The sequence below is a fragment of the Pelobates fuscus genome, chromosome 5 (genome assembly GCF_036172605.1).
Source record: "Pelobates fuscus isolate aPelFus1 chromosome 5, aPelFus1.pri, whole genome shotgun sequence".
NCBI lineage: Eukaryota > Metazoa > Chordata > Amphibia > Anura > Pelobatidae > Pelobates > Pelobates fuscus.
In genome coordinates this window covers 167,681,361-168,258,076 of record NC_086321.1, presented here as the reverse complement: position 1 = coordinate 168,258,076, position 576,716 = coordinate 167,681,361, and the positions used below count along the sequence as shown (strand labels likewise).

Genomic DNA, 576,716 nt, shown 5'->3' with positions numbered 1-576,716 from the left:
CCGGAATAGCAAAATGCAATATATGCAGTTTTAATATGGTTAACAATATGGTTAAGTTTATGTGCAGGGCCGGCCTTAGGGGTGTGCGAGCTGTGCGGCCGCACAGGGCGCCATGGAGCAGGGGGCGCCCTGACAGCCGACACAGCCCGCACATGGCCGGTGTCAGGGTCTATTTAAAAAAAAAAAATCGCGGCAAAGGGGGCGGGGCTTACCGAGCTGCGGGGGCGGAGCTTATCGCGAGGCAGAGGCGGGGCTAATACCTCCCGAAGCCCCTGCTGCACAGGAAGAGGGAAGGAGTCCCTGCTTCCCCATCAGCCAGCTGCATCCACTGGATAGAGGTAAGTGTGACTGATTGCCTGTTAGCCCTCTTTTCCAGCCCTCTATGTGTCCCACTATTCCCCCCTCCCAGCCCTTCATATGCTCCTATACCCCCCCTCCAGCCCTTCATGTGTCCCTATAGCCCCCCCCCAGCCCTCCATGTGTCCCTGTACCCCCTCCCAGCCCTTCATATGTCCTTATAGCCCCATGTGTCCCTATAGCCCCCTCCCCAGCCCCCATGTGTCCCATTATAGCCCCCATGTGTCCCTATAGCCCCCCCCCCCACATGTCCCATGTGGCTGTGTGACTGTGTGTGTGTGACTGTCTGTCTGCCTGACTGCCTGTGTGTGACTGTCTGTCTGTGTGTGACTGCCTGTGTGTGTGTGTGACTGTGTGTGACTGCCTGTGTGTGACTGTGTGTGACTGCCTGTGTGTGTGTGACTGCCTGTCTAACTGTCTGTCCGTGTGTGACTGCCTGCGTGTGTTACTGCCTGCGTGTGTGACTGCATGTGTGTGTGTGTGTGTGTGTGACTGCCTGTGTGTGTGTATAACTGTCTGTCTGTGTGTGTGACTGTCTGTGTGTGACTCTAATTGTGTGTGTCGCTGTAACTGTGCCATTGTGTGTGCCTGTGCCTGTATGTGTGACTGCCTTTAACTGAGTGTGTGTGTGTGTGTGTGTACATGCCTGTAACCAAGTTTAAATTTCACCCACCCCTTCCTGTCAAGGCCGCACTTTGACTGACAGACGCTCACTCACTGACAGACGCACACTCACTGACAGACGCACACTCACTGACAGACACACACTCTCATATACACTGACAAACAATGACATACACACACACACACACTATTACTTGGACACACACACTGACAGATGCACACTCTCACTGACAGACGCATGCACTCACTGAAAGACGCACGCCCCCACTGACCGACACATACACACTCACTCACTGACACATACACCATCACTGACTGACACACACATTCACTCACAGACACACACATAAACACTTACACACACACACACACACACACACATTCACTTACAGACACACACACATTCACTTAGACATACACACTCACAGACACACACACACAGACATTTCCATTAACACTCACAAACTAATATTTTTTTAATTTTATTTTAAATCCACCCAGCCTCCATGGGAGAGCTGGAGTGTATTTCTTGCCTGCAGTCCAGTGTGGCTGCTGGGCGGGCAGGCAGGGGGCGCACAGACTGAGTAGGCGGCTCTTAGTGATGCCGGGAGCCGGACTGACGTAATATTCCGGCTCCCGGCTTCATTAAGCGGCGCAGAGGGAGCTGAGCAGGAAGAGCTCAGGTGAGTATGCTCCTTCGCTGCCCGCTGCCAGCCTCGGGGGGGTGGGCTCAAACATGGCCAGCCGGCCAGCTCTTGAGCCCCCCAGGACGTGAGGCAAGCAAGGGATCTGCCTGGGGGTTTGGGGGCGGCTTTTTTTGCCACCCCCTGCAAAGTGCCACCTAAGGCAGATGCCTTGTTTGCCTCACAATATACACGTCCCTGGTGCCTGTGTGTGTTACTGTATTCAGGCAACTTGGTGGCTGGTGGGGGGGCGCCATGAAGACTTTTCGCACAGGGCGCCTATTTGCCTAAGGCCGGCCCTGTTTATGTGCACAGTGGGACCTGCATGTCTATTCTTGCTGAGGTGAAGGACCTGCAAATCCTATACTGTCTATTTTATATTTTGAAAAATAAGTATACTTAAGTATACTTTTAATAAAAAGAAATTTACAAAAAAATAACATAAACCCGAAATGAATTATAAAAAAAGAGCACAAAAGCCAGTGGCATTTAATGTGTTCATCCTCCTGCATCAACCAAGCAGGGTATAGTTGGGACTGTCATTCATTTTAGAAGACAGCACTGGTAACTATGTACAGAATGCAACATGTGTCACTGCTAAGGCAATCACATGTGCATGTTCATCATTCACCCTGTCCGTGGCGCATAGTAACAAGGCCCAAATGACCTAGCAATTACCATAGCAAGTGACAGATGTTCTTCAGCCCATTAAGAGACAGTTCACCAATGACAGCATATTAAAAGAAAATGCTATGCTAAGCCACATTGTAAGTTCAATGCATTTTGTAACCTAGTACAAAAGACATGTTGTTAGAGATGTGTGTTGCTGCTAATAGTGATACATGAGAATAGCAGGACAGGTACAAAAACACATACCGAGAAAATAATACAAGATAACGTTAAATGACAAAATACTGAAAAATATGTCAACACTAATAATGGTAAAATGTTAAAACATGCGTCTTATAACAGTTAAGGTGCTTTAAAAAAATAATTCTGTCCTGTAGTCTGCTTCTCGCTTCTCGCCAAGCACAAAAACAAGATGAAAGACAAACAGAGAGGGACAAAATAAGATTGCAGTTGCTTATAGAAGACATGTTTATCGTAACCCAGGATATTAACAGCATTAATAAACTGTTGGCAATGCTTTAATAGGCAATTAGTGTTTAGAACAGGGGTAGGCAACCTCCGGCACTAGTGCCATGCACGGCACTCAAGGTGTCTTTGCACGGCACTCAAGGCTGCTAGAGCCAAACAGGCTCTGTCCTATCAGGAGTCCCAGTGAAACTTCAGATATCTGCTAATACGAAAAGGTGGTGAAGGACAATCCTCTATTTATGCAGTGCAGCATATAGTGAGTGATCTCAGATCACTTCCTCCCAGCATTTGTGAATGGGAATCAACACTGAAGTAGAGCAGCCTGCAGCTGCTGTTGCAAATCCTGTCCTTGACCTGTACCTGGCCAGCCTGGTCTCCACTGGAACCCAGGGAAGCCACCCAGACTGCTAGATATACACAGAAATGCACAATAACCCTCCCCTCATACAAATAATACGAACAGCCCACAAACAAACATACACACAATCCGCACAAACGTAACCCGCTAACAATCCACATACATGCACACAACCCCGCATGCAGCCAGGGACGTATTAGCCACGAGGCAAAAAAAGCCGCCCTCAAACGCCCAGGGCAAATGCCTTGTTAGCCTCACGGCTAACAGATATGCTGGGCGGTCGGGCGGCGCTGGCGGGCAGCTGGCGAGGGAGCACTTCCTCTGAGCTGTCTGCTCAGCTCCCTCGTGCGCCGCAGAGTGAGGCTGGGAGCCGGAATATGACATCATATTCCGGCTCCGCCTCCCAGCCTCACTCTGCGGCGCGCAAGGGAGCTGAGCAGACAGCTCAGAGGAAGTGCTCCCTCGCCAGCCAGCTGCCCAGCAGCCCGACCGGCAGCCCCACTAGACCCCCCCCCCCAGCATTCCCAAAGGTAAGGAGGCTGGGGGGTAAATAAAAAAAATGAGTTAATGTGAGTGTGTGTGAGTGTGTCTGTTAGAGTGTGTGTGTGTGTGTCTGTTAGTGTGAGTGTGTGTGAGTGTGTTAGTGTGTGTCTGTTAGTGAGTGTGAGTGTGTCTGTTAGTGTGTGTGTGTGTGTGTGTCTGTTAGTGTGTGTGTGTGTCTGTTAGTGTGTGTGTGTGTCTGTTAGTGTGTGTGAGTGTGTCTGTTAGTGAGTGTCTGTTAGTGAGTGTGAGTGTGTCTGTTAGTGAGTGTGAGTGTCTGTTAGTGAGTGTAAGTGTGTCTGTTAGTGTGTGTCTGTTAGTGTGTGTGTCTGTTAGTGTGTGTGTCTGTTAGTGTGTGTGTCTGTTAGTGTGTGTGTCTGTTTGTGTGTGTGTCTGTTTGTGTGTGTGTCTGTTTGTGTGTGTGTCCGTTAGTGTGTCAGTGTGTGTGTGTCAGTGTGTGTGTGTCAGTGTGTGTGTGTGTGTGTGTGTGTGTCTGTTAGCGTATGTGTTTGTGTGTGTGTGTATTTAGAAGGCGGGGGGAAGGGTTGGGTGAGGGGGGCGCCTGCGTTTTGTCCTGCCTAGGGCAGCCCAAAACCAGGATACACCACTGCATGCAGCCTCTCACATGCAATACCCTAAACAGCCCCCACACATACACACACCATCAAACACACTATGTGACATTTCCACCCACACACAATTCCACAAGCAGCCCCCATACACAGCCCACATTCATATGTATCATACACGATACCACAAACTACTACAAATACAACGATACAAGGCAATTACAGTATAAATAACACAAGCAGAATACGGCAGCATACACACCTCAATTTAAAAAAATAGGACCGGCACGCTACGGGACATCATAATCCTATATCGGCACAGTGCTGCTAAAAGGTTGCCTACCCCTGGTTTAGAACATTATGAACACCTAGACAGTCAAGGTGAACTCAGGTCAGATCTATGAGTCCTTATCAATGTAACCTTTTAAATCTACTTAAAGAGTTACTCACTCTCTTCTCCCCCCCCCTTGTCACTCTCCTCTCCCCCGTTGTCACTCTCTTCTCCCCTCCCTCCCCCCTGTCACTCTCACCCCCATCAATTTCTCCCCCCTCCCTGTCAATTTCTTTCTCCCCCATCAATTTCTCCCCCCATCAATTTCTTCCTCCCCCGATCAATTCCCCCCCTTATCAATTCCTCCCCCCCTGTCAATTTCTTTCCCCCCCCTCCCCTACCTCTGTTGTAGCGTGGCCGAGCTCTGTATGGTCTGCGGGTACAGGGAGCTTTTGTTTCCTGTACCCGGCCGGACTAAAATAAGTGCACTTCCTGTTAGTCCGGTCGGGTACAGGAGACAGATGCTCTCTGTACCCGCGGACCATACAGGGCTCGGCCACGCTACAGTGAGGGAGTGACAGGAGGGAGCGCTGAGCGCTTCCCTCTTGTCAGCCCCTCTCCTCATGCTGCGCCCAGGCGGTGCTCCCTCATGAACGCACCAGCCCGGGCAAAGCTGCAGCCGCCTGAGGCTCTCTACAGAGCGCTCGGGCGGCTGCAGCATGAGGGGGGCCGGCGCTCCTGGCGGCGCCCCTTCCCAAGGAGAGCCCTAGGCAGCTGCCTAGTCCACCTAACAGGTAGCGCCGGCCCTGGAGTTACTCCAATTATCACAAGTTCTACAGTCTGCTGTAGATGTTATAATGCCATTAGTACCCTGGTTCTTTTTCCTTGCAATGGGGCAAACATTGTAGGCAGGTTTCTGATGTTTATCCTGCTGTTCATCGATTGCCTGAGAGTGTCAGGTCACCACTTTCAGACAATCCGTGAGCATCTGTTCATCACAATTTGCACAGAATTGACTTTTGTTCCATGCTGGCTGATGACGCCCCACGACATGGCCAGAGTTATGCCACCGGCAGCAGAGGGTTATTCTTAATATGTTGAGCATTTCATTCTTGGAGTCTAAAGACACAGACTCCAGGCACCATGACCACTTCAAGTAACCTTTTTCATTTATTCTCAGTGGAAGATAGGAATGTACAGTAGTTAAAGCAGTATTTAAAATTATGATGGATTGACAGTTGTGATGTAGATTGTGTATATGAACCGTTTAGAGGATAAATTACAAGACAAACTAAAGTTTCAGCATCATTATATATATATATATATATATATATATATCACCAAAAAAGACAATAAACTTAAGGTCTGGTTATTGTTTCCACCCTTCAAACTACCAGTTTGAGTGCAGCGCTATATCAGTGTGTGAGGTAAACTTTTTCTCAAATAAGTGCATAAAACACTTACCCCTCTTTACAAGCTTGTTTAGGGGGTATACATAAAAAACAAAAGAGAGATGCAGATAACGGTGAAATACTGTGTATTATTACAGAAAATACTTTTTGTGGGTTGTAAGTGGAAATAAACTCACATTTCTTAGAGCCTTTTCCAGATTTAAGGCTTTAAACTTCCAAGTTTCTGTGTCTTTAACCCCTTAAGGACCAAACTTCTGGAATAAAAGGGAATCATAACATGTCACACACGTCATGTGTCCTTAAGGGGTTAAGGTAGACAGCACAACCTCTTTTCTGCAGATTTGGGTATTTGTTTCTCTCCACGGTACATGCAATAGACAGATATGGATGGAAAGAAAGACTCTAGGTGTAGTACATTTGATAACGGGTTGAGGCAATTTCATATACAGAAAAAGATCAGTGCTCACCTTATCTAGAGCCTTTTAAAAACCGTCTCTAAGTATGCTGGCTTAGTGTCAAGTTCTGGGGTGACACTCCCCATACCGGAATCAAAGTGCAGGGTACAGATGAAGATTGGTGGTAGGTTTAGTAAGGATAATTTAAAATCACTATATTAAAATTACATTTACATAAAAAATAATAAAAAAATACATTATAAGTATTACTGGTAGTAAATATAGTAGTCCTCTTGTTGCCAAGACGCGTTTTGCCCTGTAAATTGGCTTACTCAGTTGGCTTACTCTCCGTTCTGCTTGTTCCGTTTTTTCTATTCTTGAAACTCCCGCCTAATTGCCAATTTTCCAATCCGGGTCCTCGTGTAATTTCTCTGACGTTCAGGTAGCGTAACGTCACTTCCGGTTTTCTTCCCGAAACTCCAAATCCCACAAATGCTTTTTGCTTTCAGAGTATTTGTATTTCCGGTTTGTTCCATGTTCAAAATGAATTAACACGGTTAGGGTCCATTTACTGGCAGTCCATCTGGATATCTATACATAGTTTACTCAAGACATAGGGATGCAGAGAAAGAACAAATGTGTATAAGCACCAAACGTATAAATTAATATATAAAGAAAATATGCCTAAAGTGTGGTTGATTTGTGCTGAACATATTGCTCAAATATATGTATATTATTAAATTGCTAGTAAAAAATATACGTAAAAATAAAAATATAATTACATTCTTAAAACTATTCTTTTTAGTGGAATTTCAACTTAACTTTCATAAAGGGCAAAGTGTGTATTGTGTTTTATCCATGAGGTATACGTTTTACAGAGAATCCTATTAATGTTTTTATTCTAAATAAAACAAAAAATCTTTGTTAATAGCTTATAATGTTATATACTAAATAAAACTGGACAATGTATTCAATATTTTTGACAAAACTCACTCCTTCAGAAGTAGCAATGAAAGCTTCTATTATATAAATATTCTAAAATAAAAAATGAATTAAAAAAATGGTTATAAGAAATTACATAACTCAAAATCTGCATTCAATCTGAATGGGGCAAGGGTGTTCAAGTTAAAAATCAATTTTGCTTCAATTTTACCCAATTTCCTGATCTCATCCTCTCCTCACCAGGTTATTTCAACTTTTTTAATTGCAAAAAAGTCTAAAAATTGGGGATCACTTCTATGTACCAATTTAAAATGTTCAGAGACACTGTGTTTGTCATATCCTTTTTTCATATTGCATATGTGTTCGTTTATCCTGACTTGCAAGGGACGTTTTGTTCTTTCAACATAAAAAAGGTTGCATGGACACTTTAGTATATAAATGACTTTTTTAGAAAAACATGTAATCAATACACAGTATTGCACCATTATCTACATCTCTCTTTTGTTTTTTATGTTTACCACCTAAACAAGCTTGTAAAGAGGGGTCAGTGTTTTATGCACTTATTTGAAGAAAAGTTTACCTCACACACTGTTATAGCGCTGCACTCAGACTGGTAGTTTGGAAGGTGAAAACACCAACCAGACCTCAAGTTTATTGTCTTTTTTGGTGATTACTATTTGTGGTGGGGTGTTAGGAGTACCCACGGAGTGAATTCAGCAGCTAAACAAAACACAATTAAACATAAAACTATAGAAGCGCAATCATTTTTCACACCTATTTGTGTTGTATATCTTCTTTATATTATATATATATCTACTATGACTAACTATTAATAAGGCATTATTATACATTCCAGGATGTATGCTTGCACCTCACATGACTGTTAAGCTCCCTTTTTGACTACACCTAAGCTAGAACTTCGACCTGTAAAGTGCAGGCCAAACTTAAACATGTTTTCTGACCATTGCCTGGCAGGGATGTTCCTGTCCTGAAGCCCATGGATCAGCGCAGTCAGGGGAATGGGCCTTGACAGAGCCAAGGAGTAGGCAGGTGGAGCTATAGATTCGGGGGTGGGGTTTTAGGGTGGAGCATGCAAAAGGGTGTGGAAAAGTGCGAGTATATTAAGCGGCCATTTTAGCAAACAGCCATTTTAATTCAGAATCCGCACTTACCTGTTAATTGTTTTTGGCAGGTTGTGGGGTTTCTTTTCTTCTGTCTTTCAGATGGCTTCGCTTGAAGAGATCTTGGACGGTGTGAGAGCAGCAGTGAGAGACAGGGGGATGGCTTGGCTACAGCAGCAACTGGCGGCTCCTGGGACCAGCGGTAACCCCCCAGCGGCTGTGGAAAGGCGATCGGTGCGGAGGGCGAGACCGCCCCAGCGGCTGAGCCCGGGCGTGATGCCCGCAGCGCGTCGGAGACGGAGTCCTTCCAGAGAGGCGAGCGGATCATCAGTTAAGGAGGCTGGCCAGTCGGAGCCAACGAAAACGCCGCCGGCCCCGTCTGTGCGACGTGGTGCCGGTAAGGCAAGGGCGGAGAGTAGGCCTGGCACGGTGTCGCGGCCTACCACGAGGAGCGCTGCTCGCAGGACGGCGGGCGGCAAGGCGGCGAAAGTAGCGACGGCCTCCGAGGAGACCGGGACCGCAGAGGATATCGGAGGTGTGGATAGAGCCCAGACACATCCCGGTGAGTCTGCCGCTGGTTTAAATACCGGGCGGCAAGGAAAGGCGCTGGGGATTGGGAAGGACGGGCTGACACCACCTCAGAGGACAGCAAGGGATCCCAGCGGAGGGAGACCTGATCAGGCGGGCGAGACAAGGCCCAGGCAAGGCAGCGGAGGGACAGCAGGACAGGTCACCCAGCTAGGGCCGCAGGACCGACTCAGGGCGACAACGGAAGGGGCTTCTGTTTGTCAGGGCCAGCGCAGCGCTTCCCCAGTGGACGGAGGAGCGGACTGTGAGGGAATGTCCCAGGGGTACGACACACACTCTGACAGCGGGGCTAGGAGTGTACGGGAGGGCCATAAATGTTGCTCCCGGGGACGGCATGATTACAGAGACAACCCTAGGCCTATGGAATACCAGAGACGGCGCAGGACTAGCGCCAGGCAAGTCCGGGCAGGGTGTGTCAGGGAAAGGAGCCCGTCTACTGACGGGTGCAGTAGGCAAGGATCAGTCTACAGGGCCAGGAGGAGAGGGGAACGGCGCTGCGAGTCTGGGTCCTCCGACGGGAGCGCTCAAGGACGGCCGGACAGTTCGTACGGCCCAGAGGGCCTGGCTACTAGGCGAGAGAGGCGCAGGGGTGACGATAGGGAACGTATGGAGGAAGGGCGGGTAGAGGGGCACTCGAACAGACTACCCAGGTGTTCTTCTCCCTACAGGTCGCGGAGCGGTACACCTGCGGTCCCGCGGAGGGATCTGGCGGAAAGGAGTCGGCGTCAAAGGGACACCCCGGAGCCGCACGCGGCGGAGGGAAGGAAAACGACCCCGCGGCCTTCCGCGGCCGGAGGATCTGGCGGTGAGTTGCCTGTCATATCACATTCTGATTCCATGTTAACTTGCCTAAAATCATTATTAGACTCATGGGGCGGTGGGGAGGGGGCTTCACCGCAATTTTCGAAGGTATGGGTTCCGGAAGTAGGTTCCGGGACGCCGGGGCAGGCGAAGGGGGCGGTGAGTGGTGTCTCCGGACGGAGCACGCCCGAACCAGGCGACAAGACAGGCTTAAGTTCGGTGGGAGGAGGGGAGGTTTCTGACGCGGCGCGGCAGAATGTACATGTCTCTTTCGCGGGCCCCTTGGGATGTCACCTGAAGTCTGAGGTGAAGGACAGGATTTGGAAGGGTGAGTTCGTAGAGGTTTTTTCTCTCCTTCCTCTGGAGGAGTTCCTCGATCTAAAGGATGAGGATAAAAAGGATGCGAAGAAGGAGGAGGAAGAGAAGAAGCGTAGGTATCGGAAGATACCAAAGACGTTTGCGAACTGGTTGCGGGCTTTTTGCATACTGGCCAGCGTCATCGGGGAAAAGTTTCCCGATCGCTGTTCACAACTTTTTTGCTATTTGGACGGGATAGGGGACGCTTACCGGACGTATGGTGGGATTGCTTGGTGGAAATACGATGAGCAGTTCCGCCAACGTTTAGCAGCGAACCCGAACATGAGATGGGATCAGATGGATCTCCCCCTGTGGATGCGGCTCATGATGGCGCAGAAGGCTGCGCCCTTTCACGGGGCGGCCGGTGCAGCACCTGGAGGAGCGGCGCCGGCCGGACAAAAGAAGGGTTTCTGCTGGCTTTTCAACGAGGGCCAATGTAAATGGGGCTCGTCGTGCAGATTCAAACACGAGTGTTCCGGTTGCGGCGGTACACATGGAGTCAATAGGTGCTTCAAGAGAGGCAAATCGACTAGCGGGGGAGGTCCCAGTGGCGCCACGGCTCCTGCCGCTGCCACTGGGGGCAACTCCGGTGAGGGTAGGCGAGATGCTGCCATGGCTAAAGCGCTACGCTAATCGGGCTGACGCGGAATTTCTGAGGGAAGGATTCACGGAGGGGTTTAAGATACCGTTTAAAGGGACAGGGTCAGGGACTTTATGTTTGAATTTACGTTCCGTTCGGGATCACCCAGGGGTGGTGCGGGACAAATTGATGGCGGAGGTACGGCTTGGCAGGATGGCGGGACCCTATGCGGTCCCACCTTTGCCGAATTTGAGGGTGTCTCCGTTGGGGGTGGTCCCCAAGAAGGAACCAGGCAAATTTCGGTTGATACACCATTTGTCTTACCCAAAAGGGGCGTCCGTTAACGACGACATTGACGCGGCCCTGTGCTCTGTGTCATACGCGTCATTCGATCATGCGGTGGAGTTGGTACGGAGAGCGGGGCCGGGAGCGTTGATGGCGAAGGTGGACGTGGAGGCGGCTTTCAGGTTGCTTCCTATTCACCCGACATGTCACCACTTACTGGGTTGTTTCTTTGAGGGGGGTTTTTTCGTGGATCTGTGTTTGCCCATGGGCTGCTCTATTTCTTGCTCGTACTTTGAAAAGTTCAGCTCTTTCTTTGAATGGGTGGTGCGTCTGGAGTCGGCTGGGGGTGCAGTAGTGCACTATCTGGACGACTTTTTGTGTGTAGGTCCGGCAGGGTCCGATCGTTGTGGGCAAATACTAGGGGTGTTGCAATGGGTGGCACGGGTCTTTGGGATCCCGTTGGCGGCGGAGAAGACGGTAGGCCCGACGGTATGCTTGAGCTTCCTAGGGCTGGAAATAGATTCGGTGAAGGGTGAATGTAGGTTGCCTTTGGACAAACTGACAGCGCTCCGCCAGCGGGTGGGGGTAGTCAGGGGTTCGAAGAAGGTGACCTTGAGGCAGTTGCAGTCCCTGCTGGGGAGCTTGAACTTTGCTTGTAAAGTGATCCCTATGGGGAGGGTTTTTTGCAGGCAGATGGCTCGAGCAACCTGCGGGGCGCGATTGCCAGGTCATTATATCAGAGTCTCCGCGGCAATGAAGGCGGATCTGGATGTTTGGTTGTGTTTCTTACAGGAGTTCAATGGTCGGGTATATTTTAGGGAAGAGGCGACGTCTTCAGAAGCGATAGGCTTATATACGGACGCTTCCGGGAGCGTAGGTTTCGGGGCCTACTTGGCTGGGAGATGGTGCGCGGAAGAGTGGCCAGAGGCGTGGAAGGAAAACGCCTTGATCAGGAACCTGGCCTTCCTTGAACTCTTTCCCGTGGTAGTGGCGGTATCTTTATGGGGCGAAGAGCTCGCGAACAAGAAGGTGATCTTTCATTCTGATAACATGGCGGTGGTGCAGGCAATTAATAATATCTCGGCTTCTTCGCTGCCTGTGGTACGGTTGTTGAGGCGTTTGGTGCTGCTGTGCATGTCTTGGAATATTGTGTTTAGGGCGAAACACGTCCCGGGATTGTTGAATGTTATCGCTGACGCCTTATCTCGTTCGCAGTGGGAACGTTTTCGGGCAGCGGCGCCGGGTGCTCAGGAGACAGGTCAGTCATGCCCGGCGGAGATGTGGCGGCTCGGGACGTCTTGCTTGGGGGCTTTATAAGAAGTTCCCTGGCGCCCGGAACGTGGACTGCGTACACCAAGGTATGGTATGAATGGGAGGAGATGATGGGGCAGTCTGGAGGGGCGAATTCGCCGGCAGGTAGGTTGGACACGCTTTTGTGGTTGTTGTGTCGGTTATTCGCGGGAGGGGCTTCTCCCGCGAAGGTGGACCGTTACATGTCAGCACTGGCATTTTGGTTTAAATTCACGGGTAAGGAGGATATTACAAAAACTTTTTTGGTGAAGCAGGTGTTGAAAGGCTTTCGTAAAGGACGTAGGTCTGTAGACTCGAGACGGCCTGTGTCGTTTAACATTCTACAAGGCCTGGTTGACAGGCTGCATGACGTTTGCACATCTGCGTTTGAAGCGCTCTTGTTTACCGTAGCTTTTGTTTGGGCGTTTTTTGGGGCGTTCCGCATCGGCGAACTGGTCAGTTCTAATAAGTCCGGGGTGACTGGGATCAGGTTCGAGGATGTGTGGCTGGGACAGGACAAGGTCGAGATACGCCTGAGGCACTCCAAGACGGACGTCTTTGGGCGAGGTAAGACGATAAGTTTGTTTGCGTTGCCAGGGTCGGCAGTCTGCCCAGTAGCGTGTGGGCACAAATACTTGGGCGTGCGCCCTCAAAGCTCTGGGTGCTTCCTCGTTCACGAGGATGGTCTTGCGCTGTCGCGCTTCCAATTTGTCAGGGTATTCCGCATGGGGCTGCAACAACTGGGTTTGCATCCCATGCAATTTGGGACTCATTCATTTCGCATAGGGGCTGCAACGGAAGCAGCACGGCTCGGACTCGGGGATGACCGGATTAAACAGATAGGTCGGTGGGAGTCCGCGCGCTTTAGGACTTATGTGCGAACAGATAAGTTGGTTTAAAAAGGGTGTCTGGTTGGGTTTGAGTTGTGGTGTCGATGCTCTGCTAGTTTATAACTTGTGTTTCTTTACAGGTCGGGTTGTATGGTTGGTGGGTCACTCCTACGTTTATTGGGCGCAGAAGAGGGCCGCAGTTCGGAGGAATGGAGCACAACTGGGCTTTCTTCAGGACACTGTACAGTTACAATGGTTTGGTTTTCGTGGTTTCAGCTGGCAGAGCATTAGTGGAGTGATTTTTGGTAAATTGTTGGAAGGCAATTCTCCGGACGTAATACTGATACATGGTGGGGGTAACGATTTGGGGCTTATCCCTCAGAGGGAGCTAATTAGGAGAATGAAACGGGATTTGGATCGCATCCGGGAGCGGGTGCCGGGGGTGGTTATAGTGTGGTCTGAGATGGTGCCTAGATTTAATTGGAGACACGCCAGGGACACAGCGGCGGTGTCGAGATGCCGGGGGAAGGTTAATAAGGCCATGTCAGTTTTCGTTAGGAGGTCAGGCGGGGTCCCGGTAAGGCATTGGGAGCTAGAGGGTATGTTACCGGGGTATTATCGTAAGGATGGGGTGCACCTTTCGGAGGTAGGTTGTGACTTGCTAAACCTCGGTTTTCAGGAAGGGATCTCCCGGGCCCTATTTCTGTGTGGTGGGGGGCGCTCGAGACATTAAGGGATCAAGTCTCGGGCTGTGGCGGGATAGGGCTAGGGTAATTGGGATGGAAGTGGATTAGCAAGTGGCTAGGCTAAGCTTAAGTTGAATTAGGCCAGAGTTGGAAGTGGTCTGTTGGTTCGAGCTCATCGGTGGCTCCGAACCTGGTGGTGTAGGGGTGTCTCGGTACACCCCTACAGTTAATAAAGTTACAATTATGGGGCCTCTTTGGTAGGCCGTGTGTTATATATTTATGTGTTATTTATATTGTTATATATTGTTTATGGTATGGGGTCATTGTCTGGGTTAATGCTGTACGGATGGGGGTGGGGGTAAATTAATTTATTTGGCAATGACCCCAATTTGTTATCTTGTTTATGGAAAAATTTAAATAAAGCTGTGGACTTTTATTTTCCAACAGAAAATTGGTGTCTGTGTTTATTGGTGGGTTATGGGGAAGAAAATGCCACAAGCCGAATAACGACTGTGCGCATGTCATGAAGCCCATGGATCAGCGCAGTCAGGGGAATGGGCCTTGACAGAGCCAAGGAGTAGGCAGGTGGAGCTATAGATTCGGGGGTGGGGTTTTAGGGTGGAGCATGCAAAAGGGTGTGGAAAAGTGCGAGTATATTAAGCGGCCATTTTAGCAAACGGCCATTTTAATTCAGAATCCGCACTTACCTGTTAATTGTCCCTCCCACCCTCCCTAGGTTTTTAGCAGGTCCCGTTTTGTCACAGCGGCGGGATAGGGCTAGGGTAATTGGGATGGAAGTGGATTAGCAAGTGGCTAGGCTAAGCTTAAGTTGAATTAGGCCAGAGTTGGAAGTGGTCTGTTGGTTCGAGCTCATCGGTGGCTCCGAACCTGGTGGTGTAGGGGTGTCTCGGTACACCCCTACAGTTAATAAAGTTACAATTATGGGGCCTCTTTGGTAGGCCGTGTGTTATATATTTATGTGTTATTTATATTGTTATATATTGTTTATGGTATGGGGTCATTGTCTGGGTTAATGCTGTACGGATGGGGGTGGGGGTAAATTAATTTATTTGGCAATGACCCCAATTTGTTATCTTGTTTATGGAAAAATTTAAATAAAGCTGTGGACTTTTATTTTCCAACAGAAAATTGGTGTCTGTGTTTATTGGTGGGTTATGGGGAAGAAAATGCCACAAGCCGAATAACGACTGTGCGCATGTCATGATTGACATGATTGCTGCTGTCTCAGATGGCGCACATCACTATGCAAATGAGCCTGCGATGAGTTGTCCAAAACAGATATGAGTGAGGATGAGATACCAGCCAACCCCTACTTTGAATCCTACTGAGAACAGGTTTCTGAGGATTCTGATTTGTTAAAAAAAACCTCTTCCTAAACCTTCTGGGGAACCAAAGTCTGGTTCAATGACTCAGGCAGTTGCAACAGGTGGCGATCTCCGTGATCCACTAGGTATTTCCCAAGATCCAGATGACTTACACCATATTTAGCTTTCCATGTCTGTAAACCATTAAGGGGAGTTGCAGTAAATTACAATGGTGATGCCCTCTTCCAATTGTTTCAGATGAGGTGTGCAAGATTCCTGAGCAATGATCACAATTTTGACTAAAACGGTTTGGAAATTGAGAAAAGGGTGGCAGATTTAATTAAAGAATTGTCAGGATAAACTCTTGGACGCTCTGGGTCTGGTGACAAAATTTTATGAACTGACTGAAGCTTCCCAAATGGGCTTGCTGCAATTTGACTTTGGTATGGCAAAGGCTGGCTGAATGCCTAGCATGCATGTTGGGTAACGCCAACACTACTCTAACTAGAGAATGCCACAAGGCAAACTAAATTTGTGAATATGGCTGATAATGAGCTGGGGCATATGCTAAAGGCTTATTATTTAGTGAATCTTTTGTAAAAGATTTAGGCTCCTTTGTCAAGACTTTTACAGGGGCTAAAATAAGGCACATAGTTCCATGGCTGTGGTGGCTCATATTGACTGACCCAAGGCTCCTTTAATACACAATCTCCCCCTCAGGACTACAATCCCATATCTTCTCATCTTGGGTATAACCCTGGGCTTCACGAGGAGCACGTGGTGCAGTTCCCAGAAAGAGACCTTATAGTGAGTACACTAATTCCACTTTCTTCCCATCAAAGTGTGGGGTGCAGACTTGCTCAATTATCCCATATTTGGGCTATGTTTACTTCAGATGTTTGGTATCTGCAAACTGTTCATGGGTACAGTTTCTACTCCAATATAGGTATCCCACCCTGAGGTCCTGCTGACATTTCCCAAGATCGGAATTGATTTCCCCAAAAATTGTTGAACTACTATCAAAGAATGCTATCCAAGAAATCCTGTGGGAGACTCCAGAATTTGTGAGCAATATTTTCCTGGTCCATAAAAAGAACAGCAACATTTGTCCCATTATTAATCTAAAACCGTTGAATGCATTTGTTCAATACCATCACTTCAAGATGGAAGGTATTCATAGTTTAAGAGAACTACCATAAGATTGGATGGTCAAATTGGATCTAAAATATGCTTATCTGATGGTTTTAATTGTGGAAAACCATCTCAATCTCCTATAATTCCTTTGGCACAGAAAAAAGTGAAGATTTACTTGCCTGCCATTCGGCTTGTTATTGACTTCTTGGTGCTTCACCAAGTTCATGAAACTAATGGTGTCATTTCTCTAAAATTCTCACTACTCCAAAGAATCCTTGGTGGGGATTATACCACTCAAGCTTTATCCATCTCCAACAGTTGTCAGCTGACATTGATTCACAACTGCTGTCCATCTCTTCCTTCTCCTGTCCTTCACTGGCCATCTCCATATATAACTCTACTCTTACATCTGCCTTGAACACTGCAGCGCCACTCCAAACCAGCACCTCGAGGAGGACCCGCCCCCAACCATGGCATACTAAATCAACGCGCTACCTGCAAAGATGCTCCCGTTGTGCTGAACGCTCCTGGAGGAAGTCTCGTACCCAATCCGACTTTCACCATTATAGATTCATATTGTGTTCATACAGTGCAGCCCTTGCCCTTGCCAAACAGTCCTATTTTTCCTCTCTCATTAGTTCATGTTCCCGCAACCCCAGGCGTCTCTTTGACACCTTTAATTCTCTTCTTCGCCCTGCTGTGGCCACCCTCACATCCAGCATGTTGCCAAATCCTGTAGATTCCATCTTAAAAACATAGCCCGCATCCGCCCCTTTCTTGCACCAGATACTACCAAGGAGCTTGTCCATGCTCTAGTAATTTCCCGCATGGATTACTGTAACCCTCTCCTGATTGGTCTTCCCAAAAGCCGTACTGCACCCCTACAGTCCGTAATGAATGCTGCTGCTAGACTGATTTTCCTCTCTAGTCGTTTCTCTCACACCTCACCCCTCTGCCAGTCCTTACATTGGCTTCCTGTATGCTATAGGAGTCAATTCAAAGTACTAACTCACACCTATAAAGCACTGAACAACTCTAGCCCCTCTTATATCTCCTCACAGATCCATAGGTATGTCCCTTCTCGGTCTCTCCGCTCTGCCCGTGACCACCTCCTGTCCGTTGTCCGCACTCGTACGGCCAACTCGCGCTTGCAGGACTTCTCGCGGGCGGCTCCCTTCCTATGGAATAGCCTGCCTACCGCCATCAGACTCTCCCCTAGTCTTGCATCTTTTAAGAAGTGCCTTAAAACCCATCTCTTTAGGAAAGCTTATGGCCTCCAAGACTAACCAATACCTCACATACCTGTCTCTTGCCCTCTCCTAAAGGGCAGCCCACCTTATTTGATTGCAAATTCCTGTCCTAATGTGTTTTACACCCCACCTCCTATAGAATGTAAGCTCGGTCGAGCAGGGTCCTGTTCAACCTATTGTTTCCTGTAAGTTTATTTGTAATTGTCCTATTTATAGTTAAATCCCCTCTCATAATATTGTAAAGCGCTACGGAATCTGTTGGCACTATATAAATTAATAAGAATAATAATAATAATAATATCCATTGAGCAGTCTGCCTGCTCAATAAAATGTGAGTAACCACTTGGTATTTTATTATTTCACCTCTGGGCTTTTATACAATAAGCACTATTAATGTTTCTTTTATATTTCATATGGTCCTTATACCAACAAGATATCCATCTACTACAAAACTTCACGTATCCCATAAGTGGGGATTGTACCACTGTATGCCATCCACACTAGAGCTAGTCTTATAGCTCTGGAAAACGTGAGTAGGACCATATAGACCTATAAAAAATAGTACTTAGCACCTGTTGCGATACACTGCACCATTATTTGCTGTCTTTTTATTTTTTCATACGGATTGTGATTGACTTCTTTTAAAATGTTTTATTTGTAATTTTTTGCTGTATTTATCAGGCATAGACTCTTTTGGACTTACTCTTTGGACTCTTGATTATTATTCATTATCCATATTTCAAACTCTTTTTGTTTTTGTGTTTTTATCTTGTATGTATTTTCTCTTAAATAGTGTCTTGTATATGTGCTTGTTTAGTTTATAAATCAGATTTTTTTTTCACCTTTGGCACCGCCTCCCCCTTCACCTTTTTTAGTTTTGTCTACTCTATAGGGCCTGTGAGGGAGCCCTATTGTTCACGTGTGCTGCCTTATATTTATCGCTGTAAGATCTAGCATATTAGCGCTGATCCTTTGTACATACTTCAACAAACTGAGCCTAAAGAGTTTCTGGTTGTTGATGTGCAAGAGACTTTACCATTACCAAGGAGCAAGTTACAATTGATTAAGAAAGGAATCAGGTATTTCTCTAATGCAATCTTCTTTCTTTTAAACAACTCAACCTTATGATCTGCCTTCTCGTTTCCTATATACAAGCAATTTCCTCTACTTTATTGGGTGCTTCAACATCTCAAGGTGTCATCTCAATTCTCCTCAAACTGGACAACGTGTCAGCAGTCTGTTTTATAAGTCACCTGGGTGGATTGACATCAAAGGTTTTGGTGGTTCTGGCTTGAGACTTTTGTTAGTATTGCCTTCATCACAACATCTCCATTGTGGCAGAACACATTCCAGGCTTATCCAACTTGACAGCAAATTGCAACCCCGGAATCCGGGGACTGGCGTCTACACCATCCCCCTGTTACTGAAACATTTCCACCTGTGGGTGCTCAGGAACATCAATATTTTTGCTTCCCATTTGAATAATCATCTTCCCTGTTTCTTCATTTCAAAACTGTATCCTACTCCAACTTTGCCTGAGTGGGGCACTGTAGTTCTGATTGCTCCCCTCTGGAGATCTCAACCCTGATTTCTGCAGCTTCTGAAAATGGAAATAGATTACTGGTAGATATTACCTGGTAGATATTACCAGACATAGATTTTCTAATTCTCAATCCAGATGGGAGATCGCATGATTTAATTGATATGTGGCTCCTTCATCTCTCTTGGCTTGGCTGATTTCCGGGGACCATGGACAATAAATGGTGTTCTGCAATCAATTCTCCATCTCTTCAGTGATGCTTGGGCTCCAGGAACAAGACATATGATTCAGCACCTCTGGATTTAATTATTTATTTCCTCACAAGCAGAAAAAGCTTACCAGACTATCAAGCTATATAGATTTGCTATTTTGGCAGTCATCATATTGCAGATCAGGCTGTTGCTCTGTGCCTTTAATAAAATGTCCATATTTTACTATTAACATAACGTAACATTGAGGTGAGTATTATTCCCTCCTGTCCTTCCCTCATTTTATGAGCTTTTAGATATTCATTCTACTTCATTACAAGTAAACCTAGCAATTTATCTTTGCTGTTTGCTATTGATTCCTTTACATGCTTTGTCTCATAGATTACAATTCCGTATTCTTAAGATGTATTTATTTACATACCACTGGATTTTAAGTATTATCGTATTTCTTTCTTATTTATAGTTTGGATCATCTTCATTGGTTTTGAAGATTTTTGGAATGATCGAGTATGTGTTCGGACCCTGTGGGTAGATTTTATGTTCCAATGGTTTTTACTGGTCTTTGTTTAGTGCAAGAAAGAGGAGGTGCTAAGAGTTGTTTAATATGTCTGACAGAGTATGTCAAGCCTTTTATGGACCATTTTTATTTCTGATTGGTTATCTTTGTTTTACTGTGTATGATTTATTTCATGTTTTTGTTTGCTGCTGAGGGAAAGAAAGGTAAGAGAAAAACACAATAGTCGCCTCAATGTCATTAATAAAAAGTATGACTTTACATCAAGTTAATAGTAAAATCTGAGTACTTTAATCCATTTTTCCTTTTATCCAGCAAGAGTTTTTTTAGACAAATTGTTTATTGCCAAAGACCAATTCCAATTATCACATAGGATGATTGAATCTTCTAACATAAACGGAGAAAATCCATATTACAACTGCTTTCAATTTATACACAACCCGGTACAAGGCTGTTTTTTACTTTTATCTTGGCTATCTCTTTCCAAAGAGATCTTTAAAAAGAACACCTCACAAACAAAAACACAATAGTATATATACCCAAATAAAATAAGCATATAATTTGTTTTGCAGGCTTCTTTGGAGGTATATGAAATCCTGGCTTAAAATAGCTGCAGATCTTGTATCTGGGGCTACATCAAGCACCCAGCATAGTCGTTCTGTGACTGTCCAATCACAGACTTCCCAATGCAGCTCAATGACAAGTCTTTGCAAGGCAGTTGTTCTGGGTAATTGCTGCCTCTTGAGTTTAGCTCCACTGAGCACTATCAGGAAATACCAGGACTGGCTGTATGATTGACAGCCAGGGGGATGTAAACATTTTCATGCATAAAAGTGTTAATTTTTATTAAAAAAAAATAATTAAAAAGAGGATATACATTCTTCTTAATAAAGCACTTCAGCAAGCTGACGTGTATTTGTGCTTTGTATATTTGGAGTGTTAATTTTAGGTTCTTTTACTGGAGCACAGTACTAGGTACCAGGTATTCTTGCTTGCGTGTGACAAGAATTTCAGTGCTGTCAGGTTTCTCATACGAAGTGGTTTCCTGTGTGTATTAAGAATGTTTCCCCAACCACAGCACATGTATCCAACTCCAGGCCTGTGGTTGAAAATGACACGTAGCTGAAAGATGCCAAAAGAGACCACTTTGCTACAGATTAAATTAGAACTGACAGTAGTCACCACATCATTGACACTGTCATATGAAAGAGTGTAGAAATTATCATTAATCAAAAAGAATGTGGTATACAACCAATGCTGTATTTTCACTTTGGTATGCTTGTTAAAAGTAAAACTTACTATTACTAACAGTACATGAGAACAATAGGCATGTATACCCGGTTCTGAAGGATATCCAGCAAGGCCAAAATGAAACAGTAGAAGCATCTAATAATGTGTAGAATCAAAGTTAGACACTATGATAGATGTCTATATTAGACTTTTTTTTTTTTTTAACAAGCTTTAACAAGCTCGCCCTGAGAAAGTCTATTAAAGACAAACCGGTCAGACACAGAGCTTATTGATTGTGGGTGGGACAAAACCAGGGACAATACAGCTCCTTCTGCCAGGAACCTTGAGCAGAGAGGAACTCTGTGACATTACCCTTGCCTTTTAATGCGGTCTTGGGGACCTACTGATGTGCATTTTTAGCCACTTTTGTTGGTTATATATTTGTGAGAGTTTTTAATACCCTATATAAACACTCATTGTATATGGTCTTACACTATGTCTGTTTTTCTGTGTTCTTTATCGAGTGATTAAAGTTTTAAGATCTATGAATATTTCCTGCTGATAATATTATTCAAACAATATTTCACAGAAGATTAATTATCAGTGTAAACTATGTGTATTGTCTGACTACTATGCCCACAGAGGGTAACTTATTATATACTCCACACCCTTTTTGTATTTAATAACGTGTAGAGCAATGCAAGGAGCTTGTGGCATAATGTCTGTGCAGCCTGTGGTGGTGCGTAGGCAGTACTTCTAACAGAAAGATGGAATGGGTTAACTCTGGCAACCCATAGTGATAGCTCTACGTTTGAGGAGTCCTAAGAAGCAGTAAAAAGGTGCATACAGAGGACAAATAGAAAAGTGGGATCGAGAAGGGATGTACTTGTGAATTTAGAAAAAAAAATATAGAGAGGGATAGAGCTATCGAGGGCTTTCTCTTTGTCGTGTTTCCTTTTTGTATATTTATTCCTTTGTACTATACTGATGTACAATAATGAGGGGAAATAATACTTAAATACTGTTAACTGCCACCTTTGTGTTTTCTTTCATTATATTGCATTGTTAATGGGCTTAACTGGTAGACCTGTTTTGCTGCTGAATGAAAACAATATTCCACTGTGCTTTAAAGCTTGTAGTTTTTTTCCCTGTAATGGCATATCATTGTGTAACGGGTGGTCAATTAGAGTAATCATAACACTTAAGCAGAAACAAATGCTTTGGCACCATTTAATGGGTTTTAATAATCCAAAGTCATAAAAAATGCAATCATTTATTCACATGTTGACAATATATTTACGCTAACGGACACATTCTTGAATTATCAAGAATTTAAATGATCTAGTGTTTTCACATAATCGTTTACATAAGTTATGTGCAAAGATAGAGTCAATGATTAGTGTAAGTGTCTTCATAGACCAACACATTTCCTTGGCACATTAAACATGTATGTTGGTTTGTTGGGATGAATAAAAAATACCTTATTAAAAAAAACCTCGGTACATTTTTCAGCAGTCCTTGAAATGTAACTTCCCCTAGTACACAGAGAACTAGGTATTTTTACCTGGTTCTTTCTTTTTCTCCAAAAATATCAAAAGGATATTATCCCACTGGTTGTTGACCTAATTCCTGAAAAGAAAAAAAAAACGGAAAAAAAAATAAAATAATATATATATATATATATTTATAAAATGAAAAAAAAATTCCCTGTATTCTAAACCCACAGATCACAACATGTTACTCCACGCCCAAATGCTCTTATAACCTCTTTACTAAAAGCACAATTTCTTTGCGTGATCAGGAACAATTCAAATAGTGATGTAATGGAACGACAACTAAAAGAAATCCACCAGAAGTTTCTAAATCGTGGTTATAAAGATTATGTCCTGGAGAGAGCATTAAACGATGCCAAGATGGTACATGCACCCCAGAAGACTGAAGCTTCACAGAAACTGGTATTTCCGTTAACGTTCCATCAACAATCACCTTTAGTAGCCAAAAGTGATTAGGGATAACTGGCGAATGGTTTCTACAGATGACACGCTCCCTAAAGTGTTTAAAGAAAATCCACTTATCTGTTATAAACGCAATAAGAACTTGAAAGATATGTTGGTAAAGACTGACCCAGTAAAAAGCTACACTAAAGCATTAAAGACAACCAATCGTGGATGCGTACGCTGTTTGGGTTGCGTCACCTGTGGTCATATGGCACAGGCCAAATACTTCAACCATCCACATACTAACAAAAGATATGAAATTACGTGCAAAACGCCATTTGTTATATATAAAATGACATGTCCATGTGGATTGAATTACGTGGGGAAAACTGACACCCCACTATGTGAGAGGATAAGAGGACACCGCTCTAGTACCCGGTTGGCGTACAGAGATTGAGTCTCAGACAAACCAGTGGCTAAACATTGTTTTGGCACAACAGCATCCACTTTCCTCTTTGAAATTTACGGCTATCTATCATATACCACAAGATAGAAGAGGTGGTGATAGAGGACGACACTTGCTCAATAGAGTAGCCTATTGCATTTTTGAACTTGATACAGTAGCTCCCAGAGGACTTAATGAGAGTTTACTCTTTCATTAATTTTTCTAATATATACCCAGCTTGAGAAATAGTACACAGATATATTGGTATTGCCTAGATGTATTGTTTTTATTTTTTTATTTTTAAATTCTTTATTTTTGACGTGCATATACATAATACAATCTGGCGAGAGGTGCCCCAGAAGCAGTCCTCTGGCTTTTCCCACGTGGAACATGTGGGGCACATGCATAACAAGCACAATTTTTTGTTTTTATCAGGCTTAAACAATTGTATTTAGACATATTTGGTTACATCGATTACTGTGAGAAACTTTATGTTTGGTTTTTTGTTTAACAAAGGCGATACCACAGTAGTTAGAATTAAACAAGAATAGCAGAGCCTATTGATTATGTTATTAAGTAAGCATATGATCCGTTATGAAAAATAGGCGATTTCTTAGATTTCAGTAGCAGAGTGTGTGAGGGTAGCGTCTCTTTAACATGTTTGCAGTAATGATTACACTCAAGCTAAGAATAAAACAAGAGTAAGCGTGGTTCAGTTTATGAGCTTGCCATTTTACTCCGCTGTGCTGAAGCCCTCCCAGGGCGGCTTGAGGTCCTGCTGCGAACCGGCTGTTTCTGTGCTGTCCGGCTTTTTCTGTGCTGGCGGTAGAGCGGTGTTCGTTCTCCTGCGAGTGGAGTGAGGCTCCTTGTATGGGAGGACGGTTCCCCTGTGTGTCTGGGATGGAGGCGTTCGCCTGTGCGTCTGCGGCGTGTTCCTGTGCGGTGCGGGAGTTGGTTTGCTGTGCCTCCATCTCACTCTCACGTTTTGGGCCTGCCCTGGAGCTAGAGTTAGAGTCCAACATTGTGTCTCCGATGGTGAGTATTGTGCGATGGCGCCTTGCTGGGGGATCACCCTGGACCGTGGTAGGTAACTGGCTAGTTTGTACCTGTAGGCACGCTTTGTGAGTGTTGGTGTTGCAGGCCTCCTCCTTGCCTTCCGCACGCATGGCGTCCGCCATCTTTGGTGGGATGTTTAGGCCGTTGATCGCGGTAGTGACGCTGCAGGGTTTTGGTAGGCCTGTAGGTGTTGTGGCCACTGGGTGGGGACCGGGATGACCCCCCCGGTCCAGAGGGGGGGGGGGGGTAAGCCAGACGCCAGTCGGAGACCCGGGAGAGCGGCCGTCCCTACCCAGCTCAAGCTCCGGAGCGCTTCAGGCCTCATCAGGTTACTTCGGAATGCCAGGCACGGTCTTGAGCGGTATCTCCGTGACCCCCAGCTGCTGGAGGTTAATGTGGGCTCCAGTATGGGTCTGCAGTTGCAGTTGGCACCTAGTTGGCACCGATGTTTCGGCCCAGAAGCAGGAGCTCAGACGGATCACGTCTGATCCTGTCGGCGGCAGGCCCCGCCCCCCTTGCCTAGATGTATTGTAATTACACACACGGCGACTGAGAATTTTTAATTCATGTTGTTTCAATGTAATATGAATGCACTAAATATGATTTTATTTTTATCATTATTATTGCAATATGCACTTTAATATATTATACTATTTTTTGTATATATTAATATTATAATAATTTCCACTCGTGGATTATATTTGAATATTACCTTTCTACCCAGATCTTAAAATTAGTCACTAAGTTTTTTACACATATGCATTGTCACGTAGCCGTTTTTGAGTGACAATACTAGACACTTAATCTAATTTTTGTATATGGCACCTTCATCATTGTTGATGGGTATTCACCATCAGATACATTTTTTCCTTATTTAATATATTTTAATTTCACAATATTTCAGTGTTTTAACATATGTGACACTAGCACTTTAATTAAGATCCAGCACACACTATTTAGATTTTTGAGGCAACTTTATAACATAGTGCAATATAATTTACACATGTCACTTTAATTCACTAGGTGCACTTTATTTACATTTATTTACATTCATAATACAGTATTGATTATTTAAGTTTGTGTCATAGAATCTACAATCTAGACTTCTATATTCTGTGCACTTTGTTTATATTTTTATGCCATATGTTTTTATCAATGTGTTCTCTCTCCTAACGACTGTAACATTCCGATCGCTTCTCTTGATCGGAGTGTTAGGATCTCGCCCGCACGGCGTCTATACGTTGACATGGCAACCCGGCAAAGCTTGTTCCGGTTGGCATAGAGATGCGTGTCACATATTGACGCAGAGCAAATTGAATAGGTAGCCTCTGCACATGCGCACTGTTTCCAGCAGGACGCCGGTCGGGCGGAATCATCAGCTGTGGTGAGTTTACTTTACATTTATGTATTTTATGTATAGTATATAAGACAGCTTTGTCCATACTTGCCTTATGTATGTAATTTTTGATCCTGAAGAAAGCCCAGAGTGGGGCTGAAACGTCGATCTTTTTTCCTTTTTAATGTATACCCAATAAACTACATTTGATTTTATATGAAGACCGGAGAGTGCAGTCATCTCTATGTGGATTTGTTATATATATATATATATATATATACACACACCTCTCTCTCTGCCTTCCTCTTTGAATTCTATGGTTTTACATATCAGGACATAACAATCATCTGTTCCTTAGCACAATCTCAGATGAACAACACATGACATTTTACACTGTGTCATCATTTATTTAACAAAAGTAAAGCCGAAATGGAGAAACCATGTGTGAAAAACTAAGTACACCCTTACTGCTTCCATAGGAATTATGAGGCTAAATAGCCGACAGGTGCTGCTTATCAAATGCCCTTGATTTATTGATAATCTGCAAGTGTGGTCACCTCTATAAAAGCCAAAGTTTTAGCAGTCTGCTGGTCTGGAGCATTTAGGTGTGTGTTAACACCATGTCAAGGAGGAAATATATCAGCAATGATCTTGGAGAAACAACTGTTGCTGCCCAAAAGGCCAGCCTTAATGAGTTGCTCCTAGGGGGGCCAATGCTGCTGCCCCGTGGGTCCCCTGCCCACAGCCAGGACTAAACAGCCCACCGGGATACTAAGAAATCTCCTGGTGGGCTGCAGCAGGTGAGGTAATCAGGGGCCCCCGGCCCTTTAAGAGTGCTTCAGACCGGGCCTCTGTCTTCCTGCCTGCTGGAAGGAAGTGTGGTGAGGTAACTTCCTCCCAAGTAACAGAGTGCCGCTGGGGAGGAGGCACACAATAAGAAGAAGGAAGAATTGTAGGGACTGAGGTAGCCAAGTTCACCAGACTCCCATCAATCTTAGCCATCCAGCTCCCAATGGACCCCAGGAAAGCCACACTTCTGTAAAGGTAAGGAGACAGGAGGGTGGCTAAACTATGTAAATTGATATAACTGTGTGTGTGTATCTGACGTGTATGCAGGGATGTATCTACCACGAGGCAAACAAGGCATTTGCCTTGGGCGTCAATTTCCAGGGGGCGGCAAAAAACACCACCCCCAAATGCCCAGGCAAATACATTGTTTGCCTCGTTTTATGGGAGCCCATCATATTCTGGCTCCCGGCATCACTCTGCTGTGCTCAAGGGAGCTGAGCAGAGAGAGCTCAGGGGGAAGTGCTCCCTCGCTGAAAACTTAGAGCGCCTGCCCGCCTGCATGTCCAGCCGCCTTCCTGCCCAGCAGCCCCACTGGACCCCAGGTTAAAAATCCACCCAGCTATCCCAAAAGTAGGAAGACTGGGTGGATTTAAATTTTAAAAAAATAATAATAAATGTGAGTGTTGGGGGGAAATGTGAATGTGAGGAACTGAGTGAGTGTCAGTGAATGTGAGTGAGTGAGTGAGTGTGTGTGTCAGTGAATGTGAGTGAGTGTCAGTGAATGTGAGTGAGTGTGTGTGTCAGTGAATGTGAGTGAGTGTGTGTGTTTCAGTGAATGTGTGTCTGTCTGTCAGTGAGTGTCTGTGAGTGTGTCCAGTGAATGTGTGTCAGATTGTGTCAAATCAGTGAGTGTATGTCAGTGTATCTGAGAGTGTGTGCTGGTCCGTAAGTGTGTGTCTGTCAGTCAAAATGTGTGTAAGTTAACAGGAAGAGGTGTGGCCTGGGCGGGAAGGGGTGGGTACATTTAAATTAGGGGGTGCCCGAGATCTGTCATGCCTAGTGCAGCACCATTTGTGTGTGTGTGTGTGTGTATCTGAATGGCTGTGTGTGTGTATCTGACTGTGTTTGTGTCAGTGTGTACCTTACTGTGTTTGTGTCAGTGGTTGTGTGTGTGTGTGTATCTGACTGTGTGTGTGTGTGTGTGTGTGTGTATCTGGCTGTGTTTGTGTCAGTGTGTGGATCTGACTGTGTTTGTGTCAGTGTTTTGTATCTGAGTGTGTGTGTGTGTGCAAGTTTGTATGTGTACCTGCGTGTCTTTGTATATGTACCTGTGTGTGTATATGAGTGTCAATGTGTGTATCTATGCGTCTGGCAATGTATACATCCCATCTAACTCTGTACAGAAATACACCCCTGCATTCCAACATTAACACTGCACACAAATACACCACTGTGTGTGTATCTGTGTTCCTGTGTGTATCTAAGTGTTTGTCTAAATGTGCATCTGTGTGACAATGCATACATCCCAGCATTCCTATGCCAACACTGCACACAAATACACCTCTGCATGTGTACCTGTGTGTCTTGTATATCTTAGTGTGTATACATATCTGTGTCAGTGTGTGTATCTCTGTGCGTGGATGTGCCAGTGTTTTTATCTCTGTGTGTGTAACATGTGTTTGTTTGTGTCAGTGTGTGCATGTATCAGTGTGCTAGTGTGTATGTATATCTGTGAATGTATGTCATACATCACAGCAAATAAACCCTTGCAAACATTACATACAAACACACCCCTTCACTCAAACACCAATACTACACCCTACATGCACACACATACTGTATACAACAACATGCTCACATTCAAATGCACAAACACTGCTCACAAATACAGCCCTGCAAGAATGGCCAAATAGTAGATCCCTAGCTGGTATAGCATCATGGGAATTGTAGAACAGATGAGTATCTATCTTTTCTCTGCTCTTGTGCAGAAAAAGTCTGAACAAGAATAGATTGTTTGGAAAGGTTGCCAGGAGAAAGCCTATCCCAGCTAAAAAAAAAACTCGGCAGTATGGCTTAGGTTTGCAAAGTTGCATCTGAACAAACCATAAGGATTCTGGAACAATGTCCTTTGGACAGACGAGATCAACGTGGAGATGTATGGCCATGATGCACAGCGCCATTGTTACAATTCGCTATTTGTAACTGGCCCTTTAAATGGAAAATTGCCCTGCTTCCCTGGATTGTGGAGAAGCCTATTTGCCAGCCTCCTGCCTCATGACTATGGCCCCTGGAAGATTGTGCACCTGAAAACTTATTAACTTTTATTGGGTGTGTATGGCCCTTTAAGAACTGTCTGGGGACATATTGTGACTTTGCTGAACAATACCCCTTTAAGACTATGTCCCCAGACCTGTAAAATAACTTGTTCCTGGCTTTCTCCCACTTGGTTCAGTAAATGGGGCTTACTGAACCAAGTACCACACAGGCGGACCACCCAGAAGTTAAAGTGTGCAGGCAATTTACCTCCCAGGCTGTGAGGTTACTGCAGGTTAATTGCACGTGGCGGCGGCTATCTTTGTTCAGTCGAATGCGGTCAGCGGTGTATGCTAAAGATTCTGTGGAACTGAAATCGGCTACACATTTTACCGAACACCGCTGACCCTTACCTTCTCCTACACTTCGTTTTTCAGCTCCAGAGACTAAGTCCCGTTCCCGTTCGTTTTTTCGCATGAAATTGACCGACCGCACAGCCCAAATCTATGGAACTGTTTTGGGCAGGAAATTGTGCTTGCGGTCGGTCATAAAGGGACCTCCAGCTAACTTTTGATCCGCTGGAGGGTTTGGCTGATTTTTGGAAGTGTTTATGTTTGATGTATGCTGAGTCTGAATATGTAATTTTTATGGAGATTGAATGTATAGTTTTAAAGTTACAGTGTATGTGTGAAAACTGTATTTTTACTGTATGCTATAATTATGTTATGTGTTTATCTGAGGGGAGGAGATGTGGGGGTGGTACCATGTATGTGATTGGTTAATTTCATCCTCCCCCTGGGAGTGTCCTGTATGTACCTTTTTGTAATAAAAAGCAGGCTGGGTGTTCCAGTCCTCAGTTCTTCTTGACCCTTCAAAACGTAGCCTTGTCTCGTTATTGGAGGGAACTGCTGTATCACACTGGGGATTGCTATGCTCTGCATATTCCCCTGAGCTTAATCACTTAGCTCTTTTAAGAGCTTGTTCCTGTTACGCTCTCCTGGAGGAGAGGTCTTCCCCACACGGTCCTGGAGGACAGAAGCCGATCCAGGGTGGAAGGAAGACGGCGCGGCTCCAGTTAAGCTACGGCGGTTGTGGAGCCTGCGGTGGTTGTGGTGTCGTCTGCAGTGCTTGGAGTCCTCTGAGAGCGCTAGGAGCATCCATCAACGGAGGGTACTCGGTCGGAGTACACGGAGCTCCGTTACAGCCACGTTTGGTGAAAACCAAATACAGCATATCAGCACAAACACCTTATCCCAACTGTCAAGCCTGATGGTGAAGGGTTGATAATTTGTGCTTGTTTCACAGCCACGGGACCTGGGAACTTTGCAGTCATTGAGCCAACCATGAACTCCTCTGTATGCCAAAGTATTCTAGAGCTAAAGCTTAACCAAAATTGGGCACTTCAACAGGGGAATGATCCCAAGCACACCAGCAAATCTACAATAGAATTGCTGAAAAAGAAAAGAATCAAGATGTTGCAATGGCCCAGTCGAAGACCGTACCTTAACCTGATCGAAATGCTGTGACGGGCCCATAGAGTGCTGTGCATAAAGAACTGGCAACAAACCTCAATGAACTGAAGTAACGTTGTAAAGAAGAGTGGGACGAAATTCCTCCTCAACTATGTGAGAGACTGATGAAGTCATAAAGAAAACAATTACTTAAAGTTATTGCTGCTAAAGGTGGTTCTACAAGCTTTTTGAATCACAAGGTGTACTTAGCTTTTCACACGTGGTTTCTCCATTTTGGATTTTTTGTTGTTACATAAATCATGCAACTGTGTAATATGTAATGTGTTGTTGTTCATCTGAGATTGAATTTAACTAAATTTAAAAGGACACTATAGTCACCAGAACAACTACAGCTTATTGAATTTGTTCTGGTGAGTAGAATTCAGTCTTCTTGCTGTAAATACTGTCTTTTCAGAGAAAATGCAGTGTTTACATTACAGCCTAGTGATAACTTCACTGGCCACTCCTCAGATGGCTGTTAGAGATCCTTCCTGGGTTATGGCTGCCTAAAATGTATCCAAACATTCAGTATCTCCTCCCTCTGCATGCAGATACTGAGCTTTCCTCATAGAGATTCATTGATTCAATTCATCTCTATGAGGAGATGCTGATTGGCCAGGGCTGTGTTTAAATCATGCTGGCTCTGCCCCTGATCTGCCTCTTTGTCAGTCTCAGCCAATCCTATGGGGAAGCATTGTGATTGGATCAGGCTACCACTTCTGATGATGTCAGCAGACTGCTTGTTTTTTTAAGGCAAACAGCATGCAGATCTACAGCTTCAGGCTTGAATACTGTAAGATTTTGCTGTATTTATGGAGGCATAAGGAACCCAGGGGGGCTAGATGGTGGTGTTAACACTATAGGGTCAGGAATACTTTGTGTTCCTGACCCTATAGTGATTGTTTAAGACCTGATAAGGAACATATGATTGTTATTATTGCATCGCAATCCCACATTAATAAACTCAACACGTTGTATAACTCGTTATACCGATTTGTGCTACAATGTAATTACAGGACCCACCATTGTGACATGCTAAAAGAACCAAACTGGCTGTCGCTGGAATCCAGACGCACCCTTCATTTTTCCAGCCTTGTGTTTAAGAGCTTTTCTGGGAAACTCCTACCCTACCTGAACACAATGCTTTCCCCCGCTGTTCCCACTTCCTATAACCTCCAATCCAGTACCAACACTTTACTTAGTCAACCTCAATACAAAAAGAAAGCAGCCAGATCCTCCTTCTCCTACAGAGCACCGCAATAGTGGAATGACCTCCCGCACAATTTAAAATCTTCCCTAAGCCTAAAGTCCTTTAAGAGATCCCTCTCTACACACCTCAAAACAGAATAATGCACCTGTCATGGTTGATTATATATTTCCTACCTGTTCTATGTTGAATTTTGTATTTATTGTGTATTTTTTGTATTTTATTGTACCCTAATTGTAACAATGCAATGATTTGTTGACCCAGGACATACTTGAAAACGAGAGAAATCTCAATATATCTTTCCTGGTAAAATATTTTATAAATAAATTATTTTCACCTGATATGTAAAACCATAGAATTCAAAGATGGTGTACTTTCTTTTTCTCATTACGGTATACATATATATACACAAGGGCTTTTAATCACCCCACAGCCAGAACACATAATTAAGTGCACTCTTCAGAGATTGTATAGGAATAAGAGGTACTTTTTTTAGGACGTTGCAAATGCACATCGCCATTTTTTAAATCCTTCATCTGGATATTGTCTTGAGAAATGTTCAGAAGAGGACCTTAAACATTAACATTTATGTGCCCTCTGTTTTGTCATGCAACTGATATATATATATATAGTAAAACCTAAACTATACTTTCAATAAGATTTTTTTTCAGTACAAAGATTATAATCAGGTCAGCATTAACAATTTTACAAAATAATGTGTTCACATACAGTGCATGCTGTTTATTTGAACATTATGGTGTTAAAGGGGTGAGAAAATTACACTCTGCTGGTAATCAAAGGGTTGTTATAGTGTGTCATTTAGTATCTCAAATTAGTGCTTCAGTTTTGCCTTATGAAAAGCATGCATAAAGCCATCAACACATTTTATTTAACCATAATGCGCAGACACAAAATCGTAAGCGAGTACTTTTTTTGTTCTCTCTCCAAATGTGTCTATTTTTATGAACGTATGACTTAGGTTTTACAAGTTTCAATAATTTGATGAATATATATTGATTTTAATGCGCACATTTATAAATTGTACTGAGTCATCTTGTTACAGTTTGGTGCTTTCTAAAAGGATATACACCTCAGTAGCTTGAATATAACAGAGGAATTATCACTTATTTGTTAGTTGAAGTTCCTCCGATCCACACCCCAGTAAGGGGTTTACTTGAATAAAGTTTACTGTGAAAGAAACAGTATGATGAGCGCCACTATATTCCCAGGAGGCAACACTGATTATTACAGTATTATATACAAATGTCTTGTTTGATAATGGGTTTTATTTGTTCATTCACATATATTGCAAACCAGCTTTCTTGCACATTTGTGATGATGTTGCAAGACTGAAAAGACCACAGTGAAGCGAAAGATGAAGATGAAGGTTTTTCTTATCCATGAGAAATCATGCTTAGTCTATAAATGGCTTTAGAATATGGATGATATTGATAATGTTAATGGAATGCTCCTGGAACTGCCACATTAAGGATTCTGGCAAGCATGGGCAAGCCCCTGAATGCTTCTGGAACCCTGTGGGTTTGGAAAAACTGATTTAAAAAGATATGACCAAGAACCAAGTAATAGACACTATAACACTGTCAAGGTACATGTGCTTGTTGCTAAGGCTGTAACACAGCCTGGAGACGTCCTCCAAGTGAAGGGGGAACATCCTCATGGACCCTCTTGTCACCTCAGCAGTCCCGACGCCAGCTGCTGTAGCCCGCCCCCTGTAGCCGCTGTAGCCCACAAATTTTGTAAAATTTGATTGTTTTGGGGACATGGGTATAACATTTCAGAACCACACTATAAAAAAGTTTCCTAGGAAATAGATCACTGCTCTGTTGTGGTTCAAGTTTTGTTCCCAATAGTGCATTCATATTCTGGTGTATTTTTCTGGTTCTGACCTTGGCTTTGTTTGACTATTCTACCTTCTATACTCCTTTGACTCGGCTATTATTTTATCGCTATTTATGAGTTCTGGCTTCCCTGACTATGACTTGTCCCTGACTATTTTCTGTCCTTGTGTATGTTAGACTGGCCACTCTAAGGTCCTGTATACGTTTATCCTTGCTATTATACCCTGCATGTTAGGTCTCTCTGTATTCCTGACAAACACATCAGTATTTTCATCCACAAGTGTCACCCTTGTAATTAATTTTTGTAAAGGCTATGTGGTGCCTTTGTCTTGCTTAAAATGTGACCTGAGCAAAAATAAAATAATAAAAAAACAAAAACTAGCAATTGCTATCAAAAAGACTAAGGTGAGGAGGCGTGTCTGGCAGCGGTCCAAGATGGCCGCACAAACCCGGAGCTCCTCGTGGACGGCGCCAAAATCAGCAAACAGCCGGTCAAGCTGCTGGAAACAGCACGATTGGTCGCACAAAAAGAACCCTGGACCACCCCGATGTCACAGGTGGGGGTCCGGAAACCGGGACCCCTGAGTGCCTGATGAGATGTGGGAGTCTTCAGCGTGGAAGTGGATTACCAGTGCCTGGTGCAGGGTAACCACACACTCTCTGGTGTTGAGCACCAGCGTTTGCGCGGCCACATACCAGAACCCTGCATGGATATCGTTGAATCCAAGACTGTAGAGCTCCAGGAAGAAGTAGAAATGGCCCGCACGATAGCAACCAACTGCAAAGCAGACATGGCCCACCTCGCCACGTGGGTCAACGACCTGGATAACAGGAGCCGCCGGCTGAACCTGCGGATTCGCGGGGTCCGCGAACACGGCCCGGGGGAGAGGCTAATAGACCTGCTCCAGGAAGTTTTCACCCAGTAAACATAGCACGTCCCCACATCCCCACCTACCCCACCCAACCCACCTACCCTACTTAACTTCACCCTCCTCCCAGACATGGACACCACCACGCCACAGCAGCAGACACAAATAAACATACACGCCAAAGCTCTACAGCTTCTCCATTCCTACCAATTAACGGACTGCTGGAGGGCACTCAACCGAACGACTCGGGACTACACCTTCTACTCCACACCCCACGACTCGTATTCGAGACTCAACTACTTCCTGATGTCGCACTCCTCCCTGACCCCACTGAAGGGATCAGACATACTCCCTATGACATGGTCGGACCACAACCCACTCTGCCTGTGACTGCGAACACCGTTATTCAGACCAAGGCAACGGTCATGAAGGCAGAACGAATCCATTCTCACAGACCAGCTGCGGGTCCCGGACACGAGACAGGTGATCAAGCACTACTTCCTGGCCAATAAGACACCTGACACGCACGCCCTGAACTGCTGGGAGGCATACAAGACGGTAATCCGAAGCCACTTCACAACCCAATGCTTTGTTAAAAAAACTGGAGGCCACCCGTGAGATGTCCACCCTAGGCAAGGCCATCGCCGACCTAGAACGGAAGCACAAACTCTGACTGGATAAACAAGTCCACAGAGACCTTCTCCTGATGAGGGGCCAACTCTCGACATTACTGAACCAAACCATCCAGCGCACGTACCAAAGGTTCCGTCACGTAATCCATGAACACTGCAATAAATGCGTCTCTTGACATCCCTACTTCGACAAACAAGGAACCAACTGTACATCCCCAAGATTAAGGATGCTGCGTAACGCCTGAACCACCTCCTGGATGAGATATTACAGGTCTTCCACCACTACTACCAATCACTACACAACATAGCAATGAACCAACCCAGGGACCCAACGACCAAATGGGAGGAAATCCAGAGACACCTGATATGCATCACTTGGAGGAAGCAGAACTAGCCACCCTGGAGACACCGATCACACCGGCAAACTACTACACATAGTAAGAACGTCCCAGACGGGCAAATTGCCGGGACCGGACGGTCTCCCCCTGCAGTACTACAAGATGTTCAGTGAGGAACTGCTACCGAAACTACAGGCGGCCCTAAACGCCCTCCTGGAGGAGGCCAGGCCAGATCATCCCCGTAGTTCACGGCAGTCAACATCACACTGCTCCCTAAAGACGGCAGAGACCCCACCCAATTGTACATGTTAAAATTCTGTTTCCAATATATACATTTGTCTAAGTAACACCCACATTGTTGCCCTCTGTCCAGCTAACCATTGATTATGCCACACATTTTTTTAACCTCTTTTTCCAATGTATTGGTTTTTATTGAGTTTTAAAAAAAAAATATCTATTTTTTTTTAAATCTTGTTTTACCTCAAATATATATTTATTTATACCTCATTTCATGAATATGGGATTTTTTTTATCTCCATTCATCTTACCTTGGTGCATACCATGGAAAAATAATTTCTACTACAATTCACATAGATTAGCGTGGCTATACATTGTACCCATTATTGAAATATAAAATACCCTTTGAAGAATCTATGGAGATATAAACACCAAATGATACTATAGCACTGAAAATGTAAATGTAATGTTATTTTCAAAGAAAGCACAAATATGCATTTAAACACCACATATTACACCAACCACCATGATCACTTCTCTGATTTAAAGTGATCACAATGCTTATATATGATGTGTTTCGCTATGCAATGTTGCACTTACAGAGTTGAACCCCTTTGCTGCAGGAGGTGTAACCACTTGCAGCAGCATCATCGTGGCATTATTAGCCAGCTCAGAGCTGTTAGGCATCTGTGTTAAGCACGAACAGCATACTGGCGGCAGATAGCAAATGGCGTTATGACATCCTTGTCTATTCTCCCATCCCTGACATCGATCCTCCTTCAAGGGGAGTGACATCAGTGGAGGAGGAGCGGGTCTTGAAACAGAGGTTATTCTTATCTATTTTTTTTTTCTTTCATTTTTTGGGGAGTGGGGGAGACAAGGTTTTAAAAGGGTTACTTTGGCCAAAAATGGTGGTTTCTTTGGTTGGTGTGACTCTTTAAGACTACATCTAGTCTAAAAAAGAATGATTCAAGACATTGAGCTACATGATTCCAAAGACAAAATGTATCTAATATTAACTGAATTCCAGGACCCCTGCAATCCCCAATATTCATTATATAATGACATCATATATCTATATGTTTAGCCAGATGATAAGCTGATAGGAATTTCCTTCCCTCCTCATCCAGTACTACTAAAGCTTGTAAATGCAAGAAGATGGCTGCTATGCGGTTGCCACCCCACCCCAGTGTCATCTGGGTCCAGTACACTCACTAGGCCTGTTCAAATTGAATATGAAAGTCTAGCATGTGTTCACAATAAAACAGACATGATTTAAAAACGTTTGCTTTGCAGGCTAGATAATTTAATGTAAATAACTCTGTGCACAATACATTTTGTTTAGAGAAAGTTTATAATAGAACCAGCCACTTCAATAGCATGTATGGCTCGTCTGAAATCTCCAAGGTAATTCTAAAACCATTCCGAATGATCTGGTAAATGTATCTTAATGAGGTAATAGTCCTTAGTGAAGTACCCTGGGAGGAAAAGTGCCCATTAGAACTGTATCCCTCATTTGTTCGGTCCATGGAGAAAATGGCTGAGTGCATCAATATAAACAAGCAGAGCAAAATGTGCACCCAGTACACGCGCTATAAGTGCAGGCAAAAGTGCGTTAAAATGACATTCATAATCCAGACGCAGATAAGCAGTTTTATACATTAGTATGCTCAGTAGTTAATCTGTAACTTAATAAAACAGTATATTAATGCTGAATGGAGCTCAAACTCGTGCATATTATAGAACTGGACAACAACCAGAAAGTTGGTAAAGCACAATACTTATTTATTGGGTCATAAGATTGCCCTCATGTCTGAGATTGCAATTTTAATATAAATTCCTGATATAAAATGGTTGCTTTGTACAGACATATCTTACCTTGTTTATTCATTAATTGCCTGTTTCCATTTAGGCTCAATAACAGAAAGCATGATGACAACTCATATATTTTCATGTTGATGGAATAAGATTTTTAGTGTTTTTAAAAAATCAGCTGAAAGAGATGATCGCATAAAAAACAGTATATTGTTTCTAGAAGGATTTCAAAAAGAAATAGGTCAAATTGGAGATTATGCTGATGTAGACTACATTTCAACTCATGCTTTGCCAGCATTACAGCTGTAAGACTATGTAGTTCACAACATCTAAGGTGACGAAGTTGCCTACTCCTGGTATAGAACTACATAGACAAGAATACTCTAAGGCAAGCCGAAATCAAATAACCAGGAATAAATACAAGGAAATGACACACTCTCAGATTCACCTCAAAGGAAACCACTACACGGCAAACCTAGCACAGAGAGGAGGGCAAATAGCCCTAGAAAACCATTGACTCGTCTGTGTTATTCCTGTGATGCCAAATGGAGCATAAGAGGGTCGTCACAGAAATGACATGAGTAGGCTTGCGCTGGAAATAATCCTGGGGCATCTGGAGTCATGAAAGTACCTAAAAGAGCATAGAGCATCCAAAATGGCATTGATCCAAAAATTACATCAGAGTGATGCACTGATGTCACCGTGACACATACACCTGAATGGATCATAGTAGTCAAGTCTTCTATGCAAGCTTCCTGTCATATCTAGTCTACCCATGCCATACTCTGAACATATATAGACCATCAGCAACATTCCATATGCTAAAGTGCAAATATTGTATTCCTGATGAAGACTCACATTATCTCTAGGCCTACTTCTGCATAGTGAATCCAAGTGTAAGAAAACGAAACATGAACCTAATGGGTTAAAGGGACATGCATTACTTTACAATTATATTTTAAACCAGCAAGCAAACACTTTTCAAAAAATGTACAAACCATAATAAAGCAATAAATACTTTGAAAAGTACGTAATAAACTTACTATAAACTTCAGATTGCATTGTCCGACACGCTTTTACAGCGAGGAGAGTTTCTTCAGCCTTACCTCCCAATCTCAATTTCAGACCAGATCACTAATGACAGACACAGTGCATAATTGTGCAGCAGAAGAGAGAAACCCAATACCAGTGCCTGCTCTGCATGATCACACTGATCAGGATGTTACAAGGTGAGAAGATCTTCCAGCTGCACATGAGTAAATCTTTCAGGCATGCCCAATGCACTTTTTCAGCATTCCTAGGGATAGAGCATTGATGGGTTAAATCAGAGTGCCCCCTGTAGTGGGTGTGGGAGGCATAAGAAAGAAAAAGCAGGCAAACATGAAAGAAATCATAGTAACCAGCATGTTTTAGCCTGAAGATTGATGCAATCGTCTCACTCAAAGCTAAGGCTTTTGAATGAAACAAATAAAACAGTTGTCTTAAAGTGATGCATGTCCCTTTAATAATATACCAAATTAGTATGTATATTATAGGATTCATAACAGAGTTTTATTAACCCCTTAAGGACCGAGGACGGTTCAGGACCGTCATCGGCATTTTTGCATTGCCGACCGAGGACGGTCCTGAACCGTCCTAACGGTCCAATGTACTTACCCGATCGCCGTCGTTCCCCCGGCGGCGATCGGCGGTGCTCCCGGTGTGGGGAGACTGCCTGCAGCCCAGACAGTCTCCCCATGGCGGTTTAGGACCCCTGTGGCCATGTGATCGCCCAACAGGGCGACCACATGGTCACAATAGGTGTCCTAGTCTCTGCCTGCAGGGGGACTGTCTGTGCTGACAGGCAGTCTCCCTGCTTAGTGTAAAATCATAAAAAAAATAAAGTTTAAAGTTAATAAATAAAAATAATAATTATATATGTGTATATATATATATATATGATATATAGACGTATATTATATATATATAATATACGTCTAAATATCATATATATAATGTCATACTAAGTGTATTTTTATATTAATATGTACATATATTAATATAAAAATACACTTATAATTAAATTACACACGTGTATATATATAATATATATAATAACTATATATATTGTATACAATCAAAGAAAAAAGTGGCAAACCGCGCCCAAACAGTACAAGTGATAATAATAAAGATGTATACATACAAAGTGTTCTATAATAGTAGATGTATGGAACCTTCAATAGAAAATACAAAACAATAATAGTGCAATATATCAGGCAAATAGGAGTAGTAAAAGCTTATAAAAGACTAACTCACACTTTGCAGAGCTACTCAGAGCTCTGCCGTATAGCGCCTAGACGGTACAATCCCCGTCTCAGGATATCAAGTGGTGATGCAGTGCACGGTCCAATCCTCCACAGTGGTATATGGAAAAGATAGAGATACGATCCAATAGTATAGTGTGTTTTGAAAACAATATTGGTAAGAAAAGGAAAAATATCCTACTTACAGATTTCAGAGCAAATATCTTGCTCTAGTGTGTACAGCATACGGTGGTATAATCCCCACCAACGGATATACATCAGGATATATCAGGATTCAGGAAAATCAGGAACAGCAAATAAAATAGTAAAAACTATAACTTTATTTGGATATAAAATATATAATAAAACAAATTGTTATTACTTAACGCGTTTCGCCCAGTCTAGGGCTTCTTCAGAAGTATTAAGTCTGAGTTTGAGTAAAATCCGCTTATAAAGGTGTTCCTGATTGATAGAATTAAGTCCTGGTGTGTTTTCGTTTCTTACTTCCGGGTCGCGCACGTCGCCCGGAAGTGACGTCATCATATCCTTCCGTGGCATGCTGGGACATGTAGTCTCCCTCTGTTTGTGTTGAACGCAACACGGAAGTGACGTAGCTCCTAGTGTCTTATGGGGCATATAGTTCATAATGTCCGTTTTCACATGGGTATAATTACGTCACCCGGAAGTGACATATCGCCGTGCACAGTACTATGGGATTAGTAGTTCGGCAATTTGCCGAAATAGAATATAATTTATACGGAGAGAAAAGAATAAACATAGTAAATAGATATTATAATAATATTACAAGTACCTATGGCATACATTTGAAAAGACAAAGATAATGAGGATATATATGACTATTAAAACATGTGCATGTATATAAATACATAAAGGGTAGATATTATTATAAAAGGGACAAAAGGGGCACATATCAAAAAGGTGGCCAACATATGTTTTTTATATATATATATATAAAAAAATGCATACAAATATAAATATAAAGCAATGGACATAGTTATAAAATACCATGCATAAAGTGAACCATGCAAAAGAGTTCTTAGAGTGGTACTTAAGAGGTGGTGTGTCACTATTTAAAATATAAAAAAAGGAGGGTAAAAAATAAATAAAAATAAATATAAATATAAGAATAAAAAAAATAGAAAATAGAAAATGCAGAGGTGATAAAAATGCTATAAGAAGTTAAAAAGGTCAAACTCTGCATTTAGACCTTTTGGGTGGAGCGTGTCTAAAAAATAGACCCACTCCATTTCTTTTTTGACCAATTTATTAATTATATCACCACCTCTCCAGTGTTTTGATAATTTTGAAATACCCATAAATTTTAGGTGACGTGGATCATTGCCATGTAACTCAAAGTGTGAAGATACCATGGCAATGATCCACGTCACCTAAAATTTATGGGTATTTCAAAATTATCAAAACACTGGAGAGGTGGTGATATAATTAATAAATTGGGCAAAAAAGAAATGGAGTGGGTCTATTTTTTAGACACGCTCCACCCAAAAGGTCTAAATGCAGAGTTTGACCTTTTTAACTTCTTATAGCATTTTTATCACCTCTGCATTTTCTATTTTATATTTTTTTTATTCTTATATTTATATTTATTTTTATTTATTTTTTACCCTCCTTTTTTTATATTTTAAATAGTGACACACCACCTCTTAAGTACCACTCTAAGAACTCTTATGCATGGTTCACTTTATGCATGGTATTTTATAACTATGTCCATTGCTTTATATTTATATTTGTATGCATTTTTTTATATATATATAAAAAACATATGTTGGCCACCTTTTTGATATGTGCCCCTTTTGTCCCTTTTATAATAATATCTACCCTTTATGTATTTATATACATGCACATGTTTTAATAGTCATATATATCCTCATTATCTTTGTCTTTTCAAATGTATGCCATAGGTACTTGTAATATTATTATAATATCTATTTACTATGTTTATTCTTTTCTCTCCGTATAAATTATATTCTATTTCGGCAAATTGGCGAACTACTAATCCCATAGTACTGTGCACGGCGATATGTCACTTCCGGGTGACGTAATTATACCCATGTGAAAACGGACATTATGAACTATATGCCCCATAAGACACTAGGAGCTACGTCACTTCCGTGTTGCGTTCAACACAAACAGAGGGAGACTACATGTCCCAGCATGCCACGGAAGGATATGATGACGTCACTTCCGGGCGACGTGCGCGACCCGGAAGTAGGAAACGAAAACACACCAGGACTTAATTCTATCAATCAGGAACACCTTTATAAGCGGATTTTACTCAAACTCGGACTTAATACTTCTGAAGAAGCCCTAGACTGGGCGAAACGCGTTAAGTAATAACAATTTGTTTTATTATATATTTTATATCCAAATAAAGTTATAGTTTTTACTATTTTATTTGCTGTTCCTGATTTTCCTGAATCCTGATATATCCTGATGTATATCCGTTGGTGGGGATTATACCACCGTATGCTGTACACACTAGAGCAAGATATTTGCTCTGAAATCTGTAAGTAGGATATTTTTCCTTTTCTTACCAATATTGTTTTCAAAACACACTATACTATTGGATCGTATCTCTATCTTTTCCATATACTACTGTGGAGGATTGGACCGTGCACTGCATCACCACTTGATATCCTGAGACGGGGATTGTACCGTCTAGGCGCTATACGGCAGAGCTCTGAGTAGCTCTGCAAAGTGTGAGTTAGTCTTTTATAAGCTTTTACTACTCCTATTTGCCTGATATACTGCACTATTATTGTTTTGTATTTTCTATTGAAGGTTCCATACATCTACTATTATAGAACACTTTGTATGTATACATCTTTATTATTATCACTTGTACTGTTTGGGCGCGGTTTGCCACTTTTTTCTTTGATTGTTTCACTATTTTGAGTAGGCGCTGGGAATTCCTACTCGGTTCACTGCTGCCCACCTCTAGTTTATTTAGTGAGCGCCTATTCCCTTTGTTTTTTCTATATATATTGTATATATATTATTATAAACTACAAATAATAAGTAATTTAAATTAAACTAAAAAAATTAAAAATAATAATAAAAATTTAAAAAAAAAATTATATATCTATACGAAATTTTATTCTAACTGTATTTTGATATTAATATATATATATTTATATCAAAATACACTTAGAATGAAATTGTATATATATCTATGTATATATAAATAAATAAAAAGAATACGAACTATTCATATGTCCATATACAAAATGACATAAATAATTATATAAATATACACGTAGACTTCAAATATATAAATATGCATATATATTTAAATTCTACGTGCGTATTTATGTAATATTTTTACATAATTAAGTTATTTTATTGATTGCAATTTAAGGGACCTGCCTGCCAACCCAGGCCGAAAGTCCCGAGAATTTAATTTGCTATCACTGTATTTTACCCTGTAACGTTCTACGACACCCTAAAACCTGTACATGGGGGGTACTGTTTTACTCGGGAGACTTCGCTGAACACAAATATTAGTGATTCAAAACAGTAAAACATATCACAGCGATGATATTGTCAGTGAAATTGACTTTTTTTTTGCATTTTTCACACACAAACAGCACTTTTACTGATGATATAATTGTTGTGATACATTTTCCAGTTTTGAAACACTAATATTTGTGTTCAGCAAAGTCTCCTGAGTATAACAGTACCCCCCATGTACAGGTTTTATAGCGTTTTTGAAAGTTACAGGGTCAAATATATGGGTCATATTTTTATATTGAAAATGGCCAGGTTGGTTACGTTGCCTTTGAGAGCATATGGTAGCCCAGGAATGAGAATTACCCCCATGATGGCATACCATTTGCGAAAGAAGACAACCCAAGGTATTGCAAATGGGGTATGTCCAGTCTTTTTTAGTAACCACTTAGTCACAAACACTGGCCAAAATTAGCGTTCAATTTAGTTTTTTACTTTTTTCACACACAAACAAATATGAACGCTAACTTTGGCCAGTGTTTGCGACTAAGTGGCTACTAAAAAAGTCTGGACATACCCCATATTGAATACCCTGGGTTGTCTACTTTAAAAAAAAATATGTACATGTGGGGTGTTATTTAGCGATTTATGACAGATAATAGTGTTACAATGTCACTATTGATACATTTTAAAAATATAGGTTTTGAAACCGCAATATCCTACTTGTACCTATAGCCCTATAACATGCAAAAAAATAGCAAAAAGCATGTAAACACTGGGTATTTTTAAACTCAGGACAAAATGTGGAATCTATTTAGCAGTTTTTTTCATTCGCTTTTGTAGATGAGTAAAAGATTTTTTACATAAAAGTCAAAAAACATGTATTTTTTTTCAATTTTTCATCATATTTTTTCATTTTTTAAAAATTAAATTACATGAGATTATATAAATAATGGTATGTAAAGAAAGCCCCTTTTGTCCTGAAAAAAACAATATATCATTTGTATGGGAACAGTAAATGAGAGAGCGGAAAATTACAGCTAAACACAACCACCACAAAAGTGTCAAAAAGATGCCTGGTCGCAAATGTACAACATCGCAAAAAAAAGTCAGGTCCTTAAGGGGTTAAATAATATTTTTAAACTATAAATTACAATTCCACGTTTGCTTGTATGATACTAACAATACTAACAGCCTTAGATCTAGCATCTAGAATTGTCTTTGACAATTTCAGAGTTTTGTCCACCCATCCTGGGCTACTTTCCTGGTGTCCTGCATCTGGAGACACCAGGGAAATGTATGCTGTTATAGACCCAGGGTTGCAGGGTAGGGCTTCCTCTTGCATAGGTGTGAATTTTACAAGGGGCATTCATTGGTTGAGGCTGTTTGAATTATATGGACACAATGGGGCTGAGAGTTGGGTTCAGTGAGATTTACGGGCAGTGGTGTATTTTCCATTTCCTTATCTAAAATTACCCCACTCCTTCCTGTCAACGCCACACCTCATCCTGTTTAAGACCAACACGCACTTTGATTGACAGACACACGCTCTCACTGATGCATGCACTGACAGATACTCTCAGATACACATACAGTGACAGACACACAGTGATTTAACACACACATCCTCACTGATTTGACAGACTGACAGATGCACACAACCACTGAGACACGCACTGACACACACACACACACACACACACATTCACTGACATACACACTCACTGACACACACAAATACACTAACAGACACACATACTCACTCACAGACACACACACACGCTCACAGATACACATACATTCACTGACAGACACACATTCGCTGACAGACACATACAGTCACTGATACACACTGACATACACACACATATTCACTGACAGACACATACTGACAGACACACACATTTACTGACAGACACAAATACTGATACTGACACATTCACACACATTTTCTCACACACTTACAAATTATATATTTATTTTTTAATTTAAATCCACCCAGCCTCCCTAACTTGTGAAGAGCTGGAATGGATTCTTTCCCTGGGGTTCAGTGGGGATGATGGTCCTAGGGTCCAGTGGAGCTGCTGGGCTTGATGGGGCTGCTTCTGGCCTGGACAGTCAATGGAAATGAAGAGGGAGCTATAGTCTTCTTGCTCAACTCACTTGCGTGCCGCTTAGTGATGTAGGGAACTGGAGTGACGCCATATTCTGGCTCCAGCCTCACTGCAGGGTGCATGAGGGTGCACTGAGATCAGCGCTCCCTCATCATGTGCCTGCAAAATGTGTTGCAGCACACCTCAGGTGGGGCCTTAAGGTGGCCAGTTGGAAACAAGACTAGCAAGGCATCTGCAGGGGCATATGGGGGCAATGTTTTTTGCCACCCCCTGGAAAGTGCAGCCCAAGGAAAATGCATATCAAAAGGCGTGCTTGCAATATACAAATGTAGTGGGGGCATTAAAGGGATCCTATAGTGCCAGGAAAACAAAGCCGTTTTCCTTGCACTATATGGTTAATAGGTCCCCCCCACCCTCGCTCCCCCCTACCGCAGCACAGAAGGGGTTAAAACCCCTTTAGCCACTTACCTGAATCTAGCACCAGTGTCCCTTCGCACTGGGTCAGACTGTGCCCACACTCCTTCTCCTGCCGAAGTCAGCCGGAAGAACTAATGCGCATGCGCGGCAATGGCTGCGCACACATTAGACCTCCCCATAGGAAAGCATTTTCCATGGGGAAAATCTGACGCTGGAGGTCCTCATGCAGAGCGTGAGGGTGTCAAGCGTCAGATAACGGACCAAAAGTCAGTTTGGATTCCGGAAGCCCCCCCCCCCAGTGGCTGTCTGGTAGACAGCCACTGAGGGCAGACTTAGAGCTGCAATGTAAACATTGCAGTTCTCTGGAACTGCAATATTTTACATTGCAGCACTCGGTGTAAAAGGGACACATCACCCAGACTACTTCAATGAGCTGAAGTGGAATGGGTGCCTACAGTGTCCCTTTAAGTCCAATACTCAGAGCACTTTAAAAATATTTTACACATGAGTTCCCCTGGATGGGGCTGGCCAAACAGGCTGTCAATCAACCTGACGTGCATCCACACCAGGCTTACATGCCTCATCTTTAGGCAATAGAATATGTAATGTATTAGTTTCATATACAATTGTTAAATTCTAAATATTTTAGTATTCGATAATTTGCAGTAATATATAATTTTATACATAAATATGTGGCTCTAGTTATATCAGCAATTGGCCAGGATTGTTTGACTAATTCACTGAGGTTGAATCAATTAATAATTTGTTGCTTGACAGGTAGAGATGAAAATCAGCAAAATTGTGTATTACATGTGGACATTGAATAGGTCTGAATGGCATAGTTTTCCGTTCAGATATCATACACCTCTTTAGAATAAGGATAGTCTTCTGATTAAATATTCAATCTATTTTGGGCATATTCCATCTAACATTGGTGGCTCAAAAGAAGTGGCTCAAAAGAATTCTTGTCATACACCACCTGTGATGTTACTGATATCAGGACTCACATATTAGTGAGCCATAATTTGTTTAGTTTGCATCAAAAAGGATTTAAGTTGTGCCTTGGGCAAATGTGCAGGTAAGGGATGCCTCCCAGGACATATAATCTGATTAAGAACAGATAAGTAGTACTTCAAGGTATGTGAAAGGCAAAGTATAAACTCTCAAAGAATATACACTTTATCTGTAGATAATGTATCTGGGATAGACATTTTCTAAATGCCCAAAGCAAACAAGGAGTCTGGTAATTAATTTAAAAATAAATGCATTTTATGTATAACTCCTTTCACTAATTAGATTATATCAGTGGAAACCATCATAAAAGGTTGTTTTCCCATAGCAATAGTTCATCGGATAATGTTAATTGTGCAAACTTGAAGAACTGGATTGGAATTAGTACCTGCAAACAGATTGCAGACTCACAATATATCAAGAGATAAAAAGAAAAGTATAGGTAACACTCCTGAAAACTGACGGGGGAAGCTTTATTCAAGGGTAAGCTACCCCACTAAAAAAAAAGTTTAAGCTCAAATGAGCATTAATCCTGCATAAAGGATACAAGGGTTCAATGTGTATAAATAGGTTCCACCCACATTAATTAATTAATCACTGGTTAATTACATATAAATGAGACTATATATACAAATATAAAAAATATATCAAGTCTCAATATATCAAGTGTGTTTCAGGGAAAGTTTAACAAACATCCAACTCTGCCATATATATATTTGTTCTTACGCATTCCCAGCTTGCACCATTACAGTCTATAACGAATGTGGTGGAGAGGCTTGTCTTTCTCCCATAATCCCCCCTCTGTCAGTCTTTACACTGGCTTCCTGTAAGATATAGTGCTCAATTTAAAATTCTGCTACTTGCTTACAAATCTCTAGTTATTCTTGCTCCTAGTAATTCTAACTAATACACAAATATATCCCGTCCAGTCCCTACGCTCTGATAAAGACCTGCGTCTATCCTCTGTTTGTACTTGCGCCTCTGACGCCTGCCTTCAAGACTTCTCTAGGGCTGCGCTGTTCATATGGATCTCCCTTCCCAGCTCCGTTAGACTCTCACCGAGTCTACATTCCTTCAGAAATTCATTGAAAGCTCAGGTCTTTAGGAAAGGATATCAATTAAGCTGTTAATAGCTTTTACTCCCTGCACCTTGTTAACCCTCCCTGCTTCCTCTCCTGCAACTTTGTTATCTAAAAATCTAACCCTTCATTGTAAACTATTCTAGAACTCTAATTTTTTCCTGTACATGAAATACATCCTTCCCTTATTTCTTGTGTCACTATACCCCACTCCATCTAGAATGTAAGCTTAAATGAGCATGGCCCTCAATGCCATCTATTCTTGTGCTCCCAATTTGTCTTGTTTCAAACGCTTCTCTGTTAGTCCACATATTGCAAGTGCTGCAAAATGTGTTGGTGCTCTATAAATAATAATACAATTTAGGAGCATTGAGAGAAGGTAGAGCACACTTTTTAGGCTCCCTAATGCCATGATAACAGGGGTTTACACTGATATTAAACATAAGGTGGGTGGCTGACACTATTTACACCACTCGGGTTATTGTCATTTCCTCAATAACTTTTTAACACTAGGGGTTATTGTAATTCACATGACAATCCTTCAATTTTATTTAAAACCAAAAAAAAAGTTTGTTTACCAGGAAATATATAATTTCAGAGTATGAAATGTGGTGTAGATAAGGTTTTATGCCAAGCTATTTCTATGCTACAAAACAAAAATACATTTTTATTTATTATACCAGTCATTATGTTTACACTGATCAATCACAACATTAAAACCACCTGCCTAATACGGTGTAGGTACCCTTCGTGCTGCCAAAACAGCTCCAATGCTTTGAGGCATGGACTCCACAAGACCTCTGAATATATCCTGTAGTAGCTGGCATCAAGACATTAGCAGCAGATCCTTCAAGTCCTCTAAGTTGTGAAGTGGGTCATCCATGGCTTGGATTTGTTGTTCCAGCACATCCTACAGATGCTCAATCGGATTCAAATCTGGGGAATTTGGAGGCCAAGGCAATACCTTGATCTCTTTGCCATGTTCCTCAAACCATTCCTGAACAATTTTTGTAGTGTGACAGGGTGCATTATCCTGCCGAAAAAGGCCACTGCATCAGAAAACACCATTGACATGTAGAGGTGCATGTGGTCAGCAACAATCTCTAGGTAAGTGTTACGTGTCAAATGCCAGGATCCAAGATTTCCCAGCAGAACATGCCCAGAGCATAATGCTGCTTGCCTTCTTTCCATTGTACATCCTGCTGCCATCTCTTCACCAAGTAAACAAAGCACACCTGATCTAGAAAATGTGATTAAACAGACCAGGCGACCTCCTTCCATTGCTTCATGGTCCTTTTTTGACACTCACATTCCCATTGAAGGTGCTTTCGGTGGTGGTCACCCCTGTCTATCATGGGCACTCTGACCGGTCTGCAGATATTCAACCCCATAAACAGTAAATTGTGATGCGCTGTGTGTTGTGACATCTAAAAAAAAACTCAATTTGTTTAACCCCTTAAGGACACATGACATGTGTGACATGTCATGATTCCCTTTTATTCCAGAAGTTTGGTCCTTAAGGGGTTAAATATGCAAAGGGATTTGGAATAGTGCACAGGTATCTCTTTTCTTTGGTATTTATTGTATGTATTGGGATTGATGTGTACCATGGTCATTGCTTCCACCCAGGAGAAGTGGGAGTCTGAGTGCAGGACTTGTTTTTGTGTATTGGTATTTACTTTTGTATCACACAACTATATTACAATGCTGTCGCCCAGCCCATGTGTTCCCTATTAAGGGTTAATAAGTATGTAGGGGTTTATAAAAATACCCCGTTATATCTCATTTGAGATATTTTATTCTGCCTGAAGCTGAAGGAAGCAAGGTGAATTACTATTGTAGGACCTACCTAAGAGATATGCCTTGATGTGGCAGGTGGGCTTACAACTAATGGCCATTGGAGTGAAACAAAAAACAACATTTGTTTAAATATGCGTAGTGAGCAGGTAAGTATTTTCTTTGGTTTTCATAGCTTTGAAAATATATATCATATAAATGGCAGATTAAATTTCATAGTTCTGATGTACCTTTGTTAAATATATATGTTTAATCCCATTGTACATTTGTTAGAATCTCTCATAACTCCTAATGGACATTGATCTAAAAAAGGTACTGTTACACACAAACTGCCCACGAGGACATATATTTGATATTTAAAATTTAAGATATAATGACAAGCATTAGTCAGTCCAACGCTTATGTCATCACATATCAAGCAAATATATAAATATATCAATATATAAAAGAACTTCTTCCATTCAAAATTGGTTATAAAATATTAAAATCATATTATAAATGATCAGAATTTTCTTTGTGATTTGTTTCCTATTGTACAAACATGATTTTATGGATATTTTCAGTAAACAATTTATTTAACATTTGTGTAAGATTAAATTCGAGATTCACAAATGCAGGTCACATTTGTTGATAGCAACACTAGGACCCCGCTGCTAACATTATCAGTTTTCTATTGCGGAGGCTTGCATGTAACCTCAATTAGAGAAGTGAAACTTAATAACAATGCAAAGAGGAACCTAAAAACATTAAAGGAAGAATGTTTCTTGAACGAGAAATTGCTCTGGCATTTTGATATAAGATAAACAAGATTGCAGCTAAAGTAGGACCCTTTTTTTGCAATACCTAATAGAAGAGACCACCATATTTGTGATAAATCTTAATGATTATTTATTTTTGCCTGAGAAGCAAATCTAAAATTAAATTTTCCAAATTTCCGGGTACTTGTCATATATCTGCTTTAGACATTTTTATTTCCTGTTCTGTAAATTGAACTTTAATCACACACAGGAGGCTCCTGCTAGGTCTAGCAAGCCATTAACAGATCAGAAGATAAGACATTCTAAAATAAACAGAATGCAATAAAGGAAGTTTAAACATTAGATCTCTCTTTACAGGAAGTGTGTAGTAAGTCTGTGTATGTCACTTGCAGGAAGGTGTGACTAGGGCTTTATAAACAAAGTGACTTAACACCTATTTTGATTACAATGCTGTAAGGCTCTGGGTGCTGTCCTTGGTTATTGCCAGACCATTTCACAGTGGTTTGACAAAAGGTGCCTAGGATAGGGTAAATATAAGTATACCTGATCCTGCAGTAGGATAGTTGAAGCTGACTATGGGTATGCTAGGAAGAGCAAACTCAAACTGTCTTTTATTTTCCACATGTAAATATTAATATATTATATATATAGTATATTTAGATATATTCTAAGTTTATTTTGTTATATGAACATACATTACACTTGCAAAAATGTATATATTAATACACACACACACACATATACACACTGATCAACCACAAAATTAAAACTACTGACAGGTGAATTGAAAAAAAAAAAAAAAAAAGGATTATGTTGTTTCAATGGAACTTGTCAAGGGGTAGGATATATTAGTCTGCAAGTGAGCAGGCAGTTCTTGAATTCCATGTGTTGAAAGCAGGAACAAAGGGCAAGTGAAAATATCTGAGTGACTTTAACAAGAGCCAAATAGTGATGGCTAGATGATTGGGTCAGAGCATCCATTTTGAATCCAGGCATTCATGTGGATGTACCTTTGACACATACCGCCTACATAGAGATTGTTCCAGAGCGTGTACACTGCTTCATGGCAATGGTGTTCTCTGATGGCAGTTGCTTCAGCAGGATAATGCACCCTGTCAGACTGCTTAAATTGATTAGGAATGGTTTGAGGAACATGGCAAAGAGTTCAAGGTGTTGTCATGGCCTCCAAATTTCCCAGATCTCAATCCAATGGAGCATCTGTGGGATGTGCTGGAACAACAAATCCAATCCATGGAGGCCCAATTTCGCATATTGCAGGACTTAAAGGATTTGCTGCTCATGTTTTTGTACACCATACCATACGACCCCGTTCATAGGTCTTGTGGAGTCCATGCCTCAATGCATTAGAGCTGCTTTGGCAATACGAGGGTGACCTACATGATATTAGGCATGTGGTTTTAATGTTGTGGCTGATCAGTGTAAATACATAAACACACACATAGTTGTGTCTGTATCACTGATGGCGAGAGTTAATAGCCTTATAGTGCTGCTTGATACTGTTTTGGGTGTTTTCATTTATTTTTTTCAGTGAACTCCATACCTGATAAGTGCCTTATGTACGATAAAACAAGATTAGAACTCCTTTGTAATGGAAGCGTTTCTTTTGTTGTAAATCATAATTTGGCAGCATGAGGTCATGACATTTTAATTTATGGATTTCTATAATACTAAATAATGACAGCACATTTCAAAATGAATTACTGAAAAACAAAATTATGCTTCCTTTACAAATAACCAGATGACGATAATATTATTTTAGGGAACCACATGCATCTGCTATGAGTATCATATTAAGAGAAACACATGCATCTGCTATATCTTTATTGTTATGTCAGCAAGTCTCTGAATCTTATCACAACAAATAATTTAAATGTGGCTATGGGAATATGACTACAGCACTGGCCTTGTATCTGTTCATCGTGTGGGCCAATAAAATAGGAAACAGGCCGATATTATTAAATATCAATTTGTAAGAGAACATCTCAGAGGACAAATCATGATACTCACTATTGATATATAAGATTTTAGGCCCCAGAAAACCATAAATCCAAGATTAACAAAATTTGCAAGTCTCAAGCAGGCTTATATAAACACCATAAAATCATAATCTAAATTAAATTGTTATGGTGCCAGGAGGCCCCCAGTTGCACTCTTAAAGTTAATGAACACTGTAGGGTCAGGAAAACATATGTATTACTAACCCTATAGTTTTTAAAAACACTTTTTAGCTGGCCACCCCTCCACCCCCCTTAAATAATGTTACAACTTCCTTTTTCCAGCGTTGCATGGGTCTGCCGTGAATAAAGTGTCCCTTTAATGGGTCGAGTGCTGCCAGGCATAAGCCAATCAGTAGCTTAGCATTCATTAAAAAGGAACTTACCTTTTTTTATCAATGAAGAGCTACTGAAAAGCAACATTTAGTATACGTAAAGTCATAGATTTCTAATATAACAACTTCAGGATGGTTGAGTAAGGTAGAAGCATGGATGCTGACAAGACAGGAGGAGAATCATCTGAGAATTTCCACAGCAGGGTATGTATCCCAAGAATTTCCACAGCAGGATATGTATCCCTCTCCAGAAGGGGAGTATCAATGGGTAGTCCCACCATCAGGGACGGACTGACAGCCTTCTGGGCCCCCGGGCAAAATCGTATCATGGGCCCTACAAAGAACAAATATTAAGTATTAAAAGGGACCTATAATCACCAGAAAAACTACAGCTTAATGTAGTTGTTCTGGTGTCCACAGCCAATCCTTGCTGGCTTTTCAGAGAAAAGGCATTGTTTACATTACTACCTAGGAACACCTCTAGTGGTAGGCACTGATGTTCAACGTCCCTACACACTGCATGGAGACTTAAACGCTTCCCACAGAGTTGCATTGATCCAATGCATCTCTATGAGGAGATGCTGATTAGTGCAGCAGGCCTTTTGCCGCGCATGTGCAATTGCCTCCCAATGCTTTTCTATGAGAAAGCATTGGATTGGCTGAGATTTTCACATCTGACAAAACCGGCGCAGCACAGGAATAAAGTTGAGTTAAAACACTTTTTACTCCTCTGACAGGGGGCTGGCCTTTTAAACTATGCTTTCAAAAATAAAGTGTAAGAAATACACATTTGTATTCCTTTAAGTAAATGTTCCTTTAAGTAAATGTTAAATATATCTTTCAAAAAAACCCGGTCAGGTTTATTCTCTCAAGCAAGAATTGCTGGGGAAAGTGAATTTTAAATTATAGGCCTAAATAGTTGTATTAGAAAAATTCTCCAGGCCAATTTTGTTGTTCACTTTGATTATTTAGGCATTCAATTTGAAATTCAGTTTGAATTTCAGAAAATTCTTGCTTTAATAAATAACCCTGTGTCCTTTTACAATTTAATATTATTATTCTATGTGTCAAAGCAGGAGTACATGTGTGTGTGTGTGTGTGTAAATCCTACAGCATAATTTGTGTAGTACCAGAGATTATGAAATGCCGACGTTTACTTGCATGTAGTAAATGTGTAAATGCACTGTTCTATGAGTGAGTAGAGCAGATGTTTGTAAAAGCAGGAGTGTGTTTGAATGGAATGTTAAATGTGAATGCAGGGGTGTATTTTGTGGAGTACATGTGTGTGTGTAATGCTAATGTGTGTAAATCCTACAGCATAATTTGTGTAGTACCAGAGATTATGAAATGCCGATGTTTACTTGCATGTAGTAAATGTGTAAATGCATTGTTCTATGAGTAAGTATAGCAGATGTTTGTAAAAGCAGGAGTGTGTTTGTATGGAACGTTGAATGTGAATGCAAGGGTGTATTTTGTGGAGGACTTGTGTGCGAACACAGGGGAATGTTGGTGTATGAATGCCAGTGTGTATTAGTGTGGAAAGTCTGCATATGAATGCCAGTATAGATTTGTATGGATTGTCAGTGCGTGAATGCAGTATGCTTGAACAGTGTGTATGTGAATGCTGTACTGTATTTGTATGTGTGCAGAGTGCAAGAGTGTGAATGAGGGTATGTATCAGACATCTGTCTGTGTATGTGTGAATGAGGGGTGCATCTAAAACCTGGGTCAGAGTGTGTGAATGAGAGGTGTATTTGTGTGTATGTGAATCATATTAAGTCAGTGTCAGCATGTGTAATGAGGCATATTTATATGCTGCAAGCATTTTTGTTGTTGTTTTTTGACTCTCCACCTTCTTATAAGTTTCTATCTCTCTCAATCTTCACCAATCTGTATGTGTGTCTTCCCATTAACGTCTTCTTGTGACTCTCTAACAACACTTTTCACCCATTTCTGTCCCCCTCTGCACCTCTTACTTCTCCTTTCCAAATTACCCACATTTGTCTTTCATCTCACTTAAAGGGACACTATAGTCACCCAGACCACTACAGCTCATTGAAGTGGTCTGGGTGCACTGTCCCAGGTCCCTTAACCTTGCAATGGTAATTATTGCAGTTTTTAATAAACTGTAATAATTACCTTTGAGGGTTAACTCCACCTCTAGTGGCTGTCTACAAGACATCCACTTGAGTGACTTCCGGGTGATTAGGCGAATTTTGATCACCTAACTCAGGGGTTCTCAACCCGTGGTACGCATACGCTCACATTAGTACTTCCCCTAAAGGAATTACTATCCTGTTTTGCCACAAGGCCAGACAGAATTTTGGATACTTTTTTTCTCACATTCGCTACAGCTGGGTGCCCAAAAGGTAGATGCTTTCCTATGAGATTTTACATGACGCTGGATGTCATTTATGAGGTTTTACATGACGCTGGGTGTCATGTATGGGGTTTTACATGATGCTGGGTGTCCTCATGCATAGCGTGAGGACGTCCAGCATCAGTTAGGTCAGTGGTTCCCAAACTTTTTTCATTTGAGTACTCTCGGCAGCCCATCCCTGCCTGCACCGCCGCCATTGTCTTTTTTCTTTATTTGCATACCCCCAGGGGCACTAGATTGTAGCCCTGGGTACGCAAATAAAAAAAAATAGGTAATAGCGGCGGTGCAGGCAGGGAGACCCTGGGTCAGAGTAGAAGCAGAGGGAGTCTGGGGCAGAAAGCAGAGGAGTCTGAGGCAGAGAAAAACATGAATTTGAACTAACAGCAACTATATTAATAACAAACATTTCACTAATTTGAGGGGTACAATTTATGGAAATGGGCTACCAAGGGGAACTCAAGTGAAAAAGGTTGTGAACCACTGATCTAACTGATGCTGGACGTCCTCACGTTATGCATGAGGACGTTCAGTGTCAAGCATTATGCATGCTTTCCTATGGGGGGGGGGGAGTACTAATGTAAACACGGCCATTGCTGTGCATGCGCCTTAGGTCTTGAAGGAGCGGAGGTGGAGCCTGTACCACCACAGAGGGGCAACGGCACTGGAATCAGTTTTTAACCCCTTCTGCACTACAGGAGGGAGGAATGCGGGGAGGGCAATACAGGGAGCTATAGTGCCAGGAAAACAACTTTGCTTTCCTGGCACTATAGTTTCCCTTTAATTTTTTTTAAACAATTTGATAATTATTATTTTTATTTTTTTTATTTCATCTTTCTTAAATTTTGGACACATTTACATATTCCTAGCATAGGGAACTCGCTTAAACAGCAAAATAAGTAATATATAGGGAGTTGTACAAAATAAATGATGGGCGTGTCCGGCAGCCGGAGAAGATGGCCGCTTAGACCCTGAGCTCCTCGTGGCGCCCGCAATCACTGACCGCACATCGGCGAAACCGGCTCTCATACCCGCCGCAGATGGGCCGCACAAAACGACAGGCAGACCCTGCCAGCACCCCGAGACCCTCCGGACACGGGGGAGACCACACAATCCGGGCATACCTCCAAGCTGCGGCCCGGGCGCAGTCGCCGCAACGGGAGATGGAAGCTGCAAGCCAGTCCAACGAATCACTCCCATCCACACCAGCCAGATTCTCCCCAACACCCTCTGAACCCCAGCAGAGGCAGCAGGACGGTGAGTGGAGAGACATCCTACCTAACCTACTTACCAAGTCAGACTTTGACGCCCTCTCAGACCGACTAGGCCGCGTGGTCCGCGAGGAAGTGGCCCAACTACGCTTAGACATGGCAAACATGGAGGCCCGAATGGCGGTGACGGAAACTGAGACCAGGGCACTGAGGACAGACGTGGAGCAGACAAACACGGCCGTAGTGAGCCAGGAGGCAGATATAGCCTACCTTACTACATGGGTAGACGACCTAGACAACCGCGGCCGCAGAATGAATCTGCGGGTACGCGGAGTAAGGGAGGGAGGCCCCTCGGAGAACATACCAGACCTCCTCAGGCAAATTTTCACCCAAGTCTTGGGCGGCCAACAAATACCCAGAATAGGCCTGGTCCGAGCGCATAGGGCCCTGAGACCGATACCAGCTCCAGAAGAACAACCCAGAGATATAATATGCTGCCTAGACAATCACCACCTCAAAGAAGACATACTACGCACAGCCCGCCGCATGGGCACTATCCGCATGGCAGGCCAAGCCATTTCCATTTACCAAGATTTGTCCAGATATACCCTACAAGCCAGAAGAGCCCTACGCCCAGTAACATCAGCCCTCCAACAGGCAGGCATCCAGTACCGCTGGGGCTATCCGTTCTCACTTTCTGCAAGACACGGACAAGACCAATTGTTCGTAAGGAAGCCAGGAGACGTCCCGGGATTCCTACGCAGCCTGGGCCTCCCGCCACAGCAGGTACCAGACTGGTTGGCGAGATCGTTCCTCCAACAACCACCGGGACCACAACTACCACGCAGACCCAACGCTGGCCCGCAAAGACCCCAGCAACAGCAACAACGCGATGGGCACCAGGGCCCAGTGAGGAGGGAGCAGTAACCAAGCACCAAGCAGCGCAGCCGGGGCACGGGATGGGGGACTTAAGCACAACCGCACAGAGCATCGTAACCGTGAGTAACGACAGTGGGGATTAACCCACTCATACCACACATGCCTACAAAAATTGGGGTGGGGGAAAGTGGGCTACGGGGTACAGGGGACACCAGCCATATCAGCCGCACACCACGGGGGATACCACGCAAGGATAACCACAGGGACACGCATAAACTGCCAACCGAGACGCAGGGGGGGCAGCCAGGACACTTTGGGGAGGGGGACTGGTGGGACCACCACGGTGGGCAACGTGGGGAGCAAACTGACGCATGAACGGACACGATAACTGCCACCGGAGGTGCAATTTGGACAGGTTTCCAAACAGACTCATACTTCAACACTTAACCGGAAAGGGGTGGGGGGATGGGGTGAAATATACGGGACGACACCAGGGGAGGAGGGGGGAGGGGGCATCACACCCGCATCACCGGGAAGAGAGTGAGACAAGTTAGGGGAAAGGAACGGAGGAAACGCAATTAAGGCAGGCAGATGGGATACACTCAAGACAGACAGGCGAGGGAGGGAAGGGGAGAGGTGGGAGGGGAGGGAAGGGGAGAGGTGGGAAGGGGGGGAAGAGAGGAGGGTGGGGGAGGGCCGGCGCAGGGAGTAAACACCAATATATGTTAAGATGGGGGGTGGGAAATAGGGGGAAGGAAGGGGGAGAGACGACCCAACCCAAAAAAAAAAACACAGGAGATTGATATGCAAGCCCTCAGCCCCCCAGAGGAAGGCACACGAGTCGGGCACAGCGGTTGGGATCCCATGTCGAGGCGAGAGGGGGTCAGGTTAGCCACCCAGCCCGACCAATCGGGGGCACAAGATATACACAAACGGGAGAAGGGAGGCAAAAAAAACTGAATATGTACAATATGTAACTATTAAATGTTATGGCTATATGATATACTGCACAAAATTTATAATCCCTGACAGGACAGTGATCAGTCGGAGCAGCTGCCTCGCACAGACGTACGATAGAGCAGAGCACGACACACGTCTAGGGAGACAAACACGACGATACGCACAGCTCAGAGGCCCAGACTTAACACACCCACAGCTATAACAGAGGAAAAGCCAATACTAGGCGGCACGACAGGAGGGCACCAGACCACCCACACGCCAAATGGCAGCCAGCGCCGAGACAAGGTCCAGAATCTACATAGGCCCCCCCCCACACCGCAAGGCGCCCCACCCCATAGGCCCTACAGGACACGCACAAACATTAAATGCCAAATAGCGACATTCCCCCACTCCACGATGATGATTAGCCCAGCCCTCACTGAACTTCAGCTAAACAGTGCGATAGACCCACCCCACATGGCACAACAGGCCCACGGCAACACGACTTCAACTCAGAACAGAAGTAGGAACGCGGCAGGGAAAACACATATAATGCCTAGCACATCACGCACACATGGACAAAAGCCCAACACACAATGAGAGACCAAACAGAAGCCACAGCCACAAAGCCACTTAGGAGACGAAGGACCACAGACTACCAATAGTACTACTTACTATTTCCGCCACGCGGAGGGAAAGTCCACCACGGACGAGATACCCGACACCCCCACAGGTATAGGACACAGTAGCCCCCGACACAAAGGGGACGCACAACTCCCAGGAACAACCCGAACCCACCTATCGGTTGGGCAGACAGGTCGATCCACCGGGACGATTGTCCATTCACCAAGAGTGCACAGTTACTATACAACACGCACAGACCCGAGCGACGCAAGCCCCTGACAAGGCCTGACACGAGACAGTACAAGGTTATACAAGCTCACGACCCACGACCTTACCCACAGCCCTTCTTGTACCTACCCGACTATCCACCCCCTGCGGCTGCCCAGACGATGCCGGCTCCGGGCCCCAGCGGGTTCACCCGGGAAGACCTGAGCATAGAAAAACGCACAAGACTCCTGAGGGACCTGAAACACTACAGGGCATCGGTGGCGTTTATCCAAGAAACGCACTTCCAAGAAGGCAGGGCACCAGCCCTGAAGGACCGCAACTTCCGAACAGGGTACTTCAGTAACAACCCGGATAAACGCACACAAGGCGTGTGCATTCTTTTTTCAAGCAGGATTCCATACACAGAACTAGCAACCCTCAGGTGCAAACAAGGCAGGTATATTTTCACTAAAGGCACAATTGCAGATCAACTCTACACATTCGCCAACGTATACGCTCCGAACACGAAACAACACCACTTCCTTCGGGACGCCCTAAGCACCTTGATGAAATTCGCGGAAGGCACCCTGATCGTCGGGGGGGATCTGAACCTGGCACTACACCCGGACCAGGACTCCACGACCCCGCACGAAGCGACACCACACAACAGACACGCCAACACTCTCCGCCTCCTACACCTCCACCAATTAGCGGATTGCTGGCGAGCGCTACACCCAACAACCAGAGACTACACCTTCTACTCACAAACACACTCGACGTACACGAGATTGGACTACTTCCTGATGTCCCACTACAACCTAAACCTACTTCAAAACGCGGAGATTCTGCCGATGACATGGTCGGATCACAACCCGATACGAATACGGCTGAAATCGCCGTTATACAGACCCAGGCAGATGTCATGGAGACTAAACGAATCCATCCTTTCAGACGTGGTGGAGACGGACAAGATAGGCAACACCATAAGGGACTACTTCCACAACAACGAGACGGGGGACGTGACGCCGCTGACGTGCTGGGAAGCGCATAAAACGGTGGTAAGGGGCCAGATCATTGCCATATGCGCAACCCGCAAGAAGGCGGCAGTGCAGGAGACGCTTGAACTCGGCAAGGACATAGCGACCCTAGAGGCCAGACACAAACGCACCCTAGACGCACAAACGTACAGAGACCTAACGGCCAAACGAACACAACTCACAACACACCTCAACCGAGCTATCCAACGCTCATACCAACACTATAGACACATGATACACGAACATGGAGATAAATGCGGGAGATTGCTGGCGAGCCTACTGAAACAACGTAAAACACAACTATACATCCCCAAAATAAAAGACGCACAGCAACGGCTTAAACACCTCCCAGATCAGATTGCGACGGAATTCCACACCTACTACCAGGGTCTATACCACCTCCGGCGAGACGAACCGGGAGACCTGCAACCACACAAACTCCGGGCCATACGTAGCTACCTGGACTCGGCTCATATGCGAGAAATACAGGAGGCCGACCGAGAAGCACTCGAAGCCCCCATCACGCCGGAAGAACTGGCACTCGCAATTAAGAAGGCAAAAACAGGCAGGGCACCGGGACCCGACGGACTCCCCCTTCAATACTACAAAGTATTTGCCCAAGACATCGTCCCGAAACTACTGCAAGCCCTGAACTCCATTCAGGAAGGAGCCACGCCGACGGCCCAGTTCACCTCGGCGAACATCACCTTACTCCCAAAGGAGGGTAAAGACCCGACACTGTGCCCAAGCTATCGCCCGATATCGGTGCTAAACACAGACATCAAACTCCTCGCCAGCGTCCTGGCGTTGAGACTGGCGCCCTTACTACCAGCCGTGATCCACCCGGACCAAACGGGATTCATCCCGGGCAGGGAGGTGAGGGACAATACAATACGGGCACTAAACATCATAGCACACGTCAGAACCCAACGGCACGGAACCCTCCTCCTGTCTACAGACGCTGAGAAGGCGTTCGACAGGGTGGACTGGGATATGCTAATGGAAACCCTCCATGCCATAGGCATAGGGCCGAAATACGGTGTTTGGGTGAGGGCACTGTACACCTGCCCAACGGCACGACTCAGGATCAACGGCGCACTGACGGACCCGTTTCGGATCCACAATGGGACCAGACAAGGCTGTCCACTCTCACCGCTACTATTCGCACTGACGCTGGAGCCATTCCTAAATAGGATCAGATGCAACGCAGACATCCAGGGGCTCAAGATAGGGAACACACACCACAAAACACTAGCGTACGCTGATGACATGCTATTTGTGGTCACGAACCCACAGACCTCTCTACCAGCGATACAGAAAGAATTTGAGGACTACGGAAGGGTGTCAAACTTAAAAATTAATTACTCTAAGTCGGAGATACTGAACTTAACCATCAAACACGCGGAAAGACTGACCCTTCAGAGACAACACCCGTACCGCTGGTGTGACCACCGTATGCGATATCTAGGGGTCTGGCTCACCCCAAACCCGGCGGACCTATACACGCAAAACTACCTTCCCATATTGAAAAAAGCGACGGAGGAACTGCATAAATGGAACGCCCTATACATCTCGTGGCTGGGAAGGATAAACGCGGTCAAGATGACACTACTGCCCAAGCTGCTGTTTGTGTTCCAAGCAGTACCGATACATGCCCCGCAAACATTCTTCAAGGCACTGAGGGCAGAGGTCCGCTCGTTCGTCTGGAAAGGCAAGTCCCCACGCATAGCACACACCCAGTTAATCCTACCTAAGCTTCGAGGGGGCCTGGCGCTCCCCGATTTTGAGAAATACTATCACGCAACACACCTGACAAGAGTCGCCAGCTGGACAATAGCCAGCGGCACAAAGCCATGGACCCAACTGGAATCGGACACCATTAACTGTGACCTCCGAACACTACCCTGGATACCCACGGCGGCATACAGACGCAAACGCATCGCCAACCCCTTCGTGGCAGCGACCATGAGGATCTGGCACAGACAGGGCCACAAACAACACCTGACGACCGACCCGGGCCCGCTGCTGCCACTAAGGGGCAACCCGGACTACCCAGCGGGAGACCTAGGCCCCACACCGAGCCCAGCAGGACGCCCGACAATCCCTCGTATGGTGGACGTCCTCGAACACCCATTCAATATTCGGCAGTTAACAGACCTCTTCCCGGACAGACCACTGACGTTCTCACACACACTGGCCAGAGCACAACTCTCCCAATACGCCAGGTCGATCCCGCAAAGGCCATCCCTGACGAGAGACCTGACACAATTCGAACGCCTCTGCACGCAAGACGCGGAAACACCCAGAGCCATCTCACAGATATACACTATACTGATCACCAGTAGATACATACTGGCACCGCCCTGCATAAGAAAATGGGAAGAAGACCTGGACGAGGCCATGTCAGAAGCTGACTGGGACAAATGCCTCACCCTGATACAAAAAACGCCTAGCTCAGCACGCCTACAGGAAAACTCCTACAAGATCCTTACCAGGTGGTATCTGACACCAACGGCATTACACATCAGGAACCCAGACATACCAGACACCTGCTGGAGATGCGGGGAGGAGGCAGGCACATTCCTACATGTCTGGTGGTCATGCACACGGATACAGCCATTCTGGGACACGGTCAGAGGCATCATACACGAAGTAACAGACGAGATGCTCCAGAGGTCCCCGGCGGCCTTTCTCCTCCATCACACTGACATGGCCACACAGCTATATGGCAGATCCATAATACCGCGGTTGCTGAACGCAGCCAAAGCGACCATCCCAATCTATTGGAAGCAGGCAAGCATACCACCGATATCAAGATGGGTGGAGGAGGTGGATAACACCAGGAAATACGAAGATATAAAGGCAAACACCCCGAAACTCAGAGACAGATACACCAAACGCTGGTTCCACTGGCTGAGAATAACCACATCAAACGACTTCCAACGACACCTGGCCCCGCAATAGCCGGACGGGTCGAGAGGCGGGAGAGAGCGACCGGGAGACCAGACGGGGAACGGAGGGACGTGGCGAAGGGGGGCAGCAGCAGGGGATGGAGACACGCATAACCCCCCCCCCACCTGAACCACACTACCTACCCCCCTCATACGGACACCAGACCTGACCCACTAACGCACCACACAAGACGGACACAGAAGCAAACCTAGACGGACAGATCTAAAACTGGACACCCCCGCTCAACACGACGGACGGGAGACACCGTACGAACGACACAACACTACATAATGCCAAAAATACCCACACCCGATATGAGTACACGACCAACCGTGACAAGGAGGGGGACACTAATGTAAGCCACCCAGGGAAGGGGGGGGGGGGAAAAAAAAAAAAAGCGCACAGGGTACAGAAACCCAACACTTCACAACGAAACCCACACACATACATACAACTAAGCCCCGATGAACCTCACAAAGAGTGATACCAGGACACGGGAACGGGCACTACTCACCGAACATCAATAGGCACAAGACCTCGGCTTAGCCGAATAGGGAACAGCACACGGGAACCGAATCAGCCACATAGTCACACCACAATAGAATACCACCCAGGACTGTAGCAGCCACACTTGGCGGCGGAGATACCAATCCGCCTACAACACGCAACGACAGTCAGATACCCAAACAAGCTATCACAAAGCGGAACCTAGAGCCCCGCAGCGCCCAGAACACACAAACTACCGAGACACCCATAGCCGTAGTTAGGGCAACATAGCAAGACACACGCACAAACTACACCTATTACCAGACCAAACGAGATTAGGGTACAGCCAACCACGACCACAACACGACAAGAGACACAAGGCAATGGATGCTTGGCAGCACGGGCACCATACCAAAACACGAACTGGTGCAACACAAGACACGGTAAAAAGTTAGAGATAAGCCCCTCAGGAGGCACTGGGCAGACACACTGTACCAAAAGACACCAGAGCAGACTAGACAATGGTACGTCACGAGCACTAACAGGGTCAAGTGAGAACAACTGACCAAGTATAAGCAAACGGTATTACACCAACATGAACCAGATGGCCTCTGCATAGGCGACGTAATGCATACTGACATAAGCACCGTACATATGCGCCCTAGCGTGGGCGACCTATGCATACTCATACAAGCAGGAGCCACACACACATATGCTACGGCAACAATAAGTATACAAAAAAACTATAGCACAGCTGTAATACTAATCTGAGTACATAGGCCAGTTGACAATATGAACCAATCCTTTATGTCATGTTATACAGGCTAAGACTAATTCGCTTCTGCGTAAGCAACAAACTGTTTATACCTTTACTTACCAATGTTTCGGCCCCTGCGTGGGCAAATATTTGCTTTAATATGACTCGGTTCGCTAAATGCGTTTATATTATGACAACAATAAAGATATTCAAAACAAAATAAATGATGTAAGCAGGCAAGCAATATGGTAATGGCACCTTAGTTAAACTAAAAACAATTTTTAAAAAATCCCATGAGTTCTCAATTGAAGATAAAAACACACACATCAATAAATATTAGACAAAAATATGAAGAAATTAAAACAAATAAAAAGTTAACCAACCAAAATATGTTAAAACAATAAATAAACAAAAAACAAATCATTGAGGTATCTCACCACATCTATCCCTCATCTCTACCAAACCCCTTTGTGCCTCAGCCCTGTGTAACCACTTCACCCATAGCCTGCTTACCTGTACCAGCCTGAGTATTTTTCCTGCTTCCAGCTTGGGAGGATCTGCCGTTCTCACCCTCCATCCATGCTGTGAGTGCTCCGTGTGAGAGGGGAGCAGTGGATGTGATGTCACTTCCTGCCCCCTCCCATCCTCACACGGAGCTCTAAGCACCAGCTACAGGGAGAGAGAGAGGGGAGACCTGGCAGTGAGAGCAGGTAAGCTGCCAGGTCTCATGCTGAATGGGGGGATGGGAGTGCAGGGTGACAGGTCGCTGGGGCCCCCTGTATTACCATGGGCCCCTGCAACCTTCCTTCTGACTGTGGAGATCTCTGATCTCCACAGCAGAAGCTTGGCTTTGCTGCCGGGCCCCCTGACTGCCTCGGGCCCTCGGTCCATGACCGATCTGCCCGACCTGTCAGTCCGCCCCTGCCCACCATATGTGTAAAAGAGATCTATTTGTATCCTGATATCTCAAAAAACTGTTGTCTACCCTTGGGTCTATGTTGTGCAATAACTATGGTGTTCTATACCAGTGGACCAACAATTTGTAGGCGGATTGCTGTGTCCTATAGATGGCTCACAGTGCTACATGAGCTCACAGAGCTTTTCCCTTTGGGTTGGAGTGAGTGCACTTTTCAGCTGACATTCCCATGAATCTCAGGGGTGCTGTTCTCATTTGGGATTGTAGCGTGCTAAGAAATCTAATCCCATTGCCTAAGGAATCAGGGTTTAAACAATTATTAAGACGGGGACACTGTGAGATGTCTCTACGAAATGTCAGTAGTTGTTGGAATCTGAATTGGATCATGAAAGACGGATTGTCTTGACCAGTCAGTCCTGACAGGGTCTGGGTCTTACTATATTCAAGTATATGTCTAATATGTGGTTTAGGTGTCTGAAAGAATGTGGTACTGAAGGATGAGTTGTAAAACCAGGGGGTACAGGGAAGATGGAAAGGAGGACAACTCCCATTTGGCAGTTACTGTATGCCATTCTTTCAAAGTGGCCTGAATAAGGTGATATTGTTTTGCCAGTTGCATACTCTCTCTTTGGTCCATCTAAGCCATAACTATAAGTTGTTTGCCTACCATATCAGTTTCTATCTCCTTCCATAGCTTGTAGACCCCTGTCTTCGGCCACACTACAATTCTCAGGAGATGTGTCACTATATAATACAATCTGAAGTCCCTCAAAGTCCAAACATGTGGATGGCCTGTGACTGTGCTGGGGGATATATTCCGGATTGTTGATTTGGAATAATTAGGTTGGTCTCTATTTTCCATAGGATATCAAGGAGGGTGGGGGTGACATATAAAAAAAAGCAAGTCATTGGCATAGGTAGTGAGTTTGTTTTCTGTCTTTGTGTTCATACTCCCTTATTGTCCTTATTCCCTCTGATTGAGTTCAGGATGGATTTGAGGGCAAGGACGACGAGCAACTGTCGAGTACCATTAAGGATTGGCAAAGGATTAGTGAAATTCCAGGTGACACACACCCCCAGATGGTGGTGAGGAGTAATTGGCCTTAATCCATTCCAATAGTCAGAGACCCAGTCCAAGATAGTCTAAGGTTAATTCAGAGGGATAGGGGTGGAGTCTTACAGAAAGGATTTTTTTTGCGAAAAGTGTGACGGCACAGTTCAATAGTGATTTAGGGCAGTAGTTTGCAAGTTGTTCCACGTCCAATGTTGGCGGATATGCAAGGGGGAGAGCGTACAAGGCTGTGCACAGCTCTCCTTCTCCCCATTTCCCCCCTTTGTGTAAGCTAAGGAGGGGGTGGGATAAAATAATTTATGCATACATGTTTAAGTGTGTATATTTGTGTCTGTTAGTGTTTGTCTATGTTTTTTGTCTGTGTATATATTAGTGTGTGTCTATGAATGCGTGTTAGTGTGTGCTTATGAATGTGAGTGTACCTAAATATGTTTGTGTACTAGTGTTTTTCCAAATATGTGTGTGGGTGTTTATGGAAATGTGCTAGTTGTGTCTATAGTCTGCTAATGTGTGTCTCTAGGCATGCTAAGGCATGCCTAAGTATTTGAGCTAGTGTGTGTCTGTGTGCTAGGGTGTGTCTACTTATGTGTGCTAATGTGCATTTGTTTGCTTAAAGAAACATGTATTCCTGACCCAATAGTGTCAAAAACACCATTTAAGTGACTTGCCTTCTCCCCACCTCCCTTAAAGGGAAATTAAATTCAATTTATTTTCAGTGTCGCGCAGGTCCGTTGGTGCTGGCCCTGCCCCTGATCTGTTTCCTTGCTGACAACATCAGCATTTATGATTTTAAGCCAATCCAGTGTTTTCCCACAGGGAAAACATTGTATGGGAAAGCATTGGATTGGCTGAAATCAGCAAGGCGGCAAAACAGGGGCAGAGCCAAACACCGGTTTGGTTAATCAGCACCTCCTCATAGAGATGCATTGAATCACTGCATCTCTATGAGAAAAATTACAGCACTGCCCCAGGAAGTACTTCCAGCGGCCATCTGAGGAGTGGCCACTGGAGGTGTGCCTAGGGGGCAATGTAAACACTGCATTTTCTCTGAAAGGCATTGTTTACATGTAAATGCCTGCAGTGAGTGATTATTCTCACCAGAACAACTACATTAAGCTGTAGTTGTTCTGGTGATTATAGTGTTCCTTTAAGTGTGTGTGTGTGTGTATGCATGCTCGTGTGTATGTATAATTAGGTTGGTATGAGTGGCAGGTTATGCATGGATAATTGTGTATCTATCTAATGTAAAGCTTTATAAATGGCAAGTATATTTGGGTAGTTCCATAGATTGTCCACGAGCATGCACACTATAAGGATTGTGCTGCAGAGCACATGTACGAGAACATGTATGTGTATTAGAGTAAACTTCTTTATGTTCATGGGGATGAGAAATACATAAATACATCATTTATTAGCAAAACTAATGACTGTATGTCATTCCTCCTTAAATGTCATGTACTTTCTTAAAACTCAGCAAAACCATGTTTTTATTAATACAAACACAGAAGTGAAATTAGGGTTAGTGTTTCTTTAAGTATTCCAAAGGTTAAAACAGTAATGGCGTTTTTAGAACTGTCTAGACTTCATCTTCCATTTCTTCTTATGACTAATTGAAAGCCTATGCAGCGCTCTGACAAAGCCAGAGCTTATATCTGATGTTCGAAAGGCTCTAATTGTTATTCTATGTAGCATATTTGTCTACAGCTCATCTATCAATATGTGTATTTTTCTTACATATTCAGATGCACGCTGAAAAATATACCAGGGCTCCTACAAAATTAATGTTATTCCATTCAATAAGGTTGCCAGACTTTCATAACAGCAAACCTTTCAACTCTGAACATGCTGCAATTATTACAATTACAGTGTGCTTTACATATATATTTAGAAACATCTTCCACTCTTCTTTTCAACAGCTTGGAACATCTATATTGCAGGAGTGAGAGACATAATTAACACTAGATGTAATAAAACCTTCATGATGGAAAAATGTTTCACATAGAACTACCAATCGTTTTCTATGAGGACAGAACACATTTGATGCTTTTTTTATTCCAGGGAGCCAAACATTGAACAGGGGTATATACATATATTTCATTAAAAGGAAACAAAAATATCCAATTATCTCATACATGATCTTGTGTATTTATGTTGGTTTGCTCAATGCAACAGTTTGCAAATAGAACAGTGTGTACACTTCCATGCTCTCCTATCATGCTATGCCCTACACTATTTTCTTTCAGTAGCTAGGAATTTCCTTCTCTTGGTTCTGACCATTGATTGTCTTTGGATGATACTTTTCTGTTTGCAACCTGCTTGAACCCTGATATCTTGATCTTTATTTGTCTCCTGGCTTTCATTGATTACTGTAATTTGTGTCATGAATTGTGCCACACCTGACAAAAAAAAAAAAAAAAAAAAAAAAACCATTTAGCATTAAAGTGAAAATTGTGAATTCAAAATGAATTTTAAATTTAAGGCTAAGGTAGCTGGACTGGGAAAAATTTGCCCAAGTCAGCTAGATTTCCAGTTTAGCTATGTTGGCCTTAAATGTGAAATTTTACTTTACATTGTCTCTGAGCTCCTGGTAATGTCACGATACTGAATAACATAATAAGGTATCAATAGGTGGCTCTGCAAAGTCAGGAGAGTTGGTGATTAACAGTGGCCCAAATTTGCATCCTATTTCTCATGCGACATTTGTGCTCGAACCTGCTGAGGCCCATGTCATTGTGAAGTACACAACTCCATCATGCACATTGAGAAGAATCTGGTCCACCAAGTATGGAAAAGCAAAACCTGTATGGCAACCTTTGTTCTTCTGTAACAGGTGTTCATGCTTGGGACAAGGAAATTTGACAGTAAACAAAATTGTCTCATTTAATTAGCAAGAAGCTAGAGATCTGCCAAATTAAACAACTAACAAAGGTGACATAAATTACTGATAGAAATTGTTTAATTAAGTCTGCTGACATCAAGTTTTAATTTGATATTACAGAGTTAGGATGTAATAGACCTTCAAATAAGCATATCCATATGTCATTAGATTCACATTGGAAATTTGCTTGTATGACATCCCAAGTTGGGAGCGTATGCATTAGGTTCCAGAAAAGCATAATTTGTTTGTCAAACTGCTTAGAAACGGGGAGACTGCAACCAGTATCATTTGGTGTTTAACTTGTGAGTCTTTTCATCTGCCCCAGTCTTTTCAATGTTCTAGGCATGTGATGCAAATCATTGTAAAATGTGGCTCTGTTCTTTATTACACTATTTCGAAATAGCAGTTTGTACAATAGGTGATATTATGAGCTCAATTTGTTTTGACATTTCCATATTGCAGACAAGTTACAATTTAATTTTAACAGGTAATTAACTTTGCCCAGAAAACACTGGAGCCCATTCATGTCTTATATTGGAGGCACTCTCTGAATTGCTATAACTTTCCTCGTTCCACATTAAAGGAACACTACCTGAGCTAAGCCTATTAGTGCAGAGCTTAGTTCATTAGCTGAGAGTGATCAGCTGACCCTCTAGCCAATGATCTAGCCTCCTATGCTCTACACTCCTATGCTCGTGCACCTGGCTATCTGACAGTTGTAGTAGAGGCAGGGAGAATTGACTGGGAGAACCCAGGTAAGAAGTTAAACCGTTATGAAATGACATGACTACATTCAATGACGAGCATGCTGTAATATTTATGGTGCTTGGTTTGTTCCATAAATATTATCTAGCATTAGTAGATTTAAAAGGTATGACACATAATTCAGGTTAGTTCAAATTGATTTTAAGAGGTTTAGCTCAACATCAATAGAAAAATGGAATCATTTTTTGAACATGGTCCTTTATAGCAGAAACCATATTTTTACCTTATCTGATCACAAGGATAACATCTGCTATTGTTTTGATTCCTGGCAGTCCCTATAGAGCTTGATTTAATTTCTTCTGTGAACACCTCGGGACCTGGACTAACTGCAATGGATATTTATATTATTCAAGTAGCCAAATTTCTCATAAAATCTATTTTTTATATGCTGAACATATTTTGCCTTTGAAAAACATGGTAAAATATCAATAATTGTAGAGTAAAAAATGGGTCGCAAGAGAATACTGAGAACGGGCAGCAACTGAAATAGCCTGCCCTTCGGTCGGTCACCGCTCAGTTCTCAAGCTGTTTTTTGCTCATCTTGTGCCATTACAGAGAGAACTTCTCTGAAACATATCAGACTGGTCCCACCCATACGGGCAGTCCAGATCCGAAATGCCAGCAAGTTCCCTCTGCACGAGAGATACAGCAACCCCAGACGATCGTTTCAGCCTTATAAGGCATCATCAGTGAGGCATAGCTGATATCTCCCTAGGCACCATGAGCAAGGGGTCCACGTCTGGATTATCCCTTAAACTTGTGGAGAGTAAAAAATGGGTCGCAAGAGAATACTGAGAACGGGCAGCAACTGAAATAGCCTGCCCTTCGGTCGGTCACCGCTCAGTTCTCAAGCTGTTTTTTGCTCATCTTGTGCCATTACAGAGAGAACTTCTCTGAAACATATCAGACTGGTCCCACCCATACGGGCAGTCCAGATCCGAAATGCCAGCAAGTTCCCTCTGCACGAGAGATACAGCAACCGCAGACGATCGTTTCAGCCTTATAAGGCATCATCAGTGAGGCATAGCTGATATCTCCCTAGGCACCGAGAGAAGTTCTCTCTGTAATGGCACAAGATGAGCAAAAAACAGCTTGAGAACTGAGCGGGGACCGACCGAAGGGCAGGCTATTTCAGCTGCTGCCCGTTCTCAGTATTCTCTTGCGACCCACTTTTTACTATCAATAATTGTAGGTAGAAGATAATGTGTTTCCTTGTTAAAGTTCTAGACAAATTCTTAGCTAGTTATACAAAATACAAACGTTTTCCTTCACTCCACTTTCAGTGAAATCTGGAACTAAATGTAGTATGACTCCTGAATACTTATCTTTTATCCACCCAAGGGACTCAGCAATGTTTGTCAATCCTTAAAGGTCGAAAAGTTGTTGTCCCCTCCATGAATGGGATAAAATTATCACTTTGAAAGATTGGTGTTTTGGAGTAACATTTTGTGACTTTCAATCTGTATTAGATGACAATTATCAGATAGATCATCATTCAAATTCCAGCAACTCTTTTACTGCTAGTAACAGAGTCATATTCAGAAATGTATATTGTTTTAAAAATAGGTCTAACTAGAGATTTTTTGTGTGACTCATAACTGTTAATCTCACATTGTTAAGCGCAATTGGTATTACAAGATTAACGGTTAAAAATGTGGTGCTTTTGCAGTACTTTCAATTACATCACAAGATGAAGATAATGGTGAGTCAGTCTGAATTGATGGCATCATGTGCAACCTGGGATCTAATGAGAGCGCACCCACTGGAAGCCATCTTAGATGTGTACTTGTCAGTAACTAGGTCCAAAGCCAATAAATATTTTATGTGAGATTGAAATTTACCTACATGTTTAGATGACTCTTGTCATAGAGATTGCAGTAGCCAAGACATGGAGGCAAAACAAGATTATCTGATCACTCGTATCTAAAAGACTTTTGACTCTTTTTGGATCCTGGCCATAATTAATTGACGGATTTTAAATTGGGAGAACAATAAATCCACACCACTTTCTAACCCTTCCCCAGAGCAAGATTAAAATGTTTCTCCTTGTATGTTACAGCTACCCCGTCTTGTCCCTTCGACTACTTATTAAAAAAGTGTACAAAGTCATCCAACACTCATGGAAGGTGAGTAGTTTAGTAGTTAATAGCCAGAGCCTTTTCAAAAAGTCACCTTTGGGATTATACTTTTCTATCTGTGTCAGAGAACATGCATTCATGGAATTTTGGCAGTGTATGGAATTAGAACATTTGACAAAAAAGGGACCTTGTAATTTTCCAGTCTATTTCAAATTTATAAAATATTATAATAGATAAAGCATTCTTCCTTCCGGCATTTTACATCTTTTTTTTTTTTTTTTTGTATGATTTGTATTTCAGATTCTATTCAAATGTTCTATTGTTAATTAAACTTTATACAATAGTCCTTGGTTTGAGAAGCATTTTAAACATGCTATTATATTTACGATTGTTTTGCATATTACTGCATAGCACTGTGTACTTTTCCCTTTCATAATTCATGTTTGATTAAAACAGAATTCTGTATAAAATAAACACGCAAAAACAAAACCACACTAGTACACATTCTTGTGCGTGACAAAAATATAGATCTCCTGCTTTCATCCAAACTATTGTGGATTAAGTAGCATCTTGATGCACATTTAAGCCCCCAATGGTCCCAAAGTACCACAATCACTTTGGGTCCTCACCTAATTTTAATTGATCAAATAGATCTATTTTGTATTCTTTAATAATCTCGTTGGAGTAGAATGTGTTATGTTGCTGTTTTTCAGGTTAATTCTTCAGCAGGTATCACTTGTACAGACATACAATAAAGGTATATGTACATCAGCAACATTTTCACAGGGAAAATATACCGGCACAGACACCATGAAACCATATTGTTATAAGATTAGACAACAATAAAGTAAAATAGTGGTAGAAGTTTTGGTGTAAACAATACCAGGCAACTAAGAAACAGTAAATATATTCTATCACTCCAAGACTTGTTATTCCCAGATAGTGAAAGTCCAAATGAGTAGTGAAAAGTAGAGTCAAATACTGTGATAGTTACTAGATAGAATACCAAACAATATATAAAGTAAATGAAGACTTATGGAACTGCTTAGGAGCAGATAGCATGAACATGTCTTCAATGTCCATTTTGGGCTCACTCCACTTATTGTGTCTATTTGCTAAGTAGTGTTTTTTTTTCAGTTGCTACATTTGTTATGCATCATACAATAAAATACATGAAGATTGTGAGCCGGGTCAGTTTAGTTTAAAAGCCTGTCAACACTGCCACATTTTTCATATTATGTGCTATGGTCCATATTAGTCAATGATGATGTATGGAAAGGAAAATGTCTTTAGATTAGTTTGTTAGCAGTATTATTCATCTTTACATTTGTGTGTATGGGCTTGCTGTTTTGACATATATATGTTTGCATGTTGTATTTTGTGTTTCCATGTCTTCGGTATTTGATTCTTTTTACTTTTTGTTTTTGCATTTTTTTATTACTTAATGTCTTTATCTGTGGTGTATGTTATAACATTTAGGTGATTTCTCTCCTCTCCACTTGTGGGGTGGTGTCTTGTGATATGGGATCTCAGTATCTTCTATTGTTTTAGCAATACATATTTTTGCCAGGAGTTGGGACTTTTTTTCATTTACCACACTATAAGAGGGTAGGAAATGTATTGATCTTGGTCACTGCTGTTGTCCCTCAGCCTTTTGGAACTTCAATTTGTTTTTATCATTTCCATTTGTAGCCCTTATCCCTCTATCTCTTTGATAGTGGTGTAAAAAGCTGAGGAAGCATTTGGTACTGTACTTGAAAGATATCTGCATTTGTATGGTATATTTTTTTCCAATAAATTTACAGCAAAGAGTACTATGTTACTGTAACCAATCTGAACATTGTCATCCCTCTATGGTATGAATTGATGGTAAAGGCACCACTAGGTAAAAAGGTTATGAGACAATCTACTTACTGTCAAGGCCCCCGGCTCACCGTGAGGTGCTCAGCCGCGAGTCAGGAACCGCTCCGCCAGATCCTCCTGGCCGCCTGCCCTTCATTAATATAGCCCCGCCCCCAGGCTTGCGCGACCGTGCATGTGACGTCACGACATCGACGCACACTTATGTTCTGGGGTCAGAGGTCACCCTCTGATCAATCACAGCCAAAGGAGGGATATTTAAATCCCTGAAGTCCCCTGGTTCATTGCCCTGTTGTGGTTTCTGTTCCTGGTTCCTGAGAGTGTGTTTTCTTGTCCTGGTTTTTATATTCCCAGTATTTTGACCTTGGCTATACCTGACTATTCTGATATCTGGTTTCCCTGACTTGGCTTGTTAAATTATATTGTGTATTTCTGGCTTCCTTGACCTCGGCTAGCCCTTGACACGTATTCGTCCGGCCATTCTAAGGACCAGTTTACGTTCTATCCTTTTCTGTTCTGTCTATAGTTACATAGTTCTGCGTGCTGGACCACACTAGCAGTCGTGACATTTACCTTAACAATTTAACCTTTGACAAACAGGGGAAGTGGCATATCAGTTTAGTTTATAGTACTATCTTCATTCTGCTTTATTCTGGTCACTAAATACTCTTTTCTGACCCCTCTGCTATTTATGAGTCCCTTATGTCCTCTCAGTCCCTGAAACAGTCCCTCTCCAGTTTTAGGCTTTTCTTTATCATTGTTTCCCTTTGCAGCTCTTACTCACCTCTTGGCCACTTTTGTGTTTACATCCCGTTTTATCCTATTGCTTTTTCCTTTTTATGCCTCCCCTGTTAGATTTGTGGCTTTGTTTTCCAGTACATCTCTTCTTTGCACATCGGTCCATCTTGCAGGTCTCCCATTATGTGCCTTTTCTTTGTCATTCTTGTCCCTGTTATGGACAGCTGTCATTGTGGCTTTTACTTGCCTCGATCGTGGGTTAGTTTTTTTTATTTGTGTCTTCTTCAAAGGAACACTGCAAACATCATAACCACTACAGCCTACCAGACAAAGGCAGGACATAGTTACAGAAAATGTATTCATTTACAAAAATCACAGTAGTTACATTTTCAAAACAAAAAAACATAAACAAACTACACCAAAATCAAGAAACAAAATGGGTGAAATTATCAGAAAATTCTAGTACTCACCAGACTTGTGCAAACGTTTTTACTCCACACCTGCATGAATCAATCGCCCTACCTTTGGAATATTTTTTACTGAATATGATTCCACAGGTAAACCGGCCTAGACAATCTATTCATCTAGGTGGGGATTAAAGAGGCATTTGATTTGGACGAACCATCTGAAACATCTGCACAAGTCTAGTAGTCAATGTTGTAGCAAAGTAAGGAAAAGGGAATGAAAATCCAATGCAACTTTAAGTTGGCTCTGCAAATGGATTTCATAGATATAGAAACCTTTAGTTCATCTGAGTTTGCTAAGCCTTCCCTCCTGAGAATGGGTATGGGCATGTCACGGTGACTGATCGGCACCTCAGTGTGACCGCACCTGATTGGTGCGGTCACACTATCACAGTGCCCGATCAGCACCACAGTGTGGTCGCGCCTGATTGGCACGGTCGCACTAAAGGAGGGAGAGGTTACTCACTGTCAGAGCCTCTCCCTCCATGCAGCTTGTGGATTACTGAGGTAATGGAGGTGTTTAACAAAGTACATGTCGATACACTTCCACCGCATAGATCTTGTCCGATAGATGATTGTCCGATAAATCTATTACCAGGTACTATACCCCAGAAAGGGAGAGTTTATATCCAGTCTCCTCTGGAAAGTAAAAGTATTCTGGAGGAATATACACAGGATGTGTTAACTAAGGGTCATATATGCAGATCCTCTTACCCAGCAGGAGCAGGGTTTTCCTTTATTTCTAAAAAAGAGGGTGATCTGCGGTCTTGTATTGATTACAGGGCACTTAAAATCACCATAGGGAACACTTACCCTATACCACTTATTTGAGTACTTTTTGACAGGTTAAAAGGGGCTAAGATAGTTACTAAACTAGATTTAAGGAGTGTTTACAATCTAGTTAGAATCAAGGAAGGACATGAATGGAAAACAGCGTTTAATACTGTAACATGTTCAACCTCACCTTGCGGTATTTGCAGTAGTTACCTTCCTGATAAATGCGGAAGTGCCGTTCAGCGGTCATGCGGCAATATATCTGACTCCTGCGACATCTTGGTGGACGCCAGCCGCTGCGGATCCTCATCAATAGGTAGCCCCATCGACGTGCGTGTGACGTCATGTAAAGGACACACACGCACGCTCTGGGGCCAAAGGCTGGGTATGGCTAATCGGATCTGAAGAAGGCTTATTTAAACTTCTATTTTCCTTTTACTCATTGCCCTGTCGTGGTTTCTTTTAGTGGTTGTCCGAGAGTGTGTTCCTGAGCGTTTACCTCTGGTTATTGACTTTGGCTTCGTTTTGACTTCCCTGTATTCTGGTATCCCTGACATTTGGTTTTCCCTTATCGTTGTGTCCCATTCTGGCTTTCCCTTATCGTTTTGTCCCTGACCGCAACAAGTATTCTGACTATTCTTTGGTACATTAAGTCCGGCCATTCTAAGGCCCGGTAAGACATTACCTTCCAGTCCTAGGTGTGACGCAATTCTACGTGCTGGATCAATTAGTAATCCTGACAAATACCCATAATGGGCATTACGGATACCTAGTCATGCCTTTTGGGTTATGTAATGCCCCCGCTGTTTTCCAGAATCTCATCAATGATGTATTGAGAGATTTTATTTATTCCTTTATGTTGGTATATCTAGATGATATACTGATATACTCACCATGACATTCACCATGCACAAGTGAAACTAGTTCTACAGACCTTACTCAAGAATGGTCTGTATTGTAAACTAGAAAAATTTCTATTTGATCAGAAAATGGTACAATTTCTTGGCTATAGTATATCTGCCTCAGGAATTAAGATGGATCCCAAGAAACTAGAGACAGTGTTGCAATGGCCTCTACCTCATAGTTTAAAGGCTATCCAAAGGTTCATCGGGTTTTTCAACTATTATCGTAGATTTATTAAAAACTTTTCTACGATAATAGCTCCAATGACCAATTTGACACATAAGACAGTTAAAGGTACATTATGGCCAAGAGAAGTCATTAATGCTTTTAAACAACTCAAGGCTTCCTTTGCTTCAGCCCCTATACTTGCTCATCCTAATCCCAGTAGATATTTCATATTGGAAGTAGATGCCTCTGAAACAGGGGTTGGTGCAATACTCTCCTAGAGAGAAAGTCAAATCCCTGCAACCATGTGGCTTCTTTTCTAAAAAGCTATCCCCAGCAGAAAGAAACTATGACATAGGTAACAGAGAGCTATTGGCTATCATATTGGCACTTAAAGAGCGGAGACATATATGGATGTGCATGGGCAAAAAATTTAGTTCGGTTTGACACTTCCAAAATTCTGGATTTCGGCAATTCCGAAATTCAGGACTTCGGCAATTCCGAAATTCGGGACTTCGGGAATTTGGCAATTCGGGACTTCAGCACTTTGGGAATTCAAGACTTCGGCAATTCCATAACCCTAACCCTAACCCGACCCCATAACCCTAACCCTACCTCTACCCTTACCCTAACCCTTCTCCTAACCCTACCCGTACCCCTTAACAGTGGTGTACACACAATCAATGGGGCCCCGGTGCAAAACTGATCCATGGGGCACCCCTCCTTCCCTCCTTCGAACTCCCTCCCCCCTACAGATACACACACACACACACACATACATTTGATAAGGGAATCTTTTAGACAAACCAATAAGTTTGAATGACTATCTGTTCCTGACCAAATTAGAGATGTTTAAATTGCGTATACGCAGAAGTAAATTCACACTGACACACAGAGTTCAGGTTAAAAGAACTTCGAGAAAATTTATTGGCATCTGTTAAAAAGCGTGCTCGCAGACCCTTTTAAAGGCAAAATTACATCATTGAAAGAAATCAAGATATAGGCAAATAAACATTGTCAATTGGCTCAAGTGCAAAGTGGTTAGTCAAATGCCTCCTTGTTGGGTGTTACATCTTTATGTCATAGCTGACGTCATGACAAGCTCCTACAGGTTTCGGCTCCATTTTGCTGGGCACGAGGGAGCTTACTCGATGGGAGGGGGGCTTTGGCAGCTGTCCATAATGAGTAGCTGGTACGTTAGTCGTTCAAGGTTAGTATCCTCAAGGCCTTTTTAGCAATTATACATTCTATTAAGACTATCTGCTACAGTGTTTCATTTAATCAAGATTCTAGCATTTCCTGCTGACATGCTATTTCTACGAACAAAGCAATCTTGTAAGGTTTAAACTATGAGGCCTGAGAACTAAATATGAGAATATAGTATTAAAGGGGCCCAGTAATGGTTATAGTTTATAAGGGGCCTAATAATTCTACAACAGCCCCCCCTATAGAGTGTTAATTACTAAAAAGGATAAACTTTATTTGTTAATATCAGAAGATTTGTTAGCCCAAAGACACATAAAACGCCCATGTCCGCTAATTTGGTGTTAGTGCAAAGTGCAAGTCTATCCCTAATCTGACCCTAGTAGGCTGCAGCTCATCCGTCAGTACGGCTCTCGAACACTTCACTCCCATGGGTATCCCACGGTGGCTTGTCCACCACTTCTCCACACGGTAGGCTAACCCATACAGACGGAAGCTGTCCCTTAGCTGTCCCTCCCTAGAATTTCTGCACTTCGTCGTCATAGGGAAGAGTCTGTAGCGGAATGCAGGGCGATGTGAGATCTTGATCACCAATTTCCAGATGGGTAAAGGTTGGTGTCGTTTGGTCTACAGTCTTCTGTAGGAATTTTCTGAGGCATGGGAGGACACAACAAACGAGAAGAGCAAGAATAAAAAGAAAAATTAGTAGAGCCATACCAATATGAACTAAAGCTTTTTGCCAACCAGTCATCCAACCAAACCATTTTTCCCAGGGATCTGTCACCCCAGAATTCCTGTTCAACTCTTCTGAGAGTTTATTTAATTTTTCTATGGCCAAAGTGACCTTACCATTAGGGCCTGTGTTTTCTGGAATATAAGTGCAACAAGTCATGGTGTCGGGTAGTATTTTACATACACCCCCCTTCTTGGCTAAAATCATGTCTAAGGCCAGTCTGTTCTGGAAGGTCATTTGGGATGTGGCTTGTAATTGTTCGGCTAAACCCTGGAGGGCATCCCTGGTACAGTTAACAAAGCGCTGTTGGTTGTAATAGATATAATTTATCCAGTTAAGGTTCTTATTGGCAGTGACTATAGTGAACAGTGATTCAAATCCCACTGCAACTTCATCTCTAGCTTTAAATTCATTAGGTACCCCCCTAGGTACCCCAATGGCATCTATGTAAATGTGTGGGTCGAAGCTGCCTTTTACTGTGGTTTCACGTTTGACTCTGGTTGATGTTTGAGGAGATTCATGAATGTCAGGATCAGTGGCGTACACATGACCTATGGGGCCCCGGTGCAAAAATTGATCCGTGGGCCCCCCCCCCCCGCACACTTACTCTGCGCAGGCCGGGGCCGCAACACATGGCGGCGGGCACCTGGTCGCAGGGGTTGCAGGGCTGCGACCGCGGTATGTACACCAGTGCATGCAGATGCACACACACTTAAAGGACCACTACAGACACCCAGATCACATCAGCTCAATGAAGTGGTCTGGGTGTCGGGTCCCTCTAGTTTTAACCCTGCAGCTGAAAGCATAGCAGTTTCAGAGAAACTGCTATGTTTCACTGAGGGTTAATCCAGCCTCTAGTGGCTGTCTCACTGACAGCCGCTAGAGGAGCTTCCGCGATTTTAAGACACTGAACGTCCATAGGAAAGCATTGAGTAATGCTTTCCTATGGGCGGTTTGAATGCGCGCACGGCTCTTGCCGTGCATGCGCATTCGGAGCTGAGCGGCGGAGGGATCCCCAGCGCCAAGGGAGTCCGGCGCTGGAGAAAGGTAAGTGCTGAAGACACACACACACTCTCACAAACAGATGCATACACACTAGCTAACAGACACACACATTTACTGACAGAGACACACTCAGCGACAGACATACATACACACTCACTTACAAAACATACTCTCACTGACAAACACACACTCACTAACAGACATCAGACTCACTAACACAAACACACTCAGTAACAGACACACACAGTAACACACTCAGTAACAGACACACACAGTAACACACTCACTGACACTCACTAGCAGACACACTCACTGACACTCACACTAACAAACACACTAACACTCACAGTAACACTAATACACACACACACACACACTCACAGTAACACTAACACACACACACTAACACTCACAGTAACACTAACACACACACTAACACTCACAGTAACACTAATACACACACACACTAACACTCACAGTAACACTAACACACACACACACAAACACTCACAGTAACACTAACACACACACACACAAACACTAATACACACACACACACACTAACACTAATACACACACACACACTAACAATAATACACACACACACACACACACACACACTAACACTAATACACACACACTAACGCATTTTTTTTTTAAATTTAATCCCCCCAGCCTCCTTACCTTTTGGAGTGCTGAGGGGATTCCCTGGGGTCCAGTGGTGCTACTGGGCTCCTTGGAGGCCGGTCACCCGGCGGGCAGTCAGGCGGGCGGGCAGTCAGGCTGGCCGGTGCGCGAGGGAGCACTCTCCCCTGAGTGCTTCCTCTTCAGCTCCCTCACGCGCCGCGTACTGATACCGGCGCCGGAAGATGACGTCATCTTCCAGCTCCGGTATCAGTGCGGTGCGCGAGGGAGCTGAAGAGGAAGCACTCAGGGGAGAGTGCTCCCTCGCGCACCGGCCAGCCTGACTGCCCGCCGGGTGTAAGCAGGGCCAGCCTCGGGGGGCCCGGAGGTGGCTGGCTCCTGGGGCCCCCAGGAGAAGAGGCTGGCCCAGAGCGTACATACCGGGTCGCAGGGGCGGCCGGGCCCCCTGGCGGGCCGGGCCCGGTCGCAGCCGCGACCCCTGCGACCCTGGTATGTACGCCACTGGTCAGGATGATTATCAGAGATAATATGAATGGGCATGATGACTTTAACTAGGGTACACTCTCCCCACCACTCAGACTCCAGTCTAGACCTTAACTGTAAATCCCCACATAACCAGTAAATGTCTCCTAGTGACTTGGTATGGTGTTGTAACAGGCGTGTAGGAAGAGTTCTGTAAGTGGCACAATAACCTTTGGAGAAGTTACCCATGAATTTACCAACCCCATCATACATGGTGTAACAAGTGTAATTACCTTTATAGATTGTGATTCCATCTGGGGGTTTGACACTTCCTACTAGGAGAGGGTACTCTGCTGTCCATGCTTCGCAGAGGGATCTATTAAAATCATAGCGGTAGGCAAAAAGACTCAAGAAACACTCTTCTATTTCTAAAGGGAGGATTAGGGGAACGGTGCCAAGATGAGGTCGGGCACCACCACATACATAACATGCGGTTCTATTATGCTTGTTGGCATTATATCTCATCCACTCTAACCACAAAATAATGTCATTAAATCCAGTTTCAGTGGCCATGGTGTCTTCAAAGGTAGGGTTAGCAATGGCCATCATGTCCTTAAAGGACTGGATATGTGGTTTCAGCGGATTTGGGACCATATGTACAGCTCCTTGCCACTCTGGAGAGTGACACATATCCTCGAGGTAGAAATGTCCTAGTTTATTATAGGAACCCCTTCTCCAGTACATTCCCATTACATATTGACCAGCATCCTCTGGGCCAGGATGTTCAATATTTAACATTAATTTCATAGGTGTACTTCCTCCAGGCTTTCTTAAAGTCATTCTTTGGAGGAGGGATCTGCCATGATCATCTACTTTTGATAAAGCACTTTTTGGTTTGTAACCCCAGGCAGGCCCGGCATTCCATCCCGCCACCCCCCAATGGTTACAATTGTGCCCCCACTGTTTATCAACTACACAAATGTAGGGGTCTTTTGCTTGTGGTATATCTTTATAAATGGCTTGAAACTGTGATTTAGGGAATGGGCAATCTACAATGTCACAGTAATCAAAAGTAAAGGTGGCTACACGGGTACATGATGAGTTATACCAGAAGGTGTACCCACTAGCATCTTTGGTAATGGCCACCTGCTGGGCTTTAAGGAGGCCAATCAAGGGGATTAGGTACCAGAAGTACATGGTTGTGTGGAATTGGCTTCCTCTGGAGCGGGTGTCTTTTTGCAATGGGAGGCGTGGATCCAATGTGGCCTACCAGCCAGCTTGACAGAGGTAGCGGTGATCAGGAGAACTTGGAATGGTCCCTCAAATCTTGGTTCCAGATTGTGTTTTCGCACAAATTTCTTGACTAGGACCCAATCACCAGGGAGCAGACTGTGGTTGCCTGTGTCAGAATCAGGATCTGGAATTGAAGAGAAAACTTGGGCATGGATTTTGTTTAAGGCACTTGCAAGTTCAGTCACATAATCTACTAAAACATCAGTCTGAAGCTGCAGTTGTTGGGGAAAATAGCAACCTAGCCTGGGTGCAGTACCAAATAGAATCTCATACGGGGACAATGAGGGCTTTCCCCTGGGTGTATGTCTGACAATGAACAGGACTATTGACAAGCTTTCTGGACAGGGCATTTTTGTCTCTTGTGACATTTTTAGCATTCTAGTTTTCAAGGTACCATTCATACGCTCCACCTTACCACTACTCTGTGGGTGGTAAGGGGTGTGAAAAGCAAGGGTCACTCCCAGAGCAGTCCAAATTTCTTTGGTAACTGATGCTGTGAAGGCCGGACCTTGGTCACTTTCAATGACTTCCGGCAATCCAAATCTACACACAATTTCTGTAAGTAGACGTCGTGCTGTTGTTTTGGCAGTCATGTTAATCACTGGGTAGGCTTCTGGCCAACCTGAGAACATGTCCACTATCACTAGTGCATATTCATAATTGCCGCTCTTTGGCATCTGGATATGATCTATCTGGATTCTTTGGAATGGATACATGGGCTTAGCCAGGTGCTTCACGGGGACTTTAGCTGTTTTCCCAGGATTACATTTAGCACAGATGACACACGCTTTGCAGTAGTTATTGATTAGCGTGGTAATTCCAGGAGCTTCATAGTACTTCTGTACGAGGGCATTCATCAGATCTTTTGATAAGTGTGCAGGGCCATGTGCCCATTGAACAACTGCTGGGTACAAACTCTTAGGGAGACAGAATCTGAGGTTGTTGTAATACACTCCATCTTTTACAACAGCCTCTTTCTGTTTCCATTTTTGTTTTTCCTCAGGGGCTACGGTAGCCTGTTGTTCTCGTAAGATCTTTAGGTCGGTTGGAAGAGTCTGCAGAGTGAATATTGGAGTTTCTTCATTTCTTGGAATTTCTTCATTTCTTGGGATTTCTTCGTTTCCGGACACTCTTCTTTCCACTTCCTGTGGTCCTCTTGCAGCTTGCTTTGCAGCTTGATCAGCTAGATGGTTGCCCTTTGCTTCATCCGAGTCCAACTTCCCATGTGCTTTTATCTTCAAAACAGCCACTTCTTCTGAAAGTAGGAGGGCATCCATCAGCTCCTTGATTGCAAAACTGTGCTTGACTGGTGTACCGGCAGTGGTAAGAAATCCTCTTGTTTTCCAAATCAGTCCGAAGTCATGAGCCACGCCCAGTGCATATCTTGAGTCTGTATAGATATTGGCGCGCTTTCCTTCAGAAATCTTGCATGCTGAAGTTAGGGCTTGTAATTCAGCTTCTTGTGCAGACTTTGTTGATGGTAGTGATGATGATTCAATAATTTCATCTGTTGTGGTGACGGCATATCCTGTATGATATTTTCCTTCTCATCAGCATATCTGGAGCCGTCCACAAACAGGTTGATGTCAGGATCTGTTAGTGGATCCTCATGCACGGTTGGTAGATGTGTGGTTTCCACTTTCATCTGTTGAAAGCAGTCATGGGGGGTTTCTGGATCATAGTCATGCTGTATGACCAGGTCTTCAAATTCTTCTTCCAGAAAGTAACGTGGCCATGCTCTTACAGGTTCACGTTCAGTTGATGCATACTTGGCAACACCTATTTCTTGAAGTTGTGAATCATCCATGGTGGCCCATAGTTTTGCGATGGGCCCAAGATCACCCCATGACTTAGTCTTTGACTTGGTTACAGGGACATGTGGAATGGCTGTGTCCCAATGATGGTACAGATGTTTAAGTTCATGTGGCAGCTGGACTAAGGTCCAACTGTTACCTTCAGTATCATAGTAGAAGTCCTGTAAGGTGAGTGTTATCTCAACCAAGTGAAAAAGTTCATCCTCATAGCGAGGTTCAGGGTTGATGGTTGGTTTGTACCACATGGTGCAAAAAGCATATTCAGGCCCGTCACAGGGAGGCAATTTGGGGAGCAGTTTTGCCAGAGTGTGTGTAAGGAGTAGGACATATCCTTCATCCATGATGAATCCATAATAGGTACCCCCCTCAGGGAGTGGCAGAAGAGTGGACGGGTTTAAAACCTGGCATCTTTGGAGGGTGACGTTGTCAGGTAATAGGAGGCGACACTGGAGTCGAAGGTGTCTGGCAGCTGTGACATGTTTGATTTGGACCTGGTTAATTATTGCAGAAATGTCATGAGGTGCCAAAACAGTAAGAGGGTGGTCCCCAGTACATTCAATAAGTTCTTGAGCTGCAAAGACAGCACGGAGGCAGGAGGGGGTGCCTCTGGCTACGATATCCAGTTGACAGGAGAAGAATCCAATGGGCCTCTGACGTCCGCCAGGGCCATGTGGTTGAGTGAGGACGCCTGTAGCATAGCCTTGTCTTTCAGACACAAACAATTTGAAAGGTTTGTCATAATTTGGTAGGCCAAGAGCAGGGGCAGAGGCAATTGCTCGCTGAAGAGTATAGAAGTTGTCAAGTGCCTCTGGTGACAGGCAGAAGGGGTCTGATTTGAGAGCGTCATACAAGGGTTGCATGAGTAGAGAGGCCTCAGGGATCCAGGCTCTGCAGTATGAGATGAGGCCTAGGAAAGCATGTAGGGACTTTGTGCTCTTTGGAGGTGGAATGGCCAACACTGCTCTGACACGATCACGTGTGAGGTGTCTGGTGCCATGTGACAGGCAGTGGAAGTTTGATGAGAGACGCCTTACATCCTTGATCTGCAAGATAACAGAGGAGATCCAGAGAGCACTTTTCTGCTGTGGGGACATCATCTCCACAAAGGAGCAGGTCATCCACATATTGGAGTAGGACAACCTCTGGATGGTCAGACTGCCAGGGGTCAAGAATGATACTCATTGCTTTTGCAAACTGGCTCGGGGAATTCTGTGCCCCTTGGGGCATAACAGTCCATGTATATTGTTGTTTTTCATGTGTGAAGGCAAACAGGTATTGACAGCTTGGTTCCAGCGGAACACTGAAGAATGCATTGGCCAGGTCACTCACTGTGAAGTACCTGGCTGAGGGTGGAACGCCAGAGAGGAGTGTGTGCGGATTTGGCACAATTGGGGTGTCCAGGACTGTTGCCTCATTTACTGCTCTGAGCAGGGCCGGATTAAGAGCCCAGTGGGCCTGGTGCTGACAATTATGATGGGCCTATTTACAGAATCTTATCGACCAAAAACACTAAAACGGTCATACCTCACAAGCGTCATGTATCTGATGGAGATGGTGTTGGAGGGAAACTCATAGGATGCAGCTATAAAAAACACATACTATATGCTAATTTCTCTCTAATTTATGCTTTCATCTTTCAAGTAAATCCATACCCCCTAACAGCAGTGTCCAGTGAAGCAGGAAGTCAATGGGCGGGGTAAAAGGGTGGGCCACTGGTGCGAATCACGTCACCAGATCTGTCAAAAGGGGAGAACATGCCCAAAAAGGGGGCATGTCTGTCCAAAGAATTTGAAGGACAGCCTGGCATGAATGCATGTCAGGCTGCCCGCCAATCCTGCAGGCTGGCCAACTAAGGGCATACTATGCAGGCAGCATTCTGAGCTTGACATAAATGCGTCTAATGATGCGCTCACTCCATGCTTTCTAAGGACTGTCCCCTAGCACTCGCTGGTCCACTTGTCTCCTATCTTCTTACTAGCAGGCAGATGTTCCTGGTATACAGTCTGAGACAGAGAAAAGGTGTATGTAGTGAGTGTAGAAGAAAGGAGGGGACATACCACAGTGTTAGAGAGACAAACAGCATTACCTAAACTAATTTTATTGTCAGCCAGTCCACACAGGTTTTGTTCACATACATCCCTCTTAAGCTTCCAAACTTAAAGGGACACTATAGTCACCAGAACAACTACAGCTTATTGTATTTGTTCTGGTAAGTAGAATCATTCCATTCAGGCCTTTTGCAGTAAACACGGTCTTTTCAGAGAAAATAACTCCACTGGCCACTCCTTGGATGGCTGCTAGAGGTGCTTCCTGGGGCAGTACTGCATAGTGTGCAGCACTGCCATTCAGTGTCTCCACCCTCTGCATGCAGACACTGAACTTTCCTCATAGAGATGCATTGATTCAATTTATCTTTATGAGGAGATGCTGATTGGCCAGGGCTATGTTGGACTTGTGCTGGCTCTGCCCCTGATCTGCCTAGTTGACAGTCTCAGCCAATCCTATGGGCAAGTATTGTAATTTGCTCAGACCACGACTTCTGATGATGTCAGCAGACAGTCAGTTCAGAGGCAGAGCCAGCAGCTGCAGACTTGAATACAAGTTATATGTTACTATACTATAGGGAGGCAAGAAGGGGCCAGGGTGGTGGTTTTAACATAATAGGGTCAGAAATACATGATTGTGTTCCTGACCCTGTAGTGCTCCTTTAAGCAAGAGTATGTGAAGAGTAGTTAGGGTTGCCACCTTTCTTGGGAAAAAATACCAGCCTTAATCATTTGTATAATAACAAGGAGTGACATCAGAGAAAATTCTGTAAAATCACCAACAAACTACTCACAGTTTGATTCTGCTGTATAGATGGATTGCTTCCAATGTCTCCCTGTCTCCCAGTGTCTCAGTCTCGCAAGTCACCCAGTGTCTCAGTGTCCCTATGTATCGCAGTGTCAGTGTCCCCATGTCGCCCAGTCCCCTAGTCTCTCAGTGTCCCCATTTCTCCCAGTGTCCCAATGTCTCAGTGTGTCCCCATGTCACTAGGACACTGGGGACACAGTGAGATCCGGGGACACTGAGAGACATGGGGACACTCAGAGACCCGGGAAAACACATACATGGGGACACTGGGAGACATGGGGACACTGAGACATTTAGGGAAACTGGGAGAAATGGGGACACTGAGACACTAGGGACACAGACACTGAGACATGGGGACACTAAGACACTAGGGACACAGAGACTGGGAGACTAGGGGACACTGGCTGGGAGACAGACACTTGGGAACACTGGGAGACATGGGGACAGTTGTGGACATAGACATGGGGACACTGGGACACATAAGGACACTAGGCACACTGAGACACTAGGAACACAGACACTGGGAGACATGGGGACACTGCAACATTTGGAGACACTAAGACACTAGGGACACAGAGACATGGGAACACAGACACTGGGAGACTGGGGGACACTGGCTGGGAGACAGACACTTGGGGACACTGAGAGACATGGGGACACTGAAACATTTGGGGACACTAAGACGCTAGGGACACAGAGACATGGGAACACAGACACTGGGAGACTAGGGGACACTGGCTGGAAGACAGACACTTGGGGACACTGAGAGACATGGGGACACTGAAACATTTGGGGACACTAAGACACTAGGGACACAGAGACATGGGAACACAGACACTGGGAGACTAGGGGACACTGGGAGACTAGGGGACACTGGGAGACACTGGGAGACATGGGGACAGTTGTGGACATAGACATGGGGACACTGGGACATATAGGGACACATGGGGACACTAGGCACACTGAGAGACATTGGACACAGACACTGGGAGACCTGGGGACACTGAAACACTAGGGACACTGGCTGGGGGACATGGGGACACTGGGAGAAATGGGGACATAGTGTCTCCATGTCCCAATGTCTCATAGCATCCCCATGTGTCTCAGCATCCCCATGTGTCCCAGTGTCCCCTAGTGTCTCAGTGTCCCCATGTTTTCCAGTGTCCCCATGTGTCTGTTCCCAGGTCTCCCAGTGTCTGTGTCCCCATATGTCCTAGTGTCTCAGTGTCCCCTAGTGTCTGTGTCCCCATATGTCCCCTAGTGTCTCAGTGTCCCCATGTGTCCCTACTATCTTTCCCCCCATCCCTCACTTACTGTAGAGCTGTTGTCTGGACTCTGTGCTGTGTTGCTGCTCCCTCATGGATCAGTGAGTAGTAGAGAGAGGCAGGGATATGCTGTAACTTCCTATACCTGCCTCTCTCCACACACAGTGACCCCTACTGGCCGGTGCTGGTATTGCAGAGTAATCTCTTTTTTTACTTATTCTGAGAAAAATACCTGCATTTGTATTGCTGGTATTACTGCAATACCGGCACGGCCAGACAGCCTCAAATACCGGCTGTGCCAGTAAAATACCAGTCAGGTGGCAAACCTAAGAGTAGTGTGTAAAAAAAAAAAAAAATTTTTTTTAAATGGGCCTATTCCATGGGCCTGGGCCTGGAGCTGCAGCTCCATCAGCCCCTATGTTAATCCGGCCCTGGCTCTGAGGTCCTGGACCATTCGGTACTTTTCTGGTTCACCCTTGGGTGTCTTCTTCTTCACAGGAAACAATGGAGTGTTACATGGAGATTCACATTTAACAAGAGCCCCTTTTTCAAGTAATGCCTGGACTTGTTTAGAAATGGCTGCCGCCTGGGCAGGTTTCAATGGGTATTGGGACTTTCTTGGTAGCTTTGCCCCTGGAATGAGTCTGGTGGGACTTTCAGCTGGCTTATATCCTCTGGGCCTGAGGACCACAAAGTCTTAGGGACACTGTTCATTAGAGATGCAGGAAAATTGTCTCTCATGCCTTCTGCATAACCCTGTGGTGTCTCTAGATGAAGCATCAGAGGTAAGGAACACAAGGCTGAGGTATCTGAATCAGAGAGGGCTGAAGATAATTCCACTTGGCCATCCGGTGTGAAAGTGATTGATGCCTGTAGGCGGGAAAGTACATCAGCACCTAACAGGTTAATGGGACATGTGGATGACACCACAAAACGGGCAAGCAGACTAGGGCAGCTGCCAACCCGCAAAGGAGTAGTTAATGGGCTTTGTCTTGGAAGACCATCCACTCCCACACAGGAGACATCAATATTGGACAAAAATGAAGAATCAGGCAGGTCTTGTTCTCGCAGAACACTTCGGGCTGCACCTGTATCATCAAGGAATGTGGTGGGGTGGCCTTCAATGGGTAGAGTAACAGTGGCTAATGGCCCCCCTTGTTCCCCTGCAGATACTGCCATAACAGGGGTTAATGATACAGGCTTGCCAATATCCTAGTCTTCTTGGGCTGAATCAGGTGAAGGAGGTGCTGGGGCCTTTGTGGCAGATCTAGGCCTGTTAGATCTTTGGGGTTTAAGGGGTGCAGGGCAATCACTCCTAAAATGGCCCTTTTCCCCACAGTTGAAGCAGATTCCATCTGCAGGCTTAGTGCCTTTGGGGATTGGTGGACGTGATACCATAAGGGGAGTGGGATGGGGTCTCCTTGGAACCTGTGCGGCTTCTAAGCCCCTGGCAACTAGGAGCAGCTTATCAAGGGAAACCACTCTATACTCAGGGCGGGCAGCAATAATACCCTTACGTATAGAGTCCTTGATGCCTAGGACAAAGGCACCGGAAAGCATCTGAGCGTGTATTTCGTTACTGAGTTCAAACCCTAGGTCAGTGAACACTTGGAAAAGTCTAGCATGAAATCTTTCTACAGATTCACCTTTTTCCTGGACAATGTCAGTAAGGCCTGCTGCTAAATCTGCAAGCTTATCTTTGGCCCAGGCCCTCAGTTGGTCACAGAACTCAATACCGGACAAATAATCTGTGTCACTGACTAACCAATTAGTACAGAGGTGGCGGGCAATGCTAGGCCAGTAGGCATCCCCAGCTTTAATAGCACAGAGGCTCAGTAAGTCTCGCCAAGCGGCGGAATAAGTTTGCTGGATCTGAACTATTGCTCTGTAAAAGGGCATGGGCTGCTTTTCGGGGTCAGGGAGCGATTTCATCAGTGTACTGGCTTGTGTTGGGTTAAAGGTGACATACATTACAGGGGCCTCACCTCCCTGAAGCCTGCGGCCAAAAGGGTCATTTAAAGAACGCCGGGATGATTGGGGTGAAGATTCCCTGGCGTCCGGTGGCACTTGGTAGCCATGGGTGCTAAACGAGCTAGAGTCATCTGTTTGTTTCACCCGGGTGCCCGGGGGACGCACTACTTGGGGTGTCAAGGCTGGGGGCAGAAGTGGCACTCCTCCGGCTGGGGCTGCCGGTGTACTAAGAGTTGGTGGAAGTAGATCATTCGGAAGGACCGGCATAAGAGGTGCTGTGTTACTGGGGGACGCCATATTGGAGGCGTGGAAGGAAGTGACGTTTGGGTTCAGTGAGGAAGTGGCGGCCATGTTGGATGTGGGCATGACAAGGGCAGGTGTAAGAGGAGCTGGCTGCGTGACTACGGGGGGCACGGGGGAAGTGGGTGTATAGGGCGGCAGTGACGGATAAGGATATGAGAGGGGCCAAGACAGTTGGGTGGTGACGAGTAGGGACTAGGAAGGGCGGAAGGATACAGAGGATATGGACATGAGGACGCGGAAGGGGAGGGATGAGAAGCGGGTGGAGTAGGAGGGGAAGAGGGTGGAGTAGGCGGGGCTGGAGGAGGAGGAGAAGGTGGGACAGGGGAAGTAGGGGAGGTAAAAGGAGGAGGGACAGGCCAAGGGGATGGGTCAGTGGGAAGAGGAGTGGAAAGTGGGCGGGCACGAGGGCGTATAGGTGGGGACGGGCGGAGGGACGTCATGTTGGAGGGGTGGAAGGGGCTGGAGGGAGATGGACGGGGTGAAGGGTTGGATGAGGATGATGGGAGTTGTGGGACTGATGGTGGGGAAAATATGGAGCCATCAGCATTCAGGACTGGGTAAACGGGGGCAGTGGCAGAGAGGGGACTAGGAGCGGGAGCTATGGTCAATTTCTTTTCACTCATTGCTGAAGTGATGCTGGGAGGGGTCACCTTGTGTGCGCCATAACTAAGCGCTGGCTGGGAGAGCTTCCCTGAAACAAAGTTTTTGTAGTACACAAACAGTTTTACACCTTTATGATCAACCTCTTCCTCAATCCATCCCTCTTGCTGAATAGCCTTTGCCACCCGGTACCAAGCCTCAGCTGTCCGGACTAAGTCATGATCTGAAAGCTTTCCTTTCTTTTCTGTCAGTAACTTACGCCAGCTCTCTGGCTGCAATCTACCGCATGGAGGTACGGTAATTCCACACACTTTAGCAATCTTATCAACCTTCTTAACCATCTCTTCCCCTCCTCTATCCTCTACCAAATCACACGCGAACCACCCCTTACTGGGTTTTCATAATTTCTGTCCCATACCCTCTATATAAGGCGTCCCAGATACAGAGAGAGAGAGAGAGAGAGAGATAAATGGAAGAGAATGTCTACAATGCTCGACTGCTACGCAAGAATAAATTCCAACGTACGTCTTCCCAAAACGTAGACTAGTCACTGATTCCGCCTACCCAAGGTAGCCGCGGATTGGAGCGAGGCGAGAAGTGGGTGACCAATCACTTCTCTCAGAACAGAGAAATAGGAGGGGAAAGTGTAAATGATACAGAAAGTAAGATTAAAGTAAATATAGGAACCAGCGTGACAGACAATGAAAACAATATTCAAGTATAAATACAGTACATGCATCACAGTGTAAATAAGTTCAACAGTTCAAACAGGGTTAACAAAAATCCCTTTCCCTTACACGTGTGGCAAAAGCCACATACCTCAATCCCGTAGTACACCTGTAGACCCACCCGCACGTACCACTACCACGTGGTGATAGAAACAGCAATACCAGCCTGAATCCACCTGCCACAAAAGTTAAACTGGAACACCCAGCGTCAGAGCTCGAGGCGGCAGTGTTCCACCTCTCTGCACACAACAAGCAGAGTAAAGTGATGTCCAATGAGGCTAGCAGTCAAAGTGACACTTATGGGAAACCCCCAGGAGGCAGTGAGTCTACACCCCTCCACAGATTCCCCCCCTCTTTTTCCTTACTGCCGTAGCTACTCGGCACCTAAAAGAGGAAAACAGGCAAACAGAAGATCCCCAGGAAAACTTCCACAGATCCACCCCCCTTTTTCCTTACTACCACAGCCACGTGGTACCTAAAAGGGGTAAACAGGCAAATAAACAAATAAAACTACCCGGGCACTAAAATAAGGACAAATCAATAAGAGCACACCCAGGTAACAGATAGTCAGTATGTGCAGGTAAAAGTAAATATCAACAATTAAGGTGTTGGGTCTCTGGGCAAGATATTACCTGTCTTTGATGACCTCTTGGCAGCCAATCACAGATGCTGGGCAAGGTCAATCACAGGGGCTGGAACATACCGGGCAGGTGCTGCAGACTCAACCGTGTATTCAGAGGTGATCAGTCTCCTTCCTTCCCCCAGGATTCATCCACCCCACGTCTTCTCGGACGGCTGCCCTAGCAGGGCATAACCCAGGCCGCACAGTTGGGCCTTCATTGAAAGAAATCAAGATATAGGCAAATAAACATTGTCAATTGGCTCAAGTGCAAAGTGGTTAGTCAAATGCCCTCCTTGTTGGCCTTTTTAGCAATTATACATTCTATTAAGACTATCTGCTACAGTGTTTCATTTAATCAAGATTCTAGCATTTCCTGCTGACATGCTATTTCTACGAACAAAGCAATCTTGTAAGGTTTAAACTATGAGGCCTGAGAACTGAATATGAGAATATAGTATTAAAGGGGCCCAGTAATGGTTATAGTTTATAAGGGGCCTAATAATTCTACAACACATTCAGAGACACATACATACACACCGACACATACATACATAGAGACACACACACATAGACACATACAGACACAGACAGACAGACACACACACAAGACACATACATACATACAAACAGACAGACATGCATACAGATACAGGCACACACACACACATACACACAAACACATACACACATACATACAAACAAACAAACACACATATACAAAATGTTTAAGTCACCCTCCTGTTTCCTACCTTTTAGGTGCAGGAGGGTGCCTTTCCCTGGGGTCCAGTGGTGGCTCAGGTTGATGGGAGTCAGAGTTCCCACTCTGACTCCCTCTCCTTCCTCCCGCGCAGCTCTCTGATAGCTGGAAGGAGTGACTGGGGCAGTCACTTCCTCCCAGCAGTGATCTCATCACAGGGGGCCCGGTCGCGCTGTCAAAGCACTGCAGCGCTGACTGGGCCCCCTAGAAATCCATACCCATTGGGTGACCCTAACAGCAGCTTGCCGCAAAACATGGTGCCCGGTCGCAGGGGTCCACAGGGAGGCCGGGCCCCCTGGCGTGATGGGCCCAGTCGCAGCTGCGACCCCTATATATACGCAACTGCCCCTACCTCTAACCCTAAACCTAACCCTACCCCTAACCCTTACCCTACCCCTAACCCTACTCCTAACCCTACCCCTAACCCTATGGGTTAGGGGTAGGTTTAGTGGTTGGGTTAGGGGTAGGGTTAGGGTTAGGGGTAGGGTTAGGGATAGGTTTGGGTTAGGGGTAGGGTTAGGGATAGGTTTAGTGGTTGGGTTAGGGGTAGGGTTAGGGTTAGAGGAAGGCTGGGGTTAGGGGTAGGGTTAGGTGTAGGTGGAGAGTTAGGGTTAGATTCCTGTCATCATTCCCTTAATTTTCCCTCTGTTGTTTTGCCACTTTTCAGAAATCCAAAACACTTCGGCTGTTCCGAAATTTGGCACTTCGGCAATTCGGTTCGATTCGGCACTTCAGCAATTCGGACATTCGGAAGCATCCGAATGTCCGAATTGCCAAAATTCGTCCGAATTTAAATTCGGACTGAAATAAATTGCACATGTCACACTGATCATCATAACTGATCATAAAAACCTGGAAAATATAGTGGAGGCTAAAAGAATGTCGTCCAGACAGGCTAGATGGTCTCTATTTCTTTATCGTTTCAATTATATCATCACTTATAGGCCTGGTACTAGGAACATAAAGGCTGATGCATTATCTAGACAATATGAGATAGAGGAGGAACAGGAGCAAGAGGATACTCCTATTATTCCTCCTGAATTTATTTTGGCTTCCACTGTCCATTTTTTGTCCACACCTTTTCTTGGTGTCATAATCGCAGCTCAACCTCAGGCACCTAGTAATAAACCTTCAGGTCTCCTGTTCATTCCTGAAACTGAAAGAAGGACGGTTCTTGCTATGTTTCATAATAACGTTACAACTGGGCATCCAGGTACACGCAAAACCATTTCAACGGTAACCAGAAAGTTCTGGTGGCCTCTCTTAAACTTGATGTTATCACTTATGTCAATACTTGCCAGACTTGTGCTGTCTCGAAGGTTCCGCACAAATTGAAATGTGGGTTGTTACAACCTCTCCCTGTGCCTCTCATTCCATGGTCTCATATAGCCATGGACTTCATTTTGGAAATGCCTGTCTCTAAGGCATATAACACTATACTCATGGTCATAGGTCGTTTCTCTAAAATGGCCCATTTTGTCCTGCTGAAAAAATTACCTTCCTCGCAAGACCTTCTTCAGATTTTTATTAAGGAAATAGTAAGGTTACATGGGATTCCTCAAAACATTGTTTCTGACAGAGGTTCTCAGTTCATTTCTCGATTCTGGAAATCTTTTTGTGAAGAATTGGGTATTGACCTTTTTTTCATCTTATCATCCCCAAACTAATGTGGCTGCTGAAAGGGTAAATCAGTCTCTGGAAGTATTTCTACGTTATTATTATTATTATTTTATTATTTATATAGTGCCATCAGACTCCGTAGCGCTGTACAATGGGTTGTTTCGTTAACGCTTCCCATGATAATTGGATTGACCTCTTGCCCTGTGCAGAATTTGCCTGGAACACAGTTATGCATGACTCTTCCAAACTTAGTCCTTTTTATGTTGTATATAGTCTCCACCCTACTATATTACCTTTTGTGTTTTCTGATACAGATATCCCCATTCTGGATGAGCATCTAACCTCTATGAGGAAAACATGGGAACTGGTTCATTCTTCCTTAGCCAACGTTGCGTCCCATTTTAAGCAGCATACTGATAAGAGACGTAGTGCTGCACATTCTTATCAAGTACGGGGACAAGGTTTGGCTGTCCACTAGACACATTAGACTCAGGGTACCCTCTATGAAGTTTGATCGTAGATACATTGGTCCTTTCCGTGTTTCACGTAAAATCAATCCGGTGTCTTATGTCCTTGTTAACCTTCGAATACCCCGTATTTTTCCATCTTTCTTTATTAAACTCACTTATCTGCAATAGATACACTACTCCTTCCGCGCCTCCTCCTCCCTTGGTGGTTGCAGGACAGGAGGAGTATGAAGTCCATTCTGTTTTAGACTCCAGGTTCTTATGTGGTTCTGTGCAGTATTTGTGGTTTGGAAGGGTTATGGTCCTGAGGAACACATGGGTTCCTGCTGTTGGCATTCATGCTGGACGCCTTCTTCGTTCTTCCCATGCCCGTGGTCATGGTCCTGCCTGCCTGGTGGGCGGTCTTTGTGTGGAGGGTAGTGTCACGGTGCCTGATCAGCACCTCAGTGTGACGTCACCCGATTGGCGCGGTCGCACTAAAGGAGGGAGAGGTTACTCACCTCAGTCCCAGAGCCTCTCCCTCCATGCAGCTTGTGGATCGGCAGCTGGGTCCAGCGTTGGGGCCCAAATTAGCTAATAGCAGAATTTACTGGGTTATTTAAACCAAAACCTGCAGTTGTTCAGTGCACTGTCGTGGTTTCCATCCTGTTGGTTATCCGAGAGCGCGTTCCTGATTCTGCTTATTGGTTTTTAACCTTAGCTTGACTTCCTGTATTTCTGGTATCCCTGACCCTTTGGCTTTGTTCTTTCCATATTTGTTCCTCTCTGCATTCCTGACCTCAGCTCGTTACTGTTTATTCTATTACATTAATTCCGGCCATTCTAAGGCCCGGTAATACGTTGTTACTGTTTGTATTTGTTACGTGTTTTACTTAATTCTGCATGTTGGGCCACTGGTCCGTCCTGACAGGGGATTGTAGAAATCCTAAGAGGAACAATAAATGCATCCTAAACCTCTCTGAAAATCTACAATACAATATATTTTTGAACAGGAGCTTCTGATCTCAGTGTAACTAGGTACAATCAACTTTGAGAACGTAGAAGATTCATTTGATAACATACCTGGTATGTCTTTAATACCTAATCCCTGTGAAATACAATCGCTTTGAAAATAATTTCACAACATTTCAGTCAGTGAACTTACATGGTTGTGGAGCATGTCAACTTTCTCTTTGACAGTTCTGGTCATAGCTCCTGAATTAAGAATCATTATGATTATGACCAAATCTCTGGTTTAAAGCTGTAAATTACTTTAAAACATAAAGTCATATGCGCACAGTGAAATATGATGAAATATGATGCCTTTGCTATTGTCCATTTAAAGGTATTTTCAGGGGTCACCTACAAGATACCCATAACAAGCCAACTACAATTAGCCTCATGTGTCTGACATGACAAATCCTTTGAAGCAAAAATGAACACAATACATAAGAGCTTAATATCTTTGCACAAGTTAAAAAATGTTTTAACTTGCCCGTGCCACTAGAATGAACCTTTACTATTTGCATATCATACTAAGCAGACCCATACAAGCAGTTTATATCTCAAATGCCAACAGGCTCTCAGAAGTGTACAAATATGACATTATACTCACAAACAAAGCTGCATACTGATCTAATAGGTGTATGGAATTTATCCAAGCAAATAATGTTTTGCATATTGATACAAATGTTGTAACTTGGTACTGAGCTTTCTCAGTTCCCCATGGAAAAGGAAATATGGCCATACATCTGTGGGGTACATTGCAATGGGATTTGGGGAATAAAGCTATGGAATTATGCAAAATCAAACAGAATATATGAGAACACAAGGCAAACAGTAAACATTTAATAGCTTGTCCTTCAGTTAGTCCCTGTCAGGTTTAAAACAGGGGTTTTCTCGCATTTTCCATTACAGAGAGAAATTATGCCATGCGTCAATTAGACTGATCCCATAAATAAGTGTTCTCCAGGTTAGAAATACCAGTGAGTTCTCCTGCATGAGAGAGACAGAAACCCCAGATTATTTTTGTAGTTTATTTGGCCTGGTCAGTGAAGTGTAGTTGGTGCCCCATTAGTTAATTGGCAAGTGGACCAGGTCTAATTGTTTTTATTTTATTTAGGAATACATTAAGCAAATACATTCAAGCAAAAAACAAACTGATTATATTCAACATATATGGTCCCCAAGTCCCACAGCAATATCCCTCATATATGTAGCTGTATTTCCTATTCCCAGCTCATCGCATGGAGCACTGAGAGAGCACTGTACCACATTATAACACTTCTATCCACATGCAAAACACAATTTGCTTAGATAAATTCAGTACACAGCTTTGTCTTTGAAACCATTACTCGTGTTACATTTGTGAACTTCTGAGACTCTCACAAACACACATACAAATATTACAAAAAAAAATAGAGAAACATTTCATCTCATCTTTCAATATGTGCAGAACCAACGCAACAAAGTCTTGAGTTTCTGTTTTAGTAGCTACTCTGTACTATTTGTAAAATGATTGAAACTCATATGGCATAAACAAGTAATTTCTCTAAATCAGACATTAGCAATCTCAGTGTAATGTTCGGATGCAAAATAATGACTGATCTACCAATAATATATGTTATCATGTATCAATCTAATCTATTTGCAAAAAATCCTTAGTTTATAATTATAAAACTCTACTTTTCTTTTTAATGAAAATGTTATGTAACTGCTAATATGTGATTTTTGTTTTCTTATGTTATGGGGATGCTCACGCTTGTTCAACAGTTCACACGCCGTTCATGAGGTCTTATCACGACCCACAAAATAATAAACATATGATAAACACAAAAAGATAAACATACAGTACACCTCAACCCTATTGAGCATCTGTGGGGCATCCTCAAATGTAAGGTGGGGTAGCGCAAGGATTTTTTTTTTTTTGGTTATTATGGATTTTTATTTGGACTTTTTTGGTGCTGAAAAAAGAAGAGTTTAGAAGAAAGAAGACATCAAATGGTAAGTCTATTTTTTTCTTACCGGTATTTAGATAAGGGTCCCCCCTCATTATTTTTAGGGGTTTGTGGACCCCTGGTCACCTGGGAGGGTAAATTTTTACCTGCTCAGGGGTGGGGGCCGGGGGAGAGGACATGAGGTCCCCCCCCTTATTGTTATTTAGGGATCCCACCCGCCGCGCAGGGGTGGGGGCTGGGGTGGGAGGAATTAGGTCCCCCCCTTATTGTTATTTAGGGCCGCCACCAACCGCACAGGGGTGGGGGCCGGGGGGGGAGGACAGTAGGTCCCCCCCTTATTGTTATTTAGGGTCCCCACCTGCCGCTCAGGGGTGGGGGCCGGGGGGAGGCCAGTAGGTCCCCCCTCCACATTCTTATTTAGGGCCCCCACCCGTCACACAGGGGTGGGGGCAATAGGTTTTGTTTTTTGTTTTTTTACAGTGAGCAGCCACTGGCTGCTCACTGTTTACTAGACACGCCCCTACTCGCAGTATAGAGTAATCTTTACTTAGTATTAGTAAATGTGGCTGAAAGACCAATTTAGGTCTTTTAGCCTTTTGGTAGATAGCTCCCTAATACCGTGGGAATTAGGGAGTTATCTACTAAGCGCCTGCTTATTGTATGTATTTTATGTTATTTTAAGTGATTTCCCTATCCACATTTGTTTGCAGGGCACTTGTCCTACTCTTACCCCCATTTTACTTCCTTTTGCAGCCCTCTAGCCCTTTCCAGGACTTTTTTAGAGGCATTTTTGTGCCCAAAAGTACGGGTCCCCATTGACTTCAGTGGGGTTCGGGGTCAAGTTCGGGGTCAAGTTCGAGCCCAAACCCGGACTTTTAGTTTCAAAATGTTAAAAACAATACAATGCTCTGTACTGTAAAGGTTTGTTATATGCTGCTGGGAATTCTAGATTAATGGGTTGGAATAAATCTATAGAAAAATTAAGGGAATATTGCAGGCAGCTGTTGATCCTAATTTTTAATGCATTATGTAGATTTGCGGTACTTAACCTTTTTTTAATAGGAACTAAAATTATGGCTTTATAAAATAAGATTGCCACTCCATTATTACATTTTATTATAGTAAGCAATAACATCAATAGTGATGTCGCGAGCATGAAATTTTCCGTTCGCGAACGGCGAACGCGAACTTCTGCAAATGCCATCGACTTCAATAGGCAGGCGAATTTTAAAACCCATCGGGACTCTTTCTGGCCACAATAGTGATGGAAAAGTTGTTTCAAGGGGACTAACACCTGGACTGTGGCATGCCGGAGGGGGATCCATGGCAAAACTCCCATGGAAAATTACATAGTTGATGCAGAGTCTGGTTTTAATCCATAAAGGGCATAAATCACCTAACATTCCTAAATTGTTTGGAATAACGTGCTTTAAAACATCAGGTATGATGTTGTATCGATCAGGTAGTGTAAGGGTTACGCCCGCTTCACAGTGACAGACCAAAATCCCCGTTTAACGCACCGCAAACAGTCCATTTGAACAACCGCAAACTCCCCATTTGCACAAGGTTGGATACCAAGCTAGCCATGTCCCGTTCCTTGTCCTCACTGATGTCATTGAAGGTCTCTTCCTCCACCCAGCCACGTACAACACCAAGGGTGCCCGAAAGGTGACAACAAGCCCCCTGTATTTTTTTTTTTTAAATGTACACTACTGTTACACCAGGTATGAGTTGCACTGGTGTGACACTGTGCCCTGGCAGGCCCTGAAACGCACGTGTGAAATAAACTGACTGCTATTATATTACAGTCAAAAAAGTTTTTGGTTTTTTAAATGCAAGCTATTGTGACACCAGATATGAGTGGTGGCACTGGGAACACCTTAAAAATATTGGATATCGCTAAAAATCATGATCACTGTATACTTTCTCTACAAACCTCTAAAATGGACCAAACTACTCATCCATCCGCTATACCACTTTATCCCACCTAGAACTAGTGCCCAGTTAAAATACTTGACTCTTACCCACACTTACCCACACTCAGTCATGCCACACACATTTCCCCACTACTCTCACTGAATCCCTCTGACTAGGGCTAAATTCATCTTCTACATCAGAACACTACTCCTAAGATTGGGTTGTATCCATGTCTCGGGTCTTTCATTTAGAATAGGGGCAGCTTCGGTCTCCTTCAACACTGACACTCCAGTGCATATTATTAAAAGATTGGGCAGATGGAAATCCTCAGTCTACAACCGATATATTCCTCATCCCGAGAAAGAAATGAGGAAAGCTTTTAAAAGTTTGGCTTTGTAAATTTGATGCAATACGTGTGTTTTTCTTTAATACCTTTTCACCCTCTTTGCATGAACCCGATTTACATATATTACTAATATGTTTCTGAACATATATATTATATTATTCACTCACTCACTCACTCACTCTCTGGGCCGGCCTAAGACATCATGCTGCCTAGGTCCAACGATAAATGACTATGGGGAGGATAATGTATAATAAACACAGGTTACTGGCTATGGGGGGATAATGTATAATAAACACAGGTTACTGGCTATGGGGAGGATAATGTATAATAAACACAGGTTACTGGCTATGGGGGGATAATGTATAATAAACACAGGTTACTGGCTATGGGAGGATAATGTATAAAAACACATGTTACTGGCTATGGGGGGGATAATGTATAATAAACACAGATTACTGGCTATGGAGGAATAATGTATAATAAACACAGGTTACTGGCTATGGGAGGATAATGTATAATAAACACAGGTTACTGGCTATGGGGGGATAATGTATAATAAACACAGGTTACTGGCTATGGGGAGGATAATGTATAATAAACACAGGTTACTGGCTATGGGGGGATAATGTATAATAAACACAGGTTATTGGTTGTGGGGGGATAATGTATAATAAACACAGGTTACTGGTTGTGGGGGGATAATGTATAATAAACACAGGTTACTGGCTATGGGGGAGATAATGTATAATAAGCACAGGTTACTGGCTATGGGGGGATAATATATAATAAACACAGGTTACTGGCTATGGGAGGATAATGTATAATAAACACAGGTTACTGGCTATGGGAGGATAATGTATAATAAACACAGGTTACTGGCTATGGGAGGATAATGTATAATAAGCACAAGTTACTGGCTATGGGGAGGATAATGTATAATAAACACAGGTTACTGGCTATGGGGGGATAATTTATAATAAACACAGGTTACTGGCTATGGAGGGATAATGTATCATAAACACAGGTTACTGGCTATGGGGGGATAATGTATAATAAACACAGGTTATTGGTTGTGGGGGGATAATGTATAATAAACACAGGTTACTGGTTGTGGGGGGATAATGTATAATAAACACAGGTTACTGGCTATGGGGGAGATAATGTATAATAAGCACAGGTTACTGGCTATGGGGGGGATAATATATAATAAACACAGGTTACTGGCTATGGGGGGATAATGTATAATAAACACAGGTTACTGGCTATGGGAGGATAATGTATAATAAACACAGGTTACTGGCTATGGGAGGATAATGTATAATAAGCACAGGTTACTGGCTATGGGGAGGATAATGTATAATAAACATAGGTTACTTGTTATGGGAGGATAATGTATAATAAACACAGGTTACTGGCTATGGGAGGATAATGTATAATAAACACAGGTTACTGGCTATGGGGGATAATGTATAATAAACACAGGTTACTGGCTATGGGGGGATAATGTATAATAAACACAAGTTACTGGCTATGGGGATAATGTATAATAAACACAGGTTACTGGCTTTTTTGTAAAAAAAAATACAAAAAAAAAGAATGCAGCTTCAGAATTAATCTAAATTGTATGCTGTCTAGGAGGTGGGAGGGTCTGGGAGGGAAGGTCTGCTGCTGATTGGCTGGAATGTGTCTGCTGACTGTGAGGTACAGGGTCAAAGTTTACTCAATGATGACGAATAGGGGGCGGACCGAACATTGCATATGTTCGCCATCCGTGGCGAACACGAACATGCGATGTTCGCCAGGAACTATTCGCCAGCGAACCGTTCGGGACATCACTAAAGTAAACATCAATTCTAAAAGTGCACATTCATTAAACTCTTGCTATTGTTATTCATTAGGGAGGGCCCTCTTGTTCCTAGTATAATTTCCCATTTAAAAAACGAGTCCATATAGCCTGAATAAATTATACTATTCAAAAAACAGTTCCCCTAAATATCCAGGATACTGGCAAGAAATATTTTTTAAAAAACTATTTAACAAAAAACAAATATTTTTTAGGAATCCCAGAAGAGTGGGCCATACAGGAAATTCCTTTGGCATATCCTATGTCAGGAGTAGGCAACCTTTGGCACTCTAGAAGTTATGGACTACATCTCCAATAATGCTCTTTCATTATTATTGATAATATTGTACTTTGACAAGGCATCAGGGACGTTGTAGTCCACAACATCTGGAGTGCCGAAGGTTGCCTACCCCTGTCCTATGTTATGTGCTATATATATATATACAAAAGTACAATATTATCAATAATATATATATATATATATATATATATATATGTATATATATATATATATATGAAGTGTAGATTGGATTAGCCGTATTAGTCCAGTAGACAAGATGCCAAACTGCAATACTCTGGTATTTTGGCATTATATATATATATATATATATATCACATGATTTAAAAGCAAGCAAGCTCTTTAAACAGAAAGACGTGGCAGTGGAAGGATTAACTGGGCTTTGACATACTAACGAATACTAACATAACTCACACTCATGTAAAAAGAGTGCTGAGAGAGACTCTGTCTATGAAAGTGTCCAAAATGACTTCACAAGGTTTTGTCGAATTTTCTCTTTATTTGATTAAGATTCATTCTATTTTTAGAACTGTTCTGTTGATCAAGATAGATAAGCAAGCAACAACACAAATAAGTAAATACAGTACATTGGTTAATGGAAATATAGCTTCTTCTTTATTTACACCAATCTGTCTTGATAGATAGCAAGAAAGTCCCGGGATATACTTGGAAATTAGAGAAATATCAATGTTTCCTTTCTGGTAAAATATTTTATAAATAAAGTGTACTTTTAATTTCAAAGAAGAAGGCTCTCTACAGGCAAGAAATATAGTTCATGCTGCTCCATTCCCTTCAGTATACATTATAGCATTTAGGAAAAAAAATCATTAAAAAAAAAAAAGAAAAAGGCTGACTGTTAAAGTGGTTCTCCAGATATTGTAAAAGCTGTATTTAAAGGAACACTATAGTGTTCAGAAAGCTGATGCTATAATGCTATAGTGTTCCTCTGCCCCTAGTGCCCCCTGCAATATAATGGTTAAAAACTCTTTAAAACACTTACCCATTTTGAGCGCTGCACGTTATTCCTTCCCTATAGGAAAGCACTAATTCACTCCTTTTCTATGGGTTTTTGCAGGAAGCTGGATGTCTTCATGCAAAGGGGTTAGGACGTCCAGCATCATTTCACAGAGTTAAACTCCATGACACAACAGAAAGTGTCTCTAGTGGCTGTTAGGCAGACTGCCAGTAGAGGAAGTCTTAAAACTACAATGTTTTTAGCTGCTGGGTTAAGGGGACAGGGTATAAAGTGGTCTGGGGGCCGATAGTGTCCCTTTAAGCTGAGTTAATATTCCCACTATATTCCCACTGAAATCACAACCAATCATCAAAATATGTTGTTTTGATACCATCTCTGGTTTCAAATCAAGGTGTTCAGGTATAATGTCATTCCAGTTACAGTTTTCACAGGATATGCAAGTAGTGAAACTTTATTTATTCCCAATCTATCTGTCAAACTGGCCTTTTGAATTTAAAAGACCGCAATTCCCATTCTAAGTATGCTTCAACATGACTTCACCCAGGGCCAATTTTTTTTTTTTTTTTGAAGGAGAGTAGCATTGATGTATAGTTTGATTGCTACTATCATGGACAATTCTATGTTGTGTGTTAACTTTGTGTTACATTAGAGCTACTGGGGTAAAACTGTAAACATAGTAGCAAGAAGCACATAGCTTTGCTATTCTTTATCTCTTAGACGTCAAACATGTATGAGTCTATTGTGCCACCTAACATTTATAAACTCTATACATTACTACTAATACTACTATGACATCTTACTGATGGGTCTGCCTGTCAGGAATACTGTACTGGGCCTCAGCTCAAACAGAACACACCATCGGGAACACTGATAAGACTTCAGTTGCAATAGCAGAGAAATATGCTGATACAGCTACTAAACATTCTACAGTGGGAATTCTGAGGATGTTTTGGATGTGATTGTAGGCTTTGGCTAATGCTCTTTATGCAACCAAACATAAAATCTATAGGACCAAGCAAGGCTACTGGTTAGAAATCAACAAGGATCCCTTCACCCCATGTGATCTATATAAACCTTTTTTTTTTTTTTAATTCTTTATTTATTGCAAGACAGGATGAAAGATACAGCATAAGCAAAACTTCCATTAGCTTTAAACAGACACATATTAATAAATGGACATTAATCATTATTTGCATAGGTATATGTAATAAAGGTAGTGCCGGGGATGGTATAACATGAGTAATCCGTACATTGAAACCGTGCAATGTGTCTGTGGCCCAATTAAAAAACGTGCCACATCTGACAACCCGCCCTGAGGTTTGATATATATAAAAATGAAACAGCGCACAACTATACATACATTTTCCAAAAAGATAGGAATGACAGTTTCTCAGTGGACACCTCCCGCTCAGGAGTGGTGAAGAGCCTTATGGTATCTGATCCATCTCATTCCTACCCTTTGATCCCTAGTGTTAAATCTACACTGCCAAGTTGTACGAAGTGAGTCGGAAGATGATTGTTAGGATGAATAGAAAAGTAATAGAAATAGGATAGGGAAGGGGGGAAAGAATGGGGGGGGGGTATGGGGGTTTGACCATTTTGCCACTAGTGAGACGCTGACAGATTCCTGGACCATACTGGGAGTGTGCACTGGGGTAGTTCAGTGTATAAGTGTCTCCTAGGGGGATCCATGAAGTCCCCTCAGACGGTGGTACACTCTATACTCGGCCATCTCGTGGCCTCTGTTATGAGATAACAGGTGTGTGGGGGACTGAGTCCACCCCGCCCGTCCCTCATTCACTAGCCTCGTTGGCCATCCATGGGCCCCAAGTCCTTTCAAACTTTTTCAACGTCCCTCTAACCTGTGCCGTTAGTTTGTCCATAAGAAAAGTATCTTTGATCTTTTGTATCACCATGGGAAGTGTAGGTGTTTCCCTCTGTAACCACACCTGAGCCAAGGCTCGTCTGGCCGCTAGGTTTATCTTATGGAGAAGGTTTTGTTCCGTTCGTGTCCAATCCTCCAGGGATCTAGCTAGTAAGAATACCCATGGAGGCCTAGCATCCACGGAGTGCAGTCGCATGTCTGCAGTGCTCCGGGCCAAAATCGGCAAAACTCGACAATTACTCCAAAAATCTGCGGTGCCCTACCAAAATCTTTCCAACCCACTGGCTCCACACTATGGGAAAACGAAACAAGAAACTAAAAGCCCACTCCGACGAGGGCACACGACGAATAGGGGACATATTTCTGGCGCGGCCTAAACCCAAAATGGCGGCGACGCCTGTCTCAGAAGGCCTATCCTCGGAAGAGGACTCACTGGATTCCCCAGACGCCATCCCCGAAGCGGATGACCCATTCACGACCATACAAGTAGGTGACCTTGGGGCCCCTGCAACCAAGGGAGACATCCTGGGCCTCCTGAAACACCTGCGTACCTGGTTCCGCACAGACATAGCGCTGCTTCGCGAGGAGGTCACAGCCGTGACAGACCGGGTTAAGGCAACAGAGGAGGACATCTCCGCCATAGCACAACAACAAACAGGTGCATCAGAACAAATACGGCAACTCCAAGGCTCACATCAGACTTTGCAGGCCAGAGTAGATGCAATGGACGACGCTAGGAGACGTTCCAACATCAAAGTCAGAGGCATAACAGAAACGGTGCACGACAAGGAGCTACCCCACTTTGTTCGGCGCCTTTTTTCGGAGATTCTGACCCCTAAGCAGGCAAAGATCATGCAAGTGGACGGAATACACAGACTCCCAAAGTCCCCAAGGGCACCGGCGGACACACCCCGCGATGTCCTCATCCGACTCCAGCACCTCCGAGATAAGCAAACCGTAATGGAAGCAGTCAGGAACAAATGCCCGCTCTTATTTGAAGACTGCCAACTCACCTTCCTACAGGACCTCTGCAAGGCAACACTGGAGTGGAGACGCTCAGTCAACCAGGTCACCAAGACCTACGAGAAGCAGGCGTCCACTACAGATGGGGCCCATCTCACACACTAGTTGCCACCCAGGGTGAAACCACCCGCCGACTCACGTCAGCAGCTGATGCCGACTCTTTCCTCCGCAGTCTGGGACTAAACGGCCTCAAGAAGAAATCTCCTACCCCTGGACACTCCTGGGATGTGCCCAACATAACCCCCTTCGTACCTCGCAGTGAAGCTGACACAGGCTGAGACACCACAGGAGGGCCTGGACATACCTAAACTCTCCCACAAGGGAGTATGCCGAGGGACTGGCAATCACTATTACAGCAGTTAATATGTACAATTTAAGTGTGGGTTTGTTCTGTTTTTGTTTTTTGTTTTGTTTTTTGGCATGTTAGCCAACGTTATATAGTCTATATACAGTGCAGCTGATACAACATTAGTCCATAAGGACAGTCAGACCGACTACATTCCCACCCCTCCCCCAGGCTTCAAAGACACTGAGCACTACCCTCTTACACTCTCCCCACACAGAAACGCAGAGCCAGAGACCGGCCGCCAGGAATGCGTCCCTCCCCAGCGATGTCTTAATTCCCAACAGAGAACCCCCCACATCCCAGGGCGCACCAATGTTCCATCGGCCACCCCACTTTATATCTCACGGGAGAAGGCACCTGCCCCCCACGACTCTGCCCAAGAACCACTAGCACACTTAACATTACCCTTTGGGCTCCTTAAAATAAAACCCAGAAACAAGTACGACTTATGAGCCCGTCAATTCTGTAAGAGCGCCGCCACTTCCTGTCTGTTCCAAGTATAGCACCACACATACCTACTTCTTGCCCAGGCGGCGAGTCAAGGGACGCTCTTACCACAGACATACTCAGCAGCCAAACATCTACAGCAGTTACTAGCCTACAAGACTTACCAGGTTGTTATTATTGTATTATTTTACCATCAAAATATAAAATTTTATGCACATACTGTCAATGATGTGATATTGTCATAACATGTCTGCAAATGCAGGACTGCTCCGCTGTCGTGGCGAGACAGTCCTACCCTGTATATTCTTTGTGCAACAAAAATAAAGAATTTTAAAAAAAGAATACCCATGGATCTAGTTTGGCCTTTTTTTCAAAGATATCTCGCTCTAGTGCCTCTATCTGCTTCCAGTATGCCTGCGCTTCTGGACATTCCCACCACATGTGAATGTAGGTGCCCTTTTGTCCGCATCCTCTCCAACACAAGTCCGTTGGAGTTTTATGCATTCGATGTAGTTTCACCGGTGTAGTGCACCATCTAAATAATGTCTTATTTATTTATTTATTTATTATTGCTATTTATAAAGCGCCAACAGATTCCGCAGCGCTGTACAATTAGTGGAGAAACGTACAATATACACAGACAAATACAAGAGGTAAGAGAGCCCTGCCCGTAAGCTGATATCTAGCCATTGGAGCTCTTTTATATAAAGTGCTTGGCTAGATGGCCCGTGAGCTTACAATCTAAAGGAAACCATGGGGATTTGAGACAAGAGGTAGCAGGGGAAGTTTGGAGGTGATGGCTGAACGAGTTAACAGAGAAGCAGCTATTGGTAAGATGTTAGGGGAATGAAGAGGTAATTGGGTGAGAATCTCAAACAGCTTAAATTCTTAAATTCTTAAATTCTTAAAGTCTTAAATTACTGTTCCTGCAAGGAGACACACACAGAGGACGTTGCGGCGGCCTCCCATATTTCCTACCATTCTATGCCTTCCAGCTCCTCCCCTATGTCTGCCTCCCACTGGTCTGTATATGTAATCCGTCCTCACTCCAAGGTGTGAGTGCTCAGGTGAGTGTAGAGGCAGGAGATTAGCCCGCTAGGAAACATTTCTCTGAGGCACATCCTTTCGAAGAACATTGGTTGTGTTAGAGCCGCTTTCTTCACCTGTGGAGCTTGTGCATAGTCCCGTAGCTGGATATAACGAAAGTAGTCGAATGGTCTTAATATGGCCCTAGTTTTAAGTTCCTTCAAATGCTACCATAGAGCCACTCTTGAATAGTTGTCCTAGTCTCTGCAATCCCGTATTCTCTATACCCTTGAAGTCCCTAGCTGCCATTCCGGGGGGGAACACTTTTTCTGCAGGAATGGGGTCATTGAGGAGGGGGAGGATGTCAGGCTGTATTTAACGGCAGTCTCATCCCATATCTTAAGTGAGGGTAGTATAGCTGGGGTATATAAACCTTTTAAAACACCGAAATACCCTGACAGACAGCAACCGAAATCTTCATAAATACTCCACGCATGCAGGGGCGGACTGACCGGTCGGGCACTTCGGACATGGTCCGAGGGCCCGGCCGGGAGGGGGGCCCGCCATCAGGGGGCCCGGCCGCCCCTTTAAATGCTGCAGCCGCCTGAGTGCTCTCTTAAGAGCCTCAGACGGCTGCAGCTTCTCACCTCACCTCCCCTGTAGCGTGGTCGAGCTGCACTCCGGTCCGCGGTGCACGGCCGGAGTGATAGGAAGGTGCACCCTGAGTGTTAGAGTTCACTCTAACTAGAGTTCACTCTCGACACTGTGACCACCAGGGATTCCTGGTGGTCGCAGTGGTGAGAGTGAACTCTAGCCCCATAAACACACTGCCCCCACACACCATACACATCAAGCCACAGCCTGCCAGCCGCAGCCAGCAAGCCAACAGCCTGCCAGCCGCAGCCAGCAAGCCCACAGCCTGCCGGCAGTAGCCAGCAAGCCCACAGCCTGCCAGCAAGCCCACAGCCTGCCAGCCGCAGCCAGTAAGCCCACAGCCTTCCAGCAAGCCCACAGACTGCCACCCAGCAACAGTAATTAAGGTAAGAGGAGCCAACTTGGCCTAGGTATCAGCGAGCTATGTTGTGTTGCTATATTGTGAATAGGAACCAGAGTGTTGGAGAGACCCCCCTCCAGGCCCCATTAGACTCCATTGTAGTCTCTAATGGGACCTGGAGGAAATTCTTTCTAACACACTCTCTAAAGGTCACTGAGATAGCCTCTGCTAGAAAGACCCCCCTCCATGGCCCATTAGCCCTCAATTGTAGTCTCTACTGGGGCCTCAAAGGGATTATTGCACTTTTGTTCTTTGTGTCTAAAGATTGTGTAGGGTGTGGCTGGAGGCGGTGCATGGAGGCGGGACATGGGTGGCGCTTGCTGCGGAGTATGGGTGGGGCCTGTAAGGGGGCCCTTGATTTATTTTGCCCGGGGGCCCTGAGGGTTCTCAGTCCGCCCCTGCACGCATGTTATTTGTTACAACCTAATAAATTTTCCTTTCTGTACTCATCGATTGTAAACTGTACTATAAGACGCTTTTGCACAAGCCTCACATACGCTTTCTGTCATCACAAAATAAAGAATAAAAAAAAATGAAATCAACAAGGGTTTTCAAAATCGAATATGCCCCTGAAAAAAACTGTTTATCCTAGACCTTTAATGATAAACTAACATCAACATCCTACATGGCCGGCTCATGGCCGGCTCGTCCTATAGACTAAGTAGGCGGCCACCTAGGGCGCCTACTTAGAGTGGGGTGCGCCAGCAGTGGCTTTACTGCTGGTCTGGCCGGCTCCCTATCAAGCTGAATAAATTGTATAGAGCAGGTCGCGGCTGCCGCCGGCCGCGTTACCGGGCACTAGGAAGCACTTACTTGTAGACTAGCGCCCGGTAGAACGTCAGTCCGGCATTCACCACAGCCTGCTGTTAGGCCCCCTCTCCCAGTAAAGCACCGCGGCATTGCAAGGGCACATGATTCACTCGCTCCTGCCCCTTGCCCTGTACGTGGGGACAAGTGGGTGGGAGAATAAAAGGAAAAAGGTAAGTCACATATGCACATTATTTATGTACAGATGCAGAGAAGCAACTTCTAAAATAATATCCAGAATAATATCACTTCTAAATTAATATCCAGGCAGACCAACAAGCTATTTCTGCTCAAAATAGACAAACCACTAATCAATCCACCAGCAGGCTACAGGCTCTATCTGGAGAGATAGAGAGAGCGAGTGTGTGTGTATTGGTCTCTGTGTGTGTGTATATGGGTCAGTGTGTGTCTGCATGGGTCAGTGTCTGTGTATGGGTCAGTGCATGTGTCTGCATGGGTCAGTGTGTGTGTATATATGGGTCTGTTTGTGTGTATGGGTCTCTGTGTGTGTATAGGTCAGCGTGTGTCTGCATGGGTCAGTGTGTGTGTCTTTATGGGTCAGTGTGTGTTTTTTCATGGGGGGTCAGTGTAAGCGTATGTGTATGTGTGTGTGTGCAAGTCTGCATAAGTGGGTGGAAAGAATAGGGCGGCAAAAAATGTTTCGCCTAGGGCAGCAGAAATCCTTGCACCGGCCCTGGCTGGACCCTACATTTCTCCAAATTACAACTGAAAAGGCAGGAAGACTGAGAACCATTGCAAACGTACCAAGCAGTGCCCTATAACCAGGGTTGAATTATGGTCCAAGAGGAAAATGTAATCATTACCCCTCTAAGGAGAAATAAGCATACTAATGTACAAGGACTCTGTACAAATGGATGGACAGGCAGACAGACAAAAGCAGAACCCAAGCATGATGGCATTTGTACTGACCTGATAATTGAGAAGTACACGAGAACTTGCAAATATGTGTGTGTGGTAAATAAAAGAAAAACTAGTTTGACCTCCTTGACAATAGCTATCAAGTGACTTGATAAATATTGTTTTATCTGTTCTGCATGCATTACTGCTCCAGTGATCCTAACGTTTACGTGTGGCCTGTGGCCATCTATGTATCAGTTGTGTGGTTAACTGTCTTCATTTTACTTCCTGTGTTGCGACTCATGTCCCAGTCACTGTTACCCCTGTTTCGTAAAATTTGTTTGGATGATAACAAATAGTGAAAAAAGTGGAAAGTAAAGTGCTTGAAAATATTGGTATAGAGTACTAGATTTTGCTCCTTGATGCATTGCACAAGCTTGTTCTGAGTTCTCCATCTCTCTATCACCATTTCATCAACAATAGTACTTCCCCATATGATTATTGCAATTATGTTGCAATGATGTTGTCTCAGAGTTTCATATAATTGAGTTCAGCCATGTATACCGTGCATCGTGAGTCTTAGAGAACTGTGGGAATTATAAATATTAAAAGTAAACAAAGAAAGAGAAAAAATGCTTTCAACATTTCCCATCAATTTGTCAGTGAGCCAGTATAATTTCCATACAGATATATATAGTGACGACCCAGATATTAAGTGACATACTCTCTGTATCACCCACATGCTATTTAAACAAGTCATTTTGTGATCTTCTAAATGCTTTTTCTGTCTTTCAGATAATTTAAGTGGTGCTATCTATTGAACCGTATTACTAATAGTAGAGAGACAATAGCAACTTTTATATGATTTCGGACAGTAACACTGACAAGTATCTCCACTTGTGCTCCCTCCCACCATGCCTGTTTTACAGACTTATGGCTATAAATGGTTAAACACTTGCCAGATGTATGTATTTACACATATTTTGTAACCATTATGATTAACTTGTGGACAGATGCATAACTGAAAATGTGGATATTTTAACTGTAACTTCCTGTGGAGGCTGGCAACACATGAGTTTTGTATATAAGAAATATATATATATATATATATATTGCAATTGTGAAATCAAGGTCAGTAAATAATTGCCCATATAGCTTTCTATGTGACCCATAAAATGATGCAATTACTATGGATTTTTGTTGTCATAAAAAATAGGTTAGTAACAAGATGTCCTGATTGCAAACACAAACGCTTTTCTTTTTCTTTACTTCCACTTTCAACTTTGAATCATGAAAATGTTCCAGAACATCAAATGTCCTAAAAATTACATTTTAGTCAGTCCAAACATACAAAGATATCTCAGATTTAAAAAAATATATATTTTAAGACTTTTACATCCGTTAAAGGAACACTCCAGTTTACTGTCATTGTTATGGTGCCAGGTGCGTCCTGATGCCTTGTTTTGAAGTTGTTTGACTTTTTACCTGAGGTTACGCAGTTGCAGCACCCTGCCACCACTGCCATTATGGAGAGTCAGAAGTTCTTAAATAGAAGTTCTCCTGAGCTAAGCCTTGCAAGTCACTTGTGTTTGTGAGTGTATTGCCAATCATGCAAAGGCAGGAGATCTGCAGGAAACAGAAACCTAAAATGTGTGTAGGTTTTTTATATTTCTTATTTGTATTAACTTAATGTATTTGCATATGTTTTTACTAGCTGAAGAACCGTTGCAAGGCCTTGTGATGTATTTTCTATAAGGCTTTATTGTTTCAAAGGCATGCTGCATGAGATTACCAACAGTTCTACTCTAGTTCTCAGTTTTGATTATGTACCAGCCCACCTATGCCCTTATTGTGTCTAAAAAGTTAAAAATGTCTTCTTTTTTTTTTTTTTTTTAAACAGAATAGGGGTGCCTGCAATATACCCTTTGTAACAAAATGAAGGCACGCTGGCAAAGTCCCAACACAAGAGCAGTGTAACAAAGGACTGAAAAAAATCGCTAACTCTAAATTGCTGTCACAAAAGACCACAAGCTCATAGGACCATTCTGATTCAGGATCCAGTTGCGGCTTACTAACCTACCATCCCTGTTTTAACACATAACATGTGAATAGGTGTCTATTTTTAGTGGCTTTGTGGTATGTTTCTTAGTATATAATGTATATACTATTACACGCATTGAAAATAAGTAAAATATAATCACTTGCAATTTCTTTGCGGAGATAAATTAAATATAAATATTACATGTGAATGAATTACCTATTAAATTGAATATACAGACAAAAGGCACTGTGGTCAGACCAAAATTCCTGGTTAATTGTTTTGAATGTTAAAAAGTTGTCCATCACATCCTCCAATCTTCTCATCACATTCCATTCTCCTGCTGCTACCTAATTATCGTCAGTGTTCAACAGGTCCTCTAATTGGCTTTAAGGTTTAATTAAGAGCAACCTTGAGTATAATAAGAGGTTGACATGGTCACTATTTATAAGGAAACAAGGACCCGAGGTGAGAAGATAATATGCAAGGTCAACTAATTTCTGGGAAATAGTATTTTGGCAGACTATGTTTAGAGATGACTACAGTTCCAGTTTTGATGAATGTGAAATCTTCTAATCAAAGGACAATTGTCAGATAAGAAAATAGTTTCTCAAACAGAATAATAGAAAATGATATACTATAGTTGAATAAACAAAATATTTAAACCATTCTTCACAGTGAATTAGAAGAGTCAATGGCCTGTCCTCTAATTGCAGGCTGCAGTGCCTTGCAAAAGTATTCATGCCCCCTTGGCATTTTTCGTGTTTTGTTGCCTCACAACCTGGAATTAACATGGATTGTTTGAGGATTTGCATCATTTAATGTACAGAACATGTCCACAACTTTGAAGATTTTTTTTTTATTATTATTGTGAAGCAAACAACAAATAGGACAAAATTACAGAAACGCTCAATGTGCATAACTATTCACCCCCCTAAAGTCAATACTTTGTAGAGCCACCTTTTGCAGCAATCACAGCTCCAAGTCGCTTTGGATAACCCTCTATGAGCTTGCCACATCTTACCACTGAGATTTTTGCCCATTTCTCCTTGCAAAACTGCTCCAGCTCTTTCAAGTTGGATGGCTTGCGCTTGTGAACAGTAATCTTTAAGTCTGACCACAGATTTTCTATTGGATTGAGGTCTGGGCTTTGACTAGGCCATTCCAACACATTTACATGTTTCCTCTTAAACCACTCAAGTGTTGCTTTAGCCGTGTCATTGTCCTGCTGGAAGGTGAACCTCCGTCCTAGCCTCAAATCATGCACAGAGTGGTACAGGTTTTGCTCAAGAATATCCCTGTATTTAGCACCATCCATCTTTCCCTCAAGTCTTTCCAGTTTCCCAGTCCTGTTGTTTGGGTGATGTGATGTGTTGGGTTTGCGCCAGATATAGCGTTTTCTTTGATGGCCGAAAAGTTTAATTTTAGTCTCATCAGACCAGAGCACCTTCCTCCATAAATTTTTGGAGTCTCCCACATGCCTTTTTGCAAACTCAAAACGTGCCATTTTGTTTTTTGCTGAAAGTAATGGCTTTCTTCTGGCCACTCTGCCATAAAGCCCAACGCTATGGAGCGTACAGCTTATTGTCGTCCAATGTACAGACACTCCAGTCTCTGCTGTGGAACTCTGCAGCTCCTCCAGGGTTACCTTAGGTCTCTGTGCTGCCTCTCTGATTAATGCCCTCCTTGCCCGGTCCGTGAGTTTTGGTGGGCGGCCGTCTCTTGGCAGGTTTGCTGTTGTGCCATGTTCTTTCCATTTAGTTATGATAGATTTGATGGTGCTCCTGGGGATCATCAAAGATTTGGATATTTTTTTTTATAACCTAACCTTGACTTGTACTTCTTAACAACATTGTCCCTTACTTGTTTGGAGAGTTCCTTGGTCTTTATGGCAGTGTTTGTTTAGTGGTACCTCTTGCTTAGGTGTTCAAAAAAGGTGTGTATATGTAATGACAGTAATTGGTTGCACCAGAGCCTTTTATGGGCTTAATAACAAAGGGGGTGAATACATACGCACATGCCAATTTTCTGTTTTCTATTTCTAAAACATAGTTTTATATATATATTTTTCTCATTTCACTTCACCAACTTAGACTATTGTGTTCTGATCCATCAAATAACATTCAGATTAATAAAACATTCAGATTAATAAAACATTGAACTTAAGGCTGTAATGTAACAAAATAGGTAAAAAGTCAAGAGGGGTGAATACTTTTGCAAGGCACTGTACAATGATTTGGGTCTATGGGCACACCACAATGTAATTCACACTATAGTGCCCTAGGAAGATAATATTGTTCGATCACATTTAAAAAACAGACACATTGTGACACTCTACCACCACTTAAAAAAAAAAAAAAATGAAATTATATTTCACATTTTAAAATTAAAGATATATGTTGTGCACAACTATTTAACATCAGGTCAGTAAAGAAATGCACTATTAATCGTGAGGCACACTATTGACAGAGTACAAGGACAAAGACAGAGTTAGTTAGATGCAGTGCGTTGATAAGGTAGGGTAAAGCTAGCTACAAATATATTATGTTTATTAAACGGACACTCTGAGATCTACAATGACTACCTCTAAATGTAGTGGTTTTGTGTATATGTCCCTGTACTCAGCTATGTAAGCATTATTATTTCAGAGAAAGGCAATGGTTACATTTACTTTCTAGCAACTATAATCCTAAATAATTAAAAGTCTTCACATTTGGCATCACACCCGGTATGATGACTTCAATCACTGATAATTCATCTCATAGAAAAGCTTTGTGATAATTTGATTTCTTTGCACTGGATTGGCCAGATATCATCCTCGTCGTGGATCTCAAAGCAGGTAGAGCGGCTAGATAAATAGCTAAATAGCATTTGTTATGTTAAGAGTGTTTCTTTAAATTTTGAACTAATAATCACTCATTCTCTGGGTGATGCTGTAAAATACAATTTAGAGGAAAAATACAAAAGCCTGGACGATTTGGGTGAAAATAGCCATTTGCCTTGTTTCACATCACTATATAGTCATGTATCTTTAGATGTTTGAAATTGACAGACCCTTACTTTTTTTGCAAAGCACACCACTATTATTTGATTCAGCAGACAGAGGCATGTGGAACATGTAATATAATAGAAAAGAATGCGGGACATGTTTGGTTCAGCCACGAATCATTACAGTCCCATCAAACTTTAGACAGCTAAGATAAATGCAATAGCACATTTGCTGCCCTAGTGTGTTGCTCCTTAGATTGTCAGCCCTTCTGGCAGCACAGACGTTATTAAAAATTATTTACCGGGGGCGGGGCCTGGCTGCCAAACTGAAAGGCTGCATGCCGTGTGGGCTCTGTACAAAAAGTGACAATTAACGCCTAAAAACAGTATTTTGAAAGCAAACAAACAGCTAAATTTGCGCTGATACCTACCTGCAAGCTACTCTGCTACAGCACAAGGGTTTCTAGGCGTCCGACAAGCAGATTGAGTCCACACCGCCACTGAGCCCTACCTCAAGGTGAGAGCCTGGGAGAAGCGGACGATCTCCCTACTGCCTCTCTGACCGGAACAAGCTGACGTTATACGGGTCCCTGCTCCCCCCCCTGCCGGTGGGGGTTATCCCGACACCATCACCACAGCCAAGCTTCATCCCTGACAAGCACATTGTCTTAAAGCAAAGACATAGAGGGGCGCAATCTGCCTCAAAATGGCGGCTACTGCACCAGCTGCAGACACACTGAACCGACTGCAGACACTCGAGCAGCGCCTGGACGACCTCCTCGCAAACTTCTGGCAGAGAATGCAGAACAAAGGGGCACAGACCCAGAGGGAGCCGCTACACCCTACACGACCGCATTACTCACCGCCAGAAAAAACGTCTGGAGTGGCTGGCGGGAAGAAAAGACCACACACAACGCCCGGGAAACGGAGACCAGTTAAGCGGAGAAGGCAGCCCATAAAATCCGAGGCTCGCATCTGCCTTCCTGGGCTGAGGGCCCGAAAGGGAAACACCCTGCTGCGTACCCCACATGCCTGGACTAGACTTTTCCATCACACAACCGCCCGGGACCTCGCTTGCAGTGCTGAAAGTGACCGCAGCGGTGGAAAGTGCACGAGGGCCCTTGAGAAGGCCTGGGGCCGGTGGAGTGGCCAAAATTGGATGCGGCCCCTAGACCAACCTGCTGGCAGCTTCCCTATCGTGGGCATGGGATGAACGCATAAACACACTCCTGGACAGTACCACAGTGTGCACACCGGGACTAACTCACAGGCAGCTCTAAACAGGAAGAAACATGTTGCCTCTTGAACGTTACCAGCAATGCCATAAATGTATATTCTGCTTTTGTTTTACTAGAAAAGTATGATTTTTCTCTTTTTTCAGTCCAATGGTCTATTTCTTAACATGCCTAGCTTGATGCAGACGCGCCCCAAAAGCCTAGTGGTTTACAACTTTTAAGCCTCCTACATATATGTCTTGCCGAACCCTGCAGAATATGCAGCCTTTAGCCTTTATGTATGTTTATCCTGAAATAATTTAATCTAAGAGTATGCTAGTTCTAATACACGCTTTTCATGGTAGTACTCCTTTATTATCAACCAATATGTCTTATTTTCACCTCGCTTTTACCTAACTAGTAGAGGCTATAACTTAAGACATAAGTACCTAACCTGCATTTACAAACAAAAAAGGGTGCCATTCTTGCATGCCATAATACTGTATTCACTGTATTACTGTTTTAGCTTGTACATGCTGTTGTGGCGATACGAGCTTGTTTATGTTACTCACGCACTGCAAAAATAAAGATTGACAACAAAAAAATTATTTACCATGATTTCAAATGTAGAAATGAATGTCATGCCATATGTAGTCCTGTGCTGCAGTGGGAAAACAAAAATCTAAAACCTTACTTTCTTGTGAAAAGGGAAATTTTTTCATGTATGAGGGATATAGTTCTGCCAAATCAAAAATAACTGCTAAGTGCCAGGAAAAGTCAAAGGATTGAAATGTAAAACCAACAGACATCTATATATATATATAAACTATAAAATTACACTTAAAAAAAAAGAAAAGAAAAAAAGAAATCCATCTATGCATTGTGCTACAAGAAAGTATATTAAATGTATACATTTTTAGATATTAATAGTTAAAGTCCCTCTCCCTGTCAATCAATATTCTATGCTGAACATTAAAGCAGCACTGTCATGGACGAATCCCGTTTTTTTTTTTTAACCCCCCTCCTGACTCCAATACATCTAATTGTCCCCCTAGTTACCCCCAAATGACCGTAAGCCCTTACCTATTTTTTAATCTTTATATTCTGCTCAGACCTAGGTCCTGGGCACCGCCATCTTTGTGTGGGTAGATGAAGTTCCTGTGGGACACGTCATCTGCCCACACTAGATGAGCTGTGAAATTCCTGCGCATGCCCAGTTAAACACTTGGGCATGCAAACGGGAATTTAATCCATTCATTCGTCAAAAAGACGAATAAATGAATAGAAATTTCAATTTCAACCTATTGTCCTCCCCCCCAGCCCCCACCCATGAGTGGTGGGTGGGGCCCTAAATTACAATAAGGGAGCGGGACCTATTGTCCTTCCCCCTGGCCCCCACCCATGAGTGGCGGGAGGGGGCCCTAAATTACAATAATTTGATGTAATTGAACTGTAAAAATAAAATGTTAAAAAACCTGAGCGCAAAAAAAAATGACGAAAAAAAAAAATCCCAACGGTAAAAAAAGAATCCATCTTCACCCATGGAGGGCACAGCAGACTGAGCTCTGCAGGGCGGGTAATGGGTTATAAAGCCTTCCCACGCTCTGTAATTAGGCTCAGCGCGCTCTGATTGGTTGGTTTAAGCCAACCAATCAGAGTGCTGACAGGTAAATGAACAGACTAACAAGTAAGTCTTGAAATCCAACCAATCAGAGTGCGCTGTGTTATTTTACACAGAGTGGAAAAGTTCTTTGGAATTTTCCCATGCTGTGTAATTTGACTCATAACCCTCTGATTGGTTGCTTTCAATTTGACTAGACATGCCCCTACTCGCGATATAGCGAGTAGGGTCAGAATTTACTATTAAGTAATCTTTACTTGGTATTAGTAAATTTGGCTGAAAGACCAATTTAGGTATTTCAGCCTTTTGGTAGATAGCTCCCTAATACTGTGGGAATCGGCACAAATCGGGTCGGAATTTCATTCATTCGAATGAAATTCCGATCGGAAGAAAGTCCCGAAACTGTTCTCATTCGGTTAGGACAAAATTTGGTAGTTTCACCAGCATTCTGTCTAAGTGACAGGACGTTCTGGAATACTGACAGGAAGCATCGCGAGATCATGGAGGAGAGATCAAGGTAAGAATTGTGGGGAAATTTTTCTGACCACAGGAAACAGAGCACACTTTGCTCCTCCGCTGATCAGAGATGGTCAGATGTAGGAAACCTCCATAAGACAAGTAGTCCCTACCAGGGCCGGACTGGGGATACAAAGCAGCCCTGGAAAAAAATGTTATGCCAGCCCCATAAGTCATTGCGCCATAAATTGCCCTATGTAATATGTAAGGCTATATCTTACCACCCCAGATGACAGATGATTGAGTTATATATATATATATATATATATATACAAAGATATTCTTGGCACTCACCCCTCAATGAATATACCGTTGCAGTCTGCCTGGGTGCAACCTTAGCGTCAATATATAGAAAAAATAGGAAAAAAGGTGCACTCACAGGTCTTCATCCAAGTGGTATTTTTATTCTGAGTTGTGGTATACAAATGTGAAAATGAATCAACGTTTCGACCCCATCTCGGGTCTTTTTCAAGATAACACTACCTGTGAAACCATAGTGAATATATAGGTAACTAATTAAGGTGAACTTACTTACCGGTGTGTGAGGGCCAACTCCCGCCCGGCCATCCGAAACCCGGAAGTGCGCTCGTGTAGTCACGTGAATGGGCGTGATGACGCCAGTGCTACGTGTCGTTGCTAAGTAACCGGATCAACAAACCCTCCGTGCAGCTATTCATATACCGAGAGCTGCACGAACTGTTTTTAGTGCGCACAAATGAACAAGTGAGTTAAGTGCCTGTGGTGGAAAAGATCCAAGCATATAGAAATAAGAAATCCCTCAGGTTACATCTATAACACTGAGAGATTATGGTGAACCGGTACACTGCTAAGTGCCTATGGTGGAAGGATCCAAACTTATAGTAATAAGTGATCCTTCGGGTTAAAACTATAACACTAGGAGGATATGGTAGAACAATAGACTACCAACTCTGGGTATCCAAAATGAAACTAGATAGGTTGGAGCATATAAAACTCGTGTGTCACATGCACATGTGTATGCAGACCGTGTCCGTGAAACTTCAAAAAAACAAATCCCATCACCATGTTTCCAACACCAACCTAGACAGGATACCCAGATCTAAATAGAATGTGTTCAGTAAATAATACAATACAATACATGTTAGTATGCAAATAACTTAATCACAAGATTCCATCATACTACTCTGTAATATGGTATCCTGCATATATTACCGTAAATTAAATATTGCTCTTGTAGTTACTAAAGCAGAATATACCCCTCAACTCTGTATGGAGGCCATCCTAATGGGAATATACCTCTCTTAATACAAAAATATGTATATATACAAAAATTATATATAAGAATAATATATACAAGGTGAAAAATCGGTGGTGAATCTGTCTAGTCCCTGATAAGGGTTCCAACATGCTAACTACAATCCATCAATCACCAACCAGCGTATATGGACTAAAAGCACCATGGCTCAAAAACCTGATACTAATGTAAAGGGATATACGAGCTATTATCGACTAATGAGAACAAAATTCTACACCTTCAATACACAAGTATATAATGATGTCACAAAAACATCGAGTAGGTATTGTATTCATTAAGACCTCTGGGTGTGACTGTGTCCAGGGTAAAGATCCAGTACGCTTCCCTTTGAAGTAGTGCTCTAGACCTGTCACCCCCACGAGGTAACGGGGGGACATGGTCTATAGCCATGAACTTCAGAGTGGGGAGTCTATGTGAGGCTGCGAGATAATGTTTGGCTACTGGTTTATCTGTCCTGGAGTCTCTGAATGCTGTCATGATGCCAGACCTATGACCTCGAATGCGGTCCCGAAGGGTGAGGTCTGTTTTCCCTACGTAGGATAATCCGCATGGGCAAGTGATCAAGTAGATGACATGATCCGTCATACATGTGATGTGATGTGCAATTTTGATTCTTTTCCCACTATGTGGGTGAGCAAATGAATTTCCAGGCATCATGTGACTGCACGTTACGCAGCCACTGCATTTGTAACATCCTGGTTTCTTAGAGATAATTTTCTTCTGGTAGCTTTGTCTGGGGTCATTACGAATAAGGATGTCCCTTAGGTTCTGACTTCTCCTGTAACTGATGGTGGGTTTTGTATGGAAAGCGGTGGGTAAAGATTTATCAGAGTGAAGAATGTCCCAATGTTTTTCAATGGAATTCCGAATCTGTGTAGTACCAGTATGAAAAGTAAGTGGTAAATAGATCTTTGGTGTATCTGTATTGGATCCACCCTGTGTGTTTATTCTCTCCTGTGACCATTTCTCCATCGCCCGTGCTTTAGCTTTGTTCAATGTTTGAATGCGGTATCCTCTCTCTTGAAACCTGAGAGTCATTTCTTGTAATTGTGTGTCTCGCCTCTTCTCGTCGCTGTTATACCGAAGTACCCGCATAAATTGGGATATGGGTAGCGTGTCTTTAAAGTGCTGGGGATGATAGCTGGTACTCACCAGGAGGGTGTTTCTGTCTGTACTTTTCCGATGTAGTGTATGTCCGAATTTGTTGCTATGGTACGCTATGGTACGCTACAATCTTGTCACGATTCGATTCCAAAATGTATCGCTGTTCAAATTGAAACATATAGGCATTGGCATATGAGGGTGCCATGGCTGCCCCCATCGCTGTCCCCTTCAACTGTAAATAAAATACTTCTTCAAATTTAAAATAGTTACAGGTTAGTGCAATATTCAGAAGTTCAAGGAGATATTCTATCGGTGGTCCATGATATTTATCAGATGTCACGAGTATATCTCTAAGGGCTTCTATGCCCCCCGTATGGGGTATAATGGTATATAGGCTTTGTACGTCTAGGGTAGCCATTATTATACCATCTGGTTCATCAAACGAGATATCGTGCAGTTTATTGAGTAAATCTGAGGTATCCCGAATACATGTAGGTAGTTGTTGGATGCTGTCCTTAATGTAGAAATCTACAAATTTAGCTATAGGTTCTAGCAAACTTCCTCTGGCAGACACAATAGGTCTGCCAGGGGGATTCTTAGTGTCTTTATGAATCTTCGGGATAGTATATAGTACTGGGTATACTGGATGTTCAACGAAAAGATATTTAGATGTAGGTATATCAACGTATCCCATTTGAAGTCCTATAGTGATTTGTTCAAACATTGAACAAAGCTAAAGCACGGGCGATGGAGAAATGGTCACAGGAGAGAATAAACACACAGGGTGGATCCAATACAGATACACCAAAGATCTATTTACCACTTACTTTTCATACTGGTACTACACAGATTCGGAATTCCATTGAAAAACATTGGGACATTCTTCACTCTGATAAATCTTTACCCACCGCTTTCCATACAAAACCCACCATCAGTTACAGGAGAAGTCAGAACCTAAGGGACATCCTTATTCGTAATGACCCCAGACAAAGCTACCAGAAGAAAATTATCTCTAAGAAACCAGGATGTTACAAATGCAGTGGCTGCGTAACGTGCAGTCACATGATGCCTGGAAATTCATTTGCTCACCCACATAGTGGGAAAAGAATCAAAATTGCACATCACATCACATGTATGACGGATCATGTCATCTACTTGATCACTTGCCCATGCGGATTATCCTACGTAGGGAAAACAGACCTCACCCTTCGGGACCGCATTCGAGGTCATAGGTCTGGCATCATGACAGCATTCAGAGACTCCAGGACAGATAAACCAGTAGCCAAACATTATCTCGCAGCCTCACATAGACTCCCCACTCTGAAGTTCATGGCTATAGACCATGTCCCCCCGTTACCTCGTGGGGGTGACAGGTCTAGAGCACTACTTCAAAGGGAAGCGTACTGGATCTTTACCCTGGACACAGTCACACCCAGAGGTCTTAATGAATACAATACCTACTCGATGTTTTTGTGACATCATTATATACTTGTGTATTGAAGGTGTAGAATTTTGTTCTCATTAGTCGATAATAGCTCGTATATCCCTTTACATTAGTATCAGGTTTTTGAGCCATGGTGCTTTTAGTCCATATACGCTGGTTGGTGATTGATGGATTGTAGTTAGCATGTTGGAACCCTTATCAGGGACTAGACAGATTCACCACCGATTTTTCACCTTGTATATATTATTCTTGTATATAATTTTTGTATATATACATATTTTTGTATTAAGAGAGGTATATTCCCATTAGGATGGCCTCCATACAGAGTTGAGGGGTATATTCTGCTTTAGTAACTACAAGAGCAATATTTAATTTACGGTAATATATGCAGGATACCATATTACAGAGTAGTATGATGGAATCTTGTGATTAAGTTATTTGCATACTAACATGTATTGTATTGTATTATTTACTGAACACATTCTATTTAGATCTGGGTATCCTGTCTAGGTTGGTGTTGGAAACATGGTGATGGGATTAGTTTTTTTGAAGTTTCACGGACACGGTCTGCATACACATGTGCATGTGACACACGAGTTTTATATGCTCCAACCTATCTAGTTTCATTTTGGATACCCAGAGTTGGTAGTCTATTGTTCTACCATATCCTCCTAGTGTTATAGTTTTAACCCGAAGGATCACTTATTACTATAAGTTTGGATCCTTCCACCATAGGCACTTAGCAGTGTACCGGTTCACCATAATCTCTCAGTGTTATAGATGTAACCTGAGGGATTTCTTATTTCTATATGCTTGGATCTTTTCCACCACAGGCACTTAACTCACTTGTTCATTTGTGCGCACTAAAAACAGTTCGTGCAGCTCTCGGTATATGAATAGCTGCACGGAGGGTTTGTTGATCCGGTTACTTAGCAACGACACGTAGCACTGGCGTCATCACGCCCATTCACGTGACTACACGAGCGCACTTCCGGGTTTCGGATGGCCGGGCGGGAGTTGGCCCTCACACACCGGTAAGTAAGTTCACCTTAATTAGTTACCTATATATTCACTATGGTTTCACAGGTAGTGTTATCTTGAAAAAGACCCGAGATGGGGTCGAAACGTTGATTCATTTTCACATTTGTATACCACAACTCAGAATAAAAATACCACTTGGATGAAGACCTGTGAGTGCACCTTTTTTCCTATTTTTTCTATATATATATATATATATATTGCTTTTTCTAATATAGAATATTGGTCCTTTCAGAGTAAAACGTTTAATTATACAGTAAGCATACTCACATGCAGACATTGACATCTCAATGACACACACAAGCTCCTTGATACACAGCCTCATAGACAAACAATCTCACTGATATACATCAGCTCATTGACATAATAGCACAAGCTTACTCACTAGCAGGCACACGCAGGCATGAGGAGATGCTGATTGGTGTAGCGTTTTGCAGCCAATCCTATGGCAAAGCATTGGATTGGCTGAGATCATCAAGCTTGATGATCTTAGCCATAGAGGCAGGGCCAGTCGAGGGGAGACCAGCACGCTGCGTGGGGGGAAAAAAGGTGAGCAAAAACACTATTTTTAAGACACACATATACACCATGACAGACACAGAAACACACATATACCATGACACACACACACACACACACACACACCATGACACAGACAGAACCACACACACACCATGACACACACACCATGACACGGACAGACACACACCCCATGACGGGCAGACACACCCCCCCATGACGGGCAGACACAAACCCCATGACGGGCAGACACACACCCCATGACAGGCAGACACACACCCCATGACAGACAGACAGACACACACACCATGACGGACAGAAAGACACACACACACCATGACGGACAGACAGACACACACACACACATCATGACGGACATACAGACACACACACACCATGACACAGACAGACACACACACACACCATGACACAGACAGACACACACACACCATGACACAGACAGACACACACACACCATACACACACCATGACACAGACAGACACACACACCATGGCGGACATACAGACACACACCATGACACAGACACACACACCATGACACACACACACACACACACACACCATGACACAGACAGACACACACACACCATGACACACACACACACCATGACAGACAGACATACACACACACACACATCATGATGGACAGACAGACACACACACACACACCATGACACAGACAGACAGACACACACACACACACCATGACACAGACAGACACACACACACACACCATGACACAGACAGACACACACACACACACACCATACACACACACCATGACACAGACAGACACACACACCATGACAGACAGACACCATGACACAGACAGACACACACACACACCATACACACACACACCATGACAGACAGACACACACCATACAGACAGACACCATGACACAGACAGACAGACCATAACAGACAGACAGACCATAACACACATTACTCCTACCTGCCAGGGGGTCGTGCAGTGCAGACTGCTGTCTGTGCTGGTGTCCACTGGAGGACTTGTGCTGGAGTCTGGCGGCCGCTGGGGGAGGTCTTCTGGCGGCCGCATGGGAAGCTGTGCTGTGCTGGTTCTGCTCTCCCACCCTCGCGCGCTGCTGCATGAGACCGCGGCCGGAATATGACGTCATATTCCGGCCGCGGTCTCATTAAGCTGCGCGCTGGGGAGCAGAGCCAGAAGACCTCCCCCAGTGGCCGCCAGAACACCTCTCCCAGCGGCCGCCAGACTCCAGCACAAGTCCCCCAGCGGCCGCCAGAAGACCTCCCCCAGCGGCCGCCAGACTCCAGCACAAGTCCCCCAGCGCCCGTCAGAAGACGTCCCCCAGCGGCCGCCAGAAGACCTCCCCCAGCGGCCGCCAGCAGACCCAGGTGTCTGCCCGGCCCCAGGTGCCGACGGCCCACCGGGAAATTTCCCGGTATCCCGGTGGGCCAGTCCGGCCCTGGTCCCTACTTTGTCTTATGTTTTAAAGAAAAGTAGAGCAGACAGGAAGAAATGAAGAACAGATCCTGACAGAGGGAGAGAAGAGGAATCGATTGAGGAAAGGTTAGTTCTGCTTCAAGTGGCATAAGAGAATCAGGAACAGGCAGTTCTCCTGCACTCTCTCATAGCAGTTAAAGGATCACTATAAGGTCAGGAACACAAACATGTATTCCTGACCCTATAGTGTAAACACCACCATCTAGCCCCCCTGGGCCCGTCATGCCTCCATAAATATAGCAAAATCTTATTGTATTTAAGCCAGAAGCTGTAGCTCTGCATGCTATTAGACTCAGAAAACAAGAAGTCTGCTGACATCAGCAGAAGTGCTAGCCTGATCCAATCACAATGCTTCCCCATAGTATTGGCTGAGACTAACAAAGAGGCAGATCAGGGGCAGAGCCAGCATGATTCAAACACAGCCCTGGCCAATCAGCATCTCCTCACAGAGATGAATTCATTCATTGAATCTCTATGAGGAAAGTTCAGTGTCTGCATGCACAGGGAGGAGACACTGAATGTTTGGATGCATTTTAGGCAGCCATGACCCAGGAAGGATCTCTAACAGCCATCTGAGGAGTGGCCAGTGAAGTTATCACTAGGCTGTAATGTAAACACTGCATTTACTCTGAAAAGACAGTGTTTACAGCAAAAAGCCTGAAGGTAATGATTCTACTCACCAGAACAAATTCAATAAGCTGTAGTTGTTCTGGTGACTATAGTGTCCCTTTAACGCATAGGAACTGTATCTGTTGTGATTATTCTTCCAGCAAGCATGTCCCCTGCTCTGAAGTGATGTCATAGTGGAGCTGTGCTGAAAAAATACCAAACCAAACACCCCTGTGTTACTTGTGTCACAGAGGGCCAAGCTCACAGTCACACTAGGGCAACCTGATTGGCTCTCCTGTAAAAATCATTAATTCCCCTGTGGCCTGCTGGGAGGAAGTAAGTTCAGGTCACTTCCTCTTAGCATTCAGAGAGACAAGTGGAGAGGAGGAGGTGACACAGAGAGAGAAGTCAGGTTGGTGCCAAACTATTCAGCTTTCCTGCTGACAAGGGCATGAAAGGTTTGTCATATAAAAATAGACAGAAGGATCACAATTAGGAAATATAAAGAGATGACAGTGTTAGAAAGCTGAGGGAGATTAGGAAACAGATAAGGATCAGGGTTAGGAAAAGAGAGAGGGGTACTGAAGGGAAGGTGTTGGCATAGAGAGGAGGGGTAGAGGGACTGAGGAAACATGTAAGTGGAGTCTGCTTGTTGGCTAGAGGGGGGTGCTGGGATTTAGTAGAGGGGGGAAGGACTGGGATTTAGTATAGGGGGGAAGGACTGGGATTTAGTATAGGGGGAGGACTGGGATTTAGTAGAGGGGGGAAGGACTGGGATTTAGTATAGGGGGAAGGACTGGGATTTAGTATAGGGGGAGGACTGTGATTTAGTATAGAGGGAGGACTGGGATTTAGTAGAGGGGGGAAGGACTGGGATTTAGTATAGGGGGAGGACTGGGATTTAGTATAGAGGGAGGACTGGGATTTAGTAGAGGGGGGAAGGACTGGGATTTAGTATAGGGGGAGGACTGGGATTTAGTATATGGGTGGCGGGGGGGGGGGGGGGGACTGGGATTTAGTAGAGAGGGGTGCGGTATAAAAATAATCCTACGTTTCTATGAAAATTTAAGTAGTTTTTTTTTTGCAGCCCACATAAACTTAAGCTTTGCTTATGTGGCCCATGCAAGACTTTACGTTTTACATGCTTGCTGTACACCTTTCGCCATCTTCACAATAAGAAAACATAAAATAATAGTTGCAAAACCGTAAAATTCTGAACAGGATTTTATTCCACCACAGTGGACTTGGCAATGTTTCGACACAAGTACAGGGTTTGACAAAAGCTTTGTATTTATGCATATTGCCATATTGACATATTGCCAAGCCAACTGTGGTGGGAAAAAAATATACCTTCAAAATTGAATGGTGTTGCCAATCCATTATTTGTTGTTTTGTCCAGTTCTGGATGTCATACCTTCAGAAAAAGGTAGAGAAATGCCAAATTTCAAATAAATGACTGCTACAAGGCTTTGTGGAAAGCCTTGAAAAATAATACAGATCACATGATAATAAAATCTATAAACACACATGAAGGGCAAAGGAGAGAAAATATAGAAATGTACAAATATCTGAAGTGAAGCAAGTTGATAAAGATTTCTAGATTGTAAGTACAGTCAGCCAGACATGCTGCCCTGACCTAACTCAGTCTTCCACTTCCTGCATTTAACTATTATCACCTAAACTATCTTAGAACAATCAGAAGAGCTATAAAACACCACAGGGCGGGTTTCAGCTATGCTCTCCCTCCACTTCCTGAAAATACAGGAAGTGAAATGTGCAAATGAACGTTGCTTCCCCTAGACAAATGGAATCCAGCACATGCCATTGTGCATATTAGTTACATGTTGGATTGCCATATCTACCATGTTTTATTAAACACATATAACTTGTCTATTTTGATGAAACAATTGATTGGCTAATCTGAATACCAAATACTGTATGGCAGTATCTCCATCAGCATATTACAGAGATATAGTGTTTAGGAATGTGCCAACCTTAGCTACAACACTACACACAAATATACAGTGCAATGTACCTTTAAACACTTGCATTTCATATTGTTTACGTTAATTATACATCCATCCGTGTGCTGATCAGTGGATTGTCCACCAAAAGTACCATGAAACTAAGAGATCACAAATAAAAAGGAATAGCAATGATTAACCTTTTTATACGGTGTGATGGGAATTCCCCCTAATCACCTTTAAACCAATACACAAAACATGTCTCTAAACAATATACCTCTCTTTCCTAGCATTGCTGCCACAAGGCAAAAGAAATCACAAAGAAAAAAAAAAGTAACTGCATTCTTTTATTACATAGTCACAACCAAACAATATCTTATCATGAAATTAAAATAACCCCAAAGCCCTCAGCTTGTTTTGTTAGCCTCCATCTGCCAAATAATAATTAGCATTGTTCTGTATTTCTCTTTTTAATAACACATTAGAGGCATGCTTCTATTGTTTAATGATCTGAGCAAATGGCAACCGTAAAGGCGAGCCTGTGTGTGTTGTGTGGTCTCTAAGAGCAGCCAGCCAGCAGCTGTGCTACTTATAGCTTTCAGTCTCGGCTTTTTTGTGCCCAGATCCAGTGAGCTGCTGGAATCCAGGGCCACAGTTTGTTTCACACAGACACACACACACAGGAGAGGAAGTAACAGGCATCACAGGCTCCCTCTGCTCATGCTTAGACAGCCTTGCATACAGGCAGGAGGAGCAGGCTGTCAGCAACGGAGGGGAAGAAGGAAAGGGAGCGATCTCTGCACATTACAAACCAGAAATAAAAGCAGCCAGACCATCAGCCCCCCATCAATCAGGACCCATTTTGAGGGGGACAACCTTCTCCATTCTGTGGACCTGGGTGCTGGAGATCTAATTAGAATTACACACAGCTGTTACAGTTGCAACCCTGCAGAGGAAAGCGGATATTGTGTTTACAGGGCTCCCTGCTACAGGATTTTTTTTCTTTTATTGGCATTTTTTTATTTTCTAAATGGGGGTTTGTGGTTGTTGTTTTGCTGCAGGATAATCTACACCCCCACCGCCCAATCAGCAGCTTTGATTTTTTTTTTTATATATCTATCTCTGTAGATGAGCAGACCTACAAGCAACAATGGTTTTCTGTGAATTTTGGTGGAAAAGGATTTGAGGAAGCACGTTTTACTGAGTCTGCTGTTGCTTTGCAGAAAGGAAGAGACCCGTTTCTTATTGACATTTTTTTAATGTATGTTTTTTATTTTTAATGAGCAATCTACATACAGTGTGTTTTAGTTTTATTTTAATTAATCAGAGCGTTCCACAATTGCATGCAGGGTGACCACTATCTGGAAGCCATTTTCCTTGGGATTTAAAACACGCAGGACTGCAAAAAAAAAATAAAAAAAAATAGCATTTTTTTTTCTTAATATAAAGCACAGTAACAGATCACACTTACTCTGGATGTATCTATAGCCCCCTATGTGCTATTCGATCTGCAACATGTTGGAGAGCGGATTTGAGCTTCATTTTAGATGCAAAACTGCTTGATTTCTCTTCAAGCAATGCCATGTCAATTCCTTGAAGGGATCCAGTGCTTTTTGCAGTAGCAAAAAACAAAAACAAATCCTACAGAAATTGAATCCAGTATTATAATGCAGACTGGGATTGTAGACTAACACATACAAAATAAATTATCTGAAATGATCCAGTACCTAATTTATTGATGCATTTAGGGGGGTTTGCAGCTGGAATTGTTTTCCTTACAAAGCATCCACAAATGGTTTTGTGATTTTAAAGGTCGGAGTGATTTGTATTGTAGTTATTATTATAGCAGATCCTCAATCCTTCCTTCAAGAACATTCTTTCTTTTTCTTTTTTTAAACACACAAAGGAGGCCCCATTCAGGAAAGATTGTGCTATTTCCACTTTATATACACTAGCGAGCAAACACATCTAATATATTGTGGAAACATTTAAATTAACTCTCAGTAATCAAACCTCCTTGATCAATCACATCAAATGACCAACCTGTGGTTCTTTTTTGACCCCAATATAGACCATACAGCAAACCAACTATAATGCTATATACATATATATTTGAAACCTGTTTATTCTTGTGACTCAAGTATTGGACTGTCCTATCTTGAAGGAATTTTTTTTTTTTTTTAATTTGGAGAATATTTTAATTTCATATTTATCTTTTGTGAATACTGTATTGGCTTTTTTTTTTTTTTTGGAAATCTTGTGCTGCTGTGTGAAAGGAGGGGGCTTGCTTTGTTCCCCCACAGTATTGGGGTATAGTTTTGACTTAGTTTTGCGGTTATTTCTTGGATTGGAACTGCAATTTAAAAACTTCTGAAACATGGCGGATCTGGAGGCTGTGCTGGCTGATGTCAGCTATTTGATGGCGATGGAAAAAAGCAAATCAACGCCAGCAGCTAGAGCCAGTAAGAAGATAATGCTACCTGAGCCCAGGTAATATGCTTTTATATGTATACAGTTATCAATATAAGTTTGTACATAAGTGATAGACTATTTAAAATGACAGGCCTAGTGCATCTAATTTCTCCTCCAGTCTTTACCCGCCTATTGATTTCTTGGTAATGAGAATATGTGCTTATATTATATATTACCGTTATAATTTCTAATTTAAATGAATGAGAAGAGCTCAAATATGCAAATTTCAACCATGAGTGGCCTATTGGGTGGCAATATAACTTTTGAGTATTACATAAAATTAAAAAAATATGTAATGCTTATTGATAGATACTCATTGGTTTTCGATGAAATTCAAACAATATCATAAGACACAGTAGGGACTACTTTGTGTTTAAAGCCAACTGTGACTTGATCAAAAGTGGAGCTTAATGTTTTCTCAACCAGCATCTTCTCGCTCATCGTGTGAGTTTGGCTATGGAGGATCGCGCAGTCTCACGGAAACATCGCTAGATCTTCGTGTTGTACTCGTGCTCATGCGCAAGGGTACAGCAGTAATTTCTGGTGGATGAAACACCAGAGCTGAACAAAGAAAATGGCAGTGCCTCTGATGGTAGGCTTAAGGTGGCTATATCCCCCGGCTGCCACACACCAGACTGGAATGTCACATTTCGGGGCCTTTGTAAAATATTAAAAACCTTGTAAAGGTGACAGAGCTGGTTAAAAACAAGTAAGGCCACTTGTACATGTGCAAGGATGGTGCTGTGTTGCTTGTGAATAAACGTCTCATGCAAACGAATAAATACTGTACAGGGTAACGGACAGCTGTATGTTTCCTACTGTATAATCTCACTTTTTTTTTCTTTTAACTTGTTGAAGACGAGTTGAACTATGCAGCATTTTTTTCTTCTGCTAAAGTTTGAATTAAAAAAAAAAAAAAAAAAAAACACGGTAAATACCAAGCTGTTGTACAACTATAAATCTCTTAATGCTTGCAAATCATCATGGTAATTGTAGTTCTGTAACAGCTGTCAGCTGAGAATCTTTCATTGCCACCCCATCCTATGGTTCCTTGTCTCAAACACTGTTTATTAACTAACCACAATGTTATGTCACATATGTAGGGTTGAGCCAAGTGATATGGACATCATTTAATTAACCACCTCATCACAGCTGCCTCTCTACATCGCTGAGATCAGTGATGATCTCAGCCAATCCAGTGATTCCCCATTAAGCATGTCTATATAGATGTGCATTGTACCAATACATCTTTATGGGGAGTGTTCGGCAACTTCTTGCAGAGCTTAAGAATGCTGAATGTCTGTCCTGCAAATATTGCAGAACCTTAATAGGAAGCACCTCTAGTGGTTGTTTGAGAGACAGCACTATATGTGTTCTTGAGGATAAATGTGAAAACTGCACAGAAAAGGCAGTGTTTACAATGGAGATGGTGCCATAGACATGCTATTCAAGCTAAAATGACTACATTAACCCCTTAAGGACCAAACTTCTGGAATAAAAGGGAATCATGACATGTCAAATGTCCTTAAGGGGTTAAACTGTAGTAGTTCTGGTGCATAGGGTTCCTTTTTTTTTTTTAAATAAATAAATGACACAGAGAGGTACACAGATAAACACTCAAAATGCACATATATAGTCACAACCGTAAATCTCGCACACATGCAGATACAGACTCACAGTTATATATTACTGATAGGTTGACACACACACACTCAACCAAACATTTAGACACTCCCATTCACAGCCACAGATACAATGCAACCTCTGATCTTGCCACCCCTTGTATCTCTCCACCAGCCCCCTTTCAGCATACTTAGCAGTCCTCCCTGCCTTTTATACCGCTTTATAATGCTTGTGTAAGAAGAGAGTGCAGGGGCCATGATGTCACTTACCATTTCTGCCCTTACGCTCCATACAGTGTGCCATGCAGGGGACAACAATGCTCTCTGCAGTGACAGACAATGGGCGGGTGCAAGTTGCAGGTGCCCCCTGTCATTGTGAGTTGCTGGCATCGCTTCTGAGGCTGCCATTGCCCTCCTGGCGTTGGGGGCATTGCATCATGGGTATCAAACCTGTGTGTGTGTGTGTGTATATATATATATATATATTTTTTTTTTATTAGGCCTGGTTTTCTAGATTCAGTAACATAAATATTAAAGTAGTTTTGAATTTTACATAACTTGAGAGAAAAAAAGTCCAATTTTCTTTTTGTCACTTCCACTTTATTTCTTAGAAATATTTCTTTTTTAGTCTTTTTTTTTTTTTTTTTTTTTTAATATTATCTTGCCCATCACATCCCTAAACCCTTTGCGAATCACTGATGGCATTTAATTGGCCACTTTGCTCAAAACAGTACACTGTTGCAGGAGGCCACAGTTAAATCTGCTGTCAGGATATTATTTGGTGGCATATTTGTATTGATGTGGTTAATTCAAATGTGAACATTTTGCCACTATGTACAGATATAGAAAAAAATCTTAATTTAGACTTTTTTATACTTATTTGGCATGTAAATATATTTCAGTTGAATGAAGTTTTGTTGGTAATAGAATGTTATAATATGTAAATATTTGGAGTTTATTTGCTAAAACAGGAAATTTGGATCACTGACTGTTGAAGTGCAATTTGTAGGCCAAGTAGGTTAAAAGGGAAAAATAACATGGTTTCTGTAATATTTCCAGTTTGGTTGTTTTGACCTTAGATTAGCAAATCTGTTTGCCATTTTCTACAAATCTATTTTTTTCCCCCCTTATCAACCCTCCCTCCTCCCCCCTTAAAAGTAATTACAATGAAAAATCATAGAGCATGTATTTCATCCTAATAAGCAATTTTGGATTCTGCATACACATGGGTACATACACAGTGCTTTTATTGAAGTGATGTACAGTAGCAGAAGTGGTGAATTATACTGCACACTTGTTACTGTGATGCACATGTTGGCAAGAAGCAATGGTGTGTACATCCCTGTTTGCGTGTGTGTCCTATTGGTATAATGGTTATTGGTTCCTGCACAAAATCAATATTGTAGTTCTGATGATAAAGCTTTTAAGCAACACTCCATGTTGGGGAGTTTTGCTGTTATGGTGATGGCATTGATCGTGTGAAGGTTCTAAATGTATCATCTTTGTCTTCTATGATCTAGTCCTAATCCAAGGTGAAACTGTTCTACTCTATTCCATATCTGCCTTCAATAGAGGACATAGTCCCCAGAAATTAGGCTCTGCAGCTGTTTTGTTTCACTCTCACTATCGCACTTGTTGTCCATTTACATAGTTAATGTAGGGTTGGGAATGGTATAGAACGCCAGTTGTTTTCATTTGTGGAAGAATGGTGGCTAGTACTTGTTGTCTGGGCCAGATAACTCATAAGTGGCTGTAATTATACTTCTATTTTCAATGACCCCCATTTGCTGTGAGCATCTCCTACCCCAGTACAGATAGATCATGTACAGGGGAAGATACAGCTATGATCAGGATATCATTGACGTGACTGTTGGGTTGTCATCCGTGTGTATAGGCCCCTGCAGCACAGTTCATTCTGTTTGGTATGATTTGTCATAGAGAGTGCCGTATATGATCCTACCCTTGGTATCTCTGCATGGTACTATGTCCTCAGTGACACTGAGATTGATATGTTTCTTACAGGTCATTGTGAAATACAACATACATTTAGAAACCCCTACATCAGACACAATTAAAAAGGTAATTGTATGTTTCGATTGAAGTTGTCGAACACTGCCTGTGTGGTGTATTAACCTGCCTTGTAACCTCTTAAGCAGGCAGACGTTGTTGAACTACAATTCCCTTAATTCTGTTGTTTTTATTTTTACTTTATTTTTTTTGTGTGTGTCTCTAACAAAAGTGGTATGATAAAGTAATATGTGCATCCCTTAATTTTTGTTCGAAGTGGTACAAACTGCTATTTTCTAGCTTTATGAAATAAGGCAGTCCTTTTGCATAACTGATCCACAAGGCAGAGACTTTTTTATTTATTTAATTTATATATATATATATATATATATATATATATATATATATTAATTATACAAACTATGTACAGTACTTGTCATTCATGCCAAGTTCTGCAACACTTTATTTTTTAATTTTATGATTACGATTAAAACCTCTGCAGAACATTTTTGAATGATCTGTTTTACCATTGATTGTAAAAGGTGGAAATTAGAAATGACTGTTTTTTATATTTCCTCAGTGTGTTTTTTTTTTTTTCAGTTATGTAGGTTTCCGTTTTTTGTTGTCCTTTCTTCAGAATCGGAAAAAAGAAATGGGTGCATATCATTTTCAAGTTTACTCCTTCAGTTTGCAAGAGTGGACATGAGACCATTCTTTCAATAGGATTTTTTAATTAAAGTGTGTGTGTGATGTCATATAATGTTACTTCCCCCCCCCTTTTTTTTTTTTTTTTGTGAAAACTATAGTTGGTTTCTTGTTCCCGAGTATGATATACCTAGATATTTATTTGTATTACTTGAATTCCTGATGGTAATTTCCCATCAGCCACTTCACTTCACCATAGCTAGGCAGTGGTGAAGGGTTTAAACTCCGTGCTGTGTTGCATACTAAAATAACATGCATTTAAAAAAAAAAAAAAAAATGTTTACATTTTTTTAAATTGTGCCTTTCAGAATTGTAATCTGAATAGTGTGTATGTATATCTATCTATTATCCATAGAAAAGTGGCTGCACTCATGGTCTTGGTAAAAAGTTTCAAAATTCTTTATTATAAATCCATTAAAAGATAACGTTTCAGTCCCACCAGAGGTACTTTCTACAGGATCAAGGATACATTGACAATAGACGATAAGCATTTATATAGGAAAGATAAATGAAGAAATTGACTCACCCCAGGTGCAGCGTGTTGTGACCAGTGTCCTAGCAGCTTATGTGCGAGCAAGCTCCGCCCCAAATGTGACGTGATTCTGTAATGACGTCGCCGGCATCGTCATATATATCGTTATCTATCTACATGCATGTTTGGCACTCACCTTTATTTTTTATTTTATTTGTGCTTAGCGTGAACAATCATGTTTGCACTGCCACGATAGCTAGTGCAAGCAGGTACGGAAACATACATTAACAAAGGTATGGCATTAAAATACATAGCACAGTTTTTTTTTTTATATTCAGGATGGGAAACATGTTAGAGGTTACACAGTAAATCATGGTTGCACAAAAGATCTGCCTGTCTCGATATTAAGTAATCCAGTAAACTGGTCAATCATGCAGCCTATGGGGATTAACATGCTAGCTGGACATAGCTGAGACTTGCTTGGTACATAAGGTCACATCACTGCACTATCTGAGCATATTATTAGCATTTTACGTCAAGAGCTAACAGATTGTATACATACAGTTATATTTGCCTGAGTATGTTAATTGTGAATCTGTTTAGACATATTAGCTAAATTAACAGGCTGGAGAGATGGAAGTGCAGGCTAAAACTGAAATCATAATTAATATAGATTGAGTGAGAGAGACAGGTTTGCTAGGCAAGATGGCATGGTTAGTGTTGCTTAAAAAAAAAAAAAAAAAAAAAAAAAAGGAAAATGTATGCCACCGTGGTTAAAGAACCCTGGGTCCCCGGACAGAGACTCTCCTCCCTGAGGAGAGGTGGACATGATCCTGATTGTGGTTATTCAGGAGGCAGAAAGTAGGCAGCCCCAGTCCCTGTGCAGAGAGCAGCCAACTCCCATCACAGGCAGGTCACAGTTCTGTGTTTCTCAGCTCCATCTGTGAATAATTAAGCTGTGGTGTAGCTTGTCGGGCGGTATCAGCCGGTTGCGGTTGGGAGCTGGGTATGTGTGAGGTCTTCATAGTGAACCGCGGCCGTTGTATGTGTGGCTCGGCTTCACCAGATCGTGCCAGCTTGCAGCCTGAATACCCTTGGAGCCGCTTTGTCAGTCAGCTGATCTCCGCTCAAGGTCCTCGGTGTCGATTGGAGCACTCCAGTTTGGGTCTCAGGTTAGGTAGGTTGCTCAAATGATTTCTCCCTGAGTAGCCCGCAGTGAGCGCCAAGAGCCCCAAGGAGGGGCCTCTTCCTCCATAGCGTGCCGGTCAGGCCCAGCCGCCATCTTAGGTGATGTCTCTGAGGTGAAGTCTCCGCTCGGGTAAGAGCCCCAGGGTAGGCCGGAATGACCCCCACTGGCCCAAAGGGGGGAAGCAGGGCCATCACCCCACTGAGTTAGGGGACCCCCATGTTGCAGCCAGGCAGGATAGCAGGGCAGCGGCCGTCCACCCTACTCACCACCTGGATAGGCTTGACTAGGCCTCGGTCTTAGGGTTCTGTGTTCCCCCCAAAAGGGGCCCAGAATCAGGTCGCTGATTGTTCTCCAGTACTGGCACTTCTCAGTGCAGTTGCCTGTCCTGACTCAGCTCCAGAAGTTGCGTTTTTGGGACCAAATTGCCTGAAAAATAGCAGGAGCTATAGTGCCATGTGTCTGCTCTGCTTGGCAGTCCGGCCCTGCCCCCGGCACTCACCTTTTTAAAGTACAAAGTTAACTTTTTTTTACCCCGGTGCTATCCGCAAAAAGTTGATGATGATGATGATCCAAATAAAGAGGGTGCACTCCAGGGGAAAAGATACACTGTTACTTTTATTGCTTATAAGGAAAAAAATACACAAACAGTTGTTTTCCCGAAAATCATCTGGAGTGCACCCTCATTATTTGGGGGGGGGGGGGGGGGGGGGTGGTGTTAATTTGAATCCACCCAGCCTCCCTACCTTTTGGGATAGCTGAGTGGTCATTCCCTGGGGTCCAGTGGGGCTGCTCGCTCATCCGGAGTGTGAGGAAGCAGTGATCTTCAAGCAGCTCTTCTTTGCTCCCTGTAGTGATGCTGGGAGCAGGAATTACGTCATATTCTGGCTCCCGTCATCATTAAACCGCGCGAGGGAGCAGAGGGGAGCCGATTTTTCAATATTATGTTTTGGTGGTGTCTTGATTATGATATGCTACTAAATTATTGTTGATGGATGTAGATTGATATGCAAAACCTGGAAAAGATAATTTCAAAGAAGTATGTAATTGGGTTTATTAATTTTACCATGCCCCCCCTTTTTTTATTTTATTTATTTTTTTAAAGACCACTAACCGCACCCAGACTGCTTTATGTCAATGACCTGGTGTGGGTGCAGTGGCCTTGCAGTTTTCACCCTCCAATGTTTGCATTGTAGGGTTAAACACCCCTTTTTTTTACTCCTTTAGCCCCTTAAGGACAAAACTTCTGGAATAAAAGGGAATCATGACATGTCACACGTCATGTGTCCTTAAGGGGTTAGTCCCTTATTGTCGTTCGCATTGCTTAGAGTTGTGTATTATATTCTACATATTTGTGTAAGATGACAATTCTAGCTTTGAAGAAGGTTGTGATTACGTCCACTCAAACAGTATACAAAATATATATATATATATATATATATATATATATATATATTTTATCCTTAACCCAATTGTGTAGAAGCAAGTTTTTTTTTTTTGTTTGTTTTTTTAAAGGGACACTATAGTCACCAGAACCACTACAGATTAATGTAGCTCTGTTCTATAGATACAGTAATGCTGTTGTTTTGTGTTTTATATCATCACTATTGTCAAAACAACCACTCTAAGTCCTAACTTGACTGTCTGTTACTACAAGTAGCAATAGTGGGAGTAGTACTTCCAAAATAATTCAGATGGTAATACTTTTAAGAGTCTGTTGGTTTTGCACATTAACCCATTCACTACTAAGTTCTCAGTAGTTGTGCCAGAAAAATAAGTCAAAAGGGTCACATTGTTTGTTCAAATGTTCTAGAAATAACTTGTTTGTTAAACATGTTTGTTATGTTTGTTAATTATAAAATATGAAAATGTTCACATATATATATATTTTTTATATAAAATAGGCACTGTCTTAAACATTTAATACGGCTTGATTAAGCTCCACCCTTTTGTCACATTTGTCAAATGTTGGAGGTCCCTACTTTGTCATGATTTTTTTTTTTAAAGATAAATAGATCAGTACATAAGAACAGTTTGGGGAAGGAGAAACAATATGAGAAATGTAAGGTTTTGGTGGCAGTCCTGTAAATTGTGTATTAAATCGTTCATGTTCTTACTCTCTCTCTGAAAAGCCAGACAACCCTGGCCCTTCTCCTGCTTTCCTATTCAGTAGAAGTGGTTTTAAAAGATAAAGCGTTTGCATGGTGGCAGCATCATTCATGGAAAGACAAAATTAAAACGTCTGCTCAAGCCAGTGCAAACCATGATGTTTTTGCTGCCTTCTTAAACCATGTGAGTAGCTCAATCTATTCCCCACTCTCCTCACCATGTCTGACATTCCCTGAAAAACATGAATGTATGCCTGTATAGGCGTCCTTTAGGGGTAGCCCTGTTTGGTAGGTTGGCTGAACTGACTCTCATACTTAAAGATACAACACTTGCCTTTTGGAACTGGCCTGACATTTGTATACATTTTAAACTGCACTATGGCTGGAGCACAGTTTGCCTCCAGTTACTATTCAACTAAGTGTTCTATTTAACAGCCACTTATTTTTCAACAATTTTTTTTTTTTTTTTTCGTACTAAGTAGCTTTTTATTCGCTATTTTTTCTTTTCATGTAGCTCGGCCATTTTCTGTTACATGTTACATTTTCTGATTGTTTTTCTTAAATACACACCTGCTGTTAAATAAACGTTTTGTCACATGCATGCAGATATTTCTTTTCAACACATGTTTTGTTTTATATATAAATTATATATATATATATATTTCTCATATGTACATATTAGATTATGATAAATATGGTGGTAGCTATGTCCGACTCTTGATCACAATCTTACAAGCAGGTATTTTAACTATGACAGATCTTTTAAATTGAGAGCAACCTTTGTTTGTTTGAAAGATACAAAAGACCTACTTTCCTCTGTCATAACCTGCCTTATCCAACCCCCAGCTTCCATTTCTTTTCCATTCTGTCTTATCTGTGTAGTGCAGGCTTCCCCAAACTCCGGCCCTCCAGATGTTGATGAACTACAACTCCCATGATTCTCTATTTCATTGATAGAATCATGGTCTAGTGCTTGTCTTACTTTTTTCATAATCCTGATCGGTTCCATGCATGTGTAAGTACAGGCAGAAGCTGCTTATCCTGTTCTTGTGTGACATAATTCTTTGCCTAGATGGCTAGCTACATAATCTTTAAAATATAAGCTGTACAAGATGAGGAGTGGCAGTAATATTATTACTTATTTCCTTCTATTATAAAGTGTGGTAGTTTAAAATGTACAAGTTTATCATATATCACTATATATCAAATGAGAACCTATAAATCAAACTGTATAGTTTTTTTTTTTTTTTTTTTCTTCAAATATTGCTCTCGTAAGGTAATTCATTCACTTAATGTCCCAGCCATATGCTCCAGAAGAATTTCCTTCATTGGCCATTTAAAAACATTCAGATCTATAAATGTATTATGGTATATTTGTATTTAATTTTTCAGTTGTATTAGTACCCTAAAAAGTAATATGAAAAATGTTTTCTGCTAAATGTGTACTTATTGAAGTTATTTCATGATGCAAAGTGTGTGTGTGTGTGTATATATATATATATATATATATATATATATAATTTTGTGTATACAGTATCTCACAAGTGAGTACACCCCTCACATTTTTGTAAATATTTTATTATATCTTTTCATGAGACACTACTTTACATTGTAGCAGTGTCATTTCTTCAGTGCTAATTGTACAGTAAATTTGCTGCCCCTCAAAATAACTCCACACACAGCCATTAATGTCTAGACCGTTGGCAACAAATGTGAGTACACCCCTAACTGGAAATGTCCAAATTGGGCCCAAAGTGTCAATATTTTGTGTGGCCACCATTATTTTCCAGCACTGCCTTAACCCTCATGGGCATGTAGTTCACCAGAGCTTCACAGCTTGCCACTGGAGTCCTCTTCCACTCCTCCATGATGACATCATAGAGCTGGTGGATGTTAGAGACGTTGCGCTCCCCACCTTCTGTTTGAGGATGCCCCACAGATGCTCAATAGGGTTTAGGTCTGGAGACATGCTTGGCCAGTCCACCACCTTTCCCTTCAGCTTTTTTAGAAAGGCAGTGGTCATCTTGGAGGTGTGTTTGGGGTCATTATCATGTTGGAATACCGCCCTGCGGCCCAGTCTCCGAAGGGAGGGGATAATGCTCTGCTTCAGTATGTCACACTACATTTTGGCATTTATGGTTCCCTCGAACTAAAGCTCCCCAGTGCTGGCAGCACTCATGCAGGCCCAGACTGACACTCCTACCACCATGCTTGACTGTAGGCTAGACACACTTGTCTTTGTACTCTTCACCTGGTTGCTGCAACACAAGCTTGACACCATCTGAAAAAAATAGTTTATATTGGCCTCATTGGACCACAGGACATGGTTCCAGTAATCCATGTCTTTAGTCTGCTTGTCTTCAGCAAACTGTTTGCCGGCTTTCTTGTGCACCATCTTTGGAAGGGGCTTCCTTCTGGGACAACAGCCATGCAGACAAATTTGATGCTGTATGCGGCATATGGTCTGAACACTGACAGACCCCCCCACCCACCCCTTCAACTTCTGCAGCAATGCCGGCAGCACTCATATGTCTATTTCCCAAAGACAACCTCTGGATATGATGCCGAGCACGTGCACTCAACTTCTTTGGTTGACCATGACGAGGCCTGTTATGAGTGGAACCTGCTGTATGGTCTTGCCCACAGTACTGCAACTCAGTTTCAGGGTCTTGGCAATCTTCTTCTAGCCTAGGCCATCTTTATGTAGAGCAACAATTCTTTTTTTTTTTTTTTTTTTTTTAAGATTCTGAAAGAGTTATTTGCCATGAGGTGCCATGTTGAACTTCCAGTGACCAGTATGAGAGTGTGAGAGTTATAACACCAAATTTAACACACCTGCTCCGAATTCACACCTGAGACCTTGTAACACGAATGAGTTGCATGACACCAGGGAGGGAAAATGGCTAATTGGGCCAAATTTTGACATTTCTACCTAGGGGTGTACTCACTTTTGTTGCCAATGGTTTAGACATTAATGGCTGTGTGTTGCATTATTTTGAGGGGACTGCAAACTTACACTGTTATACAGGCTGTACACTTACTACTTGACATTGTAGTAGTGTCATTTGTTCAGTGTTGTCACATGAAAAGGTATAATTAAATAGTTACAAAAATGTGAGGGGTGTACTCACTTTTGTGATATTGTGTGTGTGTGTGTATATATATTTCATATATTCATTCGAGTACAAGCCGTAATACAGACGGGGGCTGCAGAGAGTTTACTTACCTCTCCTGCAGCTCCTGTCAGCTCCCTTCTCCTCCGCGACGGTCCGGTCAGCTCCCAGTCTAAGTCTCGCGAGAGCCGCGGGGTCATAGTGCGGCCGCGAGACTTACACTGGGAGCTGACTGGACCGGTGCGGAGGAGAAGGGAGCTGCAGGAGAGGTAAGTAAACGCTCTGCAGCCCCCACAGCCCCCTGTTTGCCAGCCCCCTCCTACACAGTGCACACCACTGGACCACCAGGGAGTGAGAGCCCCCCTCCCAGCCATGTATCAAGCAGGGAGGGGGGATGAAAAAATTTATAAAAAATATAAATAATAAAAAATCATTTAACAAAAAAATTATTAAAATAATAATAAAAATGCCCACCCCCCACCAAGGCTCTGCTACACACACACACACTGCACTCATACACACACACACACATTGCATTCATACACACACTGCATTCATTATATACACACACTGTAAATAAATATTCAATTAATATAATTTTTTTAGGATCTAATTTTATTTAGAAATTTACCAGTAGCTGCTGCATTTCCCACCCTAGTCTTATACTCGAGTCAATAAGTTTTCCCAGTTTTTTGGGGTAAAATTAGGGGCCTCGGCTTATATTCGGGTCGGCTTATACTCGAGTATATACGGTGTGTGTGTGTGTGTATATGTATACACTGCGTGCAGAATTATTAGGCAAATGAGTATTTTGACCACATCATCCTCTTTATGCATGTTGTCTTACTCCAAGCTGTATAGGTTCGAAAGCCTACTACCAATTAAGCATATTAGGTAATGTGCATCTCTGTAATGAGAAGGGGTGTGGTCTAATGACATCAACACTCTATATCAGGTGTGCATAATTATTAGGCAACCTCCTTTCCTTTGGCAAAATGGGTCAAAAGAAGGACTTGACAGGCTCAGAAAAGTTAAAAATAGTGAGATATCTTGCAGAGGGATGCAGCACTCTTAAAATTGCAAAGCTTCTGAAGCGTGATCATCGAACAATCAAGCGTTTCATTCAAAATAGTCAACAGGGTCGCAAGAAGCGTGTGGAGAAACCAAGGCGCAAAATAACTGCCCATGAACTGAGAAAAGTCAAGCGTGCAGCTGCCAAGATGCCACTTGCCACCAGTTTGGCCATATTTCAGAGCTGCAACATCACTGGAGTGCCCGAAAGCACAAGGTGTGCAATACTCAGAGACATGGCCAAGGTAATAAAGGCTGAAAGACGACCACCACTGAACAAGACACACAAGCTGAAACGTCAAGACTGGGACAAGAAATATCTCAAGACTGATTTTTCTAAGGTTTTATGGACTGATGAAATGAGAGTGAGTCTTGATGGGCCAGATGGATGGATTGGTAAAGGGCAGAGAGCTCCAGTCCGACTCAGACGCCAGCAAGGTGGAGGTGGAGTACTGGTTTGGGCTGGTATCATCAAAGATGAGCTTGTGGGGCCTTTTCGAGTTGAGGATGGAGTCAAGCTCAACTCCCAGTTTCTGGAACACACCTTCTTCAAGCAGTGGTACAGGAAGAAGTCTGCATCCTTCAAGAAAAACATGATTTTCATGCAGGACAATGCTCCATCACACGCGTCCAAGTACTCCACAGCGTGGCTGGCAAGAAAGGGTATAAAAGAAGAAAATCTAATGACATGGCCTCCTTGTTCACCTGATCTGAACCCCATTGAGAACCTGTGGTCCATCATCAAATGTGAGATTTACAAGGAGGGAAAACAGTACACCTCTCTGAACAGTGTCTGGGAGGCTGTGGTTGCTGCTGCACGCAATGTTGATGGTGAACAGATCAAAACACTGACAGAATCCATGAATGGCAGGCTTTTGAGTGTCCTTGCAAAGAAAGGTGGCTATATTGGTCACTGATTTGTTTTTGTTATGTTTTTGAATGTCAGAAATGTATATTTGTGAATGTTGAGATGTTATATTGGTTTCACTGGTAAAAATAAATAATTGAAATGGGTATATATTTGTTTTTTGTTAAGTTGCCTAATAATTATGCACAGTAATAGTCACCTGCACACACAGATATCCCCCTAAAATAGCTATAACTAAAAACAAACTAAAAACTACTTCCAAAAATCTTCAGCTTTGATATTAATGAGTTTTTTGGGTTCATTGAGAACATGGTTGTTGTTCAATAATAAAATTAATCCTCAAAAATACAACTTGCCTAATAATTCTGCACTCCCTGTATATGTGTATATGTATATATATATATATATATATATATATATATATATATATATAATTTTAGTTTCATAATGAATTACAAATTGAATCTGCTGCATCCTGGAATGGCAGCTGGTGGAGATCTCCCCCCTGCTAAGTTCTAATTAACCCCAATAGATGCAATGCCCGGTTTAAAAATAAAGTCTCTGTCTCTATCTCCACTCCATAAAGGGAAGAATGGAAACTGCATATATAATCATGGCATATATATTTTTTTCATTTATACACACTTATCAGTTGTCCTTACAGTGCACATAAATTATTGTATGTGTGTAAAATATATATATATATATATATATATTCTATAAAAATGAAATATCTCATGCATGTGTGTATATATAATCTAATTATACTGGGTGGTATAGAGTCTGACAGTTCTGCGCAGTATATTCCTAGTACTGCACTTCTATGGACAGCAATCTCAGATGTTCTACCTGGAATCTGCCGAAATCACTCCCCCATTTTAGGTCACAGCCCCAAGTGCTCCAGCCAAAACTGGGACTACTGCTGCTTTCACTTTCCACATCTGTTCCAGCTCTTCTTTCAATCCGAGGTATTTGTCCACCATCTCATCTTCCTTCTTCCTGATGTTACACTTGGTATTGCCCCATCCTCCACTGCAGTATTTCGTTTCTTGCCTACCACCACGTTAGGTTGGTTGGCCACTACTTGCTTGTCTGTCTGGATCTAAGAGTCCCAGAGAATCTCAGCCCTGTCATTCTCAATTACCCTTTGTGCCATCTTCCAATTTTTGAAAAAATTTTTTTTGAAGGCCCAGCCCATATTCTGTGCAGATGTTTCGGTACACAATCCCAGCAAAATCCAAATAGGTTAGGGTGGGGAAAAATTATATTTGAAAACCCCTTCCACCTGAAGTCTGTGGATGGTTAATACAATGTTAAACAAAAATCTTATGGATTGACTAGTGTGCAGATTTTTGTTTAACATTGTATTTAACTATCCACAGACTTCAGGTGGAAGGGGTTTTCAATCACAAGTTTTCCCTACCATAACCTATTTGGATTTGTGTGTGGCATTCTATCCATATCCCTACCTCACTTTGTTTCTACAGCCGTAACCACAGCTCCCCTGGCTGTGACTCACACAAAAACATTTAATTTTCAATCCGATATTAATTTGCTGGAGAAGTTTATATCTCCTGCTCTGTAAATTAAACTTTAAGCACACAGGAGGCTCCTGCAGGGTCTATCATGCTATTAATGGAGCAGGAGATAAGAATTTCTAAAATTAAACAGAATTTGCAATAAAGGAAGTGTAAACCTTAGATGACCCTTCACAAGAACAGTTTAGGAAGGCTGTGTAAGTCACATGCAGGGAGGTGTGACTAGGGCTGCATATACAAAAGGGATTTAACTCCTTAATGGCAGAGAATTGATTAGTGAGACTGCTGGGGCAGGATCTATAAACCAAAACTGCTAAAGTTGTTTTAGTACTTATAGTGTCCCTTTTTTAAGCACAATGATGCCCAACTCTCCTAGGCATCATGGTAATACCAAGGGTTTGTTATCATTGCAGCAAAGTAACAATAGTGAAGTGAGACCTAACCTTGACTGCACATCTTACGATCACAGCTAATTTTTATATGTTTTATGTGACTTTTTTTTTTTATTTAGAGCATTCATTCTAATTGCAAACATGTTACATCGAGCTTCCTGAACCACATAAACTAAATGTGAAATATTACATGTAAACACTGTTATAGTATAGACTGTTGTGGATGAGGCTTTATTTTTTTTAAACTTTTTTTAAAGACGTATGAAGTTATTTATCCTGTTGATAATGTTTGTTTACTGATTTGTAAGAACTAGACTTTTATTAAGAACCTTTCTGTTTTTTATGCACTTTTTGGTCTTTAGTTGTTTCATTTTAAAGCGACACTCTGTGCCATCACTGTTAAAGCTTATTGTAGTGATTATTGTCCAGGAATGTTTGGAAACTTTCCTGGAGACCATTTCAGGGTTATTCACTAAAGAGAGTTGTTTGGAATTCAAAGTCATTTTCAAATGTAATGCCAATATAGGAACATTAGAAAGGTTCTTCAAGTCAAGTGTGAAATTCCTGGCTATATTTATTTAAGTAACCCCGTTTTATGTATTTTCAAACCAAAAATAATTTTGGGATGGAACCCAAAAAAACCTTAATCCATTACCACTATAGTGAAAAGTGATAATGGAGCTTAGCATTTTCAGTTGAAAGTAGACATGTCACTTGGCAAAATTGCATCTTCCGCTATGAATAAAAATGTAGCTTTTAAATTTTGTTACGAACATTGTCTACAAAGGTGATGTAGAGGGGGGAAAAGCATGTAAAAGAAATCTAGCCTGGATATGTCCCTGTAATTTTAATTCCCTGTAGATGATGCATTAAAACAATACATTTAAATGACCAGGACATCCACATTTGAAGTTCCTGCATTTCTTATTTTTATTTTTTTCTGTAGACCTTTACTTTTCATCTTCTGCAGTGAGCTCTGCCCAGACCAGGAAATAGCACAGCCAATCATAATGCTCCTTTAACCTTTATGGGCACAGCAGGTATTTCTGAAAGATGCATACTATAGTCACCAAAATAACTTTAGCTTAATGAATTATAGTTTATAGATCATGCACCTGCACAATCCTATGCCATTTAGAAGTTAAATCACTCTTGGTTCTGTTTATGCCACCGTATCCACACCTCCCCTGGCTGTGACTCACACAGCCTGGATAAAAACAAAAATGTTTTCACTTTAAATCAGATGTAATTTACTTTAACCCCTTAAGGACCAAACTTCTGGAATAAAGGGTAATCATGACATGTCACACATGTCATGTGTCCTTAAGGGGTTAAAAGTTTTTATTTCCTGCTCTGTAAATTGAACTTTAATAACATACAGGAGGCTCCTGCAGGCTCTAGCAAGCTATTAATAGAGCAGGAGATCAGAAATTCTAAATTAAACAGAATTTACAATAAAGGAAGTATAAACATTAGATGACTTCACTGGAAATGTCCAGGAAGACTGCAAGTCACATGCATGGAGGTGTGCCTAAGGCTGCATAAACAAAGGGATTTAACTCCTAAATGGCAGTGAATTGAGCAGTGAAACTGCAGGGCCATGATCTATAAACCAAAACTGCTTTGTTAAGCTAGTTGTTTAAGTGACTAGTGTCCCTTTAAATGTCCACTTGCTATTATATATGCTTGAGTGTTTTTTTTTCCTGCAAACAGCAGCAGATAAAATGGAACCAGGTGACCACCTTGTCCCATAAGAAAGAACAGAAGTTGTTCTTGTGCATGGAGCATAAAATATAAATCTGGCACTAAAGCTGCCTCTGCTCCCCCCAAAGCACTGTGAATAAAGGGTTAAAACCCTTTTAGTTACTTACCTGATCCCAGCGCCGAAGTCCCTTGGTGCTGGGTTGCGACTCCGCCTCCTCAGAGGTCACTCAACAAGGGTGGCGCTAATGCGCATACGTTGATATGGGTGACGCTGGATGTCCTCATGCAGAGCGTGGGGATGTCCCGCATCGGCGTGGGGGAGGAGCGGGGCGCAGTTTGAGATCCCTGCTTTAAACATTTGCAACTTGTCTTACAGCTGCTGCAACAATTAGAAGAAATGTTTACTCATATACCAAATACATATTGTATGTACGAAACTGTCTGCACAAAAAAGCAATCCCTAGGGATCAATGCAAGTAAAAGTAATTCCTTAGCCTGTGCAATGTTGTAGTGACTTAAGACAAACTGGCACGTATCTTTGTTAAAGGGAAATGAATATCCGTTGCCCCCATGTAATTATTATTATTATTATTATTGCCATTTATATAGCGCCAACAGATTCCGTAGCGCTTTACAATATCATGAGAGGGGATTTAGATATAAATAGGACAATTACAAATAAACTTACAGGAACAATAGGTTGAGGAGGACCCTGCTCAATTGAGCTTACATTCTATAGGAGGTGGGGTGTACAACACATTAGGACAGGAATTTGCAATCAAATAAGGTGGGCTGCCCTTTAGGAGAGGGCAAGAGACAGGTATGTGAGGTAGGGGTTAGTCTTGGAGGCCATAAGCTTTCCTAAAGAGATGGGTTTTAAGGCACTTCTTAAAAGATGCAAGACTAGGGGAGAGTCTGATGGCGGTTGGCAGGCTATTCCATAGGAAGGAAGCCGCCCGCGAGAAGTCCTGCAAGCGCGAGTTGGCCGTACGAGTGCGGACAACGGACAGGAGGTGGGCACGGGCAGAGCGGAGAGACCGAGAAGGGACATACCTATGGATCTGTGAGGAGATAAAAGATATGTAATCTCCATATGCCTTCAATTATCACTGAGTTTTCAGTTCTAAGGCATGCAATTTGTTTAGGAGTGTTCCTCCTAAAAATAAATTCTTATGACTTCATGCACCCTGGATGTGTGAATGTTTTGTATGATCACACCTATTTCAGTTTTTAATATATTTCTGCTGCTGCATTGGTGAAAACATGTGGAAGCCCCCTCTTAAGCCAAAAATCTTATCTAAAATACAAGCATGCTCCACTTTATCTTCCAGAATGCTTTATGCATATTTGCACTATACAAATGCTAAGGCTGAGTCCTAAGAGACCACAGTTTATGTACGGTTGTCAGAGGCACAGTATAGCGTTAATTCTTAGCTTATTAAATAAAAGATGTCAGAAGGGACAGGAATCCTCAGTGGGCCGTGGCTATGATGTCAATGCACTCAGCTAGCTACTTGGTGACCTGCATTTAATTGCTGCTGAGAACAGCCTATGGGAAATAGCCAGGAAAGTGATGTGCAGTTGGCTGTGAATTTATTTTAACCAGTTTATGGCTTGAAGTGTTTGTAATTTAATTAAATGAAAACACAAACCATTAACAAGAAACCTAAGGTGTATTGAGCTATAACCAAACACACTAATATTAATTTTATTATAACACTTAAGATCCAGCACACTCACTCATTCACTAAACTGCAATTTCAAGTCTTAAAGAATTTTTATTTAAAAACGCCTAATTTAGGCAAAAGATAATGGGGGTTTAGTTATATGATCATACATTGCATAAGCCTGCCACAACGTCAATGTACCCCATTCTTGGCATTTCCTAATTTAGCAGCTTAATGTCTGCTCTTATGATATTAATCCACTTACTTTGGGAAAAATTTCCATCTGGGGCTCTTTGCAGTACAAGGTTAAATAGGGCCCTGGAATGAGGAACCTGTGACAGGGTAGGGAGCAAATCAGAGTTGGCCAGGTCACCTAAAATAAATATATGTAACCAAGAGGGCTTCACTTATAAGGGTGTTGCTGTTTAGTGATTGGGTGCGTGCACTGAGTCTTTTACATTGTATGAATTGACACCAGCAGCACCCTTATAAGTATGCACGTTTCAGGTAAGTGAAGCCCTCTTGGTTTTTTTTTATTTATCCGTTTATTCTTACAAGATTTTTACACTAGCGGCATTCTGCCTAGTCCCCATTGCCATCATCAAGTCTGACGTTGGTCCAATACAATGCTTCTCATAAAGTGGCATTCTGGAGCTAATGCACGTGTGGCACTCTACGTTATCTGTGCTAAGCATGCTAAAGTCACAGTATAAGTTGGTATGAGAACTCTGTATTATTATTCCTGGCTCTCAAAAATCTAAATCTAGAATCCACACTTTCAAGCCCCAAATTAAAACCACTAGAAAGAAGTAGAGGGTTGGACCAAGGGGGATGTTTGTGGCACCAGAACAATTTCAGTTGTTATAGTGGCTACAGTGTCCCTTTTAATTCTTCATTATGAGTAATTAAGGACTTTATTTTTTCAGTGGACGTGCTTTAAAATATTATACTGTTTATGTGGCTATGTAGATGAGTGCCACCTTTTCTGTTAGTGATTTTATTGTCCTGAGATTACTCTGTTGTAATGATGAAATAACACCCTGTTTAGTGACCTACCTTAGCACGGAAATTTATAGGTCCAAGTGCCAGGTGTGATGCCACTCAGTCTCTCACCTAGTATGTTGGACCACTTAAAGGGACAGTCTAACAGTTAGAGTCCACTATAGTGGTTATGGTATCAACAGTGCTGCTAATCTTTTCCTCCTGTGTTGTGCCAAGCTTTTTTCAGCAGTTTGGCACAAGCTGTGGATTCCCCAGCTGGCAGTGGCCCAACCACTCACTCTTCATATTGCTGCTGTGAAAGATACGGTCTGCATTAGCAATGTCAAACCCATCCATATTAGGAGGACATTATCTGGCTGAGTGTGTCAGCTGATGTGTGCAGGAAATGCCAGGTGAGAGAGCTAACAGTTACCTGCTGCAGTACATGAGAAGCCTCTGATTGTATTATGCCCTGGCACAAACTATTAATCTGTGCTGGAAAGAAAGAAAGAAGCGGGCTTGTTAAAAGCTGCAGACAAGATCTGCAGCTATTGTTACCAGCTTTGAGATATATCGCCAAAGGAAAAAAAAATGCAGAAATAAATGCATGTTTTATCTACTAAATATTGATATATTTTGCAATGGAGTGTTCCTTTAATGTGTATTAATGCTCATAGTATCCCTTTTTAAAACCATTAGATTGTAAATTGGGATAAACAGCAACATGGCTAGTACACAACTTCCTGTTTTGTCTGAAAGCAGCCATGCTCAGTGCAAGATAGAGAAGTAGGATGAAGAAGTGGGGGCGAGGGGGTGGACATCTTAAAGGAAGATTTTTAAGGTTAAAAATAAATTATTTTGTTTTTTTTAACCTTGGAGTGTTCCTTTGTCCATTAACATTTTGGGGACCCCCGTTTTAAATTTAGAAAGGTTTTTAAAACCGGTAAATTTTCCTGTAATCTAGCACTGTGCCAGTCTCTCATCGGCAGCCTCTCTCATGGACTAATATCATCACAACTGATCTCAGAAGGGACACCATTAGAAGCATAGAATACCATAACCATAGCTGCTTGACAGGTATTAGAGCCATTCTCTGACAAATTAACTTTGCCATTTCACTATGACCGTGTTTTACATTGCCAGAGAAAAAAGAAAATGTCTGGGCACCAAAGCCACTACATCAAGGTGATTGCCCCGCCCCCTTTTAAATTTTTTATTTTTTTCCTCATAGTTGCCATGAAATTAATGTGTAAAGGCCTCTTTTTCCAGTAAATGTAAAATGTGTTAAATTAAACTGTTAAAATAGCACTGAGCACATATTTTGGACAATACTGTTAAAAACCTGATTTCATTATCTTTAGAGTTCTGTAATGTACAGAGCATAGTAGTAAAGATAAATATACTGAACTGTATGCTGTGGAAAGTCCCCCTTTAATTTTGTTTTGGAAATTGGGTTAATGGTCTTTTGGACAGACCTCTGTGCTGTCAGACTTTGGGTAGTCTTAATTGGTACAATCTACCTACCCATCAGTGTGCATGATTCAGATTACATCCAAGCAGAATCTTTGCAATGGCGTATATCACCTCTGACTCAATGAGTTTGTAAGTACTTAAAATGTGTTTGTGTTTGTCCAGTATATATTTACAAGAAACCTGATTATTTTTTTGTCTGTGAAGTGTGCTAAATTTGTTTATTGAAAATTGATGGTTTTTCTGGCATTTTTGTGTATGAGTGAAAATGTATATGCAGTGTGTATCAGTGGGTAACAAGAATGTATGTTTCTGGAGTACAGGAGAAAGGACTTGCACTGGTGGGGAAAATAGTAATTTATTCATTTTTAGAAAGAATTGTATTTTATTTTGGGTTTGTCTGATCACTCAATTTTTTTTAATGATGGAGTGTACCTTTTAATGATCTATTCACATTATTACCATCATATAATATACAAATTTGGGTTTCTTCAACATATGTTACCAGACCCCAAGCCCCTCCATCTTCAATACATTAAGCTTCTTACAGATGTCTCTCCTGAATTTTGTCACACCACTTCTAGTATAAAAACCAAAATTCATACAGTGCAGAAAAGATTGCTTCAGGTGTCCAAATGCCTCATCATTTTTAACTGCTGCTTGGGATTTATGTTTACGAGCTCGTAAAATTCTTAGAAAAATTTAATCTTGCACTATTCTAACTATTGTTCTCAATATCCATTGCAGTGCCTGGCATCCTCCTTGGTGATATTGGGTCTAGTGGGAGCCCGATGAGTCATACTTATCAGCAGTTTTGACAGATAATGTGGTTTTCATAAAATGAGGAAGAGCTTTTTTTTTTTTTTTTCTTGTCAGGGCTTCTCAGCTCTTTTTAATTGCAATATTTAAATATTTTATCAACAGAAATATGAAAGTAAAGAGTTCGGCAAAAGTCAGTCTTTTTTTAAGCCAAACATTTTTTGCAAGGTTTATTTTGATATTTTGTTGTATTTTGTTGTCCAATGTGTATTCTTCTTACATACATTACTGCTCATTTCAGCTGGTTCCAATGTAACGCTCTATATTTTTGTAAAAATTTCAGTATCCTTGGGTATCTATATTGAACTTCCTACTTTCCCTGATAGGGTCAGCAACTTTATACCTGGGAATGGAGAGAATGGTATTTATAATAAAAAATCTAAGAACAAACCAAATTGGTTTGAGGAGCATGACAAAGAGTTAACCGTGTTGCCTTGTCCTCCAAATTACTCAGATCTCAATCTGATTGAGCATCTGTGGGATGTGCAGGAACAACAAATCTGATCCATGGAGGTTCCACCACACCAGTTGCAGGACTTAAAGGATCTGCTGCTAATGCCCGATACCACAGGACACATTCAAAAGATCTTGTGAAGTCCATGCTTCGATGCATCAGAGCTGTTTTGGCAGCATGAGGGAGACCTAAACTATTTTTAGTTTAGGACATAACTCTGGTCAGTAGGAATAATCGACTGCAAATGTGGCTGTTACAGAGGATTTATGCTTCTTACCACCCTGCCAGGCCATTTACCTGCAGTCAGGTGTATCAATTGTCGCTTCCAAATTTCAGGAGGTGGAGGGAAAATTCCAATAATTATATCTTGTAAGCTAACATTTCCTGGCAATCCCTGTATAACAAGGAATAGATTACATTTAACACCCTGTGCAGCAGAATGTGGGACTCAGACCTTTTGTGGGTGGTTGATCCACTTTAATGAAATAAAAAAAGTGTTCCATCAAGCTGTGGACTGTATGCTAATGTTCCGAAATCTGCCTGAAGCACATGTTATTGTGCTGTTTAAATTTTGTGGATAATGGCAGGTTTTCTTTTATAGTGTGTTTTTGGCTTTTCATGTGTAGTGTAAACGCACATGGTGCTGAAAAAGTAAAAAATCTAATACAGTTAATAAACCCCATTATTCTGTTGCCCTTGCTCCATATTAAAATAGATATCACAAACCTTTATGTTTTCATGTCAGATAAAGACTCTGCGTTCGTATCCCCTATTTGGCACACCAAGAAAACTATTACCGGAATAAAAGACTCATTATTCTCTGCACTGAATACCTTGTACATGTAGCTTTTATGATTTTGGTGTTATGAATGTTATCTTTACTTCATTATGTGTTACTGGAAATGATGACTTTTCAGGCATATTATTCAATTTAAATAATGGTTTCTCTTTGCATTTAATCTTCATCTGACTCTTAAGTGCTACCTTGTTACAAAGGGTATGTTCTTGCAAACCACACTAAATTGTTGCCTGGTAGCCTCTGGTTTAATTACAATGTGTGCGTATTTATTTACTATAATGCAGTTCTAATTTAAAGTGTATCTGTGCCACTTGTATCTGTGCCAATTTATTTTTGCTTGAAACCATTGGAAGGTTGTAGCCAAGGAAGAACCTAGTCTCATCTACTGGGTTACTAGCCAAGCCATCAGTTTGATGCATGTTGATGCTAACTCCATGATGCCTGCCATATAAATACATATATGCAATACATACATTCTATAATATGGTACATGTGCTAAATGCTGATTATAATGGTGGTATTGATGTGGAACGTGCTAATGTATGCACGAACTTTGCTGCAGACAGTAAGCGTGCAAAAACAGATAAATTACTTTTGAGTCTTTCATTTTATAATATGAAAGGCCCACTTTAAATGTCATTTTAAGAAGGATTTTAACCTTGTAAATGCCTGGGGTAGGCAACCTTATACAAGTCTACTTAAAAATCTAATGCCTATGGTTTTGTACTATTTTCCAGGAGAGAACTGCTCGGTGTTTAAATGTTGCGAATTGATCCAAGAGTTTTTTTGTTTTGTTTTTTTAAGTGGGAAATTGCCTTGGTTTGGACGTGTATTGGATAATTATCTGTCTGATATTTGCATATTGAAATCATAGTGCAGCTACACATGTGCATTACGGGCTCACTAGGCCACTTTATGTTAACTTGTAGGAGTTTCATCAATAAACCACTGATAGTGTCTCTTGTAAACACTGATGCTTTGCATGGGTTTATGAAATACAAGAGAGCTACCTTTTAAATGCATTGAAAAGGACTGGATTAATAGCATGATCACGCAGAAAGAGCAGAGCCCATGGATTTGCAGCTGAAGTCATTCAAACATATCCTATCTCTCCATTCCTAAAACAAAACAAAACAAAAAAAAAACAAACAAACAAAAAAAACAGATCAACTCCAGCCTGGTGTGTCCCTTTAAGTTTTTCCTCATTCTGCTTGGTTAGTTGGGTAATGTTAGTAGGTTATAGAATATAGTTCCTGGTCATTTTTTGAGAGCTTGCTGCAGTGAAATACAGTCGTTACCTCGAAGTACATGATTATAGATTTGCTACTGTTACACTTTCATGTTCTTTTCAATTTGTCCACCTCTTTTGTTCTTGTTTCAAGTCAAAATATCATATTATTAAAGTGCTCCACAAAAGCACCATTTTACTGCTGACTGCCTGTTTTGTTCTTCTTGAAACATTACCTCACAGTCCACAGACTATTACATGGCAGTTGTTGAGTGTGGTAAAGCATAGAGTTTCAGAATACTCTGTCCCTGTGCTGCATGTTAACCTGCTCTTTATTAGAAGATGCCAAGGGCCTTTTTTTTTTTTTTTTTTTCTAGTCCATAAATCTTTTTGTCTCATTGTAATTTGTCTCTTGGTGTGTTCTTCCCTCTTTTGTTCTGTTTATAATGGACACGGGTAATTTGAATTTGGTTGGTGACCCGAATATTGTCAACTGTGCCTTAAGGTTCCTTGATGCAGCTATAATTATTTAGGCAGTTGCTGGTCCATGATCATCACTGCAGTGATTTTTTTTTTAAGATCGGAATATGCATCACACACCGATTCAGCCCACATAGAGAGCTGTGATCTTTGGTCAGGTAAGCAGTGGTTTCTGACCATTGAATGGATGGTGGACAAGTCAAACGGAAGATGTAAATGCTGTGGTGGTGGTTTTTGTATTGTTTTTCCCATGACTCTACCGAGAAATAGCAGTGTTTACATTAATGCCTAGTTCAGTGGTAGGCAACCTTCAGCACTCCAGATGTTGTGGACTACGTCTCCCATAAAGCTCTCACAGCCACAATGCTGGCAAAGCATCATGGGAGGTGTCGTCCAAAACATCTGGAGTGGTGAAGGTTTGCCTACCCCTGGCCTAGTTACACATCTAGTGGCAGTTACTCAGACTGCCACTAGAGGGTTTTGTTTTTTTTAGTCCAGTGGGGCACTGTGTGCAGCGCTGGCATTCAGCGCCTCCATGCTCTGCATTGAGATGCTAAATGTTCTCCATAGAGAGATACATTAATGCAGTTCTATAAGCAGATGCTAATTGGCCCAAAAGATTTCTGCGCTTGCGCAAAAACCTCCCAATGCTTTGCTTAGGGAAAGGATTGAATTGGTTGAAATAAAGACTGGCATGGGAGAAAATGTGAGTAAAATCACTTATTTATAAATTTTTTATTTTTTTACTGAGATTGGAGGCGGCCGGTCACCTAAAAAATAATTACAACCATGACTATAGTGTCAAAAATACATGTTTGTATTCCTGACACTATAGTGTTCCTTTAAGTACGCAGAGTAAAATGGATATAACTTTGATTATAAATGAAATAAAGTGGGTGCTTTTTAATATTCACGTTTTGTAGCTAGCTTGTTTACTTTCATTTTAGAATTAGTGAATACGGGACAGAGTACTTTCCATAAGGGTATTTGCTAAAATAGATTAAATCTTTAATTGTTAGAAACACATTTTTTATATTGTATACTGAAACCTATAGGCAAACGGCTTCTTTCATTCTAATGACTGATGTAAATATTTTATTTTACTTAATTCTGGACCATTGCTAGCAATGGCTATTGAAATGTCACATTTACAGTCTGTTTTTATTCGAGTTATTGACTGTGAGCAATGGTTGTCTGCCATTGACAGCCAGACAGAAGTCTTTATCGTTTCACCTTGGTAGCACCTTCAAAAAGCTTCATGTTGATTTAGTTTCTTCCTACTATCATAGCATGGGGTAATTTAAATTTAAATAACTTTGAACACCTAATTGACTCAAAGTACATCAGGTCAAATGGCATAAAGGGAAGTGCCTGAAAGATAATTATATTATATGACTAGAGAAATAATATAGACCTGCGAATTTAAGGATTTCCGGTCTAGATATTCTCATGGCTTCAACTGTCTGAAGACAAAGGTAGACTCCTTTTGGTGAATAAAATGGATATGGGCCACAGAACTGGGACCTACGATGAAACTTCAATTTACATATTAAATACACCACATTATGTTATTCAGCTTCCTTGTGCGCTACCAACATACAACAATATGTTGTAAATGTGTTGTAATTCCTTTAAAGGCATCACCTTTTTAAAAGTCGTGATCTCTGGTTAAATGAAAAGTGCCTGATATTTAAAGGAACGCTATAGTGGCAGGAATACAAATGTGTATCCCTGACACTAAAGGTCTAAATAGCTGTGTAGACACCCCCTCCTCCTTACCTCTTGCTAAAAAGGTGCTTTACTCACATTTCTCCAGTGTTGTGCGGGTTTGATTGTTTGGCCACACCCTCTTGGGTGAGATCATCAAACCTGGAGGTGTCCCTAGACAGTAATGTAAACACTGTCTTTTCTCTGAAAAGGCAGTGTTGACATTAAAATGCCTGCAAGGACAGACTATAGACACCAGAACGACTACATTAAAGGGACTCTACAGCGCCAGGAAAATAATCAGTTTTCCTGGCACTGCAGGTCGCCTCTCCCTCCCACCACCCATCCCCGGTTGTTGAAGGGGTGAAAACCCCTTCAGTGACTTACCAGAGACCCCTGCCAATGTCCCTCAGCGGTGGTTTCGGGTCGCCGCCGCTCCTCCCCTTCATTACATCAGCCGGCGGGCGAGACTGATCCCGCCGGCTGAGGAGACCTAATGCGCATGCGCAGCAATGCCGAGCATGCGCATTAGAGCTCTCTATAGGGAAGCATTGTAAATGCTTTTCAATGCTTTCCTATGGGGAATTGAGCAACGCTGGAGGTGCTATGAAGCAGGAAGTGCCCTCTGGTAGCTTTCTAGTAGACTAGAGGAGGAGTTAACCCTGCAAGGTAATTATTGCAGTTTACGAAAACTGCAATAATTACAGTTGCAGGGTTAAGGGTAGTGGGAATTGGCACCCAGACCACTCCGATGGGCAGAAGTGGTCTGGGTGCCTGGAGTGTCCCTTTAAGATGTAGTTGTTCTGGTGACTGTAGTGTACCTTTAACTTCAGTACTATCAGTCCAAGACATGCCAAGGCAATTCTGTTTTCATCCATTGCATGCAAGTAGATGTTTTTTAATATGAAAGATCAACAAAATAATCCGCAATCTAACAAATAGTTAATCTGTGCTGGTCTGTCACCGGCATTGGTTAAAATGAAACCTTTTGGTAAGGAACATAGGAACCATTTTTAGCTATATCATGCCTATGGACCTAATGTCGAAAGTACTATTTTAGGCAATCTGACGACCATCAAAAACTGCCGACTGCTCCATGTTTTAACACTTTGCCCAGAAATTCCACTCTTTATATAAGCCGTTGTATTAAACAGTAATTGGATGTAGTGGTTTTAATTTGTAGGCAATTACATGGTCTCTGTATTCCTTTCACCTACAAAGCAAATTGCTATTTTTAGTTACATCCTGGTGGACTGGGAACATCTTCTGCTTCCTATCTCCGATGTTGTTATAAACCTAGGTAATAAACAAACTAATAATTAATTTATCTGGTAACTGAATTATCATGTCACTTTAACCTGCTCTGATTCCCAAAGGGCTTGTGGCAAACAATCAGATCTCATTGGCTCTGGAGTTACCATTCGACCATAAGAAGTTTCACTGTAATTTTTAGTGTCTCTATATGATGCGTGCTTTTCTTTATTTATCTTTACCCTGCATTTTTTGTCTTCCCTGTTGCTAAATTCATCAGCATTTGTTATATGCAAATAAAAGTGGTCGACTGGCGTTTTTCACGTGTTCCCTTTTTTTTTCTTCAGAAAGGAAAGCTTGTGTTGTAACTGCAGTTTTGTGGTATGGAAATCACATTGCTCAACGCCATCTGTCATTCTTTGTTTTTAGGAGTGACTATTTGTGCTGATGAAATACTAAATAAACAGTGGATATCTTACCGTCAACTAAACATAACTTTTTCAGTAGCTTTTAAAAACAAAAAACAGATCTGTATCTCTCTAGCCCTGCTACATTAAAATGTGTAAAAGTGTATAGTATGTTCTCTAACAGCGTTTGGACTTCAGCTCCCATTGTTCTTTGCTACATTAGGAGGATGTGGCATTGGGGTTTTGTTTTGTCCTAAAATCTCTATTTTGCTTTAAAAAAAAATAACAAAAAAAAAAAAAAAAAATATATATATATATATATATATATATAACGGAACCGCTGGCACCCCGACCGGGTACCCTCCGCTGACGGATGCTCCTAGTGCTTTCTGAGGTCTCCAAGCACTCCACCAGACACCATAACCACTGTAGACTCCCACGAACCGCCGCAGCTTGGTTGGGGTCTCGCCACGCTACCCACTCTGGACCCAAGACCAGGGTCTAGCTTCCAGTAGATGGACCTCTCCGAATTCCAGAGAGCAGGCACAGGAACAGCTCTTGGCAGAGCTCAGCGATAATACCCTGGGGAGTATAGTGATTATAGCAATCCCCAGAGTGTAGTTTTCCAATCCCCCAAACATGAGCCGAAACTTCATGAAGGTACAAGATGATCTCAGGTGCTAGCACACCCAGTCTGGCTTTTATTACAGTTGTACACTTACAGGCCACACCCAGGGGGAGGCATAAAACAACCAATCACATACATGGTTCAGCCCACACATCCCCTCCCCTCAGATAACAGAACCCAATTATACAGTACACATTTTTAACCAAGTTCTGGATGTACCCCAAAACCAGGGGGTACACCTTTAAATTCAGCATCGCTGGATAGCCCTTATTCAGGGGGACAACATATCCAAAAATCAGTTCATTCGGATAAACGGTTCGGGAGATATAGGGTTCCAAAGATTTGACCGACCGCATGGGTAAAGTATCCGAAAACAGTTCCATGCATTTTGGCCCTGCGGTCGGTCACAGACAAGGGAATGAAAACAGGCGAATTGCCTGTGTTATAGAGCCTGGAGAGGGTTTGAATGAATTCCCTTGTTTGTGGGGTTCTTTCTACCGAACGGCGGGCCATTCGGTAGTTTCTATACGAATTTCTGGAAGTATGGAGGTCTCCGCGGTGTTTGCCTAGTCGAGTGTCCGATTTTAGTTCCAGACACTCGACGGCAAAACACCGCTGTTCGGGAGTTTAAGATGGCCGCCGCCACGTGTTCGTTTCCCGAATGGCGGCCACCCAGAGGACAAAGAATACATTACACTGATTGCCAATTACCCGTTTGCAACATTGTTGCAAACGGTAATTGGAGGCACACTTATTCCTGGGTGGTCTGGTTGTTCGGTAGTTTCACTCAATATACTGAATGGAGTGATTCTACCGAACAATCAGGTGAATGCTGCATACATATAACCCAGGTTAACTGAACACATAAATGCATACATGATATTAAAGGACTAAAGGCAGTATTACTGTAATATGCTTCACACTCTTAAAGGTACAGTATCCCAAAAGTCCCAATAGGTCCACGGATAGCCCTTAAAGGCCCAGTAGCAGTAATATAAACTATTACATGCCCAAATATAGTTTTTACAGAGCAATATGTCCAGGGACCATAGTCGCAGGGCAGGAGGCTAGCAACCAGGCTTCTCCAGTTCAGTGGCGAAGTTGGTTTCGTCACAATATATATATATATATATATATATATATATATATATTATACAATGTTATTTATTACAGGGCTTGACAGATTTGCTTTGAATCTAGGAACCAACAAAAAAAGTTAGGAGACAGGTTTTTTTCAATGTCAAAAATACAATTCTTAAAGGGCCACCATAGGCACAAGAAAAACTACAGCTTAATGTAGTTGTTCTCGTGTCTATAATTTGTCCCTCCACACTTTTCAATGTGAACCCTGGCTTTTCAGAGAAAAGGGCAATAGTTACATTGTTGCCTAGTAACGCTTCTAGTGAAAGTCACTCAGATGGCCTCTAGAGTGCATCCTGGGTCGGTGCTGCACAGTACGCAGCACCTACGTTTATTGTTTCCATACTCTGCATGGGGGCACTGATTGTTCCCCATAGAGATGCATTCATTCAATTAATCTCTATGAAGAAATGCTGATTGGCACAACATGGTGTTTTGCCACACATGAGCAATAGCCTCCAAATGCTTTCCTATGGATTGATGATCACAGTAATGGAGGAAGGGCCAGCTGTGGTGAGACCAGCACAGCGTGGGGGGGGGGGGGGGAAAGGTGAGTAAAAACCCCTTACCCATGTGATTGGAGGAGGACGGGTCACCTAAACACATACACTTGCTCACTGACCCACACACACTCCATTGTCACTGCAATAACAACACACATTAAGGTGACCACCCAGCCTCGCTATGTGGAGCTGGAGTGGTTCGGCTTTCCCTGGGGTCTAGTGGGGCTTCAGTCATCTCACTGCTCTGCTCCATTCAGCGCTGTTTAGTGATACCGGGGCCAGAATGACGTCATAATCCTTCTCCCAGCATCCCTGGAGGACGCGCGGGGGAGCGGAGCAGTTACAGCTCCCTCCCTCCCCTGTCATCAGCCTCAATCTTCCAGGAGCCTCCTGCCGTGCGAACACCCCACGCTCTCCATCAGTTGCCTGGCAAACCGACCACTCTCAAATGCTCTCCTTTTAGCCACGCAGCCGGCCAACCGACCGCACGCCCATGCTCTTTATGAGCCGACCACCTCAGGGGCTGAGTGGGCTAACAAATCCAAGGGCCAGATCTAAAATCAGTCGCCATGGCGACCTCGTGCCTGGGATTTGTGTTGAGCCGTGTGTGTGTGCATGTGTATGTATGTATGTATGTGTGTATATGTATAAAGACGGAAGGCCTTAATTTTATATACAATAAATTAAACATGCCTTTTAATGCCATGTTTGTCCCACCATGCAGACTCTTCTGTTTAATTTTTTCACAAAAAAGGTTTCTCATTGGTAATCAGGACATTCTTTATCTCAATCAAGATCAGAGTGTGTATGGTGTGTAGGCTCCACTGGATTCTGAAGTGCTAGGCAAGCAGTCTCTCAATTCTGACATTTGTCTTCATATTGCTTCAGTTTGGCATTCTGTGTGAGGCTTCTAGCAGACACTGGCTTGCATTAAAATTCCAAGTAACTGCTACTATTCCATGTATTAATATTTTCTATCTGTGTTATTTGAGAATTCAAAGTGAATTTTAAGTTAAAAATAGTCAAACTGGGAAAAATTATCTACACAGTATATGTGATTTTATACAAAACTATACACACATACATATGAATTATACAGGGCTCCAATTTCCAACCATTCAATTGCTAGTAGAAATTCACCCCTGCAAGGTATACTGTGGCTTTCAGTGACGAGTAACTTTTTTGGCTAGTAAACAACTGCAAATTGTGACTAAGTGGCTAATAAAAAAGACTGGACATACCCCGTTTGCAATACCTTCGGTTGTCTACTATTGCAAATGGTATGCCGTCATGTGGGTAATTTTCATTCCTGTGCTACCATACGGTCTCAAAAGCAACGTAACCAATCTGGCAAATTTCAATGTGAAAAAATTGAAAAAGGTAAAGTGCTATATTTGACCCTGTAACTTCCCAAAACACCATAAAACCTGTACATAGGGAGTACTGTTCTACACGTGAGACATCGCTGAAATCAAATATGTGTATTGTATTGCAGTAAAAGCAAACAGTGTAATGACATTCACAGTTAAAATGTCATGCAGAACTAAAAAAAAAAAAAATGTTTTTCTTAATTTCTCCCATTTTTTTTATTTTTATATTTTATTCATATTATGTTTCATAGCTACATATTTGATGTTAAATGAAAGCCATATTTTTCCTGAATAAAATGATATATAATAAATGTGGGTGCACTTAATATAAAAGAGGTGAATTACAGTTGAACAGCCATATAGTCAAATTCCAAGTTTTGGTTACACTTTTTGATCAAAAGTGTACATTTGGCTCAGTCCTTAAGGGGTAAAGTACACTATGGCTTGTTTATTACTGTTTGCTGTTGGTATTTTTCTTCTCCTAAATCAATATGAAGTTTACTTATTTGAGATGTACATCGATATTTTGACCTTTTATTGTGGCTTTGGAGTGTTGCGAGTATAGTATATTTAAGAAGTGTGTTGTATTTAGGGATGCACTGAAATTTCAGCTGCTGAAATATTCGGCTGAAAATGGGTCTATCTAATTTTGGCAGAAGAAGGTTCAAATCTCCTGAAAATTACCCCCCAGCGCTGTATTTAGCACGAGGCTGACAAGGTATTTGCCCCGGGCAGCATTTTCAGGGGGACGGCAAAAAAGCCGCCCCCCAATAGCTCTGACAAATGCCTTGCCAGCCTCTTGTCCCGGTGGCCCAGGAGCTGGACGGCTATCCACCTCAGGGCCCCTCGCGGCTGACATGAGCTGATGTTGGTAGGCGGACGGCAAGGGAGCACTTTCACCCCTGTTCAGCTCCCTCGCGTGCACCGCAGTGATACCGGAGCTGGAATATGACGTCACTCTGGCATCACTAAGAGTTGAGCAGGGAGATCAGAGCTCCCTCGCCGCCTCCACTATGAGCCTGCCAGCCCAGCCAGCAGCAGCCTCACTGGACCCCAGGGAAGAATCCACTCCAGCACTCTCCCAAAGGTAGGGAGGCTCTGTGGATTGAAATTTAAAGGAAAAAAAAAAGTAAAGTGTGTGTATGTATGTATGTATGTATGTATGTGTGTGTGTGTGTGTGTGTATGTATGTGTGTGTATATATATATATATATATATATATATATATATGTTTGTCAGTGAGTGTGCATGTGGGTTTCAGTTTGTGTAGATCTCAGTCTGAGAGTGTCTTTGTGTGTATCCGTTTGTCAATGTATGAGTGTGTGTGTGTGTCAATGACTACACCACCAACACTGTGTATAGATTGATTAAAAAAAAAAAAAAATTGCAGTTTATGTGCTATTGACATATAACTCTTACAGTAGTGTGTATATATATATATATATATATATATATAGCCAGTGAGTATGCTCTAGCTTTACAGACAGACGGTATCATTTCAACTCTTGTATTTCCTACAAACTTTGCCTGCAGAATGTATTCATAAAATATAATTGCTTCACTGAAGTTGACCTTCATCTTCATTCACCTATTTAAATTTGATGGGGCAAATTTACATAGCAATATTCGGTAAAACTGCCTATTTTAAATCTACAATATAAACTTTATATTTTAAGTCACCTTGACTTTTTTCGTATTAGATTCATTAAAAAGTCTAATATTTAATAAAATATTAGAAACTATTTGGGGGGGTAAGTAGTTTTGGGCCAATGGCATCCTGAATTTTCTATTTCGGTACATTTTGTGTTTTTGTTTTTCTTAAAGGACCACTATAGGCACCCAGACCACTTTAGCTCAATGAAGTGGTCTAGGTGCCAGGTCCATCTAGTATTAACCCTGCCTGCTGTAAACATAGCAGTTTCAGGGAAACTGCTATGTTTACATATGGGTTAATCCAGCCTCTAGTGGCTGTCTCATTGACAGCCGCTAGAGGCACTTCCGCGCTTATCATTGTGATTTTTCACAGTGAGAAGACGCCAGCGTCCAAAGGAAAGCATTGAGAATGCTTTCCTATGGACTGAATGCGCACGCGGCTCTTGACGCGCATGCGCATTCAACCGGTGTCGTCAGAAGAGGGAGGAGAGTCCCCAGTGCCGAGGTGAGTGTTTAACCCCCATCCTCCCCCTTCAGCCCGGCGGGAGTGGGACCCTGAGGGTGGGGGCACTATAGTGCCAGTAAAACAAGTTTGTTTCCTGGCACTAATAGTGGTCTTTTAAATAATAAAAAAAAAAGTTTTGAGGTAACAAAGTAAATGATACTTTGCATACGTTGTAATTAAGTCTTGGCACCAAGTTGCAGCTATTACAAAATTTTCAGTTCTCTCAAACAACCCAATAAGCAATTTTAGTGTTTAGTTAATAGGGGATTTGTCTAGCTCCCAAGACAAATCACCTGTATTCAAATATTGTTTCAAAGCTGCCAAGCATTTGTTTAAAACACTTATGCTACATTGTGTAATTGCAAAGCTAAGTGTGTTGTATTTTTTTATTTCTAAATCTTTTTTTTTTTTTTTCACCATTTCTTTTGTTTATAAGTTATCAGTGAACAATACGGTAATTTATAAGACTGTATCTTAAAATGTACAATCCTTCTGTTGTTGAGGGAGCAAGTTACATAATTGTTCATACTAAAGTTTCCCACTTTTTTTTATGTTGCTTTGAAAGTAAGATAATGGTTTACAAATAGCTGATTCTTTCCCATCTGTGCACTCTGAAAGCAAGCTACTTCCTGTTTAAATAAAATCTAAAACCAGAGAGTAGCTTCATTCTTGAGTGCTTTAACCCCTTAAGGGCAGTGGGCATAGTATGCCATGCTGGAAAGGGTGGACCAAAATGCTGGAGGGCGGCAGAGTACGCCCAGCTGTCCTTACGGCATCCTGTCTCCCTGTACTCCCCTGGACTGGCGATCCCGGTACAGGGGGACTGCCAGAGACCCCAGCAGCTCAGGCCTTCCAGGGCCATGTGATCACCGTGATTACCATGATCACATGACCGCAATAGGAGTCTATGGAGCTGCCTGCAGGGGGACTGTCTAAACTGTCAGGCAATCCCCCTGACTCCTAAAAATTGTAAATTTTTATTAAAATATATATATAATATATATTATAAAATAATGAAAGTATTTTATAATATGCATATATGATTTCATGATAAGTGTACTTTATGATATATATATTCTCAAAATACTTATAATGAAATCATGTATAATATAAAATGCTTTAATTATTTTATAATATATTAGACATATATAGGTAGTGTGTGTATGTATATGTGTGTGTGTGTGTGTGGGGGGGGGGGGGATAGAGAGAGACTTCGCTGAACACAAAGATGAGTGTTCTAAAACAGTAAAACTGTCAGTCACAACGATATCACCAGTAAAAGTGCAGTTTTTGTGTAAAAATGTTTTTTTTTTTAATTTAATTTTTTAATGCAAAAACAAATATGAACGCATACTTTTGGCAAGTGTTTGTGAATAAGTGGCTGCTACAAAAGATGGGACATACCCCATTTTAAATACCCTGGGTTCTCTACTTTTTCAAATGGTATGTCATGGTGTGGTTCATTTTCATTTCTGGGCTGCCATACAGTTTCAAAGGCAACATAGCCAATCTGGCAAATAGCAATTTACAAACCTTATATTTGACCCTGTAACTTTCCAAATCACAATAAAACCTGTACTTGAGGGATACTGTTGTACTCGTGAGACATTACTTTATATAACACAAATATAAGTGTTTTAGAGCAGTAAAATGTATGTAATGTGAAACATGCCAAAAAAAAAAACAATATAAACACTAATTTTGGCCAGGGTTTTTGACCAAGTGGCTACTAAAAAAAGTTTTCATTTTTATTACTGGGATGCCATATGGTGTCAAAGGCAACATAGGACCAGCAAACCAATCTGGCAAATTTCAATGTGCAAACATGGAAAAGGGGAAAGCCCTACTACATTTGACCCCTGTAAGTTTGCAAAAAAAACTAAAACCTGTTGTAGTCTTATTTCCGTAAAATACAACAGTATTCTGACATTCACAGTTAAAATGACATGCAGAACTTCTTCTTAATTTCTTCTTCCTAACTTCTTAATTTCTCATACTTTTTTTAAATTGTATTCATATTAAATTGTTTCATATATAAATATTTGATATGAAATAAAAGCCATGTTTCTCCTGAATAAAATGATATATAATAAGCATGGGTGCATTTAATATGAAAGAGGTGAATTACGGTTGAACCACATATTGCTCAAATTCCAGGCTTTGTTTTTATTTTGTTTTGATCACAACTTGTACAATTGGCTCTGTCCTTAAGGGGTTAATATTCCCAGAACATTAAAAAGTAATGTGTTTATGGAACGAATCACAATTGAAATTATTGAGTAAAATAGTTCAAGATTGCATCATAGTGAAAATCCATTGATTTGTTGCAGCATAACAGTTTAACATTCTTGCATCATTAGTTTTCCCTGGATCATTCTGTCTAGTTTTTCAGTGTTTCAAAGTCTATTCAAATTTGTAAAATCTACCCTTCAACAACATTACTGTTTGATAATTCCATGTGTGGCTGTGGATTATGACCCCAAATGAGGGATATATAAAAAATATGTACCAAACCAAGTACAAGTTGCACATTTGAGGTATATTAACATGTCTAAAATGGCGCTTTTTTTTTTTTTTTAATCCAGCAGTTTTGTCTTTCTTCTATAGCAACAATTGGATTTTGTAAATGTGTGTGCTCTGTGTTTCCTACCAAGTTGACAATTTTGACCATATTACTGATTTCAATCAGTGGTTATAGTGCCAGCAAGGCCATAGGTTTTTCCCTTTGTGCTGTGTCAAACATTTTGAGTGGTTTTGTGTAGTTTGTCACAGATGATCCCCCTGCACACCTGCAACTTGGTACTTGCTTGCCATATTTGTTTGTAGATGTGTCACACATTTGGACAACATTTTTTATTGCGAATGCCTGAATTTTCATGCACTCAGGCATTCCAAGCACACTGCTACTCTTTGGGGAGGAGGGGAAAGGTGGGGAGGGAGGGAGTGTCTGCATAACCTTTAGCCAATTTATTTTTGGTTGTGTATTTCTGAAGTGAGTGTTACTTTTATTTATTTTTTTTATTCTTTACTTTGGTGCAAGTTTGCATAACACACACATTTATGTTGCCACAACCTCATAAGCAGATATAAACATAATACGTAATAGTAAAAGTTCATGCATTGCAGGCTAATATGTTGCTCATTTTTAAAATTAAGTGGTCTGTTCAGTTAAATCGAGTTAGTGTTACTCTTTTTAACTTTAAAACGATGGCAGATTGAAAACTGCTGATTGGCTAAATGGACATGCCATGAATATCTTCTCTTGTGCGCATACCTTGTATAGGTTGTGTATATTACTTTAATGGGATTCTGTCTTTTCCTTTTTCACTTATATTGTGCATGTTTTACGAAGAAAGCTGAACAGGCTTTGTATAAAAACACAGAAACACAATGGTTCTATATTCATGTTCGCAAGGAAGGAAATGCTGTGATGTGTTCACATCCTGTCGTTTCATTCGGTTACTGGAGATTATGGACTTTTAAAAGCATCTTGTAACAATGCAGCCTAGCTTTTAGCTACTATGTTATAAAGGTGTCATACCACGAAGAACATTATTTAAATTCTCCTCTAAATAGTGTTTTGCAGTATTTTATTTCAGACATAAGTGACGCAAATTACAAGTTGCTTCGTGCTCTCTCATTCGAGTTCTGTTGCAGTAGCTTTTTTCATGATGCTGTTTGTATAGTGAGTGGACTCTGAAATTCTACTAATGCCTGGTTATAGCATCAGCAACCTCAGAACGGCAGGCCTAGGAACTAAATGGTATTCCTTGCAGACACCAACGATATTAAAAATAAATATAGAAGTAGTATCCTTTTTTTGATCCACCAAAACCTAGAATACCTTCCTACCCCCCAGAATGTTAAACATACATCCATTATTGTGTACCTGACTTGAAACATTTCTTGTGTGTAGATGTACAGCTGTAGTAGAACAGTACTTTACTTTTCTAAGCTGATGACTTAAAACTGAAAGTGAATCTGTTACATTTTCAGCAAGCAATTTTTCATCCACTCATTACTTCAGTTATGGGCGATTTTTTTTTTTTTAAATATATTGAGCTTATTTAAAAATTCACATATGTTATTGCTACGTAAACCGAGAAATAATAGAGAAATGAAACCAGAAAGTTTCACTATAGCAGAAAGGGAATAAAAACATAATGAACAAAATGAAGTCATAGGCAATATTGTATTTAAAAAAACAAAAACAAATATATATTCTATTACTATGGCTATTTTTTTTTTTTATGATGGCACTCAACAGGGAAATCGGTGCAGGTATCGAGGTCACCCTGAAATTCAACCCCTGAAAATTCGAATCAACCAATAAATAGGATACCGCACTCAAAATAATGTAGCAAAGTGTTGTATTGAAATTCTGTACAAAAAAAGACAATCGGAACCTATATTCACAATACATTCAAAGGGAAAACACCATTACTTTGTGTGCCCATAGAGTCAACAGCACATCAGACACATGTAGTATATAATGTATAATGATCACTCAATAGGAATACCAGATAAAGTGTCAATGCTAATCACAGAGAGTTACTGCAGTAAATCCACCCCTTAGTTCAAAAAATGTTGGTTATTCCATTAATATAAATGGATATCAGTAATCCATATTAATGATGAGGTAAAAAATTACAAAAAAAACCCTGCATACAGTGAGAAAAGGAAAAATGAAACAAAGAAAACAAGGAAAAAAGAGAAAAAAATAAAAAAAAATTACAAAAAAGGAAAAACTGGTTCAGTCTCACCACCCTGTTGGGCAAATCAATCCTGATCAGATGAGTAAATGCATGGAGGGATGGGTATTGCAGAAAAGATGGATGTAGTCCTTTTGAAAAAAATGTGTTTTCCCTTTGAATGTATTGTGAATATAGGTTCCTATTTGTCTTTTTTGGACAGAATATTGATATGGCTATACTGTTGTCATGGCTGCATTCTAAAGCCACAGTCAGGGCTTTTAAGTCAAAACAACTTAAATGTCCTATGATTCCTATCTCATGTCCTGTAAACACTAGTCAGTGCAGATTCTTTCCTTGAGACATCATGACTTAAATAATCAAACAAGATTATGGTAAAAGTAAGTACAGGTGCATAGAGTGCTCACAATAGGGGTGCAGCAATCGTTCAAACAATTGATTTATTCAAAAGGTTGATATATACTTTAGATTGTATACTCCTTAAACATGAATTAATGCCCAGATGCAAAGTCAGAGGTTAGACTTTATGGAACTGCCAGTTATTCTTTTCAAAGTATTTTTGGGAGTATCTTAAAGGTCTACTCCAACCAAAAGACAGTGCTTTGGAGTAATCCTTTCTGGCATTTCTCCCACATTTAAATGAATAAAATGAAATTAAGGAAACCTCAACTTTCATCCAGTGCCGATGACCTAACCCCTCAAAATATAGCATTTCCATAGGTCTTTTGGCAAACATTAATTTAAATGACACGGATCATCATATGTTGCCTCAAAGTATTCTGCAGTGCATTAGTTATACAGTGGGGCTGTGTAACAGCAAGCAATAAACGTACAAAATGTGTTAATAGATACAACATTTCAAAGTGGGCCCTGCTGAAACAACCATTGACACTCCAAATGTGGACTACTTCCCCCTGATGCTTTGGATGTGAGAGCATTATGGGAAATGTAGTCCACAACATCTGGTGTGCCAAAGGTTGTCTAGCCCCAATGTTGTCCTATAATACATTTTATTTAAATTTTTTTAAATAAAGGCTGTATTTTAACACCTGAGTGCTCCATTAATTCTAGATTTCTTGTTTCTTTAATACTGCACCGTGTTTTGCTTTCATACACAGGACAGCCAAACTGCCAGTGAATTATTTGTAATGCTCTTTCAGGTCTTGGTTTTAATGATGAAATCATATGACCTTTATGTTTCCAGCCACCTGAACCTATAAGAAAAAACCCTGGGTAGGAGTGTTGGTCTAATCTGCTGGAAATATACACAAGAGATGTGGAAAAATAAACTTTTTATTTTAATTACGTACTCTTTTACCCATGTATTTATGGATTTATACTATTTGGGGAAAGCTTTATTAATTTACATTATTTCAGTATATAATCACAATTTACTTCTCTCCCAAGTTTTTATTTTTATAGTCCTATGTCCATATAGGAACATTACTAGACATCTACGTCATTCCTTGGGATAAAGTTAGGCTTATTTACTAAATGTAAAATGTTTGAAAGTGTTAGTAGAACTTTAAAACTTTAAATTCCACAGTTCAATAAATTACTATGCATGCATTTATTAAACAAAAGGGCATTTTTTCCCCCATCTTTTGATTCCCTTTCTTGACCTTTTAACTAGGTTCATTAAATGTCTGGGGTACTCTGGCACAGTCACACGGTAGGTAGTCAAACCATTCTAGTATGGTTTAACTTGCCTGTATAGGCCTGCTTCGCTCTCTATAACCTGCTCCACTCGCTGAAGGGATTCTTCTAAAGGAGAAGATTGGAAGCAGGGGCTGTGGCCATTGGCTCCTGGAGGGACACAGGTAAGTTGTACTAAATGCTGTGACTACCTACTGTGGGACGATGCCCAGGCATTTCTAGCGCCATAACTACTAATGCTGGCTTGGAGTGTGAGTCACGGCTAGGGACTAGAGAACGACGAACTGTTACACATCAGTTAGTATTGCATTTAATGGAAAATGATTGTCCCAGTCTGTCCTGATATTTTTTATAGTATTTCTGAATTCCTTCATTTTTTTTTTTTTTTTTAATGCTGCACTTCCTGTTGGCAAGCCTTATTCCCAGAGGAATCTAAAAAAACAAATATAGAACAAGCAGATGTCGTCACTGACGTGATGTCCCATAGCAGCAAATGGTTATTTTGACATTTGGTGGATCTGATTATTTGTAGCATTGGTAACCCATCTTCGCCTTTTGTAGAAGGGGGGTATTTGCTCATGCTTGTAATTCTGATGGTCTTGATTAAAGTTAAGATAAGTTAAGGAGCAATTTTTGTTTGTATGCTATGGTGTTACTTAGTAGTGGAAAGCTTCAGAAATATTGAGGTAATAAGCAAATATAGTAACCGTGTATTCTATCATGAAGACATCTTATTTAAAGTGACAGTACGGGGCAGCAACCATGTATTGCACAGAGCGTTATGCTGACTTGTTACATTGATTAGAGGTGCAGTTATTGCCAAAATAATTCAAGTGAAGGTGATGCTCTTTACAGAAATGTTTATGAAAAATTACAGCACATCAATGCCTGTAGTATAATTTATGCACACACATTTAGTAATTCTTGTATGTATGTATGTATGTATGAATTGGATGGAAAGGGTTAGCGGTCTTCTGATTTAAGGATGAGTATATCAACTTAAGTTTATTAAAGTGAAGCAATCAAAAGAATTTTTTTTTTTTTTTTTAAGAAACATGTAAAATAGAAATACAGAAATATACTAAATAAAGTTAAACAGCAGGAATGAATAACACGAGACATAAATAACCTGTTGAGAAAGGCTTATAATTATGAAACCAAAACAAGGTAGTGAGAGAAGGTCAACCAGTAAAGAATGCATACAATAAGCATAAGACAAAGGCTAAACCTACCTGCCAATAAACGAATCAGAGGAATGTGAAAAGAAATTGTCACCAAAAGAAGCATAAAATAATATGGAAAGAGGAAATGGCATGTTCAGGGTTACACATGATTTAAATTTTTTTTATATATATATTTTTTTGTCATCCTTTCTTTTATTGAGGCATAAAAGTGTATGGGTACAAAATAAAGGAGATGTGATAAACAAGTCATACATAGTGGGAATATCTTGGTACAATATTTAATATCTCCACAGGTTGTCTGCCTCATTTTATATGGAATGTGTATAAAGAAGAACTTGCTCATAATTATGATGTGAGGTTATCTGCTTATTATTGATGCTTGAAACCAGTCTATAAGTGTGTATACCCTGAGCTAATTGACCAGGTAGGTGAATGTGGTTAGGACCCGTGAACCTTGTGTTTAGGATCGTGCCCGGCCACTGTGCCTCGACTGTGCGGGAGTGATGGGTATAAAGTACCAGCTGGCTAGATCCGTTGCTTCCTCATTGGCTGTATGAGACTGTGATCCTGCCCCCTAGGTAGGGTGAGTACGCCATGTGTCACTTGGTCATGTAGTAATGGCAACATAAAAAATATAGCTGGAAAAACATTAAAATAGGATTACGTGTTAGCAATTAGTGGCAAGCCTGCCGATTTTATTTTCGAGTGTTTTGTGAGTATAGAGGTGTGTAGTTGTATGTAATGTTTTTCATATATATATATACATCATACACACTCAGCTTATTCAGGAACGTGCATGTCCAGACCCGGGAATGTGATGTTTTAGGCACACTGCCTCCATTTGCATGGTGAGAAACAAGCAATTTGCATGAACGTATATACTTATTGAAAGTCCTGTTTAGTCACAAGACCGTAATACCTTTTCTTTTCACCTTCTGTTTAATCTATGCGTATTCTTACCACTCCCTTTTTCTTTTTTGCTAAATCCAGTCCACTCTTTTGCTTCTCGTTTTTTGTTGGTAAAGAATTATTCACTCAATGTCTCTGCTTGCTTCAGAGGCCGCACCTTTCTACCAGTTTCTATTTTTACTCCCTGACTTAAGTGTGTGAAGAAGAAGAATGATGGGTTTTCTGTTGTAAATAAGGTTGTCTTAAGGCTTGAGACATCTGTTCACATTATAGGTTGGCCATGTATTTGAGGAAAATTAAAAATCATCACCTTTTTACAATATAGCAGGGCTTGACATATTTGCTTGGAATGTAGGAGCCAGCTAAAAAAAGTTAGGAGAAAGGGCAGTGTTTACATTGTTGCCTAGGAACACCGCTAGTGGCAGTCACTCTTGATGTGCTTCCTGGGTCAGTGCTGCAGAGTGTGCAGCACCTACGTTGAGTGTCTCCACACTATGCATGGAGACACTTAATGCTCCCCATATAGATGCATTGATTCAATTCATCTCAATGAGAAGATGCTGATTGGTGCAGTGTGGTGTCTTGCAGTGCATGTGCTATAGCCTCCCAATTCCTTCCTATTGGGGGGGGGGGGGGGGCTGGTTGCATAAATACACACTTACTAACAGATTTGATACACAGGCACAAGCACTAATTTTATTATTTTTGAGTAGTATGCATAGAATTCTCTGTACTATCACTGCCATTTAAATGGTACTGCTATTTTTCCCTATCATGTTATTTGTATTTTGTAAGAAGTTCTATATGGAAACCTATCTTTTTTGGCAAAATAGGGCATACTGTTGTATTTGTTGTTTCTGGTGTATTTCCTTCTGTGATGATACAACCTTTCTTTTTGACACAATTTTGTGTGATTGGTATGTATGTACCACTTCTGTTGTCTGCTATACTGCATCATAGTAAAGAATAACACGTTAAAGAAGCCAGTAAAGAATAAACACTTATTTGCACGGAGTATTTCAGACACCTGTTTTATTCACTAAATTCTGCATTGTAGCAAACTGAAATCGGAGTGGCAAAATAAAGGCTAACATAGTCTAGTTATGACGAGTCAAAGATTTTTATTTATTTTTATTTTTTTTCCGAACAGCACTCTGTAGCCTAAATTTTGCCCCTTTGATTTGTAACTGCAATTCAGAGTCTAGTGAAATCTCTGAAGAGTATGTGTGTGTTTTGTAGCAGATTAGAAATAGCAGTGACTCTACAATTTCCACTGGCCATTGTCAAGTGAAAATTTAGGCCTGGTAAGTAGAAATTCATCCATGCAGGATGTACTATCGATTGCAGTGGCAAGTAATTAATGCCTGGCAAGTATCATAGGACTGCAATTTTTAAGCACTGGATACATTTAATTTTAGCATCCCGAAGAGCAAAAATAATCTTAATAATCAACTGACTTGTGCATATGTATTGTTGGTATTGAGAGTATACATTGTAGAGCAGTTTGTCTTTTTAGCTAATGTATCCTGGGCTCCGCTCCCCACCATGGCTACTTGAGCTAGAAGCTATTGGCGAGTGAGCTACTCTCTATATCACAGGGCTTGGCTGAGATAATGAGCTGACTCTGCCAATGAGCTCGCTCTGGACTGCAAGGCTCTCCGTAGATCTAATTGTTGCAGTTCTCTGTCTGAAGTAGTGGAGACAGGGAGTGGTGCCCTGAAGACCGCAGGTTAGAAGTCAAACCCTTCTAAAATGTTTTGATTACTTGATATAGGGGGCGGGGTTCCAGAGCACTTCTAGCACCATAACCACTACAGTGAGCTGTAATAGTTATGCTGCTTGTAATTTTCCTTTTAACGTTCACACCTCATACTTTGCTCTGCAACAAACATGTTTTTTTTGTGCTGTTTTGGGCATCTGCCAGGCCTAGTCTTGTAACCTCTGTGGTTTTAAGGCACTTGAGTTCTACAGTTTTTTTTCTTTTTTTTTCATAGTGGAAACCATTTAAATCACTTTACACACATATTTAGACAGGTATTGTGCTCTGTCCTTTATTTGAGATTTAAAAGGATTAATTTCTTAAGATCGAATCTGAATTTTACTGTGTAGTTTTGACAACTATTGATTGGAGTGTTTGTATTTTAGCCAAATTGTTTTGCTTAAAAGTTTTTTGCCTTTTACACAGCATGTTTCACTACTCTACTTGTTGAAGTCTGATAGAATTTCAGAATAGAACATCGTGCTAATATATGAATTTCATGCTGTGACTTGAAGCTAAAGTCTTGAAAAGCACTGGTGATACAGTCTAGGAAAGTCTTCTCATGCATAACAAGTGATGAATCAAAGAAATACATTTAGATTGAAAAGAAGGCACTTGCTATTCATAAAGCAAAAAAAAAAAAGCAGGTCTCCAAATAGTTTTTTCTAACTTGTGCCATTGCAGAGAGAACCTATTTGAAGCATATCAGACTGGTCCCACCCTTACGGGCAGTCCAGATCCAAAATGCCAGCAAGTTCCCTCTTCCCTCTTCACGAGAGACACAGCAACCCCAGACAATTGGCCTTCTTTTGGGCCTCGTCAGTGAGGTGTAGTGGATATCCCTCTAGGCACAGTATGCCTGACCATCTCTGACTAACGGAGGAGCAAAGTGTGCTTCATTTCCGGTGGTCAGAGAAATTTTCCCACAATTCTTAATTTTCTCCGTGTTCCTGCGAAGCCTCCTTTCACTTTTCTTGAACGTCCTGTCATTTAGACAGAACGTCAGCAAAATGAAAACTTTCTCCGTTTGTGTTAGGACGCAATTCGGGACTTTGTTTGGATCAGAATTTCATTAGAATCAATGAAACTCTGATCTGATTTGTGTCGTGGCTGCATCTTGCAGCCGCTTAGTAGATAACTCCCTAATTCCTGTGGTATTAGGGAGCGATCTACCAAAAGGCTAAAAGACCAAAATTGGTCTTTCAGCCAAATTTACGAATACGAAGTAAAGGTTACTTAGTATTTGTAAATTCTGCCCCTACGCACTATACCGCGGAGGTCATTTAGTTATTTTATTTAGCCTTATAGCGAGTAGATACATAGAAACATAGACTGTGACGGCAGATAAGAACCATTTAGCCCATCTAGTCTGCCCAGTTTTTTTTTTTTTTTTAATAAATACTTTAAGTCCCTGGCCTTATCGTATAGTTAGGATAGCCTTATGCATATCCCACGCATGCTTAAACTCCTTTACTGTGTTAACCTCTACCACTTCAGCTGGAAGGCTATTCCATGCATCCACTACCCTCTCAGTAAAGTAATGCTTCCTGATATTATTTTTAAACCTTCGCCCCTCTAATTTAAGACTGTCCTCTTGTTGTGGTAGTTTTTCTTCTTTTAAATATAGTCTCCTCCTTTACTGTGTTGATTCCCCTTATGTATTTAAATGTTTCTATCATATCCCCCCTGTCTCGTCTTTCCTCTAAGCTATACATGTTAAGATCCTTTAACCTTTCCTGGTAAGTTTTATCCTGCAATCCATGAACCAGTTTAGTAGCCCTTCTCTGAACTCTCTCTAAGGTATCAATATCCTTCTGAAGATACGGTCTCCAGTACTGCGTACAATACTCCAAGTGAGGTCTCACCAGTGTTCTGTACAATGGCATGAGCACTTCCCTCTTTCTACTGCTAATACCTCTCCCTATACAACCAAGCATTCTGCTAGCATTTCCTGCTGCTCTATTACATTGTCTGCCTACCTTTAAGTCATCAGAAATAATCACCCCTAAATCCCTTTCCACACATGTTGAGGTTAGGACTCTATCAAATATTGTGTACTCTGCCCTTGGGTTTTTACGTCCAAGATGCATTATCTTGCACTTATCCACATTAAATGTCAGTTGCCAACTCTGACCATTTTTCTAGTTTATCTAAATCATTTGGCTTGTCCCTCCTGGAACATCAACCCTGTTACATATCTTGGTACCATCAGCAAAAAGACATACCTAACCATCAAGGTCTTCTGCAATATCACTAATAAAAATATTAAAGAGAATGGGTCCAAGTTCAGATCCCTGAGGTGCTGTGTAAAATGACACAGATCACTCTGGCTTAAATTAACCAATCCAAGTGTTCTTGGCCTAATTGCAGGGTGGGGCAAGGCTTTATAAGACTCTACCCACACAAAGATGGCGGCGCCCTGAATATAGGTCGGGGCAGAAAATAAAGAATAAAAAAATAGGTAATATCGTGGGGCTTAGGGGCATTTGGGGGCGACTTATGGGTAAATTAGATATAGTGGAGTCGGGAGGGGGGTTAAAAAAAACCAAAAAATGGGATTCAGCCATGACAGTGCCGCTTTAAGCTAAACTTGTTTTGGTGACTATAGTGTGAAAGTGTTGCTTGTTGAATCTCAAACTAGAATAGAAGTGGATACCTTGCTTAGAATTCTGTCACAGAAGCTAAATGTGACATAAGAACAGGAAGATTGTGTCAGGTAGATTATCTGATGGTCTGAAAGTGTAGAAGACTTGTATTTTAACCAGTATGCCTACAAATAAAATGGACAGAAAGGAAAGCATTTCTTTTTTTTTTTTTTCTGTTAGTATGTTACATTTTGTGATACTGTAATTTTGGCCCATTAAATTAAAATATAATGCAAATAATGAATTGAGATCCTATTTGCCAGAACAATTTGCCAGTAATCATTTATCACACTTGGATAAATAGCGCCAAAGCCAATAATTCGGTGTTTTGAAACGTTACAGACTACTAATAGTCTAAATTTGGCAGTTCCCATCCTACTGTCTTTGTGGGAAAGTCTCGGAGACACTGTGTTCATCCTGACCGTTACACACTGTGCAATAGTTTAAGAAAAATATATTCAACTCTCCCTACATACTTTTATTCTAAAAGTCACATTTTTGGCAGCGTTTTAATTTTGTAAGTACATATAAGTGGGGGTGATCTTGTCCAACTTTGTAATCCGCATCGCTCACTTGCTTGTCACAGCGTGCATCTCAGAGCTAATTATTGTGAATAAAGTGTGTTTTTAGAACCCACAAAGGCATGTTGAAGGTCATAATAGAACATGGCCTATTGAATTTATTTTTGACCACCCACCTCTGAAGTCTAAACTTTGATGACAAAAGGTCCATGTGGTTTGTTGCTTTTGTTGTGCCAAAATTGATTTTAGACTTAACACATGGAAGAATTGTGTGCCTTTTAAGCAGGATTTCAAAACTTCCCTTCTTCTAATGAAAGGACTTCCCACTGGATATCTGTTTATATACCCAAGGATTAAAGATCATTTAATCTTCTTTAATCTCTGAAGTAAATGTGATGGGTTGTAGGCATCGTCTGCTCCAGTGACCATTTATTTTCTTTTAATTTTTTTCCATTGATGTAAAAGTAAAATAAGTTGTCCCTTTTAATATATCCTAATCCCATAGGTAAGCGCATAAATGTCAGATCATTTGATCACTCTTTAAATGTCTTTCATCCAGGGCTCAAAGGCAATGAATGGTTAATTATCTCAAATTCTTGTACACAAGATAAATATACAAGGCCTAATTTTATACCCCCCAATTGCTGAATGCATATAATTTGGAAATCAATAATTTAGTAATATAGATATGTATATGTATTTTTTGTACAACTGAATAGAATGTTAATTTTATTTTTTTTGTCTATATAAGTAGCTTGTAATTTGTTTTTAAGCACTGTATGTATAGACCATTAAATAAACACAAATAATTTCATATGGAGAATGTTATGAGTACTGCAATGTCAAAGATTCCATGCTTTTGTGCTTACCCTAAACTTCAATTTGCTTCTCTGAGCAGTTGACTGGAAGTCAGAAAATAAAGATTGACTCTTCCACAACAGGAGAAGGTTACAAAAATATATTTAAACACTTCCTGTTTGCAGTTTCCACTGTCTGAAATGTCATTAAGACCACGTAAAATCACAAAACTCAGCATTTTAATATATAGCACTAAACGTCTGAGACTTTTTGGAACCAAGTTAAAAAAAAAGAGTTCTTTGGCTACAATCACCAAAGATATATTTGAAAAATAGCTTAAATAAAGAAAACTGTGAATACTGTGCATGGATCCTCACAGTTTCCCTGATACAGTTGCTAGCAATATTGCGATCATTATTGTGAGTAATGTTGAAACCGTTAGATAAACGTTTTTATTAAACATTATTATGAACATTTTGTGTTCCTGTGAAGTCGATACTATGTACACATTCTTGCAATGTCTATATATGTTGCTTAATAGAGCTTCTGCTGGACTAAATTAAGTAATCTTGTTATGATTGTAGACTGTATATATGCATAAACCTTTTTTTTTTTTTTTTGGGGGGGGGGGGATCATATTTACTTTGTTTATAGCTACTTGTGTGCTGTTTGTACAAAACTGTCATTTTACCTCTGAAGCACTTAAAAAACCCTTTATTTCGGTCTAGATCTTAGCTTGTACTCACTGCTTTCAAAAATTCACGCTATAGTGTAGCATTCTAGGGATAGTTTTAGAAGCTGTTCTCCCAGGGCTCTATGTAAATGAATCTCAGTTGGCATGTGTTGCCCATAGTGTTCTGATATTTACTGCTGCGTGTTGCGATGACTTTGCTGTCAGATAAGTTTTGTTCTAGCAGCACATGGAGTTCAGCAAGTAACTATGCTGTCAGACATATTGATAATTACACCTACAATGCCAGATTGGAAAAGGCAAGTTGTAATATGTTTGCTCTCATGGATAGGGTACCGGCTGAAATAAAGTTTAGCATAGTTTAAGGAATATGATTGTTTACAGTCTGTGTCATTCTTGACTGACTATGGTTAATTATTACATTAACACTGTAGGCACCACAATCTCTTGAGCTGATTGCAGTTGTTATAGTTCCTGGAGTCTGCAGGCGCTTTGTACCATGATCCCAGCCAAAAGTATGGACAGGTCTATGAATAAACAGATAGAAGGCACAGTATGGCTGCTATCTAGTTATTCAGTAGTTCCACAAAGACATCTCTGGAGTGGAACTAAGATTAGAGTTTCAAATATATTCTATATAGCCCTGGACAGACTTGACTACAATGCCAAGATCCTGATTATTTTTCTAAAAAAAAGTGACCTGATTTTATAAACCAAATATGTTTATAATGCTACACCTCCTATCTAGGATTAAAGATGTTGGACTCAGTCCTGCTGTCCTGTGCTCATTCTGGGGTACCAGAGGAATCTACCCAGAAATTGAAACACAAGCACATCAATAAACATTCTTAGTTGACTCCAGTATACCGGTAATTCGGTTTTGTGCACGGTGTCCTCTGACTGTTAGTCTATTACACTGGTACACCTGTCTGACTGACGTCTTGTTTTTTTTTTTTTAAATGTGGCCCAATAGCCCTGCACTTTCCTCTGTGGTTACAAGCTTTAAAATGTTAAGAGGTTTTCAATTATTCCCATTATGTAGTAACCACATGATACGGATAAACATATCAAATTGTGATCTACATATCTAGCATTTTGGGCATTTGCCGTAAGCTAGGGCTTGACAATAAACTGTGCATGTGTCTATAAACTGTGCATTTTCAGAGAAAACCTTGACTGACACGCAAACACTCTGACAGATGCACACATTCACCCTCAGAGTACTGTTTGATACGCTAAAATATATTCACTCAGAGATTCATAGAGACACACAAGAAATAATAATAAAAAAAAAAAAAAAAAATACCTATTGTAGCGGCGCTTCCTGTACCGCGGCTGGGTACCTCCAACTTGGAAGCTATCCTTGGCGGAACAGGGGAAAACATCAGCGCTTCTGCCCCAGTCGCTGTAGTTTTACCGGGGCCCTCCTGGAGCCTCTGCGTCCTGGAGCAGTAAAGGGGACTAGCTTTATTCTCTTCCAGGCACTGGACGATACATAGTCCTGGGAGCTCTAGTCCTTAGGACTTTCCCCGCCGAATCCTCCACGAGCTAGAATAAGGTGCTAAGCAGTGATTATAGCCCTTCCCCTCCCAGTAACTAGACGACACATTGTTCTGGGAGTACAACTGGTTTAATGCATCCAAACACAGCCTTTTTATGCACAGACTCAAGCCGGGGGTCTCCATTGTTGTCTTCACCACAAGCCCCTCCCAGGAATTATCTCCCAGGGACAGAGAGGCAAACATAAAAATATAACAACCTAAAAATACTTAGTCTCAGACACCTTCCCTCCAAAAAGCACTCTCCTGGTGGATTTCAAAGTGGTTCAAAACCACAAACCAAGTTGTCCGGGAACCGCATGATCGCCTCATGCCAAAAAACATTCCACAACATTTGCGGCTAAGTCCCGCTTGTACTATTCGTGAGTTTGGTTCATGCAAACTGCCGCCAGAGAGCCATCGTTTGGTTCCATTCGCATGAAGGAAAAGTGCCGAACTAGGGGCACCCAGGAAAAAACCTGTTAATGGCTGCTGGGCAGAGTAACTCCCAAATGGTATCCCAGACCTTTACCATAGTCGGTGGGCAGGAGGCCGGCTTCTACACTCCTCCAGGAGTCCATGCAAACGTACGTGGGAAGGAGTGTTAGTCACACCTATATTTAGCCACTCTCCTGTTTCCTACCTTTTGGGCTCAGGAGGGTGGCTTCCCTGGAATCTGGTGGGACAGGGCTGCAGTAGGGGACGTCAGGTTAGTGGGGCTGACTACTGCTGATGGGGGTAGGCTGCCGCTCGACCAGACTCCCTCTCATCCTGTCTCTCTAGCCCCGTGCAGATCTCTGCGCGCCAGGAGGAAGTGAAGCTGAGGCTGCGCAGGGGAAAGGACAGGCAGCCAGCTCTGCCAAATGGGGCAGCCTGCAGGCTGGTTCAGCGGAATGGGGGGCGAGTGGCAAGCAGAGCAGTCTTTAACTTATCCCCTACGTGGCCTCGTCACCAGGAGGAAGAAATTACCATTGCCTTCACTTCCTCTTGGTGCACAGAGTTGCAGGGGGGGTTGAGGAGGGAATGAGCCGACCAATCCAAGGCCTCTGGACAAAAATCTTAGTCGCCATGGTGACCTGGCACCTGGGATTTGTCAAGCCGTGGCGTAAGCTTATTTTGCCACTTTTGACAATGTGTCTGGAAGTGAAATATACAAAGACTGATTAACTTTATTTACTTTAAATCTCAACCATACAATATTTCCTCTACCACGTCCAGCATAGTCAGGCACAGCAGTTTATGGTGATTCAGAGGTGCACTTCATATGAAATGGCGGCAGTAGTAGGTGAAATATGATTTGGTTTGGATAGGGTTATTTTGGATAGGGTTATTAATATGATTTGGTTTTGGATAGGGCCATTTTATGTATTAATTGCTACTTTGTTAGCCAACTCCAAACTATTGATAAATGAGCTATGAGGTCTTGTTTAAAGTAAGCGCTGTCTTATGTTCTCAGTCTGTTATTTTGTCAGGTTTGTTAGTGTTCATGTATATCTGGGAGATCCAAGTCTCTTATGGACTTGGGTTTGTTATAATATTTATTTTCTCTATTTTTCTTAGTGACACATATAGCTAATGAGAGATCTTGCGCTAAGTTGTATACTCATCTTGGTTTACCTAGCGCGGGAGGTGTACCCTTGGGTATTTCAGATCACTTTCTGTGTGATTGTAAAGTTAGTTTGTGGGAAAACACCACTTTTTGTTCTTTGTTCTTTTGTGTAGTGGATTGTTTTCATGGCTCAAAGCTTAAGTGTGCAAAATGTCTGTATGATAATGATCTGTGACACTGGGAAGGCTGGTGGTGTGTGATCGATGTGTTATGGTGTGTAATGTAAACTTCAATCTGTTTTGAAACCATGGTAGGTTTATACATCTCAAACACAATTTCTTTTTTTTTTTTTTTTTTTTTGGACACCCTTAATCTTGGTGGATGTGGGACTTTTTGGTAGCATGTGGACATCAACAATAGCCTTTAGCTTCTGTACAACTCTTAAATCAGAAGAGGTAACTTTCACAATTTGCATGCCGATAAGACTTCTAGAAAATCATAACAAAATGATTCTAAAATATATCTTTCTGCAGATAATACACAACACTACCAGGGAATGCAGTGCTCAATCCCAGCAATAATTATTTTTGCTGAATAATAGGGGAGAAGTTAGGTTAGCTTTACTTTCGTCTGTTTTCTTTCAGCTGCTTTTAGGAACTATTTTGCTACTTCACCTGTTACATTTGGGCAGTCCATTAGCAGCTTGTTTACATTAGGGTGAAATTAATTAACTCTGGATACTGAACAAATGCATCAACCTAGAGCGGTCAAAGTGATCTCTTCTAGTGTGTGGCTGTGATTATTCTCTGATTATAGCAATTGTATTATGACCTCCTGTACATATGAAAACTCATAAAATGATTGCAGTCAAAGTAAAAAAAACACACAAATAGTTTTATTTATTTTTTTAAATATAAAATTGGCAAGAAGTGGCACTTTGGTCATTGCATAGCAGGTTGTCATGTAGGTCATTTCTGGTGCTAAATGATTTATGATGTGTTCCAACATGTCTATATTGTTAACTTGTTACTTGGTTCAAAACTGGTGTAAGATTCGGAAGGAGGGACAGTAGTATTTACTTAAATACTAACGAAAAAAAATGTATCTATGTTCTTGATCTACAATGTAAAATGCTGTTATGAGATATTTGCATTTTTACATGAACACAAAAGTGCTATGAAAGTAAATCTAAATTCTCTGTTCTCTGGAGGTGATCGTTGTTTCATTCCCTTACTCCAGAAAAGTGACCATTCCACTTTTATCAAAAGGAACATCCAGTAATAGAATAGATTGTTTTTTTTTTTTTGTTTTGTTTTTTTAATGCAATTGAAAGATTAAAATTCAATTATCCTACTTTATAAAAGCATTCTCTGCCTAGTGTTTATGATGCCACCTGAAGCCCAATCTGCATTCTCGAACTATATTTCAAAAAGTTTAAAACTTACCTTGAACTCTCAGAAATCTATGGTTTAGCTCCTCGTCACAGATTTCACATAAGCAAAGGTTTCCATTTTTCATTAGATATATGAATTCCATCCATCCTAACCCTGTATTCATTGCATGAGGAACATAAGTTGGCACTCTCAACCAATGAATTAAAGACAATCTAATCTTGAAGGGGAACTTCCTCTGTAGCTATAACTGTAAAGAGGGGCTAGATTTCTGGTGTATTTGGGAACCATGCAAGTATTAAATCATTCACATAGCATGGTGCTTAGTGTACTCCTTTAAAAGGACACTCCACGGCCCAAATAAAATATAAATAAAAATTACTGTTCAGGAGATATATATATATAATGTCTGGAGTGTGCCTTTAAGTAGTGCTGCAGGGCAGCATGCTCTGTATTTGTGCACAAATATCAATTATTTTATCTGAGATTCTGTCTGTTTTTATTTGCTTCTGTTTTTCTGTGTATGATATTAATATATATATAAATGTATATGGAAATTATACAGATGAAATAGCCACTTGTTAGATCAACGTGTTGCAATAATCTACACACTGCTTTAGAACACGTATACATTAGGAAGGAGATCAGGTGCGGGTACACTACCGTAATGTTACCGTTTTAATTCCTTTGTTCATACTGTGAAAATAATCATATACAAATAAATGATCAACCTTACATTTTGATTTCTCCATGCAAAATATGACATAAGGTTAATATACAGATTAGGGAACAGACACACAACTACAGTTCTTAAAATCCCCTATCTTGGCAAACCAATATATGGATATTCATTTCTGCCATATCGTACAAAGTCCACTGCTAGGACACATTACTTCAGTACTACACAGTTAGCTAAGAGGTGATTTTAAATAGCCTTGTAAAATTAAAAACTGTTTGTATGTGTGGGTGTGCTGTTACTTAATCTGTATTTTGTATAAATGTTGGTCTCTTCTGCTGCACCGCTGCTGAGAAATGCATATCCTTGGTGGTCCCCCAATTCCCCATCCCTTTTACTTTTTTTTTTCCTATATAAAGTTAACATTTCAGCCGATGGTTTGTACACATGGATGGGACTATAAGCTTCCATAAATATGCTTGCTAGCTATATTGTCTCTTATTCATCCTGTTTATTCATTCAAGAAGCGGGGTAAATGCTTTCTGTTGTTTGTCTAGAATACATACTAGCAATATGGATTACTGTAGCTTTTATTATAGAAAGATAATGGATGAACTCTCAAGGCCAACCCACACAATCCAATTATTATATTTCATGCTCCAGGGCATGCATAATTTAGATATCACTACAGCAGTTTTCATGTTGGTGGTACAATTTGGTCTGCAACGAAGCCCTGCTATAGTGACGACTTTTTTTTTTTTTTTACATGATACCTGTGACCAAAGACTGTTATCTGTGGGGAAAGTGGTGTTGGCTAGTTTTTGCCCAATATTCGAAGATAACTTTTCATATATAAAACTCTATTGGGCGAGCTGAAACCAGTGGTTGTTTAATACAAATAGTATCAATAATAGTTGATTGGCGACTATACCTATATACTCCGATATCGCAATTTCTGGGAAAAAGGAAAACTCCTGTTTGAAACTCTCCCACAAAACTTCTATACGATTACTAAATGTTAAAGGGTCTGTCTAAGCACCAAAATCTGTACAGTGTAACCACTCGATAATTTTCTTTCTGTGGCTCTAGTCGCACCTCCCCTGGGTGTGGTACATGCTTCTTACACACTTTCTGATGAACTTTCATTTTCAAACTTTTCTTAGGAGAGCGTGTTTTTCTTTCAAAAGTTCTTATAGTTTTGCTGTATTAATTGCCCGCTAGTACAAAGCCGTCTTCTGTATGAGATTAGATAAAGATTAAATCAAAAATCTATAGGAGGAAACTAATTCATTGAAGAGCCTATTTTAGCACGTCAGTATTATTATTTTATTTATATAATTTAAAAAAAATATCCATTTGTTATTATTCTATTATTTAGAAATAACTAACCTTTATTTCTAAAAAAAAAGTTTGTGCTGTAGGCATAATGGTATAAACTACATATATGTCCTTCTATAGTCTGTGCGGCATACCACAATGCTCTGTGTACAGCTGCATGGCAAGAATGATAAGATGCCACGCTTTGTATTGTGGAAGGAAATGGATGTGTGCGTAGCCCAGTGTAAGCCAGCAGGAAATTTTCTCTAGATAGATAAATAGAACATACGTTATATTTTCTAGCTCCTTAAGTGTAATACGACAATGTCAGCATGATATATGGTAGATTCCAGCTGCACAGTTAGTCCGGAATATTAGCCACATTGGGTATCCATTGCCTAAGTGGGAGTTGCTGCACAGTTGCCCCAATGATTTTAGTTCACTCAATGTCTCAACTATATCTCAAACAACCTATATTGTGAAATTTGTGTTTAGTGTAAATTATTTTATACAGATTTGGCTTAAAATATATTGATTTCATTTTCTTTGTAAATGCAATGCCGTGGTGATTAACCACTACCAGAATAGAGCTTAAATATTTTTTATTTGTATGTATTTTGCAAAATGAAGCCTCACTTGTCTTCATATATAATCTAGGAGGGATAACCAGCCTCTAGAGCAGGGGTTCCCAACCCAGTCCTCAAGTACCCCCTAACAGTCCAGGATTTAGGGATTACCCTGTTGTCTAAAGTGTGTTTTTTTTTGTTTTTTTTTTTCTTTCTAAAAACACCTTGGACACAACTGGGTAATCCCTAAATCCTGGACTGGTAGGGAGTACTTGAGGACTGGGTTGGGGACCACGGTTTTAGAGGAATAAATGTCTACACTAGAAGCCACTAGTCAACCTCCAAGTTTATTGAAAATGTCCGCTCACCTCCTTCTTCCACCCACTAGGGCGGTTTCAATGAGTCATATAGTTATTGCTGTCAGGGAGTGGAGAGGGGTGAATGGACTCTACAATTTCAATTACAGCTTTACATTAGCTGTAAGTGAAAGATTGCTAAAACTGTTCTAAACACATTTTTAGAAAAATAGATTAACTGTATTTACTGTATGTGGGATCATGCTCAAATGCAGACTAAAAAAAATAAAAATTATTTTGCGTACTGTTGGTAATGCTTTCAGGGTCCTTGCAAATACCTATAGGCATGATATTTAACCATTTCACTTCCCACCTATTTTAACCCCTTAAGGACACATGACATGTGTGACATGTCATTATTCCCTTTTATTCCAGAAGTTTGGTCCTTAAGGGGTTAAAAAGGCTGAACGAATAATTGAAAAAAAAATTTACTCGTTATTGAAGGGATAAGGGAAATGTTTGTTTCACAGTGACAAATCTCAAAGTCTTGAGAACACCATGTATATCTGTCTATTAGGATTCTTCTGAATGAACAAATCATTGTACTGTTTATAGTATAGTAAGAGGATCTGCTTTGATTGTTTTCTTAGCAAACTAAAAACATGAGGGAGTTCAATACACACACACACACACAAAAACCCACATATATATTTGTCTTCTTTTTAGTTTTTTTTAAATATATACAAACACACCTCTGCGACAGTCATTACCTTAAAGGGTTACTTTAAGCACCATGACCACTTTGTAGATTTCATATGTGTAGTGTTTTAATCCGGCAGTGTCACTGGGGCAAGAGTCCCATACTGGCTAATGTCATTTCTGTGCATATTTCTTGGCATACCCTCATTTATTGGAAGCGTGTAGTCAGCTGATGCTCTCAGCCAATGTTTTTGCAGCAGGGTCTGTGTTTGGCATCTGCAGAAGCTGGATGCCGTTCGTCTGCAGAAACCCAGGATAGAAACATAGAAACACTGTTGCAAAACACTTTCCCACATTATCGGGGGAACAATGCCAGGGTATTCCTAACAACATCAAAACCTGCAGAAGTACCGAAGACTATACAGGAAAGAAAAATGACCTATAGGAACAAGATTGTTAATTTGTTTTAATGTGGTGATGATGCAAAGTAAGTGGGTTTTTGAATTTTAGTTCACATTTATATTGGTTCCTTTTAGCAGGTACCTATACCAGATGAACTAGTGTGAAAGTCAGCCATGCAGTTTAGTCTCAGCCATATACTTGGCGTTGGCAGAGGTTTCAAATAGGAACTTTTTCACCATACTTAATACGAATGCACAATATTTGAACCAACCTAATTTATCCACAGACATCCATTCTTGTATAGCTCTGGTCAAACACACTCATTTTAATTTTGACAGTGGTGCTGCCCAGAGTTTGGAAACTGGGTAAATGTCACCATCTCGACCTGGATCATTATACTACCTCCATGCTTCTCAAGAACTGCCACATATCCAATACTCATGCTCTCACCCCCACAGTATAGTACAAATTCAGCAGTGGGTGTTAAGTGTACTCATCCGTACATTCCTGTGTCCATTAGTCTGTGTGTCTTGTATGTTTGACACTTGGCAATCCTCTTGCAGAACTTCCAGTTAGTCCAGTATCTTCCCTGACGTTGATATATCGGTAAAACAAAACTAAATGTAGGAACTAAATTATATCTATAGATATTTTCTATTTGGATAGCAGGATTTTATATATAAAATGTTATCTGTGAATTGTTCAGAGCTCTTTAACTAGTCATGGTCTAATTTGTTACCAGTATATTAAATTTTTAAGAAGATTTTCCAATAAACACACTTCCAGTAATAAGTCTAAGAAGATCAAACCCGAAGAGGATTTGTTGTCATGTGGCATCTCTAAGAAGCATATTAGTTAACTAGGATGGGATATATATATATATATATATATATATATATATATATATAATGTCGTGTTTTTTTGTTGTTGTTGTGTTTTTTGTTGTTGTTGTGTTTTTTTTTTTTTTTATTCTTTATTTTTGGTCTGACGATCAAGGTGATACACAACAAGGTAGGTAGACGCATGCATGTGGCAACGCAGTGTCAGAGAGTGTTTTACAGAATGCAAATTGTATGGATTAATACGGTTCTTAGGCATATATTGTGTACTCCGTGTGTGTCTCTGTCAGGTATTTTCTGTTATGTAGGTAAGCAAAGGTAACTATGTACAATGGTAGTAGTATGGAGGAGTAGGTTTGGGGGGCATAGGATCTCCCCGCGTTCCTATGGGGCCCAGGAGTAGTCCTCCATTCCCCCTTGCTGTTTTGTTGTTTTTTTAAGTCAACATTTCACGCTGGATCTATTGCACACTCAACAGAGGTGACATTTTAGTAGCCAAGGCTAAGGTTTTGTCTTGTAGCGATTGAGCGAGTGCAGGTTTTGAACCTTGCTGATATAGTTTATTAGTTATATGTAAGTGCAGTATATAGCCAGAATTCTATTGGCTAGCTGAAGCAGATATGGGCTTTCACATCTCCTCCACTATTGTTGCATTGCCCAAAAAATAAAAAAAAATAAAGAAAGTGACTATGTTAAGGTGATTTATGGACCTTGCCATCCTTTTTATCCTGATTAGTAGGAAAGGATTTCCAGATTCACTGTAATGAATTAGCTTATAATAGGAGATTGACACAGGCAACAGATGTAACCAGAAAACAGGATAATCATGATTTACACTACACACAAGCATTTCAATTAGCATGTCAACTGTTTGCTTAAATTACAGGGATTCCCATAAAACAGTATTCATTTCTATGCCACCAGAATATATAACTACACTGTTGGAGTGTTTGTTCTTAAATGTTCCATGTTTAATAATCTCATAATAATCTTCTTTAACCCATTTGCACGTATGTTCATGTGCAATATATATATATATATATATATATATATATATATATATATATATATATATATATATATATATATATATATATATATATATATTTTTTTTTATTATTATTTTTTTTTTTAGGTGTATTTATATATGATTTTATTATATATTCGGGGGGCTCCTGCCTTACATCCCAGGCAGACCGTAAAGAGAATTTAATTTGCAACCCCTATATTTGATCTTATAACTTTACAAAAACCCACAAAACCTATACATGGAGGGTCCTTTTGTAACCATTGGACATCGCTGAATACAAATATGAGTGTTTCAGAGCAGTAAATCTTGCAAGTCCTGTGGCCATCAGATGTTACCATGTTACCATGGCAACACTCTGCGCGGCACGCAGGCGGCAAGATTTAGACGGGGAGCTGAAGGGAGCTGCTGGGAAGATAAGTAAAAGCTTGCTGGGCTCCCATTGCACAGTCCAGGTAACTGGACCACCAGGGAATGCCATATCCCTGGCCTAGTAAGAAGTAGGGAGGAGGGATTAAAAACAATTAAAACATTTTTTTTAAAAGTTAAAAAAATAAAAATGCCCCCGATCCCAATTTTACACACACACACACACACACACACACTCTGCATTCATTATATACAAACACACACACACACACACTCTGCATTTAATTCATTATATACACACACACTCTGCATTCATTACACACACACACAATACACAAACACACACACACTCTGCATTCATTATATACACACACAATACACAAACACACACACTCTGCATTCATTATATACACACTGCATCCACTAATCAAATACTCTAATTGCATCCATTACACACACATATATTCTTGAAAACATACAAAATTCTGATGGCATGTATATTTTGTGCATTTAGTTCACAGATTATCGGTATCTGCTCTAAAAAAATATCTGTCAATCCATACTTAGAAACCTCTAGTTTTCATCAACTACTAGGAGACCTGTAAGATCTGAATATCCCACACAAATTATATAAAAGGGGTAAATATATGTAAGGAATTTCTTGTTTTCTCCTATTTTATGGAATGTTTTTTGCAATTTATCTGTGTTTTTGTATGTCATTTATTTCTGTATTTTTGTCCCAACACACTGAATCCTTTTTGTCAGATTACATATTTACTTAAAGGACCACTATAGTCATCCAGACCACTTCAGCTCAATGAAATGGTCTGGGTGCCAGGGCCCCCAGGTTTTAACCCTTCAGATGTAAACATAGCAGTTTCAGAGAAACTATTATGTTTACATTGCAGGGTTAATCCAGCCTCCCTCTAGTGGCTGTCTTCCTGACAGCTGCTAGAGGTGCTTCTGCGACGCTGAATGCGAAAATCGTATTAAGCACGCAGAACGTCCATAGGAAAGCATTGAGAAACACAGAACTGTGCATCCTTTTTGTCAGATTAAATGTTTACTTAAAGGGACACTCCAGGCACCCAGACCACTTCTGCCCATTGGAGTGGTCTAGGTGCCAACTCCCACTACCCTTAACCCTGCAACATTGCAGTTTTCATAAACTGCAATATTTACATTGCAGGGTTAACTCCTCCTCTAGTGGATGTCTACTAGACAGCAACTAGAGGGCTCTACCTGGTTTATAGCACAGATGTTCTGTACTATAGCGTTGCTGGACGTCCTCACGCAATGTGAGGACCTCCAGTGTCGCTGAAATCCCCATAGGAAAGCATTGAAAGCATCTTTTAATGCTTTCCTATCGGGAGGTCTAATGCGCGTGCGCAGCATTGCCACGCATGCGCATTAGGTCGCCGCCACCACCAGCCGCACAAGCGGAATAGCTCTCCCCCGCCGGATGAGGTTGGCGGGGGAGGAGCGTGGGCGGACCCTGAACCAGCGCAGAGGGACATCGGTGCTGGATAAAGGTAAGACACTGAAGGGGTTTTAACCCCTTCAGCAACTTGGGATGGGGGGATGGGAGAGAGAGGGGACCTGCAGTGCCAGGAAAACTGATTATTTTCCTAGCACTGGAGTGTCCCTTTAATCAGCTTGTGTCTTTGTTCTCTATGAGCTCACTTTCCTGAGGAAAGCTCAGGTTAACACGTTACCAAAAGGGTTGATTATTTATGTCTGATCAGTAAAGTAAGGTTGTGATCCTACGATTCTCCTGTGTGTGGGGTAACCTAAGATGCCCGGATTTAAAGTCTTGGTGGTGGTAGTAAAATGTGCACTAGCATAGGCGTGCGCAGCCTATTGCATTAGGGTGTGCACCCTAAAGCACAAACACACGGCGCATGTGTATATATGTAATATATATTTATTTATATATATATATATATATATATATATATATATATATATATATATATATATACATATATACACACACACACATACACTGCTGTGTATGTGTGTGCTGCTCGTGTGCTGTGTGAGGGTGGTTTGAGGGTGCTGGTAGTGTGCTATGTGGGTGAGGGTGTTTGTGTGTGTGTTTGTTAGGGTCCTGTTACTGTGCTGTGTGAGGGTGCTGTGTGTGTGAGGGTGCTGTTTGTGTGATGTGTGCGTGTGATGGTGCCGTTTGTGTGATGTGTGTGGGTGTCGTGTGCGTGTGATGGTGCCGTTTGTGTGATGTGTGTGGGTTTCGTGTATTTGTGAGGGTGCTGTTTGTGTGTGTTTGTGAGGGTGCTGTTAGTGTGCTGTGTGTGAGGGTGTTGTGTGTTTGTGAGGGTGCGGTTAGTGTACTGTGTGTGTGAGCGTGCAGGCTGTATGTTTGGAGGGATTGTGGAGGTGGGGGCAGATTAGTAAATATCCCCCCTCCCTACCTTATATAGGGAGGGGGGATCCTTGCTGCCATGTGCCATCCCTGGTGGTCCAGTGGAGAGTGAACTCTAGCCTGCGGGGCTAGAGTTAACTCTCACGAGATCTGAGTGTTGCCGTGGCAATGCTCAGATCTCGTGAGAGGAACCTGGCGGAGCTGCTGTCTAGAGCTCCCCGGGTCCTCTACTGCCTCCCTCCATGTTGCTGTGGGCTGGTGAGGTAGATCTTTGATCTCCCTGCCAGCCCATGGAGGCTTAGAGCAGAGCCGGCACTCAGATAGCGCCGACTCTGCGTGAGCCGACAGGGGAGATCCGGAGATCTCCGGTGAAGTCCTGGGGAATAAAGTGTGGGAACTCTTTTCCCACCTCCCAAAAAAAATAATATACACGTGTGTGTGTGTGTGTGTGTGTGTGTATATGTATATATATATATATATATATGTATATGTATATGTATATGTATATGTGTATATATATATATATATATATATATATATACGTGCACACACAGACTGACACATACACAGACACACATATATATGCGTGCACACACACACATTCACAGACACCCACACACCCATACACACACACACTCGCAGACACACACACTCTCAGACACACACCTACATTCACAGACACACTCGCAGACACACATACATACATTCACAGACACACTCACTCACAGACACAGACACATACACACATTCACTCACAGACACATACACACAGACACACAGACACACACACATTCACAGACATATACACACAGACACACACACACACATACATACATTCACAGACACAATCACTCACAGAAACATACACACAGACACACACACACATACATACATTCACAGACACAATCACTCACAGACACATACATACAAATTATTATTTTTTAATTAAAAAAGTCCACCCAGCCTCCCTACCTGGAGTGCTGGCGTGGACTTGTCCCTGGGGTCCAGTGGGTCGGTCAAGCGCCGGTCTCCACTCAGCCGCGTTGAGAGAGCTGTGTGCTCTCTGCTCCCTCTCGCCGCGCGGGCTGTCTGTTGTAGCTGGGAGCCGGAATATGACGTCATATTCCGGCTCCCAGCATCAGCAAACAGCGCGCGGCGAGAGGAAGCAGAGAGCACACAGCTCCCTCGCCGCGGCTGAGTGGAGACCGGCGCTTGACCGACCCCAATGACAGGGGGAACATAGGGTGAGGAAGGGGGAGCTGAGTGCCTGCAGGAACAGCGTTCCTGCTCAAATAAAAGTGCAGGAACGCTGTTCCTGCAGGACTCAATACATAGGCGTGCCACGGGGATTAGGGTGTGCCCAGGCACACGCTGTGCGCACGCCTATGTGCACTAGGGTGTTGGTGTAGAAGGTATTGCAGGGGTTCATTTAGTGGTTGCTGGGACTAGCAACAGGTAACCAGGGGTCTGGTGTCATTAACCCTTTTCACTTCCACGCTCTCCCCACGGTCTCGGCTGGGCCAATAGTCCACGTTCGTGACAGTTGGGTTCATGAAATTTTCTGGGTGCATTGCCTCTGTTTTTTTTTTTTAAGGTGAAGTGGTGTCCTTCGTGTCCATGTAAAGAATTAGGGCTAGAAGTCAATGCTATATTTGAAACATTTTTTGATTTACCCATTGTATCGAAACAATTAAATAATTACAACATTAAAAATGGTGTGTAGCTCCAGCATGGAATATCCCTTTTAAAGTCTTTAATTTATTATGATTGCATAATCACAACATTTGTCTCTAGGATCAGCAGTGCACTTCAGTACTTTTTCTTGACCTTTACTGACACAAAATAACTTTTTACAACATGAACATTTATTTCTGGAGATTAAAACAATAAATCCGGTTTTACTTTTATTAAACTTGTTCAGCCAGAGGCAAGGAGGGTAGTCGGTGAGTTGTGTACCTTCTATATTGTATCATAAACATTCTTGGGTTGTTTTAAGCTTTGGAGGACTCCTATAAGGCCATGCCACTTCAATACATCATTTATTAGCTCTGTGGCAAGATCAGTGTTACGCGTACGGCAGCTATTTGCCAACTGCAGAAAAATTTAGCTGACCTAAAAATTTCAAATTTGGTTATGAAATCATTAGCAAAGACAGTGTCTGTCAAGGACCATGAGATCTAGAATGTATATATCATGAAAGTCATTGCCTAAAAACAGTTGTTTAATATATATTCACTGCAATCTGATGGGGACCTGTAACCTAAACAGCCACTCTAGCACAATAGTCTTAGGAATACAAGCATTTGGCAATAATGAGGATTTTCATTTCTAACATTTTGTACAAGTCTTGGATGTTCTCATTATTTTGAGTGGTTCTGTGACTGCTGTACTGATGTCTCTCTAAATGTCTTCATTTGTCAGTGTGGGATGTGATAATTGATAAAGTAGTTCTTTAAACATAATAGCTATCTTGCCTTCAGGAACTTGTGAAATATTACCCTCATCTAAGAGCAAAGTAAATAATTTCATTCTGTATATTCATGTATTAGGATCTTTAAAAATAAAGTCCACGGGGTATGTGTGTATTTGTCAGGGGTTTGTCAAACAACCCTTAAATCTTGCAGTCAGGGCCAAAGGTTTGGAGACATGCATACACCTTATTAGCTATATTCACATATGTGAACATGTGCACCAATGAAACTTGCCTAACGAACCCTACAATCATACACCTGAAATCCAGTTATTCTGTCTCCTTACTCTAGTGCTATCCTTCGCATGTGGTCAGGAGAGAATTTGGAAGAGAAGATCCAATAGTCTGGAGGTGACGCAGTGACTCAGTCTCTGCCTAACTTCTCTTAGTAGTATGACGTCACTCAGAGTACTGAAGCATCTGGTATGCTCATTCGGAGTCGGGGTGCCACGTTGAAGCAAGTTAGCCCTAAAGCAGTGTTTTTTGCTGCAGTTACCACGCAGCCTTTTCTCTTGCAGCCTCTGTGATCTTTTGCTTTCTTCTGAATGTCTCTTGCTAACAGTGAGACCAATTCAAGGCCATAAGCACCTCCACTGTGAATTTGAGCTTCGTTATGTTTTTGAAAAAAAAATGTTTATGCTTTTGTGTTCCCTTTTGGCGTTCATGCATACGTTTACCTTCTCAGTTCCAGGCAACTGGAATGAGCCTAGCCGTCCAATCTTCATTGATTGAATCACAGTGTAAGAAGAACTAGAGAGAACATGATACCCAAAATTAATGGCACTTAGTTAATGTCACTTCTCTCTTTTTTACACCAGCAGTGTGAGGTTGACACTATTATTTCACTTGGTCTTAGCTAATCAGGCAAAGGCCATGCTTACTTTCTCCCCTAGGATGATAGAGCCTTAATCAAATATTTTATTTTCTAGTATTTTACTTGATGTCCATATTGATTTTTTTTTTTGTGTGTGTGTGTATGTGTGTGTGTATGTATGTATATATATATATATATATATATATATATATATTATGTATGTGTGTGTGTTTTTAATTTGATTTATAACATAAATGTTCATACTTTGACAAATAAAACTCAAAATCTACTTTCACATCCAGAATGCAATACATTATGCTAGCTACTGAACATTGTTTTATTTTGTGCAATATAAACAAAAAATAAACTAAACCAAAATCCCTCATACACACACAGTCTGTGTGTACGCATTGAATTTGTTTGAGATATAGATAAAATTAAGCTTATATTTATTAGTATCATTATTTAAAATATTTACTATTGAATTCTGTGTTCTTTTAAAACAAAAATGAGTTCGGACAACTGTACACGTTTTTTTTCTTCTAAACTTAAACCTCACTATTCAGGTTTAATTGCTGTGTTGGCACTTTGAGGAAAAAAAAGTTGGCGTGTATTGCGGTTTGGTCAAAAAGGTTCGCCATCACTGTTATATCGGATATAAAAATGCCCTACAGCTACTTTTTATACTTCTGTGTGCACCTTTTTAAATATTGTTTTCTGTTGTTATTTTTCAGCATTCGAAGTGTAATGCAGAAATATTTGGAGGAAAGAGGAGAACTAACGTTTGATAAGATATTCAACCAGAAGATCGGTGAGTGAAAAACAATGTCAACATAATGACCTGACCTTCAGCATGCACCATTTGTGGATCTTGAGGAACACTTAAGTGTGGTCTAATATTCTGTTCTTTAGTAACAAGGACCTAATTTTATTAATTACCTTTCGTAAAATGGGTCAATCATATTCCAGGCGGTAGAGGACTCATTTTAGCATCTTTCTGATGAGAGGTTCTTGCATTGATTGAAAGTCAACAAACTGATCAAAGCAGGATTGCGGAACTGGCCTGCTCTAACATTTTATTTATTGTTTTTACACATTTTTATTTTTTATTTTTTATTTCTCTTCTTCTCTTACACCTTTCCTATGTAAAATAAGAAGAAAATTAAAACCTGTCTACTTTTCCCAGATTGTTATGGCCATTTATTTTAAAGTGGACTATCGAAATGCTATGGAAGGCATGTACTTCTGTAAAACAACAAACATCAGGAGGTGATAAGAGGAGATATTTCACTTGTCACTGCAGAGCATGTGTTTTGGCAATCACTTTGTTTATGGCTCTGTTTTACACTGCCCACGTGTGGAGCATCTCAATTGCTACTGACATGACACAGAAGAAGGTGATAACAATTGTCTTCGGTTTACTATATCGGAATGTGTGATCTTCTGGTTTCAGCTGGAGACCTTTTGACGTTTAGTCAGCATCTCAATGCTTCAGACCTTGTGTTGGGCGCCTCTATAACACAAGGCCTTATATTAGATATACGGTACATTTTCTCTTTTATTATAGCTGCTCTTACAGATTCCAAGCAAATTTGGACATGAACAAGCTTGCCAGTTATTTATTTTGGACTTCTTCCCAGTTCAACCATAGACAGGGTTTCAGTTAGTCATATACTATTGTATTTATAATTGCCGGTGTGAAAATAGATCAATTGTGTTTACAAGTTAATAATGAAATTTATGGTACTGGAAGGAAAATAGTACATGTCGTTATATTTACAGAAATGTATTATTATTTTTTCTTTTTTAGGTATTTGTTTTCATTTTGATTTATCCCAGACTAGATGACTTCTGTATAATCCCAATATTTTATATTTGCAGCCAAAAGCTAGTTTTCTGAAGCCCATTAAATGCTTTAATTAGCTTGGTTTGAAAATGGATTTTCCTTATTGAAATTCTTTATTGTTTTCAATAGGATATTATTCAATAGGATAGGATATTATTCAATAGGATTATTATTATTATTACTATTTTTATTTTTTTACAAATGTTTATTTTTCAGTTTTTATGAGAACACAATTGGCATTAAGTAAGGATGGGACACTCAGGTTGCTAATATCACGTTTCATGTATTTGAGACATTAAATAAAAACTTAAGACTCGCAGGTCTCATATGAGCAGTATTAAAACAAGAGTAAGAGACATGCAGGTCTCAATTGTAGTATAACAGAAGTAGGATGTGCAGGTCCTTTTTAATATGAAACATGCATGGAACATTGCGAAGAGTCTCATGAGTTAAGGGTTTGCGGCCCGTCACCTTGAATATGTACAATAACTCTGTCTAGGGGCTGTCGGATAGGGGAGGGAGGGATGGGGGAGAGGAAGATAAAAAGAAAGAGGGAACCCCCCCCCCCCTTATATTAGCACCATTAGCTAGGCTATCTTGGTAGTGGAGCCTACCCCTTGTTTGGGGGATGATCTCTCATGTATGTGGTAACATGGTGTAGGGTGTCATCTTGGTAATTAAGTTTAGTAACAAATCTGGTTCCTGCTGTAGTCCGCAGCCAGTGTGCCCAAATGTCCATGCATTTTTGTGTCTTGCCAGCTGACTTCATGTGTTAGTCCTCTATATCCCTCAGGTCCTCCATCTGAGTGAACCAGTTGGTCAGTTTGGGGGGGGGGGGGGGGTTCCTGACTTTTCCAGTATTGGGGTATAATCTGTTTTGCTATTTTAAGGATTCTAATTGTGATCGTTTTTTTGTATCTATTGCTCGGTGTCGTTGTGTGGTGTTAGAGCATTGCATCAGGTTCAAAGGGAGGTGGCTCTATTGTGAACTCTTTCAACATGCCATGGATCCCCCTCCTAAAAGGCTGTATTTTATCGCACACTTCCACCATATACGCAGAGCGTTCTCTACCTCAATGCCGCATGTCCAGCACTGTGCGGGGTGTTCTGGGTTCATTTTGTGCAACATGTCGGGAGTGCGATACAAGTTGGTTAGCAGTTTGTAGGCCGTCTCCTGGGTTTTACTGAAGACGGAACATCGGTGTGTTAGATAACATATTTTCTCCCAATCCCTGTCATGAACGTGGGCTATTGGCCCAGCCGAGACAGTGGGAAGAGCGTGGAAGTGAAAAGGGTTAATGACACCAGACCTCTGGTCACCTGTTGCTAGTCCCAGCAACCACTAAATGAACACCTGCAATACCTTCTACACCAACACCCTAGTGCACATTTTACTACCACCACCAAGACTTTAAATCCGGGCATCTTAGGTTACCCCACACACAGGAGAATCATAGGATCACAACCTTACTTTACTGATCAGACATATATAATCAACCCTTTTGGTAACGTGTTAACCTGAGCTTTCCTCAGGAGAGTGAGCTCATAGAGAACAAAGACACAAGCTGATTAAGTAAACATTTACCGTATTTTTCGCTCCATAAGACGCACCTCACCATAAGACGCACCTAGTTTTTAGAGGAAGAAACCCAGAAAAAAAATATTCTGAACAAACTGTCCCATAGTGTTTCTTACTATGGGACAGTTTGTACAGAATATTTTTTTTCTCCCCTGTCCCATAGTGTCCCCCCCTCCCATAGTCTTCTCCTCTCTCCCATAGTCTTCACCCACCCCCTCCCCATAGTCTTCACCCACCCCCTCCCCATAGTCTTCACCCACCCCCTCCCCATAGTCTTCACCCACCCCCTCCCCATAGACTTCACCCACCCCCTCCCCATAGTCTTCATCCCCCCCCTCCCCATAGACTTCATCCACCCCCTCCCCATAGACTTCATCCACCCCCTCCCCATAGACTTCATCCACCCCCTCCCCATAGACTTCATCTCCCCCCCTCCCCATAGACTTCATCTCCCCCCCTCCCCATAGACTTCATCCACCCCCTCCCCATAGACTTCATCCACCCCCTCCCCATAGACTTCATCCACCCCCTCCCCATAGACTTCATCTCCCCCCTCCCCATAGACTTCATCTCCCCCCCTCCCCATAGACTTCATCTCCCCCCCTCCCCATAGACTTCATCTCCCCCCCTCCCCATAGACTTCATCTCCCCCCCTCCCCATAGACTTCATCCCTCCTCCCCATAGACTTCACTCCCTCCTCCCCATAGACTTCACCCCCCCTCCCCATAGACTTCACCCCCCCCCTTCCCCATAGACTTCATCCCCCCCTCTCCATAGACTTCACCCCCCCCTCCCCATAGACTTCATCCCCCCTCCCCATAGACTTCACCCCCCCCCTTCCCCATAGACTTCATCCCCCCCTCTCCATAGACTTCATCCCCCTCCCCATATTATTCTCTCCCATACTGTCCCCCTCCCCTTGTCCCATAATTACTTACCTGTCTTGTAGCGTTGGCCGGCAGCACAGGGCGCACCGCAGTACTGGAACTTGAATTTCATGTTCCGGTTTCCGGCGGGACTGAAAGGAAGTGCGCACTCAGCTTGTGCACACTTCCTTTCAGTCCCGCCGGAGACCGGAACATGAAAATCAAGTTCCAGTACCGCGGTGCGCCCTGTGCTGCCGGCCAACGCTGCAAGACAGGTAAGTAAAGCTTCATATTCGCTCCATAAGACGCACAGACATTTCCCCTCACTTTTGAGGGGAAAATAAGTGCGTCTTATGGAGCGAAAAATACGGTAATCTGACAAAAAGGATTCACAGTTCTGGGTACAAAAATACAGAAATAAATGACATACAGAAACACAGACAACACATTGCAAAACAGTCCATAAAATAAAATAGGAGAAAACACAAAAGATCCTTACATATATTTACTGCTTATATAATTCTTGTGGCAGATTCTGATGTTAAAGTTCTCCAAGTAGTTGTTAAAAAGAAAATCTATCACTGGATAGTTCAACATCCTCAATATATACCTTAAAACTAGTTGTTTCTGTGGGCAGACCCCTTGGTGGATCAAAGGAGTTTGGCCTGGCAGTTTGTTGTCCTTTGAAGATCCCAAAGTCAGAGCATATGCACCAATACCTTTTACAATGCCCTATGTCCAGCTCTGGTGATGGTTATCTAGTAGTTTTATGGCTTATACCTGGTGTAAGATCAAAGCCTACAATAAATGTTATCCCAAGGTTTACCAAAACAACTCATAACATATATCAAATGCCAACTCATGCTTTGGCATGACAATCTCCATCATCACACCTGTGGTTCAGGGATGTTTCGCACTTCCCCATAAATTTCAGTGATTCAGTTGGAATGAGCGTTGGCAGCCATGTGGGAGCGGCTCAGGATCAATGCATGTCTGTTCAAATAGTGTAGGCATGCGTTTCAGCGCCTGTCCCTGTGGTAGTCTTTCGATAAAGCTCGTCAGCTGTTAGTATTTGAAGAGCTGTACAAAGGTTTGGGTCGATACCCCTAAGATGTCGGGGATGGTTCTCAGCCCTGTATCTGGGTGTAGGTGGTGTAGTCTGGGCAGGGGGTGCGATATGCTGCGATCTTGTGATGAGTGATGTCCGGATTTCGTGTTACTGCTGTCAAGAACGGTTCGAAGGCAAGGACAAAGAACAGTGGAGATTAGGGGAATCCCTGGCAGGTGCCATTGTGGATAGAGAATTCTTCGGGAGTATTTCCAGCTAACTCTGTCGAAGTCTTCTCAGTGTCCGTGGTTGCGGGAGGGAGTAGAGATACGAGTAATAGGATGTAGTACCCCCGTATTGTCACAGATTTTGTCTATGTATGTGATTTGTCTGTGTTTAGTCAGCATTCTTAAGAGAGAGGAAAATCTCTGGTACTGAAGGACACATGCCCAAAGTCAAGGCAGACCTGCCGAGGATCTAATACTATTGGCAGTTATGTTTTTAAGCCCAGGAAAAAAAATGTAGTGTATTGCATATTATGGTAAACCTAGAGCTGTCAAACTGTTTTTTAAGCACTTTGATAGAAAGCAAGAGTTCCCAACTCTAATGAATGCCTTCCAAATATGAAATAGATTTTGCTACTCCTGAATTATGTTACTTCTGCAAGAGCAGTAGCGATGGGGCGACCTACAGCGATTGCCTCACTTTGTGTCAAAGGAACACCCAAGGGTCAGGAACACAAACCTGTATTTCTGACCCTGTAGTGTTAAAACCACCATCTAGTCCCCCTAGCCTTCCTTGCCTCCCTAAATATAGTAAAATCTTACTTTTGTTCAAGTCTGGAATTGCTGGCTCTGCCCCTGATCAGATTGCTTGGCTGACATGCACAGAAGTGATTCTCTGAGCCAATCACAATGCTTTCCAAGGATTGGCTGAGACTGTCAAGGAGGCAGATCAGGGGCAGAGGCAGCACAAGCCAAACACAGACTGGTAAATCAGCATCTCCTCATAGAGCTAAATTGAATCAATGCATCTCTATTAGGAAAGTTCAGTGTCTCCATGCAGACGGTGGAGACGCTAAATGACAGTGCTGCTCACTGTGCAGCACTGCTCCAGGAAGCAACTCTAGTAGCCATCTGAGAAGTGGCCAACGGATTTATCCACTTTAGAGACAGCCACTAGATGGTCTTCCTCAATAGACACAAAGGTTAACTTTGCATGCGGACATACACCGTCTTGAAAATCCCCATTGATTCGCCGTGCATGTGCATTAAGTTCGACAATCGCTGTGATGTCGCAGAAGGAGGAGACGGAGCCAGTTCTGAGACTTGGGTAAGTGAAATCAAGAGGCAGAAGAACACTATAGGAATAACATTTTGTATTCCTAATACTATAGTGTTACTTTAACTGCAATAAGAGCTTGAACTTGGATGGATTGATTCCTTAATAGATAGCATAATCTTTTAAACTGTTTATTTTTGTTTTCACCTTTAATGGTAGCTAGTATTATCTCCTTCATGTTGGCTTTTTTACACATTACAGACCTGTTATAAGCAGCCAAAAGAAGCATTATAAATTAACATTGCAACAGATGTCTAGCAGATAGGTTACCGCTTTCTTATTTATAGTTTGCTTACGGGAAGCACTTGAATAGAGGCTATCAAATATGAGCAGTCAAGCTATTTTGCTCAAGTTTGCTCCTTCAATGAAATGCTACGTAGACCTATTTACTCTATCAGTCTATCTATTGATCTAGCGATCTAATGAGAGCGCTCCATTACTAGTGCTCCAACTGCTATATTCCTCCCTGAGTCACGTTGAATATGCATATTGGAATTGTGGCACAGTAAATGTGGCCTTTTAAGGTTGATATTATTAGGTACCTGAATGATACTCTTTTTATCAACACCTAAGGACATTTTTTTTTTTTCTATGGGCTGTTGGATTTATGTTTTGTAGTTCATGTTCCTTGAAATAATGTTCTATGGTATATGAAACATAACTCACTATAACTGCAGTAAGTAATTTATTTCTATGCTGTGTGCTGCTGAAGAATCATGGCTGCCTAACACAGTGGTTTCTTGTTCTGAACACAGAAACCAAACATATCCGTATTAGAGGCCTTTTTAAGATTATCATTTTGTCTCTTGTGGCACGAGAATGGGGGGGGGGGGGGAAACATTTTGCAGATTGGATTGTACATTGTTTTATATACTATATGTGACCGGAGTATTTTAGGTTAGACAATGACAAGCCTGTGGTACAGCATTGTGTATTTTGTCACTGCCACAATGAACTATTCCATTATATTAATATTTAACCTAGTGGGATCGACTAGAGATCGATGGTGCCAGCTGGTGTGATTGCTTAGTGATAAATGCATGGTGTATATGAGGTCCTTGGCTTTGTTTGACTGTTGTAGTGTTGAAGCCTCAATGCTATACTAGTTACATAGTAACTCAACTATGAGAACAAATCACTTTTATAACTTATTTCTATTCTCTGGCTGTTGTTGATCTGAGAATGCTACAATTCTCAGTTGCATTATGGAGTTGTTGTTAAACAAAAGCAACCTGATGATGCTTCCACCTGTTATGGTTGATAGAAAAACAAACAAAAAAATAGTTTGGTTATTCACAAAAGGCAGTTTTAATGCAAAGTGGAATATTTATTTCCAAAATTGAAAATTCAGCTATATAGGTATTTAGGTGTCTGTATTAGATTTGCTAATTTTATTACAAAGTAGGGTAATTTTGAAGATTTATCATACCTGCATATGATTTGTCCTTCACTGGGTCCATTCAGAGAAGATTCTAGATTAAGTTGAACAGATCTGGAGTCTTACTACTGAATAATTCAATAGCCTAACAGAATACACAGTATTAAAGGGACACTATAGTCACCAAAACAACTACAGCTAGTTGAATTTGTTCTGGTGAGTAGAATCATTACCTTCAGGCTTTTTTGGTGTAAACACTGTCTTTTCAGACAAAATGCAGTGTTTACATTACAGCCTAGTGAGAACTTCAGTGGCCACTCCTCAGATAGCTGTTAGAGATCCTTCCTGGGTCATGGCTGCCTAAAATGCATCCAAACATTCAGTATCTCCTCCCTCTGCATGCAGACACTGAACTTTCTTCATAGAGATTCATTGCTTCAATGTCAGTCTCAGCCAATCCTATGGAGAAGCACTGTGATTGGATCAGACTACCACTTCTGATGATGTCAGCAGACAGCTTGTTTTTCTGAGGCAAACGGCATGCAGAGTTACAGCTTCAGGCTTGAATACAGTAAGATTTTGCTATATTTATGGAGGCATGAGGGGCCCAAGGGGGCTAGATGGTGGTTTTATCACTATAAGGTCAGGAATACATGTTTGTGTTCCTGACCCTATAGTGATCCTTTAACATTATCAGAAATCCATTGGACAATAAATCTATAATAAACAGGAAATGTCACTAGGCTCTGTTGTGGCATAATAGTTTGGCTGTAGGAGTGGGATAAGGTGTATTGTGAATCTACTATGTACATTATTTATGATTCCTCAACCATCCACGGCCTTGTGGATAAGAAAATGGAATAAGTAGCAGAGACAATTTGTTTCAATATTTTATTATTTATTTTTTTAAATTAAAATTAGTTTTGGGTGTTTAAAAAAAACAAACAAACCACACACATACAATTACTTGAATTACTTATAGATGGAAATCCAAAAAGATCACCGAATACCGAATCTTGTTGTTTACAGACTGTCATATTACGAACTAAACCAAATGAAGACCCACGCAATGACAATCAATCTCTGTCAAATATTAGTATTATATCTTAAAGACCAACATAAGTTTCAGTGGAAAACCTCTCGTATAACATACTTGGGAATAAACCTAACCAATTCCGTACACACCAACTTTAAACATAATCACATTCCACTCCTTCAACAGTGCAAGGCAGACTTAGATGGAAATGTGTACAATAACGTGGGCTGGCAGGATAAATGCTGCAAAGATTATTTTACCACATATTCTATATGTAGTTTACCTGCTTCCCATAGCCTTGCCTCCCTCATACTGTAAAATGCCTAATCTCAATTTTTTGGGGGGAATATCATAAGGCTAGACTCCCTATCTCGCTACTTTCCTGAACATAAACGAACGCACTAGAGCAGGGAACCCCTCTAATCTATGTTCGGGGAAATTTCCCCTGAACATAGATTTGAGGAATTACCTGCTCTGGTGCGCTCTTCTATGTTCGGGGAATACATGTGGCTGATCAGTATATATCCTCATTTAGCGACCTACCTGTTTTACGATGGTAGCTGTCGGGCGTTCCACTGCCGATCCTGGAACGCACGTCAGCTCACACAGCAAGCGGAGACCTGTCATACCCACTGATCTCCCTCCAAGCCTGCTAACAGGAGGGAGTACAGAGTGGGACCGCAGCTGACAAGGGTTGGATTCCGATCCCAAACTTCTATGTCCTGTACTTTTTGTGAGTTAATCTGATTTTATATTTTTAAAGTTAAACAGAGAACACTATGGCCCTGTTTGTGTCATTATAGATCTACTGGACACCAATGACCTCTTGCATTTCCTTATTGACCTGCTACATACGTATCAACTTGTATTTATAGCTGGAATCCAAGTTGGATACCATATCACTTCAGCTATAATCTAGGTCTCTTGTTTTCATGATAGCAGGAGTCCTGATAGAAAAGGATTTATCAAACTGATACACTATGATAAATTGTGGATAGGATTTAATTGATTTTTATCCATATTTTTCTTTTATCTGTTTATTGTTACACATATATATTTGGACTTGGACGGATATCTAACATCAACTGAACTATTTGGGTTATTGTACTAATGGGACATAACCCACTGTTTAGTGGACTGACCCCCCTTTTCACTCCTTTTGATTTTAACCCCTTAAGGATACATGATGGAAATATTCCGTCATGATTCCCTTTTATTCCAGAAGTTGTGTCCTTAAGGTGTTAATGTTCATTTATATATATATTTGTGGTCGGTTAATTAGTGACTGTGAAATACCATTTGATGTTAAAGTCGGTGGGGTGTGCCGGAACCGACGTAGGGTGTAGGCCTGTAAAAAGAGGGCCCCCCCGAAGGTATTGTGTGGATATGAGAGGGTGCGGTGGGTGGGGTAAACAGCGTACGTCACGGCAAGGTAAGGAGAGAGGAGTAGCGTTTTATAGGAACGCTAACTCCTCCCACAAATACAGGCCTATGGCCTTACAACTTGTGGTCGGTTAATTAGTGACTGTGAAATACCATTTGATGTTAAAGTCGGTGGGGTGTGCCGGAACCGACGTAGGGTGTAGGCCTGTAAAAAGAGGGCAAAAAGGTTGCAGATAAACACACTTTATTCTTCACACAATTACGATACAAGATTCTTAAATGCTTGTCTTAATTCTTTCTCTGGATGAGGTATATATCGGTGGTATATAGCTGATTCCCAACGCCCTAGTTTCTTGATTATATGAACTGGTGTATTCGTACTGGACGCGGCCGACGCGGCCCCTATCCTAAATGAATGTCCAGAATAGGATGAGGGGTCCCAGCCTAACTTAATGCACAGAGTACGAATGTGAAACATAAACTTGGTCGTAGTAAGGGGATTACCTAGCAGCGTAAAAAGCGGTGAGTGGCTGGGACTATCTTTGATCTGGCCCAAGTATGTGTCTATGACTTTAACCGGACACCAGTTATTCCCAGTCGGGTACAAGGGTATTCCAACCGGATGGCCTGACTGTTTGGTCTTTGAGTGTCGGAGTGATAGAACGTAATGGTCATTTACCTTAATTAAATCCTCTTTAACGAGGCATAACGGCTGGTTTGATTGTGTTGCTATTGTGAACTCACTGGGCCTTAGGAACCCGTAAAAGGCTATGTACATTGAGGTTTTTATAACTATATTTGTGGATGGTTCGAATGGTAGTGTGTCCAGTATGTCAGATAACGCCCGGAATTTCTCCCCATCTATGGGTAGACGTTTGTTTTTAGTGTGATGATCGAGTTTATTTATGCCTTTTAATATGTTTTTTATCGGGTAAGTACTGAGGAATGGAGTATAGTTTGGAATGGCGGTCAAGACGTGGTGCTGTATGCCTGACAGGTATAGTTTAATTGTATTGTATGAGAGTTTGAGTTGAAGGTGGCAAAAAGCAGCAAATGTGACCATGGTACGAACAGAATAATCTTTTAAGTCGAAATCTACTGAAAACTTTTGAAAGACGGTCATGGCTCTGTTGTACGTTCTCTTGGTATTCACAGATAAAGCAGCCTGAGCCAATTCATAACTGTGGGCCAAAACCCGGTCTAATCCAGGATTAACCTGTCGAAATTCGGGGTTTGGGTTGGGTATTTGTCGGCCGTTGGGTGGAGGCTGAAGAATTCCTGCAATTTACAACGGGACAAAGCGTCAGCAGCGGAGTTAGAATAACCAGGAATGTGTTCACAACGCAGAAAGAATTGAAATGTGGCTGCCAACCATGTTAGTCTGCGAACTAACTTCATAATGACCAATGAAGATGAACGGCCCTTATTGATTATTTCGCAGGCTCCCATGTTATCCGTGTAACATTTAACGGCCATACCTGACCAGGCTTTACCCCATGTAAAGGCAGCCGCCACTATCGGGTAGATTTCAAATAAGGCCGACGTTTCGTGAAAGGAGGGTAACCCGAGGGTTTCCTCTGGCCAGCAATCTCTCAACCAAGAGTTTTTGTATATTGCAGCAAACCCGGTATTGGCAGCTGCGTCTGTCCAAAAGACTGGTGAGTGGTCGGAGATAGGAGGGATGAACATAGAGAACCCATTCCAATGTTCTAAAAACTCTTTCCACATGGCTAGGTCTGCCATTGCCGGGGGATCTAGGTGACCGATACGATCATCTGGCAGACCTGGCAATAAACACAACAACCAGGAAATAAATGACCTACCCTGGGGAATTATGCGCATTGCAAAGTTCAAGGAACCTAACAAAGACTGTAGGTCTTTACGAGTGTAAGTACCCTGTCTCATAAACCTGTCTATCTCATTGCGTATGCGCCCGAGCTTGTCCTCAGGGAGACTTGACTGCATCGTGTCTGAATCCAGCGTGATGCCTAGGAAGTCGAGTTTGGTCGTTGGTTCTGTTGTTTTGTCTAATGATAGAGGGACGCCTAATGTCGTAAATAGTGCTATAGTGCTCTTTACTCTGATCGGAGTGCAGCTGCCGTATTCTATCAACAAAAAATCGTCTAAGTAATGTATCACCGTGGGGCACCTAACGACATTGAGGAGGAGCCAACAGAGAGTCTCCGCAAATGTGTTGAATATTTTAGGGCTGCTCTTAGCCCCGAAGGTAAGCCTAGTCGCGAAATAATAATTCTCTCTCCACTTGATGCCGTGAACATGCCACAACGAAGGATGGATAGGTAACAACTTAAAGGCATTGGAGATATCAGTCTTACTGAGCCAAGCGGCTTTACCTGCCCTCAAGATTGCTTGTATGGCATTATCCACTGTGGCATAGTGAAGAGAGAATTCAGTAGACGGTATGAGGGAGTTAAGGCTTGGGTTTACAGATGAATGAGGAGCAGACAGATCAATTATGAAACGTTTTTTATTGGAATATTTACTGGTGGCTATCCCTATTGGATTTGTGCGCCAGGAGGTGAAGGGGGGGGAGGAAAATGGGCCTATCATGAAGCCTTTTTGGATTTCTTTACTGACCAGTTCATCCACTGTTTGTGGATCGTTTCTAGCTGATAGGAGGTTTGGACATTCTAACGTGCCTGCGGGGAGTGACACTAACCCGGTGTGAAATCCTTCCGAAAACCCAAGTAACAAGTATTCCACCAAGTCAGGTGACGGGTGCGACTTCAAGTAGAATTCTAAGTTACTTGTATTTACCTCGGTTAGTCATTTCTTTGGATTCAGTTTGGATGGGCACATGGTTTTAGTATGTGCCCTAAAGCATACGGAACAGATGTGTAGTAATCTGCAGGCACTAAAACTACACGCCCCTGCATTAAAATTGTTACATATTTGGGCTTTGCCTAAATAGACGATGGGACGACCAAGCTTATCTTTTAGACTACGCTGGTCAGTCTTGCTAGCTCCTCCTGCGACACCAGAATAGGAGGGGTCAGCCTCTGAAGGGCACAGGTTGGTGGTATGAGAGGTGGAAGAGCAGACCGAACAAGACGGAGGTACTAAACCCGCGAAATGTCTGCAAAAGAGTTCCGTGTCTAAGAGACTCCAGTCAGTGCGGCTGTTAAACTGGGCCAAGGTTGTGGCTGCTTTTGCTGACACGGATTTGTGGAAATCATAAAACATGAATCCCCCGTACTTGTGGCCTAGGTCTACCACCTTGTGTAGATACAAGTCTAATTCCTCCCGACGTTGTGGATAAACAGAGCACAACACGTCCCTGTAGATGCCGAAGGCTAGGACAAACTCTGGTATGGTAAGTTTTTTATTGAGCCTTGGGTCTCTAGCCTTCATAACGACAGCCAAATCTCCGTAGCTGTACACTCTGTTCTCCACAACGTCTTGGGAGGCAATCAGCAAGGAAACCAGATTTACATCTTTCCCATCTAGAATGTCCTTACAGAGGGCAGGAGGGACCATGTGTGCTGGGGTTATAACTTGCGTAGTAGAAACAGGGGAGAATGGAGAGGCCGGGGGCCTACCCTGTGAGTAGTCAGGAGTGGGTGCTTGTACTGAAGCAACAGGAGAGGAGCCCGTGTCAGCTGAGTTGGTGTTTTCCAATTTGGTCAGCCTATCATTGATAGACTGTAGAGACGACAGGATGGTATTTAGTGTCCCTTGTATGTCCGAGCTGTTCCCCTGTGAGCTGGTACCCAGCCCTGGATCTTCTGGATGTGCAGTGAGAAGCCTAAAAAGTTCGGCTTTCCTTGCCGTTGCTGGGAAAGGGATGCCCCTTCGGCGTAATTCGGCCGATATTTTGGGGACTGTCCAGGATCTTAAAGAGCCTGGCGTGGAAGGTTCTTGGAATTCCCTTGGGGTCCCAGTTCTAACAGGGGTGATAGGCCTAGCGGGAGTGCTAGGGGGTGACGACTCTTCGCGTGTGTCGGCTTCTTGAGACATGCTGGAACAAAAAAAAAAAGACAACACAACAGCAATAACCTGGTTAAAAAGGTAACATTAAGGATAATCAGAACTGGCTGTCTAACTAGTGCCGAAGCGAAAAGCTCTCTACCCCGTGACAGGTGAGGCCCTGCTAGTTGCCAAGCGGCAGGTGAGAGGCTCTATCTATGATTTGGTCGTGGGGCTTGAGCCACTAGCGTGGTGGCGGGGTGTTGGCCTCTCGGTGACGGATAAAAGATTCAAAACGTGTGGCCGTGACAGGTGAGGCCCTGACTATAAACCCAATAGGCGGGTGAATGCGAGGCTCTACCTATGGTTTGGCCCGAGGGGCGAAATCTCCGTGTTGAGATTGGGGAGTTGGCCTCGCGGGACCATCTATCGTACAATTAAGGCCAGCTCCTAGCCCTATACAGCCAGTTCTCTGACCCTGCACGGGGGCTTGATAAATAGGGCAAATGCAACGTACCTAGCGAAAACCCAAGCGGGGTTTCAGTGAGGAAATTCTGTAACAGACCTATGACGTAGGAAAGCCGGAGGAGGGAGAGGGAAAAGGGGAGGAGTTTAAGAGTAATAATAAAGAGGGGAGGAAAAGAGGAGAGAAGAAAAAGAGAATTAATTTTTTTTTTTTTTTTTTTGTGAACTTATTGTAAAGCGTGACCCCGTCGGCCCTGATTGTTCTGAAGGAACTGAGGAAAGTAGCTTAGGGCCAACATAATGAGATTATAGAAACTATGGTGCCTAAAAAGAGGTTTAGTTAGGAAATAGGTTAATGAATGTTGAAGGAGTACAGAACGTCTAATGTGAGAGAGTGTAGATAAAACGAGTAGTAGAGTGAAGCCGTGGCCTGACGAGGCAAGGCAAGAATCAAGCCCCCGTATGTTAATAACCCTTTGGTGTAGCGTGGCCTAGTATAGGCAGTAAATAGCGACGTGGCTCGAGATAGTTTAGTACCTGATAACCGCCAAGATTAGTGGGGCTACACGCAGGCTGTGGCGAAATGCCGTGCGAGACCTGTAATTGAGGTAGCACATAATAGAAAAAGGAACGTAAGTAATACTTAACTTATTATCAATATATCGTCTCGTGCTTAATATCTTATAGGAGAATTGTTGTTCCACCGAGCTGATTATCTTAATAAATGTATAAGGTGAATTGACACAGGAGAACTGTGTATCTGCAATCCTCAGCTGTTCCATTGATTACTGCAACCCGGCCTACATAGAACGCTGCAGGAGTCTCAGACTGATTGAGAACCCATAATACATACCTGTAGGTCTATGAAAGACATAGGAATGAAAGTAATCATGAAGATAAATGGCACTACCTACTGAAGCAGAAACACGGAACAGAACTAACTCTAGAGAGACAGGAAAACACATGTCAAATACCCCCAGTAATACGTGTACCTACTGGCGAGTTTACCCCACACTAAAAGTATAACCCAGACTTATATTAAAATGTGTAACCTGCGGAGTATGCAAATATATACAACTTACACTTCTAATAGTAGAACAATATTTAGGCAGCATATTTACATAGAAGAAGAAAAATCTATTTGTACAGAAACAGACAGATGTCAGTTTCCTGAGAACGCAATGAAAATATAGCTATCGGAGGAAACAGACTTAACAGAGAACGAATTTGTATATATTTTTTAAATGAGATCGTAATAAAATTGCCGAACGGCGGAATAGCCGATTTGAGATGAAATAGCAAATGGATTGCTGACGTGCCGTAATTATGTATGGATAATATAGGTGAAATGGAAGTGTCGAACGGCGGGAATAGCCCGAGCCGAGGCTATTCCCGCCGATTACCTGGCGTACAGTCGTTTGAACTTTCCCGATGGTGCTTGCTGGCGAGAAGGCAGCAAGGGATGATGGGACCGGAAGTGTGCTGTCGTGACCCGGATATCCGACTGGACGAGGAGGGGTAAACGGCGTACGTCACGGCAAGGTAAGGAGAGAGGAGTAGCGTTTTATAGGAACGCTAACTCCTCCCACAAATACAGGCCCATGGCCTTACAACATATATATATATATATATATATATATATATATATATATATATATATATATATTTTTATATAGCCACTCCTGGTTGTTACAAGAGTGTTCACTCTTGTGTTTACTTAAATAAAATTGTATGTATGTGTATGTACATTCATATACATACACATGTATACACATAATAGAGTGTGTGTGTGTCCTAATTTTTGCTTTCCAAGTTTATTCCCCATGTAATTTGTTTTGTATCTTACTACCATAGAAAGACTGTCATGGCAACATATCAGGCAACCGGTAATTGTGTTTTAATATGTTGTAAGGGAATGATTTCCTGTTGGTTAGCTATTTAAATCACAACCCAGTTTGTCTGTTGAAAGGGCAGGCTGAGTTTTGTAGTGAGACATGCTTTGAAGCCGTTCCAAAATATCGAAGGTGCTGGGACTTGTATTGGATCAGCAGTACTTCCTTGGTAAATACACTTCTACCTGCCTGTTTGTTTTATTGTTTGGATAATGCTGTTTGAAGTCTGCTTTTGTACGGATTCTTGTACGGACAATCAGAGGATTCTCCATGCATGCAACTGGCTAATCATACATTCTCAATGAGCTGTATTAAAGCTCACTGAGAAATGTCTAAATTGCAAGAGCAAAGATCTGCACAGCCCCATACTTCTGCTTGGAAGTATAGTTCAAAGTGAGAGAGGTGGGAAAGTTGCGACAATGGGGTCTTATAAAAGTGCCAATGTCTCTAGAAATCAACACTTTTATAAAAAAAATCCTGCATGCACAATTTAAACTAAAAGCAATTCTGCAAGCTGAAGTGCTCTATGAGCTTGGAGTGTTCCTTTAGGAATCTTCATAAGTGCGGACATCTACAGTGAAATTCCACTTGAGCGCATGTGCTCTTGCCATTTTATTTAGTAGTGCAATAATGGCATAGGCACCATATGTGTTTTGCTGCAGGAGTTAACTTATTTACATACTATGCCCTGTGTGCCAGCCACAGCATGTAAGTTGTCATAAAACTAAAACTAGTTAAAGAGATTACAGCATGTGAATCCTGCTCATGTAGAGAGGGAATAACCATGACTGAGAACGGCAAAGACAACGAGCAAAGTAGATGATGAATAGTGAATGACAAATGATGGCGTGAAAGCCTAATGCAAATGGACGTAAATTGGATGTTTAAAAAAAAAAAAAAGGCTCCCACTTAAGTCAGGGTGCTCTTCAAATGATAGTCTTTACTTGTGACCCACTTTATTATTTTTCCATATTTTAATATAACAAAATAAAATAAATCAAACCGAAGAGTGATTTATAGCATTAAACTAAATAAACCACATATACCTTAACATAATTTTATTTTGTGAAAAGAGAAGAGTAAACAAAACTTTAATTTTAAAGGACCTTTTGGCTGATCCCAGTGATGAGCGAGTGCATGTTTGCTAATTCACATTCGTGATGATTACAGTGTGACTTGAACTGAATAACATAGATGTAAGCCAGCACAGCTGCTTTCAATTTACAGAATGCGTATAATCTTGGGGCAAATATTGTGCCAGCTAATGGGAATTGTTTGGATAGGTATCCAGTGAAATGAAACGATGGTAACTATCCCAGCTAGTGCTGCTATTGACAGCATTACAATAATGCAGTTGTACATTGTTTCTGGATTACAGATAATTGATTGTTTTCTTCTGGCTACTGGGCGACAGACCATGAACAAGTTTCTCTCTTTAAACATTTGCGCTATGCATTTTATGTAGAGTCTAAGTCCAATGTCTAAAGTGGCATATCATAGAATCTGTATGAAGCAGAATATAACTACGCTCATTAGTGAGTTTTGACTTTGCCTTAATTAGTATACTTAGCCCAAGCAACCAGTCTATAGAATAAGCAATGGTGCACAAATGGTGCAGCTTGGGCGATGGAAGTCTTTAGACTCTCACAGATCCTTACAAGATGCCCAATACTCATTCATCTGACACTCCCCATCTCTCTGCATGGGAGAACCTTGATGCACCTTTATACTAGGGCTGTTGTATTTATAGAATGCTTTAAACCTAGTGCTACCATATCCACCATGTTTTCAGGGACACCTATAATTTTCCTATTCATGAAAAGGGCTGCCCTGCAGAGTACATATAATGCAGAATTCTTCATGACCGAATTACTTTATCTTCTACACCTTCTTCTGAATTCTACATACTACAGGGAAACCCTTTTCATGTGTTGTACTTCAATATGTTTGTGATCAGAGGCGTAACTAGAAACCAGGGGGCCCGGTGCAAAAATTGCCCTGGGCCCCATCCATACATCTACCCCCCTCCCCATACTTCCCCGCCCCCCCCACACATGCAGACAAACACACACATAAATGTAGACACAGACATATATATACACACACACATACATACAGACACTCATACATATACATACAAATAGATACAGACACACATACATATACGCAGACATGTAGACACATACACACAGTGACACGTACATACAGACACACAGATATACTGATAGCGACATTCTCTCACACACACAAACTGTTTAAAAAAAAAAGTTGCGACTTACCTGGGGTCCAGTGACTGCCTCATACTGATGGGAGTCAGAGCTCCCACTCTGAATTCCTCCTCCTTCTGCACAGCGCTCTGTTGGCTGCGAGGAAGTGACTGCTTCGTCCCAGCTCTGACATCATCACTGGGGCCCAGTTGCGCTGTTAAAGCGCTGCAGTGCCGACCCGGCCCCAGGAAATCAATTGCCATCAGGTGGCCCCAAGAACATGGGCCACTCGATGCGCTCCTTCAATGCGGCCCTGGTGGTTTTTCTCCGCGGTCGTTGCAGGACCAAAATGCTGGCGGGCACCCCGGTCGCAGGGGTTTACAGGGCGTCCGGGCCCCCTGGAATCACTGACCCGGTCACAGCTGCAACCACGGTAGTTCCGCCAGTGTATGTGATGTCCCTGAAAACATAGTGGATCTGCTAACCATAATTAAAGTCTTTGCTGAATGCCCAATGTGATGTCATATCCATTCATGATTTTGGAAACTGACTAAGCAGGTACAAACTAATGCAGAGATTAATAAGTGAACTGACCTATATAAATTGTGCAGATACTTATATTTGGAAAGAAGGAGCACTGCATGGTTTCTGTAGTGAATTATTTCTGCAGGTGCTTAAAAGAAAATTCCTAGCAGCATATCCACCACAGCGTGCTTAAGTTCCTGTGGTGCTAGGAGTGCCCCGGTTTCTCCTCACTGTATTGGGACACACCTTGTTTAGGATCAGCAGCAACTCTGCCACAAGCGGAAGACCGCGTAAAGTCACAGAGCGGTGTCACCAAGTGCTGAGGTGCACTGTGCATATAAGCTCTGGCAATAATATCAGCACAAAAACCACACGTTGGGAGCTTCATGGAATGGGTTTCCATGGCCGAGCAGCTGCATGCAAGCCTCACATGACCAAATACAATGCCAAGAGATGGATTGAATGGTATAAAACACGCCATCACTAGACTCTAGAGCAATGGGAACGTGTTCTGAGGAGTGATGAATCACGCTTCTCTGTTTGGCAGTCTGATGGGCAAGTCTGGATTTTGTTAGATGTCTGAACTGCAATGTTCCAACAGTTTGTTTGATGGAGGAGTCATAAAGGTATGGGGCTGTTTTTTTTTTTTTTTTGGTGTGGCAGAACTTTGACTCTGATATCAACCTTGTCAAACATCGTTGGAATGGCCCTCAAGTCCAATATCAGTGTCTGACCTCACAAGTGCTCTGCTGGATGCATGGGCATTTGCTGTAAACACTAACTACAAATTTAGCCCCTTCCTTATGTTGAGGCCGGCTATGCCGTCCTATAAAAGGATGGCTTTAACGCTGTTAGGGTGGCATAGCACACCCGAACAGTCATGCCCTCCCAGCAGGGCAAATACTTAATCTCCTCACCAGAACTGATTGTGGGGACTACAGTCTCCCTGCAGCCAATCCTGCCAATGACACCGCGATCACATGACTCATTCAGATCCCCCAATATGTAGTGAATAAAATAATATAGTTATAGATAATATACACTTAAGATATATATATATATATTTATTTATTTATTTGTACTATTTGGAGTGTCCCAAATAATGTTTATACTTTTTGAACTTTAATAACTAACATAAAGAACAGGAAGCATGAGCTTTGTTTATGTCCTATACCTTAAAGTTAAAGGTATTCAAAATGACCGCAATTGGCAGCAATACATAGTCTGCAAAGTCATAGAACAGATTGAAAAAAAAACGTCCAAACATGTTATCTTTAACCCCTTAAGGACGGCGGGCGTGCTATGCCGTCCTTAGGGAACCGGCTCTAAACGCCGGCAGGCGGTATAGCACGTCCCCGCTGTCCAGGGTACTTACCCGGTCGCCGGCGATCCCACGCTGGCGATAGCGGTATGGGGACTTACCTGGGAGCACCCTGGGCCATGTGATCGCGAGGTCCTTGATATCAAAATACACGTAGAACGAAATATATATATCTATACATAAGTATATACGTATATATATAAAAAAAAATTATATATATATATATATATATATATATATAAAATAATAATTTTACATAATTAGGTCATTTTATTAATTACAATTTGTGGAACCTGCCTGACAACCCAGGCCGAAAGTCCAGGGAATTTAATTTGCTGGCACTATATTTAACCCTGTAACTTTCCAAGACACCATAAAACCTGTACATGGGGGGTACTGTTTTACTAGGAAGACTTCGCTGAACACAAATATTAGTGTTACAAAACAGTAAAATATATTATGATATCGTCAGTGAAAGTGAATTTTTTTGCATTTTTCACACACAAATGGCACTTACACAGACTATTGTTGTGATACATTTTACTGTTTTGAAACACTAATATTTGTATTCAGCGAAGTCTCCTGAGTATTACAGTACCCTTCATGTACAAGCTTTATGGTGTTTTCAAAAGTTAGTCAAATATAAGGCTCACGTTTCAGTTTTTTCACATTGAAATTCGACAGATTGGTTACGTTGCCTTTGAGACCTTTTGGTAGCCCAGGAATGAAAATTAACCCCCATGAAGGCATACCATTTGCAATAGTAGACAACCCAAGGTATTGCAAATGGGGTATGTCCAGTCTTTTTTAGTAGCCACTTAGTCACAAACACTGGCCAAAATTGGCGTTCAAATTAGTTTATTGCATTTTTCACACACAAACCAATATTAACACTAACTTTGACCAGTGTTTGTGACCAAGTAGCTACTAAAAAAGTAGCAGGAAAAACAAATCTGAAAACTAACTTTGGCCAGGATTTTGGCTACTAAAAAGACTGGGCGTACCCCGTTTTGAATACACTGGGTTATCTACTTTTGCAATCGGTATGACATGATTGTAACTTTCATTTCTTGCCTGCTATGTGGTCCCATCAAATCAATCTGACACATGTTAATGTGTTTATACTGAAAACGGGAATGCGTTAGATTACCGTATATACTCGAGTATAAGCCGACCCGAATATAAGCCGAGGCCCCTAATTTTACCCCAAAAAACTGGGAAAACTTATTGACTCGAGTATAAGACTAGGGTGGAAAATGCAGCAGCTACTGGTAAATTTCTAAATAAAATTAGATCCTAAAAAAGTTATATTAACTGAATATTTATTTACAGTGTGTGTGTATATAATGAATGCTGTGTGTGTATGCAGTGTGTGTATGAATGCAGTGTGTATATAATGAATGGAGTGCAGTGTGTGTATGTGCAGTGTGTGTATAATGAATGCAGTGCAGTGTGTATGCAGTGTGTATATAATGAATGCAGTATGTGAGTGCAGTGTGTATATAATGAGTGCAGTGTGTGAGTGCAGTGTGTATATAATGAGTGCAGTGTGTGAATGCAGTGTGTGTGAGTGCAGGGTGTATGTATGTATGCAGTGTGTGTATGAATGCAGTGTGTGTATATAATGAATGCAGTGTGTGTATGAGTGTGTGTATGAATGCAGTGTGTGTGAGTGCAGAGCATTGGTGGGGGTGGGCATTTTATTAATTATTATTATTTAATTATTATTATTGTAATATATATTTTTTTAATGTTATTATTTTTTTAATTAATTTTTTCGTCCCCCCTCCCTGCTTGTTAGCTGGCCAGGGAGGGGGGCTCTCACTCCCTGGTTGTCCAGTGGATGGGCTGTAGGAGGGGGGCTGTCAGGAAGCTGTAACTTACCTTCACCGCAGCTCCTGTCAGCTCCTTTCTCTCTCCTCCGTCCGTGCAGCTCCCAGGTCAGCTTCCTCTGCAACTCTCGCGGCCCCGTGGAGCGTTGCCACGGTAACCCGTGGCAATGCTCTGACCCCGCGGCTCTCGCGAGAGTTGCAGAGGAAGCTGACCTGGGAGCTGCACGGACGGAGGAGAGAGAAGGGAGCTGACAGGAGCTGCGGTGAAGGTAAGTTACAGCTTCCTGACAGCCCCCGGTCCTTGTCTGTATTATGGCAATGAAAATTGCCATAATACAGACAACTGACTCGAGTATAAGACGACTGAGTGTTTTTCAGCACAAAAAATGTGCTGAAAAACTCGTCTTATACTCGAGTATATACGGTAGATCCTGTAATTTTCCAAAGCCCCATAAAACCTGGATATGGGGAAACTTTTTATTTGTAAGTCCTCACTGAACACAAATCGGTGTATTTTATTGCAATAAAAGCCAACAGTATTAGACATTCACAGTAAATACGCCATGCAGAACATAGAAAATAACAAAATGTAGTTCTCATCATTTTTAGATTTTATTTTTGTATATTCTGTTTTATATATAAATATTTGATGTGAAATAAAAGCCCATTTCTCCTGAACAAAGTGATCTACAATAAGTGTTGTTTCACTTATTATGATAGAGGTAAATTGTGATTTAACAGACCTGTAGCTCAAATTCCAGGTTTTATTTTGTACAGTTGCCTCTGTCCATAGGAGATTATATTTGTTCTTATTAAAGTCATTGGATATTTATTAGGATGAAGCCTATCGTACATTATGAATTTTTGTTGATATGTTTTTTGCTTTAGGATCTTTCAGACTTTTTTTATTTACAAAAATACATGATTGATTGGATGCATTTTTTTTTTCAAATTGATCTCAAATGATTAACACGATTCATTTAGGTGTACAGTCGTTTAATTTAACATCCAGAAAGGAGTTCTTGTCAATATGAGGAAGATATACCATTAATCCAGACAACATTTGATTAACAGTTATTCACAACTCCATCTGATCCTGGGTTTTTAGGGTCATGACACTTTTTTTTTTATAGCTCTTATTGGCTTTTGTAGAGCCGATAGATCAAAGAGAGTGCAGCAAGCTGCTAATCCAAAATGGCAGGCTCTTGTCTTGAGGAAACGAGAATACCAAGATTAATGAATTATCTGCCTTAGGAGAATGATTATCCAATGTGATTGAGCTCCCATACTCCGACAGAGTACCTCCAGCCTATTTGCTTGCAGGGACCCTGAAACACTTCAGCTTGACTGGTTGTCCTTCTGGAGCTCTACCACCTGACCAGGCAGCAGCCCTCCTTCCAGGCAGGTATCATCCCCTCTGCCTATCCCGCTGCAGTTTTGCTTACAGTGGTTATAGTTATTGCCTTTAAAAAAAAAGCAATTGCGGCTTTCAGAGGGATGCTCAGGGCTAAGAGGGATCCTTCAGCCATCAAACAGGTGCAAATACTCTGTCAGTGGGATCCCTAAAAATCCACACAGGGCACAAGTTCCAAAAGGAACTAACATTCAAATGTTATTTTACTTGGGACCAGCCCATATGATCATTACATAGACATTGCTGTGACAAACATAATACAATTAAAATATGAAAACATGTCACAAAATATACAGGAAATTATAATGGCATAGTAACCTATTTACAAAGGGATGGGGGAAGACCATAACCTGCACAAAATATCTCTCCTGTCTGCAGAATTTTCAATATGCAAATTAACTAGCCTTAATATTCAGGTAGTGCATATTGCTTTTGCTACCAACAGAGTGAGCTACACAGGCTCCATAGCCAAATCCACCTAGTTGGTAGCAATCCTCAGCAGTACAGGAGAGCAGACTAAACATTTAACAGTATACACACACACACACAGTATAAACAATTACATTACACACATCCTGCATCTATAATGGATACCAGGGTGACTTAAACCTAAAAGCCATGTTGAAATAACTTCATGAGAATCCATCCATCTTGGACTGAATAAGTAAACTCTCTGTTTAATCGTGAATCCACTTTAAAGGGCAACTCAGAGTGAGCAGAAAATGCTGCACCAATGGCCTTCTGCAGGCTGATTGCTAAGAAATTGATTTGAAAAGCTTTATAAAGCAGTAAGTCAGATCTTCGTTCTTCCATAAAGCGTTTCCGCTGATTCTGTCACTTTGATGATATTCTTTTAGACATAACTAGAACAGCTTCTAAAATGGAGAAAAAAAACAACCGTTTTCTCTTTGAGAATGTGCTTGTGTTGAGCGATGCTGGCTTGTGTGAAGATTCCGATTGTCTTGTACATTAAACAGTATTTTTAAAAATAAAGCCGTTCTAACCAGGAGACGTATATGTATATATGTGTATATTTATATAATATTAGGGATAGACTGAGTATTGGGTCTGATGATGGTTAGAGACGGTATTTGTCTTATTTCTGATAATCAGTATCAGCTTTGTAATGTTCTGATATGACCTCTCCCAGTCACTGCACGCCATCTTCCGCATCTGGAAACTCTAGCTGCCAGCCAATGAGGCATCATTTCGCAACTTCACGCCAACCATCCCTGTAAGTCAGTACATGGGGAGCTCAGCTGAAGGCAAGCATGTGATACAATGAATAACCTACTGTACAGGGCTGGCTGACTGAGAGTGATAGGGGTGTGCTTGCTGTCAGCATGTTCAGTTAATGCCAGATTTTAAAAGTTCACTGTAGAACTGAAATGTATCTTGATTTGTTTTTGCACAGATTCTGTTTCACTAAAAGCAGCAGCATTTTATGAAGAAGTCCTGTGGGTGCTCCCTTTATATATTTGTTTTGCATTTTTTTGCTGGAGTTTAGCACTTTGGCTATCAATTGTATCGCAGAGCACCAGGTACGAAGTGGTCCAAGCTAAGAAGTCAAACTGTTAGCAAACGGTTTGACTACTTACTATGGAAGTGGGAGATCCAGGGCAATCCTGACGCAATAATGCTTGCACCATAGCCTCTACAGCATACTATAGTGGTTATGCTAAATTGGTGAATCTTCATCTTAATTTTATATACATCTTAATGAATAGCTTTCAAACAGTATGAATTTCTGGTAATCTATGATCCTTTGTGCAAGATGAATGAACCTACCGTATATACTAGAGTATAAGTCGAGTTTTTCAGAACATTTTTTGTGCTGAAAAACCCCAACTCGACTTATACTCGAGTCAATGTCTGTATTATGGCAATTTACATTGCCATAATACAGACAGAGGGCTGTGGGGGCTGGCAGAGAGCGCTTACCTTTCCTGCAGCTCCTGTCAGCTCCCTTCTCCTGCGCGCCGGTCCGGTCAGCTCCCAGTGTAAGTCTTGCGTTAGCCGTGTGGTCATAGTGCGGCTCTCGCGAGACTTACACTGGGAGCTGACAGAGGTGCTGACCGGACCGGCGCGGAGGAGAAGGGAGCTGCAGGAGCTTCAGGAGAGGTAAGCGCTCTCTGCCAGCCTCCCTGCACTGAACTGCCAATGCCACTGGACCACCAGGGAGTGAGAGCCCCCCTCCCTGCCATGTATCAAGCAGGGAGGGGGGACGAAAAAAAATAATAATAATAAAATAAAATAATATTTATAAAAAAAAAATAATAATAAAAAAATTAAAATAATAAAAAAAATATAATAATAAAAATGCCCACCCCCCACCAAGGCTCTGCAACACGCGCGCACACTGCACTCATACACACTGCACTCATACACACTGCACTCATACACACTGCACTCATACACACTGCACTCATACACACTGCACTCATACACACTGCACTCATACACACACACACTGCACTCATACACACACACACTGCACTCATACACACACACACTGCACTCATACACACACACACTGCACTCATACACACACACACTGCACTCATACACACACACACTGCACTCATACACACACACACTGCACTCATACACACACACACTGCACTCATACACACACACACTGCACTCATACACACACACACTGCACTCATACACACACACACTGCACTCATACACACACACACTGCACTCATACACACACACACACTGCACTCATACACACACACACTGCACTCATACACACACACTGCACTCATACACACACACTGCACTCATACACACACACACACACACACACTGCACTCATACACACACTGCACTCATACACACACACACTGCACTCATACACACACACACTGCACTCATACACACACACACTGCACTCATACACACACACACTGCACTCATACACACACACACTGCACTCATACACACACACACTGCACTCATACACACACACACTGCACTCATACACACACACACTGCACTCATACACACTGCACTCATACACACACACACACACACACACTGCACTCATACACACACACACACTGCACTCATACACACACACACACTGCACTCATACACACACACACACTGCACTCATACACACACACACACTGCACTCATACACACACACACACACTGCACTCATACACACACACACACACTGCACTCATACACACACACACACACACTGCACTCATACACACACACACACACTGCACTCATACACACACACACACTGCACTCATACACACACACACACTGCACTCATACACACACACACACTGCACTCATACACACACACACTGCACTCATACACACACACACACACACTGCACTCATACACACACACACTGCACTCATACACACACACACACTGCACTCATACACACACACACACTGCACTCATACACACACACACACTGCACTCATACACACACACACACTGCACTCATACACACACACACACTGCACTCATACACACACACACACACTGCACTCATACACACACACACACTGCACTCATACACACACACACACACACTGCACTCATACACACACACACTGCACTCATACACACACACACTGCACTCATACACACACACACACTGCACTCATACACACACACACACTGCACTCATACACACACACACACACACTGCACTCATACACACACACACACACTGCACTCATACACACACACACACACTGCACTCATACACACACACACACACTGCACTCATACACACACACACACACACACTGCACTCATACACACACACACACACACTGCACTCATACACACACACACACACACTGCACTCATACACACACACACACACACTGCACTCATACACACACACACACACTGCACTCATACACACACACACACTGCACTCATACACACACACACACACACACGCACACACGCACTCACACACACTGCACTCATACACACACTGTAAATAAATATTCAATTAATATAATTTTTTTAGGATCTAATTTTATTTAGAAATTTACCAGTAGCTGCTGCATTTCCCACCCTAGTCTTATACTCGAGTCAATACGTTTTCCCAGTTTTTGGGGGTAAAATTAGGGGCCTCAGCTTATATTCGGGTCGGCTTATACTCTAGTATATACGGTACATGTTATCATGGGGAGGAAAAAGTGGGAGCACACAGCGTTCTAGGAAGTAGATTCCACAGTGCACATTTACTCACTGGGAATGTACCAGAAGCACTACAGAGATAGGGTTTTGCTGTCCTTTACTGAAGGGTATTCTTGTGTTAGGAGTGCAGCAGAGTTTGCTGGTTTAAGTGATAATTAGGTGAGATTTTTTTTATTTTTATTATTTTTTTGCTGTGCATATGAAATTACAACATGTATGGGGTACCCCAAAGGCAATCCTCATACTTAGTTTTTAAGACCGTTATAACAGTGAGGGGTATGATGGTGCATGCACAATTTTTTTTTTTTTTTATATAATAAATGTATGAGATTATTCACGTTGTATGCAGCTTAGTGTCATGTAAAGTAAAGTAGTGATTCTCAGGCATTAAGAGCAAGCTGGTTTGGGTGTCAGCTTAAACAATAAGATTAAAGCTAAGGCTATGGTGGGAGGTTATCCTCGCCGTCTATAATGTGGGTGAGCGTGTGTAAGCCATACTTTACTTGGATTAACAGTGTCCACATTAGGGTTGTCAGAGTCCAGCCCGGTGTTGGGCTTCAGGAGATGGGCTGTTGAGTGTATAATTAGCCGTCCTCAGCCAATGCCCTGTTCATGCCGCCGTGGAGAATCTGGTTTCCGGTTGTCTGTAGCGGTGCCTCTCTCAGGTATGCGAGAGCGTGGGTTGCCCTGCTCGTGGTGCAGATGCTGTGTGTAGCGGAATGGGTCCCTGTCCTTACGGCTCCGGGCTGTTAAGGGAGCTAGCGCCCTCTATCCGTGGATCCTCCTTCGTCGTGAGGTTGGATCGTGGGTCCCCGGGGTTTCCGACTTGTGGTCTTCCCCGCGGGTGGTTGGACTGCGGCCTGGAGGTTTCTCCAGTTGGGCACCTGGCCCAGAAGATGGACAGGAGTCCGCTGCTACTTGGCAGGTGGGTTCCGTCTCCGGATTTGTAGGCAGGGATTCACACTTGGCAATGCGGTCCCAGAAGGCCTGGCAAATGGCATTAAAATGAGCCTCAAATGCCTCCTTCCAGTTCTGGTCTGTCTGGCTTGCAGGGTTGCACTGGGATTGTGTCGCGGCGGCCATCTTGAGTTGCCGCGTGGCTCACCAGGTTTTCCCGGTCCAGCCCCTTGGCTCTAGCTTTGTAGCGTGTCTTCCAGGCGCCCTGTGTGGACCGGGATGTCCCCCACCCGTCCAAAGGGGGGTGGGAGATAGGAGTTTGGAGGTTAGAGCAGTCTGTAAGCCTGTTCTCTAGCGAGGAGAGCGGCCGCCTCTCCCCGTTTCGGTCCCAGGTAGGCCTCGGCAGGTTTTCAGGGTTCCCGATTAATGACAGGCTTGAGTCGGGTATCAATGTGTTCCTCCGGGTGTGTCCCCTCTTTGCTTGTTTTCCTCCAGATCGTGGACGTGCTCGATGTTTTTTTTTTTTTTTTTTGGAGGGGGATTTTTTTCACCCAAATGGCAATTTTGGTCAGGAGCTTGGTTTCTGCAAGTCTGTTCTGCCTGGAAGCTAGGCTTCGCCCCATAATTAGGTGAGATTTTCACTTTGATCATCATGTTTTTTTTTTGTGACCAGGCAAAAGTACAGGTTTATAATTAACAGCTATGTGGTCTATCAGTATTTTGGAATTGATACCCCATTAGCCTTGCTCTTTATGCAAGTTTATATTCTACCATGAGAACCATACATGGCTTAATTAGGTAATGTGACAAGCTGCAGGTAGGCCTGTTAATCATGGTTTTAATATAAAGGCAGATTATTTACAAGCAGTTTTACAAAACCACACATCCAACCATAAGTTAATTCTATGGAGTGAGTACATGTCCGTCCATCCATCCATACATCCATCCATCTCATGTAATTTTAATAATACAATAGGTCAACTCCAACTGGGAGATTTGGACCAAAAATAGTATTAAGATTAAGATATATTTTATGTTTTTGACAGCTAACTATTTTCAAAACAGATGGTACATATCAGTTGCAGCTGGGTGTCCGATTACTGTGGCAATAATCCATTGGCTGCTAAAAACATTTCCAATAAGCCAGCATGTGTAGCACATTGTTGTTTTAAATCCATAATTTTTGTGCTTACATTCTTCTGTGGTTCAAATCAGAATTTTAAAAATGACTGAACAGGAACACAACGTTATTTTACACTGAACTGTTTTATATGCAGGACATGATTTTTGTAGTGTGAATTGAAATTTGTGACTCTAGAAGTCAAATGAGAACCATGAGTCTTTGTTTTGTAATTGCGAGCTCAGTGTCACTATGGAGAAAGAAAGTAGAGTGTGTAAATGCAATTCATGTATTCGCACAGACTGACGTATAGGCAGAAAAAGTAAAAACACTTTAGCTAAACTAGTAAAACAAGAATTTTTCCGAGCCTGCCCAAAGAAATGGAAAGGAACAAAACATTTTGTAATAACTAGTTCTGTTATGTTACGTTACTATGGTAAGAGCAACCTGTTAATGACAGTTTGCATGCTAGATCCTCCCTAATACACAAGTATGTCCTGTCTAGGCCCTGACGCTCTTCTGAAGACTTACGTATAACTTCTGTCCGTACTCCCACCTCTGATGCTCGCCTTCAAGACTTCTTGAGGGCTGCACTGTTCCTGTGGAACCAGCTTCCCTCCTCCGTTAGATGCTCACCCAGTCTCCACTCCTTCAAAAAAATCATTAAAAGCCCACTAATTCATAAAAGCGTATCAATTAAACTGTACATAGCTCCCGACTGGTTCCTCTCTTGCAACTGTCATTAGTCTAATACTATCCTTAACTTTTGTGTCACTTTACCCCACTCCCTCTAGGTTGTAAGCTCATTGAGCCCATCAACCCCTCTGTTCCTGTGTGTCCAACTTGTCTGGTTACAACTACATGTTTGTTCGTCCACCCACTGTAAAGCACTGCAGAATTTGTTGGTGCTATATAAATAATAACATAATAATAATAATAATAATAGAGTCAAAGTGTTGAGTTTAATTTCTGCCACTCGTCTCTCACAGGGAAAAAAGGTTAATTTATTTGGATTTTCAGAATTACTGTAGGTTACCTTAGCCTTATTGCCTTAGCCAATCAGCATTTCTTCAAAGAGATTCATTAATTCAATGCATCTCTATGGGGAGCGTTCAGTGTCTCCATGGAGAGTGTGGAGATGCTGAACGTCGTAAGCACCTCTAGTGGCTGAGCAGTGGCCTCGTAGACGGCCACTAGAGGCAATCTTTACCCTACAATGTAAACCTTGCCGTTTCTCTAAAACTGCAGTGTTTTACATTGCAGGGTGAAGAACAGGGATTCTGCGTTCAAACAACTTCAAAAGATTAAGTGTCTGGGTGCATTTAGTGTTGCTTTAAGGGATAGTTGAATCTTATTAATGTCATTTTTTTCCAATGTATTTGACTAAAATGTGAAAGGTTGTTAAAAAAAAATAATAATCTAAAGTTGGTCCGATGATTGGGTAATTAAGAATTATTTTTTGTTTCTCTCATGATATTTTAGGAATATTATAATATTGGCTTTGCAAATAAAAAAAAAAAAAAAACACAACAACTCTATACTAGTTTAGAGTTTCCTGGGTGGCTATACTAACATCATCTTTAAGATTTTGTGCATTTAGGCATACAATCAAGATGAGGGACTATTATTTTGCCATTTGGCCATTGTACATTTTCTCTTACCACAGGAATGGGTGAATTATTTTATTGACATTGAAAAACTGTAATTAGTTTGGCATTGAGAATGTAACTAGAAGAGAAATGGGTCATACATTGGAAAATGTTATATTTATAATACAATCTTTTTAACATAACCAGGATATATTGATATAATTGTGAAAATCTTTAAATCATGCTAAACATAAATACATCGCCCTATATGTTATAGGATTTCTTAAATAAATTGCAATGCATGTTCCGAGGTTGATAAGTTTATATCATTAAAGCACTATCACACTTGCTCACTTAAACTAATAGAGCAGGTATGAACATGCAATGCAAATAAATCTAATACTGTATCACAAAATGATTGATTTAGTAGGTGGAAATCATGCTAACAATTTTAAAGCTATTTGTTTTCGGGTCTTTTTACGGTTTCGTTATCTCTGAGGAGATCACATTTATATTGTCTCTTAGTGGTTACTTGTATCAGATGCTAGAAACTATTTTAAGGATGCAAAATGTTGCACAGGACACAGTCATGGTATTGCGTGGTGTGTATATATCAAATAACTGTTGCATAGGTACCCTCACATTTAACTTTTGTTTGTGGCTGAGAACCAAGTTACATTGGGATCACGTGTGGTGTGCATTAATTAATGGATCCTTGGGGGAAAAAAAAAGTGGTTTGGAGCTCTGTGTTTGCCATATCTTTAGATGTGTTTTTTTTTTTTTTTTTTATAAATTTGGTCAATGCTGCTAATGTAATACATTGTATTTCAGTATTCTTAGTGGCTTGTATATAATCAGCTGGTTCATACTGTGGACCACTAGCACATATTCTGCAAATCATGCATGCACTTCGAAACATACCCAGTCATACGACCAAGGGCAGCATACTCTCAAACCCCATCTATTGTACTAGGAATCATACAAGGCATCATGGGAAAAGTTGGCCATTACACCTTTTGCACTGTTGGCAAGCCGCAGTGGCATTTCTTGTTGATCTACATTATTTGTCTTTAGTTCATGTGGATTATTTTTAGTTTATCTCCAATTCTTGGCAAGGCCTATCATAACGATGTTTAGTAACAGTTGTGGCTGTGTACTAGATAAACTGAAAGTAATCAGGCGATAGGAACTGATATTTGTTTGCTTGGCAGCTTTGTATTTGGCTGCACTTTGTCTTTTGGCCTATTTCCCCTGCAGCCCCTTGTAATATTTTATATTTTCAGGAATATATTTGCAGACAGATTTCAATGAAAAACTATCAATCAAACCTATCCCCAGGTTGAGATATGAGATGGTTTTTGAATCAGGAATAAATCATAATTTCCCTTAATGTTGAAGGCTGGCATGATCAGTAGTATCTTGCTGCCCTTGTTAACTATACATGTTAAAACTACCTGATGCCGTCTACGCTGCAGCACCTGTTTATAGTAAGAGTCTGGCTTTCCTGGCACACTGTCAATACGTCTAGAAGAGGCCATAGTGCAAGCTATATGTATGTGCAGCGGTTGAAATGCTGTCTTTATGGAAAGGTCTACCCCTTCGTGTAGGTGCAGCCCCTGCATATGCGACTGATTTTCTAATTCATGTTTTCTAATAAGCAAAATAAAGACAAGGTTGGCAATGGCTTACTCTGTCTATTGCCAGTAATTTTGGGACTCATATCATTTCTGATTGGCTTTGAAATTGTGTTGCACCTGAAGATTTGCAGATAAGGCCTCCTTAGACCAGACAGAATTTGTTTATTTAGCAACACTTACATGGAAACACTCCCCTCTGCAAATAATCACATCCTAATCCTCTATTTATATCTATTTACTGCATGTCTTGATTATCTGTTAATCAACAAAAAGGTGACTCCTCAAATGTTTTGTATATGACAGGTCTTGAAAAATTCCAAGTGCCAGGCTATTGTGCATGCGCTAATCAGCATCTCCTCATAGCGATGCATTGCGTCAGTGCATCTTCATAGGGAACATTCAGTGCCTCCATGCAAAACGGGGAGACACTGAACAGAGGAGCTGCACACTGTGCGGCACTGGACTAGGAAGCACCTCTAGAGGCCGTCTGAGTAACTGTCTGGAGAGGTGTTACTAGCCAGCAATGTAAACACTGTCTTTTCATGAAATAAAGTTTAACAAAAGTTGTAGGTGATTTTTAATTTTTTACATTTCTTTTTTTATTCATTGACGTGAGTTAAGAGAATTGACCGTTCCCCTTTAAGTTGTTACACTGCATCCTTTGATTACCTAATCATATTTAGGTTCCTGACCGCACTCATTACCTGCCAACTTACTATTCTTTTATGCTTCAAATTTTGTGAAGGTACATGCACTGTTTTGTTTTGAGATTTCAGCTTAACAATGATATCTTTCAGTGCAAAAGAAACACTGTATTCTTTCTGCAGAAATAAGTTATGTAATCAATTATTTATTTATTTTTGGCTTTTTTGCATATGTCCTATAGCAGACAAAAATCAGGTGTTTATTTCTTTATCTTTTCATTGTGTTTTGATCATGACCTTTTTGCATGCTGCAGTGGACAATTTTACACGATGAGCTGGATGTGTAATAAAATCCTGGTTTTGCTAATCCCCTTGTCACTCCATTTTGGCTGTGAAACAAATTAGAATGCTTATAGCATCCTGGGGACTTACTGCATAGTATCAGGATTACAGTTGATCCAGCACGCAGAAATGTGTCACACCTAGGATTAAAGGAAACGTCACAGGCATAACTAGAAACCACGGGGCTCCGGTGCAAAAATTGCCCAGGGCCCCCCATACATCTACCTCCCACCCCATACGTCCCCGCCCCCCCACACATGCAGACAAACAGATACACTTGCAGACACATACATACAGACACACACACATACACACACAGACCCATACATACAGACACACATAGATACACAAACATGTAGACACACATGCACTCATACACACACACACATGCACTCATACACACATATCTAGGTGGCCCGGGGTCATGGCTGCGGGCGGGCCCCCAGCAGTGAGGTGCCTGGTCGCAGCTGTGACCCCTGCAACCATGTTAGGTAAGCCACTGGGTAACCTCTAATCGGACGTTAGAATGGCCGGACTTAACGTACCTAAGAATGGTCAATATACTAGCTGAGGTCAGGGACACAGAATTGGACACAGCGATAAGGGAAAGCCAATAATCAAGGATACCAGAAGTCAGGGAAGTAAAAACGAAGCCAAAGTCAATAACCAGGAACGCACTCTCGGATAACCATCTAAGGGAAACCACGACAGGGCAATGAGGAAAAGTAAAAATTAGTTTAAATAAGCCTCCTTCAGATTCGATTGACCTTTACCGGCCTTTGACCCCTGAACGTGCGTGCGCGTCTTTTGCGTGACGTCACACGCACGTTGACGTCGTCCCTATCGTGGGTGGACTGGGCCTGGATACAAAATGGCGTGGATCTGCAGCGGACGGCTTCCATCAACATGTTGCAGGAGTCAGATATACTGGCGCAGGGTTGCTGAGCGTCACTTCCGTTATTGTCAGAAAGATACAAAACACAGGTTGCTGGTATTCAGTATGTAGTCTGCATTCAGTATATTGTCATTCTAGCTATTTGTAAACCCATCATCTTACTTTCATCCTTTCTGACATAGCAGATGGCCTGGTGATCTAACGCTCAGTTGACTGGGTTTCAATATTTCCGTACATTAGGAAAATTAGGTTTGATAAAATATGTATGCACATAAGGTCTTGATATACTGTAATATCACAATAAGGCTACTGGCAGGTTGTTTTATTATTTTAGCTTCAGGTATGATACCCAATGACATATGGGGCCTATTTTGATATTTAACCTACCCAGTTAGACATTTTCTGTTTTTATCTGTAAAACCTACTGGATTTCTGTCAAATGAATATGAGAGATCATCTCCCATTGTCTGCGTTTATTTTATTCTAACAGTGGATCTAATTATATATTTTTCACAACCATCTTTCCCTATCGTGTTCATCTCTACTGACCAAACGCTGTACTTAAATATCACAAACCCCTATTTATATTATGATTTCTCTTTAGCATTCAGAGATACTAACCTATTAATCATGTAGGTAAAGTAGAATACATTGTTACTAACGGAATTTACAGGTATTAGAATAATTATTAAAGAAAAAGTTACCTGGGCTCTCTCCTTAATCCCTATGTATATTTAAACAAATGGAGGTCATTTAGTCACTCCAATGGCCATTGGAGGGAATGCCCGCCTGCCAACGTCAAGACAGACCCCTCCAGGCAGGTCCTACACTGACCTTTCACCTTGCTTCCCCCGAGCTTCTGGCAAAGATATATTTAATGAGACAGAGGGGGGTATTTTTTTATACACCCCTATATACTTATTAACCCTTAATAGGGAACACATGGGATGGGCGGCAGCATTGTAACAAAGCTGTGTGATACAAAAAGATAAGTCCTGCACTCACTCCCATCACTCGTGGGCGGCAGCAACCACCACAGTACACGTCAGCCCCAATATATACTGCAAATAGAATAATTATTAACTGTCAAAAAATAAATAACTATGCTTACCACATGATAAATCGGTTTCCGTGAACCACATTGTCACGAACGTGGGCTATTGGCCCAGCCAAAACAGTGGGGAGATTGTGGAAGTGAAAAGGGTTAATGACACTAGACTCCTGGTTACCGGTTGCTTGTCCCAGCAACCACTAAATAAACCCCTGCAATTCTGTCTACCCTAACCCCCTAGTACACACTTTACTGCCACCACCAAGACTTTATATCCGGCATCTTAGGTTACCCCACACACAGTAGAATTATAGGATCACAACCTTACTTTACTGATCTTTCCTCAGAAGAGTGAGATCCTAGAGAACAAAGACACAAGCTGATTACATAAACATTTAATCTGACAAAAATGATTCACAGTGCTGTGTACAAAAATACAGTAATAAATGACATACAGAAACACGGATAACAAATTGCAAAACAGTCCATGAAATAGGCGATAATACAAGAAATCCTTACATATATTTACCCCTTATATATAAAGTAGATTCAGATGTTACAGGTCTCCTAGTAGTTGAAAAAAGAAATCTCCCCCTGGATAATCCAACATTCTCATTATATAGCTCAAACTAGTTGTTTCTAAGTGGGCAGAGCCCTGGGTGGGTCAGAGGGGTTTGACCTGGCAGTTTATTGTCCACTCTATATTTTCTTGAATGATGTTGTCCTTTGAATAACCCAAAGTCAGAGCATATGCACCAATACCTTTTACGATGCCCTATGTCCAGCTCTGGTGATGGTTATCTAGTAGTTTTATGGCTTAAGCCTACAATAAATGTTATCCCAAGGTTTACAAAAACAACTCAAAAATCAAATGTCAACTCATGCTTTGGCATGACAAACATTCTAATCAATTGTTTTTGCTACCTGCAGTTGTTTTCAATGTACGTCTTTGTAACACACACCTGTTAAGGAAAAATTACATGGTGCCATCTTAAAAATATGAAAATAATTAATTGTCTTCTACGCATCCAAAGCTTAGCCCCTATGTTGACACTGTGATATAATTTATACAAATCTATCCACATCTTGCAGGTATAACCCACCCACACATGCAGTCTGTCTTTCCTGGCGGATTTGTATATACTGTTTTTAGCATAATTTCTATTTTTTTTTTTTTTTTTTTTTAAATGTTTTATGTTTTTTCTTTTGTTTGCTTGTCAGAAATAATTTAAGACTGCACTTAAAGGCTACGTGCACCATAGCCATTACAGTAAGTGGTAGTGGTTATATTATTTTAGAGAGTATCTAAACAGCTCAGTATATAGGAAGTTTTTAATTGAGCTATATGCTTGTTTTAGAGAACATTTCTGCTACTGTGCCACTGTAATAAAGCACAGGATACCATTCAACAGTAGCTGGCAAATGTGTATATATATTTTTTTATAATCTTTTTCTTTCCATGAACTTCGATTTTATCACGTTCAACATTTGATACACCGTAAAATAATAAGGTGAGTTTAGCTGAAATACATGATCCATGTTGATTTTATTGTGAGACATTGGCAGATATTCAGACCTTATTTTTGTTCCCAGAAGCTTACGTATCATTTCTGAATATTACTTTTTAACAGGCCACTGCCATAAAACAATGAGGAAAACTAAAGGGTGTAGGTCACCTTTTCATTTGAGTGTATTGGCATTTTAGTTTGAAAACATACCGTATGTGGGATCCACCTTTTCAACTTAATAGGAACTAAGTGCATATAATCATGCTTTGCTCTTCTCTGCTTGTTTGTCTACAGATCTCTCCATCAATTCTAAAAACAAACAAACTATTATCCTTTTTAAAAATGTAAAATTCAGAGAGATGATTCTTAAAATAAAATACAAAATAACAAACAAAGTAACTGGAGATAAATGTATCAAATGGAAGTGATTTGTTCAGCAGGCACATTCTATTGATGATTACATTTCCGATCACAACGCTTTGAGAAGTCTCCCCTTGTGTATTCAGTTTTCTTTGGTACATTTTGCCCTGTAATGTTTTTAGTGTTCTGTCGTTCTGTTTTCTTGACCCATGTATGACATCTCATGCCATATACACATTTCATTTTAGTCGCATTTTTTTTTTTAAAGTTGATAAAGGACGATTGTTCACCTTTTAAACAGAATGTTTATTCTAATGAATGGAGTATTGTATATTGCTGGATTATGTTATTTTGTTTATAATGAAGAGAAGTGGAGAAGAAGAATAGTGACTTAAAACAGAGCCCAGGTTGAACCACTATCAAGAGGCAACTGTCTAAAGTGTGACCTCACCAGCTGTACAGAGAGACCTAAAGGGGCGTGGGTCTCTCTGTGTATAAAATATGCAAGCTGATTACAGCTTTGGGAAAGAGTTCAATCTGTGGCTTACAATATTCTACTCTTTATTGGGACTCTAATTCTTATGGGAGAATGATCTAATGCGGTCTGCTTCATTTTTTTCTTCTTTAGAAGATGATTGATTTTTACTTTTTTATTTATTTTTTCCTCTGTGTGTCTTAAGTGACCACAGTTAATCCCTTTGTAAACTCATTTTGGATTTTCTTAACTCCGTTTTCAGTCTTTCTCACTACAAGGTTAATACAGACAGCATTTCCAGCTCACGCTGTCTAATGCTCTGGATCCACAGAATTAGTCCCCAATCTTCGCTTAATCTGTTGCACACCCATTATTTTCTCTTTTGGATCAACAGCAAAAAACAGGTGTGAGGATGGCTGAACTTGATGGACGCAAGTCTCTTTTCAGCTATCTAACTATGTAACTATGTAATAGTGTTGGCAGATTTTGCCTTGTATCTTCATGACATTATCAGCTTTCCATTGCATTAACACTGAACATCTTCCATTGTAGATCAGTTCATATGCATAGTGTTAGGGCAGCAATGCCACCAAGTTACAGAACTACAGAGGTTTGGTCCAATTTTCACTTGAGTTACGCAACTAATGGCTCATTTACTGATGATTCTGCTTGAGCTTCAGAGGGAAGCAGTCCATTTAAGAGACATTGCCCCTTATGACTTGTGAGCTGAACAGATTTTTCAGGACCCTAAAAGGCAAAGCTTACAGATAGAAACTATGTTGTCTTGTCATGGCCTGGTTTCCATCACCCTCGGCCACGTGACCCATCTCCTGGAGGTAATCCAATGCTCACTGTGTTAACCTCTAAATTGTCAGCAAGTGTAACCAGGAGGATATTCGTAAATGTTCACGGTTTGCAACAAACAGCCTTTGCTGTATGTCCTGAAAGTGTTGTATGTCTGTATCTACAGTATTCTACACTGTAGACAATGCTGGAACTTTATAAATAGTTGAAATCCCCTCTAATTGCCTCCTAAAAATATTTGCAGTGCCCATTCAATCTCCTTTAGGTCTTTTGCCTTAACCTAATTTCTTACTTTTAGATTGTAAGCTCACTACTAGACATCTTGCTAAGCATGTGGTATAAATGTGCAATGTCAAACTCGGCAGATTTGTGCACTCAACTTGTTCTGATATGTCCAATTTTTTTTTTTTTTATAAGATCTGTACGTCTTTAGTGCAGAGCATCACAAAATACATTGGGTCTTTATAGTATAGTATAAAATGGTAAAGAATGATGACTCACAATTTGTCTTATTTCCTTCCTTGCTCATCACTGAGATACAAGGTTTGTAGATCCATATTGATTCCAGGGGCTCTAAAATTTCTATCAACATTCTAAACTAAAATTGGGCTTGGATTGTCCTCTCCACTGTGTGCTTCTATATGTATGATGCCTTAATTCCCTATTTTCATTCACTGACACATATCTCCAGTGAGAGCTGGGCTGGCACCTCATTCCATTTCTCAACTGAAATCTATATACGGCTTGACGTGCTTACTGACAATGCGGTGACATTGACTTAAATTAATTCTATTGATTTTATTCTTTTCACACGGGGCTTGATGGCAACAGATTCCAATTTTCTGCTAACTCCCTAGTGCCGTCTTTAGTGATCTGCTTTTATTAATACCAAGCTGGATGACTATGCTAGAACAGGTTACTTGTTTTAGTTGATGGCAGTGAAGCTTTCTTTAATAGGCGTTTATGTCAAAATTGTCATTGCACTTTGCAGTACACCAGCAGTTAGGCATCTTTAGATATCAACCTCTATTAAAAGGTGTGCCAGCTGCAATAGAAGTGCTGGGAAACATTGGTTTGGAGGGGAAAAAAGGTTTATTTTGCTGCTTTTTATTGCAAATTGTTCTATCCCTGTAGCAAAGCACACTATCTTATAACAAGAGCAATTATGTTAACTCTATGTACTCTCCTGCACCTCAACTAATAGAATGTGCTTAATCATAATCAATTTTATAAACATCATTTTTTTGAGTGTGTGGGGATGGTTCATTTTCTTTATTTTAAAATGGAACTTCTACGTTATTGGGACACTTCAAGCCCCATAACCACCATACAGATTATTCGATTATTGTAGTGGTAATGTTGAATTGAGGAAGCCAATTGACGCCTGTCTTTTAATGCTGAGTGGTTTTCTTTGTGTTTGAGAACATCCTGAGGGTCCAAACCACCCGCTGGGTCTTTAGGCCAAACATTGCCTATTGAGTTATCTAAGAGTGTGTGTGTGTTTTCAAGCAATTAATGGTACATGCTACCCTCCTCACCTTGCCAGAGCTGTACTGTGTTCATGCACCCGACATGCTTTACTCACAGATATGGAGTAACCCTTTAAAGTAGACCTGTGTTTAACCTAGCATATATTGCTGTTTGTAATAGGGGTAAGATTAATCTATTCTGCTGTTTTTTGGATCACGAGATGGATACAATGAATACAAGTTCTTCTAAGAAATTAAGTCAAATGATTTGGATGTAGGCCACAAGCAATCTTTATCCTTGTGATTAAAAATAAGTCAGAAAGTACAAACGTTGTTACATTTTAACCATTTGTGTGAAATAAGCATTTCTTTCCTGTTATTCTAGGGTTGGATATTTAAAGATATTGCCTGACTCTTGCAATTCTCTGTGGATCCATTCACTCTAATGCTTATAAGAAGAGTCACTGTTACTGTATCTTTATTCCAACTTTGTGCTTGAACAGTTTGTGTTTGCTTATGAAAATAGCAACGGACAGACATTATTTTAGCACATTACTATCTAAAAATTGAATTCAAAGTTATACCCTGAATATTTTTTTTCTCTTGCACACAGATTACTTCCTCCTGCAGGTCATGACTACTACTGATGTCACTTAGGACTAGCAACTGGCTGAAATCTATTAGCCAAGTCCTGCTATCCTATTGATATTGGAGTGTAATACCTAGCACATGCACGTACATTTTTTTGTAATGCTTTCCATTGAAGAGCTAGTGCAGCAGTCCCATCTATAGCTCAATTCATGGAACCGGAAATTGTACTGACAGTGCTATCAGCTTGTGCAACTGATCCACTCATATTTTTGGTAAAGGGCTGACTTAAATGTTCCATAAAATCCTGCGGTACAGTTGTTTTATAGGTTATAATTGGCACTGCCGGTGATATTGAAAAGATCACTAGGATTGGCTGACAGGTGCCAGCTGCATCCTTATCTTCCCATAGCTGACTGCAGGAAGTTGTAAATCATGGAGTATTGCACCAAACATGGAAACTTCAAAAAAGATTTAAAGTGTAAATGCACAGGAAAAAAATAGATGGGTAGAACATAATGCACATGCACGGCGAGTGCTGTCCGCCACCCATTAGGAATTCCCCACAAGACCGCATTGAATCATTACTCTCCATTGGGTTTTGCTTGACACTAGTGTCTGTCTAGTCCGGGGGCAGTCAACCTTTTAATACCTACCGCCCACTTTTGTATCTTTGTTGATGTAAACATTTCCTTAATGTCCACCAGTGCCATAGTAACTAATTTTATAGCACAAGTGCATTTTTTTTTTGTTTACTGGCCTTGGTCCAGAACCACCACCGCCCACCTGAAATCCCAAACCACTCACTAGTGGGCGGTAGGGACCAGAATGACAATCCGTGGTCTAGTCTGTCTATCTTTCAAAACTCTATGTTCATATTTTGTACACATTAAGTGACAATGCTGTTCCTATAGTGAACTTGACCTCAGTTAACATGAAGTTCTTTTTGTGTTGTGCACACCCAATAATTATGAATTAATGCAAACCTGTTAGATGCAGTCGGGCTATAAGTGCAACACTGTTAAAGAGACACTATAGGCACCCACACCACTTCATCTCATTGAAGTCGTCTGGGTTCCCTGTCCCACTTAGCCACTAACAGCACATCACACTCACAATCCCCCACTCCCCCTGGCTTCATGTCTCCTCCACAGTCTTCATTTCCCTCATCCCCCCCCCCCAGCCTTATTTCCCTCTCCCTCCCTGCTTTATTTCCCTCTCTGCTTTATTTCCCTCACCTTCCCCAGCCTCATCCCCCCCCCCCCCCACCCACCTCCCAAACCTGGCATAATTTGCCTTTCTCCTCCCCTCCGTTTTTCTATCTCCCCCAGTACAATAAATTGTTAGGCCACTTATCCTGGTGGTACACTGCTAGTAACTAATGGGAAATGTATCACCGTTTCCTTCCCTCCAAAATTGAAATTTATTGCTCACTCCCTCAGTAACTTCTTGATTTGCCCAGGCTTTCAACAATTAGTGCAGGCAATCCTCTAATCCTTGGGACTGCCTGCAATATTGTCTGATACTGTGCACCTGTGTTGGCGCTCCTCTTCCCTCCCACGAATCTGTGCAATTGAGGAGATACTGGCTGATGTCAATCCTTGCACCTCCTAATAGTGGACAGTCCTCTGGTGGTGCCCCATGCTAAATTCAATGCTCTCTAGTTAGGCAGCTGTGTGCTCCAGTGAGTACAAGGTTTTAGGTGGCTTCTTAAATTGCTAATTAGACTCCTAACAGTTCCTGGTGTCTCCAAAAGTGGGACACAAGGGGGAACTAAAGAAGGACAGGACCTCGAAATCAGGACTGTTGGGAGTACTGATGTCATTGTATGTTGACAATAGATGCACTCCACTGTCTATGCAGGGGTAGGCAACTTTTGGAGCTTCAGATTTTTTGGACCACATGCTGGGAAAGGGTCGGGATGATATAGTTCACAACTTTTGGAGTGCCAAAGGTTGCTTATCCCTGATATAGTACATGATTAGCCAACAGGCATGTTTTGAGCTGTTGTAGATCTGCTAATTGCTGTGTTTTTTTTTTTTTTCAGGACTGAAATGTTTTTTTGCTGGTAGCAAAGCATCATGGTAGTTTAATATAACGTTTTTACCTGATGTGGAAAAAATAAATCCTTTTATTTCTCATTGGGCTTGCTCTAAAATAGAATGTAGGTTACCTTGAATCCTTACAGAATGGCATTTTTTTTCTGCTGCAAAAATACTATCAAACCTCCACTGATTTGCATAATCCTGTTGATGGACAAATTCCGGACTAACTGGACAATGGGCTGTTTATCATTGTACATTATGGACATATTTATTTATAATTCCCAACATACTGCATAAAGATGTACACTTGGATCCAGCACATGCAAAACCTTGTGACAAAGCTAATTACAAAGGGTGTCCGCTGTAATGTAATAATTATTCATATATATTTATTATTTATTTGAATTAGGAGACATTTGCAATTTGTTGGTGTAAACATTACTACTTACTTGTGGATCGTCTATAGCGTTTGTCAACCAAGTTATTTGGTGACATTTAATGTACTAAAACTGTCTTTTCTCGCTTAAAAGAATAATCAGACTAGATCATGTCTTAATACAGGGCAGGGTCTTCTTTATTTTACATAAACTCCTTTTTGCTAAATGTTTCAGAAGGCTGAGTGTCTGTCAGCTACCACCTGCTGCATCTGTATCCGAGAGGTGCTAGTATGGCCCGGAAGCCAATGTACATTAAAAACCATAGTGCCAGTATCTCTTTTCCCTTATGTTTAAATAAAATGTCAGCTCTTTGAAGTGGTTATGGGAGCAGGTGTGCATGGGCTGTGTCTTACATTCAGGGGTTATGCAGGTTTGCAATTGTTTAACCCTGAAGAGTCACTCTTATCCCCCATAGCTACTCTATTGATCTGAAGTTGTTATATGACTTACTGTTCATTTAAACTGCAATACAAATGATTAGAAGTTAGTCTGGCTAACATAAACTATGTACTTGTCCTAAACTAATCGTATGACTGCTAACTTTTTATGCCAGGGGTCCTCAAACTCCGGTCCCCCAGATGTTACTGAACTACAACTCCCATGATTCTTTGAATTACATAGATAGCTAGAGAATCATGGGAGTTGTAGTTCAGCAACATCTGGGGGGCCGGAGTTTGAGGACCCCTGATTTATGCTATTGAAATTTCAAAGCAGACCGTACTGGGGGAAAAAAATCTGACCCCCAAGTGCTCCTTCAGCCACACTGTCTGAAATAACGGTCAGTCTTTGGCCATTTGGAATGTTCAGAGGTTAAAGAAAAAACAATTGCATAGAACTGGCTGTCTATTTCCATCTTACTAGTCCATTGACAATTTGTAAATATATGAAGAGATTAAAGGATGTGAAGTGCCTGGGCTTTTTTTTTCTAACTTATTTTTAGATTTGTTTGTACTTTGAGTGTTTCTCCAAAGGCTGGAAATCTAGAAATATGCTAGGAATCTGGGCTCAGGATAATATGAATAGTCTGTGCCTTTTACAATTTATTGGCAGCCCATCTGTACTAGAGCTGAAAACACATTTGGTATTCAGCTGACATTTCTCGTTACTGTGCGCAACGTTTTAAAGGCATGCTCCAGTTTTCACTATCACATGTAGAGATACAGAAAGAGTCACTGCTGCTTCTGCATTGTTCCTGCTTCTCCCTTCTGACTCGTTAGCTGGAGGAAGGGAGGGGCAATATCGTTCAGGATATATGCATTACAGGGGCCCAGACTTCTGTTTCCAAATGGCCATTGTTAAATAAACTAGCGCTTAATCTTTTCAACGTGTGTAAAATTAGCTCATTTTGTAATGCATCTTTATTTAGAGTCCTGGGGCTTCCTTAATAGACACTTCTGTTAACACCATTCTTTAGAACATCTTGCTAGCAGACCAGCATTTCAGCTGTTGAAACTAATAGCAGCTGGAGAGCGGCCATTATAATTGACCTGTTCTGGGCTAGAAGTAGGTTATAATACTGAAATTATTTATGGTGGAATCTATGCATGCCTTCTGCTTTTTTGAAATATCATTTCACCTTTCACCCTGAATAACAGATTTGTTCTTTGTCATTCTATTAAAGGAGAGATTTTAAAGGAATACAAGAGCATTAGGAACGCAAGCATATGTTCCTAACACTCCGTTTTGTAGTTGTCAATTTTAAAAGGTAAGATTTACTTGCCTTACATCCTGTCGCATGCTGGTCTCTACGTTGCCTTTCGGCCAATTCATTGCTTCCATATAGGGAAGTTTTGGAAGACTTGTGATTAATACACCCACCACTCTGAAATGAAATGCTCTTTAGGATGGTCATTTGATCTATAACAGAGTACAACTTATATCTGCTGAAGCACCTCTACTGGCTTTCTCCCTGACTGCTTGCTATAATGAAAGAAAACCAGGGTTAAATAGACAGGGCACTGCACCCACACCAATTCATTGCGATCAAGTAGTCTGAGTGCCAATAGAGTCCTTCAAATATTTCATTTATGTGAAATAACTTTTCTATCATGTGTAGCTTGTTGTGTAAGCTATTTTGAGCATCGGTATGTTTTGTGTTTTCTTGTATTTAATAATACTTTACTGAAGGATTAGTTTAAAGTAACTGATTCATGAAAACATGGTATAGGGTAAAAATTATTTAATTGTAATTCTTTTACATAGTACATGCTTATCCATGTTATAAGACACTTAAAGAATGTAGAGATCGAGTCAATGCATTGTGATCTCAAAATCTTAGTTTGTTTTGATTAATTTGAATTCTAATGAAAGCTCCAATGCCTTTAGCCTCTCCACCTCAACATCTCTTAGGTGTGCATTAAAGGAATCCTCTGAGCACCATAACCACTACAGCACACTATAAGGGATATGGTGCCAAGAGTTCCCTTGTGCCGTCCCTAGATAAGTTATCAAACCAATTGAGAGCCATTTGACAGCTTACCTGGGGTCCATCCGTCTCCTCCTCCCCTAGAATAGGAAGTTTGCGAACCTCGGGTAAGTTGTCAAAAACGCTTAAATATTTACCCTGGTAGGGTGCCAGGGGGCTGTACATTTATGGTTAAGTTTTATTGACACGGTTTAGTAATTGTCTGCTTGTTTTTGCTAATATAGTTAAATGTATAGGTGAACATTTTAAAGCAAAATTTAGTACTCCCATTTGTCTACCAAGCTAGCAATCAGAATGATCCAGGGTCAACATCAGCTTTTTTTCTTTCAGTCTATCTATCTAGTCCACTTTTGCTGTTGGGGACAGTTTCAGATGTGACGTAAAAGTGTTCACCTCAAAATGTGTGCTCTTGTTGAAGGCTCTGGGTTTTGCTTACAAACTGATTGTGTGTATGTGTAGGTGTTATTGAATTGAATTGGAAAGTCTAGAATGTATTTTTGGTTGGATTGTTTGGATGCGATGTCTAGAATTTCATATCTTTTAGAAATAATAGTGTGGTTATGTGGTTTATGTTCTTGTGCTTTTCAGTATTTTCAGTATTGTCTGAGAAAAAACAAAATGCAAGAGAAGTTCTAGAATACCTGATGTGTACTTGTGACATGGTCCTTCACCACCACCAATTTACAGGATGCCATGGATAGGTGTTTTGGTTTACTGAGGGATTCTTTTGCTTTTTATACCACAAAATACCACAAAAAACAAAAGCAGAATTACAATCATAAAACATTGTAAGCAACTATCAGACTGCTGTTTTTAAAGCATCTTTCGTGCAAAGTGAAATGGGTGCAGAAATCCTGGATGTATGACCGTCTTCTTACACTGTTTTGTGATTATAATTTTGGCAAAATTAACATTAATAACAATGTATGTCGGTAAGCCTTATTACATCCAGGATAATTCTGATTTAAAAAATCCAGTCAGCCATGTTGTTGAAGTTTTCCTTGAAGATAAGGAGTTGGTGCCCATCAGTGTTAATTTTGTTGACCAACCATTTTACTCGAATGTTTGAGATTTAGTCGACTGAAACAAAAACAATTTGAACGACTAAAATACAACTAAAACTAGAATGGCTTTTTAGTGAAAAGACTGACTAAAACTAGATTGAAATTTTCCCCCAAAATTAACACTGCACAGAAGGGGCAAAAAAAACAGACCAGGGCTTTGGGGAGAGAAACTTAGAGGGACTTGGAGGACACAAAGACACAGAGGGGCTGGGGAAGGGGCAAAAGCGACAGAACTTTGACTAAACCCATTAGATTTTAGCTGTGTCAACAAAAATCAACTGGAGATTTAGTCAACTAAAATTAGACTAACACTAAACCACTTTTTACTCAAGACTGTTACTAAAACTAAATTGATATTTGCTGCTAAAATTAACACTGGTGCCCATACCACCTTTCTAGATTTGCAGAGTGATTTACTTTTGTCACTTAGTGGAAGGAAATTTCATTGTGCTGTCCCTGAGTTCTGAAATCCAAGGTGTACATTTTTGTGAGAGATACTTCATTGTACATCTCAGGCAGCAAGAAATGGTCAGAATTTGTTGATGGATTAGCAGTGGCATTAGTGAATACATGAATTCCTGCTTATTAGCCCATGGCAGGTTTTCGGTCACTGCTATAGTTTATAAGCTGTCTGTCCAAATTGGCTTCTCTGTAGATGCTAAAGAAAAAGTGAACTTACTGTCAGTGGGGTGGGTTAAGCACTGAACACTTTATTTTTTTTATTTGAGTACTGAATATTTCTACCGTCTCTCTAATGGAATTATATCACGCACAAACTAAAGCTACACTAAAATTTACATATATGCACTTACGTGTTTTTTCTTCTTTATTTGATAGGTGAGGTCAATTCTAGTACATAATCACACTTTAAATCTGGTTTGTTGTTCTCTTGCAAGCCCCACTATTGTAGAATGCTGTGGGTCACCTTCTGACCCTTTATGGGGTGTTGCCTAATATGTGTTGGAGAGATTTGTTGTGTAGAGCAGTGATTTCTGAACCATTCCTCATACACCCTTAACCAGGGCCGTCTTTAACGTGGGGCAAAACGGCAGCTGCCCTGGGCCCATTTATACCTGGTGGGCCCAAAGTAGTTGCCCCTTGAGTCCGCAACAGTTTAATCAGCGGCCTGCAGCCCTTTAATATTTCACCAGACTGGGTCCCTTCACCATGTTTCCACGCGTGCCGCAACTGGGTCCCTCTCACAGTGATCCCCTGCGTCTTGGTTCCCCCGCTGCCTGCTGGGAGGATGTGAGTTAACTTCCTCTGAGGCAGCTAACAAAAAGCCGCTTGGGGAGGAGGAGGAGGAGGAGGCGGAGGAGATGACACACACAAGGAGGGATACTGAGGAAGTCTGGTGCCTCAAACTCCCATCACCTTAGGTCAGCCAGCTACCACTGGAACCCAGGGAAGCCATCCTTCTGCATGCAGCAAAAGTAGGGAAACGTAAATTGCTATTTATAAATGTTTGTATCTCTGTGTCAGAGTGTAAATGTACTTGTGTGTGTATATGTGTTTGCATAGCTGTGTCAGTGTATGTGTACCTGTGTTTGTGTCAGTGTATGCATACCTGTGTGTATATGTACCTATGTGTATGTATACGTGTGTGTCTGTGTAACTACATTAGTGTGTCTGTGTACTTCTGTTAGTGTGTATGTGTATCTAAGTGTCAGTATTTTTTTTGCTTCTTTGTTTTTGAGTGTGTGCATATATTTGCATGTGGCAGTGCATTACTCATGCATGTGCTACTGTGTGCATCTGAGTGTTTGTGCATTTCTGTGTCAGTGTATCTGTGTTTGGCAATACATACACAATGCATTTTAAAGCCCACACTGAACACAAAAATGACTCTACAAATGTCACATTAACTCCCCCAATCCTGTCACACATTTCTCTCACTCTGCCACACTCAACCTATCACATTAATCCTCCTAATACTGTCACACTCTCCTTCTCTTTCACGGTCACTCTCACCCCTCAGCCCTGTAACACACATCCTCCATCGCTCTGTCACACTCACCCTTTACCCCATGTCACATCAATTTCCCCTAATCGTGTCATGCTCACCTCCCCTCGCCCTGTCACACGTCCTCCTCTAACCATGAAACATTCACCCAAACCCTGTAACACTCACCCCAAAACCATGCCACACCACCCTCTCACTTTAATCCCACAACCTTGTCACGTGCACCGCCTAACGTTCATTAACCCCTCTGGCACACTTACTTTATCACAGTTACCCTTTAGTTGGGCAGGGTTCAGGGGACCCAAGCAAAAGCTTGCCCAGGGTCCAATCACTATTAAAGACGGCCACACCCTTAACTATTTGATGTTTTTCGGAAAACATTTATTAATAATAATAATAATAATAATAAAAAATGAATAAGTGTCCTTCAGAACTCCTAGCCATAGAGAGACTTTATTATTTTATTTAAATCTTGTGCAAAATGCTAAATAGGACATAATCATCTCTCCCATTGTGCCTTCATGACTGGGGCCCTCTCTGCGAATCTGAGGCATACGTTACATTAATGTGCTAGTTTTATGGAATGTCATAAAAGCTGGAGAGATTTCTGTCACTGTACTGGAAAACCTTACAGCTCCCTCCACAGGGTATCTCTGTTCTCGATGTGCACTCCACTGTCTAAATGTTAGCATTACCATAACTGGCTAAAACTTAGAATGCAAAACATGCACCAAGACTATGGTATAAAACTGTGCAAACCTAGACACATGAAACATTGGTTACTGAATAGACATTAACGGAAAGTATTACTTATGTGACAGATCAGAAGCTTAGACTGCACTATCTAAAACATCTGTTTATCCAATATAGCAGCAATGTGATGATAAATCCCTTGCAAGCTTAATACAGATATTGTTGGAATGTAAGGACCAGCTATTTATCAGCTTGTGCTGATGTGTATGCCTGTAATTTGTCACATGTATACATATCCCATGTAACAATACATAACTTAATTAGTCATTAATGAGAGGCAACCAACTGGTTAATCTGATGATCTATGTAATGCAGCAACGATCTTAAATTTTTTTTTTTTTTTTTATTATTTTAATTTTTTTTAATGATCCTCATATGATCTAAATGTTCTTTGAGCCAAACTTTAAGATCTCTAATCAGGTGTCATGATGTACTGTGTGCGTTCTAGCTACAGCCAGACTTTCTGAAGCATAACAGAATCCAGGTCCCATCTCTCTTCAGTAGCATGACCTTCTCAGAAAATCTTAAAGTAAGTAGAACAATCAGACAAAACATTTTCTTGGACCTCCGTTTTCTCTAGTGTGTTTCTTTAAGTGTAGAGATAGCGAAATGTTAAATTTGTCAGTGAAAATATTCTTTAAAAAGATTTTAAAAAAATCAAACGTGAATTCTGATTAAAATAGCTTGTATTTGAAGTGGTTTCTCCTCCATTTGGGCATTTTCAACTTGAGGATAAAATTGAAATTAGTTTTTACTCAAAATAGGAGATTTTTGATTAGTATGTCCTTTCTCAGATAACACAAATGTTTTCAACTAAATACATATGCAGTGCATGCAATAATAAATGACACAACACAATACTTCAATTTCTTTTGCTGTAAAGCCATGGTGGATTATATGACTTATATTATTATTATTTAAATATTTATATAGCGCCAACAAATTCCGTAGCGCTGTACAATGGGTGGACTAACAGACACATAATTGAGATCAGACCACTGGACGCACAGGACAGAGGGGGTTGAAGGCCCTGCTCTATGAGCTTACATGCTAGAGGGAGTGGGGTATAATGACGCAAAGGGTTAGAGTAGGGGAATATATGAATATGCATTAAATTAATATTGACTTAATAACACACTGTTTTTGGATGGAGGAACCCTAGATTACCTATTCCTCCCTACCTTTAGATAATAATAGAAAAAAGGGGGAAAACAAATAAATAAAGCTATAATTCATCTTTTAATTCATCTGTCCTGTGCCAAGCACACGTTTCCTCTGCAACCTTATCCTCCTAAGGTGACATCCCATCCCCACTCTGCAGGGGAGGGCTGTCAAGAGGGAGGGGTTCAGGGTAGAACATGGTGAGGGATGGTGCCACCATTGGTTCCTGCATCCCGCATATTGTGTACTGACGACACACGCCTTTTATGTACAGAATTGACCTTAGCCAGCGCAGAATAATTGTCTGGGCTGGTTTATGACTCGTCGAGGTGGAATTGCACCAAAGACAGCGACGGGCTTTAAAGGGACACTATAGTCACCAGAACTACAGCTTATTGAATTTGTTCTGGTGAGTAGAATCATAACCTTCAGGCTTTTTGATGTGAACACTGTCTTTTCAGAGAAAATGCAGTGTTTACATTACACCCTAGTGATAACTTCACTGGCCACTCAACAGATGTCTGTTAGAGAGCATTCCTAGGTCATGGCTTCCTAAAATGCATCCAAACATTCAATATTTCCTCCCTCTGCATGCAGACACTGAACTTTCCTCATAGAGATTCATTGATTCAATTCCTCTCTATGAGGAGATGCTGATTGGCCTCTTTGTTAGTCTCAGCCAATCCTATGGGAAAGCATTGTGAATGGATCAGGCTACCACTTCTGCTGATGTCGGCAGACGGCTTGTTTTTCTGAGGCAAACCGCATGCAGAGTTACTGCTTTAGGCTTGAATACAGTAAGATGTTGCTATATTTATGGAGGCTTGAGGGGTGTTAACACTATAAGGTCCGGAATACATGTTTGTGTTCCTGACCCTATAGTGATCCTTGAAAGGGACACTATAGTCACCAGAACAAGTACTGCTTATTGTATTTGTTCTGGTTAGTAGAATCATTCCCTTTAGGCTTTTTGTAGTAAACCCTGCAAATGCAGTGTTTACATTAGTCTAGTGATGACTCAACTGGCTACGCCTCAGAGGGCAGCTAGAAGTACTTCCTGGAGCAGTGTTGCCCACTCTGCAGCACTGCCATTCAGTTTCAACACCCCCTGCATATTGATTCAATACATCTCTGAGGAGATGCTAATTGGCCAGGCCTGTGTTTTACTTGTGCTGGCTCTGCCCCTGATCTGCCTCCTTGACATTCTCAGCCAATCCTATGAAGAGAGCATTGGTCAATGACTGGCTCACTGAATCACTTCTGATGATGTCAGCCAAGCAGGAAGATCAGGTGCAGAGGCAGCATCTGCAGACTTGAATACATGTTAGGCTTTACTCTATTTAGGGAGGCCAGGGGAGGGCTAGATGGTGGTTTTAACACTATATGGTCAGGAGTACATGTTTGTGTTCCTGACCCTATAGTGTTCCTTTAACAATGTATGTACAGTGTTTCAAACTTAAATGAGGCTGAAATTGCAGCATTGAAAAACGTAACGTAACCTACTCTGCTGCTTCTCCAACTGTTGTCTTGTAAGTTATCACTATCGCAAACTACTTATAGAAACACTGTAGACACTGCAATTGTTTCATCTCATTGAGTGTCAGCTGATCACTTTCAGCCTATCCTATTGCCAGATTCAGATATCTGTTTGGCTGAAAGGATGTGTGTAATCTCTGTGTTAACCACATTTCCAGTTGTTGCTGGGCTATGAGATGCCAGGGACCCTCGAAAATGGTTTACCGTAGAAAGGAGCGGCAGTTCCAAGAGGCACTATTATCAGTTCAACTAGATAAAATGGCCTACAATGTCCCTTTAAAAAGGAACTGCCACTCGATTTTTAAAAAAATGTTTTGTAAATATTTTGATTGTTTTATAATATATGCATTTGTAGAGGAGATGAGAAAGACCCATTGCAGGACTCGCAGATCCCTTGTAATTCAGAGGAAAGAGCAGAATGCTGACAGAAGTGATATTATTAGGTGAGCACGCAGGCCCCAAACATCTGAGGACTTGCAGGTCCCGGATCATATTACATAATAAAATGTACATTGGTGTGTCAATTCTTAGATCTTGATCCTCTCCCTCTTTATTGCTGTTCTGTAGGTATTCTAGAGTGAGCTCTAGTGACCAACAGTTGTTTATCAAGAATTATGAGAATGTGAGGCGGGAGGGGTGGCAGTGAACATGTCTGCTTGTATGTCTGTTGTGCATCTGCTGCACTTGTGTGGAGATCCTCCACTGCCTGAAGCTCCTCCATTTGTGAGAACCATGAGGCTAGCGGAGGAGTCAGTCTGTTTCCAGTGTTGCAGAATACCTGCTTGGCTGTTCAGAATATGGATCGTGAGATATATTTTTTTTTAAATGAGGTTCAAGGGAACTTGGTGTGGTGTAGCAACATCTCTGCGGGCTCGAAAGGAGGTGGATTGTTAGACAACAACTCTAGCATGTTATGTAGCCCTTTCCAGAGGGATTGGATCTTCACACACTCCCACCATAAGTGCCGCTCTCCCCTCCGCATCTCCAGCATAGTTGATAGTGTTCCTGATTGATCGTGCTGCCACTCCATTTTAGCATAACCGAATAGCTAAAGAAGTGTTGTTTTTTCTTTTTCTTTGTGGTTTTTAAGCTGTAAGGGGTATTATATGTTGAATTTAACCGCTAATATCAAGGAATGTAACCTCTTACATTTGAGGATATGAGCTCAAAGCTTAAAATATTTTCAATGTACTGGTTTGGACAAAAGAATAGCGGGACCAGTGAATTATTTCAAATGATCTAAATGTAGGCAACCAATGTGACACAACAACTAGAAAAGATAGCAATATATTTTAATGTATGGGTAGAGGGATTTAAAGGTATAGTAATTGCTGATGCCAGTCTAAAGAGCACTTATAAGATCTCACCTAGTACATTGAGGAGAATGAATAATAGGGCTGATATGACAAATGTAGCTAAACTAAAATATAATTAGTGTGCGCTTGTGTATAAAGTGAATACTCCAGATATAGGAGCGCTAGCATAATTACAGTGATGTTGAATGAGATTGATGTGAGATGCATTTGACATTTCCTAGGAAAACAAATCTTAGCAAATTGTAGTGTGACTACGCCAGTGCCAAACTTAAACAGGAAAATGTCAAATGCTTTTGGACCATTAGTCGTATCACAAAAACCTTGACAAAATAAAAACCCTTGAAAATAAAAGCTGCAGATTCAGTGCTTTGTCAAAAAGCACCATAAAACGACATCACTACAGGAGCATACCAAGCGCTAAAGGGTTAAAGCAGCTGTTAACACTGCTTACACATATACGCTAAGTAAACAAGGCAAAGGTGAAAAAAAAAATCCATCCTTTTAAATGGATTGTAACAGTTAAATATAACTTCTGAGAAACCCTGCTTCTAAGGCAACAAGGGGGTGGAGAAACAAGGGGGAGAAGATGTGCTCTTGTGTGAAATGTGGCAGATGGGATCTAGAATGCAGAGCTTTGAACATAAAGCTGTTATCCTTGAAAACGTGTGTTTGACGTCACCGTCTCTCCCCGCTCCCCACTACAACCTTCCTTAAGATGTTCACAGATCTCCATGCTAGAACCTGTTTTTGGTTAGAGTCAATTGGCAGGGATAGTGTCTTATATATTGAGTAACTGCCTGACTGAATCCTTGTATGGTTATCAGTGTTTCTGGAGTGTGCCTCCAGTAGTCTTTTACATGAACAAGTCCAGGCCTAGAAAGGTTTAACACCTTTATTATCTAAATTCTCACTAAGACTTTGAGTGAAAGCTACCGAATTGTCTAATTTTAATGAAACAAATATGCCTTTGCTACAGTTACCTGCAGTATACATTTGCAACTTGTTCTCTGTGCCTTTTATGCTGCACTACCTGCCTAAAGGGATTCTATAGTGTTAGTGTCACAAGCTTGGTCTTTGGAAATTACACAAAAACAAGTATGCTATTTCTATTAGTGCTAAGACCCCCTTTATAGGTAAAATCCAGCAAGCACTAAAAATCTCTAAATATATCCCACCAGCTGCTGCCAGTTTGTCACGAGCGTGGGCTATAGGCCCAGCCGAGACAGTGGGGAGAGTGTGGAAGTGACAGGGTTAATGACACCAGACCCCTGGTTACCTGTTGCTAGTCCCAGCAACCACTCAATTAACCCCTGCAATCCCTTCTACACTAACCCCCTAGTACACACTTTACTGCCAACACCAAGACTTTAAACCCGGGCGTCTTAGGTTACCCCACACACAGGAGAATTATAGAATCACAGTTCTACTTTTACTGATCAAACACATATAATTAACCATTTTTGGTAACATGTTTACCTAAGCTTTCCTCTGGAGAGTGAAGCTCATAGAGAACAGAGACACAAGCTGATTAAGTAAACTTTTAATCTGACAAGATTCACAGTGCTGAGTACAAAATACCAAAATAAATGACATACAGATAACAAATTGCAAAACAGTACATAAAATAAAATAGGAGAAAACACAAACTCCTTACATGTATTTACCCCATATAGAATTCTTGTGGGAGTCTTAGATGGTATAGGTCTCCTAGAAGTTGCTGACCAAATAAAAAATGAATATCTGAGCTTCCTGGATAGTCCCAGCACCCTCATTATATATCTAAACTAGTTGTTTCTCAGTGGGCAGACCCCTGGGGGGAGGGGTTGGTCTCGCAGTTTATTGCCCACTCTATGGACTTCCTTGTGTCCAGCTCTGGTGATGGCTATCTAGATGTTTTATGGTCTAGGCCTGGTGCAAGATCAAAGACCACAATAAATGTCATCGCAAGGTTTACAAAAAAACAACTCTTAACATATCTCAACACACATCGAACACTAACTCATGCTTTTGGCATGACACTTAGTAATACAAATCTGTATTCCCAACACTACAGAGCCCTCTGCAGCCCCACCCCCTGGGCGCTGGGTTGGAGCTCCGCCTGCTCGGACTTCATCCGGAGGGTGTGGGGGGCGGCTAATGCTCATGCATGAAGAGTGCAGCATTGAAGCAATGCTTTCCTGTGGGGGATTTTACTGATGCTGTATGTCCTCATGCAGAGTGTGAGAACATCCAGCAGCATTTAAGGAACCAAATCTGTTAGCAACCAGGAAGAGCCTCTAGTAGTTACCTGATTTACAGCCACTAGAGGCAGTCTTAGTCCTGCAATGTAATTATTGCGGTTTCTCAAAAGAAATAAAAAAAAATAAAAAAAAATAAATAAAAGATATATATATATATATATATATATATATATATATATATATAGATGGGAATAATTCTCATAGGGTTATTCACTAAAGTTAGAATTAAAATTTAACTTCAAGAGGATTTTCCTAGTTTGGGCTTTCATGCCTTAAAGGGAAACTCCAGTGCCAGGAAAACAATCCATTTTCCTGGCACTGGTCCACTCTCCCTCCCACCCCCCAATCCCCGGTTGCTGAAGGGGTGAAAACCCCTTCAGTAACTTACCAGAGGCAGCCGACGATGTCCCACGTCGCTGCTTCTTCCTCTGCCGCCGCTCCTCCCTGTGATTGCGTCGGCTGGTGGGCGAGACTGATCCCGCCCACCGGCCGAGGAGACCTAATGCGCATTTGAGCTCCCAATAGGAAAGCATTGCAAATGCTTTTCAATGCTTTCCTATGAGGAAATGAGCGACGCTGGAGGTCCTCACACAGCATGAGGACGTCCAGCGACGCTCTAGCACGGGTTTCCTGTGCTATGGAGCAGGAAGTGCCCTCTAGTGGCTGTCTAGTAGAGGTGGAGTTAACCCTGCAAGGTAATTATTGCAGTTTATAAAAAAAACTGCAATCATTACACTTGCAGGGTTAAGAGTAGTGGGAGTTGGCACCCAGACCACTCCAATGGGCAGAAGTGGTCTGGGTGCCTGAAGTGTCCCTTTAAATGTGAAATTCACTTGGACTGTTTCACTCACTAAAGTGAGAACTCCGTTATTAATTCTGCCTCTCCCATTTGTGACTTCAATCTAGAATTGTGACTCCCATTAATACCTGGCAGCTCATGACATGAATGTCTCCGTGTGCACTATGATTGATTGGACCCTGCAATTTGGTGTTGCCTTGCACAGTACAGAATAAAAAAAAAAAACGTTATTTGCCCAATGTAAAAACAACTAGATCCCTTAAATTGTTTGTCTTCCTTAGAAAACTCAAAAATCAATTAGTAAATGGTTTAAAGTAACCATTCTTATAGTGCCTGCCATAAGTGCACAGGTCCACAGTCTGTTTCTTGCTGCCTCCTACCAGTTTCCAATTATTACAAAAACATTATTATTAAATGGTCAATTACTATTGAAAAAAAAAATATCATGGCTTGGTTCTGGGGAAAAGTGGTAAATGTTTGTGAACATTCTGGTGGTTCAACTGTTAATGCACTTTGCCTCATAAAAAGCACCTATTTTTACCACCATAAATATTCCCCAAAATATATTTAATGGAATTGGTAGGTTCTCTTTTTCCCTCACTAAAGGTGCTCAGCAGAGGTTATGCATTAAACCTATTAACTTCCTTGGTAACTTTGGTTGTTATATGAAGCCACAGTTGTTCTCAGACATTTGCTTCCAAAATGCATTTGCAGGCCTCCCTACAGAACTGAATCCTGTGGAATAGTACATATGTTAAAGGAACACTATAGTCACCTAAATTACTTTAGCTAAATAAAGCAGTTTTAGTGTATAGATCATTCCCCTGCAATTTCACTGCTCAATTCACTGTCATTTAGGAGTTAAATCACTTTGTTTCTGTTTACGCAGCCCTAGCCACACCTCCCCTGGCTATGATTGAAAAAAAAAAACTGGTTTCACTTTCAAACAGATGTAATTTACCTTAAATAATTGTATCTCAATCTCTAAATTGAACTTTAATCACATACAGGAGGCTGTTGCATGGTCTAGCAAGCTATTAACATAGCAGGGGATAAGAAAATCTTAATTAAACAGAACTTGCAATAAAGAAAGCCTAAATAGGGCTCTCTTTACAGGAAGTGTTTATGGAAGGCTGTGCAAGTCACATGCAGGGAGGTGTGCCTAGGGTTCATAAACAAAGGGATTTAACTCCTAAATGGCAGAGGATTGAGCAGTGAGGCTGCAGGGGCATGTTCTATACACCAAAACTGCTTCATTAAGCTAAAGTTGTCCAGGTGACTATAGTGTCCCTTTAATGCCCTGTTCTGCCATTAGAGGTTTGTTTTCCTGGTGTTGTGCTTTTTTTTCTTTTTTTTGACACAAGGGAACTACTTAGGACAATAGAACTATAAAGAGAGAGCTGTAGCTGCTGTATGGTTCGCCCTTAATCGGGATGGCCAATGTGATTGGCAATCAACCTGCCTTGCTTTCTTGCCAGAATTACATGCCTATTCTTTCTGGGCTTGACACCCATTGGGTGGTGCAAGTGATGCAGGCTGTGTAACTGGTCCGCCCCCACCCTTTTGCTTTACCCCTTGTTGTTCTGCTTTACGGAATGCTGGTGTTAGCTGATATACACTTGGGCACATGGGAAGGTGCACACTTTTTATGTGACATCCTGGCATATTATGTATTTATTTTGGAGGGAAAAACAACTTTTGATTATATGTTTATGTATATTTTTAAGGAACACGTATATAGCCAACTTTAAGTTAACTCTTGGGTTGTATATTCTCCTTACTCATTACTCTGAGTGGAATTGGAATTGTCAATGGAAGTTTGTGTACTGCTGTTAACCTCCTATGTTAATATTTGCAAAAATTCTACATTTCCTCATGGAAACAGGCTGAGGGTGCTCTTTGGACAGTATACATTTTGTACATCAAGACTTCCAAATAAATAGTTGTCGGTTCTAATGCACTGTACTGAGCAGGTTTATTTTATTTAAGTTTGTTACACAATTGTCATGAAAAGGAACCACAGTGCAGTTAGTTGCTATGCTCTATTTTTTATTATTTTAATGTTTGTAGTATACGAAAGGATGCAAACACTCTTAAGGAGGAAACTCAATTTGTCAAATGTACATAGAAAATATGATCCAAACAGAGCACAAGAAAATATTGAGAATTGACTTTAAATAGGTTATACTTAGGTGGGTCGCTGTTCAATATTCAAGCTGCTTTTAGCTCATCTTGTGCTAGACAGAGATCCTGAACCATTATATCAGACTGATTCCACCCAAAATGGTGGTCAATAACTGAAATGCTTGTCCGCTCCTGCTGCACTAAAGATACAACAAACCCAGATGATCAATTTGGCTTTATTGGACTTAAATTGAGGTATATCTGAAAGCCCTCTAGATACAGAAAATAAATTGCTTGTTTTTCCTTCAATACATTGCTTCGGGTCTCTGTAAGTTAAAGGTACCCACTGTGTCTAGAAAGGTATGAGTTACACTTCATTGAGGGGGTCCAAAGAAGACCGAAAGGATTCCCTGGCTTTGCGGTACCGGTCGTGCAGAGAACCTGCAGACATTTTTAGATCTGGATTGGTCTTTTGGGTGGAATTAGTCTATCTGACAGGCCAAGAGTTATCTCTGTAATGATACATGTGAGCAAAATGTGTTGAGACCTAAGAGAGGACTAAGCAAGGGGCCCTTTTTGCTCCTTTTACATATTCTCCTATCTTCATGTTGGATAGAAATTGGAATGCTTTAGAACCACATTTGCTGACAACTAGCTTGATCGCTGTATAAATGGACTTACTACTCATTTATAGAGTAATAAACTTGAGATGGAAATGAGCTGAATAACTTAATTTGATCCTACTATTTAATGTATATTCTAGTTTGTGAGCTTTTTTTTTTTTTTTAAATATTTGTTTTAATATTATTTATTAGTAAATACACCAATATATTTTGCTGTGTCAAAACGGAGTGTGTGAAATAAATAAGTTAGACCTACAGAAGTGCAAAGTGAAGAAAGTCCTTCTCAAAGGAGCTTACAGTCTACATGTGCAAATGTGGGCAATGACGCAAATAGTGATTTGCTTCACTGCTTAGTCTTACTAAATTCTGTGCAACATTTTTCACAAAATGAGCACATGCATGTTCATATGCTCTCCTTAAAGAGAAGTGCATGCTACTAATGCATTCTGTATAATGGGCAAGATCAGCCGTGAAGTCAAGCAGAACCCTATCCAAGTAAACTTCATGGAATCCTGCTAGACAACCTGGGGTATTGACAGAATAATAGGTGGAGCTCGGGATTAAGAAATATATTGTACATAGAAATTACTATAATTGAATCATAATTTATTAGTGTGGGATTTTTTTGGGGGGGGCTGTGTGTTATTCTTGACTGTTTAATTTAAAAGCATGTTTTAACACAAATTTATTTTGCTACCCATTATTGAAGACGCATTTAACTAGTAGCTGAGTAAATTAATCTCTTTTTGAAAGAGATGGTCTATGACTGTCCTATATTAAAGAGCATACTCGTATATAAACATTGTCACACTTTAGGTTAAGTAATTGGCACAGCTACACAAAAGAGCATCTATTGTCAATCTGTTCATATGTTTAAAGACTTGTAACTGTGCACTTGCTTCATTGTGAGCTCCTAGACTAAGGGGAAAACATTATTAAAGTGCACAAGTGGCTTCTGTAATTCTACTGTCTTAGATTTGCAGCTACAGACAACCTCCTCATTCCAATTACACAACTTAACATTGTTGGATTTCTGAGGTTTCATGCACTTGCGTGCCTAACGTTAAGTACTTTTGAGCTGTCTAACATGTTTAGAGAATAGGCATGGTCCGGACTCTATATAGAAATTCAAAGGAAGCCCATCTCCATCCACAAATCTCTGCTTAACCCCTTAGAAAGTAAAATGCCAGCATGACGGAAACTTTTCGTCATGTGCCTTTAAGGGATTAATGGAATAGAGTGCAGCATGATGTGCAAGTACACTTTTTTGGGGCAGAGTAAATTTAATGCAAGTTTCTAGGAAACAAGTTGTAGAGCACAGTAGGCAGTGCATCCTGTTCACTTACTGATATACTAACAAGCAAAAGGGACATCTGGGACCATTGCAGTGATTGAACTCTGGGAACAGCTGTCCCTGTCTGTAAAGTGCCTGGGTACATTTTCTATCATATATATATTAGAATGTTCTGTAGCTGACATCCAAAGACCTATGCTTTGCAAGCCTAAGGAAATAGATGGCATTTTCAAAGGGAACCAGTTGAGAATAATACATTCAATAGTATAGCATTTTTTATTTTTTTATATAAACAAAATATAATGTTGTAAGATACATAATAATTATCTTGTTGTGTTTCTATGTTGTGTCCTTGAATGTTGTGCTTTCTGAATTTCCCAGAGCATTGCATTCTTCCTTCCATAACAGGATTGCCTTCTTTTCGAGGGGCTCCAAGTATCTGGTAAACAATCTAACTTGCTGTAATAAATAGCTATTTACTTGATGACTGTTGTCATTCCCTCACTCTGCCAAGCTAACAAAAAAATTACTGTTGTGAAGCTTGCAACAAACACACTTACCTCTGCTGCAGTTCCAAGTGACATCTGATTACGTTCTGTGCACATGGTTTTCCTTTGTGGGGTACTGCATGGTGCTGTAGGATATTTGATTTTGCACAAGAAGTGCTTTAAATTCACTTCCATTAATACACAACCATTTGCATGTATTGACAGACTCTTCAGAGGCATAGCACACACAAATATAGCAAGTATTGTAGAACATTGCAAATAAATCCATTTATCATTATATGAATATTTGATGTATGTAATATGATGTATGGCAGGGGTGCCCAAAAAGTAGGTCCGCAGATATTTTATAGCTGCAGCTTCCATGATGCTTTGTCATTCTAAAGGCATGCAACGCATCATGGGAGTTGCAGTTTTACACCTTGAAATCTGTTTGGCCATTCCTGATGTATGCACTAGATGTTGATGGCAGAGCGCACTATAAATGTCTTACATTACAATTTTACAGACTCTTTCTCAAGCAGTTTTTAATTTTTATGGTTGTTTTAAAATACATTCTAATATTTTCTACTATTTCAAAAGATCTGCCAAACCACATGACTTATTTTGTTCTCTTGAACACAACCGGTTCACATCTGTTGCATAAGGAGATTCAGGGAAGATGTTTAAAAAAATAAAAGTATAAACATGTACAAGTAATGATGGGAAATGACAAGTTTTGGAAGCACTGCCCATTGCCACATTTTGCTAGAAATCTCAAAACAAGTGCTCTATTTTTTTTTGTCTTCTGTTGTTTGTGTTCAAATGTCTGTGAAATTTCATTGCAGTCTTCAGAGGTTTTTCATAAAGATTATTTAAAAAAAAAAAAAAAAAAAAAACCCCATAAACTCTAACAGTAGTGTGACAGTACCACTTCGCAGTCTAATATCTCCTGGAGCAATCAATATATAATTTATAGTTATGTATCTAAATTGCTCAATGAGGTATTCAATGCTTACTTACTGTCCAGGACTGCCGCTCTGTAAATGTAGCTCCTTCCTCATGCTCCCTACCCTATCTCCTCTTCAAAAGATAGCAAACTTAGAGATGCCTTTGCCAGAGTGGAATATTCACAGCCACTACAGTGCATTTTATATTTTACTTCAGAATGCTGATAGTGGTGTGCAATTCTAAACTCACAAGAAGTACATTTTCACAAATACCTGGGGTGCCAAGCAGTCACACCAGTTAATAAAACACACCTGCAGGTCGTCTATCCTATTATACTGGTTCACTCGACATCTGGTAATTGCTTGAAGGAGCACACACTCCTCTGCCCATTGCCCCCCTCTCCCCCATCCCCTATTCCCCATACTGTTTGAGTGAAATATACACATTTACTAGCCAGTCTGCACAGTGTAGAGATGACATTTTTCAAATTTGTATTCAACATTTTATTGGAAATTGAGCAGGATATCAATAACTGTAAGGATGTTTGTGTTCCATATCCCCAGATGACCATTTAAATAGCATTAAAGTGTTGTACCATATTTTATTTAAGGTCAAGTTGAGTTAACCACGAAAGGCACAATTTAGAGACATCTTGTGTGGGCTCACTCCAGTGCATGTCACATGCTCTGTCATTTACACTAAACAATTAACTACATATCTAATTAAACAACTTTGTTAATATTTGATATTGGCAGTCTTACTTTGTCATTGTTCCATGGACAACTACCTTACATAAGATTGGCAAAACGACTTAATGGGGGTGTCACCTACCCTTGCCCCAAATAATTCTTCTTAGTAATCTTTTTTTTTCTTCAGTATGATGTTTTGTCTCCCTTTCTCTACCTTTGGTGTATGTTAATCAGTTACATAACCTTTCCTTGGGGATCTCAAGCCCATTTCCCTGAGAAGCACATCCCTTGTTTCTATAAAAGAAAAAAAACAATTAGTCATCCCTAGCGAATTTTAGACAACCGCTTTGTGCACATTTGTGCTGGATGATGAAACATTCATCCATATGGTTTGGCTAATGTATTTAATTTTCTCTGAAGCTACCACAGTTTTGGTCATGTAAGTGTTTTTCTGCCTTTAGCTTATTATTTAAAGCGATACACTTATATTTTTTTGCGTGAATATGTTTACTATGCAGCTGCTGTTTATAATCCATTTTTGGAGGTGGCTCGGGGTGAAGAGGTAGAATGATAATGTGTTTTCTAAAACGTGTTCCATGAATATATTATTTATTTCCATAATCATTATGCTAGTACATTGATGTGGCATCACACCATTAATTCCAACCTGGCATGTAAATAAATAAGTATTAATGTATGTATGCGGATAGGAGCTATAGTGTGTTTGTTTAGGGGGCTGGTGGCTGTAGGGCGTTTTTGGGTGTACGGGCTGTAGGGTATTTTGGGGAGATGGGGACAGTAGTGTGCATGTAAATTGGGGCTATATTAAATATGTGTGAACCGCGCTATGCAAAGCTTTTAACAGAGCTGCGGTCCGCAGCTAGGCTCTCTATCCAGCTTGTGCATGCAGACACCACACACAAAACTAGGACAAAATGAACACTGGCAGCATGGAATTCTGAAGGGACTTGGTTAAAGTTGCTGCAATTTTACAAATTGTTGCAATTCTAAGCTGGCCTCTGGGATGCAGAGTGTTAGCTCATGTGCTCTATTTATGCACCGCTGCATTTGCAATTATACAAAATTGTGATGGGCTTAGTGAACCTATAAATTGTCTGTTAACAGCCTTAACTTGCTAATATTTATTCTATTAATTTACAAATATGTTTGTGTTTGTAGTTGGTAATAAAGGTGTTATCTGCCTATTTAGGAGCAGGCATCTACTCCAACAGAATCCTTAATTTTTTCTTCTATTTCTGTATTCTTTATTACTGTATCTCCTATACCTAATTTTTTTTCTTTTATGTGATCAGCGAGCCTTGCCCAAACTCTTTGAAATCACTGATACATGCTACCTCTGCACACAGCCTTCTTCTGCTTTCAGCAGTGTCTGCTTTGCTGCTGTGATGTGCAGATGTAGACACAAATATCGCTATTGTAAAGGGTAATTTAGAGGCTTTTACTCTTCTATTCAGTATTCCGCCATATCTCTTAATTTGCTATAAGTATGTTAGAGGTAATGATTTTCATCCCAGTAGCATTGTTGGTATATGTATGTATATGTATGTATATAAACAAACACACACTTCATTGGTTTTGTGATGTCATCAGTGTGTACTTGAAAGAGCTTGATTTGTTATACCGTGATTGGACAAAAGGTAGGTCCTGTATGTTATGGAATTATGACTCCCATCATACTTTGGCATTGTAAACAGGATTTTTTTTTGTAACACAACTGTGAAAAGGCATACTTTGGTATGCAGCATTTTGTCTCTTAGAGTTAATCACAATCAGTGACAACTTGCATACTGTATTAGAAAATCGGGTTAAAAAAAAGCAAATTAATTTTAACTAGATAAAGTAACATGCTGCTTTATAGAGACGTAAACTGTTATCTATTAGAATTAGTTATATATCACCATCATCTGCAATATGTAAAACAAGACAAACCGTTCTATGAAGAGGGTCCTGCCCAAACGAGTGTACAATCTAAAAACCGTGTACAATTTATATTTGACATTTTACTTTGCAGTGAATGTCTGAGTGTGAGCCATATAATAAATCTAGCACGACTATTGCTGCATGGTAATGTCCACTAAATATTGCATGACACTTTAATGGAATCAGCTTACCTTTCAGCCTTTGATATGTGCCTGTACAGCAGTTTCACGCCACAGGCTTTTTGAAAAGCTGTTTTGTAGTAAGGAACTAAAGGCTTGGATGTATAACTGAAAACTAGGATACTGCCTGCTGCTGCAGCAATGTCTGTATCTAAATGTAAATTTTAGGAGTAAAAAGTTGATGCATTTTTTTGTTTTGTTTTGTAGACTTGGTACGGTGGAGAAAAGCCATCGCTCTCAGCCTGGCCCTGCTTATGTTGGGCCGCAGTGAATGCTGTAATAGCCTGTGCTAGAGCTTATATAAACTTGCACACTATTACCATTTTAAAATCACTTTAATAGCTTAGATCTATATGAAATAGGTAGGGTAATGCTGGACTAGCCTACCCCTGCACTCGCAACCATTTGATGCTGTCCAGGCTGGATGAAATTGAATCATGTATAATGTATTATCATTGTGGAAGATCCTAAAATTATGTTAAACCATTCTTAAACCAGGATTCAACGTTTCTACTAGATATTGGCAAGTGAAAATGTAGCCCTGGTTAGTAGAAATTGTGTTGGCATCTGTTTCCTACCCCCTCCCTCTCTTTGTTTACTGTGCCCTCCTACCAACAATAGACTGTTTTATGCTTGGTTGTACGCCAATTGTTGGGAAAAAGCCAAATGTCATCAAAGCCTGTGCCACTACATAGCATCCCAGTGCTACAGTGACTAATTGACTTTGGCTTCTATGATGTTGTCCAAAAAGAAGTCTTATTAACTCAGCATGACTGTATTTGTGTATGCTCCACACATCCTTCCTTGAGTAGTTGAAGAGCAGTTATGCAAATGGTAACACTTAATGGTTCATAGACAGCAATACTGCCATCTCTAGCATTGCCAGCATAAGTGATTCTAATTGTGCCCAGGATGTGTCCTTGCTTTCCAAGTATATGGAAGCAGAAATAATACAAGTTTCCATAGATATTCTTTTAAAGGAATTTCCAATAAGAGGAGCTTTGAGAGGGAGAATTTTCAAGAAATCAGGTAAATGGTGCACCGTTTATTAGTTTAGTTAACATTTCTTATATGGATCCATAGTCCTTTATAATGGTTAGTAAGAAGAATATATAATTAGATATACAGTTATGATTAATGTCAGAGTTTATCGGGTACTTCTATGCTTTCACAGAGAATAGAAATTGGTGGGGGAAGTGCTGATTTAAAAAAAAATAATAATAATTTAATATATAAAATTTCAATTACATTTTTTCTGGAATGTGTGCCATTGCTGCAGATTCCGTATGCATGCGTATTTAAAAAAAAAATGAAAATTAAATAAATAGCCACAGGAATAAACTATTTTCTATATCAGAGCAAAACTGGCTTTCGCTGGAATCCCGACGCACCCTTCATCTCTCCAGCTTTGTTCATAAGAGCTTTTCTGGGAAGCTCCCACCCTACCGGAGTAGAAAGCTCTCACCGGCTGTTCACACTTCATATAACCTCCAATCAAGTACTAGCACTTTATTTAGCAAACCGCAATACAAAAATAAAGTGGCTCAATTCTCATTTAAAGTTTGTTTGTTTTGTTTAGTTTTTTTTGTAATATTGTACCCTATTGTAACACTGCAATGTTTTGTGGACCCAGGACATACTTGAAAACTATAGAAATCTCAATGTATCCTTCCTGGTAAAATATTTTATAAAAAAAAAAAATACTACTGCGAGTACATGTATTCACCTTGCATCCTGACATTGTGTTTTTTTTTTTTGTTGTTTTTTTTTAATGATTCGGTTATAATCTACAAAGGTAATAAAATAAATAAATAAACAAGCATGTAAATAGAGAGACGTTTACTTTTCCTGGTAAAACACTTTCTAACTAAATAAAACTAGAACACTTCAATTTTTGCCTTTTCAGTGCTATGTATAAAAAGCCATTCTGTTGCAACATTTTAACTGTGGAGCAGTCACCATGGAAACCATGTAATGCTTTAGCTGATTGCTCCATTTTTGAGAACTATAAACTTTTAGAATTGCCCTTTATTCATAGTGACAATTTTGTCTTGTACTATAGGTTTCCTATACGTGTTAAAAGACCTCTCAAAAACAAATCACATTATAATACATGACAATCTTTTTTTTTTTTTCTTTTTCTTCTCATTTTGTGATGTTTGAGAAAGGAACAGACAATGACATTGTTGCTTCACATTGAAACCAATTATCATTTTAATAAATGAAAAATACTAATTTATTTTACAATTGGTAAAGAGGATTGCCAGTGTGAGTCTGTACTGTGCTTTATAAAGACATTCTCCCTCCACTACCCAAAGACTGGCTTCCCTTCTCATTTTTCGCTACTCATTGCTGTTCCTCTGGAGTAATCCTAAATAAATGAAACTGGTCAACATCCAGGGTTTAAATAGGTGTATCCAAAAATTAAGGCTAGTGTGTTGCCTTTTTAACCCCTTAAGGACACATGACGTGTCTGACACGTCATGATTCCCTTTTATTCCAGAAGTTTGGTCCTTAAGGGGTTAAAAAAGCCACCATTTACCATACCAACCAGGAAAGGACAAGAGAGATGTTTATTACCAAATAGGGGGAGTGTCTGTGACATGCATAGCGAGACACATGAAAACAGAGGATGCTTAAGCCCATACATACCACATGTGCAGCCACCTCAATTAACCAACTATGTTCACATGTACACTCTCCAGGACTGCTATTGAGGAGGGTCACTGGAGATGTAAGGTCATCTTTCCCTTCGTGTTCTGTTGTCTGTGTTTTTTTGTTTTTTTTTGTAATTCTTTATTTTTGTGGTGCATGTTAATACAAGAAATGCTGACATTGCCACAACAACGCATATATGTAACACAGTAAGAAAAATTCTCAGAGTATGTTGCTGCTAGGCAACCTTAATCTGCGCCATTTTTTTTTTTTGTGAGTATGAGTGACACCAATGCATTTCAACATGTCTAGGCAATCTGTAGTCGCCAGGTTTCCATGCAGAGACAGAGGAACATCAAACATTACAATTGAGGTTATCTAAATTAATCTCTTGGACATAGGGATGTTACTTAATGAACATGTCTATCGGCTATTAAAGAGGTGTAAACAAAATAATAATGCAATCCCAGTGGAGAAATCATAAACCAAACTAAGTAGATGCTTTAGACAGGTATGTGTACATCCTTAGATTTTACCACTGCATGGGCCCCCCGTGCCATTAAGCTGACAGTGTCCCTGTGGCATTAGATCTGCCTATTTGGAGAGACAGATCTGGACATACGCTGGAGAGCTGCATAGTGAGGTGTAAGACAGTGGTGGTGTGCTAGGCAGTTGTCCAAGTGGCAATGTTCAACTTGCAGATTCAGCCTATGCCCTCCGCATACTGGTCCTAGCCCCGAGTGACATGGTGATCCTCTGGATCGGCCTCCCCTTTGCAGGCAGCCGACCATAGTGTTGTGGTCTTCTTGCTATTCAGGCGGTACTGCAGGCAGATCTGGGATGCTGGAGCGGTGTCTCATGCTGGGAGCCGGGTGTTCGGGTCGGTATTATAAACAGCGCCATCTGGTGCTGCATGTGTCGGCTGGATTCATCTCCGGCTTCTCCCCCGCGATCTTGTTTGACCTGTGGCTGGAACCCCGATGTTGAGGTGGAGTGTGTGCAGTAGGTATCGGGCTGGGTGTTTGTGTAGTTTGAGCAGACATCCACAGTTTTCTTGTCGGCAAGTCGCTAGTATTGAAGCGATTCTACCCTTTGGCACATGTAGCTCAGCATGTCATCGCCGCCATTTTGACTGCGGCCTCAGAGCCTTGGGTCGACACAGCTGCAGCCTGGGGTGCTGGTGTCTTCACGATCACAGGGGCCATGAGGTGGGGACCGGGATCACCCCCACCGGTCCAGAGGGGGGGGGGACGGGGGACGGGACAGGGCCAGTTCCACTTAGCCTCGTGTTTCTGGCAGGGAGCTGGTAGGCAGGATAGCGGGACAGCGGCCGTCCATCCACTCACTGCCAGGGTAATCCTCATCTTGGGCGACAAGGATCTTCCCCCCCAAGGGACTAAAACCCCTCGGCAAGCCTCACCTCGGTACCAGGGTGCCTTCTTGCAATGGGCTACAGCTGCCAGTCGTCAGACGGGTATTTAATCAGGATTTATATGCTGATTATATAAAAGATTGAAGGAGCTACTCGCTCTTGTGCGACCATTCAGCAAGGCGGTCCGGCCCCGCCCCCCTGTTTGTGTTTTTAAATTGTGTTGTGTAGTAACATAATATGAAATGTTTTGGATGGTTTTGTACTTTGAAGAGTATAATGCACATTTTAAGAATATGTAGTATTTTAAGGTATAGTTAACAGTATTACTTAGACGAGCCCCATCCAAACAGTCACATACGAGCAGTCTGCAAATTGCCCTAATTGCAGCCATAAGGTTAGAATTGTATTGTATGTAAAGTCAACATCTGCTACCAGTTATGGGAGAACACTTTAGGATGTCTCTGGGGTTACCTGGCTCTTGGGACCTTTCAAGTAAAGTGTAAAGTTCATTTGTCACGGCAAGGGTGCAGAATTCATTGTTGCAGTATGGAATATTGTCAGTTATTGTAATTTGTGTAGTGCATAGATGAATTGGCTGTTTGGTAGATGTGGTATTGTCAATTCCAAAAGGGGTTAATTTGATTGTATGGGAGGGCAGAAGGTTTACAACCTAAATTTCTCCTTGAAGCTGGGACCCAACAGAGCTACTCCTGTAAGGTGTGAGAAGTAACACATAAGTGGCCTGGAAGTCTGGTTTAAATATAAACTGACTCTTTAATTTTGCCATATGTCTAGATTCCCTCTTGGATAATGGGTCTTTTGATATGTTAATGGCAATTAGCCTTGTGTTCCAGTATCATATCCAAAAGAAACAGTAATACTTACCAACAGATTAATAATTAACCCCTTAAGGACTGAGCCAAATGTACACCTTGTGAACAAAACAAAACGTAAACAAAATCTGGAATTTGACTATATATGTTCAACCGTAAGTCACCTCTTTCATATTAAGTGCACCCACACTTATTATATATCATTATAATTCAGGGGAAACAGGGCTTTCATTTAACATCAAATATTTAGGCATGACGCATTTAATATGAATAAAATGTAAAACGTATCACAACAATTATATAGTCAGTGTAAGTGCCATTTGTGTGTGAAAAATGCAAAAAATTTCACTTATACTGACAATATCATCGCTGATATGTTTTACTGTTTTGAAACACTAATATTTGTTAAGCGAAGTAATCCGAGTAAAACAGTACCCCCCATGTACAGGTTTTATGGTGTCTTGGAAAGTTACAGGGTTAAAAATGGTGCTAGCAAATTAAATTCCCTGGACTTTTGGCCTGGATTGTCAGGCAGGTCCCGCAAATTGTAATTAATAAAATGATCTAATTATGTCAAATTATTACATAAATATATACGTAGAATTATTATATATCATTTTTTTTATTTTTAATTATATAGCTATATATAGTGCTATATATACTTATGTATGTAGATATATATTATTTCGTTTTACGTGTATTTTGATATCAATATATATTATCAAAATATAGTTAGAACGAAATTACACATATATTTTTTTTACGTATTTACATATTTATTTTATAGAATATATAATCAATATCATTCTACGTGTATTTTGATATTTGCTGTCCATGTGATCGTGGGGTCCTCGCAAGAACCTCGCGATCACGTGGCCCAGGAGGGCTGGAACGGGAGCATTGGGACTGTTGGTGTAAATAATTTGATTGTCATCTATATTTTTGTATGTACTGTGACTATTCTATTGAACATAATAAATATTCCTTTATTAAGTTCTGCCTTTGCTGGTTAAGAATCACGTTACCAGAAGAGACTAATTCGTGTTTTGCAATTGCTTAAATATTGTGCTAAGTTGTATTTGGTGGGTTTTTATTATTAAGTTACCTGGGGAACCAAGGCACCCCATTTATAAATTGTCTTGGTGGTGACCGCGTTAAATAGTAATATTTATATTAACAACATGCGGAGTTGGGCACAATTATTTGTTACAAACACAATATGTAGGGTGTTATTAAAGGATTACTCCAAGTAACCAATCATAACCATTACAGCCCAATGTAGTGGTTATAATGCCAAAATTGCATGCTAAAGTGAGTTATATAATAAATATTGACCTAATTATTTGAAAGCATCAAATATAATGGAAGAATAAACAGAGTGGTAATGTGCAAATTTTGTATACAGCTGTTATAAGGGTCAGCAGTTAGAATGTAAGTTTCAAGCATGTTGTATATCTACACTAGCCCAGATACCGCTTGAAATTAAATTAAATATTCATGCTCTTTAGAGTGTAAGCGGGCAGGTTTTACAAGTGTGATCAGGTTCTAAAGGAGCTCCAAATTTGTTTGACAGTGGATACTGCTGATGAAGAACTTAAATGCTTGTGTTGTCTAACACACACTGTAACCCAAGCAGTTAATACTTTAACTCCAAAGTTTCCCCTCTGCAAATGTCCAGATTTTTTATTCTTTAGAACAGGCATGCTTTTTTTTATTTTAATTTTTTTTTAAATTTTTTTTTTTTTTTTTTTTACCATTCCAGAATATTTTTTTTACAATTAAACACTTAGCAGTGGTGTAGTTAGGCCAGCTGCATGTGATCGCTTCTGAACAGTTGAGGTTGAAACACCTGTACTAACCCTAGCAATTAGCTGATCTTGTTTTTCAGGACCAGTTAATCACTGTCTTGTGACTGTTTCTGAAGTCACTCTTGGCCACCTGACCTTATTCTATCATCATAGGTGCCAGATTATTTTGTTATGTCTGGGCTAAAGCAGTTGCAGGCATGTTACTTGGAGACCATGTTTGTTAACTCAAAGAAAATCTTAAAAAGAAAATATATTTTTAAGACTTTGTTCTTACATGTGTGTTATTCACACATTGAGTTTTTGGCAGAAATTCCCCTTTAAGGGATTCTCTAGTGCCAGGAAAACAAACCTGTTTTCCTGACACTGCAAAATCCTGGAGTGCACATCTCCCTCCCGCACCCCATCCTACATCGCTGAAGGAGTTAAAACCCCCTTCAGTCACTAACCTGAATCCAGCACCGATGTCCCTTGGAGCCGGGTCAGGCTCTGCTCATGTTCCTCCCCCAACGACGTCCAATGGCGGGGGAGACCAAATGCATATGTGCGGCATTATTAAATGCTTTCCTATAGGGATTCCGGTGACGCTGGAGGTCCTCATGCATCGCGTGAGGATGTCCAGCGTTGTTTAAACGACCAAAAGTAGTTTAAGAAGACGGAAGTCCCTCTAGTGGCTGTCTGGTAGACAGCCACTAGAGGAGGACTTAACCCTGCAAGATAATTATTGCAGTTTATAAAAACAGCAATAATTACACTTTAAGGTTTAACCCCTTAAGTCCGGAGGGCGTACTATTACGTCCTTTTAAAAGCGGCTCTAAACGCCGCCGGACGTAATAGTACGCCCTCCGTTTTTTAGTAACTTACCCGGTCGCTGGCGGTCCCACGCCGGCGATCGCGGTTCGGGGGACTCCCAGGGAGCCCCCCGCGGCACGTCCGCCCTCCAGGAGCCCTCCCGGCCATGTGAGAGTGAGGTCCTTGCGAGGACCTCACAATCACATGGCCGGTATAGCTGCCTGCTGCATTGCCAGCAGGGGGACCAACTGTAATGACAGTTGGTCCCCCTGCTGGCTGAAAATCAAATAAAAAATGTTTAAAACAGTGTAAAAAAAAAAAAATTATATACTTAGATCATATATATATATTATATATATATGATCTAAGTATATATATACACATATACACACATACACATACACCGTCTAGGTGTATTTTAATATTAATATATATATAATTATATATATATATTAATATCAAATTACACGTAGACTGATACTGATTAAATATATACAGGGAGTGCAGAATTATTAGGCAAGTTGTATTTTTGAGGATTAATTTTATTATTGAACAACAACCATGTTCTCAATGAACCCAAAAAACTCATTAATATCAAAGCTGAATATTTTTGGAAGTAGTTTTTAGTTTGTTTTTAGTTATAGCTATTTTAGGGGGATATCTGTGTGTGCAGGTGACTATTACTGTGCATAATTATTAGGCAACTTAACAAAAAACAAATATATACCCATTTCAATTATTTATTTTTACCAGTGAAACCAATATAATATCTCAACATTCACAAATATACATTTCTGACATTCAAAAACATAACAAAAACAAATCAGTGACCAATATAGCCACCTTTCTTTGCAAGGACACTCAAAAGCCTGCCATCCATGGATTATGTCAGTGTTTTGATCTGTTCACCATCAACATTGCGTGCAGCAGCAACCACAGCCTCCCAGACACTGTTCAGAGAGGTGTACTGTTTTCCCTCCTTGTAAATCTCACATTTGATGATGGACCACAGGTTCTCAATGGGGTTCAGATCAGGTGAACAAGGAGGCCATGTCATTAGATTTTCTTCTTTTATACCCTTTCTTGCCAGCCACGCTGTGGAGTACTTGGACGCATGTGATGGAGCACTGTCCTGCATGAAAATCATGTTTTTCTTGAAGGATGCAGACTTCTTCCTGTACTACTGCTTGAAGAAGGTGTCTTCCAGAAACTGGGAGTTGAGCTTGACTCCATCCTCAATCCGAAAAGGCCCCACAAGCTCATCTTTGATGATACCAGCCCAAACCAGTACTCCACCTCCACCTTGCTGGCGTCTGAGTCGGACTGGAGCACTCTGCCCTTTACCAATCCATCCATCTGGCCCATCAAGACTCACTCTCATTTCATCAGTCCATAAAACCTTAGAAAAATCAGTCTTGAGATATTTCTTGGCCCAGTCTTGACGTTTCAGCTTGTGTGTCTTGTTCAGTGGTGGTCGTCTTTCAGCCTTTCTTACCTTGGCCATGTCTCTGAGTATTGCACACCTTGTGCTTTCGGGCACTCCAGTGATGTTGCAGCTCTGAAATATGGCCAAACTGGTGGCAAGTGGCATCTTGGCAGCTGCACGCTTGACTTTTCTCAGTTCATGGGCAGTTATTTTGTGCCTTGGTTTCTCCACACGCTTCTTGCGACCCTGTTGACTATTTTGAATGAAACGCTTGATTGTTCGATGATCACGCTTCAGAAGCTTTGCAATTTTAAGAGTGCTGCATCCCTCTGCAAGATATCTCACTATTTTTTACTTTTCTGAGCCTGTCAAGTCCTTCTTTTGACCCATTTTGCCAAAGGAAAGGAGGTTGCCTAATAATTATGCACACCTGATATAGGGTGTTGATGTCATTAGACCACACCCCTTCTCATTACAGAGATGCACATCACCTAATATGCTTAATTGGTAGTAGCCTTTCAAGCCTATACAGCTTGGAGTAAGACAACATGCATAAAGAGGATGATGTGGTCAAAATACTCATTTGCCTAATAATTCTGCACGCAGTGTATATAATTATTGTTATATATATATTTATAAATAATAAAAAAAATATGTAAATACGTAAAAAAATTAAATAAAAAAAATAATTAAAAATAAAATATTAAAAAATATATAGATGTGTTTTATTTCGTTCTAACTGTATTCTGATATTAATATATATATATTTATATCAAAATACACTTATAACGAAATAATATATATATCTATATACATAAATATATACGTATATATCACTATATATAAATAAAAATATTAAAAAATATATATATATATATATATATACGTATATATACACATGTATGTATATATATACATATATTAATTCTACACATATATTTATGTAATAATTTTACATAATTAGGTATCCTAATTAATTACAATTAGCGGGACCTGCCTGACCACCCATGCCGAAAGTATAGGGAATTTAATTTGCTAGCACTATATTTAACCCTATAACTTTCCAAGACACCATAAAACCTGTACATGGGGGGTACTGTTTTACTCGGGAGACTTCGCTGAACACAAATATTAGTGTTTCAAAACAGTAAAATGTATTACAACCATGATATCGCCAGTAAAAGTGAAGTTTTTTGCATTTTTCACGCACAAACAGCACTTACAGGGACGATATTATTGCTGCAATACTTTTTACTGTTTTGAAACACAAATATTTGTGTTCAGCGAAGTCTCCTGAGTACAACAGTACCCCTCATGTACAGGTTTTATGGTGTTTTCAAAAATTACAGCGTCAAATATAAGGCTTGTGTTTAATTTTTTTCACATTAAAATTCGCCAGATTGCTTACGTTGCCTTTATGACCCTATGGTAGCCCAAGAATGAAAATTACCCCTATGATGGCATACCATTTGCAATAGTAGACAACCAAAGGTATTGCAAATGGGGTATGTCCAGTCTTTTTTAGTAGCCACTTAGTCACAAACACTGGCCAAAATTGGCGTTTTTTGCATTTTTAACACACAAATACTAACGCTAACTTTGGCCAGTGTTTGTGACCAAATGGCTACTAAAAAAGACTGGACATCGCTTATTTGCAATACCTTGGGTCGTCTACTATTGCAAATGGTATGCCATTATGGGTGTAAATTTATTTCCTGGGCTACTATACAGTCTCAAAGGCAACGTAACCAATCTGGCGAATTTCAATTTCAAATGTAACACGCTATATTTGACCCTGTAACTTCCCAAAACACTATAAAACCTGTACATAGAGGGTACTGTTTTACAGGTGAGACTTTGCTGAATACAAATATGTGTATTTTATTGCAGTAAAAGCAAACAGTATTATGACATTGACAGTTAAAATGTCATGAAGAACGAAAAAAATAAAAAAAAATCTTATTTTCTCCCATTTTTTTCATATTAAATTATGTTTCATAGCCAAATATTTGATATTAAATGAAAGCCCTGTTTCCCCTGAATAAAATGATATATAATAAGGGGGGGTGCATTTAATATGAAAGAGGTGAATTACGGTTGGACAGACATATAGCGCAAATGCCAGGTTTTGTTTACGTTTTGTTTCGTTCACAACTTGTACATTTGGCTGCGGTGTTAAGGGGTTAAGGGTAGTGGGAGTTGGCACCCAAACCACGTCAATGGGCTGAAGTGGTCTGGGTGCCTACTGTTATCTTAGCACCTCATATAAGCAGATGTAATGAAATATTTAATGGTTTTACTAAAGTGTATACAATTAGAAGTAACCTATTAATACAGAATAATAAAAAAATACACTCTCAAGTGATCTGTGCTTTTCAGAATTAGAATTGTAGAAGAGATTCTTTTTTTTTTAGTTTATACAACTATTTTAGGAATTGGCTGATCCCCTTTCCATTAAGGTTAAAATAGAAATACGGCACTATGTATTTACGTCCACAAACTTAAGTGCTATATAGTGAACTAAAGAAACTCTTTGGGGGAAAAAAAAACTAACTGAAAATTACACAGCTACACGTGTTTTGAAAGAAAGAGACTAAAGAAACTAGCTATATAGAACCATAATAAAAACACTCTACAAATAAATACTACTAAAAGGACTTAATGACCTCTAAGAACAAACATTAGTATACAAACGTGGGAAAAATACCCAGAAGCAATGCCAATCAAATCCCATGTGTCGAGTAACCATGGATCCTAAAATTTCTGTTGCCTGTGGGGTATCCCTTGTTGAGTCATAAATTTCCCCATCTAATTTCTAAACCAAACAATTTTTTCAGCTCAACCCAAATAGCTATTATTAGTTCATGTCATTAAGACTCAGGACCTTCCTTTTATCAACATGTTGTTGTTTTGTATCAGACTCATATGTCCATATTGGGTAGTTTGCTCCTGCTTAGCTACAGATCGGATAAAGACAGAGCATTTTGGTTTTTACAACCACTGTATTCCAGGACAGCCACATATCCGTGAAATAAAGTGTATTTCTTATACCTTCAGTGGATGTTTTGTGCGCTGTAGAATAAAAATCAATGATCTTGTGATTTCCCTTGATGTAGGTCCCTTCTTCTCTGCCATTAACGAAAACAACTGGAATTGTTCCGTAAGCTAAACATATGATTTAGACAGACACAAAAGAAAGAGCAAAATAAAAAACGTATTGTTTATATAAGAACCCACTAGATTACTTATTTATGAATTTATTTTTTAATTCTATTTTTTCTTTGTCCGTATGTAGCAGAGATCTTAATGTAGATCCATCTATTTCTAAAAAGCAATGTTGCCATGAACTTTGCCAAGAGAGTCTGGGCAAGTGAAAAGTCATAGAAATAGACCAATACACACCATCAATTAGTTGGAACAAAATTCTACAAACCTATAGAACATAGAAGTCTGTCTTTGTGGGCAGTTTACATGCAAGAACTTTTGGATGTATAGAATACAATTACAGCCCAAAATGACAAGATTAGGGACAGGGTTAGGGAGGAGGTATACATGTGGGGTATCATTGTACTTTATATCAGTAGCAGAATACAAAAATGGGGTGTTTGTAGTTGTGGGACATACATTTTCTGTGAATTTCCTGCAAATATAATTGTGAAATGAAAAGTGGGATGTACTTCATCCAAATATATACTTTTGTGTAGCGGTTATGAATTCTGTGTTTACTATAAAAGTTGTAATCTCAGCATGCCGCATTTTGGAAAGTTTTAGCTTTGACACCATAATTCACTACTTGCAATATTTGTTTTAGAACTTCTAGAAATGTTTTTTAATTCTAGACATATTGTGATTTTAACAAACAGGACTAATAAGGGAAAATATTTTGTGTTTGTTTTCTTTCGTTGCACTTGCTGTGTAGAAATCATGAAATGAAAAACTGAAATATAATTTTTTATTCTATTTTAGTTTCACATGATATATACATGTAGAGTATTAAAAGAAAGCTCTATTCTCCTTTAAGAAAGTATATACAGGTGGTCCTCGTTTTGCGACCTACCTGTTTTACGACGGCTCGCACTTACGACCAGCTCTCTTGCGGGGTGGTAAGTGCGAGTGGTCGTGGCAATTAGAGGGATTCCCTGCCCTGCTGTGTTAGTCTATGTTCAGGGACGTTTTCCCGAACATAGACGAATGGACCAGAGCAGGGAAGCCCTTAACTCCTCACTTACCGACCAATTATTTCTACGACCAGGTCGTAGGAACGGAACCCGGTCGGTAAGTGAGGAGTACCTGTATGATATGTATTGGTGCATTTAACACAAAAGGGATATTGTGTCATAATTAATGCATGGCAAAAGTGTCACAAGCTCTTCGCAACTCAATAAAAGCCTTGGTCCTTAAGGAGTGAAATATGATAAACATGTGTTGGGCTGGAGATCAGTAAAGGGGGGGGTTAAGAATGCTAATAAAATTCCCTTGCCACTGGTGCTAAATTTAGTGAACTTAAGCTGCAAACTTTCCAAAACGATGAGAAAAACTTCAGTTTGATGGGAATGACTGTACAGAAAGAGGATCTGACAGATTCTGTAATTGCTACATTAGCCTATTTTCAGCAACAAGCCTGATTTTGGTTGAATTTAAATGATTGGGATAATATCCAATTTTATTATCCTAGGCTAGGGATTCTGTTATTTAAAATAGAATATTGTCCCTTTATGTTTTCTAGCCAAATGGGTAGCAAGTGTTTTTGTTGGATTTTAGTTTTTGCTTTATCTCCATAATTAAATGAACATATGGCGTTGAGAGTCCATATAAGACTATATTTTTTTCTACTTGATTCTATTATTTATTTTTGAATATGCTAGGATTCAGTGCAATTTGACCTACTTGTGTAGGGATCTTATTCATACTGAGAGAATAGCTGATCTGATCAATTTGAGTGATTAAAACCAACATATCTTCAGTTGTTAATTGCGCCTAAACATACAATAGCTAGGATAGAACATATCCATTGTATCACTTTAACTTGATTTATGAAGATAAACTTTTAGATGACATAATTATATATCTGAATTCACAAGCTTACTAGTCTGTTAAAGGTAACAAGGATTTATGGGAGTTTTAGTTTAGTTGCCCGTTTTCTGATGCAGAATGTGAACTACTGAATGTTTGCACCCGTAAACCTCTCATAACATCATATGGGTATTGCTTCCAGTATTTAGATTTCTTAAGAAACATATTTTATATTCATATGCATCCCTTTCTATGATGTAATCAAAGTTCTTATTAATTAAGTCATCATCTACCATCTTGATTACTGCACAGTTTGCCCTCTTGCAAATAATGTTGTTGCATCCTAACTAGTCGGCAAATGTAATTAATTGCTTTGCAAGTAACGTGCCACTGCCCTCTGTTTGCACTTACAGCTACAGTTCTGGTACTTCTGGTTTGCAGTTCTTTTAAGAAATCCATAAAAAATATAAATATATATATATATATATATATATATATATATATATATATATATATGCGGATTAACATAGGGGCTGATGGAGCTCCAGGCCCATGGAATAGGCCCATTGATTTAAAATAAAATAAATAAATATATATATATATATATATATTTTTTTTTTAAACTCACTACTCTTAGGGTTGCCAGGTATGTCTCATGTATTTCTTAGGGTTGGCAGGTATTTCTCAGGTATTTGAGGCTGCCTAGCAGGTGCTGGTATTGCAGTAATAAACAGAGTATAAACGGAGATTATTCTGCAATACAAGCGCCAGCCAGTAGGGGTCACGGTTTGTGTGGAAAGAGGCAGGAATAAGAAGTTACAGCATCTCCCTCCCTGCCTCTCTCTACTCACTGATCCGCAGGGGAGCAGCTCTGAACAGAGAGGCCAGACAGCAGCTGCGAGATATGGGGACGGTGAGAAACTTGGGGACGCTGAGACATTGGGACACTGGGAGACATAGGGACACTGTGGAACATGGGCACCCTGAGACACTAGGGACACAGTGGCCCCATGTCTCCCAGTGGCCGCCACTGAGACACTAGGGGACACTGGGCGACATAGAGACACTGGGAGACTTTGAAACCTGGGAGACATGGGGCACTCCCAGTATTCCCATGTCTCCCAGCCAGTGTCCCTAATATCTCAGTATCCCTATGTCTTCTAGTGTCCCTGGTGTCTCAGTGTCCGTAGTGTGCCAGTGTCCGTAGTGTCTCAGTGTCCCTAGTCTCTCAGAATGTATAGTCTCCCTGTGTCCCCATGTTTACAGTGCCCCCAAGTGTCTGTGTCCCCTAGTATAAAAAAAAACCATCTCAGGCACTCACTGTGATAGATTTAAGCAGGTTTATTGGACACCGCAATGTTTTGACCTGTACCCAGGTCTTTATCAAGTCTCCAGTGTCCCCTATATATCACAGTGTGCCCTATGTATCACATTGTCTCAGTGCCCTATGTCTCCCAGTGTCTCCAAGTCACCCAGTGTCTCCAAGTCACCCAGTGTCTCCAAGTCACCCAGTGTCCCCAGGTCTCCAAGTATTCCCTAGTATCACAGTTTCCCCAGGTCTCCCAGTGTCCCAATGTCTCTGTGTCCCCATGTCACTAGGACACTGGGGGACATTGAGACACAAAGGGACTGGGAGACATGGGGACACAGAAATGCCTCCTTTTTGTGTATGTTCGTCCCTTTCGGCAGTTCTGGTTATGTGATTTGTGTCAGTGGCCCATCCATAGACTTCCTGCTTTACTGGACATTGCTGTTAGAGGGTATGGATTTACTTAAAAGGTGAAAGCGTGAGATAAACATAGGGTATGTGTTTTTTTTCATAGCTGCATCCTATGAGTTTCCCTACAGCACCATCTCCATCAGATACATGACACTTAAGAGGTAGGACTGTTTTAGTGTTTTTGGTCAATGAGATTTTGTAATTAGGCCCATCATAATTGTCAGCACCAGGCCCACTGGGCTCTTTATCTGGCCCTGTCTCCAGGCACTGCATATAAATACTACATCTGTCTTGCTTCTATGTCTTGCTTCTGGTTACATTTTTGTTTGAGCAAGACCATCGTCAGCACTAGTCCCTGTTCAGCACACGTGTTTAGTCTTAAATTATTTTTCTTTACCTGTTACACAGGGCTGGGGGTGGTTGTTTCCCATCTTGAAATAATAATAGTGTAATAACTGGTCCGTGTAGATACAAGGATTAACAGTCTTTAACTGTGAATTGTTTTGATTCGAACAGTGATGCATAAGAAAATTTGGCACTGTCTCCAAGTGTTGAAGGAATGCCATTATATGAACGCTTGAATTAGTTATTCATTTATAATCACATCTCTGCATGTTTTTGGTCATATCTTCTGATAATCTTGTAACTCCTTCATGAAGTTCCATCTGTCAACTATGCAAGCCTCCTCATAAAAAGAATGTGACAGTGGAGTTCTTTATTTAGAGAAAAATCATTGAGCTTGTTGACGAGCATACTGATAAACAATGTTCAAATTAACAATAAATTCTAATTATGCAAAGGGTTGCCTGGTGCTCTGCTGCCCTAGTCATCCAAGTAGGTTATTCTAGTTAACATTCTGACATTTCAAACAGGATTACTGATAGTTTGGGGTAAATTGTTAATTTTTTTTTTTTTTTTGGAACAGCACATTATAAGTATCAACCCAAATGTTGGCTATGGGCTGGTTTCTAATAACAACAACCCATTGGTATTATTTTTACATTGATCTCTAGGCTCTCCTTAGTTCCCATGCTGTTATACATTCTGGTACCATTAGGGGGCATGTATGCTTGCTAGAATTGTACTAGAAACAACTAAATGTCTCCAGCCTTGGTTTGTAGCTGGCACTGATCTTGGGAAGACCAGAACTTGTATGTCCTGATTCTGCCTGAAAATTAGTGGCCCCATGCTGCATCGGGTCAGTCACCCTGACCGCTTTTAATTCACAGTTTGACATCACCCAGCATGAAGCACAGGATTGAAAACCTTGTTATACCCATGGATATTGTTCTTGTGAACAAACTGGGTCTTTAACATCTGCATCAGTTTGTATGGTCTGAATTGCAGAGCTATGCTCTTCCTGAATAAGAGATTGTGTATTTTTCACTTTACAAATATACGATCATAAAGTATGCGACTCTAATATAAAAGTGATCCCTCTGCTTCCTCCAGATACATGGCTTTCTTTGTGAAATACTTCACAATCTAATGGTTTGAAAGTTGGTGATCAAACACAGATAGCAGAAACTTATTGACCTACTTTGTCCACAAGATGCTTAGTGTTTCTCATTTCTTCTTTTTTTTTTTTTTTTTATCTTCTTGGTTAGATCCTGGAGGACGGGTACTTCTGAAAGAAGATGGTAAATTAAACATGAGCATGAGGATATGCACAGAGCTATTTCATTGCAGAAAATCTTAAACCAAAAAAAGCAACGGTTTATGTTATTAGGCTGTTACTTTGCATATGAGCTGAAGCACCGATAAATAGTATATGGCTCACTAGCAAGATTTAATGCTTTGCGTTCACTCGTTGTAAGGTCTAATATAATTTCCTTTTCCTCAGTTTTATGAATCTCTTGTTTTTATTTATTTATTATTTTTGGATACTTTTGTGTGTCCACTAACACCAGTAATGGACAAAGATTGATCAGCCAATTTATAGCATCCAGAAGGTTACAACGTAGAAATGTATCCTTCATTTGATCTGTAATTCCAGCAGAAGGGGAGAGATGTAGGTTAGACTGAAGGCTAGAGAGAATCTAGTACAAGTGATTGAAAGTAGATTTTTACTTGTGATGGAACAGTGATAGGTTAAAATAAAGATTTTGGGTCACACGGTATCAGGGGGAAGGTTGGGGGGACACTTCCACTCCCATGTATTTCTCTCCAGAAATGGAAATCTGCTTTGAAACTGAGGTGACAAAGAGAAGCAAATGGTTAAGTACAGAGATCCCACACTCTGATTGGAGTAGATCACAATTTTACAGGAGGAAATGAATCTAAGGCTGTATGGAACTTCAAAATGAAAGATTTAAAGATCTAAAAATCTGCAGTTGTTCCTGTGTATAAATAAGCAAATAAAATAAAACTGAAAACCATCGTAAAACTAAGCAGTGGGGAAAGCCCCATTGCATCTATAATGTGTCTTACATAAGCCAGGCCTCCCAAGAATCCTGTTTTTGGTGATACCGATTTTGTTCCTTGATGTCATGCATCCTTTGGTACAACAGCTTGGGCACATCATTATATGTATGTTGGGGGCTGGCCAGACAGCTTAGCAGTCAGCCTTGTGTGCTTGATTCCTGGCTACTATGCCCTTTCAGTGGGTGGACCTGTCCAATTATCGTCTGGCTTGCCTATTATGGGCGTCACATGCGTTTTGTTGCACCACCCAATCCCAACCTCGTACCTCCCAATGTTGGGAGGCATGCTTTAACAGAAGCAAAGGAGTGTCAACACTGGTGTGCCTTAGGGGACAAGTCTACAAGAAGACTGGGTTATATAGTGTGGGTATAAGGACAAGAGAAAATAGGAAGTGACCACTTGGTTGCATTTGAGTGTCTAATATTTATGGCATTGGATAAAGGATCTAAATTTATTTGTTTGCTTTTTTTTTTGTCTTTTTTTTTATTAATTTTTTTGTCTTTCTTTCTGTAATTCATTATAAATGTAAGCATTTGTGTGTGTGCATATATACACACGGTTTTTTAATTGGTAAATGAAGAGTTGCACATTTAACACTTGTTTCGTGTTGTTACAGGTTTTCTGCTATTTAAAGACTTTTGCATGAATGAAATTGATGAAGGTGTTCCTCAACTCAAGTTCTACGAAGAGGTGAGCATTTTACAGTAAAAATTATTTATAGAGTGCCAACATATTCTGCAGCGCTGTGCAATAGGTTAAACAAGACAATTAATACATTCTAGCAAAACAGTAGGTGAAGAAGACCCTGACCAAATAAGCTTATCAAAAATATGTATTTATGCTAGCTATCTGCCCTTTAAGAGACTAAAGTGACTTGCTTCAACTTGGATACTTACACAAGGAGTAAATATCACACCAGCTATTTTTCATCGAAGAACATGTAGACTTTTTTTTTTTTAAATCCTTTTTTTTTTTTAAATACCATTTGACAGGAAAAAAAAATAATTAATACAAGGTTACATTAAACCCAGATCATAAAGTCACGTCTTTAATTATATATTTCTGATCACCTGGCACTATTATTGCTTGTTTATGTCCCTGTAGTATTATTTATCATCCAACATTTCTGAGAAGAAACTCTTGCAAAATTATAGCAAGCAGTACAACGGATGATATTTTCCAAGAACTTATCTATCAGCCCTTTGTTGGACCCAGAAGAAATTACTGTCCCGTGCTGTATTTAGTATACGTTAAATGTGATTCTTAATCATAGTCGGTGAAAAATATGTACATGTTAGGCTCCAGGAAGCTGTAAATAAGAGAGAAGAACCCGCTGATTTGCGATCCAATTGATGAATTCAAAAGCGGAGGCAATCAATGTCATGGAAATACAGTTTGCAATTTTGATATCACCTTTGTTCGAGATGAAAAATATCAGCAACTTGCACACTCAGGGATGTGGTAAATAGCTGTTACGTTGATATATTGAAGTTGCAGGTTTTTTTTATTATTATTATTATTATTCATTTTCTGGATATAAATACACTGGGAGCATTTTCAGTCTGCCAACCAATCAAAGTGAACTTCCTAAAATGGAGACATGTAACTGATAAAAACACTGTCTGGCTTATTCACACAAGTGAGAATCTCTGGGAATTCAAAGTAAATTTAAAAAAAATAGGTAATAATAGCCAAGCTAGAACTTTCCTAGTCAATTCTGTGTCCAGTGCAATTCTTCTGGACTTAATTTTGAAATTCACTTTCAATTTCTGGCAATTCTCACTTTAGTAAATAATTATTTTTTTGTTTTTTGGCAGGGGGGTTTGGTTGCTTTACTTTTGCATCATGCTAGATACTTATATCCTGCAAAGTGTGAGGACATCCAACGTGGTTGAGTTAAACTCTGTGAAAAGCCAGGAAGCTCCTCTACTGGCTGTCTTGGAGACACACCTAGAGGCAGCCTTAACTCTACAATGTATACATTGCAGTTTTCTCTGAAACTGCAGAGTTTTACATTGCATTGTTAAGGCTACAGGGACACTGCACCCAGATTACGTCAAGGAAATTAAGGGCTTTTGGTGCCTATACTGTCCCTTTTAACTCATGACCAATACACCCAAACTGCTTCATTAATCTTGTGTTAATATGTTAATATAAGTGCCTAAAATATCCCTTTAATGGAGCAAAAAAAGGAAACCATGCATTCATGGTGGATGAAGGGTAGGCTTATATATCAAAACTAAACTTATTTAAGAAAAGAGCAAATTAAATAAGATTAATAAAATAAAGCACCCAGCAAAACTGTTGCCTGTCCCTGTAGTACTGCTAATTAGGTGTTTTTAGTTCTCTTAGGCGATAGTCAATGGCTATACCCTCCTTTCCTGCTTAATACAGCAGACCTAGAACATCCCTAATATACTAGCCTTTATGGATACATTCTATTATTAGCTCTATTTATCTTCAGTATCATTTTATTGTGAATTTAGAAATAAACAATATCGCTATCGATCACACTGGACTTATAACGGGTATTACATCTACAATTATAACATCAGAGGTATAATTTGCTCACATTGAAGGTTCATGCAGATTGCCAAATGTGAAGAGTTGGCTCATTGATCCCAGATATGTGTTATTGTCTTCCCAGTGTTAATCATCTCCCTGCTGTCTTAGCATTGATCCCATGCTTGGAGTTAATGTTACCATTTTCTCTGGATAAATAGAATTTTGCGAAAGTGTTTAAAAAAATAAATACATCTTTATTTCTTTGTAATAATATAGCTTACTTATCCATGTTTGGGGAAATCCACATGTTACCAGGCAACTCCCCTGAACATAGGGCTTTCCTCTCCCTTGTTATTAGATTGCAGCTGTACAAAGCCTTGGGTACAGTATTCTGTGAAGTAGGCTAGGTTGATTGCATCTGTCTTTACAATCTGTTGCCATGGAGAAAAGATTTTTGTGCATGCATCAGCCTCTTAACACACTGCCTCCCGGCACAGCCTGGAATAAATTGTCGTATAGCACACACCATGATCCCTATGGCACTTTTGTAGTTAATACACAGAAGCACAATTACTTCTGCATATGCAGAGTTGCTATGCTCTTTGCCTTTTATGGCAAGTGTCTGTGTTTTCTTTTTTTTTTCTTTTGCTGATTGAGTGCACTGATTATATTCATTATAATAACCTCCATTTTGATGCCGACTTGGCATGTTGTTGTTCTGTCATACCAATCGCCTATCTATCTGTGATTGAATATTATACTATTATTATCGCCCTTTCGAAAATGTAATGCAGATGTGTGATCTATTGCGTGTGCTGTAAGAATGTGTGGCTGTGAAATAAATTTCACTCCCATTCTGTGGCAAGAAAAGCAGGAACATTTCCATAAACCGTTTTAGACTTTGCAGCTTTTATGATGCACTCATTAAAAATGAGCCGTGGTGTTGCATAAACTGCACTCAAAATCTTCCATTTAATTAATGTCTTGTAGAAATTGAAATGGCAGGCTTCCGATTATGTATTTTACCCTTTAATTTAGGTACGTTTAGCGTTTAGGTCTTACTCCATACAGTCTCCTTCCTGCTGCATTCTGGTCACCATTCTAATTGAAGTATTTGTCACATTTGCAGTCTTGCACGTACTGTGGCTATAACTGCCATCTCAGTCTCATGCTATAGATCAGATCCCACCACCTGCCGCTGTAGTTGACATTTCCTTCCCACCAACACTGTTATTTCTCAACCCTTGCCATGATTACTGCTATATTTATATCCTGCTGCTCTTGTTGCATTCTCCAGCCTTACCACCATAGTAGCTCTATGCCACTGTGGCTGTCATTTTTTTTCCCCCTCTTGTCTCTACAGTTGCCAACACACATTGCCCTGCCATTTTAGATGCCATATTTCTCCATTCTCCTGCCCTGATTGCTGTCTTCCCCCTATTTACATTAAAGGGAATCTGTCACTTTAAGTATTTCTAGAGATATACTTTTTATATAATTCTGATCAAGACTGGGGTGAAATTTTATACCATCAGACAACATAGCTGAAAAGAGACATGCATCCATCAAGATCAGCCTTTCTTCTGTCGCGCATATTCAAAAATAATGGATAGTGTGCAAAAAAAAGCAAGAGATGAAAAGTAAATTCAACAGACTTAATAAATTGCACCAAAAATGACAAAACAATCCAGAAAACTTGACAGAAAAGTGATGTGACACCTTGATTAATCTCCCCGTCCTTTCTATCTTAAAGGATCACTATAGGGTCAGGAACACAAACATGTATTCCTGACCATATAGTGTTAAAATCACCAACTAGCTCCCCTGGGCCTCTCATGCCTCCATAAATATAGCAACATCTTTCTGTATTCAAGCCAGAAGCTGTAGAATTTTATGCTGTTTGCCTCAAAAAAAACAAGCAGTCTGCGGACATCAGCAGAAGTGGTAGCCTGATCCAATCACAATGCTTCCCCATAGGATTGGCTGAGACTGACCGAGGCAGATCAGGGGCAGAACCAGCATGATTCAAACCATAGGCGTGCACAGCCTATTGCATTAGGGTGTGCACCCTAAAGCACAAACACACGCTACATGTGTGTGTGTGTGTGTGTGTGTGTATATATGTGTATGTATATATAATATATATATATATATATATATATATATATATACGCACACATACATACACTGCTGTGTGTGTGAGGTGTGGGTGCTGTGTGGGTGCTGTGTGTGGGTGTGTGTGGGTGGGGGCAGATTACTTAATACCCCCCTCCCCCCCCCCCTTCTTACCTTATGTAGGGGGGTCCTTGTTGCTGCTGCCATCCCTGGTGGTCCAGTGGAGAGTGAACTCTAGCCTGCGGGGCTAGAGTTCACTCTCGCGAGATCCTCTCCTGCCTCCCTCCATGCTGCTGTGGGCCGGTGAGGTAGATCTTTGATCTCCCCACCGGCCCATGGAGGCTTAGAGCAGAGCCGGTGCTCGGATAGCGCTGGCTCTGCATGAGCCGACAGGGGAGGTCCTGAGATCTCCCCTGCCGGTCTCAATGCATAGGAGTGCCGCAGGGATTAGGGTGTGCCCAGGCACACCCCGTGTGCACGCCTATAATTCAAACACGGAGGAAAGTTTAGTGTCTGCATGCAGAGGGAGGAGATACTGCAAGTTTGGATGCATTTTAGGCAGCCATGACCTAGGAATGCTCTCTAACAGCCATCTGAGGAGTGGCCAGTGAAGTTATCACTAGGCTGTAATGTAAACACTGCATTTTCTCTGAAAAGACAGTGTTTACAGCAAAAAGCCTGAAGGTAATGATTCTACTCACCATAACAAATTCAATAAGCTGTAGTTGTTCTGGTGACTATAGTGTCCTTTTAATGTTGTCATCCACCACATGCTGCTTTGGATAGGTGGTTTCATGTCGCACTGCTTATTTTATATGGCTTGATCTGTTTAAATAAAAGTAGAAAATCGTGGATTTGCCCTTGAGTTACTTTTTGCTCAGATTCTTTGGTATGTCAGTATAAACATTGATTGTTTGTGGTTTTTATTGGGAAAGTAAGAAAGGGAATGCCAGTTGTTTCTACTGACATTTCATTATTTATGTAATTCCCTGTGCAGCAGCATCTCAGCTTATTTTGGGCAACAATGTCTCCGGGATGACCTCTCTACATCTGTACTATACAGTATGCCAGCATGCATTCTTTCAGCCTTGGGAAATCATATTAGTCTATCCTAATATGTGTGCTGCAGTTTATTAAACAAGGCTTAGGCTGGAAATTTTCATGTACAAAAGTGAAAATGGATAGACTAGTTTAATAACTTGAATAATTTATTATTGTAGCAATAAAAATGGGAGAGCAAGTGTCAACAATATTATATACAGTAATTGTAATATTTAGCTTGCTTGCTTGTACCAATTACCATCCCTAGGCCTTCTATGAGGTAATCTGATGAGGATTGACGAATATATGGAAGATATTACTTGTTTTGGAGAATGTGAGACAAAATCGGTGTAAAACCAGTTTATTTTTAGATAATACTTAAAGATATGTTTAATGCCTTCTTAAATACTGTCAGACCCAAGGAAGAGTGGATTTGCGTAGCAGAATAAGACCTGTGATCCTCCAGCTGTTCGTAAAGTGTAGATTATGGGATCAGATCATGGCAATTATGTATGTAAATGGTTGATGATGCTGGTTCTTTTAGTAGGTTGAAAAGCATTCTACCAGAAATGCCTTCAACTTTCGATTCCTAATTTTTTAATCCAAAAAGTTAAACTGTCATAATAGTATTGTAAAATCAATCATGCTATCTTCATGATAAGATAGGCATTTCAGTGTTTCATAAGTATTTGTGACACCGCGTCTGTGTGTTGGTATGGTCAACATTTTCTTACAACACATTAAATATCTTATTACAAACTGAGGATAATTTGCCACAAAATACTTAGGCAGGATACCTGCTTCCTTTTCGGAGCCTGCTTTAAATTTGTTAGTGGCTTTTGGCTGTGCCCCAAGAAGCATGTCAGCCCACATTAATTACATATATGATGAACATTTGGATTCCCAAAACATTAACCATGTCTACAAATTCCTGCATATGTATTTGAGGGTAGTCTAAATGTTAATTTTGTCTGGAGTACTACTTTTTAATACACTGAACAAAATTATAAATGCAACACCTTTGTTTTTGCCCCTATTTTTCATTAGCTGAACTCAAAGATCTAAGACTTTTTTCTATGTACACAAAAGGTCTATTTCTCTCAAATATTCACAAATCTGTCTAAATCTGTGCTAGTGAGCACTCCTCCTTTGCCGAGATAATACATCCACCTCACAGGTGTGGCATATCAAGATGTTGATTAGACAGCATGATTATTGCAAAGACGTGCCTTAGGCTGGCCACAATAAAAGGCCACTAGAAAATGTGCAGTTTTTTACTTTATTGGGGAGGTCCAAACCAGTCAGTATCTGGTATGACCACCATTTGCCTCACGCATGGCAACACATCTCCTTCGCATAGAGTTGATCATGTTGTTGTTTGTGGCCTGTGGAATGTTGGTCCACTCCTCTTCAATGGCTGTGCGAAGTTGCTGGATATTGGCAGGACCTGGAACATGATGTTGTATGCGCCAATCCAGAGCATCCCAAACATGCTCAATGGGTGACATGTTCGGTGAGTATGCTTGTATGCTTGCCATGCAAAAACTGAGATGTTTTCAGCTTCCAGGAATTCTGTACAGATCCTTGCAACATGGGGCAGTGCATTATCAACATGAGGTGATGGTCGTAGATAAATGTTACAGCAACTGGCCTCAGGATCTCGTCACTGTATCTCTGTGCATTCAAAATGCCATCAATAAAATGCACCTGTGTTCGTTGTCCATAGCATACGCCTGCCTATACCATAACCCCACCGCCACCATGGATCCACAACGTTGACATTGGCAAACAGTCTACCCACACGACGCCAGACGTGTTGTTTTCAATCTGCCCTGTACAGTGAAAACTGTGATTTAAGTGGGTTACGACGACGAACTGCAGTCAGGTCGAGACCCCGATGAGGACAACTAGCAGGCAGATGAGCTTCCCTGAGATGGTTTCTGACAGTTTGTGCAGAAATTCTTTGGTTATGCAAACAGATTGTTGCAGCAGCTGTCTGGGTGGCTGGTCTCAGACGATCTTGGAGGTGAAGATGCTAGATGTGGAGGTCCTGGGCTGGAGGTCTCTGAAAAGCCTTTGGAGACGGCTTATGGTAGAGAAATGAACATTCAATTCACGGGCAACAGCTCTGGTGGACATTCCTGTAGTCAGCATGCCAATTACACGGTCCCTCAAAACTTGTAACATCTGTGGCATTGGGCTGTGTGATAAAACTGCACATTTTAGAGTGGCCTTTTATTGTGGCCAGCCTAAGGCACACCTGTGCAATAATCATGCTGTCTAACCAGCATCTTGTTATGCCACACCTGTGAGGTTGATGGATTATCTCTGCTAAGGAGAAGTGCTCACTAACACAGATTTAGACAGATTTGTCAACAATATATTAGAGAAATAGGCCTTTTGTGTACGTAGAAAAAGTCTTGGATATTGGATTTCAGCTCATGAAAAATGGGGGCAAAAACAAATGTTGCGTTTATAATTTTGTTCAGTGTAAGTACCAATGCAACCTTTAACCCCTTAAATCCCTATTCTACTGCCTGTAATGACAATTAGTCCCTCTGCTGGCTGGAAATCAAAAAAATTAAAGTTAGTCAGTGTAAAAAAAAAAAAAAAAAAATTATATACTTAGATCATATATATATACATTGTCTAGGTGTATTTTACTATTAATATATATAATTATATATTTATGTTAATGTCAAATTAAATGTAGACTGATACTGATTAAATATATATATATATATATATATATATATAACTATTGTTATATAAATTTATATATAAAATAAATATGTAAATACGTTAAATAAAATAAATAATTAAAAATAAATAAATATATAGATGTTATTTTGTTCTAACTGTACTGTGATATTAATATATATTTATATCAAAATACACGTAGAATGAAATAATATATATATCTATATACATAAATATATATGTATCTATACACCTATATATAAATAAAAATATTTAAAAAAAATTATATATATACACATACGTATTCAATTCACACTGGGTCCTGCACTTCTGCTCCCATACATAATTAGGTATTTTAATTAATTACAATTAGCGGGACCTGCCTGACAACCCATGTTGAAAGTATATGGAAATTTATTTGCTAGCACTATATTTAACCCTATAACTTTCCAAGACACCATAAAACCTGTACATGGGGGGTACTGTTTTACTCGGGAGACTTCGCTGAACACAAATATTAGTGTTTCAAAACAGTAAAATGTATTACAATGATGATATCGCCTGTAAAAGTGATGTGTTTTGCATTTTTTCACACACAAACAGCACTTACACGGACGATATTATTGCCGTGATACTTTTTACTGTTTTGAAACACAAATATTTGTGTTCAGCGAAGTCTCCCGAGTACAACAGTACCTCTCATGTACAGGTTTTATGGTGTTTTCAAAAGTTACAGCGTCAAATATAAGGCATGTGTTTTATTTATTTCACATTAAAATTCGCCATTGGTTACGTTGCCTTTGTGACCCTATGGTAGCCCAAGAATGAAAATGACCCCTATGATGGTATACCATTTGCAATAGTAGACAACCCAAGGTATTGTATGGGGTATGTCCAGTCTTTTTTAGTAGCCACTTAGTCACAAACGTTGGCCAAAATTGGCGTTTTTTGAATTTTTAACACACAAACAAATACTAACTCTAACTTTGGCCAATGTTTGTGACCAAATGGCTACTAAAAAAGACTGGACATGGGGGGCGGGGCCTGACAGCCATCATGGCAGGACGTGCTCTATGAGAGCTCCAGCAAAAAAGGGCAGAATCTTGGCAATCCCGGCTACAATAACGATGCCAGCACCACAAGGGATCCAAAAACGGGTCCAGAACCTTACCGGGAACAGAATGACACCCGACTTGCACCGCTTCACACTGCAAGCACAAGCTCCGACCATGCGGCCTAAACTGGAGCGGAGCCCGAGGCCTGGGGGAGGCGGACGATCCCCCGGCTTAGGACCTGCTCCCAAACGCAACCAGACGACTGCCCTGCTGCCCCCCCCTCTGGACCGGCGGGGGTTATCCCGGTCCTCGCAGGGGACGATTACCCCCCCTCACAGCACCAAAAAGCGACGAAACATGAGGCTACCCAGGAATACAAAGGTCCAATCAAGATGGCGGCCAAAGCACGAGCGGCGCCACAACGCTCCCTCACTAAGCCACCGGAAAGCATCTGGATATTCCTTGAACGGATAAGCAACCACCTCTGGAGCGGACTCCATATCAGAGGCCGGCACCTCCACTCAGCTATAGGTGCATTGGCGGTATGGATACGACCAGCAACCCGACGCCAACTTGGCAGTTACTTAAACCCAGCCATTGGAGCGGTCTCAGGTCAGCAAAAGAACCGAGGACCGAAGCGGCGAGTGCGGACGACATCCCACCCCGAAACCAGCAGACGGTCCTGCGACCACCAGACCGGCACAAGCGAACCTGCCCGACACACTCCCCACTCAGAGGTACCTGACCCTTCCGACCACCACAGCGCAACCTGGCATATGCAGACCCGCATGGCAGATCGGGGATCGGCACAGCCTCACGCCACCAAATCTGTTCGGCTCCAATGCCCCCCGTGACACCCCATCGAGACCGTTTGGCCACAGCATAATGCCGAGCGGTTTCTTACTGCCGGGCGACGGGCCTCAAGGACTGGCGTGGGCTGAGAGCCTAAGGCGGACTAGCTTCACATGTCCCATACCTACCTGTCATTTCGCAGGGATACTTGTTGCTCCTACCTACAAGGTGGCCAGGTGCACCACTGGACTGCCGAGGACTCTGTTTCCTTTTCTTTTCTTTTTGTTTTGCAACCTGCATCACTCATTGAGGTGCTCCCCACCCGACTACTTAAACACCAACTTTACTTACCTCAGCAAAGTGAAGCAGGTACCAGCGGACTGTAAACTTCCTCATGTAGTACTTTCCCCTAGATAGCTTAAACCACATGTATCATGAGTTATTAAGGCCAAACTTGGCAATGTAGTCAATAAGCCTAGCTTATCTTGTTTTTTCCTTTTTTTTTTTATGATAATGCACAGTCGAATGCTAATCCTATAACAGACCGTTTAACATTTCAGTAGGCTTGCATACTGTCTCTTCACTCTTTTCTGAATCTATACCCAGAAAGAAGTATCATCTTATATAAGCAAGTCTAGAGTAGAATGTCTCACCTGTCCACTATTGTGCACAAGCCTGTAATTTTATAATCTTACGATTAACCATTCATCCTGTTTAACCCCCCCCCCAAAAAAAAAGACTGGACATACCCCATTTGCAATACCTTGGGTTGTCTACTGTAACTGACTGTTTTGCTCACCAAAGGTAAAAAAACGGTTAGGCGATATTCCCCTTTCCAGATGCACAGGCAGCAACTGTAAGCACCAATCTCCTGAACTGCAAACTCTACCAATCCTGGAAACAGCCGAACAGGAAAACCATACGCAAGGGTTACACTCCTGGCAGTCAGCATACAATCCAATTCCCCCAATAACGAGACGACACTTTGGTTTGAGGGTTAAGCAGAATCTGGCTGTACTGGCACATACAGTCTCTTTTATTCCCAATCCACAAACATAGTACAGCCCACAGGGTTTTACAGAACAACCATCAATCCGTACAATACACACATACACTCCCACACAAAATCCTCCCCTCTGCCTGTGATATGATCACTGAACACAATGGGTAATCTCATTATCACAGGCAGAGGAATACCGTTTTTTACACAATATTCATAATTTTGAAAGTATGCATCACATTCACATTCCGAATCAGCATACTCCAAATACAAACATATGTCAAAATCATCCAAATTGGTCCATTGGTTCAAAAGATAGATCAAAGTCCTTTGTGACCAAATGAAGCATGGCTTTTCTACCCAAAACCAGTTCCACAGAGTCTTCTATCCTGGAGATAATTGAGAAGTAATCCAATTATCTCCAAGGACAGAGGCAAAACTCCATTAAGCACATGGCAGTAAAAAGACAGTAAAATACACAAGGTTACATTTATTACATAAAATACAGACATTCTACCTATCCCCAGATAGCTTAGATCAGAGCGCACATTATTACCGGATAGCGCTCAGATCACATACATACAGTTCAATCGCCATGGAGCCAAAGTCTTTCATACAGTCTTTTTCAGTATACGGCTGGGCTCCATGGCATAGCTATCTGGGGTAGCATGGCTTTTAACAGTCCGCAGAAAGGCACAAACCAGCCTTTCTGCAGGGAAAAAGAACAGGGCCATAGTCAAAAGGCAAGAGGCGGGCAAGCAGCCCCCTCCAAGGACACGTGGCGAGGTCGGTTTCGCCACATCTACTATTGCAAATAGTATGCCATTATGGGTGTAAATTTAATTCCTGGGCTACTATACAGTCTCAAAGGCAACGTAACCAATCTGGCGATTTTAAATTTAAAATGTAACGTGCTATATTTGACCCTGTAACTTCCCAAAACACCATAAAACCTGTACATAGGCGGTACTGTTTTACACGTGAGACTTTGCTGAATACAAATATGTGTATTTTATTGCAGTAAAAGCAAACCGTATTATGACATTGACAGTTAAAATGTCAAGTAGAAATAAAAAAATAACAACATTTCTTATTTTTTTCATATTAGATTATGTTTTATAGCTAAATACTTGATGTTAAAGCCCTGTTTCCCCTGAATAAAAATATATATAATAAGGGGGGGGGGGGGGGGGATGTATTTAATATGAAAGAGGTGAATTACGGTTGGACAGACATGTCTTTAAAACTTTTTTTAATTCTAATCTGATAATTTTTTTTTTTTATTATATATTTTTTACATTTTATATTTTTATTGTGCAGGTAGGTACATGATGTTTCCATACGCCACAACAGCGTTCATATAGATATGAATACAGACTTATTCGTAGCATTAGTACGTGCACATTTTTTTAAGTATAAACAAAAGTATAAAGTATAAACAAAACTGTAGTTTGGCATGCAAGTGAGTTAGGATTGAGTTGCTGAATACTACCGCAATATGGTAAAAGCTTTAACATACAGGTCTGAGTGAAAACATGACTGATGGATCATTCATAGGAAATGGCAGACATGTGAGTGTTAGTGAAAGAGATTAGGTAGGCAAGTGAGTAGTCAGGCGTTATTGAGTGGTTAATGTTACATGCTTATAATACAAGAGTATAATAAAGATTGTGTATCTCAAGATGGTGTCAGGCAGACAGGCTTATTAACATGAGAGTGGCATGTGGAAGGCCATCAGGTGACATGACCCGTGTGTGTAGCACAGCATTCTGTGATTGGAAGGACATTGTTGTAAGGGTGCTAAGTCTAAGAGAAAGGGAGAAGCATGCAGGCATTGTGGATGTCTGAAGTGTATATAGGGTGATTTATTCATGTCCTATGGGGTGCGGGTGTGTGTCCGCTGTCTCCTCCTGAGCTGACCCCAGGGTACAGGAGTAGTCTCAGTATCATCCGATTCCCGTAGTTGGCAGCTGTGATGCAAGCGCTTGGTCATCCTGTAGTCCGCTCAGGCTTGTGGAATGTTGCAGCTGTGTGCTCCGGTCGGAGAGGTGCCCAGCGGCCCCTGCGGCTCTGCTGATGGTGGCGGTGTTGCGTGGGCCCTAGCGGACCCCACTCCAGCCCCAGGCCTTTAGGAAGGTCTGCATCTGTGTGCCACAGACTCGTGTATGCAGTGCAGCCGGGTCTTTCCCTTTATGGGCGCTGCGGAGGGCCCCGATGGTTAGACGACGCCAGCGGCGGGTGGTCCTCCGGCGTCGTGGGCGATGCTGTGGGGGTATACCACATTTGGCCTTCGGCCCAGGTAGGCAGGGAGCCTGGGTGGTGTGTGCTCCAGGTCGGAATATGTCCGAGCGGGGCTCGCTCGGTCCTTTCTCCGTGGCCTCCCTCACCTCCCGCACATACCCTGGCGACTGTAGTGCCATGCGCTGCTCCAGTCTCTCCTAGAAGCGATGGAAGGCCTCGTCTATGCGTCGGCAAGAGCGCTCAATCATGTTTTCGCCGGGGTCTGCATATGTGAGCGCCATTTGTGTTGTGGTCTGTGTGCTAGGCCCGTCTAGCGTTGAGCCTGAATCTTCACGCGGAGTGAAAGTGTAGGTGTGAACTTGTTGCTTGCCGGTGGGGACCCCCGCCGGTCCATGGGGGGGGGGGCGGGTATCCCTGCTGGAAAGCTCCTCTCTTTGCCGCGGCGGGAGAGCGGCCTTCTCCCCCACCCCGGCCATGCTTGTGGGCCGCAGAGGTTGCTTGAGTGATTTCGGCTTGAGGGACTGCATTGAGTTGTTTGTTCGTGGGTCTTTCTGCCTCAAGTTTTGTCTTCAGCAAGTGAAATGCATTCTTGATTGGGTTGAGATCAAATTATGGACTCTGCCATTGCAGAATATTCCACTTCTTTGCCTTAAAAAGCTCCTGGGTTGCTTTTGCGGTATGTTTTAGTGAAGTGCTGTCCAATTAAAGGGACTCTCCAGTGCCAGGAAAACAAACCCGTTTTCCTGGCACTGCAGAATTCTGCATAACCTCTTCCTCCCACCCCCATCCCATGTTGCTGAAGGGGTTAAAACCCCTTCAGTGACTAAACTGAATCTAGTGCCGATATCCCTCGGCACTGGGTCAGGCTCCGCCCATGCTCCTCCCCCACCGTCAGCCGGTGGGGAGACCTAATGCGCAGCAATGGCCGCGCGCGCATTAGACCTCCCTGTAGGAAGGCATCATTCAATGCTTTCCTATGGGGATTCCGGCAATGCTGGAGGTCCTCCTGCATAGTGTGAGGACGTCCAGCGTCGTTTAAAACACTTTTCGTGTTTTAAGAACCCTTAAGTCCCTCTAGTGGCTGTCTGATAGCAGGGCAGCCGATTGGAAGTATCCATACACATTAAATCCAATACACCGGACCACTCCTAATGATCCGACTATCTCTCTGATGTATTATTTTTGTAGCCTTAGGATGGCCTGTTTCACTTTCATTGAGCACTCCATTGACGCAATAGCTTCCACATGGGAATACCCCAACTGGAATCACCTCCACACCTTTTACCTGTTTAATTGATGAATAAATAATAAAGGAAAAGCCCACACTTGTCCACGGAACAGCTCTTGAGTCAATTGCCCAGTTATTTGTCCTTGAAAAAGAGGGGACTAAATATTAAAGAGCTGTAAATCCTAAACCTTTTCTCCAATACCCTAAAATGAAAGCAGAGAGACTGCACGTTAAGCCCATATTATTTAACTGTAATTTGAATTTATTTTGGTAAACTTTTTAATTACAAAACTTGTCAGTGTCTGAATATTTTATATAGTAATATTGAAAGGACAGGCAATTGGCACATGTCACTATTTGAAGTTCTCATAAAACTGGTTTTTGCTCCCTTTACACATTTGCCCTATAACTTCATTCCCTCTGCCTTCTGATTCCTGATCTTCACTGCCTTGGTTTCTTCTATTATCCTCTCAAGTCTTTCTACCTCCAATACTTTCAGTTCTCTGATATCTATCCAGATCTACTACAAAAACAAAAAAAAACATGGGCATCTCTGATGTGGGGAGGTCATCCATGACGCTCAATGTAGAAATTAAGTATATGAAACAGACCCACAGTGTATGATGTGCTCCCACATTCAAGTAGCTTTTTGCTCATACTTTTTGTGCTCTAATTTTTTTTTTGTTGGAGTATGACTGACTATATTTCTGTTAAAATAACACGGCCAACACATCTGTGTAGGTTTTAAATCTTATATTATATATGGCAGGATATCGGAGAATTTAATTCACAGATCATAGATCTACTTTTTGTTTGAGTTCTGAATTGTGACAATGCCTTGACTTTCTTCAGTCTGCCTGTGCGTTCAACATAATCCTTCTTCGCAAGAACAATGTTTGAATTAAGTGGACACCATAGTTACCAGAACCACTACAGCTTAATGTAGTGGTTCTGGTGTCTATAGCTTGTCCCTGCATGCTAAGCACTGTAAACACTGCCTTATTAGAGGGCATTGTTTAAATTGGGGTCTAGTAGCATGTGCACTGCCTCTATGTGCAGTCACCCAGACGGCCACTAGAGGTGCTTCCCACGTTCAGCGCAACCATGCTCTGCATGGAGGAGCGGAACATCTTTTTCGAGATGCATTGATTCAATAATTCTGAGGAGATGCCGATTGGCACTGCATGGCTTTTTGATGTACATGCGCAGTAGCCTCCTAATGCTTTCCTACGGAAAAGCATTGGATTGACGGAGATTGTGAAAATAGATGATTTTAGTCATGGAGGCAGGACCGGTCACAGCATTGCATAAAACTTTTAACACCTTCTAACTGCACTCTGAGGACGGCTGGTTACCTAAATATTTACTCCAGCACTATAGTGTTGGCATATAGTATAGCTACATTTTTGCATTCCTAACACTGTAGTGTTCCTTAAACTTTTCTTCCCCAGGAACAGCACCAATGTTAAAGCCCCCAATAATCATACCTTTCAACATTTCAAATGGACAAAGAGGGACATGTTAATTTTAGGGGTGTGCGTGGGGTTTGAAACAAACGGTTGAGGCAATTCTGATAAATTTTAGGTGACTTTATAATAACGCTTTATGCCATTAAAATGTAATTTGCCAAAAGAACAATGTATTTTATTTTCACAGGCTGATTTCTAAATGCATACATTTTTGTTTATACAGTACTGTAGCTGCTATACTCTCATAAAAACAGACAATATGTAGTACATAGAAATGAGAGAAATTAGGATCGAAAATAGACAGAGGGAGTTAGACCTAAAATAGATACTGTCCCACCTAAATACGGATACTTAGGAGCCGTGGTGGAACTACTGCAGTCGCAGGGGTCACAGCTGCAACTGGCTCCACCACTCCAGGGGGCCCAGCCACCCTGCAACTGCGGTGCCCACCGCCATGTGTTGTGGCCCCGGCCCACGCGATAGAACAGCTGGGGCTGCGCTTTAAGGGGTCCATCGGGTGGCCTATATACTCTTATGGCCACCCAATGGAAATTAATTTCCAGGGCCTCCTGAGATGACATCACAGCTGGGAGGAAGTGACTGTCCCGGTCAGTCCTCCTAGCTTACACCGGGAGCCGTGCGGGAGAAAGAGGAGGGAGTCAAAGTGGAAACTCTGACTCTCATCAGGCTGAGCCACCACAGGGAAGTCACCCTCCTGCACCTAAAAGGTAGGAAACAGGAGGGTGACTAAAACATTTCGTATATGTGTGTGTTTTTGTATGTGTGTCTGTATGAATGTTTCTTTGTGTGTCTGTCTGTCTGTGTGTGTTTGTATGTATGTGTGCCTGTGTGTGTGTGTGTCACTGTTTGTGTGTGTCTGCATGTGTATCTGTTTGTCTACGTGTGTGTGTGTGTGGGGGGGGGGGGTGTAACGTGTCTGGGGGGGTGTAGAGAGGTTTCTAGTCTACACCTGTAGACAGGTTTCTAGTCTAGTTACTCCTCTGCTTAGGAGGTATGCAATATCTCGGAGTTGGACATTGTTGTGGGAGAATAAGATATTCCTAGGTGCTGACACATTCCATCTAGGGGTTAAACCTTTATATCCTTGTTATGCAGAGCAAAAGGAGAAGTTGCTTCTGTAATATAAAGGAATATTTTATTACTGTGTTTCAGCAAGGCCATCACACATGGTTATATCAGTAAAGCAGCTAGATGTGGAAAGCTTTTAGATGTCTCAAGGATACAAACAGAATGTAAGAGTTGTAGTGTGGAACATATTGTCTAATGTAAAACAATGCATATTCTCAAATGAATAGTTCAGCTTTAAGTTAGCTTTACTTTCTTTTCTTTTACTTTTGCTGTTAATGAAATAGCATATGTATGCTTAAGTGAGAAATGTAATTTGAATTTGAAACGAACTTCAAATGTAATGCCAAAGTAGCTGAAATGTAATCATAGCCGTCTTAGCGAATTCAAAGTGAATTTCACATTTAAGGCCAAAGTCTAAACTGGAATAATTATCCTTCAGCTGTGGTTCTAACTTGTGGTTTAACCCCTTAACGACGCTTGATGAAAATGTTCCATCAGGGCAGACCTACTGTTAAGGACGCATGCCTACTGTCATTTACTAAAGTTAACCCCTGGTGATCGTGGGGGTTAACGCTCCTCCGATCTGCCTCGGTATTCGAGGCAGACCGGGAGCACCCGATCGCACAGTCCCTGCAGCTGTGATAGAGCGAGCGCATGTGCTGCAGGGACTTCTGATCCGCCTCCCTGTGCTTTCGTGTTCAGTGTGAAGTGCAGGGACACGGATCAGCAGTGATCTTCTCCCTGTGTGAAAAAAATAGTTCATTTAAAATCCCACCCCCCCTTTAACTATTTTAAATACAAAATAACCCCTTCCCTGCCAATCGATCACTGTATTCATTGATCAGTTGGCAGGGACTACATTTTACTGTGATCTGATTTTTTTTTATTTTTTTTTTATTTATTTTTTACCCTCAGAGGTTACATTTATTTTATTAATTTAAATATTTTTTAAATATATATTTGACTAGCTTGGGTGGGTGGAAGTGGGGAATTGGGGACTTTGGTGTTAGGCTAGCTAAGGGTTAACATTACAAGTTTTAAAAAAGCTTTAAAAAGTTTCAAAAAGTAAAATTTCACCCAGTCACTTTACCCAGTCCTAATAAGCATTAACCCCTTCCCTGCCAGTATTATACTGTGATCTGTATTTTTTTTAACACTCTGGTTAAATTTATTTCATTAATTTAAATATTATTACATATTATATTTTTTGTTAGCTGGGGTGGGTGGGAGTTATGACAAAACTGGGGAATTTACTGTAAGTGCTTCCTGCTAGTTAGGGGTTAACTGTAAAAAAAAAAAAATTTAATAAGTAAAAAACAAGTTTTAAAAAGTAAAAAAAGTTTGAGTAAAAAAAAAAAATACATTCAAAATGCCTACACCTACACCTGGAACAAACTAGCGAAAAAAATATCTTGCGCTAAGGTTCAAAATATGCCCAGGGTATATTCTTTTTTAAAAATGGTATGAGTTTGTGGGGAAGTTTGAAAACCCACTAGCTAAGCTACTCCGAAATGGAACATGGACACAGCATAAAACTTAAAAGTTTGAAAAAAATTGAATTTGTCTCAAATGTGCCCCTTCAATGTCCACATATACCTGGAAAAGGTACAAACGGGGGTATTGCTGTACTCAGACGAGATAGCTGACCAGCATATATGAAGTATTATACAACCATAGCCCACATAAGGTGTGCAAAATATACTGTGCAAAAACTCACTTTGTACGTCAAAAAGGCAGAAAAAATGCTTATTTCCCACGCTAAAAATGATCCCACGCTAAGGTTCAAAATAAGCCTTTTAAAATACCCTGGGATGTCTTCTTTAAAGGAACACTGTAGGGTCAGGAATACAAACATGTATTCCTGACCGTATAGTGTTAAAACCACCATCTAGCCCCCCTGGGCCCCTCATGCCTCCCTAAATATAGCAAAATCTTACTTGTATTCAAGCCTGAAGCTGTAGCTCTGCATGCTGTTTGCCTCAGAATAGCAAGCTGACAAAGAGGCAGATCGGGGCAGAGCCAGCACAATTCAAACACAGCCCTGGCCAATCAGCATCTCCTCATAGAGATGAATTGAATCAATGAATCTCTATGAGGAAAGTTCAGTATCTGCATGCAGACAATCTCTGTCATCGCAGAGCACACTGGGGTTCAGAGCCTAATTAACCATAAGACAACCTAGGTATCTTAATCCTTCTCTGGTGGGTTTGTAAAAATTTTTACTTGTTAGAGAAGGACAAGGCTGATGTGTATTTAGCAAAGATCTTGCCTACTAATGGCCATCTGATAGCTCTGTTATTTAGTGAATATTTTTGTGTACTTTACCTTGTAAACAGAACTGCATGGTCTGTAAATATGTATTAAAGGGACACTATAGGCATCCAGACCACTTCAACTCATTAAAGCCCCCTTAACCCTGAAATGTAAAACATTGCAGTTTTCTACCAGACAGCCACTAGAGGCACTTCCTGCAGTTTCACAGAGATTGACTATGCAAAACATTGCAGAGCGTCCTCATACGCTGCATGACGATGTCCAGAGTCTAGAAAATTCCCATAGGGAAGTATTGATTCAATGCTTTCCTATGGGGAAGGCCTAATGTGCACATGGCGCTTGCTGCACATGTGCATTAGGTTCCTGAAGTGCCATGACACAGACGGAGGAGAAGCCTGACTCAGTGGCAAGTGACATTGTCTCTGGAATCGGGTAAGTGGAATTAAGGGTTATTAATCCTTTATTTACTGCCGTGTGGGAGGGGAAGGGGAACTATAGTGTTAGTAATACAGTTTTGTCTTTCTTTAATAAATAATTATGAAATGGTGAAGAAATCTGGCTGCCATAAAATATCCCTCATGTACCTCACTTGTATTTCAGATAAAAGAGTACGAGAAGCTGGATTCTGAAGAAGACCGTCTTTGTAGAAGTCGACAGATTTATGACACCTATATCATGAAAGAGCTACTATCTTGTTCTCATGTAAGTATTCCCTTTTATCCTTACACCATTCATTCAGAATTTGCTTAAAGCATACCTTTGGTCTCCACACCTTTTTAAACGGGAGTCAGTGAGTTATCCATGTACCAGTAAACGCCTTTTGAATTTGGCATCTAATGGTGATTTAATTATCATTTTATATTATTCAGCAGGAAAATTCTAAAAACATCGGTTGAAGTGCTATGCTAGGTCAAATTCATTCTTTTAGCTCTCAGGATTTGTATCTATGTCAACAGTCATTCCCCTCATTTCTGAACACTTGATGCACCTGACACACATATGCTTGTCATTCTAAAACCTGGGAATGTTTGCAAGCCAGCATATGCTGAGCATCTAAATGACTTACTGCAAATGTTGTAATGTCTGTGAACCAGAGATCATAAATACGAACGGTTTAATTAGTTATTTAACCTTGTGAGTCAGATATGTGCCTACATTGCAATTTATTTGATCTATCACTGAATTATACGAAACATTCTTTAAAATGAAAATAAAATTCAGTTTTTCTTTTTGTGTTTATTTTTTGGAATCTTAAAAGAAACCCTCCAGGCACCATAACAGCAGTGCTTATTGTGACAGGATTGTCCTGTTTCTCCACCATTGTAAGTGGTTTGCTTACTGGTGTCCATGGGACACTGGTATTTTCCTCTATGAAGCATTGGAGGCTTCTGCATGGAAATTCCTTGACCTATCCTGAACTAAACCCTATAGTGCCTAACCAGTTCATTGGCTGAAATCCTTAGATCAGTGGTTCCCAAATAAGTCCTCATGGCACCTTACCAGTCTACGATTTTGTGATTATCCAGTTGTGTCTAAGGGTTTTTTAGAAAAAAAAAAAATGCCTTGGCCACAACTGCCTAATCCTTAAATCCTTGACTGGTAGGGGTGCCTTGAGGACTGGTTTGTAACCACAAAAAGATGAGACAATAGACAATACTCTATTAAAAAAAGTCTCCTAGATTTTTTGAGATCTGGATTCAGAGGTTGCTGAAACAGTACTACATGGTTCACTAGCAAAGCAAGCTAAACTTTTCTTTCTCTCTTATAGGCACCCTTAAACTGTGTAGCAATGATTTGTCTATCGTTATGACACATCCAGACACATTTGTGTGGTTTTTTTTTTGGGGGGGGGGGGGGGGGTGGTTGTGTTGTGATCAGAAATGTGGTGAAAAGTTTGAACTGTGGGATCATCACTAATAGAATGTACCACATTAGTTTCCATGGTGATTGCTTTAATTTTTAGGACATGTTTTTTTTTTTTTCATAAATCTCCCAAAAAGTGTAAAGTAGTATTGGGAAATAGATGAAGCATGTAGGAGCCCTAGTCTCACTGAAAGACTGAGTGAATTCCTTTTCTTTTCTTTTTTTTTTTTAATCCGCAGGTAGGTGCAGTCACTGAAGCTCTACACAAAATATTAAATGATTAATTTCATGGCTACTGTGAGACATCAAGGACATGTAATATTGTGTGATTTAGTGTGTAGCTTCTGCTTCTCAGGGCTACACATGACAAGAATGAAGATAGATTCTAATGGCCAATTAATAGTGCATGAACCTGGAGTGAAGACTTCATTAGCATTTGTTTTGATAGTGACTGCTCCAATTTTAGAACTTTGCACCATTTTCCAGATTGAAATAGTTTGATAAATCCATTCTAAATTTCTACCCCTAAGAGCATTATTTTGTCCTTGAACATATTTTGTTCAAAGAATTCTCATACGTTCTGTGTGCCAGTCCATAAAATCATTCATCTTTTCTGACTTTCGTAGTTTGTTCTTTACAGAATATATAACGCATCAGAAAATGAAAACTGAATCTTTGTAACGCCAGTAAATTGAGTGGCTATCTATAACAATTTTATGCTAGCCAATAGACCAAAAACAAATTGCAAATCCAGAGAGAGTCACTGCTGTTTGAGATGGTCCCTCTTGCCCTCTGTGAGCTATAAACTGTGAGCATGCTTGCTCAGGGGAATGTATTACAAAATTGTGTTGTCACTAACAAATTGCTTCGTATAATAAGTGGTCAGATAGAATCAGCTCTTTATTTTGCTGTCTGCCCTTGGGATTTAATCACATCGATACAAGCTTTACAATGTCTTTGTAATAACAGTATCCTACTGTGCTTTCCTATCAGATCAGCAAAGTTTGATTCACATTTTTATAAATCCAAACCAGAATTTTTAGCTAAAGGGTCTAATTTACTTCAAATGGTAGGACACCTCAGACTTGGTCTTCTAATCTGCATTCATTTTATATTGTTTAGATTTAGAATATTACTTTTTTTGTGGGTTTTTTTTTTTTTTTTGCAGTGTAATGCTTTTCTTATTTCACTGCACTTCTATATAATTTATGGGATACCTGATTATAGATAATACGTCTCTTTTATTTTTCATGAAAACATTACCCAATGATCCGTTCTCATTTATTAACTATAAAGAATTATTTTGTTTCTGCCATATTGTGACCCCCAATGCTCTCAGCCTGTCGTTGCTGTCCAAAGTTGGTCAGATTAATTTTTGATGTGGAAGTGTGGCTGTGTGCATCTCTAGACAGCACTACAACCAGTACAGAAAATGCCCTTTTACACTATAATTAACTGTTATATCAATCCTTGCATTTCTTGTGTTCTTTTAAAAAAAAATGAAATTCTTAGATTAAGATTTTTTTTTTTAAAGTTATAAAATTGTGTTTTTGTTTTTTTGTTGTTTTTTTTTTTAAAAAACATTTTTCATTTATAGTACTATTGTGTGGCCACTGAGATATCCTCAGACCTCTGGAATTACATGGCTGCTTACCAGGGTCTTATTTGGGACATTTTCAACAATAAATTCAAATTTGCTAAATGGGATTTGACAAGTGAAGTTATGTATTGGCACAAAACTATTTTAATTCACAATTATTTTTTGAATAATATGATTTCTGAGAAATGTCATATTAGTCATGAAAGCACACGTGAGCTGATAATTTCAATAAGTATGGGTATGGATGAACAAAATTTTATTACTCTAAAAACTGAGTTTCTCTCCATTCTTAAATAAGTGATATTTGACAGCCCTTCTTAAACAGTAGATAGATTTTAAAATTGTTTTCTTTTTTTTTTTTTTTGTGATGTAACAACATTTTTTTGCTTTGCTAATAATGTTCTCTAGATATTTGGCTGGGGAATTTATAGGTGAGCAGACGCAGTATGCAGAAATCTATTTTAATCACTTATTCCTTTTCTCACATTGATTACAAATCTATCTGCACAAACTCAGTATGTTAATAGTTGTGTGGCTAAATTTAGTAGCCAGACTGGTAAATATATAATTTATTGCAAGGGCTATGCAAAACATACAAGCAAATGCGGCAAAACGTGTGACTAGTGCACTGCTGAAATGTGTCATTTTAAAGGACCTGTAAGATGTACTGGTCATGGTGCCAATGGCCTGTTTATGTGGTCCTCCTGTTCTAGGTCAAACCTTTTTTTGAACAGAGGTTTCCTGAGGCTTTTGTGACTGACCCTCGCTTTCCACAATTGCTGATGTGGAAGTTCCATATATTCCACTGGCAATATAAATTTAGCCATATTATAATACCATTCATTGGCTGATCTGGTCAGCTGACCTGTTGGCCTTGAAATATGGATAAATGACTATATTGCTAATGTTGAAGCAGATGTTCCACATAAGCAATTGGGTCCATAGGGACCAGGCTACTGGTGTCTTGGGATCCCCAAGTTTAGTCAAATACCTTATATGGTTTAACCAAGAAGCAGGCGACAGCATCGGCACCCTGGTGGCATGGCATTGAATTGACTTCTTAATATATAGATATTAAAGGGACACTATAGTCACCAGAACAACTACAGCTTATGGAATTTGTTCTGGTGAGTAGAATCATTACCTTCAGGCTTTTTGGTGTAAACACACTCTTTTGAGAGAAAATGCAGTGTTTACATTACAGCCTAGTGATAACTTCACTGGCCACTCCTCAGATGGCTGTTGGAGATCCTTCCTGGGTCATGGCTGCCTAAAATGCATCCAAACATTCAGTGTCTCCTCCCTCTGCATGCAGACACTGAACTTTCCTCACAGAGATTCATTGATTCAATTCATCTCTATGCGGAGATGCTGATTGGCCAGGGCTGTGTTTGAATTAATGCTGGCTCTGCCCCGGATCTGCCTCTTAGTCAGTCTCACCCAATCCTATGGGGAAGCATTGTGATTGGATCAGGCCACCACTTCTGTAGATGTCAGCAGACTGTTTTTCTGAGGTAAACAGCATGCAGAGTTACAGCTTCTGGCTTGAATACAGTAAGATGTTTACTATATTTATGGAGGCATGAGGGGCCCAGGGATCTAGATAGTGGTTTTAACCCTATAGGGTCAGGAAAACATGTTTGTGTTACTGACCCCTTTAAGATAGTCTGTCAGCAATATATTCAACTGTCTTTTATATATAAAATATACATGTGTGTATTTATACTTTAAAAAGAAAAGCTTGTTAATCTTTTGCTTTTTTTTTCTCCCCCCTTTCCTCTCAAAGCCATTTTCCAAGCAAGCTGTAGATCATGTGCAAGCCCATCTTGCAAAGAAACAAGTGCCCCCTGCTCTGTTTCAGGTAAGTCCGTTTCCTTTCACCTGAGAAAATTGCATAGTATAAATAAAAAAAAAACACCCAACATTAATGTTTTAAAATTACCCTCACTTTAATATCATTAATAAATCCTGGGTGGATCACAAATCTACATAAATAGTTATATTTCTGAAAATAGTTCTATCCTATAAGATCGAGTGGAGAAAATCATTAGTAAAGACTGTTAGGTAGCTACTAGCAGCATTTAAAGACTGTGACTGTGATATTTACCAAAGGCTGACTGACAGAGTGCCCAAATATTTGCATAGGTCAGGTTTACTGTACATCATTATGTTTGTTTTTGTATCCTTCTACTTGGCAAATAAAAGCTGTATTAAAATGTACAGAAAAAAGTAAAGTTTTCACATAGAAAATCAATAAATAGCATATTTAATTTTGGACAATACTGAACTTCAGTTAGATGCCCATGTTGTGCTTGAAATTTAATATTTAATGTTTAATTTCACTGTTCTATGGATGAATAAAATATTGGAGTTGGGGGAGGTACCTTAGACAGGAACATCTCTCTTGAAGTACAGAAATAAGCCAACACAAGAAAAAAGTTAAAAATAAATAAATTACTTTACAATGACTATGCACATCATTCAATAATTTCTCATGTTTCTTTAATTTTTAATAGGCAGCACTTCCTTTTTTCACAGGTTATATTTGTCTTTTTTTTTTTTTTTTGCATTAAAAATAAATAACATCTGATACGGAGACCATAAGAAAATGTGAGTCCTTGTATCGTATAAGAACTAGATTAGGAACTTATAGATGTTGCTGTAGGCTGTAGCCTAACTTAATGTTACTCATTTTATCAACATAGGTAAGATGAATAGCTTTGTCGACCTGTCATGAATCAAAACTACAAGCTTGACGTTTGAACAGCTACTGCGTTTACCAATTTAGCCATCACACGCGCTATATGTGGTAGAATTGATTGTCTGGTGCCAGGGTATTAATGCATTTCTTCAATGTCAGTTAAGATCAATAACTCCAAAAAAGAAATAATACAATCTAGAAAGATGTAGGCCATTGTAGATGAGAAAGAAAATGCTCAGATCATGTATCTTGCCTTTCTATTTAGATTCCTTGAGGCATGTGGAGACAAAAGACAATCAATATGTCATATTTTTCATAAAACTGCTGTGGAGCAGGAAATGTCCATATAACAAGAATTGAAATATTCTCTATAAGCTGTTTTGGGCTAAAAAAAAATATCCAATGTCATTGCAAACCAAACATCTCCTTTCCTTCTATAATTTATGGTCACACTTGATTCCTCATATATACTTTCTGCTTGGTTGGTGAGATTACTACAAAGTAAATTATAACTAGCTATTCATGCATAGGTTTTTGTGCCAGAACCTTCAAGCCTCTGTCTCCCATCGACCTATTATATCTTTCCTTATATAATATATATATTCAAGCCATAAGACTTGCTTTTCCCACAGAAATCACAAATCTGCAGTGATGTTCCTACCGCAAGGGATTCTAGGTGGGCATATGTAAATTTGTTTAACATCACATTTTTGCCTCATTCCATTTTAAACATGGGTTCCTTGGAGTCTGTGTTTGCTGTATACAACAGCTTTGAAACACAACTTAGGGAAATATGTAAAGCCAATGAACCACTCATGAACAGCTGTTTCATTGTTAATGCAAATCATCAGCATGAGGTTGGTTACCGGCTTGCTATTGAGGCGTGGTAGTGCTTGGGAAGCTAAAGCCAAAAAGGTTATAGTGGGGGTAAAAATTTGGATTGAAAACCCCTTCCACCTGAAGTCTGTGGATAGTTAATACAATGTTAAACAAAAATCTGCACACCAGTCATGCCATAAGACTTGCTTTTCCCACAGAAATCCCAAATCAGCAGTGATGTTACAACCACAAATGATTCAGGGTGGGCATATGCAAATTAGTTTAAAAAAAGAATCCTATTACTGTTATATATATTATATTTACTCTATCCCTTACAAATGGGATTAACTCCAGTGTTTTGTTATTGATTATACAATATAACCGACAGAAACATGTAATAAATCTATAACGTAGCATAGTATCTCATTGTCTCATATACTGTAAAACACCTTTCTGGTACCAATAGGGTTATGTTGTACAAACTCTCTAACATGAATGCATTAATCAAAGCATCATTGGATGGCAAAAACAATGAATACATGTACAGCTCTAGTAATTAAACATTCATGCCATGGATTTAATAAATGGAGTGTTTGTTTCAATCTCTTTATCCCTATAGTTAAAACCATGTACATCTGTATATAGGAATGTCCCAAAGTATTCAAGGCACACCATGGGTCCATCTTTTGTGAGCAACTCATTTTTAAACCGAATTGGGGAATGTCTTACAACGTGCTTATATATTGCTGGGCACGGCAGCAATCCAGAATTGAATCAATATCCTATTGAAAATATCAGGCTTTGGTTAAAATGATCCGAATGAGAGTCTTGCATAGATACTCTTCTGCCTTTCTCAACACGTCCTCTTACCCTACCCTTTCTCTTTTCTATAATGTTTAAGCTCAGCATGGCACTGTATTTCATGGATCCTGCCTAGTTCTTGAATTACTAGTTACCGTTCTTCTCCGCTGGGAGATTTGTTTCTGATGCCTTGCTTTTATGTTGCTTTCAATAATCTTAATTACAAAAAGATTAGCAATCTGTTAAACCACATGAATGAATCTTGAGATCATATTCTTGGCTTTGAAAGCTTATAGGTGGTCATCTGACACTTGAGCATGTTTCTAATGTATTAAAGTCACTTAAACTACTTTAGCTTAATGGAACTGTTTTGTGTATAGATCATGCCTCTAAGTCTCACTGCACTGCAAAGTCTATGCCTTTTAGGAGTTAAATCACTTTTGTTTCTGTCCATAAAGCACTAGCCACACCTCCCTTGGCTGTGACTCACACAGTCTGCATGGAAAAAAAATGATTTCATTTTCAATCAGATGTTAACGTATTTTAGAAGTTGTATCTCCTGCTCTGTAAATTGAACTCTAATCACACACAGGAGGCATTTGCAAGGTCTAGCAAGCTGTTAACAGTGCAAGAGATAAAAACATTCTAAATGAAACAGAATTTGCAATAAAAGTGAAAACATTAAATCTCCCTTTACAGGACATGTTTGGGAAGGCTGTGTAAGTCACATGCAGGGAGGTATGACTAGGGCTGCATAAACAAATTGATTTAATTACTAAATGGCAGAGAATTATCGAAATACCATAACTGCTTCATTAAGATAAAGTTGTTATTGTGACTATAGTGACTATAGTGTTTCTTGAAGTAGAATTAATATATCCATAAACAGTGGGATTTTATTCTTGGGATATTTTTGTATTTTTATTATTCTCCTAGTCACTATTTTGCAAGTGGCTGCAGCATTTTTATAGTTTAAAAATGACTAATTTCAAATTATGTGATTCCTGCACCAAAATATATTCCGAAGATACTTTCTAGGAACACAGGATATGTAAAGTATAAATGATTCCTACCAATGAATGAACTGGATTGTTTAGCTTGTTTGTTTTCAGGCCAGTTTAACAAAATCTTACAGTAATAAGTGTCAGTCTACAGTTTGCATTCTGTGTGACCTCCGAGTTGCTGCGTGGCATTCCTTATTCGCAAGCTGAGAGTTTGGCATGTATTTACCATTTCTCTTTATGCGAACACTGTAAACCTAACTACTCATTGCACAATATTACAGTACAGTCTCGGAACCCCTGCAAAGAATTCCCACTTTATCCTTCTATACAACATTTTGTTCACAGTTTCATGCCAAGTAAATTAAGGATCAAGGCAAGAGCTAAACACTTCCCCATAATGGCTAATTAAGCAAAGCATAAAGAATAAACAATTGGCAAATAGTAGCTTGCCCCATTTTGTCTCCTTGTTTGTACATTTGATTTTGCAAATATGGTCTGCTAGAAAACATGTGCACAGGTACGCAAATATAAAATCTCAAATATTCATCCAAGTCATTTGTAAATCATGCTAAATAGTTTATATATATATATATGTATGTGCGTGTATGTGTGTGCGTGTGTGTGTGTGTGTGTGTGTGTATATATATATATATATATATATATATAAGCTTTTCTCTTGTAATGTCATTTTAAATATACAGTGGGAACTCTGTTTACAAATTTATTAATTTAATTAATTAATTTAATTAATTTATTTGCGTTCTTCGGGACGTTTCTTATTGCGAAAAATTTGTAAACCGAAACGCGGTTTCCCATAGGAATGCATTGAAAACCAATTAATCCGTTCAGGAGGTCAGAAAAAAGTCAAAATGAGCTGGCATGAAAACCAACCCACAATGCAGAAAACACAATAAAAGGCATGCAAACGACAAAGCTCAGCTCCCTACCTTTCCACAGCTTGAGAAATGCACCAAAAAGTCCTAAAACAACTGCAAACAATTTTCAGAATGGCTCCAAAACTCAATGCAAAAGCCGCTCCAACACCTCCACACTCGATGCCACGTGCTACCCACAGGCTCCAGCATGCAGGGGGCGGTGCTATAAACCTCTCAGGTGCAATGCATCCTGGGGAAACTTGCATTGTATTGTGAATTTTCATTTGTAAACCGAAAATTATGTTAACCGAGGTCCCACTGTAATTAGTGTTTTGTTTTCCCCGTACACAGAGGAATTACTTACATCGTTGCGACTTGGATTATAATTATTTCCCCAGCTCACTTGTTTTTATATTGGGGAGGGTGAGGGGGGAAGTTGACTCTATGATAAACACCAGTATTGAGAATGCCTTACTCTTTTGATCTGTGTGTAGTCATTTGAGCTGTAAATTGGTTGGCAAAGGCATATCACTTAAATCTAGTGCGCGCAAGGGAAAACATTTTTTGGAGTTCTTAATGAGAACTGTACCAACTCACAAATTAGTTTTGACAACATATGGGTGTTGAAGCAAAGGTGACTCCTGTGTAAATTGGTTCTGAAATTCCCTCTTGCTTATTTTTATAATTTTTTTCTAAAAATCTGTCATTTACATTAAGAAACAGTTGTATACATTATGTTTCCTAGGAGATGACAGATCCTTGTTTTTGTGGTTTAATATAATTGTTGTGTTTTTTGTAATGTTAATTTTTATTTTTATTTTTTTTTTTACTTTAAATCCATAGTTATGTTTCACAGTTTGTAGCGTTTTAAGTTTGTAATGTATATTTACATAACATATGAATAGTGAGGCAATATCTGATTTTAAAGACAAAATATACACCTTTTACACAAAAACCAGTGGATAAAACTTGAGTGGGTATATATATACAAATGAATAAAAATAAATACCCAAAAATATGTGGGAGTATGAAGATTCCTCTGTATCTTCAGGATAAGCACAAAATATAATAGAAAAATCTCCCCATATATATACGTTGGATGTAGACAGGAGGATCAGTGTAGTCTTCTTTATCCCAGCATATTAACTTTAAGGGAAAGAAGATAAAAGAACATAGTGTACCACTTTAAAATATAGTAAACACTTTATTGTCTGCACTTACAACATGCAAGAAGGTTAAAAGCCCATCAGGTATTGTTGTGAACTTCTTGGTAGATCTCCCAGTCGGAAATGCAGGAAACCAAATTGAAGAATACACGAACAAAATAAATTGAAACTCAAATAAAGTCAAAAGTCCGTAAATAAAGTGTTCTTTGCCGCCCTACGCGTTTCGTCCTACGACTTCGTCAGGGGCATCCGGCTGGTATGATACTCTCTGTGTTCTCCCGGTCTTTTAAATATCCCGCCAAAGGGGAAGTCCTTTCTATCGGCCAATGAAAATCAGTTCCGCACTCATGTGAGCGCCTATCGATAGGCGCTCACATGAGTGCGGAACTGATTTTCATTGGCCGATAGAAAGGACTTCCCCTTTGGCGGGATATTTAAAAGACCGGGAGAACACAGAGTATCATACCAGCCGGATGCCCCTGACGAAGTCGTAGGACGAAACGCGTAGGGCGGCACAGAACACTTTATTTACGGACTTTTGACTTTATTTGAGTTTCAATGTATTTTGTTCGTGTATTCTTCAATTTGGTTTCCTGCATTTCCGACTGGGAGATCTACCAAGAAGTTCACAACAATACCTGATGGGCTTTTAACCTTCTTGCATGTTGTAAGTGCAGACAATAAAGTGTTTACTATATTTTAAAGTGGTACACTATGTTCTTTTATCTTCTTTCCCTTAAAGTTAATATGCTGGGATAAAGAAGACTACACTGATCCTCCTGTCTACATCCAACGTATATATATGGGGAGATTTTTCTATTATATTTTGTGAATATCTGATTTTAGTTGTGTTCATACAAGAATGTGTTTATAAAACTGTCATTTCCAGCTGAAAGAATGCATAAGACATTCTTCACTTTCAATGTGTGCACTTGATTGGGAGAGAGGTTTTTAGTTAAAGGGACACTATAGTCTCCAGAACCACTAAAGCATGTTCCTGCAGGCTTTTCAATGTAAACGCTACCTTTCTTATAGAAAAAAAGTGTCTACATTGCTGCCAGTAAAACCTCTAGTGGCAGTAACCTCTAGTGGCAGTAACTCAGATGGCCACTAGAGATGCTTCCTAGTCCAGTACTGCACAGTGTGCATCACCTACGTTCAGCATCTCACAGTTCTGCAAGGAGACGCTGAATGCTCCCCCTGGAGATGCATTGATTTAATAGTTCATCAAGTCTATATGTGCAGTTCAGCAAACTGCATATAATTATAAACGTTCTTACTGCGTGTAATAGTGAAGCAAATCATCATATCAATTGCACAATAGGTAAGCAGTGCCATCTTGGATAACCAGGTGAATCCATGAGCACTCTGTTTAAAGACTTACAAAATATATAGGCAACCTACATGCAGACTTTACATATGAGTTTATAATCCAAATTACACATGCAGGACCTAAAAAGCTAAAATGATCCTGTGTTGGCTTACATTGAGCAATTAGTTTTATTAACCATTTGCTGTTCAGTAAATGAATTCTGAGTCTATTGAAACAAGTTTGCATGATTTCTCTAGGGAAAAGGGCTACATTCAGGTTACAAACAAAAGTTTCACAAATGACTCATATCTAATAATGACTATATTGTCACTTTATAGCATATGCCTCCATTGGGTGCATCACACGCCATATGTACCTTTAAAGGTTTTGCAAGCCCCCTGGGAAAACCCACGAGAACTACTTTATTGCATTATTCATTTTAATAAGGTTAAAACTTACCAGAATATGAATCTTTCTGTGTGTGTTTGTGTTTGTGTGTATATATATATATATTTAGAGGACCCGAGAATGAGGAATACACAAAAATATGTGTGTGTGTGTGTACACGCATTATGTTTTTGAGGGACAGTTCCATATGTTATGCATTACTTATTTTAATGTTTACATTTTTGTAATTTTATAAAACATCACAGCTCCAGACTGAGATTGGCTAGAATAGTTCATCAATTATATATAACATTTTTGTTGTCGGGGAAATATTGCCATGGTAGGGTAACATAAAATGTAATTCGTAACCAACAAACTTAGTTAAATAACACCAGTCGGTTGTGGTGTGCCGGAACAGACAATGCAGGAGGCCTGTAATAAAGAGGGCCCACCTTAGAGGGTCATGTGAATAAAGGGAGGGGTGGGAGGGGTGACTCGCTAGACCAACAGCGGTAAAGTGGAAGAGGATTTTAAAGGAGATTCAAGCCGCTCCCACAACTACAGGCCCTGCCTTAAATTCATCGTCGGCGCAATAGTTTTGATTATTTTAGCTGGAATGTGGTTGGAGGAAGCAAATGATGCCGCCCCTATGTACAAGTTGTGAACAGAACAAAACGTAAACAAAACCTGGCATTTGCGCTATGTGTCTGCCCAACCGTAATTCACCTCTTTCATATTAAATGCACCCCTTATTATATATCATTTTATTCAGGGGAAACAGGGCTTTCATTTAATATCAAATATTTAGCTATGAAACATAATTTAATATGAAAACAATGGGAGAAAATAAGAAATGTTGTTATTTTTTTAGTTCTACGTGACATTTTAACTGTCAATGTCATAATACTGTTTGCTTTTACTGCAATAAAATACACATTTGTATTCAGCAAAGTCTCACGTGTAAAACAGTACCCCCTATGTACAGGTTTTATGGTGTTTGGGGAAGTTACAGGGTCAAATATAGCACGTTACATTTGAAATTGAAATTCGCCACATTGGTTACATTGCCTTTGGGACTGTATAGTAGCCCAGGAATTAAATTTACACCCATAATGGCATACCATTTGCAATAGTAGACAACCCAAGGTATTGCAAATGGGGTATGTCCAGTCTTTTTTAGTAGCCATTTGGTCACAAACACTGGCCAAAGTTAGCGTTAGTATTTGTGTGTTAAAAATGCAAAAAACGCCAATTTTGGCCAGTGTGTTTGACTAAGTGGCTACTAAAAAAGACTGGACATACCCCGTTTGCAATACCTTGGGTTGTCTACTATTGCAAATGGTATGCCATCACAGGGGTAATTTTCATTCTTAGGCTACCATAGGGCCCCAAAGGCAACGTAACCAATCTTGTGAATTTTAATGTGAAAAAAATGAAACACAAGCCTTATATTTGATGCTGTAACTTTTGAAAACACCATAAAACCTGTACATGACCCGTACCCCGTTGTACTTGGGAGACTTTGCTGAACACAAATATTTGTGTTTCAAAACAGTAAAAAGTATCACAGCAATAATATCGTCCGTTTAAATGCGGTTTGTGCGTGAAAAATGCAAAAAACTTCACTTTTACTGGCAATATCATCGTTGTAATACATTTTACGGTTTTGAAACACTAATATTTGTGTTCAGCGAAGTCTCCCCAGTAAAACAGTACCCCCCCCCCATGTACAGGTTTTAAGGTTAAATATAGTGCTAGCAAATTAAATTCCCTTTACTTTCGGCATGGGTTGTCAGGCAGGTCCCGCTAATTGTAATTAATTAGGATACCTAATTATGTAAAAATATTACATAAATATATATGTAGAATTAATATATGTGTATATATATATATATATATATATATATATATATATATACGTACGTGTGTATATATATATATGTATATATATAGATTCAAATAGTATGGCTGCACTCACGGATATTTCTTTAAAAATTAACTTTTATTCTGGTTCCATTAAAACAGATCGACGTTTCAGTCCAACTTGTGGTCTTTCATCAGGATCCTGATAAAAGTCCACAAGTTGGACTGAAACGTCGATCTGTTTTAATGGAACAAGAATAAAAGTTAATTTTTAAAGAAATATCCGTGAGTGCAGCCATACTATTTGAATCTATGGATATCTTGGCCCTGGTAATGCACCCGGTTTTGGACGAATTGGTAGCCTGAGTGCAAGGTACAGTAAAAAATTTTTTTTACGTGTGTGTGTATATATATATATATATATATGTGTGTGTGTGTGTGTGTGTGTGTGTGTGTATATATATATATATATATATATATATAATTTTTTTAAAATCTTTTTATTTATATATATATATATATATAGATATATATATTTCGTTCTATCACAATACAGTTAGAACGAAATAACACACATCTAAATATTTTTTTATTTATTTTTAATTATTTTTTTTATTTTATTTTTTAACGTATTTACTTTTTTTATATTATATGTAAATATATATATATAACAATAATGATATATATATATATATATATTTAATCAGTATCTGTCTGTGTAATTTGATATTAATATATATATAATTACATATATATATATATATATATATATATATTAATAGTAAAATACACCTAGACAGTGTATGTGTGTTTATGTATATGTGTATAGATATATATACTTAGATCATATATATATATATGATCTAAGTATATTATTTTATTTTTTTTACACTTATTTTAATTATATTTTATTTGAATTCAGCCAGCAGGGGGACTAACTGTTATTACAGTTAGTCCCCCTGCTTTCAATGCCTGAGCCAGCTAACCCGGCTAACTCCCTGGGAGTCCCCCCAACCGCGATCGCCGGTGTAGGATCGCCGGCGACTGGGTAAGTTTAAAAAAAACAGAGGGCGTACTATTACGTTTAGAGCCGCTTAAAATAGGGCGTAATAGTACGCCCTCCGGTCTTAAAGGGTTAATTAATACGATCTATTAAAATCTGCACTTCTTGTAAAAATGAAAGAAAGAGGATGCACTTTCCACACATAAAGTACCTTAGCAAACTAAAGTAATTAAGGTGTTTGGAGTGTTCCTTTAATGCATGAGTCTTCCTTGATCCTCCAGTTGTTGTTGAACTGCAGTCCCCAGATGGGGGGCAGAGAAATGTAGGATATGGAGTCCAAACAACAGTTGATGGGTTATGGCGAGTACTTGTTTGCCATATATAAAGTTTGTGTTGGTACTAAATTGTGGGGATGTTTTTCTTTTTTCAGCCCTACATAGAAGAAATATGTGACAGTCTACGCGGGAAGATATTTCAAAAATTTATAGAAAGGTAAACATGATTTAAATCATCCTGTTTGAAAATAACTGAACTGAATATGAGACCATTTGTGGATATTTGAGAAGTTTATAGACCGGTACAAGATCTTCACATCGTATTGTATTCATTGATTGAATTAAATATTTTAGATTAGTAGTGGTGTTCTGTATAAATCTGTTGAGCTGTGTTAAACATAAATCAACATTAAAATGAACCATTCCTGCCTCCTTGACCACATAGCATTCTGCTGGATAGAAAGAAGTGATAAATACCAGCTATAATTTATGTAATTTAAGTCTTGCGTTGCTCACATAGCACATAATTGGCGAGTTACAAAACTCAACCAGCTGTTCCTAAAAGAAATGAATTTGTTTGTTTATTTTACTAGTCAGATTGCAGGCAAACATATTGATTAGAATAGGTTATGATATTACTTTCAAGGGATGTTTCTGGTTAGTAGCCACAGCTAATAGTCCACCACTGGTCTGTGAACAAAACTCTTGACATGGATTATGTACAATGTCAGCATATCCTATGCAGGTACAGTTTGCTTTGAGTTGTTAGTGCTCCCTAGATGTGTCCCAGATTAAGAATTTAGAATCTACTCGGTACCTGTGCTAGCCAGCTGTTTGACACATTAGAGATTATTTTCAAAGTGTTGTGTTCTAAAATGTGGTGTAGATATGTAAAAGAAAACGAGTCACTAATGGAAGGTGCCTGTTGGTCTTACTGGTTTCCATGAGATTGCACCACTAGTGTTCTAGATTTTTTTTAACCCCTAATATATCAGTGGTAGGACATAATGGGTTTATCTGCAAATTATCCTGTAAAACGTACTGTTCTTTAGTAGTTCGAGAGTAGGTTCAGACTTTTTTATATATATGTTCAGACTTCTATATTGCGTTGTTACCTCTCATTATTATTGCAAGTATGTTTTTTGCAGGAGTGAGTTTGTTACACTCTGCAAGAGTGAGTTTAATAAACAAAAAAAAAACCTTGAGGAACTCTTATGAGTCCGGTCTAAATTTTAATCCAGTAGGCGTTGAGATGCACTGTACAAGCCCTAACATAAATTGCAATAGTTCACTCAATTTACTGTTCTACAGCCATGGTGGCGGATCATAATGCCACAGAATTAAAATTTTGCAGTTATGTGTTTTCGTTTGTTTTTGTCCAAAACATATTTTAAAATTTTCGAATGAATGCTCTATGCAGTGTATCACATGTTAGGAGAATACGATGGTAACAATAAGCATCTGGTAGGTTGTGATCAAGCTAACCCATAATTCACTAGCCACTAGCCGCGAGCACAGCTGCATACTGGCATGAGTTGTTGAAGTATTTAGAAATGAGGAAATGCAGACTTTTGTCATTCCTGTATTAAGCTGTGTCTGTGTTATCGTGTAGTAACATTTCTACCGAAAACACATCTGTGTGGAGATTCAAAGGGTTAAATGTTTAAAGCTTCCATCTGAATGTTTCATTTGTTTTTGTTTTTTTCTCTACAGCGATAGGTTTACTAGATTTTGCCAGTGGAAAAATGTTGAACTAAATATCCATGTAAGTATAGAGAAATATTTTAGAATTATTTGTGTGTGTTGTAATACAGATTTTGCAGCATGTCCTGTATTCAGAATGGGTTCCACAGTGGGACGTTTCCTGCAAGATCTGTTCCTGAACACTGTTTTCCCATCACAGATTTGTTACTGTTACTCATGCTGTTGCTGGGGTTATTTAACTGCCTCTCTATCCTGCTATCTATATCTCACACTCTATGCATCTGGTGACAGTCTGAGACAATCTATATTGTGTGAGTGTACATGACTTGGTGCAGATTAGATTCATACCTTCATGGAAGCACCTGCCAGATGGATAAATCATAGCATTAGCATAGCCCTATAAGTCTGGAATTGTCTGCCACTCCTCTAGAATATCTTTCCACATAATATTTAGATTCTTTTTTTATTTTATTTTATTATTTTTTTACATGAAGGGAAAGTATAGTCCCATGTCTCAATTGTAAAGTTTTTGTATAACACATTTAATATGGTGGTGACTCACTAAGGAACATTTCTTTATACAAGAGACATTTACCATGCTTTTCATTCTTTAATATGTTTCTCAGTTGACCATGAATGACTTCAGTGTTCACCGAATAATTGGACGAGGTGGATTTGGAGAGGTTTATGGCTGTCGAAAAGCAGACACTGGTAAAATGTGAGTATCCCCTGCAGTTATCTGAAAATATTCCTGGAACTTGGTGGTTGTTATAGGTTAGTGCTGTAAACTGTTCACGTAATATAATTGGCAATATCTAAGCACTTATTGGACTGGTGTAAAGACATGACAGGATTTCAGAAAATCAGTTAATTTGACATATTGTCTATATATCCCTATGCTAATTCAGAGCAGTTTTTACACCCAAATGTTAGCCAATTTCAAAAGTAACATTTCACTGTAAAAGTACACTTTGTTTCTGTATTCTCCAGGTATGCAATGAAATGTCTAGATAAGAAAAGGATTAAGATGAAGCAAGGAGAGACGCTAGCTTTAAACGAAAGAATCATGTTATCATTGGTTAGCACAGGGGTAAGTATCTCATTCAGTCATTACACCCTACCTAGGTTTAAATTGTAACTCACTAATGTATCTCGCCTTTGCTGTGCTGACAGATTTAATTTTTTTCACCATATAAATGTAGAAAATGCGTTTGAAGAGTTCTTAAACTTACAATACACGAACGGCATTCCATAGAAAACACGCTCTAGTTTAGTGGCAGCAACTCGATCATAACTTTGTTTCATGAACACTCTCCATTCACTGCCTGTCACTCTTTTTTCCAAAGGCACTCTGTGCTTATTGGCTGAGGGAAGCCTCTCTCCTTTCCTGATATGAAACTGTATTCAGCAGATATCATCTGTGCTTTTCTAATTGTATGCAATCGTTACTTAGTGGAGCATGATCATTACAAGAAAAACAATTAAGTATTGTCTCTTAATACTGTGTCTGCTTCTCACTTGGGTATTACAATTTTGATCTGCTGGATCTCTTCATTGTTGTATTTTTTCCCCCTGTGATTATTTATTCAGGGAAAGTTGTTGCCTGTCAGGAATAATATTTAATTTAAATAATTTTTTTCCTCCTGTCAAATCATCGATGCACTGCTATGCCAAAATAATTAGACTATACTTGTATTCTGTGGCAGCTTCATATAATGTTATTCAATCATCATTGGAAATTATGAATATTGCTTTAAGGCTGTACTCCCTTTCAGCCCTAGTCCTTACAGAGCATGTTTGCTTGACTACTATAAAGGCAATACATATTCTAAATGGCAAGTGTAAAAGGAAAAACTATTATGGAATTCTAAAAATAAATGTAGCTAGTTCTGAAGCTTAATTAGCCAATTCATATCATTTTACTTAAAGGGACACTATAGTTACCAGAACCACACTTTTAGTGTTGTGGTTCTGTTGTCTATAACATGTCCCTGCAGTGGTTACATTGCTGCTCAGTAACTCCTCTAGAGGCAGTCACTCAGATGGCTACTTGAGATACTTCCTAGTCTACTGCTGCACTTGTGTTCAGCGACTCCACGCTCTGCATTGAGGCGCTGAACGCTCCCCATAGATATGCATTGATTTGCATATGCAGGAGTTTCTGATCGATGCAACACAGAGTTGCTATGGTAAACCATTGGATTGGCTGAGATAATAAAGATTCATGATTGCAGCCATAGAGGTGGGGCCAGCCACGGCGAGACCAGTGCAGCATTGGAGAAAAGGTGAGTAAAATCATCCACTTCAGGACTTTAATTTCAGAATTACATGTTTGTATTCCTGACACGATAGTGTTCCTTTAAAATAATTGTTTATCCAGTTTATAAAGTGATCAAAATCTCATGTGGTTTAATAGAAAATGTAAGAACTTTTAACTGGGTGACCTGATGAAATTGCAGTTTTTTTAATATATTATATATGTAATTAATTTTATTCTCATACCAGGACCATTTTTGAAAGGCTTGACAAAGGTACTATAGTACTGCAACATTGACGGTACCAAAACATGAACCTTTTGGGTTCAATAAAATATATCACTTAAATCTTAGTGCGGGCAACTGTATTTTAAATATTTCCAATGGATGAAATATTTGACGTGCCTTTATCTGCCATTAATGCTTCCCCCTCTCCCCATTGACTGGTACCCAATGCAGCCATAAAATGGACAGTGTAGTATGACAAAATAATGGCTTATATTGATAAATATGAACAGCTATATAACTGTTATGTGAGGTGGCGTTTTGTGTTTTTTCCTATCTGCTATGAATATTCCATTGGAGGTGTAAACTCCTTTTGTCTAACGCATCTGATAAAGCAGATTAGGCCATGTGCTGATAGAATCCCTTTCTATTTCTTTATCACTGTTGGCGTGAGCTAATTTGTGGCAAAGATAATGGTCAGACAAAACTATAGATAGTGCACATTCTTCCACCCCACCCCCTGCCAAACACAAAAAAAATACATACGTATTTCAAGCACAACGTGTAATAACTTGGTAAACATTCGGAACACAAGCTGGGGAAAGTGTCAAAGTCAACAAATGAACAAAGACCAACGTACTTGGCTATACATTCTCATCCCGATATTCGTTATTGTTAATATATGCCATGACAGATGTTCTGCTTATTAAACAAACACTTTTAAACAGCTACTTCTAGCATGTGTCGTGTCTTTTCATACTGCTGGGGGTAAAAAGCCTTTCACACAAATGAAAGATCTAAGCCACCTCTGAATAATTGATGTACTTTGAAATAATGCTTGACTTTAAAACAGAGGATTTGGTGACAGTTCATTTCAAGGCTCACATAAAGACTGTATTTTATGATTGTGAAAAGCTCCCCAACAGACCTGCTAACAACCAAGAGAACTCCGCATGTAAGCTAAAATTGCCAGGTATATAATACTTTATCCTGAGCGTTCCACTGAAGAAACTACAAATGTAATGTCAAAACAAATATGAAGCTATTGATGTGGTGTATATACAGTTTTTTTTTAAATACAATTTTGTTTTGCACTCCTAACTTTTCACAAGAATGTAATTATTGATTTCCATTTTTGTTACCTGGAACTAAACTTTGCTAACTATGCATGCTGTTTGGTGTTTTTTTGCATTTGTTAGAGTGTGCCTTTACTAGGGAGTGATTTCTGTGTTACCGCACAGGGGGATTGCACTATTGCTGTTCTTTTGTATATGGGGTAGGTAGAACTGACATTTATTAGTACATTTTGGTGTTTAAGAAAACTATTAAGTGAACAAGCAAACACATACTTCCTTTCATCCTGCCCTCACATACTTGTTTTAGTAATGTCCATATAAGACTACAGTACAAACCTAACTTTAGTGTTTTTACAACGCCTAATAATTAAAGAGATCTAGAAATGTCAAACCAACATGAACATATTCCCTATGCATTTTCTGTTTTTGTTAAGGTATTACTTGCATACAGGAGTAATATGAGATTCACTTAAACATGTTATTGTATGCATGCCATGAATTGGTGAATACTGACATAATGTAAGATTATTAAGACCCAGATATTGTATAGTATTTGCGGTAGAAACACCATGTAGTACACAGATATTCACAGATTTTTTTTTCTATGAATTGCTGCCTAGAGTTGGGCAAATATATATAAAAAAGCAACATATTTTGCATTTGTGTGCAAACATCACTGAGACCATTTCTGAGACCAAGTCTATGTACAGGCAGATGGAAATTTCAGGGTGCTTAGTGTTGATTAACAGTTTGACCGAGAGTAGAATGATGATGGTTAGAGAGGAAAATATATGTAGTGGAGAAGAGATGGAGAACAGAAAGTAAGATTATCCAAGTAAACAGTGGGCCTGCTGCTTCCTCGTTGCTTAGCAGTGACGCCACAAAAACAACTTTCACAGCTACTGTGTTATCTTCTGCTGCTGACTCATAGCTTGTTGGCCTATTTTCAACTGGTTTCTATACACCTCTAATAGATATGAAAAAGGTTATCCAACTGCTAGACAGCTCTTATATCCCTCTTATATCCAGAGGGACAAGGAGACACTACTAAATGTGCAGAATTGTTTGCATTGTAGTGACTAAGAAGGAGGTGTTGGGTTGCCTGCACAATTTAATCTTCTAGTAGGTTCTGACTGTGGAGCAGCATGTTAAAGTGGATAGGGAGGAAAATGAAGAAAAAAGGTAGAATTGTCATGCAGGTGGTTATTGGTTTCATCCAAAGTCAGAAGTGTAGGAGCAGTTCTGTGTGGGAAGTCGGACAGTGCTACGTGTTGCCACTGCACAGTTTAAGAAAATGCTTGTTGAATATCAAACAGTGGCAGTTTAGCACTTTCTACCTGCAGGTGCACACACCGCATCAACCAAGATATTTTAGAGAGCGAATAGCTAAAATCCCTCCATCCACCACCATCGTTTGGTTTTTCCTTGTAGTGGGATGACATCTAGCTGTGGAGTACTGACACATTTCACCATTACACTAACATAGTGCAGGAGGGAGATATGATCAGTCCACTTACATTTTAATGAAAGAGCAAGGGAATAAACACCCATTAGGGTAATCAAATTGTCCTAGTATGAGAAGTTCTAATCTTGTAGCCGGTCACTCAAGTTTCAATGAAATGTAATCGTTGTACAACTGAAGGAGATCTACATTTTGTCCACCACTAATGGCAGGGCAAATATCAAACTTTGTAACAGCCAGGTGAATACATCTTTGAAATGCATTCTTCACCACGTGGGAATTCTTATTCTTTTTGTTTTCCTAGAAATCAAATCTGTCTGTTATATTCATTGAGTCACCTGTGACCCTGTGGGATCTAGTTCAATCCTGTCCTGTTGAAAGAAAATTAAAAATGCTTTACATTGTGCAATGGCATGCCATCTTGTGCAGTTATCACTTATTGTGAAATATTATAGTTGTACACAAGGTATACACTATTTTGATCCAATCAAACTAGATGGTTAATTGTAAAAAAAAACAGTAATTGCCAGATGCATGCATGTGAATCTCCAATATATTTATACATTGCATATTCGCATGCACTGCTGCAGCCGCTAGGGCTGATCATAACTAAAACTACCAGAACCAAACACATGTAACCATGTGTTATAACTCCAATTTTCACTTACTATTTTTACGCTGTTATAATGATCCTACATGCTACCTCCTAGATCCACAGTTAGTTTGAAGTAATAATGAGAATTTTGAGAGGCACAGTGAAGTTTTGTTTTTTGTTTATTATTTTTTTAAATTTTTTTTTTTTTTGTTCATAGAATTTTAACTCAACTGGAATCTTGATTGTAACCTAATTTTCTGTTGTAAATCCTTAAAACGAACCCCAAAAAATCGATGTGTACATGAAGCAGTTAGAGCTGCAGTTGTTGATTCACTGAACCTTGAGGTTGTTAGGTAATCTACGCTACGGGGCATTATACTGAAATAAAAACCATCCATATGGGAATTCCCACACGAAAAATATTGTAACCACTGACAAACATCTGTTAATATATCTTATTTTATTTTCTCTCATTTTACAAATGTTTCAGGGAATTTTACTGGAATATTTTTATATGCCAATTATTCACTTTTAAGCAAATCTCCATTTGTGCAGTTTGATTATCATTGTGGACAATGTTGGTACTGTAGGAGTATTCTTAAATACACAAATTAACAAACTCCTGCACTTTTCAAGTAGACTGGCATCTGTAAGAAATGCATTAAAAAGGCAACGTGTGCCCCCTGCAAAATCCATCAATTCAACTTAATAGCTACTTTTGATATTTTTCTTGATAAATCTATGGACATGAATGTGGGTTTCTATACCACCAGCTCCTTCATATATCACTACGAATGGACTTCTCACATATATAGAGTGCAACTGCCAAAAGGCCAACCTCCATACAAGTACAAATGTGGCCAAGAGGAAGCATAAGTTCACCTTTGATGTATAGAAAGGGGTGCTTTGTGGTTGCTGTTCTAAACAACCATTTGCATGAACACAATGACTTGGCATATCTTTGCACCACTAATCTTAGGTTAGGATCTTAGGTCATTATAACCGTTGGGGTTTCATTTTAAAAATAAATTCATTTGAGGAGTTAAAGTTAATACAGTTATTATAAATATGCTAAAACAGACACTTTACAAGGTCAATAAAACAAAAATCTATCTTGATAATGGGATATTGAGGTTCATGATGCTTATGGCTATCTAAATACAAAATAATTTCATAAAAACTTATTATTTGTATATAATGTACATAATTTTATTTACCACCATTTTACTCCTATTTGCAGGCAATTTGGACTCCTTAATGATCCAGCTGTCAACAATTGCAATTGTTTCACTTGCCCCCCTCCCCACCCTCTTGGCCCCCCTTCAGGGTTAAAGGGTTAAAACCCCTCCAGCCACTTACCTTTCTCCAGCACCGGGCCTCCTCCTGCCGACGTCAGGGCCGAATGCGCATGCGCGGCAAGAGCCGCGCACATTCAAACCGCCCTTAGAAAAGCATTACTCAATGCTTTCCTATGGACGTCAGCGTCTTCTCACTGTGATTTTCTCAGTGAGAATCGCGGAAGCGGCCTCTAGTGGCTGTCAGTGAGACAGCCACTAGAGGCTTGATTAACCTTCAGTGTAAATATAGCAGTTTATCTGAAACTATGTTTTCAGCTGCAGGGTTAAAACTAGGGGGACTTGGCACCCAGACCACTTAATTGAACTGAACTGGTCTGGTGCCTATCGTGGTCCTTTAGATATACCACATTTCTATACCTCTTTTTATTTCTATTTTTGTGCTGTATTGCCTGTGAATAGTGTTACAGTACAATGTACGTATGAATTACTTTGTAAAGCTGAGTTCTGATCCCCAAGACAAATGGAAAATCTCTTCTATTCTACTAAATTCCTGCATTGTACGGTTGCCTAGCAGTAATTACTTAAATCCCATTAAAAAAATATTTAAACATCTCCCTGCCATTCATCTTCACTTGACAATGATTTGCTCTGCATTATAATAGCAGAGGTGTAACCAACTCTGTGCACTATAATTTTATGCATGACCCATCGGATAATAACTTCAGTCAGCGGGTGGCACGTACACATAGGAATTGTAACAACCTTTTGTTGAGGATAATTATCTGTGATATGGCATTGTCTTATTTATCAAACATCCCACAGAAGCCGCTTTTAATTGGTAATTGCTCAAGCTGTATTGACGAGAGGTTCACAGTGGGTTTTTCTTCCCTTTACAATTGTGATTAGCTCCTGCAAGAAAATTCTCTACTTATTCTCTACTATTGATACTGATGGGCACTGATATGTCTGTCTCATTTTATTTTTCTTATAGTCGCTACTAGATGGTTCAAATAGTTCCAGGCATCTTTTAAGGTTTGAATCGATTATCTTAAAGGGACACTGTAGGCACCCAGACCACTTCTGCTTATTGGAGTGGTCTGGGTGCCAACTCCCACTACCCTTAACCCTGCAAGTGTAATTATTGCAGTTTTTTTTTAAACTGCAATAATTACCTTGCAGGGTTAAGTCCTCCCGTAGTGGCTGTCTATTAGACAGACACTAGAGGACACTTCCTGCTCTATAGCACAGGTTTTCTGTGCTAGAGCGTAGCTGGACGTCCTCACGCTGTGTGAGGACCTCCAACGTCGCTCTATTCCCCATAGGGAAGCATTGAAATTAATTTTCAATGCTTTCCTATGGGGTGCGCTAATGCGCATGCGCGGCATTGCCGCGCATGCGCATTAGGTCTCCTCGGCCGGCGGGCGAGATCAGTCTCGCCCACCGGCCGACGTAAGCAGAAGGAGCGGCGGGGGAGGATGAAGCAGCGACGTGGGACATGTCGCTGCCTCTGGTAAGTCACTGAAGGGGTTTTCACCCCTTCAGCAACCGGGAATTGGTGGGTGGGAGGGAGAGGGACCCTCCAGTGCCAGGAAAACGGATCGTTTTCCTGGCACTGGAGTTTCCCTTTAACTGTCCTTAGCACACATGGATAGAAACTAAAGGATGTAGTTTATTTAGCACTACTGGAGATATTATTGGCAAGATCTATAGTGAACATTTATAAAGGTATATCAATGTCAAATAACACTATATATATATATATATCATTAGGACTGCAAACCTGTAGTCATAATGTTACAGTGTGCCTTTCCTTAGTTCTGCACAGGTCCCCTGTGTGCAAAAAAAATCAAAGCTTTGCTTGCCTTTTCCAGCACCAAAGGTTCCCTCAGCACTGCTTAATTATCTGCTTCTTGTGATGACATTGAGGAGGCATGACCAACTCTGCCATGATCCAATCTAGTGTTCCTTTTATAGTGGAGCATTGGGGACCTGATCTTCTCCATAGGAAAGTATTTGTATGGGCAACGATGTCACGTGACAGAGTTTTGCACATCTAGTGGCTGTCAGGAAGACTGCTATTCAAAGTTTTTTACCCTGCAATTGAAACATTACAGCTTCTTTAAAAAAAATAAAATAAAATAAAACCTTCAAGGGCACCTATCATAATACTAGTTGTAAAGTTGGCTGTGGCTGAACTCTTCTTTCGTCTAGTGAATGACTGAAATGTTAGAGCTGTGTAGTAGCTGGCTGGCCTTACATGGTCAGGAAGTAGACTTAGCTAAGAGAAAAAACTAAAATCAGATAAACTTCTGAACACTCGAGGCCGTAGTATAACAGGTGCAAAGAAAATCGGGTATAGAGATTATCTGGAATGGCAACTTGTGAATCAGCAGCATAGCCTCACATGTGTTTTCCCTGTTAAACCACTCTTCAAGGGGTCCCTTTAATATGCCAGAATTAATCATTTAAAATTTAGTTACGTGGTTCTATTCATATTAATGAGTCCAAGTAAAAATACTGTTCAAACGAGTTGTATCTCATTAACCGGACTATTCTTAAAAAAAAAAAAATAATAATCATTATCTAGAATAACAACTGGCAGAATGGCCCACTATGCAGTGCATAAGATTTTTAAAGGGCAGTTATGCCTTTTGAAATCTGACCCATTGCATAACGGGCAAAGTTATCAAAGTTTTAATTTTTTGCAAATTATGGCCTCAATTTTAATATTTTTATTTAAACCTTTTTTTTTTTTTTAAAGATTTTATATCTTTGGACAAACTTTTAAAATTATCAAAAAATATAGACCATATTAAAAAAATAAATAAAAATATTTAAACCTTTAAAAAAAAATTACATAATTTTAAAAGTTTATCCAAAAATATTAAATTATTATGGAGGGAAAAAAACAATACCTATTGCTTAAATATCCAAGCTATGGCCAGAACAGAGCAGAGTTTTAAAGCTTTTTCAAAATCCGCAAATTGAGCCCCAGTTATGCTGTTTGGATTTAATAAATTAAAATTAATTAAAAATTCAGTGGTGAGTGACTAACCTTGTGTGTGTGGTTGTGGAAGTGGTTACTCATGCCTTAAAGGGACACTATAGGCACCCAGACCACAGTGGTCTGGGTGTATATTACCAGGTCCCTTAACCCTGCAAAGGTAATTATTTCAGTTTTCAATAAACTGCAATAATCACTTTATTGGGTGAAGTCCATCTCTAGTGGCTGTCTACCAGACAGCCACTAGAGAGACTTCCGGGACGTTAGGAGACTTTTGGTCGCCTAAATGATGCTGGGTGGCCTCACGCTATACATGAGAAACCTCATAGGAAAGCATTGCATAATGTTTTTCTATGAGGGAAGTACTAATGCGAGCATGGCCATTGCTACATATATTTGTGCATATAGAGAATATGGGGTTCGGGACTCCCACAGCACCCAGTACTGCTGGACCCATGACAACTGTCATGGTTGTCATGCCCTGATGGCAGCCCTGCTGATCACTGAAAAGCATTGAATTGGTGGATCACTGCGATTAAGTGAGCCACGTGCCCTCAATGCTTCTCTGCATTGGAAAAGAAATCGCCATGACTATTGATCTCTCAGAAGGCAGACTGTCCTGGCTCCTTTTGTAAAAAAAACATAATAGCCACATTTTGACAAAAGACTGCAGTTTTTTTGCTTAGTTTATAGTCCTTATTATTTGGTTGTCATCCTTTCTAAATCTCGTTTTTTTTTTTTTGTGTGTGTTTGCCAGTTACAAATATTGACAGAGAGCCAAGATGGAGGCACTCAGTTCCAGGCAAACGCTAAATACGGCTCTGTGAATTTCTACATTTAATTCTATTTTGTAGCCCTCACAAATGCATCATCATTAAATGTAGGCAATAAGTAAATGTAATATTAAAAATCCTGTAAAGTGATTGTTCACCTTTAAGGCAAATGTTGATGCCTGATTTGATATCTCTTCAATTAAATTGTGAATAAACGGCACAGTGCATGCTTCATGCATATACTCGAAAGGTTCTTATAATAGCCTAAAAGTCCTGTAATATCCTGAACTAATCTACTTTAAAACTGCAACAAAGAAATTACATGGTTGGATGCTATTACTTTTTATGGCAAGTGATGTCAAACATGTATAAAAAAATAATCAATTTTCCCTTTTAAACAATGGAAAAATCTGCTTGCTTCTCTCGCCTACTTTCTTGCTATTATATTTTTAGTGTGAGGTGGTTTTATTTTATTTTTTTCCTTCTTCGCTTTCTGGGAGATGAAAGAATTGTACTTAGCATGTTTAAGGCATTTTGAGTGCGCATCTTCATGCAAAAAGAGGGGGAAATGGTATCTCTGGTGACAGATGCAGGCCTACTCGGTACATGATGACGCATACATCTCCTGATGAAATATTCATTTTGCATTACAGAGCTAAGGAGAGAAGCATTATATTTAACCATTGCACATGCAGGCTGATTTTTTTTTTCTGATGGATCCATAGCTAGTTCAGGCCTATGCACCCTGTCTGCTTCTCCCAAATAGATTGACTGCAATTGGTTTACCTATAGGTGCAATAAGTGTCAGTGTGTATTTATTTTATCTTTTTTTCCCCAAATGTAACACTGTCTCTGTGCCAGATAGTTATACAGTTGGTTCATTGCACATCAGTAGTGAATGATCCCTGCCACCAAAATAAATAAATAAAGAAAAAAAACACAAACTACATTTTTTTGATTGAAATATTATAAAATTGGGTCAAGCACATCAAGCAAAGCCAGTTGAATATTTTGGTTTAATTTACCTTATTTATTTATTTTTTCCAGACCTTACTCCACAAAGGCCAGCTTTCAGTTCTTGCATTTTTGCACTGAGGCTTGTCAATTAAAATGGCCAAAGTATAGATAACAGCGCTGGTGCTAAAACTTAATGGATATCTTCCTTCTAGGAACTTGATGAAGACCGTGTTTTTTCACATTTTGTTTTCACCCATATGCTTCATACATATACTTTCTCCAATTAACAGAGTGCATTCTCACAAATATCCTTCTGTTTGTTCTGTCTTTGCAGGACTGTCCGTTCATTGTGTGTATGACATATGCCTTCCACACTCCTGACAAGCTTTGCTTCATTCTGGACCTGATGAATGGTGAGAAAATGCATATAGATCTGCTCCTTGTTGGTTCTCGTGCACACGGCACATTACTTGATAATGTTAATCACAAGTACGGCACATGCACTGATCCACTATCAAAAAGTAAGGATTGACATATTTCCAGTGCTGTAGAGCAGTGGTTCCCAACCCAATCCTCAAGTACCCCCAACCAGTCCAGGATTTAGGGATTACCATATTGTGTCTAGAGTGTTTTTTTCTAAAAGGACTGGGTTGGGTACCACTGATTTAGAGGCTTTATTACTTTCAGATAAATAAAAGTATCTTTTATTTTAGTTGCTGGTAAAGCAATTTTTTTTTATGTGCTCAGTATGTTATACCATAGAGAAAGAAGCTCCGACATTTTATATTTTATAAATACACAAGAATTGTATGTGTTGATTTGTTTGCACTGTAACAAAGCAATCTAATTTTTTGTTCTCATGAAATTTATTAAATTAAGACTCGAAGTGAGTTAAAAGGGATCCTCTGTGTGAGAGGTCTGATGTGTTGTTGGAAGGCTTGGTTCAGTTTTGAACAGAGATTAGGAGCGAGTCTCAGGTTGTCTGCATCCCAAGGATACATATCAAAAACATAACCTCAATCCAGGAAGTTGAAGAGTAAGACCAACCTCATCTCTGACATGCTAGGCTTAGTTAGCCAAATGGTTGTCAGTTCAGAGTGCATGCACATCGTGCAGACACAAAGACCCATTTCCAGCTACATTGCACATTTGCTTTAAATGTTAATGTATTTAATGGTGTTATAAGGGTTTTTCTTGGTGTTCTTCAAAGTCAGAGACACTACCTGAGACAGCAGGATGTGTGTGTTATTATACTTATTATGTTTACAATGTTTAATTTGGTATAAAGATTGCAATGGTTGATATACACTGATAAGCCACAAAAATGAAACCACCTGCCTAACATTGTGTAGGTCCACCTCTTGCTGCCAAAACAGCTCTGATGCACTGAGGCATGGACTGTACAAGACCTCTAAATGTATCCTGTGGTATCTGGCCCTAAGACAGTAGCAGCAAATCCTTTAAATCCTGCAACTTGTGAGGTGGGACCTCAATGAATCGAATTTATGTTTTAGCACATCTCACAGATGCTCAATTGGAGTGAGAACTGGGGAATGTGGACGCAAGGCAACACCTTGAACTCTTTTCCATGTTCCTCAAACTATTCCTCAACAGTTTTTATAGTGTGGCAGAGTGCATTATCCTGCTAAAAGAGGCCACTGCCATCAGGGAACTCCATTGCCATGAATAGGAGTGTACAGGTCAGCAACAATCTCAAGATACAAGATAGGTGGTTCGTGTCTAAGAAGCATCCACATGAATGCCAGAACCCAAGGTTTCTCAGCAGAACATTGCCAATTGCATAACATTGCCTCTGCCGACCTTCCTTCTTCCCCTAGTGCTGCCTGCTACCATCTCTATCCCAGGAAAACAACACACATGCACCCAGCCATCCACCTGATCTAAAAGAAAATGTGATTCATTACACCAGGCAGCTTTCTTCCAGTGCTCCATGACCTTGTTCTAATGCTCACGTGGGCAGTGTCATCGTGGGCAGTGTCATCGTGGCCAGTCTGCAGCTACGCACCTAATTGCGAATCACTGTGTGTTCTATCATGGCCTGCATTATGTTTTCCAGCAATCTGAATGATGGTAGCTCTTCTGTGTTATGGACCAGGTGGGCTGGCCTTCGCTCTACTTCGGCACCCGTGACTATGATGTCAGTTCACCTGTAGACCTTCCTTGCACCACTTTTTGTAGGTAGTAACCACTGCATACCAGGGACACCACATGAGACCTGCCATTATGGAGACGCTATTATTCAGTCATCTAGCCATCACTATTCTCCCTTGCCAAAGTCACTCTTGCCAAAGCGATCTTTTCGCTTACAATTTTTTTCTGCTTCAAAAACAGGAAATTCAAAAACTGACTGTTTGCTTGCTGCCTAATATATCCCTCCACTTGACATGTGCTATTGTACTGTTATAATCGACGTTATTCACTTCACCTGTTAGGGGTTTTAATGTTGTGGCTGATCAGTGTATAAAATTTACAATTAACACTTAGTGCTATATAAAGAAAATGTAGTAGACGTTCATCATCTGTTTGAGTTGCATTCAGTGGACAAGATGGTCTGTGCAGCTTCAAAACCTATGGGTTTAGTTTTTTTTGATTAAGCACAATTCTTGTAAAGAAATCCATTTTGAAACAGACTTGATCAATTCAGATTAGATACGTCTTTCAAGTCTTCGCTGCAATCTAAAATGCAGATTTATTGTGTCAGCTGGATTTGGAGAATAATATTTTTGTAGAATGGCTGCCCAGTCACTAATCTTTTATTCAAGCTTTTTGTTTTTGCATAGTGCTCTTACTCGTGGCATGGTGAGTCAGGAGCAGAATAAAACCTCCTTTGTGCTATTATACTACTAACAAAGTTTTCAGTTTTGAAGAACCCAAAAAATCTGTAGTGTCAGCTATTTGCAAAAGAAAAAAATACTTGGGGAAGGGTCTGCCCAGATAAAGACGAAAACAGGAACCTTGTGTTACCGGATATGAAATGTTTTTTGATGCCAAGCATTTTGATGCCAGTTTGTCGCTTCGTATATTGAGTTTAGATCACACTTATATATCTAAGTAGAGGAAAAGACAACAACACAGTGTAAACTCCGTCCATATAAAGCAGTTTTACAATTCACTCATAAAGTCCATAAAACGCATGAGCGTACTTAAGAATGTTTTCAACTTGAATGTTTTTTACAATGTGGAATTAAAATTGATTACATTGGAATTTTTTACCATTTGATTTATACCACATTCCTAACACTTTGACGGTATATTTTTTGTAAAAATTGTAATACAAGAATTATTTAAACAAGACAGTCAGGATTTCCTCTTTACTTGCATTATATTGGTCTCCATCAATACGGACTAGTTTTCTCCAGATTAGAATCTGCAGTTGAAAAGCATCCCCGACACATTACCAACATACTGCTTTTCCATGAGGATGGTAATGAAATTAATGTTTGATTAGCATCCCATATAGGAGCCTATATTCTGCTGCGATATGACATTTCAGGTTGGAATTATATAAAATGTATGTATTTTAGTAAGTTGCAGAACCATGTTAAACAATCCTGGTTGCCCTGTTACATAGTTATTTTTACCATGGCTGTTTACTTTGAAAGACACCTTGATAGTTGACTTTTTTTTTTTTTTATACAGCACTAACCAATTATGCATTGTTTAACCCCTTAACGACACAGCTTAGGAAACCCCCTAAAATACTTTTTATTTTTTTATTTTTTTTATTTTTTTCACTGTTTATGCAATAACGTGTGCATAATATGTCCAGCTTAGGAAAAGTGATTTAAAATAAATTAATGTGTGTCTTGATTTATAGACTACATAATATGTATAGGATTTACACTTATTTTGAAAGTTACAGGTCAAAAAATACAAGGACTAAAATAAAATTTCAATTTTAAACAATTTTAGAAGTTGGTACGGTATGTTTGTCTTGTAAGTTTAGTAGCCCACACAAAAGTATATATTTTTATAAAGTAGACATCACAGGCTATTTACCTAAGGTTATTTTGACACCTTTTTTACGTTGCCATTTCATCGACAATCTCTCCTAAATATTGGAGAAAAAATGTGTTTTTTCTCTCTTTTGGCATATACACATATAACAAGGTTTTTGTAATGTGTATTTCGTAAACTGGTGTGTGCTATCCCTGTACAGAACCCCATATTGTGTTCAGCTACATCTCCTGAGTATCACGATACCCCCATTGTATGCCTTTGGCACTATTCTGTAAAGCTACAGTGCCATATAAGAGACCAGGTCTCTATAGTTAGAATTTTTATAGATGAATTTGATGGGCCTAAGTCTCATTTTGGGGTATTATAGCAGTGTGACTGTTCAAATAACACCACAAAGGGCTTCCATTTGAGAAAGTAGACACTCCATGGAATATTATGTGGTGTATATTGTGTCTTAATTTGTCACTATTTTTTTTGCCAATTTATGTCAATATTTGTGGTGAGAAAAAAAGGCATTTTTTACATACATGTTGCATTGTTGCTGGGTATTTCTTACACTTGGTATGTACCACTGTCATAAAATACCCCAAATTATGCTCTTACATCTTATGAGTAAAACAATATGCCCAATGTATGACCTAGACACTATTTTGTGAAGTTACAGTGCTGTAAAAGAGATGGGACAAGTTCAGGTTTTTAAGTGTGAATTTTCATAGATGGTGTTGATGGGTTCGTGTTAAATTTCGATTTTGGAGCACTTTAGCAGGCGACATATTCCAACTACACCATAAAGGCATACTATTTCTTAAACAAGACATCCCAGGGTATTTCAAAAGGCGTATTTTGAACCTTAGCGTAATTTTTCCGCTAGCTTGTACCAAGTTCAGTGGTAGTAAGCATTTTTTTCTGCCTTTTTGAGGCACAAAGTGAGTTTGCACGGTATATTTTGCAAACCTTGTGTGCGCTACGGTTGTATAATACGTCATAGGTTGCTTAGTTATGTCGTCTGAGTACAGTAATACCAGTGTATGTACCTTTGCCAGGTATATGTGGATGTTGAAGGGACACATTTGAGACAGTCATTCTAGGTGTTTTTTTTTTTTTTTTTAATTTTTACATTTTAAGCTGTGTCAATGTCCCATTTTGGAGTATTTTAGAAGGCTACAAATTCCAACTAGACATCTCAGGTTATTTCAAAATACATATTTTGAACCTTAGCGCAAGATATTTTTTCCGCTAGCTTGTACATTTTTTTTCTGCCCTTTTGACCCACAAAGTGAATTTGCACAATATATTTAGCAAACCTTATGTGTGCTAGGGCTGTATAATATTTCATCTGTTCCTTAGCTATGTTGTCTGAGTACAGGAATGCCCCTGTTATGTACCTTTGCCAGGTAAATGTGGATGCTGAAAGGGAACATTTGAGACCCAGCAATTCAGCTTTTTTCAAACTTTGAATTTTTACACTGTGTCCATGTTTTATTTTGGAGTAGTTTAGCTGGTTGGTTATTCAAACTACCCCACAAATGCATACAATTTTTTTAAGAATACACCCTGGGGTATTTCAATAGGCATTTTTTTAACCTAAGCGTGGAATCATTTTTCCGCTGGTTTGTTCCAGGTGTAGTGGTAATACGCATTTTTTAAATGTATTTTGTTACTTCTTTACACTTTTAAAAAAAAATTTAAAACTTTGTTTTACTTATTAAATTTCTTTAAACTTGTTTATACTTCAAAGTTTTTACGCTTTTAAAATTTTTATAAACTTTTTTTTTTTACTTTTAACCCATAACCCTAAATTTCCCACTAACACCCCCAGCTAGCTAAATATCTAATTGTAAACTATTTAAATTATTGAAATAAATTTAAACCCCTGAGGGTTAAAAAAAAAAAAAAAAAAAATTGGATCACAGAATAATACTGGGACTTGTATTTTGATCACTGCAGGCAGGGATCAACTGCCAGGAAAGGGGTTAATTATTATTAGGACTGGGTTTTTTACTTTTTTTTTAAATGTTATTAAAACTGTTATTTTTTTTTACTTTTTTAAACTTTTTTTAAATGTTAACCCCTAGCTAGCCTAACATCAAATTCCCCACTAACTTCTCCCACTCCAGCTAGCTAAATATGTAATTTTAAAATATTTAAATTAATATATTAACTCCTTAAGGACACATGACATGTGTGACATGTCATGATTCCCTTTTATTCCAGAAGTTTGGTCCTTAAGGGGTTAAATAAATGTAACCCCTGAGAGTTGAAAAAAAAAGTCGGATCACTGTAAAATGTAGTCCCTGCCAATCGATCACTGTGGTTAGTGATCAATTGGCAGGGAAGGGGTTAATTTGTATTTTAAATGGGTAGAGGGAGGGTTGCATTTAACTTTTTTACAGGAAGAAGCAGATGTTTAGATTATTGCTGATCAGTCTCCCAGCACTTCACACTGAACGCGAAAGCGCAGGGAGGCGGATCGGGAGTTCCTGCAGCACATGTGCTTGCTCTGACAGCCGAATACCAAGGCAGACAGGAGAAGCGTTAACCTTGTGGCGATCTGGGGTTAACTTTAGTAAATGGCGAAAAATTTTCATTGTCTGTCCTTAACGCTAGGACAAGCATGACGGAAAATTGTAATCTTGTGTCGGGAAGGGGTTAATACTGTAATTGCAGTTTATTACAAGTCTTTTTTTTCCCCCAAACCTTAGATTTTGTTTTAGTGTGTACTAATTACATATTGAAAACCACTGTGTATTAATGTGTATTAAAGGAAGCCTATAGGGTTAGGAACACAAACATGTATTCCTGACCCTATAGTGTTAAAACCACCATCTATCTCCCCCCACAGTCCCCCTTGCCTCCCTAAATATAGTAAAATCTTACTTGTCTGCAGCTGCTGCCTCTGCCCAGGCCTGACATCATCAGAAGTGATTCTTTGAGCCAATCACAATGCGTTCCAATGGGATTGACTGAGACTGTCAACGAGGCAGATCAGGGGCAGAGCCAGCACAAGTTCACACAGCCCTGGCCAATCAGCATCTCCTCATAGAGATCCATTTAATCAATTCATCTCAATGAGGAAAGTTCAGTGTCTCCATGCAGAGTGTGGAGACACTGAATGGAAGTGCTGCTCACTGGGCAGCACTGCCCAGGAAGTACCTCTAGTATCTATGTGAGGAGTGGCCAGTGGAGGTATCCCTAGGCCAGTGATGGCGAACCTTTTTGAGCCCGAGTGCCCAAACCGCAATACATGCCAACTTTTTTTTCCTCAAAGTGCCAACACGGCAATTAAACCTGAATACTGAGGTTTAAGTTTAGAAAAAACAACTTGTACAGTTGTCCGAACTAATTAACAACTTTTGTTTTAAAAGAACACAACAGAGTTCAATGATACACATTTTAAATAATGATATAAATAGATAAAATTCAGCTTATATTTATTAGTATCTCCAACAAATGCAATACATACACACAGACTGCAGAACACATTCTCACACCGTCCGCTAAACACATACACACACCATCCGCTAAATACATACACACACACACACACACCATCCGCTAAATACATACACACACACCATCCGCTAAATACATACACACACACACACACCGTCCGCTAAATACATACACACACACACACACCGTCCGCTAAATACATACACACACACACCGTCTGCTAAATACATACACACACACACACCGTCTGCTAAATACATACACACCCACCGTCCGCTAAATACATATACACACACACCGTCCGCTAAATACACACTCACCATCCGCTAAATACATAAACACACAGTCCGCTAAATACACACACAGTCCGCTAAATACACACACAGTCCGCTAAATACACACACACTCCGCTAAATACACACACACTCCGCTGAGTACACACACACTCCGCTGAGTACACACACACTCCGCTGAGTACACACACACTCCGCTGAGTACACACACACTCCGCTGAGTACACACACACTCCGCTGAGTACACACACATACTGCATTGAGGGGTGCAGTGTATGTGTTTGTGTGTAAGGGTGTGGGGTGCAGTGTGTGTGGGGTGTGCTGTGTGTGTGTGTGTTCTGTGTGTGTTCTGTGTGTGTGTGTGTGGGGTGTGCTGTGTGTGTGTGTGTGGGGTGTGCTGTGTGTGTGTGGGTGGGTATTGGTGCTGTGCTGTGTGGGGGGGTACGGGTGCTGTGCTGTGTGGGGGGGTACGGGTGCTGTGCTGTGTGGGGGCGGTACGGGTGCTGTGCTGTGTGGGGGCGGTACGGGTGCTGTGCTGTGTGAGGGCGGTACGGGTGCTGTGCTGTGTGGGGGGGGTACGGGTGCTGTGCTGTGTGGGGGGGTACGGGTGCTGTGCTATGTGGGGGGTAGGGGTGCTGTGCTGTGCTGTGTGGGGGGTAGGGGTGCTGTGCTGTGCTGTGTGGGGGGTAGGGGTGCTGTGCTGTGTGGGGGGTAGGGGTGCTGTGCTGTGTTGGGGGTAGGGGTGCTGTGTTGGGGGTAGGGGTGCTGTGTTGGGGGTAGGGGTGCTGTGTTGGGGGTAGGGGTGCTGTGTTGGGGGTAAGGGTGCTGTGTTGGGGGTAGGGGTGCTGTGTTGGGGGTAGGGATGCTGTGTTGGGGGTAGGGATGCTGTGTTGGGCGTAGGGATGCTGTGTTGGGCGTAGGGGTGCTGTGTTGGGCGTAGGGGTGCTGTGTTGGGCGTAGGGGTGCTGTGTTGGGCGTAGGGGTGCTGTGTTGGGCGTAGGGGTGTTGTGTTGGGCGTAGGGGTGCTGTGTTGGGCGTAGGGGTGCTGTGTTGGGCGTAGGGGTGCTGTGGGTGGTAGGGGTGCTGTGGGTGGTAGGGGTGCTGTGGGTGGTAGGGGTGCTGTGGGTGGTAGGGGTGCTGTGGGAGGTAGGGGTGCTGTGGGGGGTAGGGGTGCTGTGGGGGTAGGGGTGCTGTGGGGGTAGGGGTGCTGTGGGGGGTAGGGGTGCTGTGTGGGGGGGTACGGGTGCTGTGCTGTGTGGGGGGGTACGGGTGCTGTGCTGTGTGGGGGGGTACGGGTGCTGTGCTGTGTGGGGGGTACGGGTGCTGTGCTGTGTGGGGGGGTACGGGTGCTGTGCTGTGTGGGGGGGTACGGGTGCTGTGCTGTGTGGGGGGGTACGGGTGCTGTGCTGTGTGGGGGGGGTACGGGTGCTGTGCTGTGTGGGGGGGTACGGGTGCTCTGTGTTGGGCGTAGGGGTGCTGTGTTGGGCGTAGGGGTGCTGTGTTGGGCGTAGGGGTGCTGTGTTGGGCGTAGGGGGAGGTAGGGGTGCTGTGCTGCGGGAGGTAGGGGTGCTGTGCTGTGTGGGGGGTACGGGTGCTGTGCTGTGTGGGGGGTACGGGTGCTGTGCTGTGTGGGGGGTACGGGTGCTGTGCTGTGTGGGGGGTACGGGTGCTGTGCTGTGTGGGGGGTACGGGTGCTGTGCTGTGTGGGGGGTACGGGTGCTGTGCTGTGTGGGGGGTACGGGTGCTGTGCTGTGTGGGGGGTACGGGTGCTGTGCTGTGTGGGGGGTACGGGTGCTGTGCTGTGTGGGGGGTACGGGTGCTGTGCTGTGTGGGGGGTACGGGTGCTGTGCTGTGTGGGGGGTACGGGTGCTGTGCTGTGTGGGGGGTACGGGTGCTGTGCTGTGTGGGGGGTAGGGTTGCTGTGTTGGGTGGTAGGGGTGCTGTGGGTGGTAGGGGTAAAAATATATTAACAAAACAAAAGATATATTAATACTGTATTCCCCCCCCCCCCTTCCTCTTACACTTGGGGGAGGGGGGGGGGGGGAGACAGCCATCCCTGGTGGTCCGGTGGTAAGTTTGTTTCTGGCAGCTAGCAAGCAGCTCTTCTGTCCTCACAGCATCGCGTGGGAGGACCGAAGAGCTGCTTGCTAGAGCCCTCCCCCTGCCCTCCCGAAACGGAAGAAGAGTAGGCGCCTGCCGTTTCGGGCAGGCAGGTGCCTACTCTGCAGACAGCCAGCGCCCCCCTCTTTCGGCGACCTATGGCCGCGTGCCAACAGAGCGGGCCCGGCGTGCCACAGGTTCGCCATCACTGCCCTAGGCTGTAATGTAAACACTGCATTTTCTCTGAAAAGACAGTGCTTACTGCAAAAAGCCTGAAGAGAATGAGTCTTCTCAACAGAACAAATACTGTACAAATAAAAAACAAATAGAACAAATAAAAAGCTGTAGTTGTTCTGGTGACTGTAGTGTCCCTTTAAGGATTCAGCAAATGGCATTGCAATCCAGTTTAGGCCAGACACAGCCAGGTCACAAATTAAATTGAAGGTGGAGAAACGGAAAATAATACTAGGTTCAGTGACAGAAAATGGCAAACCTTCGGACTGTGACTGACCGTGAGCAAAGATGGAGGCACTCGGTCCCAGGATAGAACTAAAAACAGATGTGTGTATTTATACATTTAACTTTATTTTTAAAACCTCAGAACGCTTGTTTGTTAACCATAAGAGCTAAATAAAAATAATACTTACAAATGTCAGATCCCCTTTATGTTTTAAAGGGAGAAGGGCTTAGAAACCAAAGGCCAAGTTTGTGCTTAATACAGAGGCAGTCAGTATGGTATTGTTTAGTCTGCTAATGTTCTTTTATCGGGCTAGTTAATTACATATAAAACCCAATGAACACCTTAACCTATGTCTGAAGCACTGAAGCTATTTAAATAACATGAATTGTGCGCATTTGGTTTACCCTTCATATGCAAGCAAAGCAGGAGACCGCCTGTCTATCCCACAAAGCCAATTACTCTATTTAATCAAAGTAGTCATTTGTCAAGGAGGCAATTTGAAGGTCATTATGTAATTATAAAAAAATATAAATGTTCATTGGTTTGAAAAATCCCGGAGATTGTTTCATGTGCCTTATGATGACTGGCATTCATTAACTTCTCTTTGCCAAGATGATATAGTATAAATGGCGCAGATTACAAACAATCTCAAACTGGAAACAGGATATCGTAAATGTCAATGTTTCCTTTAATTTGTGGTATGCTATCTCATGCTCATGTATTAATTTACTCAAAAATAGTTAAGATAAGTACTAGAGCACCAGACATGTTGCATTTGCCCAGCAATATAAGGGTTAAAGACTTCACTGCATTTGCTTTCCAAGCCATAAAGGGAAACAGGAAATTATAGTAAATTATATAAATATTACGTTAATGCTAGACCTGAAAAAGTAGGGTGGTAAATATTTTCTTTCATTATTTTTTTAACATTTCAAATTCTGCTGACCTTTACACAGCTGACAGACCCCTCTATAACCACGAAGAAGCTTAGCAACCAGGAGTCTCTGATTCTGGTTTATTTGGTCTGCTTTTATCCTTCCAACCCCTGCTAAGTAGAGTATCATGAGTTAAGACGTTTATACCTGGAGTGAGTGAAAATGCTGTGTACGCTGATAGCCGCCATACTGTGGCTACTAACATTTTAAACAGAACCCAGTTTGCAGTATAGGCTATGTCAGGGGTAGGCAACCTTTTAGCAGCACTGTGCCGATATAGGATTGTGATGTCCCGTAGCGTGCCGGTCCTATTTTTTTTATAAATCGAGGTGTGTATGCCGACGTATTCTGCTTGTTATTTTTACTGTAATTGCTTTGTATCGTTGTATTTGTGCGTATATATGCAGGGCTGTCTTTAATAATTACTGGACCCTGGGCAAAGCATTTGCTTAGGGCCCCCTGGACCCTGTCCCCCCTTCCCAGGCATGCAATCACGTCCTCCACTTTAACACAGTGGCGGACCTAAAGTAGAGAGGTGCAAGAATTCTTGGCGGTCTCCCTGTTGCACGGGTGATTAAAAGGTAGATCCCCATCTGTCGTGCAACTCCAGAATAGCATTGACAGCTGGGGCTCGACCATTTACTCATGTTTGCAGGTCTGTTTTTAGCACTAAGCAGTTTTTGTGTGTTTTTGTGGAATATGTTTGTATGTGGTGTTGGCGTGATTGCAAACGCCGGCACACAGGCACACAGGCATACCGACACACCGACACACACACTGACACAGACATACACTTTAAAACTCACCCTCCAGTTTCCTACCTTTCCTGCTGGTGGCTGAAGGCGTTGGGAGTTGGGGTCTAGAGCTCTTGGCCAGCCCCCCTCCAATCTGCCTACTCTTCTTTCCTGCGCGCTCCTCTCTTTGTGGGAGGAAGTGATGCGTGGCCGTCACTTCCTCCCAGTCTGCTGCCGAAAAGCAAGGGGCCCACTCACGCTGTTAAAGCACCTCAGCGTGTGACCGGGTCCCTGCTGACAGAAGCCCAGCGGGTGGTCCTTTGTCCATGGGCCACCCGGTGGGCCTCCTTAGTGTGCAGATTACCAGCCAGAGGGTTAGAAATAGTTGAGGCCAGCAGGGCTCACGGTGCAGCTGCCCAGTTTGCCCCGCGTTAAAGAAGGCCCTGCGTATATGAGCTATTATATTGTTTATGTTCATGAGTAGTTTATGGTATTGTGTATGATACATATGAATGTAAGCTGTGTATGGGTGCTGCTTGTGGAATTGTGTGTGTGTGGATGGATATGTCACAGTGTGTGTGTTTGGTAGTGTTTGGGGTATTGCATGTGGGGTTGTGTGCATGTATGTGGATTGTTAGTGGTGTTTCGTTTGTGCGGATTGTGTGTGTGTTTGTGTGTGGGCTGTCCGTATTATTTGTGTGAAGGGAGGGTTATTCTGCATTTCTGTGTATATCTAGCAGTGTGGGTGGCTTCCCTGGGTTCCAGTGGGGACTAGTCCGGCAGGTACATGTCAAGGACAGGAGCTGCAACAGCAACTGCGAGCTGCTCTACTACAGAGTGGCTTCCTATTCACAACTGCTGGGAGGAAGTAATCGGAGATCACTACCTCTACGTGCTGCAATGCATAAATTGAGGATTGTCCTTCACCACCTTTTCGGATTAGCAGATATATGAAGTTTTACTGGGACTCCTGATAGGCCAGAGCCTGTTTGGCTCTAGCAGCCTTGAGTGCCGTGCAAAGACACCTCGAGTGCCGTGCATGGCACTAGTGCCGTAGGTTGCCTACCCCTGGGCTATGTGCTGCTGACTGCCTAAGGCTACAGCCTCGGCTCTCTCATGGAGCCTAGCTTAGATTTGTGTGTGTACATGTGTGGCATATGAACTGAACTCGCAACATGGACAGAACTGAAACAGCATGATTTGGTGGGCTTATTGTTGCACCCAATGCCGCCCTCTTCATTGACCATGAGTACTCATTGCACCATCAACTTTGCAATGATTGAAAGTTGTTCTGGTACTTAAAGTGACTCTTTTGTTTAGTAAAGTCAGTTTTAGCCACTTCCTAATCAAAAACCACCATCAAAAAAAATACTTACACTTGAATGCAGTAAGGTACAGAATTTCTTTAATGTCTGGATCCTGCCTGTGAGCCTTCTGTAGGCTTTATTAACTTGACTGCCAATATATGTTGATCTAGTAATATTTTGAGATCTTAAGATTGTTCTGAGTGGGAGGAAAATGCTACTGGGCTATATAATCTTGTCTTCTGTGCCTAGAATTTCCAGTCCTTCCTTAACTGCAGTGTTTCTTAAATACTTAGGGGGATATTTATATTAGCAATTCCAGGAACACCAATGGAATGTTCCCAGAAAAAAAAAGGTTGTTTGACATGAAAAGTGCTACGTTAATGTGTGGGTGTGTACATTTAAGAAAACTTTGTGTTCTTGGTACCCTCCAAATTGCATTTCACAATATCATGCATTCATCATGTGTTTATTTTGGGTATATTTAGTAAATACAATGATCCTGTATCGAATGGGGCAAAACTGGGGGGACTCTTAAATGGAAACCAGGGAATGATCATTTTTGAATGTTCATCCTATCTGATGCATTTTGTCCTGATGTTCTTTAGAATCTTCCTGTTGTCCTATATATTTTCCTTATCTTTTCATTTTAGAATTTACAGCAGACTTTTGTAGGCATGTTCAATCCCATTATTATGGCAATACTTATTTTATGCATGAGGAGCCAATATGTTACGAACATGTGCCACTGTGCGGCCTAGCGTTTTAATCTTATATCAATTATATCACTTAAAATAGAAATACACTTTTCCAGTTTGTGTTCACCAAGGTCACACAGGGTACCGGAGTTGCTGATACGGGTAGCTGTAACAGTGGTGTAATGTGACCATGGAAATCTAGTATAAACAAGTACTTTGGTAAGGAGGAGATACCATATGTCAGTCTATAAATAGCACAGCCAATTCCACAAATGCATTGCAAAAAAAGTCACTGTGACGATAAAGATGAATAATGATGTAAAGTGAGATAATGAGGCTCCTTATCCTATATCAATACTACTCTGCACAAGAGACAAACGTAAAAACCAAGACAAAAAGATTACATTGTGTCAAATGGAAATTCAGTTAAATATCTTATTTATCTGTCAATCTAGACATTTTTCAAAAGCGGATTAAGCCCTATTATATGGTTACTAGAATTAACCATTTCAAACTAAACCATGCACACAAAAAGACTGTTAGATTAAATGAACACTATAGGGTCAGGAATATGCTCCTGACCCTATAGTGTTAAAAACACTATTTATGTTCCCGGCGGTTCCTTAACCCCTTAAGGACACATGACATGTCTGACATGTCATGATTCCATTTTATTCCAGAAGTTTGGTCCTTAAGGGGTTAAATAGATGGAAAAACTCACCCCCGCCCTCCATTTCTTCAGCCACATTTTTAATTTTTTTAATTTTACAAAAATTCTCACTGATTGAAGTCTGTGAATGGACAGCTACAAAAAGTCTGAGCTGGTGAAGAAGGTGATGGCTTGCAAAAGGCAGTAGACGAGATGTGCAGCTTTTGCAAGCTGTTTTTAGATATCACCAATGAAAGATATTGAATGCATGTTTTCACTTGGGGTAAATCTACTAGTGATTTTGTATTTATTGGTATTTGGGCAGTGGGATGTCAGTTTATGTATTTCCAAAGAAGTTTCAAATAAAAATAAAGTAGAAAAATGCATTAGGAATAGAGTGTATGTTAAAATTGCCTTATTTATTATTATTATTATTGCCATTTATATAGCGCCAACAGATTCCGTAGCGCTTTACTATATTATGAGAGGGGATTTAACTATAAATAGGACAATTACAAATAAACTTACGGGAACAATAGGTTGAAGAGGACCCTGCTCAATCGAGCTTACATTCTATAGGAGATGGGGTGTAAAACACATTATGCCTTCCTTCATTGTTTATGCTTGTGGCATTCAACTCTTCATTTAATAGCCTAAGATAGCATCACAGGAATTACATTGATTACACCTATAAACATCTGTTTTGTTCTTGTTAAATCACATCATTATAGGAATTGCATGTCTGAGAGTCTGCTACATTACAGAGTCACATATGAGTTTTTAAGCATCTACGTGACCTATTGATAGCTATTTGTGTAATTGGAAAAGTGAAATAGAATGTGCATGGCATTAGGTCAGCAGCCCTTTTCATTATCTCAATGATCCATTTTTCAACTGTTATGTAACACAATAATGCAGCATAACTCCTTCATTAGACTCGTCCCAGTGTCGGAAGGGTCTCCGACTCTCCGTGAAAAGTAGAATGGAAATGCTGCCACTGGGACACGTTTATTGTGGGTAGTTGCCTGCTTTTTGATTAATACGAAGGCCTATTACAATCATTGGGTACCCGATTAAAGGGTCACTCTAAGCATCATTAACATTTAATGCTTCTGAAGTGATTATGGTATAAGAGCCGTGCCCCTATATCCTTTCATTTTCAAAATGTTTTATTCTGGAGATAAATTCGGATGTTTTTAATTATGTCTGTGTGTTTGTGTAGAGTTACCTACCTGATTTATAAGCCAGTTGGAATACTCTCTTCCTGGCTGGCAATAGAACTTTTGTGCAGCATTCGTTTTTGATATCCTGTCCTATTGTGTTTTACACCCCACTTCCTATAGACTGTAAGCTTGTTTGAACAGGGTCCTTTTCAACCTATCGTTCCTGTAATTGTCCTATTTGTAGTTAAATTCCCCTCTTATAATATTGTAAAGCGCTACATCTGTTGGCGCTATATAAATGGCAATAATAATAATGTGAGCACACATAGCATTCTCACCCCAGACACCTTGGACAGGCTGCCTATGGCTCAGTTAGTTACACACACACACACACAGGGTTTAGCTCTCGGGCAATTTCATTCTCTAACACCCTGATAAAGAAAAAACATACGGTAAATCCTTTCTCGTGCGTGACCTTTTGTAGGTGCAGAGGTCAGGCGGGGAAAAAAAATGTACAAGCCAATCTGTTGGGAATTGAGTGAGTGCACCAACACGAGTACAAGATGTTTCCTGCTCCTGCAGGTCAACAACTCCTATTGTGCTCAATGTGATTCTGGCTGATGATGATGTGACTTAAAATATATACCTCTGATGAAATGGGATAGTGAGGCAACCACTTTCTAAACATCTTATATGGAATTTGAATTAAATCAACCTCATCCAGTTGTTGCCTGATTGTATATCCCACTATAACTTTTTATAGCAAGTCACCTTTTTTGGAGACACAAAAAATGAATACTGCAATTAAACAAATACAGTCCAAAAGTATTTTTAAAAATGTTTTTTTATTTTATACATGCATTTGTGGGGACATAATTTTTTTTGTCCATTGCATTACACACCACCACTTTTTAGACACTTGTGAGACTCAAATGTTTTGAACTCATAAGAAAAAGTAACAGTGATATGGGAAAAAAGGTACAAAGCAATTAACTTTCACAAAATTCTATTTGATCACCTTGTTTGTCTTGTTTTCAGGTGGAGATTTGCACTATCACCTCTCACAGCACGGGGTATTCTCCGAGAAGGAGATGAGGTTTTATGCTGCTGAAATTATCCTGGGTTTGGAGCACATGCATAACCGGTTTGTGGTGTACAGAGACTTGAAGGTAAGATTTTGTTTCTTTATAATTCTTTGTTTTGTAGACATATGTTGTCTTTACATGCATTAAATAATAGTAACAAATACAATTTGACTTTGCCCTTTTCCAATTTCTCCTCTTGAATATATCCAGTGTAGTCTTATTAATCGTGGACTTTTATTTCACTAATTTGTATTTGAATTACAAGTTTTCCATGCTCTGTGTGTGTGTGTATATGTGTGTGTGTATATATATATATATATATATATATATATATATATATATATATATATATATATATATATACATGAGCACTCCCAGGTAGCTTTCTTAGGAACTTCTTTTACTAAAAAGTGTGTGTGTGTGTGTATATATAAATATATATATATATATATATATATATATATATATATATATATATATATATATAAAAATACATGAGCACTCCCAGGTAGCTTTCTTAGGAACTTCTTTTACTAAAAAGTGTAACAGTCAACGTTTCAGTTCCATTCAGGAACTTTCATCAGGACAACAGTTGTCCTGATGAAAGTTCCTCAATGGAACTGAAACGTTGACGGTTATATTTTTTTAGTAAAATAAGTTCCTAAGAAAGCTACCTGGGATTACTAATTTTTTCTTTCATACATTTAGTGCAATCAAGCACCGGGTAAACTAACTTTAAGTAGGAGTGCAAGACTTTTTTTTTGTTTTTTATATTTATTACCGTATATACTCGAGTATAAGCCGAGTTTTTCAGCCCATTTTTTGGGCTGAAAAACCGGAACTCGGCTTATACTCGAGTCAAGGTCTGTATTATGGCAATTTGCATTGCCATAATACAGACTGGGGGAGAGGGGGGCTGGCAGAGCTGTACTTACCTTTCCTGCAGCTCCTGTCAGCTCTCTCCTCCTCTGCGCCGTCCGGTCAGCACCTCGGTCAGCTCCCAGTGTAAATCTCGCGAGAGCCGCGGCTCTCGCGAGGCTTACAGTGTAAGCTGACAGAAGAGCAGAACGGACGGCGCAGAGGAGGAGAGAGCTGACAGGAGCTGCAGGAAAGGTAAGTTACAGCTCTGCCAGCCCCCCTCTCCCCCCCACTGAACTGCCACTGGACCACCAGGGAAGGAGAGCCCCCCTCCCTGCCATATATCAAGCAGGGAGGGGGGACGAAAAAAAATATATATAAATAAAATAAGAAATAATAATAAAAAAATAATAATAATTAAAAAAAATTAATAATAACAAAAAAGGGGTATAAGGACCACTATGGGAGGGGGGGGGTATAAGGACCACTATGGGAGGGATGGGGTGGGTTAAGGACCACTATGGGAGGGATGGGGTGGGTTAAGGACCACTATGGGAGGGAGGGGGGGGGGATAAGGACCACTATGGGAGGGAGGGGGGGGGGATAAGGACCACTATGGGAGGGAGGGGGGTATAAGGACCACTATTGGAGGGAGGGGGGTATAAGGACCACTATGGGAGGGAGGGGGGTATAAGGACCACTATGGGAGGGAGGGGGGTATAAGGACCACTATGGGAGGGAGGGGGGGTATAAGGACCACTAGGGAGGGGGTGGGATAAGGACCACTATGGGAGGGAGGGGGGGTATAAGGACCACTATGGGAGGGAGGGGGGGTATATGGACCACTATGGGAGGGATGGGGGGGGGATAAGGAACACTATGGGAGGGAGAAGGGGGATAAGGACCACTATGAGAGGGAGGGGGTGGGATAAGGACCACTATGGAGGGGAGGGGGAAGTAAGGACCACTAGGGGAGGGGAGGGTAAGGACCACTAGGGGAGGGGTGAGTCAGGACCACTGGGGGGGGGTGAAGGAACACGGGGGTGGGGAGGTAAGGACCACTGAGGGAGGAGGGGGGGAAGTCAGGACATATGGGGGGGGAGGGGGCGGCAAATTTTTTTTTGCCTACGGCGGCAAATATCCTTGCACCGGCCCTGCACACACTGCATTCACACACTGCATTCATACACACACACACTGCATTCATGCACACACACACTGCATTCATGCACACACACACTGCACTCATACACACACGCTGCACTCATACACACACGCTGCACTCTTACACACACGCTGCACTCATACACACACACATACGCACACACTGCATTCATTATTCACACACTGTAAATAAATATTCAATTAATATATTTTTTTTAGGATCTAATTTTATTTAGAAATTTACCAGTAGCTGCTGCATTTCCCACCCTAGTCTTATACTCGAGTCAATACGTTTTCCCAGTTTTTTGGGATAAAATTAGGGGCCTCGGCTTATATTCGGGTCGGCTTATACTCGAGTATATACGGTATTTATTTATTATTGTCATTTATATAGCGCCAACAGATTCCGCAGCGCTTTACAATATTATGAGAGGGGGGATTTAACTATAAATAGGACAATTACAAAAAACTTATGGGAACAATAGGTTGAAGAGGACCCTGATATATAGATATATAGATATATAGATATATAGATATATAGATATATAGATATATAGATATATAGATATATATAGATATATATAGATATATATAGATATATATAGATATATAGATATAGATATATATATAGATATAGATATATAGATATAGATATAGATATATAGATATAGATATATAGATATATAGATATAGATATAGAGATAGAGATAGAGATAGATATAGATATAGAGATAGATATAGATATAGATATAGAGATAGATATAGAGATAGAGATAGATATAGATATATAGAGATAGAGATAGAGATAGATAGATAGATAAACATACACACACATAATGGCACTCACCCTTGCTGGTGACACAGTGCTTGGTTAGATGCCCTGGTGCACCCCCACGCTGAAGTTATATACAATATGTATAAAGAAAGGATGCACTCTCCGGTCTTTCAAACAGTAGAAAAGTATTTAATCCATCAAAAGGTATACAATAATATGACCGACGTTTCGACCCATTCGGGTCTTCCTCAAGGGTCGAAACGTCGGTTGTATTATTGTCATCTTAGTATATCAGTGGATAGGGCAGTGGTAACACCACTGCCTTAGAACTGGGAAATTCCAAAACGTATTTTGTGCTAGAGAAGTGTCAAAGCAGGTAAAGAAAAACCTACTGGTCCTACTGTCAGAGAGTCCAGTTGTGTGGGTTTCAAATGCTTCCATAACGCCAGGTCCACATGTAGGACAAAAATACCAGACTCATTCCTAGCGTTTCAGACATCCTTTATAGAACATGAAATATTAAAGGCGGGCATGAAGGAGGGAGAGACTCTAGGACGGTTGACGTCTCCCGGTTTTGTTCCCCCCTTTGCACATTGTATTATAATATATTTCTGATACATTAGAACTGGGAAACAAATGTTCAAATCCCTGTCACATCATGTCACCAATTCGGCCCTTCATCACCTTTTCCCTTTTCTTTCATTGTTGAGCACTGCGGGATTAGTTGGTGCTAATATATATATGCTAATAATAATAATTACAATATTTCCAAACTAAAAAAAAATTTCATGGGAGGATAGAGTGCATGCGTATATTTAATGTTCTTTACATTATGCTGATGGCATAGAAAGATGACCACAAACAAATGGGAGAACATTATAGAATTAATTGTATACATGTGTTAGCAGTTTGAATATCGCAGTATATGAAAAGAATTGTATTCCCCAGTCTGCTAGGAATGCAATTTAAAATGTCTTATGTTTTCTCGTGGTTCAGAATTGTATATTTTTTTAAACATATCAAAAATCTATTTCATATTAGTTGGTTAGCTGTGACATCCTTATATAGTCTATATTATAAATATACCTGACTGAGCATGGATAAATCCCTATCCTCATCTGTGACTGCAGAAAGACAATAAACAATCAAATAAAATAATCAAAACATGAATTTGATAATTGTGGTTTCAAAACCTTATTAGTGGTGTACGCAGTATTTGTCCAAGAACAGTATAATTTCAAACTATTGGAAAATCCATGTGCACGCTTTCTTTTAATTAGAGGCCTAACTAATCCTGTATATCCGTAGACCTCTGGGTCAGCAAACTTAGCCTTGATTTTCCAGCTATTGTTGCACTACAGTTCCCAGCATTCTCTGCAAGTCATCCTCTGTTCTAATAATGGCACACAATGTATTTCATTTCCTGGTATTGCATGTTTGCTTTTCTGTGGAGCATAGGGTCAATGACAATAAAACTTTATAGTTTCTTTTTATAGCTAAGCAAATACAGGACTCCATTTAAGCAAATCTTTGCTGATGTCATTTATCAAAGGTTATCAAGTTCTGCTCAACTTGAGTTAATGACACATAGCCCAATAATATAGTGTTCTTGAAATTCTACCCTTACTTACCCTTACTCTGTTTGTATATCTTCTCTAAAGCTAATTGTGATTTTAAGGAGCACAGTCAAAGTAGTAGGTAATCAACATCTATCCTGGCAAATTATTTTGTAATGACTGGTGGAAAATTTCTTGCTACATACCTGCAGGCATGGTTAACCTTGTTCATATGCTATTTCACATCAGACGTCCTCTCTACCTTTAGATCTAGTTACGTCGCTACCTAGTCTTAAGTCCTTAACAGAGCTTTCTCTCGCTATTTTATCAGCATTTGCACCTGTGACTGGATCAGGTAGCATTACAAACAAGTGATCTCTGGATAGGAAAAAGTAAAAAGAGGAAAAAATGCATAGAAGGATTCATTTAGTTTCAGATTCCCCTAAAACGTTATTTCCTTGGTTTTCTTATTTATTTCTTTATTTATTTTTATTCACGACACTGCCAGGACAGGATTTGCCTCATAGGTTTGTATTGCAGTTGTTATAATCTGTCTGAACCGCTTAAAATCAGACTACTGTTCCTGATGCCAGTGTGTGAAGGCCAAGGTTCCCTCAAGGCATTCAAGAAGATGAAACCCAGTTCCTGTCAACTGTTCCACTGAAACCTTATGCTCTTCAAATCATTCATCCCCAGTCTGCCCACTTCACTGTTACTTCTGTTTCTCCTCCAAAGACAATGTGCTGTCTTTGATTCTTACTTAGTAGAACGGCCCATGATGCAGCCGCTTGGCTAGTGTTCCAGGGTGCAGGAAGTGTTAGCGTTTGATATTTCTCTGAAGGACTTAAGCCTTGGTGTACTTGTTTACAATACCTGGTCTGTTCCATCTCCTTTTCATTTTAACTCTTTGTGGCCTTTTCTCGGGGTGTGCCATAAACCATTTTAAAGTGGTTACACTTTCATATTGGAGCTTAAATAGAAGTTTGTGTGTGTATATTATATATAAAATAATATATTTATACATACTATTAAACTGCCCAGACGGAGGGGGAGGAAAGTTATTTGATTTACTAGTTGTTATCTACTTTGTTCTCTGAAGTAGGTAAAACCATCAATACGTACTATAGTGGGACCTCGGTTTACAAACGCCTCGGTTAACATAATTTTCGGTTTACAAATAAAAATCCATTGAAAATAATGCCTCGGTTTACACAGTTTTTTTCGCAATACAAAGCAAGTTTCCCCAGGATGCATTGCACCTGGGAGGTTTATAGCACCGCCCCCTGCATGCTGGAGCCTGTGGGTGGCATGTGGCGTCGCGTGTGGAGGTGTTGGAGCAGCTTTTGCATCGAGTTTTGGAGCCATTCTGGAAATTGGTTGCAGTTGTTTTGGGACTTTTTGGTGCATTTCTCAAGCTGTGGAAAGGTAGGGAGCTGAGCGTCGTCGTTTGCATGCCTTTTATTGTGTGTTCTGCATTGTGGGTTGGTTTCCATGCCAGCTCATTTTGAATTTTTTCTGACCTCCGGAACGGATTAATTGGTTTTCAATGCATTCCTATGGGAAACCGCATTTCGGTTTACAAATGTTTTGCAATTAGAAACGTCCTGGAGAACGCATTAAATTCGTAAACAGAGGTCCCACTGTATTTGATTTTTGACTATGATTGGCAGTGAAGGTTTTGTTTATCTGTATTACTGCTGTTGCAGAATCATTGGTATGTTATCTGAGTCAGTGAAGCTGTAATTTACCATCTTTTATATACCCATAAATTGTTACAATTTCTAGTTTTCAGCAGGCTCGCACTTAAGCTGTGAAAATTATACAAAGCAGAGCAAGAGATTGGTTTCTGAGGTTACTGCCCCTTCATACTCTATGTGCTTGTATTTTTTTAAAACACAGAAATAACCTTTTCTTTTAATTGGTAATATTTCTGAAGCTGTTTTATTTTGAAATGAAATAGAATCTTTTTGGCAATGTAACACACACCATTCAGTCTGCCAGTCTGGATGGGGAAAATAGTGACCCCTGCAGGCACTAATTAGGCTATACAGGAGTTTAAGCTTGCTTGTCTCATTGGAAAAAGAATCTTCAAATGTTTGAAAATAGAAGATGCCGAACAGAGAAGAGGGGACCTTTAGAGCGGTTTGTGAAAGACAGAGAGGATATTTTCTGCTATTAGTATGCCAGCTATCAGTATGCAGACGTGGGTTCCTAAAATGTCAGTCAAGTAACTTGTGGCTATCTGAAGAAAAATTCACTTCCGGAGTTATTAGCTCCTTCTATTAAATACCGGCCCAGGTTGAGTGATATTAAAAAAGCAAATTTGTAGACTCTACTTTATTGATGCATATATGATGCATAGAGCATTATACAAAATTTGGAAGCTCGATGAGGATAGAAGTCATACAGTCAAGCACTTGTACGTGTTTTGATATTTGGCCTTTATTAGAAATGTTTTCCATTTATAATCCACGTGAAAAAAAATAATCTCTAGGAAGAAACCCTGCAACCAAAGAAGTGACCTGCATTCTGTATATTTAATTATTTAAGCCAATTTCTTGATACATGTTGTTAAATGAATATTACTATTTCATACTTTCACAGATAATCTATATCTAGTGATAAACCTTTTGTTTACCTTTTAGTCCAGTAACTCAACTGGGTTTATAACTTATAGAGACACCAAATATGACACCAAGTATGAGTCTTAAATCCAGCGCTTTAATTAATGTTCGCGTTTCATCCTCACACAAGTGCAACATTCCCCTTTCCAGTTGCCCTTCTAGTTTAACCCTATAATGCGCTAGTATAAAATGAGTTGTGAACCGCATTTGATTTCTAAAGTATATCATAGGAAATCCGAAACTGTAAGCGCTATGTACTGCTATCTCTTCTAAGGTATGATATGTATAGGGCATTGTAACAAGTACCAGGAAAGTTTTTTTTACAAACAAATGCACAGGGGATTAAAGTAGATTAAACTAACAATGCCAAATAAAGCTCTTTTGTGCTGAAAATCTGAGATCAGATGTAGGCCAAGCTAACCATATGTTTAGATTGTTCAACTGCTAGTCTTCTTGTGATGCATGCTAATATTTATCTTTATAATGCAAAAATAAAATGCTGCAAAGCAATTATAAATGTCTCTTAACAAAGTAAAACTTAGTGGTGACGTTCCAGTGTTGTGAGTGTGCACGTATACCTTAAAGGGACACTATAGCCACTAGAACAACTACAGTTTAATATAGTTGTTCTGGCGAGTATAGTCCGTACCTGCAGTCTTTGTGCTGTAAACACTGTAATTTTAATGAAAAGACATTGTTTACTTTACAGCCTAGGGACACTTTGAGTGGCCACTCCTCAGATGGCTACTAGAGGTGCTTCCTGGGACAGTGTTGCACAGTGTGCAGCCCTGACATGTAGACAATGAACTTTCCTCCTAGAGATACATTGATTCAATGCATCTCTATCAGGAGATGCGAATTGGCCAGAGTGGCCTTTGCCTCTGTGTGCACTGTGGGTCGACAATATCTTGACATAAAGTAGGACATTAGTTTGAGACTTGAAATGTGATGTTTATTTTTGTTGATACAATACACTTGTATTATGGCATCACATGATCACAGACTGACACTTTTAGCATTTTCTAGTGATCAAAACATTTAGCATTACAAAACACTGGAAATGGTAACCACCAACCTTTGATGTACACATCTTTCTGATAGCTCAGTCACTGCAATAATGTTGATCCTTTATTCAAAGGAAAGTCCATCTGAATTTTAGAGACATTGTGCAAATGAAAACTGATTAGGGTGTTGTTCCATAGGTCTTCATAAAACCTATAAAACATTACTTGAATCAAATAAGTGTGACTATATGAATAAAGAGGTTTATCTCCTATCATGATGGCAAATGTCATAGATCGTAAAGGAACACTATAGTCACCAAAACAACTTTAGCTTAATGAAGCAGTTTTGGTGTATGGATCATGCCTCTGAAATGTCACTACTCAATTCATTGCCATTTAGAAGTTAAATAACTTTTGTTTCTGTCCATGTAGCCATAGCCATACTCCCCTGCTGTGACTCACAGAGCCTGGATCAAATAAAAGGTTTCACTTTAAATCAGATGTAACTTATTTTGAAAGATTTTATCTCCTGCTCCCTAAGCGGGAGATAAAATCGCACACAGGAGGCTCTTGCAGGGTCTAGCAAGCTATTAACAGTGCAGTGGATAAGAATCTTTAAATTAAACATAATTTGCAATAAAGTATAAACATTAGATGACTATTTACAGGAAGTGTTTAGGAAGGCTGTGCAAGTCACATGCAGGGGTGTGTGACTATGGTGCATAAACAAAGTGATTTAACTCCTAAACTGCAGAGAATTGAGCAGTGAGACTGCAGGTGCATGATATATACACCAAAACGGCTTCATTAAGCTCAAGTTGTTTTGGTGACTATAATGTTCCTTTAACCCCTTAAGGACACATGACATGTGTGACATGTCACGATTCCCTTTTATTCCAGAAGTTTGGTCCTTAAGGGGTTAATATTACATTTATTTGTGACCCTGCTCTGTCTAATAATGTTTCTGCTCCATAGAATTTGTTTGTATCCACCTGCAGTTGTTTCAAACTATTTCTAGAGAAAACACATGTGTAAACATTTTAATGTTAACACCTTGCTTTATAAAGCACTTTCCAGTCTATTAATGCACTTTCATTTAGAATAGTGTTTGATATATGTCTTGGGTTTATCATGTTACTGTAATGTCAGTTCTGTTGAGCAATATGTATTTTTATCTGTACATAAATAATAAAGCAAACTGTGTTCCCATGCATTAGTATTTTAATGTTTGTGTTGAGTGTTTTTAATTTTCTCTGTATATCTGTCTTCCAGCCAGCAAATATCTTACTAGATGAGCATGGACACGTCAGGATATCCGACCTAGGCCTGGCTTGTGATTTCTCCAAGAAGAAGCCACATGCAAGTGTGTAAGTAACTTGAATTTACAAGTAGTATTATATAGTCATGGAAACTGATGATGATGGACTGGTCTTGTATGTTACTTTGCACGATCCCACCACTTGAATTACTCTGCAGATCTTTTGTTGTGACCTCCACACCTATGTAACCGGTTTGATATTATGAACCATCAAAGGAACACTCAAACATGAAAAATAACTGTATTTGTTTTTATAGTTCATGTCCCCCAATAAAAGGGAAACAAGACCATTTTTGCTTGCCTTTTATCCACACTAATCTAGAATTATGTATAGACTGATGAGTAATGAGGAGAGTGTGGTATTTATAGAAGTGAATTCATAATAATCTGGAACATAGAGCTCTGTTCTAAAGTGCAGCACATGACCAATCTTACCAATCCCCCACAGTTTGTAACGTCTTATACTTTTGCTTGCAAAGCAATGTTTGAAACCTAAAGCAACACTATTATTGCTGTGATGTGTTCGTACTTGTCTTAATCAAACTGTGTTAGACAGTGTATAAGTGAGAGATAATTGTCATTTTCGATCTATATATATGATAAACCCTTAGTACGATACTAGGGCAGATTACAAGGGACAGGACAGACACTTCTTGCAAGTGTGAGACTTCTGCAAGTTCAGGAAAACACACTGTTGTGCCAACATAGTGCGTGAGGTTAAGCTGTTAAGCAATCTATTGCATCTGTGCAGAGATCAATGTCTGTAAACTGTAAAAGGAAAATCTTGGCAGATTTTAAAACGGTCTTCAAAAGCAATCCCTTAAAAGAGAATGACACCATATTACATAAAGAATTTGTCTTCTAAATTAGTACTAAGTAAATACATACAAGTAAAATCAGTGCACATGTTATAATCGTTCCTTGTATTTTGCGAAGTACAATGTTGCTGGGTATATTTCTGCCGGGAATGTTCTTCCTTGCCCACTGTTCTGACCTGAAACTAGATTCATTGCATGCTAAATTTATTCAAAGTGGGCACACTTCTAGAAACATTGGAATACTAATATTTACCATATTAGAGCGTAATAATGGAAGACGATGATCAGTTATCCACCTGTTAATTTATAGCTCTTGTGATGCTCATCCAGCAGGTTCCTAGCCAAATATTGGCTGTGGGTCAGCATGAACCTTCTACATTTTAGCTTCCACAGCTTGACAGCCAGCATACCATACCCACACATGAGTGTTACATTATCCGTGTTCAACAAGGAGTAGAATTCAGTTCCCTTTGTAAATTGCTCTATTTCATTGATATCTGTGGACTGAGCAGGATTTAAGTAAATTGAACTCATGGACATGAGATGAGTGCTTTTTGACTTGGCATATAATATTGCTTGAAATTAAAATTTGGAAATTGGTTAAATTTTAATAGAAACAGGTGAAATGGTAAGCAGGAATGCTTAGACACTCTGTGGCATTAAAATGAAATTCTAGGTCCAGTTTACCATTACACAAAGCAGCCATCCTTCCGTTAATACACGGCAGAATAGACCATGGATTCCTTACATTTACACCAAGTTCTGTCCCTTATTTTCCTATTGGAAAAGAAAACAAGGTTTATAAGTGCCGGGGATGTTAAGTCTTATCACAGACCCATGTAGTAAAATGTCATTGTTTTAGCTAATACGATTAGAACCAAGCAAGGTCGTTGCTATTGTATTCTACCCACTTGAAGTTTCACCACCTACTTTTACACCTGTTCTTTTGTACAAAACTGTGGCTTGGTTTTAAATTCTCAAACCTTTTTCATGGTGCCGTTAATCCTATTGTGGTATTGTGCATTTTATGTTTTTTTTTTTTTTTTTTTAAAACAAAATACAAAATCCTTTCACTATATAACTTAGTGGTAATACAATATCACCAATGTGACCTTGCACCAGGTGTGATAAATGAATAAATGAATAAACGACTTTCCTCTAAATAGTAGATTTTAACCCGAAGATATCCTCAGATCTTCCATATAAACATGAAACCAAAATATGGGTCAATCCAACTATAGGGAAATAAAAAATAACATAGTGCAACTCTGTTTGAAATTATTTTAAAAGTGATATGTGCCAAGTGGATCACTCACACTTTTTCAGTGAAAATAAGGCGTATCACAACTCCTTGTTGTTCTCAGGTGTTGCTCTGCTTTCCAAATTATTCAATCTCATTGATGGAGAAAGATGCAAAAAGAAGAGACATCCAGAGTGAGAAAACCAGAAGAACTTGTGCAAAGTACAAAAAGCATTTATTACTCACATATAAGTTAGAATCAATCAGCTTGGGGTAAAAGAATTAAGTCCACAAATAGTCCAACGCGTTTCTTCCCACTACAGGGACTTCCTCAGGGACCTTGCGACAGTGTGACAGGTTTGACAATGAATAAAAACATTCCCACCCCCTCCCTCTTAAATACCCCCCACAATCAGTGATAAATGTTCATTTGTGGATTCCACCGATGAGATTCAGCTGTTCGCCATCGGAATACGATCACTTCCTGGTTCCGGGTGTATGACGTCATCGCGTTGCGTGCGTGCGTCATGCGTTCCAGTTGCGTTCCAAAGATTTTTTCTGTTTTTTTCGATGGAACTTCATTGTTCTTGTTTCACAACCAGTCTTATCACAGTGGGGCCGTTTGAATTCGGTATTTTATACACAATATGAGCATGGAGGGGAGAATGAAAATAAGTTTTAAAAGATACTTTACACATTTCCCTTTCTGTCCATTTTTTTTTTTTTTTTTAACTGAAGCTTTTTATCATGTCTGCGTGAGTTACAGCTAAATTATTTTCTCTTTTGCTATCTGCACTAAGTGACAGGTGCACCTCATAAACCAGATACCATGTGTATTGTAGACCATTTTATTGCCAGATATATGGTTACATAGTTGTAGAGAAAATACAGGACAGTATTTTTGAATGAGTGCTAAGCTTTTCTAAATATGTATATAGATCATCTCACCTATTAACAAATGGTATGTTGCAATCAGACTTCCTTTCAAAATTGTAAATAGGCAGGCCACCAATATTGCTACCTGCCTTTAAATGATTGTTGTTTTGTAGATGTACCGTATATACTAGAGTATAAGCCGATCCGAATATAAGCCGAGGCCCCTAATTTTACCCCAAAAAACTGGGAAAACTTATTGACTCGAGTATAAGACTAGGGTGGGAAATGCAGCAGCTACTGGTAAATTTCTAAATAAAATTAGATCCTAAAAAAATTATATTCATTGAATATTTATTTACAGTGTGTGTATATAATGAATGCAGTGTGTGTGTGCTGCAGAGCCTTGGTGGGGGGGTGGGCATTTTTATTATTTTCTTATTATTATTATTTTAATATTTTTTTTGTTAAATTATTTTTTTATTTTTTTTAATTATTATTATTATTTATATTTGTATTAATTTTTTCGTCCCCCCTCCCTGCTTGATACATGGCAGGAAGGGGGGCTCTCACTCCCTGGTGGTCCAGTGGATGGGCACTGTGTAGGAGGGGGCTGGCAGAGCTCTTACTTACCTCTCCTGCAGCTCCTGTCAGCTCCCTCCTCCTCCACGCTGGTCCATGCAGCTCCCTCTGCCAGCTCTCACTGTAAGTCTCGCGAGAGCCGCACTATGACCCCGCGGCTCTCGCGAGACTTACACTGGGAGCTGACAGAGGTGCTGACCGGACCGGCGCGGAGGAGGAGGGAGCCGACAGGAGCTGCAGGAGAGGTAAGTAAACTCTCTGCAGCCCCCTGTCTGTATTATGCCATAATACAGACACTGACTCGAGTATAAGTCAAGTTGGGGTTTTTCAGCACAAAAAATTTGCTGAAAAACTCTGCTTATACTCGAGTATACAGGGAGTGCAGAATTATTAGGCAAATGAGTATTTTGACCACATCATCCTCTTTATGCATGTTGTCTTACTCCAAGCTGTATAGGCTCGAAAGCCTACTACCAATTAAGCATATTAGGTGATGTGCATCTCTGTAATGAGAAGGGGTGTGGTCTAATGACATCAACACCCTATATCAGGTGTGCATAATTATTAGGCAACTTCCTTTCCTTTGGCAAAATGGGTCAAAAGAAGGACTTGACAGGCTCAGAAAAGTCAAAAATAGTGAGATATCTTGCAGAGGGATGCAGCACTCTTAAAATTGCAAAGCTTCTGAAGCGTGATCATCGAACAATCAAGCGTTTCATTCAAAATAGTCAACAGGGTCGCAAGAAGCGTGTGGAAAAACCAAGGCGCAAAATAACTGCCCATGAACGGAGAAAAGTCAAGCGTGCAGCTGCCAAGATGCCACTTGCCACCAGTTTGCCCATATTTCAGAGCTGCAACATCACTGGAGTGCCCAAAAGCACAAGGTGTGCAATACTCAGAGACATGGCCAAGGTAAGAAAGGCTGAAAGACGACCACCACTGAACAAGACACACAAGCTGAAACGTCAAGACTGGGCCAAGAAATATCTCAAGACTGATTTTTCTAAGGTTTTATGGACTGATGAAATGAGAGTGAGTCTTGATGGGCCAGATGGATGGGCCCGTGGCTGGATTGGTAAAGGGCAGAGAGCTCCAGTCCGACTCAGACGCCAGCAAGGTGGAGGTGGAGTACTGGTTTGGGCTGGTATCATCAAAGATGAGCTTGTGGGGCCTTTTCGGGTTGAGGATGGAGTCAAGCTCAACTCCCAGTCCTACTGCCAGGTACAGGAAGAAGTCTGCATCCTTCAAGAAAAACATGATTTTCATGCAGGACAATGCTCCATCACGCGCGTCCAAGTACTCCACAGCGTGGCTGGCAAGAAAGGGTATAAAAGAAGAAAATCTAATGACATGGCCTCCTTGTTCACCTGATCTGAACCCCATTGAGAACCTGTGGTCCATCATCAAATGTGAGATTTACAAGGAGGGAAAACAGTACACCTCTCTGAACAGTGTCTGGGAGGCTGTGGTTGCTTCTGCACGCAATGTTGATGGTGAACAGATCAAAACACTGACAGAATCCATGGATGGCAGGCTTTTGAGTGTCCTTGCAAAGAAAGGTGGCTATATTGGTCACTGATTTTTTATTTTTTTTTGATTTTGAATGTCAGAAATGTATATTTGTGAATGTTGAGATGTTATATTGGTTTCACTGGTAAAAATAAATAATTGAAATGGGTATATATTTGTTTTTTGTTAAGTTGCCTAATAATTATGCACAGTAATAGTCACCTGCACACACAGATATCCCCCTAAAATAGCTAAAACTAAAAACAAACTAAAAACTACTTCCAAAAATATTCAGCTTTGATATTAATGAGTTTTTTGGGTTCATTGAGAACATGGTTGTTGTTCAATAATAAAATTAATCCTCAAAAATACAACTTGCCTAACAATTCTGCACTCCCTGTATACAGTACTTTACACTCTCCTAAGTCTTTCATAAAATTAAAGTAAAGGAAATGGGCTAAGCTATACAGAACAAACATGGAGTTAGTTTTGCACTCCAACACTAGTATTAAAGAGCTGATTTTACTATACAAGGATATTATACCAGTGATGCCATATGATGTATATGTCTGATTCCAATAGAAATTACACAGTTAAAAGTCCAATTCATTTATTCTTGAAATCTAAAGCAGAAATACATAACCGCTCATGGTGGAGACCATCGATTGTTCTCCGCAATTGGGTTATCAAAGTATGGCTTCTTGATGAGGGTGCTATAAAATTGCTCTGTGATTTCTGCTCAATTGAAGTATTAAAACAGTTATAAAGGAATTGTTTTGTCATGGACCTACATAAGAGCCATCACTGTTACCTTTAAATAGTAGTAATAATTATGAGTCATCACATGTGATTCATCCATCCTGTACTGCTTCTATTGCCGCAAGCCTCAGAGACGGCTCCCCGTGGATTGTCATTGGTGTGCAGACTCATGGTGGTTGAAAAGAAGACCTATTTTTGCTGTCAAGAACAGTATAAAAAAATGATTAAAAGCCCAAAATGACTAGAGGAAAAAAAATGCATTATGTTGAGCAAGTCATGCTAGAGCTCTTTGTCTGTACAATTGATAAATAGACAAGTCTAGAAAAATAGCGACTACAGAGAGTTTTAGAAAATTACATGTGGGCGCCATAGAGAACAAAATAGAGGTGGGGTAGTGGGAGTAAGTGGAAATACAGAGGAAGTTCTGAAAATGCATGGGTAGGTTGAAACAGAAAGGGACTAAGAGAGTAGAATTTGAATAATAAAGGAGGTAGCGAGTGTATCTAAAATTATGGGGTGTAAAGACAGGGTTAAAGAACGCAACATAAAGTGCAGTCGCTGTATATTGAACTTGAAATGGGCCCTAAAATGTCTGACTGCAGCTCTTCGTGTATATGTAAGAAGATGTGGAAAGCACAGTGCTGTTCTGCACGTAATGTATTGTGGTAATGAACAGGAAACCATTGTGAGGAACTTACCATTTCTCCTTTAGACTTGTTTACAAAGGGAGTTTATTTTGTGCAATAAAGTAAACCTAAATGGGCAATTCTAAATATCGTTTATAGTAGAAAAATTCAGCATGACTTCTTTGGCTTTATCAAGATTTAATAAATACAATGTGTGATCCTTTAATCAACTGTACTGTATACTGGTTTCATCAAAAACCTCATGCATGTGTTTTGCATATAACATATTGGTAAAATCCTTGTAAGTCATATAATTTTCATTTCACACAAGGTCGCAGATGTGATCGCTCTGTGAGGATTGACTTAATAAAGTCACCCATTGGAAGGTCTGGAACGAAGTCATTAATATAAGCTTTTCCTCCTTCAATAATAATCCTATTCAGTCTGCGTTCTTGGAGTGAATCTCCATATGATCGATTCAGATAATTAATAGTCTGTGACTTATTATTAAGCGGGAATTCAATTTAATTGCTCTTCCTATGCAGGTACGCTTTCATTTAAACCGGCTACATACTAATGAAATCTATTCAGAATTATAAAATTAGCACTGATATTATAGCCAACGAGGTTGGCGAGAGCCTAGAGGAACTCAGAATTGAAGGTTAACACCCTGCAAATGGAATATTCATTTACATTTTCTTTTATTTGGAAAATTAGATCTTCTTAGGACTTCCACTCATAGTCTTTTGACTTTACAGTTTATTTAACTGCTGTTTGATGGTGGAGGGGAGGCTGTCTAACATTGCTAGTCACCTACCATTTGTTTTTGTCCCATAATAATACCTTAAGGTACTAATGCTTTAAATCTTTATAATTCATCTTACTGGACTAATATAATTCTAGAAAAAACAGAGGTTGAGAAGGTTAAATGAACAAACATGTTGTTTGCCTGCACTCATGGTGTTATTTTGGCAGAAAGCCTTCTGTAGGTCTGTTATGGGTCTCAAGAGCTTAAAAAGACACTCTGAGCTCAAATACATTGATTGGTTTTGACCTTATTAGCACAATGTATTTTTGTATGCTTAACTCTTTTTGCACACAATCCCCCCCCCCCTAATTTGCATATCCTTACCCAGAATCCCATGCAATAGTAATATCACTGCAAATTTGAGATTTCTTTGGGGAAAGCTAGCCTTTTGGCTTAAAGGAACACAAACGTATTCCTGATCCTCTAGTGTTAAAACCCTCCTTCTAGTCCCCTTGAACCCCCTTCCCCCTAAATAAAGTAAAACTTTTATTGAAGTCTGCAGCTGCTGGCTCTGCCCCTGATCTGCCTGCTTGGCTGACATAATCAGCAGTGATTCACTGAGCCAATTACAATGGGGGGGGGGAGAGAAGGTAGACTCCGGCGTTTTTTGCACCGAGTGGTATGCCCCTGAGCAGAGGGATCATCCGCCCCCCTTCTGCCCGCGTGCAGTAGGAAGCAACGCTGATTGCGTCTGTGAGTTCCCAAATATGAACCCCTGCTGCCGAGAGAGGTAGTCTCCGGTAGTCTGAAGTTCCCAGACCTCTGATGTGGTGTCTGGTCAGGAGAAAGCCAACTTCCGCCCCCATATAGTTATTTATTTTTATTTATTTTTTTAATTGCACATTTGTTTAGTCATGTATGGTACAGTAAAAAGAAACAGAACATTGGGGAACAAATCCGGTGAGACACATGTACATAAATCGTCACATATTGTATAGGATTTGGGTAGCACATAAGCATCTGTTCCATCACATACATACATGGTCTAAGTCCAGTGTTTCACTGAATAATTAGATAACCAGAAACCAGGGGTAGGAGGGGTGGGTACAGGGGTAGGGTACATGATGTGGATAACTCAAATTCCCAGACTACGTCGTAGTCTGGATCTGTCTATTAAACTGTGACAATGCCATATCACTTTACGACTCATTGCTTTATGCATACATAGTACTGTAAGGTTTGGATGGACTCAGCTGTTGGATCTCGATGTTCAGTATCATCTTATTGTAATGTTATTGTTAAAGTTCCTTGATGAACTTCTTTTCAATCTGGGTGTGGTAGGGGCAAGAGTTGTGTCTAGTATGGGTTCAAGAACGTGGTTTAGGTCTCCACAGCATATTAATATACCATGTTGTATGTTGCAGGCTTTAGTCAGTAAATGTTGTAGGAATAGCCTTGGATTGTCATTTGGAGCATAGGTGTAGGTCACATTATTGAGATTGCAGATTAATGAAATATCGGCCTTTATCTGTGATTGTTCTAAGCGGTTCATACATAACTGATTGGTGTCTTAAAATGCTAAAACCTCTAGATTTATGGACATGCATGGAGTGGTATTGGTTTGGATAATTTTTAAGACCCAGAGAGGGAGCTTTAGATCGCTTAAAAAGTGTCTCCTGGAGACATGCGATATATGCCCTGCTTTTTTTTTACCTCTTTCAAGAGCAATTGGCGCTTTTGGGGAATATTAAATCCCCTGACATAGTGCAAATAGATTTTCATAAAAGGTGCAATTGCAATGGACTTTGGTCTGTGTGGTGATAAGACGTAGTCTAGTGCTTTGACACATTTCATATAAAGGTGCGTGCATTAAGAGAGTAGCTCTGCAATCAGTTGCTGTATTCGCATCCGTTAACCGGTATTTAGTTTTGCCTGCTTTATATTGTAGGTGTGGGGCTCCAGTGACCCTGCAACATTGTAGAAATGCGCCTGGTGAGCGATCTTTTAGGATTGTCTGTTCAATTGGGGATCTGTGTACTTCATTATAATGTGAGTCGATAGGGGTAGACTGTCAGCCAAAGGTAAGGCTCAACAATATACAACATTACCCAGATGGTGGGCTTGGTACACAAAGTATGTACCGTGGGGGTAGTGAGCATACGTACGAGTCTACTCAGGCTCTTCAATTTATTGCATAATGTTAGTAAAACCATAGGCCACATATACTGCAGATACCAATTCTTTAGTTTTGTGTAGCAGAGTCCAATGCTGGATATATTTCGTCATCTATTAGTCTGTCAGTTGTGAGGGCATAGCATGGGTTTATACCTTGGCATTTCAAAATAGATATACATTGGTCAGTTTACATAAATGATGCCATGACACACAATTTTCATTTTAGTCAATGGCATTACTGGGACATGAGTGCGGACACTAAAATGACAGTGGTATGTTAATTGTGCTCTGCATAACAGTATATGCTGCAAGCAGTCTCCCATAGACATTTCGGGGTCTATCACTTATGAATGGAGCAGTTAAAAAAAACGAAATAATACTTGTGGTATCAAACATAAAACAACTTGTGAAGTATAAGGTAAGGCTTACAAGCTAGACTGCCTGTTCTCATTTGGGAGAAGGCGGATATGTGGTATCTTGAAACCACCTCTGTTAGATAGTGGAAAGGGATATGTGAATGCTATTAGATTGCTGCTTGTGCGCAAGGTGTTATTCCCATTTGTGCGAATCAAGTCGTCAGATCAGTGATATAGATGTGGTGCATGAATACATTACCAGCCCTTGGGTTCGGCTAATAAGTTAGGTATACAGGGTAGCTGGTGAGAGTTTATGGTGCCTATACTTTCTTCCATTCCCTTGACACTTTAGCGCTGCCATGTGGTTGTGTGCTCGGCTGGGATAATTTCCATTTGTGAAGCAGCTTCTCTCCTTCTTCGGGTGTGAGGACAGTCTGTGTGGTGCCGTTTCGGGAAATAATAAGCTTGAGCGGGTATCCCCATCGATATGCCAACATCAGGTGCTGAGGGTGCTGGTAACTAGATGGAATGCCTTCCTTCTTCTCAACGTTGCAGCGGATAGATCTGGGAATACTGATGTTAGCAAACTTGTCTGGTAGATCTTTTTTGGTTCTGCTTTGTTTCAGCAAGGTCTCCTTAATGTGCAGGTAGTGGACACATAATACCACATCACTGTGGTATTGAACTTCTAAAAACACATGGATTTCAAGATCAGAGACAACATGGGTTTACTTAAAGGACCACTATAGTGCCAGGAAAACACTCGTTTTCCTGGCACTATAGTGCCCTGAGGGTGCCCCCACCCTCAGGTACCCCCTCCCGCCGGGCTCTGGGAGGAGATAAGGGTTAAAACATACCTTTATTCCAGCGCCCTGCGGGGAGCTCTCCTCTCCGCCTCCGATCCTCCCTTTCCTATGGACGCTTGCGTGCTCTCACTGGGATTTTCACAGTAAGAATCACGCAAGCGCCTCTAGCGGCTGTCAGTAAGACAGCCACTAGAGGATTTTGAGGCTGGATTAACCCTTTTATAAACATAGCAGTTTCTCTGAAACTGCTATGTTTATAAAAAAAAAAGGGTTAATCCTAGAGGGACCTGGCACCCAGACCACTTCATTAAGCTGAAGTGGTCTTGGTGCCTAGAGTGGTCCTTTAAGATTTAAGATTTTTTTTGATTGGGTAACTAAAATAATAGATTAGGGTGGTGCAGTAGACATTGCTTACCTAGATTTCAGTAAGGCTTTTGACACTGTTGCACATAGAAGGCTTATCAATAAACTGCAATCTTTAAGTTTGGATTCCAATATTGTAGAATGGGTAAGGCAGTGGCTGAGTGACAGGCAACAGAGGGTTGTAGTCAATGGAGTATACTCGAAGCATGGGCTTGTCACCAGTGGGGTACCTCAGGGATCTGCACTTGGACCCATTCTCTTTAATATTTTTATTAGTGATATTGCAGAAGGACTTGATGGTAAGGTATGTATTTTTGCTGATGATACTAAGATATGTAACAGGGTTGATGTTCCAGGAGGGATAAGCCAAATGGCAAATGATTTAGGTAAACTAGAAAAATGGTCAGAGTTGTGGCAATTGACATTTAATGTGGATAAGTGCAAGATAATGCATCTTGGACGTAAAAACCCAAGGTCAGAGTACAGAATATTTGATAGAGTCCTAACCTCAACATCTGAGGAAAGGAATTTAGGGGTGATTATTTCTGATGACTTAAAGGTAGGCAGACAATGTAATAGAGCAGCAGGAAATGCTAGCAGAATGCTTGGTTGTATAGGGAGAGGTTTTAGCAGTAGAAAGAGGGAAGTGCTTTACTTGGAAGTGCTTTACCATTGTAGAGAACACTGGTGAGACCTCACTTGGAGTATTGTACGCAGTACTGGAGACCGTATCTTCAGAAGGATATTGATACTTTAGAGAGAGTTCAGAGAAGGGCTACTAAACTGGTTCATGGATTGCAGGATAAAACTTACAAGGAAAGGTTAAAGGATCTTAACATGTATAGCTTGGAGGAAAGACGAGACAGGGGGGATATGATAAAAACATTTAAATACATAAAGGGAATCAACACAATAAAAGAGGAGACCATATTTAAAAGAAGAAAAGCTACCACAACAAGAGGACATAGTCTTAAATTAGAGGGGCAAAGGTTTAAAAATATCAGGAAGTATTACTTTACTGAGAGGGTAGTAGATGCATGGAATAACCTTCCAGCTGAAGTGGTAGAGGTTAACACAGTAAGAGAGTTTGAGCATGCATGGGATAGGCATAAGGCTATCCTAACTATAAGATAAGGCCAAGGACTAATGAAAGTATTTAGAAAATTGGGCAGACTAGATGGGCCGAATGGTTCTTATCTGCCGTCACATTCTATGTTTCTATGTTTCACTGGGTACAGAGTCCGGGAGGTGTCTGGGCCTAGGCACTTGGTGTGCTCTGTCCAAGAGCAGCATAGCAGTCGGGACTTCGGGTGATAATGCATGGAAGAACTCGTGGAGGTAAGCTTGTAGGTCAGCCGGCGCTACGGTTTCAGGAATTTCGCGTAGCCGCAGATTATTTCTGTGCGCCCGATCTTCAATATCCATCAGTTTGTTTTCTGTTGTTATGACTGTAGATTGCAGGGTTTGTACCTGATCCACCAGGTTGTTGTGTGCTTCTAGGCATTGCTCCATCTTTTCCTCCACGTGGGAGGTTCAGGCGCCCAGGTCTCCGACATCTTTTCTCAGGCCAGTCGTCCAGCCAGCTATCAATTTGTGTGACAGTGCGTCGAGCTGGTCTAAAAGGAACTGTTTAGTGACAGTTCCCTCCATCGGTTGGTCGGCCATATCAAGTATTGGGCCACCGCTATCAGTCATCTCCGCCATCTTGTTGAAGTGTCCGCGCGGCCAGATTTGCACACTGTGTGTTTTGGCCGAAAATATTAAGCCTGTCTGCTTTAGATGTGTGCCTCTTTTGTTTAGGTTGACACATCTTGCAGTTTGGGGTGCAGAGATCACTAGTTTTGTGGATAAGTCGCCTTGATGAGGAGCCCAAGTGCAGGAGAAAATTTTAAGTTGCCATCTTGCTATGCTGGTAGCCACGCCCCTTAGTTATGTTGACGTATAAAGGGCATACTAATGTCTGCCGTCTAGGACTCAATAACTTCTTATTTGCACTGCTGAAAGTCCATTATAGCTGATTGCTCGTTCCTAATTTGTTTCACCTAAAATTGTTGGAGTCTAAAGGACTATAACCACTATCCAATTCGGGATTTATTGTTGCAACTTAAGGAGTGTTACGTTCCTCAAACAGGAATTACCTGTTTCTCCTACTTTCTGTTTTAAGTCTAATGGACAGTATTAATTGTTCCAATCAAGGAGTTATCTTTGTGCTAAGCAATTCTAAGGAAGATTCCATTGCTAACTGCAATATTCATTTCATTTATATTACCACAGAAGATTGTTAAAGAAAATCTAAATTATTTCATTAAATAAAACTTTCTTAAAGTGACCATATCAAATGTATTTTTTCAACTGCAGTTGTGTTCCAATTGAAGGTTTTCTAAAAGTATCACACCCAGGAAGCACCTCTAGTAGCTGAGGAGTGGCCAGTGGAGTTATCTCTAGGCTGTAACATAAACGCAGCATTTTATCTGAAATGACCGTGTTTACTGCAAAAAGCCTGAAGGGGAATGATTATACTCACCTGAACAAATAGAATAAGCGCTAGTTGTTCTGGTAACTGTAGTGTCCCTATAACCGGTGTGTACAGACAACGTATTGGCTATCCACTGACTTCAGGTTAAAGGGGTTTTCAATCACTTTTTTTCCTGACCATAAGTTTCTTTATTTTGTGCTGTGCCAGTGATGCCAAGCCTCAATAGCAAGCCAGTAACCAACCTCATGCTGATGAGTTGCATTAACAACGAAACAGCTGTCCATGAGTGGTTCACTGGCTTTGCATCTCTTCCTGAGTTGTTTCAAAGCAGGTCTATACAGGAAACATAAACTCCATGGAGTCCATATTTAAAATGCAAAAATTAGGCAAAAACGTGATTCTTTGTTGAACTAAATTGCATATACTTACCCAGATTTTTGTGGGAAAAGAAAGTCTTATGGTTTAACTGGTGTGTGCCGATCTGTGTTTAACCATATATTGACTATCCACTGACTTCAGGTGGGAGGGATTTTCAATCCCTTTTTCTCTTTTGATATAGTGTGATATTTGTTTTGTATTTTACAATGTAATATCCATGTTTTAATAAATTAATCTCTTTTCTTTTTTACTTGCAGAGGTACGCATGGGTACATGGCTCCAGAGGTCTTACAGAAAGGAACAGCATATGATAGCAGTGCAGACTGGTTTTCTCTAGGATGTATGCTCTTCAAACTTCTGAGAGGGTAAGTGCCATGTTCATAAATTCTATTCATCAAATAAAGCGCCTACATTTTTTTTCTTAATAATTTGGATATATCCAGAACACCATAGTAATCTGATGGTACGCACTACTGATGCAGCAACAAAATCAGAAACCTGATTATTCCATTCAATGTGTTTTAAAATGCAAGCTATAGTATGTGTTACTAGCTGTGAGTTTGATTTGTGTTATGGAAGTTAAGTCTTTAATATCACAAGCACAAATGGAATAAATTAAATATTGCTAGAAATTTGCAAATGCTCTTTTCCCCCGTATTCAAATTATTTAAAATCTTCAAATAAAAAAACAAAAAACGTAGCAATGGATACACCAATTAAAGTAGGTTGTGTTTAATTTGTCTTGTCTTCCATTGATGGCATATCATATGGTTTGAATGAACATGTTCAATAAGGAACAACCAGGATGGTCAGACCTATAGTTCCAATGGGTCCTCTGCTCTAGGGCAGTGATGGTTTTTAGTATCGCTACTGTAACAGAAGTGAGAAATGCTCAGAACTTTATTAATAAATTTACGGTGAGAGATGTACTCCGAATGTCTTATTGGTTGGACTATAAAATTTATTAAACCCACAGTGTCTAAACCTACTGCTACTTCAGCAAGTATTCCGAATGAGTGCTTGGTGGATGAAATTAAAATGACTTTAAAGCCATACATTTTATTGGAGGTTATATCTCCATGGTGTGCATTACTAAAGATGCAATTTACAGTGCGAAGTGTAGAAATGTTTAGTACTACGTGCTTCTTGTGTTATGATGGATTGGAGTTTTAATGCTCAATTCAATCCTGATGCGATTGTGTTCTCTCCGCTGAATGTGCTTTTTCCAAAGAGGGATTATGTAACAAGTTCATTCGAATTATATATCTATTCCTCCATACCAAATAATTCTGCAATATGGCTTATTGTTCTTTTCTGAAAATAACTTTTAATGTTTTAATTGGGTCTATTTGTCAGATGCAAGAAAGAGAGTCATGGTAACTGATGGTAAAGCAAACTAAATTTTCATTTATTAGAGTGATGACAGTGATTGCTGCAAATTTAGGTACCCGTAGATGTCTGGGTTTCGATATCTACTTTGAAATATACATTTGTTTTTTTATTTATTTTTTTTAAGTGTCTTTTCCCATGTCTATTTTTATTTTTTTGCATAGTGAATATTCTCTAAATGTTGTATTAAAGGACTTGACAAATTTGCTTTGAATCTAGAGCCAGTTAAAAAAAAAAAAGTGTTTTTTTTTTTTTTTTACAACAAAAGCACAATAATTAAAGGAACACTACAGTCACCAGAACCACTGTGTCTATAGTCTGTAATTGCAGTGTGTTTACATTGCTGCCTAGCAACACCTCTAGTGGTAGTCACTCAGACGGCCACTAAAGTGTCTCCTATCTTCTACATTCAGCATCTGCACGCTCTGCATGGAGGCGCTGAGCGTTCTCCATAGAGATGCATTGACTTAATGCATCCCTATGAGGAGATGCTGATTGCTGCAGCATTTTGCCGTGCATGCACAATAGCTCCAAATGCTTTCCTGTAAGCATTGGATTGGCTGAAATCATCAAGATTAATAATCTCAGCTAAACATACACATTTACTGACGCACACTCATCAACAAACTGACACACGTACAATTATTTTAATTTGATATACTTAAATAGATACGCACACACACACAAATCTTTCTAAATACAGTCAAATATACATACAGACCTAAACACATGATAGATATACACACACAATAAAATACATATTTTTAGCCACCCTCCTGTTTCATACATTTTGAGCGCAGGAGGGTGGTTTTCCTGGGGTCCAGTGGTGTACTGGACAGCAGGTGGTGACAGTAGGGCTTGCTGTTGCTCTGTTCAGACTACAACTCCTCCTCCTGTATCTCCGTGCTCCAGGAGGCAGTGAAGGGAATTTTAATTATTTCCTCCTGGCGCCAAGACTGTACAGTTGAAGGGGCGGGCTCGATGGAATTGGGGCGGGCAGCAAGCGGACCAGTCTTTACATGGTGTCCTGACAGCTTACGGTTCCACTGCGCGGCCTCTGCGTCAGAAGGGAGTCATTACAGTTACCTTCACTTCCTCCCTGCGCACCGGCAGAGAGCTTCATAGGATTGAGACAGAAGGAGGAGGGAATTGACTCCTCAATCCCAGGCACCAGGACAAAATTCTTAGTTGCCATGGTGACTTGCCTCCTGGGATTTGTCGAGCATTGTAGTTATTTACTGTTAAAAATGTTAATTTCAAATGTAAGGTTAAATATTACTTTAAATAATAATTTGAATAAATATAATAAGAAAAGGAAGGTTTTAAGGGTGCCATCATTATCCTACACAAGCAGAGAAGCAGGGGTAAGGTTAGGTGTTAATTTATCAATTACCCCTTCCACTATAGATTATTTAGCCTTTGTGTTTTATCAATAAACTCCCTTTTGTGTTCCACTTAAAAAGGTACTTTTTAATGTGAACGTTTGTGTGAAATCCGATTATTACATTACTGTGCATGGTTTCGTGTAGGTAAGAGCTTTTTGTTTGTATGCATGTTTAAGTATGTGTGAAAACACACTCTTTTCTTTCCCAAAACGTAGCCTGTTGACTTTGTAGCTTTAAATCACTTTGATTTAAGAATTTTGATTTAGACATTCACATATGTTAGTTAACATCTATAAATGCCTAGTATTCTGCCTCCTTCTAATAAACTAGTGGAATATGTTTTGGCAGCTGGCATTGTAGTTCATTAAAATTCATTGGCATCACATATCGTCTCGTTAATATAATACTCTGTCCATATTTGATATCTCATTACATTTCTGCCACAATAACTAAACTTGGATGAAGCTTTGCAAGTGATTTAAGAGTTGCTGAAAACTAATTTTGGAATGTCTGGGGGAAAACATTGTTTCATTTTCTTGAACACACACATGTATATTTACTATCAGATCAATTGGTACTAATCTTGAGATGCTCTTAAAGAAATAGAGACTCCTCAAATAGAGTAATTGATGTCATGTAGCCCGTGAAGCTGGCATCAAGTATTAAATAACTAGCCGGCCTGGAATAATAAAGTACAGATTAAAGAATAGAGCTTGCGGAACAGATCCATTGCTAAACTAAGCAATGTCGCATGCTTATTATAAACCGATTTTTAACACAGCAAGTGCAGATTAATCTTGAGGACATCATCAGCGCTCTTCTATATAGGCGATCATTTTTTGTAATCGTAACAATTCTGTGTATATCCATAGCCATGCAGAATTTAAAATATTTCGGAGTGGATGTGATGTATTTTGGTCGCATTCTCTGCTTCCCATGGCATAATAGGCTTTCTGAAGATATTGAAATCTATAATTTATTTACAAAACCAGCGTTTCTTTAAAATAAGATGTTTATCAACATTTACAGGTTCATGATTTGATCAAAATGGTTTTGTGCTACTTCTCTGTGGTATATTCTAGACCAGTGTTTCCCAACCCAGTCCTCAAGGCACACCTACCAGTCCAGGATTTAAGGATTACCCAGTTTTGTCTAAGGTGTTTTTTCTTTTTTTTTCTAAAAACACCTTAGACAAAACTGGGTAATCCTTAAATCCTGGACTGGTAGGTGTGCCTTGAGGACTGGGTTGGGAAACACTGTTCTAGACCTGACATTCCCTTTTCAGTTTATTAATTATTATTGTTGTTGTTTTATTTTATTGTTTCAGTGCAACATGTCTTAACTGTAGCATAATTTATGAAGGATGCAGGCATTTGGCCCGAAGTTTGCTGCTAACCTTCTTGTCGAGATTCTGACGAATCCCAAAATGAAAAGGTTTTTCAATAATTCGGAGGAGTCCATTCAGCCAAACTGGGATGATGGATTTGCCTTTGTTCAAAGAACTGTCAGTCTGTGGAATATTTCCTCAGTAGGTGCCGTGGTGCAGAATGGTGTGGCCTTGAGAACTCCGGATGTGGAGTGGGGTTCATCCACTGTGGTCTCCCCTGACAAAGGGAGAAACCACTCCTTCCGTCCCAAGGGGTAGGAGGACAGGGTCATCGTCAGTCGCCAGTGTAATAGGCATGCAAGTGTTTAACAGTCCATATAGATACATGCCCAAATGATATACAAGTAGGCCCACCTAGTGGTAATGTTCTGGTGGTCGTACTGGGATGTCACCGGCAGCAGAAATGCTACATGTGGGGGAACAAGAAGGGTGGAGACCTTGCAGTAACGAAAAGCTGCAAGCGTGAAGGGGGAAAAGGTCACACCGGAAGTCTTGTAAACAAAATGGCCACCATGAGATCATGGTTGGTGCGAGACAGGGCAGCTGTAAGGGCATTGCCGATAAACAAAAGGTAGAGGTCAAAAAGTGAGTGTAGAATAAAGGGGGGAATAAAGAGTCACACACCCAACTGGAATACTCAGACCAGGTATAAGGAAACTGACAGAAAGGTGAAAACAGAAACGTCAAGTAAGAAAGAAGGAAGTTGATATTGTATAGAAAAGGAGTTTAGAAAAAAATTAATAAGCAGTAATGAAAATGACTACCAAGCGCAAGAGTAGCAATATGGAACAGAACTACAATAACCAGAGAAATAAAGGGTCCAAGGAATAAAACCCAAGGCCACAGTATTGGAGCAGACTGGCAGCAGCAAGTTTAAGAGGATGTACGAAGGGTCTGGTTTTAAAGCATACTTCTTGGTTTTTGATTAGTTGATTTGTTTTGTTTGTTTTTCATTTAACTCTTCGTTTGCGTCTGGGAGGTGTCGGTAAAGAAAGGTAAAGCAAATACCAAGCCTCCTGTCATTTATTAAAATTGTAAAGGGACACCATAGAATTAGGAATACAGTTTTGTAGTCCAAACCCTTTAGTGTTTTTTTCAGCTACTGCTGATTAAAATTTCCCCTTCAAAGTGTTTGATACATTTGTTGCCACCTATACTTGCACAAATGCATTTCTGCTGTTGTGTGTAGACATAAAGTTATAACTTGACTACATTCTTTGAATGCACAATGGAGCCCAACCTTATGTTACACATATAAAATTGTGTCCGTTATCCTTAAACATTTAATTTCTTCTAATCTAATAAACCCCAAGTGACATATTGGCACAGCTTATGGAGAGTGATCTAAAGTAAATGATTAGTGTAATTACTGTAATACCTTATTAACTGAAAATCTTCAAATCTTTATTACTATATTTGTAAATGTATAATTACGGTTTACCAGTCTCAGGAATGACATAACCAGAAAGCTATGCAACGTTAAATCTGTTATTACCTGGGGGAACAAAACAAACATTTTACATTAGTAACTACCCAAAAATGGCCGATTTAAAACAGAAGATAAAGTAAAGTTGTTGAAGAGCGCATAAACTTCTTCTTAAAAAAAACAAGGTATATGAAAAATCCAGATATACACAGCAGTAAAAATGTCTGAAGAGTAGTCTAGATAGCAGGTGCACTATAAATTTTATGTTATCAGAAAATAATTTAGATTATAACCATGTAAGCTAGATAATGAAAAAATTCAGACCTAAAAATAGTATCCCTTGATAAAGTATATTGATTTACTAGATATTGCCAAACCCCGGTATGGAGAAAGAATTAGGCAGGAAACCGCAGTGCGAAGGACTGAAGTGACCTGAGACTCTGTGTTATGCGGGAGGTAATTATGAGGTTATTCACTATAGTAAGAATTCTAAGTGAATTCCAAATTTAACTTAAAAGTAGCTGAACTGGACTTGAAGAATGTTTCCAGTTAAGCTATTTTTGCCTTGAGTTTGAAATTCACTTTTAATTTTCAAAGATGCCTGGTCGCAAAAACAACCTTGGTCCTTAAGGGGTTAAACATTGCCATTAGGAAGTTTAAGCTAACGTGCATAAATAAAAAATGGGAATTATTTATTTATTTTTTACAATATTTGATACTGTTGAATACATTATTATTAGGACTATTCTGTATCTCTATCGGGTGGAAACAGCTGCTTGTTTGTTTTCCACCTGGATTGAGTGAGCAAATGATCGATGCGATAACGTTGGCCAACATCTGAGCAAATGCATTGCTACTCATGGCTTAGCACTCATAGCATGCCTGGCCAGAAGGGCAGAACTCCCCCTCGGCAATCTGGCTGCATTATGCGTACAGCTCGTAATCATTGTGTACCTCCGTCTATAAAGGATATAATGCTTTAATTGTTAACGTGCCTGAGGGACCGCTACATTGATAACATCTGAAATAAATTGCGTATGTCCGCAGTAGCCGACATGTGACTCTGGAGCTGCTGTGAAACGACCTGTGGCTGGCAAAATAAATATGGGTGTTCTGATACCTCAACAACCGGAGAGCTAGCTGTTGGGGTTAATTGATGTAGCACCTTTACATTTTAACATTTTCAATTTAGATTCAATAGCACGCAAGGCATGGTATGCTGGCTATTAAAGTAAAAGCAAGTTATTTTTAAGACAGTACGATAAAAATGAAAAGTTCAGCCAGGCCTTATAGTGTCCAGTATTACAGATATATGATAACTGTGATAGCTTTGTGAAATCTTTATCGGTGTTAATGTTTGGTACTGTGCACAGACTGTCCAGGTAATGGTATCAAATTCAACAAGCAATATACAGAGATACTTTGCAAATTCCATTTATTCTCTGCCTAGAATTATAACTCAGAAATTACATCAAATATGTATTTGGCATTTATCTTCTGGGGGACTGCATTACTTTTATAATAGTTGGACTATATGCAAGGAAATCCATACAATACTGGGTTAGTTATCGAAGTATGACTGGTCAGTAATTCAAAGTTAAGAGTAGTGAAGTTTTATATTTTCACAATCTGTTTTTATGTAAAATTACTTTTGTTTAGTAAATGTAACCTGTTCAAAACTCAATACTAAACTTGCCATGTGTGAACCCAGGGTATCTTAAAACCTCTATCAAGAGATTGTTAGCCGCACGTGTGGCATGGACCTTTACATTGTATTCCCCCCTCCCGACTATGTATGACATCCTTTGAAATCCCCTGATCAAGTGGTACCTGTTGTAACTGCCAACACAAATGTCTGTTTAAGAAAATGTAAAAAGGAATGTTGGGAGGAAAAATTGCAAATGTTTAAAGATAATGAACTCTTGTTTAGATTGCATCATAGATTTTTAATAAGATTCATTAAAATCTAAGCTCCCTCTTACAGATACTTAATTGGATTTGGCACGGCAATTATTGTGACATGTTTAACTGCAATTGTTGGTCTCTAAAATAAATAACATTTTGTCCAGTTTTTAATATGGAAGTGCTTGAAAAAACTTCCAACTCTTCGGATGCTGCCTATATGAGAGTCCTCAAGTATTGTAAAGAACATGCACATAGCTATTTTTCAGCTGAACAATTGAATTAGCTGTAACCAGTAACCTTGCTCTGTGCCCTTCATGGTAAATCATGAAAGCTAGTTGCACACTGCCCCCTAGTGCAAGAAAATATAGATACATTAATAGTTTGAAGAAAAATATAATTCAATTTGATTTACTTTAAATGACCAGCATCCGTGATGGTGTAATAGGATCCCTTGTAGTGAAACTTTACAGCTCTGGGTACAGTGGTGTGCTGCCAGTCATTAGAACATGTAGGGTGCAGTGGTGTACCAACTTACTTTTGTTCCCACAGTAGGTCTAAATGTGTGTAATTACATTCACCAGGCTAAGAAAAGACAACATTTGACTAAACAGCATCTTATGTGGATGTACCCCCCTAACAATACCCTACCTTATGAATATGTCAATAAATGAGGAGTTGGCCTGCATTTATTCTAGATCTTGCTGCCCCACCTATGTTACTATTTATCTAAGAAATGTTATGGATCAAGCCCTTCTTTAAGTCTTCTCTGCACTACATATAGTTGGTCCATCTCCTGGATGGGTGGTTTTCTAGCACAATATACGTTGCATCCAGTCAGCCTCTTGTGTTGCCTTCTGTGCCAACCCTTTAATGATTTTTAGTCCTCTCCTGTCTGTGTGCACATGTGCTCACAGCATAATGAAAAAAACAAAAAAAAAAAACAAAGGGTATGTATTGTCACATAATGGAATGTATTGCATAATTGTATCTAATCTTAAAGTGTTACCTGCTATTTTTAAGGAGTGAATTGTCTTTAAACCAGCATTATACACAGTCATTTGTTGTTGCCATCTATTTAACTGGTAATTCACATTGTAAAGATGGTCTCCCTTTCTCTCTCCAGACATAGCCCTTTCAGGCAGCACAAAACCAAAGACAAGCATGAAATTGACCGCATGACTCTCACCATGGTATGGATTATTATGACTTACTTTATTATATCACAATATCGATTTGTTTTGTTTTCTAATTATATTAAAATGATTCTCCGCTAGTCAGAAGATCTGTCCAATTAATTTCATAGTAGGACCTCTTCCAAATTGTTGGAGATGAATTGGTGAAAGTCAGTCATAAATATTTGTGTGTGTGTGATTTTCACTTCATGTATTTTTTCAATCTAATTGAAGAATGTGGAGCTGCCAGATTCTTTCACACCGGAGCTCAAGTCTTTATTGGAAGGTCTTCTCCAGAGAGATGTGAGCAAGAGACTTGGCTGCCAGGGAGGCAGGTATGTACTACCATGCTTCAGGTGACATACATTTTGCTTAGCCACTGCTGCAGAGTTGGCATGAGGGAATTCTTTGATGGCTAATTATTGTCATGTCAACTTATGTGGTTTACATTATTCATTACACTTAGATAAGCAAATGGCTGGATGTGCGTTATGGGGAAAAAAATGTATCTTCTGTTTCCAAAGTTACTCGTTACTTTTCCAGGAAACCACAGCATGGTCTGTTAGCTGTGCATTTTGATGGCTAAATGAGGAAACCAGCATGCTTATCTAATTATTGATAAATCCAAAGCAGTTGTTTCGTCAATATTATATTATGAAGTATGAGGCTATCCGCTCAGAAGGCACCAGAAGTTTTGAAGCTTATGTAATGTTGAGTTAACGTGATGGGCGAGTAGATATGTTTTGAATTGAGGGAAGGAAGGTGTCTACAGTGTAGGGAGGGAAAGGAAATATCAACGTAAATGTATCTGGAGGAGAAAAACTAATAAAAATGGACAGGAAGGCGGATCAGAGGCGTTTATGTGAAGCACTTTAGAACTTATTTTGTGCTGCTTGATATAACTGTTTTCTCAGTGAAGTCTGTGTAATTGCTATCCCAATATTAGAGAGTTGATATTTGACTTCAAGAAGAGCCTATCTATGTTTACAATATGTCCAAGAACTATGTCTCTGTATTTTTCTTAAATCTTTAGCTCACAAATTATATTTTTGTCATGTTGAAAATTGTCCCAAAGATTAGATTGTAACTTAGTTTATTTCAAAGGATTCATCAATATATGCTTTGCAGGGAGCGGTTTGTTACATTTAATTGTGAGTTGCAGTGGACATAATTAAATTATAAAATAAGCCGTTCCTTTACTGGTTTCCTTCTTACTTTACCTAAACAAACCACTTAATACTTGTGCTTTATAAAGTGGACACAAGTTCACTCCACAGCCAAATAGACTTCTTTTGATTGTAAGTTCCTACCATTTGGTCTAAACATTGCTTACCTGAACAGAAAATGAACATTTTTCCCACTTGTGAAATACGAGGAGGGGTATAACAGATACAACGTATTATTGAAACTGTTAAGAAAATTCATTAAAATGCTTCTTAAATAGTTGATGAGTATTGTTTGGCTAATGTTACCACATAGTCCACAGGTGGTCTGCTTGTTAAGTTTGCCCCCATTCTCACTACCCTAGTTCCAATACACACATCTCATTGAATTTCTTGCTTTTTTATTTTTTGCAGTGCACATGAGGTTAAAGAGCATCCTTTCTTCAAAGGTATTGATTGGCAACAGGTGTATTTGCAAAAGGTAACTCCATGTTATTGAAACGTATACCAGAGTCGTCTTTTTGTACAGTAGACAATATGTACGGTTTTCTTTCAAAAATTGGTTTTGGTGCTCATTATTGCTAAAACATCCATGAATGTGCCCATTAGATGCAATGCTAATTTTGCTTAAGTCTTCTGTATTTTGCCATTTCAGTACCCACCTCCCTTGATTCCTCCTCGTGGTGAGGTTAATGCAGCAGATGCCTTTGACATTGGGTCGTTTGATGAAGAGGACACAAAAGGCATTAAGGTACTATAGTTCTCCTGGGTATTCTCCCCTTAAAAATACATAATAGATAAATGTAAGGTACCTTGAATGGGTACAAAGCATGCAGTCCCTGGTACACTGGTCAAGTTAAAACTGCTCCCCTGTAAGCATGCCAGTGATGCCATTTCTATATTTACAAATGACCAATAAATTCCAACATTTGTTGACCATTTAGAAATGTATAAATGTTATTACTGGCATGCTTAACAAGTGTACCAGGGCTGCATGTTTCGCATCCGTTCAGGGTCCGGAGCCGTTACAAATCTACTCAGATTGGAATGCACCTTGTCCAGCCAACTTAATGCACCTTACATATCTGTATGTGTCTGACTCTGCAGGCCCAAATCTCATATGGAAACATAATACCACCTTGGTGTTCTGCAGACATGTATAAATAAATGGCACACTGTGTAAAATGTTATTAAGAATATCTATATTTATATATAGAATGTGGACCTATAATATTTAATAATGATTTATGTTACTTTGCGCATAGAATGCCAATAATTTATCTTGTACATCATTTATGCGGGGTCCTGCTAAGTGTACCACCAATTTTATCTCTCCAGCTTCTTGATAGTGATCAAGAACTATACAAGAATTTCCCTTTGGTGATATCGGAACGCTGGCAACAGGAGGTGGCAGAAACCGTGTATGAAGCTGTCAATGCTGATACTGATAAAATTGAAGCGCGGAAGAGAGCCAAAAACAAGCAATTGGGCCATGAAGAAGGTATGTGTCCTGGGACATAGTAAAAAAACAAAATATGAGACATTTAAAGGGAGTAAAGAGTAAAAACACTCTTAACAGGATTGCCCCATGGGTAGGTCTTATTCTGGTCTCAAAGAAGGTTTTGTTAACTTGTGCCATTACAGAACAAGCATGATGGTTCTTGTTCGGGTTCTGGTTCTGGCTTGCCCTCTGTGTAGGAATAGTTTAATATGCAAATAGAAAATTAGCTTTGTAATGGCATTGATAAGCTAAAATGTATTTTAGGCACACCTGGGAGTCCAAGCTCTTTTTTTCTTAAATGTATGTTAGGCATGTTTATTAAGAAGGAACTATTTGAAAGCGCAGTCATTTGCAGGCTTGGACAATTGGAACATTAATTATCCAAAAAAGAGGCCTCACAATAAAGTTAATTAAGTTATACTTATGTTTGCATTATGCCCAAACTGGACACAATATAAATATTATGGTTGGGGTGTTTTTTTTTTTTGTTTTTTTGTTTTTTAATTATTGTGAAATAGGCTGCTGCCATTACAGTAATACTGTACTAGTATCAGACTATATTAATGTCATCCCAGTACTCTGCCTGCTCTGTGCATGGAGCTTGGGATTCTGTTGCGTATGCAGCCGTGCAATTTAAACTTTTACCTCAAGGCTCATGAAGCCCTAAATCCAGCCCTTCACAAAACTGTATTAATAAAGTGTTTGATAAATTAATAAAAAAAAAAAACAGTAGTTATAAATTACTGGGTCAGGTCATATTATTGGGAACCAGGCATTTCATATTCATTCCAGGCATTTACCACAGCAGATTATTACTTTTTGTAGCTCTGCCTTTTCCACTGCAGTAGAAGACCCATTTCCTTTATAACTGAGGCTTTTATGAATCCTCTGATGAAGTGACTGCATTCGTCCGCTACAGTAAGGGAGTTCGTTACTTCCACATAAAAAAAAATAAAAAAATTACGATTGCACTGTTTAGCGAAAAAGCGTCTGTACTTATGGTTTTAGTGGATTTAAACAGAGGGAAGATTTACTGTACTTTTATTTTCTGTTTCTCGCAGGGTACTAGACTAATTGCACTCAGTGCTTAAATTCTACTGTAACATTTTTGTGCTTACAGCACTTGGCATTGTATTACCACATTGTTTTTGTGGGACTTGATACTGAACTATATATGTCTATATAGTTTTATCAGTTTATGTACTTTATTTTTGACCAGCTTTTCTTATGTGTATTTATACTTTTTCTTTTTTGATTTGTTTCTGGGCTGAGACCTGTATATTTTTTCAGATTTTTGTGTATTTCATGTGTACCTTTTTTAATAGCATTTTGGTGGTTTAACATGTAAAAAAAATTTAAATTTTTGATACTTTGCATTTTGATTCCCTCTAAATATCCGCTCCTGGTGTTTTATTCAGTATTCTATAGGTTAGTTTTACTATTTTATGAAATTCCATTAATCTGTTCATTGAGACCATTTTTGGTCTCCGTAATTTAACACTTTCTCTTTAAGTGCCCCCATACAGTACTGAGGCATCCAGAGAGCCCAGTGATGCTGATCATGGTGAAATTGGTTTTCAGACAGCACTCGATATGAAGTGCATAAGTGGCAACTGTACTTTCTAAGGCAGCCTCCATGAAGGGTTTAATGAACATAATTATTATTTTTTTTTTTTATTGATTTTACAATATTTTATATTCAAATGGACGAGTCATCAGCTTACTAATATGCATATAATTGTGGTTCCTGTAAAAATAGAACTACTGCTATAAAATAGGAAATATATAAAGATGACAATTTGTGTAAATGTCATAATTACAGTAAACCTAAGTTGATCAAACCTTTCGCCTTACTTTGTTAGTATTTGTCTACCATGTTTAAAGCGGCTGCTCTGTCATGGCCATATTAAATTTTTTTATATTTTAACCCCTTAAGGACACATGACATGTGTGACATGTCATGATTCCCTTTTATTCCAGAAGTTTGGTCTTTAAGGGGTTAAATTCCCTCCCCCAACAACAATTTCTAACTGTCCCCCTGTGTAATTTTTTTATCCAATCTCTCCCCTCCCCTCCCTCCCCCCCACCCCGCAAGTCGCCTTTTTATTCCTCAATCTTCGCTCCACCAGGTCCTTATTCAATTTACCGCCATCTTCTAATTATTGGCAGTGACATAATGTCACTTCCTTCTTCTGCCCAGATAATATAATGGTATCTAATTCATTCCTACGCATGTTCAATGGAGACCAGTACTATATAGTTATGCAGCATCCTTAATGGACACTCCGTGACCATCTTTGGCAGATATGCAGTGAGAGGGAGAACTTTGTAGCAGTGTGTCTATTTGGTTACTTTGGAAACTAATGCACCCACACATGCCCAGCAAGCCACAAGAAACAAACATTGTAGTGGACATGTGCATAAAAAGTCAAGAAAGCCCATGGGTGACATGGGGAGGGGCACATTTCTGACACAGAGCGCTGTGCTGCAAGTCACAAATAATTTTAAGAATTCCTAGTGCCTATACCAGGGGTAGGCAACCTTTTAGCAGCACTGTGCCGATATAGGATTGTGATGTCCCGTAGCGTGCCGATCCTCAGGCCCGTTGCTACCAGGCAAGCTAACCAAGCAATTGCTTGGGGCCCAGAGCTGGCCTGGGCCCCCAAGCAGGGCCGCCATTTCTATAAAGATGCAGCCGCCTGAGCACTCTATAGAGAGCCTCAGGCGGCTGCAGCACTGCCTCTCTCGTCATCTCCCCTTCCCTGTAGCGTGGCCGAGCTCCTCTTCCTCCTGTCAGTCCGGCTGGGTACCACGCGGTACAGGAGATTTAGTTTCCTGTTCCCGGCCGGACTGACAGGAAGTGCACCCTGAGCTCGGCCACGCTACAGGGAAGGGGAGGTGAGAAGAACATAGGGAGGGAGGGAGGGGTGGGGGAGTAAAAAGAACATAGGCGGGGGAGTAAAAAGAACATAGGCGGGGGAGGGGAATAAGAAGGACACAGGGGGAGGGGAATAAGAAGGACACAGGGGGAGGGGAATAAGAAGGACACAGGGGGAGGGGAATAAGAAGGACACAGGGGGAGGGGAATAAGAAGGACACAGGGGGAGGGGAATAAGAAGGACACAGGGGGAGGGGAATAAGAAGGACACGGGGGGGAGAGGGGAATAAGAAGGACACGGGGGGGAGAGGGGAATAAGAAGGACACGGGGGGAGAGGGGAATAAGAAGGACAGGGGGGAGAGGGGAATAAGAAGGACAGGGGGGGAGAGAGTAGTAAGAAGGACTTAGGGAGGGGAGAGAGTAGTAAGAAGAACATGGGGGGGGAGTAGTAAGAAGAACACAGAGATGAGGAGAACACAGGGAGTGGGGGTGAGGAGAAGGGGAGATGAGGAGGAGAACACAGGGAGTGGGGGTGAGGAGAAGGGGAGATGAGGAGGAGAACACAGGGAGTGGGGGTGAGGAGAAGGGGAGATGAGGAGGAGAACACAGGGAGTGGGGGTGAGGAGAAGGGGAGATGAGGAGGAGAACACAGGGAGGGGGGATGAGGAGAACACAGGGAGGGGGGTGAGGAGAACACAGGGAAGTTTTATGCACATTATATGCAACAGCAGTAATTGCACTGTAAACCTTTTTTATTTATATAAAGTGTGGGTGAACTTAAACTGTATGGCTATGCTGTGATTCTTGTAGGCTTTGTGTGCGGGGGGGGGGCACCATGACCATTTTGCTTGGGGCCCCCAAATTCCTTCAAACGGCCCTGCCGATCCTATTTTTTTTAAATTGAGGTGTGTGTGCTGCCGTATTCTGCTTGTGTTATTTTTACTGTAATTGCTTTGTATTGTTGTATTTGTGCGTATATGAGCTATTATATTGTATATGTTCATTAGTAGTTTATGGTATCGTGTATGATACATATGAATGTGGGCTGTGTATGAGGGCTGCTTGTGGAATTGTGTGTAGATGGATATGTCACATTGTGTGTTAGGTAGTGTATGGGGGCTGTTTGGGGTTTTGCACGTGAGAGGCTGCATGTGGGATTGTGTGCATGTATGTAGATTGTTAGTGGTGTTGCGTTTGTGGGGATTGTGTGTATGTTTGGGTGTGGGCTGTTCATATTATTTGTATGAGGTGAGGCTTATTCTGCAGGTCTGTGTATATCTAGCAGTGTGGGTGGCTTCCCTGGGTTCCAGTGGGGACCAGCCTGGGCAGGTACAGGTCAAGGACAGGAGCTGCAACAGCAGCTGCAGGCTGCTCTACTACAGTGTGGATTCCCATTCACAAGTGCTGAGATCACTTCCTCTAAGTGCTGCAATGCATAAATTGAGGATTGTCCATCACTACCTCTTTGTATTAGCAGATATCTGAAGTTTCACTGAGACTCCTGATAGGCCAGACCCTGTTTGGCTCTAGCAGCCTTGAGTGCCGTGGAAAGACACCTCGAGTGCCGTGCATGGCACTAGTGCCGTAGGTTGCCTACCCCTGGCCTATACCCACCATTTTATTTAAAGTGCTCATTCACTCTACAGCTGAGATACCCATGCGCTGTGTCTAGTTAAAAAGTTGTGAATGTTTCAAACCTCAAGACTGGGGCTGTGACTCTGAGAGCTGATCTGAATTGATTTCAATCTTCTTTAAATTGTAATGAGTGTTGCTTCTGTTGACCATGTCAGCTTCTTCTTGGTTACATATTCGCACACTGCAAATTAATTATATTGCCAGCTGCAAAGACTGTAAGAAATATATCCATACCCTGCTGTCTTAATCCTGTGTACACGGTTTGCTGAGAGCCAATAGTGAGTCAGGAGTAGCTGAGATGGTTGGAGTCTATAGTCCATCAGTATCCAGATGCTTTAACCATGTGCACACTGTGTGCTGAGAGAATATGGAGTAGCTGACCTTTTTCATAACAACTAAAGTAATCATAGCCAGAGCACTACAGAAGATAAGATCAGGAGAGTGAATGATAAGAGAGTGCTAGAAGATGGTTAGAGAGCAGGAGCATTATACAGACTTGTACTGTGTGGTAATCTATGTATTGCAGCTCTGTGTAATCCATCGATAGTTGTGAGTATCTCCCTATTGTGCCCGGCTCTGTAAGCAATGTATCTGTATCTGTATTCTACCTCACTCTGTGTATTGTATAGGTATCTTTGTCTTATGCCCAGCTCTGTGGTATGTTTAGATCTGTATTGTAGATCTATGTATTTATTTTGTTGTGCATATCTTGTTTTATTGTAAGAGCATCTATCTATTATGCTTAGTTATCTGTATTGTATGAGTATCTCTGTACTGTATAATGAGGAAACTGGTGCCACACCACCTTAAAACTTCATCAGCCGAATACATTTTGAGGACTTTGCCAATTGGTACATCTATGATATGTTTATCTATCTATCTATATTATCTCTTTTGTCACTGTATATTGTCATAAAACCCAGTGTCGCTAGATGCATTGTCATTGCAACCAATGTCACTGTATACTGTCACTACACCAATGTGTCACCGTATACTGTAATGACCCCCAATGTCGCTATATACTTTGTCATGACACCGAGTGTCACTGTATACTTTGTCAAGATGCCCAGTGTTTCTAAAGCCTGTAGCCTCAAACCCAGATGCTTAGATAATCATAAAAAAATGAATCAGACAATACATGGATGGGGTCATTTGTATTTTCCATTAAGTTCAAAAATAACTCACACAAATGACATCTTTTTTTATTGTTATTGTTTTTGTTTAGATTTTTTTTTTTTATCATTGCCTAATATTTCATCTGCTAACATCAGACAACTTAGTTTTTTGTAGGAATTACTTTTAAACACTTTTTTTTTGTAATAATTCAGCCTTATTTCACTTTATTTGTTTTTCATGCCACCCTTCTTCCACGTTTTTGCCTGGGCTGTGTGCTTTGAAGATAGAGATGTTCGTGTTCTTATGTGAAACAGATTACTATTTACCGTATTTTTCGCTCCATAAGACGCACCTCACCATAAGACGCACCTAGTTTTTAGAGGAAGAAACCCAGAAAAAAAATATTCTGAACAAACTGTCCCATAGTGTTTCTTACTATGGGACAGTTTGTACAGAATATTTTTTTTCTCCCCTGTCCCATAGTGTCCCCCCCTCCCATAGTCTTCTCCTCTCTCCCATAGTCTTCACCCACCCCCTCCCCATAGTCTTCATCCACCCCCTCCCCATAGTCTTCATCCACCCCCTCCCCATAGACTTCATCCACCCCCTCCCCATAGACTTCATCCACCCCCTCCCCATAGACTTCATCCACCCCCTCCCCATAGTCTTCATCCACCCCCTCCCCATAGTCTTCATCCACCCCCTCCCCATAGACTTCATCCACCCCCTCCCCATAGACTTCATCCACCCCCTCCCCATAGACTTCATCCACCCCCTCCCCATAGACTTCATCCACCCCCTCCCCATAGACTTCATCCACCCCCTCCCCATAGACTTCATCCACCCCCTCCCCATAGACTTCATCCACCCCCTCCCCATAGACTTCATCCACCCCCTCCCCATAGACTTCATCCACCCCCTAAAGACTTCATCCCCCCCATAGACTTCATCCACCCCCTAAAGACTTCATCCCCCCCATAGACTTCATCCCCCCATAGACTTCATCCCCCCCATAGACTTCACCCCCCCATAGACTTCATCCCCCCCATAAACTTCATCCCCCCCCTCCCCATAGACTTCATCCCCCTCCCCATATTCTTCTCTCCCATACTGTCCCCCTCCCCTTGTCCCATAATTACTTACCTGTCTTGTAGCGTTGGCCGGCAGCACAGGGCGCACCGCGGTAGTGGAACTTGAATTTCATGTTCCGGTTTCCGGCGGGACTGAAAGGAAGTGCGCACTCAGCTTGTGCACACTTCCTTTCAGTCCCGCCGGAAACCGGAACATGAAATTCAAGTTCCACTACCGCGGTGCGCCCTGTGCCGCCGGCCAACGCTGCAAGACAGGTAAGTAAAGCTTCATATTCGCTCCATAAGACGCACAGACATTTCCCCTCACTTTTGAGGGGGAAAAAAGTGCGTCTTATGGAGCGAAAAATACGGTAACTATTTTAATACTGTTTACTAAATGCATACTACCACACTCCTAAATGCAGAATGTTGTTATATGTTTGAGTGATAGCTATGTGCTAAATACCAGTTTGCTGGTATGCCTTCCATTTTTTGTACTGTTTTGCACATTCAGGGATCTTTTAATACATTAAAAATCTACATGCATGTTATTACTCAATTAATTTTCAGGCACCCACACTGGGCGCCATAATAAACAATAGAGTATCACAAGTCTGGGTGTTTATACAATGTCCCTGCATGCTAAACATTGTAAGGCTGTGTTTACATTGCTGCCTAGTAACTCCAATAGTGGCAGTCACGCAGCCACTAGAGGTGCTTCCTAACCAGGTGTTGCCTACATTTAGAGTCTCTACACCCAGTATGGAGACGCTGAACGTTTCCCTTATAGATGCCGCAATTCGTGGCATCTCTTAGGAGATGCTGATTGGCAGAGTGAAGCGTTTTGCCGCGTGTGCACAATAGCCTCCCAGTGCTTTCCTATAAAAAACATTAGATTGGCTGAGATCATAAAGTTTGATGATGAAGCCATGGAAGCGAGGCTTGCTGCAGTGAGACCGGCGTGGCGATTCAGAAAACATAAGTTTAGAACCTTATTTCTCCACTCTGATGGCTGCCTGGGACCCTAATGGGTATTTCCAAACTATAGTGTCAGGAATACATGTTTGTTTTATAGTGTTCCTTTTAAGTATGTATCAATTACTTGTTGTGTTATTGTTTTAGTTTATACATTAACCTTTTATCTGGGCCTAGATGATGTATAGTTACTGCTGTTTCACTGCAAGATGCATTGTATGTTGTAGGTGTTTGGAATTTCAGGAATTTATTTCCCACTTCTAAATATCATTCGATGTCTATTAAACTCTACATATAATGTGATAAAATAACTAGAGATGTCCACAGTAACTAATAAAAATAATAATCTTTCTCTCTTTCCTATAGATTATGCACTAGGAAAGGACTGCATTATGCACGGCTACATGCTGAAGCTAGGAAATCCATTCCTGACTCAGTGGCAGCGACGCTACTTTTACCTCTTTCCAAACAGACTTGAATGGAGAGGAGAAGGAGAATCACGGGTAAGATTGACAGGGTGTTAGGAAATGTGTCAGAGGCGCACAAATTGCTGGCCCCACTATGGCAGCTGCCCCACATGGGTTCTCTATTGGAAGTTTTTTGAGAATAACATTTTTTTGCCAATTAGGCTGAAGACTATCACTTGTTGAGTATAAGGAATTGGGGCTGCACCATCTGATATCATAGAAGTTACTTGTGTGACTTGTGCTATCATGTTCTATTGAAGTGTGGAGCAGTTCAATGCCATATCTACTACAAAGCATCTTAGAATTATTTTTAGAAATGTGCTTGTAGGTTGCTGCATGCGCTTTATTAGGATGAGCCTTTCATGCGACACTGATAAGGCCCCATTTACGTAAGCTAATTTGTTAATCTACACATTGTGTGAGCCAGACCATAAGCAATTGTACAGATGGTGAGCAATTCAAATTGTATTTTTTACTGAACCGGAACATTTCTAAAGCAACCGCTGCACTGGAGTTTTCAGTGAGTGGCTCTCCGTTAAATGGTTATGGAGTGTTCATTGTGTTCATTGACTTGTTTCTCCTTGTTTTAGGTGCATTTTATTGTATGCCTACAGTGCCCATCTTCATCAGCAGGCATCCCAGTCTTTCTTGATATTCATACATAATTTACGGCGTAATGCCTGCTCACAGACTTTTCTGTTTACACTTTATAAAAACAGAGGGTAGGATATCTTGCAGTTTCGTGTTTGTGTGGCTACCATATGCTGTCATTGTTTTTACTCATATCTAACCATACATACAAAATAATATGCTTTGATTGCATGCATTATGATAGAATGACAAACATGAACTTGTTTTCTATTAAAAAAAAAATCATTTAAATTGCATGCAATGAAATTGCCATCAGATGAGGAACAAAATAAAAATCTGATTCTGAAATTGAAGGAACAATAATTTGATTGCATATATATATTTATTTCCTGCCCATATCCATGGCAGCGCAACAATTGGTAGCTTCTCCCTATCCCTAATTAGAAAGGAACCTAACTAAAATAGAAGGTATAAGTAACCACCCCTACTCCTCCCACCCTCGGTCTTTTTGTTCCTGTCCCATCCATAGGACAGACTTAGTCATTCTAAGACTAGAGAACTTTTCTTTTTGGCTTACCTGAGGGTTGTTTCCCTCTACCTCTCTTCCTTGGGAAGTCTTTAGTACACGGCCCTGTGCAAAGGTGGACTCCTGAAGATACCCCTTTAGTGACCAGAGGTTTTACTTGCTGTGACCCTAGGGTTAGCAAGATCATGCAAGATTATGCAATCAGCATAATTCCTGCAGTGATTAAGGGGTAGCAGGCTGGACATGCATATACAGAGAATATGGATTGCAAGGATTAATATTACATTGACTAACATTCCATCGCTGAAAGAGTTCATGTGAGACATGCTAGCATTCCATTGCTGAAAGGGTTAAAGTACAACTATGCTATTTGTACTTTCCCATGGATTTACTTGCTGTGAACCTATGGGTAGCAAGGTTATGCCATCATCCTATTTACATTTAAATATATATTTCTGCACGATCTGTTCACCCCATTCCTCCTCTGTCACCCCATTCCTCCTCTGTCACCCCATTCATCCTCTGTCACCCCATCCATCCCTCCCTCCCATGGCCACCCCCAACCCTCCCTGCCATGGTTCTTCTCCCCAACCCTCCCTGCCATGGTTCTTCTCCCCAACCCTCCCTGCCATGGTTCTTCTCCCCAACCCTCCCTCCCATGGTTCTTCTCCCCAACCTTCCCTCCCATGGTTCCCCACCCCAACCTTCCCTCCCGTGGTTCCCCACCCCAACCTTCCCTCCCATGGTTCCCCACCCCAACCTTCCCTCCCATGGTTCGCCCTCCCTGATATGCCCCCCTCCCCCCAACCCTCACACCTATGGTTTCCACCCCACAATTCCCCCCACGTTTCCCCCTGTCCCTCCCACATTTCCCCCCTGTCCCTCCCACGTTTCCCCTGTCCCTCCCACGTTTCCCCCTGTCCCTCCCACGTTTCCCCCCTGTCCCTCCCACGTTTCCCCCCTGTCCCTCCCACGTTTCCCCCTGTCTCTCCCACGTTTCCCCCCTGTCCCTCCCACATTTCCCCCCTGTCCCTCCCACGTTTCCCCCCCTACCCCCCCATGTTTTCCCCCACTCCTTCCCTCACATGTTTTCCCCCACTCCTTCCCCCCCATGTCGCTTCCCTTCCTCCCATGCTTGAATGTGTGATTTTTTTTTTTTCCTCTACCTCTCCTTAGAAGTTTTATTTCTGGTCAAGATTATCTCCCCCTCAACTAGTAGTTGGGACTTTAATTCATTGTAATGATATTGTTTCCCATTTAGGAACCCTGGCGTATTTATAAAAAAAAACTTCACTTGGTAAGGTATTAGTGACCCGACCATAGCATTTCTTGCCCAGTAATGCTATAGTCAGAGTGTGAATATATTAGAAGTTATGTAGCGACTCTAGAATTACAAAAGCAAATTATGCATAATAAAGATTTTTGATAAGTTGTATATAAAAGTCTCATCACGCAACACACAGTTATCATAAATCCAAAGACATGACCAAAACCATTTCCAGTAACTGGTTTGGTTTAACCCCTTAAGGACCAAACTTCTGGAATAAAAGGGAATCATGACATGTCACACATGTCGTGTGTCCTTAAGGGGTTAAACATAGGGATCTTAAGATTTTTAGTCTCACACCTCCCCCGAAAGTAAACTTAAGATTCACACCTCCCCTTTCTTTCCGAAATAAGTTAATAATGGAAAGACTATGTAATTGACATTTAAATTTAATTCTTTAAATATATTATAAATTTTCATTTATTTTTCAGCCAAGTTAGCATGTGAATCCAAATTTAACATATTTGTCACTGTACTTTTTGTTGACATTTTCTCTTAGGGCACAGAATTGTTATATATACTTTTCTAGCATAAAAGTTAATAGAACAACTTTTAGCATTAATGAAAGACAGTGTTAACTAAGCTAGCAATAATTAAATTTATTTGATTATCTGAATGCCTCTGACATTAATTTGAATCCAAATATCGTGATTCAACTATCTAAATTAAAGGGACACTATAGTCACCTGAACAACTTTAGCTTAATGAAGCAGTTTTGGTGTATAGAATATGCCCCTGCAGTCTCACTGCTCAATCCTCTGCCATTTAGGAGTTAAGTCCCTTTGTTTATGAACCCTAGTCACACCTCCCTGCATGTGACTTGCACAGCCTTCCATAAACACTTCCTGTAAAGGGAGCCCTATTTAGGCTTTCTTTATTGCAAGTTCTGTTTAATTAAGATTTTCTTATCCCCTGCTATGTTAATAGCTTGCTAGACCCTGCAAGAGCCTCCTGTATGTGATTAAAGTTCAATTTAGAGATTGAGATACAATTATTTAAGGTAAATTACATCTGTTTGAAAGTGAAACCAGTATTTTTTTTCATGCAGGCTCTGTCAATCATAGCCAGGGGAGGTGTGGCTAGGGCTGCATAAACAGAAACAAAGTGATTTAACTCCTAAATGACAGTGAATTGAGCAGTGAAATTGCAGGGGAATGATCTATACACTAAAACGGCTTTATTTAGCTAAAGTAAATTAGGTGACTATAGTGTTCCTTTAAATTCTAAAAGAAAGTTTTAGATAAATTTAATTTAGATAAAGTCAAGTCACGATATTCTCTGAGAATCGGTCACTGCATACACCAGTACTCTGAGAGTCGGGCACTGCATACGCCGGTACTCTGAGAGACTGGCACTGCATACGCCGGTACTCTGAGAGTCGGGCACTGCATACGCCGGTGTACTCTGAGCATCATATACTGTATGCTAAATATAATGGCACTTCACTTTGCAGTACAGTCTGTGCTAATTATATATTTGCATATGCATGGGTCCCTTTAAAAAATAGCACTTTTATAGCCTTGTACATTCACTACAGTGAACTGTAAAAGTGCCATGTAGTAGCTGTAACACTGCACAGGTAAATTGCCATTTTTTTTTTTACTTCTTGCCTGTATTGCAGATGGCCAGAAGTACCATAACATTGCAAACTAAAATGCCAGTAGCCAAGCAATGCAACAGATAACCCCCATAAAAAATGTACCTATAGTCCTCCCCTAACACACAGACATGAAGCAACTGACCCCTTCCTCCACCAACAGAGGGACACACGGATATAAACAGAGACGTCTCTCCTGTCCTCCTTATGCTGGATTCTGGTCTCCGTGTAGCTCAGTTCAGTGTCTGGTACAGTCATTGGCCTCGCTGCATACCTATGAGCTAAGGCAGGATGTAAGAATGAGTGATTAAGGCTAAGGGGAGAGGCATATAGCACAGAAAGCTGCTCATAATTAAACCTGCTGATGCACAACATATTAACTATGCCAAAATGTAAAAAACTTGATTGTAAAATTGGTCCATAAAATTGGCAGAACCCTGATATACTTGCAAATTGCAGTTTGTAGTGAAATATTGACTGATATAACAAATAATTCTTTTTATATTTCAGTTCAAATAGATTGTGTACTTGCCCACTTCATTGTGCCATAGGCTTTGTAAAGTTCCATCTGTGATATTTTGTACACATGGATCTTCCTTACATACATGAATATACATGGGAATTCCCGGTATCCCGGTGGGCCAGTCTTGCCCTGATGCTCGAAATTTCACCAACTCATATAGAGTCTAGAAATTATGCAGCATAATCAGTGTTATATATATATATATATATATAATATATATGTATGTATATATGTATGTATGTATATATGTATGTATGTATATATATGTATGTATGTATATATATATATGTATATATATATTCTTTTTTTATTTAGAGATTTGGAAATTGTAGCCTTGGAGTAATGATCAGCAGACAAAGAATCTTTTATTAGCCAAGTGGAAAAAATACATTAAACAGTGTAATTTTGTAAATTTATTTATTTATATTTCTTCTCCTAAACCGTGCAGTGTTTCTGCTCCTCAGCATTTGCTGTTTACATGTTCCCATAAAATAACTACAGGAGCTTAAATACTGCAGTTTTTATAATCCTGAAATGAACATTTGAGGCCAAACCTTCAAATGACTGTGCAATTCTGTTGAATGTATTTTTATGTTCCTTGAACTTTTCTTTGCCGTGGTGTGTAGTTTTAATACAATCCACTAGTGTATGAGTATGTCTTTCCTTTAATTAGATGCTGACAAGGCCCACCTTGCAGCCTTCTAGCTTAAACATTTGACCAATATGTCTGATTGCTGCGCTTATTGATTCTGGTTTGTTTTGTAACACAGCAAAACTTATTGACAATGGAGCAGATTGTATCTGTAGAAGACACACAGATTAAGGATAAGAAGTGTATCTTACTGAGGATCAAAGGAGCAAAGCAGTTTGTGTTGCAGTGTGAGGTATATAACCAATTATTCATTGTTATTAAGTTATGCATCTGTTTCCTGTTTTAAAATTTAAATTAATCTGGAATGAAGATCACAAATGTATTTTGCGGTTTAGTCTCTCTTGATCTTACTATTTTTGGATTAGCTTTTCAAATAAATTAATATTTTGGGATAAACTTTCAAAGCATTTAAAAATTTTAATTTTTGATCTATTGATATGTTTTTATATAATTTGTTTATATTTTAATATTTGGGAACAAAGTCATTTTAAAAGGTTATCCAAAAATATTAAATAGTTAAAAAAACAATTATTAAATCCATGCCTTAATGTGATAATATTCTAATACTGTTAAAGAACATAAATCTGTCCAGGCATAGTGGTGAATCCACACATCTGCAAGTACTGTGAGTTGAAAGTCTGCTCCTAATAAGCTTCTTTTTACCTTTTTCAATATTTTTTTGATGTACGTGTGAGTGAACTTTTTGGCAAAGAGGGGGGTCATGTTTGTGGTCTCAACAGCAGGTTTTTTTGTCCTATACAAAAGACAACCCATGTCAAACTTTTCTTATTTTATTCATAGTTGTTAGATGGCATATTAATACATGTGCTCAATTATTTTTCAGAGTGATCCAGAATTTGTACAGTGGAAGAAAGAGCTGACTGAGGCATTCACTGAGGCACAGAGGCTGTTACGTCGGGCTCCAAAGTTTCTGAACAAGTCTCGATCTGCAGTTGTAGAGATTTCTAAACCACCACTCAGTCACAGAAATAGTAATGGCCTTTAGGTGGCACCACAGGACCGAGAGTTCTTAGGGATAACTACTTGTTTCACCTTGCCCAAGGACTACAGCATCGTTATTAGTTACCTGTATGGCTCTAAAAGGCAAGGTGCACATTGAAGCAGCTTCGGAAGCCTGCAGCACATATTGTCTACTGAAAACCGCCTGAAGCTTGGAAGAGGCCATACCATCTGAGTCCATGAAGAGATGAATTTTTACTAACAGGAGTTTGGAAAGTTGCCAAAATTAGTGATTGCTCATCATTTTCATGCATCAGAAAATACTGAAATGGACTGCCTTTTGGTGTTCAAAAAGCAAGAAATAGCAAAGCATACACCCCTTGCTTTTTTTGGCATATGCATGCTTCAGTATATGCCAAACAAGAATATGACATGGGTTTTCCAGTAGTTGCTTTTAAGTTGATTTTTAAATCTGAAATTCTACATATCCCTGGATGGTTTATGAAGGTGTTGCCACGTTGTGAGAATGTTCTCAAGATGATAGCTTTTCTGAGTGTTGCCATATTTTTTCCTAGACCCTCTCTCTTCTCCCAATTTGCACTGTTGACTTTGTCTAATTGGCAGTGTAATGAATTGTTTTATGCACTTCAATGTACTGACTTTTATCTGTCCTGTGGTTACAAGATGTAGATACTTCATGGGAACTGCATACCAAGAATATTCACCTAGTTCTATGTGTTCACCAATTATAGTGGCTACCACTGTCTTGCTTTGTATGAAGATAGAAATCTAATTGTAGAGTAATTATCAGTTAACAGGAGTGCATGGTAGCTTTGTCTAGTGGTCTATTAGCCAGTCAGCAAGTTTAGCACAGTTATTTAACAGGCTCATTCTTCAGATCCGTTTACAGTAAATATAAAGACAGCTTTTTTTGTTTGTTTCTATTTCAGGTCAATTGCACTTTTGTTTTTTGTTTTTTTTTGAGAACGTTAAAGTGTGAGAATGTTGGATAATACCGGTACGTACCATGGTATGGCCATGTACCAGTCTATCAACTGTATGGATTCTGTTTCAGTTTATCCACATTCATGTCTTTGTTCACCATGTGTTTAGTGTTGGGAACGTTTATTCTGTTATCATCCCATAGGAATCAACAAGTTCACGAAGCTATGAACATTTAATGTAAGACTGTGAATCTGCAGTACAAGATAATCTGTCTGCTTTGTGTTGCTTCTTATTACTTGCATTTGTGCTAAATTGTAATATCTACCCACTGGAAAGGCATCTTGTACTAATAGCCGCCCTGTGTATCACCAGTTCGAAATGGCTGTTCTTTACTTTCAGCATCCTCATTTTATTTAATTTTTTTCAATGAAGTGCAAAGTGCCAATGGACTCAAGGACTTCATAAAAACGTATTCCCTATATTTAACTGAAGAAAAAAAAATTGAGTGTACCTGTAAATATTATTTAAAATTTAGCTACATGAGATATAAGGAGACATTCTGACAGCTACATCCAGGGTTTGCATAGCATGTGTTTTGTGCGTTGAAAGGTCTTCTGTTAAACATTTATGTCTTACTTTGATTTAGCTGCCACAATGATACTCTGCCTCCCACATTCATAGAACACTTTATGGGGAATGGTATATTTTTTTTTATGTTAACTTTTAGGACCTTGCAAATCATCTGATGAATTATGGAAACTTAAAAATTGTCCAGGTTATTGGTTGGGTAAGTTACTGTGAAGTGGGAATCTTTTTAGGATCTGGCTTGAAAATGCAAGCCTTTATAAGATGTTACTTTTCAAAGGTAACACTCCAGCATGTATCACACCTTATGATCTGAAAATCGGGAACATTACACCTGTATGGCTAAAACAAATGGTTACAAGATATTGTCCTATCCCTTTCAGCTAAAGTTGTAAATTATATACATGTAGAAAAAGGAAATCATAAACTTGATACAATAATATTTCTAACCAGAAGGTATAAATTTGATGATGTAGCCTACCAAGTATGCAGTATTGAGGAAACCGTGGATTTAATTGTACAAGTGTAAGTAGTAAGGCTACAACTTATTACAGACCACTTTTAGTGTCATGGGTTCTGTATAAAGATCAACTCTGTAGCAACATTCTAAAAGTGGAAAAAATCTGCATTAACATTCTACTGAATTCAATGGTGAGCTCACAATCATTTGGAACATTGCCACATTTTAGCCTTATTCATAGCCCTTACAGTGTGTGCATGTTATTCTCCATAGATTCATTCTACAACCATTTTTGCTCACTATCTATTTCTCCCAATAACTGCAGATTAATGCAGAGCTTTCCCCCCCCTCCCCCCCCCTTTCTTTCTCTGTCCTTATTTTGCACTATAAATTTTATTTCAGTATTGACAGCCATATTACGGTGGACAGAGAGCGATGACTGTTACTCTTCACTGAATTCATACTGCACAGCAATAAGATATTTCCATGAAACATTTATCATTGAGTGGTCTGCATGTGTCTTAATTGCCTAGCACCTTATATTAAACTATAATCTGTTTTGCTGTTCAAATCAGGTGCCCACCATAATATCGGAGTTGATGGATTAATGGAAATGGCCCTTTATAGAGTATATCCATTTAGTGTCTTGGATACTTGAATAGTTTCCTAAATATCCCTTACAATTGGCTAGTCACCATAGTCGGTATGTTCTGTAAAATACTTTACAGCATACATTAGAAGTCCAAATACTGTATTATTGCATGATCCTTCCTACAGCATAATAGAAAGCTCAGTTCCTATAAATATTCTTAGTGATGTACATTCATTCTCCATCCTATTAAAACCTAAACTCCGTAGCAGGGATTCATATTGAACAATTCTTTGACCCATTGCTAAATGACCATGTTAAGCCTGTCTGTACATTTGTGCAAATGGACATATAACTAAATATGTTGCGTTCACATTATATGCACAATGCTTGACATGTATTCATCGTAAGAAACCTTGATGTTTATATGGGTGTAGCCATATACGAGTGAACATCTACTTGTGTCACAGTGCCAGCCCTCTTTGAGAAGGCAGTAGAAAGCTTCTTATGGGCTGCTTATGTGTATATTTCTGGAGATTTATCTATCAAAAAGTATGATTACATTTTAATACCTATTTAAAGTTGATTTTGCAATTCAATTTTATTTTTTTAATTGATGATAGGCATCTGAGCATGCAAAAAAACGCAAAGCATAACCCCCTAAGTAGTAAGCACAGCAAGATTCAGAGTCATTTTAATTTTACAAATGGAGAAAGTTATCAAATAAAACCTAGAAGATTGTAAATAAAAATACAAAAACCTAATGAAAGTGGTGGGGCAGGTAAACCCACACTTTATGTAGATGGATGGTTCACTTTAATTCAAGGCCCAAGAGAGCATTCTAAATAGCACATTTATAATACTGAGGTTGGTGCACTGGCGATTTGCATTTTAGCAGTAAATGGTTTTCTAATTTTTATCAGTGCCGTATTAACATAGGGCCTAATGGAGCTAATGCTCCAGGAATAGGCTAGAGATAATTAAGTATGGGATTTTAGGAGGGATGTGGGGTAGCAAAATGTGTGTGGACTTTGTGACTATAAATGAGTTCAGATTTGCACACTGTCTAAATGCTCCTGCTGCTAAGGTCTCTCTAACTGCGGCATGTCCTCTTAATTTTCCACTTACTACATCTGCATTTTCTCTGTCCCAGGCTGTATTCCAGGACTTTCTTCTTGATAAGAAAAAGGGAAGGGGAGGAGTAGGCAAGTGAGTGCTTAAGGGGCATACAGAAAATGTAGTTGAAGGTCATCATTAGACACATTCGTGCCAAGCTCAGGGTGCTGAAGCAATGCTGTCTGCATGGGTCCACCCTTAGTTGGCCGGCCTGTGTGATGGACAGGCATCCTTGCATGCATCCACTTCAGGTTGACCTAATTCTTTGGCTCACCTATTTTTATCCTGCCCTCCAACATCCTGCTTCACAGGACACCAATGTTTGGGGATATGGGTTTGGTTGAGTGATGAAAGCAAGAGATTAGCAAAGGGTATGTGTATTCATAAATGCATCCTGTGAGTTTCCTCCAGAACCACCTCCACCAGATACATGAAACTTAAGTATGACTGTTTTAGTATTTTCTGACTATAAGATTATATGATTAGGCCCATCACAATTGTAAGCACCAGGCCCAATGGGCTATTAGTCTGGCCCTGAGTGTTATCCTACGTTTGCATATATGTTCTATTTTAGTAAATCGTAGCTTTTTATTGAAACCAAATCAAGAATAACTTTCTAAATTTTAATTTAGCATTTTTTAATCCTTTTTCACATCATAAAACTTAAAATTGCCCTTATTATATGGCTAAACTTAAAATTGTCTGTGTGTCAGAGCAACACAGAAGAATAAAGAGTAGAAAAGAATTAAAGCTTTGAACTTGAATTGTAATTATAGATTTAAAATTTACTCCTACATGCTGAAAGGAACAGATGCACTTTAATGGCATTCTACTGTTAGTACAACAAATGACAGCAGCATCTAAAGTAGAATTGTATTTTCAAACTAAGTGGAGGATCCATTATCTTCTGACATACCTTGTTATTAAGGCACAGTCAATGTAATCATCTAATATGAACTTGGAAGATTTAAAAAGGTTTTAGCCAGTTATTTTTTCTAAGCATCACTTAGAAAATACTTTGTTTTGAAGAGATTTGTTTATACAGCACATTACAAGCCATTTTGTGTTAAATAATTCTAACAACCTGTTTAGATTTAAGCTTTCAAAACTAGCCAAGTTGCTGTGTGATGTAAAATGGAAGACTTTCCAAAGGAAACATTATTGCTAATCCGATTCCACATTTAGCACCAGAAGGTTTCAATTGAATATTAAAGGACCACTCTAGTGCCAGGAAAACATACTCGTTTTCCTGGCACTAGAGTGCCCTGAGGGTGCCCCCACCCTCAGGGACCCCCTCCCGCCCGGCTCTGGAAAGGGGAAAGTGTGTAAAACTTATCCTTTTCCAGCGGTGGGCGGGGAGCTCTCCTCCTCCGATCCTCCTCTTCTCCTCCCCGTCGGCTGAATGCGCACGCGCGGCAAGAGTTGTGCGCGCATTCAGCCGGTCGCATAGGAAAGCATTCATAATGCTTTCCTATGGACGCTTGCGTGCTCTCACTGTGATTTTCCCAGTGAGAATCATGCAAGCGCCTCTAGCGGCTGTCAGTGAGACAGCCACTAGAGGAAATAGGGAAAGGCTTAACCCATTCACAAACATAGCAGTTTCTCTGAAACTGCTATGTTTATGAAAAAATGGGTTAACCCTAGAAGGACCTGGCACCCAGACCACTTCATTAAGCTGAAGTGGTCTGGGTGCCTAGAGTGGTCCTTTAAGTAAGGGTCCAGAAACACGGCAAATATTGTCATGGTAGTTATGTTTTAATATATTTCACTGCAGTCCCAAATTGGAGAGGGGAATGTGGCAAATATATTCTTCCACTAGCTCGTGTACTCTTGTGTTCCATCTCTTAGTGTTTACAATGGCCAGCTGGTGACTTCTTGTTGATTTGACACATGTTGTGACTTATTTTGTAACCATTTGCTTGCCTGTCATAATAAAATCCTCCCTAGAATGTGTTGCCAGACTAATTATATGGGGCATAGGAAAAGCCACAGTTGTTGCTGTTCTACTAGCTTCTTCCTTGAACAAAAAGGAATACATAAAGTGTGTTGAAGATTGCATTGCATATCATTTGTATAGACTAGGGGCACTAAGCAGTCTTTGGCTTAGAGGCATCTTCTTGTAGAACTTTGTCACAGATGAGCCATGGCCAGTGCTGTTTAACCTTAGTCCCTACAGTTGCATGTAGGTTCCAAAAATCCTCATGCAGGTCACCCTTCAGCCTAGTTTTCATGACTGATTTAGCATCAATGATTTAAAAGACTCCCAAAAATCGAATGATTTTGAACGGTGTATTCGTATCTTCCAAGTGAAGACAACCAAGTGGAAGATTCCTCATAGCAGAAAGGCTATTTATGAAAATGATCACTTTTCCAGGATTTGTCAAGCTTTATCATTTTACATTTGTGTTACAACTTGATGATTTACTATTGTAATCTTTTTTTTGTTTTTCTTATGCTGCAGAATTGTGAATTCGCACAGAAGCTAAAAATAAATGTATATTTATATTTAAGCATATATTAACACACACGCACAGGTTAAAATGATTGTTATAGCACCTTTTATAAGGTCTCACTTGTATATGCTACTGAAAACAAATTCATTATTTATTTTCCTTCATTTATGCAAAGCATGTTTTGATAGCATGGCCAATATTTTAGGGAAACATTATAGGCAGTGATTAGTATTTGAAGTTTTATAGTCTTCTCTCCCCGCCTTCTCTTACATACAATTGGCTTAAGTCCAATTACTTGCCCTTTAAAGACAGTTTTGGGAACCACATAATTCTGAGAACGTATATGCCACCAAGAGAAAGTGTTGTCAAGTGTATCTCATTTGTCTTGAATTTAAAAGTTTTTTTATTTAAAACATATAATTCTGGTAATCACTCCTTCGAAAAAGCAACTCGTTGATGAGCTGTAAAGAAGCTGATAACAATGCTTTGTATGATAGATAATACATTATTATAGTTCAAATAAACCCCTATAGAATAAAATACAACATAATCCCATTGACTTGAGTGAAACCATGCAATGATTTATAATACCCCCCTTTTCACTAGTGTGGAGTGCAGGCACTTTTCACCTAGTGAGACGTTTAAGTGGATTTGTCATATAAAGCTTGTGAGGGTATATTAGCGCATTCATGTTTCTTAAAGTTACAGAATGGATCAAAAGTAAGTTGCCTGAAATGAAGGAGATCCCCTGACAGTGAAATCCTCTATAATTACTTACCAGACATAGTAACTTGATAGTTGTGTCAACTCCTGCCAACACTGTCCCCACAATACACTGGGTTTTCACAAAAAGAGGACATGGCTGTACTTTCCTCCTGGCATTTCTGCTTAATAAGCTTTTATAAGCAATAATTGCTGCAGGATAGGCATGCACAAAGAAATCCTCCTTCATAGAATTGCAACTTTACTTTGCTGTTTGGTGCCCCATTAATGTCAGCTTGTACAGAGTTATTTTCATTTTGGCTGACTGGTTCCCATGTAAAGGACTGTACTGACTGGAAATAGTTACTTTAACTGTGTTTTTAAGCCGCATATCGACATATATATTACTGATGCATTGGCTTTTCTTCCTAGAGAACCTAGCATGTATTTATTTGTGTCACCTTTCATTGGTCGTGGCGGGCTCCCTAGGAATGTTGTGGATTTTGTTGGAATTTAATCCTGATTAGTAGAATCTGCTCAATAGCATTTCACATGCTAATTATTTATCAGAGACAAAAGTCATATATGCTGTCATTTGGTAATTACTTGTATTGTATACAGTTAGGAATATTCATCTGCAAGAAATACAGGACATTTCCTTATAATCGAAAAAGTTGCCCTTTTTGTCTTTAATTCTTTGTTTAATTTTGTTTATTTAGTATAACACTGTACCTTAAAACTGATGGGGTAAATAGGTTATACCAGTACAATTTAAAAACAAACAAAAATTAAGAAAATAAAGTATGTGTGTGTGTGTATATATATAATATGTGTGTGTGTGTGTGTGTGTGTATATAGATAGATAGATATTCACATACACATAGAAAACCAGTGTGTCCAACTCTAACTTTCCAGTTTTATTACTATATCTGGTAGCCTCCAGTTTGCAAACAATTAACGGTTAAGTTCTAGTCTAACAAGCGGAGAGTTTGGGTACTTCTGTAAATATTAGGGTGACTGGATTCTAGTCCATACAGTTGCGTGTTGTAGGAAGCTCAAACAACCCAAACCAGAGTCTCTCGCTGTATGATTAAAAGATGTGTATGATAGAATGAGGGAATAACGCTTTTACGGGATAATCGTACGTTGATAAATATGTAATTTAAAAAAGAGGTGTACAACAAAATACAGTGCAGTGTTTCCAATGCAAGTGGGTGGAAGAGAAAATGCACTTATAGTGTACTTTAATGCCCCTGGGCGATACAATCCCCACATGGGGATATCTGGTGTATTCTTTTAATCCAATAGCAAGTGCTCCAGTGAGTATGTAAAATAAACAGGAAACGCATACCAATAAAATACAGTATGTTTTAATATTAAGGTAGAATAGAACAAAAAATAAATAAAAAATACTCTGTGTATAGAGCCTCCAACTGGCTCTTGGAGAGCAGCATATATATTTTTTTAAATTACATTTTATCAACATCTGAGAATTCATTAAAGGTGTTACTCCCTCCTTCCATCGTACTTCTGTAGATATGGTATGCCAGGCAATGGTACAATATTGATTTTTGTCATTTTCTTCTTTTCTTTTTTCTACACTGTAAATGGTTTGTCATTTTTAGCTAGGTAACGTGGGAGTGAATTTAAAAACACAAGTATCTCTGTTTCCCCATAATCCAAACTGTCTAGCTGAGCAGAAAAAGCAATCAGCACAGATTTCAGTGGAATATCCCTGCATACTGTTCAGTAGAATTGCCCATTATGAATAAGCCAAAGGGTACTCTCTTTAAGACCTCATCATACAGCAGTTCCGTCCTAGTCTATTCTATATATTTTGCCAATAAATAAATGTGCAATTTTTTTTTTTTTTGAAGGTCTGTTATGTGTAGGAATTATGTTGATGTTTTGCAGTTATAGAAAATAACTTGGGGGGGGGGGGGGGGGGAGGGGAGGAAAAGAGTGCATGAGTGTGTTTGAGCATTGTCTATTGGAAGCACAAGGACCTGGTAATTGTCTCTATCTTTCTGTAATTCTGATGGCAGCAGACATTTCACAATGCTTTTCTTTCAGCCAAAGGTCCCTGACTGCAATTAAGAAAGAGAAAGAACATTGGATTTGAGTGTGACTGTTTATGGTGCCATGGTGATGCTTAATCTAGCTGTCTAGAGTATAAACCAAGCTTTCCTTAACTTTTCTGTTTCCCCTGGAACAGCTAGCTCCAAGGGTTCTGAAAACCAGGACTGAGAAGGAATTGTAAACTAGTGATATCCTTTGTCTGTATTTATCATCCATATACAAGTTTGTACTGGAAAAGTTTGATGTGCCAGACTATATATCCTCTTATCTAGAACATAGTAAACTTGTTCTGCTGCATGCTAAAGGAAGGAGGGACCATGCACTGTATCATTGCTTCCTGAATTCTGATTAGCTGAGAGCTTATGCGTCCCACCACAATTTCCCTTTTCGTTATCCCTGTGCTCCTTCAAAGCATCCTTTATGTTGTGGCATCCTATTGCGTAATGATGTACATATTGCATCCATCATAAAGTAGAAACTGTCCCTACCCTCCCTCCCCCCTCATAAAAAAAGAAAAAATGTACCTTATTGCATATGTTTTATTTTGTTTGAAAGAAATCATTATGGACTCGGCTGTATTTTGGTAAATGAAGGTAGTTATGTAGGAATAAAATAAGAGTTCTATTTTAACAAGAGTTCATTTTATATTATTTATTAAATCCATGCATTTTCTTTTGATGTTGCTGACATTCCATAGAATTGTTTCTTTATCTGTATAGTTGGTTATTTAAGGTGTGCTGGCAATTTCATTTTCAGTAGAACTATCAGCTTTTTTTTCCTGTTTTTTTTGTTTTTTTTTCATAAATAAACGCCAATTGAACCCAGAATACCATGTCTAATTTGCCGTTGTGTTTTATCTGTTAATGTCCAACATATTGCAAAGGTTTGGTTTTATCATATTGTTCACTGTCTGAAACACATCAATATTTTCATATGAAAATAACATTTGCATGATGGTTATTTTCCTGGAAATATGGAATAATATATTTACGTACAAAGCAATAAGTGTGCAGTAAAAATTAAGACAATAAATAGATACGAAGTAGAAAGTTCCATATTTTCGTCAAATGTTTTTGTTTTTTTATTCCAAAGTTTTGCAGTTTTAACAAAGGAAATATTAATCAATATTTCTCAAGAAAACGAATGAACATTCATTAAGAAAAAATGAAAATAAAGTAAAAAAAAATCATTATAATAACAGGGGAAAAACATCCGCCCATTATGGGATTGGTAATAGCATTATTATAATGGGCAATATACCGGTACAAACAAGGTATATAAAAATATTGAAAAATAAAACGGTTTGTATGGGTTGGCAATAATATTATGTGGTGCAAATGGAGGCGGATCTGGGTAAGGCAAATTACCAGAAACACTAGAAAACAAATGAAACTTAGATTATATAGAATAGTTGCATTTGGACAGTTTCGTCCCAAGTACTATGTTCAAATGGTACTTGAGTGAATTGTTTAGGCTAGATGGTAAACAGATTCAACTTCTATCTTTTATGTTCCAGAACAAGGAATAAAACTTCTTCAATAAATGGAATCATAGTAGATTTGTTTCAATATCTCGGTACAACCATTGTAGTGGTGATTAAAACATGGCCTATTAGTATTCTATCAACATTGGTGAAATCATCAGGAATTATCTTGAATAGACACAATTCTGGTGATAAACTTTCAATGGGGGTAACAAAATCTTTAACTACATCATGTACACTTTTCCAAAATATCTGAATATGTAGTGTCTGGAGATGGGATGGTGAGATCTTTCCCTCTGGAGATCCCTCTCCCATGCTTCCATAAAGTCTAATTTGGCATTGGAACAAGTCATAATATAAGAATAACCGCGATATGGATTGTTTTCTACTCTGTTTATCAAGATATATTTGTTCCAATTGGAATTCTTCAAAAATCTCTCAAAGTTTAACTATAATTTTATATTTGAGGGCAACCAATTCATCTAGATTATATTTAAATATAATTTTGTTGAAGGATAGTAATGAATTATTTGAAAAGAAATTGTCCAAATTGGCTAGAGAGCGAGATCTCCAGAAGTAAACGTCAGGGGCCTCATATTTCAGAATGGATGTTGGCATGGCCAGAGACCACCATACATTTCCATTTACCACCTTATACATCACACCCTAGGCTTTTAATGTTGTTTTGGTGGTGGAATCCTTTTCATGATCCTGGGGCATAGCTTATGTGGCAGCCACAATATGTCCTTGATTGAGTAAGGAAGCAACGTATCTCAATGAAAAGCCAGAAAGGTGAGTTATTATCCATATTAAATGTTTGTACTTGTGCAGTATTGGTTGCGCAATAATATATTTTTTAATGATTTCAGAAATTATTAAAGCTCCATATTTTCAGCTGCTGTTTTTTTTGTTTGTTTTTAAATCCCTTTTTGCTTGTTAACTGTGGCAGTATTCAGCCACGTGTTTAAAATAATAAAATAAATGTCTAAAGTGTAGTTGTCATGGTACACACAACTTTATATAAAATGGATGCCCTCAACATGTCATCTCTACATTGTGTTGGCAAAATGATGGCAAATGTACACATTTTCTGAAAGTGATTTAACTAATTGTCCCTTCCTTCTCCTGTCCTTCAACTCAAGCTTTTGATCTCTATGTGGACAGTTGAGTGACATGAAAGAACAGGACAACCCTCCAAAACCTGTTTTTTCAGCTCCTTGTTACAGCAGCTACATGGCATATGATTGACCGAACCGCAATGAAGCCCATATTATAAAACAGGATTGCCCTGCTTAGCAAAGTGCAGGGACAATTCCTTAAGAACCAACAATAGTATGTGCTTTAATCATAAGCTGGTCCATGTACAGACTATTCCTCTATGGCACTACAGAGCCCTGCTGACACTGAGGGCATTCCATTGGAGTTGTGATAACCTGGTGGTTTTACACTTGACTGTGTTGTGTATTGTCAACATCAGTTCCACCCATCTGTGGATACCTAAGAGCATATCCCATTTAAATAGGTAAGTTTTTATATTTAATATAGAATGAGAACATCCGATTTAGGTATATCTGAAAGGACGAGGGCTGGACCAGAGGCAACCATGGGAAAATGGTTTGACCACTTACTGGCACTAGGTCCGGTTCAGTTCGGCAATTCTGCACTTCGGTTTGGCAATCCGAAATTCGGTACTTCAGTTCAGCACTTCCCTAACCTAACCCCCATCCTACCCCTAACCTAACCATTTCGGTTCGGCTCTTCGGAAATTCAGCAATTCGGAAGTGTCAGGATTACTAGTTGATCCAGCAAATAGAACTGTATCACACCTAGGACTAACATTTATTGTCTTACCGGGCCTTAGAATGGCCGGACTTAACATACCAGAGAATAGTCAGTATACTTGCCGAGGTCAGGGACACAGAATGAGACACAACGATGAGGGAAAGCCAAAAGTCAGGGATACCAGAAAACAGGGAAGTCAAAAGAAGCCAAAGTCAATAACCAGAAATAAACACTCAGGAACACTCTCTCAAACAACCACTAAGGGAAACCAGGACCGGGCAATGAGGATTTGTAATAATGCGTTTAAGCCCTTTACAAATCTGATTGGCCAAAATCTGCCTTTGACCTCAGAACATGCACGCTCGCTTCCCACGTGACGTCACATACACGCCGACGTCGTCAACACCGTGGGCAGGCGTGGGGCTATAATTTGGCGTAAATCTGCATCGGTTGGCGTCCATCAACATGTTGCAGGAGTCGGGTAAACTGATGCATGGCCACTGAGCGCAGATACGGCAAGGTGAGGATGAATGTTACATTAACCCCCACCTGAAGACCGCCCAACGGGCGAGCAGGACCTGGCTTGAGGGGAAACTTGGTGTGGAAATAACGAATCTTGCGACCAGCATGAATATCGGAGGCCGCACCCAAGAACGTTTGGCAGACCCATAACCCCTCCAATCAACCAAATACTGTAATGAACCATGAGAGAACCCTCCTGTCTAGAAACAACCAACGGGGAGGTGGAACACTTGGGACAGTATACCTATTGCAAATAAGTGGTTTGAGCAAAGAAACATGAACTGTGTTAGGGATACGTAATGAGGCAGGGAGAGCCAGAGAATACGAAACAGGATTAATTCTACAAAGCATACAAAATGGACCAAGGAATCTGTGTGCAAACTTCATGCTAGGAAATGTAAGTTTGTTGCGTCATGATAACAACACCCTCTAACCCACTTGGTAAACAGGGTTGGCACCCCGCCGTTTATCAGCATAAAATTTGAAACGATCAGATGCAGTTTCGAGAGCGGAGTGAACTTTGGTCCAGGTATCACGAATAGAAGCAAGGTGATCATCCAAAGCAGGGATAGCGGTGTCAGAGAAAACAGCAGGCAGAACAGTAGGATGATAACCGTTATTAACAAAGAATGGACTATGACTAGAAGAGTCATGGTTTGCATTGTTCTTAGCAAACTCAGCCCAGGGTAGTAATTCGGACCAATTATCCTGAGTGCTATTAACAAAACAATGCAGACACAATCATAATGACTGGTTAGCCCTCTCAGCCGTGCCATTGGTTTAGGGGTGGTAAGAGGAAGAAAATTACAATTCAATGCCCAACTGTTTATTGAAAGCCCTCCAAAACTGAGACACAAACTGAGAACCTCTGTTAGATACAACATTGTGAGAAATGTCATGTAGTCCGACAATTTCTCGTATTAAAATAAGAACCAGGTCTTGAGAGGATGGCAATTTTTTGAGTGGAATGAAATGAGCCATCTTAGCAAAGCGATCAAACACCAGAAGGATGGTGGCATAGCCATTAGAAATGGGAAGTTCTACAATGAAATCCATGGACAAATGGGACCACGGAACACTAGGTACGGAAAGTGGATGCAACAATCCACATGGAAGCTTATGCGTACCTTAGAAATTGCACAAACAGAACAGGCCTGCAGATATTTAACATCTTTCCTGAGAGAATCCCACCAAAATGATCTCATGATCACGGATATGGATTTATTAATGCCTGGGTGTCTAGCAGTCACCTTATTGTGGAACACCCTTGTGACTTTCTCACTTTCACCCAATGGAACAAATAATTTATCTAGTGGTTTATTGCATGGTGCCTGAGACTGAGCCTCCATGATAGCACCAAGCAGGGGAGATGACAAGGAAAGAACAGTGGAAGCGATTATACACTTAGTATTAAACTGTCTAGATAAGACATCCGCCTTCACGTTCTTGGGACCAGGTCTGTACGGTATAAGAAAGCTAAAGCTAGATAGGAACAAAGACCATCTAGCCTGTCTAGAAGACAGTCGTTTAGCATCCCCTGTATAAGCCAAATTTTTGTTGTCAGTAATGATCAAAAGGGGGTCCTTGGAACCCTCTAAAAGATGTTGCCACTCTTTAAGCGCTAGTATAATGGCCAACAATTCTCTATTGCCAACATCATAATTGTGCTCAGCAGGTGACAACTTTCTAGAGAAGTACCCACATGGATGCAAAGGGGTATCCTGACTCTCCCTCTGAGAGAGTACAGTTTTGGAGGCATCAACCTCCATTATGAAGGGTTTGCTGGTGCTGGGATGTATTAATATGTCGGCAGAAGCAAACCTTTGTTTGAGAAGTTCAAAAGCTCCTTAGACCATATCGTACTGCTAGCCCCCTTGTGTGCCATATTGGTGATGGGGGCTATCACAGAAGAGAACCCTTTTATAAATCTCCTGTAATAATTGGCAAACCCAATAAATCTTTGAATGGATTTTAGTCCATTGGGCAATGGCCATTTTAGAACAGACTCTAGTTTCTGAGAGTCCATCTGAAAACCAGAGGCAGAAATGTTATACCCCCAAAACTGAACTTCAGTCTGATCAAAGATGCATTTTTCCAGTTTGCAATAAAGTTGATTTTTAAATAAAGTTTGCAATATTTGTTTGACATGTTTTAAGGTCAATGGAATAAATAAGGATATCATCCAGATAAACTAGGACAAATTAATAAATATAGTCACTGAGTACATCATTAATAAAGTCTTGGAACACGGCCAGAGCATTGCACAACCCGAAGAGCATCAGAAGGTACTCATAGTGCCATCTTTTAGTGTTGAATGCCGTTTTCCATTTATGATTTTCCTTAATCCTTATCAAATTGTACGCACTCCTGAGGTCAAGTTTAGTAAAGACTTTAGCACCCTGGAGTCTGTGAAACAATTCGGAAATGAGGGGAATTGTCAGGGTACCTGAAGTCTCTACCTCTGAGAGAGGTAGAGACTTAGAAGTTTATCCGTCCAGAAGGGCTGTTTCCTCCGTCCCTCGCGGTCCTTCCGGTCATTTACACGCCGGCCGCGAGGGATCCACTTCCTTTTGTAACACGACGCCCAGCAGTCGACGTCATGACGCCAACCCGGACCGACCTGTCACTCAATTGTCTGGAAACTAATCAGGACTCGTCGGAGGCGTGTCTACTCTCCTGAGCCAGGGTATTTAACAGTGCTTCTTCCATTTGCTCATTGCCCTGTCGTGGTTCTAGCCTGTCTAGTCACTCAGCGCTCTTGTATTCCAGTTATCCTTTTGGTTCCGACCCGGCTTGTTTGTATTACTCTGCTTATCTCTGTTACCCTTTGACTCGGCTTGTTCCTCGCTTACCTGTCTTCTCGTTCCCTCGACCTCGGCTTGCCTTTGACCATTCTCTCTATCTCCGTACGTTAGTCCGGCCATTCTAAGGTCCGGTATACGTACATTTCTACTGTCTGTACTCTGCGTGTTGGATCCCTGTCCCGATCCTGACAGGAATGGGATAGGCATTTTTAATTGTGATTTTGTTTAATGCCCTGTAGTTAATGCATGGATGTAATTCACCATCTTTTTTAGACACAAAAAATAACCCTGCACCAGCAAGCAAGGATGATTTATGTATGTGGCCCTTTCTTTGGTAGTCTTTGATGTACTCTTGCATTATTCTACTCTCCTGTGGTCATAAGGCATACACTGTTCCCTTGGGTGGTCTAGCGCCAGATATGCAGATTTATGGAACAGTCATATGATCTGTGAGGAGTTAGAATATTGGTGTGACTCTTACTTAGGAAATCCTAATATGATGGGACAAGAAGGAGAAGCAATTATTTGGAATGTTATGTCTTCCTTGTGTAAGGCACCAATGGAAATGTTAATGGGCAAGGTTTGGTGGGTAATTAAGGTTTGAGAGAGAGGTCTCCCGTCAATAGCCTCTACGGCCAGAGGTGATAATCTCTCCTTGATAGGTATAGAATGTCTTTTACAAAATTGTACATCAATGAAGTTTCCTGCTGCACCTGAGTCATGCTAGGAACAAAAGTTCTGTTTGTTACATTTGACCGTAATATCAAGGAGGAATCTATTTTTGTTATTCCCAGAGGACATATTTGTAACGACTGGGTACCACTGTTAATGGATGCTCCTATCGATTCCTGAGGGCTCCAAGCACTCCAGCCAACACCATAACCACTGTAGACTCCTTCAGAGAGCAAGACAGGAACAAGCTCTTATAAGAGCTTAGTAGTGATATAGCAAGAGAGTATGACTAGCATAGCAATCCCTTGTAACAGACTCCCTTAATAAGAGATGGCACTCCAAATTGAGGGTGAAGTAGAACTGAAGTTTTAATGATACACTCTGCTTTTATGCACATTTTACACACCTAGTACCGCCCACAGGGTTTTGAAGAACAACCAAACACGTTATATATAGTAAAACACTCCCATTCATTCCCACAAAATCCTCCCCTCTGCCTGTGATATAATTACTGAACACAATGGGCTTTAAAAGTATACATCACATTCACATAAAATGTAAAAAAAATAGTGGTAAGCCGATTATCTCCAGCATGCAGAAAATATCTCTATTCACAACAACAGCAAAAATACATAATTCCTATCATACTGAACAGAACCCCCACATTCAACCTATCCCCAGATAGCTTGGATCTGAGCACTCAATATATCCGAACAGCGCTCAGATCCCACGATCAGAACAAAATCGCCATGGGGTTAAAGTTTAGCAAGGGCTGATGAGATTGAGGAGGGACAAAGCAGTCGATTTAAACTGGTCTGGCAGTATCCCTAGGACAACGCCCTGCTGGAGAACAATAGGAAAAAGGGGGAGCAGCAGAAGCACATTTTCTCATGGAATTACAGGGGCAGAAAAGTATCTTAAACACCAATACAAGTCCATAAGCCCCAATACTGTTTTTAAAGTGCCCAATCTCCCAGGGGCCATAGTCCCAAGGCATGAGGCTGGCAATCAGCCCCCTCCAAAAACTCATGCAAACTCCCATAAATGGGTGAGTTTGCCACAGTATTCATCACACCTAAGACTTGTTCCCTTAAGGTTCGTAGGTGCGGAAGTTTTCCGGATGTATGGGACAAGCACTCCTTATATCCTTTTCTACCGCAGTATAGGCATAGACCCTCTTTTCTCCTATATTGTCTTTCTGCCTCTGACAGTCTAATGACCCCCAACTGCATATGTTTGGGTTCGGACTGTGCAGGGAGGTCAGGAACAATAGGTCTGAAATAACGAGGTGCTAATGACATAGCCATACGTCTGGTTCTATTTCTGGTAGTTTCTCTGATTCGAAGTCTATTATCAATTTGCATGACAAATGTGATAAACTCATTTAATTTCTTCGGTAGATCTTTGGCAGCAATCTCGCCCAGAATTGCTTTGGATAATCCCTTTTTAATTGCAGAGCTTAACCCGCTATTGGTTCAGTCTACCTCAGAAGCCAAGGTGCAAAATTCTGTGGCATAATCTGAGATAGACCGGTTCCCCTGTTTGATATGCATTAGGGCAGTGGAGGCATCATCCTCCCTGCCTAATGGTGCAAATGTTAACTTGAATTCCGCAAGTAATTCCTGAGAATTATGTGCAATACTCCTATTACTGTCCCATAACAGATTGGCCCAAGCTAAGGCTTTACCTTTAAGTTGGTTCGTTAGGTAACCAATCTTAGCTCTATCCGAGGGAAAAGATCCCGGTTCAATTTGATTCAGAAATCCCTGGCATTCTTGGATATTACCATCAAAATGCGGCGGAGGAGATAGGGAGATAGTAGGTGCCTTATGTACTATAGGTGCAGGTACTTTAGGCAGAGGTGACATAGTCAGAGAAACCTCAGGATGAAGATGCGCTGTTCGAGTAAGAAGCGTACTGAAAGCCTGGGCAAATTGATCCATACAGTGATCATTCTCCTCTAGCCTTCTCTCGCAAGCTGCTATGTGCTGACACAATTCTACAGGATCTATGGCCATGTCGTAATGTCAGGATTACTAGTTGATCCAGCACGTAGAACTGTATCACGCCTAGGACTAAAAGATAACGTCTTACCGGGCCTTAGAATGGCTGGACTTAACGTACCAGAGAATAGTCAGTGTACTTGCCAAGGTCGGGGACACAGAGTGAGACACAACGATGAGGGAAAGCCAAAAGTCAGAGATACCAGAAAACAGGGAAGTCAAATGAAGCCAAAGTCAATAACTTTCGGACAACTACTAAGGGAAACCACGACCGGGCAATGAGGATTTGTAAAATGTGTTTAAATAAGCCCTTTACAAATCTGATTGGCCGAAATCGGGCATTTGATCCCAGAACATGCATGCGTGTCTCCCGCGTGATGTCACACGCACACCGACTTAGTCAACACCGTGGGCGAACGTGGGGCCATAATTTGGCGTGGATCTGCAGCTGCCGGCATCCATCAACATGTTGCAGGAGTCAGGTAAACTGAGCGCAAATACCGCAAGGTGAGGATGAATATGTTACAGGAAGCATCTGAATGTGTGAGTTGACGAACGTGTCTAATACCCTATACTACAGATGTCTGTAGTAGATCTGGTGCTTAGACTGTCCATTTAAACCTTAGGCCTACCTTCCTGGTTAGTGGTTGTTTCTGATCAGACTAGTGAGATATCAGCTGGCAGGGGTCCAACTTTAGTTTCTGCCTTTGAAACTTACAACTGGTATTATTTTTATAATATTATGCATGTGCATGCTAAATTCCTTTATAGAACTGAATAAAATGCTGCTTGCATTTGTGAAACACAGCCTTAATCTACATTTATCTCAACTTAAATTAAACAAATGAGACAGATTTGAAGACACCACTAACTTACTAACTACTTATCTTGCATTAGCACGTGAAAGCATCCTCCTTTACTAAGGTAAGTAAAGTTTCTGAAATGGGCATTATGGATACTGTACATTAGAAGTGGAAGGTTAGGTTGAAACTATGGTGCCCTTTTTCAGGTTTCCTACTCCTCAGGAAAAACATACGAAGCTGTCTTCTGGAATCACAAAATATATTTACAAATGTTCATATATATGTTTTGATTTCTATATCTTTGGTTGCTGCATTTATATTTTTTATTTATTGAACTAATTCTGTCTATACATATAAGATATTGAAGATGTTTAAAGGAACCCTGTAGGGTCAGGAACACAAACATGTATTCCTGACCCTATGGTGTTAAATCCACTATCTAGCCCTCCGCCCCCTCCGCACTTCCTGTCAGTCCGGCCGGGTACAGGAAACACAAGCTCCTGTACCGCGGACCGGAGAGGAGCTCAGCCACGCTACAGGGGAGGTGAGGTTAGGAGGAGAACTGGGGAGGGGGAGGGTAAGGAGAACTGGGGTTGGAGGGGAGGGGGGTAAGAAGAACGAGGGGAGGGAAGGGGGGGTAAGAAGAACGAGGGGAGGGAAGGGGGGGTAAGAAGAACGAGGGGAGGGAAGGGGGGGTAAGAAGAACGAGGGGAGGGAAGGGGGGGTAAGAAGAACGAGGGGAGGGAAGGGGGGGGTAAGAAGAACGAGGGGAGGGAAGGGGGGGTAAGAAGAACGAGGGGAGGGAAGGGGGGGTAAGAAGAACGAGGGGAGGGAAGGGGGGGTAAGAAGAACGAGGGGAGGGAAGGGGGGGTAAGAAGAACGAGGGGAGGGAAGGGGGGGGTAAGAAGAACGAGGGGAGGGAAGGGGGGGTAAGAAGAACGAGGGGAGGGAAGGGGGGGGTAAGAAGAACGAGGGGAGGGAAGGGGGGGGTAAGAAGAACGAGGGGAGGGAAGGGGGGGGTAAGAAGAACGAGGGGAGGGAAGGGGGGGGTAAGAAGAACGAGGGGAGGGAAGGGGGGGTAAGAAGAACGAGGGGAGGGAACGGGGGGTAAGAAATACGAGGGGAGGGAAGGGGGGGGTAAGAAGAACGAGGGGAGGGAAGGGGGGGGGTAAGAAGAACGAGGGGAGGGAAGGGGGGGTAAGAAGAACGAGGGGAGGGAAGGGGGGGTAAGAAGAACGAGGGGAGGGAAGGGGGGGTAAGAAGAACGAGGGGAGGGAAGGGGGGGTAAGAAGAACGAGGGGAGGGAAGGGGGGGGTAAGAAGAACGAGGGGAGGGAAGGGGGGGTAAGAAGAACGAGGGGAGGGAAGGGGGGGTAAGAAGAACGAGGGGAGGGAAGGGGGGGTAAGAAGAACGAGGGGAGGGAAGGGGGGGTAAGAAGAACGAGGGGAGGGAAGGGGGGGGTAAGAAGAACGAGGGGAGGGAAGGGGGGGTAAGAAGAACGAGGGGGGAGGTGAGGAGAACACGGGAGAGGGGGTGAGGAGAAGTGGAGATGAGGAGAAGGGGAGGTGAGGAAAACACAGGGAGGGTGGGTGGGTGTGAGAAGAGACCCCCAGGGGAGGGTGGGTGGAGAGGAGAGACCACTAAGGGGCAGAAGGGAGAGCTCTTTCACACTACACGCACACACACAATGCATCCCTATACATACACAGAAACACACAATGCATCCCTTACACACGCATGCAAACACACACACACACTGCTTCTCTTACATACACACAGAAACAATGCATTTCTTACACACACTCAATGCATACACTTACAGACACACACCTTGCATCCCTTATGCATACAAACACAGATTCAAACAATGGATCTCTTACAGACAACCACAAACACACACTGCTTCCACTACACACAAACACACTGCATCACCTAAACAAACTGGTATGCTTATACACTACATTCCATAAGCACACACATTAGATCCTCTACAATAACTCATAACACATGCCCTACACACTACACTCCCTGTGAGCGAATTTAATGGGTGGAACATATAGGTGGACTTATGGGTGGGCCTTATGGGCATACTCACCGTCAGGCCCTGGGGCCCAGACCTTGAGCTGTGTAAGGGGCCTCAAAAAATGGAGCTGCTTCCTGTTCTCCCAGAACATTGAATTTTGTGACCGCAGTTACAGACAGCCTCCAGAGATCCGGTTCTACACCAGACCAGTGGAGCCAGACTGCAGCTAGAGCCCATCACCATCTTCATCTGGTTGTAAGTAGGCAATCTAGTATATTATTAGTGACACTAATCTCTAATTAACCTCACATTAAAGGGACACTATAGTCCCCAGAACCACTGCAGCTTAATGAAGTGGTTCCAGTGTCTATAGCCTGTCCCTGCAGGCTTTTTAATGTAAACACAGTGTGCAGCACTGGCCTTAGTTCATATGGCAGATCATATGGGTGGGGCATTGTGATGTCACATGGGGGGGCAGCAAATTTTTCTTTTGCCTAGGGCGGCAAAAATCCTTGCACCGGCCCTGAGTTCGACATCACATCCACCAAGGAAGAAAAGGAAGTCACAGAGTGTAACACGGTTCACCATGCTAGCACATGGTGTCTGTACATCTGTTCTGCAGCACTGCCAAAGAAGGAACAGAGAGGAATGAGGATAGGGGGAAGTGGTTATCTCTTTCCTGACTTGTAAAGGTATTGAATTACCCAATTACCAATTACACAATAACGGGTAAAGCTTATCCCCCTGTAAGAAAGATCTACATGAACTTGGTCACATGACCCCTGGTCACCATATTAGTTTGATGACAGAATGTCACCAAAATATGTATCTGATCGATCACAATATGTGTCCATTTCTTACAGCGACTCCCTCCCTCTCCCAGTCACATGTGGTGTTCCCCAAGGTTCCATTCTCGGACCCCTACTATTCACATTATTTATAAATGACCTGCCTAATGTCTGCAAATCCTCAAATGTACATATGTACGCAGACGATTTAATAATCTATGCAAGCAAATCCGATCTACGGCCGCTTGAGGCTGTGCTCCAAGACCAGTTCACTGAGGTAGAAAAGTGAATCACAAAAAAACTAACTCTTCCTAAACACTGACAAGACTGTCACAATGATCTTTGGAACAGTACCTAAATTACACAAATTACAAAATTCCCATCTATCCAGCAAAAAAAAAATAGCACACTGACCGCAGTCCACTTTTTCAAATAATTGGGTATGTTGTTGGACCCCAATCTATCTTTTGGTCTCCACATAGAAAAACTTTCATCTAAACTTTATCCAAAACTAGATGCCCTTTACAGAAACAAATCCTGCCTATAGGACAGTAAGCCTTACTTCAGTAGTGGGGAAAGTAATGGAAACCATGTTAAAGGATAGGATTGTTGAACATCTAAAATCACATGGATTTCAATATCAGAGACAACATGGGTTTACTTCAGGGAGATCATGTCAGACCAATCTTATAGATGTTTTTGATTGGGTAACTAAAATAATAGATCAGGGTGGTGCAGTAGACATTGCTTACCTAGATTTCAGTAAGGCTTTTGACACTGCTGCACATAGAAAGCTTATCAATAAACTGCAATCTTTAAAGGACCACTATAGGCACCCAGACCACTTCAGCTTAATGAAGAGGTCTGGGTGCCTGCTCCAGCTAGGGTTAACCCTTTTTTTCTATAAACATAGCAGTTTCAGAGAAACTGCTATGTTTATAAATGGGTTAATCCAGTCTCTAGTGGCTGTCTCATTAACAGCCGCTAGAGGGCTTCCGTGCTTCTCACAGTGCAAATCACAGTGAGAAGACGCCAGCGATCATAGGAAAGCATTGTAAATGCTTTCCTATGAGACCGGCTGAATGCACGTGTGGCTCTTGCCGCACATGCGCATTCAGCCGGAGAGGAGGAGGAGGAGAGCTCCCCGCCCGGTGCTGGAAAAAGAGGTAAGTTTAACCCCTTCCTCTCCATCCAGCCCAGCGGGAGGTGGACCCTGAGGGTGGGGGCACCCTCAGGGCACTATAGTGCCAGGAAAACGAGTATGTTTTCCTGGCACTATAGTGGTCCTTTAAGTTTGGATTTCAATATTGTTGAATGGGTAAGGCAGTGGCTGAGTGACAGGCAACAGAGGGTTGTAGTCATTGGAGTATATTCAAAGCATAGGCTTGTCACCAGTGGGGTACCTCAGGGATCTGTACTTGGACCCATTCTCTTTAATATTTTTATTAGTGATATTGCAGAAGGTTTTGATGGTAAGGTATGTCTTTTTGCTGATGATACTAAGATATGTAACAGGGTTGATGTTCCAGGAGGGATAAGCCGAATGGCAAATGATTTAGGTAAATTAGAAAAATGGTCAGAGTTGTGGCAACTGACATTTAATGTGGACAAGTGCAAGATAATGCATCTTGGACGTAAAAACCCAAGGGCAGAGTATAGAAGAATTGATAGTCCTAACCTCAACATATGAGGAAAGGGATTTAGGGGTGATTATTTCTGATGACTTAAAGGTAGGCAGACAATGTAATAGAGCAGCAGGAAATGCTAGCAGAATGCTTGGTTGTATAGGGAGAGGTATTAGCAGTAGAAAGAGGGAAGTGATCATGCCATTGTACAGAACACTGGTGAGACCTCACTTGGAGTACTGTACGCAGTACTGGAGACCGTATCTCCAGAAGGATATTGATACCTTAGAGAGAGTTCAGAGAAGGGCTACTAAACTGGTTCATGGATTGCAGGATCAAACTTACAAGGAAATGTTAAAATAACTTAATTTGTGTAGCTTGGAGGAAAGACGAGACGGGGGATATGATAGAAACATTTAAATACATAAAGCGAATCAACACAGTAAAGGAGGAGTCTATATTTAAAAGAAGAAAACATGTTTGTGTTCCTGACCATATAGTCCTCCTTTAGACATTTATCTCTATGCTCATTCACTGTGCTTTATTGTACAAAATACTTATTGACTGTCCTGCCTTTTGTCACTGTCACTTCATATGCATGGCTTGATCAATAAAGAATAATAAAAAAAAAAAAACATATTTCTCTAATGGAGGTATTTTACGTAGTGGCCCCTCGCCCGGAACCCAGCTATGCTTCTCTTGAGTCTATTCTGTCAGATGGGTCTGATTGGTTTAATAGCCAACCAATCCGAGCACTCTGGGTCAAAATGCAAAGTGGGAACATTTTCCCCAAGCTTTAAAGGTATTTCCCTGCTAGGACGGCTTACTCTTCAGATGGATTACTTTTTGTTGCAGTACCGTTCTTATTTTTCTGACTTTGTTTTTTTTCCCAACAGGGCCTTTTTTATTTTAATTAGAAATGTCAGGAATTCTTGTTACCCTATTGTGGGGTTGTAGAAAGACTTCTAATGGTAAATATAATAATTTATTTTTAATACATATATATTTTTTTACAGTTATTAAATTGTTTTGCTTCCTTGTCACTATTATGGTGTTGGAAACAGGTAGGGACTATTAGGGTGTGACTAGCCACCCAGGGGAGTACTGTTATAAGGGGGGATGGACAAGAGTATGTCTACCTTGACCCTTATTTTATAATTAGGGCCCCCACCTGTCATGTGTAGAGTCCAGGGGAGATGGCCTTTTTCTAGCGACTGGGCAGCAATAGTTGCCCAGTCGCCACTTTTAAATGTTTAGTAAACAATACCTCCATTATAGTAATATGGGACCCCCATAGGTTTTTTTTTTTTTTTTAACATACTTTATTTTTCCAGTGCACAGACAGAAATACATGCTAGTGAAGATATAACAGCAAGATTTTGTTTAGTGGTAAACAGCTTGTGGTATATGTCAGAAATGCTGCACGTTATGTAAATAGAAACACAGTGTGAACAACGCTTTACATTAGGCCTATGCTTAAGATACTTCGTCTAGAGGTTACCACTCATGCAGCCAAACATCTATGCCACCAGTGGAGCGTTATCAAAGCTTTGCAATCCTAATAAGTAGATGCTCATAACGAACAAGAACAGAAAGGGAACCCAAACACATGAGTACTACTGCTACAAAAGGCTGCATGCTGAGTTAGGTGGAAATCACAGAGAGGGAGATGGCACCATGTCATCCTATGCAGGAAAGCTGCAGACCAGATTAGGACCAGCCACACAGGCTGTCCCAGACCCAACATCCTCAGGCCCTAGCATTAGTTGGCATGCACTTTCCAACCTCCCCATCACATAATGTGTGCAGGGTAGAGTCCTGAGTCAGTTCCTTATTCAGAGTTTCCCCAGGTTGTGGACTACGTCGGGGTTTCAAATCCCCTGTGGCTCCATGTTCAGGAAGGGATCGGTGGCCCATAGTTCCCTTTATTGCCGGTCTGGTGGTAGGCAAAGTAAGTTGAAGTGCCTGCTCCTTTAGTCTCCTCCCAAAACGAGCGCATAGCTCATCAAATACCAGACAGAAGGCCTCTTCCCTCTCTTTTGGCAGTCCTGTAGTGTGGCAATTATAGCCGCCGACTAGAAGCGCTCAGGATATTTCCGTATTTCACTATTTTGTATAGCTTAATAAAAGCAATGCAATAGTCCTCTACATGTTTTACCTCATACTTAACATGAAGTTTATGCAATTAATATCCCATACATGTCTTTTCAGGCCTGTTCTATCTAAATGAACACACAAAGACCCAGCTCTGTGTACTTTGGATGTGCTACCTTGTATTCGTACCTAAATGTTTTTCATTCACATTCTCGCTAGCCTTTCTGACTAGCCCAACATCTGGGCTTTTGTAACTCTCCTTACTTGATTATCCACATCAACATGCTTGTCATGATCCGTTCTGTGATTTATTTGTCTGGCCTGGGTTTAGGTTTCTTTTCAGATCCTAATGACACAACCTGGAGGTTTAGTTCCTGGAGAAAGTGACTGCAGGATGAAAAACGTCAAAGGAACCCAGCAGAGCAATATTCACTTCAATCCACAGACCACAAAGAACCTCACTGCAGCTAGAGGAGCATGTTGGAGAATTATCTACCTCAACTTTCTCCATCAAGGAGCAAATTCACACTGCAGCAAACAAATCTAGTAATGCCAAAGTGCATACATTCGTACTTACCTCACCCCAAAACAGGTCATATCATAGATCCTCTCTGTAAATTAAGGGATGTTGGACATTCCATTGTAATGTTGTGTGTATGTGGGCACACTGCAGCAAACAATAACAACCCATATTCTTGTAATGGGCTGTTGTATTATTGAATAGTTTATTAAAGGAACACTATAGTCACCTAAATGACTTTAGCTAAATAAAGCAGTTTTAGTGTATAGATCATTCGCCTGCAATTTCACTGCTCAATTCACTGTCATTTAGGAGTTAAATCACTTTGTTTCTGTTTATGCAGCCCTAGCCACACCTCCCCTGGCTATGATTGACAGAGCCTGCATGAAAAAAAAAACTGGTTTCACTTTCAAACAGATGTAATTTACCTTAACCCCTTAAGGACACATGACATGTGTGACATGTCATGATTCCCTTTTATTCCAGAAGTTTGGTCCTTAAGGGGTTAAATAATTGTATCTCAATCTCTAAATTGAACTTTAATCACATACAGGAGGCTCTTGCAGGGTCTAGCAAGCTATTAACATAGCAGAGGATAAGAAAATCTTAAATAAACAGAACTTGCAATAAAGAAAGCCTAAATAGGGCTCTCTTTACAGGAAGTGTTTATGGAAGGCTGTGCAAGTCACATGCAGGGAGGTGTGACTAGGGTTCATAAACAAAGGGATTTAACTCCTAAATGGCAGAGGATTGAGCAGTGAGGCTGCAGGGCATGTTCTATACACCCAAACCGCTTCATTAAGCTAAAGTTGTTCAGGTGACTATAGTGTCTCTTTAATACTCTCCTTGGACCCATCGGTCATGTTAGTCTGCCAAACGTAAGGTGCATATATCACATCCTTTGAATCTGTGTTATTATTATTTATATAGCGCCAGCAAATTCCGTAGCGCTGTACAATGGGTGGACTAGCAGACACGTAATTGTAACCAGACAAATGAACGCACAGGGACAGAGGGGTTGAGTGCCCTGCTCAATTTCTGGTGCTGTAAATAATAGTAACCATTATGAACCATTAGTCACAGCTAAACCAGTATCACTGCATTTCCCAAGATATTTGACACCACTGGGAATAATATAAGTATAGCTGTAAGATGAGTGGGAATATAAGGGCTGAGTCAGAGCAGGTTAAAATAACTGTAATTTCTTCATTTAAAAACATTAAAATCAAGAAAAGCTTTTAAGTTAACAGCTTCTTAATTACACAAGTTTCTAAAGTACATTTGCCTGGATTCTGATTTTTATATTTTTTTTATCAATAGGCTGATGGCAAGTCAAAATTTTACACTGGTGATACGCTACCAATAAAATATTGCATGACAATGTTGCAGTTATTTAATGCCCGCATGGCTCCCCTCTCCTTTCCCTAGACCATCTATCTGTCAGGCTTCCCCACTTCTTTTCATCTAATATTCCATTCCTAATTCTTAGGGACATCACCATTCAAAGTAGCCCTCCTTTGAACTCAGTAGCCTCAAAATATCTTTCTATTACTTTCCCCCTTGGTCTATCTCAGTGAGCTACCTCTCCCACACATACCATAAACTTCACTTTTACAGATACATGCTCTGTCTCCAGTGGTGGCATTAACATAGAGTGAGGGCCAAAGGGTAGCCAAAAGTTAGATTTCCATCTGTCGTACAACTCCGACAATCCTTTGCCAGCTGAGGTTCTACCATTTGCCTATCCTTGCAGGGTTGTATTAAGCACAGAGAATGCCAAATCATGTGGTCTGAAAGTGTGAAACTTACTACACCATACAAGTGTCCAAACCCCTAGCCACCAACCTAAACTACTCTTATTCCAAAGAACCGTAATCCGTATTAATAAACTGTACAAAAAAGATGGTTTGCATCTTTCTCAAAAGGGAACAAATGTTCTCAGTGAGCAGTTCAGAAGTTTTGCTAGGATGTATTTAAACTAGGAAGTGTGTTAACAAATGATAAGCTTAGTGTCATGTCTACAAATGCTCGCAGTTTAGGGAATAAGATCCATGAACTTGTGGCAATAATGGCAACTGATAGTGTAGATTTAATCGCTGTTACTGAGACATGGTATAATGAGAAAAATTACTGGAACATAGCAATACCTGGGTACTCTTTATATAGAAAAGACAGGGAAGGCAGGAAAGGGGGAGGGGTGGCACTGTATGTGAAGGATAGCATAAAATCTAGCCTCATAAAAGTTAGTGAGGCAAACATAGAGTCCGTTTGGGTTACATTAGAATTTGGTAATCACACAGTAACTCGTGTAGGTGTGATTTATAGGCCCCCAGGACAAATAGAAGAGTTAGATGATCTACTAGTTGAGAAAATAGCTAAAATGACAATAAAGGGGGAAGTTATCATCATGGGTGACTTTAATCTTCCTGATGTGAATTGGAAAACCAAATAGCTGCTTGTGCCAGGAGCACACATATTCTAAACTCCCTACTGGGATTGTCTCTAAAACAAGTCGTTGAGGAGCCAACTCATAAAGAGGCCATACTAGATTTAGTGTTAACAAATGGAGATTTGGTATCAGATATTACTGTAGGTGAAAGTTTAGGATCCAGTGATCATCAGTCAGTGTGATTTAATATAAGAACAGTGACTGAGTCACACCACACAAAAACAAAAGTTTTAGACTTTAGAAAAACAGATTTTTCTAAAATTAGAATATGTGTAAACTAGTATTATCAGACTGGAGCAACTTTATTTTAAAGTTGCACTGCTAAAGGCAACAGAAAATTGCATTAGGCTTGTCAGTAAAAGCAAAAAAATCAAGAAACCACTGTGGTACTCCGCAGATGTGGGCAAAATAGTAAAAAACTAAAAGTTAGCATTTAGTAATTGTAAAAATAAACTAGAGTGAGGAAGACAGAATGATCTATAAGATTAGGCAGAAAGAGGCTAAGCAAGTTATGAGAGCTTCCAAATCTCACACAGAAGAGAAAATAGCACAGTCAGTAAAAAAAAAGGGGACAAAACATTTTTTTAGATACTTAAATGAGAAAAGGAAAGTAAAACAAGGATTAGTTAGATTAAAAACAAAAGACGGAAGGTATGTAGAAGATGATAAAGGTCAAGCTAACTACCTCAATGAATATTTTTGTTCAGTATTTACAGATGAAAATGAAGGAAAGGGGCCTCAGTTAGGAAAAAGGACAAATGAGTCATTTGTTACATGTGAGTTTACAGAGGAAGAGGTTCTATTTCAACTGTCAAAAGTAAAGACAAATAAGTCAATGGGACCTGATGTAATACACCCAAAGATATTAAAAGAGCTTAGTGGTGTACTAGCAAAACCATTAACAGATTTATTTAACCAATCATTGTTAACAGGAGTAGTCCCAGACGATTGGAAGTTAGCGAATGTTGTGCCCATTCACAAGAAAGGAAGTAGGGAGGAGTCGGGCAACAATATGCCAGTAAGCCTTACTTCAGTAGTGGGGAAAGTAATGGAAACCATGTTAAAGGATAGGATTGTTGAGCATCTAAAAACACATGGATTTCAAGATCAGAGACAACATGGGTTTACTTCAGGGAGATCATGCCAAACTAATCTTATTAATTTTTTTCATTGGGTAACTAAAATAATAGATCAGGGAGGTGTAGTAGACCTTGCTTACCTAAATTTCAGTAAGGCTTTTGACACTGTTGCACATAGAAGGCTTATAAATAAGCTGCAATCTTTAAGTTTGGATTCCAATATTGTTGAATGGGTAAGGCAGTGGCTGAGTGACAGGCAACAGAGGGTTGTAGTCAATGGAGTATATTCGATGGTAAGGTATGTCTTTTTGCTGATGGTACTAAGATATATAACAGGGTTGATGTTCCAGGAGGGATAAGCCGAATGGTAAATGATTTGGGTAAATTAGAAAAATGGTCAGAGTTGTGGCATCTGACATTTAATGTGGATAATGCATTGTGAACGTAAAAACCCAAGGGCAGAGTACAGAATAGTTGATAGAGTCCTAACCGCAACATCTGAGGAAAGGGATTTAGGGGTGATTATTTCTGATGACTTAAAGGTAGGCAGGCAATGTAATAGAGCAGCAGGAAATGCTAGCAGAATGCTTGGTTGTATAGGGAGAGGTAGTGTTGTCGCGAACGCGAACTTCCGCAAATGTTCGCGAACCGGCGAACCGCGCGAACCGCCATTGACTTCAATGGGCAGGCGAATTTTAAAAACAACAGGGACTCTTTCTGGCCACAATAGTGATGGAAAAGTTGTTTCAAGGGGACTAACACCTGGACTGTGGCATGCAGAGGGGGATCCATGGCAAAACTCCCATGGAAAATTGCACAGTTGATGCAGAGTCTGCTTTTAATCCATAAAGGGCAGAAATCACCTAACATTGACACCTGTCCTCAAAACCCCTGATACACACTGACACAGAGCAGAATAGGGACTGTTCCCCCTACATAGGGTCACTTGGCAGATATGGATTGACACCTGTCCTCAAAACCCCTGATACACACTGACACAGAGCAGAATAGGGACTGTTCCCCCTACATAGGGTCACTTGGCAGATATGGATTGACACCTGTCCTCAAAACCCCTGATACACACTGACACAGAGCAGAATAGAGACTGTTCCCTGTCCACAGAGACCATGCTACACACTGACACAGAGCAGAATAGAGACTTTTCACCATCCACAGAGACCATGATACACACTGACACAGAGCAGAATAGAGACTGTCCCCCCCTACATAGGGTCACTTGGCAGGTATGGATTGACACCTGTCCTCAAAGCCCCTGATACACACTGACACAGAGCAGAATAGGGACTGTTCCTCCTACATAGGGTCACTTGGCAGATATGGATTGACACCTGTCCTCAAAACCCCTGATACACACTGACACAGAGCAGAATAGGGACTGTTCCCTGTCCACAGAGTCCATGATACACACTGACACAGAGCAGAATAGAGACTGTTCACCGTCCACAGAGACCATGATACACACTGACACAGAGCAGAATAGAGACTGTTCCTCCTACATAGGGTCACTTGGCAGATATGGATTGACACCTGTCCTCAAAACCCCTGATACACACTGACACAGAGCAGAATAGGGACTGTTCCCCCTACATAGGGTCACTTGGCAGATATGGATTGACACCTGTCCTCAAAACCCCTGATACACACTGACACAGAGCAGAATAGGGACTGTTCCCCCTACATAGGGTCACTTGGCAGATATGGATTGACACCTGTCCTCAAAACCCCTGATACACACTGACACAGAGCAGAATAGAGACTGTTCCCTGTCCACAGAGACCATGATACACACTGACACAGAGCAGAATAGAGACTGTTCACCGTCCACAGAGACCATGATACACACTGACACAGAGCAGAATAGAGACTGTCCCCCCTACATAGGGTCACTTGGCAGGTATGGATTGACACCTGTCCTCAAAGCTCCTGATACACACTGACACAGAGCAGAATAGGGACTGTTCCTCCTACATAGGGTCACTTGGCAGATATGGATTGACACCTGTCCTCAAAACCCCTGATACACACTGACACAGAGCAGAATAGGGACTGTTCCCTGTCCACAGAGTCCATGATACACACTGACACAGAGCAGAATAGAGACTGTTCACCGTCCACAGAGACCATGATACACACTGACACAGAGCAGAATAGAGACTGTTCCCCCTACATAGGGTCACTTGGCAGATATGGATTGACACCTGTCCTCAAAACCCCTGATACACACTGACACAGAGCAGAATAGAGACTGTTCCCTGTCCACAGAGACCATGATACACACTGACACAGAGCAGAATAGGGACTGTTCCTCCTACATAGGGTCACTTGGCAGATATGGATTGACACCTGTCCTCAAAACTGTCAGGGTACCTGTAGTCTCTACCCCTGAGACGGGTAGAGACTTAGATGTTTTTCCATCCAGACGGCATGATTCTCCCGTTACTCGCGGTCCCCTCGCGCATGTAAACGCCGGCCGCGAGAGAACTATGCCTTTTTGTAACGTGACGCTCAATAGTCGACGTCATGACGCTATTCTAGCCCGACCTGTCAGTCAAATCCCGGACACGAATCAGGTCTCGGCGGAGGCGTGATTAGTCTCTAGAACCAGGGTATTTAAGGGAGCTCTCAGCATTTGCTCATTGCCCTGTCGTGGTTCTAGCCAGCCTAGTCACACAGTGCTCTTGTATTCTCTTGTCTTTTGGTTCTGACCCGGCTTTGTTATTACTTACCTGTCTTCTCTGTTATCCTTGACCCGGCTTGTCTCTCGCTTACCTGTCTTCTCGTTCCCTCGACCTCGGCTTGTCCCTGACCATTCTATACGTAGTATTACGTTAAGTCCGGCCATTCTAAGGTCCGGTATACGTATCTGCTACTCTTTGTACTCTGCGTGTTGGATCCCTGTCCCGATCCTGACAAAAACCCCTGATACACACTGACACAGAGCAGAATAGAGACTGTTCACCGTCCACAGAGACCATGATACACACTGACACAGAGCAGAATAGAGACTGTTCCCCCTACATAGGGTCACTTGGCAGATATGGATTGACACCTGTCCTCAAAACCCCTGATACACACTGACACAGAGCAGAATAGGGACTGTTCCCCCTACATAGGGTCACTTGGCAGATATGGATTGACACCTGTCCTCAAAACCCCTGATACACACTGACACAGAGCAGAATAGAGACTGTTCCCCCTACATAGGGTCACTTGGCAGGTATGGATTGACACCTGTCCTCAAAGCCCCTGATACACACTGACACAGAGCAGAATAGGGACTGTTCCTCCTACATAGGGTCACCTGGCAGATATGGATTGACACCTGTCCTCAAAACCTCTGATACACACTGACACAGAGCAGAATAGAGACTGTTCCCTGTCCACAGAGACCATGATACACACTGACACAGAGCAGAATAGAGACTGTTCACCGTCCACAGAGACCATGATACACACTGACACAGAGCAGAATAGAGACTGTCCCCCCTACATAGGGTCACTTGGCAGGTATGGATTGACACCTGTCCTCAAAGCCCCTGATACACACTGACACAGAGCAGAATAGGGACTGTTCCTCCTACATAGGGTCACTTGGCAGATATGGATTGACACCTGTCCTCAAAACCCCTGATACACACTGACACAGAGCAGAATAGGGACTGTTCCCTGTCCACAGAGTCCATGATACACACTGACACAGAGCAGAATAGAGACTGTTCCCCGTCCACAGAGACCATGATACACACTGACACAGAGCAGAATAGGGACTGTTACCCCTACATAGGGTCACTTGGCAGGTATGGCTTGACACCTGTCCTCAAAGCCCATGATACACACTGGGGGGAGCTACTGTCCTCCCCAACCCCTGCGCGGTGGGTGGGGGCCATAAATCACAATGGGGGACCTACTGTCCTCCCCCCCTTGGCCCCCACCCCTGCGCGGTGGGTGGGGGCCATAAATCACCCCACAGTGTTTGGTTCTAATGAGTGCAACGTAAATGGCTGCACAGGAGCTGGCCAACTGGAGAATTCAAAAGAGAAAACATGCACTGGAACTAATCGAGAAAGAGGAAAGACAGCCATACCAGATTCAGATGACAAAGCTGACACACAAGGGGTTAATTGAAATTGATACCGTGCCCGATCAGAACTTGACCCTAGAGGATCTGTCTGATTCTGTGTGGCAGCCTCAGGATTCTCAGCAGGATTGCATCTCAGAGAAAAGGGACACAACATCCCAACACAAGAGCCACCTTTTAGATCAGGACTGCCTTATATGCAAAGGGCTGATAAACCCCCCAGGTGATGCTGACTTAAGCCAATGGGTAATTACCAAGAAACCAGAGAAAATATGGAAACACCATATAACTAATGGCAATCAACATTCTTCATGCATTGAAAAGAAGAACAAGAAATTGTATGATCCAGATACTAGACTCACAGATCCAGCAGACTCAAGTGTGTGGAAGGGATTCCTTCACATGTTCTCTATAAAGCAGTTTAAAGTTACAGCCACGCCAGAGTCTGGTTATAGCAGTCATCTTTGCCAGGATTTACCAAAAGTGTTAACATCCGAAGGATGCATTTTGCAAGAGTCTGTTTGGGAATATGTGGATCGTATCTGGCCAGAGTGCACCAAGGACATGTGTGTGATCCGACTGAATCAAAGAACGTCAAGTGATGCAGTTTCATATGCTCGGCTGTATTCTTATCTTAATCGGAAGCTGAGATATGCAATCATCAGAAGTCATGGCATGGAGGCGTTCCTAGTGCCTCTACCTGCCGGCCAACCCATCCCTCAAAGATTGCGTCCTTTGGGAGGTCCAGGTTTGGAAGACAACCATCCTATTCTGCTTCTGATCTTGCTTCTTCCAAGCCATCCTTCCTGGACAGCTTATCCCAAAAAATCTTCCAAGAAACATAAAGAAGGTTTGGATATCCCAGATGATATTTTCTCTGACATATTAGCAGATGTTGAACGAGAGGAGAGACAAATGGCCGAGCAAGGGCTCCCTCCTCCAGGTTTCCCAAATTTTGAGCAGTGGAATCAGAATTCTGAGGATACAGGAGAGGAAGTTGGCATGCCTGAGATCATGAATATGCTCCAAAATTTGAGCAATGGCCTTCAGTTCCCAGGAGAATTCTCTGTAATTATAGGAGAGAGGCAGGGTGCTAATATTATGCCACCTCTCCATGTGCCAAATACTGTTCCAGCAGGTCTCCCATATCCATCTTTTCCATTGTATCCAGAAGCAGCCTACCCTGGCTGGCATGGTATGTTGCCCCCTACTCATGCAGTAAATCCATTGCCCATTGACCCAGCCAATCTCTTCTCTTACCAGCTTTCACAAATAATACCACCTAACTTCTTATCTGATCAACATTTTACTGCAGGACCTCAACCTTTTGCATAAATGTTGTAGTTTTGTTATATTTACGTTTTTTTTTTTGTTTTTTTAAACTGTTATGTTTTAGCGAAATATTGAAAAAAATACATGTAATGTGCTGAACATCAAAGCTGAAATTTAAATTTGTCTCAGTAAGTTGAAAGCCATACTTTCTATGGGAGTTTCAAATGTTCAATAATTGTTTTCTGAAGAAAGCATAACTGTCTGTTTTTAGCAAGCAACAACCCCATATTAAGCTGTTTATTCACTGAACATCTATTTGTACTGAATTGAAAACTGAATGACAAAATGTAGGCAGAAAACGAATGATTTGAATATATTCTTCAAATACCAGAATTTTTTAATTTGTTTTTTAGTTCACTACTATTCTGTGTTTAGTAATGTATAAGTGTGCCAGATGTGACAAGTTTACATAGGTTAATTATAGTTGTTGAATTTCAGTGATTTCTTTTATGTTGCATGTGTACAGTTGTACTGTAAAATGGGTAAAGCATGGGATATGTTTTTACATTTGTATACTAAAAATTTTAATATACGTTGAAGAAAAAAAAAAAGGACGCATGAGCCTACAGGCATTGCGCATGAGCGTCCAGTAACGTGGCAAAAAAAATCCCAGCTCCCCAGAGGCTGTCCTAGCACCCCAGTCATACAAATATTCATTAACAGCTTTTTCTTGTTGGAGCAGGCGGTCGAACATTAGGAGTGTTGAATTCCAACGTGTAGGGCTGTCGCAAATCAAGCGCCTCACTGGCATGTTGTTTCGCCGCTGGATATCGGCAAAGTGAGCCATGGCCGTGTAGGAACGCCTGAAATGGCCACACACCTTCCTGGCCTGCTTCAGGATGTCCTGTAAGCCTGTGTACTTATGCACAAAGCGTTGTACGATCAGATTACACACATGTGCCATGCACGGCACATGTGTCAACTTGCCCAACTTCAATGCCGCTATCAAATTTTTTCCGTTGTCACACACCACTTTGCCGATATCCAGTTGCTGCGGAGTCAGCCACTTTTCCACCTGTGCGTTCAGGGCGGACAGGAGTGCTTGTCCGGTGTGACTCTCTGCTTTCAAGCAAGTCAAACCCAAGACGGCGTGACACTGCCGTATCCGGGATGTGGAATAGTACCTGGGGAGCTGGGGGGGTGCCGTTGATGTGGAGCAAGAAGCAGCGGCACAAGAGGACTCAGCCGAGGAGGTTATGGAAGAGGATGGAGTAGGAGGAGTAGGGGAGGTGGCAGCAGGACTGCCTGCAATTCGTGGCGGTGTCACCAACTCCTCTGCAATGCCACGCATTCCTTGCTTGTCAGCCGTCAGCAGGTTTACCCAATGCGCAGTGTAGGTGATATACCTGCCCTGACCATGCTTTGCAGACCAGGTATCAGTGGTCAGATGGACCCTTGCCCCAACACTGTGTGCCAGACATGCCATGACTTCCTTTTGCACAATCGAGTACAAGTTGGGGATTGCCTTTTGTGAAAAGAAATTCCGTCCGGGTACCTTCCACTGCGGTGTCCCAATAGCTACAAATTTTTTGAACGCCTCAGACTCAACCAGATTGTATGGTAAAAGCTGGCGGGCTAATAGTTCGGACAAGCCAGCTGTCAGACGCTGGGCAAGGGGGTGACTTGGTGACATTGGCTTCTTACGCTCAAACATGTCCTTGACAGACACATGACTGTGGGCAGATGAGCGGGAACTGCTCAAGGCGGGAGACGGAGTGGCGGATGGTTGAGAGGGGGCAAGAAGGACAGCAGTGGTTGACGTGGCTGAAGATGCTGGACCAGGAGGAGGATGGCGGCTTAGAGTAGGCTTGCTGCTTGTACTCATGTGTTGATCCCATAGGCGTTTGTGATGTGAGATCATGTGCCTACGCAAAGCAGTTGTACCTAGGTGGGTGTTGGACCTCCCACGACTCAGTTTCCTTTGGCACAGGTTGCAAATGGCATCACTGTTGTCAGAGGCAGACACACAAAAAAAATGCCACACTGCTGAGCTCTGCAATGACGGCATTCTGGTGGTGGACACAGCATGCGTTGATTGGCGTGCTGTCGGGCTGACCCCGGGTGCCGATGCATGCTGTCTGACTGTGCCACTAGCTCCTTGCGACGACCCCCCCCTGCTTCCAACTCGTCTCCTCCTCCTCTCTGTCTCCCCACCTGAACTTTCGCCCTGTTCTTCTTCTTGCCGAGCGGGCACCCACGTGACATCCATGGACGCATCGTCATCATCAACCGCTTCGCTTGTATCTGACAACTCAGAAACGGAAGCAGCAGTGGGTACAACATCATCATCATCACACCGTACCTCCATGTGTTTAATGCTGCCTGCCTGAGACATATCCCTGTTATCTACAACCTCTAGCAATAATGGTTGCGCATCACTCATTTCTTCAAACGGGTGTGTGAATAACTCCTCTGACATACCAAGTAAAGCGGCTGTGGTGCTAGTTTTGGTGGTGGCGGCAGGCGGGTGAGTGCTATCTTGAGAGGTGCCTGAAGCTAAGCTGGAGGAGGATGGTGTGTCAAGGTTCCGAGCGGAGGCTGTACAAGATTGGGTGTCCTGTGTTAGCCAGTCAACTAAGTCCTCAGAACTTTTCAAGTTCAGGGTACGTGGCTTCTGAAAACTGGGCATTATTCTAGGGCAAAAGGGAATCACAGCACCACGACCACGACGGCCCCTGCGGGGTGGCCTGCCTCTGCCTGTCATTTTTTGGGGGATTAGTGGTACTATGCGTGCAAGCTACTGTGAGACCAGATATGATTGGCAATGTGAACTGTAACAGTTCTGCAGAGCACCCACTGTAGGCCTGAGACACCCGCTTGAAGACAAGTAACTGCTATTCAATCTATAACAGTGAAAAATAAATTTTGGTTTTAAAAGCACGCTATAGAGACACCAGATATGATTGGCAATGTGCACTGGAACAGTTCTGCAGAGCACACGCTGAAGGAAGGACTGACAGAGCCGCATGAAGACAAGTAACTGCTATTCAATCTATAACAGTGAAAAACAAATTTTGGTTTTAAAAGCACGCTATAGAGACACCAGATATGATTGGCAATGTGCACTGGAACAGTTCTGCAGAGCACATACTGTAGGCCTGAGACACCCGCTTGAAGACAAGTAACTGCTATTCAATCTATAACAGTGAAAAACAAATTTTGGTTTTAAAAGCACGCTATAGAGACACCAGATATGATTGGCAACTGTAAAAGCACGCTGGAACAGGTCTACAGAGCACACGCTGAAGTAGGCCTGACACCCAGACGCTTGCAGACAACTAACTGATCTTCTATTACAGTGAAAAAAAATGATTTCTTTAAAATCTAAAGCTTAAGCTATTGTTAAAACAGATATGAGTGGTGGCACTGACTGTGCAAATGGGCAAGGCATCCAACCTGACACAGAAGCTGGCAGGCAGGCAACTGCTCTTCTATTACAGTGAAAAAAATATATTTATTTTAAATGTAAAGCTTAACCAATTGTTAAAACAGATATGAGTGGTGGCACTGGGCAAGTAGGTACAGTATCCAATGTGAACCTCACACAGAAGCTGGCAGGCAGGCAACTGCTCTTCTATTACAGTGGAAACACAATTTTGGTTGTAAAAGCACGCTATAGAGACACCAGATATGAGTGGCAACTGTCAAAGCACGCTGGCACAGGTCTGCAGAGCACACGCTGAAGTAGGCCTGACACCCAGACGCTTGCAGACAACTAACTGCTCTTCTATTACAGTGAAAAAAAAATATTTATTTTAAATGTAAAGCTTAACCAATTGTTAAAACAGATATGAGTGGTGGCACTGGGCAAGTAGGCACAGTATCCAATGTGAACCTCACACAGAAGCTGGCAGGCAGGCAACTGCTCTTCTATTACAGTGAAAAAAAAATATTTATTTTAAATGTAAAGCTTAACCAATTGTTAAAACAGATATGAGTGGTGGCACTGGGCAAGTAGGCACAGTATCCAATGTGAACCTCACACAGAAGCTGGCAGGCAGGCAACTGCTCTTCTATTACAGTGAAAAAAAAATATTTATTTTAAATGTAAAGCTTAACCAATTGTTAAAACAGATATGAGTGGTGGCACTGGGCAAGTAGGCACAGTATCCAATGTGAACCTAACACAGAAGCTGGCAGGCAGGCAGGCAACTGCTCTTCTATTACAGTGGAAACAAAATTTTGGTTGTAAAAGCACGCTATAGAGACACCAGATATGAGTGGCAACTGTCAAAGCACGCTGGCACAGGTCTGCAGAGCACACGCTGAAGTAGGCCTGACACCCAGACGCTTGCAGACAACTAACTGCTCTTCTATTACAGTGAAAAAAAATATTTATTTTAAATGTAAAGCTTAACCAATTGTTAAAACAGATATGAGTGGTGGCACTGGGCAAGTAGGCACAGTATCCAATGTGAACCTCACACAGAAGCTGGCAGGCAGGCAACTGCTCTTCTATTACAGTGGAAACAAAATTTTGGTTGTAAAAGCACGCTATAGAGACACCAGATATGAGTGGCAACTGTCAAAGTACGCTGGCAGGGTTGTGCAGGGCACACGCTGAAGGAAGGCCTGACAGAGCCGCTTGAAGGACACTGACTGTCTGCTATTAGCTTACACTGGAAACCTTTTTTCTTTGTAAAAGCACGCTAAAGAGACACCAGATATGATTGGCAACTGTCAAAGCACGCTGGCACAGGTCTGCAGAGCACACGCTGAAGTAGGCCTGACACCCAGACGCTTGCAGACAACTAACTGATCTTCTATTACAGTGAAAAAAAATGATTACTTTAAAATCTAAAGCTTAAGCTATTGTTAAAACAGATATGAGTGGTGGCACTGACTGTGCAAATGGGCAAGGCATCCAACCTGACACAGAAGCTGGCAGGCAGGCAACTGCTCTTCTATTACAGTGAAAAAAAATATTTATTTAAAATCTAAAGCTTAACCAATTGTTAAAACAGATATGAGTGGTGGCACTGACTGTACAAATGGGCAAGGCATCCAACCTGACACAGAAGCTGGCAGGCAGGCAACTGCTCTTCTATTGCAGTGAAAAAAATATATTTATTTTAAATCTAAAGCTTAACCAATTGTTAAAACAGATATGAGTGGTGACACTGGGCAAGTGGGCACAGTATCCAATGTGAACCTCACACAGAAGCTGGCAGGCAGGCAACTGCTCTTCTATTACAGTGGAAACAAAATTTTGGTTGTAAAAGCACGCTATAGAGACACCAGATATGATTGGCAATGTGCACTGGAACAGTTCTGCAGAGCACACGCTGAAGGAAGGACTGACAGAGCCGCATGAAGACAAGTAACTGCTATTCAATCTATAACAGTGAAAAACAAATTTTGGTTTTAAAAGCACGCTATAGAGACACCAGATATGATTGGCAATGTGCACTGGAACAGTTCTGCAGAGCACATACTGTAGGCCTGAGACACCCGCTTGAAGACAAGTAACTGCTATTCAATCTATAACAGTGAAAAACAAATTTTGGTTTTAAAAGCACGCTATAGAGACACCAGATATGATTGGCAACTGTAAAAGCACGCTGGAACAGGTCTACAGAGCACACGCTGAAGTAGGCCTGACACCCAGACGCTTGCAGACAACTAACTGATCTTCTATTACAGTGAAAAAAAATGATTTCTTTAAAATCTAAAGCTTAAGCTATTGTTAAAACAGATATGAGTGGTGGCACTGACTGTGCAAATGGGCAAGGCATCCAACCTGACACAGAAGCTGGCAGGCAGGCAACTGCTCTTCTATTACAGTGAAAAAAATATATTTATTTTAAATGTAAAGCTTAACCAATTGTTAAAACAGATATGAGTGGTGGCACTGGGCAAGTAGGTACAGTATCCAATGTGAACCTCACACAGAAGCTGGCAGGCAGGCAACTGCTCTTCTATTACAGTGGAAACACAATTTTGGTTGTAAAAGCACGCTATAGAGACACCAGATATGAGTGGCAACTGTCAAAGCACGCTGGCACAGGTCTGCAGAGCACACGCTGAAGTAGGCCTGACACCCAGACGCTTGCAGACAACTAACTGCTCTTCTATTACAGTGAAAAAAAAATATTTATTTTAAATGTAAAGCTTAACCAATTGTTAAAACAGATATGAGTGGTGGCACTGGGCAAGTAGGCACAGTATCCAATGTGAACCTCACACAGAAGCTGGCAGGCAGGCAACTGCTCTTCTATTACAGTGAAAAAAAAATATTTATTTTAAATGTAAAGCTTAACCAATTGTTAAAACAGATATGAGTGGTGGCACTGGGCAAGTAGGCACAGTATCCAATGTGAACCTCACACAGAAGCTGGCAGGCAGGCAACTGCTCTTCTATTACAGTGAAAAAAAAATATTTATTTTAAATGTAAAGCTTAACCAATTGTTAAAACAGATATGAGTGGTGGCACTGGGCAAGTAGGCACAGTATCCAATGTGAACCTAACACAGAAGCTGGCAGGCAGGCAGGCAACTGCTCTTCTATTACAGTGGAAACAAAATTTTGGTTGTAAAAGCACGCTATAGAGACACCAGATATGAGTGGCAACTGTCAAAGCACGCTGGCACAGGTCTGCAGAGCACACGCTGAAGTAGGCCTGACACCCAGACGCTTGCAGACAACTAACTGCTCTTCTATTACAGTGAAAAAAAATATTTATTTTAAATGTAAAGCTTAACCAATTGTTAAAACAGATATGAGTGGTGGCACTGGGCAAGTAGGCACAGTATCCAATGTGAACCTCACACAGAAGCTGGCAGGCAGGCAACTGCTCTTCTATTACAGTGGAAACAAAATTTTGGTTGTAAAAGCACGCTATAGAGACACCAGATATGAGTGGCAACTGTCAAAGTACGCTGGCAGGGTTGTGCAGGGCACACGCTGAAGGAAGGCCTGACAGAGCCGCTTGAAGGACACTGACTGTCTGCTATTAGCTTACACTGGAAACCTTTTTTCTTTGTAAAAGCACGCTAAAGAGACACCAGATATGATTGGCAACTGTCAAAGCACGCTGGCACAGGTCTGCAGAGCACACGCTGAAGTAGGCCTGACACCCAGACGCTTGCAGACAACTAACTGATCTTCTATTACAGTGAAAAAAAATGATTACTTTAAAATCTAAAGCTTAAGCTATTGTTAAAACAGATATGAGTGGTGGCACTGACTGTGCAAATGGGCAAGGCATCCAACCTGACACAGAAGCTGGCAGGCAGGCAACTGCTCTTCTATTACAGTGAAAAAAAATATTTATTTAAAATCTAAAGCTTAACCAATTGTTAAAACAGATATGAGTGGTGGCACTGACTGTACAAATGGGCAAGGCATCCAACCTGACACAGAAGCTGGCAGGCAGGCAACTGCTCTTCTATTGCAGTGAAAAAAATATATTTATTTTAAATCTAAAGCTTAACCAATTGTTAAAACAGATATGAGTGGTGACACTGGGCAAGTGGGCACAGTATCCAATGTGAACCTCACACAGAAGCTGGCAGGCAGGCAACTGCTCTTCTATTACAGTGGAAACAAAATTTTGGTTGTAAAAGCACGCTATAGAGACACCAGATATGATTGGCAATGTGCACTGGAACAGTTCTGCAGAGCACACGCTGAAGGAAGGACTGACAGAGCCGCATGAAGACAAGTAACTGCTATTCAATCTATAACAGTGAAAAACAAATTTTGGTTTTAAAAGCACGCTATAGAGACACCAGATATGATTGGCAATGTGCACTGGAACAGTTCTGCAGAGCACATACTGTAGGCCTGAGACACCCGCTTGAAGACAAGTAACTGCTATTCAATCTATAACAGTGAAAAACAAATTTTGGTTTTAAAAGCACGCTATAGAGACACCAGATATGATTGGCAACTGTAAAAGCACGCTGGAACAGGTCTACAGAGCACACGCTGAAGTAGGCCTGACACCCAGACGCTTGCAGACAACTAACTGATCTTCTATTACAGTGAAAAAAAATGATTTCTTTAAAATCTAAAGCTTAAGCTATTGTTAAAACAGATATGAGTGGTGGCACTGACTGTGCAAATGGGCAAGGCATCCAACCTGACACAGAAGCTGGCAGGCAGGCAACTGCTCTTCTATTACAGTGAAAAAAATATATTTATTTTAAATGTAAAGCTTAACCAATTGTTAAAACAGATATGAGTGGTGGCACTGGGCAAGTAGGTACAGTATCCAATGTGAACCTCACACAGAAGCTGGCAGGCAGGCAACTGCTCTTCTATTACAGTGGAAACACAATTTTGGTTGTAAAAGCACGCTATAGAGACACCAGATATGAGTGGCAACTGTCAAAGCACGCTGGCACAGGTCTGCAGAGCACACGCTGAAGTAGGCCTGACACCCAGACGCTTGCAGACAACTAACTGCTCTTCTATTACAGTGAAAAAAAAATATTTATTTTAAATGTAAAGCTTAACCAATTGTTAAAACAGATATGAGTGGTGGCACTGGGCAAGTAGGCACAGTATCCAATGTGAACCTCACACAGAAGCTGGCAGGCAGGCAACTGCTCTTCTATTACAGTGAAAAAAAAATATTTATTTTAAATGTAAAGCTTAACCAATTGTTAAAACAGATATGAGTGGTGGCACTGGGCAAGTAGGCACAGTATCCAATGTGAACCTCACACAGAAGCTGGCAGGCAGGCAGGCAACTGCTCTTCTATTACAGTGGAAACAAAATTTTGGTTGTAAAAGCACGCTATAGAGACACCAGATATGAGTGGCAACTGTCAAAGCACGCTGGCACAGGTCTGCAGAGCACACGCTGAAGTAGGCCTGACACCCAGACGCTTGCAGACAACTAACTGCTCTTCTATTACAGTGAAAAAAAATATTTATTTTAAATGTAAAGCTTAACCAATTGTTAAAACAGATATGAGTGGTGGCACTGGGCAAGTAGGCACAGTATCCAATGTGAACCTCACACAGAAGCTGGCAGGCAGGCAACTGCTCTTCTATTACAGTGGAAACAAAATTTTGGTTGTAAAAGCACGCTATAGAGACACCAGATATGAGTGGCAACTGTCAAAGTACGCTGGCAGGGTTGTGCAGGGCACACGCTGAAGGAAGGCCTGACAGAGCCGCTTGAAGGACACTGACTGTCTGCTATTAGCTTACACTGGAAACCTTTTTTCTTTGTAAAAGCACGCTAAAGAGACACCAGATATGATTGGCAACTGTCAAAGCACGCTGGCACAGGTCTGCAGAGCACACGCTGAAGTAGGCCTGACACCCAGACGCTTGCAGACAACTAACTGATCTTCTATTACAGTGAAAAAAAATGATTTCTTTAAAATCTAAAGCTTAAGCTATTGTTAAAACAGATATGAGTGGTGGCACTGACTGTGCAAATGGGCAAGGCATCCAACCTGACACAGAAGCTGGCAGGCAGGCAACTGCTCTTCTATTACAGTGAAAACAAATTATTTATTTTAAATCTAAAGCTTAACCAATTGTTAAATCAGATATGAGTGGTGGCACTGGGCAAGTGGGCACAGTATCCAATGTGAACCTCACACAGAAGCTGGCAGGCAGGCAACTGCTCTTCTATTACAGTGAAAAAAAATATTTATTTAAAATCTAAAGCTTAACCAATTGTTAAAACAGATATGAGTGGTGGCACTGACTGTGCAAATGGGCAAGGCATCCAACCTGACACAGAAGCTGGCAGGCAGGCAACTGCTCTTCTATTACAGTGAATTTTTTTTATTTATTTTAAATCTAAAGCTTAACCAATTGTTAAAACAGATATGAGTGGTGGCACTGGGCAAGTGGGCACAGTATCCAATGTGAACCCCACACAGAAGCTGGCAGGCAGGCAACTGCTCTTCTATTACAGTGAAAAAAAATATTTATTTTAAATGTAAAGCTTAACCTATTGTTAAAGCAGATATGAGTGGTGGAACTGGGCAAGTAGGCACAGTATCCAATGTGAACCTCACACAGAAGCTGGCAGGCAGGCAACTGCTCTTCTATTACAGTGGAAACTAAATTTTGGTTGTAAAAGCACGCTATAGAGACACCAGATATGAGTGGCAACTGTCAAAGTACGCTGGCAGGGTTGTGCAGGGCACACGCTGAAGGAAGGCCTGACAGAGCCGCTTGAAGGACACTGACTGTCTGCTATTAGCTTACACTGGAAACCTTTTTTCTTTGTAAAAGCACGCTAAAGAGACACCAGATATGATTGGCAACTGTCAAAGCACGCTGGCACAGGTCTGCAGAGCACACGCTGAAGTAGGCCTGACACCCAGACGCTTGCAGACAACTAACTGATCTTCTATTACAGTGAAAAAAAATGATTACTTTAAAATCTAAAGCTTAAGCTATTGTTAAAACAGATATGAGTGGTGGCACTGACTGTGCAAATGGGCAAGGCATCCAACCTGACACAGAAGCTGGCAGGCAGGCAACTGCTCTTCTATTACAGTGAAAAAAAAATATTTATTTTAAATCTAAAGCTTAACCAATTGTTAAAACAGATATGAGTGGTGGCACTGGGCAAGTGGGCACAGTATCCAATGTGAACCTCACACAGAAGCTGGCAGGCAGGCAACTGCTCTTCTATTACAGTGAAAAAAAATATTTATTTAAAATCTAAAGCTTAACCAATTGTTAAAACAGATATGAGTGGTGGCAATGACTGTACAAATGGGCAAGGCATCCAACCTGACACAGAAGCTGGCAGGCAGGCAACTGCTCTTCTATTGCAGTGAAAAAAATATATTTATTTTAAATCTAAAGCTTAACCAATTGTTAAAACAGATATGAGTGGTGACACTGGGCAAGTGGGCACAGTATCCAATGTGAACCTCACACAGAAGCTGGCAGGCAGGCAACTGCTCTTCTATTACAGTGGAAACAAAATTTTGGTTGTAAAAGCACGCTATAGAGACACCAGATATGAGTGGCAACTGTCAAAGTACGCTGGCAGGGTTGTGCAGGGCACACGCTGAAGGAAGGCCTGACAGAGCCGCTTGAAGGACACTGACTGTCTGCTATTAGCTTACACTGGAAACCTTTTTTCTTTGTAAAAGCACGCTAAAGAGACACCAGATATGATTGGCAACTGTCAAAGCACGCTGGCACAGGTCTGCAGAGCACACGCTGAAGTAGGCCTGACACCAAGACGCTTGCAGACAACTAACTGATCTTCTATTACAGTGAAAAAAAATGATTTCTTTAAAATCTAAAGCTTAAGCTATTGTTAAAACAGATATGAGTGGTGGCACTGACTGTGCAAATGGGCAAGGCATCCAGCCTGACACAGAAGCTGGCAGGCAGGCAACTGCTCTTCTATTACAGTGAAAAAAAAATATTTATTTTAAATCTAAAGCTTAACCAATTGTTAAAACAGATATGAGTGGTGGCACTGGGCAAGTGGGCACAGTATCCAATGTGAACCTCACACAGAAGCTGGCAGGCAGGCAACTGCTCTTCTATTACAGTGAAAAAAAGGATTTATTTAAAATCTAAAGCTTAACCAATTGTTAAAACAGATATGAGTGGTGGCACTGACTGTGCAAATGGGCAAGGCATCCAACCTGACACAGAAGCTGGCAGGCAGGCAACTGCTCTTCTATTACAGTGACATTTTTTTATTTATTTTAAATCTAAAGCTTAACCAATTGTTAAAACAGATATGAGTGGTGGCACTGGGCAAGTGGGCACAGTATCCAATGTGAACCTCACACAGAAGCTGGCAGGCAGGCAACTGCTCTTCTATTACAGTGAAAAAAAATATTTATTTTAAATGTAAAGCTTAACCTATTGTTAAAACAGATATGAGTGGTGGCACTGGGCAAGTAGGCACAGTATCCAATGTGAACCTCACACAGAAGCTGGCAGGCAGGCACCTGCAATTACATTACACAGGAAAAAAAAAAAAAGCAGCCTGATGTTATAGCCCTAAAAAGGGCTTTTTGGGGTGCTGTCCTTACAGCAGAGATCAGATGAGTCCTTCAGGATTGTAGTGGACACTGAATACCCTAGCCTAGCTATCAATTTCCCTATCTAATCAGCAGCAGCTAAACTTTCCCTCCTCTCACTAAGCATGCATCTTCCGAATGAATCGAAAATGGATGCTGGGAGGGAGGCTGGAATTGGCTGGAATGTGTCTGCTGATTGGCTGGAATGTGTCTGCTGACCGAGAGGCACAGGGCCAAAGTTTGCCCAATGATGACGAATAGGGGGCGGATCGAACTGCGCATGTGTCCGCCCGCCGCGGCAAACGCGAACACGCTAATTTCGCCGGGAACTGTTCGCCGGCGGACAGTTCGGTACATCACTAGGGAGAGGTATTAGCAGTAGAAAGAGGGAAGTGCTCATGCCATTGTACAGAACACTGGTGAGATCTCACTTGGAGTATTGTACGCAGTACTGGAGACCGTACCTTCAGAAGGATATTGATACTTTAGAGAGTGTTCAGAAAAGGGCTACTAAACTGGTTCATGGATTGCAGGATAAATCTTACAAGGAAAGGTTAAAGGATCTTAACATGTATAGCTTGGAGGAAAGACGAGACAGGGGGGATATGATAGAAACATTTAAATACATAAAGGGAATCAACACAGTAAAGGAGGAGACTATATTTAAAATAAGAAAAACTACCACAACAAGAGGACAGTCTTAAATTAGAGTGGCAAAGGTTTAAAAATAATACCAGGAAGTATTACTTTACTGAGAGGGTAGTGGATTCATGGAATAGCATTCTAGCTGAAGTGGTAGAGGTTAACACAGTAAAGGAGTTTAAAGGGAAACTTCAGTGCCAGGAAAACAATCCATTTTCCTGGCACTGCAGGTCCCCTCTCCCTCCCACCTCCCAATCCCCGGTTGCTTACCAGAGGCAGCGATATGTCCCACGTCGCTGCTTCTTCCTCCGCCGCCGCTCCTCCTCTGTATTATGTCGGACGGTGGTCGAGACTGATCCCGCCCACTGGCCGGGGAGACCTAATGCACATGCGCGGCAATTCCGCGCATGCGCATTATAGCTCCCCATAGGAAAGCATTGAAAATGCTTTTCTTTTTTCTTTTTGTATAAATTCTTTTATTAATTTTCTTACAGAAATACAAATATTGATAGAACCGTACAAATCTGCTTCCATCCTTACATAAATTCAAAAATTTATTACATTAGACAAACACATTACACCATTATCTGCGGGATCGGGCTAGGGAGAGGAATCTGACTTTACTCAGGGTTCTAACTCTGCAAACGGTAACAAATTTAGTATATAGCAGTATGATTTATAACCTGGCTTCTATTTTATCAACCCAGCTTTGCCAAAGGTCCCTTCTTTTTGGGGCATTTAAATATGGTATACTCAGATCTCTTTCCATCCTCGTCTGAAGGAGGATTTGATCTTTAATAACTTCCCAGTGAACTACTTGATTGGATTTCCAATTCCGTGCCAGCACAATTTTAAATGCGATAAAACAATGAATAATAAAGCATCTATTTCTGTATAACATATTTGGCCATTGCATATTGCAAAACTACCTCTGGTTTCATTTCTAACTCTATTCCAGTTATATCCTTTATAAATCCTAGCATTCTCCTGATAGAGGTCTGAATGTTTGAGCAACTCCACCAAATATGGATAAATGATCCCACCTCTTTTTCACACCTCCAGCACCTAGAGGGAACTCCAGGGTACATCTGTGATAACTTACTAGGGACTAAATGCCATCTATATATGACCTTATAATAGGTTTCTAATAAATTTAAACATTGGACCTGACGGCGAGTATTATTTATAACTTTACACCACTCTTCCTGATCTAAAGAGGACTTCAGATCTTTTTCCCATTTGATCTTCTGAGGGAAACTAGCTACATCATTAATGTTTCTAATTACCTCTATTGCTTTTGCTAGAACTTTCGGTACAGTCTGATTTGAAAATATGTATTTTATCATTATAAGCGATTTTCCAGACTCTTTAGTAAGGTATTTCTGCAGGAAATGTCTAAGCCTCAAATAGGTAAATCTCTCTTGTTGAGGGAGATGATATTTTTGTAAAATGATATCGAAAGGCAATATTTTATCTGAACCTAGTATCTGCGAAACTTTATTTATTCCATGGGTTCTCCAGCTATCAAAGGAGAGGTCTATCACATTAGCTTCTATTGTTCTCAAGTTAGCCGTATCCATAATTGCATACTTAAGGCCTATTTTCTTTTTAATTTCCTCCCAAACCGGTAACAATTGAGCCCAAATAATATTGTTTTTAATATCAATCTCCATCTTGTCCAAAGGTTTCGTATTCCATAGTAAGCCCTCTGGATTTCTTAATCTCAGATCCTCCATTTCGATACTAAACCAACTTTCTTCACTAGCTGACACCGTCTGGGACCTATACATATGCGTGATCACATTAGCCCAGTATATAACTCTTATGTTAGGGAAATTTAGACCTCCATCTTTAGTTTTTAATGATAGAATTCTCCTATTAATTCTATTTCTCTTACCCTTGTTGATAAAATTCTCTAAATTGTTTTGTAGTAACGTCAACCAAATATCCGGAATCCTGAGTGGAATCATTTGGAATAAATAATTCCATTTAGGAATGACATAGGAATTGATGACGTTAATACGGCCCCACCAGGTAATCTGCAAATTTCTCCAGTCTCTAAGTAGTAAGTTTGTACTTTTTAACAGACTTAAAAAAATTTCTTCCATCATTTTCTCTATGTTCTTAGTAATAGATATTCCTAGGCAGTCAAATTTCTGAGCTGCCCATATAAATGCATATTGATTACTTATTTCCTCTCTTGACTTTTTGTCTAGTTCAATACTCATCACAACTGTTTTTTCGTTGTTTAATTTGTAATTTGCTAATTGACTATACCCTCTAACTTCTTCCATCAGATACTTCAACGATCTAGTTGGTTCAGTGATTGACAAAAGAATATCATCCGCATAAAGGCTGATTTTTAATTCTTTATCCCCTATTTTATATCCTTTTATGTCTACGTTATTTCTTATATTTTCCGCTAGGGGCTCTATTGAGAGAATATATAGAAGTGGTGAAAGCGGACAGCCTTGTCTCACCCCGTTATTAACTGATACCCAATCAGAACAAACATTGGGGCCCACTATTCTAGTGGAAGGATTTTTATATAGGGCCATAATACCTTTTATCATCCAACCGTCTATTCCATATGCTTCCAAAGTTAGTTCTAAGAACTTCCAGTTTAGCCTGTCAAAAGCTTTTTCTGCATCGACTGCTACGGTCATGAGGGGGATGTGTTTCTTGTTGGCATTATCTATAATATCTATAATTCTTCTTGAGTTAGAACCTACCCATCTATCTGGTATAAAGCCTATTTGATCTTTATGAATGAGCGTATTTATAACACTCTTAAGGCGATCTGCCAAAATGGATGAGAATATTTTAACATCAGAGTTAATTAAAGAGATGGGACGGTAGCTGGCCACTAATGATGGATCTTTTCCTTGTTTCAGGATAGGAAGCATATTTGCTCTTTTTTATGTTTTTTATGATGTTTCTGAACTTTACAATTACCTGTACTTCTTCTGTCTACTATGTTTTTAATCTATTTTACTCTATTAGTAGGATGTGGGACATTACAATATAGCTGCTACTACATCTGGTATGACATTTTCTATTTAATGGTATTATATATAAAATAACAATATATGTAGTTATTTTACATTTACTTGTATTTAGCTTGTGTTTATAATATTCTTGCATATTAAAATGTTTTAAATTTCCTATATAGGCAAGTGTGAAAGTGCTAGTATTACTAGCTTTTATATTTCTTCATTTTCTAACTTAAAAGTGCCGTTTAGGCGATATGCCCAAAACAATAGAGACTGGACGTTTTAATTATGGAGTCATCAGGTGACCCAGAACCAATAGACTTTCCTCTTAAGAAATCCACGCCCAGAAAGATCGTCATAAAACCAACAGGACAGCAGGATCCAACATGTGATCTGAGGAAGCCAATCTGGCGAAACGCGTCATCACGCACGACGTCACCACGTGATCGCTCCGGAACCCGGAAGTATTGACTCGAGGTGGTAATATCTATCAACCGGCGGATACAAACAGCACATATCGTGACCGCTGGATGAGGAGAATCATTTGGACTGGTGACTTAGAAGCTATTTTTATACATTTTATCACTTTGTGTGAATTACCTTTTAAAATTATTTTCAAATAAAGTGCTTCAGAAGGATTTGTCTGCTGTCCTGAATACTAAAGGTCTCTGAGTCCTGAGATAAGAGGACTTCTGCCATCATAGTTAGAGCAGACTTTTACTGCTCTACTTTTGTAAGTGTGAATATTTCCCCTTACATATACTTTGAGTTTTAAAGACATATTACCCTATGATCTCTGTCTTTTTGTGTTTGTTTTACATATTTGCATAGCCCTGAGGGGTGATCCACGCCAGTGGCGTTAAAATTGTGAGTGTGGATTTGCTACCCCATTTTTCTTCACGTGTTGCACATTGCACATGCACTTTCAACAATAATATTGAGAATTATTATTGTATTGTACACTATTAAGTTATTTAAAGTCATAGCGCACCTTATTTTTCTTGCAATCATATTTGCTCTTGTCATCTCTTCTGGAAAACTTCCTGTTTGAACCGCGTCATTAAATGCTAATGCCAATTGTTTACTCAGAATAGATTTATAAGTATGGAAGAACAAATTAGAAAATCCATCTGGACCTGGCGTCTTCAATTTCTGGGTTTTAGATATAGCCCTGTTCACTTCGGCCTCTGTAATCAATTTGTTTAAACTATATTTCTGTGTTTGGTCTAGTTTTGTTAGATTTGTACTGATTAAGTATTGTTTAATCTTAGTTGTAGAGGTTTCAACGCGAAGATTATATAGTGACCCATAATAATCTCTAAAGCATTCTCCAATCTCTTTTGGATTTAGATGAACTGTTTGGTTATATACTATCTTAGTTATACGAGCCTTAGCATATTGTTTCCTCAACTTATTGGTTAACATTTTATCTGTTTTATTCCCTCTACAATAGAATCTCAATTTTAGTTTTTTGATATTATTTATTGTTTTAATATTTAAACATTGTAGAATATTTTTTTGGACTTCTGCTATTCGTCTACCTTTCTCTATTGTAGGATCTTCTTTATTATCAGTTGTAAGCTTATAGAGTTCAATATATAAATCTCCTAGTCTTTTTTCTTTACTTTTAGCTTCATGGTTTAACTTTATAAGATAGCCTCTTACAACTGCTTTAAAAGAGCACCATGTATTTAAATTTGAAGTATCTAAAGGATCGTTCTCCTTGAAGAAGCTTACTATCAAGTTCTCCAGTTTAGTCTTACAGTTTTTATTGTATAGCAGGTAATTATTTATTTTCCAAGTTAAATTATTTCTAGCTGTCAGGTTGTCTTTTGTTTCAAATATATACATGCTATGGTCCGACCATACGTTTTCTACGATTTTTATTTTTGTCAAATTATCTACTAGATTCATGTTACCCCAAATCATGTCGATTCTTGAGTATGTAAAATGAACTCTAGATAGATGGGTAAAATCTCTTATTTCCGGATTTTGAAGACGCCAGACGTCAAACAGATCATAATTGTTTTTAGTATTAGACAGTAAACTAGCATTTTTAACTATTGTTTTGTTCATTACACTCCCTTTCAACAATTTTTTGTCTTTTTGTGGATCTAGTATACAATTGAAATCTCCTGCGACTATATAAATCCCTGTTTTAACTGTGTCCGCTTTGTTTAGTATTTTCTTTAATTGGGAGACAGGAGCTACATTGGGAAGGTATATATTTACTATAGTATATTTTACTTCATTTATCTTACCTACTACAATCATAAATCTTCCTTCATTGTCTAATTCCTTATAGAGTTTCTCCCACTTAACCCCATCTGAAATTATCATTGCTACACCTCTTTTTTTCTTATCCTTCATAGATGCATGTAGAAAAATTGGGAACTTATTACCTCCCCATGATAGTTTCTCATTTTGTCTCCAGTGTGTCTCCTGAACTAAGCAGATATCAATTTTCTCTTTTATCATTTGATTACTTAACAAGGATCTTTTATACATCGTATTTAGGCCCTGAGCATTTATGGACAAAAACTTAACCATATTTCATTCCTCTCTCTCTTTTTCCCTTCTTCCTGCCCGTGAAGCCCCGCAGATAACACATATAAATGACAAACAACATTACATTAAACCGAGACATCTTATAGTCCCACATCTTAACCTATCTCACCTAGGACTAACCCTAGTCTCTAGTGGATAGCCCCCGTCTCGTGAGTATACTACTACTCCGAGATTTATGCTTAATGCAAGCATCAGGCAGATCTATGGATTGGAGTCGTGGAGCTACGGCTAGGGGGAAGGAGAAGGGTGAAAAAAAAAAAACAACCTTTCTTTAAAAGATTTTTCTTGTTTTATATTATACGGACTATTACTGGCTAGGTCCCTTAAGATATTTATTTCACCACCCGAACCTTCCTTCCTTTTCTTCAGTCTCTTTCCTTTCCCTTTATAAAATTACTAAAACAAACAGATTTATCGTCCCAGTTTACCTAACAATGCCCAAACATTATTTAACCCTTAGTGCATTTTATTCCTTATTTACTTTTATACAAACTTTTATCTCTTGTGTATTTTAAAGGATATTTCTCTACGAAAACCCTTTTCTATATGTACGTGATAAGCTCTTCTTCTTGATTTACCCTTCAATACTTATTATAGTGATTTATGCTATATCAATTGTTACACCTTTTACACCCTTGTGACTTGAATTAATACTTTTTCTCCATTTACTCCAAACCAGTTCCATGGTGATTTATTATTGTGCTAAACCCTTCGTTATGCCTATTTATATGTATTCTTAATATACTTATATAATTAAAGTGGTAAGTGATAATTTGTCTACATGAACCCTTATCTGTATTTCTATTTCGCTCTATTCAAAATTGTCATCCCTAGAGAACCATCCTGTGCCCTATAATCCTTTACCCACACCTTAAATGAATATCTCTCTACCATACGCAATCATCTAACCTACTGTAGTTCAACACGCTTTTCAATGCTTTCCTGTGGGGAATTGAGCGACGCTGGTTTTCTGTGCTATGGTGCAGGAAGTGCCCTCTGGTGGCTGTCTAGTAGACAGCCACTTGAGGTGGACTTAACCCTGCAAGGTAATTATTGCAGTTTATAAAAAACTGCAATAATTACACTTGCAGGGTTAAGAGTAGTGGGAGTTGGCACCCAGACCACTCCAATGGGCAGAAGTGGTCTGGATGCCTGGAGTGTCCCTTTCAGCATGTGGTGGATAGGCATAAGGCTATCCTAACTATAAGATACCGTATATACTCGAGTATAAGCCGAGTTTTTCAGCCCATTTTTTGGGCTGAAAAACCCCAACTCGGCTTATACTCGAGTCAAGGTCTGTATTATGGCAATTTGCATTGCCATAATACAGACTGGGGGGAGAGGGGGGCTGGCAGAGCTGTACTTACCTGTTCTGCAGCTCCTGTCAGCTCTCTCCTCCTCTGCGCCGTCCGGTCAGCACCTCGGTCAGCTCCCAGTGTAAATCTCGCGAGAGCCGCGGCTCTCGCGAGACTTACAGTGTAAGCTGACAGAAGAGCAGAACGGACGGCGCAGAGGAGGAGAGAGCTGACAGGAGCTGCAGAACAGGTAAGTTACAGCTCTGCCAGCCCCCCTCTCCCCCCCACTGAACTGCCACTGGACCACCAGGGAAGGAGAGCCCCCCTCCCTGCCATATATCAAGCAGGGAGGGGGGACGAAAAAAAATAAATAAGAAGAATAAGAAGAAAAAATAAGAAGAAATAATAAAAAAATAATAAGAATAAATTTTTTTTTAATAATAACAAAAAAAAGGGGTATAAGGACCACTATGGGAGGGGGGGGGGGTATAAGGACCACTATGGGAGGGTGGGGGTGGGTTAAGGACCACTATGGGAGGGAGGGGGGTATAAGGACCACTATGGGAGGGGGGGGGTATAAGGACCACTATGGGAGGGTGGGGTGGGTTAAGGACCACTATGGGAGGGAGGGGGGTATAAGGACCACTATGGGAGGGAGGGGGGTATAAGGACCGCTATGGGAGGGAGGGGGGGTATAAGGACCACTATGGGAGGGGGGGGGGATAAGGACCACTATGGGAGGGAGGGGGGAGATAAGGACCACTATGGGAGGGAGGGGGGATAAGGACCACTATGGGAGGGAGGGGGGTATAAGGACCACTATGGGAGGGAGGGGGGGGATAAGGACCACTATGGGAGGGAGGGGGGGATAAGGACCACTATTGGAGGGAGGGGGGTATAAGGACCACTATTGGAGGGAGGGGGGTATAAGGACCACTATGGGAGGGAGGGGGGGTATAAGGACCACTATGGGAGGGAGGGGGTGGGATAAGGACCACTATGGGAGGGAGGGGGTGGGATAAGGACCACTATGGGAGGGAGGGGGGGTATAAGGACCACTATGGGAGGGAGGGGGGTATATGGACCACTATGGGAGGGATGGGGGGGGATAAGGAACACTATGGGAGGGAGAAGGGGGATAAGGACCACTATGAGAGGGAGGGGGTGGGATAAGGACCACTATGGGAGGGGAGGGGGAAGTAAGGACCACTAGGGGAGGGGAGGGTAAGGACCACTAGGGGAGGGGTGAGTCAGGACCACTGGGAGGGGGGGGTGAAGGAACACGGGGGTGGGGAGGTAAGGACCACTGAGGGAGGAGGAGGGGAAGTCAGGACATATGGGGGGGGGAGGGGGCGGCAAAAATGTTTTTGCCTACGGCGGCAAATATCCTTGCACCGGCCCTGCACACACTGCATTCACACACTGCATTCATACACACACACACTGCATTCATGCACACACACACTGCATTCATGCACACACACACTGCACTCATACACACACTGCACTCATACACACACGCTGCACTCATACACACACGCTGCACTCATACACACACACATACGCACACACTGCATTCATTATACACACACTGTAAATAAATATTCAATTAATATATTTTTTTTAGGATCTAATTTTATTTAGAAATTTACCAGTAGCTGCTGCATTTCCCACCCTAGTCTTATACTCGAGTCAATAAGTTTTCCCAGTTTTTTGGGATAAAATTAGGGGCCTCGGCTTATATTCGGGTCGGCTTATACTCGAGTATATACGGTAATGCCAGGGACTAATGAAAGTATTTAGAAAATTGTGCAGACTAGATGGGCAGAATGGTTCTTATCTGCCGTCACGTTCTATGTTTTTATGTTAACTTGTCCTCCCTCAAATATTTGTATGAGGGAGGAGGGAACAGTTTCTGAATAATGTAAATAATACAATTGTTAAATTAAGAATATTTCATATGTATCTGTTCAAGTCTTGCTTGAAGGAATTTTTTTTTCTCTTTTTAGCAATAATATTATGGTACTGCAACTTTAGTATAAAAAAAACACATTGAACAAATGTTTATTTTGAACTGCTACAAATACACCTCGAGTCTTCAGAATTTCCTTTACAACTGGAAGGCTACTCAATGTATCCACTACTCTTTCGGAAAGTAATGTTTTGTTTTGGCTTGCAATGTTACTCATCAAGCGTTTATTTGCTAATCTTTTAATTGTAGAAAATGTAAATTCAAATGGCAAAATATAGGCAGCATTAGCTGAATCATTCTGAGAATAACTTTGCTGTTTAATTCAAAAACCTTACCACTTGGGTTTCAATTCACTACAACTCAAAGTTTAGTGACTCAGTTTCCCTCTGTTTAACATCTCCAATAATTGCTCTAATAGTCCTCACTTTGTTAACCTTCAAAATCTTTTAAAGTATGTGAAGATTCTGGTTGTGTTCGCCTCTCATTTCCATCTTTTGTGGAGTACACGTTAGGTTGTCCCTGATTCGTACCATGTCTAAATACTGCTGCTGTCTGGTTTGTTTTGATTTTTCTCTCCCATTCTTAACCAGATCAGTCTCTGTTAAACCTATCTTGCTTCACACTCCACAACCTGTCAAAATAGCTTCTCCCCAGCGACCCCCTCCAGACCATAAGCTGCTGGGGATATTTATAGTAATGACTTGTGTCCACTCAGCTGTCCCTATCACACTGGAGATATTAGCAAAGTAGGGGGAGGAGGAATCATGCACAGTAAAGGGAATCCTAACTTAGTCTGTTTTTTGCTGCTCTTTCTGCTTCGCAGGACCCACTAGCTGTGGCTCTCCCATAGGATCCTCAAAACTGGGATAATAAACTGCTGTCGACACAGGACTTGGACCTTAAATAGAGGTAGAGTGATGGGTTTTACTATTACCTCTTGTAAATGAAAAGACAATAATGTGGAATTGGTACAGGGGACAGAAGCTTGGATGCAGTGATCAGAACACATGATTGGGGTGGGGAGGGGGTGTACTGTAGAGAGCCCCGGATGGCATTTTGTTCCCCAAGTAAGTGGGTAAATCTCATAAGAGCAGATGGGGTACATTGACGTTGTGGCAGACTTATGCAATGTATGATCATATAATGTAACTAAACCCCCATTATTTTTGCCTAGATTAGGTGCTTTTAAAAAAACTAATACAATCTGTGAACATTGAAGTTGCTGTTTAGTGGATAGATGACTGTGCTGGATCTTGTGTATTTTATATATATATATATATATATTATACACACACATACACAATATCTTATATCAGTGGGCATGGAGAGGGTCACATAAAGATTAAGAATTCATTACGGTAAATAACTGCACAGTTGTGTTCATTTTGTTCTCCCTCGCTCTAGCAAATGTTTCCTGAATAAGTTATCTGCTCAGAGAGGCCACACTTTCACTGTGTCTGATGGCCTTCTAGAATCTTACCAACTATCCAGTTCAAGTTCAAACACCCATGGGTAACTTAGTCCCTCCTATCCTCTGGTTTCTTATGAGTTGTATGAAACTTACTTTATTTACTATTATTGTCACTTCATTTAATTATCATTGTTTAATGTACTTGTAAAGTCTCTGCACAGCTTGATGGAAAAAAGTTGAGGTTCTAGAAATGCAAATAATGAATCAATGACTTATTGACGACAGATTGATATTAAGGGCTGACTCTTATTACAGGAGAAAAATCGAAATCTGGTAACTTGTATTGACTTCTATGGGACAAACGTTGCACAAGTACCACTAATATAATTCTATCATCAATATCTAGATTTATATGAAATGCTTAATAAAAATGTCCCAAATATCTTCATACTAATGTGCTCAATTACTTAGAATAGTACTAGCTGCTTCCATCTCCCAAACAGTCTTGTAGAAGTGTCCATGTTTATAGTGGGACACTGTAGGCCTCATGTGTTGGTTTGTTTGACATTTTTATGTTAAGTTGTTCCATTTTCTTGCTTGAGCAATGCAATGTGTTGCACATTCCCTATTCATTTAAAATGCTTATTGATGGGTGCACTCAACTTGTTTTGCTTGTTTGTTGCTTTATTCCTGCAGTTAAAGGACCACTATAGTGCCAGAAAAACAAACTCGTTTTCCTGGCACTAAAATATTAATAGGTTCCCCCCACCCTCATGGCCCCCTCCCGCCGGGAGGAAGGGGTTAAAATCTTACCTTTCTCCAGCGCCGGGCACCCTCGGCGCTGGGGACTCTCCTCCTCCTTTCGACGTCATCGGCTGAATGCCCATGCTCGGCAAGAGCCTCGCGCGCATTCAGCCAGCCCATAGGAAAGCATTCTCAATGCTTTCCTATGGACACTGGCGTCTTCTCACTGTGGAAATCACAGTGAGAAGCGAGGAAGCGCCTCTAGCGGCTGTCAATGAGACAGCTACAAGAGGCTGGATTAACCCATATGTAAACATAGCAGTTTCCCTGAAACTGCTATGTTTATAGCAGGCAGGGTTAAACCTAGATGGACCTGGCACCCAGACCACTTCATTGAGCTGAAATGGTCTAAGCAGGTCTGCAGGCAAATGGATTGTAGATATTGAGGGCCATGGACTTGGTTAATCAGCAGATGGATAAAATCTTTTAAATAGAAACATAGAAACATAGAATGTGACGGCAGATAAGAACCATTCGGCCCATCTAGTCTGCCCAATTTTCTAAATACTTTCATTTGGGACCTATAGAGCAAAACAGGGTGTTAAAAATGTTTTAAATATTTTTTTTTTTTAATATCTAGGCCCCCGACTGCCACACAAAGGGACTCAGCTGACCATTACATGAAAATATACAAATCTTCTTTAACGTGAATGACATGCAATCATTTATTATTTATACACACACACACACACATATATATATATGTGCATGCATTTTCCTTATCCTGATTGTTGTGCTGCATTGCGAGAGCTCTTCTCTGCCTATATATAGACTGGAGAATCAGGACACTCAGTAGTTATTACCTGACTCATGGCTTATCATGGCTAGACTATATTGGTAAAACTGATGGCTTCTTTAACCTATTTCATTCCAGTATAACTCAATATGTAATCCGTTATTTATAGTGTGGAGGATGGTTTTAATGCTTCTTACTTACTGCAACAGAGAGGAATGTCTAAGCATTGTTCTCACTATCCATCACATTGACCAATATCTGTTTTTTCCAATCGCAGCAAAACTTTTAAGGTTACTGTTGAGGAACACCAGCTGCTGGCCTTCTGTTGTATATTTTGCTGTGAAACACTGCAAAAGCTGTCAGGTTATTTAGCTGCCACTTGCTAATTATAATCAGTGTTTGTTAATAGGTGAAACATAAGTTGCACATTCACAAATTATCATTCACTAGATTTTATGAAAGCGAATTATAATGTGAACTACCCAGGAGCCACCAGGCAAATAGTTAAATAGTTAAAAAAAAAAAAACAGCAGTACGCCATGTGGTGACTGGTGTCCAACCGCCACGTTAAAAAAGTTAAATAAATAAAAAGCCTGCGGGGTCAGTAAGACCCCAATATGTACTATAAGGGAAACCTCTCTATGCCCCTATCTGCCATGGGGTGGAATATCTACTAAATATTTGCAACATGTTACCCTCCATACACCCACCTATGGGCATCGGTTGAGGGACTTAAATAATGGGAAGTAAACAATAACCTATTAATCCGCCTGCCCCTACTTGTGGCCATCAGGTTGGAGATTATTTCATAAAAGGACAACCCCATGTTTTTTATTTTTATTTAGAGGCCCCAACCAATGTTAATAAGTTAATGTTCCAGACATAGATATCATTATTATTATTGCCATTTATATAGCGCCAACAGATTCCGTAGTGCTTTACAATATTATGAGTAGGGGGAATTTAACTATAAATAGGACAATTACAGGAACAATAGGTTGAAGAGGACCCTGCTCAAACAAGCTTACAGTCGGAGATGGGGTATAAAACACATTAAGACAGGAAATAGCAATCAAATAAGGTGGGAGTGAAGCAGATCTGGAGGAGAGAGTAAAGTGCTGCCCTTTAGGAGAGAGCACGAGACAGGTAGGCCATAAACGTTCCTAAAGAGATGGGTTTTAAGGCACTTCTTAAACGAAGATGTTCCAAAGTACAAATAAAGTGTCAGTATAGCAAAAGAAAAGTATGGAAGTAGCACTGAGAATGTGGGGGATATTATGTGTATTGGATGGGGCATATGCAATGTGCGCCCAGTTTCAACTCCCCTGTTCAGAGCATCTCCTTTGCTGGCCTTCAGCTTGTTATCTGTGTGACACTTGTCTGTGTCTCATCAAAGTCAGTAGCGAATAAACAAGATAAGCATTTTAGAACTTTGGGGAATTATGAATTTGACACATGTTGAGAGCCAAGTGCACCTGGCATGTCATGAATTTAAGCTACTAAGGTTAGGAGTAGCTGAAACTTAGGTTAGGAGGAGCCATAACAGACCCTACAAATTGTGAAGAGCAAGGTAAATAAGCAGAAAATCATGTCCTTCCATCATTGTGAAACTAATGGAAAATCAAACCTTTATTGTGTCCACAACATTTTCACTTTAACCTTCCATTTGCATATGGGAAAACATCGGATTACAGCTAGAAAACAAATTTGATATTTTTCAAATACATCATTGAGACTCTATTGTGAATAGAACAAAATAAGAAATGAAAATGAATTTTAAATTGTGAAAGCCTGTTTTACCCGTAATAAGCTAACAATATGTATGTTGTATAAAAACCATAACTACAAACTGTTGTAAAATGTAAGTAAAAAAAAAGAATTAGTATTACCCACTTGGCAATGCCTTTATCTGGCTGCCTGGTCAAAACCTCGGAGCATCTACGGAACGTATATAACCATGTTGGGGATCTCAGGGAATCCTCTAAAGATGCTCAAGAAGAACAATTCCATGTATAAAATGTAAAAGCCATGTAAGAGCGTTCTGTTTTCCTTCCTTATATTTTAACAATTATATTGTAAATCAGTCAGTGATTATTTAAGTCAGTTTCACTTTAAGGAGATGCATTACTGGAAGGAGGTGTATAGCAGGGTCAAGTGCACCCTTGGTTACTACCCCTTCAGTAAGATATTTGAGACACAGTTGGTATTTAGGATGACATGGTGGGTGAGTGATATTTGTAGACAAGATTAATTCATATATATGATGTATCCTCCTGCATTCCGTATTGTCTGCATTGCATGCCCGAGACTGTATGCAGTCATAATTAAAATAGATATGGTCTGTACATGTGTGTTCTTAGAAATGATAATGGGATTCTGCAAATTGCCCTCCAAATGTTGGCTTTTTTTTTTTTTTTTTTACAAAGGTCTGAAATAGGGCTGGATTTTTTTTTCGAATAATATGAGTTTTAATTTGCTAGGGCTAGATTTTTTTTAAATTGAAATTGATAGAATGCTGATCTTACTCTTTCTTTTTTTTCTTTAGTTTGTTAAAAAAATCATCCATTAATTATAAAATTATTAGAAAAGCATGTTTTCATGATTAAGAACTTATATATATTCACATATCTACATACCAAGAGAGTTGTGGTGAGGAAAAAAATGTGGATGAAAACCCCTTTCCACCTGAAGTAAGTGGATAGTTAAAACATTGCTAAACACAAATATACACACCAGTCAAACCATTGGCGTACATACTGTGTGTATGTATGTATGTATGTGTCTTTGTATGTATGAGTGTTGTGTCTGTGTGTGTGTGTCTGTCTGACTGTATGTGTGTGTGTGTCTGTTGGAGGGGGGGGGGGGTGAAGGGGAGGAAAGGGGTGTCCATGGATCAGTTTTGCACCGGGCCCCATGGATTGTATGTATGCCACTGAGTCAAACTATAAGACTTGCTTTTCCCACAGAAATATCACTTTAACAGTGCTCTCAATGCTGCAAAGGATTCTGGGTAGGCATATGCAAATGAGCTCAGCAAAGAGCAACATTTTTGCCTCATTTCCACTTTATAGATGGATTCCTTGGAGTATGTATTTGCTGTATACTACAACTTTGAAACACAACTCAGAAAGAGGAGCAAAGCCAGTGAACCACTCATGGACAGCTGTTTCGTTGTTAATGCAACTCATCAGCATGAGGTTGGTTACTGGCTTGCTTTGGAGGCTTGGTGTTACTTGTAAAGTATATACTACCGAGTTGTGGTGGGGAAAAAAGTGTGGATGAAAACCCCTTCCACCTGAAGTAAGTGGATAGTTAATACATTGCTTAACACAAATACACACACCAGTCAAGCCATAAGACTTGCTTTTCCCACAGAAATTCCACTTTAACAGTGCTCTCACTACTGCAACGGGAGCTCATTTGCATATTGCTACCCAGAATCCCTTGCAATAGTGAGAACACTGTTAAAGTGAGATTTCTGTGGGAAAAGCAAGTCTTATGGTTTGACTGGTGTATGTATTTGTGTTTAGCAATGTAGTAACTATTCACATATCTATATATTTATATTTATTTTATAAACATTGAGGCCAAAATGTGATCCTACAAAAATGGTGAAGTAGAATACTGTCAGAATAACCTACTTTCACAATTTGCTCATTGATTTACCATAATTCCGCTGTTAGAAATATAACCTGTGGACTACCATGGAAGTACTTTGTAAGTGTGTGTTTGTGTGTGTTTGTGTGTGTGTATCTTATGGGAACATAATGACATTGAGACGTTCTGGAGATATTATAAACCTCAAAAATAATGTATGATGTCACCAGTGAAGGCGTTATTATATTTTTAATATTATTTTAACATTTTGTTTTGCAGCAGCGGGAGTCCACGTGTGATTTGTATATATATGAAAATCATAAAAATAGTAATTAAAAAATTGTTGTTTTTTTTAAAAACACTTTGCTGCTGCTTTTTGTCTCATTGCCTATGGCCTGTACAGAAGTGGGTCATAACAGGGATGTATCTATCGTGAGGCAAACAAGGCATTTGCCCTGGGCGGCAATTTCCAGGGGGTGGCAAAAAATGCCGCCCCCAAATGCCCAGGCAAATACCCTGTTTGCCTCGTTTTATGGGAGCCCAAGAGCTGGCCGACTGGACATCTTTGGGCTCCCCCGGGGAAGCGGCCAATTGTTTGTTGAATGTCTATAAGTGTGACCTTGTCTATAATTCTGGGATGTGTGGGAAATGCTATGGTTATGATGACCACTTGCTTAATTAGCTACATTTGAAAAATAAAAGGTTTGCAAGGATTATTAATTATTGCAAAGAATGGAAAAATACTGTATTATTTTGCCTTGTTGTGTAACTACAGGGAAATACTCTTGCTTCCTTCTTCCTTATGCTATCTTTTTGTACAATTCTGTCTTATTAAAGTATTCAATTCAATTTTATCCTTTCACTACACTTTCCATCTACCTATCCTGCATATACTTATCCCCGTTTAGGGTTATAAATATAAGCCTAAATGGGTGAATATTCTCACCTTCATGGCACTGGCCAACAAGAATATAAATGGGGGGACAATGAAAAGGAAAAACAAAATATTTTAAAGCACAAGTCTCTTTGACACCTACAGAGTGTGACTGTAAAATAAAAATGATGCAACAAAAATACTGCAATAATCAGTCATTTAGCATGTAAGCCAACACATAATCGTTGCCAGAACTAAAATGTATGTTTACACATGTGTGCACCTGTTAAATCTACCAGCTTTTCTGATTGACATGGACCACAGTGTAAAAACACAGCTGTTTGTCCATAGAGGCAGTGTTCCGTTATTTGAAGCAATGTAACATATGTCTGTGAGGAACAGAAATTCTAGGGTTAACAAATGGAGATGTGATGTACCAACGAATAAGTAAAGCTTCCAATTTATCCTGCATTAGCAGAAATTGCATTCTACCCATCCAGTATGTTGTCATTACCAAGATAATATTCTTTATTTCCATTAAGAGATTTATTGATATTATTTATTTTACTGACAATAACTATGCATCTTTTGGAAACTGTTATTCATTGCTTCAAGGACAATTAACTACTTAAACAACGATTATATTGTGTGATTTATAGGAACCCAGTTGGGTACATTAGAATGGCAAATAGCAGCATAAAATAACCTGCTAATTTCTATCCTGCCCCTAAATGAGATTGGAAGGATAACTATCTGGGATGAAAACCAAAACCATCAACAGCAGCATTGTATTTAGAAAGAAGGGTCTTAATAATATAAATGAGTTTTGTACCTAGGGTATTGAGGGGGATAGGGGTGTGGTGGAGGGATATTTATTTTTTTTTGGTCATAATTCCATTGTTACATCATGAATCATTTTGCACTATACAAAAGTGGAATCCTGGTTTCGTAGCAGCTGAAAATAATATCTTAACAGCATAAACAGTGAATAAAAGTTGCTTGTTTTGGTATGTGGGAAATAAAGTTTGCTACAATAAAAAAAAAATTGAAAATCTACTTGAAAAATACACAAAATTAGTTGGCTCTTCCCATTTTGTTTTATTTTATTTATTTATTTTTAGAATTTTTTGAATATGTTATATTGTAAAATGTGAATGACATAATCAGTTTAGCTTAAAGATACAATGTTTTATTCTCATCTTGCTGCAAGTAGTTAGATCACTGAAAAAAATGTGTTTTAGTGACCTGGCACCAGCATATGTCTCTGGAAACAGTTTCAAAGATTGTAGTTTCAATTATACTAGGAAGAAAATGAGAATTTAAACGTTGCCTTGGTAATCAGGGCAGGGGCTCTGGTATAGCAAAATGTAATGATGCCTGTTTTTTTATTTTTTATAAATAATATCTTAAAAATATACAAATATTCAGGAAAGATGCTGCAAGCTCTGGTAACATTGAAAACACTGAAAATTCATACGTTTCCTTACCTTATGCCGCTCTTTTATACTTCTTAATAAAACCTAGATGTCTTCCACAAGCTGGAACAAGGTGCTGAGTAGTGATGTTGCGAACATAAAATGTTCCGTTCGCAAACGGCGAACGTGAACTTCCGCAAATGTTCGCGAACAGGCGAACCGGGCGAACCGCCATAGACTTCAATAGGCAGGCGAATTTTAAAACCCACAGGGACTCTTTCTGGCCACAATAGTGATGGAAAAGTTGTTTCAAGGGGACTAACACCTGGACTGTGGCATGCCGGAGAAGGATCCATGGCAAAACTCCCATGGAAAATTACATAGTTGATGCAGAGTCTGGTTTTAATCCATAAAGGGCATAAATCACCTAACATTCCTAAATTGTTTGGAATAACGTGCTTTAAAACATCAGGTATGATGTTGTATCGATCAGGTAGTGTAAGGGTTACGCCCGCTTCACAGTGACAGACCAAACTCCCCATTTAACGCACCGCAAACAACCGCAAACAGTCCATTTGCACAACAGCAAACTCCCCATTTGCACAAGGTTGGATACCAAGCTAGCCATGTCCCGTTTTTTGTCCTCACTGATGTCATTTAAGGCCTCTTCCTCCACCCAGCCACGTACAACATCAAGGGTCCCTGAAAGGTGACAACAAGCCCCCTGTATTTTTTTTTTTAAATGTACACTACTGTTACACCAGATATGAGTTGCACTGGTGTGACACTGTGCCCTGGCAGGCCCTGAAACGCACACGTGTGAAGGAAACTGACTGCTATTATATTACAGTCAAAAAAGTTTTTTTTTAAAAATGCAAGCTATTGTGACACCCAGTGGCGTACTAAGGGGGGGAGTGGCGGGGGCGGTCCGCCCCGGGTACCACTCACTAAGGGGGTGCCTGGGGCGCACTTTCACAGTTGCGGCATTTCGCCACCCCTGTGTCTTATGAAAAGGAACTGATGTGCCGCGAGTTTGTGTATCAACACGATTTCCCATCAAGCAGCAGTAGGTCCTGTTCTCGCGATGCATGCACCTGGTGCCCAGAAGGGATCGGATGAGCACAAGCAGTAAACAGCAGCCTGCCAAGCATGTCCCACTATAGCCAATCCTCCACACCATGCCTTTGATCACATGAACTGCTCTCTGCACATTAACTAAACGTAAAGTAGCAAGCATTTAAACATGTCATTATTTCACCTCCTAAAGAGTTTATTGTCGTAGTTCCTTACATGCCTTTACCTTAACCGTTCATGTATTATGTTATTCACTAGTCTCATCTCATGGGGCGACTCACACTTGATTTATAACTAGTGGTGGAGCTGCTGATATAAATACACAGTTGATAACGTGCAAGCTACACCCTAAACATGACAGCCATCTTTCACAACAATGTACTGCTATATACTCATATCCTCAGTGCAACTAGCCATTATATACGCACGTTCAGCCTAGCATGCTCAAATATAACACACTTCTGTCTAAAAAACAAACAAAAAAAGAATGCAGCTTCAGAATTAATCTAAATTGTATGCTGTCTACGAGGTGCGAGGGTCTAGGAGGGAGGGTCTGCTGCTGATTGGCTGGAATGTGTCTGCTGACTGTGAGGTACAGGGTCAAAGTTTACTCAATGATGAGGAATAGGCGACGGACCGAAAATCGCATATGTTCGCCGTCCGCAGCGAACGCGAACAAGCTATGTTCGCCAGGAACTATTCGCCAGCGAACTGTTCGGGACATCACTAGTGCTGAGCAGTCATTAGCCCTTTCCCCTCCCAGTAACTAGGTGACAGTTATAGGAGTACAATTAATTTTAATGAGCCAAATGTGGCCTTTTATGCACAGACCCCAGCAGGGGGTCTCAAAACAATACAATACAAGCCCCTCCCAGGAATCTCTGTGCCTGGGAGATAATTGAGTTAAAGACTGGTAAGCTAATTATCTCCCAGAGCTAAACACATAAAAACATAAAAGTACCCCAATACATCATAAAAACATATAATAACCCCACATGTTATACATCCCCAAGTAGCCCTGATATGAGCCCCCAAGTTGTCCAAATAGTGCTCAGATCTATGCTGTGTAGGGGAAAAGGCACCATGTCAAAGTTCTGACTGGCCGCACACGTGGTCCTATGCCCAAAATAGTTCCAGGGTGTTTGGTGCTTTGGCTGGTCAACTTTAGGGAGCTCTTGCATCTGAAATACGGGTGCTCTGTCTGGCTCTCAGGTAGCATTTGTTCACTTTGGTCGAGACACCTTCCCTCCAAAAAGTGTTCTTCTGGCGCGCTTAAAACCCCGGACAAAGTTGCTTGGAAACCACACGGTCACCTCATGCCAAAAAACATTCCATAACATTTGCGGCTAAGTACTGCTGAGGTGACCGGGGACCCACGAAGTCCGTATGCTGAAATTAGTTCCATAGCGGTCACAGCAAAGTACAGATGAGGACCATTTGTGGGTTTGGTTCATGCGAACGGCTGCTAGGGAGCTAGCATGCGATCAATTCGAATGAAGGGAAACTGCCAAACCAGGGGCACCCAGGGAAAACTGTTAATGGTCGCTGGGCAGGGTAGTTCCCGAACGGTGTCTCAGACCTGGACCATAGTGTGTTGGCAAGAGGCCAACTTCCACACTCCTCCAGGAGTTCGTGGCAAGCGTTTGTGGGAAGGAGCGTTTGTGGGAAGGAGCGTTTGTCACAGTATTATCCTGCTGAAAGAGGTCATTGCCATTGGGGTACACCTTTGCCATAAAGGGTTAGCATAGTCTGCAACAATCTCTAGGTAAGTGGTACGTGTCAAAGTAACATCCACTAGAATGACAATATCCAAGGTTTCCCAGCAGAACATTGCCCAGAGCATAATAATGCTCCAGCCAGCCTTCTTCCCCTAGTGCATCCTGCTGCCATTTCTTCTAACCACCAGATCTAAAAGAAAATGTGATCCATCAACCTTCTTTCTTTGCTTCGTGGTCCAGTTCTGAAATTGCAATGTCCCCATTGGAGGTGCTTTTGTGCACTCTGATCCATCCGCAGCTACGCAGCCCAAAATATAGCAAACTGAGACACCTTTGTATCATGGCCAGCATTAGGTTTTTCAACAATTTGACCTACCGTAGCTCTAGTTCTTCTGTTTGATGGGCCAATATGGGCTAGCATTCGCTGCCCACGTGCATCAATAAGCTTTGGGTGGCCATGAACCTGCCGCCAGTTCACCAGTTATCCTTCCTTGCACCACTTTAGGTACATACTAACCATTTCATACCGGGAACACACCACAAGACTTTCTATTTTGGAGATGACCCAGTCATCTAGCCATTACTATTTGGCCCTTGTCAAAACTACTCGGATCGTTTCACTTTCCCATTTTTCCTGCTTCCAGCACATGAAATTCAAGAACTGACTGTTAACCTGCTACCCATTGACAGATGCCTTGTAACAATATAATTAATGCTATTCACTTCACCTGTCAGTAATTTTAAAATTGTGGCTGATCTGTGTATCAATGCCAATAATTATAATACTCTTTAAGTGGGACTACAAATGCTTGTGCTTAGATGATGCCCAAAAGCATTTAGTTTCATCAGAGGGCAAATCACAGTAATGTGCATTGCTTATAGTTTAACATCAAAGGCACTTATTTACAAAGACTGATTTCTAAACAATTATATTAAAATTTAAAGATAGATTATTGTGTATTGGTTATCCACGGATATGCTCTTACAATTATTATTTACATAAAACTGAGGGACATTAGGATAGAAAAGACTAACAGAAGCATATGGAATTAAATACAAAATAGTGACTCTGTTTAATTGTTTGGATAAGCTTTTAAAATCATTAATATTTTTGGATACATTTTTAAATTCGTTCTTTTTTCAAAATAATAAAATATCAAATATACTGTACCAAGTTTCTCTTATTATACCATCTGTTTTGTTAATAAATCAGGCCACATAAAACATTGTGCAAATGTGTGAATCAGTGTTGTGGGAGCTCTAAACATTACTTGAATTTTGGCAAACTAGTTGATACAGAACCAAACAGAATGTTATTGTACACACTTAAAAATAGTTTATGGGAAAAAAAAGGAAACTTCTATAATTCTAAACTGTTCTGTAGACCGAGTCTAGTGAGTAAGTATTATTGGAAAATTCTCAGCTTAATAGAAGTAGCATTTGGAATTCCTTTGGATTCTGTCCTGACTCTATCTACATCACTGTAATCTGTCTATGAATGTTGTTGCGAGGGTCATTGAATGTCACATGTCACTGTTTACAGCTGATACTTGTTGTGCAGAGAATTTGCACCAGACACACTGTACCAATGGTTCCTTAGCAGTTTTCTATAGACCCACACAACTAATCAGCACTTACCAGTGAGGAGTACTAGATTAGGAACATGCTCGCGGGCATGGTATCTCACAGCTACTTCAACTTTACAAAAGGGGGATGAGAAACATGTTAGAAATAAAAAGCACCCTGGCATGAGTTAAACATTGAGGAATCCGAGTTGGTTAATTCAAGGTGGGGGTCTAGTTGAGACTGCCTGAGCCAGGCACTAAAGTTAGCAAGAGTGATAACAAGATGGTTAAACCAGCTATGTGGACATAGTCTTTAAAGTTAACCCTTACAACATTGAGATAGTTAAGGTCAAACAGTGTACAATTGGGGTTGAATAAATATGGGGATCTGGCAAGCAAGTGGCAGAAAAAAAATCTAAAACTATGTATTTTGGGAAAGAAATAAGCATTCGACTTAAATTCTGAAAATTGAAAAATGCAAAATGTGAGCCGGTGGTTTCAAAGACCAAAATGCATCATCATGCTTAAAATGGAATATTAATTTATGACATGAAAATTGTAATTTTGTAAGATGTATGATGAGACCACATTGTGAACATAAGTTGCAATTTTGTAGAACCGGTTTAATGAGAAGTACATTATGAAATCAGGAAATGTACAGCGGTAGACTACTAAATAATTAGAATAATGATGGTTGAAAGACTAGAAACTTTTGTGCTAGTTTTATCAAATATAATAGATTATTTTTAAAGCTGTCTCTGTTTTTGTGTCAATTTTCTAACAAAACTGGGGATATAGAGAGGTAATAGGTAATTCTGACATTATCAATAATAGATAGCTATGCTCTCTCCTGGTGCATCTTCCAGCTCATCTAGCGCTCTCTTAGTGTTTCTTTCTTTGGCTCTGTCTCTTCCTCCCAACCTCTCTCTGTTGGTGTCCCCCAAGATTCAGTCCTTGGTCCCCTACAGTTCTCAAAGTATACTGCCTCCCTTGGTAAACTCATCAGTTCCTTTGGCTTCCAATATCACTTCTATGTGGATGACACGCAAATCTATTTGTCCACCCCTGATCTCTCCCCGTCCCTCTTGACTAGTGTCTCTGACTGCCTCTCTGCTATTTCTAACTGGATGGCTGCCCACTTCCTTAAACTCAACTTGTCCAAAACAGAACTTCTGGTCTTTCCTCCCTCAAGTGTTGCTACTCCCATCTCTGTCTACCTCCACGTTAATGGTGTTACCATCAGCTCCACCATGCAGGCTCACTGCCTGAGTGTCCTCTTTGACGCCAACCTCTCCTTCACCCTCATGTCCAGTCGATCGCCAAATTCCATCTCAAAAACATTGCTTGTATCCGCCCCTACTTAACTCCAGATGCGGCTAGGTTGCTGGTCCATGCTACTGTCCTCTCTCGCCTTGACTACTGCAATTGGCTTCTCAGTGGTCTTACATGCTCCCAACTTGCCTCATTGCAGTCTATAATAAATGCAATGGCAAGGCTCATCTTCCTGTCTGCCTGCACCTCCCATGTCTTACCCATCTGTCAGTCCCTGCATTAGCTTCCCATAAGATGTAGGGCTCAATATAAAATTCTGGTTCTTGCTTTCAAATCACTACATAATGCGGGTCCCACCTATCTATCCTCCCTAATACACAAATATGTCCCATTTAGGACCTTACACTCTGCTGAAGACTTACGTCTATCTTCTGTCCGTACTCCCACCTCTGATGCTCGCCTTCAAGACTTCTCGAAAGCTGCACCGTTCCTGTGGAACTCACTTCCCTCCTCCGTTAGATGGTCACCCAGTCTCCACTCCTTCAACAAATCATTAAAAACTCACTTTTTCACAAAAGCATATCAATTAAACTGTTAATGACTCAAAAAAAACCCTACACTAAGTCTTAATTGAATACTATTCTACCAATCTACTTCTCTAATACTTCCCTTAACTTTTGTGTCACTTTACCCTACTCCCTCTAGCATGTCATTGAGCAGGATCCTCAACCCCTCTGTTTCTGTGTGTCAAACTTGTCTGGTTACAATTACATGTTTGTTAGTCCATCCATTGTTAAGCGCTATGGAATTTGTTGGTGCTATATCAATAATAACATAATAATAATAATAATAATAATAAGAGGAAAATCGGATTTTGGAGTCAGGAAGGATTGTCCTCCTTTTAGTGTACAAGTGGAAAATTATTATTAGTATACATAGGGTTTATTTATAAAAGGTAACATTACTATTTAATCAGGTTACAAAGAGTGGGATCATGAGGAGCTAGGATCTAAGATGCTTCAGAGTCAATAAACACCACACCACACCATCAATGTCACTCAACAAGAACTCGTACTCCAAAAATGAATCATCCCTAAGCCCAGAACTTCATGGGGATTAATCCTAATTGTAAAACCCCCAACACTAAATCATATTCCTAATCCAAAACAAAAGGCATTAAGTGAAGTAAAATATTGTAACACACAATATTACTAAATATTAGTTATATCACATAATAATGGACCAAAAGTCCATAGTTTATAAAATTAGTGGTGCTAAAGTAAAGCATGCAATCTGATGGGCATCACACATTTAATGCCATTGTATATTGTTATAGTGAGTATAGTTATATATAAAGATATATTTACATACAGAGATACAAATTTACTGCTTTTTCGACTCTGATTTTTAAATGTAATGCTTTTTTAGTTGTGTGTTTGCTCAAAGTGCCACCTTCTCACCTAAATCCAGTTCCTTACAGGTAATGCTCCCAAGTACTGGGTAGTCTGGGTATGATCGGAATGAAAGCTGAAACTACTTAGTTGCACCTGTCTTTTTATCTCAACGTTGTTACGTAAAGCATAGTGTTGTATTTGGGTATACAGGTATACTGAGCAATGCTATATTGTGGTCGAACCCAGGAGGTAATGTAACCTCCACACAATTCAAAATAGGGTACTGTGGAAAAGTGACACAAGACACCATATTTCTTGCCATTAGTCACAATGTTTCCGCCTAGGTGGCATTAACCATGTACATAGAACACAGGTAACGCAATGCTTTTTTAAGATAAAGTAAGCTATTACCCCACGTATTAACTATTTATATCCTTGAATATTCTACTTTTCTAAAAAAGAAAAGCATCCAGACAATGTTTAAACACATTAACAGAATCTGGTAAAATAAGCTTTTTACACTAAATATTACATATCTTTATTGTTATTGTTCTTTCCTCTGCTTTATGTTTTTTTTTTTCCTTAAAGTTTAAATAGGTGCTTTGGACAGGCTTATTAATGATGGTTACCATAGAGCTGTTTGTACTGGCCCTCTATATATTTGTTAAATGTTATCAAATCCTATCTTGTTAGAACTGAACACAATTTTTCAGCCTTTCTTTATAACTGAAATCTTCCATTCCCCTAATTAATTTTTGTAGCCTGCACTCTTTCTAGTTTCATAACATCCTTCTTTAAAATCGGTGCCCAAAATTGCAATGTGTATTGGAGATTTCTAAAGAGACTAGAATATATTTTGTCCAGTGAATTAATACCCCTTTTTATGCATAACAATACCTTACTGGCCTTAGCAACTGCTACCTAAGATTTCATATTGTTTAGTCTATTGTCCTATAAATATTCCCAATATATAAGTGTATAACACAGAGTCTGTAAGCTACACACATTTATTGAGAGCCTCTTTGTATTAGTGGATTCAATTCAGATAAAGGATTCTCTGTAATTAAAAACTCTGTATGGGTAATACTTGATGTTTTAAAGTACTGAAATGGTCTAATTTATATCTGTAATTAGAAAAAGGTTTGGGAGGGAAACAGGTGTACATGGTATTACTATACACCGCACTGTGCTCATTTTCATAGCGTGGGTGGACATTTTCTTCTGTGGACAGGAGGTGCTGGTTTAGGAGAATGACCTGAACCTCTGTGGAAGCCAACAGTGAAGCTGAAATTCTAAATATAGAAAATGCATTATGTGTAAAACTGGTAGCATTTCAGTAATGTTTTACCAAGGTTGAGCACTTGGCATTTCTTATTGTAAGGGGAGGAGGTGGAGTGTCATGTTGAACTATCAAAGACGTTGCCAAGATCTTAAAGATCACTTGATGTGTCATTACAGTGTTGTCACGTACATTGAATTAATGAAGCTGAAACGAAGGACTATTTTAGCAAATCAGTCCCCACCTCTGTCTCTGCTAGGAATTAGCTAGTTACTTGGTTTGCATGTGTAACACACAATAGCTTTGGTGAACCAGATATTTTTTGCTCATACAAACATAAGAGAAAAAAATGATACCTCATGATAATGATTTTGTATATAAATACATTTTATTTCCTACAATGAATCTAGACTGAATGTTTTGTCAGGGGTCTGTTTATTTAAGGGTTGATGTGCACATTGGAAGTCAGCTTTGGGTATAAACTTGGCATTGTTTACTTTTGCTCCTATTTCTTTTTGTTGTTATTATTATTATTATTATTATTATTATTGGTATTTATATGGTGCCAGCATATTCCATAGCGCTTTACAATATTATCAAAGGGAGAGATTTAACAATAAATGAGACAATTACAAAGAACTTACAGGAACAATAGGTTGAAGAGGATCCTGCTCAAACAAGCTTACAATCTATAGGAGGTGGGGCTTAAAACACAACAGGGCAGGAGGTAGCAATCAAACAAGGTGGAGTGAAGCAGAGCTGGAAGAGAGAATAGAGTGCTGCCCTTAGGGCTAGGTCATAAATGGTGGACATAAATTGACAAGACTATCAGCACAATACTAACCAAATATACAATTATCAAAACACGGGTTGAGTATGAAGGGTACAAAGTTAACAATTAAGCAGTAATAGTGTAGGGGAGAGAAGTAAAAAAGAGAAACTAAGAAATAGAAGAATAAAATAAAATAAGTGCTGCAGGTATTCTTACCATCCAAAAGAGCTACCTCTGCTTAAGGCTGTAGCTTGTCTTGGTAGCTGTGAGTTCTGGTGTCACAGGTGGTGGTCCAGAGACCGGGACCCCTGTATGCTTGATGATGTTAGGAGTCACAGCATGGAAATGGACTATCAGGGCCCGGTGCTGGGTAACCATACGCCCCCTGGTGTTGAGCACCAGCATTTGTGCGGCCACATGCCAGGGCCCTGAAGCAGCTTCTGCGGATCCCAGGAGCTAGATGATAATATGCAGACCTCCCAGGATCTGGATAGGGATGCTCTGCAGCAGAAATGTATCCAGTACTAGAAACAAGGCAAGACTAGAATAGGCACCAAACAAGATAAAAAGACAAGACTAGAAGAACACAGAACCGGAGAAGGACAGAAAGCAGAACACAGAACATGTACACAATACATGATGGAAATGTGGACAGGACAGGACTGTACATGGACTGGGAATACAAGACAAAACAGGACAAGAGATACAAGGCAAAACAAGAGGAGACATAACTAAGCACCATATATGTAATAGACTTTGGAGATTTAGACATACATAAATGGCCAAGATGTATGCAGCCCACCACTGCGCCAAAGTACTCCAATTATGGTGGGTACTAACTGCCTAGACATGCATTACTAAATAAACAACAACAAAACACACACAGTGCTTACCTGCAAAGAAAGGAGCAGTGGAAACAAGACCACTGCTTGCAGGAACAGACTTAAACAAAAAGGACTAATGGCAAAGGAACGGGTGTGTCAACAAATAACAAACATTTAAAGGAATCCAGGAGACTGGGAATTCGAGAAATTGAATAAAGGAATGAACCCTACAGGATTCACACAGCTTCTATGTGGTTGTTTTTGGTTTGTACCATGACACTGGTTGAGGTTATGAAAGTTCTATCAGGAAATGTGAGACCTAGGTTGGACATCCTTGGTATTGAATGACCTTACAGTGAGATAATACTCTGAATTCCTGACATGAAGAAACATCATCTCATGCTGTAATTCATACATGCTGTAAAGCAGGGGTCCTCGAACTCCGGCCCCCCAGATGTTGCTGAACTACAATTCCCATGATTCTCTGGCTATCTATGTAATTCAAAGAATCATGGGAGCTGTAGTTCAGCAACATCTGGGGGGCCGGAGTTTGAGGACCCCTGCTGTAAAGCAAGAACAAAAATCAGTTTGATCTTCTATTAATTAACCCCATGAAAACTCAAGACATTGAGGCATTGATTTAATAAGCTTTGCAAACAGATTTGAATCATTTGGAAAGCTAATTAAACCGAGGCCCAAATTGTTTATGTCAGATGAGATTAAATAATACAATTTACAGTACATTCTCAGTTTATCCAATGATCAGTTTATCCACAGACCATGCACAAAAATTAAGTTTAATGCAACATGAACATTGAAGCTCAGTTGAGCAACGATCACAAATTTATAATTGGCAGACATATTTATAGTCAAGATTTGTCCTTTAGTGCTTGGCATTTTATTTTACATACCTTTATACAAAGGATGAGGCTTAGGTGTTAATGGGAGTAGTGCAGTCATTTTAATGAAAAATGTATATTTAGATGAACCTCAAGAAACGCATCTATAATTTTTTAATTGATTGAATGCAATTTTTTACACAATAATGTGATTGGTTGATTGTTTTGGGACCCACCTATATGTTACCTAGTTATTTATGACTTGAAAAAGAAACTTTGGTGTGGAAACATTGTTTTTGATAACTGAATAAATTTACCATTGGATCATGTATTGCCAAGCGCTGGGGTGTTTCTCCTTTTTTTTTTTTTTTTTTAACCAATTTTTTTGTCCTAGAATGTAATAATAGATACAAGCTCAAAACATTGAGTTTGTATCCATTATTACATTCTATATCTATTTAAGGACAGTACTACTAATCAGGGATTTCCCCCCTGTTGTTTAGTCCTTATTACAGGGATGGCTTTTAAAGTATTTTTTAATTTTACAAGAGTTTTAATAAAAGTTAAGTGTTATATGTGGGTTACTTCGCTATGGTAAAGGGTTTTATCTGCATCTCCCTTTCCTCGTTCAAGTGTTGATTATTAATATTACTATCAGGGGTTACCCCCAATTTTCTAAGAAGTAACCTGGCACTCTCTCCCTTAGATGTCTTTGCTTAAAGTATCTTTCAATATGGGGATTTAGTTCCACCATATGGCCATATCGTGTTGAGCCCATCACTACGCCACTGTATCCCAAAATCAGTGGATTCTACACTAATTTCATCATGGAATATTTTTTATATTGACATGCTAACTGCAATACTTAATTATTAAACTTCTTCCAGAGACTCTCCTCAAATGTATGCTTTCCTGTGTAGAATTATATAAAATGTTCTGCCATTGACCTATTATTGTGAGATTGCATTGTGACTCATATAATTGTTCAATAGTATATTAAGTCATTGTTATCAGTCAAGTGTTCATGCTGCTAAAAATCTTCAAAATTAATGTTGTATCTACCTGAATGAGGAAAGCTAAACCACCTGCTATTATTGTAAGTATTTACATTTTATTGTCAACCAAACCCAATGCACAAGCTAAGCATATTGTCACTAACATCAATGAACACTATGGTAGGAACAATTTGCCTTTAGCTTAATACATTTAAACAACATTACATAGATAACAAAATTTGTCCTTAGAAAATCTACCATGACTTGAGACAAATATTACAAATTTCTCTTTGAGACAAAAAAATCTGCTTGCTCAGTTGCAAGAACCTATTAACAGTATTGCTATAGGTATTCATTTTTTAGGTTCTTTCCAAGCAAATTTTAGAGGTATACATCAGTGAATGTGATTAGTCTGCTTATTTCAATATAGAGCATTTTCAGATCCTAAATATCAATAATTTATAGCAGAGCTGGGACTACTGCTGCCTACCGTTCAGGGATCCCATCGGGTTGCCCATGTACTTAGGACCACCCAATGGGTATTGCTTAACAGCGGCCTGGTTGGGAGCAGTGGCCTTTTAACAGCGCAAGTGGACCCCTGTAGTATCAGCGATGCCTGAAAGAAGAGAGAGCTGGGGGTGCCATGCGGGAGGGAGAGGAAGTGGAACAGGTGTGGGCAGGAGCAAGGAGAGCGCCATCTCCAGTCTCAAATTCCCATCAGCCTCAGCCAGCACCAGAAGGACCCCAAGGAAGCCACCCCCTGCCCATAGAAGGATGTCAAATATAAAAGTATGACATACATATGTGAATATATATATGTGTCAGTGTGTGCATGGATGTATCACTGTTTGTATCTGTGTGTAAAGGTATGTGCATGTGTCAGTGTGTGTATGCATGTATGTGTCAGTGTGTGTATCTGTGTATCAAGGTGTGCGTATGTGTCAGTGTGTGTATCTGAGTCTGTGTGTATATGTCAGTGTGTGTATTTGTGTTTCAGGGTGTGTGTATATGTCGATGTGTGTATGTTTCAGTGTGGGAGTGAACCACTAGTTTGGGGCTATAGATATTAATTAAGCTATTTAGTTAATTCCTTATATATAGCTTCTGGAGATTATTCTCAAGCTAACAATTACAGCGCATCAAATGAGGATGATCATCTGAGCACTTAACCTATACAATAGTATATAGAAAATACTATATATTTTTCATTTTCTGTATAGAAGGCTTTACTGTTTTAACCCCTTAAGGACACGACATGTGTGACATGTCATGATTCCCTTTTATTCCAGAAGTTTGGTCCTTAAGGGGTTAAACACAGTAGTAAAAGTAGTAAGGATACTTGTGTATATGTGTTTGAGCTGTGTAAGCACCTTAACCCATTGATGTGTACTGAAGTATCGCTGGAATATAAATATTCATAGGACACAAGTGTGGAGTAAAAACCATGAAAAATGGAGACTCACTACTAATGATGGAAGATTGTAAAGTGTGTAAACTGTTATACAAAAGACATAAAATTAAAAGCAATATGCTAGGCAAAAACTGAAAGCTGCAAAATGATATAATTAAAACGAGACATTAATGGATTGAAAAACAGTTAAACAAAGGATAGAAAATGTTTCAAAGAATTCATAAAATAATGTGAGTGGGAGAGGGCAGCTAAGATAATATTGGCGATTTTGTTTATTTATTTATTTATTATTTATTAAAAATTCTTAAGAAAACGCAGTCTTATTACCCATAGGGTCTCGATGCGCATACCAGCAATAAAAACAGACAAAACAATATCCAGCAAAACCACAGCATTATAATCACATGCATTTGAACCAAGTTAAAAATTTCATGTCATCCCATACGCCTGAGCAAATAAAACTGTTTTTAAGCTCCGGCGGAATTTCAGTAGATCATTCTCAAGTCTTAATGTCAGAGGCAGGGAGTTCCAAAATTGCGCTCCCTGAACATCACTCGTTCTCCCTCCGCACTTTTTCTTTTTAAAATTTGGAATCTTCAATTGTAGATAAGCAGGTGACTATGTAAGATTTTGGAGATGTTCGTCTCCAAATATTTGTTTACATCAAGTTAAGAAGCAAAAAACATTTTCTAGAGGAAATGATATATTTATGTATATAAATATACTGTATATTTTATATAAGGTATATTAACTATACTGTATCACCATGTTGTGTATAACGCCATTATTTCATATCCTAATGAACCATTTCTCTTCTCTCTTATCTCCCCTCTTCACTCCTCATCTTGTTTGTCCAGTGCTGGTTGAAGTCTAATGTTTCACTTGTCCTGCGTGTAACTCTCCTGAAGCAACCAAGGCACCTCCCGATAATATAGCAGCATGGCTATCTCCTCACGCCTAGCACTATGGGAACAGAAGGAAAGTCTCTATTCTCTCGCATGACACCTGCATGTTAAATTAACAAAACACTCATCATTGTGTGTCCTCAGAGTCCGTTATATTGCCAAGGAGCAGTGGAACTAGTGTGATATACTAACAAGATCTAATTTTAAAAATAGCCAAAGAAAATTCTAGAAATACTTTACAAACTAAAATGTTACACCCGAGACATCAGGTATTTAAACAGAAGATTTCCCATTGAGAACACACATATTAATGCCTACCCATTCATTAGACGATGTCTCTAGTTCATGACTGCTGTCCCAAAATTAGTGCACAACAGCAAGGCAATACGATTTATCAGCAACTGTTTAAAATAATGGTTGAAAATTCATATGGAATAATTTCTAAATTATTATATTTTTTAATCATGATTAAACAATACACGGATCAACTTCAGAGTAGAAACACCATTTTAAAGCAACACGGTCCCAGTTACTTCATCTGGAGAACCCAGAAATTAAGGGGAAAGAAGGGATGAAATAAAAACGTAGTAATGGATTTGAACCAATGTGTACACCAGAGGATGATTTAGTTGACACATGAGAGAACAATGTGAATATTCAACAAAAAAATGAGTATCTCACTAATTGATCATTAAGTAAAAACAAAGCAATTAACCTGACTTTGCTTTCTGGTTATTACTAAACACCATTAACTGATGTACATCCATTTCCATTTTATAAGCCATTTCCTCCCCAGTACATTTATCTTCATCCACTTATTTCTCAGTTTAACTGTATTTCTCCTGTTTTATACTTATTTGTATCACTTTTAATAGCTTTTATTCAATCTTATTATCTATAAACATGCAAAGGCATCAAGCTAATTCTAATGCCCATTAAAACTTGAATGGATTTTTTTTTAATTCAAAACCAAATTAAATATAATATGGCAATGAATGACCTAGTCAAACAGTATTTAACTGTATCCTAACTGTATCCTGAGGCCATTGTATTTAATGAATTCCACACTTTGTATTTCGTTTTCTGAAATCTCAGGGGGAGCATTTTCCCTGGTGCCCCCCTCCTCCACCCCCACCATCCCACTGCAACCCTCCGGTGGAAGAAATGTGGGCAATATGTCTTAGATTTTCAAATGGGATTTTCCATTATAACATGTGTTTTTGACCATAGTTGTTGAGTTGGAGAAATATAGTTGAAAGCTCTTTTTCCATCTGGTCTGTAAAAGTCTACATTTGACAGTGAAGCTTAGTTCACTGCAATTCAGTGTTTAGTATATAAAGTCCTACAAATAATCCATATCTGATAATGTATCTTATATCTGTTAATTTCATTCATCCAAGGTCAATGACATATGTATCATTAAGTAAATAATATTCCAACCACAGGACATAAATATAAAAATATAAATTAGGTCATTAAATATCTAAATGTACATTATTGTTTAAAAATTATTATTAAATATATGACCCTACAATAGAAAATCCATAGAAAATCTTTATTTCCAATATCTTCCTAGTAGAGTACTGTCAATTATGTTGACATTAGTTGCTGCATAAATTGCTTAAAATTACACTTCAATGGACTAAATTAATCACTGGAGTCCAAGCTTTCAAGACCACAAAGGTCTCTTATCTGGGCAATGGGCATCAAAGTTACCACAGTTGTGTAGTGAGGAGGTAGAGCTGCACATTATTCTCTCCTCTTGGAGAATAGATTCTCCACATTTAGCCATCAGAATCATAACCTTCAGGTCAAACCCAGAAGTTCTCATGTTTAGTGAGATTTGAGAACTCTCTAGGTTTCATCTAGAGACCGTATAGGAATGTGTAGATCCTAGTTATTATTAACAGGTCTGACTTCATGGAGGTCCTTCTAACTTTTGGGCATGCTCCTCAATTTTCTTCTGCTGATTGTACCTCCTTGCTGGTGACCCTGCTTCTTTAATTCTCAGCAAAACAGACCTCCATGAGATAAAAATGAAAAGTTTCCACTTAATTCCCCTAATCAATAAAGAATCACTAGTGTCAATTAACAAAATAGAATATTTGGCACAAAGTTAATGCTGACAAGTACAGATTCCGAGTCATGTAATATGCTTTATAGGCATTCAGAGACCTGTGATAAAAGAAAGAAAACATATTTGTCAACCGTGGTAACTGGCCCAATGTAACTCAGTAAGATGTAGTTCACATTAAGTCAGTTGCAAATTCCAAATCGGGCATTGATTTTTGTTTATGACAGGATTGAATATCCTTACAAATCGAACCGCATGCACAATGAAATGGAAAAAACGCAAAATATTCACGGCTTCTGCCATTAATAATTTCTGCAACTGTAAAGTCCAAGGCCTCTATCGCACAAATCAATGCAGCAGAACTGATGGGTACAAGCCTTCAGCGTATGTCATTGTTCTCGTCTGATATTTTACATTTTGTACGTATATAGATCAAGGAAGAAGATAAGGGACCAAAACCTTCTTCCCCTCCACCGCTCTTCTCTGTAATTCCTGGTGGGTTCATTAAACAGCTGGTTCGAGAAACAGAAAAAGAAGCAAAACAGAAAGAGAAGGAATCAAAGGAGAAGCCGCCTGTGAGTACAATACAGAAGCCATAACTTTGTACAGAACCATTTCTTTATTTATTAATGAAACATTCTCATTGCTTTTCACAGGTTTGGTAGCTATTAAGCTGCTGTGTCACTTGGTTTTTCCTCACGTTTTCCTTAGGGGAGACTTATACAAACAAGACTTAAACAATTCCTCCGAACTCTATTAAGAAAAATGAATTCACTTTGAGGTTTAAAATAAATAAATACAAAATGCAAAGAAACGATAGAGCACATTTGTATTTGGCCCTGCTACGCTGACAAAGTTTGCTTTCACTGTTCTTGAAGTACTGATAAGTTTCATTTTTAATTACAATTAAAAATAAGGACATTTTGACTTACCCAAGATCCCCTTGACTAATAAATTGCAAGTGGATAAAATGAAGAATGCATACCAATATATAATACACATATATAATTAATCTTGGTCTGCTAATGTAGAGAAACATTTAGCAAGATAAAAAACAGTTGTTGTGTTGTGGAAAAGTTCTAAATATGGAGCAATTACCATGGAAAGAAACATAATTTCTCAAGTATTATGCACTTTGCCTCAGAAAAAGGTATGTTTGCCTTGATAGATTTGATAGGAAAATATACCAAGACAAAACTAGTACTTTTCGGGGCGCAAAGTGCCCAAATATGCTGAGATATACATTTGGTTTCTGTGGTAATTCCTCTTTTGCAGTTTTAATCATCAGAATAGCATATGGTTTTTGCCTTGTTACATCTCCTACTTAGGAAATAATAGGTTCTATTCCAGGGCAAAGTAATAAACAAAGCTATTAAGCATGGAAACCAATAGAATGTCTCTCAACACTAGCAACATGGACACCGATAGAATGTCTCTCAACACTAGCAACATGGAAACCAATAGAATGTCTCTCAACACTAACAACATGGAAACCAATAGAATCTCTCTCAACACTAGCAACATGGAAACCAATAGAATCTCTCTCAACACTAGCAACATGGAAACCAATAGAATGTCTCTCAACACTAGCAACATGGAAACCAATAGAATCTCTCTCAACACTAGCAACATGGAAACCAATAGAATCTCTCTCAACACTAACAACATGGAAACCAATAGAATCTCTCTCAACACTAGCAACATGGAAACCAATAGAATCTCTCCCAACACTAGCAACATGGAAACCAATAGAATCTCTCTCAACACTAGCAACATGGAAACCAATAGAATCTCTCTCAACACTAGCAACATGGAAACCAATAGAATCTCTCACAACACTAGCAACATGGAAACCAATAGAATCTCTCTCAACACTAGCAACATGGAAACCAATAGAATCTCTCTCAACACTAGCAACATGGAAACCAATAGAATCTCTCTCAACACTAGCAACATGGAAACCAATAGAATCTCTCTCAACACTAACAACATGGAAACCAATAGAATCTCTCTAAACACTAGCAACATGGAAACCAATAGAATCTCTCTCAACACTAGCAACATGGAAACCAATAGAATCTCTCTCAACACTAGCAACATGGAAACCAATAGAATCTCTCTCAACACTAACAACATGGAAACCAATAGAATCTCTCTCAACACTAGCAACATGGAAACCAATAGAATCTCTCTCAACACTAGCAACATGGAAACCAATAGAATCTCTCTCAACACTAGCAACATGGAAACCAATAGAATCTCTCTCAACACTAACAACATGGAAACCAATAGAATCTCTCTCAACACTAGCAACATGGAAACCAATAGAATCTCTCTCAACACTAGCAACATGGAAACCAATAGAATCTCTCTCAACACTAGCAACATGGAAACCAATAGAATGTCTCTCAACACTAGCAACATGGAAACCAATAGAATCTCTCTCAACACTAACAACATGGAAACCAATAGAATCTCTCTCAACACTAGCAACATGGAAACCAATAGAATCTCTCTCAACACTAGCAACATGGAAACCAATAGAATCTCTCTCAACACTAGCAACATGGAAACCAATAGAATCTCTCTAAACACTAGCAACATGGAAACCAATAGAATCTCTCTCAACACTAACAACATGGAAACTAATAGAATCTCTCTCAACACTAGCAACATGGAAACCAATAGAATCTCTCCCAACACTAGCAACATGGAAACCAATAGAATCTCTCCCAACACTAGCAACATGGAAACCAATAGAATGTCTCTCAACACTAGCAACATGGAAACCAATATAATCTCTCTCAACACTAGCAACATGGAAACCAATAGAATCTCTCTCAACACTAGCAACATGGAAACCAATAGAATCTCTCTCAACACTAGCAACATGGAAACCAATAGAATCTCTCTCAACACTAGCAACATGGAAACCAATAGAATCTCTCTCAACACTAACAACATGGAAACCAATAGAATCTCTCTCAACACTAGCAACATGGAAACCAATAGAATCTCTCTCAACACTAGCAACATGGAAACCAATAGAATCTCTCTCAACACTAGCAACATGGAAACCAATAGAATCTCTCTCAACACTAACAACATGGAAACCAATAGAATCTCTCTCAACACTAGCAACATGGAAACCAATAGAATCTCTCTCAACACTAGCAACATGGAAACCAATAGAATCTCTCTCAACACTAGCAACATGGAAACCAATAGAATCTCTCACAACACTAGCAACATGGAAACCAATAGAATCTCTCTAAACACTAGCAACATGGAAACCAATAGAATCTCTCTCAACACTAACAACATGGAAACTAATAGAATCTCTCTCAACACTAGCAACATGGAAACCAATAGAATCTCTCCCAACACTAGCAACATGGAAACCAATAGAATCTCTCCCAACACTAGCAACATGGAAACCAATAGAATCTCTCTCAACACTAGCAACATGGAAACCAATAGAATCTCTCTCAACACTAACAACATGGAAACCAATAGAATCTCTCTCAACACTAGCAACATGGAAACCAATAGAATCTCTCTCAACACTAGCAACATGGAAACCAATAGAATCTCTCTCAACACTAGCAACATGGAAACCAATAGAATCTCTCTCAACACTAACAACATGGAAACCAATAGAATCTCTCTCAACACTAGCAACATGGAAACCAATAGAATCTCTCTCAACACTAGCAACATGGAAACCAATAGAATCTATCTCAACACTAGCAACATGGAAACCAATAGAATGTCTCTCAACACTAGCAACATGGAAACCAATAGAATCTCTCTCAACACTAACAACATGGAAACCAATAGAATCTCTCTCAACACTAGCAACATGGAAACCAATATAATCTCTCTCAACACTAGCAACATGGAAACCAATAGAATCTCTCTCAACACTAGCAACATGGAAACCAATAGAATCTCTCTAAACACTAGCAACATGGAAACCAATAGAATCTCTCTCAACACTAACAACATGGAAACTAATAGAATCTCTCTCAACACTAGCAACATGGAAACCAATAGAATCTCTCCCAACACTAGCAACATGGAAACCAATAGAATCTCTCCCAACACTAGCAACATGGAAACCAATAGAATGTCTCTCAACACTAGCAACATGGAAACCAATATAATCTCTCTCAACACTAGCAACATGGAAACCAATAGAATCTCTCTCAACACTAGCAACATGGAAACCAATAGAATCTCTCTCAACACTAGCAACATGGAAACCAATAGAATCTCTCTCAACACTAGCAACATGGAAACCAATAGAATCTCTCTCAACACTAGCAACATGGAAACCAATAGAATCTCTCTCAACACTAACAACATGGAAACCAATAGAATCTCTCTCAACACTAGCAACATGGAAACCAATAGAATCTCTCTCAACACTAGCAACATGGAAACCAATAGAATCTCTCTCAACACTAGCAACATGGAAACCAATAGAATCTCTCTCAACACTAGCAACATGGAAACCAATAGAATCTCTCTCAACACTAGCAACATGGAAACCAATAGAATCTCTCACAACACTAGCAACATGGAAACCAATAGAATCTCTCTAAACACTAGCAACATGGAAACCAATAGAATCTCTCTCAACACTAACAACATGGAAACTAATAGAATCTCTCTCAACACTAGCAACATGGAAACCAATAGAATCTCTCCCAACACTAGCAACATGGAAACCAATAGAATCTCTCCCAACACTAGCAACATGGAAACCAATAGAATGTCTCTCAACACTAGCAACATGGAAACCAATATAATCTCTCTCAACACTAGCAACATGGAAACCAATAGAATGTCTCTCAACACTAGCAACATGGAAACCAATAGAATCTCTCTCAACACTAGCAACATGGAAACCAATAGAATGTCTCTCAACACTAGCAACATGGAAACCAATAGAATCTCTCTCAACACTAACAACATGGAAACCAATAAAATCTCTCTCAACACTAGCAACATGGAAACCAATAGAATCTCTCTCAACACTAGCAACATGGAAACCAATAGAATCTCTCTCAACACTAGCAACATGGAAACCAATAGAATCTCTCTAAACACTAGCAACATGGAAACCAATAGAATCTCTCTCAACACTAACAACATGGAAACTAATAGAATCTCTCTCAACACTAGCAACATGGAAACCAATAGAATCTCTCTCAACACTAGCAACATGGAAACCAATAGAATCTCTCTCAACACTAACAACATGGAAACCAATAGAATCTCTCTCAACACTAGCAACATGGAAACCAATAGAATCTCTCTCAACACTAGCAACATGGAAACCAATAGAATCTCTCTCAACACTAGCACCATGGAAACCAATAGAATCTCTCTCAACACTAACAACATGGAAACCAATAGAATCTCTCTCAACACTAGCAACATGGAAACCAATAGAATCTCTCTCAACACTAGCAACATGGAAACCAATAGAATCTCTCTCAACACTAGCAACATGGAAACCAATAGAATCTCTCACAACACTAGCAACATGGAAACCAATAGAATCTCTCTAAACACTAGCAACATGGAAACCAATAGAATCTCTCTCAACACTAACAACATGGAAACTAATAGAATCTCTCTCAACACTAGCAACATGGAAACCAATAGAATCTCTCCCAACACTAGCAACATGGAAACCAATAGAATGTCTCTCAACACTAGCAACATGGAAACCAATAGAATCTCTCTCAACACTAGCAACATGGAAACCAATAGAATGTCTCTCAACACTAGCAACATGGAAACCAATAGAATCTCTCTCAACACTAACAACATGGAAACCAATAGAATCTCTCTCAACACTAGCAACATGGAAACCAATAGAATCTCTCTCAACACTAGCAACATGGAAACCAATAGAATCTCTCTCAACACTAGCAACATGGAAACCAATAGAATCTCTCTAAACACTAGCAACATGGAAACCAATAGAATCTCTCTCAACACTAACAACATGGAAACTAATAGAATCTCTCTCAACACTAGCAACATGGAAACCAATAGAATCTCTCCCAACACTAGCAACATGGAAACCAATAGAATCTCTCTCAACACTAACAACATGGAAACCAATAGAATCTCTCTCAACACTAGCAACATGGAAACCAATAGAATCTCTCTCAACACTAGCAACATGGAAACCAATAGAATCTCTCTCAACACTAGCAACATGGAAACCAATAGAATCTCTCTCAACACTAACAACATGGAAACCAATAGAATCTCTCTCAACACTAGCAACATGGAAACCAATAGAATCTCTCTCAACACTAGCAACATGGAAACCAATAGAATCTCTCTCAACACTAGCAACATGGAAACCAATAGAATGTCTCTCAACACTAGCAACATGGAAACCAATAGAATCTCTCTCAACACTAACAACATGGAAACCAATAGAATCTCTCTCAACACTAGCAACATGGAAACCAATAGAATCTCTCTCAACACTAGCAACATGGAAACCAATAGAATCTCTCTCAACACTAGCAACATGGAAACCAATAGAATCTCTCTAAACACTAGCAACATGGAAACCAATAGAATCTCTCTCAACACTAACAACATGGAAACTAATAGAATCTCTCTCAACACTAGCAACATGGAAACCAATAGAATCTCTCCCAACACTAGCAACATGGAAACCAATAGAATCTCTCCCAACACTAGCAACATGGAAACCAATAGAATGTCTCTCAACACTAGCAACATGGAAACCAATATAATCTCTCTCAACACTAGCAACATGGAAACCAATAGAATCTCTCTCAACACTAGCAACATGGAAACCAATAGAATCTCTCTCAACACTAGCAACATGGAAACCAATAGAATCTCTCTCAACACTAGCAACATGGAAACCAATAGAATCTCTCTCAACACTAACAACATGGAAACCAATAGAATCTCTCTCAACACTAGCAACATGGAAACCAATAGAATCTCTCTCAACACTAGCAACATGGAAACCAATAGAATCTCTCTCAACACTAGCAACATGGAAACCAATAGAATCTCTCTCAACACTAACAACATGGAAACCAATAGAATCTCTCTCAACACTAGCAACATGGAAACCAATAGAATCTCTCTCAACACTAGCAACATGGAAACCAATAGAATCTCTCTCAACACTAGCAACATGGAAACCAATAGAATCTCTCACAACACTAGCAACATGGAAACCAATAGAATCTCTCTAAACACTAGCAACATGGAAACCAATAGAATCTCTCTCAACACTAACAACATGGAAACTAATAGAATCTCTCTCAACACTAGCAACATGGAAACCAATAGAATCTCTCCCAACACTAGCAACATGGAAACCAATAGAATCTCTCCCAACACTAGCAACATGGAAACCAATAGAATCTCTCTCAACACTAGCAACATGGAAACCAATAGAATCTCTCTCAACACTAACAACATGGAAACCAATAGAATCTCTCTCAACACTAGCAACATGGAAACCAATAGAATCTCTCTCAACACTAGCAACATGGAAACCAATAGAATCTCTCTCAACACTAGCAACATGGAAACCAATAGAATCTCTCTCAACACTAACAACATGGAAACCAATAGAATCTCTCTCAACACTAGCAACATGGAAACCAATAGAATCTCTCTCAACACTAGCAACATGGAAACCAATAGAATCTATCTCAACACTAGCAACATGGAAACCAATAGAATGTCTCTCAACACTAGCAACATGGAAACCAATAGAATCTCTCTCAACACTAACAACATGGAAACCAATAGAATCTCTCTCAACACTAGCAACATGGAAACCAATATAATCTCTCTCAACACTAGCAACATGGAAACCAATAGAATCTCTCTCAACACTAGCAACATGGAAACCAATAGAATCTCTCTAAACACTAGCAACATGGAAACCAATAGAATCTCTCTCAACACTAACAACATGGAAACTAATAGAATCTCTCTCAACACTAGCAACATGGAAACCAATAGAATCTCTCCCAACACTAGCAACATGGAAACCAATAGAATCTCTCCCAACACTAGCAACATGGAAACCAATAGAATGTCTCTCAACACTAGCAACATGGAAACCAATATAATCTCTCTCAACACTAGCAACATGGAAACCAATAGAATCTCTCTCAACACTAGCAACATGGAAACCAATAGAATCTCTCTCAACACTAGCAACATGGAAACCAATAGAATCTCTCTCAACACTAGCAACATGGAAACCAATAGAATCTCTCTCAACACTAGCAACATGGAAACCAATAGAATCTCTCTCAACACTAACAACATGGAAACCAATAGAATCTCTCTCAACACTAGCAACATGGAAACCAATAGAATCTCTCTCAACACTAGCAACATGGAAACCAATAGAATCTCTCTCAACACTAGCAACATGGAAACCAATAGAATCTCTCTCAACACTAGCAACATGGAAACCAATAGAATCTCTCTCAACACTAGCAACATGGAAACCAATAGAATCTCTCACAACACTAGCAACATGGAAACCAATAGAATCTCTCTAAACACTAGCAACATGGAAACCAATAGAATCTCTCTCAACACTAACAACATGGAAACTAATAGAATCTCTCTCAACACTAGCAACATGGAAACCAATAGAATCTCTCCCAACACTAGCAACATGGAAACCAATAGAATCTCTCCCAACACTAGCAACATGGAAACCAATAGAATGTCTCTCAACACTAGCAACATGGAAACCAATATAATCTCTCTCAACACTAGCAACATGGAAACCAATAGAATGTCTCTCAACACTAGCAACATGGAAACCAATAGAATCTCTCTCAACACTAGCAACATGGAAACCAATAGAATGTCTCTCAACACTAGCAACATGGAAACCAATAGAATCTCTCTCAACACTAACAACATGGAAACCAATAAAATCTCTCTCAACACTAGCAACATGGAAACCAATAGAATCTCTCTCAACACTAGCAACATGGAAACCAATAGAATCTCTCTCAACACTAGCAACATGGAAACCAATAGAATCTCTCTAAACACTAGCAACATGGAAACCAATAGAATCTCTCTCAACACTAACAACATGGAAACTAATAGAATCTCTCTCAACACTAGCAACATGGAAACCAATAGAATCTCTCTCAACACTAGCAACATGGAAACCAATAGAATCTCTCTCAACACTAACAACATGGAAACCAATAGAATCTCTCTCAACACTAGCAACATGGAAACCAATAGAATCTCTCTCAACACTAGCAACATGGAAACCAATAGAATCTCTCTCAACACTAGCACCATGGAAACCAATAGAATCTCTCTCAACACTAACAACATGGAAACCAATAGAATCTCTCTCAACACTAGCAACATGGAAACCAATAGAATCTCTCTCAACACTAGCAACATGGAAACCAATAGAATCTCTCTCAACACTAGCAACATGGAAACCAATAGAATCTCTCACAACACTAGCAACATGGAAACCAATAGAATCTCTCTAAACACTAGCAACATGGAAACCAATAGAATCTCTCTCAACACTAACAACATGGAAACTAATAGAATCTCTCTCAACACTAGCAACATGGAAACCAATAGAATCTCTCCCAACACTAGCAACATGGAAACCAATAGAATCTCTCCCAACACTAGCAACATGGAAACCAATAGAATGTCTCTCAACACTAGCAACATGGAAACCAATATAATCTCTCTCAACACTAGCAACATGGAAACCAATAGAATGTCTCTCAACACTAGCAACATGGAAACCAATAGAATCTCTCTCAACACTAGCAACATGGAAACCAATAGAATGTCTCTCAACACTAGCAACATGGAAACCAATAGAATCTCTCTCAACACTAACAACATGGAAACCAATAGAATCTCTCTCAACACTAGCAACATGGAAACCAATAGAATCTCTCTCAACACTAGCAACATGGAAACCAATAGAATCTCTCTCAACACTAGCAACATGGAAACCAATAGAATCTCTCTAAACACTAGCAACATGGAAACCAATAGAATCTCTCTCAACACTAACAACATGGAAACTAATAGAATCTCTCTCAACACTAGCAACATGGAAACCAATAGAATCTCTCCCAACACTAGCAACATGGAAACCAATAGAATCTCTCCCAACACTAGCAACATGGAAACCAATAGAATGTCTCTCAACACTAGCAACATGGAAACCAATAGAATCTCTCTCAACACTAGCAACATGGAAACCAATAGAATCTCTCTCAACACTAGCAACATGGAAACCAATAGAATCTCTCTCAACACTAGCAACATGGAAACCAATAGAATCTCTCTCAACACTAGCAACATGGAAACCAATAGAATCTCTCTCAACACTAACAACATGGAAACCAATAGAATCTCTCTCAACACTAGCAACATGGAAACCAATAGAATCTCTCTCAACACTAGCAACATGGAAACAAATAGAATCTCTCTCAACACTAGCAACATGGAAACCAATAGAATCTCTCTCAACACTAACAACATGGAAACCAATAGAATCTCTCTCAACACTAGCAACATGGAAACCAATAGAATCTCTCTCAACACTAGCAACATGGAAACCAATAGAATCTCTCTCAACACTAGCAACATGGAAACCAATAGAATCTCTCACAACACTAGCAACATGGAAACCAATAGAATCTCTCTAAACACTAGCAACATGGAAACCAATAGAATCTCTCTAAACACTAGCAACATGGAAACCAATAGAATCTCTCTCAACACTAACAACATGGAAACTAATAGAATCTCTCTCAACACTAGCAACATGGAAACCAATAGAATCTCTCCCAACACTAGCAACATGGAAACCAATAGAATCTCTCCCAACACTAGCAACATGGAAACCAATAGAATGTCTCTCAACACTAGCAACATGGAAACCAATATAATCTCTCTCAACACTAGCAACATGGAAACCAATAGAATGTCTCTCAACACTAGCAACATGGAAACCAATAGAATCTCTCTCAACACTAGCAACATGGAAACCAATAGAATGTCTCTCAACACTAGCAACATGGAAACCAATAGAATCTCTCTCAACACTAACAACATGGAAACCAATAGAATCTCTCTCAACACTAGCAACATGGAAACCAATAGAATCTCTCTCAACACTAGCAACATGGAAACCAATAGAATCTCTCTCAACACTAGCAACATGGAAACCAATAGAATCTCTCTAAACACTAGCAACATGGAAACCAATAGAATCTCTCTCAACACTAACAACATGGAAACTAATAGAATCTCTCTCAACACTAGCAACATGGAAACCAATAGAATCTCTCCCAACACTAGCAACATGGAAACCAATAGAATCTCTCCCAACACTAGCAACATGGAAACCAATAGAATGTCTCTCAACACTAGCAACATGGAAACCAATAGAATCTCTCTCAACACTAGCAACATGGAAACCAATAGAATCTCTCTCAACACTAGCAACATGGAAACCAATAGAATGTCTCTCAACACTAGCAACATGGAAACCAATAGAATCTCTCTCAACACTAGCAACATGGAAACCAATAGAATGTCTCTCAACACTAGCAACATGGAAACCAATAGAATCTCTCTCAACACTAACAACATGGAAACCAATAGAATCTCTCTCAACACTAGCAACATGGAAACCAATAGAATCTCTCTCAACACTAGCAACATGGAAACCAATAGAATCTCTCTCAACACTAGCAACATGGAAACCAATAGAATCTCTCTAAACACTAGCAACATGGAAACCAATAGAATCTCTCTCAACACTAACAACATGGAAACTAATAGAATCTCTCTCAACACTAGCAACATGGAAACCAATAGAATCTCTCCCAACACTAGCAACATGGAAACCAATAGAATCTCTCCCAACACTAGCAACATGGAAACCAATAGAATGTCTCTCAACACTAGCAACATGGAAACCAATATAATCTCTCTCAACACTAGCAACATGGAAACCAATAGAATCTCTCTCAACACTAGCAACATGGAAACCAATAGAATCTCTCTCAACACTAGCAACATGGAAACCAATAGAATCTCTCTCAACACTAGCAACATGGAAACCAATAGAATCTCTCTCAACACTAACAACATGGAAACCAATAGAATCTCTCTCAACACTAGCAACATGGAAACCAATAGAATCTCTCTCAACACTAGCAACATGGAAACCAATAGAATCTCTCTCAACACTAGCAACATGGAAACCAATAGAATCTCTCTCAACACTAGCAACATGGAAACCAATAGAATCTCTCTCAACACTAGCAACATGGAAACCAATAGAATCTCTATCAACACTAGCAACATGGAAACCAATAGAATCTCTCCCAACACTAGCAACATGGAAACCAATAGAATCTCTCCCAACACTAGCAACATGGAAACCAATAGAATGTCTCTCAACACTAGCAACATGGAAACCAATATAATCTCTCTCAACACTAGCAACATGGAAACCGATAGAATGTCTCTCAACACTAGCAACATGGAAACCAATATAATCTCTCTCAACACTAGCAACATGGAAACCGATAGAATCTCTCTCAACACTAGCAACATGGAAACCAATAGAATGTCTCTCAACACTAGCAACATGGAAACCAATAGAATCTCTCTCAACACTAACAACATGGAAACCAATAGAATCTCTCTCAACACTAGCAACATGGAAACCAATAGAATCTCTCTCAACACTAGCAACATGGAAACCAATAGAATCTCTCTCAACACTAGCAACATGGAAACCAATAGAATCTCTCTAAACACTAGCAACATGGAAACCAATAGAATCTCTCTCAACACTAACAACATGGAAACTAATAGAATCTCTCTCAACACTAGCAACATGGAAACCAATAGAATCTCTCCCAACACTAGCAACATGGAAACCAATAGAATCTCTCCCAACACTAGCAACATGGAAACCAATAGAATGTCTCTCAACACTAGCAACATGGAAACCAATATAATCTCTCTCAACACTAGCAACATGGAAACCAATAGAATCTCTCTCAACACTAGCAACATGGAAACCAATAGAATCTCTCTAAACACTAGCAACATGGAAACCAATAGAATCTCTCTCAACACTAACAACATGGAAACCAATAGAATCTCTCTCAACACTAGCAACATGGAAACCAATAGAATCTCTCTAAACACTAAGCGCTTTGCCCCAATTTTATGACTTAGTTACAACTAGTTCATAGCTTTGTGATTTTATCAGAAATAGTGAATGAAAAATTCGGGGCTGTAATGAGTGTAGAGTACACAGCAGTCTGAAATAATTATTTTCTCTATTGCAGCCCTGAAATATGCATTTTTTGTAACTCTCTCTGATAATGAGATAGGTGGAAACCCAAAAACTGGCGTAGTTAAATTAAACCGTTAATAATTTTTATTACTGAAATTCAAAGATTGTATGCATTACAGTCTCTATATATGCTGTTTGAAATTCATACATCTAATTTCAGTGCATCTCCTGACTTACCCTCCCTCCATTTGAGTTGTCATTTTTTTATTGAAAGCACTGCTTATCCAAACAAGAACAAACAGGAGCTAGGGCACATTCACATATCCTGATGTCATGCACAAATGTTGGGCATTGCTTTAAAGTGATCTAAGCATTTCAAATTGTGCATGCTGTTCGGTCGGATAAGTTATGCTTCTGACTAATGCTGCCTTATAGAAGAACAAGCACTCTAGTAATTATACCTTTGAATAAAACATTGAAAATCACCTTAAACTTGCATTAACCATTTGTGTTATCACATGACGCTCTTGAAAGGCAACTTCTATCCTAAGTGACTCGGTCCTACTTAGTCGTTCTCTGGTCTCCGTTGTTGGCTGAATTCAGGGAAGGACGATGGAGCAAATAATGACACGCACACAGTTTGCTGTCCAACGTACTTCAAATGTATTAGGGATAGACAGTTATATTTATACAGTATCGGATATGAACTTTGACTTACATAAAATGCAATAAATGTGCTTACAAAAGATAAATGTTTATGCTAAATGTGGCAATAGCTGATCTTGCAGAACCACAACCTCGTGGTCAAGCACGTCTGTTTATTCATGGTACTTCTTCTCGGAAGCATCAGGTCAACTTGCGGATGCGTCTGTTGTTGCAAAGCAGAAGTTATAAATCAAAAATAACCTGTGGTTAGTCTGGTTTTTAGCTCTTGTGTAAATCTTTATAAATGTTAGAAGAATAAATCTTTATAAATGTTAGAAAAATATAGTATATTAAATGGATGAGATTTAACCATTTATTGACTCTCTCTATCCCTTCAGCTCTGTCTTCTTATCAATTTATATTAAGTATTCAGCAAATTACTTCACAAATTAATTAAAGTCATAGAAACATAGAAACATAGAAACATAGAATGTGACGGCAGATAAGAACCATTCGGCCCATCTAGTCTGCCCAGTTTTCTAAATACTTTCATTAGTCCCTGGCCTTATCTTATAGTTAGGATAGCCTTATGCCTATCCCACGCATGCTTAAACTCCTTTACTGTGTTAACCTCTACCACTTCAGCTGGAAGGCTATTCCATGCATCCACTACCCTCTCAGTAAAGTAATACTTCCTGATATTATTTTTAAACCTTTGCCCCTCTAATTTAAGACTGTCCTCTTGTTGTGGTAGTTTTTCTTCTTTTAAATATAGTCTCCTCCTTTACTGTGTTGATTCCCTTTATGTATTTAAATGTTTCTATCATATCCCCCCTGTCTCGTCTTTCCTCCAAGCTATACATGTTAAGATCCTTTAACCTTTCCTGGTAAGTTTTATCCTGCAATCCATGAACCAGTTTAGTAGCCCTTCTTTGAACTCTCTCTAAGGTATCAATATCCTTCTGAAGAAAGGGTCTCCAGTACTGTGTACAGTACTCCAAGTGAGGTCTCACCAGTGTTCTGTACAATGGCATGAGCACTTCCCTCTTTCTACTGCTAATACCTCTCCCTATACAACCAAGCATTCTGCTAGCATTTCCTGCTGCTCTATTACATTGTCTGCCTACCTTTAAGTCATCAGAAATAATCACCCCTAAATCCCTTTCCTCAGATGTTGAGGTTAGGACTCTATCAAATATTCTGTACTCTGCCCTTCGGTTTTTACGTCCAAGATGCATTATCTTGCACTTATCCACATTAAATGTCAGTTGCCACAACTCTGACCATTTTTCTAGTTTACCTAAATCATTTTCCATTTGGCTTATCCCTCCTGGAACATCAACCCTGTTACATATCTTAGTATCATCCGCAAAAAGACACACCTTACCATCAAGACCTTCTGCAATATCACTAATAAAAATATTAAAGAGAATGGGTCCAAGTACAGATCCCTGAGGTACCCCACTGGTGACAAGCCCAAGCTTCGAATATACTCCATTGACTACAACCCTCTGTTGCCTGTCACTCAGCCACTGCCTTACCCATTCAACAATATTGGAATCCAAACTCAAAGATTGTAGTTTATTGATAAGCCTTCTATGTGCAACAGTGTCAAACGCCTTACTGAAATCTAGGTAAGCAATGTCTACTGCACCACCCTGATCTATAATTTTAGTTACCCAATCAAAAAAATCAATAAGATTAGTTTGGCATGATCTCCCTGAAGTAAACCCATGTTGTCTCTGATCTTGAAATCCATGTGTTTTTAGATGTAAACCAGGGTTCGAAATCCATGTGTTTTTAGATGTAAAGTCAGTCACAGTCAGGGTATACATTGCAAATAAGGAGGCAAAATTGACATATTGTTTAATTTCTCTTCTCTGTGTGATTTCAATATGTTGACTAGTACATGCATAGCTCAGAACTTATAACAATGGCTGGCAGAAGACCAATATGGAGGCACACATTTGCAGGATAATCGAGTGTAGATTGATATATATAGATATAGATATATATATATATATATATATATATATATATATATATATATTGTTATTTTCCTGTATTACAAATACATATTTTTGCATATATGAGGTAAGTAGTTATGATATTAAAAATCTAGGGGAGTGGGGGGGCGGGGCCGGGCCGCCAAGCCTAACGGTCGCAGGAAGGATCTGCTCCTGCGAAAAGTGCAAAATTAAGCCTGAATATAGGGACTTTTGAACGTTTAAAGGGCCCACAACTGCGACCCTCGGTGATTGCGGGCCACCGGAGCCGAGGAGAGGCTAGCTCGCAGAGTTTTAGTCCCTCGGGGGAGAGATTTCCGCCGCACCAAGCGGGACCTACCTGGCGGTGAGTGGAGTGGACGGCCGCCGCTCCACTATCCTGCCCTACGGAGCCCAACAAGGAATCTGACCATTGCGGTCCCGGTCCCGATCCCCCCCCCCTCTGGACCGGGGGGGATATCCCGGTCCTCGCCCCATAGCAATAGCACCTGGAGGCAATACCACGCTGACACATGAGCTCGAGGCCCAAAACAAGATGGCCGCCAGACCGGAGCTCGCTCCTTCTACAGCCCACTCACATGGCGGACTCACTAGCATAAGACTGAAAAGTCAAACACAAACAAAGCGGCAAAAGAGCAGACAAGCTCCTACCCACCAGTGCCAACCTACCGGAGAACGGTGCCAGGAGCAGCCCCAACTGTGTGTCCCTCAGGTGACACCGCCGAGGTGCAGACACAGGCAGACGGCGCAATCCGAGCACCAACCTCGACGGCACAGCCCTCAAGCCAGCTACCTCTTGCCAGCAACACACAGGGAACCCAGGTATCATGCCAGCCTCATAAAGAGTCCACCAACCGGGAATCCTTGCTCTGCCCATGAAGGGGTACAGGGGACTTCGCCTGTGGCACGATGACAAGATGTCTGCAAGGCGCCTTCAGCTCCAATGACCTGCCGAGTAACTACTTTAATACAAGTGACTTTCACCTAACATCCAGAAATCACCATGGCTTTATATTCGTATTTGTCCACCTGCACATATATGAAGTATTGTAGCGATATTTTACACGTTACTCAGCTAGAGCAGCCTGATGATTGATTTATTTTACTCTCTTCCCTGCAAGTTTCCTTTTATCATTTTATTTCTGGTTATTATATACAGTGCAGTATTTTGAAATTTCCCAACCTTCTTAAGTTTACTCTTGTATATCCCTGTATACTCCCATGTGTAATGTCACTGTAAGCTTGTCTGTTATACTCTGCACTCACAAAATCTTGCGACTAAACTAGTATACACGCGGACTGTATAGATGAGATAGGCTACATATACAGCCATATTGCGACTAAATAAGCGACTACGAAAGCGAACCCTCTAGCATGTAACTCAGCATGTAGACACAAACATAAGCGCTAGACCACTGTTTTCTTTTTATGTGCAACGCTGGGACCCAATGCAGCTCTAATCGTTTATCAAATAGATTGTTAACGTATACATAAAATTGCCTAGATTAGCATGTTCAACAAAAACAAAATTTGTGCAAGTTTCTCATGCCACTGTAACTCATATGTAACTGGATGCAATTTAACGCTGTTGTGGCGTATGACAATGCCCTGTAATCACCTGCACAACAAAAATAAAGAATTAAAAAAAAAAAAAAAAATCTAGGGGAGTGACCAATCAGATTCTAAGGACGCCAGTCCAACATGTAGCAGTAAGCTAGACATCACACTAAACATTAATAACTGTTCTAGAATCTATACCCTTGAATTATGAATTGTTGTTTGTTTATGGTGATTTATACTATGTTTATCTCTAGGTGAAACCAGATCCTCAGACAGAAGTATTAAAGGTACGTTTCAGAAACATAATGTGCATTCTCTGTAGTGTTCTGGTCATAAAGATTGTTACAGAGAGTCCATCATGTTGCATGGTTCTTGAGGAACACAAATATGTTTAATTATCTCTGTGAGTTAAAAGCAAAGTCCAAACACCTCATTTATTAAATGAAATATTTTACCGGGAAGGATACATTGAGATTTCTCTAGTTTACAAGTATGTTATGAGTAAAAATAAAGCTGTTGATTATGTTAAGATGTTAGAACAAACTGAAGAAATACATGTAGAGGGCTATTTATTTAACTGAGAATTTGTATGTGTTGACCAAGGAATTACAAATTACAGCCAAATTATAGAAATAAAAGTCTTGGAGAGAGTTTCCAACAATGCTATTTTGGTCTACAACTTAAAATTCTCTGGTCAATTCCAGCATTTGTCCTTTTTTTTTTTTTTTTTTTTTTTTTTTACCAAATAACATTTAGGTTATATTCAGAGAACCTAGAATAATTCTAAATCCTATAAATTGAAGTTGTGCCACAGATACATATGTGGAAAAAAAAAATACCTATCTTGCTGTGCTGTAGTACCTGGAGCTGATTCCCACTTGTTGGTGCAGTAGCTCAGGCTGAAAATACACGCAGATAAAAAGAACAAATGGTCGTTTGGTCCAGAAAGACAGGAAACCCACCAAAGAGGTTTAATAAAAGGATCGTAGTGAGCTATATCCTAAACTGATGAATAGACTTGAATGACATCCTTTAATCTTGCAAAGACTAAACCTGTAAACTAACAACCATAGAAAAACACAAACAGTCCTGTTTTATCAAAACTCCAACTTACTTGCCAAATGCTTTAAAACCCTGGCACATGTCGCACCTATAGAGGACTCAGTATTACTATGGCTCCTATTTGGCTCTCTTGCTGTGCCTGTTTCAGTGGCACTTACAGTGCACATGGATGCATCATTCAAATTTCCCCCATGTATAACAGTATACCTTAAAAAAGTTCTATATTTATTTATAGTGGAAAAAGTAAAACAGGCATATTACATGCAATATGGTAAAAGAAAATATATCTTACTGTTGCATTTTACATCACCTGTTTCTATGCCAGACTTTACAGCTGTCATATTGTGAGCACTCCGTGTCCTTAAACAACCTGTTCATTGAGCTTTACAGCAGAGTGTGCCTGTGTGACATTTAGTGGCTTTAACTCCTTAAGGAACAACATTTTGGCATATCCTTTCATATTATGACATGCCTAGCATGCCATTGGTCCTTACGGGCTCAAATCAAAACTTAGATTTTCTCATGTGGAAAATATGTTCTTTCTGCCAAAATAGCCATATGGATAGTGTCCAGAATGTGAGTGAGGATACTAATTTGTAGAGCTCACCATGTGTTATTGCCCCAGTTATAGATTAAAACTGCATTTGTAAATGAAAGCTTTTGCTTTAAATGATAATAAATCTTTTATTGTTATAGTAAGTTGAAATACAGTTCTCATGAGAGTGTATTTTAAAATCACAAACTCCTCACATTAAATAGGAAATTTGATATCTCTGGAAGTGACAGTCCCTCAGTTATTCACTCTAACAAAGGTCATTGACATATCTACTTGGGGGAGGAGTGCAGCTAGGTGAGAGATGCTACTAGATGAAGAGTGGTACTAGGTGAGGAGTTTAGCTCAATGAGGAGTGCAGCTAGGTGAGGGATGCTACTAGGTGAAGAGTGGTACTAGGTGAGGAGTTTAGCTCAATGAGGAGTGCAGCTAGGTGAGGGATGCTACTAGGTGAAGAGTGGTACTAGGTGAGGAGTTTAGCTCAATGAGGAGTGCAGCTAGGCGAGGGATGCTACTAGGTGAGGGATGCTACTAGGTGAAGAGTGGTACTAGATGAGGAGTGTAGCTGGGTGAGGAGTGCTACTAGATGAAGAGTGGTACTAGGTGAGGAGTTTAGCTCAATGAGGAGTGCAGCTAGGTGAGGGATGCTACTAGGTGAAGAGTGGTACTAGGTGAGGAGTTTAGCTCAATGAGGAGTGCAGCTAGGCGAGGGATGCTACTAGGTGAGGGATGCTACTAGGTGAAGAGTGGTACTAGATGAGGAGTGTAGCTGGGTGAGGAGTGCTACTAGATGAAGAGTGGTACTAGGTGAGGAGTTTAGCTCAATGAGTAGTGCAGCTAGGCGAGGGATGCTACTAGGTGAAGAGTGGTACTAGGTGAGGAGTTTAGCTCAATGAGGAGTGTAGCTCAATGAGGAGTGCAGCTAGGTGAGGGATGCTACTAGGTGAAGAGTGGTACTAGATGAGGAGTGTAGCTGGGTGAGGAGTGCTACTAGATGAAGAGTGGTACTAGGTGAGGAGTGTAGCTCAATGAGGAGTGCAGGTAGGTGAGGGATGCTACTAGGTGAAGAGTGGTACTAGATGAGGAGTGTAGCTGGGTGAGGAGTGCTACTAGATGAAGAGTGGTACTAGGTGAGGAGTGTAGCTCAATGAGGAGTACAGGTAGATAAGCTAGCTCGCTAAGGAGTGTAGCTAGGTAAGGAGTGCAGCTTGGTAAGAAGTGCAGCTAGATGAGGAGTGCAGCTAGCGAAGGAAGTGAACACTTTGTCATGACACAACAGCTGCATCAGTCTTTCTAGATAAACTGGCAGATTTTGCCTGGATCAAATAACTCCCCTGTATTTGTCAACAATGTTTCAGATGTCTAGACATAAATCTGTTAATTTATACAGGATAATATATAAGTAAGAGCGTTATATTACTCTACAAATATAGGTTCTTCCTTCTCTAATATTCTGCATTTCCATAGCTGAAAAAGGTAATTATGCTAAAAGATGGACTAGTGTTAAATGTGCTCTAAAAAGTATCATGTGAATCAACACGGCATATAAATGCATCTATATGCTTCACTGACATGTTTAATTGCTCATCATATATTGCCACCTGTGCTTAGAACATACTATTATGTGAAAGAATTTACTTTGATTCCAAGGTTCAAGCTTATAGATGTCTTATTAGATAGCCTATATTAAAATTAGCTAACTTGGATTCAGGAAATGCTTAATGCTTAAAACAAAACTTAAGACTATATATATCTAGTTTCGGGAGCAGATAGCCCCCACCTGAGCTGTCTCTCCTGAATCAGTCTGTTCCTTCTCTTTCCCGGAACTTATCTGTTATATGTACATGACGTTCATCCCTATGTCTTATCTGTACCCCCATTACCCTTCAACTCCCTTCCTACTACTGTTCTATGAGTATTTGCACGTAAGCACTTACTTTTTAATGTATAAAAACACATACTGATAAATAAACGACAGAGGCTTATTTTGATAACCAACACGCGTCTGGTGTCTGAATTCTCGCTCCTCCAAGTGCACTTGTAACAATTTGTGTTCCTCTGACTATAACAAAGATCATATTGGATCTATATCAATTACCAGCATACTTAACATGACTAGTTTTTCTTATTAACCTTTACATATTTCTAATGATTAATTGGCATTTTGTTGACCCTCCTCTCGATGATTTCTATATTATTTACAATTTATGTTGATGAAGGAATTTAGATATTTACACACATGCAATTAAAAATTTAATTTCCATACCTGGGAATTTAAGTTCAGTCCCACAGACATCTCCAGGGAAACAAATGTTGAATAAGTATCCATTTGCAGTTCTATATTACTAATTCCATTTATCTTATTTTGTTTAAGTCTCCTGGGAAACTAAGCGATACACTTGTCCAACAGTTTGCGTTTAAAGATGAAAATATCCTGGTCGTAGAAGAGGAAATGTCAAATAAAACAAATGTTTTTATGAATGGATTCAATAGTGACAAACACCCAGGCATATTACCAGAAAGACCAAACAGAAAACAATTGACCTTGAAGATACCTAGGAATCATCCAAAAAGACAAAAACCTGAGCCTAGACCTAGTACAGAAACAGAGAATAAAATAAACAAAACGCAAGACACATCAAGTTCTAAATCTCCGGATCCAGCAGAAGAAACTGGACATTTGCAGGCTGCGGAAGAGACTATTCCCATGGATATTACAAATACCAATGCACTAGAGGGTAACGTAGAGGATAAAGCAGAAGGTGCTATGCTGGAAAATACCAATTTGGTAAATGAAAAGAGTCAAGGGAGAGAAAATGAACAGAAAGTCGATCAAGATAATGAAACTGGGGTCCAAATAATAGAGACGAAGGAAAGTACAGATACAGAAAAGGTACATTTTCAGATAATACTTATTTTTTATTTATTTATAAAATGATTTACCATGAAGAATAAGTTGGTGTTTGTTTTATATTAAAACCTATCCAAGAAAACATGTGCAGTGTAAAATTACACATTTCAAAGGCGTTGTCATGCCAACAGGAGAAAGTCCGGTTTTAATGGTTTCCTGATTTGAAGGAATTGTTCAGTTCAATTGTCCAATTCAAACTGCAAACAATGTATAGGTAACACATTTAGAATTGTTAACTCAGTGCTTTGCTGAGTTCCAAACACCTGTACACTGTTATCCAAACCATAATATGGCCACTATGTATGGATGCATTTACAGCTTCTTGCATACAAAGAGTATTGGAATTATGGACAAACAGTGGCGATTTGCTGAAAAAGCATGGCATACCTATTAAACTAACCATTTTCTGATGTGATGTTTTCAATGTATCACAAATTGGGAGAAGAATATTAACGACCAGACTTTATACTTTCTCTTCATATGGGTAGTCACTGGGCAATACTCATTCTGGTTACTCCTGAGAAAGTTATATTGTATTAGTGAAACAATAGAAGCTTTGACTTCCTTTTTCAGAAACTATTGAAGGGGGCTAAGTAATTCTATAGGGTTATATTTATCATATTTATCTATGTACTGGAAAGCATTTACCTGCCAGTACTTTCTCATACAGTAAGGATAAATTGATAAAACCCTCGTTTACCCTCCTAGAGATGACCATGTCATCCATGTGGTTTATTTTTCCTTTAAATTGGAGCCTTACAGATGGCATAAAGGAAGCAAGGAGCATAGATACATCTTGCTGAATTTAATTTAAAGGTCTTAATAACTTGTTAGAATCAGACCACCTCACCAGTACAAAAAATTAAGAATAATGGACCCGCAACTCCTAAGGTCTCAGTGCATGAGTTAATTCCACCCAAGTGGAGCTGGCAACGTTTTGACCAAATCACACGGTCTTTGTCATGTGTACGCTCACACCCTACCACAAACAATTTAAATGTACATATAATAGCTGAATTGATAGAACAAACCTTCCAGGGCAGTGGTACATACTTAAAGGAAATTTAACCAAATAGTTACATCAAGCAAAAAAGACATACAATGAGTAATCATATAACCCAATTCATATCATAAAAACAATGTGAGATCAACATTGAAATGTAACCTTTTGTGTTTCAAACAATCAAGCATGTGAATGCAAAAAGCTTCCCTTTTCTTGAGAACTTTGTCTGTCACCCCTGCCCTACCCCCCCAAATCTTGATAGGTATGTGGTCAATAATTGGCCACTTTTATTGTGACACATTATTGTTATAAGCAAGGAAATTGGATACAATTAGCTTCTTAGTTTTTGTACAAATGTCAGATCTGTGGTTAGAGATGCGTTTTTGGATTTTATTAGAGGTTTCACCCACTTAATTGAATGGACCTGCACCTCACTAATAAGTGTCCCAGAGCAAGACACCTGACAATATATATATATATATATATATATATATATATATATATATGTCTCCCTTAAACCCTCATTGAGTTGATTGAGAGCATGTTTGAGCAGAACCTTCTTAAACTTCTTCCCCTCTTATCCTTTTTCTATAATTATAAAGCAGTGTGCAATATGTTAGAGATAATAAATGTTAATAATATTAATTATAATAATGCAGCTATCACAAACCAGGAGAACGATATACAAATTCCTATTTGATTCTCATATGTATTATTCACTATGTAGGACAAGTTAATTTCTACAAGAAATTATATGGTATTTAGAAGGTACAAAATGCCTCCTTAGAAGATAGGAGGGTTGACTCTTGTACCTGGGGTTAGCTTGCTGTAGCTTCCTGTCTCCACTGTGGGCACTCCTTTGAGAATTCCTTTAAGTGGCTCTTTATAGTCACTACACTAATTTCATCTTATTGAATTGGTTATAGTAATGCAGTACCCTGGCATAATTCCTCCATTCAGTAATTAACCATTTTGGAGGAGATAACACTGAACAGAATTGCTGGCTGCCATAGACTGGCACCCACTAGTAGTATGATCAAGGCTAAAATGCCAATCTTCCTTAGTTCATAGTTGGCTATGGGCAGCTACGGTAGGCAGAGAGCAGTCAGCTGACACTCTCAGACAATCACCAACTCCCATTGCTGCTCAGGCTAATGACTCCTCATTAAAAGGATGATGTCACCTAGTGGATAAACAACTGTTCAAGGCAAAGCCAAAAAACATTAATACTATTTCCCACATATGGGAACCAAAAAATTGCCTACAAATAATTAAAAGAGTAACATATATTAAACATATATATCACAAACACACAGTGACTACCCACTGAAAAGTGTCAGTAGGATTGATAAAAAGACAGCCGTGTTATCGGAAGCAAACTATATGAAAAAGTCTCAAAGGAGACAAAAAGAGACAAACTAACATTTACACAACTCAGTGGGAAAATACATATTGCTTAGGGCAACAGTCTTACTCAAGGAGACTCAGTTTGAAAGTTTTATCAACATGGTGGCACAAAAACCTGCACGTATGAAAAAAACTCGAGAGACTTTTGTATACCCTTTGCATATTCCCTACAAACATATTGCCTGGTAACAATCTCTTCTAGGTCCCACTCGAGAGTCTAAAGGGAGCCAGGCTGCGGCCCCCTGAAAAGGGCTTCTCTATCCCTTGTTCACTTAATCAGAGACTTTCACTAACACTAAAGAATACCATTACCTCTTCAAGGGCTTACATTACCAGAGATAACAAATCCACCTAGATTACCACACCACCCTACATATGTGCAACAAACAGCGATAAAGTATGATCAGACACATGTTTGTGTGCATGAGACAGCTTCATCACAGACCTACATAGCAGGAGTCCTGTGGTATTATCCTTCCATTCATGAGTAAACCATTTTCAAGGAATTTAACACTGAATGAGGGTTGCTGGTTGCCCAGTGTCTGTTCCCCACTTGAGGTTTGCCTAAGGCAGAGATTGCGCACTTCCTTGGCCATAAAGATTCATACCAGCAATAGGCAGCTGTGATAGCCAGACAGCAGTCAGCTGACTCTCAGACAATCACCAACCCCCAATCGCTGCCCAGTCTAATGCTTCCAAAGAAAATGGAATGTTGGGAGTTTTTGTTTCTCATTAAACGGAGCTAAGACACTATAACCACAAAACTCAAAAATATTAAGTGGTTACAATGTTTAGAGTGCCCCTTCAAGTGTGAAATCAATTCTGTAATGCATTGCAGAATAGAATGCCAGCCTGGCATTGGTATAGAATTCCAATTTTTAATGCATCAAAGTAGACTACACAATTGATTTTAAACAAACTTGAGTTCTAGCTATAATTTACTTTTAAAAAGTTATGCAGTTTGAAAAGTTTATTTTAAGCCTCAAGTTAGGATTTTAGGTTGTATAACATTAATTGCTAAGAGAGAGCAATTTCAAGCTAATTTCAAGCTGGCACCGAGTGCTACATTTCCACTATGTATTATTGCAGTTTGTATTATGCTTTATGCTTGAAGAAGTGGGTAATTAGCTGACATTTGTTTCAAGTGAGCACACCTATTTTTCCTTTGTAGGTTGCAGGTGATGTCTTTAATGTATTGTGCACATTACTAAATACCAGTCTTTTTGCTGTGTCTAAGTTTAAATATAGTGCAGGTTAATGAAAGGCTGTCTTTCTTTCTCATTAGCAATTGCTTTATTTGACTTGAAGGTAATTTCCATTATAAAATATTTTTTTCTTAAACCAGTACATGAGATGTATTTCAAACATTTTACTAAATTTGGGTTAAGTAGAAACATTTATCACTCACGCCAACAAATACTATATACAGTTGTGCTCAGACGTTTGCATACCCTTGGAGAATTAGTAATATATGTACCATTTTTAAAGAAAACATGAGTGAGCAGGCAAAACACATTTCTTTTATTTCTTATGGGATTCGTTTTCAACTGTTTATCATAACAGAATGGCACAATCATAAAACAAAACATGGCAACAAAGAAAAAAATTAAATGACCCCTGTTCAAAATTCTGCATACCTTTAGTTCTTAATACTGTGTATTGCTCCCTTTAGCATCAATGACAGCGTGCAGTCTTTTTAATAGTTGTCTATGAAGCCCCTAATTCTTGCAGGTGGTATAGCTACTCATTCATCTTGACAAAATGCTTCCAGGTCATGCAAAGTCTTTAGTCGTCTTGCATGAACCGCATGTTTGAAATCTTTCAAGAGTGGCTTGATGATATTCAAATCAGGAGACTGTAATGGCCACTCCAGAACCTTCACATTTTTTCTGCTGTAACCACTGGAGGGTCAACTTGAGCTTGTGCTTAGGGTCATTGTTATGCTGGAAAGTCCAAGAGCGTCCAATGCGCAGCCTTCATGCAGAAGAATGCAAATTGTCTGCCAGTATTTTCTGATAACATGCTGCATTCATCTTGCCATCCATTTTCACAAGATTCCCCGTGCCTTTAGAGCTCACCCCCCCCCCCCCCCAAAACATCAGTGAGTCCCCACCATGCTTCACAGTGGTGATCGTATACCTTTTACTATAGGCCTTGTTGACCCCTCTCCAAACATAGCATTTATGGTTGTGTCCATAAAGCTCTATTTTGGTTTCGTCACTCCAAATTATAGTGTGCCAGATGCTGTGAGGCTTGTCAAGGTGTTGTCATGCGTATTGTAACTGGGCTTTTTTTGTCATTGGCGCATTAAAGGCTTCTTTCTGGCAGCTCGACCATGCAGCAAATTTTTGTTCAAGTATTGTCGTATTGTGCTCCTTGAAACAACCACACCATGATTTTCCAGAGCAGCCTGTATTTCTCCTGAGGTTACCTGTGGGTTTTTCTTTGTATCCTGAACCATTCTTCTGGCAGTTGTAGCTGAAATCTTTCTTGGTCTACCTGACCTTGGCTTGGTATCAGGAGATAACCGAATTTTCCACTTCTTAATAAGTGATTGAACAGTACTGACTGGCATTTCAAGGCTTTGGATATCTTTTTATATCCTTTCCCATCTTTATGAAGTCCCATTACATTGTTACGCAAGTCTTTTGACAGTTCTTTTCTGCTCCCCATGGCTCAGTATCTAGCCTGCTCAGTGCATCCACGTGAGAGCTAACAAACTCATTGACTATTTATACACAGACACTAAATGTAAACCTTTGATAAGATTTCTCTTATCCATATGATTTAAAAAGAAGCCAATTATGTGATAACAAATGGCTTCATATGATCACTATATTTCAATAAAAGGTATTTCTTTTGCATGATCAGTCATATTTTCAAAATCAATGCCAAAATTTCACAATTTCTGCCAGGGTATGCAAACCTTTGAGCACAACTGTATGTTATAACTGCATTGTAGAACTATATTATTGGTCAATCTGGTTCTAATGCAGTCTGACAGAGTACATACTAGGATGTATAAGACAGAAATAGCAAATCTTAATTTTATGCTTCCATTTCTACAATCATATGGTGAATATAATGAACATTTAAAACAGATTTGTATTTCTCCAGTCTTAAAGCACAGCTCAGCAACCATTTCAGAGAATGTAGTGTTTCCAATGACAGCCAGGGATTCTTGGCAATGATGTACAAAGGAGCAATGTACCCTTCCATAAGTGGTCACCAGAGAGTACGCTAGAAAAGAAAGCCTTTAGACTTGTGTAATCTTCTAAAAGCTATCGTGTTTTATAAATATTGTCCCAGTGCTTTTAGGCAAAGAACAAACTATTTATATTAAAGCTCCTAATACATTATTTAGATTTAAATAAAGGAAGCTTGTAGAAAAAAAATGTTTATTACTTTTTATTTAATTTACTTTCCAATTTCCTACTTATTTTAACATTATATCAACTTCTGAAAAAAAACAAACAAAAAAAAAAAAACAGCAAACAATAAACATTAAACTAAAAAAATATAATGGTGGTAAATAATTCGTAACCCGAAAATAACATGTTCCGGTTCAGTTCTTGAATAATGCATGAATGTAGATGGAAATAGTTTATTTTACAGCCTTTTTCTGTTCTTATCTTGACTACTTAACATCTGCTGGTTAAATCTCATTAAGCCTCTCTCCCCAGGTATCTGAAGATGTGTGGTATGAAACAGAACAAGTGTGGTATGTTCATAAAGATGGCTTCACGCTGGGTATGTGTGATAAGCAGAATGTTGTTTGCCTTTCATTTCATTTTACTTGTTATATGTGGTGCATAATCTAAATAGGATGCAGTCAAAAACATTCTTTGAAAGCTGTTCATATTTTACTTTACAAAGTGTTACTTTTGTTTATTAGTTGAAAGTATTTCTTGAGATTGCTTTTTATTCCACCTTTTGTGAAACTCCTAATATTGTAGTCTTTGGAACTTTTGATAGGTGCCAATCAGACATGCCCACTATGTTTCATATAGGGGCAGAAAAAAAAAGAAAAAAAGATTGGCACTTTTAATAGACAGTGGGAGCGATAACAATGTGCATATTTGTTGTTGTATTGATAGTGGAGCTATATCCAGATTAAGATAGAACATTCCTTGCATTCCTGGTGATTGAAGAGACACTCCAGACCCCTAACGCATTTCAACTTGTTGAAGTGCTTTATATGTGAAGAACGTGTCCTCTTTGTTTTTTTCATTTTACAAAAAGTACAGACTTCAATAGAAATTGGCACTCTTATAAATGAACCTTGTTACACCCCAATGGCTGTCAGACAACAGGTCCTGTTACTTCTTGGTTTGGTTAGCTCATTGGAGCTAAACCCAAGAGGCAGCCAACTGCCCAGAGAACCTGTCTTGCTCAGACTCCTCACTAAGCTGCATTGGGAAGTCTGTGATTTGACAGCCACAGCAAGTCTGGGTGGAGTTACAAGGGGAAGTCGTACAAAGGCTGCAGATCTCAAGCTTTTGATATGTATTTAAATATACCTCAATGGAAAATGCATAATTAAATGCATGCATTCTTTTATTGGGCATCTATCTACTAAACAGTAATTTGTAGAAACCATTATTATTAGGGCAATGGATTGTCCCTTTAGGTCTGGCAATCAATAGTCTCACCTGTAATCTCTATAGCAATTAGTAAGTAATGGTATGGTTATCGGCCTTATTGGTCATGAATCTAAAATCATTTGTTCCCTGATTTCTGTACCTGTTGTAAAACAGATTGTCCCCTTAAGGACACATGACGGAAATCTTCCGTCACAATTCCTTTTTATTTCTGAAGTTGTGTCCTTACGGGGTTATAACTATATGTAAATAGATAATAGTTGAGTAACCTGCATTGAGATGTGGTAAATGACCCAATAATATTTTTTATTAATTGACTGATAAAGTATTTTTCTTCTTATGTATTAAAATATATCATATGTTCCAACTTGATTTCCTTTCTTCCAGCAACAGAACTAAAACCAGATGTTGGAACTCCAGAGTTGGCCGAGGGCAGAGTGAGGATTCGTATCGAAGATGAAAACAAGATTCTAGAAGTTGATGAGGAAAATATTCATAGAGTGAGAATCTTTATTGTTGAATTCAGCTCTGGTTAGGTTATTTAGAATTCACATTCGTAATACGTTCTCTAAACAATGCAGAACAGTTATGAAACTCAATTAATTATTATCGTTCTGGGGCAGTGTGTTGCATTACAACACTGTATGCCATAAATCAATAAGTGGAACTGATTTTGTTACATAAAATGTAGTTAGTCTGTAGCAAAAAAAAAATGTTGTTATGTTACATTTGCAAGTCTAAAAGCCTGCTGTCTTCCCAGACAAATCCCTCAAAGTTTGATTTTTCCGAAGACTTAACAACACTTGTCAGTCTGAACGAATCCAGCATCATTAACACGCTACGTCATCGCTACCAGTCTCAGCTTATTCACACCAATGCCGGACCACATCTAGTAGTCTTGAAACCAGGAGTATCTGTCTCGAATTACTCTGCAAAGGTGAGAGTTAAATTATTCTATGGAATGTTTATGATATTTATTCTCATGAGCATCTATCGCTTTGAATTGTTTAAATGGACATTGTCATTTCTTCTCAACAGTTATGCAAAACGAAAAAAAAAAAAAAAAAACATGGAGCCTGTAACTGTTAATACCAGAAGTTAATACCAATATTTAAGGCTACAGAGTAGCTGCTCCAATGTGACAGGGTTAGGCTTTGTGCATCTGCAGAATAACAGATTATTCAATGTACACGGAAAGGATAGTGGTAGGAATAAGATACAAGTAAAACAGTAAACTAAACAGTTAGGAAATAATGACTGAATATTATGTAAATTAGAGGGAGGATGATAAATAATGGGAGCAGTACTAGTATTGTACAAGATGAAAGGTAATGAATAGATTCTAGTTATCTGTACACAAATACTAATATAAACACTAAATGCTGCCTGCTAAATCTATTCCTAAGTAAGCCAAATATAAACTTGTAGGATTACATTTCCCTATCTGGATTGAAAGTCAAAGGCTGTTAGGAATAAGATAGCCCAGTAAACCACTAAGCTACATAGTTAGAAAAAAAGTAATTAAAGGGACACTGCACTATCCATATACAAAATAAATAAAAATCACTGTTTAGTAGATGTAAGCCAAATGAAAACGTGCATGCATTTAATTGTGCAGTTCTGCCTTTGTAATCCCCCCTTTCTAACCCCTTTGAGACTTTCTGTGGCTGTCAAATCACAGATTTCCAAATACAGCTCAATTAGAAGTGTTTGCAAGGCAGGTGCTCTGAGCTATTGTTGCCTCCTGAGTCTAGCTCCACTGAGCTAACGAAACCAGGAAGTAACAGGATCGGTTGTCTGCTTGAAAGCCAGGGGATGTAACCAGGTTCAATTTTAAAAGTGTCAATTTGTATTGAAATCACACATTTTGCAAAATGAAATAACAAGGACACACTCTTCACACAAAAAGCTTTTCAGCAAGCTAAAGGGCTTTAGAGGTCTGGAGTGTCCCTTTAAGTAAAGTGTATACTGAAGGCAGAAAGATAGTAGAACCGGTAGTAGCCTTATAAAAGCAAGAAGGTAATAAATAGACACTAATTAGATATTTACTAAAGCTAATATGAGCACTAACCAAAGCCAGCTAAATCTGACCATAGATGTATCAAATAGAAAGCCAGAAATATGCTTGCTAAATTCCTTGTTGCTATCTTGTGCATGTGGTAGAGGCAAATCAAATGCCTACACAAACTCTTAGAAACAATTACAAAATAGAGCAATGCTGCAAAAACTCCACACTGTAGTTCCACCAGTATCTACTAAGCAAAAATAGGAAAAAATTGAGTCCTGTGCAACCAGTATCAGAGTGCACACCAGGTGCTACCACATTTTATTGTAAGGACACAATGCAAAATGCAAATGTTTCGGGCAATAGCCCTTTATCAGTGCTAATGTCATTAGATGTGGTAGCCACTAGGTGTGCACTCTGATACTGCTTTCGCAGAACTCAATTTTTTCCTATTTTTGCTTATTGCTATCTTGTGTGATGACCGGAGGCTGAAACACCAAAAAAATATACTTTTAAAGGTTTGCCCCAACAATCGTCAAAATTAAATAAAACGTGTGTCTGAGAAATAATGTAGAGCAACATTGACACTGGCAAACAAAGAGAACCATTTTGTATGTCAAGAGTCTCGTCAAGGGGGATGGACATTGTGACATAAAACTCTTAAAATGGGCATTTCTCTTAGTGATTGGGCAAATTGAGGGGAATTGAATGCTCACAAAAGGGGGAGTGGTTGGTCCATAAATACTTATGATAAAAAGGGTTGTGTTTGTTCCACCAAAGGGGCGGAGTATTTGTAAACAATGTAACAATGTAAACAATCTTAACGCCACAATATTGTTGAGATGTTAGATATTCCCAAAAGAGGGGGCAGAGGTTGACCCTGGAGCAGACCAGAGAAGTGTTACACTGGCTCCTGACTCCTTGGCCGATTTTGAAGTGCTGATCCCGGCCAAATACCAATTCTGACCACTCAAGTGTGCTCCGTGGGTTTTGGTTTCCCAGACAAACAAATAGAGATATTACTCGTGCAAAGAAATTATTTTATTATTTTGGTTGAAACTACCGAACATCGACCACCCCGCTCATTAACTTCAAAGAGAACAGTGACTTAAGTGCTCTCCTTGTGTGGCCGCTGTTCATAGAGTCGAACGCCATGTGCAGGAGAAAACGGCGGCATGAAAGGAGGCAGCGGGACTTGGTTGTCGAGTGTCTGGAATTAAAATTGGACACTCGACTTCCCGAACACTGGTCAAACTTTGCGCACACCTGTTTACTCTCCCCGAACATCCAGGAGTGCGCTGTTCTGTAGTTTTGTTCCAACAAACTAGGGAAACAAATGCTACAATGAGCCACCGGGTACTGTTCGTGGATTTGTTCGGTTTTCAGACTTTTCAAAATAGACCGATCTTTTCTTGGCAAGAGACTTGTGTGCAGTCGGTCAAACTAAGACATCCATAATACTCCTAAACCCCTGAACTGATCTGGGTGAATTTTGGATATTTTGGTCAGATCGGGGCTATCAGGGGATGTAACATTATGGGGATTGTATGTGTTTTGGGGGTACTTTTAAGTTTTGTGGAAAATTAGTTTTTTCTGCCTGGAGATAATTGAGTTATTACAGTATCTGACTCAATTATCTACAGGCAGAGAGGAGGGGTTGTTTGTCTGTTATGGGAGTGTCATACTTTGTAACCCTGATGTTATTGGTTTATAACTTTGTGTTGGAGTCCCCTACAAGATCCATGTGGGAGTGCCCCTTGCATGGGGACTTGCATAAAAGCCAAGTGTGGCATCATTAAAATCATTCCTGTTACAACCTTCATCTAGTTTCTAATGTTTGGGTACCTGTCTACTTTGCTGGGAGAATACACTTGGGAGGCTGACATTCGTATAGAGAATCGTTTGAACCAACATCCGAAAATAGGCGAACAGGTATCTGCTATACCAGCGTTCATTACAACTCGTGACCCTACTCCCCCCCTGATCCCGAGTGAGCCCTTTTTGTAGTGGCCTGTTGGGGTTGGTGTTAGGGAGAGGCGGCCGATCTCCCTGCTCACCATTTCCCGTCGCAGAGCGGCTGTGCTCCTACCCTCCTTCTTGGACCGGCGGGGGTTATCCAGGTCCCCACTGGACTGTCCCGAGCAAGGGCTTGAGGGCACTTACCTTGCTCTAAGCCACCTACAACATTTAAGATAGCAGCTGATCTTAGTGATACTGGGGGCCTTGCCACAAGCGATTACTTATTGCTGCAACTAGAGGGGCACTTTCTGGCTTTTTGGAGAATTCTTCAGACTTGCTGCAAATCATCTCTAGTTCAACTGCAGGGAGGCGATCAAAGTCGGAAGGTGCAGGAGAGGGGAGATCCCTCACGGAGCAAATCTACCTTGAAATTGCCTCGACACACATGGGCCTGCCGTCCTGGCCCAAGAGCTCCCAAGGCACCTCCACGTGGTGACCACACAAGCCGAAGCTCATACACGAAAAGAGGCGCTCACCACCTTGTTCTTTCACCTACTCCTGCTGGGGGAAAGACTTGCAACCCACAAATCACCATATCTGCGGTTCCTGGATGCCGGTCCGAATTCAGGCATGTAGCTGGGGGGTGACCTGCCCTGGCACTACGTTTCCGATATTCCAGGAAACTCTCTAGGCAGCGCTCTACATTTCATGCCTCAAGGAATAGGCTAATGCCATCTTGTCTTAAATAATCTTCATGTCTTGCTAGGGGTCACTATACCTATACCTGTTGAATATATTTGCTTATTTTTATTTTTGCATTTAGTGCAGCAATCTGTAGACCTAATTACAGTGGTTTTATTCTTTGCAAAACTACTCTGGCATGATATACCATACTATTATAGGTATGCTTCTTATCACAAACCAGGACGTTCTGGGGGCGTGGATATTGTAGCGGTACTTACCCTCTCCAGGGGCCGGCCGGGGTCCTCCCTTCTCGCCGCGCGCGGTCCTGCTCCTGCACGAGCCGCGCGCGGCTCAGCCAACGATGGGATCAGTCAGGCGGGCAGTGACCGCGAGAAGCGGTCACATGTCCCGCCCGACACTAAGAGCGCGCCGCGCGTCTCGGGCGCGCTCTTAAAGGGACAGTGGGAGACTAAATTCGAATCAGTCTCCCATTGGCCCCTGTCAGGCCACATTCCCCATACACTCACGTTTTGGGGGCGTGGATATGACAGGGGCCAATCAAAGTGAACCTTAAGGGTATTTATACTCACCTGTTTCCCTTGCTCTTTGCCCTATCGTGGTTTCTGTCCAGTTCCCTTTAGTGCTTGTATCGTTCAGTTGGTTTTTTGGTGCTTGACCTTGGCTTTGTTCCTGACTCCGCTCTCTCCTTATCCTTGCTTGTTTATCCGCTGTTTTGTCCTCTGTGTACCAGTCCTCGGCTTGTTCTATGTTACGCTGTCTCTCAGTTCCCTTGACCTCGGCTTGTTCTGACTCTGTCTTTCTCTCGTCCTAGTCCGGCCATTCTAAGGTCCGGTAAGACGAACTCTGTTTCTTGTCTCTTGACTGTGAACTATTCCTGCGTGTTGGGGTATATTACCGTGACATTACGATAGGGCCATGGACCCCGCAGGTTTAGGTCAACAGATGGCCACTCATGAGGCTAGATTCGCAGAACAGGATCACCGTATGGATCAAATGGCTCAAGCCATCCAGACACTGTTATCCAGATCTGTTCCGGTACCTGTACCTACGCCTCCTGTAAACCCTATACCGGACACAGCTAATATGTCTAATGCTTCTGCACATCTAACCCCGCCACCTAGGTATGGAGGGGACGCTAAGACATGTAGGGGATTCCTTAATCAAGTGGAATTCCACTTCGAAATGTACCCACGTTCATTTCCCACTGACAGATCCAAGGTGGGTTTTCTTATGCACCAGCTTACGGATAAGGCACTAGAATGGGCAAATCCTATTTGGGAGGCTAATGGGCCTATGGTACACGACTTCAATAGCTTCCTCACAGCGTTCCGTAGAACATTTGACACGACTAAAAGGTCAAAAAATGCCGCCAGGGCATTAATGAGAATAAAGCAAGGATCTAAATCTGTAGCCGATTATGCTATTCAGTTCCGGACCCTTGCCTCACAGGTAGATTGGACTAATAATGGCCTTACTACTGCCTTTATGGAAGGTCTGTCTGATACTATCTTAGATGAGGTAGCAGCTAAGGACCTCCCTGTACCCCTGGAGGACCTGATTGACTATCTTATCGATATAGATAACAGGATCCGTGACAGGTTATATACCAGGTCCAGAAATAGACATTTTGTTCCCTTTAACTCCCCTAGAGCTGAGACTCCCGAGGGATCTAAAGGTTCTGAGGAGGAACCTATGCAGTTAGGGGTTGCTAAACTTACCGACGCTGAAAAGCTTTATAGGAGAAAGGAGGGACTTTGTCTTTATTGTGGTAGGAGGGGTCATATGAGACAAGAATGTCCCGTGCGTCCGGGAAACTATCGCACCTAAGACCGTATAGAGGACTGGCCTTGGGTGTGACATCACAGTCCTCACATTTGCCTCTTAATAAGTTACTTCTTCCTGTTTCCCTGCACCTTGATAGTGACTGCATAGCAGGGAATATACTAGCCCTGGTTGATTCCGGAGCGGCCGAAAACTTTATTGATTCCAGTTTTGTCAAGGAGAATAACATACCCACCAGAGAGAAGGAGACACCCTTGGCCGTTGAGGCCATAGATGGTAGACCATTATGCTCTCCAATTATCACACATGAGACTGTTCCCCTACATATGTCTACAGGGGTGTTACACTCTGAGACCATTCGGTTTCAGATCATTACTTCTCCTTCCTCTCACCTCGTGTTAGGGTATCCTTGGTTACGTACTCATAATCCCACCATTGATTGGGAGTCAGGACAAATAGTTTCTTGGAGTGATTCTTGCCAAGAGTCTTGTGTTGTTAAAGTCACCCCTTTGAATTCTACTCATATTCCTCCCGTGCCTACGGTCATACCCTCTCAGTACCTGTCTCTTAAATCTGTTTTTGATAAAAGGGAGGCTGAAAGATTGCCACCTCACAGGCCTTACGATTGTGCAATTAATTTATTACCTGGTACGATGCCTCCCAAAGGGAGAATATATCCTTTATCTCCTCAGGAGAATCTGGTTATGGAGGAATATATCAAGGAATCTCTAGAGAAGGGATTTATAAGAAGATCCTCTTCCCCGGCAGGGGCTGGGTTCTTCTTTGTGTCTAAGAAAGATGGCGAATTAAGGCCTTGTATTGACTATAGGGGCCTTAATAAAATCACAGTCAAAAATGCGTACCCCATACCTTTGATCACAGAACTTTTTGATAGGCTTAAACAGGCCACAGTTTTTACTAAATTGGACCTTAGGGGTGCTTACAACCTCATACGTATCAAAAAGGATCACGAGTGGAAGACTGCTTTCAATACCAGGAGTGGCCACTACGAGTACACTGTGATGCCCTTTGGTCTTTGTAACGCCCCAGCAGTTTTTCAAGAATTTATTAATGATGTCCTACGTCAATTTATACATACATTCGTTATAGTATACTTGGACGACATATTAATTTATTCTAATGATTTACAGACTCATCACATGCATGTTAAATTAGTGTTGAGAACTCTTCTGGTTAACGGTCTCTATTGCAAACTCGAAAAATGTTCATTTGATCAATCTGAAGTCCAATTCTTGGGTTATATAATCTCTGCCAAGGGTTTTCGTATGGATCCCAAGAAACTGTCTGCCATTATGGAATGGCCTCTGCCCCAGGGTTTGAAAGCCATTCAGCGTTTTCTGGGGTTCTCTAATTATTATAGGCGTTTTATTAAAGGATTTTCTGCCATTGTAGCGCCTATAACCAGAATGACCAAGAAGGATGGTAATACTCATGTCTGGAAACCAGAAGCACTCGAGGCCTTTGAATTCTTGAAAGCTACATTTGCCTCTGCTCCTGTTTTACAGCATCCTGTCCCTTCACTGCCCTTTATTCTTGAGGTTGATGCTTCTGAGATAGGGGTAGGTGCTATCTTGTCTCAAAGAGATTCATCTGAAAAGCCGTTACACCCTTGTGGCTTCTTTTCCAGACAGATGTCCAAAGCAGAGAGGAATTATGTTGTAGGCAATCGTGAACTCCTTGCTATCATTTTGGCGCTCAAGGAATGGAGACATCTGCTAGAGGGTACCAGGGATCCTATCCTCATTTTAACGGATCACAAAAACCTCTCATACCTTAGTGAAGCAAAAAGATTGTCTTCTAGGCAGGCCAGGTGGTCTCTCTTTTTGTCTCGTTTTAATTACATAATCACTTACAGACCGGGTGATCGTAATACTAAAGCTGACGCTCTGTCCAGACAATTCGAGACTACTGACAAACTCGAGGTCGATGTTACCCCTGTCATTCCGCCTGACAGAATAATAGCGACTACTGTTCTTTCTATTTCGTCTTCTCTCTTACAAACTATTCAGGCTAAACAAAACTTGGCTCCTGAGGAGAGGCCTGCTGATAAGCTATTCGTTGATATACCAGAGAGACGAGACATCTTGTCATTATATCATGACACTAGAACTGCTGGACACCCTGGTATTTCTAAGACAGTCTCAGCAGTTTCTAGATATTTCTGGTGGGCTTCCTTGCGCAAGGACGTCACCGATTACGTTAATGCCTGTAGCACTTGTGCCAGTATGAAGTCCTCCCACAGAGTTCCTTGTGGGTTGTTGCATCCGTTGCCCATACCCGAGAGGCCATGGTCCAATATATCCATGGATTTTATTGTTGAATTACCTCCCTCTAATGGTAAAACTGTCATCCTGATGATTGTGGATCGTTTTTCTAAGATGGCTCATTTTGTGTCTCTTCTCAAATTGCCATCATCCAAGGAACTTGCCTCTATCTTTGCCGGGGAGGTGTTTCGGTTGCATGGTATTCCCACTTCGATCGTGTCCGATAGGGGTAGCCAGTTTATTTCCAGATTCTGGAGAGCGTTTTGTGCAGAGATGGGTATCTCCCTCTCGTTTTCTTCAGCCTACCACCCCCGGTCTAATGGAGCTGCTGAACGTGCCAACCAATCTCTGGAGCAGTATCTTCGCTGTTTCGTGTCCCACCATCAGAACAATTGGGCTGACCTGCTTCCTTGGGCTGAGTTTGCTCGTAATAATGCTGCTCATGAATCCTCCGGTAACAGCCCTTTTTACATTGTTTATGGCCGGCATCCCGTGGTTCTTCCAGCTGCATTCTCCTTACAGGGCATGCCAGCTCTGGACGAACATTTGGCTAGTCTACGTAATACTTGGGAGCAGGTTCAGTGTTCTTTGGTGGCCTCAGCTGCTCGCCAGAAGGTTCACGCTGACAAGCATCGCAGGGCGGCTCCATCCTATGCTGTGGGAGACCGGGTTTGGCTTTCTACTCGCAATATTCGTCTTCGTGTGCCTTCTATGAAGTTGGCCCCTCGTTTTATTGGTCCTTTTCGTATCTTGCATGTGGTTAATCCTGTCTCGTATGCATTGGATCTTCCAAAAAATTTACGCATTCCTAACGTGTTTCATACCTCCTTGTTAAAACCCCTCCTGTGCAACCGTTTTACTCGGCATGTCCCCCCTCCTCCTCCGGTTTCGGTGGAGGGCCACGAGGAGTTTGAAGTAGCGGCTGTAATTGACTCTCGCTTGCTTCGGGGTCGCCTCCAATATCTGGTACATTGGAAGGGCTATAGGCCTGAGGAACGCAGTTGGATTTCCGCTGACGCTGTTCACGCTCCTCGCCTTGTGCGTTCTTTCCACGCTCGTTTTCCTGCCAGGCCTGCTCCTCCCCGCCCGGTGGGCGTGTCTTCAGGGGGGGGTACTGTAGCGGTACTTACCCTCTCCAGGGGCCGGCCGGGGTCCTCCCTTCTCGCCGCGCGCGGTCCTGCTCCTGCACGAGCCGCGCGCGGCTCAGCCAACGATGGGATCAGTCAGGCGGGCAGTGACCGCGAGAAGCGGTCACATGTCCCGCCCGACACTAAGAGCGCGCCGCGCGTCTCGGGCGCGCTCTTAAAGGGACAGTGGGAGACTAAATTCGAATCAGTCTCCCATTGGCCCCTGTCAGGCCACATTCCCCATACACTCACGTTTTGGGGGCGTGGATATGACAGGGGCCAATCAAAGTGAACCTTAAGGGTATTTATACTCACCTGTTTCCCTTGCTCTTTGCCCTATCGTGGTTTCTGTCCAGTTCCCTTTAGTGCTTGTATCGTTCAGTTGGTTTTTGGTGCTTGACCTTGGCTTTGTTCCTGACTCCGCTCTCTCCTTATCCTTGCTTGTTTATCCGCTGTTTTGTCCTCTGTGTACCAGTCCTCGGCTTGTTCTACGTTACGCTGTCTCTCAGTTCCCTTGACCTCGGCTTGTTCTGACTCTGTCTTTCTCTCGTCCTAGTCCGGCCATTCTAAGGTCCGGTAAGACGAACTCTGTTTCTTGTCTCTTGACTGTGAACTATTCCTGCGTGTTGGGGTATATTACCGTGACAGATATCAATTAAAGAGACAGGGTATAAAAGGTACTCACTTACTGTGAGTCATTGCCCTGTCGTGGTTTTAGCTTGCCTGTCCCTTCAGTGCGTTTATATTCTCTTAGTGTTCTACGGTTTTGACTTTGGCTTGTTTCTTGACTTTGCTTCCCTCTCCTATCCTCGGCCCGGCTTACACTCGGCCCGGCTTACGCTTACCTGTCTTCTCGTTCCCTTGACCTCGGCTTGTCCCTGACCATTCCTTGTTTGCTTGACGTTAGTCTGGCCACTCTAAGGTCCGGCATACGTCTTTATAGTTTTATTACACTGCGTGTTGGATCCCTGTCTTGATCCTGACAGCGTGAAGGCGAGGTCGGAGTCAAAGAGAACACCTAGGCAGCGAGCTTGCATGGTGGAGCTGATGGTAGCACCGTTGACATGGAGGGAGGGAGACACAGGAGGAGCAACACTCAATGGAGGAAAGTTTTGGTCAAGTTGAGTTTAAGGAAGTGGGCAGACATCCAGTTAGAAATAGCAGAGAGAGGCAGTCAGAGACACTAGTCAAAAGGGACAGGGAGAGATCAGGAGAGAAATGATATAGGAAGCCAAGGAAGTCAGCATAGATGGAGAACTGTAGGGGACCAAGGACTGAACCTTGGGGGACACCAACAGAGAGGAGTTGGGGAGAAGAAGCAGAACCAGAGAAAGAAACACTGAAAGAGCGCTGGGAGAGGTAGGAGGAGCACCAGGAGAGAGCAATATCTTGTAGACCGATATTGCAGAGGATGAGAAGAAGCTGTTGATGTTCAACAGTGTTCTAAGCTGCAGAAAGGTCAAGGAGAATTAGCATAGAGTAGTGTCCACAAGATTTTGCAGCGAGTAGATCATTCAATACTTTGGTCAGAGATTGACATGTCAATCCACGTTAATAAAAAAAACCAATATTGGCATATTCTGTATACACCAGTTTTTTAACTCCTAAATGGCAGTGACTTGAGCATGATCTCTACACCAAAACTGCTTAATGAAGCTAAAGTTGTTCTGGTGACTATAGTGTCCCTTTAAGTAAGCAACCCCCTATATAAGACTTATTTTATTATATTATGAACAAAAGTTAAGATTTTTCCAGATCAGTAGTTATGCATATTTAAATATAAAAACACAGAGGAAACGAAACCGATATTTAAATACTCTACCATGTAGTATGTAACTGGCTATAGAATCTTGTGAAGTGTAATCTCACCATAATGCCCTAGAAGTCTGTAACCTGCTCTACTTAAATGAAAAAAATCTCAGGCACTCACTTCAAGGCAGTTTTATTGGATCTGCAACGTTTCAACCTGTAACCAGGTCTTTATCAAGCTAACACCACAGTAACAAGAAAACATTTTTATACACACATAATAGTCAATTAATGTGAAATTACAAAATTCAATAACATAAAAAGTGATAAGAAACAGATGATCAGTTAATTTGGTTAATGCACTCATTAGATCTATGTATAAGTACCTTAGAAAACATGGAAGAAAGGACAAGTACATGGCATATATAAGAAATCAAAGTAGAAGGAAAAAAGGATAAAAGAAAATCCATGTATTAGAGCAGACAAAACAAGTCATTATAATTTAAACACACCTCCCTAGAGATAGGAGGATATACGTAAATGGCACATCTATAATAGATAATATCAAGAAGATTGAATAATGAGAAGGCAATGTTATATGACATATTAATGATAAATGTAAATACCTGAATTATCTTGTATATGGTATCGAGCGCATTTGCCCTAATCGGTCACTATGGGCATCCGTACAATATCTTGGTGACTGAATCACACACGTAACGTGCGGTAGACGGTTTCATTTTCCGCAGTTTTTCTTGAGGTACCAGCTGAACATATAATTCAGGTATTTACATTTATCAGTAATATGTCATTTTCAATGCACTAATGAATTGAGCCATAAGCGCTTACAAAAGCTGAGGAGGTGGAGCAGTCGCCATTTCTGTGAGCTCTGAGTGTCTGGGATCTAATCTGCCCCAAATCATCTGCATCAAGCCTCACACGATCCTGGGACTAGCTGGCACAACCTCCGGACACCGGGCTGATCAAGCAGATGCCTTTCTTCCTTTCCCCGACCTCGAAATACTGCAACCTGGGCATTAAGGCCTACCGCGTGAGAGGACGGACTCGAGAGCTAGACAGGGACCAACCAGTGTGGAGTGCTGTTGAGGGTACAGTCCAACAACCCGACTGCCACACTAATACTGCCATGGGGCAGCGATCCCAAAAAATGCTTCCTTCAATCCCAAAGACACAGAGAGATATCGGGCAGATGCTACAACCCCAATTGCAAGCCCAGGCTCAGGCCCCTCGGGAATCCTCACCACCAGTGCTACATGGAACTGACTCCATACACAGCCCAGCTGGGATCCACAAGACGTAGATGGCTCTGCCCCTGCATCCAGGAGGGACATTCAACTCATGCTGGCTGGTCTGCAATGCAATCTACAGCAAATGTGGGATGCAGACCTAGCAGCGCTCTCTGCAGAAGTACAAGCGGTGACTGAGCGTACTCAAGCCAAGGAGGAAGACTTCATAGACCTAAAACAAGGCATGATTTCCCTAGGCGAACATGTGCAAGCCTTGCAGTCCACTCAAGCTACCTTCTCGCGACAACTCACTACACTTGATGACCGAGGCAGAAGGAAGAATTTAACGGTCAGAAGGGTGCCTGGATCAGTGCCTTTAGAAGAGCTCCCACACTTTGTCAGAGGCCTGGTGTCCACAATCCTCCCAACAAGGCAGGCAAAACACTTTGCTTTTGATGTAGTGTACGGAATAGCCAAGTCACCTCAGGCCCCTACTGCAGCGCCCAGTGATATCATACTACGCCATCAAGCGGTATCTGACAAAATCAGTCTGATGACAGCACTAAACAGCAAGACACCATATACTTTTGAGGCATGCAACATCAGCCTATTCCAGGACTTGAGTAGGTCCACATTGCTTTGCTGCAAATCTATACAGCCTATCACCATGGCCCTCCAAACGGCTGGACTGACCTACAGGTGGGAGACCCCGGGGCACTCCTAGTCATGGGAAAACGCACAATGCCTCAGACCCCAACGTAGGATTGGCTCTAATGGCGGCTTTGGGTTTCCCTGACCACAGCATCAACTCACAAGGACAGCCTCAAACCCACTCCTGGAATGTGGATAACATACCTGCATTTATACCTAGGAATGGTGAAGGTTCCAAGACCTGACTCAACCCCTACAATCCATCTGCGATTTATGTTTATGTTTATATGGTTTCTTTTATATTAGTACTCTCTTTCTCAAACTTCTTTAATGTTTCGATATCCCCGTTTTAAGCGGTCGAAAACCCGCTATGCTCTGTGTCCCTAAGACGTGCGCAGGACTGGCATAGCTCAGGTGATACAACCTCTCCCCCACCCCCATAGCCCCATGGTAAAGGGGTACTACCTGCTGTAAAGCACCTCTAGCACAGTATCGCCCCTGCCTCCTATGTTAAACCCCAGCTAATCCAATCCTAGGTTTTCCCGGTTCAGGTGACATTATATATGCTAATTCTGTCGCCACTGTTAACTATATATCAAACTACCTGATGCATTTGTTGAGCCCAATATATACACAAAAAAAGTGTATGTCAAAACAAGTCATGAATTTCTTTCCATATGTCAATTGTAAATGTTAAACTGTACACTGTCGTGACACTGCTAATATTCTTGTACCAAAAGATTTGCATGTAAAAAAAAAAGAAAAGAGCTTACAAAATCTGTTGTTGAAAGCTCTGCACCTGACTTCCTCCACTATAAATTTATGCTTCGCTCTTACACTCTGGCTCTTTCCTCTGCAAAAGTAAATTACTTCAACACCCTCATAACCACACTCTCCTGCGAACCAAAACGACTATTTCACTTTTTTAATGGTCTCCTTCACCCTGTTGTTCCCCCTTCTCCTACCACCCTGTCCGCCTCAAACTTTGGAACTCACTTCACTGGGAAGATTTCTACAATCAGGGAAGATATCTCTAACCTCTCTCCCTCCCCTTCCAATACATCACCCAACCCCACTCCCCCTGCTGTTCTATGCTCGTTTGCACCTACTACAATCTAAGAGGTTTCTACTCTGCTCCGGTCCTCCCGCCCCACCACCTGTAACCTCTACCCTATTCCCTCATATCTCATCCGCATTCTGTCTCCTTCTCTTGCTCTTTCTATCACTAAAATTTTCAATCTCTCCCTTTCCTCCAGCACATTTCCCTCACCCTTCAAGCATGCAACCTTAATGCCGATCCTGAAAAAGCCCAACCTTGACCTCAACTCCCCATCCAACTACCGCCCTATATCGCTACTGCCATTTGCCTCCAAGATCCTTGAGAGAGTTGTGTATGCGAGATTGACAAACTTCCTCGAATCCAACTCTCTGACCTGCTTCAGTCTGGATTCCACGCTCGTCACTCTGTTGAAACAGATGTGACCAAAGTATCTAACGATTTAATCGCTGCTAAATCCTAATTCTCCTTGATCTTTCTGCTGCCTTTGACACTGTTGATCATTAACAGCTTCTTCTCATTCTCCGTAATCTCGGTCTACGGGATACTTCTCTCTTCTGGTGCTCCTTCTACCTCTCCCAACGCTTTTTCAGTGTTTCTTTCTCTAGCTCTGCCTCTTCTCCTCAACCGCTCTCTGTTGACATTCCCCAAGGTTCTATCCTTGGTCCCCTACTGTTCTCTATCTATACTGCCTCCCTTGGTAAACTCATCAGCTCCTTTGGCTTCCATTATCAATTATATGCAGATGATACACAAATCTACCTGTCCTCTCCTGATCTCTTTCCACCCATCTTGACTCAAGTCTCTGACTGCCTCTCAGTGATTTCCAACTGGATGAAAAAACAGAACTTCTGGTCTTTCCTCCCTCAAGTGTTGCTACTCCCGTGTTTGTCTCCCTCCAAGTCAACGGCGCCTCCATCACCTCTACTTCGCAGGCTTGCTGTCGAGGTGTTCTCTTTGACTCCGACCTCTCCTTCACCCCTCATGTCCAGTCGATCGCCAAATCCTGACGCTTCCATCTCAAAAACATAGCTTGCATCCGCCCTTATTTAACACCAGACACAGCTACGGTGCTGGTCCATGCCATTGTTATTTCTCGCCTTGACTACTGCAATTCCCTTCTCAGTGGTCTTACGTGTTTCCAGATTGCACCGCTGCAATCTATAACGAATGCGGCTTTGAGGCTCATTTTCCTGTCTGCCCGCACCTCCCATGCCTCCCCCTCTGTCAGTCCCTACATTGGCTTCCAGTTAGATATAGGGCTCAATTTAAGATTCTGGTGCTTGCTTACAAGTCCCTACATAATGCTGCTCCAACCTACCTATTATCCCTAATACACAAATATGTCCCGTTGAGGCCCATGCGCTCTGTCGAAGACCTACGCCTATCCTCTGTCCGTACTCCCACATCTGATGCTCGCCTCCAAGACTTCTCCAGGGCTGCACCTTTTCTGTGGAACTTCCTTCCCTTCTCCAATAGACTTTCACCCAGTCTACACTCCTTCAAGAAATCTTTGAAAACACACTTCTTCAGTAAAGCATATCATCTAAACTGTTAGTGGGTTTTCATCCCCTCCCTCCCCATGACTTCTCTCTTGCAACTGTCAAAAATAACCTACTAAGTTCTCAGTGATTACTTTTCTAGCAACCTATTTCATTACCCCTACTTATACCTTTTTTTGTCTCTATACCCCACTCTCTCTAGCATGTAAGCTCATTGAGCAAGACCCTCAACCCCTCTGTTCCTGTGTGTCCAACCTGTCTGGTTACAATTACGTGTCTGTTAGTCCACCCATTGTACAGCGCTACAGAACTTGCTGGCGCTATATAAATAATAAAATAATAATATTAATAATATATGAAATCTATATAAAGAAAACAAGAAGATCATCTAGCCTAGGTGAAGCCTCTCCCGGTTTAATTTGCACCAAAGTGCTGGGGTATAGTCTGCAAGTCAGCTGAAGAGACCTAATAGAAGCACCTATCAGACAGAATGGAAGGGGGTAGGAGATCCTATAAAGTATTTGACAAAGTATTATTGGTCAACCAATTAATCCATTTTGTCTTTGTTTGAATTTATTACATATGCATGAAATGTGTATTTACAAAATGTCAAATTAACCTTCAAACTGTAATTTCAGATGCTTAAACCTTCCTATTACAGAAGTTCAGACATAGAATAACTGAGATACAAGTGACAAATAATGAATAGGGTTATAATACATAAATGCATTAGGCCATGATGTGGTTATATTACATCACTGCAGGAGGAAATACCATAGTTATGGTAGATTCCTGTAGGAGGTCATAATATAGTTATATAAAGATTCTTGCATGAGGTCATTATATTTGTATAACATAGAAACATAGAATGTGACGGCAGCTAAGAACCATTCGGCCCATCTAGTCTGCCCAATTTTATAAATACTTTCATTAGTCCCTGGCCTCATCTTATAGTTAGGATAGCCTAATGCCTATCCCACGCATGCTTAAACTCCTTTACTGTGTTATACAACTGCTGGAAGCCATAATTATATTGTTATAATACACTGCCGCATCATACATAGCAGCATGTTCTCTGTTAACACCTACATTTAATGTCACTTGAATATAAAAGAGAAAAAAGCACGTTAAGAAAAAAGTAAATAAATGCTCATTTAAATACAAAGTGGTTTAAAACATTATATATGCGAATCATGCAATGTGGATTGGTATGGAGGACACTGGGTGGAAGAAGGCATATATGCCTTCAAGCCACTCTCTCACTCTTTATCATTGAGTAAAATTGTCAGACTTAAAAACACATTTCTATATAATGGTAATAATTTAGACAGGGGGCATTACCAATATTAACCTCCACCTCTAATTTATGATTGCTAAATGAGAGCCAGAGCCGAAAGGCTCCTTGTAAACTTGATTCCTGGATTTTGATATTTTGTAATAGAACACCATGACTGTTGGTGGATTAGAAAAGTCGCTACAGCAGCTATTCTGTAGGAATGATTGTTGCAAAAACAAAAATTGTGCATATTTTATTTTAAACACTAGATGGTGCCAGATAACCGTTTAAAAATATGTGAACGAAGAGCGCAATGAATATACAGGAAGCAAGTTAACATTGCAGTGGGTGGTGTGAAACAGTGGCCTATTGAGGTGTTTTTTTTCATGTTACAGGCAGAAAGCTAGCAATTGGCATATGGACTGTAGAAGGGAGTAGGTATGGTAGGAATTTCTGATGAACATGACCTAAAATATACAACTTGAGGAACTGACTTGATTTGGGTTTCACTGTTGGTACCAACACAAGATCTCTGGATTTTCTATAGGGCTTAACAGTCAAACACTGTGTCTGGATCTTCTAGAGAGCTAGACAGTCACACATTGTCTCTAGATCATCTAGAGAACTAGACAGTCAAATATTGTCTCTGGATCTTCTAGAAAGCTAGACAGTCAAACATTGTATCTGGATCATCTAGAGAGCTAGACAGTCAAACATTGTCTCTGGATCATCTAGAGAGCTAGACAGTCAAACATTGTCTCTGGATCATCTAGGAAGCTAGACAGTCAAACATTGTCTCTGGATCTTCTAGGAAGCTAGACAGTCAAATATTGTCTCTGGATCTTCTAGGAAGCTAGACAGTCAAACATTGTATCTGGATCATCTAGAGAGCTAGACAGTCAAACATTGTCTCTGGATCATCTAGAGAGCTAGACAGTCAAACATTGTCTCTGGATCATCTAGAGAGCTAGACAGTCAAACATTGTCTCTGGATCTTCTAGAGAGCTAGACAGTCAAACATTGTCTCTGGATCTTCTAGAGAGCTAGACAGTCAAACATTGTCTCTGGATCTTCTAGAGAGCTAGGTAGTCACAGGCTGTCTCTGGGTCTTCTGAAGAGCTCGGCAGTCATGAATTGTTTCTGGATATTCTACAACACTAGACACTCACGCACTGCCTCTGGATATGACACTGGATATGACTTACACAAGTAATTTTATCCCTGTGGTAGGACAATATTATTATTTATAAAGCGCCAACAAATTCTGGAATGCTGTACAATGGGTGTACCAACAGACACGTAGTTTAAGTCAGACAAGATAGATGTACAGGAACAGTGGGGTTTAGGGCCCTATTACATGTTAGAGGGAATGGGGTAAAGTGACACAAAATATAAGGGTAAGGTAGAATACTATGGTTGCTAGAGTAGTATTCACTGAGGGCTTAAGTGTTTTGCTTTTCTTTAATAACAGTTGCAGGAGACATTGTAAGTTTTCAGCAATACAAGGCAAAAAAGAGACCATACATTTAATGATGATCCACATAAATGTTCAATTAAATTAATAAAAATTTTGAGAGAGGATTAGGACAATGGAAGATCAAAGGTGCAAGTTGAAATGACAGTTACAGATTCACTACATCCTTTAACATAAGATGACAAGTTAAAGACTTTGATGATATGTGTACATCCTTGAATCTGACATGGAAAAAGAAAATAACATATTTCATGTATATATAGTTAAACATTCAGTGATGTGGATATATGTGATGTTGATAATCTGCCCCCTAGTGGCTATTCGTGATAATTTGAGAATCAGGATTTCTATTCACAGGGAGCAGGAAGAAAAAGCAAGAAACAAAACACAGAGGAGATTGAAAGAAATAGGTCTAGTAGTTGCATTTAAACTGCCCCCCACCCCCAAATGGGCCCTGGTGTGTTTGGTTACAAGAGAGGCTGCCTCTATTCCTTGTGCAGAAGAACCACATGCGCTTACTTCTCTGGTGGGCCAGTGCTGCTGCTGGCTCATGTACACTTCTTCCAGGTAACTCTCTATCATGTTCTCTCCCTCGCATTTCCTGCGCTCAAAGTTGAGTTAGATTCCTTGATGGGAATCCCGTCGGCTGCACTCTGACTCACTAACTGAGCGCCGGAGCCGCAAGGGATAGGATATGAGAGAGGGTTACTGGAAGGGATGCAGAGTACCACCTCTCGGCACCAGACTACCAGGGAGATTGATGAGGGAGCTAGGCCCAGAGATTCCTGTGAGGGGCTTGTGTTGAATACAATGGAGACCATGTTGGGGTCTGTGCATAAAAGACCGAATTTGGCTCATTAAAATCAGTTGTACTCCTAGAACTATGTGTTGTCTAGTTACTGGGAGGGGAAAGGGCTAATCACTGTTCGGCACCTTGTTCCCGCTTGTAGAGGATTCAACGGGGAAAGTCATTGTAAGGACTACTGCTCCCAGGACTGTGTGTTGTCCAGTCCCTGGGAGGGAATAGAGCTAATCCCATATCCTGTTCCAGGACGGAGAGGCTCCAGGAGGTCCCCAGTCAAGCCAAGGCGTCTGGGGCAGAAGCGCTGAGGTTTTCCCCGGTTCCAGCTAGGAAGCGATCCTTGGCGGAGGTACCCAGCTGGGATACACGGAGTTCCACTACAGTGGATTTCTATTTCTATTTTTATTTTTCACATTTAACATGTACATATTTTTTTTAAGTTTAGGAATAATTACTCAAAATATAAAAAAATCATGTGAATTTAATAGCCAATTCAACAATTACATTTTTTTCCATTATAATTTTTAGTCTGCTTCCAATTCTTTGTTGCAAAAACCTATTTTATTTGCTCCATTTATCCCATTTTCCTTGTATTGATCCGCTCTTCCTCCTTTTCCCCCTCCAATCTTTCTGTTGTTTCCTGATCCAATTTATTCCAAGCAATGGAAAATAGCAGAGATTGTATAATGTGCATGGCACTCTGTGTTTCACTTTTTACATTATTTGGCCTATTTTAGAAGTCGACAATAATAAGCAAATATGTCAAGTCATTTTTATTGTGCATGTTGAACATTGGAAGTAAGTGTATGTTAAGTCACCCTTATTAGCACTATGGAGAGAAGCTGCTAATAGATAGAATACTAATTGCAAATATTTTTGCATGATAATATGAGCAGCTAACTAGGAGATAGGAAAAATAACAACGACATATGTTCACTGCTGCCAATGAATCAGTGTTTAAGTGATCACAATCCCACCATGTTGATACTTTTTGACAGCACTTTTACCATTATTAGATTGTTGAAAAAGGACCCTACACGTTATGTTAAGCCAACAAGTTCAGAGATCACAAATTTGTCAATGTGGAGTTTGCAACACTTTCATGGGGTTTCAAAACCTTCAAAATGATTTTCAAATAAACATCTAATACCTCAGAATGGTTCACATCTCCTCTGTCATGATAACATGTGCATGCAATGTCCAAAGTTGATCCCTTGCTAATCAATTAAATCAAATATATAAAGAATAAACAAATTAACTAAAACAGAATGTATCAATAGTGATAATATAAGAAATGCACATACATGATTCCTGTAATATTGGAAAAGACCATTTGAATGCCTCAAGGAACATTGCAAACCCATACAGTACTTTAGCTTGCTGGAGTTATTTTAATGGGTGACACAGTGTCTCCTTTGTCTTGTTTTATAAAAGTGAATTCAAAAGAAATCAACACATTTTTGTAACTTAGCTAAGTTGCAGCCCCTCTGCTGTTAATGAGACTGTTAGGAGGGTGCTCTTCCTTAGCACTCTGAGTGCTTCTAATGCTGGTGTGTTCCTTTAAATCAGGGGTGGGGAACCTTCAGCCCTCCAGATGCTTTGCGAGCATTATGGCTGTAAGACCATAATGTGAGATGTAGTCCAAAACAACTGGATGGCCAAAGGTTCCCCACCCCTGCTTTAAATAAAAAACAAACTGCAATGTCCCTATGGGCCATAACGGAGTAATTACATCCCTATAATCTATTATTAACATCAATGCACTAGGCCAGGCTTCCCCAAACTCCGGCCCTCCAGATGTTGTGGAACTACAACTACCATGATTCTCAGCCTATCTATTGCATTCATAGAATCATGGGAGTTGTAGTTCAGCAACATCTGGAGGGCCGGAGTTTGTAGAAGCCTGCACTAGGCTGTCTGTGACCTCTGGCTCCAACCTGTGATGTAATCATTTTTTATTTTTATTTTTTTTACCTCAGGATATCGGCTTCTAGAAATCATGTTTAAGAGTCAGTTTTATCTCAAGTTTTCTGACTTTGGGGTGTTTTAACGACAAAAAAGTTTGTGAAAATTGGAATGTGAATTTTTTGATACCTGCTATTTGCCTGAACATCAGACATGTTATAGACCAGTTACCGGAGTGGAGTTATGTCAGAGCGGAGAATTCTAACTCACCTTTTGTTTTTCTTAGGTTTTCAAGGGAAAGAAGGACAGCATGCCACCTCATATATGTGCTGTTGCACAAAAGGCGTATTGGAATATGCTCACACAGCGCCAGGACCAGACCATTTTACCCCTGGGGAGAAGTAGTGCTGGCAAATCAGCGTGCTGTCAGACTGCGCTAGAATACCTTGCGGAAGCTGCTGGAAGTGTGGAGAACCTTGTCACAGGTATATAATTAGTAAGACAGACAAATGTGGAATTATGTGTATAGTTATGGACAGTCATCACACTTACAGAATATTTGTTTTTTGTAACAGTTGATGTATGTCTTTTTTAATGGAAATAAATTATACAGATATGGTTTTAAGAACTAGGGACAGATATGCAACTAATGCTGAAAAGGGAATCATAAGGAAATTAATGAATCATCGGTATAACCCTATAATATGCAGTTAACTTAGCACATCTATGTAAAGGTTTGTAAAATATTCTATGTATCTATATACATATACAGTATATATGTATCACGGTTAATAACTGTGTCTGCAGATGAGCTCAATGCTAATGCAGATTATTGGCACTTTAGAGGAGAGAAAACATTTATTTTGACTCACAAAAAAACAAGACGAAAGCATAAAATAAGCTTAATATAAGTTAACATGATGCAAACTCAGAATATAATGGCAGTGATAAAAATTTGATAGTGGGACCATCCTCATGTGAATAAATGGAATATTATTTCTGAACTTTTCCCACGAATGAAACTACTATTCTTCTGATACCTTTATGCATTTCCCCTTTCTTCTAAGGAGCTTTACTTTGGCCTACTTTTGCCAGTTTCACTCAGATTTGTTCTTTTGTGGACTCTCTTGCCATCTTGTGGACTCTTTTGCCATATATTTATCCATGTGGACAGCTAGAAGAGTGCTGGCAGTCGCTGGGTGTCTGTGTGCTACTATTTAGCTAACCTTGCTGCACGCGTGCATGTATACTTGGTGAGATATCTTTATAAAGAGTCTCTTATTGGATTGGAGAACAAACATAAAGTGAATCAGACTGTCACATAAAGAAGATTAGTTTGGGCATTTAGTGTTTTATGAAGTGTTGTGTTACCTTTATTTATTTTTGTAACCTTTCATCTACAACATCTGTTTGCCAATGTTTTCTACATTACAGGGAGGGAGATTTATCAAGGCAAAAAAAGGTGCTGTTCTGAGGCTAAATGCTAAATAAGGATCAATTACGATGACACATTGCACCCAAAGTAGCCCATGTTTTGCCTTGATAAAACACTAGTGCTAGGTATCTGCTCCTTCAACATGGTCACACAGGTCCTTATTTTAATATATAGAATCCCAAAGCTCTGCACTGCAACTTAGGCAAAGATTTTAACTTGTATTTCCCAGTGCTCTGTAACACGATATGTAAATAACGAAAAAATCATACCAGCACTCAAAAACATATGTATATATGTACATTGTTGTACATAGAGACGCGTTTATGTCATTGAATGTGTGAGCTGATCATGGCCATTCACTTTTGTTTTCAACAGTTTTAATAAAACAAAAATATATGTTAGTTGGCTATTTTACTAGCTAACATTATTGTGTCAATAAATACAATGCGATGTCACCTTATTCGGCTCTGATAAAACTCCCCCTTGTGTTTATAGTTGAGAAGATTCAAGCAATGTTTACAATTCTAAAATCCTTTGGCTGCATAGCTACGAATGAATGCAGTAATTCCAGTCGTTTCTCCATGGTCATGTCTCTGGATTTCAATGCTGCTGGCCGTATTACCGCAGCACACTTACAGGTACGGAATCCATCTTGAATGTCAGAGAATTCATCAGTGTGATACTGGACAACATGCATTGGATATGCTTTATATAGGATTCAAGCAGTATCATTCAGCAGTAGCAGACATATTAATATTATTATTATTATTTATATAGCGCCATCAAATTCCGTAGCGCTGTACAATGGGTGCACTAACAGACATGTAATTGTATCCAGAAACCTGGATGTACAGGAACAGAGAGGTGGAGGGCCCTGCTCAATGAGCTTACATTCATATATCTGGAAAAGTTTGAAATCACCTGATCATGATCTGTCAATCTTTTTATGTGTCTAGTGCAGTGATTCTTACAACAGCTCTGCCATTTTGGAAGTTTTACTTTTAAAGTCATGTTTTATTTTCCCTCTGTCGCTCCTTGTTTTTATTTATTTTTTTAAAATTCACCTTAGTTTTTTAGTTATACACAGGGAGTGTTATCTTTGGTAAATGTTGGCAAAGAGAAGCTAATTTACCCACAATCCGTTAATCAAAAGATTTTTACAGAAGGGCAAACTACAGACATCATAGATACAGGAGAACAAAATGATGGAGCCCAAGTATTAAGCTCTGATGCAATGAAGAAAACGTGATGAATTTAAATAAATGCCAGTGGTAAAGTGGAGTATAATCATTACCATACAAAGAGCTTAAGTACATGAAAAAAAATGACAGAGCTTCTTTAACCCATCTTTTGGATCCTAATTTGGGATTCACATGTTATCTCAATGCATCAAAAGTGGTTAGTTACATCACATTAATCACGTTCCACACACGTTATTTACTGGAGTGGTGTTGTCTTTCCAGTGGAGACCCGTCTGATACTGTGAGGAGACTAATTCATCAAACGTTAATTATATAACACTTGAAAAATAGGCCACTGAGTTCATTTTACAATTGAGGAAAGGGTTGCCAAGCTAGATGCATTAACACTCACAAACATTTTAGTTGCAATCTACACTTGGACAGTCCTAGTTGGTTGTCTCTAGCATACAGTACAAAGATGGTTCAGGCACTCCAAGGTTCAGAAATGGCACATTTATTAGAACACAAAGCAACGTTTCGACCTTGCAGTCTTTGTCAAGCTCACATGGTTGTCTCGACCAGCTGCTATCCTGATTTAGATGTTCTGTGAGAAGAGACATCCCCGTATTTAGCTACCATACAGCATCAATGAAACTAATTGGTCACTGGCACAACATGATTTCATACATAGTAATACGAAATATGCAAGCATTATGAATTGGCTCTAATGCTGCCTTTCACGGAAATCAAAATATATCAGGACACACAGATATCTCTCGCAGAGAGACAGCATTTACCTGGAAAATATTTAGAAAGCGAAGATATAAAATAATGTTTCTGGCTAAGAAATACAGGAATAATGCAGTGCCATCATTGTGGCTAAGAGACATGGGGGATGATGGGTGAGAACCATACACTTAGCAATGCTTCTGATGCAACAGAATGCCCCTCGGGCATTCCCTCATCTCTCATTTATTTCCATCTTAAAAGATATAGGAGAAGGAAACTGATGGATAAAATGGGCTCTGGACTGAGACAGACTAAGACTCTAATTCAGATACTAAAATTGAATACAATTGAATTCAGGACAGTGCACAAATGTCTTGCTCTGTATCCCATACATACAAATGTTTGAGAATGACTGACATATCATCTGAATGAGACAGTCCTGAATTCAATTTTAGTATCTGAATTAGAGTACCATTTCTCAGAAGAAGAAATGGAGCATTGAATCAATTCACAGTTTAATTTTAACCTGTTTTTATTTGAATGCATCCCTCTTACAGGAGAGAGCACAGCTCACAGTGTGGTGTAATACATTTAAATGTGTGTATGCTTGTGGCAAGACAGCTTATTCTTTTGAAGCGTCTGTAAAATTTGAACATTTAGAATGAGCTTTAAAGAACCCCCCTTTTAAATTATTCTTTTAATATACATGAAATATCTATCATACGTCCTCAACGACTTGATATAAACTCCTTGTGATCTTCTGCCATTATCTTTCAGTGCCTGTGGTAAAAGTCTTACATATCAACGCCTGCATGATAAAAACCCGAGCAAGTAAACGAGGAAACTTAGTGATTTACATATTTGTTTATTTCTTTCAAGACCATGCTTTTGGAAAGAATTCGTGTAGCACAGCAACCAGAAGGAGAGGGAAATTTCAATGTGTTTGGTCAGTTGTTGACAGGAGCAGACATAGATCTCAGGTAAATAACGATACAAGTCAAACAGTTAATTAATTACACTAGTTTTTTTTTTTTTTTTGTTTTTGTTTTTTATTCTATCTGTAAATTAGCTTCTGTTTAAGTGCTTATTATTTATGTGTTTAATGAAAAAATAAAAACCTGGGCAATGGGTCACTGCTGGGCAGTTCCAATAAATCCATGTTGTGGGATTTGTACACATCTCCCATTGGTTGTGTCTGGAAACTCTGATTGAAAATAAAATACTATTTCAAGGTCATATTAAGGGTATATGTAAAACAGAGTTAAAAAGCCAGAAAAAAAAATAGATTTTTTTTACATAGCATTTGAATGATGTCTGACGTTGACATCAATCCCATAAAATTATAGAATGGATTAAGATTTATAGAATGGTACAGGTTTAAGCAGATTTGCATTAGCAATAGAACTTTAGACTTCAGTTGCCATTTTTAGCAATAACACAATGTAGCAGTCTACAAACCCACTTACCAGCCTTGCTAGTCACACTCCTCCGTTTGTCTGTAGGGCATGTTATACTTATGATTAAATGTTTTATTTTTTTTAATTAAAACTATAAAGTTTATACTTATGCTGTTAAGGAAAACTTTTGTATAAAACTATAAAATCATTTAAATGTTATGCTATGCCTAATGTCATACATTTTTCTACACTTGATATGCTCTTAAAGACATTTAACCCAGAAGCCCTCTTTTACACTCTCATACCAGATGATGAACTGTACTTGTCATGTTATTTCTATTAATTTGCTAAACACAAAATGAAAATTTGAATTGCAATATTCTGGATAAAAATAGTCAAGCTGTAACCACAGGCAACTCGATTTGCCTCGGTTTTGCAATTGTTTATTAATACATCTCCAAAAGGCAGGAGCTTGCATGCATGTCAGCAGATGCTCTCATTGGTGAGCTACGGGATGACTCCTATAAAGACCTGTTAACATGAACATAAGAATAGTTTGATTTATATATAAATCCTTATATACTTAATTATCCATATATACTTAACTATTAAGAGAGCTGGACACTTATAAATATATTATTATTATTATGAAGTATGCAGTGTCTATCTTCATTATGCAAACCATCATCTACAAATAACCTAGCAACATACATATCTATCGTCTGCCTGAAATGGCTGTTGAACCAATTACAATGGCTCTGTTTCCTTGACCTCACTGTTAGACTGCCCTTGGGGCAGACTAGCACGTATAGCAATACAATCATTCTAAAAACACAGTGAAAAGAGGTGGTCACGGCAGAAGACGGGGGTTCCTGGACATACAAGCACAGTACATAATTAGAAATATTTGGCAGGATGTATTTATATTGCAACCAAAGCTTCATAAGAACAGATAAGGCCCAGAGGAAAGCAGTTGCAATGAGAAAATGTAATGATTTCAGAGCTATTACCAATTGCACCAGACATCAGCACACATTGGGAACCTCAGCAGGGGGTTGGGACAGCTCTCCCAGCTACATTAGATTGAGATTGGAACTGTGCAAACATATAGTAATTTTTATCATCAAGGTACTGCCCTGAGCCTCTTCAGATGTAGTGTTGGCCATAATATTGACTGTTTAGTCCCATTAAGGGATTGGGTTAACTTTTTGTTTTGTAAGAGTCTGACTGGGAAACTGGATGGTGCAGTACATCAAAGAGGCATACATTCAGCTTAGAAAGCAGTTAGAACACAGGGCGAATAGTCCATGGTTGCACTCACTCGTTCACTGAATGTCTTGGTCCCAGCAATAGTTACCTCTGTCAAAAATAAACAAAACAGAAGAATTAAAAGAATTGCATTAGGGGAGCACCGTGCATTTATTTGTTAAAATTATCAATGATTTTAGGATGATCTGATATAACTCTTTAGAATTGTTATGTATTTTGGTTATATTAACATATCAGTAGGGGGAGCAAAAAACCTGTCTTATACAATAGCACATCATGCTATCTACTTCTGCTTGATATTATATATAATTTATGTATTATATATATTTTATAGAACTTTCCACCCATAGTATTTTAACCATATAACCTTTTAACAGATTAGCATTGAAACAATAAGTGAGCCTTCAGCCGATTTTTTTTAGGCAAACATAAACTCAGCGTGTTCTGTGTACATTAGTCTATCAGTCATTTTTCGATATTATTTGCATGTAGTTGCTGTAGTTATAACATTTACTTGGTAATAAGCTATGCATTAACTGCTATTCCTTTTAAATTGCACTAGATAAAAACTGTGGCTTTTCACTTGGCAGAGACAAAACCCAACAGATTTCTGTTTTTAGAAAGCTTCTAGCCATCAGCTATCGGCCCCATATTGTATTGACATTGCCTCTTTAGAGTCTGATACATGATTTAGGCAATGGGATTTTTTGCAGCCTGGGAATAGCCTGATTAATGTTATGTGTCAATGCAAAGTCTAATGGTAATCAAAAGCAGGCCTATGCATAGTAAATAAGTGAAAAAGAGGGTCCTTGTCCTTTCTTGTGACATTGTACAGCCACGTTGGGACAGTATGTACTGTTAATGCAGCCCTGGTGGTGGAGTGCAAAGGTTTTAGAACATGAGACACTAGTATGATAGCTGACAAAACACATGTGGAACATGAGAGAAAGTGGGGTTTACGATAATTGTCAAGTCCTGTGTTACCTGATAAAATGGTCAACATCAGAAACTACTTTCACTCTCTGTTGACACATATAATACCACTGTATGCCCACTGTCTTTATTGAAACCTCATTTAATTTCCAGACTGTTATACTTCCCCGCCACTTTTACCCATGGTACTAACACTCCAAAACCATAACTACTACAGCACATTGTAGTGGTTATAGTGCGTGATTATGGACCCCCATCTCTTGCCATTTATTAATGGTTTAACAACTTACATGGGGTCTGTAAGGACTATTCACCTCCTCCATTGGGAGCCTGAAGCTTCTGCAAAGAGCTTTTGTTAGCACTCCTGATCTAAGCTCATTGACTCAGCTGATCGCTTACGAACCTACCATAAAAAGTGTGACACAACTCCAATATATACAACAATGTATATATGTATACACAACAACGATACAACAATATATACAACATGATGCTGCTTGGCTCATTATCTTTGCATATCGTTCTTTGTGTACTTATATAGTCTGCAAAGACCCCTACTTGCTCACCAGCCAGTCAAAAATACAATGTAAATGTCTGACCCTCAATTCTGCTCCCTCCTATTTATTAATACACCCAAACTTATCTCCTGCACTCCTCTCAAGATTCTGAACATCTTTAGTGAAATCCTCATTTTTTCCATTTATATTATCTCTGGAATCCACTTCCTTTAACACGGCTTTCTCTTTAGTTTGTATGTTTACAAAATTAATGGTAAACTACATTTGTGGTGTTATAACATTCTTTCAATATATTCCGATGCAGCAGTATATATTCCGATGCAGCATTATAATAATATCATTATGGCAGAAAGGGATCATGGTTAAGAGAGTCTGAGCTACCAATTTATTATATGAAAGAGATACCAATTTATCATATGAACACTATATGTTTACATATGTCACCAGGCTCTTTAGTAATTAAATGGCAGCCTGCTTAACTTTTATGAGCCCAGCAGTTTTCACTTTACTAGAATCAACAAATGCCCTCTATAACTGCGAATATTGATAGATTAGTGGGGCCTAAGGTTTGCTGTTCTACCTTGCCACGTTTAGAGATTGTAATGGGTCCCTTAACATTGGTTTATTTTTCTGTTTAGTGAAGCAGGTGTTCTTTTGTATTTTTCACATTTGTAGGAGTACCTTGAGAGAAAATAAAATGTTCCGTTATAGAGCTTGATACATGAGCTCAATTTGTTTTTATTCCATGCTCAGTGTAATTTTAATGTCTCTTAACTGTAACCAGGTCGGAGCTGCACCTGCACCAGATGGCAGAGAGCCACTCCTTTGGAATATCGCCATATGTGAAGGTAGGAAATGTGTTACATTATACATAGTCACTGGCTTAATTGTTACACCTTTCTCTTCTAAAATGTGACAAATTATATTATCAGATAAAAAAACATGCCTGCAAAAGCCAAGAAAAAGAGGAATAATTCAATAGCTGAGATCGTCACATTACAATTTTAGGAAACATTACATTTTAGGATTTTAGGACACACAATCCCATGTAATAGCGATATAAGCTATATGGAGCTTTATAAGACTTGCAATTAATTTGACCCTCATCACAATGGCATGTGTGAGTCACTTTAACCCCTTAAGGACACATGACGTGTGTGACACGTCATGATTCCCTTTTATTCCAGAAGTTTGGTCCTTAAGGGGTTAAAAGTAGAAATAAATGAACTAATTAATGAACCTAAGTAGGATTAACAAAATTTACTTATTACTTACAAAGCATAAATTGAATTGTGTCATTTAACACAACACAGATCTCACAATGGACATTCTCCCAGGTTCTGTACTTACATTAGTGAAGAAACATAATTTATCCCTACCAGTGCTCTATATAAAGGTTGTCAGGCGTAACCTTACAAGCAAGAATGAAAAGGGAAAAATCCACATAATTCCTCTTTTTTTATTAAACAAAGGCCACATTCAAAGTTTAAAGTCTATTTTTGTTTCATGGTGGGCTGACAAGAGCAGAAAAATAGCTTCTAACAACTGCAGGGAATTGATTAATGCTTTAAAAACCTCCCCTTCTCCTACCCTCTGCTTGAAATAGCAGTTTATGTATTAGAATTGAAAGATAGAATCCACCCAAATCTCTCTCTACCTCCTCTACTGGATGAAAACAGTCTAGTACTCCACACACACAGATAGACCGAATTGCAGAACTGATGTAAGGGGGGCCCTGGGGATCTACCATTGCAGGGTTGTATTTGTGAGAAGTGTTTGTGCATTTGAATGTAAGCATATTTTTGTATAGAGTAAATGTGTACATGTAGGCAGGGCCGGCCTTAGGCCTTTAGGAGCCCTGTGCGAAAAATCATCACAGTGCCCCCCCACCCCCTTCTCCCTCTCCCGCCACCAGTCATTCCCCTTCATCCATGTATAGTGTGCAGGGCCGTCTTTAAAGCGGGGCAAACGGGGCAGCTGCCCCGGGCCCAGTTACTCCTGAGGGGCCCAAAGCAGCTACCCCATGGCCCCGCTGTCCGCAAAACATTTTGTTATTTGCCCCATGGGCCCAACTGCACTGGGAGCCCAGACGCTAGGAGGGCCCGGTCAGGCATTGTGGCCCCTTAAATGCGCGACTGGGCCCCCTTGTTTTACGGCAGCAGGCCGGGAGGAAGTGACTGCCGTGAGTCACTTCCTCCCAGATAGAGTGAAGGCGCGCGGGAGGAAGGAGAAGGAGGCAGTCAGGAGGGGGCTGTAAGAGCGTCACACTTCCTACTACCTCAGCCTGCCACTGGGCCCTGGGGTAGCCTCCCTCCTGAACCCATAAGGTAGGGCTGGAGGGTGGCTTTAACCCCTTAAGGACCAAACTTCTGGAATCAAAGGGAATCATGACATGTCATGTGTCCTTAAGGGGTTAAAAAGGTAAATGTTGCATGTGTGTCAGTATGTATTTGTGTGTGTCAGTATGTCTGTGTGTGTCTTAGTATGTGTGTGAGTATGTCTGTGCGTGTCAGTATGTCTGACAGTGTGGCAGTATGTCTGTGTGTTTATCAGTATGTCAGTGCGTCTGTGTGTGTTTTAGTATGTCTGTCTGTGTGTGTGTGTATCATTATGTCTGTCAGGGTGTCTGTGTTTCACTATGTCTGTGTGTCAGTATGTCTCTGTGTGTGTCAGAAAATTTGTATGTGTGTGTGCAATCAAGAGAAAATGGCTCCGCTACTGCGTTGGGAAGTGGAGAGCGTGATTGCATGTCAGGGAGAGGGGGTCTGGAGTGGGGTTCAGGGGGCCCTGTCAAATGCTTGCCCAGGGCCCAATCAATATTACAGATGGCCCTGATAGTGTGTGTCAATATTTGTAGTGTTTGTATATAAGATTTATAAAATTAATAATTATTTAGAAACAAAAATGTATTCCCCTTTCCCTGTTGTTACCTTGCAAGGAGGGGGGCATGCTGATCTCTGGTGATCCAATGTGCTGAGAATCTGGTCAGCGCCTCCACCAAGTGCATAATAATATGATGTAGTGTGCGTGGTGTCTGTGTGTGATAGACATGTGTAATACCTGTAATGGTTGCATTGACTGTGTGGGATAAATGTGTGTGATATTTGTGCTGAACACAGTCCCAGGCAAATAGTCACACACAGTTACAGGTATATAGTCAAAAACACAGTTACAGACAGCCACACCCCAGTTACAAGCAGTCACATACACAGGTGCAGGCAGTCACACACATTTGCAAGCAGTCACACACACTTACAGAGAGGAACACACACATACAGTTACAGACCGACTGTTACCTCTTTACATTATGGACTGGAGGGGGGAGCAGGGCAGGGGCACAGTGGAGGTGGGTGGGGAGCAGGGGCAGTGTAGTGGTAATTGGGGGAGCAGGGGCACAGTGGATAGGTGGGAGAGCAGGGGGCACAGTGGGTAGGTGGGGAGCAGGGGGTAGGAGCAGGGGCAAAGTGAATAGTTGGGGGGAGCAGGGGCAAAGTGAATAGGTGGGGAGGAGCAGGGGCACAGTGAGTAGGTAGGGGGGGACCAGGGGCACAGTGGGTAGGTAGGGGGAGCAGTGGATAGGTGGGGGAGCAGGGGCACAGTGTGTGGAAGAGGGAGCAGATGCACAGTGGGTGGGGGGGAGCAGGGGCACAGTAGGTAGGTAGGTTGGGGGAGCAGGGGCACAGTGGGTAGCAGGGGCAGAGTGATGCTAAGTGAGGGAGCAGGAACTCCTTCCTGTTTCCCCTCTCACTCACCAGGCAGAGGGGTCAGCGTGTGTAGCTTCTCCCCTGCCTGTCTCTGATGGACCCGAGTGGAGGATAATAAAATTCTCCACCCGGGTGCCGTTTTAGGGGTGCTCAGAGCACTCCTATAATGCTGGTTGTGCTGTGCTGTGTGACCAGCATTAGGGGAGAGCTTTGAGCACTCCCTCACAGCTGTCACTAGGAGAGTGTGTGAGCCGTTTCGGCTGCATGGCGCCCTCTACTGGCATGGCGCCCTGTGTGGCCGCACAGCTCGCACACCCCTAAGGCCGGCCCTGTATGTACTGTTGCCATTGGAATGCAGTGGTGTGTTTATATTGTGTTTAGTGATTGAATACAGGGGTGTGTTTGTATGTAGTGTTAGCTTCTAAATGCAGGTGTGATTTTGTGTGTAGCATTGGTGTTTGAATGAAGGAGTGTTTGTAATTCATTTTAATTTTAACAGGAGTGTGTTTGTTCATAATATTTGTGTTTGAATGCAGGTGTGTGTTTGTATGTAATGTTTGTGTTTGAATGCAGGGGTGTGTTTGCATGTAATATTTGTGTTTGATTGCAGGAGTGTGTGTACATGTTGGTGTTTGGATGCTTGATTGCAGGAATGTGTTTGCATGTTGGTGTTTGTTTGGATGCATGCACATACACACATATACAGCCACATATACATGCATACACATGAACAGGTAGATACACAAATGTAAATACCTTGACAACGACACACCCTGACACATGCACACACCCTGGCACACAGATACACATAGAGACATACTGGTGCATACACACACTGACACATGCACACACACTTTTACACAGATACACACACTGATACATAAACACATCTTGACACCCAGATACACAAACTGATATATACATACACATTCTGACACATGCATGTCATCATTTTTATATTTACAGTACAGTACAGTCCTTTTGTGTGCAGGAGGGTAGTTTGCCTGGGATCCTGCTGCTGCTGGCTGAAGTTAATAGGAGTGAGTGTGGGGTCTGCAGGAGCTCACTTTTCTGCCCCCCCCCTTTTTTCTGTGCACCTGCCTCCCTGACCCACCAGCGGGGTGCTCTCTATATAAGCTGGGAGAAAGTGACAGCCTCTAATATTTGGAACACACGCTCACACAGTGCCTCTAGTTTATTATTGGCCCCAGTCACGTAGGCATTTCATGTGGGTATGTACATCACCATTTTATGAAATCAGGTCTTGGTATTCTGGACTCATAGTAAGGCTGACAGGAAGTGTAGGTACTGAAAAAGTAATTGACGGTGTGAATGCCTAATAGCTACAAGGTTACCAAGTACCCTGATGAATGAGCAATTTAATATTCATTTGACATTTGTTGAATTTAGCAACTATTCAACATTCTAGTTGCCAATGCTGCATAATTTTCAGAGTATATAAAGCTGTCTATGGAGACAGAGATTGAAGTTAAAACTATGAGACTGTGTGTAAGATCTGGGTAAGAGTTATAATATATGTTAATCTGCCAACAGCTCACAGATATTCTGCATTGCCTTTGTTTTCAAAGTTCCAACATTTAAAGTGTTAAATGCTATGAAGGAAACTCACCAAACTTGGTTTGTCAGTGAATTTTATTCCAGATTAGAAATTTGGCACTGTTGGCATTTCATTTTGTATTTACCTTGATAGAAGCTGAGATGGTGAGACACCCTAACAGTAATTAGATGAGCTGTGACTGAAAAACATTGTGATGACTACCCAAATTTCCCCTTAGAATAATTTTAGGACTACTTGCATATTAGTTCGTAAAATGTGAAGTGATCAATGCGTTGCCTTATTTTAGCCATTAAACTGTTCAAGTAGTAGTCCAACAGCTCAATAATATAAATGGTATAGAATACTCATAAGGTGACTCGAGACAATTTCTTAGGGCCCAGAAGTTAGACAGGGACCCTGGAAAGATACATTTATTTATTTGGCCCCATTCACTGTTCCTATGTGAAGTTTGAAGGGGGACAGAGGGGGGATTGAGAGGTGGGGCAGTGTCACATACTAGTAAAGTGCCTAGGGTCCTTTCGTATCATAGTCCATCTTTGAGAATATTTGTTTAAAGATAGGATCAAAACAATACGCACAGCAGTAGGAATCTAGGTCTATGAAAGCAACATTAGATTACTTATGGCCATGGTCAACTAAATAAATTATATAACAAAACTAGGTGCTGGAAAGATAATACATAAAAGTGAACCAAATGATAAAGTAGTGGTATTAAATAATATAATACTTATTGAGGCGGTTTATGATGAATTTGATTCTTTCTTCATTGGTCTGAAATCTGAAATGGATGGATTCTGAACTAGCGAAAATGGAAACATTCATCATCCATTGCCTCCGTGCAGATATTATATTATTTAATACTGTTCCATGTGCACAAATGTTTGTGTTATTAATATTTATGTGAAAACTACCTAAAGGCAGTTATTGCCAGACGTTGCCATGATAATGTTCATGGATTATGTTTCTTGTAATGTTCTGCTGGCCTTTGGTAACTCCAAAAGTTCTTGATCATGATCTAGACACTGTTCTAGCTAAGCATCATGGGAAATGTAGTATACAACATCTGGAGTGTTAAAGGTGATGGGTCAATTCTAATTTTAGAAATGATTCCAGCTTGAATGATTTCTAAAGAGTCTATATTCTTGTTCAAACCCTGGTCTAATATGTACCCAGCAGCTTATTTAGATTTGAATCCATCTTTAAATAGACGGTATGCTATAGGACAGATTATCTCTAGGATTCAATTTTCACCAAGATGTCTATTTTCAGATCACCTTATGATAATCAGCTAAATCGAAAAAATATATTTTGTACCCGCCATATGTATCATTCTAAATTTTCATTAGGATTCTAAATTTTCAATAGGATTTTCATTCGCGAGTACAGAACAGTCGTTTTAACATTCAATGTAGACGATAAGAGAATTTGATACCATGGCAAAATAAATACACCTGGATAAACCTGGATAAACTGACGAGATGGCTGTGAATTGTTTTAGGGTAAATTTAACATAAAAACAGTTTGGCTGCATCGAGCAGGTCAAGAATTCAAGATGAATTTACAGTCATTCAGAATTATCTCTATCCAGTATCATCCCAAATGACAAGCCACTAAGCAGTTTTGAATTCCTCTCGAAATGCCTGTCACAAATTGCTAATTCTTTGTTTTAAATAAGGCACATGCCTAATATGACACGCCATTCTGCATTTACCATGACTGCCACCTTATCACAATAAATCTAAATGCTATTTTGGAGGCACAAGTCCTCTAGCCATAGAAAGGGCACTGCAGATGTCATGGTCACTCAGTTGATTTAGCCAAGGAAAAGCCGTTTTAAAAGAACATAAGCTAAATAAAATTAATATGGCAGCTTTAATTGCAATTAATTTGCCCTACATAGTAATTAACGTAGAATTTGAGTTTGGTCTAAGATTTTTAAAAGTCTAAACTATGAGGGGGGGGGGTGGGGGTGGTGGGGGAGGGGTTACATTAATTATTTATATTTGTTCTTTACAATTTTAGTCTATTGGTCCAAAGCCAGTCTATACAGAGACTCTACTGAACTAAAATCGAAGCTTATTAAATTCCTTTATAGATATTCATGAGTATATGTGAAGTATTACCCCAGATATGAAGGCTAGTTGAAAACACTTAGCACCTGTGCAGAGGGATAGCATGATTCCCACCTGTATATTACCGCACAGCACCAGAAGAGGTTTTTTTTTTAATGACATTAGTCTCTGGCTTTACATCTGCACAAAACGTTTCCACATGAGATGAGCTAAACTGGAAACAAAATAATTCCTCTCCTCTCCTTGTCAGACAAAAACTACAATGGTTTATTTAGAAGTTTGTAGTATTATTTGAAACAAATAGATATAAATTAGAAAGCTAGGCTCTGGAGAGTTGCATTTTCACACTCCCTAGTTAAAACATAGACCACCCAAAAAACATAGTAATTTAATTAGACACTTACTGTGAACATACTTTTTTTTTTAAATTCTTTATTTTTGAGTGCATAAGGAGAGAAAAAAGGAGTTACAAATGCGTTAGCCATGCCCCAACAGCATGTACCCGCTGCATAGTAATAAGCATCAAAATAGTAAGGCATGACATGGGAATACAATGCACAATTTTTATATAATGACGTGAAGGCTGTTATTAAACTTAGATAGTTCTTAGGTGAAAATATAAGGAACAATACACTAGGCCAATTGGCCAGCTTAACGCACTGTTTGTGAACATACTTTAAATATTAAATATCACATTTCTTGGTAGGGCCTCTACCTCATTTACGTTTAGATTTTCTTTTGTGTATGATATATTTATCATGTACACACAGCAGTACATGATTGCTTCTTCCTCTCCTGTTGTGTTTAACGCCCCACCTGCAACAGACTGTAAGCTCGTTTGCGCAGGGTCCTCTTCAACCTATTGTTCCTGTAAGTTTTTGTAATTGTCTCATTTATTGTTAAAACTCCCCCCTTTGATAACACTAACATTGTAGAGCGCTACGGAATATGCTGGCGCTATATAAATACCAGTAATAATAATAATGCATAATATTAAATTTTTATCTAGTTTAATTATTTTCTTTTTCTGCAGCTTTTTCTGCAGTATTACTTTCCTCGTGTTCTAAGGGGCTCTTCCGATAATTTATTTCCCTCTCTTTATATAATAAAATCATCTAGTAAATGATTTGTAGACAGAATAGTTTTTTTTTAATGCTTGCTGCATTCATCGGAATTAATGACTTATTAAAACTGTTATTGCATTTTCCAGAATACCTGATAATTCTGTTTTTTTTTGACACACCTTATGTTTCTGTCCTGTTACATGGTATGTGAGTTGCCCTTAGCAATTTTTAACCCTTTCCCGACCATGGGACGTATCAGGTACGTCTGGCAGAAACCATAATGACCTTGGACGTACCTGGTACGTCTGCACCTATTTTGAGCTCTGGAAGCTCTGATAGTATAGCAGTGATGCTCTGCATGTGATGAGTGCCTTGAGGGGTCCTGGCACTCAGTGCATATATAATAATATATATAAAAAAAATATATAAAATAAATAAAATGATCAATATTAACTCCCCACCCCCCTTTGTCTAAAGGCAGTGAATCATGGGTCTTCTGGGGGCGTCCCTAGCATGCCGCATCATAAGGGGCAGGCTGGGGTCATCCAATCACAGCTTGCCCCATTAGCGATTTCATCCCAAGTGTGTTCCCCATTTCTCTGATTAGTGTGGATCTGCCTCCCTCTCTTCACTTGTGTTTTAGTGAGAGAGATCTGTGGTTTAGCTAGAGAGATTTAGGTATTTATAGGTAGGGATTTGTAAAATCTTGAGTCCCAAAGGCTCTTTTCAGAGCTGAGCAGTCATATGCCACCCTTGCGCTAGAGTCTGACGCGTCTATGTCAGACTCTGACCCTGATTTTGACCCTGCCAGGTGCTCAGATACATCATCACTAGATACAGTGTCTACTGCTAGTGATGTATCTGGTGATGTTGTATCTGTGCCTGCTAGTCCCCCTGCCAGAAGGAGACGTGCTGCTCCAGCTGGCAGAACTGCTGAGGAGTGGGTAGTGCCTCATCGCCAGAGGCCAGACATCCCATCCTTTACTGCAAATCCTGGCATTAATTTGGATGTCACAGGATTTAGCCCTCAGCAGTTTATGGAGGTGTTTCTGGGTGATGATGTATTGGGGAACATTGTCGCCCAAACTAATTTATATGCCCATCAATTCCGAGCTACGAATCCGGACTCTTTTTAAAACAAAGCAGCAATGGGCCCCCATCGATGTGCCAGAATGTAAAAGATTCTGGGCATTGACTATGCTGATGGGCATCATAAAGAAGCCCTCCATCCACTCCTACTGGAGCAGTAGCCCCATCTGCTCTACCCCCATTTACTCCCAATGTATGTCGAGGAAGAGGTATGAAATGATTCTGCATTTCATGCACTTCAGCGACAACAGCCTGTGTCCCCCTAGGGAGCATCCCCAGTTTGACAGGTTGTATAAAATCCGCCCCCTGATTACCCACTTTGCTGCCAGGTTTGCAGAGTCTTATACACCTGGAAGGAATATATGCATGGATGAATCCCTGATGAAGTATAAGGGAAGGCTGGGATTCAAGCAGTATGTTCCTTCCAAGCGCTCTAGGTATGGTGTAAAGATGTATAAGCTCTGTGATAGCGAGACTGGGTATACTTAGGCCTTCCGGGTGTACGAGGGAAAGGATAGCCACCTTGACCCTCCAGGTTGCCCAGAAAATATGGGAACCAGTGTCAAGATTGTCTGGGACCTGATATTCCCCCTGATGAACAAAGGGTACCACTTGTATACTGACAATTTTTATACAAGTGTCCCTTTGTTCAAGCTACTGTACTGTTTTGATACAGTAGCTTGCGGCACAATTAAAAAGAAAAGCACAGGTTTCCCAGGACAACTTGCACGCACCCGGCTACGAAGGGGGGAGACCTCAGCTCTGCGCCAAGAGGAGCTGTTGGCAGTTAAGTACAGAGACAAGAAGGATGTGTACCTTCTTACCACCATCCACACTGAGGGGACTGTGGAGGTCCCTGTACGTGTCAGAGCTGAGAGAACGAGGAAGCCAGTGTGCATCAAGGCCTATAACCGTCAAATGGGTGGGGTTGATCTGGCAGATCAGCTGCTGCAGCCCTACCTAATTATACAAAAGACAAGGGCCTGGTACAAAAAGGTTGCAATCTACCTAATGCAGATTGCAACCCACAACGCTTTCTTGTTGTTCAAAAAAGCAAACCCCGGGATGCAACTGAGATTTTTACAGTTTCAGCTCCAGATCATTTCGGGGATTTTGTACCGTGATGCACCTGCTCCCCGGGCAGTGATGGGAGAGAGCAGAGTTGAGGCTACACATTTTATTTTTAAAATTCCCCCTACTGCGGCAAAGCAGAATCCCCCAAAAAGATGCAGGGTCTGTTCTAAGAGGGGGCAGAGAAAAGATAGTGTATATTACTGTCCTGATTGCCCTGGACAGCCTGGACTCTGCATTGGCGACTGCTTCAAACGATACCACACGCTGGTCCATTTTTAATTTATTTTTTAACATTTGCCGTTCAGTTTTTTTTTTGGTGTATTTTTTTTTTTGGGGGGGGGGGTGTTTGTTACATTTACCCCGTGCATGGGGGGCATGGGTGTCCTTAGGAGGCCTCGCAGAAAACAACCCGGGGTGTTTTCTTGCAATAACCAACAACGGGCTCTCCTAAATCACAGTCAAAAAGCGGTGTGCGTGTGTAAAATTGAGGATTGAACAGTTACCTCCACACACGTTCTTCAACTTTTTTTATTTTTTGTCTGGCTAAAAAAAAGTTGCATCAAAGCACTCCACATGCAATACCTCGGGTTGTCTACGTTTCAAGTATGTACCCTTTTGTGGCGATATATAAAACTGGGGTATGTGATAGGCCCCAAGCTAAAGATAGGCCTATCAAAAGAAATACTCTAAATTTCAGCTCAAATTGTAAGTCATACAATTGTAACCGTACCTTCCCAAAATCCTGGCAAACCTATGCATGGGGGGCATGGGTGTCCTAAGGAGGCCTTGCAGAAAACAACCCGGGGGTTTTTCTTGCAATAACCAACAACGGGCTCTCCTAAATCACAGTCAAAAACTGGTGTGCGTGTGTAAAATTGAGGATTGAACAGTTACCTCCACACACGTTTTTCAACTACTGTGGGGTGTCAACTTTTCAAATATATGCACGCTCATGGCAAGAAAATACATTGGGATATCTGATAAGGCCCCCAAAAGGAAGATAGGCAAACAAGATATGTAAAATTTGAAAAACGCATATCAGACATTTTGCTTTGCACCCCCCAGTGAACCCGACAAACGTATGCATGGGTGTTATCGCTGTACTCGGGAGATGATGCCGAGTACATATTGGGTTGTCCTTTGGCAGTAACACCTAACAGGAGCTTAGAATCTATGCCCAAAGTAGAATGTGTGAGTGAAAAATAACACCACAAAAACGTTTGACAGAGACTGGTGGTAGAATTAGTGCATGTAAAGTGTTGAAATGCCACCATGTGAAATGCCCTAGGGTGTGTACTTTTCAAAAACATACAGTTTGACGGAGGTGAATTACATTGACCGGCTTCAGACATGTTCCAACTGGGACATGGGTGCATGATGGCCAGATGTGTTTTTTTTTTTTTTATTATTATCATATTTTACTTTTTTTATTCTAGTAAATTATATGATATGATGAAAATAATGGTATCTTTAGAATGAACATTTAATAGCGAGAAAAATGGTATATAATATGTATGGGTACAGTAAATGTGTAAGAGGCAAATTACATCTAAACACAACCACTGCAGAAATGTAAAAAGAGCCCTGGTCCTTAACGGTAATAAAATTGAAAAATGGCCTGGTCACTAAGGGGTTAAAGAAGTAAATCCAGAGGATTTCTAAATCTTTGTGTTCTGATTGCCTATGATTTCCTTCTCCTTAAATAAACAACCATGCTATTTTCAATTTCTTTTTACGATGGTTTAGCACCAAAAAATAGTTTTAATTACCCATTTCCCGTTTCACGGAGAACTGCCCTTGCAGTAACTCATCTCTATGGTTTTGCTATGGTTTATTTTTGTTGAAATACTGCAAATCCTCGAGCAAGACCTGAAGCTTTCTTGATGCATGTCCCAGCAGCACAGTACGGATTTTATCTGCTGAATTACCTTTTGTCAAACTCCGTAAACTCCCTTGGGTAATTCTGAAATGGCCAGTGGTTAGTCAACCTAAATTTGTACATTAATCATATTTGATAGAAATATTTTACCTAGAACATTTAGTGGCACTTTCCTTGGCACAATGTATAAAATAAAGTTGTAATGCTTTCAAAAGTTGATCTCACAATCCACACATGTTTTGTACATGATAGTTCAAATTAATGTAACTGGGTTCATTATAAATAAAGTAGCGTTTTGATCATTGTATATGAAATAAGGCTCATCGGATAAAGGTCAACTTCATTCACCATTAATCAGCCTCACTCACAAAACCTTAGACTTAATTAACCAGTCTTGTTACACTGTCTTTATCTACTGTTCTTGGTCTTCTGCCCTTTTATTTGTGCTTGTAAACAGCTGGGTTGGCATCTCTTATTTATGCGACCATGACTGAAAGCCAATATACACGTGGTAACGTTGAATGTAAGCATGTTCTAGATCGATGTCAAATTTGCATGAAGAATAAATGCTTCTCGTTGCTATTTACTAAACAGTGAGCTGTGATACTTTAAAACAGCCAAATTGGTAAACCAAATGATGTCTATAAACAACTTCCTTTCTGACACTCTTTCCTAATCCACAGTGTCCAATAACACAGTTGTAAAAGGCAATTGCAAAGCAAAGGATAGTTTTCTGGGAGGATAAACTTTAAATTCTTACCTTGTGTTTTATTATAATAGATTGGTTTGTTTTTGCACCTTTGTAAGCTATATATATATAAAGGAAATAGAGGGAGCTGAGGAAACTGCTCAAAGGAGCTTGCATGCTACATGGAGTGGGGTAAAGTGACACAAAAGGTAAGGATAGGGTAGAAAATAACTTTATTAGAATGGTTTTCAATGAGGGCTTAGTTGTTTTATTTGGATGTCAGTCGCAAGAGGCAAAGCAAGGTGCAGGAAGGGAATGCTATTACGTTCTTTCTATTGTCACGGTCTATGAAATAATTATTTTCATTCCCAATGCAATAACGCACATTAGATTCTTAAAGTTAATATATCAAAAGTGTTCCAGGGAATAGTAGTTTTTGCTGGTTTGTCAAGGTTTAAAAATTAAATAGAAAGTAATAGTGAATGATCCACTAAAGACTTAAAATGAATCAAAATGTATCAGTCAGTGTCTTTTCTATGAGATATACTACACCCATGCAATGATTTATGGCAAATGTATGGAGACTATCATGGGCCGAGGCTGAAGAAAGCCTTGACATTACTGTATAATTTTGTAGCAATCATTTCTTTTTGCAGTCCTTTTGCATTACCGGGATATTTGGATTGGTAATTCTTATAACGTCAAAATTTCTTCATCTTATTTGTTCTGGAATAGTGTGAAATTATTTTCTGTAATAGCTTTTGTGAACATTATTATTTTATTATTTATATAGCGCCATCAGATTCCGTGGCGCTGTACAATGGGATCATCACTTAAATATGTGTATCTACTGTACACTGGGCCTACTCTAAGTGCCCACTTTTCCAACTACCTGTGAAATATTGTAATAACTTATATTACAAGCAAAGGACTTAATTTAATATCCAAATGATTTAATATTTTTGCATACACTTTTAAACTGATTTGATAGTATGCAAATGTTAAAATGTTGTGATATTTTGATATATTGAAATATATATACTTTTTTTACTTATGTTATATATTTTGATATTTTACTAGGTTAAGAAAATCATTTAAAAAATGTATCCAAAAATGTTAAATCATTTTGAAAGCTTGCAAAAAAAAAAAAAAAAAAAAAAAAAGGAAAGCTGACGGAAGCTACTAAAATGTATGCTTAGGAAATGTCTAGGACAGATTAGAGGGGATAACTCTTATGGAAAATGTCAACAAGAAAACAAAAGAACACAATCTATCCTAATGAAATCACTAATACAGTAAGGTTGACACATAAAATATAACATTTAATAGGCATTGTTTAAAAAAAAAAAAAAAAAGGTAAAGAACCTAAAAACACGGGAATACAAGAGAGGGTGAAATAAGTACAGAGGATTTTGCTCTATATTCTAAGTACATTTACTAAGGAAACTCTTGTTAGTGTAAAATAGAAGGGCAAAATGACCAACGGTAAATTCTAGAAATAAATAGATAAGCCGTTAGATTTTCTTTAGCTGAAGATCATAGAAATAGATACATTTCAGCAAAGTCCATAACGGGAAACAAGTAACTAACTGGAGAGATGTAACTGTCTGTAACAACCATAAGAAAAGTAAATGTATCTTATGAGGCAAAAAAACACATGGGGAAGAGAAAGGAGGATATTGACTAAATGTCTAGTTTGGATGAGTCCAAACTGGCTGATAAATGCCTATTTGTACCACAGTTTAGCAATCAAATAAAAACTAAATATTAATAATAGTGCATGAGAATAGTGAAATATCGTATAAATTTAGGTATCTTAGCTGAAAGTTAGAAGGTTAACGGAACTCGAATATAGGTTGTACTCATAGATAAATATAGCACGTAGAAGCCCCAATCTGTAACATAAGGGTGTTTGGGATGTCCACTCAGTCAATGTCTAGCAGTGGATCGATACCAATATCTATCAATAATATATAACCCTAAGTCTGTACATTCGAGGGCACCTAATATATTGCTAAGCTAGAAGAGTTACTAAGTCTAAATTCTTACTGCAAATGCACTACAATAACTTAACTCTTTCTCTGCCCACCCAAAGATCATATCTACAAGGTAAAAAAAAACAAAAAACCTTGAAGAGCCGCTTACCAGCGAAACGCGCGTCGGGGCTCAGCTGCACTCCTTACCCTGCACAAAAAAAAAACCCTTATCCTACATTGATATCTTCAGATAGATCAAGTCTCAGATTCAGCCTAATCAGATTAATCTCTTGTTTATATTTTTACCTTGAGGGAATGTAGCAAAGATGTTTACCTTTATGCAGGTAGTGGAGTTTTATCTTTAGGGATCCTGTGAGTACATGCAGGATCCCTAATGGTCCGATTGGTGCTGGCAGGGACCCTGAAAGTGTTGTTGGGAGGATTCCTGGGGATCCAGTCGAGGAGCATTTGGTCTGCACCCCCAACAGGTGCAGAACACAGTACACACTCTATTAGCGCTCATTCAGTGAATCAGAGCATTGCCATGGCAGCTTCATTAAAAAAAATTAAATAACAATTTTTCAACGGTGGACCCCTACTTGACAGACAATACTCCACTGCCTGGTCACCATAGCGACTGTTGTGACCCTGGTAGTTTCACCACTGGAGATGTTGTTTATTGAAGAGTGGGACAGAGTTCTATGGAGTGACATAAAGAAGGTTGTAAATAAAACGTGTTGTGTACTGAAAATGGGCAGAATGGGTCACCAACGCCTGCTGTTTCCAAATAGTTGTTTAATTTTTTTTTTAATGAAGCTGCCATGGCGACTGCCCCATTTTTAGTAATTTAGATCACTTTCCAGAACACAACACTTTTTATACATAACCCCAAAAGATTTATTTAGATTCTGTGGTGATTGGTCTGCCCTGCTTTTCTTCTAGCAGCACTTTTGTTAATCTCTTGAAGTTTTGTGTTACATAGAATATGTATGTGTGAGCAGATGAGTCAGACTAGAAAGGGACTATTCTAAACTGTGACATAAAGCTTTGTAATGAATGCAAGCTATCGTTATAGTTCAGAATGTTTGTTTATGACTGTACATTGTGCAGATACGAAAAGGGCTGAGTGGAAATCAAAATTTTCTCAACTGAAACTCCGTGACCTTTTCTTGAGTACACTAAAATATACTTAAAATTTTCTGGTTTAAATATCATGGACTCTTGATAAATACACTGCAGATGATGCCAGTACAGATATACTGCTGTGTCAATATTGTGTCAAGAATTCATAATAGTCAGCTTGGAGTGGCCTTGTAAAACCGAGATCATGTCTGAGCTAAGCTCTAGTCATAGCATAATAACAACTTTTTAGATAGATATCTATGATAGACATATCTATGTGCTTTTTACTTACTCATATCTTTACACATTTTCCAAATTAACACTTTAAGGATCAGTGATGATGTATTCCATCTTAAAGCGACAATGTGGCAATAAACTATTTTTTTTATATATTTTTTTTTTTTTTTTTTTTTTACATATACTGCATTTAGAAATACCTATTTCCTTATAAAACTTAATGAATGAATATTGTATTCAAGAACAGTGTTGAGTTGACAGTTGTCCTTTCATGACCTTATGATCTCACAGGACTGTAGTCTCAAGGGATCTTCTGTAGACCGCCATTTTGTACACTATATTAATGATGCAGAACCTGACAAATTAAGTGGTGCTAGAAAAGGAGGGAAAGATGAAAAGCAATATGGCTGGGCCACGTAGGGAAATTCTCAAGTAAATATATCTCCATTTCTACTCCCTATCTGCTACCCACATGCAAGCAGACATTTCACCTTTCAAGGTATTAACAAAGAACGCAAAGGTCTCAAGAGACAGTGTCTCTTTAACAATCCTGTTTGTACTAATCGTATTCCAAAATGGAATGAATGCCTGATAGATTTCATGACTGCAGGGCTGTACAGAGCTGCTGATCCTGAAAAAACAAACAAACCATGAAACATTGCTGGAATAAAGTGTTTTGGGAGACTATGCTGGAAAAAAGTGTATATGGCAAAATCAAATATAATGGCACTTAACAGTTAAGATGGTAATCTTGATAGGACTGATATAATTCATATATTTTTATTCTAAAGATGGAAAAAGAATGAAATCTACACATGGCAGGCAGACAGTTACCTGTTGGCTGTTATGTTGGCCAGGTTATAGATTCTGAAGGCTGCTATGACAAGATAATTTCCAAAGGCTTTTTTTAAACTCATGGACAAATGTCCAATTATAATGAAATTGTCTATATTAAATTGCGCACATAACTCCTAATTGTAACACCAACTGCACATCTGTCACCCATATGCGCATGTAATGATTTAGCACATACTGCTGTTAAGGATGATCATAATATTAAATGGAAATTTCTATATACCTGCGGAAATGGAGGATTAAATTGCATAATCAAGAACTCAGCACATGTCAAAAAAAGCTGTTTAGAATGTATATCACGGATAGAGAAAATAAATGACTAGCCACACCTGCCATGCTTATTTATATAATACGGACATATATTCTTGTGTATATGTAATCATTATGTTTTTAGCGGTATACAACATTTTTACAGTGCCACATTATGTGGATGAAAAAGTACTTCATTTGCAAAACCTAGAAAGGTATCCTCCAGGCAGTTGAGTGCCCACACTTATGTTTGTTTAATGTATGTTTAATTTAATTGGTTTATTTATAAAGTTTAAAACTGCACATGGTAATGCAGAACTCTGTACTATCTCAACTTAAATGAAGCATGTCCCCTGTGCGCAGGAGGGTACAGAAAATGCATGTTAGGTTTTGGGGTAGCCTTTTATTGTTCGCTCGGCCCAAGGTTGGGGTAATATTCAGGAATTATAGTAAAATATTCTTTGTTAGAGGGTTGGTTTTAGAGGGTTGGTTTTGCTAATACACCACTAAGCGCTTTTAATAACTTTGGGTGTATTCCATCAGGTCCCATTGACTTATTTGTCTTTATGTTTGACAGTTGAAATAGAACCTCTTCCTCCGTAAACTCACATGTAACAAATTACCCATTTATCTTTTTTTTCCCAAAATATTAATTGAGGCAGTCAGCTAGAACTTTGTCCTCTTCTACATACCTTCCTTCTTTTGTTTTTAATCTAACTAATCCTTGTTTTACTTTCCTTTTCTCATTTATGCATCTAAAAAATGTTTTGTCCCTTTTTTTACTGGGCAATTTTCTCTTTTGTGTGTGATTTGGAAGCGCTTATAACTTGCTTAGCTTCTTTCTGCCTAATCTTATAGATCATTCTGTCTTCCTCACTCTGTTTTTTTTTATAACTACTAAATGCTAACGTTTTTTTTTTTTTTTACTATTTTGGCCACATCTGCGGAGTACCACAGTGGTTTCTTGAATTTTTTTGCATTTACTGACAAGCCTAATGCAATTTTCTGTTGCCTTCAGCAGTGCAGCTGTCAAATAATCCCATTTCTCTTGGACTCCATTTAAATTGCTCCAGTCTGATAATGACTCATTTACACATATTCTAATTTTAGAAAAGTTTTTCTAAAGTCTAAAACTTTTGTTTTTGTGTGGTGTGACTCAGTCACTATTCTTATAACAAACCACACTGACTGATTATCACTGGATCCTAAACTTTCACCTACAGTAATATCTGATACCAAATCTCCATTTGTTAACACTAAATCTAGTATGGCCTCTTTACGAGTTGGCTCCTCAATGACTTGTTTTAGAGACAATCCCAGTAGGGAGTTTAGAATATGTGTGCTCCTTGCTACAGGCACCTTCTGTCCTCGTTTCAGGGCAAAAATGGATTGATGTTTTATCACCCTTTTGCCCCCCCTCGCCTCCTAGTTTAAATACATACTAGCAAAACCTCTGAATTGCTCACTGGGAACATTTGTACCATCTTTTTGTGTACAGTTTATTTCCATTCCAAACAGAGCTACTATGAGAAATAAAGCCAAATCCTTGCTCCCGACACCATTCACCAAGCCACAAGTTAAAGTCCCTATATGTTTTATTGTTTTTATATTTTATGAGTGTATATTTATTCACAAAATTATTGTTTTGCCTTTTTTATGTGCTTTGCAAAATGTTAAAAGGATAGAAAGTATACTTCTACAATAGTGCCCTCCTGATTCCCTATTAACATACCATATTTTTCGCTCCATAAGATGCACCTGAGCATAAGACGCACCTAGTTTTTAGAGGAGGAAAACAAGAAAAAAAATCTGGCTGTTACATACACTGGTTATTACACACACACACACACACACACACACACACACACACTGGTTATTGCAAACACACACAGGCTATTATACACACACTCACTGGCTGTTACTTACAATGGCTGTTAGGGTTTTAGCTTTCACTCACGTTTGAGCACCTTGCACGGATGATTTGACACCAATTCTACCTATTGGACCCTCTCTATTGTTAGTTTGAGCCAAGATTAGAACACCCTCGAAGGTGTTTCTTAGGAGCATAGGGTTTAGTACAGTGAGTGACTGGTTGTTGGGAGTTTGCAAGTGGGGGGAGAGGTTTATTACTTATGGTCGTTTTATTTATACCTATTGTCCTACATATAACCTCTCTCCTTTATTTCTCCTACTACTCTCTTACTGCCTTTCCATATACCCTAAACCTAAGCACCAGTTAGTTAATCTCCTTTCTGGTTTAGAAAGGTAGCATTTTCTCTAGTAGGCTGTTTAGCAACTGCCTATTTTTTGCTTGGTTTCTCCACTGTTTCTCTAGCTTTGAGCTAAGATTAGGACACCCTCGAAGGTGTTGTCTTAGGAGCATAGGGCTTAGCACAGAGACGGCTGCTGGGAGTTGGCAAGTGGGGGGAGAGTTATATATGTTTCATGATTGTTTTATATAAGTTATCTATTTACCTTATTATTACCTCTCTCCTTTAACACTCCCCTCCCCTCTCATTGCTCTTTTAGCCCTAGCACCAGTGCACTTATCTCCTTTTGAGTTTTGTAAGTGAGTACTCTCTATGGTAGGCTATTTTTCTAGCCACCCTCTGTATTGTGCCTGGTCTCCCCACTGTTCTCTCTGGCTCTCACTATTGAGATTGGTTACCATTAGTTTCTATGTTTTAGTTTTTGTGTGTTTTTTCTATTTTAGATAGAGTCTGGATTTATACACCCCTGTGGGTGTTTTCCAGGAGTAACCCCAGTATTACTCAGTATTTTCCCTTCTGGTTAGAAGGACTGTATATACATAGTAGGCTATTTTTTAGCCACTTCTCCTATGTTATGATGGTGGGCTATTCTCTATCTATTTAGATTTGTACTTTATATATACATTTTCACTAAATAAAGTTATTTATTATTTTTCTTATTATACTTACGGAATTGGACTGGGTACTTTTCCTTATGGTTGTCCCGTAGTTAGACAACCTAAGGATGTTTCTTTTTTAATTTTGTGTCATTTTCCCGAGGGTTATCCCCTCTTTACCCAGTCTAGGTTTTCCTTCCTGCTTTCTGGTCTCTTAAGGTTTCATTTATACAATGGCTGTTACATACACACTAGCTGTCACACTCACTCACTGGGTCATATATACACCTTCACGGTTTCCTGTCATTGCTCCATGCAAATCTTGCCAGGTGTTGCTGCCCTTCTCTCTCCCACAGCACTCGCCGCCGGGATATGATGTCAGGTATCCCAGCCTTCAGCTCTTAAAGAGCTGCAGCACTGCTCGCCGATGCTCCCATCCCCTCTGAGCTGGACACATTTCAATGAAACACCGGCACCACAGTAAATGGCCGGGTAAATGATTCATTCAGGCATTCAGCGAATGACCAGTGGAAGAGGGGTACTCTATGCTCCCACCTCCAGCCGGTCACCTAGACAGTTTTGGCACCCCAGAGCCGGTGCGTCCTAAGGCGGCTGCCTGTGCCACCTTATGGTAGCCCCGGCCCTGCACACATTCGCTCCATAAGACGCACAGACATTTCCCCTTACTTTTGAGGAGGAAAAAAGTGCGTCTTATGAAGCGAAAAATACGGTATCTGTATGACTTCTAGAATTAATATTCTCATCAAAAATAGACAAATTGTTAGTCTGGGATCCTATATGTCTTAATGCATCAGAGCGCTAAAGAACATGTAAATATTAAATTTACATTTCTTCCATTTAATATAACACAGGTAACAAGCCAAGCTTATGAAGCACGAAATCATGCATGGAGTGTTTACTTTATAATTTAGTGTGAGGATAGAAATGTTTAATATAAACTCAAACCTGCTCTGTCATAAAACCAGAGTTCTATTTTATAGAGCTATATACTACAAAGAGATATTGGGTTTATGAACTGGAAAAAAACCATTTGAACAGTATCGTTTATGCTTTATTTTATGCTCCAACTACTCAACCCTTTCACTACCATTCTTCAAATTTAGCTTATTTTCAAACATGAACAATCTAAGGATTGACTGTAATTTTGTTTGGGTACAAGTCATAAGGAACAGCCCCAGCGAAAATGGATTTGGTAGGGTTTAAGATAAAATACTGGTGTTCCTTTCTAAAAGAGTTGATTGTATGTCTTTGATTGTACTGTACATGTAATTAACACAATGATGGAATCATGTAGCTGGCAAACATAATTTAAAATTTCTGAAAGTTTGGCAAAGAGGGTATTATAGCATTTGTTAAGCAGTTAAGTCATCACAGATTAGATTTATCAACTTATTGACAAATACATCTTTCCCTTTTCAAATTCAACAACCAGGAGGAATTTCAGCAAATTAATAAATAGAGCAGTGTCTCTTTCCCCCAGGAAGAAGATATGGAACAAATATAGTACAATACATCGAGGATATTATATGGAAGTAAAGAGTAAATACTGCTCACCTTTCAACTCCTAGGTTCTAAGCTGTAGGGGTGTTAGTGCCAATTTATGGGGTGACACTCACCAAAACCATGTATCACGTACACTGGAAGTTAAATCTTTTTTTTCTAGTGCTTAACCCCACATGTAACCTGCTATATTCATTACATTTTGCAATTCCAAAGCTCACAAAAAAAAAACCAACATTTTATTTATTTTTAGCCTTGAGATCTTGGTGTGAGTAATGATAATGACAAAAGTTTAGCTCAATTTCCAGCTTATAACAATTTCTAACTTCTGCTGCATTACTAGCAGAAAACATTTAAGACATTTTTGGATTGTGATCGCTTTGAAAACAATCATGTAATACTGGCTGAAGTTCAGAAACTGTTATCAAACGAGAACAAGCACAGGATTGTGATCAAAGCCCAAGTGCAAAGTATGGCTGATTAAGCCAACTGGCAAAAGACTGCTTTTGATGCCTTGTCACTCATCCTTGCATCAGAAAAAAAAACAAAAAAAAACTGTGCTATAATGGTTATAAAGGGCACATAATATCAATAACAGATTGCATCATAAAAGGGAGTATAACACCAAGTGGGTATGGACAAGATGGCAGTCTTCCAACTGATGGTAATGGTAATGACTGGAGAAAGACCACGAATGGTGGACTGTAGGCGACCACATTCCAGGAGAGATATTTAAAGATCATATCCCGAGTGCTGGAGATGATTAAGTACAAGGGGAGTATTAGCACAAAATAGCCAAAATTAATTGTAATATATAGATTTTTTTTTCTTCAAACATACATCAATGTGATATGGAAACGTATTTCTCCACAATCCCATGTGTGGTAGTGAATACATTTAAATACAAGTAGACTGTAGCGTGCCTTTAAAAAGAAAAAACGTTTTTCACTGTAAGCTAATAGCAGTCAGTGTTCTTAAAGCGGGTGTCAGGCCTTCAGCGTGTACTCTGCCAAACTCTGCAAGTGCACTTTGCCACTCATATCTGGTGTCACAATAGCGTGCCTTTAAAAAGAAAAAAAAGTTTTTCACTGTAAGCTAATAGCAGTCAGTGTCCTTAAAGCGGGTGTCGGGCCTTCAACGTGTACTCTGCCAACCTCTGCAAGTGCACTTTGCCACTCATATCTGGGTCACTATAGCGTGCCTTTAAAAAGAAAAAAAGTTTTTCACTGTAAGCTAATAGCAGTCAGTGTCCTTAAAGTGGGTGTCAGGCCTTCAGCGTGTACTCTGCCAACCTCTGCAAGTGCACTTTGCCACTCATATCTGGTGTCACAATAGCGTGCCTTTAAAAAGAAAAAAAGTTTTTCACTGTAAGATTATAGCAGTCAGTGTCCTTAAAGCGGGTGTCAGGCCTTCAGCGTGTACTCTGCCAACCTCTGCAAGTGCACTTTGCCACTCATATCTGGTGTCACAATAGCGTGCCTTTAAAAAGAAAAAAATTTTTTCACTGTAAGCTAATAGCAGTCAGTGTCCTTAAAGCGGGTGTCAGGCCTTCAGCGTGTACTCTGCCAACCTCTGCAAGTGCACTTTGCCACTCATATCTGGTGTCACTATAGCGTGCCTTTAAAAAGAAAAAAAGTTTTTCACTGTAAGCTAATAGCAGTCAGTGTCCTTAAAGCGGGTGTCAGGCCTTCAACGTGTACTCTGCCAACCTCTGCAAGTGCACTTTGCCACTCATATCTGGGTCACTATAGCGTGCCTTTAAAAAGAAAAAAAACTTTTCACTGTAAGCTAATAGCAGTCAGTGTCCTTAAAGTGGGTGTGAGGCCTTCAGCGTGTACTCTGCCAACCTCTGCAAGTGCACTTTGCCACTCATATCTGGTGTCACAATAGCGTGCCTTTAAAACGAAAAAAAGTTTTTCACTGTAAGATTATAGCAGTCAGTGTCCTTAAAGCGGGTGTCAGGCCTTCAGCGTGTACTCTGCCAACCTCTGCAAGTGCACTTTGACACTCATATCTGGTGTCACTATAGCGTGCCTTTAAAAAGAAAAAACGTTTTTCACTGTAAGCTAATAGCAGTCAGTGTTCTTAAAGCGGGTGTCAGGCCTTCAGCGTGTACTCTGCCAACCTCTGCAAGTGCACTTTGCCACTCATATCTGGTGTCACAATAGCGTGCCTTTAAAAAGAAAAAAAGTTTTTCACTGTAAGCTAATAGCAGTCAGTGTCCTTAAAGCGGGTGTCAGGCCTTCAACGTGTACTCTGCCAACCTCTGCAAGTGCACTTTGCCACTCATATCTGGGTCACTATAGCGTGCCTTTAAAAAGAAAAAAAGTTTTTCACTGTAAGCTAATAGCAGTCAGTGTCCTTAAAGTGGGTGTGAGGCCTTCAGCGTGTACTCTGCCAACCTCTGCAAGTGCACTTTGCCACTCATATCTGGTGTCACAATAGCGTGCCTTTAAAAAGAAAAAAAGTTTTTCACTGTAAGATTATAGCAGTCAGTGTCCTTAAAGCGGGTGTCAGGCCTTCAGCGTGTACTCTGCCAACCTCTGCAAGTGCACTTTGCCACTCATATCTGGTGTCACAATAGCGTGCCTTTAAAAAGAAAAAAATGTTTTTCACTGTAAGCTAATAGCAGTCAGTGTCCTTAAAGTGGGTGTCAGGCCTTCAGCGTGTACTCTGCCAACCTCTGCAAGTGCACTTTGCCACTCATATCTGGTGTCACAATAGCGTGCCTTTAAAAAGAAAAAAAGTTTTTCACTGTAAGATTATAGCAGTCAGTGTCCTTAAAGCGGGTGTCAGGCCTTCAGCGTGTACTCTGCCAACCTCTGCAAGTGCACTTTGCCACTCATATCTGGTGTCACAATAGCGTGCCTTTAAAAAGAAAAAAAGTTTTTCACTGTAAGATTATAGCAGTCAGTGTCCTTAAAGCGGGTGTCAGGCCTTCAGCGTGTACTCTGCCAACCTCTGCAAGTGCACTTTGCCACTCATATCTGGTGTCACTATAGCGTGCCTTTAAAAAGAAAAAACGTTTTTCACTGTAAGCTAATAGCAGTCAGTGTTCTTAAAGCGGGTGTCAGGCCTTCAGCGTGTACTCTGCCAACCTCTGCAAGTGCACTTTGCCACTCATATCTGGTGTCACAATAGCGTGCCTTTAAAAAGAAAAAAAGTTTTTCACTGTAAGCTAATAGCAGTCAGTGTCCTTAAAGCGGGTGTCAGGCCTTCAACGTGTACTCTGCCAACCTCTGCAAGTGCACTTTGCCACTCATATCTGGGTCACTATAGCGTGCCTTTAAAAAGAAAAAAAGTTTTTCACTGTAAGCTAATAGCAGTCAGTGTCCTTAAAGTGGGTGTGAGGCCTTCAGCGTGTACTCTTCCAACCTCTGCAAGTGCACTTTGCCACTCATATCTGGTGTCACAATAGCGTGCCTTTAAAAAGAAAAAAAGTTTTTCACTGTAAGATTATAGCAGTCAGTGTCCTTAAAGCGGGTGTCAGGCCTTCAGCGTGTACTCTGCCAACCTCTGCAAGTGCACTTTGCCACTCATATCTGGTGTCACAATAGCGTGCCTTTAAAAAGAAAAAACGTTTTTCACTGTAAGCTAATAGCAGTCAGTGTCCTTAAAGTGGGTGTCAGGCCTTCAGCGTGTACTCTGCCAACCTCTGCAAGTGCACTTTGCAACTCATATCTGGTGTCACAATAGCGTGCCTTTAAAAAGAAAAAAGTTTTTCACTGTAAGATTATAGCAGTCAGTGTCCTTAAAGCGGGTGTCAGGCCTTCAGCGTGTACTCTGCCAACCTCTGCAAGTGCACTTTGCCACTCATATCTGGTGTCACAATAGCGTGCCTTTAAAAAGAAAAAAGTTTTTCACTGTAAGATTATAGCAGTCAGTGTCCTTAAAGCGGGTGTCAGGCCTTCAGCGTGTACTCTGCCAACCTCTGCAAGTGCACTTTGCCACTCATATCTGGTGTCACAATAGCGTGCCTTTAAAAAGAAAAAAAGTTTTTCACTGTAAGCTAATAGCAGTCAGTGTCCTTAAAGTGGGTGTCAGGCCTTCAGCGTGTACTCTGCCAACCTCTGCAAGTGCACTTTGCCACTCATATCTGGTGTCACAATAGCGTGCCTTTAAAAAGAAAAAAAGTTTTTCACTGTAAGATTATAGCAGTCAGTGTCCTTAAAGCGGGTGTCAGGCCTTCAGCGTGTACTCTGCCAACCTCTGCAAGTGCACTTTGCCACTCATATCTGGGTCACTATAGCGTGCCTTTAAAAAGAAAAAAAGTTTTTCACTGTAAGCTAATAGCAGTCAGTGTCCTTAAACGGGTGTCAGGCCTTCAGCGTGTACTCTGCCAACCTCTGCAAGTGCACTTTGCCACTCATATCTGGTGTCACAATAGCGTGCCTTTAAAAAGAAAAAAAGTTTTTCACTGTAAGCTAACAGCAGTCAGTGTCCTTAAAGCGGGTGTCAGGCCTTCAGCGTGTACTCTGCCAACCTCTGCAAGTGCACTTTGCCACTCATATCTGGTGTCACAATAGCGTGCCTTTAAAAAGAAAAAACGTTTTTCACTGTAAGCTAATAGCAGTCAGTGTCCTTTAAGTGGGTGTCAGGCCTTCAGCGTGTACTCTGCCAACCTCTGCAAGTGCACTTTGCAACTCATATCTGGTGTCACAATAGCGTGCCTTTAAAAAGAAAAAAAGTTTTTCACTGTAAGATTATAGCAGTCAGTGTCCTTAAAGCGGGTGTCAGGCCTTCAGCGTGTACTCTGCCAACCTGTGCAAGTGCACTTTGCCACTCATATCTGGTGTCACAATAGCGTGCCTTTAAAAAGAAAAAAAGTTTTTCACTGTAAGATTATAGCAGTCAGTGTCCTTAAAGCGGGTGTCAGGCCTTCAGCGTGTACTCTGCCAACCTCTGCAAGTGCACTTTGCCACTCATATCTGGTGTCACAATAGCGTGCCTTTAAAAAGAAAAAAAGTTTTTCACTGTAAGATTATAGCAGTCAGTGTCCTTAAAGCGGGTGTCAGGCCTTCAGCGTGTACTCTGCCAACCTCTGCAAGTGCACTTTGCCACTCATATCTGGTGTCACAATAGCGTGCCTTTAAAAAGAAAAAAAGTTTTTCACTGTAAGATTATAGCAGTCAGTGTCCTTAAAGCGGGTGTCAGGCCTTCAGCGTGTACTCTGCCAACCTCTGCAAGTGCACTTTGCCACTCATATCTGGGTCACTATAGCGTGCCTTTAAAAAGAAAAAACGTTTTTCACTGTAAGCTAATAGCAGTCAGTGTCCTTAAACGGGTGTCAGGCCTTCAGCGTGTACTCTGCCAACCTCTGCAAGTGCACTTTGCCACTCATATCTGGTGTCACAATAGCGTGCCTTTAAAAAGAAAAAAAGTTTTTCACTGTAAGCTAAAAGCAGTCAGTGTCCTTAAAGCGGGTGTCAGGCCTTCAGCGTGTACTCTGCCAACCTCTGCAAGTGCACTTTGCCACTCATATCTGGTGTCACAATAGCGTGCCTTTAAAAAGAAAAAAAGTTTTTCACTCTAAGATTATAGCAGTCAGTGTCCTTAAAGCGGGTGTCAGGCCTTCAGCGTGTACTCTGCCAACCTCTGCAAGTGTACTTTGCCACTCATATCTGGTGTCACAGTAGCGTGCCTTTAAAAAGAAAAAAAAGTTTTTCACTGTAAGCTAATAGCAGTCAGTGTTCTTAAAGCGGGTGTCAGGCCTTCAGCGTGTACTCTGCCAACCTGTGCAAGTGCACTTTGCCACTCATATCTGGTGTCACAATAGCGTGCCTTTAAAAAGAAAAAAAGTTTTTCACTGTAAGATTATAGCAGTCAGTGTCCTTAAAGCGGGTGTCAGGCCTTCAGCGTGTACTCTGCCAACCTCTGCAAGTGCACTTTGCCACTCATATCTGGTGTCACAATAGCGTGCCTTTAAAAAGAAAAAAAGTTTTTCACTGTAAGATTATAGCAATCAGTGTCCTTAAAGCGGGTGTCAGGCCTTCAGCGTGTACTCTGCCAACCTCTGCAAGTGCACTTTGCCACTCATATCTGGTGTCACAATAGCGTGCCTTTAAAAAGAAAAAAAGTTTTTCACTGTAAGATTATAGCAGTCAGTGTCCTTAAAGCGGGTGTCAGGCCTTCAGCGTGTACTCTGCCAACCTCTGCAAGTGCACTTTGCCACTCATATCTGGGTCACTATAGCGTGCCTTTAAAAAGAAAAAAAGTTTTTCACTGTAAGATTATAGCAGTCAGTGTCCTTAAAGCGGGTGTCAGGCCTTCAGCGTGTACTCTGCCAACCTCTGCAAGTGCACTTTGCCACTCATATCTGGGTCACTATAGCGTGCCTTTAAAAAGAAAAAAAGTTTTTCACTGTAAGCTAATAGCAGTCAGTGTCCTTAAACGGGTGTCAGGCCTTCAGCGTGTACTCTGCCAACCTCTGCAAGTGCACTTTGCCACTCATATCTGGTGTCACAATAGCGTGCCTTTAAAAAGAAAAAAAGTTTTTCACTGTAAGCTAACAGCAGTCAGTGTCCTTAAAGCGGGTGTCAGGCCTTCAGCGTGTACTCTGCCAACCTCTGCAAGTGCACTTTGCCACTCATATCTGGTGTCACAATAGCGTGCCTTTAAAAAGAAAAAAAGTTTTTCACTCTAAGATTATAGCAGTCAGTGTCCTTAAAGCGGGTGTCAGGCCTTCAGCGTGTACTCTGCCAACCTCTGCAAGTGCACTTTGCCACTCATATCTGGTGTCACAGTAGCGTGCCTTTAAAAAGAAAAAAAAGTTTTTCACTGTAAGCTAATAGCAGTCAGTGTTCTTAAAGCGGGTGTCAGGCCTTCAGCGTGTACTCTGCCAACCTGTGCAAGTGCACTTTGCCACTCATATCTGGTGTCACAATAGCGTGCCTTTAAAAAGAAAAAAAGTTTTTCACTGTAAGATTATAGCAGTCAGTGTCCTTAAAGCGGGTGTCAGGCCTTCAGCGTGTACTCTGCCAACCTCTGCAAGTGCACTTTGCCACTCATATCTGGTGTCACAATAGCGTGCCTTTAAAAAGAAAAAAAGTTTTTCACTGTAAGATTATAGCAGTCAGTGTCCTTAAAGCGGGTGTCAGGCCTTCAGCGTGTACTCTGCCAACCTCTGCAAGTGCACTTTGCCACTCATATCTGGTGTCACAATAGCGTGCCTTTAAAAAGAAAAAAAGTTTTTCACTGTAAGATTATAGCAGTCAGTGTCCTTAAAGCGGGTGTCAGGCCTTCAGCGTGTACTCTGCCAACCTCTGCAAGTGCACTTTGCCACTCATATCTGGGTCACTATAGCATGCCTTTAAAAAGAAAAAAAGTTTTTCACTGTAAGCTAATAGCAGTCAGTGTCCTTAAACGGGTGTCAGGCCTTCAGCGTGTACTCTGCCAACCTCTGCAAGTGCACTTTGCCACTCATATCTGGTGTTACAGTAGCGTGCCTTTAAAAAGAAAAAAAAGTTTTTCACTGTAAGCTAATAGCAGTCAGTGTTCTTAAAGCGGGTGTCAGGCCTTCAGCGTGTACTCTGCCAACCTGTGCAAGTGCACTTTGCCACTCATATCTGGTGTCACAATAGCGTGCCTTTAAAAAGAAAAAAAGTTTTTCACTGTAAGATTATAGCAGTCAGTGTCCTTAAAGCGGGTGTCAGGCCTTCAGCGTGTACTCTGCCAACCTCTGCAAGTGCACTATGCCACTCATATCTGGTGTCACTATAGCGTGCCTTTAAAAAGAAAAAAAAAATTTCACTGTAAGCTAATAGCAGTCAGTGTTCTTAAAGTGAGTGTCAGGCCTTCAGCGTGTACTCTGCCAACCTCTGCAAGTGCACTTTGCCACTCATATCTGGTGTCACAATAGCGTGCCTTTAAAAAGAAAAAAAGTTTTTCACTGTAAGCTAACAGCAGTCAGTGTCCTTAAAGCGGGTGTCAGGCCTTCAGCGTGTACTCTGCCAACCTCTGCAAGTGCACTTTGCCACTCATATCTGGTGTCACAATAGCGTGCCTTTAAAAAGAAAAAAAGTTTTTCACTGTAAGATTATAGCAGTCAGTGTCCTTAAAGCGGGTGTCAGGCCTTCAGCGTGTACTCTGCCAACCTCTGCAAGTGCACTTTGCCACTCATATCTGGTGTCACAATAGCGTGCCTTTAAAAAGAAAAAAAGTTTTTCACTGTAAGATTATAGCAGTCAGTGTCCTTAAAGCGGGTGTCAGGCCTTCAGCGTGTACTCTGCCAACCTCTGCAAGTGCACTTTGCCACTCATATCTGGTGTCACAATAGCGTGCCTTTAAAAAGAAAAAAAGTTTTTCACTGTAAGATTATAGCAGTCAGTGTCCTTAAAGCGGGTGTCAGGCCTTCAGCGTGTACTCTGCCAACCTCTGCAAGTGCACTTTGCCACTCATATCTGGGTCACTATAGCATGCCTTTAAAAAGAAAAAAAGTTTTTCACTGTAAGCTAATAGCAGTCAGTGTCCTTAAACGGGTGTCAGGCCTTCAGCGTGTACTCTGCCAACCTCTGCAAGTGCACTTTGCCACTCATATCTGGTGTCACAATAGTGTGCCTTTAAAAAGAAAAAAAGTTTTTCACTGTAAGCTAACAGCAGTCAGTGTCCTTAAAGCGGGTGTCAGGCCTTCAGCGTGTACTCTGCCAACCTCTGCAAGTGCACTTTGCCACTCATATCTGGTGTCACAATAGCGTGCCTTTAAAAAGAAAAAAAGTTTTTCACTCTAAGATTATAGCAGTCAGTGTCCTTAAAGCGGGTGTCAGGCCTTCAGCGTGTACTCTGCCAACCTCTGCAAGTGCACTTTGCCACTCATATCTGGTGTCACAGTAGCGTGCCTTTAAAAAGAAAAAAAAGTTTTTCACTGTAAGCTAATAGCAGTCAGTGTTCTTAAAGCGGGTGTCAGGCCTTCAGCGTGTACTCTGCCAACCTGTGCAAGTGCACTTTGCCACTCATATCTGGTGTCACAATAGCGTGCCTTTAAAAAGAAAAAAAGTTTTTCACTGTAAGATTATAGCAGTCAGTGTCCTTAAAGCGGGTGTCAGGCCTTCAGCGTGTACTCTGCCAACCTCTGCAAGTGCACTATGCCACTCATATCTGGTGTCACTATAGCGTGCCTTTAAAAAGAAAAAAAAAATTTCACTGTAAGCTAATAGCAGTCAGTGTCCTTAAAGTGAGTGTCAGGCCTTCAGCGTGTACTCTGCCAACCTCTGCAAGTGCACTTTGCCACTCATATCTGGTGTCACAATAGCGTGCCTTTAAAAAGAAAAAAAGTTTTTCACTGTAAGATTATAGCAGTCAGTGTCCTTAAAGCGGGTGTCAGGCCTTCAGCGTGTACTCTGCCAACCTCTGCAAGTGCACTTTGCCACTCATATCTGGTGTCACAATAGCGTGCCTTTAAAAAGAAAAAAAGTTTTTCACTGTAAGATTATAGCAGTCAGTGTCCTTAAAGCGGGTGTCAGGCCTTCAGCGTGTACTCTGCCAACCTCTGCAAGTGCACTTTGCCACTCATATCTGGGTCACTATAGCGTGCCTTTAAAAAGAAAAAAAGTTTTTCACTGTAAGCTAATAGCAGTCAGTGTCCTTAAACGGGTGTCAGGCCTTCAGCGTGTACTCTGCCAACCTCTGCAAGTGCACTTTGCCACTCATATCTGGTGTCACAATAGCGTGCCTTTAAAAAGAAAAAAAGTTTTTCACTGTAAGCTAACAGCAGTCAGTGTCCTTAAAGCGGGTGTCAGGCCTTCAGCGTGTACTCTGCCAACCTCTGCAAGTGCACTTTGCCACTCATATCTGGTGTCACAATAGCGTGCCTTTAAAAAGAAAAAAAGTTTTTCACTCTAAGATTATAGCAGTCAGTGTCCTTAAAGCGGGTGTCAGGCCTTCAGCGTGTACTCTGCCAACCTCTGCAAGTGTACTTTGCCACTCATATCTGGTGTCACAGTAGCGTGCCTTTAAAAAGAAAAAAAAGTTTTTCACTGTAAGCTAATAGCAGTCAGTGTTCTTAAAGCGGGTGTCAGGCCTTCAGCGTGTACTCTGCCAACCTGTGCAAGTGCACTTTGCCACTCATATCTGGTGTCACAATAGCGTGCCTTTAAAAAGAAAAAAAGTTTTTCACTGTAAGATTATAGCAGTCAGTGTCCTTAAAGCGGGTGTCAGGCCTTCAGCGTGTACTCTGCCAACCTCTGCAAGTGCACTTTGCCACTCATATCTGGTGTCACAATAGCGTGCCTTTAAAAAGAAAAAAAGTTTTTCACTGTAAGATTATAGCAGTCAGTGTCCTTAAAGCGGGTGTCAGGCCTTCAGCGTGTACTCTGCCAACCTCTGCAAGTGCACTTTGCCACTCATATCTGGTGTCACAATAGCGTGCCTTTAAAAAGAAAAAAAGTTTTTCACTGTAAGATTATAGCAGTCAGTGTCCTTAAAGCGGGTGTCAGGCCTTCAGCGTGTACTCTGCCAACCTCTGCAAGTGCACTTTGCCACTCATATCTGGGTCACTATAGCGTGCCTTTAAAAAGAAAAAAAGTTTTTCACTGTAAGATTATAGCAGTCAGTGTCCTTAAAGCGGGTGTCAGGCCTTCAGCGTGTACTCTGCCAACCTCTGCAAGTGCACTTTGCCACTCATATCTGGGTCACTATAGCGTGCCTTTAAAAAGAAAAAAAGTTTTTCACTGTAAGCTAATAGCAGTCAGTGTCCTTAAACGGGTGTCAGGCCTTCAGCGTGTACTCTGCCAACCTCTGCAAGTGCACTTTGCCACTCATATCTGGTGTCACAATAGCGTCCCTTTAAAATGAAAAAAAGTTTTTCACTGTAAGCTAACAGCAGTCAGTGTCCTTAAAGCGGGTGTCAGGCCTTCAGCGTGTACTCTGCCAACCTCTGCAAGTGCACTTTGCCACTCATATCTGGTGTCACAATAGCGTGCCTTTAAAAAGAAAAAAAGTTTTTCACTCTAAGATTATAGCAGTCAGTGTCCTTAAAGCGGGTGTCAGGCCTTCAGCGTGTACTCTGCCAACCTCTGCAAGTGCACTTTGCCACTCATATCTGGTGTCACAGTAGCGTGCCTTTAAAAAGAAAAAAAAGTTTTTCACTGTAAGCTAATAGCAGTCAGTGTTCTTAAAGCGGGTGTCAGGCCTTCAGCGTGTACTCTGCCAACCTGTGCAAGTGCACTTTGCCACTCATAACTGGTGTCACAATAGCGTGCCTTTAAAAAGAAAAAACGTTTTTCACTGTAAGATTATAGCAGTCAGTGTCCTTAAAGCGGGTGTCAGGCCTTCAGCGTGTACTCTGCCAACCTCTGCAAGTGCACTTTGCCACTAATATCTGGTGTCACAATAGCGTGCCTTTAAAAAGAAAAAAAGTTTTTCACTGTAAGATTATAGCAGTCAGTGTCCTTAAAGCGGGTGTCAGGCCTTCAGCGTGTACTCTGCCAACCTCTGCAAGTGCACTTTGCCACTCATATCTGGTGTCACAATAGCGTGCCTTTAAAAAGAAAAAAAGTTTTTCACTGTAAGATTATAGCAGTCAGTGTCCTTAAAGCGGGTGTCAGGCCTTCAGCGTGTACTCTGCCAACCTCTGCAAGTGCACTTTGCCACTCATATCTGGGTCACTATAGCGTGCCTTTAAAAAGAAAAAAAGTTTTTCACTGTAAGCTAATAGCAGTCAGTGTCCTTAAACGGGTGTCAGGCCTTCAGCGTGTACTCTGCCAACCTCTGCAAGTGCACTTTGCCACTCATATCTGGTGTCACAATAGTGTGCCTTTAAAAAGAAAAAAAGTTTTTCACTGTAAGCTAACAGCAGTCAGTGTCCTTAAAGCGGGTGTCAGGCCTTCAGCGTGTACTCTGCCAACCTCTGCAAGTGCACTTTGCCACTCATATCTGGTGTCACAATAGCGTGCCTTTAAAAAGAAAAAAAGTTTTTCACTCTAAGATTATAGCAGTCAGTGTCCTTAAAGCGGGTGTCAGGCCTTCAGCGTGTACTCTGCCAACCTCTGCAAGTGCACTTTGCCACTCATATCTGGTGTCACAGTAGCGTGCCTTTAAAAAGAAAAAAAAGTTTTTCACTGTAAGCTAATAGCAGTCAGTGTTCTTAAAGCGGGTGTCAGGCCTTCAGCGTGTACTCTGCCAACCTGTGCAAGTGCACTTTGCCACTCATATCTGGTGTCACAATAGCGTGCCTTTAAAAAGAAAAAAAGTTTTTCACTGTAAGATTATAGCAGTCAGTGTCCTTAAAGCGGGTGTCAGGCCTTCAGCGTGTACTCTGCCAACCTCTGCAAGTGCACTATGCCACTCATATCTGGTGTCACTATAGCGTGCCTTTAAAAAGAAAAAAAAAATTTCACTGTAAGCTAATAGCAGTCAGTGTCCTTAAAGTGAGTGTCAGGCCTTCAGCGTGTACTCTGCCAACCTCTGCAAGTGCACTTTGCCACTCATATCTGGTGTCACAATAGCGTGCCTTTAAAAAGAAAAAAAGTTTTTCACTGTAAGATTATAGCAGTCAGTGTCCTTAAAGCGGGTGTCAGGCCTTCAGCGTGTACTCTGCCAACCTCTGCAAGTGCACTTTGCCACTCATATCTGGGTCACTATAGCGTGCCTTTAAAAAGAAAAAAAAGTTTTTCACTGTAAGCTAATAGCAGTCAGTGTTCTTAAAGCGGGTGTCAGGCCTTCAGCGTGTACTCTGCCAACCTTTGCAAGTGCACTTTGCCACTCATATCTGGTGTCACAATAGCGTGCCTTTAAAAAGAAAAAAAGTTTTTCACTGTAAGATTATAGCAGTCAGTGTCCTTAAAGCGGGTGTCAGGCCTTCAGCGTGTACTCTGCCAACCTCTGCAAGTGCACTATGCCACTCATATCTGGTGTCACTATAGCGTGCCTTTAAAAAGAAAAAAAGTTTTTCACGGTAAGCTAATAGCAGTCAGTGTCCTTAAAGTGGGTGTCAGGCCTTCAGCGTGTAATCTGCCAACCTCTGCAAGTGCGCATTGCCACTCATATCTGGTGTCACTATAGCGTGCATTTAAAACCAAAAAACTTTTTCCACTGTAATAGATTGAATAGCAGTTAGTTGTCTTCAAGCGGGTGTCAGGCCTACAGCGTGTACTCTGCCAACCTCTGCCAGTGCACATTGCCACTCATATCTGGTCTCACAGTAGCTTGCACGCATAGTACCCCTAATCCCAGAAAAATGACAGGCAGAGGCAGGCCACCCCGCAGGGGCCATCATGGTCGTGGTGCTGTGATCCCCTTTTGCCCTAGAATAATGCCCAGTTTTCAGAGGCCACGTACCCTGAACTTGAAAAGTTCTGAGGACATAGTTGACTGACTAACACAGGAGACCCAATCTTCTACAGCTTCTGCTCAGAACCTTGACGCACCATCCTCCTCCAGCTTAGCTTCGGGCACCTCTCAAGATACCACTCACCCGCCTGCCGCCACCACCAACACTAGCACCACAGCCAAGCGGTGGTATGTCAGAGGAGTTATTTACACATCCGTTTGACGAAATTATTGATGCGCAACCATTATTGCCAGAGGATGTAGATAACAGGGATATGTCTCAGGCAGGCAGCATTACACACATGGACGTACGGTGTGATGATGATGATGTTGTACCCGCTGCTGCTTCCTTCGCTGAGTTGTCAGATACAAGTGAAGCGGTTAATGATGACGATGCGTCCATGGATGTCACGTGGGTGCCCGCTCGGCAAGAAGAAGAACAGGGCGAATGTTCAGATGGGGAGACAGAGAGGAGTAGATGAGTTGGAAGCAGGGGGAGGTCGTCGCAATGAGGTAGTGGCACAGTCAGACAGCATGCATCGGCACCCGGGGTCAGCTTGACAGCACGCCAATCAACGCATGCTGTATCCACCACCAGAATGCCGTCATTGCAGAGCTCAGCAATGTGGCATTTTTTTTGTGTGTCTGCCTCTGACAACAGCGATGCCATTTGCAACCTGTGCCAAAAGAAACTGAGTCGTGGGAAGTCCAACACCCACCTAGGTACAACTGCTTTGCGTAGGCACATGATCGCACATCACAAACGCCTATGGGATCAACACATGAGTGCAAGCAGCACACAAACTCAAAGCCGCCATCCTCCTCCTGGTCCAGCATCTTCAGCCACGTCAACCACTTCTGTCCTCCTTGCCCCCTCTCAACCATCCGCCACTCCATCTCTCACCTTGAGCAGTTCCTGCTCATCTGCCCACAGTCAGGTGTCTGTCAAGGACATGTTTGAGCGTAAGAAGCCAATTTTAGAAAGTCACCCCCTTGCCCAGCGTCTGACAGCTGGCTTGTCTGAACTATTAGCCCGCCAGCTTTTACCATACAAGCTGGTGGAGTCTGAGGCGTTCAAAATATTTGTGGCTATTGGGATACCGCAGTGGAAGGTACCCGGCCGAAATTTCTTTGCACAAAAGGCAATCCTCAACCTGTTCTCGATTGTGCAAAAGGAAGTAATGGCATGTCTGGTACACAGTGTTGGGGCAAGGGTCCATCTGACCACTGATACCTGGTCTGCAAAGCATGGTCAGGACAGGTATATCACCTACACTGTGCATTGGGTATACCTGCTGATGGCTGCCAAGCATGGAATGCGTGGCTCTGCAGAGGAGTTGGTGACACCGCCACGACTTGCAGGCAGGCCTGCTGCCACCTCCTCTACTCCTCCTACTCCATCCTCTTCCATAACCTCCTCGGCTGAGTCCTCTTCTGCTGCTGCATCTTGCTCCACATCAACGGCACCCCCCCAGCTCCCCAGGTACTATTCCACATCCCGGATACGGCAGTGTCACGCCGTCTTGGGTTTGACTTGCTTGAAAGCAGAGAGTCACACCGGACAAGCACTCCTGTCCGCCCTGAACACACAGGTGGAAAAGTGGCTGACTCCGCAGCAACTGGATATCGGCAAAGTGGTTTGTTACAACGGAAAAAAATTGTTGGCGGCATTGAAGTTGGGCAAGTTGACACATGTGCCGTGCATGGCACATATGTGTAATCTGATCGTACAACACTTTGTGCATAAGTACACAGGCTTACAGGACGTCCTGAAGCAGGCCAGGAAGGTGTGTGGCCATTTCAGGTGTTCCTACACGGCCATGGCGCACTTTGCAGATATCCAGCGGCGAAACAACATGCCAGTGAGGCGCTTGATATGCGACAGCCCGACACGTGGGAATTCAACACTCCTAATGTTCGACCGCCTGCTCCAACAAGAAAAAGCCGTTAATGAATATTTGTATGACCGGGGTGCTAGGACAGCCTCTGGGGAGCTGGGAATTTTTTTGCCACGTTACTGGACGTTCATGCGCAATGCCTGTAGGCTCATGCGTCCTTTTGAGGAGGCGACAAACCTAGTCAGTCGCACTGAAGGCACCATCAGCGACATCATACCATTTGTTTTCTTCCTGGAGCGTGCCCTGCGAAGAGTGCTGTATCAGGCCGTAGATGAGCGTGAAGAGGAAGAGTTGTGGTCACCATCACCACCACAGTGGCGGATCCAGGGGGGGGGCAACGGGGCAATTGCCCCCCCCGAGAAAATTGACGGTCTCCCTCACCCCTGCCAGCACATGCAGGTGCCTGCGGACTGGGGAGGGAGATCAGAGATCTCCCTCCACGGTCCGCAGGCACTATGCTGACAGCCGGCAGGGGAGAGGGAGAGGGAGGAGAGAGGACCCGGGAGCTCTGCCTGCAGCTCCTCCGGGTCCTCATCTCGCGAGCTTGGAGCGTTGCCGCGGTAACCACGGCAACGCTCCAAATCTCGCGAGAGTGAACTCTAGCCCGGGAGCTATGGGCTAGAGTTCACTCTCCCCACTGGGCCACCAGGGAATCACCCTCTGACCACCAGGGATCAAGAAATGTCCCCCCCTCCTCCCGGTAAAGGTAAGAAGGGAGGGGGACATCAATATTTATTTAAATTAAATAAAAAAAAATATATATATATTATTAAAAAAGAAAAGCCCCCCTTCCCTTATCACACACAATCTACACACATACACTGCCCCCATACTGCCCCCATACACACACATTGCCCCCCATACTGCCCCCATACACACACATTGCCCCCCATACTGCCTCCATATACACACATTGCCCCCCCATACACACAACTGCCCCCATACACACACATTGCCCCCCATACTGCCCCCATACACACACATTGCCCCCCATACTGCCCCCATATACACACATTGCCCCCCATACTGCCCCCATACACACATTGCCCCATACTGCCCCCATACACACACATTGCCCCCCATACTGCCCCCATACACACACATTGCCCCCCATACTGCCCCCATATACACATATTGCCCCCCCCCATACTGCCCCCATACACACATTGGCCCCCATACTGCCCCCATATACACACATTGCCCCCATACTGCGCCCATACACACACATTGCCCCCCATACTGCCCCATACACACATTGCCCCCCCATACTGCCCCCATATACACACATTGCCCCCCCATACTGCCCCATATACACACATTGCCCCCCATACTGCCCCCATACACACACATTGCCCCCCATACTGCCCCATATACACACATTGCCCCCCATACTGCCCCCATACACACACATTGCCCCCATACACACACATTGCCCCCATACTGCCCCCATACACACACCTTGCCCCCCATATACACACATTGCCCCCCATACTGCCCCATACACACATGTTGCCCCCATACTACCCCCATACACACATTGCCCCCATACTACCCCCATACACACACATTGCCCCATACACACATTGCCCCATACACACATTGCCCCCATATACACACACTGCCCCTCATACACACATACTGCCCCCCATACACACATACTTCCCCCCATACACACACACTGCCCCCCATACACACACACTGCCCCCATACACACATACTGCCCCCATACACACATACTGCCCCCATACACACACACTGCCCCATACACACACACTGCCCCCCATACACACACACTGCCCCCCATACACACACACTGCCCCCATACACACATACTGCCCCCATACACACACACTGCCCCCATACACACACACTGCCCCTCATACACACACACTGCCCCCATACACACACATACTGCCCCCATACACACACACTGCCCCCATACACACACTGCCCCCCATACACACACTGCCCCCCATACACACACACTGCCCCCCATACACACACACTGCCCCCCATACACACACACTGCCCCCCATACACACACTGCCCCATACACACATATTGCCCCCATACACACATACTGCTCCCCCATACACACACACACACACACTCTATATACATACACTAACCCCATACACACACACTGCTCCCCATACACTGCCGCCCCATACACACACGTTGCCCACACTCACACATACACTGCCGCCCTCACTCACACACTACAACCATCACACACACACACTGCTCACACACTGTCCCCCTCACACACACACTGCACCCCTTACACATTGCACCACTCACACACACCACTCCTACTACAGCCCCAGTTCCCAGCAGACCTCAGGTAAGTTGTCAAACTGTTCTTAAACGGTTTGACTACTTACTCTGGGAGGGGGTCCCGCCACTATTGACACCATAACCACTACACTGAGCTGTAGTGGTTATTGTGTCTGGATTATTTCTTTAAATAATCTACAAGTGCCCCTCCCGAGATCAGGCTCTGGATCCGCCACTGCACCACCAGAAACAGCCTTATCAGCATCGCTTGCTAGACCTGCGGCAACGCTGGAAGAGGATTGTGAGGAAGAGGAGTCAGAGGAGGAATGTGGCTTTGAGGAGGAGGAGGAAGACCAACCACAACAGGCATCCCAGGGTGCTCGTTGTCACCTTTCTGGTACCCGTGGTGTTGTACGTGGCTAGGGGAGAGAACATACCTTCATTGAGATCACTGAGGAGGAGGAACGGGAAATGAGTAGCTCGGCATCCAACCTTGTGCAAATGGGGTCTATCATGCTGTCGTGCCTGTTGAGGGTCCCTTGTATAAAATGGCTGAAGGAGAACGACCTGTACTGGGTGTCCACGCTACTAGACCCCTGGTATAAGCAGAAAGTGGCGGAAATGTTACCAAATTACAACAAGTCGGAAAGGATGCAGCATTTGCAAAATAAATTAAAAAGTATTTTTTACACAGCGTATAAGGGTGATGTCACAGCACAACGGGAATCTAACAGGGGAAGAGGTGAAAGTCATCCTCCTCCTCCCACGACCACGCCGGCAAGGACAGGACGCTTTAAAGACGTGTTGTTGATGGAGGACATGCAGAGCTTTTTAAGTCCTACGCATCCCCACAGCCCTTCGGGATCCACCCTCAGAGAACGACTCGACCGACAGGTAGCAGACTACCTCGCCTTAACTGCAGATATCGACACTCTGAGGAGCGACGAACCCCTTGACTACTGGGTGTGCAGGCTTGACCTGTGGCCTGAGCTATCCCAATTTGCGATAGAACTTCTGGCCTGCCCCGCTTCAAGTGTCCTGTCAGAAAGGGACAAGACAGTAGTATACCCACTAACCATAAGCAATAGAGCTGCTAAATTGAAAGTGGTTCCAGGTGAACCTCACTAACACCAAAAGTAGAAAACAGAAAGCAATAAAGTGGAAACCACCTTCACAAAAATAATGAGATACAACCTGAGGAATATATCCAAAATTGGAATATTCTATATAAGCATGTAATAAAATCTGAAATGATAAAAAGTGTATATCATAGCGTAACACAGTAAGATAATGATAATAAATTGTGGAGTAAGTAATGCACTCACAAACAAAAGTGTAAATCAGGCCTCTCACCCCCCTGGGGTATATGTAGTATGGGACTTGATAGTAGATCCAGATATTAGAATGTCTTCAGAGAAATGGGAAAAAAAGGACCATGCATAGTGAAAGTACGTATAAAAATATCAAAAGAGAATTTATTGGTTACACTTACAGACATAAAGTGGTAGTAAGCATGTATCCACTCTCAGTGGAACTGGAAGGCAGAGTAGTAAATACCGGACACAGATCCAATCGGAGTAGCAGAGTACAGGAACAATAAAAGGACTATAAAACAAATAAAATCAAGAAACAGTCCGAAAAAGTTCAATATCCAACGCTTTTCGTCCGTGGTAAATGGAGGACTTCTTCAGGGATATGAGTAGATTCGAGTATGTGGGAACTTTTATATCCAATTCAATCTTCCTTGATGCCGTTCACCGGCAGCGTGTGTTCCACACTGGAACGCAGAATTGTACTTCCTGTGACGTCCATCCGTCTGAATTGTGCATGCGTGATCGGAAAAAGAGTTCTAAACATGTTTAAAGAACCGGTACCTAAATGCGCATGCGTAGAAATCTAAATGATAGAGAAAAAAGTATACACCAGGCGGAAAGTCGCCAAAGAGATTAATGAAGAATAAAGACCAACGAAAAACGGCAAATAATCGCCGCAAGATACAATTGTAGAAAAACAATAAAAATATATACTAGTGGTATACAAGAATATGGATAAGCAAGCAAAAGGGCAGACACATGGGGCATGGAAATCCCAATGCCCCAAATGGATACCAAATTTGCCCCCAGTTTTGCCAATATATACGTCTCCCATTGGGAACAGCGTCATATTCGGCTGGGTGCCCATTCTGGGGGCAGTTTGGTCCTATGGCGACGCTACATAGATGATGTGTTGTTGGTATGGGAAGGTTCTGCTGCAAGTCTGGAAATGTTTTTTGAATTTGTCAATTCTAATAATTATAATCTCAAATTCACCCATAATACCAGCCCAACCTCACTGGATTTTTTGGATCTCTCTATCTATATAGAAAATAACCAACTCAAAACGAAAACATTTTTTAAACCAACAGACTGTAACACCGCAATAGATCTGTCTAGTGCTCATCATCCTCCCTGGCTTTCAAATATACCCAGAAGCCAACTAATTCGTCTTAGACGAAATTGTTCAGACGATTCTACTTTTTTACAACAAGCCCAGTTGATTAAGACACGATATTTGGAGAAAGGTTATAACCAAGTTCAAATTGATTCGGATATACAGAACATATTGGACACAGATAGAACACAATTTTTGATAAATAGGAATAAAAACAAAAAGCGATTTGACAATGGTTCAGGATCACAGAAGAACGATTTCCAATTCGCTTTTATTACCCAGTATAATCCTCATGCAAAAAAGATTCAAAAAATTTTAAACAAGTATTGGTATATCTTGCAAAGAGATAGTGTACTTAAGGAGATTATTCCAAATAGACCCAAAATTATCTACAAACGAGCATCTAACCTTAAAAATAAACTGGCCCCCAGCCTTCTTCCTATACAGTCTGTACCTACTCCTAGTAGCTCTTTTCTCCAACCTCTAAAGGGCTTCTATTGTTGTGGCCACTGTTCCACATGTAAATATCAAAAAAGGAAAATAACCAGCTTTACGAGTACTCAAACTAAAAAAACTTATGTAATTAAGAAACATATTCAATGTTCCACCACTTTTGTCATTTATTTACTTCAATGTGGATGTGGAGCCCAATATGTAGGCCGCACCACTAGGAAACTCCATATTAGACTTTTGGAGCATTTTAATAATATCAAAAAAAGTAAATTAGATCATAGCGTGTCAAAACATTGCAGTACTTGTCCCCTTTTTCAGTGGGAACAACTACAAGTGTTTGGTATAGAACACATCACATTAGGATGTAGAGGAGGAGACAAACTACAAGAATTAATACGCCAGGAAGCGTTTTGGATTTACACCCTTAAAACACTGCATTATGGTCTAAACGCTGAAATAGACTTGTCATGTTTAATTTAATCTGATTCAGCTATTATGTATGCAGTATTCTAGGTATTCCTTTTTTCTCTCATCTTATGTTTTATGTTTCTTGGTTTTTAAATATTATTATTTATTTTTAATTTGTATTTATGGCCTTTTTAGGTCATTATTAATGTACCTTGGGATTGTGGTTATTGTTAACTCTGGCTGGTCAACCCTGTTACATATATCCATATAATAACTTCCAGCATATTGTTATTTGTATGGGCTATTTTATGTTCTGTACTATGTTACTTTAGGAGCATTGTATCTGATCTATACACCAATGTGGTGATTGGCGTTATGGCATCCATTTGGGGCATTGTGATTTCCATGCCCCATGTGTCTGCCCTTTTGCTTGCTTATCCATATTCTTGTATACCACTAGTATATATTTTTATTGTTTTTCTACAATTGTATCTTGCGGCGATTATTTGCCGTTTTTCGTTGGTCTTTATTCTTCATTAATCTCTTTGGCGACTTTCCGCCTGGTGTATAAATTTTTCTCTATCATTTAGATTTCTACGCATGCGCATTTAGGTACCGGT

General features: G+C 40.7%; 2 protein-coding genes across 4 annotated transcripts in view; both read left to right on the top strand.

Annotated features, from left to right (window-relative positions):
- Positions 1 to 130,906: 130,906 nt before the first annotated feature.
- Positions 130,907 to 398,948, top strand: GRK3 (G protein-coupled receptor kinase 3). Its single transcript, XM_063454643.1, has 22 exons — positions 130,907 to 131,098; positions 196,871 to 196,947; positions 280,450 to 280,523; positions 299,943 to 300,044; positions 304,592 to 304,666; positions 315,167 to 315,228; positions 316,725 to 316,776; positions 317,342 to 317,433; positions 317,706 to 317,805; positions 328,695 to 328,773; positions 345,169 to 345,299; positions 354,469 to 354,563; positions 368,481 to 368,588; positions 376,839 to 376,905; positions 377,122 to 377,222; positions 378,465 to 378,531; positions 378,706 to 378,801; positions 379,389 to 379,551; positions 387,593 to 387,729; positions 393,028 to 393,141; positions 393,754 to 395,890; positions 395,965 to 398,948. The coding sequence occupies exons 1-21, from the start codon at positions 130,986 to 130,988 to the stop codon at positions 393,913 to 393,915; spliced, it is 2,067 nt and encodes a 688-aa protein (XP_063310713.1). The 5' UTR covers positions 130,907 to 130,985; the 3' UTR covers positions 393,916 to 395,890; positions 395,965 to 398,948.
- Positions 398,949 to 451,081: 52,133 nt separating this feature from the next.
- The window catches only part of MYO18B (myosin XVIIIB), a 560,248-nt gene continuing 434,613 nt past the window's right edge, over positions 451,082 to 576,716 (top strand). For 2 of the 3 annotated variants that reach the window (XM_063454641.1, XM_063454640.1), the window contains exons 1-12: positions 451,082 to 451,228; positions 473,157 to 473,277; positions 475,710 to 475,853; positions 493,122 to 493,154; positions 496,857 to 497,375; positions 503,487 to 503,553; positions 504,792 to 504,904; positions 505,165 to 505,341; positions 526,217 to 526,415; positions 527,861 to 528,003; positions 530,155 to 530,255; positions 534,177 to 534,240. In XM_063454641.1, the coding sequence (XP_063310711.1) occupies positions 473,239 to 473,277; positions 475,710 to 475,853; positions 493,122 to 493,154; positions 496,857 to 497,375; positions 503,487 to 503,553; positions 504,792 to 504,904; positions 505,165 to 505,341; positions 526,217 to 526,415; positions 527,861 to 528,003; positions 530,155 to 530,255; positions 534,177 to 534,240 (1,599 nt within the window). In that variant the 5' untranslated portion in view covers positions 451,082 to 451,228; positions 473,157 to 473,238. The remainder of the gene's footprint in view (positions 451,229 to 473,156; positions 473,278 to 475,709; positions 475,854 to 493,121; positions 493,155 to 496,856; positions 497,376 to 503,486; positions 503,554 to 504,791; positions 504,905 to 505,164; positions 505,342 to 526,216; positions 526,416 to 527,860; positions 528,004 to 530,154; positions 530,256 to 534,176; positions 534,241 to 576,716) is intronic. The other variant, XM_063454642.1, reaches the window with a different exon arrangement.

Bases quoted from the DNA above. Each gene is read 5' to 3' on its own strand.
- GRK3 (XM_063454643.1), top strand. From the start codon at position 130,986: ATGGCGGATCTGGAGGCTGTGCTGGCTGATGTCAGCTATTTGATGGCG. The intron at 196,948-280,449 runs GTGAGTGAAAAA...GTGTTGTTACAG, and splicing joins GATATTCAACCAGAAGATCG to GTTTTCTGCTATTTAAAGAC. The intron at 317,434-317,705 runs GTGAGTATCCCC...TGTATTCTCCAG, and splicing joins AAAGCAGACACTGGTAAAAT to GTATGCAATGAAATGTCTAG.